Below are 576,716 nucleotides of genomic sequence, written 5' to 3' on the forward strand. Positions count from 1 at the left end.
GCAAGGATTTTGTCTGTTTGTTTGGTTCAATGGTGTATCCCAAGCACCTATAATAGGGTTTGGTAAGCAACTACAGGCTCTATGAATAATTATTGAATCAATTAAATTAAATTTCAATAAATACCTGTTGATCACCTATACTATGCTAGATACTGTGTTAGAGTTACTTATGTGCATATCTTATCTTTCTTAATTGACTGTGTGTTTCTTGAAAGCATAGAGACCATGGTTTATTCATCTCAAATGTACTTACCATAAGGCCTGCCTGGCACATGCTAAGAACTTGGTAAACATTTGTTCAATAAATGACATAATGAATGAAGACATATCTATATAGAAGACAAACCTCGCCCAATATCCTTTTATTTTGTAAAGAGTTACTTTCCTTCTGCCTCTATTCTTCAGATTCCTATGACAAGGTTCTGCATTGCACTTGAATAGAAAAACCAATAACACACATTTGTCCTGCCTTTGTTACTGTAAACATTTTCTACCAGTGCTTTACTCATACTCTGAGTATCCATTTCTTTGTTTACTATGGGGTTTAGTAAGTGTTAGTGGTGAAGGGGAGTGATCAGGGAAGAAAGAATTACATTGACTGATTAAAGAAGTCAAGAAAAAATAAAAATCCCATGTCCACCAGCTTCACAAACTTTATTTCTTCATCCCTTTGTTTGCATAATAGATATATTTCCGACTATAATTTGTGCTATTTGAATACCTTGAATATCTACTGAAAATTTGCTTTGCAGATTTCTGTTTGAAATTAACTTTCAAACAGAAGATCTTGTTGTTTGGCCAATTTTTACATTGACTGTGGCTCCAACTTTAGAGTAGATACCATAATTATAACAATTCTAATTTAACCATGTCTCAAGCAGTGGCTGGGGATATCCGTAAAGACAGAGTCTACTTTGATTCACCCGTGTGTTGCCATTAATTAGCCCAGTTTCATACACAGTGGGATCTAAATATGCACTTACTTATCACATGGTTACTTCTTTTTCAGTTGATCGGTTGAATGAATGAACATTTATTTAATGTCTTCCTATATGCCACACAGCTTGCTACATTCTGGGATAATACAAATTAAATATAACATCTTAAGTTCTTCATGTTAAAATGAATAAATAAATCCGCAATAAACTGCAAGGTATACGAAGCAATTTTATGATACAGTTACAACTACATTTTAAAATCCATAAATTACAAGGTAGTCAACACCCATGAACGTAGATGCAAAAATCCTCAAGAAACTATTAGCAAATGAAATGCAACAACCTACAAAAAGAATTATACATCATGACCAAGTGGGATTTATTTTAGGGATGGAAGGCTATTTCAGCATTCGCTAAATTAATTAATTTAATCCACCACATCAACAGGCTAAAAGTCTCGGCAACATAGGAAGACCCTGTCTCTACAAAAAAAGTTTTTAAAAAATAGCTGGATATTATGGCATGTCCCTGTAGTCCCAGCTATTTGTGGGGCTGAGATGGGAGGGTTTCTTAAGCCCAGGAGTTCGAGTCCACAGTGAAATGTAATCACACCATTGGACTCCAGCCTAGGTGACAGAATGAGACTGTGTATAAAAAAAAAAAAAAAAAATTCAGAACACAGGCATAGCCAAAGAGTTTATGACTAAAACACCAAAAGCAATGACAACAAAAGCCAAAATGACAAATGGAATCGAATTAAACTAAAGAGCTTCTGCACAGCAAAAGAAACTATCATCGGAGCGAACAGGCAATCTACAGAATGGGAGAAAATTTTTGCAATCTATCCATCTGACAAAGGGCTAATATCCAGAATCTATAAGGAACTTAAACAAATTTACAAGAAAAAAAAAACAACCCCATCAAAAAGTGGGTGAAGGATATGAACAGACGTTTCTCAAAAGAAGACATTTATACGGCCAACAAACATATGAAAAAAAGCTCATTATCACTGGTCATTAGAGAAATGCAAGTCAAAACCACAGTGAGATACCATCTCACACCAGTTAGAATGGCCATCATTAAAAAGTCAGGAAACAGCAGATGCTAGAGAGGATGTGGAGAAATAGGAATGCTTTTACACTGTTGGTGGGATTGTAAATTAGTTCAACCATTGTGGAACACAGTGTGGCAATTCCTCAAGGATCTAGAACCAGAGATACAATTTGACCCAGTGATCCCATTACTGGGTATATACCCAAAGGATTATAAATCATTCTACTATAAGGACAGATGCATACATATGTTTATTGCAGCACTATTCACAATAGCAAAGACTTGGAACCAACCCAAATGCCCATCAATGATAGACTGGATAAAGAAAGTGTGGCACATATACACCATGGAATACTATGCAGTCATAAAAAAGGGTGAGTTCATGTCCTTTACAAGGACATGGATGAAGCTGGAAACTATCATTCTCAGCAAACTAACAGAGGAACAGAAAATCAAACACTGCATGTTCTCACTCATTAGTGGGAGTTGAACAATGAGAACACATGGACACAGGGAGGGGAACATCACACACTGGGATCTGTTGGGGAGTGGGGGGTCAGGGGAAGGATAGCATTAGGAGAAATGCCTAATGTAGCTGACGGGTTGAGGGGTGAAACAAACCACCATGGCACGTGTATACCTATGTAACAAACCTGCATATTCTGCACATGTATCCCAGAACTTAAAGTATAATAAAAAAAATACTAAAGAAGGGAAAGGTCATATTGTCCTATCAATAAGTGCAGAAAAAGCCTTTGATATAATCAAATACCCATTCATGATAAAAAAAAATCTTTCAACAAATTCAACACAATATTGAAAGAGAAGAACAAAGTTGAAGGACGGACACTACCTAACTATAAGACTTAATATAATGTTAACAGTATTCAAGACAGTATAGTATTGGAAAAAAAAGAAAAAAGAAAAATAAGTAAGTCAATTTAACACAATAAAGAGCCCAGAAATAAATATTCACAAATGCAGCCAACTCACAAAAGAGCAAAGGCAATAGGATATGTAAAAATAGTCTTTTCAATAAGTGACACTGAAACAACTGGACACCCACATACAAAACAAAATGAATCTAGACACAAACCTTATACGTTTCACAAAAATGAGCTCAGAATGGGTCATAAAGCCAAATGGAAAATGTAAAACTGGGAAACTCCTGGAAAACAACGTAGAAAATTTAGTTTACATTGGGTTTGGTGATAACTTTTTATATACGGCACCAGAAACACAATCTATAAAAGAAAAAATTGATAAGTTGGACTTCATGAAAATTTAAAGCTGCTCTGGGAAAGATATATCCAGAGAATGAAACTACAATCCACAGACTTAGAGAAAATATTTGCATAAGATATATCTCCAAAGGACTGATATACAGCATATAGAAAGATATCTTCAAACTCAGCAATAAGAGAACAACCCAAATAAAAAGTGGTCAAAATATATGAACAGTCATCTCACCAAGGAAGATATTTAAGTGGCATGTAATAATATGAAAAGATGCTAAATATCACATGCCATTAGAAAATTAAAATGAGATACCACTACACACCTGTTAAAATGGTTTAAATCCCATACACTAACAACATCCACTACTGGTAAGAATGTGGAGCAACAAGAACTCTCATTCATTATTTATGGGGATGTCAATGGTACAGCCACTCTGGTTGATAGTTTGGTAGTTTCTTGCACAACTAAATATAGTCAGCCCTCAATGTCCAAGGGTTTTGCTTCAGCATATTCAAACAAATGCAGACTGGAAATATTTGAAAAAATAAAACCACTACAATAAAAATAACAATACAACAATAAAAAATAATACAAATAAAAACATTACAGTATAACAACTACTTACATAGCATGTACACTATAATAGGTATTATAAGTAAGATGATTTAAAGTACACAGGAAGATGTGCATAGGTTATATGCAAATACTGTGCCATTTTATATAAGGAACTTGAGCATCCATGGATTTTGGTTTCTGCAGGGGATACTGAAACCAATACTCTATGACACTGAGGGATGACTCTTACCATATGATCCAGCAATCATGCTGGTTAGCATTTATCCAAATAAATTGAAAACTCATGTCCACATAAAAACCTGCCCATGAATGTTGATAGCAGCTTTATTCATAACTGCCAAAACTTGAAGCAACCAAGATGCCTTTCAATAGGTGAGTGGATAAATAAACTGTGCTGCTTCTATAAAATGAAATACTATTCAGCACTGAAAACGAAGGAGCCATCAAGCCATGAAAAGACATGGAAATGCCTTAAATGCATTTTGCCAAGTGATAGAAGCCAGTCTGAAAGGCTACAACCCGTATGGTTATAGCTTTACAACTTTCTGGAAAAGGCAAAACTATGGAGACAGTAAATAGATCAGTGGTTGCCAGGGAAGTATGTCTGAGAAATATCATGAAAGAAACATTGTCAGCATTTGGCAGTCACTCAATTAAAGATGCATTTATAGCCTGAAAAGTTGTAGGAGCAGTAACAAGAACGCGCAGTGGAAAATTTAGGTAGGAGAAGTTTTGGGCTTAGGTATCAAAGGGGTTATTTTATAATATTATTTATTATTATTATCAGTGCTGGTGGGAATTCTAGCAGACGTCTGGCGGGGAGTTGAAATTGTGGGACTAGAAGTGAAGAGAACTTTAAACACCAAAGTTATAAATTCAGAAGTCATCTGCATAAAGCACAAGAGCTGGCTGATATTACACTCTTAATAAACGCATGTTAGTCAAAACTATAAAACTGTATGAGCGTCTTTAATAAACATTCTCAAAGGAGAAGTAAAGGGGGTCAAAGACAAGAAGTTTGTGCTAAAAATTATCTTAGCAAGAGAAAAGATTTGTCGTCAGAGAAGACAAGATTAATAAGGAAGATGGACGATGGGGAGTGGGTTTTGGAAACAGGGGAGGAACTACAAACCCAGACCTTGATTCAGTAAAAGATGTGTGTATATGCATGGATCTATGTAGAGGTGGGTTTGGAATGACTCAAAGGCTATTGATTTTGACCCTAAACCACCCCATAGCTGGATCCTAAAACTTCAACATTACAGTAATCTCACATAGCTAGATAGATGAAATTATTATACCAGAGACTTGACTGAGGATTGTTAACCAGCATCATAATGTTTAATTACCCTTCATCATAATCTGATAATTTTATATATTTTTTAATGATTTATGAGCACTGTCACAAACATTAAAGGTAAATCCTAAAATAATCTTTGAGATAGATCTAATTCTGTTTTTCACAGGTGAGAAAAGTGAAATTCATGGAACTTACATTGCTAATAACAGTGATGAGAATAAACCACAGATTTTCTGACATTATCCAATGCACTTGCTACTGCATCACACTAACATCACCTTGCACAAAAGGGGGCCATAGAGTTCCTAACACAGCAGACATTCTGTTGCAGATCCTGAAACACTGGGACATCTTCATAAGACAGAATGACAGGATAATATTTCAAATGAAGCGGAAAGTGTCTTGGGCATCCTGGGTTTCTGAAGAATGAGAATATCATCTAATTTGTAACAGTTTCCTAGTTTAGAAAGTGCCTTCTTAATTTTAACATGACATTACGAAGTCCCAACACCTTATTAAATCAGAATTACTAGCTCCATTTTACAGATGAGGGAAATGAGATTCAGAAACAACATGTTAACGACTCACACTCATACAGCTGGATCAAAGCCACATGTAAATACAGTCTCTTTACATCACCAGTACGGAAATAAACTTTAAGAGGTTATGGAAATGCGAGCTGTCATCTTGTAACGTTGCAGCTAGAATTAATGGTGGTGGTGGTAGCGTGGGGTTAGAGACTTTGTAAACTGACATATATTCTGCCAGAATAGTTAGGGGTGTGAATTGGTGAGACCGATACTCTGGTGCAGGTAAATATGAAGGGGCTTGGAGCAATGTTGCAAGTCTGAATACTTTTGCAGCTATCAGAAGGCCAAGGTGGACAAATAAAGTCTCCTACCGTGTTGTTTTGGTGCAACAGCCTCTCTCCGTCACGTGGTGCTGCTTCTTAATTTCAAAATAAGATTGGGGATTAGGTGGTGATCTGTATCAGAAACCTGAAATGAATCTTATATGAGGTAAAGGACCTTATCTAGACTGGTGCCTGAATAATTTAATGATTTTTTCTGAACTAATGGTACCCAGAGGCATGTATGTTGAATACATAATGTGAGATCAGCTATCCTTATCCCCACGTTGGTAACAAATCTCTTCTCTCTACCATCTTGCATTGCTGTCATCATTCTGGAGAAGTGACTCAGTCTCACCTGAAGGGAAATGGAACTAAATGGTTGGGATGGCTGATGACATGTGGCTTATGACTAAGAATTCCCAGAAATGAAGGGCTGATCTTTTCCCCTGCAGCAAGGTACAGTATGGCAGCTTTTCCTGAGACTCGATTTAGTTGCCAATTTCCTTAATCCAAGGCCAGCGAGTACCTAGAGGAAGCGATGTTGAAGGACAGAAAGAAAATGGCCTGTTTGGCAGCTCTGCTCATGCCCAACATAAAACACTGCTGATTTATGGTGAGAGTGGAGCTGATCCTAAAGAATCCAATGACTCAGTTCTACAGCAAGAGTTTATCAGTGCTTATTCATTTTTAAGAGATTAAATAATTCGCTAAGGCAAAAATGTAAGGATTGGTCTAATATACTGGTTCCTAAACTTGGTTGTACACTGAAATCTCTCGGAAAGTTTCAAAATATAGATACTAATGCCTGGGCATCAGAATTTTTGAAAGCTCCCCAAGATCTAATATAAAAAACAGTTTGAGAACAATTAATCTGAGAAATATTCTTTTATTTTGAAATTTGGTTTTTGAAGCTTTCTCATTTCTCATTTCATTTCCATAATCACTGTGTGCACTGGTCTAGGCAGAGGTTGTTCTCTACGTTAGATTGGAGATACTAAGGTGAAACAAGCTATCAAACGTCCTGACTCTACTTTGACACTTTCTTTCATTTAACAGCCAGTGTCATCTTTGGGGTGAATGAAGGACAAGAGACAGAAGTGCTCATGCTTAAAAGGACATTATTATATGGCAGATAATCTTTGTGAAGGGATATTTGGATTCCGAAGCCTTTTCACTGTTTGCCAAACGTCCCACATGAAAAAACAAGTCTGCAGGGCTATACAGAAATGTTCCTAATAAGTGCCTGCATTAAAATTACGTGGATATCTTGTTAAAATGCAGATTCTAACTCCAAACCCCCGAAATGTGTTATGCTCAATCAGAAATAGATCTTTGGAGTCTGCATTTTAAAAGTCTCCGAAGCGATTCTTATGCCTGCTGAAAGCTCTAGGACCGTTACACCATGAAGCCCTCACACAGTGATGCCTATTGTCCCAGCGTTGACCTGGATTCCGGTGACTCTTTGCACTGAAATTTAGAATTAAGATTCAGCCATCTGTTAAGCTCTATCAATTCTGTCGCAAAATGAGAATCTAGAACACTCCTCAAAATCTGGTTGCGGAGGCAATAGAAATATTTCTCCTAGAATGTCAATATACCTGAGGTTCAGCTAAATAAACCTGGTAAAAACAAACAAACAAACAAACAGAACTACAGTGAAACAAAAATAAGTTTTTATATTGGTACATGGGTACTGGTTATGTATAGTCAAGAAATGCCATGTGCTTCTTATGCAAAATCATGATTGATGTTTCTATTTATTACAGAAAAACATCCCAGGAGACCAAAGATGTAGTGGAAGGACACTGATAGAATTTAGTGTCAGAAAATTAAGCCATGATTTCACTGCTAATTATTCAGGTGACTTTGGGTAATTCACTTAACTTCTCTGATTTCAGTATTTTCATTGCTAAATGAGATTAATGCCTTCTTATGCCAATGTAATAGAGCTATTTTAAGTTGCAAATGGTATATTCAGTATGAAAGGGCATACTTATAAACTAATTAATTTTATACAAGTATAATTATTTCATGGTAGTTACAATGGGATCTTCTTTAATAGCCTTAGATAATTAGAGAATTGCTTCCATGTGGGGTCATATTTTTGGTGGTAGGGGAGGGTAAAGATAGATGTACAAATCTTAAGAGAAAATTACTCTAACAAATATTTATCAATATGGTACAATGAAGTAACCCTGGAATAAAACTATCTATATTTTATCCTGGGGCCAGTGTGATATGTAGTATCATAGTTATTCTTAATTTGTTTACTAACACATAATAAAATATTGTGTGGTGTGTAAAATGCATTTTCAAATGCATATAGACATGGTGATACTGACAAATGGGAAAAAAATTTAACTTGTATATGTTATTATGCCAACATTGTAAAACACATAAAAATAAACTAATTCAAAAAATGATGAGCACCTATTGTATAAAATGTGAAATGTTCTCATGCTCTTTGCTCAAAAACATAACGGTTGGATGAAAAATGCTCCATTATATATTAATAACAATTTTTTGACCCATCTCTTCCAAATGGCTATTTTGATGGTTGACATTGTTGTTGCTGCTATTGTAGTATGAGGTCTCAGCAAAAAAACCTCACTGATCAGAGAATCCTCTTTCGGTCCTTTGAGCCTATAATCTCACATAAAGCAATGCTGTAAAAATTGTGTGTGTGTGAAAAAAATTACGTGTACATATACAGATTACTTATTGGCATATAGCTGTGTATATATATACACATATGTGTGTGTGTATAGCTCTGGATTATAAAATTATAGTTTTGTTTTTAATTAAAGGGCCATACATCTCTGTAAACAACCTAAGGTGATGGGAAGAAACATTTAAAAAGATAAGTCACCGAATAGAGATAACTTCCTAGAACCTCAGGAAGATGGGTGGAATGATCCCAAAAGCATATGGATAAAAAAGCATCCTAATTTTAACAGAGAAAGTGCAACTGCTAGAACCTAGAGCACAGCTTCTGGTTAGCACTTGTCAGATCAATGCTCTACTGAATTGAATAGATAAAAACTTTGGCCAAACTTTTCCAAGACCGGGCAGTTTCACAGGATGTCATCTGCCTTCAAACACTTTGAAGAACATAGCATTTTTTTTTTTTCCTGTTCATCACCTATTAGCTGAGAGTCTCCTTTGATTAGTCCTGTCATCAACAGAGTTATCCTTTCTTTGCTGGCTTAAGGAGAGGTAACAGGATAGTTGTGTGCCTTTCCTTTCTCTTTGTGGGAGGAGGAGGAGGGAACAATTTAGTTCCTAAATAATTTTGAAGGCAAATTGTGTTCTCTAAAATGAAAGTTAAGTAATCTTATCGGAGTTTTAAAGTTCAAGTTCAATACATGGTTCTACAAATAAAAACAAATCATCCAATGAACTTTCTTATATATAAATATTTACCTATATCTTTGATAAGATCCTCTAGTAGATTCTAAAAGGTAAAAACTCTAGGTCAAAGGATATGATCGTTTTAAAGTTCCTTGAACATGTTGCCCAGCTTATTTCCTGAAAGATTATACCAATTTACATTCCCATGAAAATGAATAAAATGCTTATTTGACTTTGCCTGCAATAGAGATTAATTGTCAATTAATAGGCAGGAATCAAAGAAATAGTTTCCTTGTTTTCTTCAAACCTTATCATCAGGACAATTTTGTCAGATTTTCTTTTACTATTATGTATAACCTTAGCTTCTGCTTTCACTGGGTGCCCTTCATCAGCTAAAAAAAAATTACCTCCTATTCCTAATTTGATGAGAGGTTTTTTTTAAAATCATGAATGAATTTAATTTTGTCAAATGCTATCTCTCCATCCATTTAAATGATAATTTCACATTTATTGTTTTTATTATAAATTCCATTGATTGAATATCTAATGTTCACCTAATCTTGCATTCATGAGATTAAACTCTATATGATATGGTGTATTATCATTTTGTATATTGCTAGGTTCAAGTTGCTAATATATTAACAAGAAAATATATTCCTGAAAAAAAAATAGTCTTTCAGAGTCATTTCTTCTAATTTTTTAGTCTGGATTTTATAACGATGTGATGTTGTCTTCACAAAATGACTTGGCAAGTCTCTCCTATTTTATGTAAAAGTTTATGTAGAATTGGCTTTATATTTTTAAACTTATATTTGATGGAATTCACTCATGTAACCATCTGGGACTAGAGTTTTAGGTGGATGAAGGTTGTAAATTACAAGTTCATTTTTCCTAATAGAAGTAGAACTATTCTAGTTTTCTATTTCTTTTGTGTACATTTTGATCATAGTGTCATTCAAGAATTTTGTCCATGTCATCAGCTAACCAAACCGAGGAAAGATACTAATTGGTGCATATACACATTTATAAATATTTTAATTGTAATAATCTATATCTATAATTTAAGCAAACAAGAGTTCATACTGATGTCTCCAAATGTAATCCATTACCATGTGAATACTGGTGGCATACTTTTTTGCTTATCTATTAACTCCCACTCCTAAACCGAGAAACTGTGTCCACCATCCACCATCCATTTACTTAATTGTTCAATTTCAGTATACAGTATAGCACCATTAGTATTGGCACCTGCTAGAAACAGCTTTACTAACTAGAGTATAGCACTTGTACATAGTTTATTTTACTTTTCGTTTTACACACTCAAGTAATTTCCAAAGTTTGTTTAGCCAGTATCTTTTCCCTCCAAACCTTTTATTAAGTTTTTCATGTATCTGTAATACAGTAAGATTCTCTTGCCACAGTCCACACTTCTTCCTAAAATCCTCCAACTTCAGAGATGATTTTTAAAAATTAGCATGCGTTAAGGTTCACACTGTGTATTGTGAAGTTCAATGGATTTCGATAAATGAATAATGTCATTATAGTATATACCATTATAGTATCATACAGGATAGTTTCAATACCCTAAAATTCACGGGAATTTTACCTATTTAACCATCTCCCTCTCTCACTGAGCCCTGGATGTCACTTACTTTTTAACTTTATCTATAGTTTTGCCTTTTCCAGAATGTCCTCATAATGAAAATCACAGGGTTTGTAGTCTTTTCAGATTGGCTTCATTCACATAGTAATCAATACTTAAGGCTCTTCTATGTATTTTTATGACTCGTTATCTTACTTTTATCATTGAATAATGTTCCATTGCATGAATGTAACACAATTTGTGTATCTCTTCACCTATTGAAGAATTTGGTTCTTTCTAGGATTGGCAAATGTACATAAAGCTGTTCTAAACACCTGTGTGTAGATTTTTGTTTCATTATAACTCTTCAAATCAATTAGGTATGTACCTAAAAGTGTGACTGCTAGATCATAAGACTAAGTTCAGCTTTGTAAGAACCTCACATACCATCTTCAAAAGTGGTCATATCATTTTTCATTACCACCAGCAGCAAATAAAAATTCTTGTTCCTCTGCATTTGCACTAGCAATTGGTATTGTTAGTGATTTTTTTCTTACTTGTTTTGTTTTGTTTTACCCATTCTAATAGATGTGTAGTAGTACCTCCATATTGTTTTGATTTTAACTTCCTAATGGTAAATGTTATTGGGCATTTTATATGTTTATTTACCATCAGTGTATCTTTTTCGATGAGATGTCTATTCAGATCTTCTACCCATTTTTAGTGGGTTGTTTTCTTATTGTGGATTTTTAAGAGATCACTCTACATTTTGGATGCAGGCCTTCTATCAGATATACGTCTTGCAAATATTTTATCCAAGTCTATGGCTTATATTTTTATTTTCTTAGTATTGTTTTCAGTAGAGAAGTTTGTAATTTTAATAGAGTTCAATTAATTTTTTTTTTATTTCACAGGTTGTGCGTTTTATGTTATATCTAAAAATCCATCACATAAATTTTCTCCTATTTTATTTCAGAAGTTTTGTAGTTTAGCAATTCATATTTTAAACTAAGGTGCATTTTGATTTAATTTTTGTGAATGGTATAGGGTCTGTCTAGTTTACCCTTTTTTTGCATGTGAGTATTCAGCACAATTTGTTGAAAATCCATGCTTTCACTATTGAATTGACTTTGCACCTTTCTCAGTTGATTGTATTTGCATGGGCTTATCTATGGCCTCTCTAATCTGTTCCATTGTTCTTATCCCTCCAGCTCTGTTCTTGAGTATTGTGTTAACTATTCTAGGTCTTTAGCCTTTAAATACAAACTTGAGAAGCAGTTTGCTAAAGAGCTTACTGAGATTTGATTGCAATTGCATTGAATCTATAGATCAAGTAGAAAAGAATTGACATCTTAATAATATAGGGTCTTCCAATCCATGAACATGGAACACCTCCATTTATTTAGGCATTTGATTTATTTCATCACAGCTTTGTTGTTTTCCACAATTAGACTGTACACATATTTTGTTAGATTTATACATGTATATTTTGTTTTTTTAGTATTACTGCAAATGGTATTGTTTTTATAATTTTAAATTCCAATTGTTCATTGCTAGTATACAGAAAAGCAATGGGCTTTTGTATAGTAACTTGTAGCCTGTCACCTTTCTATACTTGCTTCTTAGTTCCAGGAGGGACTTTCTACATAGACAATCACATTTTCTGCAAAAACAGCGTTCCTTCTTCCTCATCTATATATATTTTATTTTATTTTCTTGTCTTATCACACTAGATAGAACCTACAGTACCAGGCTGAATAGAAATGGTAAGAGAGGGCATCTTTACCTTGTTTCTGATCTTAGGGGAAAGTGTCCAGTTTCTTACCATTAAACGTGAGTATAGATTTTTGTCAAGTTGAAGATATTCCTGCTATACCTAGTTTGCTGAGTTTTTGTTTGGTTGGCTTTTGCTCGTTTTTAATCATGAAAGGGTGTTAGATTTTATCAAATACTTCATGCATTTAGTCATATGATTTTTCTTTCTTTAGCTTTTTGATGCGGTGGATTATGTTGATTTTTAAATGCTGTACCAGACTTGCATATCTGAAATGAATTTCACTTGGTCATAGTATATATAATGCTTTTTATACATTGTTAGATTTAATTTGTTAATAATTTGTTGAGATTGTTGCATCTATAGTCATGTGAAGCGTTGACCTACAGTTGTTTCTTTTTTCCTTGTAATATATTTATCTAGCTTTGTTACTAGAGTCGCCTTGTCCTCACAGAATGAGTTGAGGTGTTTGTTTTGCTTCTATTTTCTAGAAAGATTGTGGAGAATGAGTACAATTCATTCTTCAGCGTTTGGTAGAATCCATCATGAAACCATTTGGGCCTATTATTTCTTTTATTGTAGGTTATCAATTATTAATTCAACCTCTTTGATAGATGTAGGCCTATTCAGATTATCTGTTTCTCTTTATATGAGTTTTAGTAGATTCTGTCTTCATGGAATTGGTCAATTTTCTCTAAGTTATCAAATTTGTAGGCAAATAGTTGTCATAGTATTCCATGATTATCCTTTTAATTTTCGTAAAAAGAAATATAATAACCTCTTTTTCATTTCTGATCTTGGCAATTTAAATCTTCTCTTTTTCTTACTTTCTTACATATTAATTTTATTGATCTTTCCAAAGAAATAGATTTTAGTTTACATTTTTCTATTTTATTTTTGTTTTTAATTTCATCAATTTCTGCTCCATTTTTTTATGTTTTTTTTTTCTTCTGCTTGCTTTAGGCTTACATTACTCTCTTTTTCTTGAGTTTCCTAAAGTAGAAGATTAAGTCATTGATTTAAGATATTTCTTTTTTTCTAACATATGCATGTAATTGTAAATTTTCCTCTAATCATTGCTTTTGTTACAGCTCACAAATATTGATGTTTAATTTTCATTAGTTAAAACATGTTTAAATTTATCTTGAGGCTTATTTATTGATCATGTGTTATTTAGATGCATACTATTTAATTCCAGATACTTTGATATTTTTCACCCAACTTTATATTACTGATTTCTTGTTTATTTTGTGCATCGAGAGCATACTTTGTATAACTTCTATTCCTTTAAATTTGTTAAGGTGTGTTTTGTGGTTTAAAATGTGGTCCTCATTGGTGAATATTCCATGGGGGCTTGAGAAGAAAGTATATTTCATCATATTAAATAGAGTGTTCTGCCAATGTCAATTACATCACTGTGATTGATGGTGTTTTTAAGGTCATCTGTATCCTTGCCAGATTTCTACCTGTTGGATCTATCAATTATTAAACAAGTGGTGTTGAAGTCTCCCACTGCAATGGTGGACTTGTCAAATTTTCTTTGCGGTTCTATCAGATTTGCTTTACATATTTTTATGCTGTGTTGTTAGGTACATGCACATTAAGGATTGGTTTCTCCTTTTAGAAAGTTAACCCTTTTATCATTATGTATTACTCCTCTTTATCTTTCAAAACTGTCCTTGTTCTGAAGTATGCTTTGTTTGAAATTAGCATAACTACTCTAACTTTCTCATGGTTAGAGTTAGCATGGTATATCTTTACATTTAACCTATCTGAGACTTTACATTTTAAAATGGGTTCTTGGTAGACAACATATAGTTGCATCTTACTTGTTTTATTCACTCTGATATTGTCTTATTTAGTGTATTTAGAGCATTCACATTTACAGTGATTGTTTATATAGTTGGATTCAAATTTAACATGTTTTAAACTGCTTTCTATTTGTTGCATTTGCTGTTTTTTCTCTTCTTGTAAAAAATTCTTCTCTTGTTAATTATTCATTTTGCATAACTGCATTTATCTCCACTCTTAGCACATGTATTATACGTATATTAAAGTTTTAAATTTCATTTATTATTACTTATTATAAATTATTTAGTGATTACTGTAGTATTTGCATTATTCAATTCAAATTAATCAAAGCCCATTTTCGAATAATACTGTGCCATTTCACATGTAGTACAGATATCTTGTAATAGAGAATTTCCAATTCCTCCATCCCGTTTCTTTTCTTTTTTTTTTTTTTTTTGAGATGGAGTCTCCCTCTGTTGCCCAGACTGGAGTGCAGTGGCGCGATCTTGGCTCACTGCAAGCTCCGCCTCCCGGGTTCACGCCATTCTCCTGCCTCAGCCTCCCGAGTAGCTGGGACTACAGGCGCCCACCACCACGCCTGGCTATTTTTTTTGTATTTTTAGTAGAGACGGGGTTTCACTGTGTTAGCCAGGATGGTCTCGATGTCCTGACCTTGTGATCCACCCGCCTCGGCCTCCCAAAGTCCATCTCATTTCTTATGACAAAGTAGTCATCTCTTTAACTTATCTATATGCTATAATTATCCAAAACATTGTAACTATTAATAATTTAAAGTTACGTTTTGGATTAAGAATAAGAAAAACAAAATACTTTATTTTACCTTTATTTATTATTTGGTGATGTTCTTTCTTTTATAAGTGATTGGAAAGATTTTCTGTAAAGCCATCTGTGCTGGGAAACTTATTTGTAAAATGTTTTAAAATTACAAATTCATTTTTTAAAATCATATGTTGGATTACTTAGATGTTTTTCTTTTTCCTCGGGTTTGTTTTGGTCAATTCTGTTTCACAATGACTTTGTTCATTTGCTTTGATTTACAAATATATTGATCAAAAATTATTCTCAGTATTCTCTTATCTTTCATATGTATACGAATGATAATATATCTGGAAGATACAGTATTTTAAATAATAAATTTTGTAATTTAAAAAAATATTCTGGAATTTATATTTTGTAATATACATAATGCCCACTTTTACTTCCTAATATGGTAATTTGTACTTTTTTCTTTTCTTGATCAATCTTTTTAAAAAGGCTTATCCACTTCACTAATTATTTTTCAGAAACCAGTTCTTGCCTTTTTAATATTCTCTGTTGTACTTTTGGTTTTAATTCATTCATTTCTAGTCTAATTTTTTTTTCTTCTGAGTTCTTTGTGTTTACTTTGATGTTATTTTTCTAATGTTTTAAGATAAAACATTAAATCATGAAATACAGCCTTTCTTTTCTGGTAGATGATTGCAAATCAGTGGTTTTTTTTAAATTTTTTTATTTTATTTTATTTTTTTGTTAAATTCGGCTGTATACGTAAAGCTTTAATATGCCTGTGTGTGTGTGTGTGTGTGTGTGTGTGTGTGTGTGTGTGTGTGTGTGTGAGACAGGGTCTTGCTCTGCCGCCCAGGCAGGAGTGCAGTGGCACAATCACAGCCTTGAACTCCTGGGCTCAAGTGGTCCTCCTGCCTCAGCCCTTGTGTAGCTGGGAATGCAGCTGCATACCACCATGTCTGGCTTATTTCTTAAATTTTTTTTGGAGAGACATGGACTCTTTATGTTGCCCAGACTGGTCTCAAACTCCTGGGCTCAAGTGACCCTCCTACCTGTACCTCTCAAAGTGCTGGGATTACAGGAATGAGACTGACCTCCATGTTTTTCTTTAGAAGTCATTCAAAATATTTTGCAATTTACACTGCAATTTATTCATTGGTTCATCAAGTATTTTAGGAGTTTATTGGTTAACATCCAAACATTCAAATTTTATTTTGTTTTATTTATATATTTATTTATATTTTTTTGAGACAGAGTCTTGTTCTTTTGCCTAGGCTGGAGTGCCGTGGCATGATCTCGGCTCAAGCAATCTCCCAGGTTCAAGCCATTCTCGTGCCTCAGTCTCCCAAGTAGCTGGGACTACAGGCACCCACCACCATGTCTGGCTAATTTTTGTATTTTTAGTGGAGATGGGGTTTTGCTATGTTGACCAGGCTGGTCTCAAACTCCTGACCTCAAGTGATCCCCCCGCCTCGACCTCCCAAAGTTCTGAGATTAGAGGCGTGAGCCACCATGCCCGGCCATTATTTTTATAAAAGTACTGTGTAGTATATTTTTCCATTGAACACACTCTGTATTTTTTTAGACTTTGAATTATTAAGATCAAATTTATTAATTATGTAGTTCAAGCCTACTGTATTTATGCTGATTTTTGTCTGCTTGTCCTATGAGTTATCGAAAGTGTAAATCTCTCATTATGACGGCAGTTGTGCCACATTATACATGTTTATATATTGAGACTATGTTATTAGGTGAAGACAGATTTGTAATTGTTATAATTTTTATTTCTTATTATTTATAATAATGCTTTTCACTTTAAAGCCTGCTTTGATTTGTTAGTTTCCTAAGTGAATTTTGGTTAATATTTGTATAGTATATTCTTTTTCCCATTCTTTTATTTTTAACTTCTCTACATATTTGTTTAAGGTATGACTCATAAATTGAATGTGCATTTTTATTTTTATCAAATCTGAAACTTGTAGTCTGTTTACAGGCAATTTATCACTGATTTTTTAAAATTGAAATCTACTGCATTGCTATTTTTTTATCCCATCTGTTCTTTTTTCTCTTTTGTTTCCTTCTTTTTAATTAGTTATTTTTTTCAGCTATCATTCCATTTTGCCATCTATTAGCTTATTAGCTAGAAATTATTTTTCTCTTATTTTAGTGTTTATGCTAAGAATTACAGCATAAACTCTTAAATTATTAGCGTGTACTCTTAATTAATATTTTGTTGATTTCTTAGGAAATGTGAGCACTTGAGGACTCTTACATTTCATTTACCCCACTCAGGCTTTTTTGTATTATTGTCAAGTATTTTAATTATGCCTGCATTTTAAACCCCATGTTGTATTACCATTGTCATTTTATACGATCAGTATTCGTTTCTATTTCCATATATGTTTGTTCTGTCCAGTGACTTTATTTCTACTTAAATTTTTGCCTGGATTGATTTTCTTCTTGCATTTCTGTCTAGGATCACTTTCTTTCTGCCCCAAGGATATTCTTTAGCATATCTTTTAGTTCATATCAATTGCCACTAAATTTTCTCATTATTTTTCTGAAAATTCTTTCATGTTCATTTAAAAAATGTCTTTAGTTGCCATATGTGTTTTGTTTGTGAATTTTATTTTTCAGTAGTTTAACATTAGCATTTTGTTATATTCTGTATTTCATCATTTCCTTTGAAGACACACAGAGCTTTTTAAGTCTGTGAATTAATTTCTTTAGTCAGTTCTGAAAAATTCTTTTTTTTTTTCTGTATACTTTTCACTTGTTGGGTGATTTCTAGTGTTTTTTTCCCCCTTTTGGTCATTTTGTCTTATTCGAAAATAACTAATCATTTGGGATTGAATGCTTGACTTTGTGTATAAAAGATTGTAGCATCTACGTATTTTTTTTAAGCTCAAAGTTAGAATACGAGTATAACATCTCAATTCTATAAGGAATTGTGCTAAAGTGAGGCTAAATTTCAATCCTAGTAACAACTGTTCTATTTTCAGTTTACCATTACTCCTCATTAAGTCATGAGAAATATGTAATCCATTAGTTATATATTTTTTTCATTGGTTCCTGGAAGTTTCATGTTAAGTTTAACATTTAAGTGCAACAATTATATTGACCTTGAGCTTGTTTCTTAGTTTTATAACAAACTTTTTAAAATTTTAGTTAATTGTCTTACTGTGCCTGTATCTATTATTATAAAGATTCTCTAGTACTTTATAAAGCTCATTCACTCATTATTTATTATCACTTGCCTACATTATTGGGGACATCAAATTAGTCTCTAAGTGGGCCTATAAGGATGAATTCCAAATTCCTGACTTAACAGGTCTTGCAATCAATAGCTAGAATAGGAGAGAGGAAGAAAACTGTGTAACAGGTGCATAAACCACATGCTGTAGGGATGCAGACAAAGGAATAATACAGTTTTCCTAGAATGATGAGGGAGAACGTGGTGGGCTAGTGTTGGAGCACACACTTTGCCAGGAGAAGGAGGTTACTTTAGGTTAAGAACACAACATGAACAAAGGTACAAGAATAGAAAAATAAGGTAGTTTGAGAGAAGAGCCTGATAAAGGAAAGGATGAATAATTGGAGGATATTGTTGTGGGGCTGAACCAGGGCTGGGTAAAGCTTATTTAAAAACTAGTTTCTGAGATTCTTAAGTCGGTGATTCTGTTGCTAGAAATATGATCAAGTATTATTCTTTGGTGATTTTAAAATACGTGCCGGTTCTTTACCTCCCAAGAGATGTATTTACTAACTAAAAATCAAGAAACAATTGCTGCCTCCAGGGCTAAGAGTATCTAAGGAAAGAGAAACACACCTGCTTTTTTGGTCACCAATACTAATATTTTACTTTCTTGCATCTTGAATGGTAAGCTGAAGCCGGGAGTTGGAAGGGAATACAGGACGCTCTAGGGTGATGATTCAGGATGACTATTAGACTTGCAAAACTGAATGTGGGTGGTTTTGTTGTGTAATCTTTTGCCTTAATCTTTCTGCCTTTAATGAAGTGCTTTGACTGTCTCTTTTTGTGTGTGCCTGTTAGAAGTAGGACATGCAAAGAGTTTCTCAATGGAACCTCATCAAATGTAAAGTCATGATTGAAAAATTGTTTGCCTTAGGTTAAAAAAGTCCCCTTTAGTTACAGAAAAAAAGGAAAATAAAGGAAAATAAATATTAATAATTAAAGCCAGAGTTAGCTGTTGGTATTACTTTATCTTGAGATAAAAAGTCCAGAGAATTAAATAATTTGGTCAGATTTCCCTCCCAATTTAAGTGAATTTCAGATCTGAGATTTAATCTGTACAAAGTTAGTGTACACATGCAATGTTGAAGAGAAAATTTGGCTACAAACAGCAAAAAAAAGTATCTAGTAAACAGTAAATCACCAACTGAAGATTTTATCATTAAAAAAGAAAACTAAACATTTTTCTAAGTAGCATGCTATTACATCAACTTTCTCAATATTTCAGTCAACGTTTCTTCAGCAAACATTTATTGATTGTCTACTATATGCCAGATTCTCTGCTAGCCTTCAGAGACAGTGATAAGCAAAATACAGATACCACTTTTAATATTTTGAAGATTAGAGTCTAGTGAGATTCATCATTTATCAGATAATCATACTTATGAAAGAATAATTCCAAATTTAAAAAAAAAATGCTCGAAAGAAAGAAGCACAATTCTATGAGTGCCAATAATGAAGGGATTGTAAATAAACACCTTCCTTCTTTTTTGACCTCAGAAGTGGGTCACATACAGAAACTTGCTACCACGAGCTGCTTGGTGCTGTGGAGACAACAGAAGCCTTAGAATCAGACTCTTGTTGTCAAGATGATTAGAGCTTTTCCATGATGCCCTTCAAGGTCAGAGATTGCTAAGAGGTTCCTGAAGTTAGGTTTGTCCTATTCCTACCTGGACTAGCACCTTTACTAGTTTTGCTTTCCTCCAACCCACCTCTACGGTGCTGCCGGATAGACAGTTTTAATACTCAGCAAGTAGAGTACCTCCGACCTTCCCAACACCATCTGAAATTTCTTCTTTACACAGTTGCATTTCTCTCCTTCATATTCACTTAAAACCAAGTTCTAAATCAAGGCAAACAAGTTCCCATAATCTTACCAGACTCTAGCCAGTCTTACCAGATTTGCTTTTGTATCCCTCTTCTCCACACTCCTGTACCCCAAGTTACAGACTCAGTTAATATTTTCTAGCAGAATTATTTACTTCCCTGAAACAGGCACGTGCTATTTCCTTTCACTGGGAAGCGTTCCCTTTCTTCTTTGCCTAGGAAGTCCCAATCCTGACTTCCTCACTGAGGCTCTCTCTTAATCCCTAAGATAGAGTTAGTTACTTCCTTCTTGGTATTTCCTCAGCACTTTGCACCGGCAGCAGTTATAGCTCTCATCACTTTGTACTGTAACCATTTGCTTTTGTGTCATTTCATAAGTTAGAATGTCAACTTTCGGAAGATGAGGACTAGGTCTGATATACTTCTGTAATCTTATTTTGGTTCTTCCCAGGAGGATACCTAATACCATGCTTTGCATATATTAATATATGATTGTTTAAGGAAAGAAGAGGCCTACAGGTCCTTGGTGTCATGCCTTTTTTCATTTCTAACTAAATAATGAGGCTTAGTGCCTAGTGTGGTGGCACACACCTGTAATCTCAGCTACTCAGTAGACGGAGGCAGGAGGATTGCCTGAGCTTAAGAGTTTGAGGTTCTAGTAAGCCATGGTCATGCCATTGCATTCTACCCTGGGCCACAGAGAACAAGGCCCTGTCAAAAATGAAAATTTTAAAACATGAAATAAATAAACAATGACCTTTGGTCTATTTTTAAAGAATGTATGAATGAAATAAAGAGCTCAGGTGGTTCTTAAAACTAAAACTTTGAGGACCAAATTAGAGGGCTCTTTGCTACTCAGGGGAAAGAATAGTTCCTAGCTCATACGGTAGCTCTGTGTTAATTATAAAATGCTGTCCTTTTCTTAAGACCTTTCCTTCAGTTGTCCTAAATATGCAAGGCTATGATAGCTACAGCAAAAGTTACAACTTTGGAATGTTGTGCCTGTTTGCACTTCTCAACCTGAATGACTATAGGTGTCTTTCAGAAAGATAATATGCTCCCTGTTATTAAAAAACACCGTATTTCTGCCTTAAAAGGAAAAATAAACTTACAAGTGGAGCTGCAAATGGAAACCATTGTCATTATCATGCTGAACAACAAATGACTAACGAATACCTAGAACATGTAGGCAGTCAGGTGAAACTCAAGGAAGACAAGACGAAATAAATTATTTCTTTTCAACTGAACTTTGAGCGCATATTCTTTCTTTTCCCTGATGGTTTATCCCTACCTACTTTGAAGTTTGAATTATTCTTTTCTCAAGCAGTATTGTTTAGGCATTAATGTTACCATTAAACCTAATTTTACACCAAAGGATTCTCTTTGGTGTTGGTTTATGCACAACGAGACCAATGGAGATGGGCAAGAGAAAGAAGTCTAAGTTCACTGCCAAGTGAATGGATTAGGTAGATGAGAAGTATACATTTACACCAATTACTAAAATAAATGTTGCTGGGTAACATTTAAACCCATAATCATTTTTTCCCAGTAATTTATCTATATGCTCCCATACCTGCTTAATCAAAGCAGTGGTTGATCAGGGATTATTGCTTTAAAAAAGAGAAATTTTCAAAGTACAATTAGAAAATTATTTGCTAGTGTTTTTCTGGAGTTTGGTTATAAACACTTAAGGTTAACTTAAATAATTTAGACAGAAAAAATATATTTGAAAGTTGAGAGTTGGCTTCTTCCAGACCATAAAAGCTTTCCTCACTTGGAAAGACAGAGTTATGATGCAGAGATGAGAAGATAGGTATTGGTAGATACTGGAGAGAAGAGTCTTCCTTCAAGAGCAGAGCCTTGAGAAGCAGCAAGACTTTAATATGCCCATATTGCACATGAGTCTAGGCAGGAAGAGCCCAAAACTGCATCAGAGAGACTCCCATACTTCTAAGCCTGAGATAAAGCTGCAGGCCTTGGATGGCCACGGCGATGAGAGAAAGAAGCCTTTCAGGAATGATGCTAGTGGATTAATGACTAAGGAGCTGATAGGACTATGGAATCCTTAGTGTATGTCTGAGTGGACAGATGGCTGAGTGGACAGTTGGCTGAGTGGATCTGAGGCGCCCTACCAGAACTTAAAAAGGGAAGAAAGCCTGAACTGACCTAGAATTTTTTTATTTTTTACCACATTGATGCAAAAAACCATGAAATAGAAATTAAGTCAATATTTAATAAAAATAAAGAAAAGTATATTTCTTGCACATTTAAGTTTGTGGACTGAGGTTCATATACGTTACAAAAGGAAAAAAAGGAGTAGGTGTCCTAGGGGTGGAAAGCAGTGTAAACTCAGCATGGATGAACCATGATGACTTTGAATTATCTATGGGAAAGTCAAGTGCTACATGCAGTGTTTCTACAATACAAAGATTTGTGAGACATAATCACTATCTTTCAGAAGTTTACAGATAGCCTATAAGGATGTATTCTTTAAAAGATCAGTAATAATCCCAGGGATGATGTGCTAGCTCTAACAACTGCAGAAGTAGTTCAGATGACAGAATGATCATTGAGGTTTTCGTAGTGAGGAAAAGCCCCACATAGAGATGAGACTTGAACTTGGCCTCGAGAGAAATATAACACTTCAGCAAATAAAATAAATCAGCAGTGGTGTGGTAACAAAATTATGCCTGGTATGTTTGAGGGACAGTGAAGCCTGGTTATGTCAGGGCAGGTGGTTCTCTTATGCTAGGACATAGGCAAGGCACATTGGAGCGCTCTACCTGGTTCAGGGAAAAGGAAGTATGGAATGCTCAGCTAGGGAGTTGAGCTTTAATCTGAAATCAAAAGGTAGCCATCAGAGGTGTGTAAATGGAAGGACTTTCTGTGAAACAGGATATTTCAAAAAAATTAATTCCCAAGAGTATGCAATTTTGCTTCTAGCAAATCAGGCACAGTTATATAAGATCATCCTAAACAGTTATTCCAATGAGAGAGACTATTCCACTAAAAGGCAGAAAAATTAAAGTTACAGACTAAAGGTAAAGAATGCCTGGATGGTGCATTTGTAACTTTATCTTTATATTAGAGATAGCTTATGTGGACTTGATTTGCAAAGGTTAGAGACAATTACCCTTTTTCTCTGAAAGACAATACTGACACGTGAATGAACCAGTAACCTATGTTTACTATTAGTTTAGTTTGCTCACTGAGTTTGAGGATTGTGTGAACTCCAGGTCTGTTTCTCCAAACTGGTTTGCACAGATGCTCCCGTGCTCTGTGGCAGCATATAGTCAAAAGTGTACTCTTTTACAAACACAACCAGATTTACTCCTCTCCACTCAAAATCCTCCAATCATTTTTATAAGTCAGGTTAAATGAAATTTCCACTGCTTACCTTGGGTTACTTGACTCTATGTGATCTAGTCTGTTCTCTGCCACTGTCGCTGATTTTGTTTCCTAATACTCTTGGCCTGCCTCGCAAAACTGCAGTCATACTGGACTTCTTCCTATTTCTTTAACATTACAAGTATATTCCCTCCCAGAGTCTTTGCTTTCACTGTTATCTTTTCCTGGAACTCTATTCCTAAGATAGCTTATCCTTTCCACTTATTCAAGTGTCTGCTCGATTGTTTTTCTCAGAGAGGAATTCCTGGACTTCATATCTAATCATAGATATGCTGAATTTCGTATCTAATCATAGCTTCCATCTTTCATTCTACCACTCATTTCTGTGTTTTGTTTTTTGCCTTGCTTCAGTTTTCCTTATTGTGCTAATCAGTAACTGACATTGCATTAAATACTTATTTGTGTGCTTATTATTTATCTCCCTTACTAGAACGTAACCTCTGCAAGGTCAGGGTCTTTACCTAACCTCTCTGTAATTCCTGGCCTAGAAGAGGCTCTGACACATAGAAGGTGCTTGATAAATATTTGTTGTATAAATGAATAATTAAAGACCATTATTATTATTATCATTGTTAATAACCAGTATTTATTGAGACTTTATCATGTGCCATGACTGGGTTATTAAAGGTGGTACTTGCTTACTTCATTCCTTTCTCACGGGCACTTACCCACCTGCTAAGTCATAGACAGGTGAAGCAACTTGAGCAAAGTCACTCATCTGAAATACGGATGAGTCAAAATTTAAACCAGGAACTGTTGAACTTCAATGATCTTGTGATATCAAGATTATGCCTGCTATGTCTGTAAATTAGTAAATCAAGGTAACTCTCTTATAGATCCCGTTGTTAATATTAATTTTAAAAAATGGTAAATGTAGCTGAAAAGACACTATTGGATTAAGGTCAGGATATTCTAAGAACATGTTTTTCCGGATAATTTTTTTTTTCTTAAATATGTTCCTTGGACTTTGGTATGTTTCATTTCCAATAGTCAGCCGTTGTGTTGGTTCTTTTTGGGTGACTGCCCCTGGGATTTTTGGAACACACAGAAAACTGAGAGTTCCTAGGAGTTTATACGCCCCTGGAGAGCCCTCTACCAATGATTGGTAGGTACAGGATTATGAAATCTCAAGTTTCCCAGCCTCAGGTTGGGACTATTTTGGGAAACTTGACATTTCATAGTTCAGTGTCAAGTTCAGGCTGAAGCTATTGTCTCCTATCTTGCTGGACGCTGTATTCTTGCTTGTGTGGCTTCTTCTTCTCTCCTGTTCTGTTTCTGCCACTTTCTTACATTTTTTTCTTGGCTAATTGTTAATAAATAATTTGTACATTGTGAATTTTTGTTCTGGGTCTGATGGTAGGCAATCTAACCTTAATTAGTAAATCAGCCAGTTCATGTTATTGCCAGTGATAATGCTATGGCCACACCTTAATTTCCTCTTCATGGGCATCCATGCCCTTCTCTCCATTCATGGTCTTTCCAGACTTGCAAATGTGAGATTCATACTCACTGGAGCCAAGTGTTAGGGGAGACTTACTGTAAAGAAACAGCATTTGTAGGAAAATCACCTTGGGTGTGTATAGATCCCGGTTCTTTGCATTATGAAGCTCAAGCATAGATTTGCCCTAACTCACTTCCTCCCCACATTCCTGGCTGATAGACAAAGGCAGGGAAGAAGGAGGAGCTGAGTCACCGAAGCTTAATTCACTTTTCTGTTTCTTAGCCCCTAGAGCTTGGTTTAATTGAAGGTGGTTTCAGTAGGATTAACTTTGCTCCAAAAAGCATGCTTTTGGCTATATTGGAGCAGCATGACTACTTAACGTCTTTGAAGAACGTAGGTGTTTTCTAACAGTGATGGGACTACCTCTCCAATTGGGCCCACAGAAGTCATCTTCCCCTGTATTTTCTCTGTCTCTGTGTTGAAAATCTAGAAACAGCAGTGTATGGGTGCAGTGGCACAAGCTAACAGCATCAGATGACCAAGGTAGATACTCTTTCTAGAGACCCCAGTGGAATTCCCAAACACTAAGAAGTGTAGAGAAAAAGCAGACTTGTCTCTGTATTTTATAGGACCTGAACAGTGAAGGCAGGTTGCACTCTTCACCTCCTATTCTAGGGAACAAATTTCACTCTCGCGATCCTCCTGGTGTGCTCTCACTTGACTGAAGCTAAACTGGAGCATGCTTTGTGCAAGAACATTAAAGAAACACATAGGAGTGTTATTACCATGGCATGCCACGAAGAGTATTGCACAGGGTGTGAAGAAGAGACATGAGAAGTCGCTGGAGGTCAGTCACTGACTTTGTGACCTTAGGAAAATAACTCAGATTATGTGAGTAACAGTATCCCCATCTGTAGAGAAAAGTAGTCCCTCTGAGTTCACTGTGGTCAGCATTCTGCAACTTCATTCCTTTCTCGTAGTATCCTGTGTTTCTGTGGACAATGAACGGTTCCTGTATCAGCTAGCCACAACACAGAAAACTAGGAAACTCACACTGTGGTGTTCACCCCAAGTCACTGGAGCCTTCCTGCTTCTCCCACATGCCTTTGTGTAAAACCTGCAAGTTACTCCAGGGCAATTGTCTAAATATTATGAGGGGTGGCTAGCCCCACTAGTGAGTTTCAGATGTTTAGCTGAGTTGTAGAAGACCAAGAAAACAGAGTTTTTCTTGAATTTTCTAAAATTTCTAAATTTCTTGAATTTTCTAAAATTCTGTAAACCTTTCTGAGGCAAAAGTCCCCAAAGTAGGTACAGTGGCCTGTCTTTCCCGACTTTTGGTTATATGTAAAGCTGCGAGTCCCCATTCACGTTCCTAGCTTCATGAAGCGGTCTGTTGACTTACCCGCTACATTGCCATGTCGTTATGGCTTTGCCTGTGATATTCATTCTGCAAGACAGTCCAAATGCTGCTTCTCCTCTGACATTTCTCCAGGTTTCTCTAATCAAAAACATCTTTTCTTCCCCTGGGATTCTCCCAAGTAGTTCTTACTGCAGTCTCACTCGGAAAGACTTTATACATGTTTGTTTATGCACCCCTACCTTCTCCCAAACTCTGAACTGTGCTCACCTGAAGGGCAAGGGCTAAGTCTTACATCTGTCTTACTCCGAAGAATAATTCATGGAGACTGGTACCACTAAAAATGATGGACTTCCAAGCTCAGTAATATTGGCACATGTTTTATTCAATCATTATAGAAGATCCAGCATGATGCAAAGGGGACAGCAAAGCCTTTGGAGTTAAAAAAAAAAAAAAAAAAAAATCATTTCAATCCTGCTTCTTCTGTTTAATCTCTGCGTGGCCTTAGGTAATTTGTTTCAAATATTTGAATTTCTGCTTTTTCATTTGTGTGACAGTAAATTTTAGATGTCGACTTGATGGGCCCAGATCGCTAGAAAAACATTTCTGATTGTGTCTGTGAGGATGTTTCTGGAAGAGATTAGCATTTGAATCAGTAGACTGAGTAAAAAAGATCACCTTGACCAATGTCGGTGGCATCCCTTGAGGGCCTGAGTAGATCCAAAAGGTGGAGGAGGGACAAATTTGCCCTCTGTTTGAGCGGAAACCTGCATCTTCTTGTGCTTTCAGACATCGAGATTCCTAGTTCTCTACAAGGATGCACACAATCCACCAACGCCCTCCTCCTCTGGCCTTGTTCTTGAGTCTTTGGACTCAGACTGAATTATACTGCCTTCTTTCAAGGTCTTCCAGCCTGTAAACAGCAGATCATGTGATTCCTCATCCTCGATCATCACACCAGCCGATTCTCATTATATATATCCTATTGGTTCTGTTACTTTGGAGAAGTCTGACTAATACAATCTATAACATGGCAATTCCACCACTTAGCTTGACTGTATGGAGGCAGAGAAATTGGATGGAAAAAAAAAAAAAAGAAAACTTAATGCGGCAACTGTTATGATTGTGTTTAAGAATATTATTCCTGCCGGGCGCGGTGGCTCATGCCTGCAATCCCGCACTTTGGGAGGCCAAGGTGGGCAGATCATGAGGTCAGGAGATCGAGACCATCCTGGCTAACATGGTGAAATCCCGTCTCTACTAAAAATACAAAAAAATTAGCCTGGCGTGGTGGCGAGCACCTGTAATTCCAGCTATTTGGGAGGCTGAGTCAGGAGAATGGCGTGAACCCAGGAGGCGGAGCTTGCTGTGAGCCGAGAGGGCGCCACTGCACTCCGGCCTGGGCGACAGAGCGAGACTCTGTCTCAAAAAAAAAAAAAAAAAAAAAAAAAAAAAAAATATATATATATATATATATATATATGTAATTCCATTACTATGAAATTTACTTATCTGTACTATAGAAAGTAAAATGATAATAGATTGAGGAAATACTCTAAACTTATGGTGCAGATTAATTCTGGCCCTAGGTAATGCAGGGACATAACAGAGAAAGATGTGTATACCTATAGATGGGCGATAAAGGGGATATTTACTTTGTTAAGTTTGACTTATATGAGAAACACAGAGATACATAGATTTGTGGTAAATATGAAAAAATGTTAATCATAATTTATGGGCAGTAGGTATACGGACATGTATCAATTATTTTTTAAACTTTTCTATATTTTTAAAAGTATAAATTCTATGTATACTAGAAAATTTCCATATCACATCATAGAGCTTAATATATGGTTTGTTGACCATGAAATCCTCTTTCTTCAATAGAAAGTATGCCACTAGTAAATCAAGGGACAATCAAGGAGAAGCTAGAGTAGGTTTTCATAGAGCTTTAGACTCCCAAATGAAAATAGTAAAACCTGTTGAGATCTCTAATATCCCAAGGGGTTATTTCCTAGCTAAGAATTAGGAGCTACCCTATCTGCAAAGCTCTGTCCCTTCTAGACAGTAGCTGAAACCATGGCTGATGTCAGATCTAGTGTGACTGAAAGAAAACCTTCAAAGAAAAAAAATACATGTATGTGAAAATAAATTTTGAATACACCTATCTAGTATCTTTTAACCTTTCTACTTCCTTCCACTGACAGCTATTCAGAAAAAGCAAAACATACTACCTGTTTTTCCTGTTTGCAAAGTATTTATTAGCATTTAAAATAATAATCCATCAAACCTTCATTAAACACTCATTATGTCTTAGACACTTTGTTTAGGGGTTGGACTAGAAACATTTTGAATGGACACTGTGAGGGATCAACTTTCAAGAGATATATGACCACAAAACAGAAAACACAAAGCAGGTTGTGGTGACATCCATAGAGGCAGGGGTTATATTCAAACTACTTAACAACCCACAGAGAATGGGCGCAGACCATTCGGAATGTACGCATTTACCGATTAGAACAGGCAGCTTGCCTTAAAAGATATATTTTTAGGGGGTTTGAAGAAAGAATGAGCTTTCTTGTACCAGGGAGAACCCGGGATTTTCAAAAGGCATTTTTCAAAGACAGGTGGTTTAATTGGCTGAGGGTTTTATATATGTATATATTATATTGTGTGTGTGTGTGTGTGTGTGTGTAAAATTAAAATGCTTTTCAACGTTCAGAAATAGAAAAAAGAAAAATAAAAGATGATCAAACTGAGAAGTCAAGTTTGTTCATATCTATCATGAAAACAGAAATACATCTAAGTCCTGCAAAGTCTTTCCAGTGGTAGATAATCAAGGAAGCTTTGTTGTGGAAGTAATATTTGAGGTAATTTTTGAAAGACAGAAAGAGGTAGATTGAGATGGGTGAGAGTAGGGTCGAAGCATTCTGTTGAAGAGAACAGCATAGAAAATGCACAGATACCTGAAAATTCAAGAATTGATTTGTTGAATTCTACAGTTATTGAGTGAAGGCTACAGTAGGCTTCATCAATTAACAAGGCAAGGAAACCTGCCTTGTGAAGATTATATTCTAGCTGGGAATGTTGAGTAAACAGAATTGGTTGGAGCATCAGATAATATTAGATGTAAAGGGCAAATCAGTGACAAAGTTAGATAGGCTTTATCCTGCTGACAATGGCCAGTCATGGAAGGGTTATGTTTTCAACAAGGGGCTTGAGGGGCCTAGGTTAGTTGGATGTAATCTAGGGCTGACAGATTTTGGAACACATACTCTGTGTCCACCCAGGGAAAGTCCACAGGCTTCTTTTCTTTGAGATGTGTGTGTGCAGCCTAAGAGAGTGACCTACTGAGAACTCATTTTCTGATTGGAGACAACAGTACCATGGCAGAAAAAGAGCCAAACTAGAATAGAAAGACTTGCTGATTCTACCACTAACTAGAATAACTTTGTGAACTTAGACATGCCTGTAACTTCTCAGAGGCTCAGCTTCCTCCACCCTTTGTACTGATAATGTTTGCTCTGTCTATTCCGCAGTGTTGAAGAAATAAATAAGATAATTTATATGAAATGTTTTAGGAAACAGTGAATCAGTATATATTAAGAATATAAAGATTTTGTATTTATTTATACAATTCATCTAGCTCATCAGACCTACACATATTCTTTAGCTATGCTTTACTTGGTTGTATTTTTTAAATATATAAACTAGAAAATTGCCACTTCTTTTCCACTACGTTGATGTCATCTCTTCTGTTTCCTGAGAGATTAGAAGAGGGTGTCCCAGCTGAAAGTCATGCTATGAAGGAATATTGTCATGGAAAATACCTATAGCTGTTGCACAAGTCTTTGCTTTTATCCCAGCAATTCCTATTAGCACCTTTGACAGCTTTTACCTAAATGTTATTAATTCTTAAGGCCTCTTAATTTTAGCTAAGTAATGTCAGTATGTAACCAAAATCCCATTTTCTTCCTTAAATGGTGGCCTACCTCATGGTGAAATATACATGTCTAGAACACTGAAGCTAGCAGAGGAGTTTGAGATCTTTTACTCCAGCCTCTTTCCTCTTAGAGATGGGAAAACTAAACTAAGACCCATTGTGTGAATTCCAGAGTTCTTTAGGCCAGGGGTGTTTGTGGTAAAAACCAGCAGCATGGGGATGAAAAACAGTAAACCAAACAGAGAGAAGGAATCATTCGTAAGCAGCACTCAAAAGTATTCATTGACAAGTTCCATTGAGCAATAGAGAGCAACAGCAATACAAGGGCATCACTGTGGTATGGAAGAGAGAATTCTTTTAAGTAGGGGTTGGGTTGTGTTGTACTACAAATGAGAAAGGGAAGTCTGAGTCACCTGGTTCTTCTTTGCCTTGGTGAGAGAATCTGGATAGTTCCTTTTCCTGCCTGGCCTCAGTTTTCCAATCCAGAAAATGAAGAGTCTAAACTAGATAGCTCTTAAGTTCCTTCTAGGTCTATACTTGTGTGATTCATAGAGCTGTTTATTTTTCAACTTTGAATTTCCCAGTGCTTTGCACATCTGAGAGTCTGACAAAGGCAGCTGAGTAACCCCTGGGACAGGAAGCACAAGGACAACCCTCACCAAAGCCCATGTGCTTCCTCCAATGCAGACCTTTGCTGAGGTCCACCTGCTCAATCAGATTCTCTCATTTTCTCAATGTTCACTACCTCTAGTTTCCTCACTGAATGCACCCAACCCATTCAACATGAGGAGGAAAGACTGGTATTACACAAGAACACAAGAATATCATGGAAATAATTGGAATGGAGTTCACTAAAAAAATAAAATAAAAAAAAAATAGTCTTTCAGCCAAAAGACAGGGAAGCGCTTTTCCTCAGGGAAGGAAAGAACTCATTACAATCATGGGAGAGAGGCAGACACTCACCGCTCCTGATGCTCTACCAAGGGAGGTCAAAGTGTTATAGAGGCTGTGATGATGAGCAAAGACTGTGCTATTGTACCCCAGGACAAGAAATAATGAGGCTTAGGAGATGAAAGATGGACAAGAGAGCCAGCCAAACTATGTTCTTATGAATAGGATATTATACCAGGGAAGAAGAAGGGCTGTATCTGAGAAGACAGAACTCTATTGATTGCCAAATGCTAATTGAACACTGGCCAGCCACAGGACAGTATTACACCTTCTGCTGAACCTTTGGTAAGACTAGGCTTAGCCATGGTTTCCTGCCTTACATGTGACTCTTGAAAGAATCATGGGTCTTGAAGTGGGGATTGGTAAGAATGAGGTGGCAGGTAACCACCTCCAAGGCATGGTTAGAAACTCCTGGCAAAATGCACATAACTGTAGTGTCTCATGCACTATCAAGGAAATTACCATCCAGCTAGGAACATCAGGTTTGAGTAGAGAAGGCAGAAAAAATGTGAATGTCTGCAGCAGAAAGGACAAAGACAGACAGGCATAGAAATGGAATATTCCAAAGACAACTTTCATATCATTTTGCTGAGTTTGTGCTGCTTATAAGCGAATTACTTAGGGTGACAACAGGACTCTGAGAAAGCAAAAGACAAGGAAAAGGGATATTGAGATGTCCCTATCACCAAGTAGTAAAAACAAAAATTATATATATGCGCGCGCGCACACACACACACACACACACACATATATATGTGTGTATATATATACATACTTCTCAGTGTCCTGAAAGCCATTTTGAACACCAGGTGGTGTTAGGCGAATATTTCCTAGGGCTTCTTCTGAGTGAGTGAGGTTCACAAAAGTGTTCTGTTTCCTAGAATATTATTTCATGACTGCCATTGGATATTTACGGATGTCAGCATTTGTTCTGAGATACCAAATGTGCTGGTACCTGGATGCCACTGTAATTCCAGAATTCTTTAGAACAAACTTTCTAAACATTTCCAAAATGCATTTGGCAAGAGGCCCCATGAAATGACACAGCAGAATTTTCTCTATTCATTTCACAGTCCAGAATCTGACAATGGGTTGGTCTTTTTGTTCTCTCTCCTTTCATTCTCTTTTAAAATTCCACCATTTCTGTACTTTAGGGATTGTGAGTGCTTTCAAGTGCTTTCTCTAACATTTAATCATTAGTGAGACAAAATCGTATTAGGAAGGTATTGATAAGTTGGAGAAATATTGAAGACTGCTGATGCAAGCTTAGCTAAAATACAGAAGAGCGGGCTGGATGCAGTGGCTCATACATGTAATCCCAGCATTTTGGGAGGCAGAGGCAAGAGGATTGCTTGAGACCAGGAGTTCCAGACTAGCCTAGGCCACATAGCGAGACCCCATCTCTACGAAAACTAAAATAAATTGGCTGTTGTGGTGGCATCCACCTGTAGTCCCAGCTACTGAAGAGGCTGAGGCAGGAGGATTGCTTGAGCCCAGGCGTTTGAGGTTGCAGTGAGCTATGATGGTGCCACTGCACTACAGCCTGGGTGACAGAGTGAGACCCCATCTCAAAAAAAAAAAAAAAAAAAAAAAAAAAAAGTAGGAGAGCAGAGCAACTTATAGAAGGTAGTACCTAGAATTTAGGAATATTGAACCATATTCAAAGTCACCATAATATCTTTCACAGAAAAATAATAGCATTTCCAATGACAGAGCAAATGTCAGAGAAGTTAAAGCACTCATGGGATTTGTACTTTCTGCCTGGTGTTTCTGATGCCAAGCTCTCTCTGCAAAAAATTTTTGTCCCTTGTCCTGTGTGAGACTTTTACTTGAATTGCAAAAGGTTGGTTCTCCAGCGTGCTAGGCCTTGAATTCTAATCAGAATCACAAAGGGAAGCTCACCTGCCAGTACTTGCCACCCACCTGGCACATAGACAGAGTCAGGATTAGTATGAGGAGTTACAAATCTCATACATTTCAAAGACACACCCAACATGACTCTAAAACCACCAAGTTAAATTAGTGAACTACTTTTATCTGAGAAAAATATATATGGTTAGTACTCTATGAAAAACCTTTCTAAAGAAGAAACAAGATTCCCGTCACTTTTAGGTCTGCATTTAACGAAGATTACAGCTTTGAGATTGCTGAATTTTTTCTCAAAACTCTAAACCCATTTCTGTATTGGAAGAGTTTTTTCATGCCATCCTTCAGCTGTCTTCCAAAAGATATTACTGAAACACTGACAAGTTAGGGGTTCAGACCTCTCATCTCGCAGATTTGAAACTGAAATGCAGAAGATTAAGCACCTGGTCCAAGTCACCAGAATCCTCTCAGTCAAGTGTTCTTTTCACTCTGCCTCTTCATCTTTCCATGAAATCTACACATCTACCTAACTTTTTTTGGAATGAGTCTGAAGCACCAGGGGAAAAGGCATAGTGTAAATCAAATTTGGAAGAATGATAATGGACACCAAAGTTTTTATGGGTACAAAGAGGAAGCTAGGAAATCCATATTCGAGGCTGATAGTGTCCTATGTTCCAGTTTACCTAGTAAGAGAATTGTAATCTCTGAAAGAGAAAGAATGGTAAAACGGATAACAACCACTCCCTTCTGCCAGTCTGTGGATGCCCTGACTCAAGATTAAGGGTATCTTTCCTGGATCTAGGAAGGTTCCAATGTCTACCCACCTATGTGCAGACCTTTATTCCATACTTTTATTTTGTTACTAGGAATACAAAATAGTGTACCAAGGAAAGTCCTTGGGCTACCTTCTTAGATAATTTAGAAACTGCACCCAAAAGCAGAAATATGTTCTTGGAATCTCAGAGATTCTATGCAAATTTTAGTTAATTCAAGAGTATTTAATGAACATTGTTTTTGGCATTCTATAACGATATTAGATAAGCTATTCTAATAAATCTCAGTCATCATTATCCATATCTTCTGGGTCTCATTAATGCTTTATATTTTTACTTTAGTAATTTTATAAAATACAGAATATACATTGAAGAATAATTTTATAAGAAATTTTAATATAAACAGTATATCTAAAATTTTGTTATTTTAATGATTTCAGTGGCACATGTACATAAAATAGAAAATATCTTCTGAATGCAATTAACTACTCATGAACTATCATGCAATTTGGGACATAGCTACCTTATATAGATTTCAAATATGCCTCTGATAAGTTCTAACATCATTACTTCTGATTGTTTATCTTGTATTTACACCATCAAAATAAAATACTTGAACAATTTTTTTGAATCCTTGATGGCTCATGCCTTTGTTGAAGAGAGGATGACTATGTTCTTCACTCCAAAATGGCAAAATAGTTTTTAAACATCAATTAGAATGATTAATCCAGTGAGTTAAGTTTCTACATCATCTGTTTCCTTCCGATTACCTTTGATACACAGCAGCCTTTATTTGTCCACTTGTGAAGCATACTGGTAAATTTTGGTGCACAAGAATCATTAGAACTAAAATACTACTATCACATGTCCTTTTAGAAAACTGGATGGTCAGATTATTGTTGTGTAACCTTAAATGGTAACATTCTTCCTATTGAAGAACTATCTAGATTAAACATATACCCTTTTTATCTTTAAGACTGTATTCCTTGACCACTGAACCTTGTGCTTGAGAAAATTCATCTAGCATATCATTACATGAAAACTCAGTTTAAAATTTAATTTACACAAGCCATTTCATCATCATCAGAGTCTAGAGTGCCATTGTGTTTTGTATTCATATTCTGATGTAACAATTTTGAAATGTTTTTCTCTATCAGTTCTAGTATCTTTACCATTATGGGGAGAAAATGAAAAATCCTAACTACAAAGATATTTTCTCCTGTTCTACAGTTTATTGAAAAAGGATGCAATACTAATGAGCAACCCAGTTAAAAACAAAAACAAAAAAACTGGATAATTACACAATAGTAAATAGTAAATTCATTTCATCATCCTTATAGGCTTCTTATTACATCATGTTTCTAGCCAATTCCCAATAGAACTACAATGAAAGCCATTTACATAATTTTAAATTTTGTAGTAAGCACATAAATGGGTAAAATTAATTTCAGTATATTTAACCCAAAATATTTAATTTTCAACATATAATGTAAACAATTATCAATGAGTTATTTATATTTTTATTTTGATTCTAAGTCCCCGAAGTCTAATGTGTATTTTGCATATACAGAACATCTCAGTATTGACTAGCTCCATCCATGTGCTCAATAATTACACGTAGCCAGTGACTACCATATTGGACAGCACAGTTTTGGGCAATCCCACCATTCTTCTTGGTTTTTATTCTTTTCTTACTCATTAGAATTGATTGATAAAAATAAAGCCATTTCTAGAATGGCTAAAATAAAGTCTCAAGACACACACACACAAAAAAATCAGCAAGTTTCCACAGTGCATTTTGGATTTGTAAGAGCGTTTAACAGACCCAATAATTCTAAGAAAATGCATTTTTTTGAAGTAGGTTTTTCTTTTACTCCAGAAGACCTCTAAGAGTAAATAAAAGTCATGAACTACCAAGCCATACACATAGAACTACTGAAAAAATAAAAATAAAAATTTAGTCAAAAGAGCCAAAATGATAGATCTATGATTAATCATTTTTATAGCTCTTTTAAATTCCTCATACTGGATCATTGAATCAACTGTTTCATTTCTGGCACTCTATCACCTAGATTGCAAGGACTAAGAATTGAATTTTTTGGTAGTTTTAAGCTGCACCTGCTCGCCTATATGAACATATCTTTACAATGTGATTATATCTATAAATAGAAAAACAAATTGATATCTTTACTATATATTTTTGTTATTCTGGAAAGTTTTTTTTTATAAGTCTAAGGCATTATATTGTATTTATGCCATTCAATGTTATCCCATAAAGTAATATACATTCTTATTTAATAAAAATAATTCATCCATTTTGATAGAGATAGTATGGGCTGAATCAATGTACATAACTGAAGGGTGATATTTAGCAATGAGTTTAAAAGGGAACATGGCCCAGTCAGGACCCACCATCTGCAGCATGCTCCCACATACCACAAGCTTATCTGCTTTCCACTCCCACAGTACTGATGAGGTTACTGCTGAGTATCATTGGAAAGTCACTAAGTTAGACATTAGGAATATTTGAAGTCTAGTCCCTGTTCTAAAGCAAACTCTTTCTGACCTCAATCAAATAAAGTATTAAAACTTTGAATGTCTCATTCACCAAATGAAAATGCCATTCTGGTCTTTCCTATTTTGTAGGTTGGCTAAAATGAGAAAAGAATGATTATTTGTTCTCAGATGAGAAACATCAACATTTGAACCTCTGCAATGTTTCTCTCGGTATCTCTTCTTCCTCGATAATATAAGTAAGGCCAAAGGATGGAAGAATGGACAGATAGGCAAACAGACACAGATAGACACACACACAGTTTCTTAATGAGTTTTTATTTATTTTCTGATTTTATTGCATGTCCTGGCAAAACAAAAAGAGACTGTAGACTGGCTTCTGGCTCCCCAAAAGCTCATAACAGAAAATACCAAAAGACAAGCAACTGAAGCTTAAAAAATGTATCACGTGTATAATACCTCTCGAAAACATTAATAAAGCATATAAAACTTTTAACATTTGCTTCATTTTGTACAATTATAAAAATAATAGAAAAAATATCCCTTTAACATTCAATATCCCACATACTGTATTTTAGGGAAATACCAAGAAAAAAAAGGTAAAAGGATTTAATGAAAACTCAGCTTTCTATTTTTGTTTATAAACATCTCCAAACAAAAAAACTTTTCAATTCTTCAGCTAACTGCATTGAGCTGAGGCCACGAGAACTCCATTAAGCCCACTTCTAGTGGTTTCTGTGCTTAATATTCTTTTACCCCTTTCCCTGGCTACTCATACACTCAAGGAGAGTAGGTTGCCATGAGGAGGTAAGCCAGTAAGGATGCCTAGCTTTGGCTAGTGCCAAATCCAAGAGACATAGTACAGGAATTTGCAAGCCCCTAGTGTCACCTGAATAGTACTGAAATAGCTCGGAAGTCCTAGGTTTATTCAAACCGTCAGTAAAGTAAGGAAGCAGTTTGTCCTTCTAGGACCAAGGAACAGCTTTCATTCTTCCCCTTAATGGGTTTGCAAAGCTGCCTGCTCGTTCCAGAAGTTAACAGTGCTTATTACCATTTAAGTACAACAAAACTTTGAAATCAAGGACTCAATCTCTTTAACATACAAAATTTTTAAAAAAATAAAAAAAACAAAACAGAACTTTCCCTTCCCTCCCCTCTTAAAATTGTAGCATTATTTCTTATTTGATGTGGTATTCTTACTAAATGGTATTTTCATGAAAATACAAAAACAATAAAAAAAGGTTTCAAGTGTGGTTCTGGAAATCCCACTATCCCAAGAAGAAAAAAAAATATAATCAAAATACAAAGTATGCAATTTCACACAAAATATATATACACTTTTCAGAGGCAGCCCATACATTACATTTTAGAGCCATATTAGCCCTTTTGCACTTTAAAATTAAAATGGAAGCCTATGTGCAATGACAGCCCTTGACCAGAATGCATGGGAAGATTTCAGAGCTCATTTGCATGCATGCAAAAAATGTCTTATCTTTCTGAAAGATCTATGAGGAATATTGTCATTTACACGTTTTCCCAAAGTTTCAAGCCAACTCTTTGTTTAAGTGGTTTAAGCAACAGTAGCCATGAAAGACTTATCCCTTGCTCTGTGGGGACCTTTTTATGTCTATGGGTAGCCCCTAAGGGAGATGGACGGGAAACTGGGTTCTCACAGTTACTTTCCAACAAACTGAAACTCTTACTGGTTAAAAAAGGAATAATACAGTGATGCAATTTATGCCACAGGAAAACCAATCTCATAATTTTATATTTTTCAAATCACCATTCCTATTGTAAACCTTAAAGATAGAAAGGTGAACAAGCCTCTACATGCAGAGTTTTATGGAATAGGAGGGTCTTTAAAAGAAACACTTACCAAGCAGTATTATCTATGCTTCAAAAGATTTTTACAAAGTTGAATTTACGGTTCATTGAGATATCTTATTGTTTAGTACAGACTCAACATTTCTGAATGATTCCTATTTACCCTGAATATTAATAGACAGTAAAACTTCACTGTTAGAACTAGTTAGATGGCACTTGTCCCAATCAAATCAATCTGAATTCTTACAAGAGTAGCAAACGTGTATTTGAGTTAGTCAATCTAGTAGTGAAATTTAGTTTTAATACCTCTGTAATGGCAGCAAATGTTTTCCCAATCAATATTGTAAGATAAGGTATCTGGTATTAAATTTAAGGGGGTTACTGATACGCTCAAATACATGACATCAGGTGTTTTTGAACTGGCTGCCATGGGCCTTTTAAGAATTTTCCTCATTCCCAACCAAAAACTAAAGAGGATGTTTGAACATAAACTTTTACTTATAACTGGATTAAATCACCCCAACGTGAACCATCATCACTAGAGGAAATGTCAGTAATATAAAATATACCAACACTGAGAAAAGAATACATATCTACAGTCTTACCTACATAATAAGCCATGGAAATGGATTTACTCAAAGGTTTGATGTGGCATGTATTTAGGATCCAAAGAACTGAAAGGATCTGTACATCATTGTCACTCACATGTAGCATTAAGCTCCAGATACCTATCGCCATACATCATACCCCTTAAGAGAAGGGGTATAGACAAACCGTCCAAAACAAGTAAATTAAAAAATGGTCAATAAGTGCATCTCAATTTTCTTTCATTTAAATTACATTTTAAACAACACTCAATGCCCCCCACCCAGAAATCTATACTGTATATTTATATATTTATATATATAGTCTTAGACTATAAGGCTGAACATGCTTTATAAAAGTCAATGAGAAATCTCTGCAGTTTAAGGAGACAACCAACTCTTTTTTGCTCACTTCTACCTAGCCATGGCAGCTACAGTTCTGCAAGCTATAGTTTTGAAGGCTTAAAGCCAGAATCAGAATTAGATGCCAGGTCAGATGTTAGGTAAGAGGTAGCCTCTTACTTCTCCTTCCCCTAAGAAATCAGACAGAAGAGGAAGGGGAGGAGCTAAGGAGAAGGCTTTGGAGATTAAGCAGGAGTGCCTCGTAGGGGGCGGGCAGTTAGGAGAGCGTTAGGAAGAGCTCACGTGGTGAGGCTCACTCCCCCTCCTCTTTGATGCGCTGTTGCTTATTGCGGCGAGCATCCATGTCAAAGTTGAAGTCATTCCACTCATCTCGGGGTGGGAAGGAGATGGTCTGGCGGAGGGTGAATCGCACGGCGTCAATAACGCGTTCACCCCGGGTCTCACTGGAGCCAACACTGACTGTAGAGGCACTGCTTGGGGTCCGCAGGAGATGAGAAGGTGAGGAGAATTCGTGGAGCTGCCGGTGGTCCAGGATGCCCTTCCAGATTGCGTGTCGAAATTGCTCAGGGATTTTTAGACTTGCCAAATCCTGTGCAATAGGGGAAGGTGTCATGGAGAATGAAAACGAGAAAAACTGACGTTTAGTCCATAACATGCTGTCATTCCCTGATGCTCTGGTTTAATTGATCTGAATCTATTGATCCACAAATTAGAAAATAAAATTAGTTCTCTGAGTCTTCAACTCTATGTAACTAAGCACAAAGGCACAGCCATTGAGGTGCCATTCCTGCCTGTGTATAACACTTCACTTAGTCTCTACTGGTCTCAGTTTCTTCATTGGTAAAATTGGGATAATAGCTAGATAAGAGGGCAAAAATCCCAAATAGAAACGTGAGGTACCTACTGATGCTTGAATTTACCTGGCTAGTCACTAGAAGAAAGGTATTAAAGGAATGTCACCACCACTTGGTTGAGGAGATAAGAAGAAAAGATTGAGTACTTTCTATGTGCCACGCACTGAATTATTTTATATTCATGATATCATTTAATCCTCAGATTAGTAGTAAACATTATTAGACCTGTTTTATAGATAGAATAACTGAAGGCCAGAGAGGTTGACAAGTTTAAAGTCACATAACTAAGTGAAAAAATTAGGGACTTAGGGCATCCTCAGAACCTGAAACGGCCCTTTTATCTAAAAGGTCTTTTGGTGTTTGAATAAAGCAAGGTCTCAAAATGCAGAGCCATTGTGTCTATGTTCTGTGAATGGGTGCAGAAGTCATTACAAATAGGGTCAACCTTAACTAACTGTGGTGATTTCACTTACATTTATCTGCATTAGCTCTTTTTTAGATTGTTTCAGTGATAGCTCATATTTTCACGGGGCAGAATGGTAGGTAAATAGCACATTGTGCTTGGAGTGAGAAAACCATGGCAGAGGTTTTGATTGTCACTGACTGGCTATAGAACTTTAGCAAGTCACTTATTCTCTAGCAGCCTCAGTTTCTTCATTGGTAAAATGAGATACAATTGTTTTATAGGGCAAAAGATGCTATAGACTCATAGGTAAATACAGTTATGAAAATATTTTAAAAAATACAACATACTCTACTATATAAATACTAGCCATTTGTGTTATTATTATGTTGTATTGGTACCTCATTTTTGCTTGTTATGGGGACACTAATGAAATTCCCCAAATTTAGGTCACATTCCTTTTCCAGGAAGTGATGATGCCCAATAACTTAGACTGGCTCTAAGAGAAAAGCTGAGAAAAGGGTGTCTCTTTCTAGAAATATGCAGGAAGAAGCTGAGGTGAGGAGGAGAAAATTGCACAGCTTCCCAACATTTCTCAATTTGGAAATTTGTAGTTTGGTGTCATATTTTCCTATGGTGTGAATGTTCAGGCCATTAGAGGTATTCCTAATCTCTTACTGTAGCAGAAGAATACCTTATAAAGAAGGTCAATCACAAATAAATAAGCATAGTATTTTTTTATTTTTTATTTTTAAGATGGAGTCTCGCACTTTCACACAGGCTGGAGTGTAGTGGTGCGATCTCGGCTCACTGCAAGCTCCACCTCCCAGGTTCACGTCATTTTCCTGCCTCAGCCTCCTGAGTAGCTGGGACTACAGACATGCACTACCACACCCAGCTAATTTTTTTGTATTTTTAGTAGAGACAGGATTTCACCGTGTTAGCCAGGATGGTCTTGATCTCCTGACCTCGTGATCTGCCTGCCTCGGCCTCCCAAAGTGCTGGGATTACAGGTGTGAGCCGCCACGCCTGGCCTAAACAAGCATAGCTTTTTATGTTTCTTGGATTGTTCCTACTTTTGAGGCTCTCAGTAAATGCAAAGCTCTTTGTAAATTAGACTCTGTTAATTTTCATGATGCCCTGGATAGATTTTAACTAATGACTGACAGGTGAGAAAGCTGTGGCCCACAGACTGACATAGGACTTAGTCGACATCAGCAGAAATGAACTTATAGAGGGCATCTGCAGATCCTAATGATCAAGGGAGCATCCTGACATATTCCCCAGTGGAAATAAGTGAGCAAGAGGAAAGTACAACTTTAAAAATATAGGGAAGAGGAAGATTCCCTGTTCCAAAGTGTACGAATCTACTACAGGAGGCTCTCTCAAATACAGGGCAACTCTGTTCTCTTCAGTGGATGGAAGTAGTTGTAAAGTTCTCAGAATCATATTGGAACCTACTCTTCAAGCTTTCCCTGCAGTTTTCACTTATAACTGATTCTATCAGGGAGCAGCAACCAGGAGTGATTTATGGGGTGAAGAGGGGGGGCATAGGGGCAGTACACTATGTACATGTCACCTCATGGTGGGGGGCATTCTCACGCTGCAGGGGCATCTCTAGCATCGGTGCTCAAGGAGGGGGAAAAAAGAGGCCCCAACATAAAAGTAGCAGCAGAGGCAGAGACTGTCTTCTTCCACCAGTCCAAAGTACCCTCTGGAAGCTAGAAGAGAGGCTAGTGAACCCCAAAGAGAGCAACATGAAGAGCGCGGCCTAAGAGACAAATCAGATTGCCATAAACCAGAGCAACGCTAGCTCCCGTGTGAGCAGTAGTTCGAAAAGTGGAGCAGGAAGCAAGAAAAAGTCCCTCTCGCCCAGCTTGTTTCAAAGACAAATCAAAGGATATCAAAGCCAGAAAGGAGTAATTTGAATCCAATATTTTATTAACTGAGGCCCAGAGAAGCAAAGTGATAACCCCAAGTTCTCATTGCTACTAAAAAGGGTGATTGGGATTTGACCCCATGGCCATTGATCATGCCCAATGATTAGAAATGGCTGGGCACTATTATAAAATTGAAAATTAGTAAAGGAACATATAGTTTTAATTGAGAGGAACAGCTGAATCTCCCTTAAGGTACTAATTTAAAGAAAGGCAGAAAAGGCCAGTTAATAAAGTTAAAGACTGTAAGTTACACCTTTGTGTTCTACTCCTAGTTTTGTCTTACATAGTCATGGCAAATGACTATTGTGTCATCTCTCCATGTTTTTAAGAGAATAGCACCACCGGTGTCCTGCTGTCCTTTCTGGGAACTTATACAAATTAATGAGAACACTCGAGAATTTTTGTTAATTCTTTAGAAATTATAATTTTTTTGATTGTGGGAATAGCTCCTCTTTCCCATCTTGCTAATAGTATCGGTGCAATAGACAATTGTTGACTGATCAGACAAGCTAAAGAAGATTGATTGCTAAGTTTCTAATATGTACAGGTTGAGGCCTGGGAATCTTTCTAACATAGTTATGGGTTCCATCAAAATGGATAATTGGGGGCATGACAAAAACAAATTTTTAAACTATCAGGGATTGAACTACGAGGCAGTTGTCATCAGAGGAAAGAAATGAAGAAATAAAATTTGAGAAAAGTCTAACAGTTACTTACATCCATGGAGTAATGCTCAATCTGATAGATGGTGGTCAGCCCCTGGGTCGTGAAATAGTCCAGACATGATGAACAGCCCAACCTCGCTAAGAAACTGCAGAGGGAGGAGGGAAGAGGAAGGAGGAAACAGAAAAAGAAAGTTCACCCCAACTGCATTGGCGAGATAAGGGAAAACCCAACATTTTGCCCTTGGATGCCCTACATAAGAGATTAGGAGTGGATAATATATATGTGGGCCTTAAGTCTGAGGTTTGGAGATTATTGATGACATGAAGTTTAGGTCTATAGAAATTAAAATCGACTATAAGGATTCCTGCAGATCAGTGATTATCATATGGTGATCTGTGGAATTCTAGGGTTCCGTGTAAGTGTCCTAGAAACCATTGCAAAGGGTGAAAGGGAAGTCCAGTGTTCAGGTTCCTAACTTTCTTGCTGCTTGGCTCTTCACTTCAAAAATAACATCTCTACTTTATTTGTTTTGTATCTGGGCTTTGTGAGAATGGTTCATGTGGTTAAGAAAAAAATTGTAGGCCTCTACTCCAGGATCATGCCTTTTGATTTATTTCCTCCTCAGGATACAGATCCCCTTACTTTTGGTGCTGGTCTTAGACTGATGATGATGCCACCATCATCATGGAACAGACCCTGGGTGGAATAGGCCATGCACTTTGCCATCCCTGTGATTGACATGCAGGAAAATCAACACAAATTGTTCCAGTAGCCAAATGAAACAATCATTCTGCACATGAAGCAGAAGAAGAACATACGCACTGGGCAAGAAATCTGGGAACCTACTCTTGCCTCTGTGGGAATCAAATCTTTCAGACTTCATGCATTTCTTTATTTTACCTATCTGAACTCCCCCTTTGCTGGAGTGTGCCCATTTCTCATAGGCAAAGTAGTAAAGGCCATCAGTTTTTGAAAGTCCCTGTCATTTTGGATAGCATTAAAACTTTTTATGGACATCCAACTCCAAAATAATGGTCCCATGGTGGCTGAGAGCTATGAGGATTAGAGAGAGGAAAAGGAGCAAGATAGCAAGTTTATTGCCCTTTTGGAAACCCAGCCCTGAGCACCAACTTGAGGGCCGCAACTGATAATGTAAAAATGTGAGAGAGGAGGAAGGGAGTAAGTGAAGGCGAGGGAAACAGACATGAAAACAGTATGCCTATAAACACACATTTTCTCTTGTTTCCATGCTGATTATAGTTTTCCTTGATAAAACATTGCTGACCACTTCACAGATCAGAGATAATAGTGACTGAACTCCAACCATAGGACTGCTGTCTTTCCTTCCAACGGTTTAATGGACTATAACAGTATCCGCCCTCCACCATCCCGGGATGCTTAGGACAGGCCCCCAGGGGCACATGCTGTGGACTCACCTGACAATGCTGCAATCTGTGGGATATGGAGGTGGGGGAGTGCAGTGGGAGGTGGATGGCATGGAGAGTGGGGGAGGGAGTGCCTGGGTGGGGCTGAGTCCGTTCATGTCTCCAGCCATTGGCATGTGGGTGCCCATCATGGGAACTGAACAGAAGCAGGAGGAACAGAAAGGGTTACTGCCATCATCATGCACCAGCATCCCCGTGGTCCATCTTGTCTGGTTAAATTTTATCAAGGGCCTAAACTACCAGCCTTCCTTTTTAATCTTCTCTCTCACTACACCCCTTCAAGCAGCCTACATCTAGTCAAACAGAACGGTCAGACTCCAAACTAATTAGGCACCTCTTGACTTTTGTACCTTGTCCTAGAACAATCTCTTTCCTCCCCTTTCTCTACTTCTAATTCTGTAGTTGCTAATTGCTCTTAATGTTTACATATTCTTCCTTGTGTTTGCCTTCAAGGGTTATACTTCTGTCTCCCTCACTAACCTGTGCAAGCAGAGAGATTAGATCTTACAGGCAGTCCCTAGCACAGTGCCTGGCACAGAGTAGGTGCTCAGTAAATTTAGGTTAAACGGATAAATGCACAAATCTGTGAATGAAAGAGTGACCCTTGGAATATTTATTTGGGAATAGGAAGACTGACTTCAATATTTAGAAGGACTCATGTGCCTAATAAATGAGGATACAATTAAATATTCTATTACTTATGGTCCATTTTCAGGGTTGTATACAGGAACACCACCAATACTTGCTGATATTTTACTAAACCATGAAGTGTAAACATTCACTGATAGAGAAAAAAAGCTTAATATCAATATTTATGAAATGAATTTTGCCTTCATGTCAAAAAGAACAAAATAATTTACTAAAAGATTAATGCAATTTGTTTCTACTTTAGTGAGTAGCAGTATGCCTAGAAAAGGTCTTTGCCACTAACTAAAGAGCATACTCGATCACATCTCAGTCTGTTTCCCTTCCGGAATAATTGTGAAGTACAAATAAGAAACAAGTAGGCAAACTGTAAGTTATACAAATGTGAACCATCATCACTATTATCACAATTTTGTCATCCCAAGAAGGAACTTGAGGACTCTAAGATGTCACAAGAAGTAAAATAAAGTTGAAAATAAGTGGTTTCTATTCTTTTTATGTCAAAGTAGACCTGTCATGGGGTCAGGTTTTAAGCCTTATGATGCATTTGTCATTAGTGAGTGATCTCACTCTAAAGTCTATGTTTGCCATAACAGGCAACCATTCCAAACACACACACCTCTATCTCATTAAAATATGAATGTGTGGCCAGGTGCAGTGGCTCACGCCTGTAATCCCAGCACTTTGGGAGGCGGAGGTGGGTGGATCACCTGAGGTCAGGAGTTCACCATCAGCCTGGCCAACATAGTGAAACCCCGTCTCTACTAAAAATACAAAAAATTAACCAGGCGTGGTGGTGCATGCCTGTAATCCCAGCGACTCGGGAGGCTGAGGCAGGAGAATGGCTTGAACCTGGGAGGCAGAGATTACAGTGAGCCAAGATCGCACCATTGCACTCCAGCCTGGGCAACAAGAGCGAAACTCTGTCTGAAACAAAAATAAAAAATCAAAACAATGACTGTGTGCCACTAGACCACAGAAAGTCATAATCCTAGCCTCCCCTGATTTCTTTAGAAGAGACAACACTGAAATGCATGTTTAGAGGTTTGATCAAAATAATTAGGATTTCAAAAGACAAGCTTGAGGGTACTGTTTTTTAGGTAGTAGGGACTATATGATAGCCATGCAATGTTCAGTCTTCAGTATCCCCAAGGGTGTTATACAATCTTTTGCATTTTTAACACCACTTTTTTTCCCTTCAAGTTTGTGTATCCACTTTGCTAGATTTAGTCCTAGTGGAGAAGATAACTCTATTTATAGTAAAGCTACATGCCAGTCAGCATCCACTTGGAGGCCCAATTCTTACAGTGTCTTTTTCATTTGTACTTAGCTGATATGAGGAATGTGTGTGAGAAGAAATAAAAGGCAGGCTGCTTTGTAGGTCAATTCCTTACTGACTGTGTCTGGGATAGAATAGGTGAGTTTAAAAGGCCAGGATTATAGAGAAACAGACATAAAATGTTAAGTATATAAAGTGATAATTTTATGGATAGAAAATGAAGTATTAGAGAAGTAACTTCTTTGTAATTAGAGGTGTTTTTTTCATAGAGTCCAGACTATAATCTACTTTTCTAGATTTCTTCTTATTATTTTTTTGAGATCAAGTCTCACTCTGTCACCCAGGCTGGAGTGCAGCAGTGTGATCTCAGCTCACTGCAACCTCTGCCTTCTGGGTTCAAGTGATTTTCGTGCCTCAGCCTCCTGAGTCGCTGGGATTACAGGCATGCACCACTAGGCTCAGCTAATTTTTGTATTTTTAAGAGAGACAGGGTTTCACCATGTTGGCCAGGCTGGTCTCGAACTCCTGACCTCAAGTGATCCACCCGCCTTGGCCTCCCAAAGTGCTGGGATTACAGGCGTGAGACACTGCACTCGGCCTATTTCTCTAGATTTTAAGTTCACTGAAACATGCTACTTTATGCATGTTGCATCCATTTTCTTTTGACTATTTCAAAGGCTGCAGGCGGTGAGTCTCCATCCAGGATAGCAAGAAGTAGACTGTTCTTTTCACAGAAATCCTTATCCCTACTGAAGAAACATCCTTCTCTATCTCTACCAGTAGTATATTTTGCAATGAACGACAAACCTAAAAAGTGAAAGGTTCACAGTCAGAAACCCAAGCCACTCCACTTTGATTTGATCTGTCCCACGGTGCCTCTCATTGAGCTTAAGAACATGCTTTTCCCCATCCCAGAGACTTGTCCTATGCTAGCCTGTTCATCCTTCAGCCACGGCTAAAAGGAGATGCTCTTACTGTTGGCCCCCATGCCATCAGGAATGGTTGTAGGGGTGAGGGCGTTGCGCTGCTGAGGGTTGATAAGCTGGCTCACAGACGGCAGCTTGTTCATGCTGTTCATTTTGTTCAGAGGTGGGGAGCTGTTACCATATGAAGACTGGGACTGTATTGAGGTCCTAGGAAGACAAACGTGGAAATGACGGTGAGCACGGGACACTGAAGAGTGGGGACTGTTGATTTTCAACAGGTCTCTGTTTAAAACATGGCTTGCAATCAAACGTTTGAAAACATTCCTCTAGGATTAATGGTAAGAAGTTAATTTTGTTTCCATCTGACAATGTTTCCTGAATAGGGAGAAACTGATTGCGAGGCTATCATCAAATCATATTTTTCGTGAATGTGCAGAGCGCGAGGTTTAGTATTTCCTTTGAGAGAGAGAAAATTATTGCCTCCTTTTTTCCCTTCAATTGTTTTCTCCATTCCCTTCTCCTCTTTTCCCCTTCAACTCAAATAAGTTTGAAAAGCAGTTAGGGAAAAGAATTGAGCAAAGACTTAAAGGCTGACGAAAAACATGGATATCCCACCCTCAAACTGCAGCTAAGGCATTCCATTGGTAGCTTTCTGCATATTCTATTTGGGATAAGCAGAAAAAAATGACTACGAAGCCAATCAAACTGGGCATTTGGCAGCTCATCCTGCTGTCGTGCAGAGGCCCCTACTTGGAAACATGAATTTTCAACAGAGATGTTCATGATGTATGAGAGAACCTACTGGAATGCCAAAAGCATTTCTACACAGGAGAACGCTGAAGCCCAAATAACTATTCTATTGACTTTCCATAAGTCTCCTGGAAGAAATGAAAACAAACAAACAAACAAACAAAAAAAAACAAAGCAAGATAAAAACCCAATAGTTTTCCATTCAGCGTGACCTTGAATTTGGAAAGTTACTAGAACTGGTTTGTCACATTATATCTTACAGATAATATTCTCAACTCAACTGTCATTCCTGATGTTTTATCTTAATATAAAAACTAGTGATGTGTACTACAATGAGAGTCACAAAGTCAGAGCTGAAGCCTTCCTCCATCATATATTAGGATACTTTAGATGCCCATGTGAGCACCTTAACATCCTGGCTTTTGTTTTCTCACAAGAAAACTATACCAACCACATACATTTACACTTGCTGCAGGAGTCGGATGTTTGAGTTAATAGAACTTAAGACACAGTCCCCATCTTTGAGACACTCATAGAGTAGTGGAGGCAATGGATGTAATAATCCATCCTACCTTATACGGCTATGATGAGAACTGAAAAAGAGAAGATGAGGAAGAAATGTACAGACTATGCAGCCTCTACATTGAATTATTGTGACCACAGAATGAAGACTGGACTTTAAGCAAGTTTCTAGTCTGTTATGGGAAAACTCCCCTTTAAAAATTCTCAAACAAAATGAGTTATGTTGTTCCTGTTTACCTTTTCCCTGTCACAGCCTTATTTACATTAGAGGGGAGATAAATTTTTTCTTTGAGTTTTAGCTACAAATGTATGTATAATTCAAATTTTAGAGGTTCTGTAAATGGATCCAGGTTTCAAGCACATATGGCATATTTGAAAACATCATTTTAAAAATGGCCCTCGAAGCTGGCTTTCGAAGCTGCCACTCTGCATTCTCCATAATTACATGAAATAAGGAAGGCTCCATTCCATGCCAATGAAGAGCCACAGCTAGATGAATGCAAACAACATGCTCTATTTTAATGTGTATAAGTTATCATGTCAATTAATGTACAATCAACAATTCAGGTGTATTTTACAATCACTGCCTTTAAGGTAGGAGGGTATTGACTTTTCTCTTTAGCCCTTATCAAATACTCACAATTATAGATCCACATTGTGTATATATGCTGGTGCTGATACAATAAATCCTCCCAACTATAAAACAGTTTCTGAGTGATTGTCACACCATCCTTGTGGAGCAGGTGATGGTATAGCAGGGCAGAGATGGACAGAAATTACTATTCCAAATATACATATGGGTAAATATAAGGTTCTAAGAAAAAACATACGCCCAAGGTCACATGTTGCTAAATGGATGCATTGAGGACAGAACCAGGTCTCCTGGCACCTATTGTTTTTTCTAGGTTATAGGGACAAGAAATAGATGAAGTAGTAAGAGAAATGTAGGAGACCAAGATGGAACAGGGGCAAAGGAGGTAACTCCAGCTACTACCAAGCACTTCTGAATCCACTCTGTCCCTGTGGGGGAGCATTTCCAAAGAGTCAGCACACATGGCTATACTTAGGATCATCCATTAGTCCACATCAGAGTATAGCAAAGCATGGGGCAAGGCGGTAAGGAGACTCTCTGCCAGCTGATGTTTCTTCAATTCTCTTTGCTCACTGAAAAGTACCTAAGATTCCAGGCAGCCCATATTCCTGATGCAGTTGGTCCTCTGTAACCTAAGGAGATCTCTCTATCTGTCCCTCCTCAAACCAGTCAAATGTACAGCAAGAGTTAATAGCAGGGCTTGAATCATTAATATCCGCAATTGGAAAAATAAAAATACATTTAAAAGTTTTGCATTTTTTTCTGGACACTCAGAGTAAATTCCTTCTTACAATTCCTGTTATATAACCTCCTGCTTTCTTTAGCTTGTGGTTACTATTTTTGACTATCTTATCAGTTCATTTACCATTTTTCATCATAAGCCACTAATTTGAGGAGGGTAGGTCAGAAACCACAGATGAAGAAAGAAGGAACATAGATTTTAAGTCAATCAAAACATCTGGGTCGCCTTCTGGATCTAACACAAACTAAGTGATGCAGGATGTTGTATAAGTCTCTTGAGTCCCATTTTCTTAACCTGTAGCCCAGACATTATACCTACTCTAGAAGATTTCTATTAAGACTGAGATCACGTAACAGCCCTGGACAGGGTCCAATGATTTGTAGGCGCTCAGGAAACATCAGCATCTTTGACTGTTTCCCTCCAGCCCCGAATATTTCACACTCTGATGTGTGGCCCATGGGATAGAAGTTAACGATGTAAGAATTAATAGGAGGAAGTGGCCAGAGGTAAGTTGGATTCTTAATTGAACATATCCAGAAATGAGGGTGAACAGTTGAATGGGGTTAACAGTCAGGAAAGGTCAGAAATTCGGAATGCCTTCCCTTTAATGTAAAAGTGAGTTTTAAAGCCACAAGGAAGGGGAGCAAGGTACTCTGTCTATTATTAATTTTACAATGACTGAACTAAAAGAAGCATTCTGATAACTTCTACATACTGTGAAAAAGGAAGCACGGCTGAATAAACTCACAGCCAATTTGAAAGCCTGGAAGAACAACCTTTTTTTTTTTTTTTTTTTTTTTTTAAATACAAATTTAATATAACAGTTCTTAGGTGAAATATTCCAAAAATTTCTGGAGAAACTAAAGAGAAGGAAAATGTGTTCAAAATAACAACAGGACCTGTACCATTCTGGTTTTATTGCCTACACTCTCCTCCCCTATTCAAAACCCAAAAAACCCAAAAGAGTAAGAATCCAGCTTTCTGCAGAAAAAAATCATAAGGTGTACACCTCAGGTTGTTTTCTCTACAGCCTCACTAGATTTTTCTAAGAATTCGGTGTAACAGAGATGTAGAAAATAATATTTCACGTATTTCTAGTTTCGAAGAAAAATCCCATTGAAGCCAAGTCCCAGTTCTTAACTTTAACAATATAAGCTTCTGTACAGTTTCTGAAGGATAAAATTCAAAATTGAAAAGCGAGAAGTGGTTTTAGGACATACAGGACTTAAAGTCAGGTTTTCTGGTTCCAACCCTTGCGACTATCTATGTGGTAGAATAAAAAAATTCCTGCAAAGACACAAGTTACATTATCTACCACCGAGATGCCTAGAATTCCACTAGATTCCTTCTTTTGGCCAAAATCTTCCATCGCTAATTAAAAAGCAACATTCTAGTAGGATTTAGTGATAGCTTAGGCTAAATCATTTCAACAAACCATTTCTGGAGTAAAGAATTTGGGAGCGGAAAGGGATACTGAAGGCAGAGCAGAGCATCCTTGTTATGAGAAAGATCAGAAAAGAAAAAAAAAAAAAAGCATTGGGGGCAACATGGACTATCATCAGAAAAAGAATCGTATCTTCTCTCAATTTTAGCCAGTAATGCCTGCCTGTGACTTTTCTCTCTAGCTGAGTTATCTCGCTTCTAAAGACAGTGCAGCATTTATTCTCTAGAAGGGAAAACTGTAATTTTCTAATATTTTCCATCATTTCAAATATGTGCATTTATATACAAGTCATTATAAACACATCAAAAACTTACTTAAAAATAGGCCAAAAGAAAAGAAAAACCCTTCTGAAAGAAAAAGCAAATATCAAAAAACGAAATGTACTCACCAATCCTTTAAGGGCTTTGTGAATCAAAGTTATTAGACCAATTGAAAAACACTTTGCAAATATAACAGGAGCATCTGGTTTTACTAATGTACTTTTATTAGTACATTAGTACTAATGTACAAATATAAAGGTATTTTTTTCTGAAATATTTATCTAAAATACTAGTTTTTTTTTTTTTTTTTTGGTTAGAACTTCTTATGAAGCTTTTAAAAGCAATTATTCAAGGCTCAAAACAAATTGTAACTAAAAAAAAATTAAATAAAAAACACTGGACATAGGTTCCACTGTTGGTTTCTGGCCAAATATTTGCTAATGTCTATGTCACAGAAACCATGTTATTTAAAACATTTGGATTTGATTGTAATTCATTTTAGAAAATTTAGCAAATTAACATACAACTGGAAGTTTGTCAGGAGTGTCAATAAATGATTCTATGGTGCCTGGCTTCCTATGACAAACTTTAAAACTCATAGGGCTAAAGTATTTTTGCAGTTAGTTTAGGCATTTTAGTTCATTGTTACGATTGGTGACCTTGATACAGAGTATCTTAAATAAAAACACCGAATACTGACAGAAGAAACGCACACAGGAACAAAGTAACGATTCTATTATTATTATTCTTCCTTAGACCTACACGTGCTACTTCAAGCACTTACATGAGAATATTCTAGTATTTAACAGGAAAAAAGTGAGAGAGACAGAAACAAAAAAACTGCAAGATAAACCAAGATGCAAAAGTTTATTGAAAATTAAAATCACACATCCACAAAAGCAACAGCCTCAATAACAAGAAATCATTGTCTTGGTGACAGAAAATACAGAGCTGGTGACTGGGTGTGGGAAGTTGGAGGGGAGGAAAAATTTTAAAGTCTTTATGCTACTATCTTAAAATATGTTTTTAAAATGGAAAGAAACAGAGATTCTCTAAACGCTGAATAAAAACAAAAAAGTGGTCTACCCTTTCAATCTTTAATTTCCAGTCCAGGAGTACTGATTTTAACACACGTCTGCTTGGATCTCATTTACTCAAAACATAAGTCTCCTGGCTAAATGCATTGAACAGTATCAGTGATATGGCTGGCTTTATGGTAGATAGGCTTGAGGGACAGAAGCTCTAATTAAGCAAATTAATCACAGATTTTGTGAGAGGACTTTAAAATCTATTTTAAGCTTTGAATAATGGTAAACAACTACGTAAGGGCCATATTACTGGGGTGGATTTGTCTTTCTATTAAAAGCACAAAATGAGTTCACCTGCTATGGGGGCCAAACAACAGTTTTGGTAGTAGGTCTTCCAGGGTTTCATGTACGAGAAAAACTTTGGCGTATCAGATGCCAACATACAGTGGCAGAGGCAGGTACACAGCATTAAGAAATGTTCTACCTACACAGGAGGGGAGGATACAAATAATGAAAGTTCTCACAAAGAAGAACTCTCCACCCACAAAGTTGATTACTTTTGGTAAAGCACACCTCACTGCCCAGCAGTGCACCTGACACCTTCGTTTCTTACTACTTGCAAAATTATTACATGACCAGCATTAAAAGGGTCTGACTGAGTCTCTCAGTCACCTGCAACTTACTTATGCACAGACGGTAACAACTTTTTCTCCTTTTCTTAAAAAGACATCTTAAGTTTGAGACCTGCTCAAAAGCTTCCCTATGAATTTTAGAAAAACAACAGAAGAAAGCAGAAAAGGGTTCCAATAAACTTGTTAATGCCCCTTTCCCCACTCCACCCCTGCCTCCCAGGAAACAACAGAACGCTCACAGACAAACACAGTGCTTCCTCGCCCACCAGCGGCAGGTCTAAGGATACGAAACCTGCAGAAAACATCCTTTCTTGTGAAGTTTTGAGTCCCTTCCAAAGATTCTCTCACTAGTGGCTTTGTGCCTTTGAGCAGTTGGGTCTCTGAGCCAAAGTGTCTTCAAGTCGTGTTTATGAGGGCTAGATACACACACACACACACACACACACACGCACACACACACGCGCTCACATATACACATGGAAATACAACACACACACTTAAAATATAGAGATAGGGCTCTATGGGTACACTGATCGGTTTGGGGGGTTGGAATGTCTAAAGAAGACGTCGGATTGTTTTGGAGTTTCTCTCCGGGGTTCCACAAGCTCATTCCTGAAGCAGGCTGAAAGGAGACTGCAGAGAGGAACCAGAGAAAAGAAAACAATGAAGGCTTAGGATTTCATCTATTCAAATCAATTGAATACAGAAACGCACTCCTTATACCTTCATGATCATAGTATAGACAGAATAGAGTGCCTGAAAAACTATTTTTGTTCTTCCAATTTATCTTCTTTTAAAATTACTGAGACTTCTCAAGATTTTTATGAGGAAGAAATGGGATAAGGCTGTAGTAACAGAAATGAACATCAGAATCACTTGTGAAACTTATAAAAATGCATTTTCCTGGCTCCCTTCCAACACAAGCTGGCATCCAGGAAAACATATTTTTAACAAGTTACACAAGGCGATTCAGTCGAGGACCACTGAGATAAGGTAGATCAAGGTATTTAACACAGTGCTTAGCATATGATTTACCAGACTCAATTAGTTAAAAAAAGGAACGTAAAAGAAGAATAAAGTTTAATCTTTTGTAAAATGTCATCTGGTCAATTATTATCCCTCATTACAGTTCTTGTCTAGCCTAAGTGTGAGGTATGGAGAAATATGATATTATCAGAATGGGGCCTGTGTCATCATGCATTTACAAAGAACTGTTTAATGAGTATTTTGGATATTCCCAGATTGAGACAGATAAATACCTTAATCCTTTGAGTAACAAACTCGGCCTATAAATGTATATATCAAGCCCAAGAAAGCAATTTTTTGCATAATTAAGAAATTATTTATGCCACAAGGATGCCAGAAATAAACCCTTTTATTTTGCTAAAAGTTGGGCAAACTCATGAACTGTTTGGAAATTGTTTCCCAGATTGGCTTTTTGAATCACATTTGGCTATACCTTTCAAAAGAACAAAGCCATTTTTATCTGCTTAATGCTAGGATTCAGTAAACCATGTCACCAGCAAGAATTCATATCATCTTAACAGAATATGCCCTGATAAAAATGGATAGGGAAGCAATGTACAGCCAACTAAAGACCTGTAAGACCTGGGACTGAGCCTGATTCCGCAATGAGGTGAGAGAAGTTACAAAAGTAATGTAATCCATCTGAGTTTAATTAATCATTGAGTTTTTTTCTTCATTACCAATTCAGAGATAATAAATCTCTGCCCTGAAAACTTCATAACTATGAAATTCAAAAGTAAACTGTAGGCTGAGCGCGGTGGCTCACACCTGTAATCCCAGCACTGTAGGAGGCCAAGGCGGGTGGATCACAAGGTCAGGAGTTTGAGACCAGCCTGGCCAACATGGTGAAACCCATCTCTACTAAAAAAAAAAAAAAAAATACAAAAATTAGTCAGGCATGGTGGCAGGTGCCTGTAATCCCAGCTAAGCAGGAGACTGAGGCAGGAGAATTGCTCAAACACAGGAGGCAGAGGTTGCAGTGAGCTTAGATCACGTCACTGCACTCCAGCCTGGTTGACAGAGCAAGACTTTGTCTCAAAAAAAAAAAAAAAAAAAAAAAAAAAGTAAACTGTAAAAGCTTGTGTAGTTCCATAACAACGATAAGGGTGAATCATATGAAATTATCAATATTCATCTGTTTTTAACCTATAAAGCTGGTAATTCCAAACAGATATTCTGGAAACGTGGAGGATTTCTCTGTCAAACCTAGAAATATGGTGTTGATATTTTCTGTCTGCTTGGAGATTTGTGTACCTTTCTCTCTTCTACGTTAATAATCCTGAAAATATTGCCTGCTTCTCTCTCGAATACATGAGTCTGAGACAAAATATCAAAATTCTTGATAACCATTGCCAAACAAGTTTAAAGATACAGGACTTTAAACTGAATCTACAAGAATAAATCCCAAGTAACTGAAAACAGAGTCAGAAAACCATGCCAGGCACAGTGGAGTGTGCCTGTGGTCCGCAGCTATTTGGGAGGCTGAGGCAGGGGATCGCTTGAGCCCAGGAGTTCAAGCCCAGCTTGGGAAAAATAGCTAGACTCCATGTCTACAACAATCATACAAAAAAGAGACAGAAAAATGGAAATAGATGTTTAAATTTTATAATTAACTACTTACTTAACTGCCAATGAAGCACAACACAACATTACAAACAGCTCTGTGTTCTAATCTGATTCTAGTCTGAGCTTTATTATAAACTGGCTATAAAATCACAGAGCCTCAGTTCCTCTGGCTGTGGTGTGAGGGGCTGGAACCATGGATTTAAGATCTTGCTTTGTTCTAATAATCTCTGACTTGTGTTACTAATGAGCTGCAATTATCAAGTGATCATGAAAGAGAAGGAAACACTAAGGGCTCATCAGGATGTCACAGATCTGTTTTATCATTTAAATAAAATTCATCCTGTAGAAGCTCAAAAATAAATTTCCAGAGGAAAGTAAGAGCTAACCTAAGCCAAATTGTAACAAAGTGATGTCGGCCTCATTTTTATGTTGGAAGCCAAGAATAAGGGAAAACTATTGAAAGATGAAAAAGAAATAGTACTGATCTGAAGTACAGAAGTCAAAACATTGCTAAACAGGTCTCACGAGGCTTCTGCAAATCTGTCTTAACCGTTAATGCCCCTTGATAATATGAAGGCAAGAAGTCTAAACACAGGTCTGATTCGTCTCTCTATTAGATTCTGGCATCTAGAAACATAACTCTCTATATTTATTCCAATATATGCAAATTAACTAAAATCACATTTCTTCGTAGTGTAAAGCCTACTTGTATCTGTAACAATTTGATTCACAGCAACTCCGCAAAGTCTATCTTCCATAAAACCTATGATCATGAAGGTAATTGTGAAGAAATTTTTTAAAAAAGAAAAACCATGCACAAATGAAAAGCAAGCAGAAGAAAACACATAGTGGGAAGCTAATAGAAGTAATTAAAGTAAAAATATTGTAGTGCTACCTTACAGAAAGTACGTTCTCTTCCCACTAATTTTCCCTCTACTATAAAGAAAAATACAAAATTGATTCCTTACCAGCATAAAATTGGTACTACATTTTTGGAAAGAAAATCACAGGCTATTATAGGTATTTTCCAAGCTGATTTATTCTTTTCAAATGATTGTCAGGAAATTAGATTTTCATTTTTCTTTGTTTAGTCATTCATGCTCTTTCTTGGAGATTTGCATGAAAATAAGAGCTAAAAAAACTCAGCTGAAGAATACAACTGAAAGATTTATATAGATGCATATCAATCACTGGAGACCCATGTATATGTAATGTTACAATGACATAATTAGACCAAATGTCTATATTTTGCAGATTTAATTTTGCAGTCTGTTAATTTTCATGCACAAGTTATCGCAACTGTGAGATATCAACTCAAAAACATGCATGTAACACATTTAAATGAACACACAGGGAACTACGAAGCTATAGTTCCTTATCTATCTGTAGTCTCACATGCAAAAAAGTGTAAATATGTCCCTAAAATCTTGTGTGCTTTTAAAAATAACACAATATTAACATGTGTTTTCTGCTCTGGTGACACAGATTATTTTATGAAATATGAATTAAAAATTCCCTTTAGAGCAATGTGAGCTAGTCAAACAATAAGCAAGGGGTACTCATGGTATAAAAAAAGAGGGTTGTGTATTTTTGTGTATGTCATAAAAACAAATACATTTAGCATATGTCCCTGAACTGAATGATGTCAATCCTCCTGGCTTGTCAAGTCTCTAAAACGATGACATGAAACTATTCTTTTTCTCATATGATCCACAGAAACTGTTTAAAATTGTCCTATTAACTTGCATAATGCTGAGAATAAATTTCCAGAGCTTTCTTCAAACTCAGAATGTTAAGGTTAGAAATTCACCATTAGATTGTAGACCATGGGAAGGCAGGAGCTACATCTTTCTCTCTTCTATCCTTAATGCTTTCACATAGCAGATCTTCAATAAGAACGTGTGACGTGAATCAAGTCAACTATTCCAGCCTCATCTGACAATGAGGTTGTCATTAACTGCATTTTATTTCTGGATAGGCATGCCTCACTTTCTCAGACAAAAAAGATATCTATTCAGGGCTGGTATTGTTTTTATTAGATACTGAAATGCCACCTGAAAAACCACTTTAGGATTTCCTAAAATCTTTTAATACCTTTCTAGTTTGGAATATACATATTAACTTCCAAGTACACCTATCAAACCAAATTGGAGACTCAAGAAGCAATGAAAGGAGAACCATCTCATTTATCTGTAAGACAGACTATCAAACTACAGCAAGCTAAGAATAGTTTATATATATATATATGTATTTTTTTTTCTTTTTCTTTTGGAGATGGAGTCTCTCTCTGTTGCCCAGGCTGGAGTGCAGTGGCACAATCTTGGCTCACTGCAACCTCCGCCTCCCAGGTTCAAGCAATTCTTCTGCCTCAGCCTCCCAAATAGCTGGGACTACAGGCACGCACCACCATGCCCGGCTAATCTTTGTATTTTTAGTAGAGATGGGGTTTCACCATATTGGCTAGGCTTGTCTCAAACTCCTGACCTCATGATCCATCCCCCTCGGCCTACCAAAGTGCTGGGATTACAGGTATGAGCCACCGCACCCGGCCTACAATTTTTAGTAGGGGGAGGGACAATCAAAAGGAGAATAATATTTCATGGCATGCGAAAATTACATGAAATTCAAATTTTAGGGTCCATAAAGCAAATTCCATTTATGGAACAGCCATTCTCTTTCCTTTATGCATTATCTTCGGCTGTCTTTGTGCTACAACCACAGAGCTGAGTAGTTGGCAAAAGACAATATAGACCAGAAAATCTAAATATTTACTACCAGGACTTTACAAAAAGCAGCTTGCCAATTCCTCTGCTACATATGAGACCTTTCCCTATTAAGTGAAAAAAAAAAAAAAAAAAAGAAAGCCTACTGAACAGTCACTAGTTCAGCATGATACATTACTTAGTGATTCTTTGGGGGTCATTTTGGTATAGTCAAACTTCCAGAGTGAACAGGAGGAAATTTGGGGGTGTTTCTTAATACCATGACACACTTCTCTTGGGAAAGGTAGATATTCCTCCTGGATCTATAAATGATGTTACAGGCCTCTGTTTCTTTGATCTTGGTTGTATGATTTTATAAGAACTAAGTCATTTTTCACTTAAATATGTTAGTATATATTTCCATCTGACATCCCAAAACATCCATCTGATTCGCAATGGAAATTGTGCCTGCAACCGTAATTCGCCTTCAGAATACTCTGTGTGATTAAACTTTCTGCTCGGGCTTACAAACAAAGCCATACCATTAAAATTTGCAAAACTTCTATGCTAAAAGTACATGGTGAGATCCCTTCTGGCCAAAAAGGATCTTGGATGCTCAAATAGCGTAAAGTCCTCTGAACAGAGAGTGTGCTTCTTTTCTCCCTGCCGTCCACTCCACCCTGTAGACAACAGGTGCTCAGAAAATGTTTCTTCACCATCAGAGATACATTCATATTGATTAAAGAAAAATAATAAGGCCAGGCACGGTGGCCCATGCCTGTAATCCCAGCACTCTGGGAAGCCGAGGTGGGTGGATCACCTGAGGGCAGGAATTCACGACCAGCCTGGCTAACATGGTGAAACCCCATCTCTACCAAAAAATACAAAAAATTCGCTGGGCATGGTGGTGGGCGCCTCTAATCCCAGCTACTTGGGAGGTTGAGGCAGGAGAATCGCTTGAACCTGCTAGGCAGAGGTTGCAGTGAGCCAAGATCGTGCCACTGCACTCCAACCTGGGTGACAGAGTGAGACTTAATAATAATAATAATAATAATAATAAGCCCTCTTTATTACGTTTTCTATAGCTAACTCCCTACAACAGCTAATAACATAGAAAATAACCATTTTTATTGTTCATTTGTATTTCTATTGTAAAACATAATCTTCACCTCTGGAAGATAGTTTTTGCCTTCTTTTTTGCCTAAAGTACGAAGTTGAAAGTCTACATTACTCAAGTGGGCTCATAATGTATATGTTTTATACTTATCTACAGTCCTGACAATACTTCCAGGGCATATATAATATTTAATTAAACCAGTGATTATTTTTAACCACAGAAAGGTAAATATAAACAGGGTCCTGATTGGTCAACCTCTCATCCTTTCATAAGAACTATTCTAGTCAGTCATAAAATAACATCATGAAAGATCCAAGATTCAAGGCAAAGCTCAACATATAAATAGGTTATATGTACATGGTAATATACTTGAAAAATCTGGCTTGATTTATATAAAAATTTGTACTGCTGGAAGACAATCTAGAGCAGAGATGCTAAAATATGGCAACATGATGCTACTTTATCCTTCTGCACCCAGATATTTCCCCAATTATCATGCACTAGGTTTCAGAATTCTTCTCACTACAGCATTCAAACAAGCCACTTTATGTTATAGTCAAGCCTATTTGCTATCCCTGGTCTACAATGTTATTCCCAAGAGTGGACAGTGTGCATCCCAGGAGATTTACAAGACAATCCACTGGGATGAGAAATGATTTCATGTTTTCAAATATACACATTACTACCAACTAGAGTGTGTACTTACTGTTAGTGTGTATGGATCAGGCATATAGAGAAGAAAACTAACTGTTAGTGTGAGTTTCTCTGTAATTCACCAGAAATGGTTTGTATTTAATTTCAGAACATAAGCGGAATTCCCAAAGGAAGGTTATAAGACACATAAAAAGGTTGCAACTGAAAGAGGGTTGCCACACCAGGTCATCTGAATCTATGACAATCTGCTATCTCCCATTATGTTCCACATTGCCCATCAATCACACTATTGCTGATCTACATAAAGTCACCTTCACTCATGCCTCCTAAAATGACACGTTGATACACTCACTGTTTCTGAAGTAAGTGCTGGTGCTGCTGCTGTTGCTGTTGCCTGTACGTTTCGATTGTGTGCTGAGGAAGGTACTGCATAAGTTCCAGGGACTCTTTAATCTTCAACAGCATTTCATAAGTCTCACGGCCCCTAACCTGTGGAAGTGAGCAGAAGAAGGAAACATGAAAAGCTGTAGAACTGTTAGAAGTGTGGTCAATCCTCATTATTCGAGGATTCTGTAATTGCAATTTGTTTATTTGCTAACGTTTATTTGTAACATGAAAATCAATACTCTGGACCCTTTTGAGGTCATTCAGACCTGTGCAGTGATGAAAAATTTGAATCACCTGTGCGTGTTCCCAGCTGAGTTCGAACAAGGAGATGCTCTGTCGTCTTGTAGCTCTTATGCCGTAAACCCACATTCTTTACATGATCTATTTAGCACTACATTTTTACATTTTTGTGCTTTTCATTGGTGATTTTGTTATTTAAAAAGACCCTCAAGGGCAGTGCGGAAGTGCTATCTAGTGTCCCTAAGTGGGAGAAGGTTGTTCCATGCCTTATGGAGAAAATATGTGTGTTAGAGAAACTTCATTCAGGCAAGAGTTATAAGGCTAATTGGCCACGAGTCTGATGTTAATGAGTCAACAGTATATATTAAATAAAATGTCTCTTAACAGAAACACACAACAAATGAAGTTATATAGTTATCTGTTGATGAAATGTATGTGACCAGAGGTGCACAAAAACCTAATCCTGTATTTATCTTATGAGCGATGAGATGATTCATATTCATCAATACCATTTTTGCAACACCTTCATAAAACTAAACTACTACAAAAAATAAGAATAGATTGTACCTATGTCTGATAGAATAAAAGTTTTCATGTGCGATAAAATACGTTTCTTTAAGAGAGTACCTTAAAATCTTTTTTAAAAAAGGTCTTAAAAGCTTTTACAGTTATGACCAGGGTCAAGCATGGTGGCTCACACCTATAATCCCGGCTATTTGGGAGGGGACAGGTTGCTTGAGCTCTGTAGTTCAAGACGACCCTGGGAAAAAACTTTTTCTCTACAAAATGTGCAAAAATTAGCTGGCGTGGTGGCCTGCACCTGCAGTCCCAGCTACCCGGGGAGGTGAGGTGGGAGGATTGCTTGAGCCTGGGAGTCTGAGGCTGCAGTGAACCATGATCCTGCCACACACTCCAACCTGGGCAACAAAGTGAGATCCTGTTTCCAAAAAAACAACAGCAAACAAAGCAACGGATGAGCAGGGCCAGGACTAGAGTGAGGCAAGAGAGGCACTTAGCACAGGTGTGTTGCCCTGGGAGTGAGGGACTATTTAAATTTTGCACCCTAGGCACTTTACCTGCCTCACCCCAGTTGCTGCACCCAGTAGGAAAGGCAGAATTAGTCAGAATTCAGAAACGAAAGATGTTCTCCACCTTTGGTTGAATTAACTCTTACTCATCCCCACTGTGGGGCCCCTTCTCTGAGAGGCTTTTCTTGATCTTACTCTTATAGTTTGCATCTTTGAAACTTCTTGTGTACTCACACAGCACTAGGCCTTGATCTAGGAAATGTTTATTTTATTACATTATAACTGTTTGTGCCCTCAATAGAAGGCAAGGTAGTTGAAAGTAAGAATTGTGTCCTACTGAACTCTAAATGCTCAAGGTCTAGCACATTTGCCACTCACCAAACACCAACAAAATACATATTAAATTAATGGAGTTTTTCCTCACCCATAAGTTATTTAGGCTAAGCCTTCTCTCAACTTGAGACGTATCACTAAGAAGGGTACCTCCTTCTTAGTACAAGGTAAAATTTTAAAATAACTTTTCAAGCAGTTCCTGTTTTATCAGCTGAAAACATATTAAGACTTTTGGAATATTTAGTGTATCAGGGTACTGTTTTACTTTAATGTCACAAGTCAGTTTCCATTTATAGCTTGAGAAACAAGACACTGAGAATCTCAGCTAACTCACCATCTGATTGGTCTACTGGGAATTTATTCCCCTGAGAGTCAGGACCCAAAGAAGATGAGGAAGAAGGTACAGCACACCTAAACCTGTTGAGTTTTGTTAGTTCAATCCCAGGGTAGTAGTTCGTCGTTAAATCTCCTGGCCCTGCTTGGCTGTGTCTCATGTCACTTTAGATGGCATCAAGGGCTATACCAGCCACCAAAACGTCATTGCCACCCTACATGGCAAAGACCTAATGCAATAAGAATTCAACTAACTACCACCATAATCTAAAGTGATCTCATTAATGATCTCAAGAGAAGTAATGTCCCTTGTAGGAATTAATGAGGTTCTTACATAATAACTGGGCTAAGACTTCTGGCCATTCACATATACAGTTGTCTTTTGGTATCAGCAGAGCACTGATTCCAGGACTACCCACCCCACCTGGCCTCCATGGATACTAAAATCCTAGGTTGCTCAAGTCCCTTGTATAAAATGGTGTAGTATTTGCATGTAACCTATGCACATCCTCTGTATACTTTAAATTACCTCTAGATTACTTATAATATCTGATATAATGTAAATGCTATGCAGTTAGTTGTTATACTATATTATTATATTTATATTATTTTGATTGGTGTATTATTATTTTTTATTGTTCTTTTTCCAACTATTTTTGATCTGTGATTGGTTGAATCTGTAGATATGGAATACACAGATAGGGAGGGCCAACTGTAACCCAGGGTTCTGTCTTGCTTGACTTTCTTTATAGTGCCGCCTAAAAGACATCAAAGTCAGGGCTATAATTGCTGCATTATCAATTTTGTGAACTTTTTCTGACAAAATTTTAGGCCTAAATTTCTATGGCCATGCTGCCTGGGATAATCTTATCATTCTGAAATAATGAAGGGCAAATTAACTTCAAATATTTGGGTAAGAAAAATCCTATTAGGAGTTTAGTTTTAGTTGGGTGGGTAGGTAAGTAGAGAATCTCATGCTAGTAACACAGTCCAAAACTGTGGAGAGAAAGAAGAATATTCTAATTAAAAAAAATAAATATTTTCTCTCCTGCATATCACCAGCTCTCAACCCCCCTCCCCCATCCCAGTTATGGACTGAAAGTTTGTGTCCTTCCAAAGTTCATAGATGGAAATTTTAACTCCATTTTGATGACATTAGAAGGTGAGTCCTTTGGGAAGTAATTTAGGTCATGAGAGTGGGGCCTTCATTAATGGGATTTGTGCCCTTATGAAAAAAAAAACCACCCTAGAGAGTTCTCTAGCCCTCTCCACTGTATGAGAATACAAGGAGAAAATGGCAGTTTGCAAGTCAGAAGAGAACTCTCACCAGAACCCGACCAGAGGGGCACCTTGATCTCAGACTTCCAGACTGTAGAAAATAAACTTCTGTTGTTTATAAGCCCTCTAGTCTAGGGTAGTTTGTTGTACAGCTTCAACTGACTGAGACACCTCCTTTCCCATTGTCACAGATAATGAGATGATGATCGTACTGTAAAAGCTTATTCAAAGAAAGTTAAAATGAAGCAACCATGAACACCCAAGGGAGACCTACCGGTAAGTATAACAGTTCATCATCTGGGGATCTTCGTTTCTTGATGGATGTCATCTGGATACCATGTGTGTTCTGACGAAACGCTGGTGGAGGAAAAATACAAGTTTCATCCTGGGAACATTTCTAAAGCAATAATGCATATTAAATATACTTAATAATTACATATTAATATTAATCAGATTTAATAATACATATTAAACAGACAGTAGTACCAGCAACACGTGTAAGATTAGAGGCTCTATTCCTAAGCATCCATTTAAGTGGGTACAATTGTTTTTACATTGATTGTGATCCTAGCAATAAGGAGGTGGAAGGATGGTGGGGAAAAATGAAAGAAATTCAGTATGCTGGGAAATACCCTCTGGCTTAAGTAACGTTGCAGGAAACCCCGTATCTTGCCAGTGTGTGTCTGTGAATAGATGATGTTTATGCTACTGGTGTGGAAGTCATATTTTGAGAATCTCTGGACTAAGACATTGTCACAATGACTACCTGCTTGTGTAAAGCTATAGGACATGCCTGGAGTCCACTTCAATGCTATTCCTATTCTCACTGGCTCTGAGGGCTGATGTCCCACTTGCTGCTGAAGGTCACAGGTCTTATCATGCAGCTTCTCCAATATCACCCCATTCTCCAACATCTGGAGTAGACTCAACCCTACCCCATTTGGCCACTACATCTACTTACGGCGCTTCGTACCATCACCGTTCTTTGTACTGTCCGAAACTTGCTGCTTTCTGATGCTATCTTCATCCGCCTTCCTGTCTCTTCCTGGGCAAGCACAGATCCGGGCCTCAAAGCAGCGTCGGCCCAGGACTTGCCCACTAGGAATTAGAATAAAGGGGAAGAAAGAGTTAAATTCAAAGCATTTGGAAAGTCCCCTGGAGATCTCCCACTTCCATTTCCCATATGGGCCATCGCTAATGTACTACCAGCTTAGCCATGGCAGCTTTGAGAATGGACCCAAAAGTACTTGGCAGAACACAAAAGTGCTAACATGCCACAAGTAATATTAGTAAATAACATTCCATTTGTTCTCCAAAGAGCCTCCAAGCTATTAGCTGAACAGCTGTATTTAGCTACATATTTTGAAGGAAACTTGAGTTAAGCCAGTGGATGTCTCAGGATAAAATCCCCTAAGGCCGCGCAGACTTAAAAAAAACGGTCAAATGCCTTGAGGACCACTGTCTAATCAGAACAATTCCAGCCAAATGTCAAGAATTCAGGTATGAAGTGACTGCACACCTTTCTAGCTCTTTTTTTCCCTCTAACTTTACTCATTTTCCTTTGTCTCCACTTTCTTAGATCTTTTATGTAACTGTTTATAGCAAGGATTTAAAGCACAAAGGACAAGCTCTCTGCTTTACATGCAAAATTAATGATAAAGCAGCCACAATTTCACTTTGCCCTCTGCTCATGATTTTTTGTGTAGAATGACAATTTTTACATATGCCACTTACTCTCTGGTTTCCAGAGTAACAATGATTAAAATTGGACGGCGGTTCATCCCTCCAACACAACTGCTGTTACACATGAAATTGTACAAGACTGTGGTGAATTCAGTGCCAACCTGAAAACAAGGGGAAAATAATCTGTGTTAACAATGGTTTAAACTGACGTTGTTCCCTCTCAGTTCTTCCCTCTATTTAAGGAATTCCAATTCTGATGAAGTGATATGCTTCCTCCTAAAAGGGCAAACTCTGAACCCTGTTGTAGATTTTTCTTCATCTTGCCTCCAGGGAAGCTTAAAGCTAATGTTTGCAACACTGAACACTACATTAGGTGAGACAGGCTTTAACAGATTTTGTGATCTTTGATCCTGTTCATTTGTAAGCTGATCCACATCATGTAATTCAAATAGGCTATACCACCTTCAGGAATATCACTGAAAAGGGAAAATGGGGAATAATTGCCAAAAACAGTAGCAATGCTCCAAGAATATTTCCCCTATGTGGATAAAATGGTACAATATAGATCTGAATATACACTTGCATTAATAACATCTTAAGAGCTCAAAATGTTCTCAGAATTAAAAATAATCCAGTCCAAAGTACATAGTTATGGGTAAGGCAACTGAGGTCTAGAGAGAGAGAGTTGCCGAACGTCCACACAGCAAGCCAGCAAACCAAAGAACCTGGGTTCTGTTATACCAGTGTATATTCAACCACACTACTCTGCTTCACCAACAGATTTACAAATCTATCATCTGTTCATTCAAACTTTAGCTAAGAGGTCCCTCTTGGGCTTTCCCACTTACGGTAACACTTGCATCCACTACTGTTGCACATCCACTACCCGTCCAATTGCCAGTTGGATAAAACAATCCCATGTATACACCCAATTGCCAGTTCAATTGTTATCTGCCCTTAAGATGGGAAAATGGGCACAGAGCCGTGTTACCAAGTTAATCCAGTGTATATTTAGATATTCTGAAGGGAAAGCATGTGGAGAACAGGTAGAAAAAAATGCAAAAATATTACATATTTGATGACAAGAACTACGACAGTGATAGATGCTAGAAACATCCCTGTTGCTGAAAGAGATGTTCTCTCAAGTCTGCTCAGTCCATAGAGTGTTGTGTTTTGGTTTGGTTTGCTTTTTACCTGGGGTGGCTCATAAGGTACCAGCACACTCTGTCTTCCTGTGATGGGGTCTTCTACATACTGGGCATGGCTGTTCCCCTCTACTCGAATCAAATGACTAGGAGGAGCAATCTGTCCTGAAGAGCAGAAAATGATAAAAGAGTTAGTTCTTTACCTTAAAAATAAAGAAAATGACATGGAATTGCATGAACAAGATGTTGGTGGCAAAATAAATAGTCCGTAGAATAAAGAAAATGTGCATCCTTGAAGAAAGGAACAGATTCTGTAGCCAGATATCAAATACATGAAGGTGTCTTAACCTTTATAGCCACAGAAAGGACTAGAATGTACATCTATATTTAAGGGAACAGTCCTATAATTTGGAGTTTAAGATTAATGATACAAGCTTTATGGAACTCTATAACTACATCTCTGACCTCACCCACGGAGGAAATTTTGCCAGCCTCCTGGAAAATGAAAGGGAAAGATGCAAATTAATTTTTAAAAAATCAGTTTAACTGAGAAAATGCTGCCCAAAAGTCTGACCAGCAAATACACGGAGAAGCAGAAGATAGCAAGGATATGACTTCCACTTTTTCTTCTTTCCTCCTCCTCAACTTTTGAACATTGTGTTGATTATAAAGATAAGAAAAGTTCTGGCATTTGTGTGCTGAAGGAGTCCCAAGTTGGGTATAAGAAAAGGGATGCAATTTTAAAAAAAGAGACTGAGTAAAGTTTCATAAAATTGTGATACTTAGCAGAGCTCTAGAAGAAAGAAGATGCTCCAAGAATTAGGACCTGTAAAGCTGTTTCTAACAGCTGTTAGTCCCATAGTCCCAGTCTACAAAAGCCATTCAATAAAAGTAAAAAGCTAAGTCTATCAGAATGTTCTCTGCTGCATCATCTAGTGTGGTTAAAACTAAAAACCATTATTATGTTTAAAAAATGAGAAAACACTTAAAAATCGTGTGCTATCTTGGTGAAATACCAAGTTAGGTAGGCTGATAATGAAGTCTATCTATATTGCAATATTCTTTATGGCAGATTGCTAAGTGAAAAGCAAGACACAAAGGTACGGATAATGTGGCCATGTGGGCAAGGACTTGAAATTAATGTGTAAAAAATAGTTGTTTAAAGAGTATTTTGACTTTATTTTCTTCTTTTAAATTCTGATCCATTATCTTTCTTCTTCCATTAATTTTCTCTAACATATTCTCTATATTTATCAATCCTTACATTTTAATATTTTTTCTATAAAGTATCCTAACCCCCAACACCTTTGGCACCCTCAGTACTCTCTGAGGATTGCTTATGCTTTATCCTGTTCTTACTTTCCACTTTTCAGCACTCTCTATTCAGTCTCCCTTCATGGAACCATAATATCAGATCTAAGGGAACTCTTGGAAATACCGACCTTTTCTGCTAAATTGTTGTAGGATCTGAGATGCAGAATATGAGGCATGACTTATTCATGCCTAGAGCCTAAAAGTGGCCTTCAAGATACCTCATCCATCGACTCCCAGTCCTTTATTTGACTGCCCACAGTATGCTCCAGGCCTTCTATTTATTCCCCTTACCCATTACTTGCCTTCTCATCTTCTTTCCCCCTTTTCTTCTTCTGATTTTTTTCATTATTTCTTTCGTTTGGTGCTCCTTTCTCTTACCCTTCCAGCTCTCAACTGGTCTAGACTTGAGAATCTTCCTGGGAAAACACTAAATCTGAAGATATGGTAGCCTGGGCCAAGTAGAACAGCTACCACGTAGTCTCCTTGCACTCTCTTATTTATTTATTTTTTTGAGACGGAGTCTCGCTCTGTCACCCAGGCTGGAGTGCAGTGGCGCAATTTTGGCTCACTGCAAGATCTGCCTCCCAGGTTCACACCACTCTCCTGCCTCAGCCTCCCAAGTAGCTGGGACTACAGGCGCCGCCACCATGCCCAGCTAATTTTTTGTATTTTTAGTAGACACAGGGTTTCACTGTGTTAGCCAGGATGGTCTCGATCTCCTGACCTCATGATCTGCCCGCCTCGGCCTCCCAAAGCGCTAGGATTACAGGCGTGAGCCACCACACCCGGCCTCTTCTTCTTATTTTTTTAAAGGCAAGAAAAATAAAAAGAAGGAAGCAGTAAGGAGTAAAGATAACCAGTAGCTCAGATCATCTAGTAATTACTAATGTTAAATAGTTCAACCACTATGAAAGCCAAGGATTTATTTATCATTATTGTTAGATACTCTGTCAGCCATTAAAAAAAAAAAAAAAAAGGCAGACTGACTGCCATCAGAGTGCAGAAGTCTGAGCCAGGTAGGTAGGTCTCAAACAGAAACACTCACAGAATGTTGACCTTCAAGGAGGTTGGACAGTTAGAGCTTCACATTCTGCTTACCCTCATTGAATTCGCGGCTCAGCTCATGGTTGGGACACCGCTTCACCACCTCAGTGACGTGCTCAGCTTTTTTGTAGACAGGCATGGCGCGGATAACAGCTCCTTGAGGAGGCGGGGTCATCACCTTGATCTGGATGGGGCATGTCTTTGCAATTTGGCAGTACAGTTTCTTCAGTTCAGTGGAATACTGCTTAGAGTTGGGGCCAGTGGAGAAAGGAAGGAGATAACCAACAGGAGATATTGTTACATTCCAAATCAAAACAATGAAAATCTGTCCACTTTTTATAGCTGCATGCTGCATGTTTGCTACTGGCCACCATAGATGTGACATATGTCAATGTTATTAGATTTTTTTTTGCTATCATAAATAAAACCCTATGTTTACAAAAGGTTTTATGTTTATCAAAACATATTTGTGCCATTATTTCCTGTTATTTTCCTTTAGGATGAAGAAGCTGAGGCTCAGAGGGGTTTAAATGAGCAATACCATGAGTAGCTTCATAGATGACCAGAAACTAAGTGAAAGAAGAGTATTGGCATGTACTGAGTGATATTAAACAACAACCATAAAGACAAATTTCTGCCTAGATTATAATCAATCCAGTCTTTAATGTACTTTAGAGAGACTCATAGGAATTACGGTTCATGGGATTTTTTTTTAAGATGGAATATCTGTTAGAGTGAAGAGATTTCGCCTGAGGTCAGATCGCTTGAAACTGTAAAACAAGAACTCCTCCGAATGCCTGCACTTTTCGTCTAATGTCATAGGTAGGGGAATGCAAGAGCTGAAAGGGGCCACTCTGCCATAAACTCCTGAAAACACCTGGCCTGATATAGCACAGCTAATCATGGCACAGAAAGGATCTGGATGTAGATCTTCTCCCTCACAAGTGAGTGAAAGTTTTTCTTCTTCAGGGAGAGGAAGTTCAGTAGTGGCTAGTTGGTTGTAGAGTTGGCAAAATGGAGTGGAGAAAGCCTGAGACCTAGAACCAGATAGAAATCCTATCCTGTGTTGCTTCCTCTTCCCACTTCTGAAGCAGAAGAGAACCTTCGTTCTAATCCTTACAACTATAGTAAACCTTATCACCCCTGTGCTCTGGGTCAAAGCCCTATCCCTACATTCCTACCCACTCAGGCACTTTGCTCAGGCAAACCACCCAGGCACTGGAATTGCTGGCCAAGAGTGGGGCACCTAGTAACATGTATCCAAACAAAGGATAAACACACACACAGGTTGCAATCATAAGTGGGCCCTAACATCCTCCCAGAGGAAAGACAGGGGGGCCAGAGCCATAGTGGCAGTTGGATTCGTTACTGATATGTCCCACCCTAACTCTCACTAATGGCAAGTATATTACCAAAAATCGCATATTTAAAATGCTGCTTTATTTCTTCATTTTAAAATATGGTATTGTTTAAATGACCTTTCCTTTTCTTCCAAGTATTCCAGCATACGAAATTTTTCGTTAAAAGTTTCCCAATGCTAGAAAAGTATTGCAAAATCAGTCCTCCATGCCTGCAGGCCATGGATTAGACACAGCAAAAGGGTTTTATATAGCTTGAAGAAATAGGACACATGCCAAAATTCAACCACAAAAATAAAATTCTACTTGGGAAACACTGAATGAAATCTAGATGGGTATTTTTGCTCTTGTACTTTTAACTAATGACTTACACAGAAATTGTTTTATGACATATTAAGAACTTACTTTTATTGAGAACTTAAAGAAAATAAGCATATCCATTCGTGTTTTCGTTAGGAGGTATATAATGCATAATCTAACCATGAATTTCATAAGATGACCCTTAGGAGAGATGACTGAAAAATAAGTCTGTCAACTAATACCTAAAGGCAAATAAGGTATCCTTCCAAGTATGTAAAAGTTGCAGAAATGAAGGTTAAGTGTTCAGAGTAGAACAGCTTCTTAAGAGACACATTCCATTTTAATAACTAATATACTATAAATCAAGCTTGACAAAAAAAAGTATAAAAGCATTAAGAATAAGATTAAGGATCATTAAGTGTTAACTCTTGTTCATTCTCAGGGATGGGGTGGGAATCCAATTTTTAAGCTTAATTAATGATAAATAATAACAGCTTCATCATTTACTGAGTTCTGTTTTAAGAAACTTTATCCTGTTACAACCCTAAGAGGAAGGTATTACAAGCATACCGTCTCTTATCTGAAACCCCTTGGGCCAGAATTTTCAGAAGCCAGAATTGTTTAGATTTTAGAAAAAAAGTAGTTTGTATAACATATAAATGTATCCAGCAGCATTTAGGGTAGCACCAAAAGATCAAACATTATTTCTGCAGAATTCATAAATATTCACACTAACTGATTGAGTACAAAGCCTGGGTTTCACCATCAAATGAATGTGCCACAAACCTAAGAAATCAAAATAAAACTGAACCATCTTCTGATTTTCAGAGCTCTTGGACTTCAGAATTGCAGATAACAGATAATTGACTTGAATTATTATCCTTATTTTATAAATAAGAAAATAAATGTACAGAAAGGACTTGCCCAAGAACTTGCTTAGTAACTGGTGCATAAGTCTATCTGAGTCCTGTAATAACAGTTTCGTATCTGTCTGTTCTCTTAACTCAGCCATGCAAATGTTTACCTTTTTCTAGTTTCCAACATTGTGGTTCTTTTGTGAATTAATTACCATGTTTATACTCTTCTCCAAGAATTAAAATGGAGCTCAAAAGTAGTCTATTTAACATAGTTTTATTAATTTCTCAGTACATTGTTTACTCATTTAATTGTAGGGAGACGCAACAAGTGATAGAGTTGAAAAAACTTTGGGCTAGGGCAAAGACAACCTGGACGCTTATACCAGCTGGCTCTGGGAATTCAGGGATAAAGTCTTGCTCTTTATCACGGTTTACTGAGGACTTTATGAGGCCCTCTGTATTGTGACCTTATCTATCTCTAACTCCCCCTACCCCTCCATCCCCACTCACACACATTTCTCACCCCATGTTCTACCCATACAAACTTTTTAATGCTTCAAACACACCATATGATCATCACCCAAAATTCAAAATGCTATTCCCTGAAATCATGTCCTTTGCAGCAACATGGATTGAGCTGAAGGCCATTATCCTAAGTGAAACAACTCAGAAAAAGAAAATCAAGTATCATGTGTCCTCACTTATATGTGGGTGATAAGTAGTGAATATACATGTGTTCGGGCACAGTGGCTCATGCCTGTAATCTCAGCACTTTGGGAGGCCAAGGCAGGCAGATCACTTGAGGTCAGGAGCTGAAGACATGCCTGGCCAACATGAAGAAATCCAGTCTCTACTAAAAACACGAAAAACAAAACAAAACCCGAAAAGGATACACATGGACATAAAGATGGAAATAATGGACACTGAGGACTCCAAAAATTGAGGAAGATAGGAGGGGATGAGGGTTACAAAATACCTATTGGGTACAATGTTCACTATTTGGGTGACAGGTAATCTAGAAGCACAAACCTCACCATTATACAATATATTCATGTAACAATATTGAACATGTACCCACTGGATCTGAAACCTAAAAGAATTAAAAGCAATAAGCAAGCAACAACAACAACAACAACAAAAGTGATATTCCCAGTGTGGTACACTTCTCTTTTTCTGCTGTTCTCCACATCATGCCAGGACAATTTAGATATCACTATTCAGCTAGTACTGTATCTGGTACTGCAAACCATATTTTCCAATTTTAGTGGTGAGGGTTCCATATTTGACTAAATCAAAATATCTGACCACAGCCAAGATGCATTATGTTTATTGCTTTTGGTTCAACTACCAGTCCTGCAATTCAGCAACTAGAGGCGCTGAGGTGGTCTGGCACAATCGCTTTTTTTCTTTTTACAAAGCCAAATTTCTGCTACTCTATTTACTTCATTGTTTGCAAATCTGTTCCATGATGACCTTTATTTTTTTACCCAGTACTAAGTTCAGTCTCAGTGGTCTATGTGTATTAACAATTCCATAGACTTGCCCACTTCCCTATCCCTTACAGAATAGCACTATCATCTCCAATTTTCCAGGCTTCTGCAAGATTGGAACATGAGAATCTGATTTACATGAAGATTTTAAAATACCTTGATGATTCAACTCAGCAGAAATTGTAAATTTGAACACACATAGTTTATTTTACTATCTTTCTTTCTCTGTGGAATTTTAAAAATTCACCTCTAAATTGCTCCTCAACATTGACTTGAGATTCCTTTAATTCTAAAGCCTAATTTATTCTTTCTTTGTATGGGAGTTTTGTTTTATGTGGTATACTTTTCCATAAAGCATACTAATTTTTAAGTGCAAAAGCGGATGGCTTGACAAATGTACACCATTGTGTAACTACTACTACAATCAAGATATAGAATATTTCCATCCCTGTTCCAATTATCTTTTGCTTCTTTGCAGTTAATCCCCTCCCCAGCTCCTGGCCTCAACAACCATGTACCTGTTTCTTCCACTAGTTTTACCTTTCCAGAATTTTATGTAAATGGAAAAATATAGTATATAATCTTATGTGATATTGCTTTTGAGATTTATCTGTGGTTTTTGCATGTATCAGCATTCCACTGCATTTTTGAATAGACTTCATTATTTATCGATTCATCAATTATTTCCATTTTTTTCTATTGTGTATAAAACTACTACGAACATTCATGTACAAATTTTTGTGAGGATGTACATTTCCATTTTTCTTGAATACCTAGGAATATGATTGCTGGGTAAGTGTATGCTTACTAACAAACTACCAAATAGTTTTACAAAGAGCTGTGCCATATTACATTGCCACTTGCAATATATGAGGACTTCATATCCTTGTCAGCATTTGGTATTGTCAGCTGTTATTTTAATTGATTTCATTCTGGTATGTAAGCAGTAGATCTCATTGTGGTTTAAATTAACATTTCTCTGATGATTAATAATGTTTAACATATTTTCATGTACTTATTTCATTCATATTTATATATAATAAAAATAAAAACAAACTTATATAATTCTATACAACTATTTGATATTTTTTGAAGTATCTGTTCATATATTTTGTACCTTTAAGTTAAAATAATTGTAATACAGACTGTTTTCCCCCTGTTGTAATACAGAAATTTCACTTTTTAGGTTTATTTTATGATTGATACATAATAATTGTACATATTTATAGGTAAAATGTGATGTTTTGATACATGTCTATATTGTATAATGATCAAATTAGGATGTGTAGTATATTCATCAACTTAAATATTTATCATTTCTTTGTAGTAAGAACATTCAAAATCCTCTCTTCTAGCTATTTTGAAATATACAATACATTACTGTTAACTATAGTCACCCTACTGTGCGATAGAACAGAACTTATTCTTCTGTCTAACTGTAATATTGTACCCATTGACCCATCTTTTCCCCTCACCCCACCTCCCCTTCTCAGCCTCTAGTAACCCCTATTCTACTCTCAGCTTCTATGAGATCAACATTTTTAGATTCCATTTGAGTGAGATCATGTGGTTACATCTTTCTGTGCCTGGCTTATTTCACTTAACATAATGTCCTCAAATTTATCCATGTTGTTGCAAATGACAGGATCAGGATTTCTTTTTTTTATTTTTTTGAGACAGGTTCTTGCTCTGTCACTCAGGCTGGAGTACAGTGGTGCCATCATGGCTCACTGCAACCTCGACCTCCCAGACTCAAGCAATTCTCTCATTTCAGCCTCCTGAGTAGCTAGGGCTACAGGTGTGCACTACCATGCCAAGCTAATTTTGGTGTATGTTTTTTGTAGAGATAGGGTCTCACTATGTTGCCCAAGCTGGTCTCAAACTCTTGGGCTTAAGTGATCCTCTTGCCTCAGCCTCACAAAGTACTGGGATTACAGGCATGAACCACTATGCCCAGCCTCAGAATTTCATTATGTTTTTCTGACTGAATAGTATTCTACTGTGCATATACACAACATTTTCTTATTCATTTATCCTTTGATGGACACTTAAGTTGACCGTATATCTTGACTATTGCAAATAGTACTGCAATAAACACAGGAGTGAAGATATCCCTTTGACACACTGATTTTATTCCCTTTGGATATATGCCTAGTAGTTAGATTGCTGGATCATATGGTAGTTATATTTTTAATTTTTCAAGGAACTTCTATACTATTTTCCATGATGGTTGTACTAATTTACATTCCCACTGAAAGTATGCAAAGGTTCTCTTCTCTCCACATCCTCACTAACAGTTATCTTGTTGTTAATAGCCATTCTAACTGAAGTAGTATTTCATTGCAGTTTGATTTGCATTTCCCTGATTAGTGATATTGGGCATTTTTCATTTGCTTATCCTATTTTGAGAAATATCCATTCAGGTCTTTTGCCCATTTTTTAATTGGGTAATTTTGGCGATTTGGGGTAATTTGTTAATTGGGTTGCTTTTGTTCTTAATTTCAGTTTTAGGAGTCCCCTATGTATTCTGGCTACAAGTCTTTTATCAGATATACATTTAAAAATACATTTTCTCCCAGACTATAGCTTGACTTTGTTTCCTGCTTTTCCAAAATACTTAATTATCGATATTTTCCCTTTAAAGCTCTTGCTTTTTATATCCTAGGAAATCTTGGCCTAATCCAACATTAGGAGGATTTTTTATATTTTCTTCAAGTAGATTTATTGTCTTAGCTCTTCCATTTAGAACTATATTTTCAGTCAATTGTTGTATATGCTGTGAGTTAAGGGTTTATAATTCTCCTTTTTAACAGATACTCAATTGTTCTAACACCATTTGTTGAAAAGATTACCTGCATATTTTCCCTTGTTGAGCTGCCTTGGACTCTTTATTGAAAATCAATTTGTCATATGTGTTCATGTCTGTATCTGAATACTTCCTTCTTTCCTGTTGATCTATTTGTCTACCCATATATCAATTTCAGATTGTCTGGGTTAATCTACTTTATAGTAAGTCTTGAAATCAGGTAGTCTGATTCTTGCAATTTTGTTCTTTTTAAAAATTGTTCTGGCTATTTTAGATTGATTTTTCCATACAAAATTTACATGCAGTTTACAATTTCCATAAAAATACCTGGTAAGATTTTGCATGAGATTGTGTTAAATATGTAAAGTCCTTTAGGAGAGAACTGATACCTTAGCAATGTGGTGTCTTGTAAACCATGAATATATGATATCTCTCCATTTAAACACAGTATCTTTAATTTTACTCGAAATGTTTTATAGTTTTCAGTGTATAAGTACTGCACATATTTTGTTAGATTTAATTAAGTGGTACTTTTAAAAATGAAAATTTCTTTTTGTTCCTAATGTGTTTTATGTCATGTTTTATGCATAATTAATTCATATATAATGACCATGTATCCTGTGATGTTGCTAAACTTACTAGTTCTTGTACCTTTTTTAGATGCCTTCCTTACGATCTTCTACATAGATGATCATGTCAACTATAAACAGTCTTTTAATTTTTACTTTTATGTGACTGCAAGAATTAAACCACGGTTGAGTTTGCTACTTTTTTTTAACTAGAATCATACATCATTCATTCATGTTTTTTTCTAATATAAGCATTTAAGTCCACCAGGTTTCTTCTAAGTATTTCTTAGCTACATCCACAAAGTTTTGATATATCTAATTCTTAATCATGAGTAATATGTGAAGCATTTCTTTTAAATCTTTTATCAGTCCTCATAACTAATATATCAAATGACAACACTAACTCACATTCCTAAGAAAATTAATTCTCTAGGTCTTCAGCTTGTTTCACCGGTTCCATTTCTAGCTCAAACTTATTTTCTCCTTTACACATTTCTTTACCATTCTAAACAGATTTTTAAATTGCTGTTCCCAGGGTTACCTTATATCTCTACATAGGTTTCTCCTATTTATAGGCATTAAGAACTCAGTTGATTTTATACCTGAAAAAATATCTTCCATAGCTAAGAACATTTTCTGATTATACCAGCCCATTGTATTAAATTTCCAGCAGCTCCTTGGGTGGATAGCAAACATTTCAAACCTTCTATGTGAAGGTATAAAGTATCTTGCCCTGTAGTGTTGTCACTATGAGAAGCAATTACAGAAAATTTAAAACCTTTATCAACGTCTTCTCAACTTCTCTTTTTCTACAATCTGCCTTTTATTAATATTTCATCATTGTCAAACATGTGCACACAGAATTCAGGAAAAAAATTCGTTGCTTACTCAAGAGATACATACCATTATCAACATTGTAGACTGTTTTCTGTGCATACACACACACACATACATACACACACAAACACACACACAAACACACATACACCCTTATACAAACTAGGGGCATATTATGCAAAGAACGGTATTCTTTTTATAATTTAACATATCATGAGCATGTTCTAATTTAAAAACACGATTTTAAGTGGTTACTGTTAGAGTGTTAAAGAGGGATATACCATTATTTAATCATACCTTTTTAGTATAATTGTATAATTTAGTATAACTGTAGTATAAAGTTTACTCTAGTTAAAAATAACACCATATAGCACAGTTTAGTAAACAAACTGGTTTTAGATAGATCCTTTAAAATAGAGTAATTGACTCAATGTACGTTTTAGTGTTGTAGAAAGTCCAAGGCCAATCTGAATTTTATTTCTTTAAATTAAGTAAGCTGCTTATTTCTCCCTAGTTTCTTATAGAATTTTATTAAAAAAAAAATAAATAAAGTGGCAATGCCTCTAAATGTGATTTTTAAAACTGAAGTTACTTGGAAATTGGGGGGCCCTTTTCACTTTCATGCTTGAACTCAATACATTTTGTTCTTCAATTGTATTTTTGTTTCTTCTGCTCATATCAGTTTCCAGAAACATGTCAGTCTTACTTTAGGATCTTCACTTTCTATCCACCATACATTTGATGCAGTTTTTCCTGTTGTTTGCATTTTGGGAAAGCTTGTTAAATTTGTCTTCAGTGTGTGTATGGTTTTCTACAGTTAATTCTGCTCTGTTCTACTACAAATAATACTTTCACTTCTGCTGCTGCATTTCAAATATTCTTATTTCATCATCCTTTTTTACTAGTCCTCCTTACATCTCAGCCTGCAATTCCAGGTTTGTCATGTTTTCCCAGCTTTATAGTGTTACTGTCTTATTAATTTGCACTAAAGTATCTTCTAAATATTTCTTCCACTTCCTAAGATGATTTTCTTGAGTATTTAAAGTGATGTTCCCATATAGATAGGATTTTGTTTTTAATATAAGCCCTTTCTTGCTTTTTTACTTTTCTATGAATGTAGCAAGATAGAGTCATAGCCAGTGTTTGCAGCTTTCATTTCACTTTGCCATTTTTCAGTTCGATTCTATCAGGCTTTTAAGATATAAAGGTATTATAAAATTCTGCCAATGGCTTGAGTGTCCAATTTAATTTTTTCTGGAATTTATAATATGAATATTTTAATACAAACTTAGGAGAGGCCAGGCACAGTGGCTCACATCTGTGATCCCAGCACTTTGGGAGGCCGAGATGGGTGGACCACCCGAGGTCAGGAGTTCGAGACCAGCCTGACCAACATGAAGAAACCCCGTCTCTGCTAAAAATACAAAACAATTATCTGGGCGTGGTGGCACATGCCTGTAATCCCAGCCACTTGGGAGGGTGAAGCAGGAGAATTGGTTGAACCGGGGAGGTGGGGGTTGCGATGAGCTGAGATCGCACCATTGCATTCCAGCCTGGGCAACAAGGGCAAAACTCCATCTCAAAATAAATAAATAAATAAAAATTAAAAATAAAAAAAAGAAAAAAAAAACTTAGGAGAGACTACACTAAAAACTGCTAGTCAGTTGCTGTCATAAACCACAAATGAGAGCTAGCTCTTCTCCTCAGTTGTACAATATTCAATACTTATCTAGCAAACTCTTACTGAGCACATATTGCACAATATTAGTTCCTTATTCTGTACTGGGAACAGATAAAAGTAAGATTTTAAAGCTCTGGGATGCAGAATTTTATGTATCCATACTGCCTAGGATGGCACTTGAAATATAAAATAAAGTGAAAGAAAAAAAATCAATCTTTATCCTCAAGTTGCTCACAGTCTAGAGGCAGAGTGCAGCACAAACCACCAAAATACACTGGTTTAAGGAACCATATGAACGTGTTATGGGATTACAGAGATAGAACAATTAACTACCAGGTAATAAATTTGATTTTTATTGAGCATATACCATTACCAAGGCTCTGTTTTAGGTTTGGAAATTCAGCATTAAACAAAAACAAAGTCTACGCCCTAAAAATGCTAAAATTCTAGAATAAACAAATAACTACTGTGTCAGATAGTGATAAATGCTATAAGAAAAAGTAAATCAGGGTAAATTTAAAGGGGATAGAGTATAAAAAGCCAACAGTCAGGGGAGTGAATGTGAAGAGGATATTATTTTTTTCCCAAGATTGTTAGGAAACAATTCTTTAATAAGATGACATTAAAGAAAAAAATCTGGAGGAAGTAATGAGCTGGGCCATATATATACCTGGGGAGATAGTGTTCCAAGTTCTAGAGACAGCAGGTGCTAAGGTCCTGGCTGAGTATGCTTGCCATGGAGGCCAGTGCACCTGCAGAAAAGTAAGCAAAGCCTACAGTGGTAGGAGTTAAGATCCGAGATCAGAGATAATAGGGAGCCCAGATCACGCAAACCCTCGTAGAGCAGGATGGGTCTTGAGCTTTTCTTGTGTGAGATAGGAAGTCGCTAGAGAGGCCTGAGCAGCTGATGTGGTCTGCTTTCCATTTCTATAAGACAACTGTAGCTGTTATGTGAAGGACAGACTTTGTGGAACAAAGACAGAAGCAGGAAGACCACTCAGGAGGCTCCTGCCAATAATCCAAGTGAAAGTGAGAGTGGCTTAGACCAGTGGTAGTGGTGACGAGAAGTCACCAGATTAGCTGATGGACTGACTGGGGATAAGAAAGAGAAAAGTAAAACAGAAAAGACCATTTTCATAGGGGTAGTGATATTTAAACTAAGCCTTAAAAAAGAAGTTATGATTCACCAATTGGATTGTGCACCCAAGAAAGAAAGGAAGAAAAAGCCAGGAGACAACAGTAGGCTTTCCATGAAGACACAGTATCATCAGTAAAAGCAAGGGGATGTAATATAGATGGGATGGGGGAAGGAGGAGGAGTAGCTGAGCAGAAGTCAATGAGGCTGAGCTAGAAAGGCATTTACCAGATTCTGAGGAGCCTTGGATGTCACAAGGTATCATTAACTACTATGAGCAGGAAAAGAGGTGTCACTGAGGATTATAAGGTAGGGGAAAAGCCTAATCAGTTCTTTGTATTCAGAAATACAAAGGTAGTGGGAGCAAGCAAAGTAAAAACTGGGGGTGGGAGGGTGGGGTGGGAGGAACCCGTCAGAGCTATTCAGACAAGAAATGAGGAGGGCCCAACCTAGGGCAGTAGAAATGAATGAAAAGGGAAAAAGATGGGGGAAACTCTTTGGATTTACTAAATTCAGCCTTCTTGGTTTTAACATGAAATATATACATGGAAGTACCAAAACAAACCAATAAATATTATGCTTTAGAACAAAAGATGCTTGCAAAAATAATATCAGTTATTTGCTTATCCGTTTTCTAAAATCAAAGTAGGATGAATGAGTTAATTTTAACACATGGCTCCTGATATTCATCAGACAACTGAAACCTGGCCTAGCCAATGGAATCATCAACAACAGAGAAAGGATAGTTTTAGTTCTGGACAAATTAAAAAAAATACATGAAGTAATAGTGGAATTAATAGGCCAATTTCGTTGTGAAGGAGGAAAGGGCTCAGTTCTCAGATTTAAGAGCAACACCAACAACTGTGGGCATCATTTATTTATTGGACTAGGAGTAAAAAAATCCTATTTAAATTCTGCCTCCTCTTTTTATTCCCTCCCTCTGCTTTCATGTAGTTGTAACTGAGTACTCCCATTTTTTTCTAAGAAAAAGGGAATGAGTTACTATTATTTTTATTATTTTTTCTTCTCCTGTCCCCTTTCCCTCCCTTCCCTGTTTCCTTAGCCCTTCAGAAATACAAATATAACCCTTCACCTCCCCCTTACCAGATACCCCAGCCGAGTAAGTTCTAACTGTGTGCTCCAAGACAGATCTCTCCTGGGGAGTTGACAGTTCATTTGCAGACCAGAGCACACCTGCCATGTGTGTAAACTTTCACCTTCAGGGGATGGCCTTGGGACTTTCATCCATCAGGAGGGCAAATCTTAAGTATGCCTGCTTGGCCATTTTCACAACTTATTTCTGTCAACTATTGGGTAGACAAGGCACCAAGCAAGCAGGGGGACCCCCTTCCCTTGTTCACTTCCTTCCTCACCTTATAAAATTGTCCACTTCTTTCTGCTCCAAAGGGGAACTAACACATTTTATTTTAATTAATTAATTAATTAATTAGAAACAAATTCTCGCTCTGTCGCCCAGGCTGGAGTGCAGTGGCACGATCTTGGCTCACCGCAACCTCTGCCTCCCAGGTTCAAGCGATTCTCCTGCCTCAGCCTCCAGAGTAGCTGGGATTACAGGTGCCCATCACCACGCCTGGTTAATTTTTTTTTCTATTTTTCTATTTTGTTTTTCAGTAGAGATGGGGTTTCCCCATGTTGCCCAGGCTGCTCTCTCACTCTTTGGGCTCAAGCGATCCACCTGCCTCAGCCTCCCAAAGTGCTGGGATTACAAGCGTGAGCCACCGTGCCCAGCTGGAAATAATACATTTAAAGGCAGAACGCTTTGCGCCCCTTCCCAACCTAGCTTTGGAATACAATAAATTCTCTTGCTTTGTTATCAGACCTCACTGTTGTTAATTGAGCTCTGTAGGTGGCAAGCATCTCACCCACATTTTGGCCACTTCGCTATTACAAATATAAAATGGAAAAAATTATAGTCACATCTCTTAACGTGAAAGAAAAAATAGATACAAAAATCCTTACTCAACTGCAAAGATCAAAACAAAAGTCACATATAGTGATTATTACTGAAACGTCATATTTCTAAGATTCTCCACATAAAGTGTTTAATGTAGCTTAAGTAATTTTGAGACAGCACTGTGAAAACAATCTCAACCTGGTGAGCAAGTGGTTGCTGACATAATAAAAGTCTGCTAAAGTTTGAATGTTAACCATTTATAATACATCACACAGTTCATATTTATCTACTAAGAATCAAGTTCTCAACCATTTCAAATTACTAGATTCATTTATTAAAAACATGAATTTTGTTTATCTATCCCATACATTTTTCATACACATCCATATGTCCATAAATATATGTAACATAATTTTGCATGTCCTTAAAATTTAACTAATTTACATCATCCTACATTTAGCCTTAGTAATCTATTTTCAATTCCCATGCTTCTCAGATTTATCCATGTTCTTATATACAGGTATATTTTATTCATTTTAATGGCGGAAAGAAGGGAAATGAGATAAATGGAGGAGTGCTTTTTGCTATATATTTTATTTAAGCAAAAGATTTGAAACAATATGGAAAAATGTTAACATTTTGTCTTATACTCAGATGTCTTAATTTACTTACTTTTTTTTATGTTAGAAATAATTCTTTTTTGGCGGCGGGTGGGGGAAGGGGTATGGGGGGATGGAGTCTCGCTCTGTCTCCCAGGCTGGAGGGCAGTGGTGTGATCTCGGCTCCCTGCAACACCCACCTCCTGGGTTCAAGCAATTCACATGCCTCAGCCTCCCGAACAGCTGGGACCACAGGCGAGTGCCAACACTCCTGGCTAATTTTTGTATTTTTGGTAGAGACAGCGTTTCGCCATGTTGGTCAGGCTGGTCTCAAACTGCTGACCTCAATTGTGATCCGCCTACCTCAGCCTGCCAAAGTACTGGGATTATAGGCATAAGCCACCACGCCTGACCTTGAAATATTTCTTACTTAAAATGTTTAATACATTAATTATTATGAGTAGCACCAACCTGTAAACTTGTTGCAGACCTATGATTTTAGAAGACAGAGAATACAGAAGATGTTAGAACTCAGAAGGAACATTATAGCATCTCTTGTCCAAACCTTCTTCTCCTAATTTTCTGATATAAAACTGAGACTTAAAGAGGTGAAGCTTATTAATTCAGCAAATATTTATTGATCACCCGCTTCATGCCAGTCCTTGTCCTGACTATTAGGGAACCAATGGTAAACCTCACTCTAAGGGAGTTGATCTAAACGAAGTACCGACCTTAAAAAAATAATTTCTAAAATTGTGACACATGTCCTGAAAAAAAGCAAAAGGAGAGAAGGTAAAACATGGGGGTCTATTTAGTTTGGAGGACGTTTTGAGAAAATGCTGAAACTGTTTTTTCCTCTCCTCTCACATTACCACAGCAACAATCAGCAACACACAAGATGACTTCTGTGACCAAATGTGTGGGAGTTTTTCACCACTCACCAAGCAAGAGACACCAAGCCGGTGTCCTCCAGTTCAACTCTGACAGTCTATCTGGAGATCCTGTCATGTCTCACAGGTTGAGGACTCAGTTCCCAAGACTACACACAACCTACACACAACCTCTAACCACAGCCAGGAGGAAATCCAGGCCTCTGGAACTTCTGACCAACCAGCTTCAAATCGGGGTTCCCATGACCCCAATTTGGGTTTGACTAACTTGCTGGAGCAGCTTACAGAATTCAAGGAAACACTTACATGGACTGTTTTATTATAAAGGATGTTGCAGAGGATAAAGATGAAGAGATTTCTAGGGAGTGGTATTGGGGGAGGGGTGCAGAGTTTCCATGCCCTCCCTGGGCTTCGACCTCTAAAAATCTCCACATGTTTTACTATCTTGAAGCTTGCTGAAACCTGTCCTCTTGGGTTTTTATGAAGGCTTCATTATCTAGGCATGATTGATTAAACCATTGGCAACTGGTGATCAACTTATCCTTCAGCCTCTCTCTCCTTCCTGGAGGCTGGGGGGTGGGGCTGACTCTCTAACTGTGCCCTTGCCTTTCCAGTGACCAGACCCCCATCCTGAACCCATGAGCCAGCATTTGCATACAAAAAAAAAGGCAGCACTTTAGAAATTCCAAGGATTTTAGGAGTTATATGCCAAGAAACTTAGACTAAGTCCAAATACATATTTTATGATATCACATATGGTCAGGAGTGCATCCCTGTAAAATGATTTCTAAAGGTTGCACAACTAAATTGGGCAATGAAGGAGTGAACTCAGATTTCCTTAGTTCTATGAAGATAATGCTTTTACTACAATATTATATTCTAATTACAGAATTTCTGTAGAAATCCAACTTGACATTTTAAAGCAAGGGCTTGGTTCTATGTTTCTATTACTGAGTCATCCCATTTCAAGGCATTTTTAGTTTAACATACCTTCGCTAAGATTTTCTTAGAATGTTAGATCAGGGGCCATGTTCAGTGACTCAGACCTGTCATCCCAGCATTTTGGGAGGTCTAGGCAGGAATATTGCTTGAACCCAAGAATTTGAGACCAGGCTGGGCAATACAAGAAGACTCTGCCTGTATAAAAAAAAGAAAAAGCCAGGTGTGGTGGCACCTGTAGTCCCAGCTACTTGGGAGGCTGAGGTGCAAAGGATCACTTGAGTGCAGGAGGTTGAGGCTACATCCTCAGACCAGTGTACTCAAGCTTAGGTGACCGAGAGAGAAAGAGAGAGAGAGAGAGAAAGGAGGAGGAGGGAGGAAAAGGAAAAGTTAGCTCAGGAAAATTCAACCTTAAAGATCATTTGGTTCAGCCACTTTGTTTGCAGATGAGGAATCTAAGTCCCAGAAAGGAGAAGAGATTTGCTCAAAAATTCTCAGTAACTGGGACCATCCTGACATACAGACCAATGTTCTTCCTCATGTCCCAGTTTTAACAGTTTTAACAGTTATACTATGAGGCCAAAGTGGAACTGGTGTGTTTGTGCCTGAGTGAATTTGAGTGAAAAACACATGATTAGAAAATATATGATTAGACAATCAAGTATAAAGATCAAGGCCATATTATTAATAAAAACAAAAACATAATCACTAAATTCTTACAGGAGTATATATACTTATTTTTAGTTAAGTAAAGAAGTTTGTGTAAGAGTTGAGATTTTCTTCTCTAAAGCAAAACCATATTCTCACAATGGGAGCTTGAACATAAAAACAACACAAAATGCCCACTAATTGCTTTAAGAATCAACTCTACTTCATCAGGTCCTGGGCTCAATAAGTCAGCAGTGGGTTGTACTAACCTTGTTGCATATTTAGAAAGGAACCCCAGTGCAACTGTGTCTCTTAGCATTATGCAAATGTAAGTGAAATCAGAAATAAAATACTGTGATTGGCGGGGGAAAGAAAGCACATTTGAAAGAATTTTCAAAAATGACTGGCCTCTCCAAAGAAGGCATAAATATCTGACACTCACTGAGAAATATCTGGCAACTTACGTGATCCCCCTAAATCTTGAACTGATCATTCATAGAGGGGAAAATAGATAATATATAGTGTTACTTCCATTTGATTATTATTATTATTATTGTTATTTTGAGACCAAGTTTCACTCTGTCAAACAGGCTGGAGTGCAATGGTGCAATCTCAGCTCACTGCAACCTCCACCTCCCGGGTTCTAGCGACTCTCCTGCCTCAGCCTCCTGAGTAGCTGGGATTACAGGTGCCCGCCACCACATCTAGCTAATTTTTGTATTTTTGGTAGAGACAGGATTTCACCATGTTGACCAGGCTGGTCTCAAACTCCTGACCTCAGGTGATCCACCTGCCTCAATCTTCCAAAGTGCTGGGATTATAGGCATGAGACACCATGCTCGGCCCCACTTGATTATTTTATAATTTGGTGCAAATCTCTTAGAGAACCCAGTTACCAGATTTCCACTGGCAAAGCGACTCTTTAATAAAGAATGTCGAAGGCCAAGCGAGGTGGCTCACACCTGTAATCCCAGCACTTTGGGAGGCTGAGGTGGGAGGATCACAAGGTCAGCAGTTCACGACCAGCCTGGATAACACAGTGAAATTCCATCTCTACTAAAAATCAAAAAATTAGGTGTGGTGGTGCGCACCTGTAATCTCTGCTACTCAGGAGTCTGAGGCAGGAGAACTGCTTGAACACGGGAAGCAGAGGTTGCAGTGAGCCAAGATCACGCCATTACACTCCAGCCTGGGCAATAGAGTGAGACTGTCTTAAAAAAAAAAAAAAAGAAAGAAAGGAAAAAAAAAAAGAATGTGGAAAACAAAGTGTTGGTAACCTTTCTGATACACATACACACACACACAGCCTACTGGCTATTTCTGATCATATATGTATATACATAAAAAATAGAACTCCATATTTGTTCTTCTGTATACATACTCTGTATATATTCAATAGTTTGTTCATTCCCAGGAAGCACCAGCCCATGGGTGAGAATGACGAGCCTAATTTTGTATTCATCTTCAACCAAATTTCCTTGTATACTGACATGACAGTTTTGGCCATCTATATGAACTAAATATTTCAACAACGACATGGAAAAGAAGTTCCTGAAAACTAACAAATGAACTAAACTCCTTCTTTTTATATAATATCCTGGTCAAAATGGATAAGTAAGCTTTGCCTAAATTTTGTTTTGCTTTGTGAGAGAGGGGAGGAAGTTTGGAATATTGAGGAGTGAGCTATTTAAAGCCAAATATCATGTTCAAATAAAACAACTCCAGGGGATTTTGGAAAACAAGTAAATTCAGCTCCTTTACTAATAATATGTTGCAAAGAGAAGGGGAAAAAAAAGAATTCCAGTGACTAGGACCCTACCTTTACCACCTGCCTCAGTAGACATACTGTATTACACGCTTTTGGCTGGCAGACTGGTAATTCAGTATCACAATGTGTAGAGGTGCCAGGTAATACCAGCACACACCTGCATAATTTTTCAACACCTCCCTTTCTTAAAGGTAGGAACCCTTCTGCCTACTACACCAAAACCAAAAAAGAAGAACTTTAGTTCTTTCAGTCTCTCCCAGAAGAAATGCCATACTATATGCAAATCTCAAATCACATGGCTATCTTGAGCCCTAAATGTTAGAGAATATGGATGAAATAAACTCTCATGAAACAAAAAAATTCATTAATTCTATAACCTACCTCTCTTCTCAATTCCTCTTCAAGGAAGGCAACTAGAGAGAGTGGCATCAAAGCCCTCCTGATTCTGCAATTCCAGATCAATTCACATCTGGCATGCTCTTATACTGAGGCTGGCTGGCTCTTTAAAAAAACTGTAAGAAAGGCTTACATACACCAACGAACCTATTAGTCTCACTTTATGCCTGGCTTTCTGAATGAATTTGAATTTAGTTTCTTAAAAAAAGGGAGAAAAATAATGAGATTTACAAATACAGTGAGTCCTCATTTAACATTTTGGACAGATTTTTGGAAACTGTAACTTTAAGCGAAACACATATAACAAAACAATTTGTTTTTCTCATCACCTTTATAAGAAAGTAACATTGTATGAAACAATTACTGGAAGATCTCCTGTACATTATTTTGTTTAAGGTCGCAGTTTCCAAGAACCTATCAATGACACTGAGGACTTAGCTGTTATCTAAAAGATAGCGACTAGTCCCAAACAGGAAATGCCAGGTGCACTTCGAATTTATGGCTTCTAGTTCAAAAACCTTAAGGGGTAAAATGTTGTCTGTACTATCTCAAATAACCCAAAAGACCTGACAAGAAGAAAAAAGGTCAACCTCTAAAGCTCTCAGAAAAATTCAATTAATGTATGTTTAACCATTATCAAGTACAAAGTCTGCCTTAGCACTATCCTAGAACATTCAGTGACTTATTTTTTTTTCTTTTTATAAGCTATATTCCTTGGGACAACCAAATTAAAGATGTACTTTTATAAGGGTAAGAGGGTGATGGAATCAATAATCAGAACTGGTAGGAATGAAAAATCATACAAAACAGATGGCATGTTGCCAGCGAAGCAGATAGAGTTCTGGCCGCTAATTTGATGGGAGACAAGATTTAGGGAAGAGAAATGAGATACACGAAAATAAAAATTTGGGGGTTCAACAATGTTTGATAAGGAGGCTTTGAAAAATTAATTCTAAAGATCCATTCAGTAAAATATAAAAAGACCCTTAGAGTTAGACACAGCTTCAGTTTGATCTGCTTCAAATACACTGATTAACTATTACATCAAGTTATACGGGCTAATTATAAACTATATTTTGGATTTGCCCTCTACAAAAAAACTCACTTGAAAAACACTATACATTTCACATCTAGAAAGACATTATTTTTTTAAAATTTAATTTTTAAAAAGTGTTGCCTGGGCACAGTGGCTCACCCCTGTAATCCCTGCATTTCAGGAGGCCGAGGCAGATCACTTGAGGTCAGGAGTTTGAGATCAGCCTGGACAACATGGTGAAACCCCATCTCTACTAAAAATACAAAAATTAGCAGAGTGTAGTGGCACGTGTCTGTAATCCCACCTACTTGGGAGGCTGAGAAAGGAGAATCGCTTGAACCCAGGAGGTGGAGGTTGCAGTGAGCTGAGATCATGCCATTACACTCCAGCCTGGGAGACAAAGAGAGATTGTCTCAAAAAAAAAAAAAAAAAAAAAAAAAAGAAAAGAAAAAAGGAAAAAGGAAAACTGTTCATTTCAATGGCTTTAAATATATACATCCTAACAAACAAACAACAGGTCAATGTGCTCTGACAGTCAGTGTCCCAAACCACCAAAACTAAAAGGGTGGGGTAAATGAGTACAGGTGGTTTGGGGTTGGGGTGGGGGGCTTCTTGAGAAGCCAGCTTTTAAGTGGTTAGGTTGAAAACACTAATATCTTTCAAGAGGCAATCGATCATCCTTCCTTTGACTAGGACCCCAGTTTTGTCATTCTATTTCTAAACTACACACGTATAAGGGGGCAGCAAATATTGCCCAGTGAATCATGGAAACAAAGCCAAGAGGCTTTGAGTCTGCCTTCTTGTCCCCTACCTGCCCGCTGACTTACTGCCTCATCTTGGGCAAATCATTTCTCCTGATTTGGGCCCCAGATTTTTTGATTCACAAATGAGGCATTCCATTTTAAGACTGTATCTACATCAAAGGAAGGGGAATTCTGCAAAGTGAGCTTGCAAACAAGTCCAAGGCCACCATATCCTTTTGGATCTATCATAATGATCAGGCAGAAGCAGATCCCAAAATTGGCCCCACAGTCGTCTGGCAAGGTATTTACTTCTCCCTGCCTCCCTTCCTGCCACAGCCGTCTAGCTGCCAGACATGTACGAATTGTGCTCTTGATCGTTTTTTTTTTAAAAATCCTTCCTCCAAGCACTTTTCCTGATGGCCCCAGCCAAAGGGCCGCCTGTTGCCACCTGTCAGTTGCGGGGATTAATTACCTGAGCCAAGGAGGCTGGGAGCAGCACATTCTTCCCGGGCCGCGCCCACAAATGTTGACATCAAGCAGGTGGGCTGTCTGCTACTCACTTACCGTGAGGACCAGCCAGGAGCCCACTGATCCTGGCAGGTGGTGGGAGTGGGACGACACTTGGACTGTGCCACAAAGCAGCAAAACCTCTGCAGGGAATAATGTGTCCTGGGTCTTCTTGGGGAGGCCATAGCCAGCTTTGTGGCTAGCCCTGGGCACTGGCCCCAGAGGCAGCTGTGTCCTCCCTGCTGAAGGGCAGCATGTTGGCACCTACCTTGGGAAGGGGTGGGGGTGGAGCCGGCCAGCCGTGTTCTAGTTGCCTGAGGGTATGGATTTGGAAACCCAGTCTAAAAAGATTTGACGGACTTGATCGGTAATTTTGCAACTTTATCTCCCCAGGAGGGTAAAATGACCTTTCATTTAGTGTCTCCTGCCAGGGCCACCTCTGTCAACCCCACCTGACCAGTCATATCATTCACAGTTACCTTCACAGAGCAGACACTGCGAGGCGTTTGTCAGAGTGACTGTTATACAGCAGGTACTCAGGTAAGGTTGGCTTACTTTTACATGTTTCCTAAAGATGACACTGATTATGTTAGAGGTATAGAAACAGGAGCACAAAAGTTGAAAGCAACCCTCCAGTAAATGGTGGAACTGGGAACTGAACTGCAACTAGCTTTTCCTCTTCTCAGTGCTGATTAAAGGCCTGCAAACAACTTTCCTGACTACTGGACATCTATGTGTTCCCCTGCCCCTCCATAAAACCAAACTGGACATTCCTCAGCGATACAGGAAGACACAATTATCTGTACAGTCAAAATTCTTCTAGTAGAAACCCTGGTGGGCAGAGAACGCTTACCCCTCACCCCCACTGGACATACCTAGTTTATCTCCCCAATCAATGAGAGACCCAAGATCACACCAGAAGTTAGCAATGAGACATGAGAACTTGCGGCTTCTAATTTCCAGCCCTGTAATCTTTTCACTGTAAAACATTCCTATACCTCTTCTCTTTAAGATGTTATCGGTGGGGGGCAGGGTTGGCGGGCAGATCGGAGAGCTTTATGGACACAGACATGACAGACACGTGCATGCTCTCGCTCTCGCTCGTGCTCTCTCTCTTGCTCTCTCTCTCTCCAGACAGAAGACAATACATTGCAACCATCCAGCTCCCCTTCCACTGCAGTAGCAGCACGTCTGTCTCAGTGTACTGCTCAGAAAGTCAGCTATCATTTTCCCTTCAGGTAGAGAAAACATTATCCTGCCCCTCAGGGTAGCTTGCTACTCCCAACCGCCTGCAAAACCCCGGGCTACTCCACCTATCATTTCTTTCCCTTCACTGGATGTCCCTGCTCCTTCCTCAGCTCTTACCTTGTTGTATCAAGAAGTCAGTCTTCTACAAAAACAGTAGCCCTACCTAGAGCTCAGCATCCTGCCTGAGATTTGTTTTATCCCCCGGTCCAAGACAAAGCCTCACGCGGTGGCACCCAAAGTAGTAGGAGTCCTTCCCTGGTAGCTGACCGCCTTCAACACCTGGCCACTAGAGGTGAAAGTTGTCGTCTATGCTTCCACACATACTCTTTCATTCTCTTTTAAAATGACTCACGTTATAGAATTCTTAAATCTCTGGTCTCTACTGAAGGTCTCATCATTCCTAACAGAAACACGTTCAGAAACCATTCATTCTGGGAGGCACTCACAGCTCAATTCCTCTGACATGACTCAGGCATCCTTGGCGACATAATGCCACACATATTGGTTCTCTTTCCTTGTAGATTAGTGGCTTGGTTTGGAGTTTCATTTGTACATCTGCTCTAAAAGTGAGTTCTCCAAAAAAAAAAAAAAAAGTGAGTTCTCTGTTCCAGTAATGGTAATGTGTTTGTATCTGTGGGATATTCTTTCACCAGGAGACTAGGTAGGCCAGTCTGATAAGAAGAAATGGGAGACTATGTATCGACAGTATGGAGAGTAATGGCATCTACTGATTTCCATAAATGACACCATCACTCACCCATCTGCATAGTCCTTAACAGTTTACAGAGCATTTTCATATACCCTATTAATTTAATCCTCAGCTAACTCTATAAGAAAATCACCTGTATTCCCTTTCTGTCAAGGAAGAATCAGAATCAGAGATTTAAGTAGGTAAACTACTTTGCTCACAATAACACAAGATTAGAATTCTCCAATCTAGGTTTTACCTTTAAATTCAGAGCCCTTACTGTACATATAGGCATATGCTATATGTTCATTGTAGGATGTCTCCCTGTGCATTTATGGTGTCCTTGCCATGTTCAAATCATTATACTGCATGTTAGGATGGGAAAAGATGGGGACAAAGTATCTACCCTCTATTTACAGAAGATTTATATATACATATATATAAATTTATATATATAAATATTGCTGACATACAACAGTATATAGCATTAAGATACACATATAATGAAGCATGAATTCCAAAGTGCTCTCTAGCTTCAAAGCCCAAGAAGGTTATTGGGAAACCTTAAACAGTTATTATTATTATTATTTTTGAGATGGAGTCTTGCTCTGCTTGCTCTGTCACCCAGGCTGGAGTGCAGCAGTGCAATCTCAGCTCACTGCAACCTCTGCCTCCCAGGTTCAAGCAATTCTCTGCCTCAGGCTCCCAAGTAGCTAGGATTACAGGTGCCTGCCACTACACCCGGCTAACTTTTGTATTTTTAGTAGAGATGGGTTTCACCATCTTAGCCAGGCTGGTCTTGAGCTTCTGACCTTGTGATCCACCCACCTCGGCCTCCCAAAATGCTGGAATTATAGGCGTGAGCCACCGCACCCAGCCACCGTGAACAATTTTTTAACATTTCACACAAAGAATACGTGCTAAGCGCTTACTGTGTATTCTCACCCTCTCCCATCTCTCTCTCTCTGTCTTTCTCATAAACACACACACACGTACACAGTTAATCTATTTTTAAAACAAAGTGTTTAATATCTTTTGCCTGAATTTGGAGAAGAAAAGAATAAAAGAAGTTTTAAAAAAAGAAGAAAAGTAAAAAAGAATACTCAATTCCTAAAACAATTGTACATCCTCCAGTTGGAGCAATAGACTGAATTATGGTAGACATCTACATTTTTGAGGATTACTGCATGAAAAAAAAAAAAAGTTAGGATCTGAACTTTCAATGAAAAACAACATTTACCACCCGTACATATATACTCAAATACTCTGAATACTGGGGAAAGGGTAATAAGACGGATGTAAAAAGTAAGACTTATGCTTGATGTAAAAGATACCAAAAGCTAACACTTGCTGTGATCTACATAGCACTTTGCTAAGTTCTTTATGTCTCATGTGATCATCACAGTAAGCTGTGAAGTAGACATTGTTACTCCATTTGCCAGGTAAGCACATTGAAACTCCAAAACGTGAAATAAGTTGCCCAGTCTTTCACAGTTACTAAGCAGTGCAGCCAGATTCAACTCCAGATCCCCCTCACTGGGGCACCCTTGCTCCTCCCCTGTATGGGGCTGAAAAAGAGGACAGTCCTCTCCGCTGCAAAACCTGGTGTGACTCATCTCCAAGACAGAGATAATACTACCGCCCACTGCAAGCTTCTCCTGAGCGTGGAGAAAAAGCCACATGACATACAGAGTACAGTGCTTGGTCCAGGGTAAATGCCTGATGAACAGCAGCTATCGTGATTGCATCACACGATTTAGCTGAGCTCTTGTTTCCACTAGGCAGTTTAATCGCTAAGACAAGTAACACAAGGAATTTTCTCAACAAACTTCTAGAGATCAATCTTTGATTAAGGTACCAGCTAATATTACCGTATAAGAAGATAAGTTTTGAGGGTGAATCAGAAAACAAAGAAAATAAAGGGGAGGCAGATGGAAATAAAAATAGAAGGCCTGTTCCAATACTGGGACTTAAATCACTATAAATGGATGCTCCATTCTATGTCCGAAGTTCCTATGATATTTTACAGGAGCCACACTTCATTATTTTTCTTCCAAGGTCGGAGAAGTCCAGGTTCCACTTGGTGCTTCTAACTGCAATATTTAAACCGTAATCCCTCTGTACTGTCCTTCCGGCAGGAATTAAGTCAGGTAAGCAAAGAGCTTTAAATCTCTTCATGAAAGAGTACCAACAATAATTGCTGAAAATCACTGTTACTCTGACATTTTAGATCCTTCATTCTTTTCTCTTCAGAGAAATGGATGCCCAGGTGTAAATATAATAGGATTTAAAAATGAGGAAAATGAATAGCAAATGGATTTCAGAACATAAACAGAGTCCATGCTCATTGGTATCCTTAAATCTACTTTTTCTTTTTTCTTTTTCTTTTTTTTTTTAGCTTAGGATACCAGTTGCTTTTTAGTGCACTTTAAAAGTGAACTCGCAAATGCTGAGAGGTTGAAGGACTCTAAGGTCCCTTCAACTACAGCTGCCCCCAAGGTTTCAAGTGAACAATAATGAGATAATTTCTTTCAAGGCCCTACTACCCTATAGGCAAATTGCTGAGTTTCTTTATGCTGGATAAGTACAGGAAACCAATATGCTGAGATACTGAGATCCTAGGGGTAGTAAGACACTGCCAAAAAGGAAGAGCGTAACTTAATAAATTAGATCCGATTTGCTTTTTAATACCTTTAAACCAAGTTTTAAACTTTTGCTCTCCTCTGCTTTTTAAGGGAATCCCTAAGAACTAAAAGAATTTTGAGACATCCATTTCCACGGTTGATAATTAGGTACTGTGTGGGCCACTAATATATAAGCATCTGTGTTAGCTGGGGCTAGGTGTAGGGGGTGCTTGGCGTGAGATTTAAACAAACCCTTTCCTCTACTTGCAACACCTCTTAAAAGCTTGTCATCATGTTACTTCCTATTTCTTTAGAGTTCATTTGTTTAAGACGGAAACGTGCTTCATCTTGTTCGCTTTTTCTGCATTCTTTGTAAACTTAATATTCTAATTAGCCCCAACACGGAAAAGAATGTAACCTAACTGTCTTAGTTGTGCCGCAGAGTTAGAATCTATCTATTAACGTGTTTTAGTAATAACAAGAAAAATAATAAAAACAAACCGATTATGAGAAGCTGTCCAAGCCAATAAATTTGAAACATTACTAGGAATATAAAGGAAGGCAGGAAGCAGGTTAAGACACTCACAACAACAACAAAAAAGTAGGAAGAATAAATAGGAAAGAGGAAGGGAGGTAGGGTGGAAGAAAGAAAAAAGGAGAGAGTGGGGCTCAGGAGACTGTGGAAAACAAGTGTCATAGCTTAGCTCATATTTAATCTTGCCACCTCACTAATCCTGACCTCACTACGGCAAGAGAGATGAAAAATTTACTTCTGCTTAGAGAGTTGGTGATTGAGCTGGGAATGGGGTTACCAGATAACATCCAGCAAACCTAGCTAAAATTTAATTGTAAAAGCAATGAAGTTTTTCAGCATAAGTAACGAGTATTAGTCAGGCACAATGGCTCATGCATGTAGTCCCAGCACTTTGGGAGGCCAAGACGGGAGGATTGCTTGAGCCTAGGAGTTCGAGACCAGCCTGGGCAACATGGCAAAACCCCTATCCCTAAAGAAAAAAAACAAAAAACAAAAAAAAAACAACAAAAACATAAATTAGCCATCAGGAAGCTGAGGTGGGAGGACTGATTGAGCCTGAGAGGTAGTGGCCGCAGTGAGCTGTGATTGTACCACTGCACTTCAGCCTGGGTGACAGAAGGAGACCCTGTCTCAAGAAAACAAAACAAAATACAACAAAAGTAATAACTATTGCATGGGATTCCCTTATGCTAAACATTTTTATGGTTTATTTGAAATTCATATTTAACTGACATCCTTGGTTTTTATTTGCTAAATCTGTCAATCTAGCTAGAAAGGATAAATAGAAATTTCTTAAAATTTTTATTATTGGAAATTTCAAATTTAATTCCAAATGCTCATGATCTATATTCAATAGTTATTAACATTTTGCCAATCTTCAAGGTAGATTGGCAGGATGATACCAACTCTTAAGTTTCTGGTAGATAGATTGAGAATTATTAACCAAATTACATTAAATAACCAAATTATATGACATAATTTTGGTAGGCAGGAATGACAGGAAAGAGAGAGAGAAAAGTTTTGAACAGAGGAAATAGCAGGAGACAGGGCATGCAGAAGGGAAAATAAGACAAAAATCATCTTTTGTTGACTGCGAACCACCACCTCGGGCTGTTGGGAAGAGTATACATTTGGAAGCATCCTGCACCGTGAACACGGCACTCACAGAGGCAGAAGGCTCATTCCCCTACTTTCCAAACCGAGGTATAATCTCAAGAAAGGTTACATAACTTTGCATCTGAGAAGTGAGAATAATACCTGCCAATGTGACAGGTTTGTTATGAGGATTAAATGTGATAATACATACATGTGTGTGTTTTGAAAAATATAAGACATTTTCCAAACAGAAAGGGATTATTGTTAGCCATGGGGAATTGGGCCAAATACAAACCCTTTGATCAGAGTGTGACACGCTTAGAGGTCATCATGCAGTCACCAACAATGGACCATCAGCGATCCATGAACTGAGGTGAGTGTTAGAAAGATCCTTCTGCCTGACACTGAAGAGGAAGAGTTGGAAAAGAAAATGTCTAGGAGCACTGATAGGGCTCATCACACCAGTTGAACAACAGGTAGGTATATGGATGGGTTTGCCAAGGAACAGGGATATTAAAATTAGGGAAGAGAGACATTACCAAAACCAAATCAGCAGGATGATACCAATTCTTAAGTTTCTGTTAGATGGATGAGAATTATTAACCAAATTATATTAAATAACCAAATAATACAACATAATCATTTCTACAGGTTACAAATCAAAAATGCTTTGCTTTGCCCAATCCTATAAGGGTTATACTTTCCAATGCTGGCAAACACAGAAATACTGCCTACTAGTCCCCATGCTAGAAGGCAGCATTCCATTTTCTTAGGAGAAAATGGTCATTAACAAGTGCTGATCATGTTTGTAAACCTCCAACACTCTGGGTATATTCAGTTTCATGTTGTTTGCCAATTGAAATAAGAAAATTTCCTCTTAAAACAGGGATTCTTTGATTTTAAGTTGCACATGTACATTTGATTAATTTCCTTAGAAGAACCAAGTAAAAACAATCCCTTCTTCCAAAATTAACAGTTTCCTGAATGTGGAATATGGATAAAACCCAAAGTGAAATCTCTTGAAAACAGCAAATACTCATGGAAATAAACCACTACCCATGTGATCAAAGGAATAGGCACTCTGAGTACTTGCTTCAAAGATAGACCCACTGATAGGAACATTTGACTAGTGAGCCAAATCTTGCCTTCCCCACTTTATTATTATTATTATTATTATTATTATTGTTTCGAGATGGAGTCTCGCACTGTGGCCCAGGCTGGAGTGCAGTGGTGCAATCTTGGCTCTCTGCAACCTCCTCCTCCTGACTTCAAGTGATTCTCCTGCCTCAGCCTCCCAAGTAGCTGGGATTACAGACACCTGCCACAATGCCCAGTTAATTTTTTGTATTTTTAGTAGAGATGGGGTTTCACTATGTTGGCCAGGCTGTTCTTGAACTCCTGACCACCCACCTCGGCCTCCCAGAGTGCTGGGATTACAGGCGTGAGCCACTGTGCCTAACTGCCTTCCCCACTTTTATGGAACATTTGAAAATGCTTTAAACCCAGACTTGCTTTAGTTGTAGGCAAACAGTTGCTGACAGGACAGGAACTGAGCATGCGGTAAGAATGTATTGCAATGCTTTCATTTTGTTAATTATATCTGAGATACCAGGAGGCTGGTATATACACACCATGGTAAATATTCCTACTCATTTGATTTTACTGGGCACCAGATTCATTTACAATTAGGACACAGGTCAAAAGTAAAAATGATAAAGTTATTCTCAGTCAGAGAACTAAAGGGAGGAAGCTGGCAGACATCTTTTGTTTTACATGCTTTCATAACCTATAATTTATTATCTCCCCATTTAGCCTTTTATCATTAGGAGTCTAATTTTTATAAAGTATAACTATTCATCTATGTCCTTTTAGACAGTATAAAGTACCCTCCATCTAGTTTAATAAACTATACAGAATCTGAGAATATAAAGTTAAAAAGATTTTAATCCTCAAACCCTTATAGCCTTATAATATGTGTGGGATCTCAAACTAGGAGATTTGACTCCCTCCACCAAGATCAAAGTGAATTAGAGACTGCATGAAAAACCCAGCATTTTTGTCTCTCAGGACTCGTTCCGTAAGATCAGGCCACTCTTCCCTGTCTCAGTGAAGATTTAAATGTTTAGAGACATATGACGCAGTTCTCAGTCTTCAAGATTAAAAAAAAAAAATGTACCATTTGACATTTAGCAAAGACAAGAAAAAAAAAAAAGAAAGAAAATGAAGAAAATCATATGAAATCAACAACTATTATGTTTCAGCAAAATATCAAATCATATATAATTGCTTTTTTCAAAAATCTGACGCATCCTAAGCCAAGATTTAGGTGCGGAGATTTAAGAATTGTGCTTCCTATGAAAAAAGGGTGTGCTTGCTCTGTCTAGAGCACCAAACTGTCTCATCACACCACTTGGTTTATGGTCTTAATCACCAGACAGATGAAAGCAACCTACAAGGTTGGGAACCCACAGCCCAAGCGCTACGAAGAATCTGTTCTGTGTGAACAGCCACAGTGCAACTGTGGAGATACATGGCACAACAAGTACACAAAATAAACAGTAACGTATTTTCTTTTCTTTTTGGTAGAAATTCCTAATGGAAAATTCCTGATACAGACTTCATTAGGAGGAAAGGCGAGTCCATAGCTGTAAATGGGGCAAAGTCCGTTTTTTCCACCTTACTAGCAAGTGCATAAGCGTAAGAATCTACGTTTTCAAAAAATCATATCAATAATTTCCCCCGTCTCTCCTCCCAAAACTTAAAAAAGACTGTCAGACTATCAAAGTGCTGTCAGTGCCAGTAAGACACATCATTAAGGTGAGTAATTTTCCTGTTTACTTCAAACACTTTTTTTCCCAAACTCCAACCTGGGCAGGTCTGATCAGGTTAGGCTTTGGAACGAGTAAAAGCATCCCCAATTTCTACATAAGCGCTGCAGGCCATGGGGCAAAGACAAGTCTCAACTAGGCACTCCACGGTAGTCAAGCTTCCCGGCGCCTCTGGTCTTGTCTCCCTCATACCTAACAAGTATCGTCATGTCTCTCAACCTTCAAAATCGGTTTTATCTGCAACACAAATGCACATATGCTCACATACATCCCACTTGTTTTACTTACAATTCATATCTACATACATTCTCAACACATTTGCTTTATAACAATTCTTTCCTCTGCACTTTTCAAAAGGAAATATTTTCCATTCTGAATTCAGGCATTCTTCATGTAAAGACAAATGGCAGAATGCAAAATAATAATCATTTTTAATTGTAAAATGCTGCTCTAATTTTTAAATTCAGTGGAGTAGAGATCTGGCTTTTCTATTTTTTTGTGGAAATAGATACCATTGTCTTAATTAAATGTTTTCAAGATCTACCTTTATGCAAATATATCTACTATGTAATTTGTGTTTTCTTTAAAAAAAAAAAAAAGAGAGAGAAAATTGCTACCCTTGACATAAGATTACTCTTTCAGTGTGGTCTACTTCTAAGAAGACAGGAAGCTGGAATTAAGAGTTTAGTATTAGATCTATTTTGTCAACGTGGACAGATTGGTAGGTCTCAAGTTCACTTCTCAATCTATAAAAAATAATGCATGAAAATACATATAAGTCCCCAGGTCACAGGGGAATTGTGAGCTCTACTGTTTGCAAAGCGTTTTGCATTCTTTGGGTAAGAGGTGTTGGGCTTGTTATGAAGACACTGCACTTACATAATTCTAAACATGCTCATAAATTGGAAAGGCAGTTTTCAAGCCAAAGGCATAATGTTCTTTTATACTACAAATGAACTTGTTTATATACTGGTCTGAGGTACTTATTTGCTCCTACTCATTCACCCTCTTTTCCTTTTGAGGCCGTCACTGTCATCACTGTTTCTTCCCCTAACTATGCTGAATTTGTCACAGGTAGAAGAGGGAAATGGAAGGAAAATTAAACAATGAGTGACAAAAGGCTTAAACTAAATGGAAACTCAATTTTCAACCTCAGGGTAGTGGAGGCAAAGTGAAGAAACAAAAAAGGAGAGAGGAGGCCTTAGCAAATTGGATTATATTTACTGTCTATCAATAAGGGAAGATCCCAGTCTCACCTTTGCCTCTGCTCTATCTCATTAAACATGCTTAAATCTGGACAGGCGAAAATGAGAGCTGTCAAATAGTAACAGACACATAGTAGCAAAAGTCAGAATACTAGTAGGAAGTGCTCTTCATTCAAGGATCACTCATCCCCAGACTACAGCATAGCTCTCTATTCATTTGGTAGGTGACAGGTGTTGTCAGGTCGAGAAAGACACATAACTCTGCATCTGTGAAATGAGAATATTAACCATCCATCCTGGAGAATTGTTACACGAACCAGTCACCACAATGTAAAGTGCCTTATGGAGTTTTTGACCTGGTACTCAACATATATTACCTACCAATTTTATCTCTATCATCTAAATTTTGGAGCTGGCCATCAGCAGCCAACTTCTGACAGCATAATAATACACACAGGATAATAAGCATAACTGACTATGTGGCCAGAGGTTAAAATTTATGTCAAACATTATGCTTCATTAAAAAATGAAGGAAGAAGCCAAGAGCCTTTAATTTTACCCTTGCTTGCTGTGTCACTGTTGTAACTTTTAGTTTTAGCTGGTGAGCCGTCCCCTGCTGCAGCTATTGTACTTGAGTTGTACTACAGCTAATGTAAACAGCTAATGGAATGAATGATATATTCTAAGGAAAGTTGGCCCTGAGTGACCTCCTTGGATTCAGGACTTTGTCTCTAACATCTGTCCATCCGTCAGTCCCTGGGGTTGACTGTAAGAAGAACAGTATTCCCCATCAAGCCCTATGCAGAGAAGTCTCGGGTAACTTTCCAGTTCTCCATTTGCCAGTCATTTAGAAAAACCCCGAGAGGAGAAAAAATTAGGATGCTGGCATCATCTGAAGATTCATTTCCCTCTATTAAGAGCATAATAGTGCCAGGCGTGGTGGCTCACGCCCGTAATCCCAGCACTTTGGGAGGCCAAGGCAGGTGGATCACGAGGTCAGGAGTTCAAGACCAGCCTGACCAACATGGTGAAACTCCGTCTCTACTAAAAATACAAAAATTAAGCAGGCTTGGTGGTGCATGCCTGTAATCCCAGCTACTCAGGAGGTTGGGGCAAGAGAATCACTTGTAGCCGGGAGGCAGAGGTTGCAGTGAGCCGAGATACCACACCACCGCACTCCAGCCTGGGTGACAGAGCGAGACACTCCGTCTAAAAAAAAAAAAAAAGAAAGAAAGAAAACCAAAAAAAAAACAACAACAACAAAAAGCATAATAGCTCTCACGGCACATCAAGTTCTGGGACAAAAATTACAATGCCAGCCCTATGTGTTATAAATCAAAACCTACTACTTCTCAGTCAAATACCACTTTAATTACAGGGCTCCCATATTAGAGAAACAAGATTAGGAAGGGTAGGAGCTCAAACAGTGCAGAATGGGAACAGCTTCACACTGCAATCATCAAATGAGCACCTGGCCAGAAAATCAGAGTCTGAACTCCACCATCTATAGCCTAAAGACTCAGGTTTGTCACTTTACCCGTGAGCTCCCGTGTCCTCACCCTCAACATGAAGATGAAAATAACGACACTGAACTTGGAGAGTGGTTGGGAAGCTCGAATGATATCATGGAAGTGAAAATGACCTGTACATATAAATGTATAAATAAAATCAGTATATAAAAAGGAAATTAAGAAATACTCTCAAAGCAAATTAGAAAACCGTCTACCTATTTAATCTGCCCTCTGTAATAGATTTATAAAGTCAATCGATTAGATGGAAAATAAATAATAAGGGTCAATAACCAACTCAAGCAGAAATATTTAAGAAAGAATGCAGGACCCAAGGAACCTCAAACAGCGGATTTAAATTATCATCCCCCACATCAAAATTTTAAGTGCTTTTGCTGTTGTCACAGACAGTGCAAGCCTGTTCTCACCTAATGAGACTCTGAACCCCTTATGGGTTTTCATTGGAGGGGAGGTCGAGCATTGGCACTGGGAAAAGAAGCCACACTGACAACAGAAATACAGGCTGCCTTTGCAGTGAGTACTTCTGGCCCATCTCATCCAGCAAAAGCTGGTACAGGAACTTTGGTGTTTTTCCACTTCCCTAGTATTGTAGTGAGATAATTTTACACGTTTTCAAACCTTAAATAATCCCACGTAATTGCTTTGTGTTTAAATTGCCCCAGATCTTATAGGTGAGGTTTATTCTCCCTTTACATATTCATTCCCTTCTTCAAACAATATTTACTAAATGTCTATATGCTCCCTTCCTCCTTCAAAGTCCCAAAGAAATTCATTAGTATCTTTAGTTTTTCTTGTGCCACATATTAAATTTTCTAGTATTATAATTATAGGCCTTTATTTGTCTTCCCTGCCAGGAGACTATAAATTTCTAAATGGAGACCTTCCTTATCCATCTTTTACTCAAGTGACAGGCATAATGAAACAGCAGCAGCAGCAACAAAATTGCATGTTATGTAAAGAGAAATGATACTTGTGTAAAACAAGTAAACGAATATATTTGAGATAAGCATACCGTTGTGGTTTGTGATGAAAACTCACTATTAGAAGGAAAAATGATGACTTTCAGCTCCTGTTAGTAAACTGGAGGATTTTGCAGTGTAATAAAATTAATGCTGATATCCAATTTCCAATGGTTTCAGAATATACAATTTTTTTCAAATTTTATAGAATGGATTTTGTCTCTATCCCTTGCCATGAACATCAGAGTTTCAGTAAGTCAAACTGAAGAGCAGATGTTTTTTGTTTGGTTTGGTTTTCAAACCCACAAATTATCAATCTTTTATATCAGGAACTGTGGCAGACTGTTACAAGGGTAGCTTCTGACTACGATTTGTAAAGGTCTAGCTTTTTTCACTAGCCAGATTCTCCTAGTCAGATCTCACATCTGAACTCCAGATATACTTGAACTGTTTTTCTATAACCAACAGTTCAATACTCTGTCACCAAAGCCCCATTCCCCATCCTATTCCAATCCTAGTAAATGACCGTTGACCTTTCTTTCCAGAGTTCAAGAAAATGAAGGTTTACAGTGCAGCTAATACTTAACCCCAGACACATCTCATCTGATATACAATAATTTCTCTTTTTACAATTTAAGAAAATATTGTATATCAGATGAGATGTGTCTGGAACATAAATACAAATTTACTGCAGAAAAATTGTTTATCTTGGTTGAAAAAAATAAGGTTACATTGGTTTGGTAATTAAATAATTAAAAGGGCTAATATTTGAAAAAAAAACTGTCAGCAGTATAGAAATCTTTCACACTGGATTTATTACGTTGGTGAAAAAGTAACGGCAAAAACTGCAATTACTTTTGCACCAACCAAATAGTTAGAAGTGAAGTAAATTTTTATTTTTCTTTAAGAGCTCCAAACTTTCCAGAGTCTTTTTGTCTTCTAAGCCCTCACCAGACTCTGGGCTTTTAGTAGCCTGCTCCTCCAAATCTAGTCTCTGCTCATTTCCTAGTTCCAAAGCTGTTTCCACATTTTCAGTGAAATAAACATTAATAGAAGCCGCTCCAAATGCTTCCATTTATAACTCTAAAATAACACGTGCTGTTCTCCTGGTCTTCCACTCCCTCCCCTGGGATCTGAGACAAGTAATTCAGTAGAGGTACAGGGAAAGTGGATTTTCTAAGAATTGATAGTTGGATTCTAACTTGTTTACATGGGTCTAGTTTTCAGAATAAATGCTTAAAACTCATATTTAGTGTCAATTAGAGCAATCTCTGTAGTATATTTCTCAGAAACAGTATGTTCAAGGCATGAAAGCAGGAAGAAACATGTAAGTTATTTCCTTAGTCCTCTTTTAAGAGGATTGGGTCTTGGGTCTGTAGATAGGTGATTTACAGAGTCTCCTCTCTTGGTCCAGCTCCTATAGTTAGATTTGGTAATATGGTATCTGTCAAGATTTTTGAATCCTTCTTTGGGTATCAGTAAAAATAAAAGTACTTTATTATCAGTAAATATCATCTGTAATAAATTTATGGTCTTTAGTACTCAGCAAAAAAGAACAAAGAGATTTTATAATTCTATCTACTGAACATTCAGTGAGGGCTAACCATGAGTCAAAGGCCAAATACATTTTCCTTGCTTCTGATTTTGTAAAATGGCATTGCTATTTATAATAATAGCATACATTTCTTTTCATTATGCTCAAAAAACTGAAGTGGAAGATGCTTCCATTTTCTTTAAGCTACTGTTAGATTATTTTCACTCAGTAAAAGGACGAAAGTGTAATTTCCATATCATGTTAAGAAATAGGAAAAAGATATCAAGATTTAGCTCAATATGTTTCCATTACAGATAAGAAAACTGAAGCTCAAAGCAGCAAAATGGCCTAGCCAAAGCCATCAAGCCAATCATTGGCTATTTGGGCAAATTTCTCCCTTCTTAAACCAATAAATTTTTTACCCAAACATTTCTAGTGCAAGGCATAGACATAGAGAGTATTAAATGTTCTTTTGTCCGACCAATTACAGGTATGTGGTTCTTCTATCATTCAAAGCAGTAGGATAAATAGCCAAGACTAATCCTAACTAAAAGTAAAGCATGGCACCAAAAAGACCCCAAACACTTGAAGAATATATCATTCAACTTGTTTCTTGGTACAGTCCCCATAAGAAGTACCTCTAAAACAAATGTCTAGAAAATGCTACAATGATAAGGGTCAAAATAACCCCAATTATGGAAAGTAGGTTTCTATCTCTAAAATGTATACTGCAAAACCACCCCAAACTCCACACTCACCTCCATTCCCCTTTGCCTGCCCATCTCTCTCTTTTTTTTTTTTTTTTGTCTTGTTTTGAGATGGAGTCTTGCTCTGTTGCCCAGGCTGAAGTGCAGCGGCACGATCTCAGTTCACTGCAACCTCCGCTTCCTGGGATTAAGCAATTATCCAGCCTCCGCTTCCTGAGTAGCTGGGACTACAGGTGCCCACAACCTAGCCCAGCTAATTTTTATATTTTTAGTAGAGAAAGGGTTTCATCATGTCAGCCAGGCTAGTCTTGAACACCAGACCTCAGGTGATCTGCTGGCCTCGGCCTCCCAAAGTGCTGGGATTACAGGCATGAGCCACCTCACCTGGCCCCCATATCTCTTATCGAAAACATTGCAACACCTTTCCAATTAGCCTTCCTGCTTTTCATCTCCCTACCTCCAAACTGCTACCAGTTAGCTTCCTCCAACAGAACATGATGTCATCTCCCAATGTATAGCCCTTCCATGTTTTCTTAACACTTGCAGGTCTAGAGCCAAACTCCTGAAGGTGGTATTCACAGCCCACCTCAATCTGGCTCTGTGGACTTCTCTCTAACCTCATTTCCTGCTACTCTTGTTCCTGTAAACATTCTATGGTCCAGGTAAACCAAACTGTTCCCCACTCCTAGACTTACATAACACAATCATGTCTCCATGTCTTTACTCTCCCCGGTCCCTCCACCTGTAATGTCTATTCTTAGTTTTTCCCAAGACTCTGCTTGTCCTTGAAGACCCAACTTTAAATGCTATGTTTTCTGGGAAACTAGGAAAGTCAGTTTCCTGTACTACACTCCACTTTGTTTAGGCAATAAGTATTACCTAACAAATATTTGTTAAGACCCATTATATGTGCCAGCACTAAGACCCAGAGATGAAAGACAAAGCTACTGCCTCTGAACTCCTGAGTATGTGTCTGCAAGGAGGTGCTAGTGGGGACTGGGTATCGCAAGGCAAGTGTTCACCTACAATTAATGCTTCCAATGAGTTTTAAAGAATGAGTAGGAGTCTGCCTGGCAGACAGAGGTGGTGGTGGCTAGGGGAACATTCCAGACAGATTATAGCACCTGTCACACTAAATTACAACTAGGTTTATCAGTTTGCCCTTCTTGACTGTGAGCTGTTTGAAAAAGGGCTGATTTATCTATTAATACAATTACTCAATAGTGTCTAGCCCTAATCATAACTAGCACAGTTTATCAAGGGTCTGCTCAGTGGCAGGCACTATACTATGGGCCTCATATATTGAACTTTCAAAAGTCTTCAGTGGAGATTATTTTTACCTCGCAGAAGAGAAAATTGAGTCTCAGAAGCATCAGGTCACTTGTCTAGTCAACCCAGCTAGTCAACTGTGGAGTTATATCTGTTTTTCTCCAAAGTGTACCTTCTAGTGCATAGAAAATGCATTTTGAAACTAAAGGTGCTGTTCAGTGAACTCTAACATTTGAGACCTCATAATATGGGGCCTTCAACTAAGCCTCCACAAACACATCTTGGGACATGTGTGCACAAGCATATGATACAAAATATACAAGGCACCAGCTGGACAGATCCTGTGAGAGCCATGATATGCGTCCTCTTCGTTATACCAGTTTGGGTGGTTAGTAATTCTGAAGCTTACGAGGAGATAAAATTGAAAATATTTCAAGCCAAGATTATTAATACTGAATTTTCATGTTGTAGAGCTCCACAAATATCCTGAAACTTACTGATAAAGAATCCTTTCAGTTTTTTAATTGGGGTATTTCACTGAACTCCTGACTTTGGAATATTTCTTTCATATTCTATTTTACTAATATTCTATTTTACTAATATGTCCCTCAAATAAAAATTCTATGTGTCTTGGAATGCCAGAAAGTTCAAAATGAAATAAAAAAATATATATACAGTATCTCTTTCCACAGAGATTCATTGTTTACATTACAGTGTCCATAAAATCATTTTTAAAGTAGTATAAGCAAAAGGGAAATTAAATTTCTGGATGTGGACTAATGCCTTTTCCAAGAAGCTCATCAAATATGATCAACCTACCTTCATTTAAGAGACAAAATGCTTCTGAACTTTCCAGGTCAGAGGATAACATCCGTCCTTGCTGCAGTCAATACTTAGAGTGGGCTCAGTCGGTATGTAAAGACTTGGTTTTATGAATTAGAAAACTTTAATTACACTAATTTCCCCTGTGGAAGCGCAAAAGATTCATTTGGCTAAAAAGAACCATAAAACTTTAAGTTTTAAGTGTTCTTAATATTTTTCTCACCATTCTCTATTTTTTTTTCTTCCCTTTTCTGCCCTGTCCTCCATGTAGCTCATATCCTTTTTCAGAGAAAGAAAGAAAGAGCAAGAAGCAGGTGGGGGTGAGAGAGAAGGAGGGGGAAGAGTGGAGAGGTCGCAGGGAGAGCAATCTTTCTTGTAAACTCTGAACACTGGGTACAAATTACAGCTCATACCCCTAACTTTCTTTCCAAATGATGTATTGAGAAGTACCTGACTACCATAAAATATCATTTTCTTTAAAGCACATGAATTTAAGAAGGTGCATAAACACTACATAAGCAATGCCTATTAAAAGCAAAAGAGAAGACTTCCATTACCTTTCCCAAAAGGTATTTCCTATTTTGTGTAAATATATGATAAAGGGAAAGAATAGAGACAATTAAAAATCATGTTGTTTAGTAGATACTGATATTATTTAAGCTTATTCTTTCTTATTGATTTCCATCCCCAATTCTGTTATTTTATTTTTAACCAAGTTTTGAGCAATACCTCTGAGTATTTTGAAGCAAATATCCATGTACTTCCCTTTTATTCTTTGCATAAATTCACTATCAGGAACATTTAAAAACTCAGAAAGCATATTTTTGCCTGCTGCTGGATTAATCGGTAGACTCATGAACGACTGCAGATATTCCTAATATTTTTATATCTACTTCATATTGATAACCATTTTTATATCACTTAGCTCAATATTGGCACTGCTCAATCTCCAAGTGTATATAGTTTAACCATCACGCTGTCAATGTATATGCCTATTATATGAGGAAATAACATTTTAAGGTGATTCCTGCAAAACTTTATAAATCATTCTTAAAATTAGACATGTTTGAACAGGCACTAACACACAAACAGGTCTTGGCTGTATCTCATGCAGAATATGGGTTTGTTACAGATGTTCTCCTGCAAGCTACATCTTGCCTATTACAAGAACATTCATCTCCCAAACACACCATTTCACCTTTTCTGCCAGAAGCAAAACAAAACACACGCACAAATCAGAGAGCTTTTATTACTATTATTTTTAATTCTTAAATTCTTCCACTTATTCTACATCCTTACAGAGAAGAGGAAGCAAACATCTGATTTCTCAAATGCTTCTGTCTGATGATAGCTCAGTTTGCTTTCCCCCTGAACAAGCTAATGATATTAGGGGAGCCTAACCCATGTCTTTTTTTTAAAACCTACAAAACCGATGCCTGGGCCAGCACTGACTCATAAAACTGGAGACATTAGCTCATGGCAATGATTCAGTCGTGAGAATTCTGACAAGGGCCTCTCCCTCCCTGGTGCTTTAAGAGGAAAATCAGCCCTGAGTAAGTATGGCTTGTGATCTAGGCACAGAGGTTACTGTGACTGTGATCAAGTACTATAAGGAAAGGGGCAGTGCTGTCTGTGTGACAACAGCCATCCTAAGGAGAAAATCACTGTCTTCATAGGAAAACAGTTTCACAGCAGCCCTGGCACAGCCTAATTAGAAAAGTCCAGGCTAGGCACTGTGGCTCACTCCTGTAATCCCAGCACTTTGGGAGGCTGAGGCAGGTGGATCACCTGAGGTCAGGAGTTCAAGACCAGCCTGGCCAACATGATGAAACCCCATCTCTACTAAAAATACAGAAATTAGCCAGGCATGGCGGCAGGCACCTGTAGTCCTAGCTACTGGAGAGGCTGAGGCAGGAGAATGACTCAAACCCGGGAGGCGGAGGTTGCAGTGAGCTGAGATTGCACCACTGCACCAGCCACTTCAATCAGCCCGGGAGAAAAATATGAATTTCATTCACTAGACTACTTTGGTCTCTCCTCAAGGAGAGAGGAAAGGCAGAAGGATCACGGTTTGGGGAGCTATTAGGCTTTTGGCATTTATTACTAGGTGTGAGAGAGAGCATGAAAGGAAGTCTTGAGATTAGGCTGGATAAGAATTATCTCACTGAACCAGTATCTTCATCTTGGACCCCAGGTGAGAGGATATAAATATTCATTTTGCAAGACAGAAAGCTGAAAGGTACATCTGCTGCCTCTATCCAAAGTCTATCATGTGGTTTGCAAGACAGACTTCCTAGTTTCCAAATCACTTCCACCCCGTCATCTCCTTTACTCCTCACAATAACCCTTCAGGAGAGGTAGCATCATCCTCATTCTGAAGACAAGAAAACTGAGGCACCAGGGAGGAGGCGATTCGTCAAGGTCCCAGCTAGAGAATGGCAGCCAAGACTATAGGACAGACGTGCTCTAGTAAAATAGCTAATCATTTTGGCTCCTTTTCTGGCTCTCCATTCCTCCTCCCTACCTTTCTATCTAGCCCTTTGAAGTAGTGACTTCAGCAACTGTCTCCTGCCCTGTCTCACCTGTGTCCTTCTCCTGTTGAGTGAGCCACGTCGCCGAGTAAGTGCCCAGCCCCACGGTGTGTGTCTGCAATGCTGTGGCATTCTCCAAACTGCTCTCCTTTACTGCAGACCCTCCCACCAACCCCCGTCTGCTGTCAGGTTAATCTACTTTACATACTGATCTGAAGAGGTGCTCAAAAGTATGCAATGTCAGCACACTGCCCATGCGATAGCGTTGAGACGCCTTACCCTACATAGGCTGGCCTATCCTACCTTTCAGCTTCACCCTATGCAGTTTCCTACACAGAAACACAGCTTCGGAGAGAAAAGAGGAGACACTGTCCTGGGAGAGCACAGAAGGCTTGCTGTGTGTTTTGATGCAGGCTGAGTTCACTACCTGTCTGGAGGGTCTACTCTCTTCAGTTAACCAATGGTCTGGCATAGAAAAGGTCAATTGCAGTCATTCTGTTTCTTTCCGGTCACAAAATACTTCTCTTCTGGATGCACAGAATTTGAATTCATGGGGAACTTCAGAGGTCGCTTGATTGTTTCTCTCATCGAAAACTTGAGTCAAGGGTCTCTCCCTCTCTAGAGGTGGAGATCTCACCACCACTGGAGGCGGTGCAGGCCACGCCTCGAGAACCCTGACCATTCGCCTTCTTCTGCAATCTGCCTTCCTGTGGCTTCCCTTCTTATGTGGTTATTGTGCCTTTGGGGACATCCAAAGAAGTCTAAAGTATCTCTAGGAAAGCTGGCCACAAAGAAGGGGCTCTATACAACTGATGATGAGTGTTATCATTTTGTAGCATGAGTCCCAGTCATTTTGGGCTAAGGCTACAAAAATAAACAATGCTCTTTCCCAGGGCACTTGAACTTACCTCAAAATTGTGCTTCTGAAACAATTATTGAAGGCACTTGTACATCGGAAGTGTGCCTGGTAGTGCGCCTGGGTATAGTAACTCAATGTTACAAGATAAATACTACTCATCCTCCTGGAACAACAATTTTAAAGATTTTTTTAATGAGGGGAAGAAATATTTATATTTAAATGCAAAGTTGAAATAAGTTATTCAAAAAGAAAATGATATGTCTTCTATGGGCCATTTCAGATGAAACCCTCAGGATGCCTAATGTAGCCATTCATTTTCCTCTGTTCTTAATTGGGGTAAAAGTTTTAAAGTACTATCCTAATAAATCACCTCTACTAGGCACCAGAGGCTAGAGCTACTTTATGGAGATTTCCTGCTATGATTCTGCACAAATCTATGAATAAGGCAGGTTTAGTGTAAATTCTAATCCTAAATCTATGATGCATCCTAATAGAAATTACCATTTACAGGCATTGTTTTAGGTACTTCATATTTATTATATCAAATCCTGCCGATAACACTGTTACCTAAAAGAGTATTATCCCCATTTGAAAGGTGAGGAAGCCACTCTAGAGACAGTGTTTAACCCAACGCCATACAGCTAGAGAGAAGTGAAATTCAACCCCAGGTCTATCTGACCACAAAGCTGAATTCTTTCCCCTACACTATCCTGTTTCCTCGGGCACTTTTGTTTGTCCTTTAGTAAAAGAGCCATAGTCCCTGCTTTCAAGGAGAGTCAGGATGTGCTAAATATCATATTTGTAATCTTCATCTTGTAAAACCACCAAAAAAGATATACTGTAAGTAACATATGCTTTATAGGATATCTCATAATTAGCAGTTAAGGGAACATTTTCATTTTAAATCAGGAACTTATGGAAAGAAGATAATTCAAAGTATTGCATTTTTTTGTTTCTGAAGTCTAAATTCCAATGTCAAATTAAGAAAGCAATAAATTAGGAGATAATCTATGCCCTACAACCACATGCCCAAATAACAACTTAAAAACAAAATTTCATAGCCATTAAAAACAGAAAATCTGTTAGCTGGGAATGATTTAAGCAAGGCATAGGAAGACATGACCTCCCTTACTGTTCATATAGCAGTGTGGGCAGTACCCAGGCGAAACATGTTCACTCTAATTCTTTCCCTTGTTGTTCTGAAGCATCCCTCCATGTGGTAAGCACACTTGACCCTCTATTTAGACCAGTGACAAAAGATGACAAAGTAGCTGTGGCCATTTCTTTCTCTCTGGCTCTGGAGGAGGTAGAGATTACTGCAGTCGCCAGAACCCTCAAAGGCAAACAGTATGAATGCAGGAATGAAATCTAAGCACCGTGAAGTGAGGCTGTATTCTGAGTTAGTGTAAGGGAAACATATATTCAAAAGTAACTATAATAAAATACTACTTCTAGCAAGTAGAAAAATCATATAACTAAAAAATGCTTCTATATGAAAATACTGCTTCAATCACATTATGGTACTACCAAAATAAAACCACTGCTACTACACATGAATCAAAGGTCTTAATTTGTTATTGCTTCTTTTGTTCTTTTCACTAAAATTCAAATAGATATTTCATGGGACCTTCTTTCCTGGAAATTTCAAAGCATTTTAGAAAAGTACATACAATTATGTATTATTCATTCATTAAGACCACCTAAAGTGTTGGGTATATTTTGAAGAAAATACACTGTTCTCAAAAAGCAGCAAGGCTTACTAGGCCAAGGAAAGTAAGACATCTTCTTTTCTGAAATAGTTCAGTCAACTCTCCTAAAAAGAAAACTGAAAGAAATAATAGGTATGTCCTTATATTTGGAAGCAAAAGTACCTATGAGATTACAGAATGCAATAATCAAGGACGTGAAGATTGTAGATAGATTGAATTTTAACATGCTATTTGAATTGGTTCTTCCTCATATTAGAAGTTTATATCCATAAAAACATACCATCAGAGCTACAAATGCATCTTAGAAAACATCTAACAAATGTAAAACGTGTGCATTGTACTTTTGTAAAAGGCTCCGCTCACTAGTATCCAATAAACCATTTCACTTCCCCTTTCTCCTTTTGTTCCTTCTGATGATGCTCTCCCTATCTCCACCCCTAAACTCGAAGTGTCTAAGATGACAATTACACTTAGGTTGGGGGAGAGGTGTGAGAAGAGTCTATAAAAATTTAAAAGATTGTTCCCAGAACCATTCTTATACCTACTAACACCTAAGTCTACCACGCTTGTGCAAAGAGAAACATTATAACTGAAATCCATGCTGTGCTAGGTAAGAAATCAGTTCTGAAATATGAATGCATTGTAGAAACTTATACAAATGGTCATATATTTAATTGCTTTTTGAAGAGAAAAACAGACTGCAAGAAGTCTTCAGTTCCTTGTGGTTCTGATGCTGAGTGAGTCCTTTTCTTTTCCCCATCTACATCGCTTGCTCTATAGCTTTTACAGCAAAAGGTACACAGATGAGCTAATGTTTGCTAAATTATGTGATAATTCTCTGAAAGTATAAATAACTACACAATATGCCTTTGTTACATCTACATACAAAAGTATTCAATGTAGTCATTGATGATAGATAAAAGTAAAATAGAGCTGGGTGTGGTGGCTCACGCCTGCAATCCCAGCACTTTGGGAGGCCGAGGCAGGTGGATCACAAGGTCAGGAGTTCAAGACCAGCCTGGCCAAGATGGTGAAACCCCATCTCTCTCTTTTGTAAAAATACAAAAATTAGCCAGGCGTGGTGGCACGCGCCTGTAATCCCAGCTGCTCAGGAGGCTGAAGCAGAGTTGCTTGAACCCGGGAGCAGGAGTTTGCAGTGAGCTGAGATTGCACCACTGTACTCTAGCCTGGGTGACAGAGCAAGACTCTGTCTCCAAAAAAAAAAAAAAAAAAAAAAAAAAGGCAAAATATAATGCGTTACCAATGAGTACTGTGAAAGAACAATAAAAATCTAAAGAATGAAATATCTTTTGGTAACTCTTGGATGTTGAAAATTCTACTTGTAAAAGACTGATTTAAGCAATATCAAAAATAATTATTTGCCAAGTATCTAAACTTAAAGGTAACAAAATTAGACTGAAGCATTTTTAAAAGCAGTGTACGTTTACTTATACTTGTATAACTTCAACACAGCCTGGTTGGGAGAATAAGCAAAGGAGAAAGAGGTTACTTTCTTACGTGTCTTAGTTCAAAAAGAGATTTTTAATCATCACAATAAGGATCCATTTTCTAGGCATCCATTCTAACTATGGGAATATAGAAAAAGTTATTCCAAATTCCTATTATGAAAACACTTTCTATTTTTACCTGTTGGTCAGTCTGCTTTATCTACCAACTATCCACCATTTTCCAAATGCTTTATTCACTAAACCCATGGTTTTGTATGGAAAGGTTATAAGAAAGGTGATAAACTTGAATTGTGTTTAAAGACAAACTCTGGGTCTAACACACAAATCATGTCCTCAAATTCCTTTTCTAACGTCAAGGCAAAGGTCTAGGAGTCTCCCCATTAGCAACTCAAACTCTTCTCATATCTAGCTGTCTTTGGGGGGCTTTTATTTCCTCAAGACTGCTCTGTTTTGGGGAGGGGCATCGGGCAGGAAGAGTAAATACACTCCAAAACTACATTTTCAAATTCAATCAGATACAGTTTTTTTTTCTTACAAGCAAAATTCTTAAGTAATATTAAAAATGGATTCAACTGCTTAAAATGAAGACTGACCTAAACTACAGAATTTTTTTGAGCATCATTCCTAGTAATAGGAATATATTATACAAGTATCCATTCTAATTTTCCTATGAAAATTTTGAGAAACACAGGCTTCTCAAATTATTCCCCATGAAATGGATCAAAATTATGGCATGTCAAAACGTTAAAGTATTTGTTATAATAAGCAGTCAGTTCTAGATAAGTTTATAAAAATAACATTTTATAAGTAAACAATACATACATGTCAAGGCATACAAAATATTTAAGCAAACTTTATATGACAATGAGAATCATTTTGCTGTTTCAAATAATTACAGTGGCTTATGGTGGTAATAGCTTTGCTTTTATGACATAGAGTTAAATATATCTATGACTTACTTGATGATAATACCTTGGTCAGAAATGTTATCCATAATTATGACATTGTTCTTATGGGAAAATGTGATTTGTTTTTCAAGAATACAAAGTAGGAATAAAAGAATTTTTGAGGCAATTTGTATTAACTCCAGGGCTCTATATACATTTTTATATTTTATAAATATGAAAATCTCAAATGAACACACAGTAGAAAGAAAAAGTAAGGCAGAAAGATAGAAGGAAGGAATATCTTTGTAGCCCAAATTATCAAATTCTAATTATTGTAAATTAATTCCATTGTTATTCAACTGGAGTAATATATTTGTAAGTATCTAAATGTTCATATTTATTTACATTTAAATATGTATTTACATTTTTTAAACAGAATGAATTTTTCTTCTCATGACCCAGTAAAGAAGATAGCATTTTAAAACCTTTTACTGGTTCTGCAAAAATGTTACCAACAAAACACGGAAATGCTTTAAAAAAAAAATAAAGCTGGTTAACAGAAATGAGATTCAATTAAACATTTTTTAAGAAGAAACTCTTTTACATCAGAAAAAAATTATGCATAATTTTTCATCCCATATTAATGTCTAGGGACTTACATATTTGTGTTGTTTTATTTCATGTCTTTGTAGAAATAAAAAACCTCAGAAAACTGCTTGAATTGTAAGCATCATCATGATACAGATTCAAGCAGGTAAATCTAAAAACAAAAATCCAGGTTGAGATAATAACATATTATGTTTTTAGAGCTGCTTCTCTCAGGCTCCCAAAGCACTTTATAAACTTTAATTAAGCCTCACAGCAATCTTGCCAAGTAAAAATTATAACACTCATTTAACATAAGGACAGAGACAAAAGACCTGCCCCAGTTCATACAGCTTGTTAGTACCCCAACGTTGTCCTTCTGAGTCCCGTATTCTACTTAATGAGTCACACTCCTCGGGAGCCTGTCAGATGTCTTCTCAAATTCAAATGAGAACCCTTAAGTAATCATTAGTCTTCTTATTTAATACAACTTGGAAACCACTCAAAGGAAAAGTCTTTAGAAATAGCCTCCTCAACTTATTCATTATCGTTTTTATAAGATTCCATGCAGATGATACTGGCTGAAGAGCACACGAAACAAAACAAAAATACAAACTTAGGCATTCACCCAAGAAGGAACTCCTATTTAATCAATGAACTTGAAAGTCTGGCACTAACACAATTAGAAATTAAGGTCCCCGCTCTGTTTCTAGTCCTTTCTGATACAATAACAAGGTGGCAAGTTGTAGTTTTTGTTTTGTTTTTTTCCCACATGAATCTTCATTATTAAATTCAGACTAAAATGAGAAGTCTCATTCTATCTGTAAAGTGAGAATCCCTCCCTAATCTACCTCACAATAAATTAGATCTAGGGTCTCTGACTACTATCAAATTTTCTTTTAAATTTCATGTGGGGGGCCTGATGATAGGGTCATGATCATTACTAAAAACCACAGGAGAGAAATCCACTAAGATCATTACCTTTAGGCCTCTGTGAGCCTCATTACAGGATCCATCGTTCTAAAAACCATTCCATAGCTACAAAATGTCTGCAGGGCTTCAAAGAACTGAAGAATTGTCTTTCTATTCTACCATAAACTCTTCTCTAATTTTGAAGAATTGGAAGTTGTTGGAAAGCTACATTATCTCAAGTCTCGTTTCAGTCACAGTGACCTGACTAGACATACCAACTGCTGAAATGTAAAACCAGGGGGTTTTATTTTATATACAGTTATATGCTTTTATTCATGATATGACAGCTGAAACTGCCAAATACTTTTCATGAGAAGCATACTTCGGCCCTTTACCAAAGCGGGTAGGAACCATTGCATAGATGTGGTGACATTATGGAAGTAGCTTATTTGGGGCATGCGAACAGGAGAAAGTGCAAAGCTCATGTATGGAAATGTACCAAGAGCATCAATCCCACAATAAATGGTACACATAACTGAGGGCTGATTTTAAGTTTACATTCATTTTAAGGGATCTCTGTTGAGCTTAGTGATATAGTTTTCTAGAGTCATTAAAAGTTCTTATGACTTTATTTTCTCTTTGTACTTCAATTATCAGGTGATTTTTGTTCTGGCACACTATGTGCTAATTAAAAATAAGCTATCTGTTAGTAAGCTGAGAAAATTGATAAGCAGCCCTCTAAATCTCAGAGCTCTTTTCTGAGTATGACTTTGGCCAATTTTAAGGAGTTAAGTTACAGAATTCCATAATTCTCTAATGAAAAGCCTAGGAACAAACAATAAAGTTTTCTAAATTCCAAGTATCCAATACTGCATATCATTAGATTTTTAAAATATAAAATGATATAAAAATGAGAAGCAGAAAGGTCATTTGCTGTAAGAAAACAAGTTGAGAAAAATATGTTCTGATAATGTATTGCTTAGTTAAATGCAGCAAGAGATTAATCTATATGACTTCGTAAAGAAATAAAGAATTATTATTTCTGAATAAAATATACCTGCTAGTAACCTTTCTCTTAGATGTTGATTCCAGTTATGTTAGTTATTTTAATAACTAACTTCCAGTTAATTTATTTAAACATTCAGTAATCTCCCCTTGTTACCATTAACACATTACACAGGATGGCATGAAGCCTGAGTACTGTTTTGTTTCGCCTGTAGTGTTTTACAAGTATTTTTTGAATTAGTCTCATCATTTTAAGATATGAAGTTATTACATGCAAACCCAGGTTCCCAGTTGCTCTTTTAAAAAATTAATATTTAATAGTTTAATATTGTGATAATTTAATATTTTATATAATTTAATCCTAGGCCTACTTTCCTCTGTGACAACAGTCTGGGATTGGAAAGCAGATGTCCTTGTAGATACAGCATATAAGCTCATTTTGCCACAGTCTCCGTACTTATCATTTGGCTCATTTATGCTACCTCCCTGACCCCAATGACATTTGAGTTTGCTACCTCTAAAGCAGCCCATTATTATTCGCCAAAGTGATTTGTTATATGAAAAGGGTCTGATAATTTAATATTGATAAAAATTTCCATGCTGATTGATTTATATCATGTTCTCCATATTAATTTATGGAGAAGAGTGAAGCTACGGTTAAAAAAAAATACCATGTAGCTGATGATACCTACAAAACCAAATTAACTAATAATAATAACATAAATGAAGAAAAAAGAGAAAGAGGGAGTAGAAGGAAGGGGGAAAAGAAATGGGGAGCCCGGGCACGGTAGCTCAAGCCTGTAATCCCAGCACTTTGGGAGGCCGAGATGGGTGGATCACGAGGTCAGGAGATCAAGACCATCCTGGCTAACATGGTGAAACCCCGTCTCTACTAAAAAATACAAAAAACTAGCCAGGCGAGGTGGCGGGCGCCTGTAGTCCCAGCTACTCAGGAGGCTGAGGCAGGAGAATGGCGTAAACCCGGGAGGCGGAGCTTGCAGTGAGCTGAGATCTGGCCACTGCGCTCCAGCCTGGGCGACAGAGCGAGACTCTGTCTCAAAAAAAAAAAAAAAAAAAAAAAAAAAAAAAAGAAATGGGGGAAGAGGAGAAGAATAGGGAGAAAGAAGAAAATGGAAAAGCAAAGGATTTTCCTGTTACTCTTTTAGTAGGAAAAGAAATATAAGCTTTAAATTATTCATTTTTAAAATCAAGTTTTTATAATGTTCATATGCAAGATCAGTTTAATTTTAAATAGACACTCCATGTGCAGTGAACAGATCACTCAAAATAGTATGGGAGGCTGAAAAGCATTAAACTGGCTCATCACGAATACGCTAACCTAGAGTCAATCTAAACAAACTCAGGCAAGAATATGGATTCAGTTATTCTGCTCTGGACCAGGGAACAACTCTTCGGAAGCATCCTTACAATGAACATTCATTTTAAATCCAAAACCTAGAGGTAAGTTACTTGAACCATCACCAAGAATCTCTAAGCACTTTATTTAGCACATTCTTCCTCAATACGCTGTGAACTAAGAAATAGCTTAGATAACAGATTAATATGCTCAATGTTACTATTTTCTTCATCATGGAAGAGGCACAAAAATGCACCGGATACGTATCTTACATGATTTATGAAACAGCTATGGCAAGAAGTGAAAATTATCTTGTTATGATAAACACGAACCCATGTATTAGTGGCACGAGCTACTGACTTCTGCCCCTCACCAGTAAAATCTAACAGCCACTCAACTGTAAGATTAGATCAAGCCCCAGATGACACTCAGACTTTAGTGGGGGAAGTGCTTCCATTGTGAAAGAAAACTGATAAATCTTATTTACCATCGAAGAGTTTGTCTGTACATCTTGTCCTTTGATGGGCTATTCTTAAGAGTCTCTAAACTCCAGAGGGCCATGCAATTGGCTGGGTTGCATTAGATTTCTACAGAGCTGGCAGCCTTTTTCTAAAAGTCTTACATTACAGGTAACCTGATGACAGGGAGGGTGGGCCGCAGGCCGCACCTCAGCCTGCCTGCGGAGCCAAAGGGAGTGAGCTTGTGAGCCCAAGACCCACAGGCTGGGATCCGTGGAACTCTCCCAGGAACTGGCTGTTCCCCTTTCAAACGCCACCTCCCTAATCTCTCCCCTTGCTCAAGTCAAATTCTCCAGAGCTCTGAACATGACACGAAGCTGGCACGGTTAAGAAAGGCAAAGGAAGAACGCTCTCTATAAATCACGGGTGAAGGCTAAAGGGAACAAATTTATGGGCAGTTAACAGAGTCAGAATTGAGGGTTCCTGCTGGGAATGACAATTGTTTCCTTTAATTATGAGAAAAAAAGTTTCTTCCCATTTATTAAAGGTTTACCGTATGCCGGACATTGTGCTGGGCACTAGATCAGGCTGTCTGCCATACAAGACCTTGAGGTCAATGACAGGAGAAAGATACAACAGCAAAAAGTGATCCTATGTCCCAAGGGTAGGATCCTTCCTTCGGTCTGAGCACAATTTAAAAAACAACAAAACAAAAAAACCACCTGAGGATTTTCATGGCGTGAGAACACAGAGAGGACTCTTGTATCATGAGCTGTGAAAAATAGCTCTGAAACTGGCAAAGGTGTGTGAGGCCAAGAATTGAGACAGACTGACCTATATTCACCAAGAAGCCTCATCACTAGAGTGAAGCACAAAGAAACACTGCCACTGCAAGCGGGGTTCCTTACGGGAACTCTCAATTCTCAAGCAGGTGCCACAGAAAGCTCTCTTTTTCCCTCACCAGCAACTCCCACAGCCTTCCTTATCAGTACAGAGAATTCTTTCTAATGGCCATCTGGTTATTTCTTATACCACAATTTATTAACGCCACCAGTTTTTCACTGGTGACTGATTAGCTTACTTCCAGCTGTTTGTACAGTAATATGCTGACTCTGCAATAAGCAAGGCCCACTGTTATTCTTTAACACCAGGAATACAAAATGGCATTCCCATAATGAAGCCTCAGATTAAAAATGAGGAACGAATGTCAAAAATCAACAGGTTCTTAAATCTGGAAATGGCGTTTCCTTGCACTGGCAAGGACAACCTACATCTGGCTTGGGCAGGCTTCAGAACGCGGCAGAGCCAGCTTGCAGAAGTCTGCATTCAGGAGAGGCTGTTATCACCCTTTACCATCTAGTCATATATTTGGATAGTGGATAGTATCACAGTCCCTCTATAAAGTGTGCATGTTAATAACCCGAAAGCATTAAGAAAAAAACAGTTGAAATTTTATTTTTCATTCTCTCAAATGGTTAGCTTTAGTACAACCAAAGGTACTAAAGTTTTGTCGAAGCCTCAACAAAACTACAATAAACTCACGAACCGAAGAAATTCAATTCTCAATAAACACTTGGGACCATATGAGTAGCTAAGTGCTAATAGGTATGTTTACATGAAGAAATCTTCATGATAAGAAAAGTATTAATGTTCCCATTTGTAGGTGAGAAAAGTAAGGTTTAGAGAGACTGAATTTTTGGTGAAAATCCCATATACTGTTAGTAAGTTTCAGAGTTGAAATCTGAATTTAAGTTTCTTGCCATCTCCACATTACCATGCTTTCAACTGTTCTATGATTAACGATTCCCAGCTACAATGCTAGACCAGCACTACATTATATAAAATGGTAGGCCTCTGTAACTAGTATCAATTAAATTGTGGAAATAAGAAAATGTGAAACTAAAGTAAATGTTGGTTTGTGGCGTATGTATGTGTGTGCAAAACAGAGAAGATGAAAAATGTTGTCTTATTTTACCTCATTTCATTGAAAGAAGTTTAAAATAAATATCATATTTTTGTAGAACTGGAAACACAATCACATTTGTTATTTAAAACACAGAAAAGCAAAGGAAAAATGCACATACACTTTAAATATATTAGCTATATTTTGACAGTAATCCTGAGGGTAAAACCAGAAAAGTTAAAAAAGAAAACTTGACATGAAAGGATTGCAAGTGATAAAATGGTACTAAAAATATTTTTATTAAAGAATTACCAGAAGACTATGCGATAAACATGACCTCCCTCTAATGACAGTTGCTTCTGTTTCTTCCAGTTTGTGGGCAGTTCTAAAATGCAGCATTTTATTTTGAAAAATTGCTTTAAAAAGGACAAATGCCTAAGAAATAGGTGTTGTATAATAAGGCACAAAAAATTTCTCTACCAGTTGGACTCTGTGACGTGAGAGGCAAGCTCCAAACTACACAGGCACTGCCTGCTCCTGTATGCCCCTCCCTGCTCTCAATCCAGAGGAGAGAGAGGCTAACTAGGATGGTGGAGAGACTTGAACTGGGGTGAGAAAGGCCTGGATTCTTCCCCATCCTTGGCTGGTGATTAGCCATGTGACCTTTATGTCTCCGAGTTTCCTCATCTATAAAACTGGGGATTACAAACTTGGTTATGAGGCTCAACTGAGACAAATATATGAAAAAATCCTTTTTAAAATGGGAAGTCTGTTTATAAACATGAGGATAGGCTGGGTGTGGTGGCTCACGCCTGTAATTCCAACACTTTGGGAGGCCGAGGCGGGCGGATCACGAGGACAGGAGATGGAGACAATCCTGGCTAATACGGTGAAACCCTGTCTCTACTAAAAATACAAAAAACTAGCTGGGCGTGGTGACGGGCGCCTGTAGTTCCAGCTACTCGGGAGGCTGAGGCAGGAGAATGGCGTGAACCCAGGAGGCGGAGCTTGCAGTGAGCCCAGATCGCGCCACTGCACTCCAGCCTGGGCGACAGAGCAAGACTCTGTCTCAAAAAATAAATAAATAAATTAAACTAAACTAAATTAAATTAAATTAAATTAACATGAGGATATATAATCTGGCTCAAAGAATTAGAAGTTAAGATGCAGGTATCCATGACGAAAAACTTACATCATTTTTGGTGATCTCAGTAGCTGCTCAGATAAGGGTTCAAGTACCCTAATTTAGAAGAAATGCAACTGGGCCTGAAATAAGCCTGGTTGTGAACAAGAAAGAAATTTAATAAAAATATAATTACCATGTGATAAATGAGTAGAAACCTTATTGTAAAATGTATAGGTAGAATGCAGCAAATTGAACAAAAATCCAAGAGACGCAAAATCACTTAACCAAGGACACTCATGAATGGCAGATGATATATCAGTAAGAACCAAAGTCCTTCTAAAAACTTTCTATGTTAATTATTAATACTATCATCTCACCTTAAGAAAACAGAGTAGGTTTCACCATCCTCATCCTCTTTCTCATCTGAGGCACAGACTGAATTTTCGAAAGATAAAGTGACTTGGCTAAGTGTGCATCAATGATCAAGACCGTAACACAGGTTTTCTGTCTCCCAGTCAGTGTTCTTTGCTCATCACCACAGTGCAGCCCTTTTTTCAGGCCACTGATATTACTGCTGTCACATGTAAGGAAATTTTACCAGCGTACTCCTCCAGAATATTTTCTTTTCTTTTAAACCTACCATTTTGGTAGAGATCTCCAACCTTTTTGAGTGAGATAATTGACTTCTCTGAAAGAGGGGCTTTGATTGATGGTTTAGGATTGTGCTAAACTGGAAAATAACTTCAGTTTTTTTTTTTTTTTTTAAATTTTTGGAGGGAGGAGACAGACTCTTGCTCTGTTGCCCAGGCTGGAGTGCAGTGGCGCGATATCAGCTCGCCACAACCTCTGCCTTCTGGGTTCAAGCGATTCTCCTTTCTCAGTCCCCCCAGTAGCTGAGATTACAGGCACCCGCCACCACGTCTGGCTAATTTTTGTATTTTTAGTAGAGACAGGGTTTCACTATGTTGGCCAGGCTGGTCTTCAACTCCTGACCTCATGACCCACCCGCCTCAGCCTCCCAAAGTGCTGGGATTATAGGTGTGAGCCACCATGCCCAGCTGACTTTAAGATTTCTATATGAGAAAGTAGTGAGGAAGGGACAGGGAAGGATAACTAATTTGATGTCTTACTTACACCAAGCTTCATCTCCATGGTTTTCTAACAATTTTACAGGGAAAAAAAGCGATTATTCATTTAGCAGCTCTAAGATGCCCATCTCGTCAGACATGCCCACTCCTAATACAGTGGAGCCCTGGCGGAGTAAACTAAACTAGTAACTGTTAGCTTTGAAGACTGGTGATTGTAAATGTCCAGTTGGTGACCTAAGAGATATCAGTGCTCCATTTATAAAATGGTTATTCTTGTGGCTCTTTAGCAAGATCCTGCTTAGATCAATCAACCAACTATTTGAAGCTTATAAACTCTAAGTTTACTCACCTGCAGTATCCATCGCCTCCAGAATTATAAATGTAAAGGAAACTAAGGATTATGACACAATTTATGAGTAACAAGTGGAGGAGAGATCAAATTTTAAGCTGATACTTTTGCTCTACAGTTGAAATATGAGCCACAGGAGACTTACTTCTCAAACCACAAGAGGAAAGAACTAAAACAACATTAATTTTTAGACAATTTGGGGAGATCCTGACATAAAATGGTTGAAAGAAAGGATACAATTCAGTGAGAGGGAAGAAGAAATGGAAAACAAGCCCAGCTACGCACAAGGTTCTGGAACTTTAGGCATGCCTCTCAACTTAACCTCCAACTTCTTCAGCTTTCCTCACTAGTACAGTGGGACTTATAAAACTTGTCCTGTGTACTTCACAAAGAAAGGAGGTGAAAAGGAGGAAATGGATGTAAAATGATGGTAGAGTGTAATAGGTTTTATGCATGCGGATCATTTTATAAAATACACAACTAAAGACTGGAATGAACTAGGTACTATATATAAGATAAACATAGAAATGTTTCTAAAGAAACCCATTTGTCAAAGAGGGAAAAAGCTGTCAAAAACAATTCTAAAGCTACTTTTTATTAAGATGATGATATTTGGAAGCATTTCTACAAACTATATAAACATTAAGTTGTTTGACAAACATACCACTTTGGTCTTGAACATTCTTTGATCAACCAGTTAAAACCAACTTTGTAGGTGTCCTCTTTTATACTTGAACTTTATTCGTGTTATAATACATTTCAAAATGCACTTCGAAATAAAATATTCTTGTATCAAATTTATGAAAAAGAAAATTCCATGCTTCCTTAGAAAAGCTATATACAGAAAGATTTTTTAAAACAATTTATTTGGACTAATTCTTGCATCTTCCTAATTTATGAAAAGAAAATTCCATGCTTTCTTAGAAAAGTTATATGCAGAAAGATTTTTTTAAACAATTTCTTTGGACTAATTCAGGGCCCTGATGTGTATATTTAAGGGCTTCCTTTTCGAAAAGAATATTTCTAAATTAAATATATACATATCAATAAATTATAATTCACTGATAAATTATTATAATAAATAGTAATTTATTATAAGAAATTATACAATTTACTGATAAATTATAATTTATTGATACCTACATGTATAAATATATTCATCCTTCCTTCATAAATAGGATTTTATTTTCTGAATTTTTATAACACTATATTTATTATTTTATTCAGTTTTTAAAATCACACCTTAATGTGACACTTACTTCTTTTACAATAATGAGACTGGTAAACACTTTTCTGGAGACTGTAAACACATATCCCATGATTACCATACTTCTTGGCACAGTGCTCTTTACTTTGCCATCAACTTTGGCATACAACAGTGTGAAGCAGGCAGGAGCACACTGACTGAAGCTGCCAGGAGCTGGCTAGAATGCAGACGTTTGGTTCCTAAATTGGGACTTTTCCCACTAACTGGCACCTTCTCTCTCTCTGGTTCAGTATTAAATATTCGAAGACAAGTTTTCCATCATTGAACGTGGAATCGCTAAACTGGGAAGGGAGAGAAATCCCTGGGATGTGGTGAAGCCCGTCCTTGGACTGGGGTCAGGCATGTGCGTGCCCGCTGCTCTTACCGTCCAGGTGGCCGACTTGGCGGTGCTTGACTGCTGGAAGGACACGTCGAAACTGTGCGGGCCTGGGTAGTCGGTGTTAGAGGGGATGGCGGGTGATGGCGAGAGGGCATCGAAGGTGGAGCTGGGCTGCGCGTAGGGCGAGGGCGCCGTGACGCTGTTCTGCGCGTGGTCTGTGTTATAGGGACTGGTGGACGAGGAGCCGTTCTGAATCTGCTGGTCCATGCTGTTCAAGAGCCCCAGGTTCGTGTACTGTGGCTGCAAGGACACCCAGAAACCCCAATATTAGCCGTGGAAGCCACAGATCATTGCTCCAAAAAAAGCCATCCATGAGTGAATGCATTCTACAGAGATGGACTTCAGGTCGGAAACACTTCACATTCAAAGTAAAACCGTTGATTTTTGACAAACAGAGAAAACAAGAGAAGTCTGAGCATGTGTATGTGTGTGTAATGGCTTTTCCAGATCACTCAGCTCTCTGTGCCGCCTCTGGAGACTGACTTCCTAAAGAGCATTTGAAAGTAGAGGATATGCTTATTCACAAGCTAGGCAAAACGTTCCCAGTGCTCAGTAGCTGCTTAGGAAGTCTTCAAATGAACACTGCCTGTTATTCCATTTTGAGGTTGTTGGGGGGTGGTGGGGGGCATGTTACACAAAATGAGAAAGAGCACTTGGTAGGTATGTTCCAGAGGGGATTCAAGTGTTAAACTGTTGCATAGGGGGCAAAATCAAATGACCTTCGAATTTTTCTCTTAGTCTTACAATTCTACATTCTGTCCCAGAGTACCAATAGTGTATCACCCAGCCCCCTAAGGACTGGTTCCACAAAGCCTGGAGGATCATACGTAGCAGGGTTAGGGAGACCCAACTATGTATTTTAAAAAGTAACATGCTAGTAAATCATCCAAACTGGTCTAATTTTTTTTTTATTTGTTCTTTTATTTTCTTAATAGAAATTTATTCTTTTCTAGAGTAGAACATTTGTAAGAGAAATACCAACTAGTTATGAAGAAAATTCTATGCTCAATGTAATTAAAAAATACATTAGCTCACATATTTCCTTCTGCCAGATGTTTTTATGTCTTCTATGTGAATGGGCCCAAGCACAGAGTGAAAGTACTCAAGAACATATTTATGAAAGAATAAATTAATTTTGCCTCAGTTTACTGTATAGAAAACTTTACTGTATTACTATCAGAGAGGTAAAGCATTTGCCCTAGCATCCGCTAACACAATGACTGGGGCGTTCGGAGCTCAATCTTCTGGTTCAGAGTTCAGGGCTCTGCCCGTGCCATCAAAACTGTCAGCCTGAGTAGGCAAATCAGCCTATCGTCATTTCTAAACCTGAGCCAAAATGAACAGAAGGGGCAACCAGCTTATGGTACAGTTGTTTTCCCTTTGTAAAACCTTCCAACACATAGAGATCTTGTTTCATCAATCTAATGAACGAGAAAAAAAAAAACCAAAAGATTAAGGGAGTCCTATTCATACATATTTTTTTTTAAAGGAAATAGGCCTAGCTCTTCAATTGAAATGTAACTGAGAGTCCTAGATTAAGTAAAACTATAGAGAAGAACAAACTTACAAAGAAATAGGAGCTAGGCTTATCTTTTTAAAAATTTCAAACTTTTAATTATTTTATTAATTATTATTATTATTATTTTCACAGGGGGAAGAGAAGTGGGCTCTGCCATTCCATTCAGTCCGGGGAGCATTTGTCTAAATGTTACTAGTCGCATGCCCATTCCATTACATTCATGCATTCGCATTCCACTGCCAAATGCCATGTCCCCATTTGCTCTTCAAATAACTATTAATCTCTTTACACTTATCCCCATGCTGACAAGAGCAGCTGTTTGTCTCGCCTTGTCTCCGCTCTGACTTCTATAGCTGCTATCCACTGCTTATCCACCATCTTCGGCTTTCTCTCCTGGTGAGTGTGGCCAAACTGCAGGTAAGACAACTAGGGGACAAAAAAATAAAACCTGATCCCATATAAATGGTCCCCACCCTGGCTGAACTACAGTTCTTAGGTATCCAAGCCTGAGGCAACAGCCTGGGAAGGGGATTGAGAAGATACTCTTTGTGTTGAAGTTAAGGGTCAGTATACAAAGCACTCCTGAACGTCCTGTAGGAATCAGATAATGCTTCCAAAGGCACGTGCCTCCCTACAGCAGTACAATTAGGGAGGCAGCCGTCCCTGACAAAAAGGACAAAGAAACTCACAGCACTTTCTCGCAGGCAGTAAAATGCCTGTTGGGCCACCCCCTTCCCTCCTGCTTCTAACTGCACAGAAGGAACCCCAGCTAATTGTGGGCTTGGATGAGAACAAAGACGCATGGGCCCCTTGATTTTTTTTTAACCCAATACAAATGAAGAAAAAAGTTTCGGGACTACACTTTAAAAGCCAGTGAGCAAACACTCTTCAATTCAACAAGGACTTAAAAAAAGGGAAAATTCCATGTAAGGGGGGGAAAAAAAAAAATCTGCTTGCTTCTATTGTTTATTGAGTGGGTTCTGAACAGCAGGAGATCCATGTCCAGGGTGGTTTGGTGAAGGCCCGTATCCCCAAGGGGGTAGCAGGAAAATGTCCTTGACTTGGTGAACTTGGTCTGCCTCTGAGCCACCTGAGGAACCTGTGTTTTGAGCCAGGGTTTTTGGCCTTAAGGCAACATTTCCTCAGTCTCCCTTTGCAGTTCAAAGTATATGGTGACTCTGCTGCAATACATTTCTTTCTTCAAATCCTGCCATTGTTTTGTTGACCAACAATTAATGGGACCTCAAAATAAGCCATGCTACTTTGCATACTAACTGGCCTTCCTTCCTATTTCTCCTTGTGGGTGGGCCTGGACAAGGCTGGATCAGGCCAAAGGCCTCCCAGGCTGTTCTTCCACTGTCCTGAAACAGTGTTTGGTGCCATATAATGCCAAGGGTAAATAAGTCTGATTTAGGCGCTGCTTTATCCCAGGGCTTCACTAGTGAAATTAATAAAACTTACCTGGGCAACTTGAAAGTTGGTTCCCAGAAAATATATTTCTGGTTTATAAATCTCCTGTTATGCTCATATAACACATTAATAATTATCTGTCTTTGATGATGTGTTTAAACTGAACAGCAGAAAATAAAAAGGTCATACTTTCTGGGAAATTTTAAAGGAAGAAATCATTTTTAATGAGATGAAAATGTTTTAATGAATAAAAAAAGCTAATTACAATTTTGAAAAAGGGTTTAGGGTTTAGGCTGTATATTGCTCTATGATTTCTTAAGTAAACTGATTTTATGGATATTAAGAAAAAGAAAGGGAAAATTCCATTTACTGAGGAGTCATGAAAGAGTCCTTTGCAATGAAAGTAAGACTGAAAAATTGAGAACCAACAAAAGCAGAAACTATATTTCAAAAGTCATTAATAGCACTGTGGGTACTGATGGGTCTACTTGCTCTGTCGCCCAGGCTGGAGTGCAGTGGCATGATCTCGGCTCACTGCAACCTCCACCTCCCGGGTTCACGCCATTCTCCTGCCTCAGCCTCCCGAGTAGCTGGGACTACAGGCGCCTGCCACCATGCCCGGCTAATTTTTTGTATTTTTAGTAGAGATGGGGTTTCACCATGTTAGCCAGGATGGTCTTGATCTCCTGACCTCGTGATCTGCCCACCTCGGCCTCCCAAAGTGTTGGGATTACAGGCGTGAGCCACCGCGCCCAGCCTATCCTCATGTTTAGGCCTGATGGGTCTACTTTTAAGTGTCATAGTTTTAAATTACATACAGTTCCAGGTGAGATTTTATACATAAGAACAAGATCTGTTACCAATGCTAAATCCTCAAATAATATAACATAAAAGTATATTTCTTAGGATTGATGAGAAACAGCCTACTACACAAAATAAAAGTGGGAAAACACATTTCAATTGAAACTCTTCTCAAGTAATACTTTACAGAAATATAAGCCAAGTAGTATACTCCATTGTCTTTTCCTGGAAAGCATAAAACCAACACTACTATCTTTGAATGCCAGCTTAAAATAAACAGACACAACAACAAACCCACCGAAGTCAGAACTGAGTGATTAGAAATCCATTTACATACTTTTCTTAGTTTATTAAAAATCAATAAATCATGAGCCTGCCATTCGTTCTTTGGAAGTTAATTTTAAAAATATCTAAAGAAAATATTCTTATTTACTTATTCCTTTGATTTAAAGAAAGATCACCTGTGTTAACAAGGTACAATTGGAGGCCAAGGGTGGGCCATCATAGTCAAGAAGAACAAGTGTTACCCAGACGGGTCCAGCAAAACAATTTGTAGTGCTCAGTGCAAGATGAAAATGCAGAACCTCTTGTTCATAGGTTAAGAATTTCAAAATGATGATAGCAAAGCATTAAACAAAGAATGGTGCTTTTCTAAGATAGGGCTCTGTGTGACCAATTGCAGTTTTTGTGCCCATGAAGCTGTCCCAGGTCAAGTGAATAATATCTATCCCTTATTTTCTATCACAGCAAATCTGGTGGGGTAAAGGGAGCAGTACTTGTTGCCTTATTTACTGCCAAAAATCTATAACAGAGGAGAGAAATGTGTATTATACTGGGATGTTAATGAAATGCTTATTGACCATGACAAGTCAAAGAGTCAGTCTCAGAGATTAGAACATGACACTTTCAAATCAGCCATAAAAACGGCCCTTGAAGTCCATAGAGCCCCCATGTCCCATATGCATGTGTTTCTTAGGAAACAAAAGTTATTGGCATATTTGAAGTGAAATAGGAAGTAGGTTCTCCCCTTCTAAACACAAGGTATCTTGATTTTGGAATAACTTTAACATACTCTGCAGACAGTCAAATAATGAGTGAATGGAAAACGTTAAAGGCAAAAATGAACACAACTTCTGTGATATCTACTGTGAACCTTCTAAAGTAAAATAAACCATTTCCTGTGATTCCAAACAGATGCTTCATTTCCTATAAAATAACTTTGAAATAGAAGACTCACCGCTTGGACCCTGGAAAATTTATTTGTAGTTATGATATATTCAGGTTCCTCACAAACTAGCTGATCTGACCACAGAAAGGAGGAAGTACACCTTGGTCACAGGGACTTGACATATTCCATGCAATCACAGAACACCCTGAGGGCATTCTGAAACATACAGCTTGCATGTAGGTATAAAGATACCCAGGAGCTGAATCTCAAACTGTTTTCACCGTGAAGAAACAAAACTGTGTCAACATATATTGCTATAGCTCGATAATAAATAATTGGATTTATATTTACTTAAAGTTGATGATGTAATTATTTTCATATAAAAGTATTTAACATCAAAAAGGGATTCCAATGAAGCCATTTGACCAGTGCAATAGAAATAGAGATTTTCCTGTAACTTGTGTTTTTGAAAATCTCTCTCCACCAATTTATCTATCAAATATGTATATTATTTTCTTTGAGATGGAGTTTCACTCTTGTTGCCCAGGCTGGAGTGCCTTGGCTCACCGCAACCTCTGCCTCCCAGGTTCAAGAGATTCTCCTCCCTCAGCCTCCGAGAGTAGCTGGGATTACAGGCAGGTGCCACCACAACTGGGTAATTTTGTATTTTTAGTAGAGATGTGATTTCTCCATGTTGGTCAGGCTGGTCTCGAACTCCCGACCTCAGGTGATCCACCTGCCTCGGCCTCCCAAGGTGTTGGGATTACAGGTGTGAGCCACTGCACCTGGCCAAGAGAATTTTTAAAAACGTTCTCTTTTTCAGATATTACTATGTATAATAGTAAATTTATGACACTATAGCAACAATAGCCAACAATATATAGTAAGAGATTATTAAAAAATGGGATAGGGACCAAATCAGAGATAGAAGAGATTACTGTTGGGATATATAATCATAATTTATCTCGATTCAACCAGACGTTTGTTACAAGATACAATAGCATTCCCAAATTTCACTTGGAAGAAACTGTATTTATAATCCATGAGTGACTGTTAGATGAGGCTAGGGGATTGAACATGCTTCAGTACTCCTTACACTCCTGTATGGATCTTAGTAATGCAAAAGAACTCTGAACTTAGACTTGTTTACAGGGAGTCTAAGTCCCAACACTGCCACGAGTGTGCTGTGCACCCCTGGGCAAGGTAGCTGAACAACTTGTGGACCTTAGTTTACCATAATCCAAAGTCTATGTAAAATTGAGGAGACTGAATTTGAGGATTCAGTGAGAGGGAACTCCAGTTCTAACATTCTGTGACTTATGGCCATCCTCATCTGTGAAGCTATGTTAAAACAATGCTATGAGACCGCTTTTGAAACAGTTTTCTGAGGTAACTGTTCTCTCTCTATACAGATGTCCCTGGCCAAACTTAGAAATCTGAAACATTTTAGGCAGCACATGCAGTTTCCTCGGCTGATAACCACTTTTCACCTGAGGCTTCACGGAGGTGCTTTTATGAACATTCTACAGCCCCTCATGGGTAAAGAAAACAGCTTTACTTCATGACCCTGGCTTTAAAAGCATTCATTCAATTATACTTCAGCAGAGAGTACTGCATTTCCATCCCCAAATATCAGCAGGATAGTGACTTTTCAACAAGCACTGCCTAAGGGAGACATACTTGTCATTTTTTCGTCTTCTACCACCTGCCCCACCTCAGAGAATGATGGTTTCTTTTATGCTAGAATTAAACACAATTGACTTACAGTGTTCTACTCCAGGTTAAGAAAAGGTATTGGTATAAAAATGTCAAGTTAAAACAGCATCTTTCCAACTGAAGAATTTATTTAGCATCACGTTTTTCTCAAAACAAGATTTTATTAAGTAAAAACATATTTCACTCATTTTGTTTTCTGAAATTATTCTAAAAAGTGAATACTTAATATATACTCACATTACAAAGAACAAAATATAAGAATAAAGTATTTAAGCACACCCAAAACTATCAAGACTGTAAGCAGAGAGTTCACTAGATGTCCTGTGTTCTGACACAGTGTCAAGATTCCTTTGAGCGCCAAGATTCCATGATGTAGGATAAAGAGCTCTAGAAGCCCCAACAGCAGGTGAGGCAAATAAATACAAAGTTGGCTGATCAGGTGGACAATAATGTCAACAAACATTAGATACAGCATTTGAAAAGACAGGAAGTGTGAAAGGTATTAAAGTTAAAACTTGATCCAAATGCAGCTAAATTAACATGTGTAGAACTCAGTTAAGAAAAATAAACTTTTCAATTCTATTATTTTAGTACATACTCCTATAATAATCATGACAAATCAACAAAATGAAAATCAGAAGGCATCTCAATCCTGAAAAAAAGTAGTATCATTTTATGTCAAAGAAGTATTAAACTAAGCAGAAAGCAGGATAGAATTTTAATATTTAATATTTTTAAATTCTGGTATTAGGGGAATATTCAGAATTTCAGTTTATTCAAAGTGAATCAAAATAGGTTTGAAGAGATTTTCAATCTATAGCAATCAATATGTTTTAATAACTCTATATAGCAGATGTGGTAATATTAAAAGAAGAAAGTACATAGTAATAAAATTCTTCAATGAATGTTAACCCATCTTTATGTTAAGCATTCCATATTGCCTTTAGAAGCTCAGCAGTAATGCATACTTGGTTTTGAAAGTGAGCTTAAAAATATTTTAAAAATAACGTTGGTAGTATATTTGTCTAGTTCTTATCCTAAATTGTGACTTAAAACAATGGGGTGATTAAATGTGATTAACATTTCATCACAGAAAATAAGCTTTAGTTACCATGACATGACACTGAAGACATATCAATTTCAGTAAAGTAATGGTGACTATCAGGAGTAAAAAAATGAAATAAAAATAAATTTTAAAACTCTGAAATCTACTTATCATCCATCTTCCATCCCCTCTATAAAAGAATAGGAGTTATTACTTCTACTCTTATTAATTCTCTTACTGAGTTCTAATTATGTGTCTCAGAGTGTTCAATTGCTTTGCAGGGTTTTACTTATTTCTCATGAGATACATGGCATTAATATCTATGTTTTATACACGTTTTATAGATGAGGAAACTGAAGTTCCACAAGATTAAGTAACTTGCCCAAGGTAGTGAGAAGAACCTGGATGTAAAACCAGTAAATCTGGCTCCAGAACCCGCTTTCCTAAGTAGCTTTCATTCTGATTGCAGGTAAATAGGAATCACTCACATTTCTGCCTGGAATTTTTATCTAAAAGTTACAATCAAGAAAAGCACACCTCTTTTATTTGCTTTTTTTTTTTTCCCCCACTCATTAAAGACAGGATATAAAAAGTTTCCCCCTTCTTAGTCAGAATGGGTATAATTGCAAAGGGTCAGAGACCCAACTCCTTGTAGCTACCACTTGAAAGGCATTGCAAATCTGATCTTGTCACTCTGAAGCTTAAATTCCTTGAGCAGCTCCCTATTCTCCTAGAATAAAGGCCTCAGGTCTTTAACGTGGCCTGTGAGGCACTATTTGAAACTCTGCTTTGGCCAAATAGAACTTTCTTCATTTTTTTAAAGGCTTACTCCTTCAGTCCTCAAGTCTTTTGCACATGCCAGCTGTTTTCCAATTCATTGTTCAACCTTTAGCTCAAATGTCATCTCCCAGAAGTCTTCTTTGACTGTTCAGATTATTCTCTTGTTCCACGTTTTCCTAGCACTTTCCCTTTGTATCATATAATCATAATACAAATTAACTATATGTATAAACTTTTAAAAAATGTTGGTCTTCTCTGCTAGGCAATAAGTTAATGAGAGAATATATGTGGCTTATTTAGTACTGAACCCCCAATACCTGGGATAATGCTGAAACATAATAGATGCTCAGGAAATAGTTCTCGAAAGAATAAATGCAAACCACTTCAAAATAAAAATGACTTGCAGAAAGTATCTCTTTTATTCTAATACAACTAAGCATTTATTTTTTCCTGAAGTAAGTCTGTGTCCAAATTTGATTCATTTCTTTATATGCTACCGTCAGACAAATGTTATAGTGCATCACTAAATAATCTCTATGAGCTTTACTTTTTGTTTAGCTTTGTCTTGGTAGGTGGGAATTGTGCTTTTAGCTTCAGCTTTTATGGGAACTAGTAGCAGAACAGCCAGTCCTGTCACTCACAATGCAATGAGTAATACTTGGTAGCTCACACCTAGCTGGGAAGTTTATTAATGAGCTTCTACTTCCTTAAAACAAACACATACACACTTTTGTGCCAAGGCAGTGTTTTCTAACCTGATGTTCTAGGTTTTGTTTCTAATGCATCTAGGTCAGCAATAAGAAGCCATATCTTTGTGGTCATACAATTATTCACTTCTTACTGATGGTACACATGGCCAAATGCAGGTTGCTTTTGAAAAGAAACCACCCCAAAACATGCTTAGAGAAAGACATTTAGTTTCTGGTAGATAGGCCACAAAATTGGTCCCTCCCTGCCTAATTTCCATGATTTTATGCCCAGTTAGCCAGAATTCAGTTTAGAAAAAAGCCATAATTAATAGTTTACAAATGTATGTTTAAGGAACTGAGATTATAGTTTATCAGACTTATAAATCCTTTCTTGCAAATGATATAAATTTATGCTCCAATATAACAAACACTCAAAGGTTGAAACACTAGTTTTTATTTGCGACTGGAAAACTGAAGCTTGAAACAAGGAGTGTACTACTCAGTCTTGTTAGTCTATAGGTATTCAAGTGGGGAACACTGTTTCATGAGTTCTAATTTGCTTTTGTTTGTCAAATTCTGTGCTGATTGCTGCTTTTTAAATTATATTTGAGATAATTAAAGTTTTTAGTGATTACTTTGCAATTAGATACGGTGACTTATATAACATTGGAGTGTTCCTCTCAGCTGTCACTTCAACTGCAAAATAAAACTGAAGTTTTGAGCTATGCAGAAGACATGCCTTACTTTTGAAAAGACACTCATCTTATTCATTTTATTCTATTTATCCTATTATAAAAGATATGAGCATAAACAAAAAAGTTGGAATACCACGTTTAAGAGAAAAATTGCTTTGAGATTTCTCAGACATCCTTTAGTGATAACACTATAGAGAATTAAAAGGAGAGAGCGTTTGCAAATCATCAAGCTTATTCACCCAGATCAAACTACCTCCATCTCTGGTGAGGACAGAGAGACCTGCAGGGGATAAGCTGAATCAAGGGAACAGTGCAGATGCAAGGAAACACTTTTAAAGAGGGCCTGCAAAGCAAGATAAAAATCTAATCTTTTTTTTTTTTAAATCAAACACATTCTCTGTCCTTATGAGTAATCAATTATATGAAAGCAGCACATACTTTACAGTAATTACTTGATACTGTACAAGTCATCTGCCCTGTCTTTTAAAAACTTGTTATTTAAAAGATAATGGAAATAGTATTGGGCTTATTAAAACAAACAAACAAACAACAACACGACTTGCAAGATGTAAAGGAAAACGATACAATTTGGTGACCTGCAGAACATATAGATAGAAGAGGCTTGTATAATATGTGGGCTCGCTTTATTTATTTGTGTGCAAAAGTCAATTACAAACAGCCTTTTAAGTATATACAATACACCATGTATTCCTAGCTGAAGCCATCTCTTCAAGCGACAACAACAGATGCACGTTCTCATCACATTCAGGGAGCGTTACTGAGTGGCCCTGTAGGGGATACAGAGATAAGCATAACACATCCTCTACCCTCCCAGAGTCTTCAGTCAAAGGATAGGGAGGAAGGATCTGGTGCACACAGAGAGCAATGAGGAAGAAACAGAGTCAAAGAGTTCAGAGGATGGACGTGTTATCCTGAATGGGGGAATCTGAGAACTTTTTCAGGGTGAAGTTTCTCCCCAGCCCGGCTTCATGACTGGAAAGGATTTGACCTGGAGATAAATATTTGGGGGTGAGGTACTGGAGCGAAGAACGAAGGCAGAAAAGCCCTCTTCTCTGAAATCGCACCATTCTGATTTTTAGCCTTTCAAGCATTTGGGGATTGTCTGTTGAAATAATTTCCCAGGCCTAAGGCTTATGAAGAGCTTTCTGCCTCATCCAGTATTACTGTTTCTCTTCATGTGTGTCTTGTGGAGTCCTCAACCTCAGTCTGTGGCGGAGTCTCACACGGTCTATTTAAAAGTAATCATGCCATTCCCCAAACATCTGATGTTGCCCTTTGAGAGGGTAATGGTTTTCCTTTTCATTCTGATTCCATCAATAGAGTGACACTAATCCAGACTGATTTGAGTAAACAGGGCATATTCCCCATTGTCTCTGTGATCTGAGAAAGAATAAACTTGAGAAAGATCACTGGCTGGATTGGAAAAGGCCCCTTTGGGTGTTTTGCGCAAGCTTAAAAGGAAAAAGAAAATGCCTGTACAGAGTTCTTTCCAAGGCAAGCTCACTTCGGGGGTGGTAATTCTCATAGGGGTATTATACTAAACTGCACCTATTAGTGGCTTTAGCACCAATAAGAAAGTAGAACTATTTCTTTTGTAGTGTTTCCAGCATAGCTGACAAGAGTGTTTCATAAATTTCCGCCTCTGGCAACACACCACAGCTTGACTCAAAATTCCCTCTTTCAGCTTGTATAAGGAAATCTTTTTGCCATTTAAGAAATACAGACAAGATGCAATTCAGATTACAAGTTTTGCATGAAATATCAATTTATGTTACACACACATTCACTAACATTCCAAAAATGTTTTATTCTTGCCAGTTATTCCCTCACCTAGAACCAACATGTGCTCTATCTTAACCCCAGTTACTGAATTTTAAATTGACAGGTGAACATTATCTGGTGAAGCCATCTCAGCTCGAATCCATACAATCATCCATTTGTACTTTGTCTTTGAAAAAGAAACGGGAACAATTTAAAAATCAGAATATATAAAGTTAGTCCATATCAAACATGAAATCAATCAACTTAGAAATAAGAAATTTATATATATATATATTTTTTGCAGAAAATGGAAAAGAATAGTTTTTGAATAGTATAGGTGCTATATTCTCAGACCAACTAAGGACATCAACTGTGGGGAAGTATAAAGTAAGACTTTTGAAAAGATTTTACAGACACTTCATAGAACTACTCATTTCTTTTAAGGAGGTTGTATTTAGTGGAACCTCACTGTTTCCCCTAATGTCTGTAGGACAATCATATGCTAACATTCAATGCTTTCAAATTCTGCTTTATGGAAGTGGAGGATTAGGTTGCTTAAAAAAGAGAAAGAAATGAGTACAAGCTTAGATGTCTCCTCATTTACCTTGAAGCCCAGTTCTCCTCTTATCCACTCCCTTTGGCTTTAAATCAAGTCACTGATTCACCCCTTCCTCTCGCCATGGCTTACCCTCACCTGCCCTATTATTATCTCTTCAATTGCCCACATGGTCTTCTTGGGTGAGATGAAAGTGATGAAGGAGGCTGTGGAAAGGGAGAATATTGATGTGTGGAAAAGACGTGTCTTCTCCCAATATTTATCTTCATATATTACATCTTACGTATATATCCTTGTCCCAAAATCAAATTAAAAAATTTTATGGCAAAGATAGTATCTTAAATTTTTGTTGTTTTTTACTTGGTGCAGTTGGTTTTTAAATGGGATATTCACATTTCCTTCTGCTCTGTTATTTACTTCCCAGCTGGGATTCTCATTTTGAATAAATGTCTTATATTCAGCTTCAGGATTACTATTTGCATTTAGAGCAGTGACCAGAGAAAAGACTTCTGGTCCTATTTCTAAGACGACTATTTAATAAGTAAAATCAACTCATAATAAACAGAGAGTCAGTGTGAATTTTGTTCCTAGCTTTGATTAGTTTTAAAATGTCATTACTAAGTCCCTATAAATGATAAGACACCATATCTGTCTCTGTAGAAGTCTAAGGAATGGGAAAAGGTAATTCTCAACTTTTCAGCCCAAGGAATCATTCAGGCTAATTTTTTTTCCCTTCCTGCAAGATGTCACTCACCATCCCTAGAGTATGTCAAGTTTTGAATCTTGAATTCTGAACAACAGTCACACTTTTAAAACACACATAGGTTTCCGCTTTTAGTGAGATCAATATTCCAATTAACTTTTGTTGCTATTTCGACAAAAGCGTTCCATTTTGACATAAATAGTAAATACATATCAGTGTTTAAACCAACACATTTTCTTTTTAAATCAATATACTATGTTCCTTCATCTTGTCTGGCACAGTCCTCCCTTGTATTTTTATTCATTTTATCCCCTCTAAATAGAATGTCTTTGCTCCCCTCATTCCTCATCTGAATTTCAGTTCTCAAACCATATAAAATATTACCTTTATCATAAACAGTTTAAACTCTATTTCACTCTTTTAAAACTTGAGATATCTTGGTTATACTGGAGTCATTTATGAACCCCTCATATACTCCCTCAGATTATGAATTCACTGAGGTTAGAAGCTGTGAATTACTAATTTCTTCTTTCTTCACAGTGCATATCACAGTGACTATTATTAGTTTTCAGTAACTGTTGGATTGGAAGGAAGTGCTTCCTTTAGTGGGGGAAATAATCAAAATGGTTTGTGGTTGGTACTTCAAAATCATTGTGTCTGGCTTACAGCCAAGTTTACACTATTTCATTTTGGGGTGGAGTGTTAGGGTGTGGAAGAGAATGAAATAAGGAATGGGGTCTTTACAGCGTGATTATATAATTTATCTTCCAAATGGGACAGTTTGGAAAGTGAAAAGGTGTGCTATTAGTAATTATGCTAGAATAGCAGGCATAAATAAAGACCAACCAAGACCAATATTTCCCAATTTGTCTATGGCAGGGACCATAGTTATTAAAAAGAGCACTGGGCAGAAAATACACAGGTTGTATGAGACTTTAGAAACAATCCATTTGTATCCTTCCAAAGGTTCCAGAGAAGTGATAGATATTTCTGCAAAACAGGCAGCCAATGTGCAATGCAGAGAAATGCATTTTCATACTTCTAGGCAATCTCAAGCAAAGCCATTTATTCTCCCTGTGCTCTCTAGTAGAGCTCTAATTACACAATGACACCATTCCTCTGTTCAAAATCCTTCCATGGCTTGTCAATGTCACTATAATAAATGTACTCTCCTCTCAGTGTTATGGTCATCTCTGAGCCACTCTATCTTGCATTTCCAACTTTATTTCCTGATTGTCTCATAATTTCAGTTGCATTTGAACTATTTGATGCTTCTGAGTGTATCAGCATTCACTCCTCACCCCCCTTCCCTTTGCTGATGCTTATTTCTTCACCTAAAATCCTCCTTCCTTCTTATATTTCTAGAACTTGGAAATTTCGATCTATCCTTCCAAGTGCAGCTTCATCTTACATATGCATGTAGACTTTCTTGACCCTCCTACATCATAGGCTCTCTTTCCCTTTGATGCTTTATATTATCTTGCTCACACACTTAAAAATCTCTCCTGTATTATAATTGCATTCATATTTGACTCATTCCCCCAGTGAACTATAATCTTCTTAGTGTAGGAATTGTTTAATGATTTTTTAGATCCTGTGTACCATTTTACATATAACTGATGCTCAGTAAACATTTTTTTAAGAGTCAGTCAGTTCTCCTTCTAACCTGTTTCTCTTTCTCAATACTACTTTTCATGAATATTGACAATGTAGCACTTAATCAAAAAGTATAAGTAAAAATTATAAAATGTTTAGAGAGGTGGCCCATTAATAAGCCACCTTTCACTATTTTCTTGGGCCCACAAATTGCATCCTTAAGATTAGGAATAAGATTTAAAACTTAACTTTTGAATCAAATGTTTCACTTTGACACTTGAATCCATTCTCTTCCAGACCCAAAATGTAGTACTCTATTGGATACCATTCATAGGTTCCACTAAATTGGTACTGGACAATAATGCTATATTAGTCATCTGATGTTTTCCTCAACATACATCTAAAGAAAATTGAGTGCCCACTTGGGTTTAACAAGTTTTTATCTTCAAAATAGTAAAACTTACAAATTGTGGAAATCATCAAGTTGTTTTCCACAGAAGTATTTTTTTGTTACCTGTATTCATTCTATTTGTTGATATAAAACAATTAGAAATTTAAAAATATTCAACAGGAGAAAAAAGTACTAGGAAGGAAGGATTTTTACCTGTGCCCCTCTGTTCTACCAGCTCAGATTCCACCCAAAGCAATCATATGCACATCAAAGAAAACCAGGGTGTATTTGTGGTAACGTATTTCTCAACTGTTTGATCCAAATCCCTTTTTAAAATCTCATGACATTAGATATATACTCCCTTTCTAGGCAGAATGCAGAATCTAAATTCTGTACATAGTCATTGAGGAATGTTTTAGCAACTCCGCATTCAGAAAATGTATGTGTAATGAAAAAGAAACCAATTTTTTGATTGCTCTAGAAAATCTAGACATCCATTGATGCTTTCTGTTGTACCTGTGACATCCTGTTGAGAATCACTGCTCTTCTAAAAAGCAAACCAAACCAAACATGGTTTTCCTTATCGAGGTAAAGGATAAGTGATTTATTATCTCAAAATCATTTTTTCCCCCGTAGTAGTGAAGGAAGGATGATGTGCGATCTGTGATCTAAGATGTCTTTCTCCTAGTTCCCTCTGGGCTCGAGGACAACCAACTGTAAAACAAGTAGTGCAATTTATGGCCACAGCATGGAGTAAGGAATACGACGTGGCAGACATGAATTAAACCTGCAGCTTCTGCTTCTCACCCACTGTGCTTTTTCCTATGACAATAAATAGCTCAGAAGCACAACATGGGGCAGCTTAATACATTTATTAACTATCAACAGAAAACTCACACCCATATTTTTTAAACGGTTAAGTCAGTAGAAATAGTACTAGGGGCCGGGCGTGGTGGCTCACACCTGTAATCCCAGCACTTTGGGAGGCCGAGACGGGCGGATCACGAGGTCAGGAGATCGAGACCATCCTGGCTAACACGGTGAAACCCCGTCTCTACTAAAAAAAAATACAAAAAACTAGCCGGGCAAGGTGGCGGGCGCCTGTAGTCCCAGCTACTCGGGAGGCTGAGGCAGGAGAATGGCGGGAACCCGGGAGGCGGAGCTTGCAGTGAGCCGAGATTGCGCCACTGCACTCCAGCCTGGGAGACAGAGCGAGACTCCGTCTCAAAAAAAAAAAAAAAATAGTACTAGGACAGGAAAGATGTTTTTTCCTAGACCAAGCAGACACAGAAATCAATTAAGTGAGAATGACCTGGGCTACAGGGAGTTTACCCTGCTGCCTCCACACTTTTTTTCTTGCATTCCACTGGCTTTGTACAACAGTTCTTCATGGAAACTTTTTTGGAGTGCCTACTATGAATCATCCCATCACTCCTGGGTATTAAAAAGAAAGTGGCTGAGTAAAGGGAACACAATCATATACATACAGCTCTCTCAACTACAGAAAGAAAAATCATTAACCCTGATTTGTAAAATGAGGTGTTTCCATATATGAACCTTGATTTCCCATTTAGTTCTAAAATACTGTAACCCATTTGCCAAAGTGTCTTTCCTTCATCATGTAACACCCCGGATGAGGAATTTTAGTAAATATCTCTTTCTAAGAAGGAGTTTCAGATCCTCCCACTCACACATACACATACACACTTACACACACAGCCCTGTTTTGTTTCGTTTTTCCAGAAAGTTGAAGTTAAAACTTGGTCTGTGAAGAAGTTCCTTTCTTTTGGCCCTCTCTCTCTAAGTCTGAGACCGTTCCCAGAGGCTCTGTCTTTCCTAGCCTAGCACTGGGGAGTGGAGCTTGCTTGTGGCCTCTCCACTGTACCCAAGGGTAGTGCCTTCAGCCTTGCCTGTTATATCCTGCTCATGTTCTCCTCCCTTCTGGAACCTTTCCTATTAATTAGCAGCTCCCCCAAATCCAGATCTGCTAGGGGTTGGGGAAGAATTCAAAAGTTATGGAAGAAGCAGTAGAGAAGGAGCAGTGTTCTTATATCGTTTTTGAGTTACCAATTCAAAGAAATTGCTAGCAAATTACTATACATTTATTTGAAGTCAAAGAATGGGTTACAGTTTTTAAATAATTTTCACTCTTACAGAAAGTTTTATACCTTTTTCATTTTTAATCTACCCAGTGTTTAACAATTCTTGTGTGATAACCGTAGATTGCTTTTTCTGTATTGACAGTTACTAATACACATAAATCCCCACACATTATAACTTTTACATTAAATGTATGGTTCTCAGAGCCATGTGGTCCCAGGCATTTCATATACTCAGATGTAGCACTGAATTTTTACAGAGGACTAGATATGAAAGCATAATCCTGAATAGAAAGAGAGCTGTTTGTACGTAATAGAATGGAAGTCAAGCCATGAAATTATGACCTAATACATGCACTGGTGGAAGGATATGAAAGTCATGCAGGCAATATGCAAAAAGACATAGAAAGGTAGGGAAGTGCGGCCATGTTTTTTCACAGATATTTTTTGTCGACCTTAGCGGCATTCCAATAGAAAACAGACAAGTGATGCCTTTTGTGGCTCTTGATTACATATTTATCTGAAGTTTTGAAAAACTAAAACCTGTGTATAAAACTACTTTCTTTCATAAGCATGCCATATTCTCACAAACAACATGACTCTTTTGCCTCCATAAAAGGAAATAATTTCTACAAATATCCTCTAATCACAACATGAATGCAATTGCTTTCTTTCACAACATTATATTTAACTTAAAAAATAATCATTTCTTGCCACTTTACATCAACCTTGTGCTTCACTTAGAGATATCAATGAACAGACTTTTGCTTCTCCCATTTGATTTACAAGATCCTAGGTGGCTTATAAATACTGTATGTGAAATAGTTCATGAATAAAGACAGACAAACTCAGGTATGACATGATGGACGGATCATTTTCTGAATGATTAAAACTGGACAAAATTGGATCCAATAGAATCAAGAAGATCTTAAAAGCTACTTCTATTTAAAAACAAATTGGCAACATTTTAAGCTAACTTTCAATATTACAGCAAAACAAGAAACTCAAGTTTTTCTACCGAGGACAAGCAAGCCTGCTTGAATGTTTTAAAGAAAAATAGGCACTTCCTTTTCCTTCTTTAGATAACTCGATATTTCCCCTGTCGTATTTACACAGTTCAGGAGTCTAGACAATAGTGTGGTCAATACCATAGCACAGGCCTGCTTAGCAGCCCTCTGCTCCACTCTTCCTCTTGCGGTCTGCACCGGAATACTATGCATTTTGTTTTGATTTTTAAGGAGCTCAATTTGAGTACTCTAGTCCACTTTTCCAAGCACTCACCTGCAAGCATTTTTATCTGAAACACCGAACTCTCTCTCCACAACACCCCCCACCCAATCTGATTAGTGTCAACACAGCTGCCCATTCTGAGGAATGTAAACTAATATTGTTGTTAGACCTCCCTCAACCTTAGGAAACTTCCTCAAAGCCTTACAGTCTCTTCAGGATTCTTTTTTTATCCCTTTGCACAGGTTTAAATACCTAAGACAAACTTGCTAACAGATCAGAAATGCAAATTATCAATTCCTTCAATAAAATCCTGTATGCTGTAATACACATTTACATACATGCATGTATAAATATTTAACAACGCATCCCTCCAAAATAACTTTATTTGTCATCACACGTGAAAGTACAAGTCACCCTCCAGACGACAGAAATGTTATTACAGTCCCTTCTGGATTTAGGTGGGTCTCTGGATTGACAGACTTAAAAATGAAGATGGCTTTAAAAAATCTCACCTGATTATTTTGAAAAAAGCTTCATTTGCTTTTAGGATGAAGTCTGGAAATAGACCTATGCTAAGAAGTTAAGACACAGTCAACTAATTTTTCTTACTGGTACGTGAATACCCATGATAGGATTCACTGCAATGTATCCAGCAGAGTGTGATCTGCTGAGTCTGTTTTTATAAAAAGTGACTTTATAAAATCCTGAACATTATTTTTTCAAATACATAATGTCATCCAGATTTTTTTTTCTTTTTCATCTTCTCCTACTGCTCCATCTCCTACTTAATAATAATAATAATAAAAATCTTACAGCCACCACAGAAAACATTAACCAAGAAAAGGAGATTCCTACATACAATTTGCAAAACATTACTTTGGGTGACCGAGAACCACAAATATGTAAGTCTTTTAAAAAATAATAAAAATTAAAAAGCATCTCTAAATGGAGTGCTAAAATCTAAAATCCTTACCTCACTAAATTGAGTCTGGGCATTGTTTTCCAGGTACAACATGTTAGCTGTAAGATTGATCAATGCTGCTGTCCTCTCTTCTGGCTCCAGGATTTTGCCAACCCCCCCACCCCCTCTGAGACCCTTACGATATGAATCTACTAAGAAGATAACAGAACTCAAGTCCCTCTCTCTCTTTCTCTCTCTGTACATAATTTAAGGTTTCCTAATATATACCCAACTATAGGCATGAGGAGGCGGGACTCTTCTCTTTACCTGTCCAATCCATCAACTTCCACCTGGACTCCTCCACTCCAATGGAGTGAGGCCTCTCCCATCTCATTAAGTAGTTAGAATTCCTTATCACCAATCTTTAAAAGAAAAAGAAAGAAAGAAAAAAAAAAAAACCCAGGAGACAGACAGGTAAAACTTTCCCTGTCTCTTTCATAAGAAAGTGCACTCTCTTTTAAAAACAAAACAAATCTCCCCAAACAAACCGCACCACCACACCACGATTTACAGAAGGCATTTCAGAAAGTTATTTTACTCTTTGCAACTGAAAAGTAAACTTCAGGAAAACTTTTAGGAGGCTTCTTTTTTTAAATCTAGATTTGAGGTTTCAAGAATGAATACACCAAGTTAGAAATTAGGAGAGAGAACTCAAATCCACTGTTACATTTAATCAATGTAAAAAAATCAAAACCCACTGCCTGGTAGCTAAAGAGTATTTAACTTATTTTCCCCAGAAAAATGCCAGTGGTTTCATATCAAGCAATGACAAAATAAGCTATCTGATTTTTTTGAGCATGTTTCAATAACAATTTAAACTACCAGTCCCCGTTAACTTATAAAAACAAGCAAACATCCATATTATGTACAGGAATTAGGAATCCTGATAAATATGTCCTTTTTTTTTTCTTTTCTTTTTCTTTTTTTTTTTTTTTTTTACAAAACCCTTATATATTTGAATATTTCTTTTCTCTATTTTATTGTACCCAGTTTCTACTAATATCTTTGCTTGTGAATAGGTAATAAAAATGATTACTGTACATGATTTATCTATGTAAATGATGAGTAGAATAAGTATTAAAGCATAAGATAGCAATTCTCTTTTGTCTTAAAAATACATTTACCTAAATACATGCCAACATTCATGCAGAATCTGGCCTTGGTTCGAAGATGTGGTGGAGATGAGATGCACCCTGATGGTTATCATGTGATTCATTAAAATACTCTCTTTACTGCTGAATATTTGTAATTCAGTTAGACTGATTTCTCCACATCATCCTACAGCCCCCACTCAGGAACCCAGTTTCCTCTATTTTGCTTGAAAAGTTGTAAGTGGCAAAGACAACTATAAGTGAATATTGCGATTTCTTATAAAATTTAGAAGACACAAAATTTAGAAGAGAATTGGAAGCCAGAAGAGATTAGAACATACATTTCAGAAACAAAGTTTGCAAATACGTTCACGACTTCCGATTTGCCTCCCCTTTACTTCTACTTTTGCATCCATAACATTTATGCACTTGAAGGATGATATGGCCATTGGCTGATATATAAGACCCATAGGTTTCTGGTAATAGTGCATCCTTCTTTTATAAACAGAAACCAAAAAACTCCCATAATATAATTTGATCTTGAGTATGCAAGAATATGACAGTACTCTGTAACACTACAAATTTATATCAGACAAAACATTCATTTCTTCACACACACATTGGGAAGAATGATCTCTCTTTCTACCTATAATTAACCAAATGAGCACTGCCTATGAGGCAAAAAAAAAAAAAAACAAAAAAAAACAACAAAAAAACCTGCTTACAAAATACAGTATAATTATTTGTACAATGTATTTAAATTTTACACCTACTGACAGCTTAAGAGTCAATAGTAGAAAGCAGATGGTTGCTCCCTTAAAGGTGTGCATGATTCCTGTGGCCCAAAAACTTGGATGATCCTGAAAATCATCCAGGGTGCTTTTTAAAAACAGATTTCTGGACATGGCCCCAGATCTCCTGAATCAGGCTCTGCAGGGCTACAGCCCCAACAACTGGATTTTATACAGCTTGCTAGGCGGTTCTGTATGAGTCATGCTTGGGAATCAATGATCTAGAGGAAATGCTGTTAGCACAACTGCCTACAAAAGTCATTACTGAATTGTTTTTTACACTAATGGGATCACGTAGCCATTTGAATACCCAAATCTAAGGCTCAAGGTCTCAAGTATTGATATCCACTAAAAATGTAAACAACTTCATCTTTCACGAAGTCAAAAGATTCCCAGCAAGATCTGATGGATGGAAAAGTCAGATTCTTTCCACGTGCCACCTCAGCTATCAGCATGAATTCAGATACGGTCTCTAACATATTTACAAAGATTCTGGACAAAATCTAAGACAATATGTCCACTGTGGCTACTTGAGAGCTTTGAGTATTTTGGAAGAAAAGAACACTGGACTGGGAGTTAGGCGATAGGAGCTCTGTGCCCTTGGGGCAAGTTACTTAACCACTCTGGATTCAGATTCCTCATTTGTGAAATGAGGGGCAGAGCTAAATGATTTCTAAAGACCATTACAAAGATAAGAGCCTGTTTTTGTCCAGAATCAGGGAAGTGATTTAGAGGATATTCATCTTATTTTACTTGGATATTTATTTGTCCCTCAATTTGCTCATCTCCATATTGTACAAATGAAGTAGTCAAGTTGCACAGCTACTTAAGATACTTAAATGACATAAAGAAAAAGGAACAATATATTGGTGGAAAGTCGTATTTTTTGCTTCAAGGTATCCTCACAATGAAAAATTAGCTAATGGTTCATGTAGATTTGAACTCAGCACAAACATTTCCATAAAAGAGCTAATAAAAGTATATCTGATGTTTGATTTCAGAATTAGTGTGAAGAGCTGATGTAAATATCATGCATTGATTTAAGCAGGTTACAGAGAAGTAACAATTCTCTGCACTCCATAAACAAAAATGCTTATACGTGGATCTCAAAGGTTTAGTAACATGCATTAATTTTCCTAACCACCTAGTGGTGTAAGCTAGTATTATTATCTACGTTTTTCAGATAAATAAACAAATTCAAGGGTTTTAAGTGAATGCCCCAAGTCCTCAGTAGTTAGAACAACTCTAGTTAGAGCTCTTGCCTTTTCTCAGGCATTTCCTCAGACTTCTTAAAGCTCCACGGTCTCAGAATTAGGGGTCAGCACCGCCCCCTGGGTAAAAATGCCAGTGCTGTGAACCCACAGCTTTGGGAACAGAAGTCCAAGATGTCACATCGAAGCATATGCTTTCCAGAAGTAACAAAATGCTAACATTTTGATGAATATCCTTTTCTAACATCCAACTTTTTATTATAAGTGCTATATTTTCCTGTGTTTGTGTGTGTATTTGTGCATGCGTGTATGTGTCTGTGTGTGTGTGTTTAGGTATGTCTGGTCTTTCAAACTTGCATACAGGATTACAGTTTGCTTTTTGGTGTAGGAAAATTCTAATTTTTCCATAGTCAACTTTACCATTTTTTCTTTGATGACTTACTGTGTTTCAGACATAGTTTGAAAGGCCCTTCCAAGCCCAATGTAAAATTTTGCAACCATATTACAGTATTATGAGTTTTGAATGTTTTCACATGCAAATCTTTTAACTTTCCAGAATATATGTCTGTATGAAAAACAAAGGAAAATCTACTCTCGCCCATTGAAAACTGATCTTTATTATCTATTGAATATTTTTTCTCAGATTTGAAATGCCATTTTCATAAAATACCAATGTCAATGACTCCATTTGACATCTCTATGTGAAAAAGTTAAATAGTTATACTGTATATTTTTGGTTTGTGTGTTGTATTTTTATTTTTTTCCTGATTTACAATCCATGGTTGTTTGATTCCATGAATACAGAACTAGCAGGTACAGGGGCTGATAATCCTTCTACATTTTAATAAGATATCCACCTGAATGCGGCCGGGCGCGTTGGCTCACATCTGTAATCCCAGCACTTTGGGAGGCCGAGGCAGGCGGATGACAAAGTCAGGAGATTGAGACCATCCTGGCTAACACGGTGAGATCCTGTCTTTACTAAAAAAAATAGAAAAAATTAGCCAGGCATGGTGGTGGGCGCCTGTAGTCCCAGCTACTTGGGAGGCAGAGGCAGGAGAATGGCGTGAACTCAGGAGGCGGAGGTTGCAATGAACTGAGATCGCACCACTGCACTCCAGCCTGGGCAACAGGGCGAGACTCCATCTCAAAAAATATATATATATATACACACACACACACACATATATGTATATATACACACATATGTATCTATGTATATATGTATATATACACATGTGTGTATACATATACATAGATACATATGCATATACATATATACACACACATATATACATATATGCATATACATATATACATATACACATATGCTTATACATATATACATATACCTATACATACATATAGGTATATGTATGTTACCTATAGGTATACATATAGGTATATGTATATATGTGTGTGTATATGTGTATATGTGTGTGTGTGTGTGTATATATATAACTGAATGTTGAATGAGGGCAAAAAAGGAATACACAGCAATGTCTCCACTTTCTCTCCTCCCTGCTGGAACTCCCTCACTATCAGTTCACCTCTCCTAAAGGGCAACTCTGATCATGTCCCTCCTCAGGGTGTCCCAGTGCCAACAGGACCAAACAAATTATTTACAATGGCATTCAAGGCCTTTTAAAATCTGGCCCCAAACTACCGTTTCAGCTTCACTTTCCTTACAATCCACTCTGCTTAGCAAATGTGGACCCCAGCTGCCTATTTTTGTCCTGTTCAATCCGGTCCCTGAGTTTGGAATGCCTTCATTTGCTTTCCTGATATATTCAAATACTTTTAGATTCTTTAAACAATTTCTCTAAATTTCTCTAAATCCCTAAAGTTAAATCTTCTCTTATTTTAGATGAATATAAATAAAAGCAGTAATAAAATTCTACCTTTTAATGCAAAAAGTTGTATACTTAACTGTCTCCTCAACAAGATTTTGAAGTTTTTGAAGTCAGAATACATTTATGTTCATCATGTCACATTTAGTACTCCAAAAGCTCGGTGAGTATTAGCTCAATTAAACAGTTCTATAATTCTGTAAGAGATAACTAGAAAGCAGAAGAGTATTTACCCAAAGCATTTATTATGAGACAGACACACAGAGATGCCTTTTTAACAGAGAGATGCCTTTTCATCTTGTAAAAATCAAAGCATAGCATCTAATTAAAATAGAAGAGAGAAAAAATATTGCTTTCAATTCAAGCTCAGTATCTCAAGCTCTCAACAATTACTTGTGAAAAGGGAAAGTTGTCAGCATGAAAAACCTGTAATAGTCAAGAAACGTTGGGGTTTTTAGAGCATGTGTGAAAGCTAAGAAATGGTGGGGCTTTCCAGGCAGCTGCAAAACAAAACCAGTGAGATCTTTTTGATATCAGCTACCATTACTGTGAAGGATGATCTACAAAACACACTGAATAACTTTTAAAGTTCTAATACTGTGTGAATTAAGTGTTCACCTTCCTCTCCTGCCTCAGATAGGTGATAAGAATTAGCATTTGAGGAAGCTACTAAAGGCCACTAAATTAGTTCAACACATCAATTTTTAGTCTGAGGCTAAGTTCCAAAACAAGATCTCATCCATTTGAGGATGACCAGCTAAGTTCTGAAAAATGGGTAAGTCTTATAGGCATAGAAGGGGAGATGAGTTCTGTCTTAAATCTTACAGTGTATTCTAGATTTAATTTTTTATTTGTATACATGTTCAAGTAAATGATAAAATGGTAGACAGAATTTAGATTCTCTGCACTTTTTATGGTTAAGGTACTCAAAGCACTTTACATATAACAAACTCATTTAATTCTCATAAAATTATTCCTTAGATACTATGTTCATTGCTATTTTACAGATGAAGACACTGAAGTGCAGAGAGAGATTAAATGATGGAATTGAGATCCGAATCTGTGTATTTTGAGACTGGAAAACACTATGCTTCATGGTTAAATTACATCTTCATGTTTACTTTTCCCTCTTACTCCTGTATTTATCCTTCTTCAATGTCATCTATGTCCTACAGTTCATTTGCCATATAGCCAATGCTATGATTATAATAACAACAGTATTTTACCACTTACCTGGATTTAGATAGTGCCTTACTTACAGTTCAAGTAAATAGATGTACAAATGTACAGAGATAAGATAATCTCTCCTCATATTGTTTCGCATTATGGATTTAAAATTTTTAGATTACAAAAATAGTGTGAAATTTAGAAGAAAAAAGTAAAATACAAATAAAAAATGAAAGTCAACTGTAAGTGCAACTCTCAGAATTACATTAAAAGTTTCTATGGTCTTCCTCCTATGTTTATGTATGTAAACAAGATTGAGATCATATGCAATATAATTTTTTTAGTTATCATAATATTTTGAGTATTTTCCCCTGTTAAGTATTCCTACAACTAAAAGTACTGGGTCAAATGTTATGGACTTAAGTCACTTCATGGGTATAGTATCAAGTTATTTTCCAAAAAGACTGCAACAGATTACATTTGAGTGAGGCTATCACAGCACTGAGAGGATTATCTTTTCCAACTTTATACATAAAAAAATATTTTATTTTCATATTAATTCCCTTTATTGCTAGTGATATTTCATGTGTTTCAATATGTTCATTAGCCCTCTGCATTTCTCCTTTAAATGGCCTGTTAATATATTTTGCCTTACTGCCAATCCCTGCTCCATTGAAGGAGTAGTATCTTCTTTATTAATAAAGGTTTAACCCTTTAATAGATTCATCAAATATTTCCAAATTGCTTTTCTTTTTAGTATTATATACACTAAAATAAAAACTATTTTATTATATAAAACTGACTTCTTTAGGATTTTAAAAAATACATGTGTTTGTTTAGATTACAAATATGCTGTTGAAAATACAGAAAATACACACTGTATGGAATAAATTGCAGTCATTTATCCTAGAAACTACAGGTAGACGCCATTAGCATTTTGGTTTATTCTCTTCCAGAGATACATATTACACAGAAGTATGTGTTTTACCAGCTGTACACATACTCAATACTAAAGATATATTTTGTTAAGTATGTATATATGTATCTGTGTACACAGATGCATATACCTACTTTTTGAAATTAATCTGCTAAAATGAGTACATTCTCAGGTCATTAAATGCATTATATTAAATTAAATTAAATTTTAAAATTAAAAAATTAAACTGCTACATATTTATTGAATTAATTTAGCTATTTCCAACTAATTGGGAATTCAATTTGCTTCAATTTTTCTTCACCACTATAATCATAAAGCAAAAATTATTACACTATTTATTAAAGTACACTACCATAAGCAAATTATTCAATTAAAAGACAAAAATATTTTAAAGCCTGATAGATACATTAATTTCCAAACAGGATACCAGTTTATGTTTAGGCCAACAATGCATTACAGAGCTCACCTCACTACAACACTAGTACCAGCACTAGCAGCTACTATTATTTAAAATATTTAAAAAAAATAGAGTAAAAACTCATCAACAAAATTAAGTTCCTCCTATTGCTATTATACGTTATTCATTAAAATAAACATACTCACCTGTACTCCCACTGACTGGTCTACTTTGGAAAGAGAAGGTCTTAAATCAAACTACACTGTGTTTGAATAGTGATGTGTTGAGTTTCTTTGAACCTTCATCTCTAAAAGCAAAATATCACCTCACATTATAACATTTAACTTCCCTAATCAGCCCTATGGCACTATTTAGTTTATGATAGATTCCAAATAAATGTCAGTATCTTTTATTGTTGTATTTATCAATAGGTGTATTTCTGAAGATGGCTACTAAATATCTCCTATAAATTCTTATTTTTTAAAGCACTGGATTGTCTTATGTTTGAATAGACTGATTAAAATTTATATTTCAGTCCCTGGCCCTCCTACTTACTGCCACATCCTCCGTACAGCTGCCACCATGGCAAATGGTCATAGACGCAGTCAATTGCCGGCAAGGAACAGTGGAAAGAACTTTGGAATCAACATCAGGAAACCTGGGCTTTGGGTTTCACCTATTTGATTTTGAGTTTGTCTCTTTTCTGAATGGATAATGAATAAGTATTCACTCAAGTTCATTGCATAACACATCACTTTTCCTTCTGATTCCACACTGGGATATATTATAACACAAGCCCAGATTTCCATAATTCATTCTACCTTGAAACCATAAAAACGAAACCCCTCTTGCATTCAGGGTCATGCATGAAAGGGCACTGTTCTTTTTTTTTTTTTTTTTTTTCCAATTTATTTATTTATTTTTTTTGAGACGGAGTCTCGCTCTGTCACCCAGGCTGGAGTGCCGTGGCCGGATCTCAGCTCTCTGCAAGCTCCGCCTCCCGGGTTCCCGCCATTCTCCTGCCTCAGCCTCCCGAGTAGCTGGGACTACAGGCGCCCACCACCACGCCCGGCTAGTTTTTTGTATTTTTTAGTAGAGACGGGGTTTCACCGGGTTAGCAAGGATGGTCTCGATCTCCTGACCTCGTGATCCGCCCGTCTCGGCCTCCCAAAGTGCTGGGATTACAGGTTTGAGCCACCGCGCCCGGCCAAAAGGGCACTGTTCTAAGAGTCATGAATTTTGGGTTAAGTTCTGCATCTGCCAGTAAATTCATTACATTACTTGAAGCAAGACACTTCCCCTGCCCATGCTTCAGGTTTTCAAGCTGTTAATTGGATTTAGTGTTATTAGATATTCGGCATCCTATATAATTGTGATCCTACTCTCCTTGGAGATGGCATTTGTCTATTCAACCTAGATTTGATTTACTACTGACGAAGACAAGACAACTTCCCTCTCAACTTTACATCAGACGTCTGTTCCTCGTGGTATTTCCGCCCTAAAGGGCCAGTGAGGCAGCTAATTTTATAGACCAGTTGATTTCTATCCAGATTTCAGCCCTGGCAATTTTAGGCTTCACTTTTAGCTCCTCAATTTCTCTCTCCTCAGCAGGAATAATAGGCTGGGCAGGAGATGCCTCATTCTTTCTGGAGGCTGTATTTTGAGGCAACTCAGCTTTCTTACGTAAATCTTCTCCACCCTTTCCAGGAAAAAAAGAAAAATCCCTAGGCAAAATAGAAAGGAGGTGTATTTACTGTGGAATCCTAGATGAACTCCAAGTGGGGCGGGGACTGTATTTTGCTCTTAGAGCGTTCTAGCGTCCGTATCTGGTTTTAACTGCTGCCGGTCTGCACCTTTAGTTACAGCATATGTGTCCGCTAGTAGCCACAGTTGTTTTAGAAAATAGGAGAAGTCACAGGTTTGTGACATCAGGAACCCGTGGATAATCCCGCCTGTGAATCTCCCATCCAGTATGCACACCACCTTTGCATCATAAACCACGAGGGTGGATAAGCCACTCCGAGAACCCTGTTTTCACTAATCCTCTCTGCTACACTGTTCAGGATTACATTACCCTTAAATCCTAAGTATACAGAAATGGTGTATGTAAATGTGGTATCTGTAGCTATCTATATTTTTTAAAGGTCCACTTGTTTCATGCTGTGACTTGCTATCAGGCCTTGACATAGCTATCTAGTCTGTCTGTTTCTCAGCCCCTTGCAAGTACGACAAAGACTTGGCCAAATCCTGTGGGATTTCTAAAGTTCTTTCTGGGCCTGACAGTCTCAGATTTTCTCTACATTTCTGAAGGACGCCAGTCCTTCACTATGCAACTGCTTTGATAATGTCTGTTTGGCAGAAAATAGCCCTTAACATAAACACAAAACAAGAAAAATTGCATTTTAAGAAGAAGAAGAGAGTCAACATGATCAGGAAAACAGAAAGACTGAAACCTTAACTGGATCCAGGATAACTGACATCACTGCCACCGCCAGCAGAGAGGTGGAAGTAATTTAGGTATGACAAACCATAGTGTTTCTTAACACTGGGGAAGCAGCATGGACTGGCAGCTCTCCCAGGCACAAATGTCACCAGGCTGGTGTCATCTTCCTTCTGTGACAGCAGGCCATGGGAGAAAAAGCACCTGTCTCTGGCAACAATTTCCACTCACTCTAAGTGTGGGGTGTAGAAGATCTTAGTCCAAAACAATAATAAAGACATAAAAATAAGTGCCTTCCTTGTATCATTTTTGTCCCAGTGACCCTGAGTACAGAAGAGAGTTAAGTGTACATAGAATTAGGAAATAGGGGCCTATAAGTAAGGTATGGAGGAAATTGTTTTCCAAAATGAAAAACCAAATCCAACTTCAAGAGTGCAAGAAAATATTTTGATAAGAAGGTAATGATCAGTTCTAGCTTTAAAGTATTCTATATTTCTGTCTAGGATGATCTAACTTGAGTACTTCTTTTGAAAAAGTCTTGTTAGTGGGCAAAGAAGGGTGCAGTGATTTGGGGCTGGGTAATAAGAGCTTAAGGATATGTATCCCGCATTGCAGCTTACAAAGCATACATCTCTTATATTTCACAGTTTGGCAGCTCTGTAGACCCTAGTTCCTCTATTATCTCCAACTGGCAAACTCAAACACATTCTTTAACACCCACATAACTGCTACTTCCATTTTACTCCACACTGGTTGAGTGTCTTCTATGTACTTAGCTTGTGCTTGCTAGGATCTGTCTTCTTGCCTTTTTTGTAATTTCTTGTCTTTTCTAGGCAGTCAGTTGCTCTCTCCATTGACATTTTACTAATTCTTGGGATACCTATATTATTGTTGATCTGATCTTATTGCCTTTTAGTTATGTTTTCATGAATCCCACACTGAAATAGAAGCTTGAGAGCAAGGGCAATGCCCAATTTAGTTCTATATTTCCTGCAGCTTGGAAAGTAGGCAGAGTAAGCACTCACATTCTGCTTGGGAGATGTTTGTTCTGGTTTGATCCATATAATAAGTTTGTGAAGTTGGCAGAGTCTTACTGTCCTCCATTTTCAGATAAGGAAATGAGGCTCTAGAGGGGTTAAATGTCATACTCAAGTTCATACGCTAAACTATACTTAAGGCTGGAGCTTGGAACTCAGGTTTGCTGGCTCCAAATTTCATGCTTCCCTGTGCTACACAGGTTACTCTGTCACAGAAGAGATTACTGTCTTGCACACATGCTTGAACATTGTGCAGGAATTCTGTATCAGAGCAAATCACCTTTTTTATTTGCATGCTCTGCAAGGGAAATTGAGAGGTCCTGTGGACACAAATGGCTCCCGTGGATTTTCTTTGCAGCTTTTTCCCCTACATGTTGGTATTCTGAGCTTCCTACTGTTACAGACACAATGAACTGACTTAACTCCACTTTCCCAAGCCTGATTCACAAGTCGATTAAAAAGTGGTGCAACCAAGTAGGTGTGACTTTGTGACCCGAGTGGTTAAGCCAGATCTTCTGGCCTATGGAGGTTGCTGGTTTGATTTTGTAAGAAAACATTATCTGCATTGATCATGAACTAGACAATTTTGTAATAATGTCACAAAGAGATTAAAAAAGACTCAAGAGGAGTGATGCATTTTAAAAATATAGGTAATTTCCAGCAAAGATTGCAATTTACTTTAGGGTTAATATATATGTTGCTTAAAAGTAAAGGGAAACTAAAGACTATAGCCTTGTAATAATGATGAAATCATTTCGTCAAATGGAACTCAGTATGAATGTTGCATTTAAATCACAAAAAGAAATGCATAGCAAAGTCAGACTTCATTATAAGTAACATAAAGACACATCCACACATCCACACACACACAAGCTATGGAAAAGCTGGCTTCAGCAAAATAAAAAAATAAAGCTAAGGAATTATTTGTAACTCAGTTGCTAAGTGAATGAAATGGTAATATTACACCCATCTCATTTACTTATATTCTCTACTTTAAGTATTTCTTCGATTTATGAGGTTTTGTGATGCAGATAGTTTCTCTATGGGGTAAGGGATTTAAGCTACAAAGTTAAAGGGCCGAGTTGATAACAATGTAAGTGGTGTGACCAGATCTATAAGATTATGGACAAAAAAGGGAACTGATGTTTCAGTCTAAGCATCTCTTTAACACATATATTCAGCTTCTTTTATCCTAACTCGTTCCTCAAAATATCCACATTCTTACAATTCCTATTTAGCAACAATAATAAGTTCTTGGTCATGATCATTAACTAGAAGACTACTTGAGCAAACTAAAACCCATGTACAATCCTCACCCATCAGACAAGTTCTACTTTCAATTCCATTATGACTCTAGAATGGAAAAAATAAAAAATGTTTACTGGTTCATGTAATAGAAAAGATTGTCAAATTTGAGTTTTGCATCCTCTTACAGGCAATCTGGACAAAAAAAGTGAAGGCGAAAGTAAATAATAACTGATTAAAAATTAGTTGATTTTATTTTATTGATACATCAAACCATAGATCCATTCAGTGTATGTTAATACTAGAAGGGGTGTTAGAGGCCATCAGTTAGAGACCATTTTATTTCTCCCACATACACATGTAGACAAGCACATTTCCTTTCAAACATTAACTGAATATTTTATTGTACATTATCCTGCAATAAGACCTAAAGAAGAATAAGACTCGGCCGGGCACAGCGGCTCATGCCTGTAATCCCAGCACTTTGGGAGGCCAAGGCAGGTGGATCACTTGAGGCCAGGAGTTCAAGACCAGTCATGGCCAACATGGTGAAACCCCACTTCTACTGGAAATATGGAAATTAGACAGATGTAATGACGCATGCCTGTAATCCCAGCTACTCAGGTGGCTGAGGCACCAGAATCACTTGAACCCGGAAGGCAGAGGTTGCCGTGAGCTGAGATTCAGGCACTGTACTCCAGCCTGGGTGACAGAGTAAGACTCTGACTCAAAGGAAAAAAAAAAAAAAAAAAGACGACAACGACGACGACTCAGCATCTGTCCAAAGACTTCCTCATCTAGTATAGGAGACATATACTTAAAAAAAAAAAACAAACAAAAAGAAACCTAATATGTTTACAAAGTCGGGTGAAGTGCATGTGAAATAGTAACTAAAATGAATGCTAAGTAAGTTAAACTTACAGACATAGTTCTATGGGAACAGAGAGAAAGGAGTGATTAATTCTTCATGAAGAGATAAGGAGTTGAATCTATAAGGTAAAAAGGAAATAGAACAGGAAGAGGAAATAGACATTTAGGAATCTAATTAAGAAACAGCATAGGACAAAAGACAGAGACATGAAATTATGCATTCAGAATAACGGTGAGGCCAGGCATGGTGGCTCACACCTGTAATCCCAGCATTTTGGGAGACAGAGGCGGGTGAATCACCTGAGATCAGGAGTTTGAGACCAGCCTGACCAATATGGTGAAACTCCATCTCCACTAAAAATACAAAAATTAGCTGAGCATGATGGCAGGTGCCTATAATCCCAGCTACTCAGGAGGCTGAGGCAGGAAAATCGCTTGAATCCAGGAGGCAGAGATTGAAGTGAGCCGAGATCCTACCATTGCCCTGCAATCTAGGTGACAGAGCAAGACTCTGTCTCAAAATAAAATAAAATAAAAATAAAAAAATAACAGGGTGAGTTGGATGAGCCTGGAACGACAGGAGATGGAAGACAGAGTAGGAAAGACATGTTGGAATAAGACTGTGGTGGATTTGAATTATCCGTATCCTTCTCATACTTGAAGTAAACATGAGAAATATACTTCAGCTTTAAGCTTCCAGAAAAGTTTATGACTTATCTTCCCTGAAGATAAAGTTATGGGCTAGATCACCTCTTATTTCCTATGACTTGATATTTCAATTCCTTGGATTACAAATGGAAGCCTTTCATGTGAATTGAAAGGATATTTAAAAGACCCTAGAATTTGGGGAACTGTCTTCTGCTATTGCTATCACCAAAGATCAACATCAACCTCTCTTCTCGCTCTTATCCTGTGTAGAGAAGTGTGCCAAGTCCACCCAACTGTCACAACAGCATTTACCCTCTGACCCTCAGTAAACAATTGCACAGGATGCCTTTTTAAATTGCTGGATGCTACACTCTCATTTCTTTCAAGACTGACCTGCAGGGCTAATTAGAGAGTTCAACTCTCTGCCCATCTGAGACTAACATTTACATCTAGGTCTGTAAGGCAAAACCAGTGCTCCTAACAGATCCCTAGCTTTGGAGGACTCTAACCTAGCAGGGGCTGGCTTTTGTTTTCAGGATAAATTTAGGAATTCAAACATAAAGATCCATTTCTTCATTGCTACTCTTCTATAGGATTGTGAGCCTTTAATAGAAAGCAATCAGTTAAGCATCCACTCCTAAATCCTTTCTTCATTATTTCCTAAGACTCTACATGTATTCACCCATAACAGTAGTGCCCCTTTCTCTTCTTAGGCCCCAGCAAGACAAGAAGAGAAAGGAGGAAGGGCTCTGTCTCTGTCTCTGGAGTGAAACATGGTGTTTCAAATGTCAGGCTTATTGTAATAATATGGGCAGTAATTGTAAGCAATGATAAAAATAAAACTAAAGAATATTACATCAAGAGACTTTAGAAATCATATAACCACACATTTTCATTTAGAGAAAGACAACATGAAATCCAAAGACTGAAAATAAGTGTCCCAATGCTTTGCAACTATTTTTTATATTTTGTTAAATACAGGGTCTTGCTATGTTGCCCAAGCTAGTCTGAAACTCCTGGGCTAAGCAGCCCTTCTGCCTCAGACTCCCAAATTTGCAACTATTTTGTAAATGTCAAGTGGCTCTCCTTCTCTCCTCATTCTTAGGATTGCATCCCATATTTGAAATAATTACATTACTCATTACATTTAACCATGAGAACTACATATATTTTTGTTTATGGCCCAAGGCTTATATTTCAAGTGTACCAAAACTTTGTCTCAGTCATCCCATTGGGCTGCCTCAATTTCTGCTTTAAATTCGGTTAAGTGTTGGTGACTATTACAGGTTTCCAATAAACATACTAAGGTAGTAGTAAAAGGTAACCTCTCTTTCTCTCTGTGAAAAGTTTTCACTTCTATATTTGGGGCTTAAAGAAGATATTTTAAAATGTGTGAATTAAAGAGAGATAGAAGGTTAGATATCACTAAAAAGAAATGAGGACAAGATGCTTATGATATTCAGAGAAGTATAATAGCTGCTCAAGTATATTGGAAGGTACTTTACAAAACTTGATCCAAAGAGTACCCCAATCAAATAGAAAGACAAAACTAAGTCAAAACAAGGAGAGAGAGAACATGACATGTTACGATCTAGGAAGTTGTGTGGAAGGTGGTTTTCATCTTATACTGAAAGGGTAGAACCTAGAACCCAGCAAGAAGGCAGAATCCTCTGGGTTTGGGGTGAGGAAAAGAAAGTAAGACTGACTTGAGGGAGAATGAGTTTGAAGTTGTAAAAAACTTAACACAGTGGACTCAATAACACTCAATAACAGCAAATGACTTTTTTCTACGACTTTTTTCAATTTCTTTTTTTTTTTTTTTTTGAGACAGAGTTTCACTCTTGTTGCCCAGGCTGGAGTGCAGTGGCACGATATCGGTTCACCACAACCTCTGCCTCCTAGGTTCAAGCGATTCTCCTGCCTCCGCCTCCCAAGTAGCTGGGACTACAGGCACCTGCCTGCCACCATGCCTGGCTAAATTGTTGTAGTTTTAGTAGAGACGAGGTTTCACTATGTTGGCCAGGCTGCTGGTCTTGAACTCCTGACCTTGTGATCTACCCTCCTCGGCCTCCGAAAGTGCTGGGATTACAGGTGTGAGTCACTGCGACTGGCTGTCAATTTCCTTTCTATAGGAAAAGATTTGTACCTCAATGGCCGACTGCGGACCTAAGTCTTGAGAATATATTCGATAACAGTTCTAACATTTTGTATAGCACTTCATAGTAACAGATGATTTGCTGTATCTGATGCCCTATTTGAAAGCACTTCCCATACTTGGCTGCAGTCAAAAGGTCTGGGTTCTGATAGTTTCTAGGTTGGCAGCCTTGGGGAAAATTGGAAACTGCTTTTACAGTTATTGAATAGGGATAACAACACCTACATCATCTCACAGGTAACTGTAAGGGTTGTCAAATGAGATGAAATGTTTATAAAGTGGAAAAAACATGAGATTATAATCAATACTATATGGAGATTACCAAAACAGCGATGCATATATCTTTATGTTCTACTTACTGCAAGGCTCCCTTCAAACACAGATGCACATACAATTCCTGTCACATTTTATCTTTAATTATCTCAACTTGAGACTTGTCGGCTCACAAAAGTATTTGATCACAAGGAAAGATGGTTGCAAAGGTGCTACACATAGTTCTTTTAAAATCTTCTTCCAAGTATAAAATTTGTGTCCTAAAGGAAATGCAGTTTGTTGGAAGAAAGCAATTTTTTTCTTTAGACAAACTATAAATATGAAGCCAAGAACTTGGTGTGTTTTTTTTCATATTCAGCGATATTTTCTGATCTTCAAAGGACAGAATACATGGATATGTGTTTTCTTACTTCTTAAGGGAATTATAAGCCAGTCCTTTGCATATTATGATAGAGTTAAAGCCCAGACAGAATGGGTGGTTAGATCTGATGACCTTTGTGATCTCAAAGTTTTCTATGATTTAACAAATACTCTCACATGACATAAATTAGAAAAAAAAGAGCCATTGATGGAGAGGATGATTAAACAATATTTGTAAGGTCACTGGGTATTTATATTTGGTGATTTAATGACTAGAAAATTATTCTAGTCTCTGTTAAAGAGCAAAGTTACCTAAAAAAAATGTGGCAGCCAGTATTGTTCTTTAACTCTCCTAGGAATCAGCTTCTGAATTTTGAGTCATGGTCTGCTAAAAGGAAACAATTTTGGCTTGGCAACTTACTCTCTTTGTGTGAATTAACAAGATGTGTACAAAATTAATGAAGGCATACTCAGAGAGATCTCTAACAGGGTCCATCAACCTTATTAAACAGAACTTCACTTCACAATGGTTTCTTGGAGCCATAATGGCCTGAAGCTGTCTGAAAGATTTACTGTCTAAGGACTTTGACCTAAAATAAGATTTACAAGGGAAATTTTTGAGGAGTAAAATAAATGCAAGAATGAGAATTACTCAGAGGGAATGAGTCTGACACAATCAGAAGGGATTAAAAAGACAGTAAATGCCTTACTTGGTACAGTAGAAGTTTCTTTTTTCAGATCCAAACATTGCAGGAGAAAGTGCATACAAAACATTGCATCAAGATCAAGATAACTTTTAGAGCGATTGCTTCATATCCTGGTGCCTTAGCTTCACAGAGAAAGGGCAAAACCAAATCTTTAGCGCTGATCTTTCTTTGGAAACATTTTCACTGATTTATTGATTATGGAGGACCACAGAATAAAAGGAAAGACCCCGTTTTCTCCTTACACCAAGGGGCCTTGATGTTTAAGTATACAGCTGCCTTCAGATGCTCAGATAAAAGACACTAAGTGGAAAGTAGTATATTATCTACTTATTACCCCACTTATCTGCTTATTTCTTCCTTGAAGTCTGTCTGCAATATCAATCACTTCTCTGGCAGCTTGCCTCACTACAAAGGGAGGATTTGATCCCCTGCTTAGTCCTCTAGAAGCAGCAGACTCGTGCAAGACTAATTCGTTACACCACCAACGCTGTTAGACAAGATTATCAAGGGGTTGGGGTTGGCATGCTCTTACAGCACATTTCTTGAAAATGAGACAGAAATTAAGTCTACTTTTCCATTAAACATGATGCAGTCTAGGCACTAAACAGCAATGAGTAACCACGAAACGCATCACAGGAAAAGCCTTGGTACTTTCTCCTAGTAGATATGAGCTGCTGTTAGGCAAAATGACAGTGTGAGAGCAACTATGGAACATACCAAAAAAGTTTGCTAGTCTCAAGTTGGTGTGTACTGATTGGTGAAATATAGAGCTAGTTTCAAGAGATTTTATACAGGCATCTAGCCTGTATTTTAAAGGAAGCATCATAGTATAGCGGAAACAATTAGGAGACCTGGATTCTAGACTGGCTCCTTCACCAATTAGCAATGTGATCTAAGGCTTATCACTTCACTTCTAGGAGCGTCAGTTTCCTTATTGGTAAAAGCATTAGCTAGCTAGTAGCTAATCTCTAAAGCCAGTTTGAGCAGTGACATTCTAAGTGAGTGAATAGAGCATTAAGTTATGAAGGAAAACAAACTAGCTCTCCATTAAATGTAAAATAGTTGTTATGCTTGGGAAGACATACATAAAACTTTGGGCCTGGGACAAGAAGCAAATTAGCAGAATGTCTATATGAACTCCTAGATTCCTCATAATGGTTTGTTTATTTAACTGTCTTCATTAGCTGCTCTTAGTACATCAAAGGAGTGTTTCCAAACCCTTACAATTAGTCATGTAAACAAAAGCACAATTTATCACTCTGCCATGCTCAGCAGTTTCCGATATGCTATCAAATCCTATTGAGAATGATATCTACACTAAAGTCATTAGATTATCATACAAATATTAAACAGGGTCGTGTGCGTAGGAAATTTTCAACATATTTTAAGAATAAATGAATCAATCAACGAATTTGCTGAATGTTGATGTGAACTGACCTACTGATTAGCAGACACTGCCCAGACATTTATTGCTTTAGCCAAATGACAGCCAAGATCTCACTCTCAGATAACCAGGCAATCAACCAAACAAACCTTTATTCAAACACGAGTTGTATGTATACTGTCACGTGTGCCCAAATATTCAACTCAGGAGGGCTAAAAAAGAGTCTGTGACATTAACAGGAAGGCAATCATGAAAATTAAAGAAAGTGAGGGTATCTTCAAGGCCAATCAGCTGATCAGTGCTTTCATCCTCCATATATATATGTGTGTATATATATGTATATATATAAATACATACATAAATATGTATATATAAATACATACATAAATATGTATATATTTGTATAAATATATACACACATATATTTGTATTATACATATACATATACATATAATGTATAATACAAATATATGTATATATATTTGTATAAATGTATATACATATATATTTGTATAATACATATATTTGTATAAATATATATACATTTATAAATGTGTATATATGTGTGTATATATATGTCTCAGCTTTATCATAAATGTCACCTGTAGGTAGAATAACATGAAACAATAATAAAACATATCTTTGAGATCCCATGCAACTTGGAGCTCCCAAACAATAGCCACACTTGTACTTGTTTAATGTTAGTATAAAATATTATGGGCACCTTTTAATTAGTCATACATACTAACCTGTTCACTAATGAAGTTAAGTGGCTTTTCATAACATTTAATTAAGCCAAAAATCCAACGAGATAATGCACTTAGAATGGTGGTAGATATACATTGCCTGTTGTTGTGAGGAGCAATGGTAATAAAAGATGTGAAATAACTTTTTAAACTCTAGAGCATTACTCAAACATATTTATTTGTTTGTTTTTGATGAATAGGTATCATTCTTCAAATCTTTACTGCAGTTAGCTTTAGTTCATCCAAACAAAAAACCTCTGATATATTACATGATTTATACAGCGGAAGTGACTGAAAAATTTCCAGAGAAAATTTGCAGTATCAAACATTACGTCTTACCTAACAATATGTAGAGATGCCTTGGATTAGCCTCCTCAAATTTGCATAAACTCAGAGAAAAATGTTCTTCAAAATGAAAAAGAAGGGACAGCCTTCTAGGCATAATACTATTGAATAATTCCCCAAAGGCGTAAACTGTTGTTGCTTAACTTTGCTGCAAATTTCTTAATAGATGCCAAAATAATTTTTTTTTTTGAGACAGAGTCTTGCTCTGTTGGCCAGGCTAGAATGCAGTGGCACGATCTTGACTTACTGCAACCTCTGTCTCCTGGGCTCCAGCAATTCTCCTGCCTCAGCCCCTCTGAGTAGATGGGATTACAGGCATGTGCCAACATGCCCAGCTAATTTCTGTATTTTTGGTAGAGACGGGGTTTCACCATGTTGGCCAGACTGGTCTCAAACTCCTGACCTCAGGTAATCTGCCAACCTTGGCCTCCCAAAGTGCTGGGATTACAGGCATGAGCCACCACGCCAGGCCCAAAATAATTTTAATATTTACACATTCAAAATAAATAGAAAACAACAGATAACATAGGAATGATAAAGAATTCTAACAAGGATGGTGTCCCAATGATAAGGATTGTGTCTGGTTTTCAAAACTTACATCAAGGCAATATGCAGCATTTAGAAGATTCAGATTGTACCATTTTTCTAAAGGTGCTAACAAGTTAGTTCAAGAGATTAAGCTACTACTCCCTCAAACCATTCAACAAACATTTGCTAAAAAATGAACAGGGGCCAGGCTTTGTAATATGTTTAACACACACACAAAAAAGATATAATTTCTGATTTCATGAAGTTGTAACCCTGGTAAACAATCTGTTGTAAGTTATGAACTAGTCTGTGATTTATTATTGGACTATAATCATCGGTAACAAATTTTAATCTTTTTAAAAAATGTATTCAGCCAAATTTAGAGTGTAACATGAGTGATCAAATTGGATAAGATAATTTTAATTCAGAAAACGAATTAGCATTAAAATAGGGACAGTTTTAACCTCTGAAGAATCTTTCATTGAAGGTCAGTGACAAGGAGGAAGTCCAGCAACATAATTGCCTAAAATCGCTACTTGGAAACATTTTTAAATGTCTAAATGGGTACAATCATTGAAAAAGTTTTATTTCTTTTGATACCTCCTATATGGTACATGAACCATTTATTGGGTATATTTATTATCATATTTTTACTCATAGACCATATTGACTTTATTAATTGGATGAATTCTAATTGATTATTATTTTGAAAGGAAAACCAAAGAAGTGGAAGAATACTAAGAAAAGATCAAACATAGTTCTTACATCCACTGGACACACAATTTCTAATCCAAACTCATGGTAGACCTGACTTGTCAGAATGAAATCACCACAAACGTATACACATAAATAGGAACATCTATAATAGTGTTTTACTGTCCAATATTCTCAAAGGAACTGACTAGAAATAACATTTAATGAAATAAAATTGTACTTCCATTTTTACCCAGAATGAAGTTCTACTCTATTATTCAACTTGGACCTTACATGGAATCAAGGTATTGGAAGATGATAGAATTTATAGTGCCTTTAATGCAATAGTAAACATTGAAAAAATATATATATGCATAAACAGAGTCAGAGAATGACAACAGTGACCATTTGTTAAACACTTTTTAAGTCAAGACATGATTCTGAACACTTTATATACATGGTTTGTTTTCTCACATTAGCCTATGAGGAAGGTACTACTATAATCCACAATTTACAAATGAGGGAATGAAACAGGGAGATGAAATAACTTGTCTGATGTTACACAAATAGTTAGTTTTAGATGTGAGCTTCAAAGAGTTCTTCTGCAGCCAGATTCATTTGCTTTTGTTCTGACCTTAGATTGAATCTTCTCTGGCCATCTCTGTGAACATACCTATACTTCTTGTAAATGTCATTTACTAGGAAGTTATAACTCTGTGCTTTTTTGCTGTTGTTCAGCTCCATGCCGTATCTATTACATTCATTTAATCTGTACATGAAGTCTCACTATGGCACCCATCTGCCATTGTCAAATAAGTTTTCAGTACATTCTCTTATAACAACCCAATATTAAGTCAACTATAAAATGGCAAGTCAATCCTTACTGCACAGTGGGTCATATTGCATCATAGGCCATTGCAGGGCATAAGTTTTGGAATTTTTGGTCAAAAGTGTTTATAATAAGGAAAAAAAGCAATTGTTTAATAATAGTGTATTGACTTTAAAATAATTTTTTACTATTTGTCTTTAGGATTTTAGAGCAGTTTGACTAACGATTAGAGGTTGCAAAAATAGTTTTAAAAAGTAACATGCAACTACCTACGTTTGTGATTCAAGATATTTTAAAAGAATTACATAATTATGAGAATAACACTGCTACCAAAATAAGAGGAACTGGATGTTGATGCTGGTAAAACATTGTAACGTGTACACAAAATCACCCCTTAAATTGTGTTTATTTAAAACAGCCCCTTGTGTTCAATTAGTGACCTAAAAAAAGTAAATATTAAAGAAAAGCCCACATTTATTGAACCAATGCTATTGTGATAAGCTCTTTATATTTACTATCTCACTTAGTTTTCACAATAATTAATCCTGTTTTGCAAAACAACAGCAATAACAACAACAAAGCCCCTAAAACCTAGAGATGGTTAGTTATCCATACAAGCAGCGTGTTTGAACACACAGCCCGAAGTACTTAGTTCTTAAAATACATCTCTAATAATAAAATATGACTTAATTTGTTTTATGTGCTGTGCTGGCATACTGTATGTGATTTCACATATATATTATCATTCTAAAAAACTGCATTAAGCATCAATTATTTAGCTTATTGTAAGTGACGAAACTGACACTAGAGAGGGTTAGTGACATGTGTCAGGTCACATAACTGAATGGTATAGAATTCATGACCACAGTCTAGGGTCCAAAACTTCTAAGGTAGCTCCTTTGTCTCTGTACAAACAGTCTATTTATTGAGATATTTGAGTCTGAACATTCTTTCCTCCTGTAATTAAGCCATAAGATGATGACTTATTTCCTTTGCCTATCAGACAATTTAGTATCCTAGCCACTATATGGTAAAAGTTGAGACTCCCAGTTTTCCAACCATGAGCTCCTGTTTAGCTGAACTTCCTGATGAGTATGACTGTTTCATCATATTGTTCCAGAGGAGTTAGAAATGAAAATCAAACTTCAAATTGATTCAAATTCTGGGGATGTCTTCAAATATAAAACTAGCAAAGAAAATGACTATTCCATTCTTGGCCATTCAGATTTTAACCAGAGAAAGCAAGAAATTAAATTTTTATAACACTTTGAAAAGCATCCTGATTCCACTGCACAAACTGAGAGATTGGCACAATGCTTACTGTTTTCTTTCCCTTCACTGAATTCAAATCACAAACTATCCCTATATATTTAATAGTAACTATACACAACCCGAAGAAGAAAATGTTATGTAAGTCATTACTGTTCACGTTTTTTCTTTTTTCCTGTAGAACTAACTGGATGAGAAACTGGTTCAAATAAAATAAAAAAGGAAAAGATTCCATTGACATCTGTTATTGCCTAAGATGCTATTGAATAATAAAGATAAATTTTGAAGTATATACTCTACTACTATTACATTTTTCACCATAGACTAAGAACTTTTTGTTTCTACGAAAGCAAGATTTGTTAGGGGCAAAGATTTGTTATACGGCAAGATTTGTGGAAATATGTGATTTTTATACTTTGTTCCACATTTTATAACTTGTTTAAAATGCCAGCAAAGAAAATATATACTTAACATTGTCCTAAAATCACTCCCGGGCTGCAGGGTGAGGGATAGAAGGAGATGTGCAATAAGGAGGAAAGATTTCATCGAGAGAGTTTAATCCCCGTCACCTCAAAGAACAATTGCAACCAAGAAAGGTATTTTCTTTAAAAGGAGAAAAGCAACTGCTGTCCTAATTGTTTCTGTTTTCGTTCTTGTTGCTGTTTCAAAGTGGTAGGTAGGTTTGTGCATGTTTTGAAACCAGAGAAAAGATTTTCTGTGCAATATTTACCACTGTATTTTTTTAGACATGATTTATGTTTTTAGCGAGGGTAATTTTCAGAAGAAATCTGAATGAGGAGACAGTCTGGAGAAAGACATTCCAATGAACTGGTTAGGCAGGTAGTTGTTTGGAAAGAACGCTGCCTGCAGGGCGTGCGAGGAAGCCGAGGCAGCATATTAGAGGAGGGAACAGGAGAGTAACAGAGTTAGGAACTTCTCCTTTCCCCAACTCCACACAGTATTCACATTTATGACTGTCTTTATTAGTGTAATATCTGACCACCCACCCCCACCTCCACAAGAAAAAACAACTGATTAGGAAGTATTTATTTTCCCGGATATATAAATGTAGCTTTTGTGTTTGGGTTTTTGCAATACTCACCCCCGATCCAAAACCAGAAAGAAAGGAGACACCGTCAAACTCTTTAGATTCCACGCTACAGCCATTATTTAGAAGAAAGGTTGTTTTACAATATTTCATACAGATTACATTTGTTTATATATGCTTTCACTAATTCTTATTTTTTTAGATGAGGTCTTGCTATGTTGACCGGGCTAGAGTACAGTGGCTCCATACACACTGCAGTCTCAAATTCCTGGATTCAAGTGATCCCCCCCACTCAGCCTCACAAGTAGCTGGGACTACAGGCATTCACCATGGCACCTGTCCACCAATGTTTCTTAAAAACCTGTTGAGATGTGCTGGGTGCCCACCATAGCCACATTGGAGACACAAGAGGAATTCTAGCAAGATGGAATTCAGAAGCAAGGGCATGGAGATTTATCCATTATGGAGTATAAGAAAACTAAGTATTCACCTAGTCCAACTCCATGCTTTTACCCATAAGGAAACTAAGCCCAGAGGGGGAGTTATTTGTTCATGAACGGGAAACAATTAGTGGCAGCAGTTTGAAGAACAGGAGCCAAGGCCCCTGGCTCCTAGGCCAATGCTTCTTCACCAAACTGCTGCTCCTTTAAAAATGCAGAGGACAGGATATTTACAAAGCCCCACATTGAAAACCCCAATTTTCCTTTTTATGTCAAAAGACTTCCAAAGAACTTAATGTTACACGAGGAGATTAATTCTTGAATCTCAGGGGAAAAAATAATCAATATACTGGGATACATTTGTTTCTCGTATCCATTAGTCACAAAACTGATTTTTTTTTCTGCTCTGTATTCCCCTTAGTTTTCTATCAAACCATAAAATCTCATCAAGCAGCTGAATTGTCTCTTTTCCTAAACTGGCTTATTGCTAAAAAATGAATCAAATATCTTGGTTAAATGGGAAACTGGCTGCATCTATTTAATTCAATAGCAAAGATGTTTTCTGCTGATTCCTTTCATCTAAGGCAGCCAACATCACTAAATCCATAATGCTCCAATAAAGCTTTGATTACAGAAAAGTCATCTGATACCCCACCCAGACATCTAAAAGAGAGTTCTTTTTTAAAAGCCACATTTTATAAGGCCATCTAGTTCTAATTTTAAGAAAAGCAGGTAGTAACATTTACTGGAACAAAGTGCACTCAATTCCAGGACAAAGCACAGGTTTTATTTCTAGTTTATTTTCTGATTCATTACGCTGTGCCACAGAGGTACAAAAATGAGATTTTAAAATACCTGGACTCTTTCTACCTCTTCAAGAGGGTGTGGTGAGAAATGACTTGAATAATATCCATTAAGAGCTCCCAGCTTCTTGGGAGGATGATAAGTAAACACAATGAAGTTAGAACTATTTTTTTTAAATCTAAAAGTGAATTGTATGTCTTTCCTAAACACAATGAATAACTTTAGTAGACAAAAGAGACTAGAATTAAGCTCACATCACTGCAGACAATACACTCCTGATGAGCACCCCAGTCAGCCGACCTATGTCCACAAAGTAGAGAGCCAAGGGAACATCTTCAAAATAGCTCCCAGTAAACGGCTTATACTGCACATACTAAGAGTGTGACATATGTGTGTGTGTGTGGGTGTTTAAATTTTTACCTTTTACCTGATGAAGACTCCTATAATCTTCCCAGTCAGAAATAAGCCATCCAGCTACTGGTTTTATCAGCCCTATTTTCTGTTTGTATTCTGGCATTTTATCAACATGGTTCTTGTTTCCCAGGTAGTGGGATATGAACCTGCATTCCTCCTTAGACTGAAAACTAAAGAGACTCCTATTTTCCTCTATTCTTACTCCAAGAAATAGCATTTAGTCTATTCTAAATGGATATTGGGAAAGAAAAAGTAGACAATTCATAGGGCCTTATCTGCAAAGAACACTGTGCCGGAGGGACTTAGTCATAATCCCAAGACACCCACCTCTTTTGACAATGAGCATACAAGGGTGCAGAGTTTGAGGTCATATGCATGCACAGGGACCTTCACACTTCCAGCCACCCATCCTCTAGTTACCACAGTCAACTCAGCAAGAGCACTAGGTTAGAGAGTATTCCTATTTCCCTTTAATTGACCCTCAACTGTTTGTTTATTCCCATATAATTTATCTTGCTGTAGGGTTCACATCAAACCAAGCTGACCCTCCTCCCATTGCACATTCTGTCAAAGTCATGTTTACACTTAAGTAAGGGTTATCAAACTGACAGCCATATATATGTTCTGCATGTCTAGTAAACTTTTAAAAATTAATTTAAATGCTTTCGATGAGTCAAGTATTTTTTAGCTGTAAGCATCACCATTTCATGTTCGACTGAGTATCTCACACATTTAAGCTGGCAGCCTATTTCCTAACTACCTTAGACATAGCTCCTCTCCCTAGTATAACCTCTCCCCACCTCTCTCAAGTGACCAGGCTATTTCCTGAGCTTTCAAATAGAAATGATTATCAGAATTTCTGCTCTTTACAGCTTTACTTTCCTCTGGCACTTAGCAATTTCTACCTTGACATGAGTTGTTTGTATTGTCTCTTGTCCGTAACAAATTAAGAAATCCTTAGGGGCAGAATTTGCTTTTTGTTTATTAATTCATTCTCCATATTGCCTCAAGTTTAGCAAGCATCAAATGTAACTGAATGTAGGACCACTGAGCTGCCTGATGCCAAAAGGTATTATTCATATGGAGTATGATATAAATACTGTCTCTAAAGTTATATAGCCTAGCAGTACCCTCCTTTTTTATTATTATTATTCTTTTTTTTAAGAGACAGAATCTTGCTCTGTCTTTCATGCTAGAGTGCAGTGGCACAATCACGGATTGCTGCAGCCTTGACCTCCCAGGCTCAAGCAACACTCCCATCTCAGCCTCCTTAGTAGTTGGGAATACAGGCATGCACCACCATGCCTGGATACTTTTTAAATTTTGTTTATAGAGACACGGGTCTCACTATGTTACCCTGGCTGATCTTGAACTCCCAAGCTCAAGCAATCCTCCTGCCTCGGCCTCCCAAAATGCTGGGATTACGGGAATGAGCCACCACACCTGGCAAGCAGTCCTTGTTAATAACAGAACTCTGGTCTGTGGCTTAATGATGGATACCCATTTATTGTCTTTTCTATCGATCCCTCAATATGTAAGCAGCAAATATTTTCCCAGATACAATGATTTAGATCATTGATAATCTAGTTTATTGACTTCATATCTGTGCCCTCATCAACTCTAAGTTGTAGGTGGTGATAGACTCTGCTCTTTTAAATTTTGCACTCCTAGCAGAGTAGCTTGAACTTAGCAGACACTCAGTAAGTGCTTCTTGAACTAATAAGCACACAAGCTTGACATTTTAGTTCTTTTGCCAAGGAAGAGATTTTCATGAGAATTCATTCAACATCTTACTTATAAAGACACATGTAGCCAACCACTGAATAACTATATTTAATTACTATTTTAAAGTATTACATTTACCTTTTAACTTTTTAAATGATAAAACCCAGCAGACCCTTCCACATGTTTTAAAATGAGTCAGAGTCAGAAATAACTATCTTAGAGATGGGTCTAGAAATTTCTTCTCTGTCATTACAGCTGCATACCTTTGGACCTGAGGACTAAACTCTGACCTTTTTTCTCTCTGGTCCCAAAAGCTATCTAAGGGACCTAGGGAGTCATGCCCTACAAACTATAAAATCCCATCAGACAGGATTCACTGAACCTTATACACCATGACTTATTTTCCATCCTGACTCTGACATATGAAATAACAGATGGAGAAGTCAACAAAATATTTTACCCCAAAATATGTTTCTTTGCCATATTTTGAAATGGCCCCAACAGGCAGTCTTTGTGTGGGAAAATTTGCATCTGTAAAAAATCTCTATTAACATTAACTAGATCTTTCCTTTTCCAGGCCCTCCCAAACTGAAGAAATTAGCTGAGAGTGTAGTGTATTTTAAAGTTCTGAATAGGAAACATTTGCCATCTGCTATGGTTTGGCTCTGTGTCCCCACCCAAATCTCATCTTGTAGCTTTCATATTCCCACCTGTTGTGGGAGACACCCTGTGGAAGATAATTAAATCACAGGAGCAGGTCTTTCCCACGCTGTTCTTGTGACAGTGAATGAGTCTCAGGAGATCTGATGGTTTTAAAAATGGGAGTTTCCCTGCACAAGCTCTCTGCTGCCATCCACATAAGATGTGACTTGCTCCTCCTTGCCTTCATCCGTGATTGTGAGGCCTCCCCAGCCATGTGGAACTGGAAGTTCAATAAACCTCTTTCTTTTTTAAATTTCCCAGTCTCGGGTATGTCTTTATCAGTACTGTAAAAATGGACTAATACAGTGAATTAGTACCAGAAGTATGGTATTGCTGAAAAGATACCCAAAAATGTGGAAGCAACTTTGGAACTAGGTAACAGGCAGAGGTTGGAGCAGTTTGGAGGGCTCAGAAGAAGACAAGATAATGTAAGGAAGTTTGGAACTTCCTAGAGACTTGAATGGCTTTGACAAAAATGCTGATAGTGATATGAACAATAAGGTCCAGTCTGAGGTAGTCACAGGTGGAGATGAGGAACTTGTTGGGAATTAGAGCAAAGATGACTCTTGTTATGGTTTAGCAAAGATACTTGTGGCATTTTGCCCCTGCCCTATGGATTTGCAGAACTTTGAACCTGAGTGAGATAATTTAGGGTATCTGGTGGAAGAAATTTCTAACCAGCAAAGCATTTAAGAAGTGACTTGGGTGCTGTTAAATGCATTCAGTTTCAAAAAGGAAACAACACAAAAGTATGGAAAATTTGCAGCCTGACAATGCAACAGAAAACAAAATCCAATTTTCTGAGGAGAAATTTAAGTTGGCTGCAGAAATTTGCATAAGTAACAAGGAGCCTAATGTTAATCACCAAGACAATGGGGAAAATGTTTCCAGGGCATGTCAGAGACCTATGCCGCAAACTCTCCCATCACAGGCCTGGAGGTTTAGGAGGAAAAAGTGCTTTCATAGGCAAACCCAGGGTGTCTGTGCTGTGTGCAGCCTAGGGACTTGGTACCCTGCATCCCAGCCATTCTAGCTATGGCTGAAAGGGGAAACGTAGAGCTTGTACCATGGCCTCAGAGGGTGCAAGCCTCAAGCTTTGGCAGCTTCTACATGGTGTTGAGCCTGTGTGTGCACAGAAGTCAAGAACTGAGGTTTGAAAACCTCCACCTAGATTTCACAACATGTATCAAAATGCCTGGATGCCTGGGCAGAAGTTTACTGTCAAGGCAGGGTCCTCATGGAGAACCTCTACTAGGGCAGTGCAGAAGGGATATGTGGAGTGGGAGCTCCCACACAGAGTCCCTACTGGGGCACTGCCTAGTGGAGTTGTAAGAAGAGGGCCAGTGTTCTCCAGACCCGAGAGTGATAGATCCACTGACTGCTTGCACTGTGTGCCTGGAAAAACTACACTTAACACCAGCCCATGAAGGCAGCTGGGATGGAGGCTGTACCCTGCAAAACCACGGGGGCAGAGCTCCTCAAGGCCATGGGAGCCCATCTTTTGCAACAGCATGATCTGGATGTGAGAGATGCAGTCAAAGGAGACCATTTTGGAGCTTTAAGATTTGACTGCCCCACTGGATTTTGGACTTACCTGGGGCCATTAGCCCCTTTGTTTTGGCCAATTTTTCCCATTTGGAATGGCTACATTTACCCAATACTTATACCACCATTGTATCTAGGAAGTAACTAATTTGCTTTTGATTTTACAGGCTCATAGGCAGAAGGGACTTGACCTTGGCTCAGAAGAGACTTTAGACTGCGGACTTCTGAGTTAATGCAGAAATGAGTTGAGACTTTGGGGGACTGTTAGGAAGGCATGACTGGTTTTCAAATGTGAAGATAATGAGATTTAAGAGTGGCCGGGGTGGAATGAAATGGTTTGGTTCTGGGTCCCCACCCAAATCTCATTTCGTAACTCCCAAAATTCCCTTGTGTTTTGGGAGGGACCCAGTGCTAGATGATTGAATCATAGGGGTGGGTCTTTCCCGTGCTGTTTTTGTGATAGTGAATGGGTCTCATAAGATCTGATGGTTTTTAAAACGGGAGTTTCTCTGCACAAGCTCTCTCTTTGCCTGCTGACCTCCACGTAAGTTGTGACTTGCTCTTCCTTGCCTCTACCATGACTGTGAGGCCTCTCGGGCCATGTGGAACTGTAAGTCCAATAAACCTCTTTCTTTTGTAAATTGCCCAGTTTTGGGTATGTCTTTATCAGCAGCATGACAATAGAGTAATACAACATCTATTGTCTCTAAGGGTGGTCACCTATGAGACTTCATCTACATAATAAGAACTGTGGCCTCCACAACTCCTTATCTCAATTCAGACACTCCTTTCTATTGATTCCATGTTTTAAAATAAACAGTTGCCAATTAGAAAATCTTGGAGTCCACCTATGACCTGTGTGCCCTTAGCTTCAATTTGTCCAATTTTTCTGGATCATACTAACGTATACCTCATTTGTATTGATTGATATCTTATGTCTCCCTAAAATGTATAAAACCAAGCCGAAAACCAACAACCTTGGGCACATGTTCTCCAAACCTCTTGAAATATGAAGGCCATGGTCACTCATATTTGGCTCACAATAAACCTCTTCAAATATTTTACAGAATTGTCCTCTTCCTTGACAGGTTAGTCACTTCCCAAAACCTGAGTTCTGTCCTCTCTCATAAAAATATATACTAAATCATTTGTACCACTGGTTCTCAAACATCTGAATCACCTGGAGGGCTCATAGAAAGATCACCGTTCTCACTTTCCCTCCAGTTTCTGATTCAGTAGATCTGGAGTGATATCAAATAATTTGTATTTCTTAACAAGTTCTTAGATGATGCTGATGCTGCTGGCCCTGAGAACACACGGTGAGAAACCACAGAATTAAACTATATAGGAGATCATTCAGCTCTGCCTTCATTATCATGCTAAGATTTAAACTCAAGTATATTGGTGTGCTCAACTCCAAAGCCCATGCTCTTAATCTGTCAAAGGGAATATTTCGTTATGTTATCATTACTGAATGACACCTGAATAACTTAAATAAAATTAGCAAGTAAAATAAAAGTTTTCCTGTGAGTTCTCTGAGACCTGAACAGACAAAAGATTATTGGCTTTCATATGAAAAGTTGTTTTCTACGAAACTGGTTCCTGGTGCCAAAAAGATTGAGAACCACTGCTTGAAGTGTTACTAGTCTGAATGTTCCTAGAAGGTTATATACTAGTTAAACTCTGCCATTTTGCTCCTTAGTACACATGCTGAGCCCGTTCCCCCAACTCCTGAGGTCTTCTTGGGAAGCTGCTGATCACCAGTTTCAGGTTTTTTCCTATCTATTGGAAGACTGCTTTTCCCTGGTGCTGGCTGCCACCATAACCAATTATTAATATTATTTTAGAGAAACAGTGTAACAACTGCCTGACCATCACCTTATGGTCATCTGAAATTGCTGTTGAGGGTTGGGGGTGGGGGGTGGAGCCCTCTCCTGCCCTGCTCATGTCTGACTAGCTACCTACAGTAACACTAGTATATCTTCAAATAATACCTTAGTTTTTGGAAAAATAAAAATGCAAATCTATGTAGATTTCTTTATTGTCCTGCATCAGTAATTGCTCTATTTAGGATTAATAATTCACTGTTTACAAATTTAACACATTCTAAAGAGTAACAGCAACAACCATTTCCACTGAGTACTGGCCACATGCAATGTGTTATGCTAACATGCCTTATCTCAGTTATCAGAACAGCTCTTCCACAGGAAGTCACCAATATCAATCCTTATCCTCATTTTGCAGATGAAAAAACTGAGGCTTAGAGACATACTGTAATTCACCTAAGGTTACCCAAATACCGAATAACTGAGCTACATTCAAACACAGGTAGCCATCCATCTCTAGAGCCTGACCTCTTTACACCACCTCTGATAATAGATGGAAAAACGGGTCTAGAAATCCAAAAAGTTGGGTGTAGCCCTGGTTTCTTGAAAACTCTTATCAGAAATTTTGGAGAAGTCATCACTAATGAACTTGGATCTTAATAGTTTTCTCATCTACTAAAGGTTGGACTAGAATTAGCATGTCTAAAGTTCCTAAATATAACATTGTAGAATTTTTCGTGTTTTGCAGATTGAAACTTTATCTATGTATATGTTGCCAAAGAAAAGGGACAGGTGACTAATAGCATGAATATTACTTCAAACAAATCAGATTCTTTTTAAGCCAGCATGATAGGATTTCCACCTGATCAGTTTTTAAGAGGATGCAAGGTCAGAATCAGCTCCTGTGTTTCTGGCTGAAATCCCCTTCTGTTTATCTGCCCTCTTCAACTTTGTCATTCTGAATGCATACAGACCGAGCGCAGTGTCTTAAGTGACATTGCTGAGGTTACACCAAAGACAGGTGTTAAGGGAACTATTTCCCTGGGGCTATCATTTCCAACTCTCCCTCCTTAAAAAGAGAGGGAGGAGACAGAAGGAAAAGGGTTTCTTTTCAGATTAAACACAGCAACTGCAAACACCTTCCCCTAGGCAATAAATTCTCTGCCAGTGCATGCTGCAGTTTACCCAAACACCAAAGCAAAAGGCAAACAGCCCCTTTTGTAAGGGAAGAACTGTCACCTGTCAAGTGATATTTGTGAATTTCTAGAGAATAGAAGAAAGAAAACTCTGTCCCTTATTTTATTAAGAAGGCTGTTTGTTCAAGGTTTGAAATGCATACTTGTGTTTAAGGTAAAGTCCCCGACTTGGCACTCTTGAACAAAGTGGTGCCTTCCCATTGGCTATACTGTACAAAGAACAGAACAGAAAAACAGTCTGCTCTTATGGGGACACCTGAATTCAGTCTAAATGGAGTGAATATTGAGCTACCCTATAAGCCACATAGGTAGCTACAAATCCACTTTCCAAAAATTAGAGCATTTTTGCTATGTGAAATATATTTTCTTATTTAATATTTATAGATTCATACTCAAAGCCTATTTGACACAAATTATGCTTAAATGATTATTTTAATAGTATAAGCCAAAGGGATAACAGCATTTGGTATACTAAAAGCAAGAGCTAAGAAGGAAAAGGGGAAAATGTTATGTCCATTCCCTTGTTCAACACTAACCTTAGGTGAAAGTCTTGAAATAGACTTTGTCGGCCGGGCGCGGTGGCTCAAGCCTGTAATCCCAGCACTTTGGGAGGCCGAGACGGGCGGATCATGAGGTCAGGAGATCGAGACCATCCTGGCTAACACAATGAAACCCCGTCTCCACTAAAAATACAAAAAAATTAGCCGGGCGTGGTGGCGGCGCCTGTAGTCCCAGCTACTCGGGAGGCTGAGGCAGGAGAATGGCGGGAACCCGGGAGGCGGAGCTTGCAGTGAGCCGAGATCGCGCCACTGCACTCCAGCCTGGGCGACAGAGCGAGACTCCGCCTCAAAAAAAAAAAAAAAAAAAAAAAAAGAAATAGACTTTGTCTATCCCTCTTTTACCACCTCTTCCCTCATATTATTTCCATCCCAGCTAGGTCTGCTCACCCCACTCCTGGATACTCCATTCTTCAAGATGTCTTACTCACCTCCAGCCAAAACTACTATACCTTCCATAGACCACAATCAAAGGTGTATCTAGAGACACTATTGCAACTTGATGGCAAACAACTAGACAGGCCTTCAGTCACCTAAAAGTACTTGCACGTTTCAAAGAGGAGACTGTATCATCAAATTGATCTCGAGCCTATAATCAAACTGATTTCCAACCACACTTTTGCACAGTTGGTGGGAATGTAAACTGATAACAAACATTAAAAAAAACAGAATTCATGAAAAGAAGTTTGGTTAGACTAACGTTTATACAATTTTACCCAATAATTACACTTCTAAGCATGTAGCCCAAGAAAATAATCTATATTTAAATTTTTTTCTTAAAAACATGAGAATAGCTAAATAAACCATGGTATATGTACACAATAAAATATAATAAATAATGAGGCAATTTAAGTTTTGAAGATTAGCAAATAAAAGTTTGCTATAGCATGCAAAAAAAGTATATTACAACATTTAGTATGACATGATCACAAATGTTTTATTAAATCTTTTCTAGAAAAAAATTAAAAACCCCCAAAATGTCCAGTCATTATCACCGGTTTGGGATTTATATCCTTTTGATACTTCTAAACTTATTTTAATTATATTGCTTTCATAATGTGAGAAATGTATAAATTGATATTTTATTATAAAAATAAATACATATTTACCTTCCTCACAGAGTTTTGAGGAAAAATGGTACAGACAGACAACCGGTAAGAATAAAGATAATTTATATTTGGCTGTATATTTATGAACCAATAACTCTGAATAAAACTAACCAATAAAAGGTATCATCACAATTCTCTGAGATCAATGAGAAATACTATGTTTATCTATACAAACGAGGAAGAAGCAGCTCATAAAGATTGTAAAGGTCACACCTAAATTAGTGCAAACAGAATTTCAACTCTAGTGTGTCTGAGTAAAAATCCCATGCTATAATTCCAGAGTAAATAGTAAATCATAAGGCCCTAAAAAAAAAAAAAAAAAAAAAGCAGCAGCCTTTAATCAAATCTGCCCACACTGAATTTTAGTGGTTTTCTGGGTAACCAAGAAAGTGGATACTCAACATGGGGGAAAAGTAGGGAACTTGAAAAGGAATAAGAGAATGTATAGGAAGAACACAATGAGGATGATAATGGCGGTGTAAGAGTGGCTCTAGGAGCCTGACAGAGACAAATACAGGAAGAGAAGAGAAGGAAAATAGAGATGCTTTCTTTGTAGTGAGCTCGATATTGGTGTCAGACTTAAAGTTAAGTGACATTGTGAATCCCAGAAGTCTAAGAGACCAAAACACATAGAAAATGATTGCTGTTTATATGACATATCAGAAATCAGATCCTTTCGACCTTCTTGATCCAGGAGAAGGCACACAGCAAGGAAGATTTAGAGTGTTTAAGTGACTCACCTGATAATATTGTTAACCAGCTCCTTGCAGGCTGACTGGAGTTTGGTCAACGTATTTTTCAATAGGCCACTGAAATGTTCATACAATATGTGTTTAATATATATTTAAATATTAAATTTTATCAAATGAAGATTTTAAATAATTGGCGTATCAGAAAGTTTTATAATCCCATTCTATACAGAAAATATAATTGGTTCAAATTGAGTTATATATGGGTGATTGTGTATGTGTACCTGCACATGCATGCAGATGCAAGGATGGAGGAAAGAAGGAAGAGAGGTATTAAGGAAATATTTATAAAACTTTGATCAATTCAAAATTTAGCAAACTAGAGTTCTGACCTGGTTTACGGCCCCAGTTATAAAAAACTCATCTGATGAACAAAAATAGAGGTGCATGCAGTTCTCTATTCTTCCTGCTAATGTCCAGGCAGAATGTTAGCTTTGGCATAAAGTGCAACAGCAATAATAAATATTATATTCAATAAAATAGACTATTATTCTCTTGAGTTCTTTACTTTGTCAAAAGTAAAAATTATAAGCATCTGATGATATTTTCAATGTACAGAAATAAAATATATATGACTATCACATAAAGGTGTGATGGTTATAAAGCCAATATTATGGTAATGTTTCTACCTTCCATTTGAATTCATAAAAGAGTGGTTCTCAGCAGATTATGAAAAATAATGAATATTGAGATTTCTAGAGCCATCACTAAAAACATGATACAGCCAAAACTAAAATAGATAAATTAAAATTGAATACTAAAAATAGGTTAAATAATTTGAAAAGAAGTCAGTATAAAAAGAAAGGGAGGAACACAGGAGGGAAGCAATAGAAAACTAACAAATGGTAGTCCTAAAATTGCCATATTGATAATTACATCATATGTAAATGATGTAAATGCACCAATTAAAAGACAAGAGCTATCATAATGCATAAGAATGATCCAACCCTATATTGTCTAGAAGAAACTCATTTCAAACCTAATAATAAAAGTAGGTTAAAAGTAAAAGGATGGAGAAAAAATTTACCATGCAAACATAAATCAAAAGAAAGCTAGATTTGCTATATTAATATTAATACAGACTAAAGTAGACTTTGGAATAAAGCAATTATCAGATATCAGAAATAAAGAGAAATATTACATATTAATAGAAGGGTCAATTCATTAACAGAATATAACCATCTTAAATATGACACACCCAACAACAGAGCTTCAGTATACATGTAGTAAAACCTGACACATTTGACAGGAGAAAAAGACACATTCGTAATTACAGTTGAAAAATTCAAACCTCTTTTCTCAGTAATTAATAGAACTATTAGACAGAAAATCAGAATGGACGTAAAAGAACTGCACAATACCACAAGTCAACTATAGCTAATTGACATTTATAGAACATTCCACCCAACAGAAGCTCATTAAACGGTCTTTTCAAGTGCCATAAAACAGTCATCAAGATAAACAATATCATGACTCTAGAAACCTTAATAAATTAAAAATTTTTGAAATAATACAAAGTATGTTTTCTGACGATAATGAAATTAAACTAAGTTAGTACAGAAAGATAACAGAAAATGTCCAACTTAGCAATTAAACAAAATGCTTTGAAATACTTATGGGTCAAACAGGAAGCCTCAAGAAAAACTAGACAATATTTTGAACTGAACAAAATAAAAAATAAATATATCAAAATGTATCGTATGCAGCTAAAGCAGTGTCTAATAGAAAACTTATAGCAATGGATGCTAACATTAGAAGTCTCAACTCAATAATATAAACTTCTAATTTAAGAAACTCAGAAAAGAAGAAAAAACATAAACCCAAAGAAAAAGAAAGAAAATAAGGCTGGAAATAATCAAGTTGAAAATAGAAAGAGAGAAAAACAGTGAAAGCAATAAGCTGACCAAGTTCTTTGAATGATAAATAAAATTGATAAATCTCTGGTAAGACTGATAGAAAACAGAGAAAACGCAAGTTACCAATATGATAAATGAAAGTGGAAGATATCATTACAGATTCCTCTGACATTAAAAAGGATAGTAGCTGGCACAGTGGCTCACACTTGTAATCCTAGAAATTTGGGAGGCTGAGGTGGGAGGATTGCTTGAGCCCAGAAGTTCAAGACCAGTCTGAACGGTGAACATGGTGAAACTCTATCTCTATAAAAAACCACAAAAAGTCAGCTGAGTATGGTGGCACATGCCTGTAATCCCAGCTACTTGGGAGGCTGAGATGGGAGGATCAGGTGAGCCTAGGAGGTTGAGGCTGCAGTGAGCCGAGATCATGCCACTGCACTCCAGCCTGGGTGTAGAGGGACACACTGTCTCAAAAAATAAATAAAATAAAACATATTCCCAATAATTTGATGTAACTCAACAATTTTGATGAAATTAACCAAATCCTCAAAAACCACAATTTACCAAACTCACCCAAGACAAAATAGATAATCTCAAGATTCCTATAACTATTAGAGAATCAAATTCACAATTAGAGTGTCCCAGAAAAAAAATCTCAGGCCCAAATTGTTTCATTGTTGAATTATATCAAATATATGATAAGATACATCAATTCTGCACAATTTTCCCCAGAATATAAAAGGCAGGACATAGGCATGGGAAAGACTTCATGACTAAAACACCAAAAGCAATGGCAACAAAAGTCAAAATTGACAAATGGGATCTAATTAAACTAAAGAGCTTCTGCACAGCAAAAGAAACCATCATCAGAGTGAACAGGCAACCTACAGAATGGGAGAAAATTTTTGCAATCTACCCATCTGGCAAAGGGCTAATATCCAAAATCCACAAAGAACTTAAATTTACAAGAGAAAAACAAACAACCCCATCAAAAAGTGGGCAAAGGATGTGAACAGACGCTTCTCAAAAGAAGACATTTATGCAGCCAACAGACACATGAAAAAATGCTCATCATCACTGGTCATCAGAGAAATGCAAATCAAAACCAAAATGACATACAATCTCACGCCAGTTAGAATGGCGATCATTAAAAAGTCAGGAAACAACAGATGCTGGAGAGGATGTGGAGAAATAGGAACGCTTTCACACTGTTGGTGGGAGTGTAAATTAGTTCAACCATTGTGGAAGACAGTGTGGCGATTCCTCAAGGATCTAGAACTAGAAATACCATTTGACTCAGCGATCCCATTACTGGGTATATACCCAAAGGATTATAAATCATGCTACTATAAAGACACATGCACACATATGTTTATTGCGGCACTATTCACAATTGCAAAGACTTGGAACCAACCCAAATGCCCATCAGTGATGGACTGAACTAAGAAAATGTGGCACATATACACTGTGGAATACTATGCAGCCATAAAAAAGGATGAATTCATGTCCTTTGCAGGGACATGGATGAAGTTGGAAATGATCATCCTCAGCGAACTATCACAAGGACAGAAAACCAAACACTGCATGTTCGCACTCATAGGTGGGAATTGAACAATCAGAACACTCAGACACGGGGCAGGCAACATCACACACCAGGGTCTGTCAGCAGGTGGGAGCCTAGGGTAGGGATAACATTAGGAGAAATACTTAATATAAATGACAAGTTGATGGGTGCAGCAAACCAACATGGCACATGTATACCTATGTAACAAACCTGCGCGTGGTGCACATGTACCCTAGAACTGAAAGTATAATAAAAAAATAAAAATAATAAAAATAAAAGGCACTTTATACCAAACAAATACAGAAGTTCCACCAAGGATCATAAACAATATGATCAAGATAAAAACGACTACACATCATAACTACTACTATCGTCTCTCAACGGTGGGGTTAACTATTATTTGCTTTATAGTTTCCTTCCTATCAGAGTCCAAAGTTTTATTACCTTTTGGGATCCTCAATATTTTTTAATTGATACATAATATTTTACATGTTTATGGGATACATATGCTATTTTGTTACACGCATAGAATGTGTAGTGATCAATTTAGTATTTCTGGAGTATTCAATACCTTGAGTATTTATCATTTTTGTGTGTTGAGAACATTTCAAGTCCTCTCCTTTATCTACTTTGAAATATATAATATATTGTTGGTAATCATAGCCACCCTATTCTGCTTTTCTATAATGTATGTTTGTACACATTGACCAATCTCTTTTCATCACCCCTTTCCAACAACACATTCTACCCAGCCTCTGCTATTTACCATTCTACTCTCTACTTCCATGAGATAAATTTTTAAGCTCCTACTTATGAGTGAGAACTTACAATATTTGTCTGTCTGTGCCTTATTTCACTTAGCATAATGACTCCCAGTTCCATCCATGTAGCTGCAAATGAAAATATTTCATTCCTTTTTTTTTTTTCCTGAGACAGAGTCTCGTTCTGTCGCCCAGGCTGGAGTGCAGTGGTGGGATCTCGGCTCACTGCAAGCTCTGTCTCCCAGGTTCAAGTGATTCTCCTGCCTCAGTCTCCCAAGTAGCTGGGACTATAGGCGCCCGCCGCCACGCCTGGCTAATTTTTTTGTATTTTTAGTAGGGACCGGGTTTCACCTTGTTAGCCAGGATGGTCTCGATCTCCTGACCTCGTGATCCACCTGCCGTGGGCTCCCAAAGTGCTGGGATTCCAGGCGTGAGCCACTGCCTGGCTGGCCTTCATTCCTTTTTTATAGCTGAATAGTATTCCATTGTGTATATATACACCAAATTGTGTTTATTAATTGATGGACACATAGGTGAATAATATTGCAATAAACATGTAAGTGCATGTATCCTTCTTGATATACTGATTTCTTTTCCTTTGGATAAATATTTAGTAGTGAGATTTCTGGATTTTATGATAGTTTTTAAATTTTTGAGAAATCTCCATACTATTTTCTGTAGTGGTTATATTAATTGACATTCCTATCAATAGTGAGTAAGAGTTCCCTTTTCTCTGCATCCTCAATAACATCTGTTATTTTTTGTCATTTGAAAAATAAGCTAACTGGGATAAGATGATATCCCATTTTGATTTTGATTTGCATTTACCTGATGATTAGTGATGCTGACGATTTCATATAGTTATTGGCCATTTTTACATTTTTAAAAAAAATGTCTTTTCATATCTTTTGATATCAGTAATCTCATTTTTACAGGATTATTTTTACTGTTGACTTGAGTTCCTCATATATTCTGGATATTAGTCCCAAGGCGGATGGATAATTTCAAATATTTTCTTCCATTCAGCAGGTGTTTCTTCATTCTGTTAATTGCTTTCTTTGCTGTGCAGAAGCTTTTTAGTTTAATAGCCTCATTTTTAGTTTAAATAGTCCCATTTGTCTATTTTTTTTTTGTCTTTTCTTTTGAGGGCTTATCCATAAAAATCTCCACCTAGACCAACATTCTGAAGTGTTCTGTGTCTTCTTCTAGTGGTTTATAGCTTTTAGATCTTACATGTAAGTCTTATCTGTGCTGATTTTTGTATGTGATGAGAGTTGGGATCCAGTTTCATTCTTCTGCATATGAATATCCAGTTTTCCCAGTACCACTTATTGAAGAGTGTGTCCTTTTCCCAATGTATGTTATTTGTGCGCTTGTTGAAAATCAGCCGGAAATATTGAATTTATTTTTGGATTTCCTATTATGTCCCATTGGTCTATATCTGTTTTTATACCAGTGTCATGCTCTGTTGGTTACTTTAGGCTTGTAATATATTTTAAAGCCAGTTAATGTGATGCCTCCAGTTTTGTTCTTTTTGCTCTAGAATGCTTTGGATATTTGAGCTCTTTTTTGTTCCGTATGATTTCTAGGATTTTTCTTTTCTGTGAAAAATAATATTGGCATTTCGATAGGAACTGCTTTGAATCTATAGATTGCTTTGGGCAGCATGGTCATTTTAACCATTTTCATTCTTCCCATCCATGAGCATGGAATGTTGTTGCATTTCTTCCTCCTCCTCCTCCTCCCTCTTTGTTCCTCCTCTTCCTTCTCCTCCTCCTCTTCCTCTTCCTCTTCTTCTTCTTTTGTAGTTTTCTTTGTAGAGATATTTTGCCTTCTTGGTTAAATTTACTCCTAGGTATTTTACTTTTGTTGTTATTGTAAATGAAATTGCCTTCTTTATTGCTTTCTCAGCTAGTTTGTTATCGATGTATAGAAATGCTACCGATTTTTGTATTTTGATTTTGTATCCTGCAACTATATTGAATTCATTTATCAAATCTAAGAGGTTTTAGGATGAGTGTAGGTTTTCTCAGATATATCATCAGCAAAGACAAACAATTTGACTTCCTCTTTTCCAGTCTGCATGCCTTTTATTTCCTTCTCTTGCTTTACTTCTCTGACTAGGACTTTCAGTGCGATGTTAAATAGGAGTGCTAGAAGTGGCCTTTTCTTGTTCCAGTTCTTAGAGGAAAGGCTTTTAGCATCTCCCCATTCAGTGTGATGTTAGCTGTGGATTAAATATAGCCATCATTATGTAGAGGCATGTTTCGCCTATGCCTAGTTTATTGAGAGTTTTCTTTACCATAAAGAGATGTTAAATTTTATCAAATGCTTTTTTTTATCTATAGGGATCATCATATGGTTTTCATCTTTCATCCTATTGATGTATTACATTTATAGATTTGCATATGTTGAATCATCCTTACATTTCTGGGATACATCCTACTTGATCCTGATGTATCACTTTTTCAATGTGCTATTGGTTCAGTTTGCTAGTATTTTGCTGAACATTTTTGCATCTATGTTCATCAGGAATATGGTTTATAGTTGTTTTTTTTTTTCTTCTTTTTATGTCCTTGTCTGGTCTCAGTATCAGGTTAATGCTAGCCTCATAGAATGTGTTAAAGACAATGCCCACCTCTTCAATTCTTTGAAATAGTTTGAGAATAATTGGTGCTAGTTCTTTGAAAGTTTGGTAGAATTTGGTAGTGAAGCCATCTAGTACTGGACTTTTTACATGTGGGTTACTGATTCAATCTCATGACTTGTTATTGGTCTGTTCAGGTCTTCTATTTATTCCTTATTCAACCTTAGTAGGTTGCAATGTGTCCAGGAACTTGTCAATTTCTCATTGGTTTTCCAGTTTCTTAGTATATAGTTGTTCATTATAATCTCTGATGATCTTTTGCCTGTCTGTGATATATTTTTCATTTCTGATTTTGCTTAAGTCTTCTCTATTTTTATCTGGGTTAGTCTAGCAAGTGGTTTATCAATTTTGTTTATCTTTTCAAAAAGCCAACTTTTGGTTTTATTTGTCCTTTGCAATTTTTTTTAGTCTGTATTTTGTTTAGTTTTGCTCTGATCTTTACTATTTCTTTCTTTCTACTAATCTTCTATCTGGTTTGTACTTGCCTTTCCATTTCCTTAAGGTACATTGTGGGATTACTTATGTGAAATCTTTTTACCTTATTGATCACAGGCATTTATTACTATAAACTTCCCTGTTAGCACTGCTTTGGTTGTATCTCATAGGTTTTTTATACGTTGTGTTTCAATTTTCATTTGTTTCAGGAAATTTTTTAATTTCCTCTTTCTTGACCCAATGATTAGAAACATGTTATTTAATTTGCCCGTATCTGTACAATTTACAAAGTTCCTCTTGCTATTGTTTTTCTAGTTTTATTCCATTGTTGTCTATGAAGAAACTTGATGTAATTTCAATTTTTAAAAAATTTTTGAGACCTATTTTGTGTCCTAATATATGATCTATCTTTGAGAATGTTCCTTGTGCTGATAAGAATGTAAACTCCATAGCTGTTGGAAAACATGTTCCGTAAATGTCCATTAGGGCAATTTGGTCCACTGTGCAGTTTAAATCCCATATTTGTTTGTTAACTTTCTAGATGATTTGTCTAATGCTGAGAGTGTAGTGTTGAAGTTTCCAACTATTATTGTACTGAAGTCTTTCTCTGCCTTTAGATCTAATAATATATGCTTTATATTTATGGGTGCTCCGGTGTTGAGTACATAAATATTTAGAATTGTTATATCCCCTTGCTAAATTGATTACTTTATTATTACATAATGACCTTTGTTTCTTTTTTTTTCCTTACAATCTGTTTTATCTGACAGAAGCGTAGCTAGTCCTGCTAGTGTTTGGTTTCTATATGCGTGAAATGCCTTTTTTCATTCCTTTTCTTCCATTTCTTCTTCCATCTTTCAATCTATGTATGTCTTTCCAGGTGAGATGAGTTTGTTTTGCGTGTGTATGTGTGTATATATATTATATTAATATATTATATTTATATAATATATAATACATACTATATTTGGGTCTTTTAAAAAATCTATTCAGTCTGTATCTTTTGAGTGGAAAGTATATTCCATTTAGATTGAAGGTTGTTATTAATATATGAGGACTTATACCTGCCATTAATTACTGCTTTTGTGTAGTCTTTGTTCCCTTCCTTCTCTAACAGTTGGTCACTTTATGTTATATGTTACATATGCTTTGATTATCCTTTTTTATTTTTTTCATAATTGTGATTTGGTTGTTTTCTGTAATGTTAACATTTGAGACTTTTCCTTGTTTTTGTGTTTGTTGTATCAGTGTTATTTATATTTTTATGTGTTTTCTTGATGGTAAATATCCTTCCCTTGTTTCCAGGGAATAGAATTCTCTTAAGCATTTCTTGTAGGCCAGTCTAGTAGCAATAAATTCTCTCATCTTTGGCTTATAGGGAAAGAGTATATCTTCTTCATTAATGAAGGATAACTTTGTTGAGTATATCCTTGGCAAACATTTTTTTCTTTCAGCACTTAGAATATATCATTCTCTTTGCTCCTGGCCTGTGGGTTTCTGCTGAGCAACCCACCCTTTGTCTGATGGGAGTCTCTTTATAAGTGACTAAAGTTTTATTTACTCTTTTTTTTTTTTTTTTGCTGCTTTTAGAATTCTCTCTTTGCCTTTTGAAAGTTTGACTATAATGTGCTGTAGAGAAAACCTTTCTGAACTGTGTCTATTTAGAGAGCTCTGAACCTTATATGTGGATATATTAATATCTTGCTAGACTTGGGAAGTTTTTATGAATTATTTTGTTAAATAGGTTTTCTAATCCTTTCATTTGATTCAGAAACACCAAAAATTCTAATGTTTTATCCCTTTGTGGTATCTTATATGTTATGTTTGCTTTGATCTTTATTTTCTTTTATTCTTCTGTTTTCATTTTTATCTAACTGGGTTATTTTTTAAAAACCTGTATTCAATTTCTGAGATCCTTTCTTCTGGTTGATCTAGTCTATTGCTGAAGTTTTCAAATGTATTTTGTGTTTCACTTAGTAAATTCTTCAGTTTCTGAATGTCTCTTTTTTTTTTTTTTTTTGAGACAGAGTTTCGCTTTTGTCACCCAGGCTGGAGTGCAATGGTGCGATCCTGGCTCACTGCAACCTCTGCCTCCCAGGTTGAAGTAATTCTCCTATCTCAGCCTCCCAAGTAGTTGGGATTACAGGCATATGCCACCACACCCAGCTAATTTTTGTGTTTTTAGGAGAGACAGGGTTTCACCATGTTGACCAGGATGGTCTCAATCTCTTGACCTCGTGATCTGTCCGCCTCGGCCTCCTGAGGTGCTGGGATTATAGGCATGAGCCACTGCGCTCAGCCTGTTTGGTTCTATTAATGATATCTATCTCTTTGGTAAATGTCTCATTTATATCCTGAATTATCTTTCTGACTTCTATTGCTTTTTGGTATTCTCCTACGTCTCACTGTATTTCTTAGTATCAATATTTTGAATTTATTTTATGACTTTAATAATTTTTTAAATGAGTTTTAAAATTTTTAAAACTGGGATTTATTGCTAGAGAATTATTGTGTTCCTTTGATGGTGTCATATTTTCCTGCTTTTTCATGCTTCCTGTGTCTTTATATTGGTATATGCACATCTGGTAGAATAATCATTTCTTATAAGTTTTTTGAATTTGCTTTCATAGAGGAGGACATTTTCCTAAAAATGTTATCTATGAAATTAGATGAGTAGGAAATTTTGGCTTCTATTCTCAGTATGTACTGTCCTGTAGCCTCTGTATAATATCTTCAGTTGTAAACAGCATCAGCAGTGTCTATTATTTTCTTCATGGCTTAGGGTGTGGTTGTTAGTGGAGGCTGTAGTAAACTTTTGCTGGGGTTTGGACACCAGGTAGGCCAGCCTTTGGACACCTGCAGTAGCAGTAGCGGGCTGAGTGTGCCTGTCCTTGGACCCTAGGGCAGTGTACACTGGTACCATTGCTAGTGAATCCAGGCAAGCCAATTTTGGGGCCCCCAGGTGGCTTGCTCAGGCGGTTCAAACGGCAGTGGTAAGTAGATGGGTAGGCACGTTCTTGAGCCCCTGGGGGGCTGGCATGTCATGGGTAATCTCATTTGCAGTGGCGAGGCAACCCTCTGGGACCCAAATCTTCCACACTGGTATTGACAGTGGCTGTGCCAGCCTGAGTGGGCCAGCCCCCAGGCCTGCAGGTGATGTGTGTAAGTTGGTGGCAGTTATGGTGGTAGCAGCAGTGTTTGGGTGGGCATGACCAGAAGGAATGCTCAGGTGCCAATGGTGGTATACTGAAGTGAGCAATCTTCAGGCCCCTGGATGGTGTTCCTGGGGACTGAGGGGTAGGGCCGAGCTGGGCGAACCTGTCCTTAGGCCCCCTGGTGGTGTGTGCGGGCACTGGTTGTGGTAAGCAGAAGCAGGGTGATCCCCTGGAAGGCCAGTACAACGTTAAGGTAAGGGCCACAGCAGCTACACCATGGCCCTCCTACTGGGAAGGAAAGAGCTGCTTTGAGAGTGTGTACTTTGCTTGCATCTCAGCCCCACCACAGTGGCAGCAGCTGTGGGCAGTGAAATTTATCCTGAGGTACATGAAAATGTGTGGCTGCTACTCTGTTGTGGGATAAAGGGGTCACTGCCTGTGGCTCTTGCCTCAGTCTTGGTGGCAGCCAATCCAGCCAGGGGATGTCAATGGTGCTTCAAGGATGTGGAGATGCATGGGCTGTTGGGCATCAGGGTAGGATGCAGTCTGGTGAGGGCTGGGTCTTTGAAATGGTGTCATGCTGCAGCTGCTGAGGACTCAGAGGTTTGTGGGATTCAGCATGAGCTCTCTCTCTCTCACAAGCAATACTGTTGAGTGGTCTTCAGCTCCTTATATTAGTCTCAGGGTCCATGATGGTCAAAGGGTTCTTCTTTGGCTAGCACTATAGGAGCCTGTGGTGGGAATGTGGACTGTGAGGGGTCTCCCACTTACCCTTGCCCAACATTAGGGAGCCTCTCCAGGCTCCCAGCGAGCCCTCACTTCCCTTTCCTTTCTTTTTTTGGTGCTTCCTGTGACTTTTCAGTGAATTCCAGTTTTCTCCCTTAGATGATCTATTCAAAATGTGACCATCTACTTGCCATTTTAGCTCCTCTCCATGGAGCAGATGCATATGATGAATCCAGTCAACCACTTCGAAGACTCCTTTCTAAAACTTTAAAGGCTATACAATTTTACCTGGACTTCCCATTTTAGTTATTTTAAACAATGCTGCAATGAAGCCTTCGTTTCTCTCTCTCTCTCTCTCTCTCTCTCTCTCTGTGTGTGTGTGTGTGTGTGTGTGTGTGTGTAGGTCCTTATTTACATTTGAATAGTTTTGTGGAATAAATACCTAAAACTGGAACTTACAGGCCAAAGGGAAAGTGTCTTTAAAATTAAATAAATTAGAGTGGACAAATTGCCTTCCAATATATGATTTCAATTTATACTCTCATAAGAAATGAAAAGGTTGCCTGTTTCTCAGCAATCTCACCAGCATTGGTTATTATCATTAAAATTTTTGCTGATCAGAAAGATATAATAATTAACCTCATTATTTCAATTCCCCAATTTTTTATTAGTGGAGAGTTTGAACACTTCGAATCTGTTAAACATTTGTACATTAATCATTTGTGAATTGCCTATATCTTTTTCCAATTGGGGAAATTTATCTCTCTTATTAAATTTTGAATACTTAGTTTATTGGGTTTATTAAGCTTTTGTCATGAATTACAATTTTTAAAGTTTATGTCTTTTTAATATGAACTTTAGCCAAGTTTTTAGTCTTATCTTTTAATACTTATGAGCTTCACATTATGTTTTTATAGTCAATTATTTTTATACCCAAACCTGATTATTTTTCCTTTCCCTGTTTTGATCAATTTGATTCATATTTTCAGGCCTAAATAGAAAATTGCTTTCTCTGCAATGTGTTGCCAATTTCAGGCACACTAAATCATTCCTTTTTCTATGCCTTATAAAAGCACATAAACACATATATCTAACTACTTTTCATAGATAATTTTATACACATTTGCCTTTTCTGCTGTGTTATCATCTTCTCAAGGATAGAGATCATGATCTGTGTCACAAAGATCATAGGTGTAAAATTATTATGACTAGACCTACTGTATGTGCTTGATATATCTATGAATCTTGGATTATGTAAGATGTAGGGCATTATGCTAAGAGCTGTTGCCTAAGCCTTTCCAGACACAAATAGGCTACATAGATATTGGTCTTTTGATACTTAGAGCTGAAGCCTCCTCACATATATCTGGGATGATTCAACAAGTATTTATAAAAAGGAATAGTTTTAAATAATTACCACCAACTCCCTAGGGAAAAATCTGATACAGGTTAAAAGGGTTTCCTTCAAAGTTTACAAAGAATAAAAAAAAATTGCAAAAGTAAGAGTTATGTAGTTAGCATCAATCATTCTGGGAGAACTTTTAAGTGTTAATATTATTATCTACCTCGTGAAGACATGACAGGCATGCTTACACAGTCTATGAATAATACAAACATGGGATATAAAGTAACATATTCTTTTTCTTTTTCTTTTTTTGAGATGGAATTTTGCTCTTGTTGCCCAGGCTGGAGTACAATGGCACAATTTTGGCTCACTGCAAACTCTACCTCCCAGGCTCAAGTGATTCTCCTGCCTCAGCCTCCTGAGTGTCTGGGACTACAGGCACCCACCAACACGTTCGGCTAATTTTTGTATTTTTAGTAGAGATGGGGTTTCACCATGTTGGCCAGGCTGGTCTCGAACTCCTGACCTCAGGTGATCCACCTGCCTTGGCCTCCCAAAGTGCTGAGATTACAGGCTTGAGCCTATGCACCTGGCCTAAACTAACATACTGGATAACAGAATCTAGAACCTGGAAGTTCCTTGACAACAGACTGAAATGTCAAATTGTTTGGAGAGACTCCGCTCACCTTTATTTACTAACCCAATGGAGTTCATTTTTCAGTGATATTAAAATAATTCGAATTAAAAAGGCACACATTCTCTGCCATTCAAATATCCTTTGCTAACAATCAGAACAAAACATGGTGACTCCATTTCATGACTAGTTATCAATGTTTAGGTTGTATCAAAAAATCAGTAAAAGTGGGTTAAATTTCTCAATTTCAAGATTTCTGTCTCTAAGAATCTGACATATTTTTTCATGTCCATAAGTTCCTATTTCTTGTATAGTAAGAGAATGCTTGGCTAAGATCCTCACTTAATGAATATTGTATTTAAGAGGAAAGTAGTTTATTTGCAGACTTTAGGAATTATTTAGCTATTAACCTATACATGGAAAAGAGTAAAGAAAATACGCTACCAAGTAACAGGAACAAAAGAGCCTCACACCAGTTGTTGTAGCAGTTCAGAAAGACTAAAAATCTAAAAGGATCCTACTCCTTACTTTCTAAACCAGAACACTAGCCATTAACATCCTGGGTAAGTTTACCATTTTTCCATTCTTGTTATCCAACTCCATTTTTGTGGCCTTGACACATGGACATATATGAGAATATAAAAATGTTGGAATAGTCATAGGGTTTTTTTTTTTTTTTTTTTTTTTTTTGCACTGACAGAGCAGCCACAGAGAGGCAAGTTTACTCCGTTAAATTCTTTCTCACTCTACCTTTACATTCCTTTCAATACAGATGCCTCCAAGTGCCCTATTTCGTTTACCTCACTGGCAAAACCTCATTTGTTTTCATTTTGTCTTTTGGCTCTTTCTGAATCTCCTTCTATGGGGACCCATTATGTACATTCAAGCACTGGGCATGACAAGCACAGCCCTGTCCTCCTTTAGGACAAATAAACAACTACAACACTGTGTAAGAAGTAATTATTAGGCATTACGGGGCAAAGAAGAATTATCCAGAGAGGAGAAAAAATGTGAATGGTATCTTCCAGGAGAACATTTCCAAGAATACAAGGAAGTAAGAAACAACATGGCACATTAAGAAGCTACATGCTAGAAATGGGTGTAGTGGCTCACACCTGTAATCCCAGCACTTTAGGAGGCCGAGTTGGGTGGATCACCTGAGGTCAGAAGTTCGAGACCAGCCTGGCCAACATGGTGAAACCCCGTCTCTACTAAAAATACAAAAATTAGCGGGGTGTGGTGGCACATACCTGTAACCCCAGCTACTTGGGAGGCTGAGGCAGGAGAATCGCTTGAAGCCAGGAGGCGGAGGTTGCAGTGAGCCTAGATTATACCACTGCAATCCAGCCTGGGAGACAGAGGGAGACTCTGCTCATAAAAAAAACAAAATTCAAAACACAAGCAAAAAACTACATGCTTCAGTGTGTAAGAGAAAATTCTTCATTTTTTAACTTCTTTAACTTTTTGCCAACTTTTATGAGTCCAAGACTCAGAACAGAAAATCCCTGGAGAGAATAACAGGTTTTCCTAAGCGGATCCTATCCATCAACTTAAGAGATGATATTTTATGAGAATTGGGAATGTCCTAATTTTTAACTGTCAAATCAGAGTTTACACATATTTATGTTGAATTATGACATATTCCAAGGCCTTGAATGACCTGCCCCTTGGAATTATTTGATAGTTTCATTTCACTGGCTCAAGGATTGAGAACTATATCTGTATTGGAATGAAAGGGGCCAATGAAAAAATGTATTTTTCCCTAATCAAATTAGTGACAAAGCATCTATGTATTTGCCGAGTTATAACTTTCATTTTTTGTTTCCTCTTGCCTTTCTCCACTTGACTTCCTCCCAATATTAAGCAGTATATTCTATATCCAAATGTACACAGCAAAAATTCCAAGAAAACATATCAAACAAGGTAAGCCATTTTAAAATAATTCCCCTTAATCTTGTCAACAGATACTCTATGATATCCCACTGTCTAACTTACCCCCACTATTTTTCTAGAAATTTTTGGTAGAAAAGATAGCAGGACTTGTGCAGTAAATAAGTGATTAAAAAAAAAAGAAAGAAAATCTACCAACATTATGAAAATGCACAAACACAGGAAATCTAAACATCTCAGAAAGGTGTATTAATACGATTAACCCATTAAACTCCTTAGCTTACCTGGGAAGTATGTAACATCTATGATCTCACCACTTTATAAATGAGTAACTGGGGCCTGAGATCATGAGTGACTCAGTGGTATAGCCAAGAAAAGCCTGTTTCATGTATTAGTTTTTTCTTCCCTCTTATTCTATCACCGGGTACTTAAACCTGCATATGCACATAGAATTCATGTGCATAAATTCCTCCTGCATTAAAGAAGGATAGAGAAGCGGCTTGTTATGGTAGGAAGTGCTCTGGATAGGATTCAGATCTAAAATCTGATTCTTTGCCAGCCACAGTAGCTCATGCCTGTAATCCCAGGACTTTGGGAGGCTGAGGTGGGCAGATCACAGGAAGACAGGAGTTCAAGAACAGCTTGACCAATATGGCAAAACCCTGTCTCTACTAAAAATACAAAAATTAGCCAGGTGTGGTGTTGCATGTCTGTAATCCCAGCTACTTGGGAGACTGAGGCAGGAAAATCACTTGAATCAGGGAAGCAGAGGTTCCAATGAGCCGAGATCATGCCACTGCACTCCGCACTCCAGCCTGGGTGACAGAGTGAGACTCTGTCAAATATATATATATATATATATATATATATATATGAATCAGAAATTTATTTATATATATATATATTATTTTGCTGTCCCTACCAGCTAGAAAGCCTTGAGCTGGTACCATCTTTTCTAAATTGGGGTTGACATGGGGAATGATCAAGATAAAAGATGTAAATAATCTCCCTCCCCATACGAATGGAAACACATATATTATAGATATTTGAGGCAGACCCAGAATCCATAATCCACACCAAATCTTCTCTCAGCTAACAATGTTGACTCTCTTCCCAAAGGCTTTGGTCATTCAGAGCCACTAGCCTTTTTACACACTATTGAAAAGATAGGTTTAACAGAGCTATAAATAGCATAGGCCCAAAGACTGAAGAGAAAGCCCATGCCACTCACCCACATGGGGTCACTGAGGTCCGAGTCCTGCATGCGGATACAGTCCATGCTAATCTCAATCTTATTTGTCGCACCATCTTCTGATGGTTCATCCACAAAGTTCAAGTCAATGGGCTGAACTGAACATATAGGCCTAACACATAGGAAAGAAAAAAAGTGAGTTAGGCATGGAAAGGGACTAAAACATACTCATGCTGTTGTTAACAACAAGTACTTTCTAATTCAAAGTCAGCAAGGCTCATTGGTTTCTTGAAGTTAGAAGCCCTAGGTTTGAGTCCTGGCTCGATCACTTATGAAATGTGTAATTTCAAGCAGTTCAAATCCAACCCTCATTTGTTAAATGGGGATCATGACCTCTGCCCTCCTCAGATAATTACTGGGTATGATGCAGGAAATAATGGCTGCATCTGTGATAGAGTATTTTATACTCTATTCCTAAGGGTCTCCAGTGTGCTGAAATTCTCTTTTTACCTTTTCTTAATTTATTCACTTATACAAACCTGCTTTGAATAAAGAAATAATAATACTTTTCACAGCAAGGTATAAACAACACAATTTAGTATTTTATCTTCTCAGTGAATACCTGCATTATAAAAGTAGATAAGTCTTCAAGCCAAAGGAATGGATTCTGAGTATCAGAGAAACATTGGGGAAGTGAATTTGGTGCAGAAGGGCTTAGGCCCTCCAAAATTACATCACCTTGGATTAGTAAGGATCTTTTGGAGTTAGAAATGGAAAAAAATCACCACTGAATTTTGAACAAAGCGATGGCATTGGAGTCATTAACTTTTCCTAAATAACTTCTACTGATTCTAGAAAAAACATACCCTACTAAGCAATATTTTGACCACCCACATACCTATTTAGTTCAAGCATAACATTTCTTGCTTGTTTTATACTTACTGTTCTAGAAAATCCCAGATATGCTGGAAAACCTCTGGACTGAGGAATTCATTTGTCTGTGTGCTCTGGGACATGGTGGATCGGTAATAACTTTCTTTCCAAGAGAAATGAGCTGGGGTTTCTACGAAACTTAAAAGGACAAAAATGAAACTAGTATTATACTTTCTGTATTTATGACACTGAATATTTAAATTAAAGCATACTCTATCATGAAAACATCAAGTGAATCTATAAAATCATGCAGGTATATATGTAGCACATGTTACAAGTTACACAATTGGCATTTCTTCAGGCAGTGTAATGAATCCAATTTTGCCAGAAAATCAGGCAGACCTCCAATGCTAGACAATCTCATCTTCTATCAAAGCTCTCCTTTCCTAACTAATAGTATTATTATGCTCTATACCTCCACTATCCAACATCTGTGTTCTGTAGATTCTGAAAAGAGAATAAACATTTCCTCATTACATCTGACAGCAAGTCTGACCTATCATTAAACCCATTTTGTAAGAGTGTCAAATGATTATCTGCCCATTCTGCCACCAGCAGGTAAGAAACAGAACCCGGAAACAGAAATGAGCTCAGAAAATTTAAATTTTTTCCTCAGTTTAATCGTCTCTCCCATAACCACAATCTTAGAATCACACTCAGGGACAATAAACTCAAACCTGCGGACCTAATATTTTTTAATTTTTTATCGCCAGTTACTTACCTTGATGTGTGGGTGGTTCTTAATTAAAGTGTAGAATTGTATGTTAGACTTAATAATAAGCAAATATCTGAACACTTTGCAAATGAATCCTATTTTTGTTTGCTTCATTTTGCTGCTGAGCCCTGAAGTTTGCTGTACTTATTTTTTTAAACATTTATTCCTATATATTTGGAGGAAAACATCAGCTTTCTCAGATGATGCATTCTCCAAATCTAAATATCATGTGGGCAGATCATCTTAATATGTGATTTGTGATAATCAGTAGACTAATTTTATCCCAGGATAAAATTGGTTAAGTTCTTAATTGTTACTGTTCCTGTTATAAAGAATTTTAAAAAATACTGTATTAGGATAGTCAATCACCTTCAAATTTCAAATGTGTGTTCTGGTCTAGTAATACAGTAGAAGTTAATAGTATTAGATTTATTAATGCTGATTTCTAAGCTATCTGCGATAGCACATTCATTTGCTCAAGTTAAACATGCATAGAGGATTTATTTGCCAGGAAGCATAATGGAAACTGGAAATAAAAGGTGTATAATAGTGTCTCATCTTCTAGGAATTGATGGTATAGAAGGAAAGACAGGAAAACAAACCTACAGTTAATGTGTTAGCAGTGTAGACAGCACTACAAAAACATAAAGATGAACAATGTGAAGGAAAGAGTCTTAACTGATAAAAATTAGGCAGGTCAGGTAAGAGCTAATGGTACAGAGTGGGCACTCTGTGACAACAGCATAAACAAAATACTATAATGGAAAATAGCTTGATATGTGTGAGAAAATCACAAGCAACTCTGTTAATATGGTGAAAAATTTTGGGCAGAGAATGCTGGGAGATTAAGCCAGAGAGATAAGAAGAAACTTACATACTATGTTTTTAAAAAGGCTATGTCAGTACTTGTGGTGAGTGTGTGTGTGTATTTACATATTTCAAAACATATTAAATGATCTATATTTATATATTTAAATGATATATATATCATTAAAAATATATATAAATGATATGTACATTTTAAATATCTCAAAATATTTTAAATAAATTTTAAATTGAAGAAATTGTAGATTTACATGCAATTGTAATGAATAATACAGAGAGATCACATGTACACTTTACTCAGTTCCCTCAATAGCAACATCTTGTAAAACTACCATATAATATAAAAACTGCGATAGTGACATTGATAAAATCCAGTGATCTTACTCATAAATCTTCAGTTCTACTTATACTTATTTGAATGTGAGTATATATATGTGTGTGTGTGTGCGCATGTATTTCATTTAATACAATTTTATCACATGTGTGGAGTAGAGTATCTATCACCACAGTCAGTATTAAAGGATTTGATTCATGAGACAGACACAGTCAGACTATGTTTTGCATTGGTAAATCTGGAAGTTGTGTGATGGAAGAATTTACAGCATGTCAGTTTATGGGTAAAGTGACTATTTAGAATGTTCCTGCATCAGTTCAAGTAAGACTACGAAAGGGCAAAATCAATGGGAATGGAGAAGATAGGGACAAAGTCAGTTATTAGTAAAAAGGCTAAATCATATATTGGTTGTGTTACTAGTGAAGGAGAATGAAGAGTCAAAGATGACTTTACGTTTCCAGCTTGATTGAACCGTGTGGTTGATGATTCTACTAACTACATCGGTAAGTATAGTTGAAAGATCTGGCTTAAAGAAAGGGAGATGATAAATTGCATTTTAGCATGTTGAGTTCTAAGTACCTAGAACTCAAACCTAGTTTTATCCACGCATGTGATAAAATTGTATTAAATGAAATACACACACACATATATATATACTCACATTCTAATAAGTACAAGTAGAACTGAGGATTTATGAGTCACATCACTGGATTTTATCAATGTCACTATGGCAGTTTTTATATTATATGGTAGTTTTACAAGATGTTGCTATTGAGGGAACTGGGTAAAGGGTACATGGGATCTCTCTGTATTATTCATTACAACTGCATGTAAATCTACAATTTCCTCAATGTAAAAAGTGAAACCAACTTAAATAAGCCTTACACTCTAGGAAGAAAAACAGACCACAAGTTTAGAAACAGAAATCTTCCTCATAGGGTAAAAATGAATCTGAGTGTGGATACAATGACCTATGCAGAATAGGTACAATGAGAAAAGGTATGCGGGGCTCCACTTAGAAAACCTGAGAACAGACAGACCCTGAGAAATTTATGGTATTTTAGAAGCCAAAGTAAAAACAAAATTAAAAATAATCAACATTACTCAATGGCAATGGGATCTAGGAAGATAAGACCTGAAAAATACCTACTAGATTTGACATAAGGAGGTCGTTGCCAACCTTGACATTAGAACCTTCCGTAGATTAATGATACCCTCAAAATATTTTAGTGTTTTGAGGAGTAAATGGAGGTGTGTGTAAAAAGAAATGTTTTTTGGATACAATTGGATTAGAAGAACCTAAATTATGACTAAAGAGGGAGGACCTAGTGTGGAAAGAGAAAATTTCAAGATACTGGAAAGAAAGGGAATGGCATGGTAAGAAACCCTGCAATAGGCAGGTAGGAAAAGGTCAAGGCATAGGTAGAGAGGATAGTCTTGAACTAAAACCCCTTAACCCCTCACTCTAGGATGAAGTAGATGGCAAAATTAAGCACAGATATAAATATTTTCATAGAAGATAAACAGAAGTCAAGGTTGATGACTTCAATTTTCTTGATGAAGCAGGAGGAAGACAAGGCCATCTGCTGAATATTGAGGGGGTCAGACATTAAGTGACTATTTGGGGAAAAAAGGTGAGAGTTTAGAAATGTGAATCAGGTTAGAAAATATGAATTTGTCATATCCCAGTCTACACAGTTATGTGATTCTCTTCAGCTTATACCACTGGGGAAAGGAACAAAAAATTGATAAAAACAATACTACTGTTGTTTCACTGAACAGGTTACATCAGAGAATTAAGGGAATTGTGAAGACTAGCTTTGGATTCAGATTGGAGAGGGCAGGAAGAGGGTCTAGGGCAAGGAAACCCTGTCTATTCCAAAAATACAAAACTTAGCTGGGCGTTGTGGCAGGTGCCTGTAACCCCAGCTACTCTGGAGGCTGAGGCAGGAGAATCACCTGAACCCAGGAGGCAGAGGTTGCAGTGAGCCGAGATCATGCCACTGCATGCCAGCCTGGGCGACAAGAGTGAAACTCTGTCTCGAAAAAAAAAAAAAGGAAGGAAGGAGAGAAAGAGAAAGAGAAGGAGAAAGAGATAGAAAGAGGAAGAGAGAAAGAGAGAGAGAGAGAACGAGAAAGAGAGAGAATGAGAGAGAACGAGAGAGAGAGACAGAGGGAGAAAGAGAGAAAAAGAGAGAAAGAAAAAGAAAGAAAGAAAGAAAACTATGTTTCTATGAGGTCAAAACAGTTATATAGGGCAGGAATTAACAAAGTTAAATTGGTAGAAATGGAAGAGTGGGATATCAGAATTGATGAGGTCCCTATAATTAGAAGACCATCTGATAATCCAATATCTTTAAATTAAAAGGTTACATTAATTTTCTTCACTTTTCTTTTGAGATTGTGGCCTACTTGGTTTATTTACTGCCAAATAGCGAGTAGAGAAGAAGTAAAAGTTAATGGCTTTAACACTGAAGTGAAATTTATAAATACTCTCATGATGACACTTTTGAATATGCTTGATTCACATTAAAATTTGTCTTCAGATAGAACTGAAGTACAAGAAAATAGGAAAAATAAAAGTAAATGCAATTCATAATGTGAAAAATAGTGAACAAAGGCATGAAAAGTGAACAAAGGCATGAATTATTCAAAAACCAAAATGCAGATAAATTCCCATATGAGTGGCCATATACATGGACCCATAAGGACATCTCCAACATCCTAAGATCTAAACAGGATGCCTGATAGCTTGAAAGCCAGGTGAGCACTAGAAGGTAAACATTACCAAACAAAGTAGGCTCTCAACAATAATGATATTAGTGTGTGAGATTTGAAAAAGTAAGAGTTTTTAAGTTGGCAGAAGTGTAGATTTAGTTTCTAAAGAGACTGATAGATAATGTGACCAACATCTTCAATAATAAAGACCAAGGCAGATTCTAAAAAGAGTGTTATATAGAAGAAAGACATTATCTCTAAAGCAGAACAGAGAAAAACAGCATTGGTTCCATACTCATCATCTATTATTTCCCTTATTTCCACATAGTAAGTTCTGGTTCCTGTCTGTACTTATTTTGTTATTTTTTTTGTTTCGCTTTTATTCCTAGGTTCTGACTCCTAAAAGTCATTTCCCTGTATTTCTAATGTCACCATAATCAGCTGTGAAAACCTGGACAGGCCTCCAGATTCCTCAAACTTCAGCTTCCTTGCACATGACAGCATGGAGACGAGGATCTCCACCCCACTGCCTTTCCCATGCCTACCCAACCCTCAATGTACTCTTCCTTACATAGTACTTCCTAGGTCCTAATTTAAGTATAGTTTTTCTCCTTTGAACTTTGTTCTTTTATTTCATCTCATCAATGCTACTCTGTCATACTTTGCTTGTTCAACAATTAATCTACTGCAGAGGATTTTAGGTAATTTGTGGGTGAAACATATCTCTCTCAACTCTGTATTTCTTGTGGTTTTATAGCTCCTTGAGGATCGAGTGGAAGAATTACAAGTTTTGGAATGGGGCTGACCTAGGTTCAATCTCAGTTCTACTAATGACATGCTTTGAGGCCATGGCCAAGTTACTCAGTGTCTTTGAACCTTAGTTTCTTCAACTATGCTTCCCTCAGAGGGTGGCTGAGAGGTTTTCTTTAAATGTGCTACGTAATTTTTATACAGAGCCTGGTAGTCAATGCATTGGTTCTATCACAAAAAGTGCTACATCATTTGCATCCAGGACATACTTGCTGAATTAAACTTATTAGATAGTGTGTTTGAATGGTCTGTTCAAGTTTTTAAAGTGTCACATAAAAATAAAATAATTATATGAAACTTATCCCTCCCTTCCATCTGTGACCTTGGGTCAAAAAAATACCCTCATTACTACTCATTTTCTTCTAGATCACTTTTGTCTTAGACTGGCTACATTAAATGAGGCAACTTTACCCCTCTCGGGGCTTCAAGGGGCTTTATTACAAAAGTCAGGTGTGGGGAGTTGGAATTACAAAAGACAAGAGAGGGGAGTTGGAATATCCTAACCAATTTCTTTCTTAAAGGTAATGATTTACCTGAATATAATCCCCTTCACTCATGCTCTCCATCCCACTAAACCTTTTTGCCTTTTTCGTTAGTCAGCATTTTCTCCTAACTTAAAGGACTATGTAATGATCAGCCTTTTCAAGCAGAATTTTCATTAGGTTACTCCTTTTGTGACAGAGAATTTACAATCATTAACCCTGCATCCTTGACAAAATCCAATCACCTTTGTCGCCCATTCTTTGGAGCAAACCCTCCTTACAAATTGTTTAGCCAGCTGATAAGGTTTGGCTCTGTGTCCCCACCCAAATCTCACCTTGAATTGTAATAATCCCCATGTGTCAAGGGCAGGACCAGGTGGAAGTAATTGGATCATGGGGGTGGTTCCGCACCACCCACTCTGTGCTGTTCTCCTGATAATGTGTGAGTCTCATGAGACCTGATGGTTTTATAAGTATCTGGCATTTCCCTGCTTCCACTCATCACTCTTCTGCCACCCTGTGAAAGAGGTGCCTTCTGCCATTTTATAAGTTTCCTGAGACCTCCCCCAGCCATGTGTAACTGTGAGTGCATTAAATCTCTTTTCTTTATAAATTACCCAGTCTCAGGTATCTCTTCATAGCAGCATGAAAGCAAACTAATACACCAGCTGTATCCTACAGGTTGTTTTCATACTTGAGCCCTTACAAATTGACCTTTTACATAATCCACCATCTTCCCCCAAGTCATATTCTTTACATTTGCCAACAGTGAGCTCACCTAGAAAGGATACAATATTTGTATATCTTGTTTAGGTTCACAGTCTCAATTTGGCATGCTTTAAGTATTCTTGTCCTTAGTTCATTCTATCATAATTTACCCACAAATTTACCCACATTGAAACGGCGTTTCCATTTTGTGTAGGTAGGTCTGTTGCCCCAACTAATAAGACACTGGCACTCAAAAATATTATTTTCCTTATTTTTTTTTTGACAGATCTGTAGAAGGGAAAAACTAGAAAGGGCTTTATTTCTCATAATCTCTACTCCTTTCTTTTTATAAATGAAACTCATAGGGATTTGACTCATATCCCACAGGAAGTCCACAAGTATCTAGTTCTGGAGCCTAGCCATCCTGGGTCGTTGTGCAAAGCTCTTCAGATATAAAGTGTACAGTTAGCACTTTTGCAAACTGTACTGTCTAACTCCACAAACATAAAACATGTTATCAAACTTCACTGTACTAAATTCCTCAGTTAATATTGTGACCCATTTCAGTCTAGAATCTGGCATTTGGTAGAAGACAAAGATAAGGAATACTTGAGTATCTTGTTTAAAATGCCATTTTAACATTATAGCATGCAAACATAGTAACCTGCATGCTTACAAATAGGGTATTTATTGACAAACTGCCCCCAAATTAGAACTTAGGAGACATTTGAATAAGTGTAATCACCATGACATCAAGTTTGGAATACATTAGGATTTTACACAACTGTGAAAATTTGATGGAAAATGCATGTAACATCCACGACTGAGATACATGAAAATGGAGCTCAGGAAGGGCTATGGGGAAATTGAAACCTGTAGAGGAGGTTTCTTAGGATTAAACAATGTGACAAATTGAATTTAGACAAAAAAGAAAAGAAAATATGTAAAAAGAAAAAGTAGACCTTCTTGGAAAAAATTATAAGGTCTAATGGTTAGAAGTCATCTAGTCCAAACTCTTAACTTACTAACAGTGACTTTGCAACTTCAGCCAAGATAGATATCTGTACCACATAAGGCTGCCCACTCTTTGTGAGACAGCTCAGAATGCTGAGTGAGAGATTTAAAAATTGAGGAAAGGTTTACTGCCCTAAAACCTTCAGACACTAGTCCGATGCATGCAGAAAATAATCCAATTGCAGTTGCCTTCAACATTTTCTCAATTATAGACTCTATTATGGGAATCTGATGATAGTTCTGAACAATCTTATATAATAAACAAAAAAAGTAAAAATGAAATATACATACTGACATACATATAAGTGATTGGGTTTGATTTTCAAAGATTTTATAGACCTTAATCCACATTCCTAATCCAAGTCTCATCGCTGAAAGCTTAGTTAAGAATCTGCACTGTAATCTTTCATCTGGATTAGGTGTTAGCAAACTACTCCTCACAGGCAAAATACATCCCACCTGTTTTTGTAGGTGAAGTCTTTTAAGGACACTGTCATATTTATTTAGGTATTGCTATATGGCTGCTTTTGAACTATAACAGCAGAGTTGAGGAGTTGCAATAGCAACCATGTGACCCACAAAGTCAAAAATATGTTCTGGCCCTGTGTAGAAAAAGTTTTCCAACACCTGATGTATATAAAAGACCTTTAAAGATTTTAAAATAAATTGCAGTTTGAGTTAACACTTGTGAAGTTGTAGAAACTTTCTCTTGGACCATTATATGTGGAGTACAAAACAGAAGCGGGAGATCATTGGGTTAATATTTGTTAACCCAGGGAATTACGAGCAATCAGATATGGACCTGGAAATAAGAAGTGACCCTGGACCAATGAGGCAGGATCCTTGGTTCACACTTGATTTTTTTCTATTGTAACTGTTCATGTATTTTTCTTATCATCCACATCAATATTTTAGTACTTTAAATATGGGCTGGTGACCCAATTCAGAAAGCATGATATATCACACAGATATTATTCAATAGCCTGTTGCTACAAAATGATTCACACCCGTAATACTTCAGTACAAAACCACTTTCACATATACTCCACTTGATAGTCATATTATGAATTATGTATTACACTGAACTTTAGGAACTTACTGTTTTGTAGGTTAATGGTGGAATGCTACCAAGTTTATATGGTTCGAAGTCATAGAATGAATATTCTCAACATGTTACAGCTGAATAACATTAAAATACTTGTCAAGATCACATATTCCATCAATAGGTGGCAGACCAAGGTCTTGAGCCTCATTCTTTGGACTACTGCTACTCAGTGATAAGATGACTGGCCCACCCAGAGAGTAAGACTGAGTGACGTTTATATGGAGGAACAAGATACATGTTTATGGATTTTTCTTAAATATAAATTTGCCTAATCTGTACGTGTTTCATTCTAAAGATTCACTAACAATGATGACAAAATACCCCCTCCCTTCAACCCGAGATGAACTCTCACTCTGTCATACAGGCTGGAGTGCAAGGGCATGATCTCGGCTCACTGCAACCTCCAGCACCTGGGTTCAAGCAATTCTCCTGCCCCAGCCTCCCAAGTAGCTGGGATTACAGGTGCACGCCACCACACCTGGTTAATTTTTGTATTTTTACAAAATTTAACGGGGTTTCACCATGTTGGTCAGGCTGATCTCAAATTCCTGACCTCATGACCTCATGATCTGCCCACCTTGGCCTCCCAAAGTGCTGGGATTAGAGGTGTGAGCCACCACACCCAGCCGGCAAAATAATTTTACATTTGTATTGGCTATATATGTGTTGTGCTGAAGAATCAGCAGTAACAAAGAACCATGGCAGACAGCTGAGAACTCACACATTCACTTTCCAAAGCAGGATGTCCTCCCCCACCATCTGCCCCCATATTGCTAAATTCCCTCATGTGGTTCCCTTCAAAGTGAGGGAAATATATATGTTCACCTGTCCTGACTTTATTTCTTCCAACTCTTGGTACTAAAATAGCTTAAATCAGAGTCTTTAAAATGTACTTTACTTTATCACAACGGGATACGTATTATTAAGTTTTGGTGGCATAAAAAGAGAAGTTTTAAACTTTAAAATTAGTCACCTTGCCATTCAGGAACAATTTCCTTTTATTAATTTTTACATATTTATATTCCTAGTCCCCATAAGTCCTACGTTTTATTTTTTATATTTTCTGTTCACTATGCTTTAACCCTATTTCAAAGTGGACTTTACAGGGTCTGTCTTGTTTATACACTTCATATTACCATGTTTACCTAATTCCTTAACATTCAATGTAATAATTATTAACATTATCTCTGTTTTAATTATTTGTCCTGGTAAATTTCATTTTTAGTAAATTAAATATACAAAATTGACTAAAGACAGGAAATATGGTTTATATAATACAAATCACAACCTTTAGACTTTTTTCAGAATGAGGTAACATCTTGAAAAAGTAGTATCTAGTACTAAAGTCTGATACAAATCGTAAGGATTTATTTATTAAGCAACACATTTGTGCAAATTATGGTGAGAAGTAGGGGAGAAAAAGAAATCCGTCCCTGGTTTATCCTTACCCCATATGTTTTTGTATCAATTATCTGAGACTGTGTCATATATTTACATGCTGATTGTCAGTCTCTCCTGCACCCCGGTCCACCCCACTGCCTGAAGAATGTAAGCTTCACATGACCTGATTGCCCTGCTCACGGATGCATCGCCAGGGCCTGGAACAGTGCTTAGCACGAAGGTGTTCCATAACCATAAGCTTGTGAATACAGAATGTGAATAGAGGAGATGGAGTGGATTTGAATTCCAGGTGTATTTAATTGTATTTATCTTCTACTCTTGCAAAATGTCTCCATTAGTTACTGCCCCAGCTCCACTGTAGAGATGCAAAGAAATTATCAGAGAATATTATTCTAAGTGAAGTAACCCAGGAATGGAAAAACAAATATTGTATGTTCTCACTCATAAATGGGAGCTAAGCTATGAGGATACAAAGGCATAAGAATGACACAATGGACTTTGGGGACCCAGGGAAATGGTGGAAAGAGGGTGAGGGATAAAAGACTACAAATTGGGTTCAGTGTATACTGCTTGGGAGATGGGTGCACCAGAATCTCACAAATCACCTCTAAACACCTTACTTATGTAACCAAATACTACCTGTTCCCCAATAACCTATGAAAATAAATCATTATTAAGAATTAAATATAATATAAATTACATACCATAAAAAAGCAATGAACAATTAGGGAAATTCTGACACTGTAGAATCTTGAAGATATATTTATATCTCACATGCCTACACATAACAGAATTCCTGATATAATAACTGGGCATTCATAAACATTTGTTGAATAGATGAATGGCTTAATTCACACAGCCTGAAAGGGTTAGTATAAAAATAGAGGTTGGATAACTCCTAAGTCTTTATTCTTTCTGGTATATTGCAATGACCTCTGTGAGGAGTGAAGTGGATATTTGCAACAATGAGACCAAAAAAAAAAAAAAAGAAAAAAAATCTGAAAGCCAGGCACAAGAACAAAAAAGTACTTGCAAAAACCCCTGAGGACTTTGGTGTGATAACACAACCCGATAAATAAGGTTCCCAATGGTAATCCTGAGGGTGCACACTATTTTTGGCTTAAAAAGTATGTATTATATTCAGAAATACCTACCTTCCAATACAAAAAGAAACATAAAATGCTATCTAATAAGTGTATGTTCAACTATTACAGAAAACTCACCCACCCAGAATAATGTATTTCTTAAAGACACCTGGTAGATAAATTTTGTTTTACTAAATCATTAGGGCACATTTTGTTCCTCTCTGATCAGGATTACATTTTGTCTATGGTACAGATTTTTATTTACAGTTTCTACCTGGCTGGTTGGTTCATGGAGAGAATAACCACATTGTAGTTTCTGGCCTTTGTGGGTTCACACATTAGCACAGGATATGGCACAGAGCAGGTGTTTAACAAACGTTTGTTGAATGAAGTATTTGAAAAGGACAAGTAACAATGCTAACATCAATAACAGAATCAGCAGCTATCATTTGATTGTTTCCGTGAGCAAGGTATCTGCAATATGCCTGACAGACATTGTTTAATTTTCACAACATCCCTTGAATTAGATACCAATATGATCCCATTTAAAAGATAAGAAAAATGCTCAAACTCACATGGTAACCGGGAGAATGGTAACTCTGGGTTTTTAAGGATACGGCTTCAGAGTCCCTAGTCTGCCATTTACAAGATTAATAACTTTCGGCGAGCTATGCCACTTCTCTAACCTTCAATTTCCATATCTGTAGCGGTGAGAAGGAGAATACAGTACCTATATCACCGAAGGAGAAAAAGGTCTCGACTCTCCCTTAGAAGGTTACTCCACTTCCCCAGTAAGGAGCCGTAGGTGTTACACTTCACAGTTCAACAGAAATACTTGGGAGTACATTTGGAAAATGCCAGTTCCCTGTCCCTACCTCCAAGAGATTGTTTCAAATGATCTGGACTGAGGCTTACAAATCTGCACTTTAAACAAACTGTACTTGAAAACACATGGCTTTAGTATTCACCTAAATTCTAATCTGTTTAGAGTTTTTATTAAAGACAGAGCACCTTAATAAGTCTGCATTTTCTCTAAATATCTTTCCTCAAATAGACATCAGTCTTATTCACTATGATGTGACTTTAATACTTGAACAAAATAGTGTGATGTAATAATTATAACACATACTGCATGCTAGGCATTGTTCCAAATGCCTTATGAATATTTAATCCTCCCAACAAAACATGATAAAGTTGGTGCTTTATACACACCCACATTTACTAGGTGTATAACTTTGGGGAAGGTACATGAGCTTTCTGTGCTTCGAGTAGTTCTTAACTATCACACTGTGTGGACTTTCCTAGGAGTGAACAGAGTTCAGAGCCCTGCCTTACAGGCCCAATGCGTTCACTGGCTGGGATCTTGGGCAAGTCCCTGCCCCTGTTTGGGATTCCAGTTCCTCCTCTGTGAAGTGATGGGGTTGATTCCCATGAGCTCTAAGGCCCTCTGGTCCAAAGATACTATCGTGCATTTTACAGGAGACTTTTGACCTTGTTATCTGATGAACTACAGCCCAAGGATTGCTGACACTAAAGACGCACTCATCCTTCTAAGGCTGCTCCCTTATTATTTTTTCTTACCTGCCGATTCCAAACACTTCCTGCTGAGTTATTTGTCCTCTGTCATTCCTTTTTGCTGAGGAACCAAATGTACTTCAGTCTAGAGAGGGTAGAACAGCGTCTTCACAGAATTCTTCCCAAGCCCTGCTGTCTTTGTTTAATCTGGCTCCCAGAGTGCTTCCACCTGAGCCTGTTTGAACCTCATTACTCTCCCAGGGAGGCTCACCAGTTTCTTGTCTCTCCTTTCCTACTCTCCTCTTGAGCAATGACACTCTTCTGACCTAAGTCATCCTCAGCAACATCTCTCCAATCCATCCTTCCTCCTTTCCTACTTTCTTGCTGTTGTTTAATTCCAGGCTTAAACCTTCAGGTTTCCTTTAGCCCTGTATTTCTCAAAGCTGGCTACACATTAGAACACCTGGGATGCTTAAAATACAGATGCCCGGGCCCTACCCCAGTCCAATTAAATCAGAACTTCCCAGACTTAAATCTGAGCTGGAATATTACTTAAAAGTCTAGAAATTCCACAAGACATTGTAATGCTTGTTGAGGTTCAGGACCATTGCTGTCTAGACTTAAGGAGTCTCAAGTGGAGAGGATAAGCAAATCAAAATCACCTGGGCAGCTGGATCCTCCTCACGCCCAGGGAGGTGAGTCTGGGCATGTGAAACAAGCAAGAGCCTCCCAGGTGGTTTGAAGAGGTCCCTTTATGAAACAAAGTTCTAGCTGAACCTCCAAAGCAAGATGGATCATTACACCTTCCTGCCACCCACCTTAGCAGAGCAACCCAAGGCTTCTTGTTGTGTCTTGCCACCCAGTTAATATTTCCAATCACAACTGGCAATGCAGGAAAAAAAAAAAAAAAAGCACTTGATAGAAAGATCCATATATTTTTCACTGTCTGCTCTAACTAGCCAGGTAACTACGGGGGAATCCCTTTTTCTCTCTAGTTTTCATTTTCCCCATGTGGAATAGAAGGTTATTGTATTGCTAGAAAACACTAGAAAATCACTAAGCATCCTTCCTACTTTATTATTCTATTATTTTAAGGCCCACAACCTATTGTTCCTCTGTTACACAAGTAGCCCTAGTTCTTTCAACATTCAGCTGACGACAGGCAATTCGTCTGAGAAAATCTATTTACGACTCCTGGTAAAGATGGTCCACTGTAAACCAATAACTACTGCTACAAAGACTTCTTCAAACTTCCTACTGCACCAAAAACTCTCTGACCAAATTGCAGATCAGGTCTCTAAATCTCTGCAAAGATCTTCCCCGTCAGTGTCCTCTCATAGCCGCTTCATCGGAAGGCAATCACCTCCTACAGGCAAATGCCTTTATGGACATGGTTGGGAGAGACTTGTTTACGAACAGGCCCTGTGGCCTCATGCCTCCAGCTGTCCAGTGATGCACAGAAGGTAATTCCAGTGTGATTGCAGTGTGGCTGCTGGGAGCCTTCTCTTTGTTTGCTTTCTCTTAGTGTGAGATGGCTGAGTCTGTTAGGAGATGCTGGATAATGAATATGTAGCAGAGTCTCTCCCTATCTCCCTATCTGCTCCCTGCTAGCCTCCCGTCTTTTTTTTTTTTTTTTGAGACGGAGTTTCACTCTTGTTGCCCAGGCTAGAGTGCAATGGCATAGTCTTGGCTCACTGCAACCTTCACCTCCTGGGTTCAAGTGATTATCCTGCCTCAGCCTTCTGAGTGGCTGGGATTACAGGCATGTGCCATCACACCGGCTAATTTTGTATTTTTAGTAGAGACGAGATTGCTCCATGTTCGTCAGGCTGGTCTCAAACTCCTGACCTCAGGTGATCTGCCCACCTCAACCTCCCAAAGTGCTGGGATTCAGTCTTCTTTAATGTAAGAGATGCATTATCTAAAGGTATTGGAGACAGGATGACCTCTAAGGCCATGTCTAATGAGAGCATTCTATGTACAATGTATAAGAAATTTTTTCACAAGTAAATGAAATATACTTAAGCCAATAATGATAATAAAAATAATATTTAACAAGATAAATATGTAAAATCAGGAGTATTCACAAGCTTGGTCTTCCCTTCAATGATTCTTCTTCCTCGGCCTGGTTCTTTGACTTTTGTATCTGAGAATGATGGAGGGAGAAGAGAGATGAACAAATTTAGCAATGATATTTTAGTCTATCTACAAAACAAAGAGCTCTGAGATAGAGGTGGCGTGGAAAAAATGAAAACCTTGTGGGCTGAGCTTGCTGGGGGCAAGAATTTGAGACAGGGTTTGGCAGAGGAAAAATGAATAGATTGTAACTTGTGAAGGCAGGAGAGAAAACAATGGAAAGTGCTACTGAAGATTATGAACTGGATCTTCTTTAATATCCTTTTAGAAACAGAATAAATGAGATTAAATGAATAAGAATCCTTTTAAGTTTTATGTGATTGTTCAGTGCTTCTCAAATGCAGTACTGCTTAGAGGACAAACCCAAGCTTCATCTACGTTTCAAGAAAGAAATTTGTTTTTTAAAGTTCATGGAGAAAAAGAGGAGCATAATTCCAAAGAAAAGGGCTCATGAAGAAAATCTGGCTCAAGAAAGACTCTCTGAAACAAGGATCTACAGACTGCTACACACAAAATTACTCTCATCTGTTTTTGCAGCGTTTGTAAGCCACGCTCATTTGTTTAGGTATAGTCTATGACTGCTTTCAACCTGCGACGGCAGAGTTGAGTAACTGTGACAGAGACCGCATGGCCTGCAAAGTTGAAAACATTCAATCTGATTTTTTTACAGAAAAACTTTGCTGGTATAGAGTCAAAGATAACATTTTATGGCACAATCATGCCATAAAATGGAGGGACTAGATGTGTTGATTGGTCAGGTAGAACAAAAGAAATCTGGAGGAATAAACAGATCTCTGGTAAATCGGATGCGAAAAGAGTACGTATGAAAGAGTGAATATGGGCACATAATCAAGGGAGAACCAGCTGGCATCATGGACTCTGCAAGCACAGATTAGGAAGCTTATAACTGAGGACAAGTTTGAGTGTTTTCAAAAAAGGCTGTAGATTCGTTTGAAAATAAATGATCTATGAGTACGTGCAAAAGAAAGTTGTGATTGCTAGGAGCTGCCTGACTTCCCAAAGAACAAGTTCTCTCACTTCCACCAAACCAACTGAGAACAGCGTTTTTCTGTGGGCGGGTTTTTCCTTCATGCATCTATGACTTTTGTCCTTGTCTGCATCTATGAGTTTTGTTCTTGCTGCTATTTTCCTCTTACCCTACACTTCAATTATGGCAACTGAGAAATCTGTGCTTTTTCATTCAGTTATGTCTGAGAGATGTCGGAGCTCCTCACATAGAGCTAGAGACATTCATATTCTGAAATATTCTTTATATTCTTCTTATATTCTTTATATTCTTATTTCTGTTAAATATACCCCTCTCCAAAAGTATCTGCTACCTTTTTTTTGCTTGTTTGTTTGTTTGTTTTAGATAAATGATTCAAAGTAAACCTCAAAAGTGATTTCCATCTTTTTCCACCTTCCCCTAAAATGACAATCCCATCTTACAGGTATAGGTTCTCTGCCCCCAGGGAAAACTGAATCACTTATGTTAGTTTGCTAACTTAACAATATTATATGTTTACATGTTTCTTTAACACTATGACTATCTTCTTTAGTAAACATTGAATTTTTAAGTGATGTGATAAAGGTCTTTACACTTAGCCTGCTAAATGTTATTTATGCAGTATTCTTAGGTGATATGGTTTGGCTCTCTGCCCCCACCCAAATCTCATCCCCACATGTCAGGGGAGGGACCTGGTGGGAGGCGATTGGATCACCGTGATGGTTTCCCCCATGCCATTCTCATGATAATGAGTGACTTCTCACAAGATCTGATGGTTTAAAAGTGTTTGGTAGTTCCCCTCTCTTGCCACCATGCAAAACACGCCTTGCTTCCCCTTTGCCTTCTGTCATGATTGTAAGTTTCCTGAGGCCTTCCCAGTCATGTGAAACTCTGAGTCAATTAAACCTCTTTTGTTTATAAATTACCCAGTCTCAGGTAGTCCTTTATAGCATTGTGAAAACAAACTAATACGTCAGGTTAATTTTTCCCTTTAAATAATTCATTCCAAAATAAACACAAGATCACTCCTATCCCAGGAACATGTGTCCCCTTATTCAATCATGGGTTTCTGGTCACTGCAAAGTTGTCCCTAGGAGTTTTCTCCAGACACTTGGTAATCAAAATCCATCCCTTGTAGATGCTTGTAATATATCCTTGTAGTTTACCCTCTTTAAAGATTGGCATTAGTTTCTGTTTTTCCAATATAGAATTTTCTCCATCAGCGCATTCTCTTATGTTGTTACCTTTCTTGAATAATTTTCCATTTTAGATTCTTGGAGTCTGACAGAAATAGTAGATTATATAGCAAGCTTTCTCATTTTTCCACATTAACACATTATTTAATTCTATCCCTTGCGTTTAATATATTCCCTGTTACTACTAACTCTGTGTCTTCCCTATCTAAGCTCAGGGTAAAGACTGACTTTTGGAGGCTGGGTCCAATTTCAAGCTAAAAGAAAAAAAAGAACATAAAGAAAACTGTTTTAAAGGAAAGGGCTTATGCAGTGCAGAAAAGATATCCTCAAGCCTAACACCCAGATTTTACAGAAGCATTAAGCAGCTTAGGGACTGAACAAGCATGATTACTTTTGGTTAATGAGACCAACTTCATTTAATCAGGATGTCTACTATCCTAATTTCAGATTTTATCTGTGACCTACAGACTCCTGAGGTCATATTTTTAGTGTATTGAGTTTAAAGAAATTCAAATTCAGTATAACTATATGAAAACAGTATAGCTGTTCTCACTTCTCATTCCATTCAGATGCTTCTGAAAGCAGTCAGCTTCCCACATCTTAGCTATTAAGCAAACTTTATTATTCAAAGTTATTGTGTTTGTCAAAAGTTATATGACACACTCTCTCAATTGATCAGTGTGAAAGATCAAGTGTGAAATATAATTTCACACTTGATCAGTGTGAAAGATTATATTTAGTACATTATTTATTATGAAATTATCTGTGATTGATCCAGATGAAGTATGTGTTTGCATGTTGGAAAGGTTATTAAATAGTGGTAATAACTTTAATTTCAGAGATGTTGAAACATGGGAATAGCCTTAGGACAGCAAACACTCTGTGTGAGTGTGTGTGTGTGTACATATTTGTTTAGTTTGTACACGTGTATGTTGATGTTTCAGTTGTTGCAATTGATAGTGTGAATTAGATCTAAAGATACTAAGAGGCTGGGTGCAGTGACTCACTCCTGTAATCCCAGCACTGTGGGAGGCCAAGGATCACCTGAGGTTAGGAGTTCTAGACCAGCCTGGTCAACATGGTGAAACCCCATCTCTACCGAAAATACAAAATTAGCTGGGTGTGGTGGCACTCGCCTGTAGTCCCAGGTACTTGGGAGGCTAAGACAGGAGAATCTCTTGAACCCAGGAGGTGGAGGCTGCAATGAGCTGAGATTGCACCACTGCACTCCAGCCTGGGTGAGACAGAGCAAGACTCCGTCTAAAAAAAAAAAAAAAAACAAAAAAAAAGATACTAAGAGATTCTGATAGCTCTTCTGCAGAGAAGAAAAGTGCTTATCATGAAGTAGACGAACTGAAAAAAATTCAGATAAGATAGACTAGTGCCAAAGGGGAAAAAGAATGCAATTGAGAGAACTGTTAGTTTATTTTGGTTCCTTTAAAAATGTTGGGCTGTAAAATTCAGACTATCACAAAATTTTGCAGTCCTTTCAGAGTAAGAACTATGGATTTCTTGCATCTCCAGTGTTTTTACTGATGTGAAAACTGAAAAGTTCCTTTTCTAAGAGTGAGAAAGAAGATTGGCAAATTCTCTCTCTTTAAAAGGGAAGGGATCATGGAAGTGGCATTTCCAGGGTTTTCAAAAAATGAAATTAAACACACAAATTATGACATTCTTTCCACAATGTACCCAAAGTCCAGTGACTAAGAATCTAAACCAATTTTATGATGTAAAATCATTAAAATAAAATGGCCCTGAAGAAATATGCCATTCCCTGGGGTTTGATCTCACTCAAGAAAGAGTAAATAAAATATATTTTATAAAATTGGGCATTATATTTAAAAGGGAGGTATCTAATACAATTATAGATAAAGAATACAAAGGTCAGTAACAGATGCATTAAGCACTGATTAGGAACATGAATTTTGGAAATGTGGTTTTGCTACATTACAGATGTTTGACTTGAAACAAGTTGCTTAAACTTTCTAAGCCTCAGTTTCCTCATATGGGGAACAGGAATAAAAATATTTAATGTGTCATATCACTGTATGCGTAAATGAGATGTATATAAAGTTTTTAGTACAGTGCGTAGTGAGTACTGAATAAATGGTAGGTAATGGTTATCACTATTCTAAGCTAAAGTGGTTGAAAGTGAAATCCACATTCCTCTGAGAATAATGAGCCAAGGGATGTACACAGAGGAGCATGGTTCAGTTCCTGAAGCCTCAGTGCTCACGTAGACTTAGAATTATTTCTCAAACAATTTCATGGTCTCTTGATTTTCTAACAAAAGAAAAACAAACAAAGCAAATCAGGGCACAGAAATTTATACAGTGATAAATCTTTACTATTCCACAATAAGATTCATTGTGGTTTATGTACAGTATCCAAATTCTTCACATGACTAGCTGCTCCAATTTTTAGCATCAGATTTACATACCATGGTGGCTATACCCCAAACCACCCCAGAGACGGTTTCAGACTCACAACCCGTGACCTTATTAAGGGTATAAAGTAATTCACCATCAATGTCAGTTTGTAATTACAACCATCTTTTGCTGAAATGTATATACCTAATAGGTTTTAATGTTTATCAAGGAATATTCCCTAGAATAGCAAAGGTAGCACATTCTTAGAGAGATCAAATCTGGACGTTATACTTTATCTTCTCCTGAGTGATCAGAACATACCCTCAATGCTTCTTATTTTAGATTAGAAGATAACCACAGGAAAAAACAAATGCCATAATTTCAAAACAAATGCTATAATCAGACTTCTCACACAAAATCTTACACGGACATTTCCCTTCCGGCAGCTCTCTTGTGTGGCTTTCCTACTTGGGGTGACTAAGAGGTCTAGCATCCTTCCATCTAGTGGCTTAGCTGTCCTGTAGGGCCTCAAAGACTTCCTCTGGGTCCCCTCTACTCAGCCTATGACAAAGAGAGGAGAGGAGAAGGGAGGGGAAAGGGAAGAAACGAGGGCGAGTGAAAGGTCATATGGTAATTTTAGGGCCACATCTGGAAGCAGCATGAAGCTCCCCTGCCTGTATTGCACTAGTTAGGACCAAGTCACATGCCCATGCCTAACTTTAAGGGAGGCTGGAAAAATACAGCTAACTACGTCCAAGAAGAAAGTAAAATAGTTTGCTGAACGTGCAGCACTGTTTCTCTCTCAGTGCTTCTCTGGTTGGGTAGGAGAATTGTTGAGTTTTTGGATTTTTGTTCTATTTTGGCTTTTAGACAACTTTAAAAAAAGAGATGCCTTTTATATGAATATGTACATGTATGTCTGTATGTGTGTATGTACAATGACTAACTCTGAGAAGCAAGCTGAATTAACTCTTTGTCATTTATGTATGCCCTTCTTCAGTACTCCCTCCCAAGAAACCAGGCCTCTCATATTTGAGAGAATTTTAAAAAGATGTAAGGATAATCTCCGCCCAAGGAAAACCTATCAGAAACTGTGGTATATATCATTGAGAGATACAATCTTGAAAAGGAGACCTCTAAGTCACAACCAAGTCACTCAAACATTACCAGGATGGACAGAAAAGAAACTTCTCAAAATTTCCACATAATTGGTGTACAAACATACACTTTAACAAACCTCTGTCAAAACAGGATTTTTATTCTGTACTTATCCTTTGATATTGATATTTTTGCATTATTCTCTGTTATATTCTATTCTTAGACAATGAGCCTACACTATGTGATGGGATCATTTCTGGAATGATTGCTAAAACCTAATCTCTTTGTATATGTCTCTGTAAGCTTTCAGGACAAGTAGAGCTCCAGGAACACTGGGAACATGACCACTTTCCCAAATGTCATGTCAGAGAATAATAGAACTTGAAGGTAGAACACTTAGAAGTTTAATAGTACCTTTCCCAAAGTCCACCTTATGAGGGTCCTGTGATGCTTTTCTTCACACACACATTTCCACTTACGTGGTGTCTTTAATTCATCTACAGATAATCATATGGCACGGAGTATCTGTGAATACCACATACAAAATGGAGAGTTGGAAACCCAACTTTGTTTAGGTTTCAGATGTATTAAGGATAAACGGAAACTATTAAAAACATACTTTGGAGAGAATGAGGACCAGGTTCTAATCACTCTTTCCATACTGGACAAACAAATTTTTCACTTGATCATATATTTTCTAATTAGTGATTTGCAAAGCCTCTCAGACTTAGAAATGGATTTGCTACTCATTTTATTATATTCGTAAGGATTTATTTATTGAAATAATATTCAATTATAAAAGTTATAAAAGCATCAATTATAATTATGAAAAGGAGTATAAAGTTATTCACAAAATATACACCTAATATAAGAAGTTTAACAATTGGATTAGACTTGCACTTGTAATTTAATTGAACTGTGGTACATATAATACTTTCTTGGATACTTTTGTTATTTTATGCAGGCTTCAGTCTCTAATCTTTTCAAAATTCAAAAATCAAATAAATTTGGGAGATGTGAAGCTTGACTTTTTGAAGTCAAAACTGTATCAGTTCATTGGAGATGAGGTACATTTGAGATTACTCCCTAAATGTCTGGAATAAGATGAACTCATTTCAAATGAAAAGAACTCAGCTCAGGAAAATGAACTATTTATCCAAAAACTCAAGGACCACAGGATGGTATCAAAGGCTAGTTTTCTGTCAGCTCAAAACCGGATTCTCATGTGTAGATTGTTTACTCAAGCTCTGATAATTGGGCTCTTCCCCATTGTTGAGACAAGTTAGTAGTTTGTTCATTCATTCAATAAACATTTACTGAGTACAGTTACTTGCCACGCAGTGTGTTAAGTGTCAGAAATACACAGAATAAATAGAGTGCTATAAAAGCCCAAAGGCACGGGTACAAATGGAGATGAAGCGGCCATAAAGCCTATTTTGAGGTTTTTGCATCTCAATCTATCCGACTATAAGCCAAATAATCAGGAATTCCAATCTTGACCTCTCTCTCTACGCTAGGGTAGTCTGGGAGAATTCCCAGGCAAACCTAGCTCTTTCTTAGAGGTTTAAAATATGGCAATAGTGGAATTTCCCAGCACCCCTGAGTCTAAAAACAGATGTCCCCATGTCACTTCACAGCTCAGATATTTTCCATGGCTGCCTATCAAGATTGAAGCCCAAACTCAATGGCATGGTTTTGAAGATGCCTAATTATCTGACCTTAAACTCATCTCATAATAAGACATAATTCATATCCCTATCTTCATTTCTGAAATAGACCTCACATTTTATAACCTTTCTCTTTGCTTACTTTCAATCTGAAACACCTTTCCATATTTGTCTTCTTTTTTTTTTTTTTTTTTTTTTTTGAGACGGAGTCTCACGCTGTTGCCCAGGCTGGAGTGCAGTGGCGCGATCTCGGCTCACTGCAAGCTCCGCCTCCCGGGTTCATGCCATTCTCCTGCCTCAGCCTCCCGAGTAGCTGGGACTACAGGCGCCCACAACCGCGCCCGGCTAATTTTTTGTATTTTTAGTAGAGACGGGGTTTCACCGTGGTCTCGATCTCCTGACCTTGTGATCCGCCCGCCTCGGCCTCCCAAAGTGCTGGGATTACAGGCGTGAGCCACCGCGCCCGGCCCATATTTGTCTTCTTATTGCTGTGATCTGAATAATTGCCTCACCCCACCAAATCTATATGTTGAAACCTAACCCCCAAGGTAATGCTAGTAACAGGTGGGGTTTTGAGGAGGTGGTTAAATCATTACTGCCTCTCCTCATGAATGGGATTAGTGCTCTTGTAAAAGAGGCCCCAAGGAGCTGCTGTGTGCCCCTTCCACCATGGGAGGACAAAACAAGAAAGTGCCACCTATGAAGAACCTGGTGCTCATCAGACATGGAATCCGCTGGTGCCTTGATCTAAGACTTTCCAGCCTCCAGGACCATGAGAATTTCTGTGGTTTATAAGTTACCCAGTTTACGGTATTTTGTTACAGCAGTCCTAGCGGACTAAGACTTATTAATAACCTAGCTGGTCTTCACTTCTTACCTCAGAATATTTCAGAAAAGTTTCTTATTCCTCTCCAATAAAAATGTCTTCTTCCATACTTCTGTGACAAACTGACCTCTGTGACTGAATTCTACCTTGTGCAGTAGTTAGTTGTTTACCTGTCTGTTTCCCATCCTGGTAACTGAGGACAGGGAAATGCATTATTGTATCTCAGTGTCTACCATGGTGCCCATTGCAGTGTTTGTGCAAGGTATGTGCTCAATAAATGCACATCAATTTTAATCATTCTGTGTTTTCCTTCTCCAGACTCAGTAATGAAACTTTCCAGAAGAAAGTTGACTCAAGTCCTGCCTATGATTTAGCTACTACTTTTCTTGAAGTGGCCTCCACACTTCTTCCACTTTTCTCCTTCATACTTTTGCTCTTCCTTTGTCCATCCACCAAACCAACCTAACAACTTCCTATCATGGAAGTTCCATCCATCTACCTATCTCTTCCTCATATTCTCAAGCCCATACAAGGCACATACATCAATATAAGGATCCAGCTGGTATAAGATCATAAAAAGTGGATGGGCCCTAGATCCTTGAGGAATCGCCATACCGTTTTCCATAATGGTTGAACTAGTTTACAATCCCACCAACAGTGTAAAAGTGTTCCTATTTCTCCACATCCTCTCCAGCACCTGTTGTTTCCTGACTTTTTAATGATTGCCATTCTAACTGGTGTGAGATGGTATCTCATTGTGGTTTTGATTTGCATTTCTCTGATGGCCAGTGATGATGAGCATTTTTTCATGTGTCTGTTGGCTGTATGAATGTCTTCTTTTGAGAAATGTCTGTTCATATCCTTTGCCCACTTTTTGATGGGGTTGTTTGTTTTGTTCTTGTAAATTTGTTTGAGTTCTTTGTATTCCTCAAGGATCTAGAACTAGATGTACCATATGACCCAGCCATCCCATTACTGGGGATATACCCAAAGGATTATAAATCATGCTGCTATAAAGACACATGCACACGTATGTTCATTGCGGCACTATTCACAATAGCAAAGACTTGGAATCAACCCAAATGTCCATCAGTGACAGACTGGATTAAGAAAATGTGGCACATATACACCATGGAATACTATGCAGCCATAAAAAAGGATGAGTTTGTGTCCTTTGCAGGGACATGGATGCAGCTGGAAACCATCATTCTTAGCAAACTATCACAAGAACAGAAAACCAAACACCGCATGTTCTCACTCATAGGTGGGAACTGAACAATGAGATCACTTGGACTCGGGAAGGGGGACATCACACACCGGGGCCTATCATGGGGAGGGGGGAGGGGGGAGGGATTGCATTGGGAGTTATACCTGATGTAAATGACAAGTTGTTGGGTGCTGACGAGTTGATGGGTGCAGCACAGCAACATGGCACAAGTATACATATGTAACAAACCTGCACGTTATGCACATGTACCCTAGAACTTAAAGTATAATAATAAAAAAATAAAAAATAAAATAAAGTTGAGTTAATAAAGCATTAACCCACTAAAAAAAAAAAAAAAAAAAAAAAAGTGGATGGGCCCAACTGGAGACATTATACACACATGAAAGAAAACAGGTTATATATTTTTTAAATTGTCAGAGTGCTGTAGGCTGCCAGTTATTATGGTACCACTACAACACAAGACAAGACACTATTCTGACAATTCACTGAATTTCTCCATTCTCTACCCATTTGTTTGCATTTTTCCCTCTATCTGGAGTACTTCCAGATTTATCTATTAAATCCCTCTCTTCTTTAAAGCCTGGAGCCAATGTTACTTCCTCCTTGAAATGTCTCCAATCCTCCAGGTAAAATTTATATTTTTTCCCCAAGTTCCTGTGGCACTTTTTAACAACTCTGGTGAACCACTCATCAGCACTTACCTCACATGGGTACTATGAATGTATTATCAGCCTTGTCTTACTAACATTGTCATTGTCTACCTTGCCCAGCACAGGACCTTGCACACATAAACCCTCAATATTAATTGTTGAATTAAATAAACACCTCTTCTATGCCTACTCTGAGCAGTAGCAACCAGGTTCTTGGCCTAAATTCCACAAGGCTGGTTTCTGAAAAGCAAATTGTAGATGGGAAAATCTATGCTGTAAATAATTAAGTAATGGTTCCTGGCTCCACTGGAAGAACAGTGGCAACATCAAGGTCAGAAGTCTTATCATTGACAACAGATGACCCCTACCATGTTGCCTTAGACATGGACGCTATAACCCATGTGTCTATATACTATTCCGAACTCTCCAAGAGAACAGAGAGGCATTATAATTGATGAAAACACTCTTGATATTGAACTTATTTATAGTTTTTGGAGAAGAGAGAGGCAGTTTGATGAGTGTGCTGTTAAAACTCTAGGAACTTGGCAGCAGTCGGTGTACAGGAATTCCCCCTGCTCTGCATTTTTTAACACTGCTGTGATTTGTAGACATCACTGTTTAATGAAGCACACAGCTGTGTAAGAAGAGCAGGAGGTGGAGTTTGGCAATGAAGGGCCAGCAGGAAATCTGGCAACCCATGTCATCTGGAATTTCCCTGACTCTGTTGAGTCACCCCTCCTTCCATCACCCTCCTCTAGCTCAACCTTCAGGCACTCTCCGAGATGACCATTTTGATCACATAAATAACCATGTAGAGAAATTGCAGTATAAGTCATGCACCTTAACGCATCTTTAGCAAGTATATTTTTGTGAAATAGAGTTGGACAAACCAGCAAGATAAAATAAGAAATGATCCAAAACTTCAACTAAAGCGGTAATGGAAACATTGAGGGAAGCTAAAAAAAACCTATTTGGTTAACATTATAAATTAAGTATTTTAATTCAATTATCCCTGTCCTTTTCTATTTTAATTGCTAACATGTTTCCAAAGCAGGCATCTGAAAGCTGAGAAACTGAGTGGTGTCCTGTAAAGCAGAGTTGTGTGGCTGAGTTCAAATCCTAGCTCAGTCATATACAGATTATAAGATTCAGGCAAGTTATTTTGCCTCTTTCAGCTATATTTTCCTCCTCTACAACAGGGAGACAATAATATCTATCCCCTAGGCCTGTTAGGAGGGTTACCTGACAAACTATACTTACAAGGGACACAGTGAAGGTATGTTCTCTCTTTTCCTTTTCTCTCCCCATGCCTTCCCCTAACACATACACAGACTTCTATGATTTAATAGTATAGTCTAAGTCTAGTGAAACATGGACCATTTTTGAAAACATAACAAACTCAAATAAGTACTTGACATCTGGAGTGTCACACAACACCCTGGTTTTGCTATTATTAAGTAAATGATACGGTTACAGTGTCTTGAAATAACTGAAAGCATTTATTGATAAATATGTTTATTCATTTATAAAATATTCCTATAAAGTATCAGCGTGGCAATGCATGTCCATCTTATGGATGGAGAAAAAGTGAACAGAGGTTAAGTTGTATAACCCATTTTCAAAGGAGAACTACAATCCTGAGTTATATCATCCCTCACTGTAGCTTATCCATATTGCATTGTCTCCCATGTATGCCTCCTAAAGTGTCCTCTTAGGAATTATAAATCAGAGAACAGGACTAATGATCTGCAGAAACACTTATTAAGGACAGCATAAATGTAAAAAGCAACTGTAATTCTTTTTTTTGTTTTTTATTTTTTGAAACCGAGTCTTGCTCTGTTGCCCAGACTGGAGTGCAGTGGCACAACTGTAATTCTTTAAAAAAGCAAATAAAGAAAGTTCTCTTCACTATATTTTCCATTAAGAATAAATAACATAAAGCTGTCTTAAATAAAGACAAATGTAAAATTAAAATGAAGACAAATTAAAGTTGTAATAGTATACTTCGTTTTCAGATTTTGGGCTCCATAGTGGAAAAATAAAAGAAAAAAACCATAAATAGGACAACAGAATAATGAAGGGATTAGGCAGAAAAATGACCTTGATGTTTGTTAAAGTTCTGTGAAGGAAAGCTCTAACAAATTTATTAATTCAACTCTTATGGGAAAAAAAAGGCTATTTAGATTCAGAATAGAAAACCATCATAATAATTTGTTCTAAAAGCAAATTTAAAATCATACCAAAAGGGGAAAGTAGTAATTTATTTCATATTGTATCTTCCTTGTTCTCAAAAAAGCTGAGCAATAATTACATACAAAAGTTCATATTTCAGCTGAGGCGCACGTTTAAATGATGTAAAAGAAAAAAATATACCATAAGATAATGTATTAAAAGTGAGATGATGAAATAAAACAGCAAACAAGGATGAATCTACATAACTATATGGGGATAATACTGAGACATACCATAGTGAAATACGTTCCAGGTATATAAGAGGATTGCTTTTGGTGGAGACTGTGAAAAAACAAACGGACACTCTAAAATTTCTCGAACACAATGTAAAGGTTCTTTAGTGTTCTAGCAGTGTCTCTGAGCAGTGAAGCAATGCATGGGGATAAAGAAGTCTAAGAGGCGTAATCCTATTTTAAGTATTATAAAAAATGAAATTTTTCCTTCCTTTGCATATTATTATTTTTTTAGCAGTTTAGGCGATGTTCATTATAGATTTTAGTAGAATGGTGGATAATGACAGAATGACTGAATGAAATCTGTGTCTCTGAGTTCCAGGTGGGTTTAGGGGTCCAAGACCCTGCCCAGTCTACTCTTAAAAGCACCCATGCGTGTGCTTCCCTATATAACCTGTTCATTCGTGGTCAGCAAACATGCTTTACAGATCTATTTTTGGCAGGTACCACCAGCCACTTTGGCATGCCATCTCTCAGTAAGGACATGTCATTCGAGGCTTTCCTCAGAAATTAGATGCATCCATTCCAGAGAAGAAATTAATCCACCAAATTAAATACTGCTGTATGCCAATCATACAGTTCGGGTTTTGGCACAACCTGTATACATGACTGAACCAAAAATCAGGCTGTAGCTAACAAACAAACGAGAAAACAGAAAGATAGATTGTGGTTTCTTTTAAACTGTTGTTCACAAAACAACAGGTTGATTTCCTTAAGTCCATATATGTCTCATGACTACTACTACTGGCAGAGACATGGTTTGCTGAAACTGGTTCCCAGTTTGAAGTTAAAAGATTGTACAAATTGAATTCAATGTTAGTAAACGATTTTTAAGCTCTAGATATTGTCAAGACTCCTTTAAAAGGTGATTTTTCACTCTGCCGATTGAGATCATGACACCAATTTAGTGGGCCACAGTCAGCTTAAGAAAATAAAGACGAACGAAAAAAACATAGATGACCCTGAAATGGAATTAAATGCAATGGAACACCATGGAATGTATCAGATTTCACTGCATGTAATACGAACAAGTAGCGTTTCATGAAATTTTACGATTCACCTTATAGATACAGATACTTGCATTTCTTTGTGTATGTATGTACACAAGGCACAATGCCACATAAACAGTACTTTTATTATAGCCAGTAGTCAAAAATACTGGAGAGCCACTCTAAAAAATAATTAAGGTCTATTTTAAATGAACAAGGAGTATACATAAGTAACTTTTTTAAGTTCTGAATTTAGGCAATTCATTTGCCTTACTGATGTTTATTGTATTTGTGGTTATAATAGTTATGATGTTAGTATTAATATTTAGAATAATATTTTTTTAAAGTAATCATTTTCTAGGATAATAATCTACTTTTTAAATTGGCAGCATTCTGCTTAGGAAGGTTTTACTATGAATATGTAAAAAAGAAAAATTTGATTATGCTATAGACATAAATCTATCCTTATCCTCTGACACAGCAAACATGTCCGGGAATATCTCCAAAAGAAAATTTGTAAAACAACAAAAAATGTACAAATGTATATAGAAGATGACTATAGATTTTTTAATAATAGCAAAGAGTATATAATTCACCTAAAATTCAACAGAAAATTTGGGTTTATGATATTCTGGCAAATCTACATAGTACAATATTATATACAGTAATTAAAATGATTGTGGCAAATTCAGCAAAATGAATATACAATCCATTTAAGTAATATAATTTTATCAGCGCTGTGATTACAGATATGCAAATATTATGCAAGCATGTAGCAAGATTTTGGAAAGGAACAGAAAAATAGAAATGTTTAATTTGCTGAAGTGATAAAACGGTAGAGGTTTTTTTAAAAATTCCTTTTTTAGATAGTATTATCATAAAACTGTACTATTAAAAATGATCATATCTTAGTATGGTTCTAAGATGCAACCCGTGTTGACAACAATTAGCAAAGCTAAAATGCTTCATCTGTATATATACCTCTAAAATCTTACGAAAGTTGGCCGGGCGCGGTGGCTCAAGCCTGTAATCCCAGCACTTTGGGAGGCCGAGGCGGGCGGATCACAAGGTCAGGAGATCGAGACCACAGTGAAACCCCGTCTCTACTAAAAATACAAAAAATGAGCCGGGCACGGTGGCGGGCGCCTGTAGTCCCAGGTACTCAGGAGGCTGAGGCAGGAGAATGGCGGGAACCCGGGAGGGGGAGCTTGCAGTGAGCCGAGATCGCGCCACTGCACTCCAGCCTGGGCAACAGCGTGAGACTCCTTCTCAAAAAAAAAAAAAAAAAAAAATTAAAAAAATAAAAAATAAAATCTTATGAAAGTAAACTAGCAAAAGAACACTTTTTTTTTTTTTTTTTTTTTTTTTGAGACGGAGTCTCGCTCTGTCGCCCAGGCTGGAGTGCAGTGGCCGGATCTCAGCTCACTGCAAGCTCCGCCTCCCGGGTTCACGCCATTCTCCTGCCTCAGCCTCCCGAGTAGCTGGGACTACAGGCGCCCGCCACCTCGCCCGGCTAGTTTTTTGTATTTTTTAGTAGAGAAGGGGTTTCACCGTGTTAGCCAGGATGGTCTCGATCTCCTGACCTCGTGATCCGCCCGTCTCGGCCTCCCAAAGTGCTGGGATTACAGGCTTGAGCCACCGCGCCCGGCCCAAAAGAACACTTTTAAGGAACCATAACAAAATAAAGCAAGACCTGTTACACAGTTTGGGGGTCTTTCAGCATGTAGGAGAAATTACATAAAATACTGAAGATTGTTTCTCTTGGATTTGGATTGCCTATTTGGATTCTCCATTGAAGTGTTAGAAATCTAGAGTCAGAACTACTCTTGCCCTAGGCGATGTTACAAGTCCTCTCTGTGGTCCTCCCTTATCTATCAAACAAAGCTGGTGATAACCTGTGTCCCTTGGTCTTAGAGTTTTAAATTTGCCTGGTTGATACATAGGATATAGCAAATTCTGAGTCTGATTTATATAAAAAAAAAAAGAAGTAAGTTCACAACACAATGGCAAGCTGATTTCTGTTTTTTTCTAAAATAATGTTTACCATAATTGTTATACTGTGTAACAACTGTTTGTATTTGTGGGGGAGGGTGGGCTAGTGGGGCTGAAATCAGGGGGCAATTATAAATTAATACAGTGTGATATAGAGATTTTCTCCATATTTAAAATGCACAATTCAAAGCAGAGTGGGAGAATTCTAAACTTTTTTAGACACAGTATCTGCATGGACACTACAGAATTAATAAATTTTTTCTTAATTTGTAAATCAGGTCAACATTAGCCTTCTTTATGGATATCCCAGTCCCTGAAGTGTCACAGTTACTGTTGAAGGGCTGCTGGCACTGTGAATTCACAGTAGACTGATACTTTCTCCCTCATAGAATAAGCAATTGAAAGTGGCAAATGATCTCCTTTCAGGTCTAAACCAGTGTTCCTTTCTACCTTTGGACATACAAAAAATCTCAAATGCACCTGGAGAATTCAGTGTACACCTTGAGAATATTTTTCTTTATCAAGGTTCTTAAAAACAACAGATTCCTTTTAAATTTTCTAAATATAAATGTACATCTTACAATAACTAAGTTCTTTGAAACTCCATATACTCTCTCATTGACTGGAGGTTCTGATCTGGGATGGGAGGTGTGCACTGTCTAGATGAGACGGCTGCTTTGCACTCAGGAGCAACTTCAGGCATCATAAGGATGTGTTTTAGGTATTACCAACCATAAGCTAAATAATCATGAATAAAAGGAATTGAATAAGAATGAATAGAAAAAGAAAAGAAAGAAATGAATAAGAATGAAAAGAATAGAATAAGAATTAAAAGCATTGAAATTAAGAAAAAAACTCAGTTACTTATTACTTACTATATGCTAAATACTGGGCATTATCTCATTTAGACCTTATACTAATCCTATAGGGTAGATCCTATTACTATCCCCATTTTACATATGAGGAGACTGAGGCTCAGAATGGTTAGGCAATTTGCCTGTAAGATACATCCAGTAAGGGGAGCTGAGGCCATACTCATTCTGATACAAAGTCTAAGCTCTTGAGTCTACACTATACAGCTTCTCAGATAGCTTGAGCACTGAAAAACTTGGGTTGTTAGTTGCTAAATTAGGTTTTTAATGATGACATGTTATTTATAAAAATATTGTATATATGTAAAAAATATTGAGGAAAATCATACACCTGGGTAAAGGTACATTTAAAAATCATAGCACTTTACAAATATTTGGAAGCCTAGGTTTTTGTGATTTTAATGTTTCTCAAGGAGAAAGGAAGGGATAAACCACCTGTAGGAATTTTTCTAGCTGGCTAGCCAGATTTACAGGTATTTACAAAATTTTCATAGATGAGAGATTTTAGCCTATTTTATTCATTTTATTCCTTCAAATCTTTTTAAAAGCATTTTCTAGTGGCCAACACTCTTTGCCAAGCTCTAAGGAAACAAAATTCAGTGAGAGTATGCGAATTGTGAAAAATTATATACAATTTAAAAGAATGGAGGTAACCTATTCTGTTGAGGAATATTTATTGAGAGACTATTCGGTGCTGAGCACAGTGCTAGGCCCTGAGGAAATAAAGTTCTGAATAAAAGAACCTTGTTCTTCCTTAAATTTAGAGCCTAGTCACGAGACATACATTAACTAAGCACAGCAATTGCTCTCATAGAACTTTGACAATTGCATGAAGGAAAAAACAGAGGGTACAATGAAAGCAGGTATTAAGGGAATCTAAGCCTGATACGAAGGTATGTTTCCCTGAGATCCTGACATTTACAGTGAGATCTGAACAATAGGTAGATATTATTTAAGTGGTGGGCTGTCTAGAAAGCTGGAGAAACTACTAAGTAAGCTATGGGTGGCTTCACAAGGGAAGTAATGAAAACTGAGACTTGAAAATTTAATTCAGTATTACCATGCAGAGAACCAGAAAAAAACATTCTGGGAAGAAAAATAGCATAAACCAACATCACCTTACTACTCAACCTTTTAGGTTGGAGCAGGACAGCCACACACATATACACACTCTATTGCATACAGGAAATTGTACTTTTCTCCCACCATTGTAGCTTTTATCATCTAGCCTATTGCACAGGGCTAGCCTCAAGTGTAGGTAATATCTGGTTAGTAAGTGGAAACAGGATATGTATGGCTTAGTTGTCCAAATGTGATGTGAACCCAAAGAAATGTTATCTGGCACAGGGAACAACAAAGTGTCCTTAATTCACACTAAAGTGTAAGTGATTACTATAGAGTCCCTTCTAGTAAGTGAATTTTTATTAGAGAACTTGAAGCTATCTCACTGACTGTACACTCTCCATCAGAGGCCAGGTTGAGGTTGTGTAGAGTGTGGCGGTCTGGTGTGGTAGAGACTTGTGTTTTGGCCTCAGTTTTCTCAACAATTCCCTGTATAACTCTGAATAAGTCATGATCACTTTGTTAGTTTCCAAAAAAGATACAAATGAAAGTGCTCTAAATTCTCCTATAGAATATTGACAATGCCGTGACCAAAATATAGGGTGTTAGTGTACTTTCTGACTGTTCTCTGTCTTAGTATGTAAGGATCTGAATTAAGAAAACTGCTTTTATTTAAAGTTCTAATGACTCTGCCCTCTACTTTTTCTTTCAATCTCATCTTCTGCAAACCCTACTCAAACTGGCCGCCACCTGCCTTTCCTTTTCTTTTTCAGTAGGAAGACCTATGGATTGGGTCCCTAGAAAACAGCAGAGAGGTTTCTTTCTTTCCTTCTTTCTTTCTTTCTTTCTTTCTTTCTTTCTTTCTTTCTTTCTTTCTTTCTTTCTTTCTTTCTTTCTTTTTTCTTTCTTTTCTTTCTTTCTCTCTCTTTCTTTTCTTTCTCTCTTTCTCTCCCTTTCTCTCTCTCTCTCTCTATATATGTATATATGTATATACACATACACACACACACATATTTCACATGCGTTCTTACTCTGTCACCCAGGCTGGAGTGCAGTGGCACGATCTTGGCTCACTACAATCTCCACCTCCCAGTCTCCTCCTGCCTCAGCCTCCTGAGTAGCTGGGACTACAGGCACATGCCACCAAGACCAGCTAATTTTTCTATTTTTAATAGAGATGGGGTTTCAGTATTTTGCTCAGGCTGGTCCCAAACCCCTGAGCTCAAGAAATCTGCTGGCCTTGACCTCCCAAAGTGCTGGGATTACAGGCGTGAGACACCGTGCCCGGCCTGAGAGAAGTTTGTGAACATGGAGTGGCCTTTGTAGTTAGCCCTGATCCTAGTTCTGATTGCACCACTCATCAGCTGGCTGGGAGCAAGTTCCTTAACCTAGCCTAGTTTTTCTGATCTGCAAAATGGAAGTGACAATGGCACCTACCTTGCAGATTCAAGAGGATTAAATGTGATCATACATATGAGGTACACTGCACAATGCCTGGCACACATTGCCTGAGTCAGTGCCTAAAACCTGTTGTTCATGATGTGATTTATCAGTTTCTTGCTATTCTTTATACATATATTATTTCCAATCATATCAATGGTGCTTTAAGATAAAATTTATTTCAGCCACTTTACAGAAGCAGAAAAGGAGCATGAAAGAGATTTATGTTTCCCAAGATCACATTTCATATGACAGAGGTAGGACTCAAATTCATGTCTGTACTTTTTGCTCTGCTCAATCCTGAATAATTACCTTTCTAAAAACAGTGTAGCATCCACGGTAACCTTCTGTGCGGCTCAGCCTCAACTTTCCCCTCTGGCTCTTTCCTGTGACATGTGCCCTGCTCATTACACCCTTGGCAGGGCCCAGGCTGGTTTCCTTGGGACCCAGGCAGGAGAGGAAACATTTAGAATGCACCACAGGCAGAGTCCTATTTATCTTCTGAATGAGTAAAGAATTTCAGGCTGTAGGGAAGAGGTGATTTACCAATCAAACCTCCTCTTCTACAAGTCAAGAAACAATGGTGAGATAATCTATGACAGCAAGGAAAAAGCTTCCTAATACCCTAAATCCCAGAGAAGTCCCTGGAGGGTTTCAAATTTGAATCATTTTGGCTTAGAAGGAAGTTAGTTTCAAATGAACCTGTGGAAAGTTGAGATTCATTGTCAATAAATCTTCCCTGCAGTTTCTGTCTGATGTTTCACATTCAGTTAAAACCTTTAATTCCCTCAGGGAAGCTATGAAAACAACAAGCGTCCCACTAGAAGCTTAGGAATTAACCCACCAAAGCAGCTCCAGAACCAGAAAACCCCCAAGGGCCAATTCAGTAGGACCCAGACTCTGGTACAGGCCTCCAGGGCTAGTGTTAAGAATCATCTGGCCAACTCAGTAATACTAGGGATGTCTCAGGTTCCCTAAGATAATGCATTTGCCCTCAGGAATTTCAAACTTGCAGAAAAGGTACACATTTAATTAATTCATTAAGGTATATTGTGTATGTGGTGTTCATCTACATGGAAAAAGAAGAAAAAGAAAGAAAAGATTAGAAACAAAGAGAGGTCCTACAGATATGAAGAACACACTCAACTAATTGTACTTAACGTGCCCATGGGCCAGGTATTATCACCTCTGCTTCAAAAAATAGGAAAGTATAGAGACAATGAGGAATCCATCCCAGGTCACTTATCTAGTAAATGATAGAAAAGGAATGGAGCGCCATATCAGAAAATTTAACTCTAGGTCTCTTTGCACTGGACCATGTGAAGTTTTGAACTTTTCCCCCCATTTTCTGTTGGAGTAAATATGATCCAAATAGTTATTCTTTTGTATTCCTCTCACATTTCCTGCTGAACTTAAAAATTACATATATATATATATATATCTCCTCACATTACTGCAAATCAGTTCTCATACACCCTTATCTCCAGCTTCCTGAAATGTGGCTTCCGATATTCAGTTGGACTTTGCCTTGATTTGTTGTTCATGTTTGGATGCCTCACTTAAATTACTACTGTAATCCCTTCTCTGGAAGACTCACTCCTTCATTTATTGTGATACTTAGAAATATGCAGAAATGAATTTTCATAGCCTTCACATCTTCACAGAAACAGACTAATTCTTAATTCCCTTTCATTAGAGATAACTCTTGAGGATCAAGTACTGGAGTTGTATTAGTCCATTCTCAGGCTGCTATTACAGACATATCTGAGACTGAGTAATTTATAAAGAAAAAAGTGTTTAATGGACTCACAGTTCCATGTGGCTGGGGAGGCCTCACAACCATGATGGAAGGTGAAGTAGGCACAATCTTCAGTTTCAAAGCCTATCTCTCATTTTAGAAAATTTGAAAACTAATATTAAATGATCCTTTCTAAAATCACATATCACAGATTTTCTGGTTTGGATGGGCCTTGGTAGCACTTTTAACCAGGATTCATTAACATTGCTTTTGTGATATATTTACTTTAAAAGAGATTTGGGTGATATTAATATGATCCATACCTTTTTATGCTCCTAGCATGGTATGTTGTGATTATTACCATCCCATCCCAAACATATTCCTAAAATATTCCTTGAATATTCAGAGGATGTAAAAGAACTCATTATCTTAACTTCAGAAGTGGGGAAGTCGGTGCTACTAGACACTCCTGTTTCCAGTTCTCTGTGTACTAACTGTTCATTACAGCACATCGGTATTAAGATCAAAATGGAAAGTTTACCCTAAAATGGAAAGTTTACCCTAAAATGGAAAGTTTACCCTGCTCACATCAAGGGACACAAAGACATGTTATTGTGTTATAACTACCCAGCAGTCATTCCCATTAATCTCTGATCCTGAATGGTGATGCCACATTCCAGCCATGATACGCATCTACCTACCTACCTCATGTTAGAGTTCCAGCATTTGCAACTAGGAAATTACCATGTACTTTATTTCCCTTCTTCATGTGGGGCTTCCATTTCTTATGTAATTTTGGGATATTAATAAGTACTTGAGCAGTAGTGCAGTAGTGAGAAACAAATGAGATGGAGTACACAGAAGCACCAAATACTGGGCCAGATCTAGGGTAAGGTATTCAGTAGGTGTTTGTTGAAACGGAATCTATGAACAATGGCACCATTTTTTTCATAATGCTTCTATTACTTAAGATTGAGCTGCACCAGAAAACCATCCTGCTGGCTTTTCCTCTCCTCACAGTGCTGCCCTACAGCTGCTGTTTAACAACCTCAACTGGAAAAATCAAAAGGATCATCTTTAGGAGCCTCTGGGAAGGCATTTAACCTCAAGTTATTGCACAACCTGTTGATCCACCTTTTATCAAAGCTCACTCCAGACACTTCAAATGTCCAAGCAGATTAAGCAACTAAGACTTCTTAAAGGCACAAGGGGATTTATCCACTCAGCACTGCAGTCAGACAAGTGTTCCCCAGTCACCAAACAGCATCAGCACACATAACTCTTTTGTTTCTAAAACAAGATACCGCCAAAGCTGAGATAAATTAAAATACATTTCTTCAGCAGTTAAAATCCATGTTGGTAAATATTTGTGTGAGGAATCATAACTCAAGCTTCATTAACTATTTAATGTTGAAATTTAAAATACGAAGAATAGTTTCTTTTCCTTTTTTTCTTTGAGAACAAGCAAAAAATTTAAATTCTCTGTAATAACAGAAGTGACGTTAATCAAATCAGTGATGGTATCCATAAAGCTATGCCAAGATATCTAGATTTATAGTTTCATAAACGCTAGGATTTGTTTAAAATAAATATGTTTGTGCCATTTTTACCAGATATTAACTTATGCTAATGAAGGGCAGGCAGATCCTACTTTCCTAGTCTTTAGTCAGTCTGAATTTCTTATATCATTGTTGTGGATAAAACGATAGACAACTGGATGATGGACAGATGGTATTTGCATTCAGGCTCAATGTTTTAGAATCCTTTGAATGCAGTCTCTAAGTTCCTCTCCAAGACAAAATAGTAAAAATACGTCCAAACTTTTAATTTCTTATTGTTCCAATTTGACGTGTGACAAGTTAATAAACTATTTTCTGGACACCACGCTAGCTTGTAGAATGTGGAGACTTGCACATGAAGAGCAATAACTTTTCAGTCAGGAGAAATCAGTGAATTTAAGTCACGTTAGTCTTGGGACCTGAGGCAAACCTCAACTTCTCTCTGTTTTAGTTTCTCCATGAGTAAAATAAGGGTATTAAGAGCAACTTCAGAGGGTTACTGTGAGTGTTAAAATGAGGCAGTGAGCATGGAACACTTTGGACAGAGGAAATGCTCACTGTATTGTATGAAGGAAATAATTTACAGAAAGATTGATCTTTCTTTCCTACTTGATTGTCAGCTTTGTGAAAGGAGGAGCCACGTTGGCCATTTCATCACTATGTGCCTGGGAGCTAACCATGGTCAGCACTTGGTAGGCATTCAATACTAGTTTAACTCAATATACTTGCATTAATGTCTGTTATTCTGTTTTATAGCGATAGAATTTCTGTGAGATAAGTATAATAGATACTATTCTTCCTATCATACACTGTCATTTCCACAATATTATAGCTCTGTATTCAAAAAGTAATGCCAATATTTAAAATATTGTGTAAAATATTATATTGACCCGTAACTTAAATATTATGTAGTTGAAATATGATCAATAGGCTCTTATTTACAATGTGAAAAGCAATGTGCTAAATAATACGAGTGCTAGGATGTAATAAATGATTTATGTAATGTACTACATGCAAATACTCTTCTAAGAACATTACGTGTTTCAGCATATTTAATCCTCACAAGACAGATCCTACTATTAGCCTATTTACAGATAGGCAATGTAAAGGAGTAATCTATCTATCATCTCATGGCTAATGAAAAGGTAAAGCTTGACAGTTAACACAGGCACTCTGGCTTTACAAAGGTATCATTACACTCTCCATTCCCCCTTTGAGAAATAACACATAGCTTGCCTTAAATAAAGGAATGATTGCCACCTCTAATTGAGGTGGAAGAAACTGAGAAAAATAAGGGAATGGAAGGAGTAAATAAGTAATTTTTGAATTTCTAGAGACATTTCAATGTGAACTTTTAAAAATTATTCACTTGGCTGGGCGCGGTGGCTCAAGCCTGTAATCCCAGCACTTTGGGAGGCCGAGATGGGCGGATCACGAGGTCAGGAGATCGAGACCATCCTGGCTAACACAGTGAAACCCCGTCTCTACTAAAAATACAAAAACTTAGCCAGGCGAGGTGGCGGGCGCCTGTAGTCCCAGCTACTCGGGAGGCTGAGGCAGGAGAATGGCGTAAACCCGGGAGGCGGAGCTTGCAGTGAGCTGAGATCCGGCCACTGCACTCCAGCCTGGGTGACAGAGCGAGACTCTGTCTCAAAAAATAAAAAATAAAAAAATAAAAAAAATAAAAATTATTCACTCACATAAACAGACTAAAGGATATAAATAGGATCCTATTAATTGATGGAGAAAAAAAATCATTTGACAACATCCGATATCCATTTATGACCAAAAAGTCTCAGGAAACTGGGAGTATAGGAGAAATTCCTCAACATGATATAGAACATCTACAAAAAACCTAAACCTGATGTGTAACGGTGAGAAACTGGATGTTTCTTAAAATGCTAAGAATGAGAAAAAACCAAGGATGTCTTTTATCACCAGTCCTATTCAACATTGTCCTGGAAGCCCTAAATAGTGAAGTTAAATAATAAAATCATATTAAAATATATGAATTGAGAAGAAATATATAAAACTGGTTTTATTCACAGATGACATGATTGTCTATAAAGAAAATCCATGAGTCTTCAAGTACCTCCTGAAACTAATAAGCAACTATAACAAAGTCACAAAATACAAGGTTAATATACAGAAGTTGCTTTCCTATGTGTCAGCAACAAATAATTAAAAATGAAAATTTATAGAAATTTATAGCAGAACTGAAAAAAGAGAAATATTTAGCTATGAATCCAACAAAACAAATACAAGATCTATATGCAGAAAACTATAAAACTGACAAAAAAAATCAAGCAACACCTAAATAAATAGAGATATGTTTTGCATTGATGGGAGAGGAGACTCAATATTGTCTAGATGTTAGTTCCTCCCAACTTGATGTATACATTCAACACATTCCAAATTAAAATCCTGGAAGGTTATTTATTTATTTATTTTTGATATATTGGCAAACTGACTCTAAAGTTTAGGTGGAGAGAAAAATGATCTAGAATATCCAACACAATACTGAAAAAGAAAAAAATTGGAGGATTCATTCCACCTGGTTTCAAGTGATACTGTAAAGTTGCAGTAATCAAGACATTTGATATTGATGAAAGAATATACTTATAGATCAGTGAAACAGAATAGAAGGTTCAGATATATATACAGACCCATACAATAACAACAACTGATCTTGAACAAAGAAGAAAAAGCAATTCAATGGAGAAATAATAGACTTCTCCCCCCCCCCAAAAAATGGTGCTGAAACAATCAAGTGTCCATATGCAAAAAAAAAAAAAGAACCTAGACATATACTTTACATCTTTCACAAAAATTAACTTAAAATGGATCACAGAACTCAATGTAAAAATTAAAAGTATAAAGAATGTCTGGAAGAAAATATGAGAAAAATCTGGACCACTGAGTTTGATAATAAATTTTTAGATGAAATGTACAATCTCAGAAATAAAATAATTGGTAACTTAGACTTTACTAAAATTAAAACCTTTTGCTTTATGAAGGAAACTGTTAAGAAGGAAACTGTTAAGAGACTAAAAAAACAAGTTTCAGGCTGGGGAAAAGTATTTGCAAAACACATATCTGATGAAGGGCTTATATCCAAAATATACAATGAACTCTTAAAATTCAATAATTAGAAAATGTTTTAAAATGGGCAAAAGATTGTAACAGACACCTCAACAAAGTACATATCAAGAAGGTGAACAGGCATATGAAGACATTTTCAACATAATTTGTCATAGGAAAATAAAAGTTAAAACAATGAGCTATCACTATATACTTATTATAATGGCTAAAATATAAAAGACTGCCAAGCAATTGCTGGTGAAGATGTGGGGCAAGAAGGACTCTCATTCATTGCTGGTGGGAATGCAAAATAGTATGTGTGTGCACTTTGGAAAGCAGTTTGACAGTTTCTTACAGAGCCAAAAATGTCCTTACTATAAAAGATTAATCACTAATGTTTCTGGTTACCCAACTGATTTAAAACTTGTATCTACACAAAAACATGCATTGAAATGTTTACAGCAGTTTTATTCATAATTACCAAGAATTGGAAGCAAGCAAGATGCCTTTCAGTTGGTGAATAAATACATCGTGGTATAACCATACCATGGAATATTTTCAGCAATAATAGTAAATGAGCTATCAAGCCATGAAAAGATGCAGGTTAATCTTACATGCATACTGCTAAGTGAAAAAGCCAGTCTGAAAAGGCTACATACCATATGATTCCAATTATATGACATTCTGGAAAAGGCAAAAATTATAAATGAGATAAAGTGATTAGTGGTTGTCTGGAACTTGGAGTTGGTGGCAGGGAAAGGATGAACAGATGAAGTACAGGGACTTAGGGCAGTGAAACTGTTCTGTATGGTATATTAATGGTGGATACATGCCATTATGGGTTTATCAAGACCCACGGACCTTTATAGCACAGGTAATGAACCTTAATGTGTACAAATTAAAAACAAAATAAAATACCAAGGAGGTCGGGAAATCTTGGAATGGAATATAGAATGTGATAAAATATTCTCACTATATTACAACTATATGAAACAACTTCACTAAAGAAGTGGAAGGGAAGAGACACCAACTTAAGTAACTTTGAAATGAGTGAATCTATGAAATTTAAGGTAAAATGAACCGAATGAACTGCACATGAGCACGGTACTTTACTCGATAAAATTATTTTCTACAGGCTACATTTTAACAATTCTGAAACCACTATACATGTACACTGTGATAAAACAATTCAGTAAATGAATGATGCATGTATGAGAGCGAGGTTTTTCACTTTAGTCTGGGAGGATACAGATAAACAAGGCAAAAAGGCTAGAATGATCCATGTGGTTGAATAAAAGTTGGAGAAACCAGTATAGGTACAGCTAGTTCCATACACAAATATTTATAGATAGGTGCATATACATGGGTCAGTATATACCCATATATTTCCTTGCTCTGTCAGCTAAGACAGCCCAGAAGCAGCAACACCCCAGCAGCAATGAGAAAACCTAATGCCCAGTTCTTGTTTTCTAAAACTATTCTCCAATAAAAGAAACCAGAGATCCTTGGATAAGTGGCTGCTTCTATGACTGAAGCAGGACATATATAAGATGAGCCTGAAACATCTTGTACCACCACAAATTAAAGAAAAGCAAAAAAAAAAAAAAAAAAAATTAAAACCGTGCTCAAAATAATATGAGTATGTCAAAGGAACAGCACAGGAACTAACAGAAAGAGCTTTCAATGACCAAACCTGGAGCAACAGAGCAAGGAAATAAAGTAGTATTTAATTATATTCCAAAGTATAACATAACTATCCATGAGTTTATAATGATATAAATATTCAGATACATAAACAAAAGTGAGAAAAAGATGTCTTCCATGCAGAAAAATTCCAAATAATTTATGTAGATATTCTACCCTCAAGAAGATAGAAAAGAACTCTCCACTCTTAAAGAATAGGCTGTCAAGGTGGGCAGATCACCTGAGGAGTTCAAGACCAGCCTGGTCCAACATGATGAAACCCCATCTCTACTAAAAATACAAAAATTAGACGGGTGTGGCGGTGGGTGCGTGTAATCCCAGCTACTCAGGAGGCTGAGGCAGGAGAATCACTTGAATGCAGGAACTGGAGGTTGCAGTGAGCCAAGATTGCGCCACTGCACTCCAGCCTGGGAGACAGAGAGAGACTCTGTCTCAAAAAAACAAACGAACAAACAAACAGACAAAAGGCTGTAAATAGTGGCCTCCTTTCAAAGAATATGGCATGGAAAAAGAGGAAAAAAGAGTTAACTTCAAAGTGAAAAAACATTACAAACAAGACTCAGCCAGGTGATCAGTATTAGCATCAACCGTGAAAATTGATGTTGATAGTATGTACTTTTAATGTAATGTGTTGAAAATGGCACTTTACCTGCATGGTCTTCCTCCTCAAAGAACAGAACCCCAGGTTTATCATTAAAAAATGCAAATTCTAATTGAGGGGCATTCTATTAAATTTCTGAACAGCATACCTTAAGACAGTTGAGGTTACCAAAAGCAAGAAAAGTATGAGAAAATATCACAGCCAAGGGGAAACTAAGGCAACACGATGGCTAAATATGGTGTGGTATTCTGAATAAGGTCTTGGAACAGTAGAAGACATTTAGGTGGAAGAAAGAAAATTTGGATAAAGCATGGACTTTAGTTAAAAAACAATATATCACTATTAGTTCATTCATTGCGGCAAATATACCATAGTAATATATGATGTTAGTGACAGGAAAAACTGGGTGTGGGTTATGTGGAAACTCCTTTGACTATCTTTCCAATTTTTCTGCAAATTTTATACTGTTCTAAGATTAAAAGCATATTTAAAATGAGAAAACTATATTCAAAGGAAGTGAAGGATATACTATTGGGTTGATCTTAGTCAAATTTCTGTTCCGCTCTTTAATATTCTGGAAGAAATAACACCAACATACTTTATGATGGTCCCTGGCACTCTGAGTTACACCTTTCTTAAACCTCAGACAGTCTAGATCATTTCATGTACAGCTTTTGAATGCATACAACAATATGGCCGCATAATAAAAGATAACACTAAAATGGTGTTGTTGAGGTGTCAGAAACTGTTTTAAATCATCTTCATCTCTTCACTCACTGAAACTCCACAACAACCCTGTGAGGTAGGTATGTATTCTCTTTACTATCACCACCTACATTTTATAAATGAGACCACCAGGCACTGCCAGTTAATCGGTCCCAACTGTACATCTAATGATCAGAGAGCTATCATTTACCCTAAGTCCAGATTGTTTTATTTACCTTATTTACCTCTACCTCTACTGCTTTCCATTTTACTATTCAAATAGGCAAAACATAAGGCCTAATTTCTACCCTAATTTTCTTACCCTTTAGAGTAGTACAAATTCAGAATAATCGTCCCCATCCAAATTCCATTCAATAACTCCTTTTTTTAGTATACAAAGCACTGTATGATTTGTAGAATAATTTGTTGGTTACTAGTGCGAAACCCTATTTGGATTTAGCTATTATCATTCCACAAATAAAGATTCAGGCTTCAGGTATTTTACCCAGCTTAATTCACACAGAAAAGCTGTCACACCTTGTTCTCTTCTCCCCTGGTTTTAATTAATGTGTATTTGGGGGTAAACATTTTGTTGGGTGTCTGTTCCTCAATCTGAAATCATTCTGCAGAATACGAATGTAGGGAAGAATACCTAACCTTTAATGGATTAGTGCAAGTAATTGGAAGAATTAGTTTGAATTCTAAAATGTATATACTTTATAAATCACTTTGTTATCATTAATCACCTTTCCTTAAATGTAATAAGATATGAAATTCTGGAGTCAGAAGAACAGTCATCCTATCTATTTCCATTACTTTATCGATGAAGCCACATAATGAGTAGATGCTTGAGATAAGATATAAGCCAAAGGTTGTAGGTAACAAGCACCTGTAACATAGTTTTTCTCCTGAAAACACTGATTTTTAACCAAATTTTCTTTTTCTCTTGTTTCCTGCTTTATCCTTGCTAATTCCTAGGATTAAAACAAATGTATTTACTTAAATATATGTTTACACTGACAAAACTGAAAGGAATTTAGTTTTTATTTTTCTATTATTACATTTACTACTTATTTTACCAAAACTTCTTAGAAAACATTTTAAATACTTTTATATTAATAAAAACAAAATATTAGTATGCTACATATTAATGTCTATAAATTCATATTGTTAAATGTCTCAGTTTCTTTCATATATCTGGAATTTTGCTAAAGAGATGAGCAAACGGTTATATATGAAAGGTAAAACCTACAAATGTAACAGTGTTGAATATTTTTCACATGGAAAGCGGGGTTTCAGTGAAGTTTCCCAAATATTTTACAGACTGTTTTTTCATGTTTTGAAAATAGCATTTTAGTTACTGGTTTCAATAGGAATGTCTTCATTCAGGCCTTTCACTGGTCATAGAGACAATAATAAGTAGAATACACAAAGCACTGTAACTGAAATGTGGACAAAGTACCATGGGAACAAAGAGATGATGAATTATTTCCAAGAGGAGTCATTAGATGACATTACACTTTCCTGGCTTTCCAGGACAAGGAAGAAAAGAAAAAGGAAAAGAAAAAGTAGAAGAAGAAAAAAGACGTGCCCAAGAGGCATCATTTGAGTCAGGCTTACAAACACGGATGGGGTTGCATAAATACTCTAATGTAGTTAAAGTGTAGGGTGGGAAGGCAGGGGTGCAAAGGGAATATATTAAGAAGGGTTGGGGTCCAGATGAAAGGCATAAAGCTGGAGAAGTAGGGTTTAGGGTCAAATTGTGAAAAAAATTCAAATGTGGGGGTGCTGGCAGGAAAGGTTCAGATATGCCTTTTTCTAAAGATTTTCATAATACTCGTCCACATACAGGACATGACTCTCTTGTACGGGTGTTGAGACCATATTAAACAGATTCGAATACACTTGCTACTGGCTGGCTCCACGATGATTTAATCCGTGCTAGACCTGCCGGAAGGAGATAGAAAAGACAAGTTTTGAGTGGGAGTTCAGTAAACAGATTGGCCACTTGTAGCTATGAGCAGCTTCCGGCAGGTAATTGTTTGCAACATCTCAGTATCTTCACTTTTCACAGCTCTGGATTGTTTCTAGATCAATGATTCTGTGATGGTTATCCTGTTTCCCCTATTGCTCAATCGTTCAGAGTCTTTTTTTCTCTCCCCAGTCCAAAAATAAAATGCATTTATGTATAAATTTTATACTTACGTTATTAAATAATGTAGAATTTATTTTCATTTGTGGAATGAGGAAAGGCTATATTTTGTTCACTGTGATTACTGCCTATTTTTAGCCTATTAATTGTAAGTTATGCCACATTACTTTTGGAATGAGGTGTAACACATAGTAAATAAAAGTGGGGAGGGAGGAAGGGGAAGGATGAAAAGGGGAAGAGAGGAAAAGAAAAAAGGAAAGAAGACGAGATGGAAATAAAAAGACAGGTAAAGGAAATAAGGGTTGAAAAGAAGAAAGAAACGTAGAACAGAGGGAAAGAGGAGAAAATAAGAAAAGAAAAAAGAAGGAAAACAAGAGGCATATATTCTCACACAAAATCTAAAGCTGTTTCAAAAGTATTTTGTATTTGTTTAAGTGAATGTCAAGTTCATATGGAAATAACTTTTAAAAAGAGAATACTGGTATGTAGAGATAAACTCAAGTAAGTTTGTTACGTATTCAGTCCTGTCAGTGTTACCTCACAGTTGCTGTTTATCAAGGAAATAATGGAGAGTGTTAGAAATAATGTTATTAAGGTAAGATTATAGGTGCTTCCAAAAATGACAACCCATAGCAATAATATAAAAACATTGAATTGTGTCAGAAAGAAATGATGAAGAAATCTGTATTGCAATCCTGACATTAACAAGCTTGATCTTGAAACACACACTTGCTTAAACATAATTGACGCGGGCAAGATGATCTATTTGAATGGTTCTAGGTATGACATTCTATGTTTCTATTAGTCACTTAATTTTTTTTAATTGGCCTATTTCTATAGTAGATAACAATGGAAACCACAACAGAAACAGAAAACAGAAGAGCAAAAGAGAATGGTCTTTAGAAGGAAACATCTAGTGCTATATATACCAGAGGACTGTAATATAGACTCTTACACAGCTAGAGTGAGAAGTATGCTTTCCTTTTACAGATAGGAACCCCAAAGCTTAAACAGGAAAACTGATTATTTAAAGCAGTGTTTCTTAACCAGAGGCACTTTTGGCCCCCAAGAAACATTTGGAAATATCTTGAGACATATGTGGTTGACACAGCTTGGGGAGCAGAAGTGTCATACTGGCTTCTAATGGAAAGAGGCCAGAGATGCTCCTAAACACCTTAAAAATGCATATGACAGCTTCCAACAACAAAATATTGTTCAGTTCAAAATGCCAATTGCCCAGGTTGAGAAATCCTGAGTTGCCACACACAATCAGTTACCTTCTCCTTCCTTTCCCTTCCCTTCACTTCCCTTCCCTTTCCTCTCCTTCTTTTTTTGTTCCCCCCTCAATGGAGTCTCATTCTGTCGCTCAGGCTGGAGTACAGTGGTGTAATCTCAGCTCACTGCCATCTTCACCTCCCAGGTTGAAGAGATTCTCCTGCCTCAGCCTCCCGAGTAGCTGGGATTACAGGCGTGCACCACCATGCCCGGCTAATTTTTGTATTTTTAATAGAGACGGGGTTTCACCACGTTGGCCAGGATGGTCTCGAACTCCTGATCTCAGGTGATCCACCCACCTTGGTCTCGCAAAGTGCTGGGATTACAGGCATGAGCTACCGCACCGAGCCACAATCAGTTACCTTTCTAAATCTCTGGCAGTAATGAAGTTTGTATTGTTAAATACACCGCAAATAATTTAAATCACTCTATATCGTGCTTGTTCTGGTGGAGCAGTTCCTGAGAGTGACAACTCCGGTTTTCTATTACGCAACACACTGGGTTCAAGAGTTCAGTCAGACAAGCATCTCAGGACAAACTCCAAACATGTGGACATATGTTCCCACTCTACTTGAAAAGGCAAAGGTCACGAAGAATGTAATGTGCCTCTAAAATAATCCAGTAACGATCAGAAATTGCATGAATAGAAGGATTCTATAAAAATGAGTGATACCCACATTGAATTAGGAACAAAACAGCTAAGCACGTAAATAACAGGCCCAAATCATCATTCCTCATTTCCCCTTATTCTACCGGGGTTTGGGTTTTCCTTCTTGAGGCGCTCAGTTCTTGAGCAGCCTTGTGTCACCTAGGACCAATTTAAATACATATGTCTATAGCAAGTTCTTCAGAATGTAGCTGTGGGGCAATCACAGAATGACAATGATTTCAGCAGATCCACGTAAGACCTCATTGACAACTGGAGAGACCACAGAATTTTAGAGCTAGAAAGAAAGTAGGAATTACTTGTTTTAGCCACCTCAAGTCTCAGACAAAGAAATCGATGTCCTGAGTTGGGAGGAGTAGGAGAATGTCTGGCTGAGTGCCAAACACCAAGTTACTAGCAGGGCCAAGATCCTGGTCTCCTAAAGAGCCTGGACCTCATCAGCCTGAGAAGAGATGGAGACATGCAGATTAAATAAGTCCATGTTCTACCTCCCCTCTAAATTGTGTGTTGGGTTCTTCATATCTAGATGATTGTTCCCACCTAGTAGAAAGCATGATAGTACATTCAACTGAAAAGGTTTACCAGGAGATCGGAAGTCTGAAAAGAAAAAGCAATTTTCCCAAGGCCACAAAACTAGCAAGTAGCTGAGTATGAGTTTAAACCCATGTCATCTTATTCAAAGTCCAAAAATTTAATTGTCTGGGACGTTCAGTGTGGCAGGAGGAGGGGTGAGGTAGAGTGAAGGAGGCAAAAATATCCATTACCTTGGAGGTTAAAACCCCAAGGACTTTCCCCGTTAAGACGCAATATATAAAAGTTCAGAAATCTGCCTCATTGTTCCCAATATTCACCCTCCTCTCTTGCCATTACCTATCCTATAAAGTGACTAATGATATTTCAAGTAGACCATTCAGTATAAACACTACTTTAGCAAAGAGATGAACTGCTGGAGTTTCCCAACAATTCAAGACAGAAACTCCTCTTATGTATGGCCTTAAGACATTTAAAAATGTATATCATCAACTGCCACAATGAGCAATAGACCAGACCAACGTTAACTATCCTTTTTTTGAGTCATGATCCTTCTGAATATTTAATACAATTTCTATACTCAGAAAAATGAACATATTTGCACACAGTTTTGGCACACTCCCAATACACATGATTCATGAAAACCCCAGTAGCTCATCAATGGACCCCAAATTCTTTAGGTGAGGAATTTTTGTTGTAGAACAAATTCTGCAACAAAGTATGTGTATTGCCTTATACTTGTTAAATGAACCTCAGGGTCTCAGTTTTTCCACCTATAAGAAGGTAGATTTGGGCTGGGTGTGGTGGCTCACATCTGTATTCCTAACACTTTGGGAAGCTGAGGCAGGCAGATCACCGGAGGTCAGGAGTTTGAGACCAGTCTCACCAAAATGGTGAAACCCCATCTCTACTTAAAAATACAAAAATTAGCTAGGCAGTATGGCACATACCTGTATGCCCAGCTACTTCAGAGGCTGAGGCAGGAGAATCACTTGAACCTGGGAAATGGAGGTTGCAGTGAGCCGGATCATGCTACTGCACTCCAGCCTGGGCAACAGAGTGAGACTCCGTCTCAAAAAAAAAAAAAAAAAAGGTAGATTTGAATGCTGGCCACTCTGTCATTCTATGTTGCTGATGAAATTAGAAGAGTATAGTGGAAGATATTCCAGGAGTCCCAAAATCCCATCCGTCATTGCTTTGTGTTGTGAATCAAGGAGTTTACTTCCCCTCTCTGGGACTTAGTCTCTGCCATTGTAAAGTGAGGAACGAATACAAGATAACCTGTAAATCATCTTTTGGGTCTAGTGTTTTGACATTCTTAATTCAGGAAAGAATAAGGTGGTACAGGAAACAGCTTTAACTCTCTAATAAGCATGTAGAGATAGATTCACCTGCTATAAACAAAAATCCTGCCAGGACCTCTCCAGTGACCACTTACATAAACAATAACATACTTGCTCTTGGCTAGGTCCTACAGTGTGACTGGTGAAGCAGGATACTGTAACAGTGGATATCAGGTTTTTTATCAGCTCCCTTACCAATCTTTGTGGCCATAAACCCCTGCAGCATTGACCCCTATCAGTAGCCACATCTTTACTAGCAAAAGGGTACAGCGATAAGAACTCAAGTGGATTTTGAGAGAGGATAGGTCAGGAAGTAGCCTCAGAGCCAGAGGAGGTGAAACAGCTGTTTCTAGCACACAGAGGTATTGTAGTGAATAAGCTCAGTGTCAGAAGTGTGTGTGAACTGCATCCTCTTAAGCAACCAACTGTCTGTTTATAATCAAGGAGCTTTCCCCAGGCACTAAAGAAGGGAATAAATCTTTCTTATCTTAGGAAGGATTATATCCTGTACTCACATTCACTCCTAACATTTCTGAATTTGTAAGACCTATAAATGTGGAGACTTTGGTTAAATTTTATTTCACTTGGACATCTCAAGTTACTCATTTCTAAAATGGAGGAAGACAACATTATCTCTAAAGCATTTTATAATTTGAAGATTTTAATTTTCATGCATTTTCCTCAAAACCAATTTCTTTAAACTCAATCCCCCAACCCCAAAATCCTTTGAAGGAGACAAGTATTGAAGCTTATTTCTGGACTTTTTAATATAAGCATTGCTTCACTTCTCCTCTAACAGAATTACCAAGCTTTAATAGATGAGGCAAGTTGCTAGTTGTTTTTTTTTTTTTCTTTCAGATCACATTACTTTGAGAGCTTCTTTGAAATGAAAGGGAAATAAAGAGCCATAACATAGTCTAGTCTTGACAGATGTCCTTCCAAAGGATCTCCAATTGTTTGCTTCACAGTTTTTATGTTCATTCAGTTATTTAACAGGTATTATCGGACACCTGCTACATTTCAGAGAACTGTAAATAAGACATTATTTCTTCTCTCAAGATGTTTATGTTAGAGGAGAAGACAGTGAGGGTAACAATACAATACCCACGGTTCCTCTACCATCGTATATTAGAAGTCATTTTAAAGGGCACGTTGTCCAATCACCCATTTGAAGCTTGGTATTTCCCTCTAGTGGCCCTACTCCATGGTTGTCTTGCTATTCTTTAAGTAACCTAGATAACTGGGAGTCTCACTGTTTTCTGTAGCAGCCCACTTCATTTTCATTTGCAATTCTATATTCCCTTGAAATTACACAAGGAGACTACAAACTAGGTTCCCCTTTTACTCAGGAAGTAAGACTTCAACTGAGGCAGGGCTGTAAAGGTATCAAGCTCAGGTAACAGCCGAGCATCAAAGATAAAATAATGCTGATTTCTGACACAACTGTGGGATCATTCAAACTAGGCAAGTGCTTTTCCATTTCTTGTCTTGGTTTTCCCATCTCTAAAATGATGGTATTGAATTGTATTAAAGGAAAACTTTGCATTTATGTGAACACTCGCCTAGAAAATAGCAAAACTATGTACTGTTTGATCATAACTGAGTCAAATCAAGTGGAGCTGATTTGACCATGGACTTGAATGATCTGGGTGCTCCAGACTCTATTGAACCTAACTGAAGACAATGGAGCTTATTTTGCCCAATTGTGTACAGATCTGTAGGCCCCTTCTCCCTTATCTAGAGCGTGAATTTTCAATCCTTCATTCACCCAACCACCAAGGACCTCCTCTTCCTAGCGTTAAAAACCCTGACCCTCGGCCAGGTGTGGTGGCTCACACCTGTAATCCCAGCACTTTGGGAGGCTGAGGCGGGTGGATCATGAGGTCAGGAGTTCAAGACCTGCCTGACCAATATGGAGAAACCCCGTCTCTACTAAAAATACAAAAATTAGCCGGGCAGGGTGGCAGGTGCCTGCAATCCCAGCTACTCGGGAGGCTGAGGCAGGAGAATCTCTTGAACTTGGAAGGCGGAGGTTGCAATGACCCGAGATTGTGCCACTGCACTCCAGCCTGGGTGACAGAGTGAGACTCTGTCTCAAAAAAAACCAAAAACAAAACAAAACAAAAAAACAAACAAAAAAAAACCCTGCCCCTGCCCCCCACCCCTTGAGTAAAGTTCTCAGTGAATTCTTTGACTGGTGGTATGTTCCCTTACCTGGCAAGTTTGTAAACTTTGCTATTGTTTTTTAAGCTCTTGGGCATTATTTATTTATTATTTATTCTTTTTCCACTGGGTAGACTCTAAGTTCCTGTCTAGCTCCAGTAGTTCATGAAATTATGTTTCTAAAAACGCCTCAGTCAACAGCCACCTATCAGTCACTGTTTGAAAGCCAAGATGTGAGGGTCCACGGTCCCCAAAAACTGGAGACATCCTGTGGTGCCACATCTTAGTTTCTTTGAATGGCATTACCACTCTGCCTATGAGAGAGCTCTATGTCCAGCCATTCTTGTTTATGACACTTCTTACTCACTCACTGTCTTCTATTGCTAGCTTCAGCATCAAGGAGGAGAAACTGCAAAGACTGAATCTAAAATATAAGTCTAAAAAGAAAAACAGGTAAAAGTTCAAGGGACAAACTCAAAAATTAGTGCTCAGGATGGAGGCCTAAACCTGGACACCAAGAGTACACATTCCTCTGTGCTTTCTTTTCCCTCCTGAAATGACGAGTCACAGCTCTGCACCTTCTCTACTTTACTTCCTGCCACACAATCAAACAGAACTTTGAGCCAAACTCCTCATTTTACAAGAGAAGAAACTGTGACTCAGAAATATGAAGGGGAATATTCAAGACAGCAGAGCTGCTTAGTGCAAAGTCAAGACAGGAATGCAGGGTTTCTGATTCCCAAAGCAAAGCAGTACTCTTCTCACCATTCTATCCCCCTTCTCTTTGTTCATTTGTTTCTCAGATAGTTCCCTTCTTTTAAAAAACTCATATTGTCCCGGGGTGGTTGTTGTTTTAAGAAGGAGAAATATATGACCTCTGATTCACATCCTACAGGTCTTGGGTAAGATGACTGGAAAGATACAAATGCATTATTGCTACCAAATAATGCTTTCAAATTTAATATCAATGTTGTTATCAAATTTCTAATTCTATAGAAAAATCAGCTGTGAGAGAAAAAGCTTTCTTTTCTTTTTCTTATTCTTCCTCCTTTCTTCCATTGAACGCATATATATCAAAGACTTGCTATACAAACCAGTGTGGGAAATATACAGTTAAACCTTTTATGCCTTTATGGAGTTCACAGGAAACCGTATGTTATGAGAGAGTTTAAAGTAAGTGCTCCAGAGGTTGGCTGAAGAAGCCTTCATCTTGACTGGGCCTTAGAGAACAAAAGAAGCTGGGGTGAAAAGAATAAAGGCAGGAGAAGTGAAAGAAAAGTAACACTGAGGATGAAAAAAGGAAAATACTGGATGTATCCAAAACTAAGTGAGGCAGAGGAAGAAGCAACCTGCGATTCAGGGCAAAAGGAGAAAGATCAACCTAAGAAGAAATGAAAATCTCTCCAGTTCCTTTGACTCTGTCTTTATCAATTCTAACCCAACCAAGCCCCTTAGCATCCTCCCCGTGCCATCCCCTGCCACCACCTTGCCATCTCCTCCCCTTTTTGAAGTACCTTTTGTATTACGGTAATCTACTCACTGATTTCTATCTTTGGTCACATTTAGAACAATCTCATATACGTTTAGAAAAAGTCATAATTTCCATCACATTCTGTTTGTCTATTCTCATGTATGGTTTGTCTAGGGTCTGCCATACTTTATAGTCTTCCTTTTGCTCTTTCAATTTTTTCTAAACTATTCTACTCTATATGTATTTGTTTGATTATATCTATTACACAAGTAATATATAAGTATATCCTTGGCCTGGCGTGGTAGTTCACACCTATAATTCCAACACTTTGGGAGGCTGAGGCGGGTGGATCACCTGAGGTCAGGAGTTCAAGACCCACCTGACCCCTTGACATCAATAATAGGCATCATATTTCTCTTCTGCTCTAATCTACTCTCACTTCCTGCCCTTACCTTCAGGTACACTAAACAACTCACAATTCTCAGAAGACAGTCTTATTCATACTTGACGCATATTTGCATGCGATTCTCCTGTTCTGAAATTCCCTCTATTATCCTTTTTGACTTTGTAAAGTGGAGTTGATCACTTTTTGAATTCTTTAACCCTCAAAACTCTCTGTTCAGATTTCCACCATCACATTTATAATGTGTATGATGATTAACTATCACTCTTCCCTACAGCATGATAAGTTTTAAAGACCTAGGTTTTGAAGAATGTATCTTATTCAGCTTTATATTTCCGGCACCTAGAAAAGTGTTTTACATACCATAGGTACCATATAAATGTTGAATTACTGAATTAAAGAATAAAGATTGAAAGGAAAGTATTTCTTTTGAGTAATCTCTGTAATCCTAAGGTGTAGCTATAATTGTACATAAAGTCCACATCATGCTATGGGTTTTCTTTTACCCACTCACACCTTGTATTACAGTCATAATGATATTTTACCAACTGCTTTCCTGCAGTTGCTGAAGCTGCAGATGTCTAGGATGTAATCAAACCTTGTTAGTTTTGAACTTTGAATGTAAAACCTTACTGAATCTATTTTTCATCGTAGGTGACATGTCTGAATGCTGCAAATTTCCTTCTGGTGAGAACACTGGGCACTTTAACACTTTGAGAGCAGGTGCTGAGTTGTTGTTATTCCAGGTCATGCAAGACAGAGATTCTATAAATTCTGAAGTAGTGAGGAGAGGGTAGGATTGGCAGGCTACTGCAATGACTTCATGTTCAAGTATAAAGAGGAGACCGAGTTTCCGACAAAAGAGCAGAGGATGAAATCATCTTGGCTGTGTTTGGGAACTGAAATTGTCCAACTATATGGTGGGACATTCAATATGCTAAATATGATAGGGGATGGAACTGATTCACTGGCTGTTGAGGAAGAAATATAGCTCTTCATGCTTTAGAAATGGCATTTTTCCTGTTTCCTGTGTCTGCTGCTCCAGCATCTTGTATTTTAGCAACTTAGTTGTCAAAGAAAGATTGTTTCTAAAAGAAAGTGAATGAATTAAGCATACGTTTTAAATTATTATCAAAACATCATGTAGATGGTACGAGCTTCACAAGGCAGCAAAGTGTAATGCATGTGGCTTTATTTTAGCTCTGCCACATACTGACATAAGCCTTGGGCAACCTATCTTTTGCGTTGTGCATATTTTCTCCTCTGTACAATGGAGATAATAATGATACTTATCTCAGAGTTGTTGTGAAGCTTAAATGAACAGATGCATATAAAGTGCTTAATACAGTACATTGCACATAGTTATCTAACATATGTTAGATATTATTAATCCTTTAGGTAATGTCTTTATAATTATTAAGAGTTTGAGCCACAGAATAAGGTGAACCCGGGCTTATATCTCAACTTTGCCACTTAATAGGTGCATGAAACTGACAGGCTAATTATCTGCTAATCCTGAGTTTCCTCATCTGTATAATGGAAATAATAAAAGCATCTAAAGCATAAGGTTTTGTAATCATTAAATTAAATAGCATGTTAAGTGAAGTCCCTATCATGATTTTTGATGGATGTAAGTGCTTATTAGTATCAATTATAAACCATTCTCTGTATAGTTCAGAAATGAAGACTTCAGAGATCCAACGATTCACTCTCCCCAAGAGTTCTAGTCTAGAAGTAAATTTTAGGAAGTAAAATTACAGTTTGGGGCCAATGAAGTAAAAGGAACCCTGGCACTATACAGAAAAGGCCATTAGGTCACAGAGGCAGGAGTGATACTTGTATTACCTTTGAGTAGAAATGTTCAGTGCAGACTAATGGTGAAAGACCTTCTAGGTGAAATAGACTAGCTAAAAGTCATTTCCTTGGATTTTTTTGCTATTATAAATAATACTTCAATAAACAACCTTGTGAATAGTATATACATGATTTTTTTTCCTTAGGACCAAGTCCCAGAAGTGAAACTGCTGGGTTCAAATGATCAGCATTCTTGAGACTTTTGCAAAGTATCATCCTATTTTTCTCCAGGATAATGTAACACTTTTAAGGTAGCAGTGTAAGAAAGGTTCCCCCTCCTAGAAACTTCTCAACACTAACTAGTAATTTTTAAAAAGAAAATAAAGGTGCTGATTTATTCAACAGAAAATGGAAGTTTATTATTAATTTTCATCTCTTTGATTTATGGCAAAGTTGAGAATTTTTCATATATGCATTGGTCATTTGTGGTCTTTCTTTGGGAAATTATTAATGCTCTTCATTAATTTTCATTTGAGGTCTTCTGTGTTGCATTGATACAGGAATGTAGATATTAAGAATATCATCATTCCACCATATATTAGAATACTTTTCCAAGTTTGCTTTTTAAATTTATATATAGTGGTATTATTTCAATATACAAGCAATTAAACTTTTACTTAGTGAAATCAATTGGTATTTTTCAATGGCTTCTATCTTTGCTTTTTCATTTAGCAAGGGCCTCAAATTAGGGTAAACACCCACTTAAAGGGACTAGTTTTTGTTTAGTTTGTTTTTGGTACTTAGCTGTTAGACCTTTTTATTTTCTCACAGGCATGGTCACTACTAATTTCCCCTTAGCACTCTCATGTGTAACAGCAAATAGCAGAATCTACTCGTTGGATTTCCATTCTGTTTGATCGATTTGCTTGTCTATTCTTGTACTTGTATTACTATACAGTTTTATTATCATGATACTGTAATATGTTTCAATATCTAGTAATGGAAAAATCTGACTTTTTAACATTTTTTTTCAGCCTTTTATTTCTCTAAGATGTCTTGTCAAATTCTAACAGCAAAATGAATCATTAGCATTGTCATTGGAATTTCATTGCATTTGTACCTTTTATGAGAAAGAACTAATATCTTTACATTGTCAAATATTTCCATCCAGAAATTGCTTTTTCTCCATTTATTCAAGTGTTCACTTACATTTCTCAGTGAAGTTCTGAGGTTTTCCTCATATATATCTGGCACTTTTCTTGTTAACTTATCTTTGAGTATTTTATGTTCTTGCTATTGTTTTAAATAATATATATTTTCCCATTAAAACCTTATGTGGTTTGTTAATATAAGGGAAAGCTGTCAATTTTTAAATACTTAAGTATTATTTTTAACCTACCTAATTACAAATTTTAAAATTTATGCTAATGGAAGTGACTTCAGCAAAATAGTGAAATTGGAGGTTCCAGCTCTTGTTCGGTTACAATTTGGGTGACTAGTCACATATGAAAATATATTAACAGGAGCTGAGAAATCCAGGTGAAAGATTATAGGAGCACAGAAGTAAGAAAAGATACATTTAGCAGAACTGGAAGGACATTTTTACAATGACCCATGTCACCCCTTCCTCACACCTAAGCAGTGCTGCATGGAAAGAGATACTAGCTGTGTGATGGGATAAAAGTGAAGGAAGCACCTGACTTTACTGTGGACCCAAACACCAGGCCTTCACCAGTGTACCCTTACACCAGGCCAGCCAGCCCTTGCAGACCAAGACTCCAGGCCCATCTCTGTTGTTACTGGCTCCAAACTTGCCTCAACATCAGGCTAGCTAACATAAACTCCGGCTCAAGAACCACCCCAGCTTTAGGATGGACCCCTTGGACCTAGGCTTCAGTTAGCTCCCATAGACACAGGCTCCAGGTCCATGTCAGCATACCCAGTCACCAAACTCACTCCAGTGGACACTGACTCCATGCCAGCCATCATAGAACCAGGATACAGGCCTGTCCTTGTGGACCTACACTCCAGGTCTGTCCTGTTAATCCAAATACTAGGCAGGCCCTTGTGGATCTGGAAACCAGGACCCACCTACCTACTGACAAAGGCACTGGGTTAGCCTCCCTGGAAACTCCAGCAATAAGCCTAATCAGTTAGCTCACTCAGAGACTCAGGGTGGGCTGACTGGTGAAGGATTTTCCCTACTGAAGACAGTCTGTAAGAATCAGAAAAGGTAACTGCTTTGTCAAATGCACAGATATCAAGGTCACAAGCTTACAAATAATCAGAGAATCTTGACATCAACAAAGAAACAAAATAAAGTACCAGTTACTTGCTCCCCCAAAATAGAGATTTATAATTCCCCTGACAAAGAATTCAAAATGTCATCTTAAGGAAACTTAATGAACTACAAGAGAAAGCAGACAACTAAATTGTCAAGCAACTAATACATGAACAAAATAAAAAATTGAATAAATAGGTTTAAATAAATAAGAAACAACCAAATAGAAATTCTGGAACTAAAGAACACAATAACTGAACTAAAAAATTCCAGAGTGTCGAAAGTATACATGATCAAGCAGAGGAAAGAATTAGTGATCTTGAAGACAGTTTATTTGAAATTGCCCAGTTGGAGAAAAAAATCAAGAAAAAGAAAAACAGTGCAGAAACATGAGATTTATGGAACACAATCAAGTAAACCAATATTAGCTAGACTAAGGAAGAAAGAGATCAGTCAAAAAACATAAATGAAAGAAAAGACATTACAACTGATACCACAGAATTAAAAAGGATCATAAAAGCCCAGTATGAATAATTATATGGATAATTTTTGGATAGCCTAGAACAAATAGATAAATTCCTGGAAACATACAATTAGCTAACATTGAATTATAAAAATATAGAAAATCCGAATAGGGCAGGATTGAGAAAAGAGATTGAATTGATAATCAAAAAACCTTTCAACAAAGAAAATCCCAGGACCTGAAGACTTCAATGTTTAATTCTATCAAACATTTAAAAAATAATTAATACCAATCCTTTTCAAACTCTTCAAAAAAATTGAAAAGGAGAGACCACCACCAAATTCATTTTAGGAGACCAGCATTCCACTGATACTAAATCTGCCTAAATAAAGAAATAAATAACAGATCAATATCCCTGGTGAACACAGACATAAAAATTCTCAACAAAATACAAGCAAACCAAATTCAACAACACATTAAAAGCATCATACACCACGATCAAATGGGACTTATCACAGGAATTACAAGGATTGTTCAACACATGCCAATCAATATATGTGACATATCACATTTACAGAATGAAAGCTAAAATCTTATATGATCTCCATAGATGCAGAGAAGCATTTGACAATATATAACATCCTTTTATGATAAAAACTCTCAACAAATTACAAATAAAAGGGATGTACCTCAACATAATATAGGCCATATGTAACATGTCCACAGATAACATCATACTCAATGGTGAAAAACTGCAAACATTTTCTTAAAAATCAGAAACAAGACAAGGATGTCCACTCTCAGCAATTCTATCCAATATAGTACCGGAAGCCCTAGCCACAGTAATTAGCCAAGAAAAAGACATTGGCATGAAAATCAGAAAAGAAGAGGTAAAACTACATCTGTTTGCAGATAACATTATCTATATACAGAAAACACTAAAGACTATCAAAAATGTGGTAGAACTCAAATTATATAAAGTTGCAGGATATAAAATAAACATATAAAATCAGTAGCATATCTCTAGTGATTTCCATGCTACCAAGAAAATATATAAAAGAGAAATCAAGAAAACTGTTTTATTTATACTTAGGAACATATTTGACCAAGGAGACTGAAGATCTGTACACTGAAAACTACAAAATATTGATGAAAGAAATTGAAGAAGACACATATAAATGAAAATATATCCCATGTTCATGAATTGGAATAATTAATATTTAAATATTCAAACACCCAAAAGATATCTGTAGATTTAATTCAATCCCTACCAGAATTCCAATGGCATTTTTCAGTGACATAGAGAAAAAAACAACACTAAAATTAATATGAAACCATGAAAGAGCCCAAATAGCCAAAGTGATTTTCAGGAAGAAAAACAAAGCTGGAGACATCACATTATCTGGTTTCAAAATATGCTGCAAAGGTATACTAATAAAGACAGTATGGTACTGTCATAAAAACTAACATGTATACCAAATGGAACAGAATAGAAAGCTTAGAAATAAATCTATGCATTTATAGTTAATTTTTTTTCCACAAAGTGCCAAGAACACACAATAGGAAACAGATAGCCTCTTCAATAAATGTTGAAAAAAATTGAATATCCACATCAAGAAGCATTAATACTGGATACTTATTTTATGCCAAATATAAATATCAATTAAATACTTTACATAAAACCTGGAGCTGTAAAACTGCTGAAAGAAAACATAAGAGAAAGTCTTCTTTATATTAGTCTGGGCAATGATTTTTTAAATATGACACCAAAAGCACAGGCAACAAAAGCCAGAGTAGACAAATGAAGTTGTATCAAATGAAAAACTTTTGCACAGTAAAAAAAAAACAGTCAACAGAATGAAGAGGTCACCTAGGAAATGGGTGAAAATATTTGCAAGTGAGACATCTGACAGACAGTTAATATTCTAAATATAAAAGGAGTTCAAACAACTCAATTGCAAGAAAACAAATAATCTAACTTAAAAATGGGCAAAGAACCTGAAAAGACATTTCTCAAAAACAGTCTTACAAACGATGACTAGGTATATGAAAAAAAATGGTAAACATTACTAATCATCAAGGAAATGCAAAACAAAACCATTGTAAGATATCACCTCACATCTGACAGAATAGCTATTATCAAAAATACAAAAAATAGCAAATGCTTGTGAGGATGTGGAGAAAAGCAAACCTATTGTTGGTGGGAATGTAAATTGGTACAACCATTATGAAAACCAGTATAAAAGTTTCTCAGAAAATTAAAAATAAAACTACCTCATGATTCAGTAATCCCACTTCATAATATATACACAAAATAAATGAAATCAGTAACTTGAAGAGATATCTGCACCCCCATGTTCACTGAAGCATAATCACAATAGCTCAGATATGGAATCAACCTGTGTTGATCAAAGCATGAATGAATTAAGGAAAGACTCCTAGATTTGATAAGTAACTTCAGTAAATTTGGGCTCTTTGCTCATTTTAAAATCAGGGTACAAAACCAACTTACAATAATCAGTAGCATTTATATACATCAATAACAACCAAATTAAGAAACAAATCAAGAAGTCAACCTCATTTACAATAGCTAAAAAGATAATATTGAGGAATACATTTAACCAAGGAAGTGAAAAGGCTCTGTGAGGAAAACTATAAAACACTGATAAATGAAATGTGTTTAATGAAATGTTTGTGTTTTGGATGACACAAACACATGGAAAGACATCACATGCTAATGTATCAGAAGAATCAATATCATTGATATGACCATACTGCCCAAAGCAATCTACAGATTCAGTGCAATTCCTATCAAAATACCAATGTCATTTTTCACGGAATTAGAAAAAACAATCCCCAAACCTATATGAAACCAAAAAAGAGCCTTTATAGCCAAAGCAATCCTTAGCAAAAAGAACAAAGCTGGAGCTTTCATGTTATCTTAATTTAAATTATACTAGAAGGTTTTTAGTAAACAAAACAGCATGGTACTGGTATAAAAATAGATGCATAGATCAATGTAACAGAATAGAGAACCCAGGAATAAAGCCACGTATCCACAATCAAGTTATCTTCAACAAAGTCAACAAAAACACATACTGGGGCAAGGACACCCTATTCAATAAATGGTGCTGAGAAAATTGTATATATGCAGAGGAATGAAACTGCTTCTTCATCTTTTACTATACACAAAAATTAACTCAAAATGGATTAAATACCTAAATGTAAAATCTTAAACTGTAGAAATGCTAGAAGAAAATCTAGAAAAAACACTGTGGATAGTGGCCTTGACAAATAATTTACGACTAAGGCCTTAAAAGCAAATACAAAAAGAAAAAAAAATCCAAAATAGACAAATGGGACTCAATTAAAATAAAAAGCTTCTGCACAGCAAAAGAAATGGAGAGTAAACAGACAATCTGCAGAACAGGTGAAAATATTTGCAAACAATGCATCCTACAAAGGAATAATATCCAAAATCTACAAGTAACTCCAACATCATAACAACAATAACAACAACAAATAATCACAATTGAGAAAACGGGCAAAGTACATGAACAGACACGTTTCAAAAGAAGATATACAGATGTCCAAAACATATATGAAAAAATACTCTACATCACTAATCATCAGAGAAATGCAAATTAAAACCACAATGAGATACCATCTTACACCAGTCAGAATGACTATTTTTAAAAAGTCGAAAAAAAAAAAAACAGATGTTGATGAGGCTGGGAAGAAAAAGAAATGCTTATACACTGTTGGTGGGAATATAAATTAGTACAACTTTTATGGCAAACAATATGGATATTTCTCAAAGAAGAAAATATAGAACTACCATTAAATCCTGTAACCCCACTACTGGATACTGACCCAAAGGAAAAGAAATCATTATACCAAAAAGATGCCTGCATTTGTACATTGACTGTGGCACTATTCACAATAGCAGAGATAGGAATCAACCTAAGTGTGCATCAACTGATGATTAGATAAAGAAAATACTTTATATATATACACACACACATACATATTTATATATGTGTGTATATATACACACACACATATATACACACACATACATATTGCATGTATATATATACACACATATTTATATATTTTTATATGTGTGTATATATAATATATATAAAACATTTATATAGTAGTATTCCACAGTGTGTGTGTATATATATACACACATTATATGTACATATATATACACACACATTATATGTACATATATATATACACATGCAATATGTATACACACACACATACACACACACGCGCACACAAACACACCGTGGAATACTACTCAACTATAAAAAGAATAAAATTATGTTTTTTCCAGTAACATGGATGAACCTGGAGGCCATTATCTTAAGTAAAATAACTCAGAAACAGAAAGCCAAATACCACATGTTCTCACTTATAAATGGGAGCTAAATACCCTGTACGTGGACATAGAGAGCAGAATAATAGACACTGGAGATTTGGGAGAGTGGGAGGAGAGTGAGGGATGAAAAACTGCTTAATGTGTACAATGTATACCAGGAGCCCACAACCTTTTGGCACCAGGGACCGGTTTTGTGGAAGACAATTTTTCCATTGATGTTGGGGGATGGGGGGGTTTCAGGATGAAACTGTTCCACTTCAGATCATCAGGCATTAGTTAGATTCTCATGAAGAGTGTAAAAACTAGATCTCTCTGCTGTGCGGTCTGGTTCCTAACAGGCCACATATGGGTACCAGTCTGTGTTCAGGGGGCTGCGGATTTCTGATGTACACTATTCGGGTGGTGGCTAGACTAAAAGCCTGGACATCACCACTATGCAATGTAACTATGTAACAAAACTGTACCACGTGTACTCCCTAAGTCTATTTTTTTAAAGAAACATATGGGATACACACACACAGACATATATGATATATTGTATATAATACAATACATATTGAAATATTATTCAGCCATAAAGAGGAAGATCCTGTTATTTGCGACATGATATAACTGACGGACATAAAGCTAAGTGAAGTAAACCAGGCATAGATAGACAAATACTGTATGATCCCACTTACATATGGAATCTTAAAAAAAGTCAAATCACAGAAACAGAGAGTAGCTTGGTATTGCCAAGAGTTTGGGAGTACAAAAAATGTGGAGATATAGGTGAAAGGGTACAATGTTTCAGTTATGCAGGATGAATAAATTCCAGAGATTTAATGTACAGTATAGTGAGTAGAGTTAAAACTTTTATATTGTGTACTTGAAACTTGCTGAGAGAGTAGATCTTAAGTGTCCTCATCACACACACAAAAACGGTAAGTATATGAGGAGATAGACATCTTAATTAGCTTGCTTTTGGTACTCAGTTAACAATATATGCATATATCAAAACATTATGTTATACAACATAAATCTATATAATTTTTATATTTCAATTATACCACAATAAATAAAGCTGAACAAAATAAAAATCTTTACTAATGGCTTTTCAAAGGGTTCACAGTCCTTTTTAATGAATGTGTTAATGGCAGCAAAGGGTTTCTGGTTCTACTAGAAAAAAATGGATTTGTGGGAGCACACGCTTATTCTGTTCCTCAGAAGAACTAACAAACCAGAAGAACATTTTCCGTAAGAATTAAGCCTCTGTCCTTAACCTTTTAAATGCGATAACATTTAGGAGAACAGCAGACACACATGACACCATATTTCTAGGCTGTAGCTGGTTTCATTTTATTTGATGCAGTCCACCCAGCGGTGGTGGGTGAGGGGGAGCCGGAGACATAACCGTACCACAGTACTCTTTCCTATCAATCCATTTATGAGTCAAGATTGATTCAGGCATCAAAGCAGGTGATGTGGATAAAGACTGAGTAGACTAGTGAAAAAAATCTATGGGTTGGGAATATGGGGAATATTTATGACCTCTAAATTTATATGTGACTTATATATGTTTAATATGTGACCTGTTACAAATAGCACTGCCAATCTAGACTTTATCAAATTATGATGTTTAGGTTATATTCTAAAGGCAATCTAAATTTTTGACCTTATACTTTTATAATCTTTTAAAAATGACCTATAGACAGTCATTTTTTCTATTTTGTATGATGATTAAATATTAAAATTCAATAATTGTCTTTTGATGAAAGTCTTCTTGCTATGGTCTTAATGTTTGTATATCCTCAAATTCCATGTTGAAATCCTAACTCCTAAGGTAATGGAGGAGGTGATTGAGTCATGAAGACAGAGCTCTCATGACTGGGACTTGTGCCCTCATTAAAAGACTCCAGAGAGCCAGTTAGTCGCTTACATCATGTGAAGGAACAGTACGAAGGTACCGTCTATGAACAAGGAAATGATTCCCCACTGGACACCAAATCTGCTAGTGCCTTGGACTTCCCCTTCTCCAGAACTATGAGAGAGAAATTCCTGTTGTCTGTAAGCTAACTAGTTGATGGTATTTCTTATAACAGCCTGAAAAGATTAAGACACTTGACAAAACAGATGATTCACTTCTCAGCACTAGTAGAATGAACAAAACCTAACCTATTTTTAGACTTGATGTCCTACGTAGGGTCTTCTACTTAATGTCCTTGTCACCTTAGCTCATTTCTGACTCAGCCTTAGCTACAAAGGGCAGTTCTGTGCCAGTTCAGATATGCCACACATTGATAGAGTCCCATCTAAAGCTCATTTTGTATGATCTGTACTCTGCTTCAGTGCCTTCTCTGACACTTTGGGAATCTACTTAGCCTGGTACACATGCAGCCTAGATAGGCAGAGTGTTAGGGGAGTTAATGCCTTCATGTAATTTTCAATTCATGGAGCTTGTGGACAAATATTCTAGATTTCTCTTTGGTTAAGGGAAAATTTTGGGAAGCTTTCTGTATGTTTCTCAGGTTTTGGAAAAAATCCCTCATTGCCCACAGTGTAACCTCAATAAATCATTCTATATTGACACTTCTATGTCCCTGACTTACTTTATCTGCTCCCCTTTCTTGCTTCCTGGATCATCGCTTGAATAAATTACCAGAACCAAAGTTCCCGTCTGGGTCTCTGCTTTTGAGGGAACCAGAACTAAGACATTTGAGAATATCATCCCAAACAAGAATGACCACTGCGGTTTTGGAGATATACAGACTTAGGTGGAATGGTTCAGGATTGAATAGATCCCAGTCAGAAGTCCTGGAACAATGCTATCTCATTTTGTTTGAAAAAGAATTTCTCATACTAACGTACTTTTGAGCTATTGCCACTTCTGCAGAAAGCTGAAATTATGTACACGGGTGTATCTACTATGCATACATTGTTTTATGACTTGTCTTCAGAATTTATTAGTAAATAAAAGGCTAAAGAAACCTGGCTTTTTCACCATTATGAAAATTACTCTTCACTTATGCTATCAATCATATGTTATTTTCTTTATTCAAAGTCTTGCCTAGGGTTTCTTTATTGCTAAAGTAATAAATATATGTATCTCAGTTTATAACTCATTATTCATAATAACAGTAATAAAATTATTTCAATTTGCTGTACTTCTATTAGGTTCAGGCTTTATGCCAATTACTTTACATGTTTCCAATTCTATTAATGACTTATCTAGAAAGTGAATTTTATGAATGACAGCGATTTAGAATGAGTTTAAGCTAAGTAAAATGCAGAAGTGAAACAGCTGCAAATAATTGAATTGAGTTGTGATTCCCACTCCTCCACCCAAGGTATAACAGACATTAAAATATGTGCTTAAATTTCTCTTATCAATGTTTCAATATAAATGTTCTGCCTATCTTTGTGTTAAATTTCTTCCTGTTTTGTGGTGTTATTTTCATGCTATGGTAAAGAATATTGTTTTTCAATTGTTAACGACATATATACAAAAATAAAATTCATTTGTTTGTATTTATATTATGTGACTTTGCTAAATTATTATATCTGATAGGTTTATTTTTGTAATTTTAAAAGATTTTTTTGCTTACTATATATATTTCCAATCTTTATGTTCTACATTGCATGTTTATTTATTTAGGTTTATTGTCCTAACTGGAGCCTCTAGAATAATATTGAAAATAATCGCCAAGAATAAATTTTCCCTTTTCTCTATTCTTAAGAAAGATTTCTTTGATCATTAAGTAGAATGTTAGCTGGAGGTTTTTTACAGATACCTTTCATCAGACTGAGGAAGATTCCCTTCTAAATACCCTGTAGTAGAATTACTGGATCATATGATAGTCTTGTTTTTAATCTTTTGAGAAACCTCCATACTCTTTTCCACAATGGCTGTACTAATTTATGTTCCAAACAAGAGTGTGTAAGAGTTCCCTTTCCTTCACATCCTCACCAGCATTTGTGATTTTTTTTGCTTTTTGATAATAACCATTCTAACTGAAGTGAGATGATATCTCATTGTGGTTTTGATTTGCATTTCCCTGATGATTAGTGATGTCGAACACTTTTTCATATTTTTTGTAAGTTTGTACGTCTTCTTTTGAGAAATGTTTATTCAAATCCCTTGCGCATTATTAAAATCATATTTTGGGGGTTCGTTTTGCTTTTGCTTGAATTTTTCGCATATTCTGGATATTAATCCCTTAACGGATGTATACTTTCCAAACATTTTCTATCTTTCTACAGGTTGTCTCTTCACTCTGCTGATCATTTCCTTTGCTGTGCACAAGCTTTTTAGTTTGAGATATTCTCATTTGTCTACTTTTTGCTTTTGTTGCCTGTGCTTTTGAAGTCTTACCCATGAAATCGTTGCCTAGACCAACGACCTAAAGCATTTATCATGTTTTCTTCTGGTAGATTTATCATTTTGTATCTTATATTTAAGTTTTTATTCATTTTAGTTGATTTTCATATATGACCAGGGAAAGGGTTCTAGTTTGATGACTTTCTCAGTAGTATTTATTGAAGAGGGTGTTATTCTCCCAATGTATGTCCTGGCACCTTTTGTCAAAAATCAATTGGCTGCAAACACATAGATTTATTTCCGGGTTCTCTGTTCTGTTCCACTGGTCTATTTGTCTGTTTTATACCAACACCAGGCTCCTTTGGTTACTAATGCTTTGTAGAATATTTTGAAGTTGGGTAATACATGCATCCTACAATTTTTTATGTGTTCTGTTTTTATTTCTGTTCAATAAATTTTCTTTTATGACTACTTTTCACTCATGAGTCATTTAGAAGATTGTTATTTGATTTCCAGATATTTTATGAATTTTAAAATCTTAATTTTGATTGATTTATAATTTATAACAATAGACTCCAAGAACACAATTTGCATGATTTCCATGTTTTGAAATGTATTGAGAGATTTTATGGCTCAACATGTGGTCTATCTTGGTAGGTAAAAAGAATGTACATTCTGCAGTTGTCATGTATTGTGCGCTACAAATATCGATTGGTTCAAGTTGGTTGGTAATGTTGTTCAGATCTTCTGCACCTGTTCTGAACTCAACTTTTCTATCAGTTACTGTGAAAGGATGAAAATAACCAACTATATCTGTTTATGAGTCCATTTCTTCTTTGGATGTGTCAGTCTTTGATTCTTCTTTACAAAAATCTGTTATTAAGTACATACACATTCAGGCTTGTTATTTCTTCTTGTCTCTTTACAATTATAAAATATCTATTTTCATTTCTAATAATATTCTTCTTATTGGTTTATACTTTGTTCATTTCAGCTTCTTATTAATATAGTTTATATGGTATATTTGTCCCCTTTTTGTTAATTCAATAGGACAAACTCTACTTTTTAACAGGAATGTTTAACATTTAATGCAAACATTGATATAGCTGTGTTTAAACCTACCATTATGCTCTTTGTTTTCCACTAGTCCCTTCTGTTTTTGTTGCTCTCTTATTCCTTTCTTGCCACTTTTGGGTGAGTCATATAGTTTTGTTTTATTTTATTTCTCTATTGGCTTGCTTTACTATATATCGTTTTATTATTTTATGATAATAGCTCTAGGACTAATATTCTGTATCTCTAACTTATTAATGTCTACTTAGAGCCAATATATTATCACTTTAGATTTAAGCCTCAGAGCCCGTATTTCCAACTTCCCACTTCACTGTTCAGAAATGTAATAAGCTTATGGGGTATACTTCTAGTTCCCTTGTCTTTCCTTTCACTATTGTCACAGTTTTTACCTATAGATTTTATAAGCCCACTTTACAGTGTTATTATTTTTGCTTCATACAAACAGTTGTTTCTAGAGGAAAATTAGAGAAACAAAAAATATTTTCCATTTGCCCAATTATTTATCATTTCTTACATCCTCTATTATTTCTTATAGGTTTGATTATTTATTTTATTTGAATTAATTTTATTTGGATTAATTTCCTTTTAGCTTGAAGAAAATTCCTTAAAATTTTTCTGTTTTTGATAGTACACACCTGGTAACAACAAATTATCCTCAATTTGCTTTATCAAATATGTCTTCATTCTGCTATTGTTTCTAAAAAATATTTTTACTAGATATAGAATCACAGTTTTATAGGTTTTTTTGGTTATTAGTATTGTTTTTTCTTTTGCTATGTATTAGCACCACACTAATCAACTGAGCTAAACAGCCACCACATTCCTTTGCTATTTAAAAGATGCTACTCCATTAACTTTTGTTGTCCATTTTTCTGATGAGAAGTCAGTCATGATTTGTATCATTTATTCCTTGAATAATTGTTTTTTATGCTTTCTTTGGTGGTTTTTAAGTTTTTTTTTTTTTTGCTTCTTTTTTTGTTTCTTTAATCTTTAGCTTTAAAGAAATGAATTTACAATACGTCTAGGTGTGACTTTCTTTGTATTTTTCTGTTTGCTTTTTTCTGAGTTCCTTAAGGATCTGTAAATCAATGTTTTTCATGAAATGTGGGGGAAATCTCGGCTATTATTTACTTACTTATTTTTATTTTTAGAGAAAAGATCTCCTTGTGTTGCCTGGGGTGGTCTTGAACTCTTAGCCTCTAGCAATTCTCCCACCTTGACCTCCCAAAGTTCTGGGATTACAGACGTGAGCCACCATGTCCGGCCAGCTACTACTTCCTCAAATACTTTTTTCACCCATTCTCACTTGTCTTTCTAGGATATTAAACATTTGCTAAGATCCTTTGATATTGAGTTGCTTGAGTTGCTATTATATTTTCTTCTATCTTTTTATTTCTTAACATTGGATAACTTCTATTTATTTGGTTAAAATCCATTGACATTTTCTTTTTCTACCTTCAGTCATCTGTAAAGCTCATATGAAATTTTAAGATTTTAGTTATTCCATTTTTGTTGTAGATTTTCTATTTCATTTGCTTTTATACTTTTCACGTCTCTATTTAGATACCTCATCTATATAACGTTAAAAGCATATTTTCATTTTATTCCTTGAAAGGAACAATAGTTCCCTTTAAATTTTTATTTGATAAATTAAACATCAGGATGACCTTAAAATATGTTTTTATTTATTTCATTTTTTCAATTTTATACTTGACATCTTGGATGATATAATTTAGATAAACTGGATTTTGGATTTTTTGTTTTTTTCTTTCAGAAAATTGCTGATTTTTGTTCAAATAAGTAGCTCTATCACAGCCTATTTACCTCAAACTTGTATTAGCTTAGTTTTATGCTTTGTTGAACATATCTGTGTAATGTCTAAATTTTTTTCTCAAGCCCCTGTAACTTGGTACGGCTTAATTTCTAAACTCTGTCTTCCTGTGGATATTGTCAAAGTTGAGTTTCATGCTTTAATAAGTGAGTGTTGTACAGGCCTTACTCTAGGGTGGGGTCAGCAAACTGTATGGTCTGTGGGTCAAATCTGCATCGATACTGAGTAATTTCATGATTAAAGCTTTAGTGGAACACGGTCACACCTATTTATGTACGTATTTTCTAGAGATGCTTTCACATCTCAAAAGCAAGGTTGAGAAGTTGGAACAGACTACAGGGACCAGGGTCAGAAAACATTTGCTGCCTCTTGCTGTAGAACATGGTCTATACTTAAGGATTGACCTTTTTGATGTCTTAGTTGAATACTCAGGATATTAACAAGATTTTTTCACTCTAGCTGAGTTGGGGCATTGAGTTCTTCCGTAACCTTGCAAGCTTCAGCTTCTGTTCTACTCTCAAGTCTTTAATGTTTATTTGCTTTGCAGCCTCCCATAGCTTCTTCCTGAGCTTATAAAGATTATCCCATAGCCAGACACCCTACAAGAGCTCCCACACAAACTCTGAGGTTCCCACTCAGATTAGCTCCCTGCTCTCTGGTGCCCTAGTCCACAGATTCCATCTCCTTCAGGAACTCTGAAATCTGCTTTCTCATGCCTCTAATCCCAGCACTTTGGGAGGCAGAGGCAGGTAGATCAAGAGGTCAGGAATTTGAGACCAGCCTGGCCAAGATGGTAAAACCCTGTCTCTACTAAAAATATAAAAATTAGCCAGGCATAGTGGTAGGCGCCTGTAATCCCAGCTACTCGGGAGGCTGAGGTAGGAGAATCTCTCGAATCCAGGAGGTGGAGGTCGCAGTGAGTGGAGATTGCACCACTGTACTAGCCTGGGTGACACAGCCAGATTCCAACTCAAAAAAAAGAAAAAACAAATCTAACTTCTGCCTTAACTTCAGTGGGACTGGTGTGCTATACTTGTGTGTCAGCTCCTTCTTTCACAGTTTAGGAAATTGTTCTCAGGCAAAGAGTAGGTTCAATCATGAGATTGAACCTATGACGTTATTTCTTCTATGTAATGAGTAAATACTAATTAATGAAATAGACTTATAGTTCAAAATAGACTATAGTTCAAAATAGACTATAGTTCAATGAAATAGACTATAGTTCAAAACCCCTGAGATTGATTACACAAAAGTTACATCAACCAGTTACTCATAAAGTAACTGGTTGCTCATAAAGTAACATCAGTAACAGTTACTCATAAAGTAACATCAACCAGTAACAGTTACTCATAATAACAAACAGTTATTATGAGTAACAGTTACTCATAAAGTAACATCAACCAGTTACTCATAAAAAAACTCATAAAGTGAGTTTTTTTTTTTTTCAAAAATTGTAAGCTTGTGCTGTCTTTTGTTCAAGGCCTGAAAAGTTTTATATATTTTGTCCAATACTGGCATGTTTATATATGGTCACAAGTATAAGTTTCTCTACTGTCATTTAAAAATGTCTAATCCATTTTATTTTGTAAATGCATGTAAACCCATTTACATACACACACACAATTTACCTTTTAATAGATATTAAGCCAATGATAGTATTATACTCATTTCATATTACTTGAGAACTACCCATATACACTAAGCTTGAATTTAGGAGAATGAATAACTCACTTCTAAGAAACTGCCAAAAGTTTCTTCAGCTACCTTTCAGATTCTTGACACCTCACAAGGTAAATCAACCGCCATATTAACCAATGTTTTATTATTTATTACTATTTTACTGTTTACCTATTCTAAATCATCTCTTATTATTCATCTGTCTCTTCTCTATTTCATTCTCTTTCTCTCCTTTTGGTAGAATAATATTGGATTTCAGACTATAGGTTTAATTTAAAACCTCCCAATTTCATTCTTTTTGCTAGAATACAAAAAGTCATAATTACAATATAAGTCTATTTCATTAATTAGTATTTACTCATTACATAGAAGAAATAACGTCATATAATCATTCTTTTTGTACTGGTTGATGTAACTTTTGTGTAATCAATCTCAGGGGTTTTGAACTATAGTAGAATGTCAAATATGTCTTGTTAAACCTAAGGGAAGATTCTCTGTTAAAGGGTCACGTTTTTAAAAGCATAAAATCAGAATACTTTGTGCTCTTTCTATAACTACTAGAGTTTTCAACGAATTGTAAGAACAATGTTTAATAAGATGCTACTCATTCGTTTATAATTGGAAATGTGCTTATTTATTACATGTTTGATAAGTATCTTATGGCTATAAACAACCCCCCCACATAAGAAAGGCCTAGTACATGTTTGAATAACTGGGTTCTGATGTCTTCTCCTTTGCTAAGGAAAACTATATTTATTTTCAGTTAGATATTGGATATCCATCATAGTCATTAGCACTCATTATTATACAAATATATATCTGCAGTGCTTACACTTTTTTAAAGTTTCTGGTTGCATTTCACATTGACCCAGGTTCAAATAACACTTTTGTATATTAGAATCTATAATTAAGTCAAAGTTATACTTAAAAATAAAAATAAAAAAGACAAGCCTTTAAAATAGAAGTGCTAATAAGACCTTACATGAACTTCCCTAAATGTTGTGGCTGTAGGAATTAGCTGACTTTTATCTATAAAAAGGGTAATTGCTGTATTAGTAATACACACCACAATTAAAAGTGGCTTTAAAAGAATATATTTTCCACATGACAAGATGCCTGAAGTGTGACTCCAGAATTAATTACTGTTGTGATTCAATATCATCATCAAGGATTCATTCTTCTCTTCCTGCTCAGCCATTCTCTGCATGTTAGGTTTTGCCTTCACACATATCCCCTCATAGTTGCAAATATCAATAACTTCAAATATTACATTCACTTCATCCTCAAACTACATAGACTCTAATCGATTTGGGAATTTTACTCAGAACATATCAAAGTAGGACCTGATCCTGAAAAAAAGCAGTTTATCAGGTTTGAATACACGGTTATAATGTTGAAGTAAGGTTGAATTTGTGAATAGCAGAAGCTGATCGATATTTGTGATATTCCTCTATTCTCAGTGGCATGCTGACACATGTTTAACAACTGGATATCTGAGATAAAAATCCCTGAATCGTAGCATACGTCAATTTCTACAGCATAAATACTCCCACCATGGCTAATTTTAAGCTACAAAAATTACGTCGTTGAACATAGAGTGAAGAAAACCACGGGTACCCTCTCATAAGGAGTCGTTTTACCATGCAAAGGCAGTAAGTGTAAAATAACAAGAACACAGGTAATAGTAAGATGTAGTAAAAGAATTAAGAAGTGATGAGTTTGGTTATTTATGCTTTCATTCTAATATTATTTACTTAGTTATAAGTCTATACAGCTTATTTTTTAATAATGGTTGTATTTCACAATTGGTTTGCAAAATTCCTGAATATTTAATAACCAGATGGGATGAGCAGGTTCACGCTAGGTCCAATACAGTGCTGTCTCCCCACCAGCTAGATCTCTTCTGCTTTTAGTGAAATTATCGCTTTCTACCATGTACACACATAAAAGGCTATGGATTTTCTTAAACATTACAAAAAAACAAATATTACTATTTCCTTCACTATGAAAGTAGATGGAACTTTATTATGTTTAATATCCAAGCACACAATTAAGCAATAGTCAGAGAACACCAAAATATTTTATAAACTAAAGGAGAAATAAGAGGCACATACAATGAAGTCTTACTGTCACATTTTACTGAAATTTGATCTGGAGGAAAAAAAATACAAACTGAAAAAATGGCATCTTGAATCAACTAAGGCCAGAAGTCTTGAATTCTGAGTCACTGTTTTTTTTTTTAACTCGGGCTCTGGTTCCCGTTGGATTCAGATGTCTATGTAATGTGGCATGTTGCAAGGCATGTTGCATCACAGAGCATCATTTTCCTCAGTTAGGAAATAGGATGGCAGTACCAAATACTGAACATCTCTAGCTTTAAAGTTGGTCATTTTGAATGTTTTTGAAAAAATATTTCTATGTAATTTTCAGCATAGTACTGCCCTTCATATTTCAAATTTACAAAAGATTTTAGTAACGAGATAGGCATGCAATAAATTATGTCAGATTTCTGTTAAATTACTTTGCTGCATATTGTGATATTCTTGATGCTGTTTACATGTCTAATAATGTTCCATGTGTCTATTTTTACCAAAAAGCTCTTAGTCTCTGGGTGGGATAGGAAAGATGAAGAAATGCAGTTTACGGGCAAGTCAGACCTAAGTTTTAAGTTCAAATCTGCAGCTTACTCTCTATATAGGTTTGGATAAGTAATGTACTCTTTCCCAGTCTCCATGTTTTTAGAAATTTAAAATGCTTTGGAAGTCAATTGAGCTAAAGGACTTAGCAGATACTCAAGAAATAATAGATATATATTTGTTTCTGTGTCCAAGGCACCTAACACTGAGCTTGACATATATTAAAACATTATTATTTGCTAAATGCGTAAATGAATTAAAGAATAAGAATGAAAGAATGAAATGGCCGGGTGCGGTGCTCAGGTCTGGCACGGTGGCTCATGCCTGCAAACCCAGCACTTTGGGAGGCTGAGGTGGGAGGATCACTTGAGGTCAGGAGTTCAAGACCTGCCTGGCCAAGATGGTGAAATCCTGTCTCTAATAAAAATATAAAAATTAGCTGAAAATAGTGGCATGTGTCTGTAATTCCAGTTACTTGGGAGGCTGAGGCAGGAAGATCTCTTTAATCTAAGAGGTGGAGGTTGCAGTAAGCTGAGATTGTACTACTGAACTCCAGCCTGGGTGACAGAGTGAGACACTTCTCAAAAATAAATAATAAATAAATAAATAAATAAATAAAATAAGCCTCTTAAACTGTGAATTCCATGTTTTAGTTCATCTTGCCTGAAATTGTACTGAAATTGTAGGAGCTCATCTTTGTGGACAGCAAAGGATAGCATAATCATTTTAAATGATTCTATAAGATGCTTTAAGATTATGTTTCTATAATCTTTTCCTTTGGGTCTTAACTTCTTTCATTGACGAAAAAGAACTTAAATGGTAAGGACTCCATGGTTCTTGATGACTCTGAAGTCCTTCCAGAACCTATCTTATATTTTTAACTATAATCACTATTGTACAGAACTCAATGTTGTAAAAGTATTTTGATACTTACTGATACTTGTCAACAGTAGTCAGAGCGCCATCTTCCAGGTCTCCACAGAATTAATACCCCAGCTACAAATATCAGTAAGGCCAGAGGATCTTAACCACTTTGTGGGTAACTGATAATTTTAAGAATATGATCAAAGCTCTAAACCTTCACTCCAGAGAAATGTTTATTTTGCAATAGTTAAATTTGCAAAAAATATTCAGAGCACTTATGAAAGCCACATAATAGGTTAAAATCACTTAATCTATTCAGACCACATCATATACATAGAAACAAAAATAAGTCCCAGAAAGGCTGTCTTAATCTTATGTAAATAATTAGTGATCAAATTAGGATTCCAACAGTTTCCTTATCTTTGGTATTCTTCATAAACTGTATCATATATCCATAAATGTTTAATAAACTAAAATAGAGGAAAGAACATGTTCTCTTCATTCCCATAAAAGACAAATTGAAAGTAGAGATGTAAAGTCATATATTTATTTAAATTTTTTTTCTTTCAATGACTAAGATAATTAGCTTACTTAAGGAATTGAAATACTGTACTATATATTTTAAACACAGAGCTAACCTAATAATTTGTTTTATAAATAAATTCTACATGTTATGAAGAACATAAACACTAGATGTCTAAAGATCTTCCACTCAAGTGTAGAAAGAAGCCTATTTGTTTAAAAATAAACTGCTATTCTGTGTGCAGATTAATGTACACATACTTAACCATACAGCAAGTCTCAATAAATTTAAAAAAATCTGAAATAATACTAATGATACTCTCAGACCACAGTGGAATAAAAGTAGAAATCAATACCAAGAAGATCTCTCAAAACTAGACAATTTACATGGAAATTAAACAACTTGCTACTGAATTACTTCTGGGTAAACAAATAAATTAAGGCAGAAGTTGAAAGTTTTTTTGAAATAAATCAAAACAGAAACATAGCATACCAAAATCGTTGGGATGCAGCAAAAGCAGGATTAAGGAATGTTTATAGTGCAAACACTTACCTCAAAAAGTTAGAAAGACCTCAAACTAATGATCTAACATCACACCGAAAGGAACTATAAAAACAAAAACAAACTAAACCCAAAATTAGTACAAGAAAAGAAATGACTAAAATCAGAGCAGAGCTTAGGAAACTTGAGACCCCCAAATTCACCCACAGAAGCAACAAAACCAAAAATTGTTTTTTGAAAGGATAAACGATATTGATAGACTCTAACTAGATTAACAAAGAAAAAAGAGAGATCAAAATAAGCACAATCAAAAATACAATGGTGGCATTACAACCAATCCAAAGACATATAAAATATTCTCAAAGACATTATAAACATATCTATTCACACAAACTAGAAAATCTAGAGGAAATGGGTAAATTTCTAGAAACACAACCTCTCAGGAATGAAGCAGAAAGAAATTGGAACCCTGAAGTGGCCAATATGGAGTTCTGAAATTGAATTGGCATTAAAAATCCTACCAACCAAAAAAGCCTCAGACTACATCAATTCACAGCCAAATTCTACCAGACATACAAAGAGGGCAAGGTACCAATTCTATCTAAACTATTTTAAAAAATCAAGTATGAGGGACTCGTCCCTAACTAATTCTATGAAGCCAGCATCACCCTGATACCAAAAGCTTGCAAAGGCAAGATGAAAAAAGAAAACTAAAGGCTAATATTTCTGATGAACATAGACACAAAAATTCTAAACGAAATACTAACAAACTAAATCCAGCAGCGCATCAAAAAGTGAATTCGCCATGATCGAGTAGGCTTCATTTCTGGGATGCATGCTGGGTTCAACATATACAAATCAACTAAATGTGATTTAACACATAAACAGAATTAAAAACAAAAACCCCATGATCATCTCAATAGATGTAGAAAAAGATTTAGATAAAATCCAACACCCCTTCATGATAAAATCCCTCAAGAAATGAGGCATCAAAGGAATATACCTCAAAATAATAAGAGTGATCTATGACAAACCTACAGCCTACATCATATTGAATGGGCAAAAACTGGAAGCATTTTCCTGGCGAACTAGAAGAAGACAAGGATGCTTACTCTCACTACTTCTATTTAACATAATACTGGCAGTCCCAGCAAGAGCAATTAGGCAAGAGAAAGAAATAAAAGGTGCCCAAATAGAAAAGGAAGAAGTCAAAGTCTCTCTTTGCTGATGCGATTTTACACCTAGAAAACCCTAATGACTCCACCAAAAGGCTTTGAGAACTGATAAATGATGTCAGTAAAGTTTCAGGATACAAAATAAATGTATAGTTATACTGACAGAAATGCTATCAGTAGCATTTCTATACACCAATAATGTTGAAGCTGAGACCCAAATCAAGAATGCAATCCCATTTACAATAGGAACAACACAAAAATGCCTAGGACTACATCTAACATCGAAGGTGAAAGATCTCTAAAAGAACTACAAAACAGTTAAAGGAAATCATAGATGACACAAACAAATGAAAAAAACATTCCATGCTCATGGATTGGAAGACTAAATATTGGTATAATAGCTATAATGCCCAGAGCAATCTACAGATTCAACATTATCCCTATCAAACTACCAAAGTCATTTTTCACAGAACTAGAAAAAAAATTACAAAATTCACATGGACCAAAAAAAAGAGCCTGAACGTTCAAAGTAATCCTAAGCAAAAGAACAAAGCTGGAGGCATCACATTACCCAACTTTAAACTATAGGCTAGAGTGACCAAAACAGCATGCTACAGTAACAAAAACACCATGGTACTGGTACAAAAACAGACACATACACTCACGGAACAGAATAGAGAACCCAGACATCTAACTATACATCTATAGCCATATGATCTTTGACAAAGTCAACAAAAATAAGCATGCAGAAAGGACTCCATATTCAATCAATGGTGCTGGGACAGCTGGCTAACCAATACACTGAAGAATGAAACTGGACCCCCTACCTTTCATCATAAACAAATATTAAGACAGATTAAAGATTTAAATTTAAGATTGCGAACTATAAGAATCCTAGAAGAAAACTTAGAAACATCTTTCTGGACATCAGCCTTAGGAAAGTATTTCTGACTAAGTCCTCAAAAGCAATTGCAACAAAAACAAAAATTGACAAGTGGGACCTAATTACACTAAAGAGATTCTGTGAAGCAAAAGGAATTAGCAACAGAGTAATCAGACAACCTACACAATGGGAGAAAATATTCACAGACTATGTATATGACAAAGGTCTAATATCTAGAATCTAAAGGAACTTAAACAATTGGAAAAGCCAAAACCAACAAATCCATTAAAAATAGTCAAAAGATGTAAACAGAAACTTCTCAAAAGAAGACATACAAGTGGCCAACAAACATATGAAACAAAAAATGCTTACCTTCACTAACCATCAGGAAAATGCAAGTCAAAACCACAATGAGATACCATCTCATACAATTTAAAATTGCTATTACCAAAAAGCCAAAAAGTAACAAATGCTACCTACTAAAAGGAATGCTTATACACTGTTGGTGGGAATGTAAATTCGTTCAGCCACTGTGCAAAGCAATTTGGAGATTCCTCAAAGAACTTAAAACAAAACTACCATTTGACCCAGCAATTCCATTACTGAGTACATACACAAAAGAAAAACAATATTTTATTAAAAAGACACATGCACTCATATGTCCATCTAAGCACTCTTCACAGTAGCAAAGGCACAGAATCAATCAAGGTGCCCATCTGAGGTGCCCATTTATGGTGGATTAAAGAAAATATGGTACATATACAACATGGAATACTACCTAGCCATAAAAGAGAATGAAATCGTCTTCTTTGCAGCAACATAAATGCAGCTGGAGGCCATTATCCTAAGTGAATTATGCAGGACAGAAAACAAAATACTGCATACTGTCATGTGTAAGTGGGAGCTAATCATTGGGTATACAGGGATATAAAGATGGCAACAGTAGACACTGTTGACTACTAGAGTGGGGAAGGAGAGATGGGGCAAGGGTTGAAAAATGAACTATCGGGTACTATGCTCACTACCTGGGTGACGGAATCAATCATAACCCAGACATCAGCATCATGCAATATATTCATACAACACAACCACACATGTACTCCATGAATCTAAAATAGAAGTTGAAATAATTAAAAATAAATGAATAAATAAGTTAATAAACATTTATTTTAGAATAGCATTATATTACAGAACAATTGAAAGATAGGACAGTTTCCCTTTACCCTGACCCCAGTTTCCCTATTATTAACATCATATATTAGTATGCACATTTGACACAGTTAATGAACCAATACCGATACATTATTATCAAAGTCCGTAACTGAAGAGTCTCATTCTCTGCCAACTGAGTTAGATGGGCTAAAGTCCCATAATTTATTCAAATTTCCTTAGTTGTGCTTATCTCCTTTTTCTTCTACAAAGCTTTTACCTATGGGGACACAATTTAACAATATTGCAACAACAAATGTATACTGGAATTGAACAATTAAACAGGATACCACATTACGTTTATTCATCACGCCTCATTTGGCTCTTCGTTACAACAGTTTTTCAAATTTTCTGTTTTGATGACATTTAAAAATCTGAGGAGCACTAGTCATATATTTTGTAGAATGCCCCTTAACTGAAAGTTGTCTAATGTCGTCTCATGATTAGACTTAGGGCTATAGATTTTTAAAAGAAAAACCGGGGATGGGGGGAAAGCATTTTTATTACATCTTGTTAAGGCTACACACTATCTATTTGAATTGTCACTGCTGATACTTTTCTTGATCACCTGTCTGAGGAGTGTTTGCAAAGTTTCTCACTTTTAAGTTCTTTTTTCCCCTTTGCATGCTGTACTTTTTGGTTGGAAGTCACTTCGTGCAGCCTGTACTTAAGGAGTGAGTGCTTCACCTCCTTGAGGGCAGAATATCTACAAAAATTATTTGAAATCCCTTTGTGCAAGTGTTTCTATTCTCCTGTATTAATTTACTTACTCAATAATTTATTCACATTAGTGTGGAATCATGACTATTCATTTAATATTTTGTATTACAACCCAATACTACTTTATTAATTTTGTTACTGAAATCGTTCCCTTTTTGTGCTTCAGGAGCTCTTCAGCTGGTGCCTTTGTACCATCAACGTATCCCCATTATTATGTTCTGTGGATTGTTTCTGTTGTTAGAAAAGCTTTACTTTTTAAAAACACAAGATGCATCAGTTTTATCTTGTATATGTCTTACCCTAGTTTGAGAATTGCCACTTTTCCAAGAAGCTCCCATAGTAGGAACAGATACAAGAGGCTGGTATTAGAAATCAAATTCTAGATGAAAGTGTGCTTGTAACTACTTGGGTGTCCTTGCTTCTATACCAGTCCTAGAATCAAGGAATATGCCCTTTGCTCCTGGGACGTCACTCCTCCGAGGCCACCAGTTGGTTGAGCAAGGAATTATGAAAGTATACTAATCCTTGAACATACACATATTGATATTTCTATATATAACCATCCATATCTAATATAAGGTAAATATATATAAATTCACATTAACATCTCTAACTCTAATCCATTACCACATGAATCACTCTCATTTTCTCTCATTGCTTATCTGTTGTAACTTCCTACTCCAATATTGAGAAATATGGTTCTTACCCTGTACCATCCATTTGTTTAATTGTTCAATTCCAGTATACATTTGTTGTTGCAATATTGTTAAATTGTATCTCCATAGGTAAAAGCTTCATCAGTGAGAGTACGATTTTTATGTCTAGTTCTTTTGTCTTCATTTTATAGTCTCTATTTCTAAAGTTACTTAGCTCAGCACCTTTCTTATCTCCTTCAGTGAGGTTGTTTCACTAATGTGTAATATAGTAAAATTGTTTTACTACATTCTGCCTTCCACTGGAGAATCCTTGATCTCCAAATTTTCACAAAATTTATATACATTGAGGTTCATTTTTTATTCCATAATGGTCTCTTGGTTTTGACAAATTCATAATATCACGTATGCATCACTGCAGTATCATACAGAATAGTTTCATTGCCCAAAAAATAAATCTCCTATGTACCTTCTATTAAATATTTTTCCCCTAACACCAAACCCCTAGTAACATGTAATCTTTTTCTTCTCTCTATAGTTTTACCTTTTACAGCATGTCGTAAAATCACAATCATACAGTATGAAGACTTCTCAGATTGGCTTCTTCCCCTTAGCAATATGCATTTGAGATTCTTGTCTTTTTTTGCATGCTTCATAATATTTTTTCTTTTTTTTTCTTTTTGCTGAGTAATATTCCATCGTATGAATGGAATGCATTGCAGTTTATTTATTCACTCACTTGTTGAAGAACATCTTGGTTGCTTCCAATTTTTGGTGTTAAAATTTCAAACCCTAATAATAAAGTTGTCTATTTTCCCTTTCAGTTCTTTCCATTTTGGAGACATACATTTTGGTGATATGTTGTTAGGTGCATACACATTTAGTACTGCTATGTATTCTTGGAGAATTAACCTTGTTGTTACTACGTGCACCTCAGACTTTGGAAATCTGTTTTCTGTCCCTTATGAATATAGCTATTCTATATTGTTTTTAAAATTAGTGTTAACATGGCATATATATTCTATCTCTTTACCTTTAAAATATCTGTGTCCTTATATTTAAAGTGGGTTTTTTACAGACAACTTACATTTGAGCTTTTCTTTTTACTATTCTATCGTGACAATCTCTGTCTTTTAATTGGTATGTTTAAACCATTCACATTTAATGTGATGATTGATTGAGGTAGATTAGTACTTACCATGTTTGAAACTCTTTTTATTCATTTCATATGTTCTTTGTTCCCAACCTCCTATACATATCCTTATGCCTTCTTTGGTTTTAACTAAGCATATTATATAAGACCATTTTGTCTCCTCTATTTATGTAAAAATTACAATTAAACATTCTTTTAGTGATTGCCCTAGAGTTGAAATACGCACTTTTAACTAATCTAAGTGTGTCTCCAAATAACACTACACTATCTTATGTGTAGTACACGTTGTCTTATAATAGAGAACTCCTAATTCTTCTCTCATCCCATGAGATATTGATGTAATTCATTTCACTCTGCTATATGCTTTAATCATCTAATACATTTTTACTTACTATTGTTTTAAACAGTTTTCTTTCAGGCCAATTAAGAATAAAAAAGTAAATATTTTATTTTATGTTTGTTTATTCTTCAATTATTATACAATCTTGATTATGTTATTTTTCTTTCTTACTCAGGCATTAAACCTGGATAAGTCAGAGTTGGGAAGAATTTCCTTCTCCCAAAATCAATGAGTCCCTGTCAATGTCTTTTCTTATGGAGAATAGGTCACTTATGGGGTTATGAAAAAATTCTGTGTATATTTCACAGAAGTTCCACTTCCTCTTCCCTTGTACTGAGATCCCTACAGTGAGAACCTGATAAGTTAATGACAGAAAAGCCCAACAATGTATTGTTTTTTTCCTAAGACTGAAGCACCAAGGGGTTTCTCTTAAGATAGATAGTCTACACAGCCTCAAACAATTTATCAAATTTACCAGTTAAGTGTTCTTACCACTTTATGGCTTCTGTTCTAGCTAAGCAGTTTCTCTGTGTGCATCTGTCTCTCCAGATTTATTTTCTTTTTTCTTTTTTTTTTTTGAGACAGAGTTTCACTCTGTCGCCCAGACTGGAGTCCAGTGACATGATCTCGGCTCACTGCAACCTCCGCCTCCTGGGTTCAAGCAATTCTCTTTCCTCACCTCCCAAGTAGCCAGGACTACAGGCATGTGCCACCATGTCCAGCTAATTTTTGTATTTTTAGTAGAGATGGGGTTTTGCCATGTTGGCCAGGCTGGCCTCGAACTCCTGACCTCAGGTGATTTACCCACCTCGGCCTCCCAAAGTGCTGGGATTACTGACGTAAGCCACCATGCCCGCTCTCCAGATATGTTTGTGGTCATTTGTCCTACAATCTCTGTTTTCTGGTGGGTTCAAAATAAGTTGTTGATTTGTGCAGCTTTTTGTTGTTGTAAGAGGAGTGACAACCTCCAAGATCCTTGCATTTTAGGGCTAAACGAGAAGTCTCCCTAAATAATTTTTAAAAACTTTTATTGAAGCAGATATCTCACTTTTCATTTACATTGTGTTCCAATAGACTAAAAATAGCTAAAAATTATCTCTAGTCTTCCTTTTATTCTCCCAAATTCTGTGAGTCCATAAAGAGATTAACTATGGCATTTCTTTCTAGCTGATGATCAATACTTAACAGCACTGCAGTAGTCACTGCAGAGTCCTATATAGTTCAAGAACTGTTCCATGATATTTCCATCCAGGTGTTCTCAGTGGAATGCAAAACCTAAAATTTGGCTTCTCTCCTCTAACCCAATTAAAATGCCTTCCAGCTCAACACGTTGAACAAGACATTACATTGAGGGCATGTTACAATGGAAAATAAAATGACATGGCAAAATAGTTGAGCCAGGCGATTTTATGCTGAAATCTGAGTGAAACTCAGCACACACAAAAATTTCTACATAACTGGATCATTCATACATATATAAAAGGACGTTGTAATTAATTGGTTTTTTTCAGCCTGCATATTCCATTGATCATTTTTTAGGGTTTTAAAATATATTTTTATAAAAAGCCATTATAACATTAGCATATCTGAAAACCCCAGGCTATCCTAAGGTAAACGTTGGTAATATATCTCTCCCACAAATATTCCATTAAAAAGTACTTCTTAAAATTAATTTATGCAATAATAAAAGTATAACGTCAAAAAATTGTTTATTTTTTACTCTTTAGTAAAATTCCTAAATAGTAACATGAGATTCTTTAGTTGTAATATCAAAGCCAGCAAGCAAAATAATTAGTTAATCTAAAACCAAACCGGTTTTCTTGTCCTATAGCATGTGGAGGAAAATGGATTTTTTCACATACATTTCAGTTTAATAATCTATATATGTTTTCATTCTGCCACAATTCCTGCCATTTTGATTATTTGTAATGATTGCAATTTTTCTTTTTTTAACAAAAGGCTTGGTATTAAGATTCTTTTACTCAAATGTTTATTTCACATGTTTAGTGAGATACTTCAACTGGTTTTGTCGGCAAATGAGATACATGTTTTCTCAGCTTTAGCTAATAAGTACAAAGTTGTCTCACAAATAAATGGGAGACTAGGTATACAGTATTTACTGTAAATAACATAAATGCATGAAGAGAGAGGTTCTAGTCATTATTTGAATCTTTAAATCTCTTCAGCCATAGTGAAGATGAATTGAAATTCAACTATTTCTCCCCTAAGTACTTAGGACCCCATGAAAGACTTAAGATGCTTCTCTCTAACACTGTTTTGGTGCTAAAATAACAAACAGTAAGAACTCTGTTTAGATTTAATCCCTTAAAAATATAAAGATTATGGAAAACTAGACAAGCACCTTTATTATAAGTTAAACATGGTTTGTGACAAAAGCTTTAAGAAAATTAAATACTCAATGAATCTTTGGTTAACAATTGCAGTTTATGAAAGATTGAGTGCCATATATTCACAAAGGTTTAGTTTTAGGTTGACTCAACTGACACATTAGGAAGATTAGTCTGAGTACAGTGATTTAAAAAAAAAAACAAAAAACAAAGCCAGGTACTAAAATTTGAAAAGAAACTGCACTTGTTTTGGTACAACCAGCTGAATTTAGCAGATAAGTCTACTTAGTAGAAATCTAGGAAAATTATATAACATAGTTTATAATAGTGACATATAAGGGTTACAACATAGAAACTCAGAAATAAGATCAACTGTCCTCATGAGTGAAAAATATACATACACTGGATCTGATTGACAAAGTCATCAAACAGACAGACTAATTTCAGGTTAAAAATAGAGTGAAACCTATCAAATATATTAACATATCTAAAGTAGAAATGTGCGAGTCAGACTGTTGGAGGATGTTTTGGTCTTCGGTCAGGGTGGAGAAGCCACAAGAGAGAAAGAGGTATCTTGACTCTAGGTTCTCCCACTCTGTCCTGGCATATGTATGTTCTGGACCAAGAATGTGAGTAACTATATGGTCCTTTTAATAGGTATATCTTTATGGCATTAGCCATAGGTAGATGGATGAATTATGCTATTAAATTTTCCATTTATTTTCTATTTTCTACTATGCCATATTTGTCTGGCAACATTCTGGACCTAATTTGCTGTCCTCTATGTCTATAGAAAAAGAACATGCTGATTATATTAGTCCATTATCACACTGCTAATAAAGACATGCCTGAAACTGAATAATTTATAAAGGAAAGAGGTTTAATTGACTCACATTTCCACATGGCTCAGAGGCCTCAGGAAACTTACAGTCATGGCAGTAGGAGAAGCAAACATATCCTTCTTCACATAGTGACAGGAAGAAGAATGAGTGCCCAGCAAAGTGGCAAATCCCTCATAAAACCATCAGATCTCATGAAAACGAACTCAATATCATGAGAACAGGATGGGGGAAACTGCCCCCATGATTCAATTATCTCCACCTGATCCCTCCCATGACACATGGTGATTATGGGAACTAAAATTCAAGATGACATTTCAGTAGGGACACAGCCAAACCATATCATTCTGCACTGTGTCCCTCCAAAATCTCATGTCCTTATAATTCAAAACACAATCATGACTTTTCAACAGTCCCCCAAAGTCTTAACTCATTCTAGCATTAACCCAAAAGTCCAAGCCCAAAGTCTCATCTGAGACAAAGCAAGTCCCTTCTGTCTATGAGCCTGTACAATTAAAAGAAAGCTAGTTACTTCCTAGATACAATAAGGGTACAGGCATTGGATATATACACCCATTTCAAATGGTAGAAATTGGTCAAAACATTGGCACTATAGGCCCCATGCAAGTTTAAAATCCAATAGGCCGGTCCTTAAATCTGAAAGTTCCAAAATGAGCTCCTTGACTTTATATCTCACATCCAGGGCGTGCTAATACAAGAAGTGGGTTGCCATGGATTTGGGCAGCTCCACCCTGTGGCTTTGCAGGGTACAGCCCCCCTCCTGGCTGCCTTTGTGGCTGGGGTTGAGTGTCTGTGGTTTTTCCAGGTGAGCTATGCAAGCTGTAGGTAGATCTACCATTGTGGTCCTCTTCTCACAGCTCCACCAGGCAGTGGCCCAGTGAAGATGTTGTGTGGGGGTTCCAACCCCACATTTCCCTTCCACACTGCCAGAGGTTCTCCATGAGGCTCTACCTCTGCAGCAAACTTCTGCTTGGACATCCAGGCATTTCCATACATCCTCTTAAATCTAGATGGAGGTTCCCAAACCCTAATTCTCATCTTCTGTGCACCAACGGGACCAACACCATATGGAAGGTGCCAAAGTTTGGGGCTTGCACCCTCTGAAGCAATAGCCTTAGCTGTACCTTTTCCCCTTTTAGCCACGGCTAGAGCTGAAGCGTCTGGGACCTGGGACGCAGAGCACTATGTCCTGAGGCTGCACAGAGCAGGGAAGTCCTGGGCCCAGCCCAGGAAACCATTTTCCTCTTCTAGGCCTCCCAGCCCATGATGCAAGGGGCTGCTCTGAAGGTCTCTGCATGCCCTGGAGACATTTTCTCCATTGTTTCAGTGATTAACATTTGGCTCCTCATTACTTGTACAAATTTCCGCAGCCAGCTTGGGCTTGAATTTCTCGCCCCAAAATGGGTTTTTCTTTTCTTCACTTTTTTTTTTTTTTTTTTGGAGATGGAATCTCACTCTGTTGCCCAGGCTGAAATGCAGTGGCATGATCTCAGCTCACTGCAACCTCTGCCTCCTGGGTTCAAGCGATTCTCCTGCTTCAGCCTCCTAAGTAGCTGAGATTACAAGCTTCTGCCACCATGCCCAGCTAAATTTTGTATTTTTAGAAGAGATTTGATTTCACCATGTTGGCCAGGCTTGTCTTGAACTCCTGACCTCAAGCAATCCGCCTGCCTTGGCCTCCCAAAGTGCTGGGATTACAGGTGTGAGCCACTGCACCTGGCTTTGCCGCATTTTTCTTTTCTATTACATCATTAGGCTGCAACTTTTCCAAACTTTTATGTTCTGCTTTCTCTTGGACACTTTGCCAGTTAGAAATTTCTTCTGCCTGATACCCTAAATCATCTCTCTCAAATTCAATGTTACACAGATCTCTAGGGCAGGGCAAAATGCTGCCAGTCTCTTTGCTGAAGCAAAGCAAGAGTCACCTTTATTACAGTTCCTAACAAGTTCCTCATCTCCATCTAAGAGCACCTCAGCCTGGACTTCACTGTCCATATCACTATCAGCATTTTGGTCAAAGCCATTCAACAAGTCTCCAGAAAGTTCCAAACTTTCCCACATTTTCCTGTCTTCTGAGGCCTCCAAGTCTCTAGGAAGTTCCAAACTTTCCCCCATTTTCCTGTCTTCTTCTGAGTTCTCCAAACTGTTCCAACCTCTGCCTGTTACCCAGTTCCAAAGTTGCTTCCACATTTTTGGCTATCCTAATAGCAGCATGCCACTCCTGGTTTCAATTTAATGTATTTGTCTATTCACACATTGCTAATAAAGACACACCTGAGATTTGGTAATTTATAAAGGAAATAGTTTTAATCGACTCACAGTTCAGCATGGCTGGTGAGGCCTTTGGATACTTACAATCATGGCAGAATGGGAAGCAAACACATCCTTCTTCACATGGTGACAGGAAGGAGAATGAGTGTCCAGTGAAGTGGGATGCCCCTTATAAAACCATCAGATCTCATGAGAACTAACTCACTATGATGAGAACAAGATGCGAGAAACTGCCTCCACGATTCAATTTTCTCCACCCGGTTCATCTCACAACACATGGGGATTATGGGAACTACAACTCAAGATGAGATTTGGATGGTGACACAGTCAAACCATATCACTCATCCATCAACAGAAGCTTATTCAAGATAAATTACATTTCTCATTGTAAGAGGTAATGCATTGATTGGTTTTCTCCTTCTCACATATCAATCTTTGAGTGTTTTGTTAAACAAGAAATTGATCTTTTGCTGACATATCAGGCTTCTAAGTTCTCTAGGCTGAGAACCAGCTTTGGATTGACATGTATTCACTCGAGTAAGGTAATGCCAAGCTGTGAAAACCAGATACCCTCCTATGGATGACACCCAAGAATTAAGTAAGGTCAATCTCTATAAACATCAACTATTCCATTGGTCGACTTTTGAAATGGGTCCTTGATACTACCATGCTTCCCCACCTTAGTACATAGCACCATAAATTCTTATATGGAACAATAGCCCCTAAACTTGGTCTATACATCTATTTCCCACACAGCATAGAGTCAAAGTCATTCTTTAAAATATGAGACAATAAAACCCTTTGGAAAAAAATTAGTCATGACTTTTCCCTATACTTCACATCCCTGTTCCTCACCAGTTGCTCTCTTCTCCTATTTCCCTGTTCTTGTTCACGCTGTTCCAGTCACTCTGATCTTACACTCCTTGTCTGGAATGCTCTTTCTCTACCAAATTCCATCCTCATTCCCCTCAGATCTAAGCCACTCAGATCTCTAAAATGCAGCTGAATTCGTGGCGTCTCTTAATCTGACAGGTCTTATTAGATACCATCCCAGTTAATATAGCACTGTTTTCCTTTCTTTTTAACTTTTATTTTAAGTTTGGGGGTGCCTGTGCAGTTTGGTTGTATAGGCACACTCATGTCACAGGGCTCTGCTGTACATATTATTTCATCATCCAGGTAATAAGCCTACTACCCATTAATTACTATTTTTTTGATCCTCTCCTTCCTCCCACCCTCTATCCTTCAATAGGTTCCAGTGTCTGTGTTTCCCTCTCTGTGTCCCTGTGTTCTCATCATTTAGTTTCCACTTACGAGTAGAACATAATGCCATTTGATTTTCTATTCCTGCATCAATTTGCTAAGAATAATAGCCTCCAGTTCCATCCATGTTCCTGCAAACAACATGATCTCATGATCTTTTTTACCCTGCATAGTGTTCCATGGTTTATAGGTACTGCATTGTTTTTTATTCAGTCTACCATTGATAAGCATTTATGTTGATTCCATTTCTTTGCTATTGTGAATAGCATTGTTTTCAACCCTGTCATTTTCTCTGTATATATCTGTTATTTTGCCTCATTTTTATGCAGACATACCACCACCCAATATATCCTGTGTTCTTTTATGGACTGTAGATACACTTCCATAATAGCATGAATAACTTTTTGCTAACTAGTGCCTGGTATAGGGCTTAGCACATAGATAGTGCTTAGTACATTTTTAAAATCAACAATAACAAGAGAGAACTATGTAATAACAACAACACTATTGAACACTATTTGATTAGATTCCAGGAATTTAATCCTGCCATTGCCATTAATTAGGCATCTATGTGATCTTCAGCAAGTCATTAGCACTCTAATCTTCAGTTTCTTTATCTATAAAATGAAATTAATAATAGTTCTATGGCTCAAATACTATATGTGAAAGGGCTTTACATGATAAGTCCTGAACACCTATGAGAGATTTGAGCAAACAAGGTATCTAGATGTATAAACAGGATAATGGTAAGATTTAGGAAGAACACTGAATTCTGAGTGTGACATTCTGGCTATTAAGTCTTGGTTCTCCCACTAACCAGCTTTGCGATTTGGTTAGTTAATTACTCAATCCTGTTAAGTTTCATTTATCCTAATGAGAGAGAAAACTTTCTTTTTTTCAATAAGCTTGTTTTTTACTCATTTAAAAGACATTGTATCCTAGTGGTCAGTAAAAGCAATATAAGTAAACATGACTAAGAATTATTTATTAATTATTTCTCCATAATTAATTCAGTCAGTAGTTATTGACTGAGGACCTCTGTGTGTCAGGCTCTGGCCCAGGTGCTTGGGATGCATTGGGGCACCAAGTAGACAATTGTCTGCCCTCTATGGAGCTTACTTTCCAGAGTGAAGAGACAGATAAGAAACAATAAGCATAATTTTAAAAAAGTAAACTAAATTGTATTTTCAAAGGTGATGTGTGTTACATGGACAAAATAACATAAATAAGAAACTAGGAATTGAGAACGTGTGAAGGGAAGGGGGTCAGGTTGCAATAAATATGGGGCCATGGTATTGGAGCACACACTGCCATTTAAAGACTTTCCTCCTCTTCCATTACTTCTCATTAGTTTTGGTTTCTTTATAAATATGCTTTCTTAAAATTACAGAGCCTACATACTTCTACTGGAGTAACCAGTTATAATAACGTATCTTTTAAAAATATTACTGTAAAATCTTTTAAAATTAGTTTATTTAATCTTTCTGTGTGAAATCTTTAACCTTAGTTATGAAGGAAATACAGCCTATATTGTAGGCTCTCTTAAAAGCAATTGCTTTCAAAAGAAGCAACATTTTCATTGCAAGTGAAATAAAAAGCATTGTCTTTAAAATGTATGCATACTTTTTAGTCCACTTGTTTTGAATCTCATGATTTTCATTACTAAATTTTCTATTCATGGAAACTTCTATAGCAATGGATGGGAGAAAGAGGGTAGAGGCTTGTTTTACATTTCTTTTCTTTAAGACAATGTTCTTTGGTAATCTGGCTTTGGTCTTCCTGTAAGGGTTGCATACACAATGATCAGGCAGCTTGTGTGTCTTAGAGCATGACATAACTACAAAAGAGATATCAGGCTTCCTGAGAGATACCACCCCAGCTCCCTAAAAACAATCCATGTAGAGCTTGTGATGGCTTTCCAGATAAATATAATCAACAGATCCTCTGTCAACCTTCTGGATCATTGTGTGTGACTAAAGAAGGCATCAGAGAAGGACCTGTTGAGCTGGACCATCTTAGAGGTAGGTTGCTGAAATATGAGTCATATTTAGTGACTTTGGTTAACTGCTCATCACGAAACTTAGATATTATTAATCAATCATTGCCTTAACACAGATATTGATAACTTTTAGACATTTTAGCGCATCAGGGAAGACCTACTGTTTTCGGGTATGACTAATTAAGAAAAGTCTAGAATGACACAATAGTCATTGTTAGCCTAAGATCTTGAACTGAAGGATCTCATCAGTATTTGTGTTGCTATCTACTTACAGCACCCCTCCTTACTGGGTATTAAAAACTAACCACCTGTGAGCTAGCAAAGAACACTGATGCCTATCTGTTAAGGCTGTTGGAGTTCTTGGAAGTGACAAAGTGCTAAACAAATGCTATTATTTATAGTCTGTCCCTGTTCAATGAAAAGGATCCACAAAACACTGCTGCCAAGAGTCACCATTAGTTATCCAGCCTGACAATTTCATTTCACTGGTTGAAACTAAGCAGCATGCTTTGAGCAATGAAAATCGTGGCATTCTCTTATGACTGGAAAAGCCTATTTCACCCCAAGCTGCCTTTGGTTTCCAACAGTGTTTGCACTCCACATGTCCTCACATGATTCAACATTGCAACCAAAGGCATTTTATAAAAGAATAAATTATGGGTGTGGCCACCAACTACATGTAGTCTCAAACCAGATTTATTTGTTTTTGTCACTTTTATTTTCAACTTTGTTTTTACGATTTATTTTTGTTATTATGAGAAGATAAATTCCAATAGGTCCGATTCCCACCTGCCTTATATCTTATATTAGGTCCTTCACTTGGTCTGAAACAATGTGTCATGAAAGGGAAAGGTGTGTGTTGGTTGGGGGTGGAACCAAAAGTAGAAAAATGTATAACAGAATTATTTCAAGTTAAACATTTATTGAATATCTGTAATATACATGACTCAATGTTAGCTATAATGTATATTCAGAAATAATTAAAAGTTTGGTCATTTAAGTAAATTTAAATACCATATGTGAAGTATAAATAAAGTTGTATCAGAGTTGAAAAAAATACACATTATCTGTGAGATAAGCAAGAGCGTCCTTCACTCATTCATTCATCCATTTGCTAAGTCACTTCCTATGGATTTGTAAAATGCATACCCTATACCTACAGAGAATACCAAAATTAACAAGACAGCCCCTTCCCTTGTCAGTTGTATAGTCAGGTTCTCAAACTTACATGTGCATCAGAGTCTCCTGATAACTGTGTTAAAATACAGATTGTTGAACTATAACTTCAGGTTTTTCAATTCAATAGTACACATGTGAACCTGAGGATCTGCATTTCTAATACTATTCCCAGGTGCTACAGTTGTACTCTTGGGATCACATCTTGGGAACCAATGGATTAGATCCATACTTCTCAAGTTGAATGTGTTCACAAATCACTTTGAGTTCTTGTTAAAATACAGATCCTCACCCAAAGGAAAAGAAGTCATTATATGAAAAAGACACTTGTATACATATGTTTATAGTAACACAATTCACGAATGCAAAAATATGGAATCCGCTTAAGAGCCCAGCAACCAACAAGTGGATAATGTGGTATATATTCCATGGAATACTATGCAGCCATAAAAAAGGATGAGTTCATGTCCTTTGTAGGGACATGGATGAAGCTGTAAACCATCAATCTGAGCAAACTATCTCAAGGACAGAAAACCAAACACTGCATGTTCTCACTCATAGGAATTGAACAGTGAGAACACCTGGACACAGGACGGGGAACATCACACACTGGGGCCTGTCATGGGGTGGGGGGAGGAGAGAGGGATAGCATTAAGAGAAATACCTAATGTAAATGACGAGTTAATGGGTGCAGCACACCAACATGGCACATGTATACTTATATAACAAACCCTCATGTTGTGCACATATACCCTAGAACTTAAAGTATAATAAGATAAATAAATAAAATAAATAATAAATAAAAAATACATAATAAAAAATAAAAAATTTAAAAATAAGATCATACAATCCTAGAAATAGACTGGCTGGAAGACCATGGAGTAGCAGAAGTCATTCCGACAATGACAGACCAAACTGCAGCTGGAATACCCAGTACAGTTCTGCTTACTAGACTTCAAGAAAGATCTGAAAGTGGAAACAGAACCAAAGAAGGGCAGTTCAAGTGGCCGAAGGGTGTGTGGAAGGTGCTGCAGTATGAATACTGTACGAATATTTTGACTCTGGTCTGAAAAGATAAAAGAATGTTATTGAAAACTACATGGAATAATTGAAGTCCCTTCAAGTTTGAAAGTAAGCATTTTAGGATAAATAAAAGGAAATTCAACTTTATACTTGTGGAAACTAATTCCTAAATATGAAAAGGTTTATACTGATTCATGGGTAACATGTCCATAATAAATTATTGGAAACTGGGATGTCTGAATATTAAGGAAGACAGCCATAGTCTCTTACAGTGCCTCTGTTGGTCTGTCTCAAACTGAATTGGGTGGGAAAAGGTATGGTCCAATATAAAAGTTCCATTTCACCATAAAAAAAAAAAAAGAAAATGTGGTGTATATACACCATGGGATACTACTCAGCCAAAAAGGAAAGAAATAATGGCATTTGCAGCAACTTGGGTGGAATTGGAGACCATTATTTTAAGAGAAATAACTCAGGAATGGAAAATCAAATATCGTATATTCTTACCTGTAAGAGGGAGCTAAGCTATGTAGGCTCAAAGGCATAAGAATGATATATGGTCTTTGGGGACTCAAGGGGAAGAGCGGGTGGGAAGTGAGAGATAAAAGACTACTCACTTTTGGGTACAGTGTGCACTGCTTAGGTGATGGGTACACCAAAATCCCAGAAATCAGCATTAAAACACTCATCCATGTAACCAAAACCCACATGTTCCCCCAAAACTATTGAAATAATAAAAAAATAAATAAAATGCAGATTCTCATTTAGCAGGACTGATGTGGGCACCAAATTTTGTATTATTCTATGCATTTCCCTTTAAGTAGTGAGGGTCTGGTAGGTGAACAGAAACTTGTAAGTGAATATGCACAAAATACATTATGAAATAAATAGAAATTAAGAAAAACTTTGAAGAAAGGAATGAATTTTTATAGGAAAGATTGTGAGGATGTGCAGAGGGAGCAGGTTTGGTGCAAGCTTGGGGTATGAGAGAGGGGAAGGGACTTGGTGCAAGCTAGGGGTATGAGAGAGGAGATTGTGGCCAGAAAGGAGCAAAATCACACATTAAGACTGTATGATTTGGGCCTGATAATTTCACGTAATGAGGAACAACCCGGGGCATTTGTGTGGATTGGTACCTGAAGTGGAAATGGGAGCTTCTTAAGCTGAAAAGGCAGAGGGACTGTAAGACAACATCGTGGGAAGGCAATCAAAAGGGAAATAGAGTTCCCAAAGAAATGGCAGATGCTACAGTGAAAAGGAAAAGGAGCCATGTAACAGAGGAGAGTTTTCTGAAGGTCAGTATATTGTCATAAAGGTCAGTAAATTACTCCGATGGTTGGGATTTCAGAAAACATGAGATTATTGAGTAACCCTGGGTCAACCATGATCCAGAAACAGCAGTGTTGTCTAAAAATATGTCAGTTTCTTCTCTCGTCCACCTGAATGAAAAGGAGTTTGTGCAGAAGGCATTGCTTCTGCTAAAGAACCTGGGCAATGTAGATGCTTTCAGAGAAAGAAAAGCCTTCAGTTAAGACAAGCTAGCAAAAGCAGAGAAGAAAGGAGGACGGAAATGGAAAGACATGATGATGAGTCAAAGCACCACGTTAGGGGGAAAACAGTCACATAGGTAGAGTGGAAATGAATTAATCGGATTGTGTCGAGAGTTCAAGGAGGAGGGCTTGATTCACATCACCAAATTTCAGTAACAGAAATTGGTAACTGAGAGATTTCTGAGTTATCAACAGAAATGGGGGAGCAAAAGCATTGAGGCTTTTTTGTTGGTTTGTTTGTTTTTTAATCAATTAAAGGATAGCTTTTGAAGTAAGTGACCCCAAGTTTCCAAACTGGGCAACTCTAAGTTTTCAAAGTTAAGCCCCTGCCTGTAAGGGTTCTGATGGAAACATTTATTTCCAGAGGTAGAATACACTGTCCTCAAATTTGACTGTCTGGGGCCAGGTGCAGTGGCTCATGCCTGTAGTCTCAGCACTTTGGGAGGCTGAGGTGGGCAGATCACCTGGGGTCAGGAGTTCGAGACAAGCCTGGCCAACATGGCAAAACCATCTCTACTAAAAATACAAAATTAGCTGGGCATAGTGGCACGCACCTGTAATCCCAGCTACTTGGGAGTCTGAGGCAGGAGCATCGCCTGAACCTGGGAGGCAGAAGTTGCAGTGAGCCAAGATTGCACCATTGCACTCCACCCTGGGCAACAAGAACAAAACTCGATCTAAAATAAATAAATATGTAAATAAATAAATAAATAAATAAGGCTGTCTTGGATTAAGTTACAGGTGTGAGTGATACTTGGAAATATATTTCCTCTTTAGACTCAGACCATTTTTCCACAATGTTAAATTATTAGTTTTTGCAGTTTTCTGTCATAAGTTTCATTTATGCTTTAAAATCATTTCTATATAGAATTTACTGAGAGTTAAGGCACTTACTATTAAAGAAAATGTGATAGAAATCAGAATCCTACTCATAATCACCAACTATTTTACCCTGAACAGGTTACACAGCCTCTCTCTGCCTCAATTTCTTCCTACAAAATATCAATAATAAGACCTAACATCCTATAGTACTTACTGTATGCCAGACTCTGTCTTAAGTCATTTGTACAATTAACTCATTTAATTCTTAAAGCAATCCAATCAGGTAGGTACTACTATTATTATGCTCCTTTATACATGAAAAAACAAAAACAAAAACAGAAACAAAATAGACATATAGATTAAGTTAGGAGGTATAACATTTGCCAGGGTGAGATTTTTGAGTCTCACTCTGGGGCGCATTGGCCCCAGAATCCAGTCTCTTAAACATTATACTACTGTCTCTTGGTCAGAAATAAACAATAGTCGTAACTACTTTTTAAGATAGCTTGAGAGTTAAATGTGTAAAGTGCTTGGAAAAGTTCCTGACGCATAGTTAAAATTCAATAAATACTCGATATTTTGCTGTTCATATCTGTTTTCATTTTCTAAAAATACAAAGTCAAACGTTGAGGTCTTTTAAAATTAGTAATTGTGGTTTCTGTAGTTGTCCTAGTTAATTAAAAAAAGTGCTAATCAAACCATATATCATCTTACCTCTATTAATGAAATTTAAAAATTATACTATTCAAAGCTGCAACTCTTTGGCAAAATACATTGGCATACTGTTTAAATAGTAAAGTTTTCCAGAAACTTGAAAAAGTGTACCCTCATTTACTACCCAACCCTCTTGCTTTTTAGGTGGCAGGACGTTGTGGGGGATGCAGTAAAATCTTTGGGTCAGATAGCCCTGACTCAGATGAGAATGATAGTACAAACAGGTTTTTCCATTTATTAGTTAGGTCACCCTTGGTTAAGTTAGTTATCTCTGAGCATCATTTTTCTCATCTGCAATTGGGAATATTAAGAATTGTGTTATATGAGACAATTTAGGTAAGTTACATACCTTGTTTAGATTGAACATGTATAAGTTTGCTTTCCTTAAATATTTGGACCATTGAACTATCCCAAGGAAATAATTCAAAAGAAAGGTGGTTGTATAACATTCTTAATCAATAATAAAAATTATAACCAAACCAAATGTTCAAAAATAAGTGAAATAATAAACATAGTAGATTACACAGATAGGATGAGATACTGATATAGTCACTTACATTATAACTGGAAAGTGCTCATTAGATTATTTATTAATGAAAAACACATTGAAACTATTTATGATTATAACTTGTTTTTAAAAAAGTTACAAACCTAGAAGACGGTATGGAAAACAAATGTTTTACTAAAGTTTTCTTAGTTGGCATCATGATTATTAGAAACACATCACTTGTGTAATAAATACTTATTGAGATATAAGTAGTAGCAAGTCACAATTACTTTTATCTGAATATGTTTTATCTGAGAATACCTAAAATGCTCTGACATTTATATTTCTACCTGAGCTTCAAAGATCTTCCTTTACCTCACACTTATTTAAGATTATTTCAGAACCAAATTTGCTACAGTAAAAACAAATACATAAAAATTTTGAAGTTGTAAATTTCTCATCATATATCCAGTATCGAGTATTTAATAAATACATGCAGAACATTATTAAATAGTTTTACAGCTTTCAAACTACAAACTCAACTACTAAGTTTACAATGAAAGTGAACTATTTCCCTTCTCCTATTGTTCCTTGTCCCCCCAGCCAAACGGAATTTCTGAATTTATTTAAAGATTAGCTATTTACAAATCTTGTTAAATGTACTTAATTCAGAGAGGCTAGGTATTAAAAACAAATATCATACAAAATCCAAGAGGCATGTTTTGCCAGTTTTATTTATGTGTTTATATTTTTGATATGTTGCTGTTTCAATGTCTTAGTTCAGTTTACACAACAGCCCAATTTTACTTTTGCAAAGCAAAGCTTGGACTGTTTTTAAAAAGTGTTCTATAATATTTTTAGTTTTTTCAGGTATATTCTTTACTAACAAGCAGCAAAGAAAGAAGAGTTTCTATGAAAGAAAGAAAGAGCAAAAGAAAAGAAGGGAGGTCAAAAACTGAAGGGAAAAATAAGATTTCCACTTCACTCCTTTAAAGGATTGAAGATATAGAAGTAAAATTGTATATACATTTTATATAGGAACACAAGCTGGCACCTTGCACACCATACAGGAAGTTCAGTAGTGCATTCATAGAGCATCACTGAAGCCTTTTGTTCAGCAAGAAAAAAATGATTGAACCTCTGACTGCATAAAGCGTGTCAGTGTGACAGCAACATTTACAACGGACCACATTTGCAGCAGTACTAACTTGAAGATAAATCATGCATTAATATTTCACATTTTGTTGCAGAATTCTCAATTACAGCCACATCAGCCTCTATAGGATACTAAAAAAAGAGCTTATGCAGGTACAAAGATTTATCATATTCGATAGTATCAATTAAGATGCTGAAAGAAAACCCATCAATTTTACTTTTGATTGCTCATCATTTAGTTTGGAAAATTCTGTCAAGTATAAAGTATCATTTATTGCCTGAGATAACAAAAGTGTTAAAAGGAAAATAATAAAATAGAAAAATACATCTTATTAAGACTTTTTATATAGAGGCAGTTGCAGTGTCATGGAAAAGTTGGAAGAAAGTATATTTCTTCATTGAAAGCTTTAATGAATAATATATTCATTGTTTATGTAGTTAAGAAGTAAATGACACTATTAAATTCAAGTGCAAAAACAGAAGTTTCTTTGAGTCAGAAAATAAAGAAGAAAGAAAAGCTAAGGATGAATTTCAAAAAAAATATTTAAAGTTTGATGTTTTAAAAATTGAACACATTGATAAAATGTCAGCATTTGTTGGTTAAGTTAAATGCAGTCAACAGTCTTAAGGCATGACATACTTGACTTTAAAAGAAAGTTCATATAGTTCACTATTATATATTTGTATATGTTCCATTATTTATTCCCATGATAAATCAACATCTGTTTAAAAAGATTAAACATCTAGCTAGTCAAATGACTGACTAAATAATCACTCTAGGTTCAATTTTGTATTTCTTGACTCAAAATGCTTTCTCAGTCTTAACATTATTAAGATACTGGTTTTGCCCTCAATTATGAGAAACCTCCCTGAGCTAATGGAATTTGAGAATGAGTGTTTGCTGTTCAATTTAACAGATTAGGTTCACCCATTTGTAACAAAAGAAAAAAGAACTGGAAATTTGAAAGTGGCAAGAGATTTTGAACCCTGAAATTTATTCTTCTAAGCTTAATGATTTCATTCTGAACTTCAAATAATCTAATTTATCATAAGAGAGTCAGATAAAGTAGAGAATGGAAGGCAAACAATAAAAATAAGAATAAGGATGGAGTGAGAATTAATTCCCACAATCTAAGTGATCCCCCAAATATTATGGTTTATGGTAAAACACACATGTTAATAACTGTCATTTCCAAAACCTTGACTAACCAATAAGTACACATCACCTATGTCCATTTCTCATTCTATTTTAAATGGAACAAAGTGGCTTCCAGAGGTTGGGAAGTGTGTAATTACATAGATGGAGTCTGTGCACTTTGATCGTAATTACAGTGTTTTATCCATCCATCACTTGTTGCTTGAGGATTTTTTCCTTGGTGAATTATTTAAAGAGATAGAAACCCTGTCAGGACAAATTTGAGCTTCAAAATAGCTAATCAGAAACTTGGCTCTCTTGTCCTGAAACAGAGGTTGAAAATTGTCACTTTAATCTTACAATCTATTTGGCTTTGAAATAAAGTGAGAACGTGAAGTCTTTCTTTGGGAGCATGTGTCTCTGTTTTTCAGTATCTCTGGTTACCTTTTTATGAGCGTGTATTGGGGCATTGGGTCTAAGTTTGCCTCATTGTAGGTAGTGGTTTTCAAAATTGGGTGTGCAAACAAATGAATCATCTGAAATGTCTGATAAAAATGCTGACCTTGCATTCATTCCTTTGGCTCCTGATTTCTCAGAGAGAGGCATCGATGTAATCTCAAACCCCAAATTAACTGAGAACCTTACAACACCAAAAAGTGTAGAATTATTTCTCCACGTGTGGTCTGATAACCACCTGAATCAAAATTGTTTGTTTATAGTTTATAGTGCGTTTCCAAGGCTCCACCCAAGCCCTCTCAATACCTGACATCAGAAGTGAGTACGTGCATGCCTATGTTTCCTGGATCTAAATTTCGCCTTCAAAATTTTAGAGCTGCCATCTAAGAGTCAGATATATCTCCGTGTAAAAGAGCTTGAGGAACTTTAACAGAAACTAGTAATAAAAATCACTGTTTCAATTTACTGCCTCAAGAGCAGACGCTTGCATCTGCAGTCCCCAGGCTAGCTTGTCCAGTGTTTTTCAACCCCACCTTGTACCTTGCATTATTTCTATACAGTTACTTTTACCTTGGATTCCCTGAGGTCTAGGATTGTATTTCACTCATATATTCTACCTTCTCCACTTTGCACCATAAAAACATAATAAATTCATGGAACAGTTTAGTTAAACGCATCAAAACAAAACTCAGTTTTCTAGTGTCCATATCTACAATTTGGGGATAACAATTCCTACCTTGGTGGATTAGTTCCCTATTGCTGCCGTGACAAGTTACCACAAATTTACTGGCTTAAACTAGCACAAATTTAGTATCTTACAGTTCTGTAGATCAAGAGCCTGATGTGGGTCTCCCAGAGCTGAGAGCAAGGTGTTGGCAGGACTTCGTTGCTTTTGGAGACTGTAGGAGAAATTCAGTTTCCTTGCCCTTTCCAACTTCCTTGGCTCCTGACCCACTTCCACCTTCAAAACCAGCAATAGCCTGTCAAGTCTTTTTTTTAACAACACATCACTTTGACTCTTCTACCTTCTGCTTTCTTGTGATTACGTGGTGCCCACAGGGATAATCTGAGTTATTCCACCTGTTTTGAAGTCAGTTGATTAGCAGCCTTAATTCCATCTACAACCTTAATTCTGCTTTGCCGTGTAACAACATATTCACAGGTTCTGAGGATTAGGATGTGGCTATCTTTAGAGACTATTATTCTGCCTGTCTCCCAGGTAGGTCAGATGTGCAATGTATTGGGAAACATTTTGTCAACTACAAAATTTTATACAAATCTAATATAATGCTATGTTTTGTGTTAAAGAGAGCTTTGAACTGGTAGTCAAGAGACTTGAATTATCATCCCGGTTCTGTTACTGTTTTTGCTGTGTGATCTTGGACAATTCACTGAACCACTCTGGGATTCAGATTCCTTAATTCTAAAGTATAAGAACTGAGGGGGACAAGCCAAGATAATGTCAAGACCCCAAATTATCTTTCTTCTGAAAGTTGATATAAAGTGGAACTCGAGGTATGCTTACATGAAAACACAATTGTTGGAAGGCAGCTCCAGTTTACTGGCACACTGTACACATAATATGATAGTAGAACTGAACAATACAGCAGGTCATGGAAAATGTTTTGTTTAACATCTTTTCCATATAACGCTGATGAGAAAAAAAGAAATCAGCTCCCAACTGGGGTCACTGTCTATGTGGAGTTTTTGTGTTCTCTTCATGTCTACACGGATTTTCCAGGTACTCCTGTTTTCTCCCACATTTCAAAGATACACACATTAGGTTCGTTGGTGTGTCTAAATTGCCCCATTGTGAGTGAGTGTGTGTGTGTGTGTGTGTGTGTCCTGCAATGCAATAGCATCCAGTCTAGGGTTGGTTTCTACCTTCCACCCTGAGCTACTGAGATAGGCTCTGGCACTGAGATCCTGAACTGGAATAAGCAGGTTGGAAAATAATTAAATGAATGAATATACATCATCGTAAAATAAAAATTCACAAAGTATATGATAATCATAAAATACATGATGATAAATGATGCAGTCGAAAAGTGCTCAGCAAGCCTACTATATTTTTATTTGCTTTGGAATTGTGTGGTGGTAGGGGGTGCTCCTTACAATTTTTGCTTTGTGAAGATTTATTCCTTGATTTAACATACTACCACTATGACCATCACTCATTGATTCACCAAAAATTGGGTAAATAATTATCTTAGTTCTTTATATTAATCTTTCTTAAATATATGTGTAGCTCACATTTATCTTAATGTTTAATATTAGAAATCTTGGGGGTCTATATTTAGAAGATTGGTGACGGTTTTGTGACCCGAAATATGCCATAGAAACTTAACTGTTGTTTGTATCAATTAGCCTACGGTAAAATTGGTTTCATTAATTACACACTGTTTTGCTTAAAATCACAATCTCCAAGAACCTATCAATAACGTTAGGTGAGAACTTACCATACACTAAGGGGGTGTATTTCAGAGTTGAGTTGAGTTTATTTCTCAAAGTTCTAGTAGTGAACAGTAAATGAGAGGTTTTCATCCCTACTTAACTCATGAGGAACGTTGATTTAGATAGCTTAAGTGATTCCATGAAGGTCACATAATCATTTAGTGGTGGAGTTTACTTACTACAATTCAGATCTCTTGCAAATCCTATGTGCACTCTGCTAATGCGACTCTCTGCTATTTAAATGCACTCACCGCTTAGATGCAGCACACGGAAAACTAGCAGCATTATGCTTTTAGCTAACCACAGTTGGCCATAAATATATTTTGAAGCTTATCCATTAGATACTGAAGAATTTTTTCTTGATTACAACTGATAGATATGTTAGATCCTGAAGATAAACTGTAACTTAATATTTCTTTATAAGTGTGTATAAACAACTGTGTATAAACAACATATGCAGACTGTAGCGTGCTGGCTCATTCCTTTCAGTCAGAGAAACTTGGTGATTACGGAGATGGCTAAAAGCCAGTGTGCTCATTAAAATGGATGGATACATCATTTACCTTATATCAAAAATTGTTATATTATTAATTGCTATATCAATTATTTTGGAAATCTTCATGTGTACATAAACAACATCACGGCATACTTTTTTAATGAGTGTAGTTGTCACGATCCTGGCAGGAAAAAAAGCATGATACTGGCAAGAAAAAAGGAAATTGAAGAAAGTTTAATGAAGAGTAAGGAATATGATGTGGCTCCCTAGAATTAGCAATGGCTGGAAATGGTTACCCCTCCCAAGCTTGAAGAAAAGGAAAGGGAGGGAATAAACTACTCAAAGTCAGGGGACTTGGACCTGCAGCAAGGGCCTCTGAGAGGATCTGCAACCTTTAGCCAAAAACCAAGAGGGAGTCAGCCAGGGAAGCTAATATTCCAACTTCACTCTCCTGCAGGAGATTGCCACTCGTTGAATTCAACAGGAAACCGGAGAAGAAAAGACCTGTTAATGCAATTATCAGGAAGCAGCTTCTTGAGGAAAAGAACAAGAAAGAAAAAGAACAGATGTGGAGGAGCAAGTGAAGGACTCCCAACACAGAACTGCATCTGCCTTTAGGTGATTTTATCTTACAAATGAAAGGATCTTCCACTATAAGTTCATTGTCATCACTCTTCCTTTTGGGATATATTTAGAAAGTACAGCTAATAAAGTTGACCTTTAAGCCAGTAAAGAGTACAATTCACAACAAATATGTAATTCACACAAAAAACACTTCTTATTATCCACAGAGTATTTTAATAGTTTGATGCCTCTTTGGAATGACTAAGAAAAAATAATACAAAATATTTTACTGGTGGTTCAAATTGAAATGATGTTTACTTTTCTCTAATTTTTAGCCCTCAGTTATCACATAATTTCAAAATTTAATTTCGATTCATGTTTACCATTTTAACTGGTTTATTTTTTGTAAAAATACTTTGAAAATTTAATCTATTAAAATTACTTTGTTAAAAAATAAATTGTACAAAGTATATGGAAATTCTAGAAATTAAAGAATGGAAAATTGCCCAAGTTTTAGCCCAAACAACACGTTAACAAGGATGTATCTTCTGAAGTGCTAAATTTTAGATTCATTTTCAATATTCACCTAATAAAAATAAACAACAAACAATTTATTTTGTACAAGTTTCTATTCATAAATTAAAGGTAACTAACCCATTGACTTATTTATTGAACTTTTATAATTTTATCTATACATCAATATTTTAAAAATTAAGTTAGTAATCAAATGGTAATGTGATTTTATCCAACTTTTTTTCCTCTTGGTATTGTTAATATTATCAGAAGGGGAACTTAATCAGCTCTAAGGTGTTAACTGCCTTTTTGGTTTTCAGAAAAGTTTCTGCAAAGACTAAAGTAAATTAGCATTGTCATCAAGGCACAACTAAATGTTCAACACGCTAATATGTTTAAGTGGAAAGGAAAAAAACAGAGGACGAAGTCCCAATTTTAACTGAGAGAATGATGACCATCGTCCTCTGAAACATGCATTTAAACACTTTTTTTGGAATGGCATTAACATTTCGTAATAAAAGATAACATCTGCCATTTTTTTCTATTCTGTAAGGGAATTCATAAATTAAGGTAGCTTGGAGTTAAAAATATCAAGATACCCTGTTCTTTCTTTAAAAAATTATCTTTCATGACTTTTGCTAAACACAAGGTCAGTAAAGACAAATTTAACTATGTAGATGACTATGATTATGGAATGATTAAATTTGGTCTTTCTTAAAATAGCTTTTGTAAACTGAGAACTACAACGGTTGTCTGCTTAGAAAAATCAGGTCAAACCCATTCACTCATGAGGTATCAAAGAAAATATTGTTTGATCCTTGTTTCGACAATATACACTATCATACTAATTCCTTTAGTGATATTTCACTTACTCATTTATTCACTAAGTAGTAAAAGTTGGAAAATAGTAATAATTCAGTCCTTAAAATATATGACAAACAGTTAAAATATTTGAGGAAAATATATTTCAGATTAAATATATAAGTACTGTAACGTTAAATAAATGAATGTAACAGTCAAATCTAATTCATTTTTGTATTTGCAATGCCTTCCACAGAGCAGATGCTTAGTAAGAGCTACGTTTCACCACCTTAATGTTTTTGCTGGTTAAGCTTGCATTACAAATGAGAAGTACATATTCTTGCCTAAAATTACTAGGCAAATAATTGCTCCCTGGCCATCCTGAACCATAGTCTCACAGCTTTTCAACATGACCCCCTCCCTTCCCCAAAAGTATCAAGCACCATGATCAAAGCCCAGGGCATTCTAGGAAAAATTAAAACTACTTAAAAATACTATGCAGCCATAAAAAAGAATGAGATCATGTCCTCTGCAGGAATTTAGATGGAGCTGGAGGCCATTATCCTCAGCAAACTAACACAGGAGGAGAAAACCAAATACCGTATGTTCTCACGTGTAAGTGGGAGCTAAATGATGAGAACACATGGACACATAGAGGGGAACAACATGCACTGGGGCCTTTCAGAGGTTGGAAGGTGGGAGGAGGGAGAGGATCAGGAAAAATAACTAATGGGTACTAGGCTTAGTACCTGAGTGATAAAATAATCTGTACAACGAACCCCTATGACACAAGTTTACCTGTGTAACAAACTTGCTCTTGTACCCTTGAACTTAAAATAAAGGTTAAAAAAAAAAAACAAAAATACTATGATTGCTTAGAATGTTACAGTATGTCAAAAACTGAGATGACATTTGCTCCATGAACTAAGAGATCATCAAGGTAATATAAAAAGTATTTTCTCTATTTCTTTATATTTATAGGCCTCTCTTATTAATCATTAGAAATGCTTCCAGAGATGTATGCAGGATTGAAGTGTGGGTTATTAGTCAATAGAAGGAAGTTTCTTCTAAAGCTTCCCTGGATCCAAGCACCTACTTTAGGAGAGATGCCCTAAAGAGCAGCATTACACAATTACTGTTTCATCACAATTACGTTCTTAGAACTATTATTTCCAATGATGTGTAATGGAATAGATAATTTTGCGATTAGAAACAATTTTGAGAACCAGGAAAACCTTTGGTGTTTTTCTTTTTAATCAACCCAATCCCCAACTCCAGCTAAATCTAATTTTCACGTAATACAAGAACATAAATTCTAGAGCCATTCATTTTTTGCTAATATCGTTGTTCGCGGCAAACAGCAAGACACAAATCAAGCCACCACCACCATTTTCCATTGAAGCCTTGGAGACCCCAAGCTTGCTTCCCCTCTCTCTTTTTGCACCCTTTTCTTTTTCTCTCCTCTATTTCATTTACTTCTCTGCCTTGCTCTTTCTCTTCTGCCTTCTCACACAACCCATCACAAACCTCACAGGAAGAGAAACAGTCTACATATCCCACATTAGTGTTCTACATGGCGGCAAATCATGTTAATGAAAGAAGATCATACATCTTTCATACGCTGCTAGTCTACAGTAAGTGAGTCCTGCCCAGAGAGAACAGAATCTGCTTCTTGTATCCAGCTCCAACAGACACAGGTGGTAAATGACCAGTTAACCCTTTGTAACCCCATCATTTTCAACACGCAAAGGACCTATCTCATTTGTCTTATAAAATAAAGTACGAAATCTCATGCTGTACAAACTAGCAACATCACATTGCTACATATGACTTGAATATCTCCCATAACTTTATGACTGGAAAAACACTGTTCAGATTTCATTTACCAGTTTAAAAATAGCAAAGTCTAATTTGAAGCACATACACACACAATTGTGCACCCTCACTAATATTCTCTCTTGGTACTAGGCAAATGTTTCTAAATAAAATTTACTACAATCACAGGCTTTAAAAGTCAGATTTGTTAAAAGATATTCGTTATCAAACATATAAAAAAAATATTCCTTAGAAAACACCATGACAAGCCACAATCTTTTTGGTACAACAATGGCTAGTTATCCATTTCTTAATGTATAAATCAAAATTATTTGGTGTTTATTTTGACTTGAAGATTATCCATATATTTTTATATCCCTGCCCAGTGAAATTCTTATTGAGTGAGTAGGTGCTGAACAAGGCAAATAATATATTTTAAACATTCTTAAATGGTGTGATAATTTTTTAAAATGGGAAGATTAGCTTCAAATTTTTTCACTTTGTACATCCAGATATCAACCAAAAAAGACATTTAGAAAATATGCCCACAGACCACTTTAAGTCCACAGAAAGTCCAAAATAATATCACTGTGCTCACTAAACAAGGAGGAATTGTTCTTTGTACACAGCTGAAACATTCATAATACACAAGGCACTTCAATTAAGTTTTGAGAGAAGTTATGTCACATTTAAACTCACCGCTGGATGTAAGGGTCAGGGCAGTACTGTAGGGTGGCACACCGTGAAGTTTCAAAATTCATTTCCTTCAACTGTCTTTGATGTCAACAAATGGAGACCAATTACATAAAATATACACATACACCTGTGTATATATAGATATAAAGCCGGGAGGCTAAAAGCAATAGGGTCAAATGCTATCAGACATAGAAGTTTAGGCACTTCTCCCCTTCACACATATTTGCAAAGAGGCGGAGCGTTTCTTGAGTTTAGCCAATGAGATCCATCAAGTGACTAAAACTTCATAAAGGCTCGATTCTTACCAGCTGGGCATCCTCTCTAATGTTGTTCTTCCCCCTCTCTCACGGCTTCAGAGTCCTTGACGTATAGTAGCCACACTTGTTGTTGGCAGTTTGGAGCTGGAGGCATCTCTGAACTTCTGATCTCTGTCGTGATTGGATGCTGGCATGAATGGCATCAGAGTTTAATTTCAGCAGCCTGGACTTTTGTAACCGAACTGAGCCGATGAGTGTCCACCCTGCTCCAGCTACATAACACTTCCCTGTATCTGGATACTGATTTGATTTGAGGATTTCTGTGACTATTTCTGGGGCTAAAATGTTTTGTAGAGCTGCTTAGGGAAGTTTTGTTTTGTTTTGTTTTTTTCATCTATTTCCCTCCCTCCCCGCCCTTCAGTTTCCCTTTCAGCCAACCGCCTGTTGTGGTCACAATCTCAAATAGCAAAGACAGGGAAATTCCTTGATTATATTTAACTTAGAACTCACTCTTCCTCTCAGCTAAGAGAAAGAGATAGCCCTTTCACATCCCCTTAGAAGTTTTGCCTGGCCCGAATAAAAGAAAATAACCTTTATTGAGTTAAATATCCTACCTCAAACACATGCACATATACTTACATATACTATAGTAATTTTCTTAAAGATATGAAAATGGGAAATAATATATTATTGTGGAATATTTTGAAATGCACAAATTATTTCAAACTGCCTGTTAATAAAAATATTCTAGTTTATTTTAATCTCTATCAGTCGGCTCCACTCTCTTCTTTATGTCTTACAATTTTTGCTGTTTTTGGTTTTGCTTTGACTTGTCCTACTTAGAAAGGAAATCATAAGATTGTTCATATATTCCCAAATCAGTATAATACCAGGAAAGTCTACATACAAAATAGTTTATTTCCTTTCTGAATATGGGCTGTAAACTTATCCTGGTTTTGTGGATTTGGAAATTGAATGAAATATGATTCAGAAGTTAAATTAGGATAGACTCCAACAGGAGAAAAAAAAAAACACTCTGTGTATCTAATGGTCACTAACATGGCAAATTCATATCTTCCATTCACTGCCTAATCACAGGACACACCTGTAAACAGGTGACATCAGTAAATGTCAAAGTTGTGAGACAATCTAAAGCCGTTTCAGAGAAATTTGACATTTCCCTGTAAGTAAATCTGACTCAAAATGTGTTTCATAAAAATATTTTATTTGTTGCTTCAGCCAGGATGGAAGGGAGAAGCTATTTAAAACTTGACATTCTCTTCCTTTACTTAGCCCGAGAGCAGCTAACATCTGTGAATTGTGAAATTCACAAACAGGCCAGCCTCAACCCCAGCCAAATCAAACAGCTTGCTCCACAAAATGTAAAACTAAAAGGGAAGATTATTTAACTAATTAATTATAGATTTGTTAATTGGAGTTAAAGAGTTTGGCTTTCTTCTCTGCTATTAGCAAATACAGATGACCTAAATATAAGGTTCTGAAATTAAAAATAATCAGTTTCCTGTGACCACAGCCAAGTGATTCCATTTATAATGAAAGGTGGACTGATGATTTCTAGTGCAGAACTTCTCAAGTTTTAATGTGCCTGTGAGGCACCTAGAAATCTGGTTAATGCAGATTCTGGTTCAGTAGGTCTGGGGTGAGACCTGAGACTCTGCATTTCTAACACGTTCCCAGGTTACTTGATGCTGCTGGTCCTTGGACCATACTTTGGAGTGTCGAGCCCTAGTGTTCGTTCCAGGTCTGATATTTACAATTTGACATCCCTAGGAAATGAGGAAGAACTCTTCTAAATATATATATATATTTTGAGACGGAGTCTCACTCTGTCGCCCAGGCTGGAGTGCAGTGGTGCGATCTCCTCTCACTGCAAGCTCCGCCGCCTCCCGGGTTGATGCCATTCTCCTGCCTCAGCCTCCCGAGAAGGTGAGACTACAGGCGCCGGCCACCACGCCCGGCTAATTTTTTTGTATTTTTAGTAGAGACGGGGTTTCACCATATATTCTAAATATTTTACATTAACTTCCAGGGATACAGACTCCCAAATAATCAATCTGCAAACATCTCTAGTGTGTTGTGTTTTTTAAATTTAATTAATTTTTGCTTTTTAAAAGTTATTATTTATTTATTTATTTATTATTTTTGAGACGGCTTCTCGCACTGTCATCCAGACTGAGTGCAGTGGCATGATCACAGATCACTGCAGCCTCAACCTCACAGGCTCAAGTGATCCTTCTGCCTCAGCTTCCTGTATAACTTGGACTACAGGTGAGCACAACCATACCCAGGTAATTTTGTTTTGTTTTGTTTTGTTAGATATGGGGTCTTGCTATGTTGCCCTGGCTGATCTCAAACTCCTGGACTCAAGCTATCCTCCCGACTTGGCTTCCCAAAGTGTTGGGATTACAGGCATGAGCCACTGCACTCATCTATTTCTTTTTAATTTAAAAGGATTCTAGCCTAACTTATTTAAATAATATCATTTAAACGTATGTCATGATTTCAATAGTTGTTATTTAAAAATCCTAAATTTGCTAAGCTAAGAGGGACAGAAATTAAATGGCAACAAATTTTAAATAAATGATTATGAAACAGATTGGCTCCTATTGCATTATGGAAACAAATGGAGAGAGTTGACCAAGAAAAAAGAGGCAAACTCTCTAGAATTCAACAGAACATCAATAGCACACAACCATACATGATCAAGTGAAAAATGAGTGGCAATTTTATTATAATTACCATAATTGCCTCTTATATTTATATTTTATCTTTCTTCTCTTAGGGGACTAAGGTTACTATGCAAATGCATAAATTATATCTTTGGTGTGGAAGGTGGAAGCTTTCCCAAGACTTTGAGTCTTTCAGGCAGAGATTGTAACATAATAATGTACATAGAAGTCTAGGAAAAGTAATTGCCTTTCTGACCATGACCTGCCTGTTTAAATGATGTTCGTGAAGACTTTAGATTTGTATGGAGGGGAGAAGAAAGTACTTAAGGAAGGAAAGGTGTTTTGGACTTGGACCACCGAGCATAATGTAGGAGAAAGGGACACTCGTACTTCTTGACTCCTAGGACCCAAGAACATGCACTCTGCCAAACTCACGTGTCTAGATACAAATTCTTCTCACTTACATCCAGGAAAATTATTTTACAACTGCTCTCCTTCATGCACTTTCCTCTAGGTTGCATATTTTTCTGGTTGTTCTTGTGCCTTGGATCATATTTTGCCCTCCACCAGGAATGTTTTAAAACCCCATCTGCACATATTCACATCTTGCTCATCCTTCAAAGACCAAAAATTCTCCCTTTTTTTTCCATATAAAAGAAACCTTCCCCACTTCTACTGTCCTAAATAATTATATCTGCACTTTTTTGTGTAAGGTCACCTATAACTTTCTTCCTGGATTCTAGCTATTTTTGAATAGACTCATCTCCTGTACTGGATTGTGAACAGCTTGAGGGCAGGCTTGCTATTCTAATTCACCTCTGTGTTGTCAGGGACTAGCAAAAATATTGCACAGTAGATGAATAACATGTTTATATATTTGCAAAAATCATCTCATAATAAGTATTGCAACTGATTAAAAATAATTTCCATAAAACACTTGACCTCTTAGAGTTACTTTATTGACATATAATTTACATACAATGAAATTTGTCAATTCCAAGTGTTCAGTTTGAGGAGGTGATATATTAGACACCACGTAGCCTCCATCGCAATCAAGATTCCAACATCTCTATTACCCAAAACTTTCCTTATACCACGTTGCAGTCAATACCACTTTGCAATCAGGCTCCCCTCACCACTGGCCTTAGGCAATCACTGACTTGCCTTTTGTTGTTGTAGATTATACGTATATTTTCTAGAGCATTGTTTTCCAATAGAACTTTCTGTTTTAAAGGAAATAATCTATATTTGCACCATCTGATGTGGTAGCCACTAGCTACATGTGGCTAACGTTACTGAAGAGCTAAATTTTTATTCTCACTTAATTTTAATCAACTTAAATTTGAATAGCCATGTGAGGCTACTGGCTACTATGTTGGACAATACAATGCTAGAATATCACATAAATGCAGGGATATGGTGTGTATTCTTCTGTGTCTGGATTTTCTGTTTTTTTTTTTTTTTTTTTTTTTTTTTTTTTTTGCTCATTGATGCTGTTGTTTCTGAGCTACATTCATATTGTCAACTGTATCAGTAATTCATTCTTATTATAGCTGCTGAACCTGTGGATCGCTCTTGTTTGTTTGTTTGTTTGTTTAGCTATTAAGAATGAAATCTGGTCTTAGATACACAATTATGGCCAGAAGTCCAACAAACTTTTTAAGAGCTCAATCATCACATATCCCAGAACTTGTTCTTGGTTCTCCTGAGGTCTTTGGCAAAATAGTAGTTTCTTTCTTCCATGACTGCTATAACTCTGATGGAGAGAGCAAATATTGTGTAAAGAAGTTGGCTAACCTGGTTAGTATGAGCTCTGGTACTAACTTACTCCCAGGCCTTAGGCAGGTAGCCTACTCCCTTTGAGACTTAGATGCTTTATTTTTAAAGGGGAAGGATGTATCAATTAGGATTCCTTGGGTATAAACAATAGAAACTGATTCTGCTTACGTAAAGCCAAAAAACACACAAACAAACAAAACATGAAAATGTATGAAAAGAAATATGAAAATTCACAAATAATAGGAGACAGTTGAAAAAAAAAAAACAAAAGCAGATCTCGGAAAAGGCTGGAACAAGGATAAACTCAGGGGCTTAAGAAATAGGAATGAATAGTCACTTCACAACGCCACTGTAGGCATAAGTCAGATTCAACAGCTTTTTTTGAACTTGAGCTATTCAGCTTAAGATTCAACTTCCCAAAAGAAAGATGCCATGTTTGGCCAGGAGAGGCCTGATCGTCTCGATTGATAGCCCTACCATGACTTAGCAGAGAGTTTTCAGAAGAAAATAAAGGTTCTGTTAACCCAGGAAAGAGCAATAGGTATAGGGCAGTGGAAAACAACAGATGCCACCGCAAGAGGCTTAAAGCAGATGATCTTGCATGTTCCGTAGAGCTCTGGCAGCCTGTGACTATGAGATCAGAGAAACTGAATTCCTTTGTGTCAGGGTAACTGAACCTCAGGTCCTAGACTTTCCAGGTCATCCTGCACTTATAGTGTGGAGAGCAGGAAAGAACCTTCCAGGATAGGAGGTGGTGGAGCAAGTTCGCCATCATCATTCAAATTGAAGAGACTGAGTTTGGTGATTTTTGATTGTATGACCCTTTTCTGTACACAGCTGCAGCCCAACCACACAATCTCTATTTTAGTAGAGTGGAAACCAAAGTTCTGTCATGGGGAGGAGTCTGCTAACCTTTCCAACTTTGGACCCAATATTTGCTACAGTCTGACATCGATTAGGAGAGAAGCTCGACCTAGAACTTAAGTAACCTGAATGGTATTCAAATGACTTTAATTCAAAGAAAAAGCAAGAGAATTGCAACCTTAGCCATGTGCTTCTTCTGATTTAACCTCCATCTCTCTTCAGGTCACTGAAATTCGTCAAATAAACATTTATAGTTAAGTTAATGTCAAGAAGATGCCTTAAGGGAGTGTCCCAAGGAAAGGGGCACTCTTCTGTTCAGAAGGCATGCAAGGGAACAGAGGCCAATTGGGGCAGGAAGAGGTTGGCAGTTTCTTTAACAGACAAACCTGATACCCTCCAAGTCACACCCAGTGTCCAGAAGCAATGTGGGTGGGCTTCTTTTCCAGACATCCCTGAACAGCTGTGTGGGGGCCGCTCCTCACTCCCACCCCTCCTTTGCTCAAAGCTCACGTGAGTGAGAGATAAAGAAAGAAACACAGGAAGTCCTTATTTGGCATTCCCCAGATTTGTTTTTCCCTGAACCATTTGTCAGTTGCAGATATGACGCACCTTTATTCTAAATGTTTCAGCGTGTATTTCCTAAAATGAGGAAATACCTGACATGATCTCAGTTCAATTATTGAAATTAAAAAATTATATCCATAAAATATCTATTCTACACTGCTTATTCATATTTGACAATTGTCTTAATAATTCCTTTATAGCAAGGAAAAATCTTGGATCATATGTTGCATTCAGTTGTCCTTTTTTTTTTTTTTTTTTTTTTAGTATCTTTTAATTAGGAACAGTTTCCCAGTCTTCTTTGTGTTTCATGACACAGGTATTTTTGTAAACTACAAGGCAGTGGTTTGTAGATAATACGTTAGTTTAGGTTTGAAAGCACTTTTGGCAGAAATACCATAAAAGTGATGCTGTGTCCGTCTCAGCGCATCATATCAGGAATTGCTCTCCTTTCAGAGCCTACCAACGGGTTTTCCCCAGGCCTTCTTTCAGATTTACTGTGATTCTAAACATTCAAATGTCAAGATTTGCAGAGTTCCTTCCGAGGTCCAGGGAAGTAGCTTAGCAATATGTTTACATTGTCATAAATTGTAACATAGACAAATGTGAACTATTGTATCTGCAATATTTTAATACTATTATCCATTTCTACTCCAATGCTCCTTTCATTACCTTTTACCTCAAAAGAGCTATCATCGAGTGGCTGTGGGATGTTTAGGGTCCAGCTAAGAGCAAGTTCAACAGGGAATACTTTTAGTTTGGGTTTGAGAAGATACATTTATGTGTTTTTCAGTTACATTCACAAATAGCTAAATTATTGCAACTCATCCTGGTACAGAATGGCTTCCAAGAACATGCCTCCTGCCCATGTGTGTTGGTTCAACTATGGCTGGAGACTACATCACAATATGAATATGTCCTACAGTAATTGGCATGGGAAGTACGTGAATGCTTTTCTCTTTTTACCAACCATGAAAAATGTGAGTGGAGAAATTAATATCATCAATATTTAATCAAAACCCCCTGTCTATTACTCAGCATATGCAATTATAAATACACCACATAGTATATGCTTATTTATGATGAGAATGCATGAAACAGAATTTATCACTATTCTTATGTTTGTAGGAAAATAAACATGGTAGTGCTGCAAAGAGCAAGTATGTCTATCAAGCCTTAGATTGGGGCTGCAGGAGGGAAGGCTGTTATATGTCATATTAAAGATTCTGTTCAACCCTATGAGTCTGTGATTTTATGAGTATAAACTTCTTAAAGGCTATATTGACATATGATTCATCTATTATTCTATCTATATAAAATCACTTTGTTTTAAAATGATTTGAGTTAGCTTATGAAATATTTATAACATCAAAAACCCACAGATATGTAAAGTTATGGGGGCGGGGGTGACGGGGTAATGAGGAGTGGTAGCATAATGAGTGTAGAGTTTCAGGTTTGCAAGGTGAAAAATTTACTGTGATCTGCTGCAAAAGAATGTAGATATATTTACTGCTATGAAACTGTACACTTAAAAACAGTTAATATGGTACATGGCATTAATATATGCTTTTTACCATACCTATGGATTTCTAAATAATTTCAAAAACATATGTAGGTAAATGAGGAAATGAATACTCAGCATAATCAACAATGGTAAGAAAAATAAGACAAAAATCAAGGATAGTATTTATTCGCAAACGGTATAATGTGAAGGTCTATACTTGTGCTAAAGCGCCATGCATTTATCTGTGAACTTCTAAACAGCCAGTGTCAGAGGATTTATATTTATTTGTTTTTTATCCACAATAATAGCTTTGACTCCTGTTATACATAGCACATTCCAGGTTTTGAAAGAATAAAAGGGAAAGATAATACATACTGAGTCTTCCAAATAAATTGGCCTTTAGTGTGTCTGGTCTCTGATTATAATGCATTTGTTGGACTGCTTATTGCAAATACATTACAATGCATGATGTTGTGATGAGACCTAAATTTCTAGTGGAGTTTCAGTATGATTCTCTCACAAGACTACATAGCACTCATTGATTTGACAGTTGATCAATGGATTCAACGTGAATATTCTTTTAGGGCCTCCTCTGTGTTCCCATCAGTGTGCTAGAGGCCATTCGTAGCGGGCTGATCAACAAAATCCAATTCCTGTGCTCAAATAGATCCCAGTAGAATCAAGAATGATTTTCTTTTCCTTTTATCACCTTTAACTTCATAGACAAAAGGATAATTACGGCATGGCTGTGACCCTAAGTTACAAATGATCAGTTTGCCTGCTGGGCTTTTGGGTTGAAATATCTGGTACCTGACGAATACTGATGCAGTAAGAATATGTTTATAGTATTCATGAAGCGTGTGTGTAGGTGGGAGATAATAAAATGAAGCATTCTTATTTACCTTCCCTTGGTTAGTGTGAACCCATCAGACAGCTGTTGCTGAACCTCTCTTTCAGACATAAATTCACAAATTTGTGCCTTGCTGATTTGGGACTGATCATCAGGAAGTCATAAAAGCCCCAGTTTCTGGAAGGCAAGGAGAAGAAATTGAGACAAGAAAACAAAAGCCTACTGTGTTTATTTCAAAGGCTATGCAAAGTGATTTCTTTTGGGGGTGTAGCTTCTCCAAATACAGTGTTTACCTATGGAACACAGCTCACAAAAGAGGGGCTGGAGACGCTGATCAATTTCCCTTTTTGAAAATTAGCCATACTGAAAGTTAAAAAGAAATGTAGAGGCCGGGCGCGGTGGCTCAAGCCTGTAATCCCAGCACTTTGGGAGGCCGAGACGGGCGGATCACGAGGTCAGGAGATCGAGACCATCCTGGCTAACCCGGTGAAACCCCGTCTCTACTAAAAAATACAAAAAAATAGCTGGGCGAGGTGGCCGCGCCTGTAGTCCCAGCTACTCGGGAGGCTAAGGCAGGAGAATGGCGGGAACCCGGGAGGCGGAGCTTGCAGTGAGCCGAGATCGCGCCACTGCACTCCAGCCTGGGTGACAGAGCGAGACTCTGGTCTCAAAAAAAAAAAAAAAAAAAAAAAAAAAAGAAATGTAGAAATCTAGAGATCATTTACTTAGAAAAAAAATCTCAGAAATCAGAATGACTTAAAAATAACAAGACTTTGTATCTTGATTTATTTTACGGAACACTTTCACAGACATTATCTCATTGTAACATCTCAACTGTCCTGTGAAGTAGATGGCTAGAACACGTGGTGTTGTTACCTCCATTTTATGCCTGAGGAAGCTAAGACTCAGACGGCTTAAGAAACAAACTTACGATCACACGATGCAATAACCATCAGACACCGTGGCCTGTAATGGACCCAGCTCTAACTCCCAAACCTGAATCCATCCACTCAATTAAATAACATTAATTAAATGCCTGTGGTATGACTGGTGTTGAGACGGGATTTAGGAAAATAAAGGTAAATAAAACAAAGATCTCTCCTCTTTATATTGCATCTTCAAAACCAGAATTTTTATATAGCTTGCCACTTACTAAATATTTTATGTCCATTACCTATTTAGATAACTACTGAAAACCCTAGGAAATAGACAAGTTAGGTCAACTGCATTTCACACAGGAAGAGATAGTTGGAGACTCTGCATTAATCATTCAGTCAGATAGTGGTAGAGCCAGGATCTGATCTCAAATTAACTCATTTCCCTGACATTTATGACCACACTTTTGCTTTTGACTCTCAAAAAGAGTCATAATACATTTGTGCACATTCAAAAATGTCAGAGTCCTACCTATGCATGGTTTCCAGCACATGTCCCTCAGTTTCTCTTTCCTGGTCCAGTTAGCATGATAACATAAGCCCTGCAAATGCCAGCCACAAAGGCAGGCATGAGCTCATGGCGAGCATCCACATTTGGGCCAGGAGTCAAGAATGTTAATTCTGCTTATTTTGAAATCTGGGTCGTGCGCACAGTTTAAGCACGTGGGGGTGGGCGCACTGGTAAAATGCTTCTGTGGGATGGACATGGTTCTCAGGGCATCTTTACGGGGGAATCCCCATGGGGTGACCCCTGAGTGGGTCTTGTTTACAGCAACATCTCTGTGTCAAGTTTCTAGGAGGTAAATTTAAAGTGCTACCCTGGAGGAATAACCTCAGTCGGAAAACACAACTAGCCTTCACTGTCTTTGGTTAGTTAGTACACTATTCTGTTGCTCTGCCACTGATCCATCTGAATTCCTCTTCGGTTATCTCTTATATTATACTTCTGGATAGAATAAACAATTTTCCCCATGGAACTGAATTACCATTAGTATTATTACAATAATTACAAAAAAAATTTCCAAAGTAAAAAAAAAAATCCTTCTTTTCCAGATCGAGACCCTGAATATACATAAATAGAGAGGGAAATGTGAGAAGAGAGAGAATAAATAGATATACAGTGATAATATTTATATAGACATGTATGTATATATGCACATCTATGTGTATATATATGTGTATATGTATATATTGCACATAATGTACATATTTACTTATACTCATATGTGTATATTTCTCTCTCTATATAAAATATACTATAGTGTAATATGTATCATAAATATGCATATAAGTATGCATGTATGTATGTGTGTGTGTATATATGTATGCATATACAGAGAATATTTATTGGCCAAGTTTATTCTCTAATTTTCTTACTAAATTCTTCTACATAATCAAAGTAAAAATTATTTTTAAAACCAAAAATAAATCATCTAATAGAAGAAGCAAAGCAATCTACACAGTGTATTTTCATGGTATGGAAAAATGTAGATTTTCCATATCACAAAGGCAAAGGAAAAGAAAGAAAATTCATAAGCTTTTAATTGTAATTATTTCTGAGTTATGGAGTGAAAATAATATTTTCTTCTTTATACTTTTCTGTAGTTTTCAAATTTTGCACAGTGAATGGGCATAATTTTTGTATTAACCCACAAGAAATAACCATTACAAATACTTTCCTGGAGAAGTTTTAGTCATGGAATAAATGTACATGAAAAAAAGTGTCTTAGATGGCTCTACCCTATAAAAACTATACAGGTGAAAGCCATTGTCTTTCAAAGGTGTGCATAATAGATGAGTGAAAAATATTATACCAAGATGAATGAAAGCTAAGAGGATGTGTCTCAATTTCCTGATGAACTGTCTTGTGGACAACCTCTGGTTCAAGAGAAAAAATGACCGTCATGAAAGATTTGTGGTGCGGAGCATGGGAACCATGGAAATGTAAAGTTTAACTCTCATAACGTGGAATGCACAGTTGATGGCAGCCTCATGTCTGCTCCTTGGATTCACTCTGCTGTCACGTTTATTGAGGCCACACTTCTGGGCTGCTTCCAACCAAGGACTGAACCTGGTAGGGCTACAAACAAGGCCCATTCTGGCAGCACATGGTACATCTTTGATGCATGATTTTGACTCAAGAATGCCTCATTAGCCTGGGCAAACCTTCCTTGAAATGGCTTTCAATCTGAAACTATTTCTATTGTATTCTCTTCTTTTCTCCTCTACCTCATGGCTGTCAGAGAGAGGATTGTTTTGCTTTGTTTTTAGAAGGAGTTTCGCTCTGTCGCCAGGCTGGAGTGCAGTGGTGCAATGTCACCTCACTGCAACCTCCGCCTCCTGGGTTCAAGCGATTCTCCTGCCTCAGCTTCCCAAGGAGCTGGGACTACAGGCACACACCACCATGCCCAGCTAATTTTTGTATTTTTAGTAGAGACAGGGTTTCACCATGTTGATCATGTTGGTCTCGATCTCTCGACCTTGAGATCCACCGGCCTTGGCCTGCCGAAGTGCTGGGATTACAGGTGTGAGCCACCACGCCTGGCCAAGAGTTTTTATTACACTCTGAAGCATCCCCCTTCTTCCACTCTTTTTTTCTTTTTCCTCCACCGGCATTCTCGCTAGTATATCTTTTGTACATCTAATCCCTTCTTTAGCTCTGCTTCTTTGAGTACACAAAGTAACACAAGTGGCCCTGAGAGAGGTTCAAGAATGGAGAAACGGGGGTTTTGGGACTGGCTCTCTCCATTATTAAGCAAACAGGATGGCTTCCTGAAGTATGTGGACTATGGACAGTTTGGGGCCGAAGGTGAAGGCATAATTGCTATACATTTTACTGAGGTTGATCTGGAAAAACATCCATTGGAGGGACAGATGCTTATAGGTCCTCAGATTCAGGCTTTTGGCAGATACAGTGGGAACAGTGCCTACAGATATGGTAGCAACAGTGCCTACAAGGATAGCAGCGCTTTATAGTTACTGCTAAGTTGTACTGCTACCTTGAAGAGGGATATTAAAAAACTTAGGGCTCTTAGCAAGCAGTTAAAGGCTAAGTGTGAGAGCCAGTTGACATCTTTGGTGTCTTACACAAAGACAAGGCCCTCTTTGCAAAAACAAAGCTAAGCAGCCCACTTAAAACCTGGTCGTTAGAGTCACCGAGCTCTAGAGACATTTGACTGTTTAGCTAAGGCTGGTTGGAAACACCTGAGACCTGGAAATATAGATAGCAGCATGAAGTGGATACCCCTGATGAGTTGGTTTTGCAGACTCTCCTAAATCCTCAGAGATTATAGAGATAGACCATCCTTTCCTAGTAAGAGCTAGTGCTTCCCTCACACTGACAGATGTCACAGACGCATTACTTCATAAAGCAACAGATATCCCCCCTCTCAAATGCTTTACTTCCTTTTTTTACTGCCAGGTCCCAGATAGTGCTAATTTCCAGCAGAGCTCAGCTGAAGATGTACTGGTCATGACAAAGTAAAGCATGAATAATATACCAAAGAGTTGCCAGAATTAGCTAGCATGTATCAGCAGAAGCCATGGACATCCCTAATTGATTTTTGCAGGTACTTGATTGAGGGGACTAAAAAATAAGTCCACATAGGAAATAGTTTATTGACTTGGGGGCATTTTCTTATCACATGGGCTTTAACACCCTGTTAAGAACCACTGTGCATAGGGCAAGCTCACAGCTAGGGTGACTTGAAAAAGTCTGGAAAAAGTGATGATCAATGCTAAATGAAGAGAAATTTCGCAGGTTTCCCTACAAGATGGTAGACAAGAAATAAAGAGTCTGAGGGAAAAAGGACATGGCTAGAATGGATATATAATATGAAGTAAGAAAATTCACCAGAAGACTATGTTAGATGAGGGAGCCAAGTGGACACGGGAAGGTCATCAGGATTCACTAAGGCCATCAGGAATTTGCTAGTTGGAAGGGTAGCAGGATCACTAAGAAGTTCAATCCTGGCTCTCCTCTGTATCTCAGGGCTGGGGGTAGGAGAGGTGGTCCTAGACCTCGGACTGTTAATATCCATGTAAATGATGCCCTTCTACCCTCAAGAACAGAGGCCAAGGGTTGCACTTACCTACCACATGCTAGGAAGCCATATTTACCATTATGACCAGCAAGGTCAGAGGCACAGCCAGGAGACTTGACCTGCAGGGAGTTATGAAAATGATTGATAGAATATGGCATCCCTAGAGGAAGAATAAAGTGACAGCCAATGACGGTGCTGCTTAACAGCTAAGAAAAGGAAAGAATGGGTCAGTAGGAGGCTGAGGATGTTCACCCCAATACAAAGAAAGAGTTTCTCATTAGATTCTTTGACCTGAGCCCACTTTGAGATATAGAATTTGTTGACTGAAGAGGTAGCTGGGTTTCTCAGTGAAAGAAACCTGTAAGTATATACTGTCACAATTCTGTTAGGCTTCTCTAAAGAGACCTATAGCCGGGCACTTCAGAAACATATACTGAACTCTGCTCTTAGAAGGGCCCCTCGCTTGGTTTAGTGTTTTGCCATTACCATCTTGAAATTCTTTAAACAAAGGATCCCACGTTTTTATTTGTACTGGATGCCGCACATTGTGCAGCCTACTGCTGTTGACTTGAGTAACTGCATATTGGGTATAGACAGTTTGAGTTAACATTGCTATCCAGAGACCTTAAGAGTAATCATGGACCTGTGGAAGCTCTCATGGTTAAATCATAAATAAATTTATTATTACAATCCAACTCATAGTAAGTTTACTGTGTTTGAAGACCCACTTAGTTGTCACTTTTTCAGTCCACAAGAGTTTTGTTGGAAATGATATACTTGGCAGCCAGAGTGATGCCCACATTGTGTCCTGGCCTTTGGAGTAAGAACTATCAGAGTCAGAAAGGCCAAGTGGAAGCCTCTGTATCTGCCCTCTACTCACTATGCCATGGGAGTAAATAAAGGGTAATGTTACATTCTAGGAAGACGGTCGATGTTAATGCCACCATTAAACAGCCAAAGAATGTTGAACAGGGATAAGTAGAGTATCCTTATATCTCTCTTTGTTGACTCAATGTGGTCCCTAAAAAACTCAGAAAAATTCTGGAGCATAGACTTTTGCAACCTCAATAATGTAATAGCCTGATTGTAACTATTATGGGAGGGTGATATCTTTGCTAGAGCAGATTAAAAAGATCTCAGGTACAGGATAGGTAGCCATAGATTTGGATGAATATATTTTTGTTTATTCTTATGATAAAAGAGGATCAGAAACAGTTCACATTCATGTGGGATATACAACGATGCCCATTTATAGTTTTTCCTCAGGGCTGTGTTAACTGTTCTACTCTTTGTCATGTTGTAGACTGAAGATACCTAGGCTGTTTGGTCAAACCACAGAACATTGCACTGTATGCGTTACATCAATAAGATCATGCTGATCAGGCAGGGCAAACAACAGATGGCTAGTATACATACAGGAGGCCTTGAAAAGACATTTAATACATGCATTCCAGAGGGTGGGGGATAATTCCGATGAAGATTTAGACTCCTGACATTTCAGTGAAGTCTTTACAGGTCCAATGGTCAGGAGTTTGCCAGAATATATATTTTGCAATCCCCTGCCACAAAGAAGGAAGCAGAAAGCCTGATAGTTATTTTTGTGTTCTGGAGGCAACATATTCTATGCCTAATGCTCTGGTCCGTAATCTGAGTAACAGGAAAGATTTCAGGTGTCTGATGGAAAAAGATGTAGCATGAAACTTATGCTAAGCCCCAGTGGAGACTCACAATGCAAGCTCTGATATTCAGGAGTAGGACAATGCCATCTATAGCAGAGAAAATAATACATTTTTTTGATTAAACAGCTCATGAAAGCAATGAAAACTTGACCATGAGACTCTACATGACCATATGTCTGGAGCTACACATCATGAGCTGGATTATTTCAGTTCTTCTAAGTCATAAAATCAGTCTCGCATAAGTCAACCAAAAGATGAAAATGATGTGCCCAGATTGAGCCCAAGCAGGACCAGAGCTTAGCTGCATGAGCAGTAACCCAAACATCCCTATTACCCACTGCAGTTATATGAGCAGTGTTTCCCTACTTTGCTTGTAAGACTAGATGAAGGAGGTAAAAAGGTCTGAAAGTGCCCTCCAGCCAAAGACAACTGGCTCTATCTGTTGCATTCATTATTTGTTGTAGCAAGGAAGAATATACACCATGAGGATCCATGGAACATCTCAATAAGAGGGTGTTAGAAAGAACTTAATATAGGATTTAGGTTTGTCTGAGCTTATTTTGGAGAGAATTCAAGGACTTAGGGCTTTGCTGTCTACTCCATGCTGTCAGAAAGTGGGATAATTCCATGACTGGATATCATAATAAATCTTATAAGGCAGGATGCAGGAAGTGAAGCTAGTTATAAGTAGGTGAAGGAGCAGCAGTAATCCACATTAGCTGGGATGAGAGGATGTTTGGATATTTTTGTGGTTTAAACAATGTTCTCTTTTTTTGTACTGTGTTTATAACTGATTACAGAATGCTCTTCATTTTGTCTTGATCCATGACACTCATGAAGAGAGCTTGTCTGATGCTGATTTCATTAAGTAGTTTTATGTTCAGTAAGAACACACCAAAATCTAACTGTGAGTTCTAGGCCAGCTTCAGCAATGCCAGGCTCAGCTAATAGTGCCAGATCAGGTCTTAACAGTCAGGGCCTGCTTTTCTCCTTCCCAAGGCCAGGCTTACTTTACAAATGGGTTAACTTGGTAAGTGGTTGAAGGCCAAAAATGACAGTGAAAGCCTTCAAGAACATCTGAGGATGGCACTGGAAGTCAACAGAGAAGAAATCTTCCTGAAGTGTGGAGTTGTGACTTAGGAGATTGGGCATCTACTTCATGAGGAAGAAGAAATGGCCTGAGGTAACAACATAAATTAAGAGATGCTTGAGTCATGACCAATGGCCTGCCTATCTTGTCAAGGGCCTAGAATAAAAGGAATGGGGAGATTGGAGACAAAGAGGTCTGGAGCAAATATATGGATATATGGGAGTGGAAACTGAGCATGAACATTTTGTATCACACATTAACTTTCATTAGAACTCAGGAAAAAAGACCAAACACATGAAATTATGTTAATGGTGATGTGTGCCATTAAAGAAACCTGAAAAGAAGCTGCAATTATAAATAATGAGAGGGAGAGGCAATAGTGATAAACCTACGTGACACTAAATGGTTGAGAAAGACCTTTCTGAAGAGGTGATCTGAAGGCTGATGTGAAAGATGAGGGAGGAACATGCCAGGTGGATGGAGCAGCACATTTCTGAAGTCAGGTAGGGGAAGGCCAGGAATATTTAAGAGACTGAAGAAGACAGTGCACATGGGCTAAAGTGAGTGACAGGGAGATGGCACAAAAGTCTTACATATTCAGAAGCCAGGTTATACCAGGCCAGAAAGGAAGTTTAGGTTTTATTCTAAGAGTAATGGAAAACTTTTGAAATTACCCAGGGATGTGGTATGACCCAATTCATGTTTTAAAAATATTACTCTGGCCTGACTGTGGGACAAGAGTGGAACACGGAGATTTGTTAGGAAGCTACTACAATCATTCTGTGGATTAATAACAGTCCAAATTGAGCCAGGACCTCACCCTACTTTGTGAATGCATTCCATTGTCTATCCTTCAGTGGGAAGTAGCTGTGTAGGTGGATGGCACAGCCTTTCTTTTATAGCTGACTTTCCAGTGTCCTGTTCGGTTCCCAAAATACATGTGGTATGATATACATATAGTTCAGCAGGATAAGTACTAGGTTAATATTCAAAGATTACCCCCATGCCACATCTTCTCAAATATCTGCCCCCACACCTTATATTTTGAAAGTAAATTTGTACAGTCAACTTCAGATTAAATGTACTCCACATGAGGCTCTGTCCCGAATCCAATATTGAAGTAAAGCAAGAGATACAAAGTAATGAAGGAAATTAAATATGTGTGTACACACATTACTGTATACATAGGATGTCTTACAAGGGAATGAATGCCAGAAGAAAAGAAAGAAAGAAGTTCCCACTTAGTCCTAGGAAGCCAGCAAAGTTGCCTGGGGTGCTGTCAATACAGCACAGCTATATTAGTCCATTTTCATGCTGCTGATACCCAAGACTAGGCAATTTACAAAAGAAGGAGGTTTAATTGGACTTAGAATTCCATATGATTGACGGGGTCTCAGAATCATGGCAGGAGGCAAAAAGCACTTCTTACATGGCAGCGGCAAGAGAAAAATGAGGAAGACGCAAAAGCAGAAACCCTTGATAAATCCATCAGATCTCGTGAGACTTATGCACTATCAAGAGAAAAGCACAGAAAAGACTAGTTCCCATGATTCGGTAACCTCCCCCTAGGTCCCTCCCACAACATGTGGGAATTCTGGGAGATAAATTCAAGTTGAGATTTGAATGGAGACATAGCCAAACCATATCATTCTGCCCCAGACCCTCCAAATCTCATGTCCTCACATTTTAAAGCCAATCATACCTTCCCAAGAGTCCTACAAAGTCTTAACTCATTTCAGCACTAAGCAAAAAGTCCACAGTCCAAAGTCTCATTTGAGACAAGGCAAGCCCCTTCTGCCTATGAGGCCTGTAGAATCAGAAACAAGCTAGTTACTTCCTAGATGCAATGAGAGTAAGGTATTGAGAAAATACAGCTGTTCCAAATAGGAGACAATTTGCCAAAACAAAAGGGTTACAGAGCCCATGCAAGTCCAAAATCCAGCAGGGCAGTCAAATTTTAAAGCTCCAAAATGATCTCCTTTGACTCCAGGTCTTACATCCAGGTCATGCTGATGCAAGAGATGGGTTCCCATGGTCTTGGGCAGCTCTGCCCCTGTAGTTTTGCAGGGTACAGCCTCCCTCCCAGCTGCTGTCATCAGTGTCTGCCATTTTTCCAGGCGCACGGTGCAAGCTGTCAGTAGATCTAACATTCTGGTGTCTGTAGGATTGTGGCCCTCTTCTAACAGCTCCACTAGGCAGTACCCTAGTAGGGATTCTGTGTGGGGGCTCTGACCCCAAATTTCCCTTCTGCACTGCCCTAGCCAAGGTTCTCCATGAGGGCCCTGCTCCTGCAGCAAACTTCTTCCTGGTCATCCAGGCATTTTCATATATCTTCTGAACTCTAGGTGGAGGTTCCCAAACCTCAGTTCTTGACTTCTGTGCACCTACAGGCTCAACACCACATGGAAGCTGCCTAGACTTGGGGCTTCCATCCTCTGAAGCCACAGCCGCAGGTGTGTGTTGGCCCCTTTCAGCCATGGCTGAAGTAGCTGGGACAGAAGGCACCAAGTCCTTAGGCTGCACACAGCACGGGGACCCTGGGCCCAGGCCAGGAAACCACTTTTTCCTCCTGGGCCTCTGGGCCTGTGATAGGGGGAGCTGCCATAAAGGTCTCTGACATGGCCTGGAGACATTACCCCCTTGCTCTTGGGGATTAACATTAGGTTCCTTGCTAATTAAGCAAATTTCAGCAGCTGGCTTGAAATTCTCCCCAGAAAATGAGTTTATTTTCCATCACATAGTCAGGAAGCAAATTTTCCAAAGTTGTGTGCTCCATTTGCCTTATAAAACGGAGTGTCTTTAACAGAACCCAAGTCACCTCTTGAATGTTTGCTGCTTAGAAATTTCTTCTGCCAAATACCCTAAATTGTCTTTCTCAAGTTCAAAGTTCCACAAATGTCTACGTCCGGGCAAAATGCCATCAGTCTCTTTGCTAAAATTCTTTTGCTAAAGAGTCACCTTTACTCCAGTTCCCAACAAGTTCCTCATTTCCATCTGCAACCACCTCAGTGTGGACCTTGTGTCTATATTGCTATCAGGATTTTGGGCAAAACCATTCAAGAAGTCTCTAGGAAGTTCCAAACTTTCCCACATTTTCCTGTCTTCTTCTGAGCCCTCCAAACTGTTCCAACCTCTGCCTGTTACCCAGTTCTAAAGTCACTTCCACATTTTTGAAGATGTTTTCAATAGTGGCCCACTCTATGGTACCAATTTACTGTATTGGTCCATTTTCATGCCGCTGATAAAGACATACTCAAGACTGGGCAATTTACAAATAAAGGAGGTTTAATTGAACTTACAGTTCCACATGGTTGGGAAGGCCTCTGAATCTTGGCGGGAGGTGAAAGGCACTTCTTACTTGGCAGCGGCAAGAAAAAAATGAGAAAGAAGCAAAAATGGAAACCTTTGATAAAGCCATCAGATTTTATGAAACTTATTCACTGTCATGAGAATAGCACAGGAAAGACCAGTCTCCATGATTCAATAACCTCCCTCTAGGTCCTTCCCACAACATGTGGGAATTCTGAGAGATACAACTCAAGTTGAGATTTGAATGGTGACACAGTCAAACTGTATCAGTAGCACTTCCCAAAGGAACACAGTCCTCAAGAGAATTTCTGAACCCTGGATGCAATCCATTAGGCAAGAAAAAGAAATAAAGCACATCCATATAGGAAGAGAAGAAGGCAAATGATCTTTGATTGCAGATGACATGATTCTATATCTAGAAAATCCTATATTCTCACTCCAAAAGCTCCTGCAGCTGATAAACAACTTCAGCAAAGTCTCAGGATACAAAATCAATGTACAAAAATCACTAGTATTCCTATACACCACCAATAACCAAACCAAGAGCCAAATCAGAAAGGCAATCCCATTCACAATTGCCACAAAAAAGTACAAAATACATAGGAATACAGCTAACCAGGGATGTGAAAGATTTCTACAATGAGGATTACAAAACACTGCTCAAAGAAATCAGAGATGACAGAAACAAACGGAAAACCATCCCATGATCATATATAGGAAGAATCAATATCACTAAAATAGCTATACTGCCTAAAACAACTTAAATATACAATGCTATTCCTATCAAACTACCAATGACATTCTTCATCAAAGTGGAAAAAACTATTTTAAAATTCAAACAAGAGCCCAAATAGCTAAGTCAACTCTAAGAAAAAGAACAAAGCTGGAGGCATCACATTACCTGACTTCAAACTATACTACAAGGTGATAGTAACCAAAACATCATGGTACAAAACTAGACATATAGACCAATGGAACAAAATAGAGGGATCAGCAATAAGGCCTCACATCTATGACCATCTGATCTTTCATAAAACTAACAAAAACAAGCAATGGGGAAAAGACGACCTACTTAAAAAAATGGTGCTGGGATAACTGGCTAGCCATATGCAGAAGATTGCAGCTGAACTCCTTCCTTACACCATATACAAAAAGCAACTCAAGATGGATTAAGGTCTGCAATGTAAAACTCAAAACTATAAAAACCCTGGAAGGCAACCAAGGTAATACCATCCTGGACATAGGAACAAGCAAAGGTTTCATGACAAAGACACCAAAAGCAATTCCAACAAAAGCAAAAATTGACAAATGAGATCTAATTAAACTATCAACAGAATAGAAAAGAAACTATCAACAGAGATGATATGGCTTGGCTGTGTCCCCATCCAAATTTCATCTTATATTCCCACATGTTATGGGAGGGATTGGGTTGGAGGTAAGTGAATCATGGGGGCAGGTCTTTCCCATGCTGTTCTTGTGACAGCAAATAAGTCTCAGGAGATCTGACAGTGCTATAAGGGGGATTTTCCCTGCACAAGTGCTCTCTTTTGCCTGCTGCCATCCACGTAAGATGTTACTTGCTCCTCCTTGCCTTCTGCCATGATGGTGAGGCCTCCCCAGCCATGTGGAACAGTAAGTCCATTAAACATCTTTTTTTTCACAGCCTAGGGTATGTCTTTATCGGCAGCATTAAAATGGATTAATACAGTTAGTTGATACCAGTAGAGTGGGGAACTGCTGAAAAGATTTCTGAAAATGTGGAAGTAACTTTGGAACTGGGCAACAGGCAGAAGTTGGAACAGTTTGGAGGGCTCTGAAGAAGACAGAAAAATGTGGGAAAGTTTGGAACTTCCTGGAGACTTGATGAATGACTTTGCACAAAATGCTGATAATGACATGGACAATAAGGTCCACGTTGAGGTGGTCTCAGATGGAAATAAGGAACTTGTTTTGAACTGAAGCAAAGGTGACCCTTGTTACATTTTAGTAAGGAGACTGGCAGCATTTTGCCCATGCCCTAGAGATCTATGGAGCTTTGAACTTGAGAGAGATGATTTAGGGTATCTGGCAGAAGAAATTTCTAAGCAGCAAAGCATTCAAGAGGTGGCTTGGGTTCTGTTAAAGACATTCAGTTTTATAAGGAAAGCAGAGAAAATTTTTGCAAACTATGCATCTGACAAAGGTCTAATATCCAACATCTATAAGAAACTTAAAAAAATTTACAAAAGAAAAACAAACAACCCCATTAAAAAATGGGCAAATTACATCAACAGACACTTCTCAAAAGTAGACATACATGCAGTTAACAAGCATATGAAAAAAAGCTCAATATCACTGATCATTAGAGAAATGCAAATCAAATTCGCAATTAGATACCATCTCACACCAGTCAGAATGGCTATTACTAAAAAGTCAGAAAATAACAAATGCTAGTGAGGTTGTGGAGAAAAGGGAACACATACACTGTTTGAGGGAGTGTAAATTAGTTCAACTTTCATGGAAAGCAGTATAGTGATTCCTCAAAGAGCTAAAAGCAGAACTACCATTCTACCCAGGAATCTCATTATTGGGTATATACTCAGAGGAATATAAATCATTCTACTATAAAGACACATATGCAAACATTCATTGCAGCACTATTCATAATAGCAAAGACATGGAATCAACCTAAATGCCCATCGATAAGAGATTGGATAAAGAAAATGTGGTACATATACACCATGGAATACTACACAGCCATAAAGAAGAACATGATCAAGTCTTTTGCAGGAACATGAATGGTGGTGGAGATATTATCGTTAGTAAACTAATGCAGGAACAGAAAACCAAATACTGCATGTTCTCACTTATAAGGGAAGCTAAATGATAAGAACTTATATACACAAAGAAGGAAACAACAGACACTGGGGTCTACTTCAGGAGGTAGGGTCAGAGGAGGGAGAGGATAAGAAAAGATAACTATTGGCTACTGGGCTTATGAAATAATATGTACAACAACCCCCCATGACATGTGTTTACCTATGTAGCAAACCTTCACATGTACCCTCAAACCAAAAAATAAAAGTAAAAAACAGTCAATGGGTGATGGTAACATACCCACTTCATTGATAGCATCATGGTTTGATTCTTATTTATGCACTATTAATTGTGTCAACACATTGAATATTACTGTTTTTCAGGAGAAAAGGGAGAAGCATTCATACAGATAAACTTGGCTGACAATTTGCCTATGTTACATGAAACTCATCCATCACCCATACATGGAAAGATGTCTAAAAGGAGATTTAAAGAGATAACAAAAAATTATACTCAAATGATTTCTCATTTATGGTGTGTATTTTTCATTAGAAACTTGCCCACAGTGGTTATGAATTCAGATAATATAAGAACACAATGGTACAATCAGCTTGGAGATATCTCAATTAGATAGCAAGAGAAGGTCAAGAAAAAAATTCATCGTATGAAACTACAGTGTTTTTCTCCTGAATCCTAAGATTGAAATTACTTGTACCCCTACATTAAACTTGTGCCTGATGCTCCAAATCTTGGAAGAAATACTATTACATATTACTGAGAGGCAGGGGATTTGTGAAGCTTTTAAAATCTACTCTTGATTTTAATATTGAATTGTTGTTAATGTGGTTTTCTTTGGAAATATATTAAAATATTATTAATTGTAATCCTGACAAAATAATGGGGGTTTAGTGTTAGGCTAACAAATTATGATATTGGTGATTAGAGCTCTAGCTACAAGTTGAAAATGAAACCTAGGGTAAAATAACTTCAGAAACAATTTATGTAAATAGCTGACAATATATTTAAGTCATATTCCGCCTTAAATTTGTTTGGAAATGCGATACAAAGTATAAAGCCAAGTTCACAAAACAGCCAAAGAAAATAAAACCCATACAAATTTTTGCATCACCTGTCCTCTGAAATTTTGATCTGTCATTGTCTAATGCCCTTGCCATTGCCTTATCTCTCCGTGTTTATGACTGTGAGAGATATCGTGGCCTCAGAAATCCCAGTTTATCATGTGTCCAAGAATTCTGGTGCATGAGCTGAAGAATTAATCACAAGGAACTCAATTCTAGAACTCTGATGACAGATGAGCTAGGAGGATGGGAGTTAATGAACTGAAGTTTTTACACAGACATTATCCAATGCTCTAATTCTTTACAAAAGTCCTCTTTACTCAGTCTGATGTTATACTAAATAGATGCCTCTCCCCAAGATTTCCAAGTAGTTTTCAAGAGTGCTCACACCATCTACCCCTAACACATGCAGGCACACACAGTACACACAACTTTTTCTTATCTGTTTTAATTATGAACTGAAATTTGATCACCTCCATAAATTACTTTATTTTTTAAAGCCAGGTTATTATAGTTAATGAACTTATAACCTAACAATTTGTTGTCATCAGAGATCTTTATATCTTAAACAAGTTAAGAACCCTTTTCTCTGTTTGTAAGGGCTGAACCTCTCAAGTCCACTACACTTTCTTTGAGTTAGATATACTGTTATGTTTGCCTTTCATTAACTTTACTAATGAATATTAGAATATTAGAGTCATGAGTTTTGAAAGACTGTATGTGATATTCAAATATTTTATGCTCATCTTAGAAACTATATAAATATATTAAGGTGATAAACATTATAATCCTATAATAGCTATCCACTGTTCTATGTTTTGGCATTTCCTTCTGGATTTGGCTTAAAAGTATACATTTTTATATGTATGATGATTTTAAATATATATGTAATATTCATAATGACATATACTATTATTATATATTCAAATTTTTCATTTAATCTTATAAAAAAATTTATATACTCACTACATCATAATTACCATTTTAAACTGTTTCATTTTTATTGACAAAATGCTTCATTTTACTTAGCCATTTTACTCTAATAAAAATTCTTTTTTAAAAAATTTCACAATTGGGAAAAAATATTATTTGTAATAATAAATAACTGCAATCAATACCTTCTTACAAATAACCTTTTTCTATTAAGTTTTTAAAATAAACTTTTTATTTTGAAATTAATATTGATTTACAGAAAAGTTGCAAAGATAGCACAAAAGTTCCTGCATTTTCTTCATTCAGCTTCTATGATACATTTGTCAATATTTTAAAAATTAATTAGCTAAACTATAGACTTTAAACAGATGCATCAGTTTTCCTACTAATGTTCTTTTTCCTGCTCTAGGATCTAATGGAGGACATCACATTGCATTAAGTCTTCACGCCTTCTCAGTTGGCTCTGATCTGTCAATTCCCCAATGACAGAGCCTCAGACTTACCTTACATTTCATGATATTAAAATTTTGAAGAACTCTTCTCAGGCATTTTGCGGAAATACCATTTCTCACTGGCAACTGGTTCTAGGTCACGTCATTTCCTAGCCACATGGGCCTCTCCAACATAACAGCTCATTTCGTCAAAGCAAACAAGTCAAGGAAGCGTGAAAGAGAAAGTACTGATGTGACAGAAGTCACAGTCATAATCATAGTGGTGACATTCTATCACATTTATATGGGTGCTATTTATTAGAGTGAGTCACCACACCCAGCCCTCCCAATCAAGGAAATATAATTACACAAGTACATGGAATATTAAGAGATCATTGGAGGGTTGGCCTGTCGCGGTAATCCTGTCGCGGTTGTCCTGCACAACTGTAATCCTAGCACTTTGGGAGGCCAAGTCGGGCAGATCACTTGAGGCCAGGAGTAGGAGTTGGAGACCAGCCTGGGCAACATGACAAAGCCCTATGCCTACTCATTGTGTACTAAAATTACAAAAATTAGCCAGCTGTGGTGGTGCAAGGGAGGTTGAGGCACAATAATTGCTTGAACCTGGGAGGCAGAGGTTGCAGTGAATCGAGATTGCACTACTGCCCTCCGGCCTAGGTGACACAGCAAGACTCTGTCTCAAAAAAACAAATTTGGCCATCTTAGAAGGCTGTCTATCAATTACATAGCTATTTTATGGACCATGCATTGTAATTCCAATATTTGAAATTTATGCAGGCCTACCTCTGCTCTGGTGTTTTTATTGCTTCACACTCGTGGTACCTTGTTTCCTTGTGTGTTTTGTTATTTCTGGTCATGAACTGTTGACTTTAATGTTGTATTTGTGGATTTTTTTTCTTCCTGAGGCCTGGAATGAAAGTGAATTTCTCTTGGGAGGGTTTTGTTTCCTTCTGCCAGGTGCCTATGAAAATTATCAATTAGTATGCAATTAAATTTTCATCTTGAGGTGTTTGGATCAATAAAGTAGTGTGAATTTAGAGCAACAACTTGCATCAGAGTTAGCTTGAGATTGTAAATTATGAATAGCAATGTTTCTTTCCTCTCCTATGTGTTTAGGTTTGTGATATTTAATTTCCTTTAATGTCTCTTGGATGAGAGGGAACAAGTTTATTTTTGTTTTAAATTTTATGTTGTACATGGTCTTTGGTACCACAGTGTTATGGCAGGAAGATATACTGGTAGTTGTCTTACATTGGATAGGTATTTTGTCTCCTATTCTTTCCGCCCTTTGAAACTATGAACACTAAAGCTCAAATTTACCCAAGTAAATAAACACACTCAGTGTAAAATTTGCCTTTGATATTCCATCATACCTCTTAGTTCTTATCTTCACTTACTGCTTTGTCTAAAAGACATATTTTTTTTTAGCTCATTAGTGGATCTAAACTAAAAAATGTTTAAAACACATTATTTTACTAAGAATTTCGCTGTTTGCAATAAGATTTGATCTAGTTTCCTGGCCCATCATATTACCAGAAATAGAAACATCAAGGGTCTCTAATGGTTCATTTTATTTAACAGATATTTAGTGATCACATAGCAGGTACCAGAATCTATATTGGAACTTAGCCGGGCGCAGTGGCTCATGCCTGTAATCCCAGCACTTTGGGAGGCTGAGGCGGGCGGATCACAAGGTCAGGAGATCAAGACCATCCTGGCTAACTTGGTGAAATCCTGTCTCTAATAAAAATACAAAAAATTAGCCGGGCATGGTGGCGGGCGCCTGTAGTCCCCAGCTACTCGGGAGGCTGAGGCAGGAGAATGGCGTAAACCCGGGAGGCAGAGCTTGCAGTGAGCTGAGATCACGCCACTACACTCCAGCCTGGGCAACAGAGCGAGACTCCATCTCAAAAAAAAAAAAAAAAAAAAAAAAGGAAATTCAAATACTCTTGTATCATCAAGGAGTTCACCTTTTAACAATTCTGCAAATTGTAATATAATGCAATGTAAATTCCACAGTTAAGCAAACATATGACTCTGGAGGCACAGAGAAAGGCACAAAGAAATCGGCCAAAAGACACCATGGTGTATACCTGACTTTCACATTTTGGGGAATAACTGAGATATTCTTGCCTCTTCACCAAATAGCAATGACTTATACAGAGATCCTTGACAAAAGCATACCTCTGATAAAATTTTTACTAATAATGTGAAACTTCTTGTTAAAGATGAATAAAACAGTCTATTGAGTCGGAATAATCAGTAGCCTGAAATTACGAGCTTGAGTTTCCTTCTTGACTTTAATATTTTCAGTAGATAAGGCAGGCATTTTGGTTTTTATTTTATTTGTAGGAAATTATGCCCCAAGAAGGTCACAGGCCTTTTTCATTCTCCTCTGTTTGTGGTCTCAGCGAGAAGAGATACCGCTAGAAGAGAACCAAGCCACCACAGAGCTCTGAGATCCTCAGTGGGAGTCACTGGGGAAAGAACACAACACCAGAACCTTGTCATTTGCACAATTCAGGAGAAAGGGAAATAGGATATTGAGATGTCACTTTGGGGAAAGCCTTGCCACTTCTTTCCTGGGTGGCTTAGGAAAATTCTCTTTGGTCCTTAGGTAAATAAACCATGTAAAGTGAACATCAATCTGTTTATTTCCCAAGATTTTTAAAGAATCAGATAATCAATATGAAAGTTTTACAAACAGCTTTACAGACTGTGAATGTGGTTTTCCTTGTTAATGTTTTTGCCTAAGAATTAATAAAATAAGATATAGTTGCATTAAATGGCTCATTTTCTAAACTCAATCTCAACTTCTTTCCCCTCTCCCAGCAACCTAAACCTTGCAAACTCATGGTTAAAATTTAAATATCTGGTTGTCTAGGGGTTGGGTTCCACAATACTTTGAACCAAGACCTTGTTTGTATCTTCCTAGAGATTATCTCCAGGAAAATATCCAAGAAAGAAAATCTACAGAGGCCTAGATTTATCCTTTACTCATCTGAATTTGTGAGGAAAATTTCCAGGCCTCACAGCAATCTCTAATTTTTACCGAGAAGTGTCTGAATTTAGCTAGATGGGTAGAGATTTGGGTGGGAGATGGTGGTGAAGAAGAGTAAGGTCATATTTTACAAATCTACCCATTTAATGAATGAGAGCTAAACAGTAGGTAGAATTTAATGAGTAACTCTCTGCCAGACATATTACATTTATTTGTTCTAATTCTTCCACATACCCTGCAATCTAGGTTTAATTTTTTATTTCACTGATGAGGAAGTTAAAACTAAGAGAAGCGAAACAATTTCTTAACGGTTTAGAGGTGGGAGTATGGAATAGACACACAAGGAGGTACACACAAGGAGGTAGCAGATCTAAGATTCAGGCTCAGAATTGTCTGACTCCAATTATCATGTTCTTTGCACACTATTTCTCTGACAGTAAAATAATTTCGTCTTTTCTACTAATTATTTTTCTGTGAAAAAAAGTGTTCTTTTTCAAGTGTTGTTTTTCAAGTGTTCTATTTACCCATTTATTCATTAGCAGATTGTTTCATTAAAGTTATCAATAGAAACTTGGCTGGAGTGTTAACTTTTGGGGGCTAATCTTAGGAAAAGAAAATTGTTTTGATTTACCTTTTCTTTTCTGTTTGCTTGTTTTGTTTCTCTAATGGAAGAATGAAAAGGCAAACATCTTATTTTCCAGTGAGGGCTAAAACTTTGTGACTTGATGGATGTATATACTTTTCTCACAGTAAAGTAGTTTAATACTGAAAGGTAAAATTATATAGGTGAAATGCTGAAATAAGTCAGAGGGTAGGAAAAAAAAAATCTGCAACTCCAGGATTGTGCTTCTTTTTTTTTTTTTTTTTTTTTTTAAATGAAGGCAAAAACCACTGAGGTCGAATAAAACTCCAAAAAGTGACTCCTTGATGTTTACATGGGGTGTCCAGTAGTTCCTGGCAAGGGAAAAGGAGAACTTAGTTTGAGCTACTTATCTCTCAACTCCTGTGATAAACAAAACAGAATACACCCTCAAAGGAAGAAGTCTTTCTGCTTCCCATGCTCTTAATAAACTAAGTAGAATTAGTAATAGTATAACTACTATGAAGTAAATAGGTCTTATAATAAACTTAGAAGGAGAAGGAGAAGAAAACAGAACCCAAAAAACCACAGGAATTAAGTAGTCCAATTTCTTCACCATATAGATGAGAAGAGAGAAGCCCAGAAAGTGGCAGGGACTGGCCTAGGCACACATAAGGAGTTGGGACTAGAACACAGCCATCCACTTTGAGCCCATTGCTGGTTCTACTGCTGCATTACTATTTACATAGAGGGTAAGATAAATGGACATGCAGCATTTTGAGAATCAGAACGTTTGCCTGTCCCACAATATAACTGGTTTTCAACCTTCTTATAATCCTAATAACTGAGTCCTGGGTAAAAGAGACTCCATTCTTTTGCATTAGATGTTCTCTCATTCAGAACTTATATAGTAGTGCAGCTGAAAAGTTTATAAATGAATTCTTAACCTGGGAAGTTATCTACTACAGAACACTAGCTCTATGCCATTAAAGCAATGCCAATGCCTCTATTTTAAAATAGAGTGTTCATTATTACACAGCAGACTCTACGAACTATATAATTTATTACAGCACAATCCAGAATTTGTGAACGGAACTTCTGGTACAAAAAGAGTGTATGAAATCAGTGTCATGATGCAACAACCATTCCCTGCAGCCCAAAAAAGAGGCTTTAGAGTGCAAAGAGAATGAATATTTGCTGGCTCGGATGCATGACTGGCTGCACAAGGTGATTTTACTGTGCATTATACTTTAATTATAACTGCACTGCAGCCATCTGCTCTACTTCATTCCCTAATTATAGATGTAAAACACATTTCACAAATCCCACCTGTAAAAAAGATCTAAGGGATTTCATAGCAGGCTTGCTCCTCCCTCCTTCCTCCTTTCTTAGCCTCTGCACTCTTCCTTCAACACATATGAGAAGACCAAGATAATGTTTGTGATGCACTGATCACTCCAGAAAGTCTGGGCTTTCTGACATTGTTCCATCCATTAATATCTCTCTTCTACATATTATTATACACATTGTGGCCAGCCTTTCTAAGCCATGGTCACACATGACTTTCTGTTCACGTATAATTTTCTACATGCTCTCCCTCCTACTATTTTTGAATTAGTCTTTTATTTTATTTCCAGCACTATCACTTCAAGTATCTCCTAGCTTTTTCTGCGAAGCCTGTGAGAAAGCTGTTATTGTCCTCATTTTTCAGTGGAGAAGAAAGGAGGGATGTAGAGAGTTTAAAGGTATTATTTAAGGCCACACAGTTGATCAGTGGCAGAAGTAGGTTAGAAGCCACACACACCTAGAGATATTTATTCCCATTCTTTCACACTCACTACTATCAGGTATCACTTGAGAGTGTTGTTTCAATTTCCATCGAGATAGCAGAAGTGTGTTGGAGCCAGCTCACACTGCCTCAGAAGAGCATAACATGGGCAACTCTTTCCAATCCCATTTTCAGTGACTTCTTATCGGGAACTGGAAGTTGACTATGTTGATAGTGTGAAATGGACACATACCATAAGAGCTCACATTTCTTCCCCAGGAGAGAGCTGTTAATAATTTACTAGGATGCTACCGAATATGGGAAATGGATCTACATGCTCTCAGAAAAGTCACATATTTAGAGCATAACACCCTCTTCACCTCTGAAGTTGAATAATGTGAAAATCAGTACTACTCATGAATGAGGAAAAGCTAAGCAGTTCAACCAGACAAATATTACTTTCAATATTCTAAGGATAAAACAGTAATCCAGGAAAATGAGAATTATTTCTCCAAATGGTAAGTTCAGAATTTTCCAATGAACCCTTTGGCTGTAAAAGTCTCTCTGGTTTCCAAAGCAATCTGCAAGTTAGAAATTTAGGTGTCCAGGGAGGTTCAGGATGACGTACAGTAGTCCCAAAGCAGGAGGCTCCAAAACAACACCTGGTCTTCGGCATCCAAGTTTACCTCAACCAGACACTGGCATATGAGGAAATGCCTTTCTGAGCGCTAGATTCGGACATTTCTGAAGGAGAGTAAATGAGCACATGTGGTCATTTTTTCATGGGTGTTAAAAGGGAAACAATTTAGAAACTTTGAAATTCCCTCTCCCCACGAAATTCTCAGACTTTCCAAAAACATAAATTCTAGCTATGCACAAGATTGCAGCTCAGGCCCAAGAACAAAGTCATACAAAAGAACACATCTAACCTGAACTGAAGAAGGCTTTAAAACATCAACTATGGGATTAAAAATCAGCAATGACTTTCTAGGCAGAAAATGAAGTGTAAACTTTTTACCAAACATGTTGCGCAAATATCAAATCACAAGGTAATAGGAGCACAACACTAAAATTCAGTACATGTTGTACTGATTAGAGATTCAATTAGTTTCTCTATATAGCAAAGACAGCTGTATCAGATGGTATGTATGCTCTTTAATGGACATCTGAATTTATATATGTGCTGATCTCAGAAAATTTATTTGTGGTGACCTCCAAAGTATGTAGTCAAGGCTAATAGGAAAATTAAATATAAATATACAATCACCAGGTTCTTTAGATGCCTTTTTGCAACTCTTATTGAATGTACTTTTGTAAAATCCCTAAAAGTTTATCCAAGTAATAGAGTACTGACCTGGTAGTAAGGAGTTTTAGTAGTCCTAGATCGAACATTAATTAGAATAAGGAATTCAGGGAGCATCTGAAGTGGGAGAAACAGTATAAAGAGGCAGTAGGGTGTAATAACGAAGAGAATGGATCTGGAAGCTTGTCTACCTGATATGACTTTCACCTCTGACACTTACTAGTTGTCACACCTTTGAGAAATTACCTTAGTGCTTTGGTTTTTCTATCTGTAACATAGGTACAAAACAATACTGCACTTCTCTTAAGGCCATTGTAATAATTAAAGAATTATACATGTAAAGCACTTAGAATTGTTTCTGACATATAGCATTGTGTACAATTCATGTTAACCTATAATACAATCAATATCCTCATTTTATAAGATAAAAAAACCCTAAAGCCGAGAGAGGTTAAATACATTATACAAATTCACATGGCAAACCAGAGACAGAATTAGGATTAGAATCCACGATCCATTTCTATTGATCACCCTTTCCCAACAGTGATGAGTAGGTTATTTGTATTTATTACATTCAACAAGTTTTGTCAAACTCTTCTGAGGGTTGATGATGCTGAAAAGGACTTGTCTAATACAAAAGTAAATTACTGGTTTAATTCTCAGACAAGATCTTTGACTCTCAAAAAAACAAGTGTTTTTACCTCTTCAACATATTATTTCTCACTTACGTGATTCTGAAATGGTATAGTATCCATTTTTGAAATACAAAAATTTATTCTTGTAACACAAAAATTTATTCTTGTAACAGCAACAATAATAACTGAAAAGATCCCACAGAGTGTATGCATACAAATGATATAAAAGTGTTTGACTCATTGGGGAAAATAAATATAGTACATTTAAAACATAAAGTTGAGGAAAGATCAAATGAAGTATAAAGCTTGGTGAACAAACAATTTTCAAATCCAGGGTTTTATGCAAGCAATGTCAAAGCAAGTTGTCAAAGAAAGTGATATGAGTGTTTTCTCTGTATCCCTAGAGATAGGAAACTCTCTTGAAAAAAATACGGGTTACTAATACAGAATCTATTAATGATTTTTCTTGGGTAAACTCCCTAATCTTCAAATGTGAAAACTGCTTGCAGAAGAAGCTGATAGACCTCACGAATCATGACTGCCATGATCGCTGTCCCTGCTACTGTCCTGTTGCTGATTGGGCTTCCTGTCACTATTCACTTTGGGTATGCTTCCACTCCTGTAAGAAAGAATATTATTAATTTATTATTTTATTGAAGCACTCCAGCTTCAAAATGAGGATGGTGGTTGGCAAGAACAGAAAGAGTCTGAGAAATCGGGCTGTGGTTACAAGTCCAAAGCCATGATACATGATGGGAATTGATGGGTTCACAAATTTCAAAGAAAGCTGAAACCCAAGACTATTGATGACCTTTCCAGGCCCAGTTGAATACAAGGATGAGGTTGAGGAAGTGAAGTGGCTGGTTGTAGCAAGAAATTGGCCACAAGTTAAAGAAATTTGCAGGCAGATTCTAAGAACAAAGAGTAGGAAAACAGAAACAGAACAATGAGGTAATTATAAACGTAAAGTTTGAAGTAAAGGTGGATGAAGGGAGACTGATATCTGAGGAGGTAAATATAATGTTGAAGCAAGTTACAAACTTTAAGAGTGAAAACATGAAGAAAGGTCTGAGAGGAGGAAGGACTCTGAAGTGAGCTTGGACATTATCCAAACCTGCTTCATCCTTCAGCCTCTGCTTTGCTGTGGGCAAGGTTATGGTACCCTGCAAAAAGCCTTCGCAGTTATGCCTCCATCCTTGGGAAATGCCTCTAAGATATGCCTTCAACTTGCTATTCTCCAAAGGCTGACTGTCTGGGGCCTTTGGATTCCGCCCATAGATCCAAGAAACTCTGTGATTCTGACTTCCGTCTCTACACAGACTATTCAGATGAATGCCTTACCTGTGACTGTGGTCATTCAGATTTCCTTTGACCTCGTATATCCTGGACTGCAGACCAGGCTGCACCAACACTCTGCTGGCTCCGGAATTCTAGTTTAGTCCCAGCCCTCTGATTCTCACTGGACTGTATTCAGCTGGAGATAGTGGTTTACTTCTGTTTTCAGGCTGATATCCTGATGTCAAAGATGCTATGTATGGTTTCATAGTGTTGAAATAAGCTTATATGTATATTTGTTGTGCCTTTTTTGGTGATTAAATATTTTTCTTTGATTAAATATTTTTCTTTGATTTTAGCCTGCTTGAAGTTCAGGGAGCTTATTGAATCTGTGATTTCATGTTTATTACCTGCTTTCAAAAATGGCCAGAATTTCTTTCTATATCGCTTTATCTTTCACTCTCTTTCTCTCCCCTACTTCTTCTCTTGACTCCCCTTTCCTTCCCTATTTTCCTCTACCCTTCCATTCTCTCCTCTCCCCTTATATTCCCTCCCCTCTCCTGCTATCCCCTTTTCCTCCCCTCCTCTCCTCTCCTTTCCTTCTCAACTCCACTTATATGCATGCTAGATTTGTTTTATTTATTGTGTTTTGTATGTTTCTTAAAATATTTTCTTATTTTTCATCCTTTTTCTTTTTACTGATTCAGTTTAAATATTTTATGCTGACCCATCATTCAGTTCACTAGTCTTTTATTTTGCTTCCTGTCAACAAACAGTATATTGAATTTATAAGTTCATTTCAGTATTTTACAGTTCTATAACTTCCATCTGACTTTTTGTAAATTTTAAGTCTCTGGTAAAATTATTTATATCTCCTTCTATTTTTCAAAATATTAATTCTAACTTTTTTTTTTTTTTAAGGCAGGGTCTCACTCTATTGTCTAAGCTGAAGTGTAGTGGTACAATCACGGCTCACTGCAGCCTTGACCTCCCAGGTTTAGGTGATCCTCCTACCTCAGCCTGCAGAGTTGCTGGGACTATAAGTGTGAGCCACCACACCCAGCTAACTTCTTGTTTCTCTTTAGTATAGGTGGGGATTCACCATGTTGCCTAGGCTGGTCTGAACTCCTGAACTCAAGCAATTCACACAGCTTGGCCTCGCAAAGTGCTGGGATTACAGGCATGAGCCACCGCACCTGGTCAATTCTAGCTATTTTTAAGTTTCTGATAACTACATTATCTAAACCACCTATGAATCTGTTTCATTTATCTACCTATTTCTCTAAGGTTTTGATCACTTGATTCTATTTTTACCATATTTTGTCATTTTAAATTTGATTTTAGCAGTTTTGGACAAAACATCTTTGAGATTCTAAATAATATTATCTTCCTCCTAAAAGGATTACAATTTCCTCTGGTAGAGAAAGTTTGAGCATATCTCTTTAGTCTTGTCAGGTACTGGTTTTGGACTTCGTTAAGTCATATTTATTTCAGCTTTGCCCATACTTCGGAGGCATAGTCCTTACTCTTAATGCATGGTCCTTTAGATTTTTATCCTCTTGGGTCTCAGCTGAAAACTCTGAGTATTTACCAAGGTTTCCCCGCCTTTGTGAAGCTTCAACTCCAATCTCTCTCTGTTTCTAGCACTTCATAGTTTTTAAAATCTCTAACAGTGTTTCCAGTTTCCAATCTACTGTTTTCTTAAGGATTTCTAGTCCTGGATATGCCCAAATTGGCACTGGACAGGGACTCTAAGAAATATTTACAAAGATGTTGGAGTTTATTTGTGAAGTTTTGACTTCTCTGGGATCTTGTACCTTGTGTTCTAGCCACTTGGGCAACCACAACCTCCAACCTCTGTCTTCTCTATTTAGTAATATGCTTTTTACTTGGTTACTTTACTTTCCACTTTCAGATACTGTACTATGAAAACTGGAAAATTCTTCCAGGTAAAATGCCAGGGTAGATTTGGAGCTTGGTATTTGTACTTTTATTATTCCCAAGTTCATAGTTCTCAAATCAGGTCTACATTATTTGCTCTTATAGGCCTTTAAATACTTGCTTTATATACAAACTTTTAGTAGTTATAATTGTCTTCAACAGGAAGGTTACTACAATAAAAACTATTCTGTCATGACTGAAATTCAAAGTTTATTTGATAAATTTAAATATGTAAATAAATGTTGATTTAATAATCTACATATAATTTATTTATAATCTATATATGACTTAATATATTTTTCATTTTAATAGATTGAGGCAGCTAATAAAAAGTGCTGTTTGTGAGATTTGTTTACTAAAAAGAAATTAAACATTCAATACTAAGTAAAAGAGAACTAAGTAAACCATACAAACCATATGGTTCTGTGACTGAATTTCAATTTAAATCTAAGTTTCTAGGTAGCCTAGGCAGAATAGGAAATATGATCCAATAGATATATTTTGTTATCAAAAATGAAAGAGTATATGCTAGTTACACAGAAAGATACTTTTTCATACAAAGAGATTTTAAATACAAATATTTTATGTGAGACTTTCTCTAGAGGTTTTATCTAAAATGCTGAAGCAATTTCCTGTATATTAAAAGTTAGAGTGATATCATTACATAATAGCAGTAATATATACATAATATTAGTTTGCATTAACATCAGCTGACAATGGCCATTTAGTGAAACATAAAGTATAATATCAGCTTCTGCTTTTTCTCTTTTTCTCTCTTTATTAAGGTGTAACTGGAAAATAAAAGTTGTGTGTATTTAAGGCATACAACATGATGTTTTAATATCCACATATACTGTGAAATGATTACCACAATCAAGCTAATTAATATATCCATCAACTCACATCAAACAACACAATCTTTGTATATGTTTGTGTGTTGAGAACATTTAAGATCTACTCTTTTAGCACACTTCAAGTATTATTGTTGTTAACTATAGTCACCATGCTATATAGATCTCCAGGATTTATTCATCCTGCATAACTGAAATTTTGTACCCTTTGAGTCACATCTCTCATTCTCCAACCCAGCTCCCCACCACCAGACCCTGGCAGTCACCATTCTACTCTCTGCTTTTATGAATTCAACTTTTTAAAATTCCACATTTAAGTGAGATTGTGCAGTATTTGTCTTTCTGTGCCTGGCTTATTTCACTCAGCATAATTTCCTCTAGGTTCATCCATGTTGCCACAAATGATAGCATTTTTTTTTTCTTTTTAAGGGGTAATAGTCCATTGTGTATATCTACTACATAATCTTTATCCATTCGTTTGTTGATGGACAGTTTATATCTTGGCTATTGTGAATAATGCTACAATGAACATAGGAATGCAAATACCTCTTCAAGTTACTAATGTTTTTTGGACATATATCCAGTAGTGGAATTGCTGGACATACAGTAGTTATATTCTTTATTTTTGTACGAACCTTCATACTGTTTCCCATAATGGCTATTCAAATGGACATTTCCACCAACAGTGTACAAGGGTTACCTTTTCTTGACATCCTCACTGACACTTGTTATCTATTGTATTTTTGATGATAACTATTTTATCAGCTGTGAGATAATATCTTATTGTGGTTTCGCTTTGCATTTCCCTGATGATTAGTGATTTGAGTATTTTTTCTTATAACTACTGATCATTTGTATGTCTTCTTTTCTATTCAGGTCCTTTGCCCATTTTTAAATCAGGTTATTTGTTTTGTTGCTATTGTTTCAGTTCTTTATATATTTTGTATGAAACTCCTTATCAGATATATGGTTTGAAAGTATTTCCTCCTATTATGTAGATTATCTTTTCACTGTGTTGATTGTTTCCTTTACTGTGCAATAGCTTTTTAGTATGATGCAACCCCACTTGTCTATTTTGCTTTTGTTGGCTGAACTTTTGGAGTTACATCCAAAACATCATTTCCCACACCAGTGTCAAGAAGCTTTTTCTCTGTGTTTTCTTCTAGTAGTTTTGCAGCTTCAGGCCTTATGTTTAAGTTTCTAATTCATTTTGAGCTGATTTTTGTGTATTGTGGTAGATAAGGGTCCAATTTTATTCTTCTGCATGTGGATATTTTTCCTTGTCGGATTTATTAAAAGGATTATCTGTTACTCATTGTATGTTCTTAGTACCTTTATGGAAGGCCAATCAACCATATACTGTCAGTGTTTATGCCAATACCATGCTGTTTTTATTACAGTAGCTTTCTGCTATATTTTGAAATTACGTTTTATGACACCTCCAGCTTTGTTTATTCTCCTCAAATTTGCTGGTTATTTGGTGTTTTGTGGTTCCATATAATTTTAAAGATTCTTTTTTCTTATTTCTGTAAAAGATGGCCTTGAAATTTTGATAGAGATTGCGCTGACTCTGTGTGTTGCTTTGAGTAGTGTGGGCATTTTAACAATATTAGTTCTTTGAATCCATGCATACAGGAAGTCTTTTCATGTATATGCGTCTTCTTTCATTTTAAAATCAATTTTTTTGTTTTCAGTTTACAGGTCTTCTACCATATTGACTAAATTCATTCTTCAGTTTTTTTTTAGGCTAAGTAGAATTTTCTTAATTTGATTTTTGGATAGTTCATTGTTAGTATATAGAAACTCAGCTAATTAATGTAGATGGATTTTGTATCTTACAACTTTGCTGAATTTATTAATTCTAACAGGGTTTTTTTTGGTAGTGTCTTTAGTGTTTATATATATATATATATATATACACACATAATGTTATCTGCAAACAGACACCATTGTATCTCTTCCTTTCTGATTCGGATGCCAATTTATTTTTCTTGGTTAATTGCTGTGGCTAGGAGTTCCAGAATTATATTAAATATAAATGGTGACAGTCAGCATTCTTCTTTCCTAATCTGAGAATAAAAGTTTTCAGCTTTTCACCATTGAGTATGATGTTAGCTATGGCTTGTTGTATATAGCCTTCATTGTGTGAGCTACATTCTTTCTATATCTGATTTGTTGAAATTTTTACCATTAGATGATGTTATATATTGTCAAATGCTTTTTCTGGATCTATGGAGATGATCATGTAATTTTATCCTTCATTCTGTTAATGTGATATATCACGTTTATTGATTTGCGTGTTTGAGCCATCCTTGCATTCCTGGAAAAAAATCTTTCTTGATTGTGCTGTATGGACTTTTTAATGTTCTGTTGAATTTTGTCTGCTAGTAGTTTGTTAAGGATTTTTGTATATATGTAAATTAGGAATGTTGACTAATTATTTTCCTTTCTTTTATTATCCTTGTCTGACTTTGCTATCAAGGTAATGCTGGCCTCATAAAGTACCTTTGGAAGTGTTCCCTCCTCTTTAATTTTTTTGAATGATTTTGACAAGAAATGGTGCTAATTCTTTATAAATGTTTGTTAGAATTCACCATTGAAGTCAACAGGTCATAGGATTTTCTTTGCTAGGAGGTTTTAGTTTACTGATTAAATCTCTTTACTCATTGTTGGCCTATTCAGATTTCCTATTTCTTCATAATTTAGTATTGGTAAATTGTGTATTTTTAGAAATTTATCCATTCCTTGACAGGAAGGAATTACAATTGTCATTTGGTTAATCATTTTCTATATAATCAGGAGTTCTCTTTTTCCTTTCTGTCTTTTTTTGGTGTGAGTTGATGACTTTTTTTTTTTTTTTTTTGATGGAGTCTCGCTCGGTTGCCTAGGCTGGAGTGCAGTGGTGCAATCTTGGCTCACTGCAAGCTCCACCTCCCAGTTTCGCGTTGTTCTCCTGCCTCAGCTTCCCGAGTAGCTGGGACTACAGTTGACCGCCACCGCGTCCAGCTAATTTTTTGTATTTTTAGTAGAGACAGGGGTTTCACTGTGGTATTGATTTCCTGACCTTGTGATCTGCCCACCTCAGCCTCCCAAAGTGCTGGGATTATAGGTGTGAGCCACCATGCCTGGTCTTTCTTTCTTTTTTTTTTTTTTTTGTAGTGGTTTGCTTTGATTCCTCTCCCTAGATTTTTTGGATACCTTTCATTGGTGTCTGTGTATTTTAAGAAGTAAGCACTTCTTCTAAAGTTTACAGACTGATTTTGGTAAGGAAAGCCCTTTACAAGTCAGCTGGCTTAATTTTGTGTGAGCAGCTCGTTGGGTCTGTGGGTAGGTATGCTGTTTCAGTCCTCAGGTGGGCTGACCTGAATCCTGGGTCAGTTGGCAGGCAAACCTGGTTTCTGGGTTCACAAGGGCTTGGCTGGTGCTTTGTTCCTGTGAGGACGTCCTGGCACTAGGGCGGGCCTGGAGCCTCGGTTTGCAGGAGCCAGTCTGGCACTAATGTTAATGGAGTATGTCCATGGCAAAACCAAATGTTCACTTTACTCTCCTTCCTCTACCTTGAAGGTATCTCTCTCTACACTGCACTCCAAGAGCTTGCAGGAGGGCTGACATGGGTAGTGTGAAACTGTCCTTTATAATATCTTCAATGTATCTTTTATCATTTCTGTGCTCCACCCAGGCACCGCAATCTCTCATCTGGATTCCTTTATCTGTTGTGAAGTTATTTTTATGCCTGGATGATTTTTCAAATGCATTTTTTTCTGTGAAAGGATATATGCTGGAGACTCTTATACCTACCACCATATTGCTGATGTTACTTTCCTCTCTGCTATGTTTTTCTTGAGTCATATTTTCATTCTTATAGCTTTACAAAATCAATAAAATATAAATAATTATTTGAAATGCATATTTACTTCATTATGCCTTTAATTTTAACAACAATATATGAAGTCATTTAGGCATCATGGAATTGTGTTTTAGATACATATATGTGTATGCATATATATATATGCATACACACAAATATATATAAAAACACTAATCTGATAAATCTAGAAACACGTTTGTTGATAGACTGGCCTCAATATTGCTGATAAAAAGATCATACATAAGCAGTCTGGTCAAACTTATTGCATGTTGTTGTAAGACTGTACTATGTGTTAGTGGATGCAATGGCTTGCTAACACAGGTATCCTTGTGTTTGTTGAATGAAAATGAATGTATGAATAAATAAAAATGTGAATGGATTTTGGATGCAGACTTTATGATAGTGTTCACCTCCAGACAGAGTTCAATGAGCCCACCTGTGGGATGTGGAGGGCTAGGTGGGTGACGAACCAGACATCTCAGTACTTTACTTTCTAATTTTATCAACGTATTATATAAGCCATCTGTAACATTACAGTGATACCTCAATTAAGAAAACCTTTGGAACAAAGTTCCCTTATAATCAAGTTGGCAGCATTGACAATAACTCATAAACATGCAAAGCATGCTACCATCTGTCACTCAGCTCTGTGTCAGTGTTCCAGTGAAGCTGCATGTGTACACTTGGCAGATACCATTGTGCATAGTTGCCACTAGCACATGCAATCAATAGAACTGATACTATATTCCTGTTCAACTTGTTCTCTCCTCTTGGCTTTCTTTTTTCTGATCTCTTTTCGACATTAGTGGCTATATCTCCTTCCACTCAAGTATCTGATGTCCTTCTGTTCTTTAGCTTCTAATCCCCACCCTATCAAAATAAAAAGAGGTCTTGTAGATAGCTCTGCATAATTGTGACTTGCCTGATTGATTTCAGCTAATTCTGAGGTAACACATATTTATATACTAGGCAGTGCACATTATAAAACCACATCACCCGATAGTTCTGGGAGGGGATAACATGTGGTTTAGAAAGATCACTGAAAAAGAGCGTTGCATGCTCTATGTCACTGAAGGCTGCATTGCTGAATCAACACATGCTGTTGAACAGCCAGTCTTTTTTGTTGACCCTGTATCTACATTTACAAAATGAGAGGATCGTTGATCTCTAAGGATCTTTCCAGATCTAGCTTTCTTGGATTCAGAATGCATAACTGAAAACCTATGGAGAGAATGAACTGTTTCTCTCTCAATTCCAAGAGTTGGGAGAATTGAAAATGTATAGTGCCAGCTGATGTCGTTTCATTGTGCCGAGTCACAAAAGAAATTGTTTTGAAAATATTTCTCTTGAAATATGAAATAAATTATCTCTAAGGTGCTTAGTAATAATCCCTTAGGGAAAAAGGCAGAGAATTACAAAACCAAGTGGCATGACACCAATACTATCTTCCCAGAATCTGGAGAGAGGTTTCGAGAGTCAGGACATGATTCACAGTGTTCTTTTTTCTTCTGCAATCATGGAATCATGTATCAAAATGCGGCCTTCATCACGCTTTTTTCTTGAGTTTCTATAAGAATAGCTCTCTTGTTAACTCTGGACACATACTGAGTGTGAAAAAAAAAATTAGTAGCTTCAAACTGCTAAAAATCCAACCAACCAACCTAACATATCTTAAGTTGTAAAACCCAGCTTCCTCCCACTTAGTTTCTACTGCCTTTTTACCGGCCCTAGGCATTTGGAAAGTGGAAGGGGAATTCAATGCACATAATTTCCTATTAGTGGATTCACCTGGCTGGTAAGGCAAAGCTGGGCATTTTGACCGTAACTCTTCAGAGGGAATTTATCAGGCACAGACTCTGAGCTTAGAATTTTGCTACCACGAACATAAGAAACTTAAAAAGGTAGAAAGGCACATTTTCCCTGATGCTAAAATATTTAAAGGTATTCTCTCTTATCCTCTCCAGTTATTCTGTCTTTATAGAGTACTGAAATCTTAGACTGATAAGGATCTTATAGGAAATGTTATCAAATGTTCTCTCTGATGCAGTCTTCCACCCTTAAAGTAATATCTAACTTTTGCCTGAATATTTTCTTTGATAGGGAACTCATTTCCTCACAAGATGGTCAGTTCTATTTCCAAGTGGCATTGATTCTAATAGAGTTCTTCTCTCTACATTAAAGTAAAATGTGACTCACTACATTTTCTACCCAATAAAAGGTTTAATTCTACTTCTTGGGGCCTTGTGTTAATTCCTCTTACCCTTGATATTCCTTAAAATATTTAAAGACAGCTAGCACAGTCTCTGAAAAGAAGTTCCTTGAATTCTCCCAGAGAAGAAAGTTGAATCACAAAATTGGTTAGAGAGAGGATGGCAATTGTATGGATGTACAATGATTTCCAGATGGTCACAACACAAGTATTATTATTAGCGCAGATGAAGTGAAAATTAGGTAGCAGGAAAGAAGTGAAAGCTTCAATTCCTCATATCTTAAATAAGTTACTGAATCAGTTGATTCATCAAAGCAGCAAGAACAAAAAAGCAGTTGGTGGGAGCTCTATTTTGGCAGGAGGAAAGCTCAATTTCACATCCACTATTTTATGCCTATCTCCTCTCCCTATGTTGCTAATTATCTAAAATGAAAATTTTGCTGCTTACTAATGACCAGAAAGAGAAGAGAGAGACAAATATGTAAAGTTACTAAAAATAATCTCAGAGATACACAGAGGTTGACATAGAAGATGACACATCCAGGGTGCAAAGGATCATTTTTGAGATCGGAAAGCGAACCACATCAAATATTGCACAACTGGAAAGGGTAAACTCAACTGCTCTGCATTAGGACCATACATAGACGTGAAAAAGCACAAAGCAAGGGTGATGTGATTAGCCGAGGCACAAGTTAAAGACATAGGACTTTTGTTGTTGTTGTTGTTGTTGTCCAGAGTAGTGTGGCTATTTGAAATTAATAGTACAAATGTCAGCTATGTTCATGAGAGGGTGTTTCCAAACAGAGGAGTATCGCGTTCCAAACCAAGAAACCATACCAAGGGATACAGTTCTAACTGCCATGGCTTTCGAGAAAAGCAAACATCCTGGAACATTTTTGGAGTAATTTGACTAGGTTGGAGAAGTAATAAAACTACACCTTTACAAGGAGGAATGAAAGCTTTTGTAAATATTCATCTTGGATCAGAAAGAGCTCATGGAGAAACTTGAATGATTCTTCTGGAAAGGAGGAATTAGAGCTAATAAAGGGGTAGAAAGTTTCAGGAAGGCAAAAATAAGGTTCAATATAAGGAAGTGCTTTCTCAACAGTGAGAACGATCTGAAAATAGGTTAGCTCAAATAGCAGAGAAATTAAGCCTGGGTCCATTGCTACGGATCCTCCTTTAGGGGCAATTTAGACATCTGATTAACATTCCAGCTCAATAGATTCTTAAAATATAAAACTTTACTTCAGAACAAGATAATACCTTGAGATTTGGATTTGCTGTAGTCTTAAGACAAGTCTCATCTAACTAGGAGAATGACCCTAGTCTAGAGGTACAAGAGGTGAGGCCTTCCCTCACCTATGGGAACTTTTAGTTTGTGCTCTATGCTAAACAGTTCTGTAACTTTAAGCAATTTTTTCCTCCCTGGGCTTGGTTTTTCTTCTACAAAAAGCAGAGATGTGTACTTAGATCATTGATTTTCAAACTTAAAATATTACCCAGAAGCATAAATAATTAAATTAATTAAGGAATACATTGTTGGTGAGAATGTAAATTAGTACAGCCACTATGGAAGGCAGTATGGAGGTTCCTCAAAAACATTAAAAATAAAACTACCATATGATCCCAAATTGGCCCTCACTTTCCACTCCCTGGCAATATCTTGGAACATTGCATTATAAAAGCTTGCCTTGTCATCTCAAAGGAACTCTAAATTGCTTGTGACAGCATATTGAAACATGCTTGGGGTTGGTGAGGAATCATAACTTCTCCACTTGCTAACTGTGTGATCCTAAGAAAGTGACTTACCTTCTTTGAGCCTCAGGTTTCTCATTTGTAAAATAATAATGGCTATGTATACCAATTCAAAGGCGTTTGAGGGAAGATCAAATGAGATAATGTATGCTAAAAGGATGGTACAGAGGGCGTTTAGTGAGTTATTGATTATATCTGTTCTTTCCTTTGCCCCAAAGGAAAGACAATTCAAACACTTCTTGGGGGAAGCTCTTGCTTTTTGTGACTTGGTTGTCACTACTGCCTTTCTTCCCTTGTCCCAGTCCTCATTCAGTATTTAGAAACACTAACATAGGAAAAAAGATTGGCTAAGAAGGAAAAAGTAATTTTTTTTTTCATTAGGAACACTTTAAAGAGTGTGTGTTTACATATCTGATCTAACTTGATCCTCACAACAACATCTTGTGGAAGTTATTACTGTCTCTTACAGCTGAGAAAACAGAGACTAAGGATTCAATGACTTGCCCAAAGTCACTTCACTAGCTGGAGAGAAACTAAGATTCAAAATTGCTCTTTCTTTATTTTGAAACTCAAGATTTTTGTATTCTATGTTGTTGTTTAAGTGGATCCTTCTTGGTTTCTGCCCTTGGGAAAGTCTTAATGCTTCCTTTTAGTGTGAGTCTGGGGAAGAGGAGGTGAGATTTCACTCTAGATCAGAGAGGGCAAAGAGCAGCTAAGTCTGCCTTGTCCTTACAGGAACAGTTTCACCCGGCCTTCCCTCACCTGTGGGAACTCTTCCTTCTAGAGCTGCTCTGGAACACTAAGATTTATAGCCTTATCCCACAGAAATAACCATCTTCCTTGCTCACTCTTGAAGCCTGTGTCTGGGGTGTTAAATTCTCTTGCAAGGGAGTTTTAACATTTTTTTCAACTTTGCCCTTGCTTGTCTTTAGAATGATCCACAGCTCATTGTCCGCCCCCTTATTTTTGGATTTTGCAACCACCCTAAGGCCTTTTGAGGAAGAGTCATGCTTCCTCGTGGGGTTGTCCCTGAAGTTCATTAAAGCCTGTTTCTCCTGGCACTGCAGTGCTGATGTCCCCTATGCTTTTGGCTGAGACCCACAGATCCAGCCTGATCATTGAAATAAGCTGAAGCAATTCAGCAATCCCAAATATGGGAAGTCTGAGTATAGGAAAACCCATAAAACTTCTGATGCAATGGTTGCTGACAGATTTCACCTACCTTCCTTCTCTACACACCCAGCCATCCACAACTCACCCTAACATGCAGTTCAGAGTCACACACGTGCTTCTGAAGGGAGAATTTGGCACGGGCTCCCCATTCTCTAGGGCTTGGCTGGGGATTATGTACAACAGATAACTCACCACTAAGGGTGCATTGTATGAAGACAACCATTTCAGGTAGGGCTGGTTTCTTCACTCAGACTGAATTCATAACATAAGAACAGACAGCTGGCTTCTTTTTTAAAATTTTTTATTATTTTTTTTATTATACTTTAAGTTCTAGGGCACATGTGCACAACGTGCAGGTTTGTTACATATGTATACTTGTGCCACGTTGGTGTGCTGCACCCATTAACTCGTCATTTACATTAGGTATTTCTCCTAATGTTATCCCTCCCCCCTTGCCCCACCCCATGACAGTCCCTGGTGTGTGATGTTCCCCATCCTGTGTCCATGTGTTCTCATTGTTCAATTCCCACCTATGAGTGAGAACATGCAGTGTTTGGTTTTCTGTCCTTGTGCTAGTTTGCTCAGATGATGGTTTCCAGCTTCATCCATGTCCCTACAAAGGACATGAATGAGCCCAGGTAGCTCAGTCAGTAAAGGTATTAGGCTTTTAGCATGAGGATCCAGGGTTCAAGACTGCTGGCTTCATGCTGGCCTTACCAGGAGCTCACTGACCTTCCTTCCTCTGCATGATAGATAGAAATATCTTTCTATCATGGAGCTTTAGACATCTGGTCACCATTAGCTTTTTCCTTGTTTTCGTTTTATTAAAAAATAAATAAAGAAAGAAATAAAAATGCCCTTCTAAATTAGTATTGAGACAAATGCCTGATTTTGCCAGAGTCACCGCCTCCTAGAAAAGCTCTGATAACTGCACAGTAATAAGAAAAATCAGGCAAAGAGCATGGCAGAACAAGCATCAAGCATGATTTTTTTCTGCCTGTCCAATACTCTCAGCTAAGTTGCAAAAACTACAAGATCATCAGGAGTGCTGGGGCCATTGCCTTCTAACAAAAGGGGGGTCATGAAGTACTTTTACCTCTACACTTCAGACAATATGGAAATGAGGATTTATTTCTTGGATTTCTACTATTTGTCAGGCCTTATGCAAGTGGTTTACACATTTGCTTTATTTCATTGTTATGATAGCATAGTGAAGTAGGTACTATAATGACAATTTTCAGATGACGGAATTCAGCCTCAGAATACCCAAAAGTGGGTAAGTGAGAGTTGGGTTTCAAAACTTGTGCCCTCTGACCACAGAGCTTCTTCATCTATTCCATGTAGAACAAGCAGCCATTGCATTCTAGATTGCTAGTCCTTGCTAATCTGTTGCATTCCAGGTCCTTTGAAAGCCCTTGTAGTGAGTTTATACTGTGCATGTATTTAGTACCATTCACATATCCAGTACTTCATAGGGTATAATAAAGTTAAAAGGCAGCTGAGATCCTATCCTTGGAAAATTTCAAAACTAACTGCAGAGAAGTACATGTAGCAAATTCATAAGGAGGTTTGGAATTGTACAGCGAGAGAACAGACTGGACCAGGGGGACACTCCGTGACGGAGGGATGATTATTGCTCCCACAAAGTCTTCACTGAAAAACTGGTTTCTCAAAGAGTACAGCCTGTGCAGGGCAGAGATATGGGCCTGAAGAAGATTAAGGGTCAGCCTTATGCATCATTCAACTGTCTTTTCTCCACAGCAAAGAGAGATTTCTTTCCAAAGTCTTTATTTTAGAACACGTGAAATCACAGAAATGGTGTGCGGGACACAGCCTAACTTCTCAACACAACAGACTCATCTACTCTCTAATACTTTAGAGACTAAGGTAGGCAGATTATAGAATGCAAGCGGGATCTTTCATTCTGGCCCAGCTGTATAACCCTGGTAAGTTTTTTGTCTTCGCTGGTCTTCAGTTTCCCCAACAACTAAGGCGAGGGAGGTTTCAAAGGATAATCTGTGAGGTTACTTCTGATGCTGGCATGCTATATGTCCTCTCTCAGAAAACCCATGTTTCTAGGTATAGTGGAATGAGCACTAAAATGAGAGTCAGGAGCCAGTGATCCTAGGACTGACCCAACGCTAGCTGTGTGATGTTGGATAATGGTTTTTCACTCTCTGAGTTTCAGTTTTCCCATCTATAAAATGAACAATCTGGAAGATTTATCTAATGTTCCTTTCTACTGTGACATTTAATGAATTTAAATATTCTGTCTAAATTATTCCTAATAGAATTATTCCTTTAGATAAGAAAATAAAAGAAACAAAATAGACCTCCTGAAGGCACCAAATTGGGTATTTGATGTTATTCAATTAAGTTGGTTTTGACTGGAATTTAGCATCTTTTACACAAACAATGAGTCAGAAAATTAGCCTCTGCTTTAATTAAATAATAATTCTGTTTAACGCCAATTAAAATACCACATCTGAGTCAATTTGCTGCAGCAAGGTGTAGTTAACGCAGGAAACATGCTCCTTTGCCTTGTGGAGCTGGGTTGATGACTGAGATGTTGGCTTTACTGATTTCCAGATAGGCACTCAGGGCTCGGAATACAGGACGAAAATTCCCAGAGGCCATGGGTGCAACCCTCTCTGATGAAATCGTGCATACCTTAGCTTTCTTCATCAGATTAATTTGCAGGTTTTACTATTTACATTAAAAACACTGAGAAAAATCTAATAACAGTATTGAGTTTTCCAGGCCCATTTTCAGAAGCCAAGCCACATCTGCTTAGTGCAGCATTCCTCCAGAAAACTCGAGTTATGACTGACGAGGCTATTTGACTTCTCTGAACTTAGCATGATATCACCCATTAGATTCCCACAGAGTTGAGATAGTGGAGTCATTAAATTATAATAATAAAGATTGCCCCGCTGTTGCGACCAGATTCAATCTTCCCTTTGAAATCATATGGCTTTGGTTTATGTTAGTTTAAGGCAGCCACTATATCCCATGTTAAATTTTATTTTTATGTCTAATTGTGTTATATACCTTTTTTATTGTGTCTTAGATCTTGATTTAATAGTTATACAGTCACGTGTCATATAATGGCATTTTGGTGGACAATAGACCACATATGCAATGGTGGTTCCATAAGATTATAATACCACATTTTTACTGTACCATTTCTGTTTAGATACACAATGCTTGTCACTGCGTTTCAGTTACCTACATTTTTCAGTATGTTAACACATTGCATAGGTTTGTAACCTAGGAGCAATAGACTACACCATATAGCCTAGGTGTGTGGTGTAGCAGGATATAGTGTCTAGGTATGTGTAAGTATACTCTATGAAGTTCACATAATGGCAAAATCACCTGAAAACACATTTTTCAGAACAAATCCTTGTTAAAAGATGCATGACTGTATTCATAAAGGCTTCTTTTTAAAAAAATGAAATGTATAGCCTTCCGAGGCTGCTATGGTCTGGGTGTTCGTGTCTCTCGAAAATGTATATGTTGACATTCTAATTCCCAACATGATGGTATTAGGAGATGGGGTCTTTGTGGAAGTCATTAGGTCATAAAGATAGAGCTCTCAGGAATGAAATTAGTCCCTTTAGAAAATAGGCCCCAAATAGGCTTGTTCACCCCTTCCCACCGTGTGAAGACACCGCAAATGGGTGCCATCTGTGAAGAGCAAACATGTCCTCACAAGGCACCAAATATGCCAATGCTTAAACCTTGGACTTCTCAGACTCCAGAACTGTGAGAAACAAATATATTGTTTATAAGCCTCCCATTAAGTGGTATTTTGTTGTGGCAGCGTGAACAGACAAAGACAAGCCTTATGAGAACTTTTGAACTTTGGAAAGGTATTGTGGTCCTTTATTTACAGATAAGAAACCTGAAGCTCAAGGAGTTCAAGTGGATTGCCTAACACCACAGATCTAGTTCTTCCTCTAGCTAGTTGCCTCTAGACACTGTTGTGGAGTTAGTAGCAACTTGGTAACTATTGAAAGGAAAAAATGGAAAATCGTGTTCTTCCTTCCTGAGGGAAGTCCCCCAAAGAGCATGGAATTTTAAGGCTATATAGAGAAGCTTTTTGGTTTTTTGTCTCTCCACATAAGCAGTCAATGGTTGTCTGATAGTGAGATCTGAAACAGCCAATAGAAAGTCAAATATGGCCAACTAATAATAACCACAAAACATTTGCTACTTCTCCCTTGATAGATGGTGACTAATTGTTTCCGCCTTGAGCCTGGACTGGCCTTCGTGATTTGTCTGGCCAACAGAATGTGCCAGAGTGATAGCCTGGGGCTTGCAAGGTTAGAACATAAGAAGCTTTGCAAGTGGGGCTCCTGGAACATGATTCTCTGGAAATCTTCAGTTACCATGTAGGATCAACTACCTGAGATTTCCATGCCTGTAAGGCCACACAGATAAGTACCCTTGTCAGACTCAACTAATTCCATTTTTCCAGTCATCATTGTCAAAGCAAAAGGCATGTGAATGAAACTGTCTAAGATACTCTAGACCGGCTATCACCAGTTAAATACTATTGAGTAACTTCAGTCAATGCCATGTAGAGCAGAAATATTGCTCAGCTGAGCCCATCCAGAAGTCCTGACCCACAAAATCAGGAAATATAATAAAATCGTTTTTGTTTTAAGTCACCTGGCTTTGGGGTAATTTGTTATTCAGTAAGAGATTAGTGGAACACCAAAGAAACAGGAAAGGGAGTAACTACAGTATTTTGTAATAGGCTATTTTTTCTTCAGTGAAATTACAACCTGAAATTTACAAGTCATGGCATCTTATCTAGTCCCTATTCTTAAGAAGGCCACAAGTCAACTGCCATTGCCCAAGTCCGTGACTGTTTGTTTTCTGTCTTTATAAGTTCAATAAACCTTCTGGGAGTACCATGTGCCACACGTTGCACTAGGCAGTGCCAGTGAGCTTACAGCCTCCTATGGAAGAAAAGTGAAAAAAAATAGGTAAGTATAATAGAGACAGTTGCCACAGTGGTTAACTACATGGGCTCTAAGTCAAACTACCAGGACTGAAATGACCACTGCAGCATTCATTAGCTGATGAAAATTGTTTTTAGCTTCTTATAGCTTCAATTTCTGCAGCTCTGAAATAGAGATACAGTAAGAAATTATGTGAGAGATTTCTTTAGAGAATTAAATGGGATAAGATTTGGAACAACTATTAATTATAAATGATTATTTGTGTAAATGATCATAACATACACTATATGTAATTGGGGCATACAAAAGGAGCAGTGGGAACATCAAGGAGGGATACGCTTAAGGCACGAAATTTTACAAGGGATTCAGGAACAGTGGAGCTAGCTGAGGTTCTGAATGTGCAGGAAAATAAACCCATGCTTTAAATAAGTATCTTGCTTTGTATGGCAAACTGCTGGCCCTTCCACAGTGTGGAAGGGGTCTGAAGTAGTCAACTTGCCACAGATGGCCATTTGGTTTCCAGGAGAAATGATGCCATATCAAGGGATCAGTGCTGGTCCCTTTTGCTGACACTGGATATTCAGAGGCAGCAATAGCTAAGCCAGTCCCAGTAACTCATAATCCATGCTGTTGAGCCTGGGCATAGAGTTTATCTCTGCCACTGTGGCCACTCCGTTCGTATTCTGTTTGTGCCACCTCTGGAGTGGTTGATGACAAAGGCTGCCTAACTTCAACTAGTCAACTTTGTGCACTTAGTTGTTCAGTGCTTTTTTATTGGTGGATGATTTCTGGTGAGTGTTAATTTGTGATATAAAAATGTTTACACATTGTGCCCATCTCTATATATCCATCTAAATGCCATTATCCCATATCTTTTTTCCCCAGTTTTATTGACCAGACATATAGACCATTGGCCACTTCCCAGAAATGTGTGTGTGTGTGTGTGTGTGTGTGTATGATATGTATTCTCCTTCAATCACATCTCCTTCCACATATAAGTTATAACCAGATTTGTTGCTCAATTCCATGCATTGGAAAATTTTTCTTCCCAACTCTCTTTCTGGGATATCATTAGGCAGCACACTCTATTTTTGGTTTGCACTCAAAAATCAAGCTGATCAATTGTAATCCAAGCTTGAGTTTTTTCCTCCTCTTTCAAGATCCCACATATGGTCATAGGTGCAAGCCAGGGAAAGGTCACTGGTACAACTACGGTGGTGACATAGAGATTTGGATTATATATTCCTTCAGTTTATTATGCCCTCTGGTCCTTCTCAGGCTCAATCCAAGATATATTATTTCCAACTTAAAATTAACTAGTGCTCAGCATACCTGCCTTTATTATTTGATTGGTATCTCAGAATCCAGTTCATAACTGATAGCTCCAGACTAATAATTATCTGATATTCTATGGTCAAACATCTTTCTCTACCAGGGACAGTATGCCAATAGCGGTTTTTCAAAAGGTAAATAATGCTCTACTGCTGAAGGCATAGACAGTCTTGCTCCAGGATCACATGGGCTTGTGCTATAATTATCTACCTGAAGCTTTCCATAAGCCCCATACTGTAGCTTTTCCTACCAGTGACACCTGCAACATCATAAAGCCTACCAGATTATTTGGCCCAAGTGACAAAACATACTGTTCTGTGCACTGGATCTGCTGCAAAACCCTTTCCTGCTTCAGCCCACACTCAAGGCTGAAAGCCATTCACATCACTCAGGATACAGGACAGAGTAGTATTCCTATATAGTATACCTAATTGTATAATGTTTTGTCTCTAGGACCCAAAGAAGCTCACCAAGTGCTATGCTTACTTCTTTGTGGGGTGTAAGATGTAAACAATTTTATTTTTTACTTTGGAGGGAATATTGTGCATAATTTTAACCAATATGAAATGAAGAAGATAGGGACAGCTGACGGGAAAGTAGGAGGAAGGAAGGAAAAGACAAAAGGAAGGACGGAAGGAAGGAAGGAAAGAAGGAAGGAAGGAAGGAAGGAAGGAAGGAAGGAAGGAAGGAAGGAAGGAAGGAAGGAAGGTGGGAGGCTAGCAAAAGATAACTTTTGCTAAACGTTATCAAATCTAGATAGTACGACACAAAGAAGGCATTAAGTAAATGTTTGTTGATTCATTTATCAAGACCCAAAGGAAGGAAGGAAGGAAGGTGGGTGGAAGGGAGGGAGGGAGGGAGGGAAGGAAGGAAGGAGGGAAGGAACGAAGAAGGAAAGGAAGGAAAATTGAAATTGTGAACTTTAAGGAAAGTTCAACAAGGGTGTCAGAAATCCTTGGACAAAAGTCACTCCTCAAGGAGCCCTCTCTGTCTGGAAATGGGCTTGCCTTAATGTCCCTGCAATGCTCAGTCATTGGCTAGGAGCAGTTGTGGGAAGTATAGCCTTAGTGCAAATGCTGGAATGAGTATCACACACAGCTAAAGCCCAGGTAAACTATGCTTACTACAGTCAGAAATTAGAAATAAAAAGTGCCTGTTATTGTTATGTTGGCTCAAATTGAGTTTAGAAATGGACACCAAGTCACATTAGCACCCTATGACTGCAAGTACCCACTCAGGCAGGAATTATTCCTATGTTAGTGGAGGAATCTGCCACATCCCCTAGACTTGTTTCAACCAATCTCTACATCTTACTCAATTCTATTAGCTGTTGCATCACTGGTAGACAAGTAAAGGAAATGCTTTATGGAAATTTCGATCTAAAAAGGCAGGGTGGTATTTTTCACTACTTTCACATATGTTACCTGAAAATCGTTTCTAGAAACATTCCATGAATGGTCTGGGCTACAGAATAGGATTCAGAATACTTTTTCTATAAAGAGTCAGATAGTAAATAATTTCAGCTTTACAGGCCATATGGTCTCTGTTGCAAATACTCAACTCTCCCAGTATAGAATGAAAGCAGCTCTAGACAATATATAAGTAAACAGACAAGAGTGTGTTCCAAAAAAATAGGAGACTGACCATATTTAGTCCAAGGGGCCATAGTTTGTCTGTTCTTGTTATAGTGGAAAGGAACCAAGAATTGAGGCTCATGATTCCTTTTTTTAACTCTTCTAATTAGCCTAATGCCACTCTGGTAATGTTATTTTTCCTATGCTGTCCTCAGTTTTCCCACAAGTAGAATATGCTTGTGTTCACAGCACCTAGCACAGTGTCTGATGCATGGTAAACTATAAGGTTTGCTGAGTCAGCAAATGCATAACTACACGATAGCTTTTGGTTTAATAGTTGCCAGTTTTCTTCCAAATCAAATATTCTCTGAAAATGACAGCTAATCCAGGGAGTGAAATTTATCTCTCGACCTCTACAAATCATAAATTTTGCATATTCCCACGCTGATGAGATTAAATAAAAATGTAAAGCGTTTTAGTTATCTAAATCAAGCATGTATGGCCCACATTCAAGGGCATTGTTGAAGGGTTTGAGATGTCTCTCTAACCTTGTCAATCATTCTGACTCAAAGGAATCTCAAAAGAGAAAACAGAAAGTCCAGTTTGGAAATCAGCAAGATCGTATTCATGTATTCTTTGACTTTACACACATGTTCTTGTTTGGTGATACAGACTTTATCATGTTTGCCATGAGCTACTAAGCAAATTCACCTCTCTTTCTCTCTTATGTAACAAGAAAGCTCTAACACCAGTCTTTTACGTTTGTGACAAGAAAGGAATAAGCCAAACATCAGATGAATTTTAAGAATTCTGCCATAAGTGTAAGAAAACAAAATTATGAAATGTGAGAATGGTAGGTACGATTTATAGATATAAGTCTTCTAATCCTCATTTTACATTGGGCAAATTAAAACTCAGAGTGACCTAAAAAATTATACGTCAGATCCAGTCCTGTCTCTCTTTAAAATCTTTCAGCGGTTTCCTAGTCCTTCATTCAGTCAACAGATGCTTATCTAGCATTTGAGTTGTAGAACTACCATGTGGGGTATATACTGAAGATTTAGTGCTGAATAAAGCATGCTTTTCTTTTTCTTGTGGAGCTTTCATTCTGACATGAATAAAAGTATTTAACAAATAATTTTAAAATAGTTGTAAACTTTGAAAAATGCAACCAAAAAAAAAAAAAAAAAAGAACAGAAGGGTTGTATAAAAGGGTGGGTCATGATTCAGACTGGCAGGTAGGGAGCACCTTTCATTTTAAGTTACAGTCTAAATGATCAATAGAGGTGTCCTAGACAAAGGATAGAAGTAAGAGTACCTGAGGAAGAAGGTATAATAGCATATGGGAAAGTTGTGAGACAAAAAAAGAATGAATTACTTTCTAGTAACCAAGTACAGTGTGCCAGGGTGAGGAGAAAAGTAGCATAAAATGGTTTAGTGAGTTAGACTGGGAACAGATCATGCAAGACCTGAAGATCATATTAAGGACTGGAATGTATGAGAGTACTCTGATTTTCACTAAATATGATCTCCTACTTTGGCTAATTTGTGGAGTCTATTAGAAACAGGCAAAATACAAAGTGAGAACTTAGGTTAGACTAGCGTCATGGCAGAGGAGATGGACAGTCATGGAAATATTTGAGACATTTTTGCATCATCAGAGCTTGATGAATCATTGGAAAATATAACTTTTGCTAAATGTTATCAGATCTAGATAGGATGACACAAAGAAGGCATTAAGTAAATATTTGTTGATTCAATTATCAAGACCCAAAAAGGTGAAGTAAGATCGCATGGTCAAGAAAGCCAGAGCTCAACCCAGAACTTAGGTTTCCTGACTCTCATCCATGGACTGTTTCCTGCTTACTCTTATACCTCCAGGCCTTACCAACAGTAGAATTTTGGAATGTTAGTTCTCCTGTGCAAATGAAAATTTATACACGTTGATGTCAATGAGACCTGAGTTTAATTCCGTCATTTTTGGCTTGTTACTCGGGAACTTCTTTAATCTTTCAGTAAATTAATTTCCTCATATACAAATGGTGATATTTAGTACTGACTGAGTGAGTGCTAATGGCTAGACTCAGTTTTCGTGCTAAGAACCCAACAGTGAACAAAACTATCAAAATCACTTCATTTGTAGAATTTATTTTTTTGTCAAGGAAGTCATAAATGTGCTATTTATTGTCACTGCTCCATCCCTCTCCCTCATCTCATTAATGTAGGGGACTAGAAGCCTACATTTCTCTAACTCACTGGTCAGCTGGCATCTCTGTAAGTTCTACAAAAGAAGGGCATTTGTGGAAGATTGAAAAGCAGAAGACAGGAAAAAGTTTTTTGGTCTGTTTTTGGACGTGCCTCAGACAGTGACAATGGTAATGGCAACAAGCATTTTCAGATTCACGCCCGGGCAGCAGTCTCTAACGTACCATATCAACAAAGATCCACTTAGGAAAATAGGAGTCACTTAGACATTTCCAACAGAGAATATTTATTGTAAGGATTCAATTATTTAAAATGTTGAAATAGCTGAAAGGTGAAAAGAGAAACAAGAAATTATCGAGAAGCAGGAACTGCCATCCCAAGAACTAGAAGGGCAAAAGAGGAAACTTTTGTCACCAGAATAAAGGTACCATCCATCTTAGCCATGTCCGTGAGACTGCAGCAGCACATGCTGCTGCTTCTGCTCCTATTGCAATTTTTGCCACTGCTGCTTTATAGGAAACTAGAAGCCTCTACTCCTACTGGCACTGTAGGTGCCCCAGAGTCCAAAGTCTATTACCACTGTTGCCCCAAGCTAATTTCCAAGAGTGCTATGCCATCAAGACTTCAGGAGTCCCTGCTGCTCCTTCTGTTGGAATCTCACAGACTAGGCTGGTACCCTGGAGCCCCCAGTGACTGCCAAAGCTATTGGTGTGATCCAAGATAGGGATAGAAACAAACTAAAATGACTTCTCTTTTTCCTCCTGTCTTTCAGTCTCTTCACAGATCCTCTCAACGACACAATCGATCCAGAAGATAAGTAGTAAAGATGTCTGGGAAATGTGGCGTACAAGCTTCTAGCCTTCTGTCATTTAGAGGAACATGGGAGGCAGAGAAGGAGCAGCAAGCCAATAGACAAATAACTATTCCAGTACACAAAATGTATAAGTAAATTTTATGCTGACCAGGTGCCGTGACTCACGCCTGTATTCCCAGCACTTTGGGAGGCTGAGGCGGGCAGATCACAAAGTCAGGAGATCAAGACCAGCCTGGTCAATGTGGTGAAACCCCGTCTCTACTAAAAATACAAAAATTAGCTGGGCCTGGTGGTGGGTGCCTGTAGTCCCAGCTACTCAGGAGGCTGAGGCAGGAGAATCATTTGAACCCGAAAAGCGGAGATTGCAGTAAACTGAGATCTCACCATTGCACTCCAGCCTGGGTGACAGAGTGAGACTCCATTTCAAAAAAAATATATATATATATATTATGTTAGAGGGTAGCAAGCAAGTACTATGGAAAATAAAGTAGGGGAGGAAGATGGAAATTGCTGTGATATGGAAGAAGGAACATTTTTAAATAAAATGATCCCTATGGGTGTCAGTGAAAACATGACATTTGAGTCAAGAGTGAAGCAGGTGATGGAAGAAGCCATGTGGATATCCTGGGAAAGAGTGCTCCAGGCAAAGAGAAGAGTAAAGGTAAGGGCCTTGCGGCTGAAGTTGGCCTGGAGCGTTGACAGAACAGCAAGAATGCCAGTGTGACCAGAGCCCAGTGAAGCAAAAGAATGTGCAGAAAGTCCAGAAGTCCAAAACAACAGGAAAGCAAAGAGGAAATGGGACTGCATCAGGGCTTAGAAGCCACTGTAAAGATTTATTCTTTCACTCTGAGTTAGAATGGAAGCTATATGTCAGTTTTTAAGCAGAAGAATAATAAGAACTGACTACTAGAATAATAATGTTCATCTCACAGAGTTACTATAAAAAGTATAGTGTTTAGAACATTGTAGGGAAGATAGTATAAAAGTTATTGTTAATCCACTTCTTATGAATACTAGACACTGTAAGTATACCTTCTGATGGAATTTGCTCTTGTCTGATCCCTTCAATACTCTTAATTATATAAATATCTCCTCCTTCTTCCAATTAAGGTTTGGTCATATTGCTGAATAATTCGACTGTGGAAGAGTTATGATACAGCAGTGAGAACTCCAATCCATCAGATAACTAGTAATCTTGTTCAGAAACTTATTAACTTATTCCCTCATCAGAAGCTTAGTAAACTGTCCTCAAATGTCCCTGTACCCTTTAACAGGCAGGCCCCAACCAGCTTGCTCACCCTTCATTGTAACCTCTCATTTATCCCAACAGCTATTTACATTAGTGTGTGCCTAGGCGTCTTTTTAGGCTCTGATCACATGCTAGAGGAATCAGATAATGCATTGTCATGATTCACAGGGACAAGTAGAAAATAATTCCAGACAGTCAACTTATCCAAGTAACCAAAGGTGTAAACACTAGGTCTTTTAAACCAGCTTCAACATAAAACAAGAATCAAAAGAGTGATGAATCATTAGGTCTTTAGACTAGAGTCTAGACCCTTTATCACCTCAGCCTACAACTATGACCAGTCCTTACTAGTCAGGTACTTTATAAATCATACAGATTTCTAAACTCTGCATTGCTTATTAACTTTGTCATTTTCTATGGGAAACAGGAATTGAGAAAGACGAAGGGAGAGAATGACAAATATCCTAAGAGTGAGTTCTGTAAGACTTTAAAAATATTTCTCAAAATTTAGCATGCTCCAGAATCATTTTTCAGGCTTGCTAAAATGCAGGATGCTAGGTCCCATCTCCAGGGTTTCAGATTCAGAATCTGGGACAGGAATCCAAAATTTGTATTTCAAACACATTTCAGGTTGATGTTGCTATTCTGGGGACCAAACTTTTGAAAACCACAGCTCTAAAGCACTGACCTTCAAAGAATTTGTTAGCATGTCTCAATATAATTTTGAAAATGTATGTACCTTTATTTACATTTTTAAGTTGATATTTTAAATTTTTCAACATAAGTTGAAATAGCTGCAAAGTTAACAATTTTCAAAGTATTATAAATGTTGACATTTTAAATAAAGACTATTAGTTTTTAAATAAAACTTTTAAATGATTCTAATAGAATATAAATACCACAATGATTTAATCCGTAATCTCATCTTTCAAAAAATACATGAGTAAACTCGTTCTTAATACCATTTGGAAATATATCATTCTATTTTCTCCTTTCAATCATACATTCACCCCATTGCCCTTGTATTATTTTATTCTCTTGTAGTATACTTTTATCTATAAAAATTTTAATATGATTACTTATTTCTACTTGTCTGTAATAAAGCACACATACAAATTTAAGCTTATTTTTAATGACCTGTGACCATAAGACACAAGTGCTAAAATGTTACTTCGGGATTAGGCTACTATAATGATTATTATTAAAAATAATTAAAGCAACGGATTAAAGTAAACTTTCTGATATCAATATATATATATTTTTGTATATTTAGTAGAGATGGGTTTTCACCGTGTTAGCCAGGATGGTCTCAATCTCCTGACCTCGTGATCCGCCCGCCTCAGCCTCCCAAAGTGCTGGGATTAGAGGTGTGAGCCACTGCACCTAGCCACTGATATCAATATTTTTAATGATTACTCCATTGGGATCCCTGAGAAATTTTATACCTTAGGTCCTGAGACCAAGGAAGATAAGAGACAGATTCCCCTCAGTTGTTAGTGAGAGTGCTGTCACAGTGAAAGAGATTGTAAGAACTGTGTGAGGTCCTCAAATCCTGGATTTTTCTTACAGAAAAAGAAGATATGTATATATTGAAAACCTAGAAATTATTTTCTTAAAATTTTGTATCATTCCTTTGTGTCCCTTATGCTGCTTTGTGTACCTCTAGGGATGATCAAGACTCCAGTTTGAAGATTACTTAGAGACTAAGGCGTTTGTTGGTTTCCGCTTTCTACATCTCACTGACATGGGATTCTACACGATTTTGAAATAAACACCTACTTCTTCTTCTTTATTCATAACAATAGTCACAACTAACATTTATATATCATTTTTCAATTTATGTCACCTTACTATACATTACCTCATTTTATCCTTACAAAAACCTATAGAAAGGTAGGCAAAGAAAACATTATTGTCCTTATTTCAAAGTGGGGAATTATTTTCCAAGAATATATTGCCTAGTGCCACACAGGTAGCAATAAAGCCTAGTTTCAAATTCCCCTCACTCTAGTTCCAGTTTTCCACTGAATTATACCAGACCTGGGGCTCACTTAGGAAATGACCAGATTGAATAACACAGGCTCACCTTCCTACTCAGGAATAGGAGCTGTTTGGATTTTCAAGGTGAGGGCCTTGAATGTTAGCTAATGAAGAACAACAGTTAAGCTGGAGACAGAACTGGTGAAATAAACAAAGGCTAGAAAGTAACTACCAGAAACAGAGAAGAGTCCAGAACCTTGCTGTTTCCTCATTATCCTTTGGGGAAGAGCTTTTCACCCCATCCTTTGGGAGATGATCCCAAAAGATTGACTTTGTAAACATTCCTCCCATTCCTGAAAGCAGTAATGTGAAAAGGGATGAGAGACACGTTAAGCACAGTTTGCAAGAACTGATGATGGCAAAGCTGTCTCACCCACAGTTAGTTTTGACGCTATAAAGCTTCAAAGTAATAGCCCTGTTCCCCCAAAACCAAACATCTTAACTTAAATATTGAGTATGAAGTGGGAGCATTGCATTAACATAATCTGTCACATGTGAAATTACTTTAGAATGTTTTCTTAGATCTTCTGCAAAAATATTTATTTCTGGGTCAACTTATGGTATTTCTGAAATATTTATTTGCTGTTTTTATTATATTCTATCATCAACTTCTCCAGCACAGGTCACTCAAGCAAACCTTTGGTGAGCATCTATTCTGGCCACAGGAAGGCTGATCTAACAAAAATGTGCGGATTGACATGGATGCCATGTGGGACCTCCTTTGATGCAAAGTCAAGGAGAGGGTTGATAAGGGCCTAGACAGTGGGTGATGCTTCAGTAGAAAGAAGAAGCTGACTGTAGCTGGCACTGTGTGATTAGAATATACAGGCATTTGTGGAAAAGATGTGGGAGAGCCCCATGTGAAGGGTATATACAGATCAGATGAATGAACTGAATGAAAGTGTGAATTACATTTAAAGTCACCATCTTGCCATGAGGAGCTTTACTTGCTATGGAATTGAGGAGTGATTCTCACACCATTTCAGGTGACTGTCTTTATTTCTGACTTCTGTCTCACCCAGGCAGCTTTGTGTGCTCCTCCTGTTCTGCGATGCTAGGAAAAGCAGTAAAAGCCTGTACTGTGTGCATGTGACACTCCTCGGAGGACAGAAACATTTCCACAGCATAGTGGAATACAGCCGTGGTTTTGTCTTGGGAAATTTGACTTTGTGTGTTGGTGCCACTATTTACCAAATGCCACCACAGCCAAAGTTCACAAGATAATAGTGAGGACAAAATAGATGCCAGAGAGTAAACAGTGAGGACAAAATAGATGCCAGAAAGAGTATTATTTGCATAGTACGCAACAGTCCAAATAATACTAATATTTTAACCCTTATGGTTTAATTTTTTATTTAGAAAGCAATACAAATACTTTGATAGAAAAGGAAAACTGAGCAATATAACACTAGGTTTGACTGAAATGAAAGTGTTTTTTTCATGTGGAATGAGTCTTGACAGGTCACCCCGTCAGCTCAATAGATTCTGTATAGCCAGAAACAGTAAACTACAAGTTTTCTAATTTAGGTCTCTTCAAAGGAGATTTACTTAGGAATTGTAACGTGACAAAATAGCAGCTCTGCTTTAGAGGACGCCAACAACATCACTGCTGGCTCCAAATAAATGGCTGCCATGGACAAGCACTCCCTGTCATTTCCTTTACTCAGCGTGCTTTTCTTTGCCTCCCCAGAGTCAAAACAATGGTAACTGAGAAGCTGGCATCAATGTGATTGACAGTAATTATTCCAAGATAGCTAGTTGATTGATTGATGGACGATGATGAATGTTGTCTAAAAGAACAGAAAGCCGTTTCGTTTTTGAAACCATTCAAATTTGGACAACATAGGCCAAGAATCACACATTTCTAAATTTAACGAGCATGCCATTTTCAAATAAGCAAACAATGATCAAAATCCCCACCCACCAGGAATCACATACATTGATAAGTGTCAAAATAATTCAAACATCAGAAAGCTTCTTTTTCACCTGCCCAGATTCCACAAGTCCCAGTTGACGGAATGACAGTACAGAGAATACATGAATGCAGATTCTGCTAATGATAATCATAGCCAAACCGCATGCCTGTGCAGTAATTTTTCTTACTTTATCTTATTGCAAACCCTTTAGTTGGTGGCTAAGGAAGGTAATCTTCAAGATCACACAACCTAAAAGCTTCATTCTATAGTAAGTGGAGAAGATCAAAGCCTTACTAGGGAATGTCCCATGGCAAATTATTGGTGGAAACATGATGACCTTTGCCCTCATCCTTAACATTCAGTGTTTTTTTGATCTATGCCACTAAATCAGTAACAATCCCAACAGGACACAGATGTCCCACTCAGAATAGGTGGGTTTATTTTCAAAAAGAATAAACATAAGTGTGTAAGTGAACTGTAGGGGAAGAAAAAGAGATAGTATTTAAACTGGGTCTGACAGTGACAGTGCCCCACCGCAAGGTCCAGTGAAGCAAGAAATGAAAGAAAGAAATCTACAAAAAGAGACACCCACAGAAAGCGCTGCTGAAAAACAGCAGGTTGCCCTCTGTGAAGGGGCACAGCCAGCCTGAAATTTCACAGGAGTTGGGGACCAGAGAGATCAAGAGCCTCACCTCTGTTTCCTCCCAACGTCTGACCTCTCACTGGGGCTGACCACTAACTGAACCCAACTGGAAAGTAGAAGGCATGTTGACACAGTCCATGGAGTTATGCTCCTGGGGCAAAGAGCCAGTGGTATGTGAGTATGGAAGAGGAAATAGATGATATCTGGCACAAAGGCACACATTATGATTTCTCAATATATATTTTAATACATAAAAGCAAGAAAAAGACACAGGAAAAGATAGCGAAAAAGAAAGTGAGAGAACAGAATTTAACTCTAAGTCAAGCATTAAAATGCTATATGGAGGAACTTACGGGAATTTCCCATTGACCATCTGCTCTTGAATATGTGTGGGGGAATTCTAAGGGGCTTTAGGATGTAGGCGCTAGAGTCAAAAACATTTAAAGTTGCAGCTGCAGTTTATTTTTATTTGGGCAACTTGTTACCCATATTTCAACCACTGGGAAAGCTTGCTGGCTGCACTGTCAGGGCTACAGAAGACCTTCTAAAACATAGTGTATTCATCATCTCCCAACAGTCCTGTAAGGTAACTGAACCAGGTATTTTTGCTTCCATTTTACAAACAAGGAAATAGGCCCAGACCAAAGAAATGGCAACTTAACGTTATCTCATTTGCACAGGTAGTGAGTGGCCCCAAAGCAGACTGATTTCAGGTTGAGGATCCTTTGCACTCTACCTCACACCTCCTCACGTATACATAGTCATAGCTTCAAGAAGTATGATATCACTCTGATACAGTCAGCTGTCATACATAGGCAACTCTCTGTACCCTTACAGTCTTTCACATGATTCTGTCAGGGCACTTGGGAGTTTGAGCTAGTGTTTTGTAGCTTGCAGGCACCATTTAGAAATCTAACAGAGAGCATTTTGGTTGTCACAATGCCCAGGACATGCTGTAGAATTTAGTAGTTGGAGGCAGGGATTCTAAACATTTTCCAAAGTGTGGGTCAATATTGTACAATGAAATTGTCTTGCCCAAATATTTACCAAAATGCCTCTCATGAAGAAACACTTCAATTTAGATTGTTCCTCTAACAGTTAGCCAGGACGCTATCTAAATAAGACCTTATTATACTTTAGTATATAGAATGTTCTCCTGAAGCATGTATAGAAAATGCAGATGACTTGGTCTCCTCTCTGAAAATGCTGATTCAGTATCTGAAGGTGTGGCCCAGAATCTACATTTTAAAATGTGTATTTCTTTACAGTAATTATACAGATAAGCTGTGGGAAACACTGGCCCAAGCTTATCAAGAGAGAGCACAACCCAAAGTTACTTACAAAATTAAAAATCTTCATTTCAAAGTTCTCTAACCTCTTCTTATTCATCTGTTCACTTACCAGTCTGCCTGTTGGCCCATCATTGGTCCATCCAATCTACATGCCCATTGAGTTCTGACACTGAGAACACATTTCTTGGTAACAGCTTTTCCTGGTCACGTCTCCTATCTTCTGTCCTTTGATTTTTAGACATGAATATCTGCAAAAATGTAGCAGGGATCAGAGATCGCTGTTTCCTAAAACTCCCCAGTTAATTTCAATATACATCCTAATTGGAGAAATAGCAGTTTAAATCTTTGCTCCTCAAAGCCTGGTCTGCAGACCAGTATTACATAAATCATTTGGGGATCTTGTTACAATGCAGATTTGGATTCATTAGGCACAGGGTGGGGCAGAGAGCCTGCATTTCTAACAAGCTTCTAGGTGATGCCAGGTGAGTGAGGCTCCTCTCCCGGTTTCTACCCCTGGACTCTGTACACGGGCTTTGATCCTCATTAACTTTGACTGCACCAAGCCTCCAAATCTCAGGGTCAAGAATATTGGCTACAGAAAGCCTCCCACCTAGCCCAGACCTGCAGGGGATTTGTTAAGGGACTGTGTGAGACTCCATAGGCTAAGAAGTTTATGATTAATTTTATAGCAATGGAAAATTGTAGGAAGTCGCTACAGATTATCAAGCAGCCACATCTCTGATACGACAAAATGACAAGCTACCACCCCTGTTAACTGCCCCGCCCACTCTCTGAATATGTGTTATGTTTTTCTACCAGTATCAATATGATGATTGTCAAACATCTGGCTGCTGAAAGAATGGTCATGAAGGAAGAAAACTTTTGTCACTATCTCTCTGTTTTGTTTTCAGCACCCCAGCCAACCCCAAAAAACAACACTCAGCATCTTCGCTTCTTGGGAAGTTCTTGTGAGCTCTATCCTTAAACAGGATGAGGAGCTGTTCCTCTCTAAAACCATCTTTGCCTGGAAGAATTAATTATTCCCTGGAATCTAAGATCTGACTATAGTCACCATACTACCTATTATTTTATGTTCAACAGGGTATCTATAAATTCTGGGGACATGAATGATATTACATTATCAGTTTTATATATTGGGGATGTTCTTGACATGCATATATTATTAGGTATATATGCTTATGTTTCCAAACTTTATGGATGCACCATATTTTTTCATGCAAAGTCTCTTGTGGACTCTATATCACTAAAGTTCAGGGCTTTGTCTGACTTATTTTTCTAGTCTCAGCATCTAGCACAGCTCTCGGCACATTTTTGAAGTCCAGTATATGTTGTTAACTTTTTAAAAAATTACATAATTATAAATTTAGAATAGGAAACTTTATGTTTTTATAAAAAGGTTCCTTCAAAGTGGTCATCCTGCAGGCTGAGAAGCACAGGCCCTTCAAACGAGATTGGGTAAGAGCTTTATGCTGAGTGTATTGGCTAAACATACATATTCAACAGGTTACAAGAGGAGGTGAATATTCATGAAGGTGGTCCAGATGCATGTGTATTGAACAAACATGCATGTTACATATGACCCATGTTCATATATAGAACAAAGAAAGAAAAAGATGGAAGGAAGGAAGGGGGGGGAGAGAGAGAGAGAGAGAGAGAGAGAAAGGAAAGAAGGAAGGAAGGAAGGAAGGAAGGAAGGAAGGAAGGAAGGAAGGAAGGAAGGAAGGAAGGAAGGAAGGAAGGAGGGAAGGAAGGAAGGGAGGGAAAGAAGGAAAGAAAAGAAACGAAGGAAGGAAGGAAAAGAAAGGAAAGAAAAGAAAGAAAAGGAAAGGATGGAAAGGAAAGGAAGGAAAGGAAGAGAAAGAAAAAGTTCACCTTGGAGTAGAGACAATATTTAAATGTATTATAATTAGTCCCTATCCATCGAAAGGTCTTTTGAGGACACAAAGGCATTCCAGTCAGTGCACAGCCTCTGTAAACCAACCAGAGCCAGTCCATGGTCAGTGGTCTTCTTATCAGAAGGAAGTTACTGAAATCAGTCACTTGTCAAATCAAAGCTATAGTTACAGCAGGAAAAACAGTGAGGTCAGCGAGTGTATGGTGGTGAGCTGTAAATTGTCTTAATATTGCTTTTTCAAGACCAGTGCTTGTTCAGATGCTAAAGAAAAACCTTTTGGCATGGTTAGAACATAGTTTATTCTTTAGTGCAGGGGTGTGACTTAACTCTTGCCTGGCATGGCCTTAGGTTCTGTTTATAACTTGATATTCTATTGTCATAAAGAGTCTGTTCTGTCAGTCTTATGATTTGTATTTTAACATTAATGCTGGTCAGTTATGCCTAAACTACAAAAAGGAAGGGGTATAACAGGCTATGTTTGACCTCCCGTCCCATCATGGGTCATGGTTGGAAACTCAATTTTTAGGTTTTTCTGGAATCCCTTGGCCAAGAGGGGGCCTGCTCAGATGGTGGGGGCTTAGGATTTTATTTTTTATTTACAAGGTCATCAAAATGAAATGTAAGTTGATTGCTTTTAATGATGCCTTTGTCAATAGATTCAACTGAAGAAATGATGGGGATACAGAACACAGATCCTATCAAGTGTCACTTCACATTTAGGTGCAGAAGAAGCCTTCCCATCGTCTTGGGCAGCAGCCTCCAGGCTCTTATCTCCAGAAGTAACTTCGGTGTTAGGTTGTTTTGTGGCAGATGGATAGAGGCCTCTTCAGGATAGTTGTAAAGGGTAGTAGGCTACAGAGATGCTTGAAATATGATACATTGCCCGGTAGTCAAAATTCCAACTTTGAAGTTAGAAGCCTAAGGCCTTTTACCCACAGATGCCAAAAAAGGATATAATCCCAGAAGGTCAGGCTGTCCCAATCCTTGTAAATGGATATACGTGAGAGGGTGTGGTCTCCCTCGCTGTCATTCATAACCTTTCACTTGGACAGGAAAAGCCTCTGTGAACATGTTAAAATAAAACTTCCCCCAGGCTAACCAATTGCAGGAGAAATGCCTGTGGGTAACCAAACCCAGAGTCACATCACTAGTAAAATGATTCAGTAAAATGAGTCAGTCTCTCGTTCCATTTCCACACCAAGGCAGAAGAGAACAGCCACCTGTGGGCTGTTAAGTCAGCACAGCGTCTGTGTAGCCAGAAAAAAATGCAAACACAAGGAATTCGCCTCCTTCCAGGAGTGCCCTTGTAGGTTGCACTTATCCTGCTGAGCTACGTCCAGTTGCATCTCTAGGCAGGACAGCTGCAATTCCCAAGAATCTGAGTACTAACAAGTCCTTGAATCACCTGATTATGAAACTCATAAAGTGCTGAGATAGCACAGGGATGGGTTTTTTAATTCTATTGTACGAGTAATGTATGCTCAATGTAGAACAATTAAATACAAATAAGAAAAGAATCAAAGAAGAAAATAAAACCACCTGAAAGAAAAGCTCAAGTAACAATTTTAATGAACATTTTGGTGTATATCCTTTAAGATCTTATGCGTTATGTATGTATGTACGTATGTAACATATATACACAAAACTGTATATATAAAATCATATTTATATCAAATGTGAGATAATGTTATACATAGTTTTAAATCTGCCATTTTCATTCCACAATTATATATCATTAAAGTTATCTATGACAGTTAATAATATTTCATTAAATAATCGTTATGGTTGCTTAGGACTCTGTATCTATGTAAATAACTGATTCATTCTTATTAGACGTATAAGTTATTTTTTTAAATGTATTATAAACAAAGTTGTGGTAAATAATTTTCTTAGCTACATCTTTCCACATGTATTTCAATATTACCTTAAAATGAATTATTAAAGTAGAATTGTGAGGTCAAGAGACAAGAAGGGTCCTGCCAAAAAGCCCTCCAGAAACTGTGTGCCCATTTACTCCTATCAAATTATTTGAAAGTCCCTTTATTTCCCCACAATACGTTCTCCCAGACAACCATTTAAAAATCTTTAAATTTAAAAGGGAATATATCTTATTTGAATTTTCATTGTTTGATTACTGGTGAGGTTATTATTGTATTTTTTTTTGCCATTTGAATTTTCTTGTGAAATTTCTGTTCATGACTTTGGCCTGTTTATTCTTCATGGTATTATCATTTTCTCATAGATGTGTAAAAAATATACTTTAAAGCCAACAATCCTGTGAAATAGTTATTGAATATGTTTTCCTATTAATCTCTAGTTTTTAAACATTGTTAATAATTTTTTTTTTTACTATAGAAGCACTGCTTTTTAATGTGGCAAATTCATCAATTTTATTCACATAGTTTCTGCCTTTGGTATTTTAACTTACGTAACAGAGTTCCTGCTGAAACTGAAAAACTAAAGCTAGAAAAACTACCATTTTAAAAGGTAGGTATTGCCTTATTTTGAAGAGATTCCCCCAGATACTGACTAGCTATGAAAATGCGAATAAAATATTCTTCTTCATTATTTACAGTTCACGGCCAAGTAAGTCCTATTACAGGGAAGTAAACTGGTAAGTGCAACCAAGTGACAGGAAGTTGCCAAGTGACAGGAAGTTGCCAAGACAAAGATGCTCAAGAAGAAAATCTCTGCATAGCATCTGGGCTTATAAACTGTGAAAGCAGCCTAATAATGTACTTCTGAATGTTTAGCTGCTGGCTCTTTTGTGAAAAAAGGTGCATATTTTTATGTACATAGCTTATTATAAATTTTAATGATATAATATTTACATAGCACAAAATCATAGATAATAATAGAATGTACAATAGAATTCCATTATGAGTTTTTGTTAAACTCTTGTATAGCCAACCCATGGTTGCAATTGATGGGTGAATATAACTCCAGTATGAATATTGATCAGTATTGTTTAGTGAGTAAGACAAAAGTGAAACAACAAAAATATTCCTCAGAACTCTGGTTTGTCAATGACCCAAGCCGCTTAGGCATTGAATCAAATAATAGTTTTCAAATACCAAAATAATATTTTCTCAGTTTTTAGTGCTATTCACAATACAACGAACAAAGACACAATGCAGTTTTAATCTGCATTATAAACACTTTCTCCATCACTTCCTTGTCAACAAAACAATAAATTAAGCCTTTATTTGTACTATTTGCTCATTTTTGTGTTGTAAATATTCCCACCATGGCTGATTTCAAGATGCTAACCTGCTGTCATGGAATGTGAGTTTGTAAGAGATGCAAACCTCAAGAGCACAGATCATAGTGGATGTAAGATGTGATGAGTTTAGAGTATCCATTGTCTCTACTTTTAATATCATTTAGCTCTAAATATATGTACTTTAATTTTTAATAATAGCTATGCTTGACCACTAGCTTGAAAGATTGCTGAATATCTAATTATGGGCTTTTATAGGGCATAGAAGTCAGTGGCAGCATCCGACATATGGAAACTGCATGTTCAATTTCAAGATTTTTGTTTCACAATTAATGTAAAACAATTTTTTTCTGCAACTTTTTTAGTCCTGAAGCTTTCAGAAAAGTTATATTGTTACTGAAGAGAACTGAGGGAAGATTCTGTGGTCGAGCTTGGAGTTCAGCAATAGAGTGTCTGCAATAATTCCCTAAAGTTGCTAATTTACAGACATCAAGAGGTGATCTGCTGAAAAAGAGAGTAGGACTGTGGAGCAAGATCCCATGAGGAAGGGAGCTCAGATTGCTGGATCGCATCATCATTCCCAGGAAATACCCACCATAGCCTGTAATGAGCTTGCTTTCCCTGCTATCCAACAGCAAATAAAGCTTAGGACCCATGCCCGAGAATTTGACTTTAAAAGGGAAGTACATACTTCCATGAACAGAAATTTATAACTTTAAATAACTTTATTGAGGTATCATTTATATACAATAAACTGCACATGTTTAAAGTGTACAATTTATTGAGTTTTGAGATATGTGTACATCCATTAACTATCACCACAGTCAACGTAATGACCATTTCCATCAATCCCCAAAGTTTCTTCAACCTTTGGAATTCCACCCTCCAGTCCCTTCCATGTTTGCCAGCCCCCATCCTTAGACAAACGCTGATCAATTTTCTGACAAGATAGATGAGTTTGCATTTTCTAGAATTTTGTATAAATAAGATTACACATTATGTACTCTTTTGTGTCTGTATTTTACTCAGCGTAATTATTTTGAAATTCATTTATTTTGCCAGATACATATATCAATAGCTTTATTTTTTGGAAGAGTATTTCAAATAGTATAGACATAACACAATTATTGTTTACCCATTTACCTATTGATGAACACTTGGGGTGATTCCAACTTTCATATTACAAATAAAGGTGAGATGAAGTTTGATGACAAATGCTTAATGAAGGTACACTTACACTTTGCTTAGGTAAATAAATATCTACCAGTGGAATGTCCGAGTTAGGCTATAGGTCCACATTTAAATATTTAAATTTTAAGAAACTGAAAACTATTTTCCAAAAAAGTTTGACCATTTTACACTCCCATCAAAAATGTATGAAAGTTTCAGTTGTTCCACATCCCTGTCAACATTAGCATGGTCAATCACTTTAATTTTAGCTGTTGTGATAGGTATGTAGTAGTGCTGGATTTTCATCTGGATCTACATTTTTCTTATGTCTAACAAGGGTAAGTTTCCTTTTCTGTGCTTATTTGCCATTCATACAACTCTGAGTTATATGTTCAAGTATTTCCCCCATTTTTGTCTTTGTTTATATAGTTTTTACTTTTAGGAATACAGTAGTCCCCTTTCCATGGTTTCAGTTACCTGCAGTCAATTGTGGTCTGAAATATTAAGTGGAAAATTCCAGAAATAAACAATTTATAGGTTTTCAATTATGCACCATTCTGAGCAGCATGTTCTGCTCTGTCCCACATAGAATGTGAATCATCCCTTTCTCCAGCATATTCACTGTGTAAAATACACACACTTAGTCATTTAGTAGCAGTCTGGGTTATCAGATAAAAAAAAAAACCATAGTATATATTGGGTTGGGTACTATCCCCTATTTTAGGCTTCCACTGGGGGTCCTGAAATATATCGCTCATGGAAAATGGAAACTACTGTACATATTCTAGATACAAGTTTGGTATCAGATATGCAATTTGAAACTATCTTCTCACAGTCTGATTCCTGTTTTCCCACTTCCTTACCTGTGTCTTTCAGAGAGTAGAAGTTCTTAAGTCTAATTTATTTTTGTTGTTATTGTTTTATGGATTGTACTTTTGGTGTGATAACTAAGAAATCTTTGCCTTGCCCAAGATAATAAAGATTTCCTCTTGTGCTTTCTTCTAGCTTTATAGGTTTAAATTTTACCTAAAGAGATTTCAATGTTTGTGTTTGTTAGTATATAGAATATATAATGATTGATACAGTTGTTTAGGTTTTATGGTTAGGTCTCTGATCCATTTTGAGTTAATTTTTATATATGGTGTGAGGTATGGCTCTACATTCATTTTTGCATATGGATATCCAGTTCTTCCAACACCTTTTCTTGAAAAGACTATTCTTTTGCAACTATATTACTTCTGCACCTTTGTCAAAAATCAGTTGCCTGTATACATATGGGCCTATTACTGGAATCTGTTCTATTCTGTTGATTTATGAGGAGTTCAGCTCCAGGCCAAAATTCTGTGTGTGAGCCCTTAGGCCCAATCATAGGCAATTCAAGGCTTTGACTGGCAGGCCTTATGATGAGCGAACTTGTCCTCCCCTCACCAGACTTAGTGCACAAGCACTTTATTCCAGTCTGAATGGAATTTTAGTCAAAGACAGGCCCTTCTAGTCCTGTCATGTTCATGTGCCTATCGACATTATTCCTGGCACTTCCATTTAGAGGCTTCTTTATTAGGGCAAAGCTGAAGCACTTCCTACTCTACCTCATGAAAACCTACTTTATATGGGTGCCTGAGCTGAGGGACTACTTCTTACTCTGCTCATTACCTTCCCACTCCAATCTCTCCTCATCATCCAATCTTAGTAGTCCAGGTTCACAAAAAGACAGGACTCTTCAGCAGTGAGAAAATTTCTCTCATTTGTGTTGTACATCCTCTCACTCTTGTCAATACCATTCTGTGAGGAAAAATAAAACACCAGGACTCAGCACTTGTCTCTTTTACTTTGTGCTGGAAAGTGAATAAAAGTTTAATACTTTGCTAGTTTAAGTTTGGCTCATTGTTCTTTTTTTTTTCAAAGATGGAGTCTCTGTCACCCAGGCTGGAGTGCAATCTTGGCTCACTGTAACCTCTGCCTCTCAAGCTCCAGCGATTCTCATACCTCAGCCTTCTGAGTAACTGGGATTACAGGAGTGTGCCACCACACCTGGCTAATTTTTGTATTTTTAGTAGAGACAGTGTTTAGCCATGTTGTCCAGGCCAGTCTTAAACTCCTGGCTTCATGTGGTCCGCCCACATCAGCCTCCTAAAGTGCTTGGATTACAGGCATGAGCCACCACGCCTGGCCTAAGTTTGGCTCATTGTTCTAATTGACCAGCTTGGCAACTGGAAGTTTCACCATTGAGTTACCTATTTTCTGCCATTGCCACATGCTTTTAATTGCAATAGCATTATAATAACTCTTGATATGAATTAGTGTTAGTCTTCCAACTTTGTTCTTTTACAAAGTAATTTTGCATATTCTAAGTCCTATAGACTTGTATATACATTTTAGAATGTATTTTTCAATTTGTACAAAAATTCCTGTTAGGCTTGTGATTGGAATCCATAGATCAATCTGAGCAGAATTGTCCAAATATATATTAACAATATTAAGTATTTTACAATTTTTATGCTATAATTTTCTTATTTTCAGTGTATTTGTCTACTAGTATATAGGTATATATATGTATATACAGATTTCTCTATAATTACGTATCCTGCAATATGGTTAAATATATTAATTCTAGTAGCTTTTGGTAGATTTCATAGAATTTTCTCAATAAAGATAGTTTTACTTCTTTTTTCCCATCTGGATGATTTTATCTGATTGACTGATTGATTCATTGATTGATTGCCTGAATGCACTGACCAGAACTTTCAGTGCAATGTTGAATAGAAGTGATGGCAATGGCAAGCAGTCTGGTGTGGCAACTGCCATAATGCTGGCAGCTGCAAGCAGGGCACTGGGAGGAGGTGGACAGTTCCCCTGCCAACTTCCATAGTCTGCAACCCTTGAGGCTCCCCTGATGCGGCCCAGCCAGTCCCATGGAGCTCTGGTCTGCCCCTGAGGGTGGGGGCCATAGGAGAAGCTCAGGGGAATGTCACCCCTGCCCCAGATGCTGACCCAGGCCTAGGGAGGACCTGGAGTGCCCCAGGCTGCAAGGGGGCATGGCAGGGTACCATGTTCCATGGGGCCACCAGAAACCAAGGGAAAAGCAGGAGCCCTTTCCCTTCCATGTTGTCAGGGTGGGAACTCCCCAGGTGCAATTTCAGATGTCCCAGGTACAAACTGCAGCTGCCGAAGCTGCGTCTGCAACCCGGGCACCCCTCTGCTCTTGGGAGCTGGGAGTAGACAGGAGCCCTGCCCTCCTATATGGGGCTGCAGCCAGTGGTATCCTGGCAAACAGGTAGGAGGTCCCCCATCCCCCACAGATGCAGCCACCCAAACCAGGGCTGCACACCCAGGCATTCCTGCACTCTTTGGGGGCCTGGGAATGGCCCCCCTGCCCTTGCAGGTTCAGAGGTGCCTGGTCCCACTGCCTGGCCTCTCCCTGCTGCTGGTTCCCTCTTTGATCTCTGACTGGGGTTGGGGCAGGGCTCTAGCATTGTCACAGCCCAGGCCATGTATGCAAGCTCAGGGTAGTGCTGACATGCCAGCCCTCTGATGCCTTGGCCTCCTCTGGACTTTGGGCACCAAGGAGTGCCAGAGGAGAAGCTGAATGGGGACTGAGGGCAGCTGGGCACTGGCCTGCAGGTGCCCCTTGGTGCCAGAAGCCTTCTGCCATGGATGGTTGTGGGAGACAGACAGGCTACTGGACAGAAGGGAGCAGGTCCCTAGGGAAGCCCAACCTTCAGGCCAGGCAGCCATGAAGGCTGACAGCTGGGATCCAGACCCATAGACCAGAATAGGGACTTATGGTGCCTTTTCCGGGCTGCCCATGGGCCAATCAGCAGGCACTTCCTCCCCTCTGAGGTCTGCAAAAGCCCCATGCTCAGCCAGAATAGGGCAGAGGATGGAGAGAGGATGGCCAGCTGTAGAGAGGAGCTACCCTCTCTGCTGAGAGCAGGAGACAACCAGAGAACCAGCTGCAGAGAGGAGCTACCCTCTCTGCTGATAGCGGGTGACAACCGGAGAACCAGCTGCAGAGAGGAGCTACCCTCTCTGCTGATAGCGGGTGACAACCGGAGAACCAGCTGCAGAGAGAAGCTACCCTCTCCAGGGCCTCTTCTCTGCTGAGACCTGCCGAGACAACAAGAGGATGGGAGGACATGTTGAGCATTGAAGATCCACACACTCCAGGGCCTCCTCTCTGCTGAGAGCTGAACACTTGAGGGGACAACCTGCCTGCAAAGAAGAGTTACCCACTGTGGGTCTCCTCTGAGCTATTCTAACACTAAATGAAGCTTCTCTTTATCTTGTTCACTTGTCTGCCTACCGCATTCTTCCTGGATGCAGGACAAGAGCTCCGACAAAGGTGTCGGAAGCCACAGATGTTTCTGACCAGAAAAATGACACCCCAAATGACAGTTACTTCCTGTAACAGAAGTGGTCAAGCAGAGATCCTTGCCTTCTTCTTAATATTATACGGAAACCACTCAGTTCTTCATTATTAAATGTCATATTAGCTACAAGTTTTTCATAGCTGTCCTAAAATGCTGAGTAGTTTTAATCAGTAATCAGTGTTGGCTTGTTTTCTCTGCATCTATTAAGATGATCATTTAGCTTTTCTCTTTTAGTGTGTTAATATGATGAATTATGTTAGCTGGTATGTGAATAATAAACAGAACTTTTCTTTCTGCAATGTAAATCCCACTTGGTGAATTTTCCTTCTGTAGTGTTGTGTATGACTAGAAAAATACTGCTTACAATTTTTTATTAGAAATTCTATTTCACATGTATATTTAGATTATGTATTTCTTCTTGAGTGAGCTTTAGAAGTTTGTGTTTTTCAAGAAATGTGTTCATTCCATCTAAATAGTTGAATTTATTGGCATAAGTTGCTCATAACATTGTATTATTGTCCTTTTAATATTTATTTGCCAAATGTGTAGTGTTATCACTCTCATTTCTGATACTGGAAATATGTGTTTGTTCTTTCTTTGGTTGGGTTTTTTGTCAGTCTAGCTAGAGATTTATCAATTTCACTGATCTTCTCTAAGAACCAACTTTTAGTTTTATTAATTTCTCCTTTGTTTTTCTGATTTTTGTTTCATTGCTTTCTGCTCTGATCTTTATTAACTCCTTTATTCTTCCTTTCAATTTAATTTATTCTTCTCTTTAAAGTTCCTTAAAGTTATGGCTGAAGTCATTAATTTGATACCTTCCTTTGTTCATAGGCATTTATGCTATAAATCTACCATGACCACCAGCACCCTAAGATACATTTAGTGGCATCCTACATATTTTGATATGTTGTAATTCCATTTTATTCAGTCAAAATAACTTGTAATTTTCCTTTTGATTTCTTCTTTAAACCATGAGTTATTTAGAAGTGTGTTACTTAGTTTTCATATATTTTGGTGTTTTCCAGAGTTCCTTCTGTTATTGATTTATAATTGATTTCCATATGATCAAAGAGAACACTTTATGTGACTTGAATTATTTAAATTTATTGATCTTTATTTTATAGCTCAGAATATGTTTGATAGCTATTGCTTGAATGTGTCCCCTCCAAAATTTAGGTGTTTAAACTCAAAGGCCAATTTGATGGCATTAAGATGTGGGGCCTTTAAGAAGAGATTAGGTCTAAGGGATTCCACCTGGTGAATGGAATTAGGTGCCCTCATAAAGGGGTTTGAAAGAGTTGATCCCCTCTTGTCTTCCCATTTTCTACACTATGAAGATACAGTGTTTCTCCTTTTTTGGAGGATGCAACTCCTACTAGACACCAAATGCCCGCATCTTGATCTTAGATTTTCAGTCTCAAGAACTGTGAGAAACAAACATCTAGTGTTTATAAATACCCAGTTTCAGGTATTATCTTAGCATAGCAACAAAGTACTATAACATTTATCTTGGTAAATGCTGCACAAATGCTTGGAAAGAATGTGTTCTGTTTTTGTGGAGTGTTCTAGAAAGGTAATTTAAATCAAGTTGGTTGATAGTGTTATTGTTCAAAGATTCTGTATCTCTATTAATTATACATCACCTTGTATTAATTATTGAGAGAAGGATATTGAAATATTTTACTTTAGTTGTTAATTTGTCTAGTCTCTTTGTAGTACAATTGGGTTTTGCTTCATCTTTTCTGAAGGTTTGATATTAGGTGCATAAACATTTAGGACTGTAACATCCTGTTGATTTACTTTTATCATTATGAATGGCTTTCTTTGTCCTAGGTAATATTCGCTAGTCAGAAATGTACTTAGTCTGATACTAAAATAGTGATACTGGTTGTCTTTGAATACCGTTAGTATTGTATATCTTTTCCTACATTTATGCCTTAATTAGTGTCTTAAATTCAGTTTGAGTAGGCAGCATATAGTTGTATCTTTCTTAATATTCAATATTATAATCACTGCTTTAAAATCAGAGTGTTTAATTAAATTAATGTACTTATTGAGACAGTTAGGCTTAAATCTACTAAAATTACTTGTTTTTTCCACAGCAGTTCTTTGTTCTTTTTTCTGTCCTTTTTTGGATTGTGTGTTTTTTCTCTCATTTTTTTTTCTTTTGCTTACCAGCTGCAATTATGTGCTGTGTTCTGTTAATGGCTCCTTTAACTTATTATTTTTTTACCTTCAAGTGATATTATACTACTTGACTTATAAAACCTCACAAAAGTGTTCTATCTGTGCCATTGTGAAAATCCCTCTTCTATGCTATTGTTTTCATGCAATTTATTAATATTTCTATATATTGTCAGCTTCACAATACATTTTTAAATTAATTTTGCCTCAAATAGTTTATCTTTTAAAGATATTAAAATAAGATATAATAATTTTTGTTTACCTACTTGGTTATCATTGCTGATACTCTTCATTTATTTTTGTAAATATAGGTTTCATGTGTTACATTGTTTTCCTTCAATGTTTCTTGTAGTTTAGGTATCTGGTGATGAATGTTCTCAGATTTTACAAATATGAAATCATGTTTGTTTTCCATTTTTTCGAAAAAATATTTTCTGTGGATAACAATTATGAGATAGCAGGGGATTTCCCTCTTTTTATTACTTTAGAGGCATTTCTCCACTGTTTTCAACTTGCATTATTTCTAATAAGAAATCTGTTGCTATCCATAATTTTTTTTCCTACTCCATAATATGTCTTTTTCCTCTGCTGTTCTATTTAAAATTTTTTCTATTAATCACTAGTTTTAAATAATTTGATTATGATGTTCTTTGGTCTATTTCTTTTCGGGTTGATTGAACTTCTTGGGATTGTGGGGATCTATTTTTTCATTTTAGTCTTTTCTTTACCCTGTATTTCCTCTTTAATAATTTTTATTTCAATTTCTTCAAGTTCCCTAATTTTTTTCCTGAAATGTATAATCTACTCTTCATCCTATCTAGTGTAGTTTTCATTTTAGCTTTTAAAACATATTGAATGGAGTGATAATTATTTTAAAATTTTTGCATGATAATTCTATCATCTGTGCCATTTCTTGGTCAGTTTTGATTGACTGATTTTTCTCCTTATGGTAGGCTGTATTTTCTTGCATCTTTAATTTTCTAGTAATTTTTAACTGTAGATTTTACCTTGTGGGTACTGGATAGTTTTGAATACCTTGGCTTTGTTCTGATACATAGTAGTTAGGCTACTAGAATGCAATTTCATCCCCTTGGGTTTTACTATTAAGCTTTGTTAGGTGGGACCAACACAGCAGTTAGTCTAAGGTTAATTATTTTCCACTAAAGAGACAAGACTATTCTCAGTTGTCTGATATCCCTCTGAATTATGAGGATTTCCTTTCTGTCTGCTGAGGACAGATACTAAGAGTCTGTATAAGCAATAATTACTTTTCTCTCAAATACTTTTAGGCCCCTCATCCCCACTTCAACAAGTTTCTTTATATGTATGGACTAGTCAGTGCTCTGATGAATGCTTGAGGGGAACCACTTGAACATATCCATGGTTCTCTCCATGTAGCCCTCTTTCTCTCTGGTATTCTGCCCTGTGAACTTGAGCTTCATTGGCTTCCCAGATTACCAGTTTCATCTGCTCAACTCAGGGAGACCTCTGAGCTCTGACTGGATTCACCTTTCCTGCAATCCAGTCTTGAAATTCTTTCAAGGAAGTAAGCTAGGGTAATTATATGGCTCCCTCTTCTATTTCCTGTCTCTCAGGAATCATTGTCTTTCATTTGCCTATGTTCAGTGTCTTCAGTACCACTGTTTCTATGTATTTTGACTGTTTTTGTTGTTATTTCAGGTGTGACAGGAATTCCAAACCTCGTCATTCCACTTTCACCAGAAGCAAAAACCCAGAAATAATTTTAGTGTCATAAAATATATCAATATATTACTTTATATTTTTTGTGTTATTTCATGTTTCTTCCTTATTGTTTTCTACATATTTTAAAGTGCTGTCATTAAAATTTAAGTTATTAATTGACCTAGGAAATATTTTATATATAATATAAAGTAGGAACTCAAAATCAGTTCTTAACATTTTCTCTCACAGTAAACTTAGTAACCTCTATTGAATGGAGACTAATTTCCTCACTGATATGCAAAGACATTTTTGTCACATACCAAGTTCTGATATATAAATATCTGGTTTTAGAATTCCTAGGTTGTTTCATTGCTTTCTTTTTCTATTATTGATATTATTTGGTATGCATTAAATATTTAAGTTTAGAATCATGTCTTAGTCTGTTGAGGCTGCAAAATATCATACACTGGGTTGCTTATAAAAAAACACAAATTTATTTCTCACATTTCTGGAAGCTGTGAAGTCCAAGGTTAAGGTACTGGCAGATTCAGTGTCTAGCAAGGGCCTATTCTTCATAGATGGCACCTTCTTGTTTCATCCTCATATGGTTGAAGGGGCAAACAAGCTGTCTCAGGCCTCTTTTATAAAGGAATTAATCCCACTCATGAGGGTTCCATCTCTATGACATAATCACCTTCTGAAGGTCTCACTTCTAAATACCATATTGGGGATTAGGTTTCAATGTATGAATTATAAAGGACAAAAACATTTAGACCATAGCAAATCTTAAGAGTAAAGTATTTAGTGTGAATTATAAAAGAAACAAACATTTAGACCATAGCACATCTTAGAGTAGGGTAATGTATTTAGTGTGTTTAGTGTATCACGCCTGAAATAACAACAACAAAAACAGTCAAAATATATAGAAACAGTAGCACTGAAGACACTGGACATATGGAAATGAAAGATAATGATCCCTGAGACACAGGGAGGAGGAGCCCTCTAATTACCCTAGCTACTTCCTTGAGAGAATTTCAAGGATGGATTGCAGTAGTGAAATACATAGGTAATGTATTCATTTTCTGTTCATTTGCATAGGCTTTATATTGCAAAAACTTTCTTGAATTACTTATACCATACTTGCCAATGGTCTTCATCTCTTTGTGAATTTGTTTCTGAACATCTTGAGTTTACTTCCCCTCATAGTAAATTTCTTAAAGGAAAGAATAGAGAAATTTTTTTGTTGATCTCTTTTTTTTTTTTTTTTTGAGATGGAGTCTTGCTCTGTCACCCAGGCTGGAGTGCAATGGCTGGATCTCAGCTCACTGCAAGCTCCGCCTCCTGGGTTCACGCCATTCTCCTGCCTCAGCCTCCCGAGTGGCTGGGACTACAGGCGCCCGCCATCTCACCTGGCTAGTTTTTTGTATTTTTTAGTAGAGACGGGGTTTCACTGTGTTCACCAGGATGGTCTTGATCTCCTGACCTTGTGATCCGCCCGTCTCGGCCTCCCAAAGTGCTGGGATTACAGGCTTGAGCCACCGCACCAGGCCGTTGATCTCTCGCTTAGTTAATGTTATCTAACTTTTTCTATCACGTAGGGTTCAGATCACTCTCAATGAAGTTCAAGAAGCCAAGCTGACCTCATTTGGTAATATTTCAATTATTACCTTCTTCCATACATCTCTAAGTTCTGGTGTGCTTGATCATGTTCTACTTGAAAGATCAATTTCCCCATAGAACTGATGTTTACAGTTGTTTAGATAAGCATAAAGATTGACCCACCTGGTCATAAACCTTGAAACTCACGCTTGACATTTGTCTTATCTGAGTACCTTTCTCAGAAAACTGACCAACAGGCATCCCAGATGTCAAGAAACTGAAACTTACCAGATCCCCGCATTTAGACAGTGAGATGCCAGACCCTTCATCAGTCATGATTGCCTAACAAACCAACCACTTCCTGTTGACCAATGCCTTTTTCTTTCCCCTCCCTAATTCCTATTTTCCCCACATGTAGCTACAGTGTTTCCCCTCTACATAAATCTCAATTGTAATCAGTTGGGGAGACTGATTTGAGACTTATCTCCTGTCATTTGGCTGACATCACCTGAATATATATAGCCTTTCTCCCTAGCAATACTCATTGTCTCTGATTGACTTTCTATGTGGTGAACCATGAAACCTACACTGAACCCCTGGTATTTTGGTAACAAATGTGTTGCTTGTGGCTCAGCTGCCACGGAATAAGATTTTTGGAAGTCCTCCTAGTAGCTACCTGATCATTTTCAGCTGAAGGTAGGTTTTGGTTTATTTCTCTCTTTGGCCCAGATACTGCCAGCCCCAACCAGATTCCTAATTGCCTAGGAAAAAAGGCCTTTGAAATTTGGCACCTGTTTCAGGACAGGTGACTGTCCTTTGTGGGTCCAGAAAGCAGGAACTTTTCCTCTCAATTTGGGAAATTCCAAAAGAATTTCTGTTTGCAGGTTGAAAAGGCACCATCTACTGAGAGAGAATGCACCCTGGCTTTTTCAGTTTGGACACTCTTGGGGCTTGGCTTGTGGGTTGCTGCTTCATTTGGATTTTGTTTTGTTGATTGTTTGTGTATGCGTTGATGGGAGGTCAGGATTCAATCACAGGATGCAGCCCACTGAGATAAATTTTTCAAAGTTGGTCTGATTGTAGTTATGGGCCGATGGAGTGGGGGAAAGTCTGTTATATTACTCTGAATGTGCCTGATCTTGTCTGATCTCAGAAAGTCTTTGAATTACAGTGGTAACTTAATATTGGATTTATTTTCCCCTCAAACAGGAAATTAGGATGGAGTTCCTTGTATCTAGGCTTCTGTGCTGCTGTTCTAAGCAGGGTAGGGCCTGCTTAGTATGTGATATTCTTCTGTGGTGCTATTTGGTCCCAGTGTTCTTTAGAGTCTGGGGAGATTTGGCCTTTAAATTCAAATTCTCATGGAAATTTCTTTACCCAGAATTTGGGTTCACTGCCTTCACTGGATTAGTTATCAGAGCAAACAAAGTTTAACCATGTGACCATATTTCTAAACTGGCGAATTTGTGTTGCTATTTCATGGCTTTGTATTGCTAACTCATGGAGTTCTAAGGTAAAAGCTATTAGATCTTTGCCTATATGTGTGTATACAAGTTTAGATTTGTTTTTGTATATGTACATTTATTATGTTTTATGTTGTGTTTCCTGAATTGGCTTATAAATAAAAACAGCACTCATAAAATAAGTAAACAAGTCCAAATATTTTTCAAGTTCACATGATTTCATTAAATCTTTAATAAATAAGTTTTAAAAATATTGGTAAAATAAAAGGAATTTACTAGGGATGTCTTTGCAATTGTCAGGATATATTTTTCTGGTTTTTATATTTGTCTGTGTTAGATATTTTAGGGTCTCAAGGTTTGACATAGGTTATAAAACTATAAACCCAGCCAAAACAAAATAATCTTTATGTAAATTTTTTGACAATTGTGACTAATTTAATGTTGTTGGTTTAACAAAAACAGCTGAATCTTCTGAATTTTTGGCAAAATGCCCATGTATTTAACTTTAAGTTTCTTACTTAAGTTAACCCCTGATATTCACAGGCTATAAAATGGTGGTTACCAAGGAAATAACCTGAAATTATAAGTAGCTCTGTTAAATATCTCAGTTTTCAGAAGGAACGTAGATAAACTGTTAAAAATGAAAAAACTGAGTAAAGGTAAATGGGATAAATGCTTGTTGGTGAACTTTTTGTGTAATTTAAAATCTTTAAATTATTTCTAATGCTCATTGAGTGCCTGGATCATTTCTAATTAAGAAATAGTTATAATACGGAAAAGCATGTTTTTAAAAATTGTAGAATGTTCTCAGGTATAAAATACTAATATTTGATACATAGTTCTGGATTTTTTGCTTCCTGGTTTTCACCAAAATTTAAGATTAATATGAATAATAATTTTAGTTAATATGTAATTCTATACATAAAATTTGCCAAAGAAGATGTTTTCTTATTGAGAAATGAAATAATATTATCTAATTCAAAAGTTATTTAATGTTTAATTCAAATTACAGACTTGAAAGATTACTTATGAAACAAGGTAGAAAGAAACAAGTAGGTGGGGGGAGAGATGTGGAAAATGTTATGGCTATGAAGATATGTTTTTGGTAAGTAAGGTTATAAAGAAAAGATAATAATTTTATATAAAAAAGGATCTTGTATGGTAAATTGTTGTTCTAAATTAAAGTGACTGGTTATTTTAAAAAGAGAAAATTTGGGGCAAAACAGAAAGTCCAAGCATGTTGTAGATAATTGGTGTAAGTCATGATTTCTTTTTCTGTTTCTCTATATGTCTATCTTTATGCAAGTACAGAGAAAATAGTTGAAAGGGTTTGGATAATAAAATAATACTTAAAACTTAATCAAAAGTTGGAGAAATCTAGCTAATTAACATTGCTCATATTTGAAGCTCTTAGTTTGATTAAGGTAAAATAAGAAATATTGTAAAGAAGTATTAAGTTGCTGCAAAAGTAATTGTGATTTTTGCCATTATACATTGGAAGTTTGACAATTCTTTTTTTAATATAGCTAGGCATGAAGGCAGTTTTAGGATAGGGCCAAATTTCACATAAATGCTTACATTGCTTTGTTTCACACTATATTTGCTATTCTGCATAGACAGTACTAGCATTAAAGTATTTACTCATCATGTGCCTCAGTAACTTTATTAAATCTATAGTGGTCTTGGTAGACTTAAAGCCATTAATTTGTATGCCAGGAACAAAATATCCATCATGTGCTTTTTTAGGCTCTTGGTAACACTATGTCCTCTACAGTAAGAGAAAAATTTGAGGTTGATTTCCTGTTTATTTGTTTTTGCTTTTAATTTTCATTTATTTGTTGTTTTAAATAAAACCACTGATTTTTTAAATTTCCTAATGGAAGACTTTTATTTGGTTCTATGAATACTAATTTTGTTTCCTATGCATTTTCAACAATTCATTATTTGCTCTATTTTTCTAAAATTCCTAAGCTACATTTGCCAAGCCTCTAAAAAGATGATAGAGTACACTGGCCATTTAAAATTTGATTGGTTTTGCTTACTTTTGATGATATGGAAAGCTATAAGAGCTTAAGTTCCTGGCTAAAAATAAAAGACTTATTTTTACAAGTTCTGACCAGAGATACTCTATGGTTTTATTATTTGGGAAAGTAGGTAAGAATAGAAATGTATAAATGATTTATATTTATATAAATAAAATAGATAATAGATAATTCAATTGAATCAATATTTAATAGATAATTCAATTGAATCAATAATTTAAGTTGGTTTAAGTGCTTTTTTCTTTAGGTAATGAGGAAATAATGTGATATGGGTACAAAGTTTTAATGTTCAAAAATAATTGGGCTTGTCTTTGAAAAAATTATGACAGTGATTTCTCTCAAACTACTTCATGTTTATCATTATTGAAATTAAGTGATATTTCCTTGAACTAAGCAAAAAAAATTTTAAAAAGTGATAACTTTCTACTGATTTCTGATCCCAAACCTTTTTTTTTTTTTTTTTTTTTTGAGATGGAGTCTCACTCTGTCACCCAGGCTGGAGTGCAGTGGCCAGATCTCAGCTCACTGCAAGCTCTGCCTCCCAGGTTCACGCCATTCTCCTGCCTCAGCCTCCCGAGTAGCTGGGATTACAGGCGCCCGCCACCTCGCCCGGCTAATTTTTTTTTGTATTTTTAGTAGAGACGGGAGTTCACCGTGTTAGCCAGGGTGGTCTCAATCTCCTGACCTCGTGATCTGCCCGTCTCTGCCTCCCAAAGTGCTGGGATTACAGGCTTGAGCCACCGTGCCTGGTCGATCCCAAATCTTTTATTACTCTTGGGTTTTCTTGTGTATGCTTGAAAACAAAATATGTGCAAGTATTGCGCTGATTTGAAAATTCTAGTGGTGAAAGCTACCTAAGCATTTGTCAGCACTATATCTAAAAGTCACTCTTGTAAATGAGTGATGTCAATCTTTAAAAATAACTAAAAAGAAATTATTGGTTGCTTATTGTTTCTTTGGTTTTGTTTTCTTGTATAATAGTTAAGCGAAAGAGATTATTTATGCTAATACTGAATTTCCACAACTGATATTTGCATTTACCATTGTTTAAATTTGAGAGAAAAGTTAATTGTCTTACTTTAATAAGGTTGGCATAGGAACTATCATATATTTTATACATTTTGTCATAATTTTGTCTGTAGGATGCTAGCAACTAGGCATATATGAGGAGTAACCTAACCACTTTAATACAATGGCTTGAAGTGCTGCAGACAGTAACTCTTAGACACCAAATCACAATATTTTCATTTGTGACATGTTAGAGAGAATAATAGGACTTTCTGCAGTGTTAATAAACTGAATCACTGATTTCTAAATGTTCTTTCTTATGCTTCTAAACATTTCATTAAACATTGGCTTCTGTTCTTAGCATAAATACATATACTATACTTTATCATTTATATTATAGATAAAAACTTATGTTACAGGAAAGTAGTCTATCTGCATATCACAGATGGAATGCTCCTTTAATATAATTTTATTTTTGTATTGCTTTTAAAGTCTTTTGATTATCACTTTGGTTAAACGAATAACTATTATAATAACTTGTAGTTTTGTTTTGATCAACTAATTTGACCTTTTAACATCCTCGATAAACATGCTATTAACTAATCTTTGTGCTGTTAAGTTACACGGCTTTGACTCCCGGGTCTGGAAAAGGCACCAACTCCTACTAAATCTTGAGCATTGATGCCAGTGAAAGCTTCATTTTTAGGTCCAAGAGAAGGTGAAAATCAAAATGAACTGTTTTTGTGAGGCACATGGCCTGAAATTAAAACTATTCAATCCCTCTAAGTCCATGGACCATCACAGAAGAGGTGGGAGCATGAGTTGTAAGGGCCAATTTTGAGGAATAAAATTACTTCAGACCCTCCAGATCAAGGATGGGCACACAGATACCTAAATATCTGACAAATCGAGGATTTTTATCTCTCTAAATTTCTTAACTCAAATAGGTTTAGCAAAATGCTTATGTTTTGTATGGCTAATTGCTACAAGTTAGTGTCTAAGACCAGAATTAAATTATGTAACCTCACTTTTTGGCCTTTGGTTTTTTGGCTTTTATGTTGCTTAAAAGATTTTAAGGGTTAATGAGTGCCTTCTCACCTCAGTCAGTACCTGGATAAATGTTTTAAGAATGGCTATAAGTTTTTTTGACTGTAAGTCCCTTGGCCATAGAGATCTCACTGAGGAACAGGATGGACCTGGGGCAGGTAGCCACATCAACCCAGCAATGATATGGGACAAAATAAAATTTTGTAATTAATACTGTTTCTGGCAAATCTTGGCCAAGAAGCAGGAATGTAAACTAAAATATAATCATAAGCCTATGACATGGTTGGCTTTGTGTTCCCACCGAAATCTTACCTTGAATTGTAATCCGCAGGTGTTAAGGGAGAGACCTGGTGGGAGGTGACTGGATCATGGGTGCTATTTCCCCCATGCTGTTCTCATGATAGTGAGTTCTCACAAGGTCTGATAGTTTTACAAGGCACTTTTTCCTGCTCTTGCTGCTCTTGTTCACTCTCTTAGTTGCCCCCATGTAAGACGTGCCTGCTTCCTCCTCCACCATGATTGTAAGTTTCCTGAGGCCTCCCCAGCCATGCAGAACTGTGAGTCAAATAAACCTCTTCTTTACAAATTACCCTGTCTCAGGTATGTCTTTACAGCAGTGTCAAAATAGACTAATACAGCCTCTCTCCTAACTGACCAGATCCCTTTTGTGGCAAAAGGGACCTCAGAAAAAAACCTGAAAACTGAGTTCCCAGCCATGATCTGATGGGGGATCAGACGCCTTTTTATATCCCTTTTCTTTTGAGGTCTAGACACAACAACTGACCACAACTGTACAGTCTATGTTGAGGCCTATCCCAGTAGGAGTGAGAAAGCTACTGAAGTAAAGGCTCTAATGAAGGAAATAGTTCCTTGATACGAACTTCCACCACAGTCATTTTAGTGTTCTTTTATGTATTTAAATTTTATATAAATGTTATCCTATTATATGATTTTTGCTGTTCCATGTCACAGCAAGGTGCTCAGGACATAATAAGCAATCATGTTAAATATTGTGAACAAAACAATTTATTTCATTTTTCTTTATCTCTCTCCTTTCTTTTCTTTCTCTTTACCTCCCTTTCTTTTTTACTTTCTCTTTCATTCTGTTTCCCTCTCCTCCCATTATTTCATTTGTTCATTGATGATATCCAATTCCTGTTCTCAGTTTAAATTTTCAGACTTGTTTTCTCCTAATTCCTTGCATGTATACTATATTAAAAATTCTTGGATTAGTCTCACGTTTCCCCAAATATGTTATGAATTTGTATATCTTGGCTTTAGCTCATGCTCTTCCCTTAACTTAGAATTATGTTTTTCCATGTCTGCTTGTCCATGTCTCCCTTTCTCAAGAGCCAGTTTAGATGTCATCTTCTGTATCATATCATGTTGGATTATCTCAGCCATAAAAATCCTCCTCCATATTTCATGCCATTCCATGTCATGCACTGTAAATGGCACATTTCTGGAGTTGAAGCTCAGATCTTCCTCTATGTATGCTATTTCAATGAATCTGACAATTTTGAGCCTCTAATATTTTACCTATTAATGAGGAAAATAATTCCTATATCAAAATTTGGTGATGTTGAATCAAATTAACTAATATAGGGATGGAGAGGTTGAGATAGGTAGGAGATGCAATAGAGTTCCATAACAGACTGATTTAATTTGAGAAGATACACAGAGTAAGACAGTTCATGTGATGAACATGCAGTGGGAATACTGCATCCCTACCATTCTTTGGTCAGCCTCAGCTCCTGAATTCCCTTGGTTCCATGATCATCTCACTGGGCTGTATATGAAGCTCATGTTTTAAAGTTTGTAGATATTTAGTGCCTAAATGCAAATTAATTACTTCATCTGCTATCCAATTGATGAAACAGCAATCTAGTCAAGCCCTGGATGAAAAATTGAATGCATTGAATCTACTGAAAGACAGAAAGCTCATCTTATAGGATACGTTTTGACTGTAGATGATTTCAGAGTTTAGAATATAATCCTTGCCTGAGATGCCCTATCTCTATCCCAAGTAACTAACTTTATGTGGAGAGAAAGATCAGTCTTGGAATTTCTGGTTTCTGGCTTGAATAGTTAGGTAAATAATGGTACAGTGATTAAAGATAAGGAATACATGAAGAGAAGAATGTTTTAATGGTGTATGAATATGTAACAAACATTCTGGCAGAAACTGGGATACCTCTGGAGACTCAGCTGGCAACAGGAGTTTGGGGAGATTTTTTTTCTTAGAATTGCCATCAAAATGACTGCCTTCTAACTACTTATATTTTCCAGTTTCTCCATCCAGTTTCTAATTTCTGGTAAATAGAATAGGATCAGCCCAACCTGAGTCTATCAATTTTGTCCACTTAGGCCAAAGGAAATATTACAGGCTAGGCTGTTACCCCAATGTACATCTACTTCTGGAGAGAGAATAAATCAGTTTTCAGACATGTCAAGTTTGAGGTCCCTAAAGGAGAAATTTTCAGGGATCATTTGGTTATATGGGTATGGAGTTAAGAAAAACTTGATTCCCCAAAATAGAGACATGAGTGTCAAGAACACAAGGAAATTTCAGAGAAGAATGAAGGTGTGTGTAGACTGAGAAAAGGGCTACATGCCAAATCTTTGAGAAGATTTTAAAAAGCAAGTGGAGGGAAAGTAGAAGACACCCAGGGAGACTGAGAACAGTATGAGAGCTACAGAACAAAGGACATGTGAGGGCTGGAGTGCTTATAGACATACAACAGTGACCCAGAATTTCTCCATTCCAGAGATATAGTATTCCTTTGAAGGCTTACAACAGAAACAAATTTCAATTGAACAAATCATCATCTATTTTGCAAGAAACTTGTATCTAGAGAGAAACCTTAGAAGTATCGTTTTTAGGATCACAGAATAAATGATGATGGAAAATTCGTATTTTAGTTTCTTTTGCCCCCTCAAACTTTAATCAGTCATGATAACTCTCATATCATCTCTTACAGATTTGCTCTTTTGACAACATCAAAAATTGAAAAGAAGAACAAATAAAGAGGCACTAACAGGAGAGCATAGAGCAGAAATGTTTCATCCAAAGCATTGATGAGCTTTTCTAAGCAGAAGTATGAATTTAGAATAGCATGAAACTCTCTAGCAAAAACTAGAATTCATATAGATATAGAAGAAAATGTCTTGTAAATTAAAAATACCACAGGTTTATTTTTCTGTGTGGTCCTAGAATATAAGAGTAATGTGTGTTAGGCTTTGAGATTCTTCTGATTTTTGCAAATAAGGGAGAGGACAGTATCAGTAGTGACATAAAGCATTTTTTTAATGAAAGTGATAGGCCTATAACATAATCTTGATTTTTGTCAAAAATCTGAAGAGTGAGAAGTTAAATTTTAAAGTTCAACCAATACATCAGTTTTCATAATAAGTAACTAACTAGTTGTTTGATTTAATTTAAGCACTTTCATGCATTCTTCATATAGGCTTATATGTGTCAACACAGTTACGTCAGTAGAAGAAAATTTGACAGGAACAAAATATTGAAATGGATTAAAAAGCAAACTACAAAAGATCAACCAATTCAAAATCTCAAAACACAGCATTTATAGTAGAAAAAAGGAATAAATTAATATTCACTCTTAAATTCTAGGTGAATGTGGGATGTGTGAAAAATCTGACTACAACTACAAAGTACTCAGATAAACAGCAATTCTTTGAAAAACATTTTTTTTTCTCAGTTAGGGTAACTTTTTTCTTCTTTTTAACAGTTAAACGTACTTTGAGACTTATTTCTTATGTTATTGAATATGGAAAGATCCTTTACTGTAGGTTAAATTTTGCCTCAGAATCTAAGACAGGAGGTTATAATATTTTAGAAACTGTATTTTAACCTGTAACATACAAACAAAATAATACCAAATAATTTCATAATGGAACATCACCATATTACTTCTGATATATGCTAAAATAAAGAGTTACTGATTTTTTTTAGGATCAAAAGAACCTTTGAAAACAATAGAAAGCAAGGGGTTATGAAAATCTACTGCTAAATTATGGCTAAAATTTTATGTATTAGTTCATTCTTGCATTGCTATGAAGAAATATCTGGGACTGGATAGTTTATAAAGGAGAAGTTAATTGGATCATGGCTCTTCAGAATGTACAGGAAGCATAGTGGCATCTGTTTCTGGGGAGGTCTCAGGATGCTTCCAATCATGTCATGGCGGAAGGCAAAGGGGGAGTCAGGCATCTCACATGGCAGGTGCAGGAGCAAGGTGACGTGGGAAGGTGCTGCGCACTTTTAAACAACCAGATCTCATGAGAACTCACTACCGTGAGGACAGTACCAAGTGGGATGGTGCCAAACCAGGAGAAATCATCACTATGATCCAATCACCTCCCACCTTGCTCCACCTTCAACATTAGAGATTACAATTTGACGGGAGATTTGAGCACAGACACAGATCCAAACCACGTCATTTTCTATGTATTTTTGATGATTAGGAATTGTATCCTCTGTCAGTTTTGATTTTGGAGGCTTAATTCCCAAATATGTTGTTTAGCTTGTCTTTGTTCTTTGCTACAGACAAATAAAAACATTAACCCTTTTCTATTGTTTTGAAACTACTTGGCGCTGGAGGCAGAGCTGAAAAGCCCTGGAGATTGTGGGAAGCTCTCCGGAAATCCATACCATCCTTAGGAAATTAGAAGTTGATAGTATAATATAGTTTATAATATAATTGGTGCTATATAACACATTCTTCGCATAAGATAAAATTGTATAGATGAAGAAAGATAACCAAAAAAGGGTTTTGGCTTGTTCAGTGTCACATAATCATGTAAGGGAGGGAACTGAGACTTAACTTCCTGATCAAATGTTGAGTTTCCTATTGCTTTTCTCAGGAATTGTCATTTGATATTGGCTTACTTACTGCCTAGCATAATATAATGGGGAACAGCAAAGCAGCATAGATTTCAAAGTAGGAAAAACTTGGATTTGAAGTCTGACTTTGTCATTTAGCTGTTTGGCTTATGCACATTATTTATATTCTCTGTGTCTCAGCTTCTGAGCTATAAATTCCTTAATTATAAATAACAATATTTTATCTCCTGGTGCTCTAAGGATTAAGTGAGACAATGCATATAGTGCTTTGAACAAAGATCAACCCATAGTGGGCTTTCAACAAATGCTATTTCTCTCTCTCAATAAAAGGAAAAAAAATGTTGTTAATCAGTCAAGAAACTTGGTTGTAGTGACAGAAACCTAACACAAACCAAACAGAATAAAAAGAAGCCTGAAATTCTCAAACAATCAAGCTGTGGGAGGGGCAGGCAGCCTCACAGAATATTAGAACCAAGGAACACAGCTAGCTCTCTCCCCATCTCTCCTCTCTGCTTCTTTTTGATAGCTTCCCTATTTACTCCGGTCACATCTCCTTTCTACCCTGTTAGAAATGTGGCTTCTGCCAAATCGGAGACTCACACTTCCCTGCTTTACTACTAGAGAGGGACTGAGAGTATTTTTCTGGTCTCATATTGAAACACTTGATCCTTATTTGTCACACCAATTACGGACTAATGGCCTAAGGAAGAAAAGGAGAATTCCATTATTGCCTCGGCTTCAGTGTTGAGAAAGGAATGTGGTGTATTATTGAAGTGTTCACTATAAAAACACAACTAATTATAATGTTGGGTGAAATAATACATTGAAAAAGGAAACAGAAAATAGACATCAACTGTTAAACTTTAAATACATGAAATAATACTTTTCTCATTTTATTATTTATCTCATTTACTACAGATATATGTAGTAAAAATAGAAAAATATATATATAAATGAGGCATGCAAATTCAGACAATGATTTCCTTGGGGAAGAGAGATAAAGAAGGAATGTAAGCATACTGCACAGGCAAAAGTTAGAAGTATGCCCCCTGAAAGCTGGAACAAGACAAGGATGTCCATTCTCAGCACCTCTATTCAACATTGTACTGACGGTGCTACCCAGAATAATCAGACAAGAGAAAGAAATACAAGGCATCCAAATAGGTGAAGAAGAAATCAAACTCTCTCTCTTCTATGATGATATTACTCTATACCTAGGAAACTTTAAAGACTCTGCTAGAAGGCTCCTGGAACTGATAAATGACTTTAATAGTTTCAGGATACAAAACCAATGCACAAAAATCAGTAGCATTTCTACACACAAATAACGTTCAAGCTGAGAGCCCTATCAAAAACACAATCCCATTTACAATAGCCATGAAAATAGTAAGATACCTGGGAATACATTTAACCAAGGAGATAAAACATCACTACAAGAAAAACTACAGAACACTGCTGAAATAAATCACAGATGACACAAACAGAAAAATATTCCATGCTTATGGATCAGAAGAAACAATATTGCTAAAATGGCAATACTGCCCAAAGTGATTTACAGATTCAACACTATTCTTATCAAACTATTGATGTCATTTTTCACAGAACTAGAAAAACATATTCTTAAATTCATATGGAACTCAAAAAGAGCCTGAATAACCAAAGCAATCCTAAGCAAAAAGAACAAGACCAGATATATCACATTACACAACTTCAAGCTATACTAAAGGGCTACAGTAATCAAAACAGTATGGCACTGGTGTAAAAACAGACATATAGAACAATGGAATAAAACAGATAACCCAGAGATAAAGCCATATACCTATAGCCATGTGATCTTTGACAAAGTCAACAGAAAGAAGCTTGGGGAAAGGACCTCCTTTTCAATCAATGGTGCTGGGATAGCTGGCTAGAAATAAGCAGAAGAATGAAACTAGACTCCTACCTATCACCATATACAAAAATTAACTCAAACTTGAGTGAAAATTTGAATGTAAGACCTCAAACTATAAGAACCCTAGAAGAAAACCTAGGAAACACCATTCTGGACCTCGGCCTTGGCAAATAATTTATGGCTAACTCCTCAAATGCAATTACAACAAAAACAAATATTGATAAGTGGGACCTAATTAAACTAAAAAGCTTCTGCACAGCTAAAGAAACTGTCAAGACTGGGCACGGTGGCTCATACCTGTAATCCCAGAACTTTGGGAGGCCAAGGCAGGAGGATTGCTTGAGCTTAGGAGTTTGAGACCACCCTGGGTAACATGTCAAAATTCTGTCTCCAGAAAATATACAAAAATTAGCCAGGCGTGGTGGCACGTGACTGTAATCCCAACTACTTGTGAGGCTGAGGCATAAGAATCACTTGAATCCATGGGGCAGAGGTTGCAGTGAGCCAAGATCATGCCACTGCACTCCAGCCTGGGCAACAGAGTGAGACTCTCAATTAAGAAAAAAAAAAAAAAAAGAAAGAAAGCAAACAAAGAAACTGTCAACAGAATAAAGAGACAACCTACACAATGGGAGAAAATATTTGCACACTAACCATCTGACAAATGTCTAATATCCAGAATCTATAAGGAACTGAAACGATTGAACAAGCAAAAGCAAATAAAGACATTAAAAATAAGCAAAAGACACGAACAGATACTTCTCCAAAGAAGATACACAAGCAGCCAACCAACATGAAAAAATGTTCAACATCACTTATCAGAGAAATGCAAATCAAAACCACAGTGAGATACTATCTCACACCAGTGAGAATGGTTATTATTAAAAAGTCAAAAAACATGCCGGTGAGGCAGTGGAGAAGGGCAAATACTTATACTATTGGTGGGAATGTAAATTCGTTCAGCAACTGTAGGAGATTTCAGAAAGAACTTAAAAACAGACTACCGCTTGACCCACTAATCTCATTACTGGGTATATAGCCAAAGGAAAATAAATCATTCTACCAAAAAGACACTTGCACTTATACATTCATCACAGCACTCTTCACAACATCAAAGACATGGAATCAACCTAGGAGCCCATCGACAGTGGGTTGCATAACGATAATGTGGTATATATATACAATGAAATTCTACACAGCCATACAAATAATAAAATCATTTCTTTTGTAGCAAAATGGATGTCACTGGAGGCCATTATTCTAAGCAAATTAATGCAGGAACAGAAAACAAAATACTGTAAGTGGGAACTAAACATTGGGTATTCATGGACATAAAGTTGGCAACAATAGAAATAGGGATCTATTACAGGGGTGAGGGAGGGATGGGGGCCAGGGTTGAAAAACTAACTATTGGGTACTGTACTCACTACCCAGGTGATGGGATCAATTATACCACAAACCTCAGCATCACATGATATACTCATGTAACAAACCTCCACATGTATCCCAAGAATCTAAAATAAAAATTGAAATCATATTTAAAAAAAAGAAAAAGGATGTAGAAAAAGTTTTTAAAGAGAAATCTTTAAAGTTTTAGTTAGAAAAAGAAAGAAGGAAGGAAAATGGAGGAAAAAAGTGAAGGAAGAGTGAGGAAGAAGAGAAAGAAAGAAGAGGGTGGGGAGACAGATCTGAAGAAATTATAACACTTTTTAATTACTTCAAAGTTTTATACGAAGGAGAAAAATAAAATATAATTGTATCTTACAAGAAACCACACACATAGGCATTTTTAGAAGTGGTGGGGAGGTGTTGGTTAGACAAACACAAGACATTCACTATATTTCAGTTCTCTTTTATTTTCTACGAGCTGCTGTGATTTAACACAGCAAAGACCTGGAACAAGATAACCTTGCCTTACCTGGATTTAAGGTATTACAAACACTCATTGATACAGTTGTGTATTTTATTCAGCAAAGAAGTTTTCCCTTTTTAAAATTCTATTATGAAAAGTACCACGCTGGGAAATGAAATGAAGGCTGACTGGTTGATATTAAAATAATCAGTACTCTTTTGTGACAACAAAAAATGAGATGCTTGGCCATCAATTCCTATAGAATATAGAGAAATTCTGTGAAAAGATCAGGATCCAGGTAAATAAAGAAAAGATACCGACCTCAGATTAAATTTAAAAATAAAAATTATAGTTGTCAATGGAGAGAGAAAGCAAACAAGACACTTGCTTTGTCGTGAAAGAAAACAAAGGAAAGCAGGAAGGAGTCTTTCACATGAACAATATTTCTACATCTTTTACGTGGTTTAACAAAATGTAGAGGCAGGCTAAGTGGATCGTAAGTTTTGTGCTTACAATTTTCATGAAGGAATTGGTGCTCTTCCTTTTAAGCATATATGACATAAAATTAAATGTTTAATCGAAGAGATATTTGTATTTTATTTGTTTTGTAGAAAGACCTAAAGTAAGATTACTTTTTAAAAAGTCTTCCTTAATGCATTGAACATTACTCAAGAAACAACTTTTGGTTATTTTCTATCCAGATCCATGGATACATATATACTTTATGTCCTCACTTTTAATTGAAGAGACAAAATTAAAATATGTGAAACATCAGATCCAAGAGAGAGTGAAAAACTGTTAGAGCTTCCTCTGTAAGGACTCTGTAACTGGGACAAGTAGAAAAGGAGTGACTGCAGGCTAGGGATTCAGCTGGAACAAAGGCATCAAGGTGGAACGGCCATGGCGGTTGGTTAAAAGCCTGTTCAAATATGACTACATTTACAAGAAGTTTGTATACATACATTGTGCTAAATATAGTAATTTTGTCTAATGTATCTTTAAACACAGTGGAAGAATTTTTTTAAAATGTATAAAACGAGCCAGTGGTTCCCTTCTATGTTGTTTCCTCCATATATTTTATTTTTGATTTTTGCATATGCATGTGTGTTGGAGTAGGGGTCACATTCCTGTAGAAAAGAACATCCTTTTACCTGTCTCATGGAAATAATTGCTGGTCTACAGTTCCACCTTTGGAATTATTTTCTCCTGAGATTCATGACAGACCTTGCCCTGCATTGTGTGTTGTAAGCCTGGGTAAAGCCTTATGAGTTTCCCTGTGATGGTCAGGGATGAAGAGATTGTCAGCTTCTCAGAGCTGAGTTCAAATAAGTCTTGGATTTTGCTTTCTCTTCGGAACCCAGCACAGCGTCTGGCTCACGGTAAGTGCTAACTCAAGTTTGGTAAATTAACTAACTAATTGATTAATATACATAGCCAAAAGAAACAAGACTAATTTTTCAAATCTCCCATTGAAAGAAATCTTCTCTTGGCATCTATCATGCACCAGTTCAAGAAGGATTTCATTAATGGACATTACCACATGGCAAGGCATTCTGTAATGTGATAAGGGGATTTTTGCCTCTAAGACACCTGTTTGAATCCATCCCAAGTAGATAGGGGATGGAAGTTACTGCTGCCAATATGAAGGGATCTAGTAATGGATTAGGGTTTAGATCCCAAGGAACAGGTGCCCTTGTCATAAAATCAGCCATAACTATGAACCAGAGAAGTTACAGTCTGAAAGAGCCACTAAACATAAGCTAATCTGGGCAAGCCCTGTGAAGGGAGTTTTTGATCCCAATGTAGTGACTGCATATGGTGCATGGAAGATGCTCAAAGAACTGGAGTTAGTGGAACTCCATTAGAACAAAATTCTAGCCCTGATTCTGGGATGATATGGCTTTTTTATTATGAAAAATTGTTCCAGGCTCATCTTGTACATTTCTTGCAGCAGTTCTGGAATTACTCATTTCTCAAAAAATCTGTGGTCTTTTCATGGGAGATGCTATTTCAGCATCACAATCTGGGCACTACCCATGTTCAATGCTACTTTACTGGGCATTGTTTCTAGGCCTTTTGAATGGAAAGAACTAAGAAACATACATGTATTTAAAGTGAATTATCTCATAAGATTTTACTGAAGCTTCTAATTCAATTTCAGACTACAGAGACTTTTTCTTATCCTCTTCTGCGTTATGTTTGTTTGTATTTCCTTTCTTTGAAAAAGAGAATCTCAGGTCTCAATGACATAGGAGCTAATGCAAATAACATATCCCACAATTATTTATTTTCTTTATCCCTTAATACACATGCAACAGTCTCAGAATAACAATACTAAAACTGCCACAACCAATATAATTTCTGAAGACAGGTAAATAGGTTTTTCTTAAGTTCTTGCCGTTTCTTTCCATTTTTAATGGTTATGCTATATCTAATGCTTAAACCCATTATTTACTAGGGTTTTCCTTTTAACTCTCATTTAGTCTCACTTTTTCTAGTAACTGTTTCGTAGCTAGACCTTGTGATAGTACCCCTTAAATCATTTTGACTTTCTGAAGCTTGTTCTCTAACAATTCTTTAGAATGAGCTCATGGGAAAAATACTCCCTGAGTTCTTACGTATTGATTACTTTGTGTTTGCCTTTTATACAAGAAAGTCAGTCTTTCTGAACACAAAACCCGTGGCTTACATTCCTTGAGTATCATAAATATGATACCGAATTTTCTTTTGGCATTAAGCATTGATGTCAAAAGTTTGATGTTGGTCACATTTTCCATTGCTTTCTCATAGTGCCCTGAAAATATGATTGGCTTGCTTACTGAGACTTTCCAGTTCTGATTCCCTCTTTACAAGTATTTGACGCTTCTCTTTTCTTTGTGTATATTGTGCTGACCTTGTTCAATTTTGGTTGCCATTTCTCCTCTGTGGAAGGGCCCTGGAAAGGAATCCTGGCTAGTTGATTTCATGAATTTATAGTGTCTTTATAGCCCCTTCTGGCCTTTCTTACCACGGGCTTCATGCACTCACTTGAGAGTGGCAAATCCTCCTAGTTGCAGTGCTATTCTAAAATTGAACTTCTTTGATTTACAGTTAATACCCATTATCTATTTTAAGTTTTTTTATCTTTTCATGTCTGTCAAATAGATTCCCTCTGTGTTCAATCACTCAGACGTTGATATCATGCTGACCAATGATGTATTTTGGCTTTAGTGGTTTTTTGTTACCTAATTTAATTGTATATGTTGCTCATGGGTTTTCCTGTCTTGACTGTGTATTTTGCTCTTGCTCTCTAGTTGCTCAGTTTCTATGTGGGGGATTCATGAGATTAAAAAACTATGCTATCATCACTATTTTCCCACTATAAGACATTAATTTTAAGTGGCTTAAGAGAGCTAAGAAATTCTGAAGAAGTATTCCTACCCTTCCTTCAAATTATATTGTAGAAGTCAGCTGTCCTGAGCTGGAATGAAGATAGAACTTAAAAATGCCTGGTCACTGAATCACTAAACTGAGCCGAATTTACTAAGTAAGATTTGCACGATAACAGACAAGCATCATATCACTCATTCCTTCACAGGCAACGTGGCGGATGGATAAGTATGTTAAGGGATATCATGTGGAATCAGACAAACACATCCAGAATAAGGAACATTCCATAGGAAATTCAACCAGGATTTAAGCCAAATAAATGGGGTAGAAATCAAAAGGTGAGAAGGAGAAACTACACGAGATTGAAAGAGTCATAATAACCAAATGCACTGTCACATTGTCATAAAGTAGATTTTTACCTCAAAATACTGTGTCAATGTACATTTTAATGTCCTATTTTTCTATTGTGGATGAGGGGAGCCCAAGAGAATAAAACGGGAAAGTTCCCAGTCCAAGATTGTTATCTCAGGAAGGGACGTGTTGATTCTCCAACTGCTACTGATGGAACGTGGAAGCAGGGGAATACCCAAAGTCTGGGATATGGTGGGTAACCCCAATGCATCTTTGATCACATCTTTAATGTTCAAAGAGATGTATCCGAGCAGCTTATCTTTTAAAAAAGTATTTCTTTTTGCTGTTTCATAAAAATAATTTCAAACTTAAAAGTTGTAAAACTGGTGCAAGGAATTTTTTTTATAAAGTATTACAGAGGATGTTGCTCACACAAGGCCACACTTAGGCCCTGAGAACTTTAGCGTGCAATTCTGACAAAGACAGTCTCTTATGTAACGATGGTACAGTTACCAAAATCAGAAAATGAATGTCGATCCATTACTACAATCTAATCCTCAGACCCCATTTACCTTTCATTTAATCATTCCAATAATATTTTTTGTTTCAAAAAATCTGATATAACATGTTGCCTTTAGTTGCCATTTTTCTTTTATGTTTTTCAATCTGTAACAGTTCTTCAGTCTTTGACTCTCCTAACCTTGACACTTCTGAAAATTGAGTGCAGCTCCATCTATGACTTTTGATTGTGTCATTGAATAGCTGTGTTGTCTTAATTTCTTCATTTGCATGCCATTTTCAATGTTTGTAAAGGGGTTGGACATCATGACCTCCGCAGCCCTTTCCAGTTTTAAAATTTCTAGAATTTGCTATAAGCTTACTCTATTCCATTAGGCCTATTTCCTGCCTAAATACAGTCCTTTATTTTGCAAAATAAAAACTTGTACATGGTTAAGTGTGCATCTATTCACAGTCCCAGAATGTACCATCAATGGTAGGACAGGAGCCTCCTGTTTAAAAATAGTATGCACATATCTTTGACCATTTTTTTTATTAAAAGAAGACAGTGTCAAAGACAGTAAGACACAGAAATTTGTGTTCTATAATGAGACTGAGTCAACAAGTTTAAGCCCAAGAGATTAAAAACTTTATTGATAAATCAGTACCTATTGACTGTAGCTGAATTCCAGAAAAACCTTTTATGTGGCCACCACACTCTTTCCACCAAAGTGGCTTCTAACAAGAAATCTTCACATCCTAAAGAGCAAACATGAAATCTAAGAAAGAAAAAAAAAATGCTGGCTCCCCACCCCTTCTCATCATTGATTACTTCTGGGACTTTTCAGACTATATTCAACCTGAGTGGCAGGGAGGAAGTTGCCTCCTGTTCAAGTAGACTGCCTCCATGGCCCCCTGCGTTGCTTGGGCACCAGTTTTATATCATTGGTAGAAATCAAACAAAACCAATTCTCAAAGCTGCTGGCTTTATTTCACCAACGTGAACCCGAGGAATGCTATCCTGTTACAGCACTTAAAAAAAAAAAGTCAAATCAATCTCCAACCCACACACACTCCCTCAAACCAAAACACAGAGTTAGCACAATCCCAAGGTGGTCGAGTGGTTTAACCACAAATATCCTGGAGGCCTTGTGATGTGACTCTTAGTTTACAAATATGAAATAGGATGGCTGGGGTTCCCAGTTAGCACAGGGAAGGAAGGAAACTCTAATGGATGGGTGCCCATTGTGGTTAAATGTGGTCAAATCTGCCTTTGGACAGATACAATGGGAGTTCCATGCCTGCACAAAAAGGAAAAGCCAAAGAAAAGAGGAAAAATTATTTATTCTGCAAAATATGTAGCACACCTTAGAAATTCCCAGGTTGAGCAGGATTAATAAATAGAAGGGAAATAAAATATAAACAAGATATGAATAGTATTCTCTAGGCTAGGCATGACACAAAGTAGAAACTGCTAAGTGCAGGAAAAATAGAGGAAATTATATAGAAAAAAGGTTAAGAAAGGAAGGGAAGAAAAGGAAGGAAGGAGAAAAGAAAGAAGAAGGAAACATGAAGGAAGGGAAGGAGAAAAGAAGGAAGAATAGGAGGGCAAATAAAGGTACTTAGTTCTTTCTTTAGAAAGGGAAATGTCAGGGAATTTATACTGAGAGATTTAAAATAATTATGTATTAGAAATACCAAACTAATGAAAAGAAAACTGAGCTTGGGTGCAGTTCTTAAAATAAATGTGTATGCAGCCACTTGGTTTGAAATGCATTGTCTTGGCTCTGTGTCCCACTAGGTAAAATGACTTATCCTCCCACAAGAGGAAGACAGACTCACAGACACGAATGTTTTCATCATTCAGAAACCAAGAGGCACATGATTTGTTTCAAGAAGCAGACATTCTTACCCCAAAGGTGAGGTTGACTCCTATCCACCTGATAATCCATCTCCAAGGTGTTAATATGTACATTACTGTCACCAGACTGGGCATTCACATTCACCCTTCTGCATTATGCACTATATTTTCTTGGTCCGGGATTGTTCACCCAGCACCATATTTTGGGGACTCCATCACAACCATCTCTGCACAACCAAATCTTACTCATCCTTAAGACTTGTTCTATGGTCACATCCTCTTAGAAGCTTCTATGACATTCCAACAGGAAGTAACCATTACCTGTTCAAAATTTCTTAGCATCGTTTCCCTCCCTGCCTTAGGGCCCTTAATTGCTACTGCCTTGTTTCATAGCTTTTATTATGTTCTACCTTCTCTATAAGCCCCACAGGGCAAAGGATCTGTTTTGAGTTCAGTAAGTTTGGTAACAAGTGAACAGCTCTACTGATAGCATAACGTGACTAACTCTAGTGATTCCAATACCAGGATAAGTTAGATTGTGCTGCTGTACAAATGAATTCAATTTCAGTGACTTAAACAGAAGAGGATTATTTCCCACTCATAATGTAAGTCTACTGAGGACTGACAAGAGGTTCTTTTCTACATTATTCTGACTAGGGTATGTAAGCTGACGAACCTTCAACCCCTGGAGTATTAGCAATTACTATGGCAAGCAGAAAGGAAAATGATGACTCAGGTGCCAGTTTCTAAAGGCTCTTGCCTGGAAATGGCGTATTATGCCTCAGTAGGATCACATTATATTGGCCAAAGTTAGTCACTAAGATACGTCTTATTTCAAGAGGACAAGAAAATGCAATTATGCTATATGCCTAGAATATTCAGTGAACAGCTCTAATGATTACTAATAAGATCATATTAAATTAACTTTCAATCTTCAAGTATGAGCTTCTTTCACTCACTAAATAGGAAATGATGGTAGTTGCCTACAGCCTTGGAAAAAAGTCAGAAATCAAATGATTCCATCCAACCAATTGGTGGTTGGACAGATATATAAATATTATAGATATATAGTTAAAAATATTTTTCAATAAGATAGAGATATATAAATAGTTGTAAATATTTTCTAATAAGATAGATCTAAGAATTCACTAGTTTACTGTGTATAAGGAAGTATGCTATCATTAAAAATAGATATATTGTTCTGAAGGAGCGAAATTCAGGAAACCACAATAAAGTACTGCATTCAATTTAAAAATGTTAATTAGTTAAATGTTATTTAATGAATTTTGTGTGCTTCTGCTTCTGTTAACAGCATAGGCCTCAAAGAAGGCAGAAATGGATGAAAAGAGTGTAAATGCGGTGTTTGTAAGACTGGGTGATTTCACTTTTGGCAAAGAGGTCTGTGAAAAGAAAGGGACGTGATACAAAATGTCATTTTGCTATCGACTTTAAAGTTAAGTTGTTGAATTACTCCCAATACAGATAGTCACCAAAATAGAGACTGGTGAGATTTTGCAGGTCCGATCACTTTTTTCTCAAATAAAAATACACATAGAAAAACATGTCTTTCTCCATTCAATGATAGGAACACAAAAAGTGGAGGGTGTGTAGAGAGGAGAAAGGAGGAATGGGCAGAGATAGTAATAAGGAACTAGACCGGCAAAGGCAGTTAGTTCAGGATCTAAGTCATAGCTCAGCCACTGTCACCAGGCACACCAGACCACTCTTGAAGCAGAGGACAGTGCTTACTATGCAGAATTTGGGAAACAGGTAGATCCTTAAAAGAGTTACAAAGGCGCTTTGGGAGGCCGAGGTGGGCAGATCACCTGATGTCAGGAGTTTGAGACCAGCCTGGCCAACATGGAAAAACTACTAAAAATACAAAAATTAGCCAGGTGTGGTGGTGGGCACCTGTAATCCCAGATACTCGGCAGACTGAGGCAGAATAATTGCTTGAACTCAGGAAGTGGAGGTTGCAGTGAGCCGAGATTGCGCCATTGCACTCCAGTCTGGGAGACAGAGCAAGAGTCCGTCTCGGAAAAAAAGAAAAAGAAAAAAAAAAAAAGGAGTTACAAAGGACCAGAAAGTCACTTTTTAAAAAGGGACTGGGGGAAGAAATACAGGCTTGGTCATCAAAATGCTTTGTAACATATTGATTTACTAAGTCTTGTGAAAACTCTCAGGTCAAGATGCATACATGGTTTCACAAAAACTTCTCTATGTCCCTGTAACAAAATTACTATTTTCTCCATCCATGAATTCAGTTAATTCAAGAAGGGATTGAGATACAACATCTTCAGAAGTTCCCGGAGTCATTTTATTTGCTTACAATATCTTCAGCTATGCCCAGTAAACCAGCCTCTTCATATGGGTGCTTGCCCAGACTCAGAGGCTGGAATAGATCTACTCTGAAGAACTGAGCCCCCCACTTTAAAACACATCACCTCCATTTCTAACTTTTGATATGCAGTAATTTTTCTGAAGATTTATTTTGTATAAAGGATTCTACAGCTTTAAAAAAAATCAGTACTGCTATTCTAAAACGTTACTTAAGGCAAATCAATTTCTTTACTCAAGAATCATAAGGCAGATACCTAAGGCAGATGCATAATGAGGTGGACTGAAGAGTTTAGGCCAGCGAGTTCCACTTTCTTTTCTTCTGTTAGGCTGAGTTTCAATTTACAGGCCTTCTGAGACCAATGATAGCACTAATATGGGAGTCTAGGCATTCTGAATGGACCGAGTGTGGCAGTACTTTAATGCAACAATTCTAAGACTTTGTGATTTCAAGAACCACAGCAAAGAATAATAATAAGTTAGGAAGTTGGTGCACAGCTGTCCTTATTTTTTGTAGGGGACAGTTATGACTAGGGATACTCCTAACCTGTGCAGGGCTTTAGTCAAATAATATTATGGGTCACTGTCTATACAAACAACTTGATTTTTTAAAACGTATTACAAGTCTCAAGCCCCTGTGAGGCATAGTGACTTATTGATGAATATTAGAATACTGGGTAGAGAAAGGTTACTTAATGTATTTGTCTACTGTTCAATCAGTGCGTTTGAAGATTCTTACACTAATGCCTGACTCCCCTCAGAAAAGCTTTAGACACCAAAGTGGAAGATTTGACAGTTTTGAACACTAAGGTCATAGGTAAATACTTGGCCTTTCCTTTCTTGTTACCCAAACCTTGCTGAGGAAAAAAACAAAAAATCTACATGACCACTATCGTCTTAACAGAAAGCAGTTTTTCTTTTGCTACAGCTTTGTTTTTACCAGCTAGGCACTTCAGTTTTTCTCCAGGTGATGAAGTCATTGGTTTCTGTACCGTATCTCACTGGTCTGAATAAGAAGAACCTCCCAATCCTAAATGGAATTGTCAATTACACATATTCTAAGTCCCATCACAGAAGATGCTCTATGAATTATAATGTTAGTTCTGTAAGCCACTGGTCCCCAACCTTTTTGTCACCACAGACCCGTTTGATGGGAGACAATTTGTCCACAGATGGGAGTGGGCGGGGGGGAATGGTTTTCGGATGAAACTGTTCCACCTCAGATCATCAGGCATTAGATTCTCATAAGGAGAATGCAACCTAGATCTCTCCTGTGTGCAGTTCACAGTAGGGTTTGTGTTTTTATGAGAATCTAATGCCACCAATAACCTGACAGGAGGGGGAGCTCAAGTGGTAATTCTCACTCATCTGCCACTCACCACCTGCTGTGCCCCCAGGTTCCTAATAGGCCATGGACTGGTACGGGACTGTGGCCCAGAGACTGGGGACTCCTGCTGTAAGCCTTTAATCCTGAATTATAGAAAACAGACAAAAAGGTCTGAATATGAGTAACTCAGGCCTGTGTTACAGGAAGAGGCAACATCTCTCTGAATGAACCTATTAGGTCTATTTCACCCCTCAGCGGGACTTTCTTTTCTTTCTTTATTTCCTTAGATAAGAATTCCACAAATATTTCTATGGCTGAAAACTACTTTTGAACTACAAGTATGCATACATACATATACACACACACAAACATAAACATATATATGTACACCCACACATAAACACACACAATATAAATGCACATTGAAGTTCAGTTCATTTCTCAGTTTCAATCACCTTTATTAGTAGTTTAAGCATGTGGTCAAAAAATATTCAAATATAAAAGTATAAAGTTTACTTTCTAAAATGCAAATTAGTTAAAAATGGAGAATATTGATAAGAAAAAGACTTTAGGCCAGGTGCGGTGGCTCAAGCCTGTAATCCCAGCACTTTGGGAGGCTGAGACGGGCAGATCACGAGGTCAGGAGATCAAGACCATCCTGGCTAACACGGTGAAACCCCGTCTCTACTAAAAAATACAAAAACAAAAACTAGCCGGGTGAGGTGGTGGGCGCCTGTAGTCCCAGCTACTTGGGAGGCTGAGGCAGGAGAATGGCATAAACCCGGGAGGCGGAGCTTGCAGTGAGCTGAGATCCAGCCACTGCACTCCAGCCTGGGCGACAGAGCGAGACTGTCTCAAAAAAAAAAAAAAAAAAAGAAAAGAAAAAGAAAAAGACTTTAATATTTTAGTATTTTACAAAGAGCTTTCATTTTTATTATTACATTTGAATCTTATAATAGGCTTAACGGTAGGCAGGAGAAATGTTATTAATCTATTTTATAGATGAGTAAACTGAAGCTCAGATTTATGTTCAATATTACATACAAGGTAACAGAGCCAGATTGAAATCTAGACCATCACAACATATATCCAGTATACTTTTTATAACTTCTTTCTGTTTTTTGTTTTGTTTTGATTTTCTTTTTCTTTTTGTCTTTGTTTTGTTTTGAGACAGAGTCTTGCTCTGTTGCCAAGGCTAGAGTGCAATGGCACAAAATTGGCTCACTGTGACCTCCACGCCCCGGGTTCTAGCAATTCTTCTGCCTCAGCCTCCTGAGTAGCTAGGATTACAGGTACTTGCCACCATGCTGGCCTAATTTTTGTATTTTTAATAGAGACGGGATGTCATCATGTTGGCCAGGCTGGTCTTGAACTCTTGACCTCAGGTGATCACTGCCTTGGCCTCCCAAAGTGCTAGGATTACAGGCCTGAGCCACCATGCCTGGCCTGTTTTAATTTTTTATATTTATGGTGTACAAGTGCAGATTTCTTATATGTACATATCGTGTAGTGGTGAAGTCTGGGCTTTTAGTGTACCCATAATCCCAATAATAAACATTGTACCCAATAGGTAATTTTTCAACCCTCACATCCCTCTCCTTTCCCACATTTTATAGTCTCCAATGTCTATTTTTCCACTCTGTATGTCCATGTGTGCTCATTGCTTAGCTCCTACTTACAAGTGAGAATATATGACACTTGACTTTCTGTTTCTGAGTTATTTCACTTGGGATAATGACCTGTAGTTCCATCTATGTTGCTACAATAGACATAATTTCATTCTTTTCTATGGCTGAATAGTACTCATTCTTTTTTATGGCTGAGTGTATATACACACACACACACACACAAACGTATGTGTCCTCCGTTCATGGACATTTAGGTGGATTCCATATCTTTGCTATTGTGAATAGTGTGATAAACATATGAGTGCAGGGTTTTTTTTTTATACAGTAATTTAATTCCCTTTGGAGATATACCCAGTAATAGCATTGCTGGAGCAAATGATAATTACATTTTTCTATTTGGGCAAAATCTCCATACTGTTTTCCACGAAGGTTGTACTAATTTACATTCCCTCAACAGAATAAATTGTTCCCTTTTCCCTGCATCCTCACCATCTATTGGGTTTAGACTTTAATAATAGACGATCAGAATGGTGTAAGATGGTATCCAGTTGTAGTTTTAATTTGCATTTTACTGATGATTACTGATGTTGAGTATTTTGTCATATGTCTGTTGGTCACTTGTATGTCTTCTTTTGAAAAGTGTCTGTTCATGTTCTTTGCCCATTTTTTTCCTTTTCAACTTTTATTTTAGAATCAGGGGGTGCAGGTTTGTTACCAAGGTATATTGCATGATACTAAGATTTGGGGCATGATTGAACTCACCACCCAGGTAGTGAGCATAGTATCCAGTAGGTAGTTTTTCAGCCCTTTCCCTCATCCCTTTCTCCTCCAACCCAGTAGTCCCCAGTGTCTATTTTTCCATATTTATGTCCATGTGTACCCAATGTTTAGCTCCCACTACAAATAAGAACATGCAGTATTCGATTTTTTGTTTCTGCATTAGTTTGCTTAGGATAATGGCCTCTAGCTACATCCATGTTGTTGCAAAGATATGATTTCATTCTTTTTTATGGCTGCATAGTATACCATGGTGTATGTGTACTCCATTTTATTTTATTTTATTTCCTTTTGAGTCAGGGTCTCACTCTGTCTCCCAGGCTAGAGTGCAGTGGTATGGTCACAGCTCATTGCAGCCTTGACCTCCTGGCTCAGGCAATCCATCCACCTCAGTCTCTGGAGTATCTAGGACTACAGGCTTGCTCCAAAAGGCCACACTAATTTAAAAATTTTTTGTAGACACAGACAAGCCTGTTGCCCAGGTTTGTCACAAACTCAAACTCCTGTACTCAAACAATCCTACTGCCTTGGCCTCCAAAAGTGCTGGGATTACAGGCATGAACTACCAGGCACAGGTCCATATATATATGTGTGTGTGTGTGTGTGTGTGTGTGTGTGTGTGTGTGTGTGTGTGTGTGTGTATTATATATATAAAATCTTCTCTACTGTTGATGGGCATCTAGGTTGATTCCATGTTTTTCTTACTGTGAATAGTGATGCAAAGAATATACAGGTGCATATGTCCTTTTGGTAGACTGACTTACTTTTTTGGGGGCATATTCCCAGTAATGGAATTCCTGGTTGAAATGGTGATTCAATACATAGTTCTTTGAGAAATCTCCAACTGCTTTCCGCAATGGTTGGACTAATGTACCTTCCCACCAACATTGTATAAGTGTTCCCTTTTCTCCACAGTCTCATCAACATCTGTTATTTTTTGATATTTTAATAACCATTCTGACTGTTTTGAGATGGTAGCTCATTGTGGTTTTGATTTGCATTTCTCTGATGATTGGTGATGATGAGCATTTTTTTCATATGCTTTTTGGCCTTGTGTGTCTTGTTGGAATTGTTTGTTTATGACATTTGCCCACTTTTTAATGGGTTTATTTGTTTTTTGCTTGTTGAATTATTTAAGTTCCTTATAGATTCTGGATATTGGACCTTTGTCAGACTGGACCTTTGTCAGACACATAGTTTGTGAATATTTTCTCCCATTCTGCATATTGTCTGTTTATATCTTTCATAATTTATCTTACTGTGCAGAATCCCTTTGGTTTATTATGTCCCACTTATCAATATGTGATTTTGTTGCAATTGCTTTTAAGGACTTAGCCATAAATTCTTTGCCAAAATTGATATCAAGAAGGGTGTTTTCTAGATTTTCTTCCAGGATTTTTTATAGGTTGACATCTTACATTTAAGTCTTTAATCTTATATTGAGTTATATTTTTATATAGTGATAGGTAGGGGTCCAGTTTCCTTCTTCTGCATATTGCTAGCTATTTCACACCATTGATTAAGTAGGGAGTGCTTTCCCCATTGCTATTTTTTGTCAATTTTGTCAAAGATCTGATGGCTGTAGGTGTGTAGCTTTATTTTTGGGTTCTCTATTTTATTCCATTGGTCTATGTGTTGTTTTTGTACTGGTCCCATGCTGTTTTAGTTACTGTAGCCTTGTAGTATAGTTTGAAGTCAGGTAGTATGATGCTTTCAGCTTTGTTCTTTTTGCTTAGGGTTGTTTTGGTTATTCAGACTCTTTTTAGTTCCATAGAAATTTTAGAATAGTTTTTTCTAATTCTGTGAAAAATTACATTGGTAGTTTAATAGGAATAGTGTTGAATCTGTAAATTGCCTTGTTTGCCCATTTTTTTTTTTTTTTTTTTTTGAGACAGAGTCTCACTCTGTCGCCCAGGCTGGAGTGCAGTGGCCGGATCTCAGCTCACTGCAAGCTCCGCCTCCCGGGTTCACGCCATTCTCCTGCCTCAGCCTCCCGAGTAGGTGGGACTACAGGCGCCCGCCACCTCGCCCGGCTAGTTTTTTGTACTTTTTAGTAGAGACGGGGTTTCACCGTGTTAGCCAGGATGTTTGCCCATTTTTTAAATGGTAATTGTTTTTCTCTGGTTGAGTTATTTGAGTTCCTTGCAGATTCTGGATATTAGCCTTTTGTCAGTGCATAGTTTGCAAATATTTTTTCCCATCATGCAAGTTGTCTGTTTACTCTGTCAATTGTTTCTTTTGCTGTGTAGAAGGCTTTTAATTAAATCTCATTTTTCTATTTTTGCTTTTGTTGAGTTTGCTGCGTTTAAGTTCTTAGTCGTGAAATCTTTGCCTAGACCAATATCCAGAGGAGTTTCTCCTAGCTTTTCGTTCAGAACTTTTATAGTTTTGAGTCTTACATTTATTAATCCATCTTAATTTTTGTATATAATGAGAGGTCCAAGTTCATTATTCTGCATATAGCTATCCAATTTTCCTAGCATCATTTATTGAATGGAGTGTAATTTCTTGAGTGTATATTTTTGTTGACTTTGACAAAGATCAGTTGGTTGTAGGTGTGTGTCTTTACTTCTGGGTTCTCTCTTCGTTTCCATTGATCTTCTTGTCTGTTTTTATAGCAGTAGCATGCTGTTTTGGTTGTTTTAGCCTTGTAGATTAATTTGAAGTCAGGTAATGTGATGCCTCCAGTTTTGTTCTTTTTGCTTAAGATTTGTTTCCTATGAACTTTAGGTTTATTCTTCCTAGTTCTGTGAGAAAATGACGTTGCTAATTTGATAAGCATTGCACTGAATCTGTGGACTGCTTTGGGAAGCATGGTCATTTTAACAACATTGATTCCTCTAATTAATGAGTATGGGATATTTTTTCATTTGTTTGGGTCATCTACAATTTCTTTCATCAGTGTTTTGTAGTTCTTAGAGAGGTTTTTTTTTTTTTTTTTTTTACCTCTTTGGTTAAACATATGCCTAGGCATTTTAATTTTTTTAGCTGTTATAAATGAAATTGCCTGCTTGATTTGTCTCTCAGCTTGAACATTATTAGCGTATAGGAATGCTACTATCTGTATATAAATTTTGTATCCTGAAACTTTACTAAATCCATTTATCAAATCTAAGAGATTTTTGGTGGAGTATTTAGAGTTTTCTAGATATAAGATCATATCATTAGCAAATAGGGATAATTTGATTTATTTTTTGATGCAGATGCTTTTTATTTTTTCTCTTCCCTGATTGCTCTGAAGAGGACCTTCAGAACTATGTTGAATGAGAATGGTGAAAAGTAGGCATTCTTGTCTTGTTCTAGTTCTTAGAGGGAACGCCTTTAACTTTTCCCCTGTAAGAATGTTGTTGTTTGTATATTTTTCATATATAGCCTTTATTTGAGATATGCTCCTTCTATGCCTCATTTGTTGCAAACTTTTATCATAAAGGGCTGCTGAATTTTATCAATTTTTAAAATGTGTTTATTGAGATGATTATATGGTTTTTGTCCTTAATAATTATGTTTATTGACTTGTGTATGTTGAATCATCCTTACATCCCTGGGATAAATCCCAACTGATCATGGTATACTTTCATTTTGATGTGCTGTAGGATTGTATTTGTTAATATTTTCATAAGGATTTTTACATCTATGATCATCAGGAGTTTTTATCTGCAGTTTTGTTTTTTGGTGTTGTTGTGTCCTTGTCTAGTTTTGGTGTCAGAGTTATACTGGCCTCAGAGAATGAGTTAGAAAGACTCCCTTCCTCCTTGATTGTCTGGAATAGTTTTAGGAGGATTGGTATTAGTTATTGTTTGTATGGGTAGTAGAACTTGGTTGTTCAACCATCTAGCCCTGGGCTTTGTGGTGGTGTGATTGTTGGGAGAGTTTTTTTTTTTTTTTTTAATTATTACTGATTCAATCTTGCTACATTATAGTTCAGGAATTCTATTTCTTCCTGGTTCAATCTCAGGAGGTTGTATATTATCGGGAATTTATCTATTTTCTCTACATTTTCTGGTTTGTGAGCATAGAGTTGTTTATAATAGTCTCCGATGATATTTTGAATTTCTGTGGTGTCAGTTATAATGTCTCCTTTTTCATTTCTGATTGTGTTTATTTGAATTTTCTCTATTCTTCATTAATCTAACTAGTGGTTTATCAATTTTGTTTATGTTTTTGAAGAACAAACTTTTCACTTTGATGATCCTTTGTAATTTTTTTCTCTTTATTTTATTTAGTTCTACTCTGATTTTTTATTTCTTTTCTTCTGCTAACTTTTGGTTTGTTCTTGTTTTTGTAATTCCTTGAGGTGCAACATAAAGTTGTTAATTTGTGATCTTTCTACTTATTTGACAGAGGCATTAACACTATGAACTTCCCTCTTAGCACTGCTTTTGCTGTATCCCACAGATTTTGGTATGTTGTGTTTTCATTTTTATCCAGTTCAAAAAAATTTTAAATTTTTATCACTAGAATGGATACATTAAGTAATGAATGTAGAAATTAATTCTTCCTTGACCCAGTGATTATTCAGGAGCCTTCTGTTTAATTCCCATGTATTTGTATAGTTTCTAATGCTCCTCTTTGTATTGATTTCTAGCTTCATCCCACTGTGGACTGAGAAGATACTTGATATGATTTTGATTACTTTTAAAAATGTGTTAAGACTTGTTTGGTTGCCTAACATGGTTTATATTGGGGAATATTCCATGTTCTGATAAAAAGAATGATAAAAAGATAGGTAGAATTTTCCATAAACATCTTTTAAGTCCATTTGTTCTAAAGTTCAGTCTTCATTGTTAATTTTCCTTCTCAATGACCTATCTAGTGCTGTGAGTCTGCTGTTAATGTCCTCCCACTATTACTGTATTGCTGTCTGTCTTCATTTAGATCTGGTAATATTTGTTTTGTAATTTGAGTTCTTCTATATGGGTACATATATATTTAGGATTGTTATATCCTCTCACTGAATCGATCTTTTTATGATTATATAATGATCTTCTTTGTCTTTTATGATTATATATATTATATATGTCATTTATTATTGTATAATGGCCTTCTTTGTCTTTTTAAAACTATTTTGATTTGATGCATTTAAAAATTTTTTTAATTAAAAAATAACTGTTTTTGATTTCATGGAAGTATTCCTACCTGCTCTTGGTTTTTGTTCCTATGGAATATTTTTTTCCATTCCTTTACTTTCTGTGTACATGTGTCTTTACAAGCAAGGTGAGTTTGTTATAGGCACCATATTGTTGGATGGTGTTTTTCAGTCCATTCTGCCAATGTGTATATTTTAAGTGGAGTATTTAATAAATTTATATTTAAGGTTAATGTTGATATGCAAGACTTTTTTTTCCTGCCATAATGTTAATTCTTCTCAAGTTGTTTCATAAATTTTTTGTTGCTTTCTTTTTCTGTGTCTTTTTGTCTTTGTGGTTTGATGAAATTCTGTCATGTTGCCACTTGATTCTTTTTTCTTCCTCCTTTGTGTGGACATTCTATGAGAATTGTGAGGTTTATTGATATGGTTAGACTTTGTGTCCCCACTCAAATCTCATCTTGAATTGTAATCCCCATGTGTCTAGGGAGAGACCTGGTGGGAGGTGATTGGATCACAGGGATGGTTTCCCCCATGCTCTTCTTGTGATAGTTCTTGCAAGATCTGTCGGTTTCATAAGTGGCTTTTCTCCTTTTGCTCACTCTTCTCTGTCCTGCCACCTTGTGAAGAAGAAGGTGACTGCTTCCCCTTTCATTATGATTGTAAGTTTCCTGAGGCCTCCGTGGTCATGCAAAACTGTGAGTCAATCAAAACTCTTTCCTTATAAATTACCCAGACTTAAGCATTTCTTTACAGTAGTGTGAAAATGAACTAACACATTTATATTTCCATGTGTTTTTGTTATGTTGAATATCAACCTTGCATTTCCATGTGTAAGACCCCTTTGAGAATTTCCTATAGCTCCAGTCTGTTGACAGATTCTCTCAGCATTTTCCTATTTGGGGAATACTTTATTTCCCCTTCATTTATGAAGCTTATTCTGGCAGGATAAAAATTCTAGACTGACAATTTTGTTTTCCTTCACTTTGAAAATGCCATTCCATTTTTTTCTGGCCTGTAAAATTTCTACTGAAAAGTCCACCATTAATCCAAGGGGATTTCCTTTATAGGGAACTAGATGCTTTTCTCCTGCTAATTTTAACACTCTTTCTTTTATTTTACTTTAGATATTCTGAATATACTATACTGTAGTGAAGTCTTTTTGCAATGTGTTTGCCTAGGGATCAATAGGCCTCCTGTATATGAATGTCTAACTCTCTTGGTAGTCTTGGGAAGTTTTCATCAATTATTACCTTAAATAGGTTTTCTAAACTTTTCCTCTCTCTTCCTCCTTGTGAATACTGGTAATTCATAAGTTCAATCACTTTATATAGTTTCAGACATCTCAAATACTTTATTCATTCTTTACTATTATTTTTTCCTTATTTTTGTCTGACTGGTTGATTTCAAAAGCAGTGTCTCCAAGGTTTGAGATTCTTCTGCTCATTCTAGTCTTTTATTGAAGCTTTCGTATGTATTTTGTATTTCCTTCTACAAATTTTTCACTTCCAGAATTTCTGCTCCTTTTTTTAAAGATCTCTCTCCTTGGATAATTTTTTATTCATATACTGAGTTGATTTTATTATTTCTTTGTATTTGTTTTCATATTTCGTTGAATCTCATTAAGCTTCTTTAAAATCAATATTTTGAATTCTTTATCTGGCATTTTTAGAAATTCTTTTTGATTGGGACCTGTTGGTGAACAAATTGTTGTGGTCCTTTGGTGGTGTCATATTTCCCCATTTTTTAATATTTTCTGTGCCCTTCCATTGATATCCGTTTATCTGGGTAGCAGTCACTTGCTCCAACTTTTTGAAATTGCAAAAGATATAGGTATGTGGTTAAGATATTTTAGCTTTTATTTTGGGTGCCCTTGTTAGCGTGATATTTGTATTACTTCTTCATCATTATACAGGGCAAGTGGTATCTGATTTTCTTGGTGACTTAGGGTCCGGTTATAAACTGATGTTGTAATGAAGTTTAGTTGGGGACTTCAATTCCAACCCAGCCAGTCTTTGGGCTCCAGAGGTAGCAGTGGGGAGATGTGCCCATTTTTAAGTCCCATAGCAGCTCACTCTGGTTCCAACGTTAATGGGTCCTAAGGGCTGATTCTTGGGCCTCCAAGTGACTTGCTCAGAAGCTAGTAGTGGAATCCATGGGCCAGGTATTTTAATAGGTTCTCAAGTTCCTGGGCAACTGTTGTGGTATGAGTGATAGCAGTAGCGTTGGAGCAACCCACTAAAACCCAGGTAGCCTGTGTTGGTGTTGTTAGAAGCTGTGACGGGTTGGGCAGGCTAGTGCCCAATCCCACAGCTACTTGTAGCGGGGTAATGGGTATTGTCCTAAGTGTGCTTTGGAGAACTTGGTTTCCCCTTTTCCTCCTCTGGCTGGGTGACAGCTGCAGCCATGTTGCCTCAAACTCGGCTCAAGTGTGGGGCACAGCCCAGTGTTAATCTCTCAAAATTGCGCTAGCTGTGGGCTTGTGACTAGAGAGGGTGGGGCCTTTCTCAGGCAAGCACCGTGGGCAAGAGATTGGGGGAGTGTGATCTGCTCGCATCTCAGTCTCACAGCAGCCTGTTGTAAGGCAGTGAGTATTGTCCTAGCTGTACATAGAATAGCCTGCTTTCCTTGTTCCTCCATGGCTGGTGACTGCAGCCATATCCACTTGAATTCAGCCTGAGGGTGGGGCACAGCTCAGCATTAAATTCCCAAAAGGGTGTCTTAGACCTGAGACCAGCAGGGAGTGGCACCACCCATGCAAGCAGCATAGGCAAGAAGCTCTGGAGAGGATAGTGGATAGTCTGCTTGTGTCTCAGTTTCACAGCGGCCTGTTACAGGACAGTGGATATTGTCCAAATGTGCAAAGGATAGCCTTGTTTCCCTGTTCCTCATTGGCTAGGTGGTAGCTGCAGCTGTGTCAGCCCAAACTCAGTGTGATGGTGGGGCACAGCCCAGTGTTAAATTCTCAAAATGGCATAGTGACCCTGGGACCAGAGAGGGTAGGGTCCCTCCCAGGAAAGCAGCATGGGCAAGAAGTTATGGGGAGTGAAGTGTGCTCATGTCTCTGTCTCAAAAACATTTGACAACAGGGTGGTAGAGCCCTCCCAGGGGTGCATGCGAGCTCCTGGTCTTCCTTCTCCCTCCATGGAGCAGCACAATGACAGCAGCCATTTTCATGGATACCCTATATCTAGACTTTCAAGGTGGTGCCTAGCTGAGGCTTTTCTATGCCTGGATGCCTGTGGGATTCCATGTGGGCTCCTCTTCTGGAAGCAACGTTTCGTGCAATCTTTCAGCAGCTCTGTATCTAAGTCCTGAGGCCCTAGTGGGTCAAGGTTTTCTCCCATATCCAAGCTCATAAAAGCCCATTTCAGAGACCTGGGGCTTTCACTCTGACTGTTGTTTTCTATTCCGACTCTCAGTCAGTCCCTGGCTAGTCATGCTGCCTCAATCTCTACTTACTTTTGGTCTTCCTGTCTGTTCTGTGGTGAATCCTAGTGTTCTCTCCTAGACAATCTGTTCAAAATGTATCTACTCCCTATTCTGGTTACACTCCATGGAGAAGACACATGCCACCTGCATCTAGTCAGCCACCTTGCTCCCTCTCCTTGTAATTTCTTTCAAAAAATACTGTGCTCTTGATAATCTGTATATTCATATGTATATCTCTATACCGTTATCTGTTTTTCTATCCCTATCTATCTAATCATCCATCTATCTATCCATCCATTATCTAACTAGCTAGCTTTATATTTTACTGTGTCTGAGAATTTTTTTCCAGGGTTTGAGATTTTTTTTAACCAGGGATGCATCTGTTTATTCATTTTGGAAAAGTAATGGCTTAAAATTTTGCTGGATTCATAGTCCTCTGACCAACAGAGTTCTACTCATGCCTCTCAGGACTAGAAAACTCTCTACTTTCCTCAGTCACTGTGATGCATTCAGCCCACAAGTGTTATGCAGAAAATTTAAATACAAGTCTTTAATTTAGCAGATCCACCCACAAGGTTCCAGAAGCTTAAGTCAGCATGAGTCTTTGAGAAAATATCACCCTGGAAAAAATAGTACATGTGAGAAAAATACTGTGAATTTAGAAGCATTTGTTTTACAAACTACAGATGCAGAGTGAAAGAAAATGACATCTCACTTTGATATTAAGCATTCCCCCATAACACATCCATCTGCAACATGTTTTACAGTCACTTACCCGCTAAACCTCACCGCACACAGATTTGCACATGAGGCACAATACAGCTGACCCCGTTTTACAGATGGAAAGAATAAAAACACAGAGACATTAAATGAATTTCTCAAAGTTTCCAATCAGTTTTCAGACATCTGTCATTGGGAAGGAGTGAATTAAGTAAGTCACACAAGTTATTTTATTAAAGTTGAAAAATAAAATTATATTGGCTCCAATTTCTTCTCTTTAGAAGGGTATTTTTGTTTGAGACTTGGTTAAAAGAGCAGTCAGGAGATTTGTCTTAAAGCCATTTTTGTGTAGCAAAACTACAGTCTTTAATTAGATTGTGTTTATTTGGGGTGGGTTGGCAGGAAAGGCAGTGTTTGCTCAGTGATCTCATCTTTACACTAAAGGGGATGGACAAGATCAGTAGTTCTCAAAGTATGGTTTTCAGACCAGCAGCATCAGCATCACCTGGAAACTTGTTAGAAATGCAAATTCCCATGCCCCACCATTTACTTACTGAATCAGAAACGCTGGGGATGGGCCATGAAATCGGCTCTTCACACCCTTCAGGTGATTCTGATGCATGCTAAAATTTGAGGACTAAAGTTGGACTAAAAGTTCTCTAAAGGCCTTCCAGCTCTACAATTCTGAATTCGTCCTGTTATTAAGATGATAAACTGCATCTTTTCAGGCTGGGCCCTGTGGCTCACGCCTGTAATCCCAGCACTTTGGGAGGCCAAGGTGAACAGATCATTTGAGGTCATGAGTTCAAGACCACCTTGGCCAACATGGTGAAACCCTGTCTCTACTAAAAATACAAAAATTAGCCAGATGTGGTGGTGCATGCCTGTAGTCCCAGCTACTCAGGAGTCTGAAGAAGGAGAATCTCTTGAGTCCAGGAGGCAGAGGTTACAGTGAGCCGAGATCGTGCCATTGCACTCCTGCTTGGGCAACAAAGCAAGACTCCTTCTCAAAAAAATAAAAGATAAATTACATCTTTTCAGATAATTTAAAAGATATTTTAGGCTCTTCAAAACACATATTAGTTCATCTGCATGCTTTGTGAAGAAGGTCTGTATTAGCATTCTCTATTTTAGTGGCAGAAGAGTTGAGGTACAGGCTACAAAACTATAGGAATCAATATGTGAGACTGTGTAGTGTAATCTCTCTCTTGCCCAAAATAGAAGGCACTTATATTTTCATTTTGCAGCTCACATTTTGAAAACACAGTCAACAAAAGCGAAGAATCAGCAGACATGGAACTCAGGGCTGTTCTTCCATTTAGTTAATGATCCTGGCAAGAGTACCTATTTGTCCTTGCAGCCTTCAGGTAAAGTGTAAGCATAATACTAGCTACTGGTTTCCACGTCAGTAGCTGGTACACACCTTTTGAGTGACTTCACTCATCACAGGACATTTGCATTATTGGCTCACAGCTGACTACCATAAAAGATGGTGCACTCCTTGAGGACAGGAATTGAGTTTTACCAATTATAAATCACCAGTGTTTAGCACTTATCACATCTATGTATCATCAGAACATAGATCCTGGCTTGGTCAGTGGGGGTGGGATGAAAGACTATTGAATAAATACATGGATGCTTGGTGCAGTTTGGATGTGTGTGCCTGCCCAAATCTCATATTGAAATGTAATCCCCCATGATGGAAGTAGGGCATAGTGGGAAGTGACTGGATCATGGAGGTGGATTTCTCATGAATGGTTTAGCACCATCCCCCTTAGTACTGTCTTTGTGATAGCGATTGAGTTCTCATAAGATCTAGTAACTTAGAAGTGTGTAGTACCTCCCCCCCTTGCTCTCTCTTGCTCCTGCTCTGGCCACGTGACATGCCTATTCTACTCTCCCTTCCCCGTCCACCATCATGGGAAGCTTCCCAAGTCTTCCCCCAGAAGTAGATGCCGCTATGCTTCCTGTTCCGCCTGCAGAACCTTCAGCCAATTAAACACCCACCTCCACTTTTTAAAAAATAAATTACCCAGTCTCAGGTATTTCTTTGGAGCAATGAGAGAATGGCCTAATACAATATTGTTCTTCTTTATCTTTGCTATTGTGTCAACATGAAATAATAATAAATGTTTATTTTGCCCTCAGATGCTGATCTTAAATAAATTTGCCAAAGCAGAGGGACTTTAAATGAGTTGCATGGCCTCATAGTTCTTTCCCATCTCTAAACGTCTTGGTTCAACAAATAATTGAATGGAATCAATCTCCTTTTGACTGACAGTTTTGACAGCTGCTGTTCTCAAAATGTCAATGTATAATCTGTTATTCTACTTACCAAAATTTAAAACTGAACAGAGACATATGTACTGTCAGTCTTATTCCTATGATCCCCAGTTCCTCCCTTCTGCCCTGTTTTATCCCTTTCCTCCCTCATGTCAGTGAAGTGCCTCTAAATTCTGAGCAATTCCAAAGCTCCTGCGCCCCAAGCTAGAAGCAGGATTAGAGCTCATCTTCCCTGAGTATTATTACAGTGCTTTCACAGTGAAGTCTCCAGCTTTGCAAACTAATGGAGCATCATAAATGTAAAGCTGTTCAAATAATAAACGAACCTTCTCTTTATGCTTAGCCAAGGGAAGGGAATATTAAAGTGAATAAGAGTAATAATAAAAAGCAAGTTAGCAGCATGGGTATAATTAAACTGAATAGCTCACACACACAAAATAAAGCTCTGAACATTGACTTCCTCTGGGACACACCCCAGTACACCCAGACCTCGCCTCAGAAAGGTATGCACAGCTTGTCATCCTAATGTAAAACAAACACCTACACTCACCCTGTCATCTACAATAGAAAGACAAATTTGGCTCTTGGGTGAAAAACTCTTCCAGCCCTTGGGAGCAAAAAAACACCGATTTTTTTTTTATCCTCACTATTCAGGATACCAAAAACGAAATTCCTCGAATTGATAGGACCGCTGGCTCTGATGAAAGGGACCTGATGCAAGAGTAGGCTATTTGCATTCAGTGTTATAAGTGCACTTTTTATCTGTGCCAGAAAGTATAACCAGCAGCATCGTAGGAACATTTTGACCCTAAAAGCTACTTTGCAGATCACCTGGGGCCTTTTCCTTCCAGAGCATTCATTAGAATGTAAGCTCTGAGACAGCTAAGTCACCACAGGTGAGGTTGCTATCATCTGCACTTTCTCTCCTGAGCCATTTTAAACCCCATGAAGAATCAGTCACTTAGACTAGGTTACACCCACCTTACTTTCTCAAGAGCTCTGGGCCTAAATCACCCTGGGTTGAAGATTAGGAAGTATTTCCTCATTGCTCTTGATAAATTGAGCTTGTGAGAGCATGGTCTCCAGATTATCTGTAATTTGGAGGCTTGGTGCTTTTATTTACCCCCTTTCCTCTAAAGAGACCATTCACAAAGAGGCCTCTTCTAAGATGCCCTTACTTTTTAGGAAAACAAAATATTCACCAAAAAAGAATTATGTGTATGAAGTGTAAGATGCTTTAACCTCAAGAGCTTCTCTTGTTCTTTTTTTCCCCTTCTTGTACTTTTTTTTGAGACAGTTTCACTCTTGTCTCCCAGGCTGGAGTGCAGTGGTGTGATCAGGGCTCACTGCAACCTCCGCTTTCTAGGTTCAAGCAACTCTCCTGCCTCAGCCTCCCAAAGTGCTGGGATTACAGGCATAAGCCACTGTGCCCAGCTTCCCCTTTTTGTACTTTTGAGACTCACATATCCTCTATCTAGAGAACCAAAAGGGAAAGCCTGCACACTTCCATGGACATTAGTAATTACATCAGTGCTCCAATTGCATTGCTCCATAGCCCTTCTTAACCTGGAAAAAACACTTCTGCAGTGGAGCATGGCTTAATATAGAGTTTTCTCTCCCATCATTCAGTAATCATAGTCAACTGACTGGTTCTCAAAGCTGCCAGTTTCATTGAAAAGAAAGGTTTTCAGAAAAAAGCAGAACTGTAAAGGTCTTCTACTCTATTGCCCCATTTGACAGTTGGTGGAGTTGACAAGCCGAGAGATGTTTGTCTGAGATCACTAAGAGGACTCAAGTCACACTTCTGGACTTTTGTTAGAAGCTTTCTCTTTTTCTCTTGTGACATACTTGGTAGTCGCAATTTTCATACTATTTATCATGGAATTCTGAAAATATTAAGCCTAAGATAAAACAAGATTAATTGCTCATATTCTAGAAGCTTCCTTAACATCTGAGTGATTTTGAGAATTTGCATGCCTTCTTTAGGTCTCTGTTTCCCGGCTAATAGGTGTGTTGGAGTAGTGATACCAAGTGTGCCTTCAAGCTCCAGTGATCTTTGGTGTTCTACTCAACAACTGATGCCTATCAAAAGGAGTGTTGCTTCTATGAGTATGGATAACCAAGAGTTAAACAAGTGAATTATGTACACGGGATTAATGTACATGTATTATACACATAAAACAATCCTGAAGAGCACATTGGAGCTATTACATTAACATTTAGCTAATTTTTTATTATAATAATTTCATTTTATAAAGCAGAGAAATAGAACTCCTGAGAATATTTGAGCCCTAGGTTTTCACCCAGCTTGAGTATGGGCAAGTCACTTAACTTCCCTGAGCCTCAGACATTTCATCTGTGAAATGAGAACAGATGGTAGGGTAGGGAAGGGTAGGCAAAATACATAGATTTTTTTTTTTTTTTTTTTTTTTTGAGACAGAGTTTCACTCTTATTGCCCAGGCTGGAATGCAATGGTATGGTCTCAGCCAACTGCAACCTCCGCCTCCTGGGTTCAGGTGATTCTTCTGCCTCAGCCTCAGGCATCCGCCACCATGCCCAGCTAATTTTTATATTTTTAGTAGAGACAGGGTTTCACTGTGTTGGTCAGGCTGATCTTGAACTCCTGACCTCAGGTGATCTGCCCTCCTCAGCCTCCCCAAATGCTGGGATTACAGGCGTGAGCCACTGCACCCGGCCCAGAGATCTTACATTATATTTTCTCTAAGAGACCTTCTAGCTTTTCCATTCAGTGAGAGAAATCTGGTATAACTAAATCTCTAAATGTTTGTATCTTTGTATGTGGAAATATGCGGGTCATTTGGACATAGAAGGCAAAAGATTGGGGCAAAGAGACTTGGGGGCACTGGCTAGAAGAGTAGAAGTTCTAGGGAGTTCCCTCCTTTTTTGGTGAAGTTGTCTGTTTGTTGAGGGGAGGGAAACAGTATTGATGGAGGCAATAAGAAGCCAAGTGTTAATGTAAATTCTCTCTTTTTGAAACTTCTGCTTCTGAATCTGTTTCCCTTTAGAAGCAAAGTCGCTGGGCAGCTATAAGTAGCATTCTTCATATGAACACAATTATAGTTCCAGAAAGCTACATTCTTATTCACGTGTGTGAGTGTGTGTAGGTTTATAAAATCAATCTTATACATTCTTAATTTAAACCAAATTTACCTAAATTAAATGTATTCATATTACATTAACAGTAATTTTAGCTAAATGATTAATTTTTGTAGTAAAAGAAAAAATCAAAGGTAAACAAATAAGAACATACATTTAGACATTGTGTTATGGTTTTGAAATAAGCCTTGTAATAGAAAATTACATTTATGTAATATACATAATATGTAAAAATATGTTAAAAGTTACGAAAAAATCATTACTGAAAATGATTTTATTTCTTAGCAAATATCACACAGAAGCAACAACAGAAAATAAAATGTGTACTTATTTTTGGACTTCAACCACAAACACACTGATAAGCTGAGAGCTCCTGGCACAAGACTGGCGTAATCATGAACTAGTTGGCTTACAACGCTGCCAAAGTCTCACACTCTGTGACACACTTAGACCTACCTGAACAATACAGAAGTGAGGTCAGGAGTATACAGAGCCCACTAGAGCATCTTCATCACCAAGCCATACTGAGAACAATTTCATTAAATACCCAGGAGCTCTGTTTACCAGTGAAATAAGTCAGCTTTCCAATACAGAAGACATGTTGTCAGGAAATGCAGTGTGGTCTGCTACCTTGGCACCATTTTTTCTCCTCTCCTAGCCATAGTCACACTCCTAACGGCAACTGGCAGATTCTGGTGGGTACAACATGCAATGGAAGTCAACACCTTGTATTTTGGGACTCAACTACCACGGACTACCTGATTTACAATGTAAATAGCATGAACGTTATGTAGATAATAACAGAGAACAACTAACTACGCATAGGCATTTTAATCAACCACAAGTCAACGTGTGTGGTCAAAAATAAACCTATTTGCTTAATGACCTTAAGTAAGTTACTTCCCTTCTGAGGACCTCAAAGGAAATGAACCAGATCAATGGTGCTTAACACCGGCTGCACATTAAAATATCCTGGGGACCTTTGAAAACTATTGATATCCCAAACCCTGCCCCATGCCACCACTAAATTAGAATCTCTAATGGTAGGGTCTGGGCATTGGTATTTACTGGAAGCTCCCTGGGTAATTCACCCAAGGCTGAGAAACACAGGTTCGTTTTGAAAACAAGCAGGGAAGAGCATCAGTGAGAGTCAAAAATTGACCTTAAGGTTAAACTTTGAAGTTGAGACTATAAAGGGGAAGACTGTTTAGAAGGGAACATGCATATGTTGGAACCACTCATTAAGGTCATGTCCCACAATCTTGCTACTGTGCAGACAGTACCTGAAAAACCCCAAATTAAATAAAGTCTCACGGAATCAATTAACTTGTTTGAGAGAAACTGAGATTGCTGCTTTCTGTGGCAATATTCAGACTGTAAAGTTTTTTCAGTCTTCCATGAGTGGAGCTGCTTAAGAATTAATACACCACCCAGCAAAATAGCACCCCAAAAGTGCTATTGCCTCATTCTGGCAATGAAAGCTGTGTTTTCCCTGAGGCCTTGCTTCGTAGGCTGGAGTTGCCATGGGAAGCAAAGCTTTATTGGGATGCCAGAACAAACAGACTCTGAAACCATCCCAACATAACTTACAGAGCTGAGCTGCCTATAAATCAAAGAGAATCCTGAGGTCAAAACCACTTAGACACACACAGACACACACACGTACAGACACACACACACACACACTCTCACACATATGCATACTCCCTGAGAAATACTACAAAAGGGGAGATGCATCAGGGAAATCCAACTAAAATTACTGCATGTAACTAGTAACAGAAATGTATGTGCCCCTTTCATCCACGGTTCTCAAAGGACAGAATGTGCTAAGATTACTTGTCTTTTGAAACCTTTCCAGTGTTCTGAGGGATTAAAAAGGAGTAATTTTGCATATGAAATGTGGCAAGTGGAAGTGGCTGTAAGGGGTCATCTACTCCATTCTTTCAAGCATAGTTACGATGAAATGAAGTCATTTCTCTCCTTCTCCTTGGCAAAGTCAATTCTGCACCATTCCATTCCAAGGTGTCATCTTCCAACCAGCCCACTCTGTTTTTCTCTAGAACACTGCTTTTTCTTTCTTTCTTTTTTTTTTTTTTTTTTTTTTTTTGCTATCCCCCAAATTCACAACTTGTAAATGATATGAAGACCATGGACAGCCAGGGAAGAAAGAAGGTGGAAGCAAATGGGTGGGAAACAAGCTTGGAATAATTCCTGGGTCAAAATAAAGATTCTTGTATATGATTTTATTTTGTTCTCATTAGGCCTGGCTTTTTATTGGATATTAGTCAACCTGGAGCTTAACTAGAATGTAAATGCTTAGCACTAGTGTACTTTTAAAACATCTCCTCACTTTCTTCTTAGGTCTTCCATGTCTAGACTTGTACCTCATTTCCTTACTTGTTCTAATTCAACTTCTCTAACTCAACAATACAGTGAATGTGCAAGGCAGCTACGGTGTAGTGAAAGGAACCTTGCTCTAGTTCACTTAATTGAATTCCAGTTTTTCTATTCATTGGCAGGGTGACCTTGGGTGAGTTATTTTACCTATTTGATCTTCAGATCATATAAGGTTTTTATGTGGATCAAATGAGTTATGAAAACTGTATCGTGCTGTAAATATGTAGGCTGTTTTCTCGTCTCTTCCTAATGTTAAGAGAATAGACTGATAACATATTCAAAATCTTCTTAAGTACTTCCTCAAAAAACTTTTAGAGTAACTCGGGGAGTCCTTTGTGGTCAAGTACTGGTCAGGTTTGTTTTGCTCACAGTCACTAAACCATAGTTTTACAATTATTCATATAGTGCAAAGGTTTTTACCAGCATCTTTTTCTCTAAAGTATATTTTTCCCAGGTTTTTACTGGGGCACTTTAGTTAAAACAAGGCTTCAAAGAAAAAGTCCTAAGCTAGTGGGAGAGCTTCAAAGGTTTCTTGCAGGGTCAATTAGCACCTATAAAATTTATCTCTGTTGTTACTAAATGGCTATTAAACTAAAGTGAAGGCTAATGATGACTGATCACCACCACTTCCTCGAATTGTTGTTATTTAAGTGGAAAATAGCTCTTAACTCTCGGCACTTAATATTCAATGTGTGACAAGTTTAAGATTCAGCAACTATTGTAGATTTGAGGTTATTTTTAAAACTTTTTACTGTTTATGAAAGTAACCCATGTCACTGTGATAAGAAACCTGCCATTGATTTTTTTAAAAATTTTATGGGTACATATTACATGTACGTATTTATTGGGTATATGTGATAGTTTGATACACACATGCAATGTATAATTATTACATCAGGGTAACTGAGGTATCCATTACCTCAAGCATTTATAATTTCTGTGTTGAGAACATTTCAATTCTACTCTTTTAGCTATTGTAAAATACACAATAAATTATTGTTGACCATAGTCACCCCATTGTGCTATCAAACACTGAATCTTAGTCATTCTATCTAGCCATATTTTTGCACCCATTCACAATCCCCACTTTCCCCTCCCTGCCCACTAACCTTCCCAGTCTCTGGTAACCATCATTCTGCCCTTTATCTTTATGAGTTCAATTGTTTTAAATTTAGCTCCCACATGAGTGGGGACATGCTACATTTATCTTTCTGTGCCTGGCTTATTCCACTTAACATAATGCCCTCCATTTCCATCTGTGTTGTTGCAAATATCTGGATTTTATATTTTACGGTTGGATAATATCCCATTGTCTGTATGTACTACATTTTCTTTATTCATTCATCTGTTGATGGACACTTGATTCCAAATCTTGGCTATTGTGAAAAGTGCTGCAATAAACATGGGAGTGTATCTCTTCATTGACTGATTTTCTTTCTTTGGGGTAAATACCTAGCAGTGGAATTGCTGGATCGTGCAGGAGTTTAATTTTCAGTTTTTTGAGGAGCCTCCATACCGTTCTCCACAGTGGCTGTTGAATTTCTTTTATTATTCATTCTTTCAGGTGGAAGTTTTGCTGTGTAGCTGGCACCAACTACAGCTTAGGTGTCTGCCTTAACACTAAGTGGGCAAGATTTCCAGATGAAATGAGTACTGACCTCCACGTGTTTTCTGAAGGGTTCCTAAATCAAGTAGGCACATTAATATCAGAGAGTACAGAATATTGCCTATGCTATAGTGCAAGACTGAATAGAATCTCACCTTTGCCATTTCACAGCCTCTTGATCCTGGGCAATTAAGTCCCCTATACTTTTATTTCCTCACTTATAAGAGGGAGTTGATGAAAGCACCTGCCTACAGGCATTGTAGTGAGTGAAAAAATAAATAAAAATTGTGCAGTGGTCACTAGCATTTGGTGACCACGTGAATGCATTTTTTATTTGATAAGGTGAGTGATATTTAAAGTCAATAATTAATTTTAAAAGTCTGAACAGTTACTATGTTTAAATGATCTTTTCTTATATGAACAACTCTCAAATTATGTAATTATAGGTATATATTTCTATATTATATATATAATGGTTCAATATGCGGATTTTGCTTTGTGTCTTATTTGTATAGTCTGATTATAGAATTAGCACAAAGTCTGTTTTTGAAAGAAACAAAACATATGAAGGAATAGAAAAAAACACTTCACCTGTATACAGTTACCCAAAAGCATCTGCTGTTTTTATACATTCTCTTTTAAGCAAATTTTAACATCAGGAATACTACTAACATAGAAATTAAAAAATGAGTATTTCTGGTTTACATAGGTATATTTGCTATATATAAAATTTCCTACAAAGATAAGAAAATTACTGGTTATTTTGCTCATTAATACTTGACTCTTTCATGATCATTTCCACTTTCCTTTGATTATTAATCCCTTTAGAGCAGGATTCTTGATTCTGACTGCACATTAGAATCACCTGGGACCTTTAGCAAACTACTGAAGCTACCACTACTGAAGTTTCACCTCAAGTCTATCACAAGAAAATTTGAGGTAGGGCTGGGCATTTGTGTTTTTAAATTTCCCCAAGTGATTCTAATTTACAGACAAAGCTGGGACCACTGCCTCAGAGGGGCTTAACTCTTCCTGTGGCTCACAAAAAAAGACCCCACCTTTCCTATCTTAAAGCATTGTGATAAATCATTCCTCACAGCCACCGTCCTGCCAAACCAAAAATCTCTTTGGCATCAAATCTCCTGGAAAAGCCACCAGAACTATGTGTCTCAGGTGTTTGGCTGGACTCCTGTATTACCCTTCCTTCTTTATTACTGTTTTTTGGAATGTCACATATTATCACCTATCCGTATTCAATAACTTAAACAAAACCAAATCTTTAGATTCCTTTCTTCATCACAGCATTTTTCTGTTAAATTCTCCATCCCCAAACTCTTATTCCTCATTTAGCTCCTTCAACACTAACCTCTTTTGATTCACTAGGCAGATTGCTGTCATGCCAAAAAGAAAAAAAAAAAAAAAAAAAAGCTTCTGGAATAAGATAGTGGTGGGCTAGGGTCTCAGTCCTACCACCTTCCAGATGGGAGGATTCAATGAGAGTAACAAAATGTAAGTCCGTGAGTCACTGCCTAACACATCTTACAAGAAACTTTTGTGGTGTACTTCACAACAACCATAGCTAAGGTGCCTGCTTTGCCATTAAAATAAGTTGGTGAACAGGTAACCTACAGAATGGGAGAAAATTTTTGCAATCTACTCATCTGACAAAGGGCTAATATCCAGAACCTACAAAGAACTCAAACAAATTTACAAGAAAAAAACAAACAACCCCATCAAAAAGTGGGCAAAGGATATGAACAGACATTTCTCAAAAGAAGACATTCATACAGCCAACAGACACATGAAAAAATGCTCATCATCACTGGCCATCAGAGAAATGCAAATCAAAACCACAATGAGATACCATCTCACACCAGTTAGAATGGTGATCATTAAAAAGTCAGGAAACAACAGGTGCTGGAGAGGATGTGGAGAAATAGGAACACTTTTACACTGTTGGTAGGATTGTAAACTAATTCAACCATTATGGAAAACAGTACAGCGATTCCTCAAGGATCTAGAACTAGATGTACCATATGACCCAGCCATCCCATTACTGGGTATATACCCAAAGGATTATAAATCATGCTGCTATAAAGACACATGCACACGTATGTTTATTGTGGCACTATTCACAATAGCAAAGACTTGGAATCAACCCAAATGTCCATCAGTGACAGACTGGATTAAGAAAATGTGGCACATATACACCATGGAATACTATGCAGCCATCAAAAAGGATGAGTTTGTGTCCTTTGTAGGGACATGGATGCAGCTGGAAACCATCATTCTCAGCAAACTATCACAAGAACAGAAAACCAAACACTGCATGTTCTCACTCATAGGTGAGAACTGAACAATGAGATCACTTGGACTCGGGAAGGGGAACATCATACACCGGGGCCTGTCATGGGGTGGGGGGAGGAGGGAGGGATTGCATTTGGAGTTATACCTGATGTAAATGACGAGTTGATGGGTGCTGACGAGTTGATGGGTGCAGCACAGCAACATGGCACAAGTATACATATGTAACAAACCTGCACGTTATCCACATGTACCCTAGAACTTAAAGTATAATTAAAAAAAAAAAAAAAAGATTTCCTAATGAAATAAATACAGACCTCCGGGTATGCCCTGAAGGGTTCCCAAAATCAGGTAGGCACATTAGTATCAGGTAGTATAGAATATTGCCTATGCCATAGAGCATGGCTGAATAAAATCTTACCTCTGTCATTTCACAGCTTCTTGATCTTGGGTAAGGTCTCCATTTCCCTTTTCTACCTCTCCTTCTGCTTCTTTCCTATAGAAGACAAATAATTTTACATACCAAAGTGTCCTGGGAATATTTCCTGGAGAGAAATCCCCACTCCAAAGGGGAAAGTCAACTGCATTCCATACTCACTCTTATGGAAAGGATGAGCCACATCACAGGAAGAAGGGGAAGGTGAAGGAAAAAGATGAAGAGTAAGAAAGTTTCTGAGAAGTTTAGTGTAGGATGCACATATTTAGTGTATGATAGATAACCATCTATGACCCCTTCAACATAACTTACTCTAAAAACACATTATGTTCAAGATTTCTTGAGTTGGAATTTTTGTTTGGTTAGTCAGTTTGGAGTTTTGGGAAATGTGTGTTTGGGCAGAAGCAGTCCTCAGGGTAGCCAGGCTATATTCATTCCTCTTCTTCCCCAAATCGATTTACTCCAAGTGTGATATCATGAGTTACCTTTTACTGAGGCCTTCCTATTTGCTGTTCTAGGTGAACAAACTTCAAAATAGCATGTCAGTGGGGATATATGCTCTAGGAAAAGAATACTACTTGTGTTTTCATGTCTATGCCATCATTTGCCACTCTGAAGTTCCTGCTTATGCTCCCTTTGGAAGGATCTCCTATTCATCATCTCCTCAACACTTCCAAACAAACTTCTAGTTTCATTGGAAATACACATTCCTCTTCTGAATGCTCATCATTACTGACCTTTTACATCTCTTCTGGTCTACTCTCTTTTTTAACTTTGAGTTCTGATGTCTATGTCTAATAATGTTTCATGAGCTCCATTAAACTATGAACTTCATGATGTGCTTACACAGTGATGCTCAGCACAGCGCCTCACACAGAATATGCACTCAGTAAATATTTTTGGAATTAATTAATGCACTTATTCACAATAAACTACAGTTATTTTTCTCTTGTTCCCTTTTTCTCTCTCCCTTTGGTGAGGAATATAAGTGCATAGATGAGGTGTACCTAGAGACATTAGCATTTATCCTGATAAAAACATTTATTGTCATTCTAATTCTTATCATTTAATGTTTAACAAGTTTTTGCATAGTATTTCTTGCAAGTCATAAAAGCAAAACAATTCTCTTAACTTTGACTAAGCCATGTTGAAAGAAAAGAGGATAGATTAGGGGATAATAAGAGGAAAGTTCTTGATAATTCCTAAAATAGTTGCCTGTCACTGTTGCATAAATGAAGAATAAATATGCAAAAACACAGCAACGTGGGATTTCTTCAGTGAAAAATAAAGTTCCAACTTCCTCTCTTGTGGTATTTAATATTGCTGAGACATATGACACAAAACAAACTTCATAGCTGGTAATCATATTTAATAATGGTTCATAATATTATCAGAGTTCTTTACACTTATAGTTCACTTCACACTCATGAATTAATAGCCCAGATGAGAATAAAGGACATGAGGAAATCGAGAAGTTGGTTTATCCAGAAGTTGAGCACTAATATTGAAATAAGAAAGTGGCATTGGTATGCTTGATGGAACACTCATGGATAATGAAGTTCAAAAAATTAAGTAGTTAGATGTTCAACAAGAAAGACAAGGAAGAAGAAAAAGTCACCATTAAACTATTACTCAGTGATAATTATCTTTACAATGTTGGTATATTATTTTCCATTTCTGATATTTGTATTTTCTACAAATATAATCTCTAGCCACATTTGTTTAAAACATAAGGATTTTAATACATATACAGTTTTATATTATGCTCTTGTACTTTCATACCAAGTATATTTTTTTTTGTATAACCACATATCATTTGAAAACATGACTTTTAATGCCTCCATAGTATCAGAATATTTGGATATATTATAAAATTATTTATTCATTTTTTTATCTGTTAATCATTTAAGTTCTCAGTTTTTTATTTTCAAAAATTCTGTCATAAATGATATTTCAATAAATATCTACATATCCATATGGCTGTGCACATCTCTGCCTACCCTCTTAATTTATAATTCTAAATACAAAATTACTCTTTTTTTTTTTTTGCAGCTTGGTAAACCTACAAAACTAAACGAATGATAATGTTCCAAGTAACCTTTAGACTATAGTTCTTTATAAGCTCTGAGGTTGAGAGCATATGCATTGGAAAGAGCCATGGCCTGGAATTGAAGAGAACTGATTCTAATCCTAGGTCCACCTCCAGCTCACTGCAGGCAACAGGAATTACTGCTCTACCTCACAGGTAAATTGTGGGGATTCTCTCAGTTATTCATTTTAAGACCAATTTGATCAGAGATTTTTAAACTTTAGCATGCATCTGAATCATCTGGAGGGGCCTGTTAAACAGAAGTTGCTCAGACTTATCCCAAGTATGCCACATTTAAGTCTGTCTGGGTGCTAAGAATTTGCCTTTCTAGCAATTTCAAGAGGTTGCTGATGCCTCTGGCCTGATGACCACATTTTGAAAACAGCTCAACCCAAGCATCTGTTTAGAGGAGGGATCAAGGTGGTGATGATGCAAGGAAAATGTCTTCTTTTATTTAAAACAAAACGTAAGGGGTGTAAGAATCAAAGCAGAATGTTTAACTGGAAAAAAAAAAAAAGGCGAAAGGATCACTAAATTCTCTCTGCTTGAGTCCAACCATGCCCTTTAAGAATTTGGCTGATTCCTCCCCCATAATGCCACAACACAGAGATGAGATGCTTTCCCTTTGATGTTCTAGGTCAAATGTGGTTCTGTACACCATATCTTGGTTTCCTTGAAAACAACAGATATAAGATAGAATTGTTCAAAATTACTTTACGAACATAAATGTGAACTGAAGAGAACAAACGATAATAACCAGAAAAGTGCCTGGCTTACATAGTATGAATATGGGAATAATTCCATTCTAATATTCTATAATAATTATTATTCTATAATAATTCTAACACTCTATTAGTTAATTATCTCCAAAATTGTAGGTCTGAGCCATCGTACACCTGGTCTCCCAAGCGGTCTTAATTTCAGCTGTATGGCCCCAGGACAACTTTATATACCTCTTGCCTGGCTCCCTTGCTTTCCAGAGCTCAGTCAGCCCCTTAAGGTCAGAACTATGCCTTCTTTCCACCTGACACAAACTGTCTTCTGATCACTGTGACTAAAGTTGTTTAAGGCCAACCCACTTGGTTTCACTTAAGGAACGTACTTCTTCCTCAAGAGACCAGCAGGACTTGAAAATTGATAAAACGTTGAACCTCCCTAAGTCCCCCAACACCTGACCTCTTTTCACTATGTATATATAGTCAAAAAAGAAGAATGTTTTCATCATAGCACAATTCTAGCATGTGTCTAATAAGAATTGTGGGCGTATGGGAAAGAAAGAAATAATGGTGTTGATCTGTCACTGAATATAAAGCTGTCCACAATTAGACAAATAAATGGAAATCAGAATGTTCAGCCTCTGCTTACTGAGTGGATTTTAATTAAATGGTTAAAATCATTTTGTGTGATCACAAGGGATGAATCTAGGACTGATGTGTGAACACTACAGGGCAAGAATGGGAAAAATAACACTTATTGAGCACATACTGTATACTGTGATAAATTGTGGCATGTACTTTCTGAGAGATGACCGAGAGATGAAGTTGTTTAAAAATAGATTCATCTGCCTTAAAAGATAATGGGTTGCCTGGTACTGGAGGCATTCAAATTCAATTTTAGTTCATTTTCTACTTTTTCCAATAATCCTTCTGGTTACTCCAGTTTTCTGGATCCTGGTACACTTTTTATTTTGCTAATGTGTTTTTCTGCTTCTATTCTTACCTCCTAAAATCACTGCAGCTAAAGTAATAATTTAAAAATGTGAAATGCATCATAACTATACTGAAAACACTTTAGTGACTTTTAAATACAAATCAGAGCTCTTAACACGCAGTGCATGGCCTGGCTGGCGCTACCTTTCTAATACCATTTCTTCCACTCTCCTCCATGTACCCCAGGCTCCAGACACGGAGCCTTCTTTCTGTTGTGTGGACAGGCCATGCTCAAACCTTCCTCAGCCCATTTGCACTTCCTGGGTCTTCTGTCTGTGATAGTCTCCCCTAAGAACAACACTGGCCCCAGTTCAGCATTGGTATCTCAGCAAAACGTTTCCCCTTCAGAGAAACCTATCTTAACAGCCCTTTATGAAATATAAAACCCCTACTTGCATTCAATCACTTTAAAACCTGTTTTTTCATTGTATTCTTTTCATGTCCTCTACTTATACCACCAGAATGTGTGTTCCAAGAAAAGAGAGGCCTTGTCTATTTATTCAGAACTGCATTTCTAGCACTTAAAGTAGTGTCTGGATGGGAAAAGAAGGAAGGAAGGAAGGAAGGAAGGAAGGAAGGAAGGAAGGAAGGAAGGAAGGAAGGAAGGAAGGAAGGAAGGAAGGAAGGAAGGAAGGAAGGAGGGAAGGAAGGAAGCAAGGAAGGGTTAAAAGGTTCTAAACTACCTATTTTAAGCAGTTTGTTAGCCAATACATGTTTACCAAGTATCGCACAATTTCATTTTCAAGCTTTGAATGAATTTTAAATAAACTGACACATAACCCAGTCCATATCCTTTTTCCTACAAACAAATTGTCTTATTTAATCACTCTGTTTTAGAGATGGAGAAATTGAAGGCCTATGCAGTTGACTTGCGCAAGGTCATGTGGCAAAGCTGAGACTTGTTTTTTCCACTGCATCACCCTGGAATTTCTTAAACTCTCCAACCAGACTTACACCTTTCCTCTAAAGAAAGCAAGAGAGAGTTCAGAGTCCTTATTTTTAAACCTGCATTAAATGGAAACCTTTGGAAGAGCAGGTGGTGGTAATGCTATGAATCTGGCTCACCAAGGGAACACTGAGGTCATGATATTTTTCACATTTAGTAACTTCAAAAATATAGAGATGATGTAAACTTCCTAAGACTCGTTGCCAGCCTAGCGATACTGGTAACTCAGGGCAGGAGGGCACGTCATTGGTCATGACAGGCACATGCAAGGCCAATGAGCTCTCTCTAGTCAAAAGAGATGCTCTGGTAATGTTTTCAGATAGCTGTCTTGGATTCACATCCTGCTTACAGTAACACTAGCAAGGCTGCTTAAATTTCCTGTTAGATACATGACAAAAATATCCTATGATGTGAAGAAGTTGCTAAGACCAAATAGTACCTACTTCATAGAGTTGAAAGATTTAATGAGCGAAAACATTTAATCTGCTTTGCACAATCTCTGGTACTCAGTAGTGCTCATTAAATGTCACTTTTTAAAATAAAATACTAGTTTAGATGAAAGTGCATTTTAATGTTTGATATTTCTGAGTTAAATTGGGCTCCTCATCTCTCAGCCTGCTCCAATCTCTGCTTACAGTAACACACTGACAATGGAAGAATCATGCAATCATAGGTCAGACTCTAAAGGAACATTCAGAGTGGTCACCTGCTTACACATTAGGTGACGAAAACAGAGAAAAATGACAACAGACTGAGAGCCTTAACCCAGGGCAGTGATAGAACTGGAATTTGAACTCAGATCTCTTTTACCCCAGTTCGTCGCTTTCTTCCTTTACCCAGACAGCAATGTTACCGCACTTTGCATTTGGCCCATTTGAAAATTTAAAAATGCTTTTTTTAACATCATAAAATATTTAATTGGAATATAAAGGTTAAATATATTCAAGGTTTACAACATAATTTCCTATATCTATATATTATACAATAATTACTATAATCAATTTAACATATTCATTACCTGTACATGAGATGCCCAGATGTCGTTCATTTGATAACTGAAAGTTTGTACCATCTGACCAACATCCCTCCTCCATTTTCTCCATCCCCCAGCCTCTGGCAACCACAGTTCTACTCTCTGCTTCTACAAGTTGGCCCATTTGTAAAACTTCTTTCTACATTAAATATTCTTTGCCCCAAGGATAAGATAAATAACTCCACCTTTAGACTCGAGGCCCCAGTAGGTTTGCATTCATTCTTCCCATCCTACTGGAAGTTCTCATGACCTCACTATATGTATTTCATCACATTGGGAACCACAAATAGTATATCATATTTAGGAACATGTCCAGGTCTAATATCTATGATTTTATATTCATAATAATGATTTCAATCAAGAGATTCTAAAATAGTTTCTAAATACGCTTTAAAGATTTTAGCAAAATGTGAACAATAAGTAACATCCAGACTATTTTTAAGTGGCCTTTAGAAAGATAGGTACCAATAATTTAGAATTATGTTCTGTATAATATTTGGTTCCCAAGCAAAAAGAATAAGTGCTGAGTCATTGTAAAGGGTAGAGGATTTTAATCTTAAAGTGTTTTAGTAATATTTGTGTTGCTACTTACACCTTAAATTTTGGGGAATTAACATTTTCTATTCATGTAGAATCATTCCTGGGCTAATTCTAATTTATACTCTGTAGCTCATCATTTTTTGAACAAGTCCCTATGAATTTATATTCAAAATTAAGAAAACAAAATCATTTTGCCTGACTTTACTCCAGCAATGTGCTTCTGTAGGTCTGTGTATGTAGACTTTCATGAATCAACTAATATTTTTACTACTGATTTGCATATGAATTTTAGGATATTTTAGCTCTATTTGACCTTCAACTGGCATTTAATCATTAAATGGGAAATTAAATAGTGTATTTATCTCTGCGTTGATGAAGACAGACAAAATTAATACTCATTCCGTAGCTGTTAGTGATGTCTGCTTACATTCCAAAGGAAGGCATTATATCAAGGAGAGTAACACTAGAGTGAAATGGGCTGAGAGTGTAAAAAGCTGAGTTTGAGTCCTGGATCTAGTGCTTTGCACACTCTGATTGCTAGACAGATCACTTGCCTATTTCTGGATTCAGTTTCTTGATCTGTAAAATCAGTAAAGAATCTACTAGGTGATTCCAACTTCTCCCCAAGAAGTTAAAGATCTCTCAATAAACACCGAAAGATTTAGAAAATAGCACAATTAAATTCCCTCTCCACTGCTGTATACCTATAAATGACTTAGCTGCAGAAAAATGGTCAGGTTTCTCTCGATGTGGACTTAGCTTCTTCCAACTGCAAGCAGCTGGACAAAGAGGCAGATGCATCTGTGCTACTGTAGAAGAAAATACAAGTTGTATGTACTTCAGGCAGCAGTGTTCCACCATGGGGAGATAATTTAGGATTTTCCAGTGGCACATTCTAGTAGTCCCCAGACCCTGCCAACTTGCTCAATGCGTGTGTACTATATTTCTTGTGGATCCATTCTCTCTTTCTAGCTCAAAACCAACGCAGAGTTCAAATCTTCAAACTCTTTGAACTGGGTCACTACAATAGCCTTCCCATCCATGCTTAGTTTCACTCTTCTGCTATCTACTCTCCTCCTAGCTTCAGGTTGATCTCTCTAGAACCTAAATCTAATCATGTCCCAGACCTGCTTAAAGAGTCAAGAGCTCCTGATTACTTTCAGAATATATTCTTAATGATATAACTTTGCTTTCGCATCATTTGGTACTATCCTGTCTGACCTCAGCTCCCTCCACACTCCCATTCACACACCCCATACTCTACTTCAAGGAAACATGTTTCTGTAGAATAATGTTAGACTATATTGATTGAGCCTTCTCAATGTGCCAAATGCTTTTACATTCATTATCTTATTTAGTCAAAAAAAAATAGCACATCAAGATAGACATGATCTCAGCTTTCAAGAGAAGTTGAGTAAGTAACTTGTCTACAAGAGAGTCGCCTGTAAGAGGGCTGAGCAGGGCACAGATATGTGTGTATGTCCCCAAGCTCTTTCTACTTGACTATGCTGCCTTTCCAGAGACACTTCACACTTTCACTTCTTTACACATGTTGTTTCTTCATTCTGGAATGTTCTTTCATTTCTACTTGTTTGAATCCCAGCACTCATTCTTTAAGTCTGTCTAAAATGTCATATCATTGGATTTATTTTTTGTATTCTTCTAACGAAATTAATATTTTCTCTTTTGTGCTCCAGTATTTTGCTTATAGACATCCATAACATTATGAATTGTAGTAGAGATGTTTGTGTATGTGTCTCAGACTCCTGTAAGAATGTAAGTTCCAGAAGGGCAAAGACTATGCCAACCCTAAATCTGTTATTTACTACAGTGCCTGGAATAAAGTAGATAATCATTGATTGTTGGAATAAACAAATGCATAAATAAAACATTTCTAGTTTATCTTTATTAACCTCATTTTAAAATGTGGTTATCACAGATATATAGACAATTCAATCACAAACTACTACACAGTACTAGGGTTGGCACAAAAAGAAAACTCACAAAAGAGCATTGCTCAAACGTCAAAAATAACTAATTTGTACTCAGAAATGTTATCCTAGTCGTGATAAAGCTGATTACTCCTAAAATAAACTGCAACAATTTTCCTGTAAGTGACTCAAAAAATTTCAAATGATACCAAAGTTAAAAATAACCATTTTGTCTAAATTGCTCAAATATTCGTTTGCTTCCAATTTTGGAGCAACATAAACTTCCAATCTTTCTGTGTGGATAGGTGGTGATGTTTTCCTGCATGAGTTCACAGCTAAGCAGAGGGTTGAGCATGTTCCAGAATGAATGCCACATTTTTAGTTTAGAACAGCAAGGATGGCTATTACAGAGATACAAGTGCATGGCACAAGTTAAGGCTTTTGTGGAAAGCATCATTGCAGTCATGCTACAGAACTTTCCAGATTTACTCGGACATGCCGATGTACCCATTGGAGGAAGAAAGTGTCTCTGCTATCTAACGTGCCAAGAAGGTACCATTTGTACAGAACCTGCCAGCTATTTTAGAGAGATAGATAAAGACAAATTAATGCCCATAAACTGCGCTTCGCATCTTTAAAATGACATGAATGAAAGGAAAGCTTCCTTTTGGTAGTGATTGTTAAACACACAGAGACTCTCACTTCCCCTCCACAACGTCACTCCTCTCTCAGCCCTTTCTACTTCTGCTTCGTGGAGACAGAAGTGCTTCCATAATGTCTCTGCCTCTTATCTCTCACTTGGGAGCCAAAATAATATTCCTGCAACACAGGCTGTATGTTGTTGTAAGTTTTGACATGAATGTAAAACACTCCATCCCCTAGGATAGTAGAACAAGGCTGACAAGGTCTGCTTCACCACAAACCGGGGTGTCCTTCGCCATCCCATAAAACTCCCACAATCCCACATTCTTCAGGGTACAGTTGAGTTGTCACTTTTCTAAAGAAGCATCCCAGGCCCGATTCAGATACATCCTATCTCTGAATAGCTCTATCTCTTTTTGTTGTTGTTGTTTTATATTAAGTTCCTTGCTTATAAAATTGTTAAAACCCGAAGGGCAGAAACTATGTCCTTTTCGTTTTTGTATCCTGCAAAGCATCTAATGGACTGCCTGATCAAGCAAGTGGTTACGTTTATTGAATAAATAAATGAATGAGTGAATGAATAACAAATTACCTTTTTTTTTTTTGCAACTAAATATAAGAAAGGCTTGGACATAAATGCTTTTCCTCAGAGAAAACTTTCTGTTCTTAAATAATAATCTCAGTAAGGAAGATTGAAGTTAGGTTATGGAGAAATATAATGAAGCTTCAATCATTAAGAGGTAAGAAATGATATCACACTTGTGGGTGACCTTCATATCTTCAAATGTGCACTATATTCTGCCAGTTTTTGGTGTCCTACCCAGAGCTAGTCTTATAAATTCAGCTGGCTAGGCTTTCAAAGAACTGAAAAACAGAATTTGAAGTCAGATAAACTTCTTGATAGTGAAATCATAAAAAAATGGTTGTTGTTCCTCAAAATGGTAATTTCTTTTCTCATCTCTCAGAGTGTTTTGGAAGCACAGCATCCTCAGGGTTACAGCAGAAAATCCAAGGTACAGAGATGAACACACTTAATCTATGGAGTGAGTGAGTGACTCGTGGAGAAGCAATATGAAAGCAGGGATTTGGCATTAAATTTACATTATGATGTCTCAACTAAACCAGTCTTTCAGCTGCCTCCTCTGTAGAGCAAGAATATTCATCTATTTTCTTTAAACTTTGTAAGAACAATCTAAGAAGGAGGCTTTAGACCTCTCCCCAGATTCAAAATCTATACAAGAGCTTATGACTTTGAAACCTGTCCTTGGGATTTTGAGATATATCTCTCATATATGTGAAATCTGACTTATCCAAGAAGTATTTTAATCTAGGCTAAAATATTTTGAGTCAAAATAATAACCTCCCAATTTTGCCAAGGCTCCTTATACTTCTTTAAACTCCATTAAGTGAACTGCATATTTATGGATTCTTTTAAAAAAAAAAAGTCGCTGACTTGGAGCGAAAAAAGTGAGGCCAAGAATTAGGCCCGACTGGTATGTTCTCTCAGGACAGTTGTTAGTGGAGCTGGAAGAAGAATCCACATAGTCCAAGGCTGAAGATCAAAATGTACTGCAGTTTCAAATAACAGTGTTATCAACTCTATTTATTCATCAAATACATTTATTTATCATTTTTCCATTTCTCAATTCATTGTTATTTGGTTTTATCTTTATCGAATCCTTCTTACTACTCTTCTCAAGTTCATTTTATTGGTGTCTTTCTAACTCATTTCCAGACTTAGTTACTTTCTTTCTTGATTTGTAATGAAAGCATTAAGAAATAAGCTGTCTTTGAGTGTAGTCTTGGCTTTGAAGCATGAATAAATAATTATAGTCAGGCATGAATAAATGATGACATATCTATATGATGTAATATTATGCAACACTAAATATACTTTTAAATGATTTTTATCACAAGCAAAAAAAAACACACACACAAAAACATTTCCCAATTAGTTGTTAAGCAAAAACACAAAGGTTTTAAACCATGTTATACCATGTTATTCTAATTTCTAAATGTATTTTTGTGTCTAAAATATGCTTGAAGGATACTCATCAGTGTTTATCTCTAAATTATGGCCTTATAGCCTAATTTTGTTTTCTTCCTTGTGCCTTTAAATTTTCAATTTTAGAAAACATAATTTACTGTTATAAGTAAGAAAAAATAATTTTTTTTTTTAATTTTAAGAAAAAATAGGGCCGGGCACGGTGGCTCACGCCTGTAATCCCAGCACTTTGGGAGGCTGAGGTGGGTGGATCACGAGGTCAGGAGATTGAGACCATCCTGGCTAACACGGTGAAACCCCGTCTCTACTAAAACATACAAAAAATTAGCCCGGCGTGGTGGTGAGTGTCTGTAATCCCAGCTACTCGGGGGGCTGAGGCAGGAGAATGGCGTGAACCTGGAAGGCGGAGCTTGCAGTGAACCGAGATCATGCCACTGCACTCCAGCCTGGGCAGCAGAGTGAGACTCCCTCTCAAAAAAAAGAAAAAGAAAAAAATAAATAAAAGTTTATATTCAATTTTCTATCATTTTTCAAAAAGATTAAAGTGATTTATTAGCATGCATGGAAAATGTATGTGATATGACATTGTTTAAAACCCACTACTGGCCGGGCGTGGTGGCTCACGCCTGTAATTCCAGCACTTTGGGAGGCCGAGGCGGGCAGATCACGAGGTCAAGAGATCGAGACCATCCTGGCTAACATGGTGAAACCCTGTCTCTACTCACAATACAAAACATTAGCCGGGCACCTGTTGTCCCAGCTACTCGGGAGGCTGAGGCAGGAGAATGGCGTGAACCCGGGAGGCGGAGCTTGCAGTGAGTCGAGACAGTGCCACTGCACTCCAGCCTGGATGACAGAGCAAGACTCCATCTCATTTAAAAAAAAAAAAAATAGCAAACCCACTACTAAATGTGCATTATGATCTTAACTCCTCAAAAATATGAATTCACACACAAAATTATACAGAAAAAAGCAAGAATGTAAATAGAAAAAAATATAAGCCACTGTGTTCCTAAATAAAACATTGTGGATTAATTCTATTTTCTTCAATATTTTTCCAACTTTCTGCAATAAGATACAAGGAATTTTATAAGAAGTAAACAAGAAATAGATATTACTAATTATAAAGACGTAGGCCCCAAGGACTGTACATGTCCACCTCGCCTCTAGGCTAGTCAAAGAGAATTCCAGCTGCCTTCCTTGCCTCTTTTCTTGCCTGTCTCCAATTCAAATCTTTATATTGCCGATAGGTTCTTAAGTCACTTTCTAATCACAGGGTTCCCCTAATCAGAACTCTTCAAAAATTTTTCACTGCCTATGAAATATAGTTTGAAATTTTTGACATGAGCAACCAGGCTCACTATTTGTATCCCCTGAATGTGTGCCTATGTTTGACATTCAGGTCAAACAACGTCAAATTCAACTTGCCACTTGCAAAGACATGAGTCCTACCATTTTTCCTTTTGTAACAAAACCATTCTCTACTTGTCATATATCAAAATGTAATCAAAATTTCCCAGATCGCTTCCTTATTGCCTCAACTGGAATAACCACTTGCCCATATATTTTAATGGCCCTTATATCATGCTGCCTTCAATTATAATTATTCACATTATTGTTACATATTAAGTATCAAAATGAATTATTTTTAGGAGAATTCTATACATATGTTTCATATTTTCCCACTAGTTCTCTTCGAAGTCCTGGGTCTTATCCAGCTCTGTGGACTCACTATCACATCCGTGGCGAGAGCTTGTATAGCATAGGTGTCTAGCAAGATAGGATTGAAAGGAATTATTCAATAAGCCTTTTCTTTTTTAAGTCATGATGCTATGATATCCCAGAAATCTAACTGTTCATTTTGTTTTTTGATTGTTTTTTATTTGTTTTTATTTTTTAACTTAATTCTTTTTAAAATTTCCATAGGTTTTTTGGGGAACAGTTGGTGTTTGGTTAATGAGTAAGTTCTTTAGTGGTGATTTGTGAGATTTTAGTGCACCCGTCACCCAAGCAGTATACACTGTACCCAATTTGTATTCTTTTATCCCTCATCCTCCTTGCACTCCCCCTCCCCAAAGTCTATTGTATCATTCTTATGCCTTTGCATCCTCATAGCTTAGCTCCCATTTATGAGTGAGAATATACGATGTTTGGTTTTTCATTCTTGAGTTAATTCCCTAGAATGATGGTCTCCAATTCAATCCAGGTTGCTGTGAATGCCATTATGTCTTTCATGCTTGTGGCTGAATATTATTCCATATATGCTTGTTTTTAGATGGGCATACAGTTAGAAACTTGGATATTCAGATACCAGAAGTGTATAACATTATTTTCTCTGTTTGAGAACTGAGGGGCTAATTCTATTCCATGAACCCAAACCTGATGGAAAGGTCTCTGATTCGGAAGTATGTGTGACAACAGAGGTGAGAGTTGGCTGTGTGTGTTTGGGATATAGGGATATCTACCCAGTAAGGCAACCTGAACAAGTTGGCATTATGAGGACAGAAGACAAAGCCAGGTGATTAAAGAGCAGAGAGAAATGAGCAGCAGGAGAATCTGGTAAGTCAGAAGTCCAATTCTCAGCAAACATCCAAGTCTATTGCCCAGGGCTTCCTTTTAGGTATTCCCATGGTGTAGTGTGTAGGAAAGCTGGCAGCACTTGTAGACCATGCCAACGTGGTCCCTTCACATATATTTTCCTCTTTATTGCATACTAATACTGAGGGATGTGTTAGCTCTGTGTAAAAGATTAATGAAACAATTTTTAATGCTTCAAAGACTCCATGGTTGAATTAAAGCTGATCTGTTCTTGGGATTCAAGAACATCCTAGAAAATCTTAGAAATTTGGGGGTAGGCACAAGAAATAAATTACAAGGGCATTTGATACAGGATGTCACACACCAAAATGGAAGGGGATGGCTGAATAGCACACTGGTTAGTCATGGTCATCTTGACCAGTCCTGCAGGCAGCATCTGGTTCTGCAAGCAGCAAATGAAGGAACACATTTCTCTAAAATGCTCAACGATATCATGGCACTTTCCTTGGCATCCATGTTAAAGAAATAGTAAGAAATGGACTTCTCCCTATCTCTGCATTGAAGCCAGCACAAATTCAGTACAAGAAGACTCCAGATTCTGAGACTCCTTGGATCCCTGGAGGCCTGAGGTATAGCCCAATAGGTCTCCAGAGACTGCTGAAAGGAATATTTTAGCAGCTTCACATGTAGTAACACCCCAAAACCCACTGGAGCAGAAAAGCAAAGCAGTGATAGGCGTGATGTGATGAAGGCAAGCCAAGTTCATGAACACGAATGAGAGATATCCCTTGGAGTTTTCTTAAAATAATGGGGGAGAAATTTTAAAAAGTTGAAGTTCTGTATGTTAGGGTATAGCAAGAGTGAAGGATGAGAGGTGGTGTTATTAGACAACTGTTAAGAGTTTTTTTTGAAGCCTGAGAGCTTGCCTTTGAAGACCAGTTTCTAGCCTTGTGACAGGGGGAAAAATATTTAACCTCATTAGGCTTTTATTATCTCCCCTGTAAAATAGAAAAGACAATGCTTGTGTGCCTCTGTATTCACTAATTTTCTTTGACCATAGGGAGCAACAACTTCACTTCCTTCCTTATGCCATACTCCACCGTCCATCCTACCTCACTGGATCCTTCCTAGGTAGGAGGAATGTTAATCTACAAGCCAGAAACTGAGTCCACTGGGCCTAGTGGCAATATCTTCAAGTCACATTTCAAGACCCTTTCCCCCATTCTTGGTTCCCCTTTAGGAAGCAGACACCGTCGTGATTTGTTCCAGCCTCTAGCCAAGCTGAAGGCTGGGGCGGTAGCACCAGGTCTGCTTCTCCTACAATGACTTCACTCTCCTAAACTTCGGCATTCTTCTCCAATCCTCTTTCATAAGAGACATTAATAACATCAGCACTTACCCATATGGCTGCTGATTCTTTGGTGAATATGCTCTTTGGCTGGGAACTCTGGAGAAGAGGAAGAATAAATGGTAGGATTTGGGCGCCAAGCCAGCCACACCCTAAACCACACCCTGAATGCATCATTGTGCCTTTCCATAAAATTTTCTGAGGATTAAAGAAGAGAATGCATGTAAAGTGCTAAGCACCATCCCTGGCATATAGTACTCACTCAATAAGTATTCATTATTAGTAGTAATACACACGGATGACAAATATTTGCCATTGGCTATCTGTACTTAGTCACATCGTCCCCAAGTTTTGAAAAAACTGCTCTACGGCTGAACATTTCAATATTTGGTTTACTGAAACTGGAACAAAATGGGTATGTTCTAAGCTTATTGTGATTTTTTTTTTTTTTTTTTTTTTTTGCCCTGTACTTAAGTAAGGAAGTGAGAATTTTTCTTTGAGGCATACCACTCTCGCTTCTGGGCGAGTTCACTCTTTGGAATGTTCCGGTTATGCACATGTAAGCACCTACTCTTTGACCTTTGGGAAGCTAATACTGGTGAAGAAATGTCAATGCAAAGTCCCCAGACCTGCCTTGACAGATTTTGCTTAATGAGTCATGGAAGTGGGGAGTGAAATCTACCTTCCTAAGACTTTTCCCTTTCTATATTAAAAGTTTCTTTTAACTAAAGAGCTTCTGCACAGCAAAAGAAACTACCATCAGAGTGAACAGGCAACCTACAGAATGGGAGAAAATTTTTGCAATCTACTCATCTGACAAAGGGCTAATATCCAGAACCTACAAAGAACTCAAACAAATTTACAAGAAAAAAACAAACAACCCCATCAAAAAGTGGGCAAAGGATATGAACAGACATTTCTCAAAAGAAGACATTCATACAGCCAACAGACACATGAAAAAATGCTCATCATCACTGGCCATCAGAGAAATGCAAATCAAAACCACAATGAGATACCATCTCACACCAGTTAGAATGGCGATCATTAAAAAGTCAGGAAACAACAGGTGCTGGAGAGGATGTGGAGAAATAGGAACACTTTTACACTGTTGGTGGGACTGTAAACTAGTTCAACCATTATGGAAAACAGTATGGCGATTCCTCAAGGATCTAGAACTAGATGTACCATATGACCCAGCCATCCCATTACTGGGTATATACCCAAAGGATTATAAATCATGCTGCTATAAAGACACATGCACACGTATGTTTATTGCGGCACTATTCACAATAGCAAAGACTTGGAATCAACCCAAATGTCCATCAGTGACAGACTGGATTAAGAAAATGTGGCACATATACACCATGGAATACTATGCAGCCATAAAAAAGGATGAGTTTGTGTCCTTTGTAGGGACATGGATGCAGCTGGAAACCATCATTCTTAGCAAACTATCACAAGAACAGAAAACCAAACACCGCATGTTCTCACTCATAGGTGGGAACTGAACAATGAGATCACTTGGACTCAGGAAGGGGAACATCACACACCGGGGCCTATCATGGGGAGGGGGGAGGGGGGAGGAATTGCATTGGGAGTTATACCTGATGTAAATGACGAGTTGATGGGTGCAGCACACCAACATGGCACAAGTATACATATGTAACAAACCTGCACGTTATGCACATGTACCCTACAACTTAAAGTATAATAATAATAAATAAATTTAAAAAAAAAAAAGTTTCTTTAGGTCTCCGCTTGCAGTACTGAAGATCAGAGTTGGGGCCACGGGGCTAAACCTCAGGGAAAAGATCTGATAGGTGTGGTTCTGAAGAGCAGTAACCACCAGTGTGGGAAAGCAGGAGCTGCAGAGAGACACAGACAGCCCTAACCCTCTCCTGATGTGATTTGCAGGTGGGCTCCAGGAAGCATTATTGTTTAATATTCAATATTCAATTTTCCCATTCTGGCTTTCTAATTTTCTTTTGCTATCTTCATGTATTTGGTAAATGTTTTTGAACCTTGTGTTCAACGTTTGGGGAATGGCAGAAGGGCCGTGTCCTTAATTAGAGGAATCACTAAGGGGAGAGAACAAGTAGCTGATCAAAGTGGCCATGGAACCACAGAAGGTGGATCAAAAAGCAGATTTTACTCATAGCCTGGATAACTAGAACCTGCAAACATTTCCAAGAAATCCTCGGAAGTGCTTCTGGAGGAGTAGATCTCCTGCAGCAATGTAGTTTGGGGCATGCTTTATTATGTTTACATGTTACGGAACAGGATGATTTGGAAGGATGAAGAACTCGAGTAATCCTGCTCCTGTGACTTATTTTTTCTGACCTTAAATATGTCCTCTTCACTCTGTAAGATCAGAGTCATCCTCAGTAAAATGAGAATCAAATTGCATTGCCTTTAGATACCACTTTACTCTCAATACTGTTGACTACATTGCTTATTCAATCAACCATTCAATCAAACATTTGTGTTTACCATGGTCAGGTACCAGAATATACAAGAATGAGTAAGACATGGTCCTTGAACTCAAGGGACTTACATCTAAGGGAAAAAGACAAATGCATAAATAGATTATTTACATACAGTGTAAGTGTATGCAGAGGATGCTATGGAAACAAAAAGCAGAGAGGGAATTTTGGGTTGAGGATACTAGATGTAGCTTCCCAGAGATGACATTGAAACTGATTCTCAAAGCTATGTCAGATTGTTCATTTGACTTGTGTACTCCCTCTCTTCAATTTCACAGAATATAGTAAGTACAGAAAAGAGTTCTTTTTGCTAATTAGAGATTGCTAAGCAGTAGTAGCCATAGAAGTCACCTGTGGAGTAGGGAACCAGCATAGTGAAGGGCAACATGCTCATTTTCAGTAAGCTTGAGTTATTTTGACAGCCACTTACTTTGTCATGTAGCCTTGGACAATGCAGGCAACTGTGAACGTCATTTTCCTCATCAGTGAAAAGAAAATAATATCATTTCTTGCCTCCCCCAGAGGGTTGTCATGAGGAACAAATTAAGTGCTGAATATGGATGTGCTTTATAAGATATAAAGAGCTTTCTCATTAGTGGGGAATAGATTCTGAAGCATCTAGCCCTCCTTTAAAGTACAGGAAAATGGCTGGTGCAGGGAAGGACCCTTGCAGAGAAGCAGGCAGTGCTTCCCTGATTGAGCAATTCCTATCAATCTCCTGAACAAGTGGGAGATTGCAGTCCTGAGACAAGGATCCTCTAGGAGAAGATTTTCCCCCAAGCAGTTCCATAGACTTCTGTGCCACGAGTGTGTATGTGGAAAACAGGATCAGCAGTGGGCGAAAGACAAGAAGGAAGGACAGTGTCAGCAAAGGTCTGAGTGTCACGCATCAGTCACAATGACAGCTGCCAGGGCTCAGAGAGCTGTAGAGCATAAGGACGACCGCTGGATTGAATTCGGACACATTCCTGAGGCTTTGCATCACATACCCAGGATGGTGGTCCTTGCTCATCTAAGCTCATTGCCCTACTCAGCCTCCCTGAATGTGTGCTTTCCAGGCTGCTGTATCTGCTTTCCTCCCAGAAAGGATTACTCATCTGTGCTCTCACAGCCATGCCATCAACACCAGGGAGAGCTTCTGGGACCCTGCTGGGCCAGAGGAGCTCCAGACCCACAGGTTATGAAACACAGAAACTCCACAGGCAGATTCCCTGGAAAGCGGACAGGGCTTGTGCGGCATGTCCCTCACACCCCCAGTGTACCTAACACTTTACATCATGTTTGTACATAGAGAATCAGAAAGGCATGCGCAAGAGGGTGTAGGACCTTGAGTCATTCACCCTGAATCACCCGAAGGGAAGGGATATTAATTAATATGATAACTACTAGTTGTTGGATGGAGTGCTAAGGTATGCTCCCAGACTCTTAAAATTTACCATTTGTGCCATGCTTTGAGTTAGATATTTTAACATTATATTTCAGATGATGGAACAGAGGCACAGAGAGGCTAGGTAACTTGTCTAGAGTCACTCACTGATCAAGTGTTTAAACTAGAAATCCAGCCTGAATCTGTCACTACAAAGCCCAAGCTCTTGGCCTCACCCTCATCTAGAAAATGATAGTGGTGGTCACGTCTGAGATCCCTTCTGTCTCCAAAGTGCTACCATCCTTTTAGCTATGTGCTCAAGGAGTAAATTATTTCATTTTTTGAAGTGTAAGGACAATTTACATATTATTACCTGATGTGCTCTTTTCTTGGTATATATTAGGTGTCTTAAAAAAACTATTAGTTAGATTGAATTGAACTGAATTTTCAAAGCTTCATATTTTTAGTCTCTAAAAGGATGATAATGTCCCCTGCATCACCAGCTTCAAAAATTGTTATGAGGCTCAAATGAAATCCAGTGTTTGGAAGCATGTTTTTGATATTTATTATTGTAGTATAATACGCATGCATACTGATAGATATAGGACATAACTATACTCAATGATTATAAGGAAATGAACATCCAGTATCCAAATCAAGAAACAGAGTATTACCAGAATTGCCAGAGTATTGCCAGATTCAGTTTCCTGAAGCCTCTTTGGGCCCCCTCCAGTCACTAGGCCCATAACCCAAGGATAACAAGTATCCTGACATCCAACAGCATAGGTCAATATTGCCTGTTGTTGTTCATAATTGAGTTGAATAATACATATGCCCTTTTGTGTACTTCTTCTGCTCCACAGTTTGTTTGTGAGATTCATCTACATTTTTAAGTGTAATTTTAGAATATTTTTTCTCATCGATGCATCATATTTCACTGTGGGACTATACCACAATTTATTTATACAGTCTACTGATGATAGAATTTTTAGTTTTTAAGTTTTTTACTATTACCAGTAGTCCAGCTATAAACATTCTATGGATGCATTTTACTTGAATATATTCCTAAAAGTATACATGTTTGACTTTTACAAAGTAGTTGTATCAATTTAGACTCTGTGAAAATTAAGAACATTTCTTCACCAAAAGCTACCACCAGGAGAATGAGGTGGCAACTTACAAGTGAGATAAAATATTACAATTAAATACTTTGACAAAGGACTTGTGTCCAAGATATGTAAAGAACTCTTGCAGCTAAATAAGAAAAAGACAGAACATCCTATAGAAAAATGGGCAAAATATTAGAATAGAAACTTCAAGAAGATAATATCTACAAGTCTAATAAACATGTGAATAGAAAGTTAATGGAATTAGTCATTAATTAGGTCCCACTTGTCAACTTTTGCTTTTGGTGGTGATTGCTTTTGGTGTCTTGTGAACACAAAGAAGGAAACAATAGACATTGACGTCTACTTGAAGGTGGAGGGTGGGAGGAGGTCGAAGATCAGGACAGATAACTGTTGGGTACTTGGCTTAATACCTGGGTGATGACATAATATGTATAACAACCCCGTGACACATGTTTACCTATATTTATCAAACCTGCACATGTACACCCAAACCTAAAATAAAAGTTAAAAAGAAAGAATTAATTGCTGCATGTAAGAGAACTGTAAACATATGTGAGGCTTCAGTTGTGATGGGGCAGAGTGGAGGAAAATACACAGACTTCGAGCATACTAGTTTCCTACGACAGATCAACTGAGCAGGAGTAGTGTAAATAAGCAAGTTTGAGCCACTTTCAAAATTCAAGTTTCTAACAAAATAGTCTGACATAGAACTTTTTTAGGTGGAGAATTTTTTTTTTCAGTGAGATGAAGATTTATAAAAGAAAGTCAACTGGGAAGTTTTCCTGGGAACAGCCCCTGTGGGGGAGCAAAGAAAACCTGATTGCGCAGAAGAGGGGTGAAATGCAATGTAGCCATAACAAAGCCTTCAGTCAGTCTTACAGAAGGCTTCGAACTTGTTGATACTTCAGAGGTGTCCTAAATTAGTGTGAGGGGGCTAAACATTTACACCTCCACTTTGAAGTCATTTGATGAGGTCTCTTTCTTTTTTGTTGTTGTTCATTTGTTTGTTTTTGTTTTTTTTAAGGGTTTACATCTTTACATTCACTTTTTTTTAATACTTTAAGTTCTGGGCTACATATGCAGAACGTGCAGGTTTGTTACATAGGTATACGCATGCCATGGTGGCTTGCTGCACCCATCAGCTCATCATCTACATTAGGTATTTCTCCTAATGCTATCTCTCCCCTAATTTCCCACTCCCTGACAGGCCCAGGTATGTGATTTTCCCCTCCCTGTGTCCATGTGTTCTCATTGTTCATCTCCCACTTATGAGTGAGAACATGTGGTGTTTGGTTTTCTGTTGTGATAGTTTGCGGAAAATGATGGTTTCCAGCTTCATCCATGTCCCTGCAAAGCACATGAACTCATCTTTTTTCATGGTTTCATAGTATTCCATGGTGTATATGTGCCATATTTTCTTTATCAAGTCTGTCATTGATGGGCATATGGGTTGGTTCCAAGTCTTTGCTACTGTGAACAGTGCCAAAATAAACATACATGTGCATGTGTCTTTATTCTAAGAAGGAGGAGGGAGGGTGGCAAGGCTGCTCTCTTTAGCACCCAGGCAGTCCTAGGATAGGAACTGAGCTGATAGCAGTTAGCTGACAACACTCTTAACACCCAGGGGAATGAGTGTTCACTTTATAAGATACAACCACAGTGTTCTCTAAAAGTGGCTGTACCATTGTGCATTCTCACCAGCAAAACATATAAAGCAATTCCACTTATTCCAAATCCTCACCAACACTTTGTATTGTCAGTCTTTTTAACTGGAATTTTTGCATTTCATCTAACTTGTTACATTTATTGACCTAAAGTTTTTCATTATTTTCTCCTCTTATACTTGTATCATCCTCAGTATTGTACTCTATTTTATCTTGATATTTATAATCTGTGACTTTTCCTTCTATTGACCAGTAGTGCTACAGGGTGATCCATTTTATTAATTCTTTTGAAGAGCTCATGTTTTCATTGGCATTTTCCTATTGTTTGTTTTCTATGTCAGTATTTGCAAATTTTTATCATTTTCTTCCAACTACTTAATTCTGGTTTTATCATTATATTTCCAATTTCTTGTGCAAATTTAGACATTGTCTTTAGAGTTTGCTTCCTTTATAACTTAAGTGCTTTTATCTGGAAATTTTCCTGTAAATGCCATTTTAGTTAAATCTCACACATACTATTATTCTGTGTTTTCATTTTCATGCAGTTTAAAATATTTTCTAAAATTCCATTGATTTCCTTTTGATAAATGATTTATTTATAGATGTTATTTAATTTCCAAACATTCATAGATAGTCAAGATACCTTTTTTGATTATTGATTTCTCATTTAGTTCTATTGTAGTCAGAAAAAAATGCTTCATATAGTTGTTTGTTTTTTAGATGAAGTCTTGCTCTGTTGCCAGGCTGGAGTGCAGTGGTACAATCTCGGCTCACTGCAACCTCCACCTCCTGGGTTCAAGCGATTCTTCTGCCTCAGCCTCCTGAGTAGCTGGGACTACAGGCGCATGCCACCATGCTCAGCTAATTTTTGTATTTTTAGTAGAGATGGGGTTTCACCATGTTGACCAGGATGATCTTGATCTCTTGACCTCAGGATCTGCCTGCCTTGGCCTCCCAAAGTGCTAGACTTACAGGTGTGAGCCACCACACCTGGCTGGCCTATATAGTTTTAATCCTTTTATACTTATTGAGATTTAGTTTATGGTCCAACATAACATGATGAGTGTTCCATGTGAGGTAGGGAGAAAATTTATTATATTGTTGGGAAAAGTGTTTAATGATACAAATTAGGTCAAGTAGATTTACAGTATTGTCATTCAATATGATATGCTCATGTATTTACGATTAGTCATTGATATAGGAAGTTGAAATCACCTGATGTCATTGTGGACATGAACTTTATACTAACTATTAGTAGTACTTTCTTTTTGTATTAGTTTTATTCATTTTTGCTCCTTATGTTGAAGCTCTGTTACTCTGTTATTGGGTGACTATACATTTAGATTTTTATCTCTTTGATGCATTGTATTTTCATCACTTTATCTCAGTGAACATATTCTTAACTTGAATATATTGAATATTAATATAGTCACATCAAATTTTTTATGACCTGTTTGTCCTGTACCTTGTTTTCATCCTTTTACTTTTGTAAATAATTTTTCGACATTATAAAAGTAGTTAAAAATGTTGCTACACACCTTCACCTACTTCCCCCTAACATTCACATCTTACATAACTATGTCGCATTTGTCAAAATTTAAAAACCGTCATTGTTACATTACTATTAACTAAACTCCAGATTTTATTCAGATTTTACCAATTTTTTTCAGAATTCAACCCAGGACATTAACTCACTTTTATTGATCATGTCCCTTTTGTCCCTTCTGGTAACTGAAAATATCTCACACTACTTTGTTTTTCATGATCTTGACAGTTATAAAATAATATTGGTGAAATATTTTTCAGAATGTCTATCAATAGGGGTTTGTCTTTTTAAAAAGTGGTTATACATTTTAAAAGTTTTGGGAAGAATACCACAGAGGTGATGTATGCTTTTGATTATACTGTATCAGAGCTAAATAATAATAATAACATAACTTATTATTGATGATGTTGATTTTAATCACTTAAGTTAGTGTCTGTTAGGTGTGAAATACATAAAGTTACCATTTTTTTGATATACTTCATTATTTGAAAGCAAATTCCTAAGCCCAGCTCACACTCAAGAAGAGGGGAAATTAAGCCTAAGAGCTGCTCACCAGCAGCTCCCAGGTGCAACCTGTGGTATGTAAATTTTCAACAGAGAGATACTAAAGGAAAAAAGAAAGGGAAAAAAAGGGAGAGGAGTTATCTGTAGTAGTGTGAGTGCTTTAGTAGGACCTATTTTCATAGCTCCTTTGACCAACCTTGGAAAGCAGCATTCATCAAAATTAAAATCAAATTGTTTTGATTACCAAACAATATGCTCAACTCCTTACTTTACTCCAGCCGAGGTATTTATCCTTGCCACAGACTTCAGTCTTATCCCACCTCTGATACATGCCCTCAGTGTAATAATCATAAAGGGGATAAAGCTGAAATATTGATGGGAGGAAAGGAACAGTTAGTTGTATAGGTAACAAACAAATTAAATACCTTTAATAAGCACCAAAGCAAAATAAACACAAAGAAATCAATCAAAGGAAACATCAAAATTAAATTACTAAAAACCTAGCATAAAAAGAAAAATTTTAAAGAAGCCAGAAGACAAGAGACTTTACATACAAAGCAACAAAGATAAGAATTATCACAGATTGATCTTCAGAAATAATGGAAACTAGAGAACAAAGAAATGCTATCTAAGTGCTGAGTGAGAGAAGGAAAGAAAAAAGGTCAATTTAGAATTCTGTATCCACTGAAAATATATTTTTAACTTTCTTATTATTAGAATCTCTGTATCATTGGGACCAATAATGTGTGCTCAGCCAAAAGACTGAATTCTTCAATTTCCATAACAGCTAGCATGAAAATGTGAATAGGGTTTAGCCAATGAGATATAAGTAAAGTTGTGGACAGGGAGTTCATGAAAGTTTCTGTAAAGGAAGCAGGAGAGACAGCTGGGAAATCTATACAGCCCTCTTTTTTTTTTTTTTTTTTTTTTTTTTCCTGTTATTTTTTTCAACCTGCAGTGTGAATAGAAGGTAGGAATGGCAGTGACTAGCTTGGCTCATGAGATGACCTCAGGGTTTTGTTTGTTTGTTTGTTTGTTTGTTTGTTTTAATTATTCCCTAAATTCTACAGTAAAATGACCTTAAGTTTAGAAGTAAGATGATAGAGTCTGAATTCCCATGATGGTGAGTATTACCAGCTTTGATTTCAATTCCAAGTTTCATTCTAAATTTCTTTTTACATGAAAGAAACAGAATGAAATACATTTCTATCTTGGTTAAGCCAATGTTATTTGTGGCTCATGTTATTTGTGGTTAAATTTGATTCTAACTGATTCAAGATAAGACTCAGAGATGGATTGTATATCATGTATAGGCTAAGGGTATCTATTTTAATATATACGTGCACATTTTTAAAACAGTGAATATTTTTAAGATTTTTAAGCCAGTCAAGTATGTATACATCAAAGTAGGTCAATCAAAGTGTCTAGGGCAAATACAGGTGTTTGAAACATCCTTTCTTTTTTCTGCTAGACACATGACTCGACCATGTTGTTCAGCCTCCCTTGAGGTTGGTTTGGCTGTGTGATTTCGTTCTACCCAATGGAAAATGGGCAAAAGTATTTGTACCACTTTCAGAATACCTCATAAACTTCCAACAGATAATCCTATGCTCCCTTTTCCCCCTTTCTAACCAAAAGGAGCGGATTATGAGGACATAGAGCCTAGTAGAGACACAAGATAAAAAGAACCTAGGTTCCTGGATGATGACATAAAAGCTCACGTCCTTGAATTTTATATAATGGAGAAATAAACTTTTATTCTGTTAATCCATTGAAATGTAAGGTTGTTATTAGAGTAGTTAGCCTACCATGACTAATTCAGCTGAATTCAAACCGTAGTGTTTAAAAAGTCGAAATACCATATAACCATCAAGTGCTGTACTGGAAAGTCTGAGCCCTGAAACCAATTATCTATATAACCTAGGGGAAATAACTGGATCTCTTATATCTTTACTTTCACCATTGGCAAAATGGTGAGAGTTATTGAAAACATCCTCTTTTCAGGTTGAATGATTTGTTTTGTTAGCTGGAAGCAACTACATTAGCTACTAACAGTGTAAGAGAAAATGATGGCCTGAGCAAAGGGCAGCAGCCAACAGGACAGAAAAGAGGTGGTGTACAGAAAAGCCACTGCAAAGGCAGGTTGGCTTATTTAACCTTCTCTGAGGTGACCTGTTCATGGATTCATTCTCTTTACATTCGTATTGAAAACAAAAGTCTTCTGGCAGACAGCTTTCATTTCTCTGGCCGTCTCTTAAAGAAATGCAGGCTATAATGAAAAATGACCATTTATAATGGGGCTATTCCTCTTAAGTGCTGCAGGTTGCAAATGTCAAGGCATCTTTTGGCATATGCATATTCAGGTATAGTACAATGCAACCTGAAATGAATGTGCATAGACACTGATTTCCTGGTAACTATGGCAAGTCAATTTTGTTTGTTAAATATTGGTAATAGCCAGGAAAATAAAAGAATAGCCACCAAACCCAGAGACTATCTCTTGTTTTTTATTATATTGAGCTGCAAATAATGTATCATTGCCCTCCGAATGTGAATATTGGCTAAGAGAGACATTTTATGTAAGGTTTTGCTTGGAACAAAAGTTCCTGAGTAAAAAAAGCAGACAGAAGAGTGCTTACTTTCTAAGTTTCTAAAATAACAAAAGGGAGGCTCTTGACTTCAGAGGATGAAGACTGTTAGCACTAGTTTAACACGGGGTCAGGGCTAACAAGCCCCAGGTCACTATGGCTCTGAACCCTTTCTTGATATCCTGTTCTGAATTTACATCTTCTGGTTGTGTTCTATCATAACACAAACTCAATATAATTATCTCGAAGTGAACTCCCTGTGTTTCTGTATTAGTCAGGTTGCACACAACAAAAGAAACTCAACCCAGACTACTGTAAGACAAAAATGGGCAATAATAGTCTTACAACTGAAAAGTTTAACTAAGACATTAGGGGCAGCTTGGCTTAGGGGAAAATATAATTAAACCTTCCTTTTTTTAAGTTCTATGTTGGCTTCATTTTAGGCAGACTGTATCTTTGTGGAAACAATAATAGGTAAAAGCTCCAGGCCTACATACTATTTCTCTTCTCAGTAATGTCAACTACAAAGAAACACTTTTAAATACTCATATAATATTATACACAATGCAATAAATTTTAAAATAAATATCAGAAACATCAGACCCCCTCCCCAATATGAACAAACTAAAAAACACATTTCAAGTTAAGTTATGGATCAAATAGTAATTTTATAAGTGTTAAAAGTGAACGATGGGCTTCTACTTTTGGTTAGAATATTGAAACTCAAAACTCTTGAACAGATAGAAGAAGCCAAAAACTACAAAATCATAGTTTTTATGATCTACCGGGAACAAAAGAAACTAAACTAAAATTCTTACTAGGACAAAAGAGAATCATTCCTATTTCCATGCCTCATAGAGAGGCAGAAAGTGAAGGATCCTGTCACAGATAAAGGTAAGGATCCTTTGTAGTTTTCAATTTATTTCTATATGTGCTGCAAAACTCAGAGTACATTATTATTATTATTATTATTATTGCCTTAAATGGTCAATAGTGATCTGAACAAATATAGATATAAATGATTACATAATTTAAAAATGCGGATCTTTCATTTTTTAAGAGATACATATCTTTCTGATGCATTTCGTTTCTTCCTGGACTTCCTGAAGGTGTGGGCTTCCATCTGGTATAGTTTCCCTTTCCCTGAAAGAATTTACTTTTATCATTTTTATAGGGCCAAAAGAGTAATAATGGTGTATTATAGGCTTATTTGCATATACTTGATTCACTCAAAAGAGGGCGTGACATTTCACATCCACTAGGAGAGCTAAAATATAAAAGACAAAAATAGTGTGGGTGAGGATGTGGAGAAATTAGAATCCTTACACGCTGCTGGTGGGAATATAAAATGACACAACAATCGAGTAAATCAATCTGGCAGTTCCTCAAAAGGTCAAATATAGAGTTACCCTATGACCCAGGAATTCCACTTTTACATATATACTCAAGAGAAATAAAAATATATGTCTACATAAAATGTGTACCTGAATGTTCATAGTAGCATTATTCATAATAGCCAAAAAGTAGAAACAACTCAAATGTCCATCAGCTAATGAATTAATAGTATATTATATAGCTATATGATGAAATATTATTCACCTATAAAAAAAAGTACAAATATATGCTAAAACATAGATGCGCTTTGAAATCATTATGCTAAGTTAAATAACCCAGTCACAAAAGACCACATATTTTACAATTCCTTCTTTTTTTTTTTTTTTTTTTTTTTTTGAGATGGAGTTTCACTCTTGTTGCCCAGACTGGAGTGCAATGGCGCCATCTCGGCTCACTGCAACCTCCGCCTGCTGGGTTCAAGCAATTCTCCTGCCTCAGCTTCCCGAGTAGCTGGGATTAGAGGCATGCACCACCATGTCCAGCTAATTTTGTATTTTTAGTAGAGATAGCGTTTCTCCATGTTGGTCAGGCTGGTCTTGAACTCCCAACCTCAGGTTATCCGCCCACCTCGACCTCCCAAAGTGCTGGGATTACAGGTGTGAGCCTCCGTGCCCAGCATTACAATTCCATTTATATAAAATGTTGAGATTAGGCAAATCTATAGAGGCTGAATACAGTTTAATGTTTGCCTAGGGCTAAGAGAGAGGGGTAAGTGGAAACCAGGGAGTGACTGCTAATGAATTTCTTTTTGAGGTAATACAAATATTTTTAAATTGATTGTGGTAATAGTTGTACAATTCTGTGATTATATTAAAAACCATTGCACTATTCACTTTAGGTGGGTAAATTGTATGTAATATGAATTGTATCTCAGTGATACTGTTTTAGCTGGGCATGGTGGCATATGCCTACAGTCCCAACTATTCAGGGTCTGAGGTGAGAGGATCACTCGAGCCTGGGAAGCAGAGGTTGCAGTGAGCCAAGATTGCACCACTGCACTCTGGTCTGGGCTACAGAGTGAGACCCTGTTTCAGAAAAAAAAGGAAAGAAAGAAAGAAAAAAAAAATCTATATTGAAAAACAAACAAAACACCAAAAAAAAAGCATGAAAAAATTAAGATAGAATTAAGAGGACCAAGATAGTAGATTTAAAACACAGCTCTATCAACAGTTACATTAAATATAAAGGATTAAATGCTTCAATTAAAAAGCAAAGACTGAAGATTGTCAGGATGATTTTTAAAAGTAACATCCAATTGTTTGCTGTTTACAAGGTTGTAAAGCTATACATTTATCCCAGATGTTTAAAAAATGCAACCCTAATAAAAGAATCCAAATGAATTTTGAAAATAAAATGTGACAAGTTGATACAAGTCACATTAAAGAATTAAGATTCTTGAAAAGCTAAGTTTGATATAAAAATAAATATGAGGGCCATACCCTCTTTTATGTCGTTTATTTTAAAATACAAGAACAGTGTGTCAATATTGGCTAATTAGCACATTTCCGGGAAAAACTTTATTTGAAAAAGTCTTCTGGGGTAGAGATTAGGGACTTTTTCTTTGCTAAATTTGATAAAAGGGAACAAATTTAGAAGGAGAATGTAAGAACCATCTTCCTTCCTTTTTTTTTCATTGAACATTTAAGTAATGTAGTGGCAATCATTTTGCAACCATAAGACGATAAGCTAGAGGAAGAAAAGATAATATACTTAAGATAATTCAGCAGAAAGATAGCTGAGCCTAATTTTCTTGATTACATTAATGATCTGCAAAACCAATGCTAGCACCTATCTAACTCCACACTTACGTGAGAAAACGAAATCTGAATTATGTAATCACTGTTATCAAGTGTTCTTTTGATTGCCATCACAACTATTTTTAACTATTCTAATTTCTAGAGAGACAAATTCAAATTAAACAACAGTAACTTTCAATTCTCCTGCCATCTTATTGACAAAATTATAACCCAAAAAGGAGAAACAGAGGGCAAAGGGATTCTCATGCTGTGTATGAGGGTTTGCAAATTGGCACAACTGCTTTGGAGAACAAGTTAATAACATTTAATAACACTTACAGTCATGTATATCTTACACCACAGAACGTAACTTTTAATTATCTAAAGAAACAGTCTCATTTTATACAAGGACATATGCAAATTAATGTTTATTGCAGCATTGCTCTCATGAGTGAATAACTGAAAACCTTCTGTATCCGCCAATTAAATAAATGTTTGAATAAATTGTTGTATTACCCTACAGTATGATAGTATTCAACAGTTAAAATGAACAAACTAAATCAATGTGTGCTGACATGTATATATCTTGAAGATATAATTTTGAGCAAAAAGTGAAATATAGAAGGATGTACTGAGAAAGATGCTATTCATGTAAATTTTTAAAGCACACAAATATCATATATTGTTTATGGACACACACATCGCATGGAACTGCTAGTTGTTTCCCTAAATTCATTCTACCTTTTTCAGAGTAAAAAGAGTTTTAGCTAGACATGGCCACCAAGTAGACAATATATTTTCCTGTCTTGACTGTTTAGGACCTCAAAGACCTTTTATTAATGTCGGAATGTCTATTGATATTTACCATATTCAAAATTACAATAGTGATATTAAAATATGTGTTTATTTAATTTTTAAAACCATAATAAACTTTCATAGTAGCATATCATTCTATTTAAAATAACTAAAAATTTATTGAATAGCAACATTGTTTATATTTTTACAAATTTTTAATGTCTTACTTTAAGACAAGTGAAGTCTAATATTTGTTTCTGCATTCAATATATAGCAATGCTATTTTTGTTGAAGGATATGAAGAAAATTTGGCCTCACACAGGTATATAGTTGGAAAAAGGAAGGGGATGAAGACAGAACCCCTAGAAGCTCTCGCATTGTATTCACAAAACCACCGTCTTAGGAGACTGTAAATTAACAGAATCTCATGAGTCAAAGTTGATTACCTATCCTGGACCTTCTACCTCCTTATGAACTGCTATTTGAGAAAGAAACAAACTTAAATTTACTTTGAGCCATTGTGTTTTGTTAATGTTAATGTATATGTTAGAGAAGTTTAGTTAATACCCTATGTTATATGCAGATATATAAGCAAAGTGTAAAATATGATCTGAAATTGTACACACCCACTACAAAGTGTAATTGAGAAAGGCACTACAATGTAATGAATGTTTGTGTCTCCCCAAAATTCCTGTGTGGAAACCCTAATCGCAGTGTGATGGTAGTAAGGGGAGGGGGCTTTCAGAGGTAATTAGCTCATCAGTATGAAGCTTTCGTGAATGAGGTTGGTGTCTTTTACGAAGAGGCTGGGGAGTTAACTAGCATTCTTTCTGCTATGTGAAGATACATGGGAAGTTTGCAGCCTGCAACTTCAAAGAGAGCCTTCACCAGAACTCGACCATGCTGGCACCCTATTCTCAGATCCACAGCCTCCAGAAACGTGAGAAATAAATTTCTATTTTTTTAAGTTACCCATGTTAAGCTACTTTACTATAGCAGACCAAACTAAGATAGGTACAAAGGGACTTTGAATGTATCTGTAATATTTTATTTGTTCTAAAAAGATATTTGAAGGAAATATGTTAATCAACCTTTGTTAAATATGTATAGTGGGTATTGTGATTATTATGTTATTTTTATATGTTTGAAATTGTTTTATAACAAAATAAATGTACTGTTAAGGCGTCTGAATCTGTACTTACTGCATTTGTCATTATGCTCTCAGAGCAGAGAGGAACATCTCAAGGTTTTTTACAAACATTACTTCATTGAACGTTATTAAATATGTAATTTCAAAGTTCTATATGGATTTTAAAGAAAATTAATTAAGGAAAGGAAAATGAAATATGTATGCATAAATAAATGCATAGGAAGTCTTTTATATACAATTATGTTTAAGTTTTATTAGAGAAGAAGCATATTTTGCTAGGGTTGTCAGATTAACATGTTGTTATGGCATTACTAGTTTAATTTTATATCACTTTTTAATTTAAATATTTCAAAGTAATTAAAACTAATAGTAACAATTTACATATTATATGCATTGAAATTGGAAATTGCTTTAACAGCCATTACTTTCCATAATACCAACAATAACCCTGCTAATTAGGGAAGACAAGAATTATTAATATAATATGACTGAGAAGCTGAGACCTAGAGAAGTTAAGCAATACACACAAGGCCACATAGCAAGTTATTTTCTTCTTTTAGAACTCACATCTTAATGCTCAAGCTCCTTCATTTGAGATTTCCTAATACATTTCTCCTTATTTCCTATTGGGCAGAGCAGGGTTGTGTGCCACTTCACACCAATCAGTGGTGGAAAGGAAAGGCATGGCATAACCCTAAGTCTTAAAGTAATCAAGGTCTACCCCCTGAGATTGTTGAAGGTTGAGCAACCACCTTTCCTGAGCACACTGCTATCTCAAACCAAGACCAAACCAAATTACGGTAACAGAAAGGAAATGGAAATGGTTACTGAGTGGGCAACCTAACAGTCTCTTCAGCAGCAGCCGTAATACGCTTCTATTTCATTTAAACCCTTCCTTTCTACTAGATGGTGAAGGCAGAAAATAAGGAGTCTATGATACAGATGCTGCCCTCTAAACACATTATTGAGGAGAGAACACTCACAGTTCACTCAACTCCTTGAATGTCATTCAACTTTCTTTAGCTCCTTTGAACATCCAGCTTATATGTATATTTGTATATAATACAAATTTGTATTTTACATATATGTGTGTGTGTATATACACACATATGTATATATATAATATATACATATTATATGTGTGTGTGTGTATATATATGTATGTGTATATATGTGTGTGTGTATATATACACACACATATATATATACACACACACATATATACACATACATATATATACACACACACATATATATACTTGTACAGCTAGGATTTTGCATAAAAATGTGCAACACTGGCCGGGCGCTGTGGCTCACACCTGTAATCCCAGTACTTCTGGAGGCCGAGGCGGGCGGATCACGAGGTCAGGAGTTCGAGACCAGCCTGACCAATATGGTGAAACCCTGTTTCTACTAAAACTACAAAAATTAGCTGGGCACAGTGGTGCATGCCTGTAGTCTGAGCTACTCCAGAGGCTGAGGCAGAAGAATCGCTCGAACCCAGGAGGCAGAGGTTGCAGTGAGCCGAGACCATGCCATGCACTCCAGCCTGGGTGACAGAGTGACACCCCGCCTCAAAAAAAAAAAAAAAAAAGAAAGAAAGAAAAAAGGAAAAAAAGAAGAAAAAAAAAGAAAAAAAGGTGCAACATTACACTTATTTAACTCAGGTAAATTTTATCTTCCTGTTTGTAAATTATTTGAGGGCAGATGTAGTCTATTTTCTTCATCATATTTTTCCTGAAGTCTAAACCAGTGCTGCATGTAATACGTATTCAACATGCCTTCTAAACGGTTAAATCTTAATTCATACCATTTCTTATCATATATTAGATCTCCCTCTTGTCTCCACTGAAACTCCCCCATCTAGAGTGGAAGTTTGTTGTTTCATAGAGTGTTAGAGCCAGTACATTAGTTATCTAGGAGTTATTTTGTGCCAGGCACCCCTCTAGGTGTTTTATTTATATTCTATGTGTATTTTGCCTAGTAGTAACTAATCAGAATAATCGTCCATAAAAGCAGGAGCAATGCCCAATCTGGAAGTCATTAAATCAGTATATTCATTGTTTCCTCAAACTTGGAGCCAACAATCAATGAGAGAGGAGAAACAAAACAAAACACCTTACCAAAAAATCCTGCGTATTTGTGACTGTCATGGTGACCAGATAGCACAGAAGAGATAGAAGTATTATTGAACATCAATCTATAAACTCTGGAACCCAATCCTTAACCTAGCGATTTGTGTCCAGAGAATTCCCTGGGCCAGGCAGAGTTACCTCACACTGGACATGACACCCATGGCTGTGGAAAGTCCCCTGAAGTCACTGGAACATACACAGGAGCGTGTGTCCATGGATATAAATATAAAATGCTTCACTCACCTCAGCCCCCAAATCGGACCTTATTTGTCAGTGTTACCTTGGCTAGGTCTGGAGGGGAAGGAAAGAACATTTTGACCAGCTGATGCTGTGACAGATGCTGGAGAGGCACGTGTGCTCAGATGTAGAGGTAACTGGCATGCTGTGAATGCATCTTTAGCCTTGCTGCCCTCAGAATCCCACTGACAGATGAAACATACTGTCTCCTATGTCCTTTCTCCAGGAAGTTCAACGCTTCCTATTATTTGTTTGTTTTTCTCTAGCATAATTGCTCCTCGTGATAATAACATGATCTCAATATTTTAAATGAAAACTAGTGGACAAAAATCATGTTCTCTACCACCTGGTATAACCATTTTGGAACTTCCAGAAAATTCCCTTGTGGTATTTTCCCTATGCTTTAAAAAAATCTGTTTTATCTCTAGCCTTTTTTCTGGATACAAAGCAACAATACTGACAAGTGCCTATGCTATATCTAGGGTGATCACGTAGTGTTTGCAGCAATACAGGACAATTTTATCAGTAAAAGGGGAGCTAAAAATAATTATAAAGTTTCTCAAATGTTTATATAATTACTATAAATTGGCTATATTGTATTGATGTGCCTAAAAATAGAGCTATTCAATGATTAGTGATGTTCAGAATTTTTTCACATACCTGTTGCTCATTTGTATGTCTTCTTTGGAGCAATGTCTATTCAGGTTGTTTGTCCGTTTTTCAATTGCTTTCTTTTTGCTATTTCGAAGAACATATATGTTGTGGAATGACTAAATCTTGCACATAGTTATTTTGTGGTGAGAAAACTTGACATCTATTCTTCTCGGCATTTTATGAGAATACAATATCTCGCTAGTCACCATGTTGTAAAATAGTTCTCTTGAACTTATTTCTTCTGTCTAAATGAAGTTTTGCATCTTTTAACCAACATCTCCCTAACCATCTCAGCTCCTGGTAACCAACATGCTACTTTCTACTTCTATAAAATTTTCTTATTGTGGTTTTAATTTGTATCCCCATTACTGATGCTAGTAATTTTTTTCATATACCTGTTGCCCATTAGTATATCTTCCTTTAAGAAATGTCTATTCTCTTTGCCAATTTGTAACTGAGTTATTTTCTTGCTGTTGAATTTTTTACGTATTTTGGATGTAAATTTCTTAACAACTGCACAGTTTGCAAATATTTTCCCCCATTCTATAGGCTGTCTCTTCACTCTATTGATTGTTTCTTTTCTCCAGGTACTCCTTAATTTGATGTTATCCCATTTGTCTATTTTTCGCTTTTGTTGCCTGTGATTTTGGGAGCATATCCAAAAAGTCTTTGCTGAGACCTATGTCAAGGAGTTTTTTTTCATATTTCTAGTAGTCTCATAATTTTGAGTCTATATTTAAGACTGCAATCTATTTTGAGTTGATTTTTGAATATGGTAAGAGATATGGGTCTAATTTAACTCTTTTACATATGGATATCCAGTTTTCCTAGCACTACTTATTGAAGAGACTGTACTTTCCCCATTGTTTGTTCTTGGACCCTTTAACAACAATCACCTGGCTGCATTTCTTTCTGGACTTTCTATTCTTTTCCATTGCTCTATGTGTTCATTTTTATGCCAATACCATTTTGTTTTGGCTACTATAGTTTTGCTGTATATTTTTAAGTCAGATAGTGTAATGACTTGACCTTTGTTCTTTTTGCTCAAGAATGCCTTTACTATTTAGGCCCTTTTGTGGTTTTGTATATATTTTAGGATTTTTTTAAATTTCTGTGAAGACCATCATTGATATTTTAATATTGATTGCATTGGATCTGTAGATCACTTTGGGTATTAAGAGCATTTTAATAATATTAATTCTTCTGATCCATAAGTATGGGCTATCTTTCCATTTTTTCTGTGTGTCTTCAATTTCTTTCATCAGTAGCTTAGTTTTTAGTTTAGAGATTGCTTACTACTTTGCGTAAATGTATCCCCAGGTATTTTTGTGGCTATTAATATGGTATCACTTTCTTTATACACGTTTTGAATTTTTGATGTGAATTTAAATCATATTGTGGGTTTTAAACAAATTATTTTAGCTACTATTTTAATATTTTTGTCTTTTAATCTTTATATTGAAGATATAAGTTATTTACTCAACACTATTCAAGTATTAGAGCATTCTGCTTTTGCCTGTGTACTTAATTTTTCCAGGTAGTTTTATACTTTCAGATGTTTCCATTTTACTCAGTAGTGTCTTTTTATTATTATTATTATTCTGAAGAACTCTCTTTAGCATTTCTTATATAAGGGGTCTGGTGGTTACGAATTATCTTGGCTTTTAATTGGTAACATCTCTATCTTTTCTTTATTTCTAAAAGACACCTTTGCTGTCTTTTTGTTTGTCAGTGTTCTTGGCTGTCAGTTTTCTTCCTTCAGCACTTTGAATATGTCATCCCATGCTCTCCTGGTCTATAAGGTTTATGCTGAGAAGTCTGCTACTAGCTGTAGTGGAATTCTCCTACATGTTATTTGCTTCTTTTCTCTTGTTGCTTCCAGGATCCTGTCTTTGTCTTTGTTCTTTGACTCTTTAATTATAATATGCCTTGGGGTAGTTTTCTTCACATTGAATCTGATTGGAGACATTAGACCTTCCTATATCTGGATATTTACATATTTTTTTCAGGTTTGGTAAGTTTGCTGTTACAGTTTCTTTAAAGAAGCTTTATACCCCTTTATCTTCTCTTCTCCTTAACTACTACGATTAAAAAATTTCTTTTTTGATAATGTTTCAGAAATTGCATAAGCTTTCTTCATTTCTTTTTATTCTTTTTTCTCCTCTGATTATATATTTTCAAATAACTTGACTTCAAGCTCACAGATTCTTTCTTCTGCTCAGTCAGTTCTACTATTGATGCAGTTTTAATTTTGTTTATTGTAGTTTTTAGCTGTAGGATTTCCTCTTACTATTACTATAATTATTATTTTGATATTTTTATTAAATTCTAATTCTGGTTACGTATAGTTTTTCTTGTTTCATTGAGTTGTTTCTCTATATTTTCCTGAAGTGAGCTGAGTTTCTTAAAATGTTTATTTTGAATTCTTTGTCAGGCATTTCATATATCTTTATTTCCTTAGGATTAGTTACTGGCACCTTATTTTGTCCATTTAGTGATATTATGTTTTTCTAATTATTCTCGAACCTTGTGGTTGTGTATCAGTGTTTGCACATTTGAATAAATAGGTAATTATTACCGTCTTCACAGACTGGCTTTGCCTGGGAAAACCCTGTGATTGGCGTGGTGCTGGGATGCACCAGAAACACAGGGCAATTGTGGCTGGTGCAGTGCTGTCAGATCCTGGAGCCTGCTATGGCAGGTGAGGCACTGGAGCAGGATAGAAGCTGGGACAGATGTGCAGCCTGTGTGGCCCTGGGCATACAAGAAATTTGGGGCAGCTGCAGCTAGTGTGGCACTGCTAGTAGCCCGGGGTCCACTATGATAGGCATAGTGCTGGGACAGACTAGAAGCCTAGGTCCACTGATATTGGCCAGGTGGTAGTGTGGGCCAAATATTGAGTTCACCAAGCAAGCCTTCAGCATGGGGCTATGTGGTCCCACCTAGCACTGGGACAGGCCTAAAGGCCCAGTCTATAGGTACCAGACTGGAATAAGACCATGAAGATCTGCCTAGTGTGGGATGGACCCAGTTTTTGGGTCCAGTGCAAAATTCTCTGCTCACTTTCTTCTCTTTCCTTCAAATTGACAGTATCTCTCTCCATGTCGTACTGCCTGGGTTTGGAGGTAACGCAGGTGATGTAAAATTGTTTTGCCTACCATCTTCAATGAGTCTTTTCTAATTATTGTGATACAAGCACATCCTGTAAACTCTTACTTGGTTTCCTCAGCTCTTACACAGGTATTTCCGTGTGTGAATTATTGTTCAAATTGATGTTACTACAAGAGGACAACGGCTGGAGAGTCTTCTTCTGTCATTTTGCTCTGTGTCTCTCTAAAATTTTCAGTGCTGAAGTTTTCTTCACTTTGTTCCCTGAATACTTAGATGAAAAATTTCAACTGATTTTGAATTAAATACAAGCAAAATGTATAGGACTCATTTATGAAAGTTTATTGCCACTGTAGGACACTTAGGTTTACTTAAAGAATAGTCTCAAAATTTAAAATATTTTAAAAACCAATGAGTGACAAGCAGAGCAAAGATAAAAAGCTCACATTTCCATGCTACTATATTTTTTATACTCAATGTCTACATCTTCACAAAATTTTCTATGAAAAAAAGGTACCTCTGTTTAAACATCGTTAGTCAAGTAAGCTATGTATGCCTTTTTTGCATTGTAAGCAAGAGTATAATAAACACATTTGTCTCACCTCTGACACATCTATCTTCATGGGCCATCTGATCTCATTGTTTGTGCACAGTCTTGGAGACAGCACCGGGTTAAAGGCTGGAGTCTTCAGTGCTTTGTGTTCCAGCATGCCAAGAATATGAGTGCAGGCCACCATGCTAATTGTCTTTGATGCTTAGCTGAATATCTCCAAAGCAATCTTTACATCTCTTTGCAAGCAACAATATAGTTTGTCACCAATATGGAGAAGACAAGCCTGGTATCTGATCTTGGTTTCTCTTCTTCCTCTCATAATCACTGGGACTGGCAGAAATGGGCTTTCTCCTCTTTTTCTTTCTATATGATCGTTATTTTCCTTAAACAAAATGTGATGACCAAGTCATTCAGGCCTTCAAGTTACAGGAGGAGATTAGGGATTTTAGAAAACATTTCTCTCTCTTAATGAGCCTTGCTTTAAATTTAATTATCTTCCTGTGCACATAAAATTCCCATTTTGTTTGCCAAAAACTCAGTACTATCTTTTTCACTCTGCCTTCATGTTATTGCAATTCTATTTTCCCTCTGAACTTCCCCACCCTGCATCCTCAGAAAGAGTAGATGGATGCTTCAGGCTGACTTGGATGAAAATCAGATATATGGAAATGCAAAAGAGACAAGCATATTTATCTATTTCCAAAATTATTACCCCACCTTACATTACTAAAGAAATAATTAGTGGTTCAGAAGTGTGCATGTACAAACACTGTCATCTGATAATATTGACAAATTAAATTACAAAAGAATTTTTCTATTGCTACAAATTATACATGAGAGCTCCGGCTTCACTGAATCCTTGTAATGGTTATCATTTTGAAAATTTTTACTAACTTAACAATCAAAAGATAATCAAGGAATAACATTTAGATTTTCTTCATTTTATTTTTTGTCCTAAGCTCTCTAATTCTGCAAGAAAGTCAGCTTGTACTCATAAGAAATACAATATAATAATTTGATGTCAGGATGTAATATCACAAGGTATTGAGCACAGTCAGAACTGTGAAGTTATTGTTATTGAGATCAACAGTTTTCCAATTTCATTTTATTTCAAAGCAGGATTTGGTTGTTTGGACTACTACCCTAGTTACTGAGTAATGCAATTATTTTTGAGATTGGTTTAGCTTTTTCAGATTTCCAAAATAGTTGCTGTTTTACATACATGATTTTAATTTTCCATGAATGCTATGAAATGTTATTAATTCCATTTGACAGCGAAAGTGAGACCCAGAAATGTTAAGTGATTTGCTTGAAGTGTTTGGAGAGTACAGAGCAGTGTAGTAGAAGGTCAGTCTGCATTGGAATTCTGAGTCTACTACTGACTGGTTCTGTGATTTCGGTGAATTTCTTAACCTCCTCAAGCTGCTTCCTTATCTGCCTATCAAAATTTGCAAAGTTCACTTCAGGGTTGTAATAGGAAACAAAAATAAGGAAATTTTCATTCAGACCTAAAAGGTAACAGAAGTAAATGAATGATTATTCTCATTGAATAACAGTGCTGTGTTCTTTCTCTTATATTCCACTGCTTACTTTTCTTTTGACTATATCTTTTTAAATATAGAACAATCACTTACTATTTTACATATTATTGTGTCAAGGATGAGCAGAGATAAAGAGAAATTGAACCAAAGGGATTTTACATTTGAATTTACCTTACCAAATGAAAGAGTCATAAAATGCAAGAACTGCATTAACAGTACATATTAACGACCTACAGAAAAACAGGTGTGCAAGAGAAAAGGAATGGCACAGAGCTTCACAGAGAGTAAACTACACATCTGTATTTCTCTTAGAGTCCTGGACTCTGCAGTCAGATCCAGGATTTTTAACAAAACGTGCATTGTATCCTTCTCAAATTGGGCAAGAAGAACCATAGATTTTACCAATGAGAAATGAGGAACACTGCCAACATCCCAGTCGACCCTGCACACTTACTGGGAACCTACTGAGTGCCAGGGTTTGTGCCAAGTGCTCTGGGGGATAGAGTTGAGTCAGTCATGGTCATTGCTCATTCATTTAGTGGAAAAAGCAGGCACACACACAAGTAACTTGATTCCAAGGCAGACCGCGATAAGTGTTATCTTAGATCACTGGAGGAGACAGGTCACACGACTGGAATAGCATGAAGTCAGGCCTGAGGCTGAGGGCATGCTGTTATTTAGGAACCCTATCAGGTTCATCTCACAGCTTGGCAGTGGTCCAGAAACCCTGTAGCTTCTTGTCCTGGGTGTGCTGGGTCATAGGATGCTTCCATCCACCTATCCTCGAATCTACTGTGAAGGCCGCTGGAGTCCGAGAATGTATAAAGACAGATGAGACAGAGAGATTTGTTTCCCTTCTTAACATACATTATACACTTTTAAAATACATTAACCTTGAATGACTAAGTACTATAGAAAAATGGCCTGCCAAAGATTATCTGTTTTCTTTCCTTGCACGTCATGGGATGTGCCAAATATCAAAGTCCACAGTTTTTTATCCATTCAGGAAATGAACAAAACCAAAAATGCTACATTTGTTTATTTTTCCAGGATAATTCTTATCAAATTCAGCTTTGCCCAAGCTGTTTGCTTGTCTGAACACAAGCAAGAACTGTGAGGTGCTAGAGAACACAGCCCTTCTGATCCACCTCTATCTCAGAAACTTTATGAAATTAAATACTCAATCCATTTCAGTTGTATTATTTTTGACCTTCTGCTATTTTTAAGCTGTCTCCCATTTTCCAACTTGCTGGCAACTTTCCCAAAATGCCCTCAAACTTAGACCTGAAAGTAAAACTGAAGAAATGAGACATATCTGACTAATATTACATCATGTTAAATTGATTGCAAAAAAGTAGGGTGAAGTGAGGAATTCACTTAAATGAAAAAGGAAAGAAGGCTTGACTGGAAGCCCAGTAGTCTGGGCTTTGCTCCGGGCTCTGTATACCATCTGGACAAGCTGTTTCCCTCTGAGTCCCAGGGTCCCCAACCATCAGGCAGGAGGGTTGAATAGATTTATTGTCAAGACTTCGTTTTTGGTGACCTGTCATCTTTGTTATGGTTATTCTTTATACTATCTACAACAATAATAATAATGGTATAATAATTTATAACTTACAGAGCATCAATAGTTGCATTACTCTCTAGTAAATACATATGAAACTATGCTTTCAGCATTACAATTCTATAATTAGAACCTGACTACATTTAAGAGAGGGCAAAGCGAAATTGAGGGGGCCCCCACTCCAGGCCCTCTCTGCGGTGGAGTTGACCTCTGGGACTTATTATGGCCTAGATCAGATTCCTGTGGTCACACTCAGATCCAAACCAACTGTTGGAGCTTTGTAACGGACTACTCACTAGTGCTAATGAATCCAAGAAACCCACAAATTTGTGCTTCTACATTTGCAGGCCAGGTCTACCAACCAGAGACTAAGGAAAGCTTTAGGCAAAAGAGCTCTCCCTCTTTACTCACTCTTCACTACCTACCTACGTAACGGCTTCAGTAAACACCTAACAGTGATGATCACCAACTCAGGAATTTGTAACCAGAACTGGGATTTCCGTTTATAACTTCCTTTTCTAACCAGCTAATCAACATCCCCACTGTGTTCTGGAAGATTAGTGTGACCCACACCAAGGAAATCACTTTCCGTCATAAAGTATTTCCTCCATTCCTTCCTGGCTTTCCCAATTCTGCCAACATTTGCCTTGTTAACATTGGCTCAAAAATTCCAGTTCATCTCTGATTTCTTTTCTTGGACTCCTCTTGTTAATCAATGGCCAACTCCAGCAGCATTTTTGCTCACAATACCCACCCCTATAATGCTTAGACCTCGTCATCACTAACTTGGACAAATACCATAATTTTTTAAAGTATGCTCCCTGGTCTATTTTGCCAAGGACATGTTCCTTTCTAATCATGCCACGCCTCTAATCAGAAACATCTAAAGGATCTCTATTATTTATCATGTAGTCCATTTTTTAAACGCTGGTGTTCAAGGCTTTCTATAATCAGCCATTTAAACTGAATGTCCTGCCATTAAGTGAAACTGCACATTATTATCCAAAAATGATCCCCACCCATGCAGATACCTTTGTAACACTACTACCTTGAGTAGTGTGCCCTGCCCTATTTCTCCACACATTTCTTATTAAAATATGATTCCATCCTTCAAGGTGCAACTTAAATGACCTCTCTTTTATTACACATCTCTTAGGCCAGAAGTGTCTTCTGAACCCTGTAACCCTTTTGCCTTTTTCCTTCTAAGGAAGGGCACTGATCATATCCTATCTCAACATTTGGTCAGTTGCATACTTATTTGTTACTGCTCCTCTGCTAGGCTCTCAGTAAAAATAATGCAAGGTCTGTACTTTGCCCATCAGCATGCTCCATGGTGATGAGACAGCACTGAGCAGGATGAGCAGCAGAACTCCAAGGGTGGTTTTCAGTCAAGCTGAAAGAAACTGGACAGAAGATCAGCAGCCAAATAGCTTTGCCAAGCCAGCTTCTGAGGCTCTCGTGTACTCGTGGAAGCACAGTTCCAGTGTTGTGTTTGCTTTTCCAGGCTGCAAGTCATTGCACATCACCGAGGAACCAAGACAGCAAATAGCTCATTAGAGTTTAGATTCAGTGGAGGTGCAGTGGGGGATTGAAAAGAAAACGAGCAAGAAAGAGAAGAAATAAACTAAGAGTTTAGTTGTCTTTTATCTATGATTTATCCTATGAATTCAGCTGGGAGGATGATAGTTATAACATAGCTATCCTTCACTGACTTTCATAGAATGACTGTTTTTATGAAAATCAGAAAATTCCAGAACTGGGTGGAGATTTAAGAAAAATACAATTCAGAGCAAGGAACTAGCTTATTCCAAGCCATACATTTCAGTCAGCCACTGAACCCAAATTGAGACTATTTATCCTGATATCTAGTGTATCTACTATTATTCTTCTAGCCATCTTTTGACTGACTTAACTGCTCAAGAATTCAGAATGTCAATGTGTCTACATTTAAGTATTATTAATTTTGGTGCAATGGGTGACAGACTGGATCTCCAAAGCCCACTCTAGGGCCTCCCTTTACCAGCCTGTTTGTATGACCGTCACCCAGGCAGGAACTCTAAGACCCTGAAGAAATCAGCCCCATCTGACTCACCTGTTTTTCTCATAGCACCTTAAAGGGTTTTACCTTATTAAATACTCAATCCGTGAACTGAATTGACAAAAACCTCTACTGTCCCACAACTCTTCCCTATGTTCTAGCTCTTATTATAGTCACAAAAGTGTTTCTCAATTGACCTTGCCAGATAAAATTCCTCTTGCAAAAGAATTAATTTGCCCTATGTACACCCAGCAGTCATTTAACCCCATAGCACAATAATCTGGCTCCTCAACCCCCAAACCCAGGCTTTTGGACACAAAGTGAGTACACTGTGCATAGCCAGCCCTCAGCACCGGGACAATGTGTGCCCTGGGCCAGACCTGGCCCTCCACCCCAGCAGCTGCACCCTGAGCAGGAGGACCAGGGGCATGGCCACCTGGTGCTTATCCTCTCGTTCCACCTGACAGGAAGATGGTTTAAGCTTTCTCTTGCACAATGCACTGGAGGCGGAGGAGAGAGAGAGACAAAAAGAACTGGTCAGGTTGATTTCATCAGCCTTAGCAGCAGCTCCTCAATGTTTCTTTGAGAAAAAAATGTTTGGCAACTTAAGCACAGCATGCTCAGGCAGATTCCATTTAACAGGACATCTGAGCGGTCTGGGTCTGCAGTCTCCTCCTTCCCTCCCTTCACCTCTCCTCTTTCTCGTGCCCCTAGGAAAGATTTTCTTTAATCAAATGTTAACAGAAAAGGCTTATGGATTTAATTTCAATAAACATGTACTTTCCTTTAATACTGAGTTCTCAACAGTAGATCTTCAGAAATAAGTATGCAAAGTATCATTACCCATTAAAAAAAAGTTTGTGGTCTCTTTTTTTCCCTAGACAAAAAAAAAAATGCTTATTTTAGGGATTTTGGAAGTTTTATTATATATGTATATATATTATACATACATAAACATACCGATGTTTAATGGATCATTTGATATAAGCAATTTATAATTTTTAAAATATATATGGAAACTTTTTTCATATTAGTAAACATAACATAATTATTTGGTCACATAATACTGCATTATATTGCTATAACAAAATTTATTCAGTTCTATGCTTTTGGACATTTTGGGTTTATTTCTAGGTTACTATATACAACATGGTATATAGATCTTGTAAAAAAATCTTCTCTTGCACGTGTTCAAAGAGAAGAAAATGAGTATTTAACAGAAGAAAATTATCTTTCCATTTCATGAGATATGACACTGAATTTGAATTCTCGAACTTAGTCAATAGATCAAAGATTGAACTATTGGATGTTTAAGCAGCTTATGAAGAGTGAGAGAGAAAAAGCAAAGAACTGAAACTACAATTGCCAATTCTTCCTGCTTATTACAGCCCACAGTTTACTGTTGCCAAAATTCCTGCTTATTAAACAATCTGCCCTCAGACTCTCTCAGACTTTAATTGAGCCATAGTTTATTTAATTTACTCATCATCTCTTTAATTATAACTCTAAAGTGCTCAGAAACCCATGTGGATCAGGACATAAGCCGTGTCAAGTTCAACAGCATAGTTCAACAGGCAGAAGTAGTGAAATAAATGTGATTGTTTACTATTATTTGATTCTTTACTATTATCCACATATAGACTTTGAAAAAGGTCCAAACAATCAATCCATAACAATTACAAAACGTTAGCTACTTTCCTTAATTTTGTAACAACTCTAATACCATTGTCTTAGGCTCTTTATTATGTAAATAAAGTTGTCTCCTTCTCAGCGCAAAAGGATCTTTCCTCATTACAAGAGAATAAAACGGGACAGAGAGCAGAGGATTCTGTTTGGTGAACTAAGGTGAGGAACTTAATGTTAGTAATTTTTGTCCTGTCACACTGAGGAATATTTGAGGAACAGTTACTCAAATATAGGCAAAGAGGAGAACACTAAGTATTCAATAACAATAGCTATTCCTCAAATATTTACTGAAACTGGACAAGCCAGTAACTGTACTTCTTCCCATAAGGAATCTAAGTCAAAGATGAAAATCTCTAGTATTGAGGTTACAGGCTAGTTGCAGAGGTAAGTAAATGGTGAACTATTTGGCAAGAGCATTGGTTTTCCATTACAAGAAGACAAATATTGTTGGTTACTGGTCCGTTGTCTCTCTTAGTTCCTTAGTTGCGGGTACAGTATCAGATCTTTAATGTTATTCATCAATGTATTTAGCAAATATGGACAAGAAAAGCCCTGAGGGGGATGCAGACATTTTTGACAACTAAGCCTAACCTCCGGGAATTTACAGTTTAGTTAGACAAATGATAGACTCATATAAGAAATGGTGATTAAGCAGGTATTAAATGAATTATATAAGCAACAAGTATCAACATATTTTAAAATACAAACAGAGCACTTCTTGTAGGGTTGGTCAGAAAGTGTTTCAAGAAGAAAAATAGGAGGAGACTGGACTTCGAAGGATTTTGTTTCTTGTAGTCCAAGTAGAATTGCTAGGAGATATAGAATAGGCATTGCAAGGTTAATGATCTTGAGCTAATTCTACTTAATAAAATGGACTTGGGCCGGATGCGGTGGCTCACACCTGTAATCCCAGCACTTTTGTAGGGTGAAGCTGATAGATCACGAGGTCAGGAGTTTGAGACCAGCCTGACCAACACGGTGAAGCCCCACCTCTACTAAAAAATAAAAAACTTAGCTGGGTGTGGTTGTGCGTGCCTGTAATCCCAGCTACTCAGGAGGCTGAGGAAGGAGAATCACTTAAATCTGGGAGGCGGAGGTTGCAGTGAGCTGAGATCATGCCACTGCACTCTAGCCTGGGTGACAGAGCAAATCTCTATCTCATAAATAAATAAATAAATAAAATGGACTTGGACTGCACTTGATCTTACTTCACAAATGTTTGATGAGTATCACTGTGAGCCAGCTAACATGTAAAATTCTGGGGATAGAAAATTGCGTATGACATGGAACTCTTCTTAGTTACTGTGAGGGGTAGACAATCATACTCATATTCTGCTTTACAGTTCACAAACCTTTTTCACACTTGTTATTTCAAACTCATGATATTATTATTTCTATCTCACCCATAAGAACAAAACAAACCAAACCAAACAAAAGCAAACAAACAGTGACAAACCCCAAGTTTTAGGATTTGTTACTTGCCCTAGATTATACTGGACTCCAAATAATTTTATTTACCCTGTAATAGAGTTACTGCCCCTGCATGTTTCATACCAATGAAGTAAACTTCAGGTCTCTGAGTTATTCAGTTTAGTGATTGCGCTGATCATTCTCATAGATTATTTCTTAGATATGTCTTTTTTTTGTTTTAGAAATTCAATATTCCAACAATTATATAATATAGATCCCAGCATCTGGGAATAAATTGTCTGCTTTCTATGACATTTACTAAGAGCAAAGGAGCCAATTTAGCTCATTAGTCAGCTATGTATTGTTTCCTATGTAGTTTCATTAAATTGTTTATAAAAACATTTATTTTAATTTTTTCCAACATTTTATAACTTTATATATATTTTAATCTCCTACATCCTATGAGTTGTCATAATGTGCAATATGAGTCATTTTCTTTTAGTAATACATTTCATTAATGTTTGATAGAAATTAAATGACTATAAACAGATATTTCATATTTATATTAAAAAGTGAACAAGATCTGTGAGGGCCAATGATCTGATCATTGCTACAAAATATAAGGACAGGCAACTCTACAAGTTTTTAGGAAACATTTTTGGAGAAATCCCTGTATACCACTCACTGTGCTGGGCACTTTTACATATTCGCTGCATCTAATTCTCAAAACAAGCCTCTAGGTTTGAAGAACTAGTTCCTATATCACACATGACGAAATGCTCTCAGAAACATGTAAAGATCACTCAAGACTACATATCTGGCAAGTGGGAGAACCCAGACCTGTCCAAATGAATGACTTTTGCCCCAGGTTTAGGAGGTGGGAAACGGGCATACATGACATTATTTCCCTGTTTTGTTGAAGTTGGTAGCTGTGACTAACCTGCATTTAGAATAAAATGTTAGCAAATCCCATTTGTTCTCTGCCTTGCCTATCTGCCTGACAGAGCTGGGCTTTGGAACTATTTTATGGAACAGTAAGTCCTTTGCTACTGTCACAAACTTCATTTTTCTTTCTTACGGGTTTGCTTTAACTTCACAGCTAATTTCAGCTGTTCTTATGCAAATGTGCAGTCTCATCATCTGGGCCATCCTCCTGTCCCCAATATCCACCCACACGATGTACTTATTTTTAATAAAAACAATCGTCCTAACAAGATACTGGAGAGAATCTCATCTCAAATAATATTGCCACTTGATAACATGATACCTTTCTTCTGGAGAATGAAAAAGGTTCTTACAAACATTATTATTAATGTTTGCATTATTATTACTAATAATCTTTCACAAGACTTAGGGCATAAGCAAGACAACATGATATCTATGATATTTTGGCAATTCCCAACACAAAACAGTCAATTATCTTGTAATCTTCACTGTTGAGTACCACTGTTACAGACAAAGAGAGGAAACTGAGTCTGAATTAAGAATTTGCTCACCCAAAGTCACAAAACTAGTTAGATGCAGATAAAATATCTGATTCTAAAGTTAGTGAAAGTTATCTAGTTAGATCTAAAGTTATTTAGATCTTATTTATAAGATTTAAGGAAAGGCTGCTGCCTCATCTTTCCCAATATTAAGTTTATCACCTTTAGTTGGTAACATCTGTCCTTCCTACCCCACATTTAATAAAAGGAAGTAAGACTACTTTGCACAAAATATAAAGCATATAAGTTTGGGTGCAGTGGCTTATAATCCCAGCACTGCTGAGGTCAAGGGGAGAGGACCTCTTAAGCCCAGTAGTTTGAGACCAGCCTGGACAACAAAGCAAGATCTCTTCTCTTAAATAAATTAATTAAAAATTAGCTGGCTGTGGTGGTGCTCACCCATAGTCCCAGCTACCCTGGAGACTGAGGCAAGAGGATCCCATAGCCCCAGAAGTTCAAGGTTACATTGAGCTATGATTGTGCCACTGCACTCCAGCCTGGGCAACAGAATGAGACCCTGTCTCTAAAATAAATATTAAATGAACAAAATTAAATTAAAATATATAAAGCATAAAATCTTTATATAAAGAATAAGGTATATGAGGTTTTGCCAGTATATCTAATATATACCCTTTACAATGTGGCTCCTGTTGAGTATGGCTTTTTAATTCTTGTATTTTGTTTTATTTCATCTTATTTTATTTTATTTTGATACAGTCACCTACCTTTCAAAGCAGCATTGAAACTACAATTTAGTTTCAAGCTCAGTGTCAGGGTAAACAGTAACGTACAATCTGTTTTTGGTGTGCCTTGCAAACCTGTTTCATCCCACTCACAGTAACTAATGGTGGATGAGATGGATATTATTCCAGACCAGGGGCATCGTTTCCCCACACTTTAACTATGTACAGTTAACTTCACCCTCAGATGAGAGAGTATTTTGAAGAAACAGTTCTTGGATAATTTTAAAATGGTAAGATAGCCTGGACTCTTAGAAAGTACACTGTAGGAGTCAAAACTTAGATTCTATATATGGCTTTGATGCTAAGTAGCTGTAAGAATTTAGGCCTGTTATCTTCCCAGCCTTCATTTTTCTCATGTATGAAATGAGAAGGTTGGACTAGATAATTGATGTGTTTTGTTATTTAGCAACCATTATTTAGAACCTACCATATGCCTTCATATTTTGAGAGTAGATATTATAGAGACAGATGAGACTATGATCCCTACTTCAAGGATTACAACATCTGGTGGGGGAGACAGACATAAACCAATAACAATAATTCAACATGAGGATCTCTAATGACTTTCCAGTTATGAATCAAAATGAATTTTTTCCTTTTCCTTATTAATACATGTGTAACACACACACACACACACACACACACCCTTTCGCACATGAGCCAATTGATGGCAGAGAAGTTCAAGCAGAGACAGATACCAAAAGGTTAACTGTCAATTAAAGAAGTGATTTTTTTTTTCACAAGAAGAATGATGATATTTCCTCACTGGATTTTATTTACAGCTACTTTGTCCATACGGAGAGAAGCTAACTGCGAGAGGTTTATAACAGCCTTGCTAATATTGAGTAAATGGCCATGAAAAAAACTGTTTCCACTTAGTTTCATAATGACTGGGCCATTTCTGAAGCCAATTGGCTTCTCGTGTAGAGCTCTGCTCTTTAACATCTCTGACTGTCATGGTAACCAGGAATGACTGCCCTGGATGATTGTTTTAATGACGTATAGGAAGGGAATTAGAGAACAAGAGCATAGGAGAATACCAAGTCCCAGGATTCAGACTCAAAAGCTCTAAGTCAAGTTCTGCCTCTGCTAATTACCTATTCAATATATTTCTGATCTAAAAAAATGTCACTAGGCAATTCACTTCATCTTTCTGTGCAGGGTTTTTTTTTTTTTCTTTCTTTAAAAAATAATGACTTTTGTCTACCTCATGGGAAGGTGGGAAAACTTAAAGTTCTTCTTGTCTTTAAAGAACTCCACAGGGGCCAGGTGCAGTGGCTCATGCCTGTAATCCCAGCACTTTGGGAGGCTGAGGCGGGTGGATCACGAGGGCAGGAGTACAAGAACAGCCTGGCCAAGATGGTGAAACCCCATCTCTACTAAAAATACAAAAATTAGTCAGGCGTGGTGGTGGGCGCCTGTAATCCCAGCTACTTGGGAGTCTGAGGCAGAGAATTGCTTGAACACAGGAAGTGGAGGTTGCAGTGAGCCAAGATCACGCCACTGCACCCCAGCCTTGGTGACAGAATGAGACTCCATCTCAAAAAAAAAAAAAAGAACTACACACATATTTGATGGAGGTATATATTTTGGGGAGTAAAATGAGAAAGAGTAGTCAATGTTGGGAATGGGAAGTTTCAATATATAACATAGTCATATCAGCTCAGAGCTACAGGGGCCTTGGAAAAAACCCGGCCCCATCTTCTCACTTCACAGATGAAGAAATCAAGGTTTACTAGAGAAAATACTAAGTAAGTGTTATGCTATATTATATATGCACATATTCCAGTCACATACTAAGCAACAAAAATAAAAATTAGTCATACAGACATTTTATAAATTCAGGCATGTTTAAGACAGTGACTACTTTAATGATTTTTCTTTTGTTTTGTGTTTTGATATTTCAATATTGAATACTTACATATTTTACTAATTCACTGGACAATTTCTTTCCAGATTTAATTTTCTGCTCTAAAAAAATATTGTCTCAGGACAAACCATCTCTCAACATATGAGTCATAATGTTGAAGAAAATTAACAACTGTAAGTCGATAAATCTATATTTGAAGAATACCCAGGTTTCTGAATTCTAGTGACAATAGATTGCCTCTAAACTTGCCTCTAAACCAATTGGCAATTTCCAACTTTCCTCATTCACTCTATTTATTTATAGACAATTTCAAGAGTGGCAGTAATTGTTGGGAGACAATTATCCACGGGTTTCTCCCACATATCTGAACTTCCTCTGAGCAAAGGCACTCCCATCTGACCCAGAATATAATTTCAAAAAAATTGATGTGGTTAATAGCTTTGGTAGACAATGATAGTGTCTCTCTTTCAGCAATTGGTGGGAAAGCTTACAAGCTATTATAAAATATTAAGATTCCCTAAGCCCAGGATTCCTCTCCTGTAATGAACCCACTGTGTGTGCAGATGCTTGCTACTTGGCCCTGTTTTTGCTGCCCCATCAGAATTGGGTCTCAGGAGATTATGAAAATGCTGATCCCCTGGAAGCTTCTCTGGTTTTAAGAAACTAATCATCTCCGACCCAATAATCTTGTGTCTTCCACCAGCATGCATAACACTGTGGCCGTTTAATTTGTTAGCTTACAAGTAAAACCTCAGAAGCCAGTCCTTGACAGTAGTTATGTGTGTTGTTCACTAACAACCCTTCCATTATAGAAAATTAATATAATCCCATTCCCATTCCTGTTTGAGAAATATTGGCTTACAGATATGCATGTTATGCTAAACTGGCCAAAGCAATGTGAGAGAAATTGTGGGAGAAGTCCATTCTAGAGCTTCATAAATCAAAGATAAAGAGAAAGCCTGTTTTTCTTCTGGGTCGAGTGCTGTCATGATATCTCAATGTGATACTTGGAAACATTTCAGCCATCTTGCTACAACCCTGGAATGACAAAAATTACATCTAGAGAAATAAGAGAACTTCAGAGAACAGCCCTGACTTCAGGACTTTCAGCCACTCAACTGCCACTATTATGTTGGAGAATATATTTCCTGATTTATGCTTTGGGCTGTTCTGTTTGTTTGTCTGTTTTTACCCTTATGCACGCTGCTGATATAGTCGTCTACAAGCAATGTTTCTACTCACTCACCATACATTCCCTCTTTGACTCACTACAATGAGACTTCTCCCATCACTACACTGACTAGATTAACAATTACTTATTAAATTTTAATTTTTGTTTTGATGTACAAATGGGAAAAAGCCTAAAACTTATAAGTACAATTTAAAATTTAACAATAAAGCAATACCCAAATCACTAACCATTTTACGTAATGAAATTTTGGCAGCATCGTTGAAGGCGTCCTGTGTTCCCATCATGGACCCAATTTCTCAAAAAAACCAAACTCCATCTCAAAAAAACCAAACCAAACCAAACCAAACAACAACAACAAAATTCTATTACTCCATCTGCCAGAAGTGTTTGGGTCATGTAGTGTCATAAGACCATTGGTCATATGCTCATTACTACACCTCATTTGTCAAAGATGGATTCTTGGCCTGATGCTATGTGGCTCAGCATACTGATGTGCCCTCAGTTAGTAATGTTGGCAAGGTTTCTACAGGCAGGAAAGAAAAACATGTGCCTGGAATATGTGCCAATTCCAGTCTATACAAATTTCTGCCTTTTCCAAGATAAGAAGGGTACAATAGAATTAATTTCCAACAAGTGATGACTTGGTCTCGAATTACAAACAAGTGATGTCTTAGTCTACTTGAGGCATGAAGTTATATTTGGTGTTCAACTTTGGTCTCTTTTTCTGGAGGGAGATTAGACAGTGCTGGCATTAGACAGTTGTAGCAGTTAGATCAGTCTTGGTAGGTGAGAGCCCATGCTATTTGGTCCACTCATTGCCTCTAAGCATACATCCACAGCTTTTCCCTCCCATAAACCCAATGTGACACTAGACAGCACTGAGAAGGGTCAGCAAATGATGCTGGCTGACACCAACCAGCCAGGTGATTTGATCCACTTGGTTGTTTACTGACTCTGCTGCTCTGGTAGGTGTTCTCTGGTAAGCATAACATGCAATACAAAGATGTTTATACTTCTTACTTGTTCCCTTATGCCCTTCCACAAGCTTTTGCCCCAGACTTCCTTGTCTTGGTCTCACAATCTTTCTCCTAGGCTCTAACAAAGCAAACAAACCATTTGCCACAGACCATGGCATGAAGATTACACACACACACACACACACACACACACACACACACAGTTTAGGAACTGCAGCATGTAAGAGTGTCCTCGCCGTCATTGCCAGTGACACACTTGGAGAATTTGTGCTTCGTCTCTGCAACGTTAGTCTTCTGTATGTCTAAAGATCCTATTTATACTGTGACAAGGTGCTTTATGAGAGACATGTAAACAAAGAAGATATCATCTCCCAGAGTTTACAGTTATTGAGTGATTGAGAGAGATAATAAATTAAAAAATAATAATAGTACAAAGTATTTTGTGTTTTTTAAGTTTAATTTTTACAAATTTAACTAGCCTTTGGGGTTACAAGTGGTTTGGGGTTGCATAGATGAATTATATAGTGATGAAGTCTGAAATTTTAGTGCACCCATCATCATAGTAGTATACATCGTATCCAATATATAGGTTTTTTTACCCTTCATCCATTCCCACTCTCCACCATTCTGAGTCTCCAATGTCCATTATACCACTCTGTATGCCTTTGTGTACCCATAGCTTAGCTTCCATTTATAAGTGAGAACATGCAGCATATAGTTTTTCATCCCTGAGTTACTTCACTTAGAATAATGACCTCCAGTTCTATCCAAGTGCCTGCAAAGCATATTATTTCATTTTTTATCCACTCATCAATTGATGGAAGTTACCTTGGGTCCATATCTTTAGAACTGTGAATTTTGCTGTGATAAACATACATGTGCAGGTGTCTTTTTGATATAATGACTTCTTTTCCCTTGGGTAGATACCCAGTAATGGTATTGCTGGATCGAATGGTAGACCTACTTTTAGTTATCTGAGAAATCTCCATACAGTTTTCCATAGAGGTTACACCACTTTACATTCCCATCAGCAGTGTATAAGCATTCCCTTTTCACCACAGCCATGCCAACATCTGTTGTTTCTCAGACTTTTTAATAACGGCCATTATACCTGGGGTAAGGTAGACCTCATTGTGGTTTTAATTTGTAGTTCTCTGATGATTAGTAATGGGGACCAATTTTTTCACATACTTGTTGGCCATCTGTGTATCTTCTTTTGAGAAATGTGTATGCATGTATCTTGCCTACTTTTTAATTAGATTATTTGATTTTTTCTTGCTGATTTGTTTGAGTTCCTTGTAGATTCTGGATGTTAATTCTTTGTTGGATGCATAGTTTGCAAATATTTTCTCCCACTTTGTGAGTTGTCAGTTTCCTCTGATGATTATTTATTTTCCTCTGCAGAAGGTTTTTTAGTTTAATTAGCTTTTTACTTTAATTTAGTTTAATTATTTTTTGTTTTGTTGCATTTGCTTTTGAGGTCTTAGTTATAAATTATTTGCCTAGACCAATGTCCAGATGAGATTTTCCTAACTTTTTTCCCAGAATTGTTATGGTTCCAGGCCTTAGATTTAAGCCTTTAATTCATCTTGAGTTGATTTTTGTGTATTGTGAGAGAAAGGGATCCAGTTTCACTCTTCTACTTGTGGCTATCCAATTTTCCCAGCACCATTTATTGAAGAGGGTGTCTTTTTCCCAATTTAAGTTTTTGTATACTTCGTCAAAAATCAACTGGTTGTAAGTATTTGGCTTTCTTTTTGGGTTCCATAGTCTATTCCATTGGTCTATGTGTCTACTTTTATACAAGTACCATGCTGTTTTTGTTACTGTAGTTTTCTAGTATAATTTGAAGTCAGGTAATGTGATGCCTCCAGATTTGCTCTTTTTGCTTAGGATTGGTTTGGCTAATCAGATGCATTTTTGCTTCCATATGAATTTTAGGATTGTTATTTTCTAATATTTTGAAAAATGATGTTGGCATTTTGATAGAAATTGCACTGAATCTGTAGATTGCTTTGGGCAATATAGTAATTTTCACAATATTGATTCTGCTAATCCATGAGAATGGGATGTATTTCGAATTGTGTCACCTATGATTTTTGTCAGCAGTGTTTTGTAGTTCTTATAGAAAGATCTTTTACTTCCTTCGTTAAGTATATTCCTAGGTATTTTATTTCTTTTGCAGCTATTGTAAAAGAGATTGAGTTCTTGATTTCTCAGCTTGCTTGTTGGTATACAGCAGTGCTACTGATTTGTGTGCACTGATTTTGTAACCTGAGACTTTATTGAATTCATTTATCAAATCTAGGAGTCTTTTGGAAGACTCTTTAGAGTTTTCTAGGTATAAAATCATATCATTGGCAAACAGAGATAGTTATACTTCCTCTTTTCAGATTCGGATGTTTTTTCTGTGTCTATTGAGATGATCATATAGTTTTTGTTTTTAATTCTGCAGTCACACTTACTGACTTGCATATGTTAAACCACTCTTCCCTTACTGGTATGAAATCCATTTTGTGTTGAGTTCTCTTTTTGATGTACTATTGGATTCCATTTGCTGGTATTTTGTTGAGGCATTTTGCATCTATTTTCATCAGGGATATTGGTCTACCATTTTCTTTTTTTGTTATGTCCTTTCTTGTCTTTGGTATCTGGGTGATACTGGCTACATAGAATGAGTTAGGGAGGATTCCTTCTTTCTTAATCTTTTGGAATAGTTTTGGTGGACTACTATTGTCTTACCAATTCTTGTCAGGTAGAATTCAGCTGTGAATCTATCTAACCCTTGGCTTCTTTGTTGTTGGTAATTTTTTGTATTACTGATTCAACCTTACTGCTTGTTATTGATTTCTATTTCTTCCTGATTAAAGCTAGGAGAGTTGTACATTTCCAGGAATTTATCAATTGGATCTAAGTGTTCTTGTTTGTGTATAGAAGTGTTCATGGTAGTCTCAAATAATCTTCGGTATATCTGTAGTGTCGGTTGTAACATCTTCATTTTCATTTCTAACTGAGCTTATTTAAATCTTTTATTTTCTTGGTTAATCTAGCTAATGGTCTCATGATTTTGTTTACGTTTTCAAAGAACCAACTTTTTATTTCATTGATCTTTTGTATTTTTTCATTTCAATTTCATTAAATTCTATTCTGATCTTTGTTACTTCTTTTCTTCTGCTAGCTATGGGTTTGTTGTGTTCTTGTTTTTCTAGTTCCTTGATGCATGATGTTAAGTGGTCAATTTGTGATCTTTCAGACTTTTAATGTAGGTACTTACTATTATAAACTTTGTCTTAGTGCTGCTTTTGCTGTATCCCAGAGGTTTTGATAACTTTTGTCACTGTTATTATTCATTTCAAAGAATTTTTAAATTTCCATCTTGATTTTATTGTTTACTCAAAAATCATTCAGGAGCAGTGTTTAATTTCCATGTATTTGTATAGTATTGAGGGTCCCTTTTGGAATTGATTTCTCATTTCTGTGTTCTGAAAAGATACTTGATATAATTTCAGTTTTTTGACGGTTGTTGAGACTTGTTTTGTGGCCTATCATATGGTCTATCTTTGATTATATTTCATGTACTGAGGAGAAGAATGCATATTTCACAGTCCTTGAGTAGAATGTTCTGTAAGTATCTGTTAGGTCCATTTGTTCTAGAGTGCAGTTTAAGTCCAGTGTTTCTTTCTTGACTTTCTGTTTCAATGATATCTCTAGTGCTGTCAGTGGAAGGCTGAAGTCCCCCACTATTATTGTGTTGCTGTCTATCTCTCTTCTTAGGTTTATTTGTAATTGTTTCATGAGTCTAGGAGCTCCAGATTTAGGTACATATATACTTAGGATTGTTATATCTACTTACTGGATTCATCTTTGTATTATTAAATAATGACCTTTGTCTTTTTTATTGTTGTTGCTTTCAAGTCTGTTTTATTTTATATAATTGTAAATACTCCTGCTGGATTTTGGCTTTCATTTGTATGGAATATCTTTTTCCACCACTTTACCTTGAGTCTATACGGATCTTTAACGTGTTAGGTGAGTCTCTTAAAGAGAGCAGATATTTTGTTTGTGATTTTTTAATTCATCTGAAAATCTGTATGTTTTAAGTGGAGCATTTAGACCATTTATATTCAGCATTAATATTGAGACATGAGGTACTGTTCCAGTCACTGTGTTGATTGTTACTTAGTTACTTTGTTTTCTCCATTTTGTTATTTTTTATAGGCCCTGTGAATTTAATGCTTTCAAGAGTTTCTATTCTGGTATATATCAACCTCTTGTTTCAAGATTTAGAAAATCTTTCAGCATATTTTTAGGACTGGTCTGTTAGTGACAAACTCCCTCAACATTTGACTGAAAACAAAACTTTATTTCTCCTTCATTTATAAAACTTAGTCTGGCTAGATACAAAGTTCTTGGCTGAGAGTTGTGCTATTTAAGGAAGCTAAAGATAGGACCCCAACCTTTACTGGATTGTGAGGTTTCTGCTGAGAAGTCTGCTGTAAGTCTGACAGGTTTTGATTTGTAGGTTACCTGATGGCTTTCGTCTCACTGCTTTTAGAATTATTTCCTTCACATTGACTTTAGATAGCCTGATGACTATATGTTTTGATGATGTCCTTTTTTTCAGTGAATCTCCCAGGAGTTATTTGAGCTTCTTGTATTTGGATGTCTAAATCTCTAGCAAAGCCAGGAAACTTTTCCTCAATCATTCCTTAAAATAAGTTTTCCAAGCTTTTTTTGCTTTTGCTTCTCCCTCAGGAATTCCAGTGATTCCTAGGTTTGTCCATTTTCCATAATCTCATATTTCTTTGAGACTTTGTTGATTTTTTAAAAAATTATTTTTTCTTTATTTTTACCTGATTGAATTAATTCAAAAGGCTTGTCTTCAACTTCTGAAATTCTTTTTTCTACTTGGCCTAGTCTATTGTTAAAACTTCCCACTTCACTTTGTAATTCTCTAAATGTGACTTTCCTTTCCAGAATTCTGATTTTTTTTTCTTTAAAACAAGTATTTCTTTAGAAAAATTTGTATTCATATTCTCACTTGCCTTTGTAAATTTATTTATGTTGGTTTTCACCTTTTTCTTGTATCTTCTTGAGTAATTTAATAATCAATGTTTTGAATTACTTATCTGGTATTTCAAAGATTTTGTCTTGGTTTGGATCCATTGCTGGAGAGCTAGTATGATGTTACAGGGGTGTTACATAACCCTGTCTTTTCATATTGCTGGAATATTTTTTTCTGATTTCTTCTTATTTGCATAGACTATTTCTTCTAATTATGTTTGATTTTATTTTTTTATTCAATTTTTTTATGCCTCCCCCAGCCCCTGAGGATGTAACTTTAATGTTTACAGTTTATTGTAACCTAATTTAGCTCTGGGTGCTTTCAGTGGTGAAGATTCCATATGGGTTCCTTTTTCACAGAGAGCGTGTGATGGTTTTCTGAGATGCTGGTTGTAGTAGCAACGTGCTTCATGTGTGAGCAGGCTCAGTCTCCTGTGGGGTTAGAATTGCAGAGCTGCACGAAGCTTATTTCATTCCCCAGTGGTGTGCACATTTATTTATTTATTTTCCCCAATATTTTATCAACTGAGTTAAACAGCTCAGGCTTAGGCCAGTAGTAGGTTTCCACGGGTAAAAACCGGTTGTGGCCAAAGCAGGTAGGTAAGTACAATAGTCAACGGCAGGCAGAGGTCCCACTGGGAGAGGTCTACTGGGAGAGCGCTCAGTGAAATGCTTTGAGGTATGTTCAGGGATAAGGGAGGAAGCCACCTCAGCTCCCCTACCAGGCCATGAGAGAGATATTCCTCCCAGTCACACTCCTGATCCAGTGTTTCATATCGGAAAGGCATCTCTTTTCATCTGCAGGAATGCTAATGTTCCATGTATAGAGGCGTTGTGACTGTACCGCTTATGCAAGCCTGGACTTGGAAGGCACTCCTCCTATGGGGATGCAGCCACCCTAAAGTGTTCCAGAAAGGCTGTAGACAGGGGCACCATGCTGAGCTCCCACGGGAGAAGGCCCAACTCTGTCTTCAGTGGTAAATGTGGGGAAGAAAAAGTCTCCTTCTCCAAGGCCCTTCACGAGCTCCAAAGTTGTCTGACTGAGGAGGTAGAGCTGCAGACTTTCCCCACTGAGCCCAGCACTGCAGCTGTGCCTCTGCTGAAAACAACTTCCCACAACAGCGAGTTCTGGGACTCGAGGCCACCATCTGAATTCTTTTGTCCCATGGAGTGCTCTTGTGATGTACTGCACTCCCTCTTCCCCTAGGAGTAGGAGTCCCTCAGGGACAGACTAATGTGAATCCTGCTGTTCCTCTAGGTCTAGCTACCCAGTAGAGCAGCCACACTCCAGGCTGGTGCTGGGGAATGCCAGTAAGGAATCCAGTGATGTGGCCTGTCCTCAAGTCTCCCAGCAGCAGGTACCAACAACAGCTCTGACGGCGATGTCAGGGAAAAGACATGGACTCTGTGAGATTTCCTTAGTTAGAAATAACCTTAGTGTGTTGGTTTTCTCAAATGCCAGTTGTAGTAGTAATAAACTGGTCATGTGGACATACTCAAGGCCTTCTGGTTAGCCAGGGTGATGTAGACAATGGTGATGACTGATGTCATACAAAACTTTTCTCCTTCCTGGGCACTGTGTTATTCTGTCTGCAGTTGCTATAATGAACTGTGTCAGTTGGTCTCCGTCCGGGAGGTGATGCTTGTAAAGGAGCACCAGCTTTGATGGTAGCAGTGGGATTTGTGCTTGCCTTATGCTACCCAGGGGAGGGGCTCTGGTGCCTCATGCAATGCATGGGGCCATGGGGCTCCCAAAAGTTTCTGTCCTTTGAGTTAAGCTACCAGGGAGGGTGGTTGGGCAAAGCCAGGTGTGGACTGGGTCAGGCAACTCTGCACTCTTTCTCCTCATATGCAGGAGCAAGCAGCAGCTCCAGTGGCCATCAGAGGACAGCTATCTGACCACTGGTAACATTCCAGGTAAGAGCACAGCTACCTTTGTAGCACAGAAAAATATACACTGGGAATGGGGAATGGCAGGCAGCAATAAGCTCCACTCAGCTCCCAAACACTTGGCAAGGCAGGTCTCAAATCCCCAGTGTTCCACTAGCAAGAGCTAGCTTGATTCAGGCAATCTGCACTCAGAACTCAAAACTGCCCCAGGCAATGAGCCTTCCCACCAAGACAGAAACTATTGCTTTTGGGCCACACCCTTTCCAGTCTGCCTGTGAAACAGGGGTGTCCAGCTTTTGTGTCCATGGCTATTACACTCTTCCCCCTTGCCCTTTGGTTCTGGCCAAGGGGGTTCATTCTAACTCAACAGTGGATTGCAAATCTCATGTGGGAGCTTCTCTCAACCTGTGACCAATACTTGAGTTATCCTGCAGACTTCTGATAGATACCCTATGAAGGAGGATCAGGAATGACTTCCCCCTACCACTGCCGGAGTCTAAGAGGGCACACAAAGCATGTTCCAATGCCTCTCCTTCTCATAGACACCCCGTTGCTCACTAAATCCACTCCAATGCTGGGTAGAGTTAAAGCCATCCCCCATGGCCTGGATCGCCAGGTTCACCAACAGGAGAGTGTCTCCTGGAGGCAATCTCTCTCCACTCACACTCTGGGAGCTCACAGTTTTCCAGCTGGTTCACGCTGTAGGTCGTAGTCCACCACTTCTTTCAAAGGGTCTGTGGTTTCTTTCAGTTATCCTGTTAAGATCCTGTGCTGCCTCTTAGAAAAAAGTTCACAGCTTGAGTCTCTACACACTATTTTGTCTTTCCAAGTGGGAGAGACATGCTAATAATGCCTTCAATCTGCCATCTTGGAAACAAAAACAAAAACAGTATAAGATATTTCGAAAGCACGGAGAAGTGGCTCCTGAAACAAATAGATGTGTTTTGTTTGTTTGTTTGTTTTGGTTGGCAGGAATGAAAGGAGGAAATGCATTAGAAAGGGCTTGTAAGACATCCAAGGAGAGATGACTGGATGTTGTAGAAAAGAAAGAAGTTAACTATGTAGATGTGGAGATGAAAGTCATTCAGGCAAAACGCAGAGAAACTTCTGTAAAGACAAGGAGATGTACAGATTTCATTTAAGTGGCGTGGAGTTTGAGAGGGAAAGGAACATGTCAGAAAGTTAGGCTTCAGAGGTTTACAGAAGACAAAGCAGAAGCTTTTCATGCCAAAGATGCCTGGGGGCAATAGGAAGTCATCACAGGTTTTAATCAGGAGAATGAGGTGATTCCATGAGCACTAAGCAAACTGAACTGAAATGCCCATTCTTGCATGTCTTGTCCTCCCCAGTTCAGAAAAAAAAAAATCTTTTTGGCAACAAACCCATTTCTTCAAAAGATTTACAGGCTTCTGGAAAAAATCCAGTATAATACATAAAGTTCAGAACTAACTGTTCTTATGAGGAAGATTTAAACACACACACGCGCACACACACACACACACACACACACACTTCATTTTTGAGAGTATGTATTTTCCCCTTTTTTTGGGAGGGTGTGAAGATAACTTTAGATTTATGGAAAATCAGGCTGCTTACAGAGGCACAGGACATAATTACTTCAAGAATAAGTTGTCTTAAAAACCAGAATTTTCATTAGGAAAAGAGGACAAGAGGAACTACAAGAAAATACTCTTGAGCTGGAATACTGAAATTCAGTTCTGCAAAGAACTGCAAATTAGTTAAAGCAAGAGTAATTCCTTGCTAAGAGCATCCTCTCAGGAAATAAATGAATACATAGAATCATGAATATGCACTTGCTCTTAGTTTAAAGGGACTTTACTTTGGGGGCCCATAAAAGAAGATGAGCCCATGAACATCACTTTCTCATTGTCTTTGGGAAATTAGATTTTAAGCCCAGGATGCATTAGAGACCTTGTTTCATTGAAATTATATAGTTTCCTCTATATACTCCAGCTTCCCTTTAAACATTTTATGAGTATCATTAATTAATCCTTTTTCTATGCTCAGTTATCACTTTTTCACAACTGATTATTGTATCTATCTTAACTCACAGGACTGTGACTTCCCTAGTTGGTGAGACTTTCTGTAGACTGCAAGAAACATGATATTGTATTTCTGTGATAATTAGTGATATTGCACATTTTTTCATATATTCATTGGTCATTTGTATGTCTTCTTTTGAGAAGTGTCTGTTCATGTCCTTTGCCCACTTTTTAATAAGGTTATTGCTTTTTGCTTGTTGATATGTTTAAGTTCCTTGTACTTCTGGATATTAGGTCTTTGTCGGATGCATAGTTTGTGAATATGTTCTCCCATTCTATAGGTTTGTTTACTCTGTTGATAAGTTTCTTCTGCTGTACAGAAGCTTTTTAGTTTAATTAGGTCTCACTTGTCAATTTTCATTTTTATTGCAATTGCTTTTGGGGACTTAGCCAAAAATTATTTGCCAAGGTCGATGTCCAGGAGGGTTCTCCCTGGGTTTTCTTCTAGGGTTTTTATAGTTTGTGGTCTTACATTTAAATTTTTTATCCATCTTGAGGTAATTGTTGTATATGCTAATGAAACTTTATTTCTGGATTCTCCATTCTGTTCCATTGGTCTATACATCTGTTTTTGAACTTGTACTATGCTGTTTTGGTTATTGTAGCATTATAGCATAGTCTCAAGTCAGGTAATGTGATGCCTTTGGCTTTGTTCTTTTTGCTTAGGATTGATTTGACTTTTGGGGCTCTTTTTTGGTTCAAAACGAAATTTTAGAAATAGAATTAGTTTTTTCTAATTCTGTGGAAAATTATAGTGGTAATTTGATAGGAGTACCCTTGAATCTGTAAATTGATTTGGGCCAGGTAGTCATTTTAGTGATACTGATCTTTCCAATCCATAAGCATGGAATGTTTTTCCTTTTATTTGTGTTGTCTCTGATTTCTTTCAGCAGCGTCTTGTAATTCTCCATACAGAGATCTTTCACCTCCTTGGTTAGCTGTATTCCCAGATATTTCTCTTTTTTGTGGCTATTATAAATGGGATTGTATTCATAAAATGACTCTTAGCTTGAATGCCATTGGTGCATAGAAATGCTACCGATTTTTGTACATTGACTTTGAATCCTAAAACCTTACTAAAGTAATTTATCAGTGCTAGCAGTCTTTTGACAGAGGCTTTAGGGTTTTCTATGTACACAAATTAGGAAAACTAGAGGAAATGGGTAAATTCCTGAAAACCTAAAAACTCCCAAGATTGAACCAGGAACAAAGTGAAAACTTGAACAGACCAATGACAAGTTCTGAAATTGAATTAGTAATAAACATCGTACCAAACAAGGAAAGCACTGGACCAGATGGATTCACAGCCAGATTACACCAGATACCCAGTGAAGAATTGGTACCAATCCTATTGAAACTATTCCTAAAAATTGAGAGGGAGGGGCTCCTCACTAACTCATTCTATAAAGCTAGCACAAGCCTGGTACCAAAATCTTGCAGAGAAATCATGGAAAAAGAAAACTTCAGGCCAATATCCCTGATGAACATAGATGCAAAAATCCTCAAGAAAATAGTCGTTAACAGACTGGGTGCAGTGGCTCATGCCTGTAATCCCAGCACTTTGGGAGGTCAAGATGGGAGGATCACCTGAGGTCAAGAGTTTGAGACCAGCCTGGCCCACATGGTGAAACCCATCTCTACTAAAAAAAAAAAAAATCTATAGATAGATAGATAGATAGATAGATAATGCTGGGCACGTTGGCACAGGCCTGTAATCCCAGCTACTTGGGAGGCTGAGGCAGGAGAATTGCTTGAACCCGGGAGATGGAGGTTTCAGTGAGTCAAGATCACGCCACTGTACCCTAGTCTGGGTGACAGAGCAAGTCACCATCAAAAAAAAAAAAAAAAAAGAAAGAAAGAAAAAAGAAGAGAAAAGAAAAGAAAAAATAGTAGTAAACCGAGTCTAGCAGCACATCAAAAAGTTAACACACCATGATCAAGTAAGCTTTATTCCTAAGATGCAAGTCTCATTCAGTATACACAAACCAATAAATATAATTTATCACATAAACAGAATTAAAGGAAAAAAACATAAGATCATCTCAATAGATGCAGAAATAAATTTTAATAACATCCAACATCCCTTCATTAATAAAAGCCCTCTCAACAGACTAAGCATTGAAGGAACACACCTCAAAATAATAAAAGCCATCTATGACAAACCCACAGTCCATATCATACCGAAAGGGCAAAAGCTAGAACCATTTCCCTTGGTAACTGGAACAAGATTAGGATGTCCACTCTTACCACTCCTATTCTGCATAGTACTGGAAGCCCTAGCCAGAGAAATCAACAGGCAAAAGAAGTAAATAAAAGGCATTTGAATAGCAAAATGAGTTAAACTATCTCTCTCTACTATAGAAGCTTTAAAAAAAAAAAAAAGAAGAAGAAAAGAAAAGAAAAGAAAGGACCTTTACCAAGGTGTCATCCTCAGAGACTCTGATTTAATGGACCAAGACATTAGTATTTTTTAAAAGCTCCTAAATTGATTCTCATGTACAGCCGTAGTAGACAACCACTGCCTTAAACCAAATTATCCCAGCCCAGACCACAGAACAAGCATAGAATAAAACGGACATCGGGTCATACTGCTTTACTCTCCACACTGACCTGGTTAACAGACCACAGAGGAAGGTTAGACGTATCTCAGCAGAAAGAACAGGTTCTTCCTCATCTTTACTGGTGTCATTGAAGTGACCCAGCTACAGGGGGAAGAAGGGAACCCCCGCTGCAGACTAGCAACACTTTATTAACCTGAGAAGGAAAAGAATACATTACTGAACAGGGTAAGAAAGGAACTTGACCCCTGTAACTCCATATGTAGGGGCGGCATCCTGTAAAAAGCGTATAGAAACCCAGAACTCCTAGCTTTAAAACCTCATCTACTTCCTCTGCAAACAATGGCCCCTAGCAGGAGGCTTCCTCTCGTCTAGAGGCCTGGAAAAGTATCTCCTATTAAGAATGTGAACTGACATTTTGTGAGTGTTTGCTAGGAGTTGAGAACTCTGCTAAGCATATGCATGGATAGCATCCAGCCCTCTAGTCCCAAGGAGGAGTCTGCCAGCTTTCAAGGGGATTGAAGGTTAGTGAAGGTAAAGCAAGACCTCTCCAAAGGACTATAGAACAGACTTATTTCTGCCTGCCACACACTTGAGATCTCTCAGCTACTAAACACTCCAGGCCAAGTGGTTTTCAACCTTTAGCATTCATCAAAAATGGCTGTGAGGCTTTCAATTGACCATTTACGATGTATTGAGCCACAAAGATGAGCTCAATACATTTAAGAAAGCATAAATCATATAGATCATATGAAACAAATATAAAATATAAGGACATAAAAATGTAAAAATGCTCACCTAATTAAATATAGCCTTCTGGTCTTACCCCAGAATTTCTGATTCAGTAGGTCTGTGGAGGGGCTCTATAGTTTGAGCTACTGATGAGCTCTCAAGTGATGCTGATATTGCTGGACCAGGGACCAAACCTCTGATACCCTTCTTTCAAGGGCACTTGCACAATGGAGCTCTCTTCAGTGGGTTATCAAGAATCATATATGTTTGCTTCCCAAATTTGTTATGATGTTCCTCTTCTATATGTACATTAATTAAATATTATGTAACCAACAAATTACAAATATAAACAAGAAGGCTTGCTTTGGAGTTCTCTGAAAGTTAAGTAGAATATTTGGAAAGTTTCCCATAAGAAGTGTTGCTTTTAAAGAAAATGCTCTCAGATGAGTTTACTGTCAGGTGAGAGGAGTGGGAGACTAGGAGACGGGCAGTGGGAAAGAGAACAATAAAACTCTTTAACTTCTGCACTCACGATACTTCAGGGGTGTTTTCTATTTGTTTTTTCCTTTTGCTCTTTAAATATACTGAACCTGGAGAAGGCCTTGGCACTACATCAAAGTAGTTTCAATTCATTGTATATGTACATGCTTTAAATTTTTAAAAATGTTTTCAAAAACCCTTCTGAAAAGGTGTGTATCATTTCTTATTCTCTTTAATTTACATATTTTCTTCATTCTTTATTTATATTTATATTTAATTCATAAATCAACTAATTATGAATATATGTAAATACTGAACTTAGAACTAATCATTTGCTTACATAGGAACAATGAAAATTTTTTACTTTAAGTACTAGCAAATAAAATTAATGTGGGTGGTATGAAAGTATTCTGAAGCAAAAGAGAAAATGAAGCCTTGTCCTGAGAACTTAGAAGAAAAAACTTTCATATATGCACATGTGCACGCACACATGCACACACACACACAGATATAGTGTATCTATATCTCTGGATACATCACAAATATTTTTATTCAGGTTTTTTTTTTTTTTTTTTTTGTAAATTGCTTCTGCCTCCTTTACCCAATATTTAATTAGGTGAGAGTTTAAAAAATTTCTAGATGCTATAACTTTGTATTTGTTTAATATAATAGATTCTCTTAAAAGTATTACTATTATTATTATTATTATTATTATAAATTATCCTTGAAGACTTCAGAAAACATTTTCTTTCTTGCATTCAAAGTCAGAGGTATGCCTGATAGTCAATTATTTGGTGCCTAATTGATTAAATAGTGTGATTAACTTTGACATATTTCCCTATTTAGACTTAGACTGTTGTGTTACAGTCTTCCATTGCCATTGTTTCCTCTACTACTTAAAAAACTCCTGTTAATTCTTAAAGCATCAATATAAACATTTCTTCTTCTTTACAAAAATCACAAGCATTCCTATACAACAATAATAAACAAACAGAGAGCCAAATCATACGTGAACTCTCATTCACAATTTCTACAAAGAGAATGAGAATACAACTTACAAGGGATGTGAAGGACCTCTTCAATGAGAACTGCAAACCGCTGCTCAAGGGAATAAGAGAGGACACAAACAAATGGAAAAACATTCCATCCCCAGGGATAGGAAGTATCAATATCATTAAAATGGCCATACTGCCCCAAGTAATTTATAGATTCAATGCTATCCCCATCAAGCTACCATTGACTTTCTTCACAGAATTAGAAAAAAATACTTTAAATATCATATGGAACCAAAAAAGAGCCCATATAGCCAAGACAGTCCTAAGCAAAAAGAACAAAGCTGGGTGCATCATGCATGCTACCTGACTTCAAACTATATTACAAGGCTACCATAACCAAAACAGCATGGTACTGGTACCAAAACAGATATATAGACCAATGGAACAGAACAGAGGCCTCAGGAATAATGCCACACATCTACAACCATCTGATCTTTGACAAACCTGACAAAAACAAACAATGGGGAAATGATTCCCTATTTAATAAATTATGTTGGGAAAACTGGCTAGCCACATGCAGAAAACTGAAACTGGACCCCTTCTTTACACCTTACACAAAAATTAACTCAAGATGGATTAAAGACTTAAACATAAGACCTAAAACCATAAAAACCCTAGAAGAAAACCTAGGCAATATCATTCAGGACATAGGCGTGGGCAAAGACTTCATGACTAAAATGTCAAAAGCAATGGCAACATAAGCCAAAATTGACAAATGGGATTTAATTAAACTAAAGAGCTTCTGCACAGCAAAAGAAACTATCATCAGAGTGAGCAGGCAACCTACAGAATGGGAGAAAATTTTTGCAATCTATCCATGTGACAAAGGGCTAATATCCAGAATCTACAAAGAACTTAAACAAATTTACAAGAAAAAAAAAGCAAACAACCCCATTAAAAAGTGGGTGAAGAATATGAACAGACACTTCTCAAAAGAAGACATTTATGCGGCTAACAAACATGAATAAAAGCTCATACTGGTCATTAGAGAAATGCAAATCAAAACCACAATGAGATAACATCTCACTCCAGTTAAAATGGTGATCATTAAAAAGTAAGGAAACAATAGATGCTGGAGAGGATATGGAGAAATAGGAACACTTTTACACTTTTACACTTTTGGTGGGAGTGTAAATTAGTTCAACCATCGTTGAAGATAATGTGTCGCTTCCTCAAGGATCTAGAACCAGAAATACCATTTGACCCAGCAATTCCATTACTGGGTATATATATCCAAAGGTTTATAAATCACTCTACTATAAAGATACATACACGCATATGTTTATTGCAGCACTATTCACAATAGCAAAGACTGGAACCAACCCAAATGCCCATCAGTGATAGACTCCATACACAAGTATGGAATGTTTTCATTAATGCATAAAGTAGTAAATAATATTTGTCAGTTGGATAAATATAAGTTAGATTTGCATTTAATACTATACATTCTTTATTTATAAACTTAAATCATTAAAAATGTATAATCATGTCAAGATGTAATCATGGAGCATATTTCAAACTTACTCTAAGTACAAAGGCCTGTGGCTAGAAATTGAAATAGGAAAACAGCTAAGACAGAATCTTAAATGAACATTTCTGTTGTCCTGGTGTATATTTGCCTTGAAGTAATCAATATATTTTTTAAATTATTTGTTTAACCACCACTCATATAGAACTTACTATGTGAAAGTTATTGTTCTAAGAATTCTGCAAACATTAACTCACTTAATCTTCATAACAAAACAATGAGAGATATTCTAGTATCCACATTTTAGTGGTGAGCTTAGGTAGCTTGCTCAAGATCACACAAGTAGTACATGATAAAACCAGAATTCAAATCCAGACAATATGACTCCCTGGTCTGTTCTCCAAGCTGCTAGGCTTTGCTGCCTCTCTCACCAAACCAAGGGAGAGAGGCCCATTAGTGTTATTTTTAATCCTCTCTCATATTAGTATAGCACAATTTTAATTTTACATACTGCAGTCACAGTGATTAAAAATAGATTCTCCCCATAGTCACAGGAGGCAAATAAGAGGGTATTTACTCTCATTTTATATACGAAATTGAGACTCAAGAGAATCCAAGTAACATTCACATAGCTGAAATTCCGGCTCTGGTTGTTTGACTACTGATTCACTATTTTTCTCCTTCACTCTACACTAGCTTTCTCAATTCTCTATTTTCCTTTAAGGAGAATTTGAAATAAGAATTTTTTTTCTTCATCCTCACCAACATTGGCGGCATGATTAAATCAAAGAGATGACCTTTTTTTTTTTTTTTCCTTAAACCAGAATGTTACGCAATTCTCAAAATTACTAGGAATGTTTGATTTCAATCTTTCAAGTAACCTATTTACTCATTAAGAGTCATGAGGGCTTTTGAAGCTTGACACAATTGTACAGGATGACTGGGTAGAACATGGCAGTCCCTTTTCCCCCTTCATCTTCAGCCAGGACGGTGGATTGCTCCTTTGCCAGCTAGTGAGGCAGGCATGTTGCAACACTGAATAGGCAGGAATAAAAAAATCTGGTAGAGGAAACCCTGGGGCTGCAATAAGGGGACCTGGGTTCAAGTCCCATATGAACTCACAACTTACTGGGGGAGCTTCAACAAATCACCCCAGCAGAACCCACCTCGGTGTTTTCATTTTTCTGAGTATACATATTTGACTAGGTGATTGCTGAAATCTGTCCCAACTTCTCTTCTCTTTTAGTGGTCTGAGCTCTTCCACCGTATGTGCATGTGACTTTTCACAAGTTGCACCTGAGTTTACTTATCAGTAAACTAGGACTAATAATATTTGTTATTATTAGTTATCATCCAATGCAGATTATCTCTCTGGATTGATGAATGCATCAAAGATGATACTAAATATCAATGTTTTCAAATATAAAATACACTTTATGATTTGCAAATACTTGCTACCATTAACTAATTAGAAAAATTAGTAATTAAGATTTCAGCAAATGAAAAAATTGCTACTGATCTTCATAAAGCTCTCAATGGGTTAACTGCTTGGACATCTGGTGAAATACTAGCCTCAGCTGTTTGAGTGACATCTTCTTGGGTCAAATTTCTCTCCTCACTTCAGTCCATCTGCTCACAGCCTATCATAATAAACACTTCTAAGTTAGAGAGCAAAGAGTACACAGCAACGAGAGAGGGACAGCATCTTGGATCTTGACTAGACAATAATATCAGAGCAAAAACAACAGCCAGCTATCTACTCTTCTTTCCTCCAGTTCCATTCCACACTGCCTATTCACCCCTGCCCTGACCCTTCCCTGCCCTGTGTGTGGCAACCACATGCCAGGCAGGAGATAAGCTGAAGGTAAGAAATCAAAGCTGCCCATAAGTGACTGAAGAGATTGGCCTAAGGGTAAGAATAATGCCAGGTGGAAAATCTACGTGTCACTTGCTTTTGAATCAATGAAAGTAGAATGTGTTATGTGACTGATACTACATAGAATAGAATCTTTTTTTTTTTTAAATTATACTTCAAGTTCTAGGGTACATGTGCACAATGTGCAGGTTTGTTACATATGTATACATGTGCCATGTTGCTGTGCTACACCCATTAACTCGTCATTTACATTAGGTATATCTCCTAATGCTATCCCTCCCCCCTACCCCCTCCCCACAACAGGACCCGGTGTGTGATGTTCCCCTTCCTGTGTCCAAGTGATCTCATTGTTCAATTCCCACCTATGAGTGAGAACATGTGGTATTTGGTTTTCTGTTCTTGCGATAGTTTGCTGAGAATGATGGTTTCCAGCTGCATCCCTGTCCCTACAGGGAGGGGATGCAACTCATCCTTTTTTATGGCTGCATAGTATTCCATGGCTTCTTAATGTAGTGTCTTGGGGATCAGAGCACTTGGCCTAACTAAGAACCATATCAAGTTATTCTGAGACTTTAGTAAAAAGTCTAGATAACTGAATATTCAACCTCAGTTTTCTCATTTGTAAAATAAGGTGGTAATTGTGGTAGCAATAAACACAACACTATTGTCATTGGGCTTAAATTAAAAAAAAAAATCTGTGACAGAATTTGGCACATAGAAGGAGGTAAAATTTTTTTATTGACTTTGAATCTGGTATAATGGACAGAGATTGATACTGAGACACCCTTGGATGCTCACCTGAGGACTCTGGCCTTTCAAATCTCTGGGAGTGATCTGAAGTTTCACACCAAGAGAGTACAATCATCAGAGTTGGGATCAGTATTTCTGGCTATTTCCTCTTACAAAAAATAAAGGGCCTATATAGCCACATGTAAATTCCTTCCTTGCTCTGATGTTCTGTGAGTCCATATGTTCTACTCTCTTGAATGTCTGATTACATTTAAAATCAAAAGGCACTTCATTCTGTATACATTCTGTGTCAATATGCACATTCCCAGAAGCCACTTTTTCTTCCCTGAAGTCACGAACATAAAAATTACCTTAGTAACAAATAGATTATGGTGCATCCATATGATGCTCATAGTGGTTCTTTCTTTTCTTATCTCTTTTTCCTAAGATGGAGGCTGGCTCTGTCACCCAGGCGGGAGTGTAGTAGTACAATCTCAGCTCACTGAAACATCTGCCTCCTGAGTAGCTGGGATTATGGGGACGTGCCACCACACCCGGCTAATTTTTGTCTTCTTAGTAGAGACAGGGTTTCACTATGTTGGCCAGGCTGGTCTCAAATTCCTGACCTTGTGGTCCGCCCACCTCAGCCTCCCAAAGTGCTAGGATTACAGGCATGAGCCACCATGCCCAGTCAATAGTGGTTATTTCTTAACGATACAATTTCTGATGATAATTTTTTTAAAAATTATCCATCACTATAACTTCTTCTTATTCATCTCTCATGAACACACATTCCTTACATGATAAAAATAATAAAAGAGATAGAGCGCTGTCCGGGGCAGGAAAAAAGGAAGAAATGATGGTAGCAAGATTCAGAGCCCAAGATGGAAATTGACTCAGCACTTACCCCACTAGGTGCAAAAAAAAAAAAAAAAAAAATGTAATTTTTTTGTGATAGTGCCTTCTTTATCAATAAAGTCATCTGTCTCCTCCCATTGGTGACACATAAATAAGACGGTCTTTGCTTTCAAGGACTGAAGTAATAGAAGTTTTCACACACTTCTGGTGGGAGAATAAATTGGCAAACTTACTTTGAAAAAAGCAGTTTGATTAGTTGTTACTCTTACAGGTGTGATTGCATAGGCCAGGACACAACATTGCCATACTAGATCAAGCTCCTGCAAATATGCAAATGTTCAGTGTGTGCGACTAGCAGTAACATATAAACACGTTTAGAGTAGCACTATTTGTAACAGAAATGAATTAAACAGAAACATCCCAAACATACATATGAATGAACCACAGCTACATGGATCAATATTAATGAATTTTAAAAACATAGTGCTGAATACAAAACAAGTCACAAAAGATAACATCTATCATAGTTTCATTTATATAAGGTCAAAACAGTCAAAACTAAACAATATATTGATTAGGGACACCCATATCTGTGGTAAACTGCAAGAGAATGAATAATTAACTTTCCAGATAGTGATTAGTTTGGGAGTGAGGAAGTGAGATAATTTAAGAGATGAAGGACACTTGAAGAGCTTCAAAGGTGATGGGAATGTGATGGATATTGCAAGAATAATTATACTGTTATTCTTAAAATAATATAAAAGCAACATATATAGTATTTATATGTATAATAATATTTCAAGCAAAAGAAAATAATATGCACAAAAATGAAACAAATCCATAGCCCCCAATCCATCTTTTTTTCAAAGCCCAAATCAAATATTTTCTGCAGTGTAGTCTCCCCTTACCTCACTGATATTTTCCTTCTCTCTTTTAATTGCTTTTTCTATTTTGTTTGTTTGCTTGTTTGTTTTACTTGTCTTATGATAACCTTCCATTTCTACTTTATGTGAGTATAGTTCCAGTAAAGATTTTATTTCCTGGAGACCACACATATCTTAAGTGTAGAATCTGTAACTCATTATCTCTGCTTCACCCACAGCAGCTATCTTGGTAACCGGTTGTGATGTAGTCCATGAATACTGGGGCTTACCCTCAAGAGTTTTGAGTTCAAATGCTTATTTAAAAAAAAAAAATTTTTTTTTGAGACAGAGTCTTGCTCTGTCATCCAGGTTGGAGTGCGTGGCACGAGCTTGGCTCACTGCAACCTCCACCTCATGGGTCAAGCAATTCTCCTGCCTCAGTCTCCTGAGTAGCTGGTATTACAGGCACCTGCCACCACACCTGGCTAATTTTTATATTTTTAGTAGAGATGGGGTTTCACCTTGTTGACCAGGCTGGTCTCAAACTCCTGACCTCGTGATCCGCCTGCCTCAGCCTCCCAAACTGTTGGGATTACAGGCATGAGCCACTGCACCCGGCCTCAAATCCTTATTTTATGGGTTAAAACTCCTGAGACCTTGAAAATAAGTCTTCTATGAAATGCTAATAACGTCTAACATTTTTTCTCAGTATTTATTGACATAATGTTTTAAATTGCGTTATGAAGTATTATATAAATGTATATTTGAACCCTTGTACATAGTAGGTTCTCAAAAAATATTCATTGACTGACTTTGACACAGTCTTAGCTTGTTACATTTAAGGACCCTAATCAATACACAGGACCAAGACAATGACTCGAAAAGGGTGAAATTACTTGTTCCATGGGAAGAAGACACTGAAACACACTAGAAGGACGCATCCAGGGATATCAACTTCACTGAAAAAGGTGGGTGGGACTTTTTCAACCTTGAACCTTCAGAGCTACAAGAGTCTGTTGAGCCCTTAGCTTCCCAACCTCTTGTGAGAAAGAGCTGTGAATGGCCACCACACATTGAGGCCATGAGGCTACATAAAGTATGCTCTCAGACATAAAAGAGAATAATTAGGAAGCCAATGAATGATACATGACAGCGTTAATAGAAATTAAAGTAAATAGAACCTGCTTTTGCTTTGAAATGAAGTCATTATTTGTCAACTCTTTCCTGAAGATATATTAGTTATTTTAGACTCACTATCCTAGACGGTGTTAGAAAACCTTGGAAATTTACTTCCTTTTTTTAAAAAAAAATCTTAACAGATGTTCTAAAGGTATGTATTAATGTTTTTCTCAAAAAAATGTTTAAAGAGAATATTTGCAGCAAAATTGGGTTTATTTTGGATGTATGTACTTCAAAATGCTGACTTAATTAGTATTATCTTATTTCTAAAGTATTTTAGGAAATATTGTTTTATTTAAACATCTGTGAAGTGAGCATTATAAATCCCACTCTACACAATACAGATGAGAGGTGTAGACAGTAAGTGACAGAGCAAATGTCAACCTGAGTTTACTGACTCTAGATCCATACTATCCCACTTGCCACCCATTTACCTTCAGCATTTACCTTGGATAGATTACCTCTTCTTATTAAGACTCAGGCATTCTCTTCGAATGTGGAAACTATGCCTAGTATATAGTGGGCATACAGTACATAATTACTTAATACATGAACTCATTTTTTCACTCAACATCTTCAAGGACTTACTTGTGCTAAGTTTTAAGGAAGAATCACAGAACGCCCCTACCTTCACAGACACAGCACAATTAAATTAGCAGATGTAAACTAAAAATTACAAATGGCATTCATGTCCTTTAAAAAAATAATTCTCTGAATGCAAACTGAAATGTATTATTCATCTTTATATCCTCAAAGTATCTACCATCATATCCAACCCATAGTAGATGCTTTACAAAGATTTGCCAAAGAAGTTGGAATGTTAAATCCTGTTATAATGGCTAAGGCCAGTAAGAAAAGGAGCAGAACTGTGTGTGTGTGTGTGTGTGTGTGTGTGTGTGTGTGTGTGTGTGTGTGTGTGTGTGTTTAGCAAATTTTTTATTTTGAAGTAATTTTAGATGTTTTAAAAGTTGCAAAAATACTATAAAGAGTTCCCATGTACCTCTCACCCAATTTTCCCTAACATTAATATCTGACATATTTGTCAAAACTAAAGGGAAAAAAACATTAATCATTACTATCAACTAAATGTCAGACATTATTTGGATTTTATTAGTTTTTCCACTAATATCTTTGTTCTGTTACAGAATCCAACCCAAGGTACATTGGATTTAGGAATTTCTTGCTTGCAGAAATAATTTTAGAATGTAAGGGAGAGTTTGCATTACATTAGGTCTGTTGATCACTGAGGAATGTTTATGAACCCAAAATAGCAGTAGTACATACACACAAAAAGGAGCTTTGTGAAGATAAGGAAGGAAGACAATGAACTGGTCTCAGCTGTGTCTGGCAAAGCTTGAAAAACAAAGTCCTTGTATGGTATGTTCTGAACCACATTTGCATGCGCTATCCCAGTAAATTTACATGTAACAAAAAAAAGTAAACTATAGTTATTTAAATAACAAACAGTTCCTTTTATCAACTAATTTTTGACAAGGTCTCAAGAAAACACAATCGGGAAAGGACTGTCTCTTCAATAAATGGTGTTGAAAAAACTGAAAATCTACATGGAGAAGAACGAAAGTAGACCCTTATCTTAGACCATACACAAAAATTAACTCAAAATGGATTACAGACTTAAATAGACCTAAAAATGTAAAACTACTAGAAGAAAACATAGGGGAAAAGCGCCATGACATTGATCTTGGCAACAATATTTTGAATATGACTCAAAAGAGATAAGAACAGACATTTTTCAAAAGAAGGCATACAAGTGGTCAAAGGGTACATGGAAAATGAGAAAATGCTCAACATCGCTAACCATCAGGGCAATGCAAATTAAAACCACCATGAAATGTCACTTAACACCTGTTAAAATGGCTTTTATCAAAAATAAAAAAGGTAACAAATGTTGTTGCTAGGAATGTAAATCAGCATAGCCATTATAGAAATTGGTATGAAGGGTCCTCAAAAAACTCAAAATAGAATTACTATATGATTTAGTAATTCCACTTCTGATTATATAGTCAAAGAAACTGAAATCAGTATATCAAGGGATATCTGTTCATTGCAGCATTATTCACAATAGCCAAAATATGAAATCAACCTAAATATCCATTAATGGATGAATGAACAGTGAAAATGTGGTGTATATGCATGATGGAATACTATTTAGCTTTAAATTAAATTCTGTCATTTGCAACAACATGGATGAATCCTGAGAATATTCTATTAAGTGAAATAAGCAAGGTACAGTAAAACAAATACCACCTAATCTCACTTACATGTGGAATCTAATAAAGTTGAACTCAGAAGTAGAGTAGGCTGGAAGGTAAGGAGGGAGAAAATGGGAGGCTATTGACCAAAGCATACAAAGCTACAGGTCGACAGGAAAAATAGGTTTTGACATCTGCTGCACAACGAGAGGTGACTATAGTCAACAATAGTGTATTGTTGATTTCAGAATAACTGAATTTCAAATGGCTCATGATAAAAAAAATGATAGGTAAGCCAGGTACTGGATATGTTAAGTAGCTTGATTAAATCATTCCACAATCTATATACATACATCAAAATATCACATTGTACCCCATAAAGGTAAGTAAGGATGATTTGTTAGTAAAAAATAATATTAACAGTAAATTTAAAAATTCCTTTTCAATAGTCAGTCTTTTTAAAAATATAAAACAATACAAAGGATATCAGTTTTTGTATACCTCCCACACTACAAATAGTACCATTACAAAGGAACTTGAAAATCTCTTATAGTTTAAGTTAGCTTTCTGTTCAACAGTAACTAGAACACAGGTATTTTTTTTCTCTTTCTCTGGAAGGAGATTCTGTTGAAATAACAGATTGGAATTTTATTTAATGACAAGCTAGTAATAACAAAAAGAATAGAGAAGTATGAGAGATTTTAACAAATTTCTATAATGTTAAATCTTATAGCTATGTGGAATGTAGCAGACAAAATCTCTGCCCATAATACTTGTGGGAGACAGTTTCCATGGAAGAAGCTAGAAGTTTCAAGGTCAGAAAATTCAAAAATTAGAACTCTCTTACTAACTACTTAGAGTCAGAATTTTAGCCAAAATTTGGGAGCAACTTTCTAAATAAAATGGATCCTTGGGATGGCTAAGATGTCCAAGATGGGTACTAGATCTCAAAGTGGGTGCTAGCAAACCCAAATTAAAATTCCTTTTTATTTTGCATTTGGAAATTCGTAGGTTAAAGGTTCATTTCTGGCCTGCCACTCAAATGTTAAGACTGGCAATTGATAAGTTTTGGTAAGTGCATTGAATGTCCCGTCAGCCTTTCATTCAGAAAGAAGTCTAGCAGGAAAAGAGCCCACATGTCACAAGGATGAAAGCAGCAGAGATCCACATCCACACAGTCAAATTGCCAGATGAATCTCTAATTTTTCTGTATGAATAGAAACACAGCAGCATGAGATAATGAAAAATACCATCAAAATAAAAGATGAGGAAAGAATAATGGATCCGGCAACACATACTTGACATAATAGGAGTAATTTTTAATTATACTGTCGGAGTGTGTTGAGAAGATATTTCACTTATGAAATTTGAAAAAAGGTAAAAATAAATCATCAATTAATGAATTCAAAAGAGATATCGGGGACTAAAAATACACTTTTAGGAATAAAATTCAAATAAAACTTTTTGAAGAAAAATTTGAAAAAAAAAATCCCAGAATGTAGAGGTAAATAAAAAGAAATAGAAAATACAAGAAAAACAAATGAAGGAGACATAACGAAATAGTCAGGAACTATGGTATCCACCAAGAAGTTTCAGAAAGAGAAAATTATGGAAAAAATTATCAAAGCAATAATAGAATCTTTTACACAGGATCTTAGCCAAAAGGCTGAGAAGAAACAATAGAATATCTTATACAGATAAAAGTGGACACCAGTCTTCATATTCAGAAGGTTCATAAGGTGTACAGAGAGCAAAAATGAACAAATTAATATATTGACTACCTATGCCTTCCTTACTTGGGAAAATGAATAAAGGGAGAATCTTAAAATCCCAAAATCGGACAGAAAGAAAGGAAATAAAAATATACCCACAGAAGAATGAGCATGAGACTGACAGCAGGCTTCTCAATATTAGCTTTGTAAGTTAGAAGGCAGTGGAAAACACCTTCAAAGTTGTGAGGAAAGATTATATATAACAGAGTTTTATATCCTGTCAAATTGTTAGACCAGTGTTGCTATAAAATAAAGTGATTTTCAGATAAGCAACAACCCCAAAATTGTGTCTCCCATATGCTTTATATGAGCAAGTCAATTGATAACATACTCCAGAAAAACAAGCAAAAAAAGGAAAATATGGAATACAGGAAAAGAAGTTCTGATTTAGGAGCACAATGAAGCTAAGGTATGATACCCTTGCAAGTAGACATAAAAGATAAGTAGTTTCAACTATCATAGGACATGGGTGAGAGGGTTTCAAGAAAGAAAAGGAAAGAGAAGAGAAGAGAAAAGAAGAGAAGAGAAAAAAGAGAGAAAAGAAAAGAGGGAGGGAGGGAGGGAGGAAAGGAGGGAGGGAGGAAGGGAGGAAGGGAAAGAAGGAAGGAAGGAAGGAAGGAAAGAAGGAAGGAAGGAAGGAAGGAAGGAAGGAAGGAAGGAAGGAAGGAAGGAAGGAAGGGAAGGAATTCCATGCAATTGACTGACCAAAAGCCTGAACAATGTCAGAATGGGGGAAGTCATGTTACATAGTTTTCAAGAATGACAAGATGTTAGATAAGATGCTAATTTTTAAAATTATTATACATAGAAAAATCATGGTATAAATGTAAAGGTAACAAGAACAGAACAAAATTTTGAACAATTGATGAAATGTAAGAAAAGTGAACGCAGGTAACACAGATTCTAGGAAAAGTATCCACCAAATAACACAAAGGAGTCATGGCATTCTATCTTTAGAAAAGGAAATTAATCTTAGAAAATGTTAGCATGCTTAGCCCTGACTGAAATGAACAAGATTTATAAAATCATAGTAATATTACATATTTTTTGGTATTCAACTTTTAAGGTCAACTTACATAAAAAGTACAAAAGGTATTTAGTTTCAGAAGATAATGCAAATGTTAACTTTAATTCATGTATAAAAGTATGGCTGACAGGAGTTGGGTGTTGGAAGGAGGAAGTGGTGTGAACATAAGGATAGGAATACAATTTTCTCATTTTACATAGTAAGGAGCTATGTCTGAAGTTGCTGAAACAAGAAATAGAGGTGTAGGAATTATATTCTTATGACCTTCAGTAGCATAACTTTTATTTAAAGTTATAAATATAATCATTGAAAGAACTAAAATAATAATAAAACTATTTAAATTTGGGGAAGAAAGGGGAAATTGTGTAATAATGCTAAATAGAAGGCCAATAGGTGTCATATAACATCTACAAATTTGAAGAAAACAGAGATATAAGTGCAGATTTAGAGTTTTAGAAATAACTAGCAGATGAACTAGATTCATAAATAGTTAAACGTCCTGGACAGTATAGAATGATAATCCAGAGAAGTGCTGATTTTCCTTGGAATCCTTTTCATATGCTACTTATCATTATATGCATGTATTTTACAATTATAAATATACATATATGTTAATTGTAGAAAATTTAATCTTTAATAGTTAAAAATAATTAAAAATATACCACAACATTTACACAAGGATTTTAGTTGCAGTATATGTCACAAAGTTTCAAATTGTATTAAAAAACATATCCGTCCATCAATCAATAAGAGAATATGGGACATTGTCATGTGAATTTTAATGCAGCCTTCAAAATAATTATATAGGAAAAGTGTGCTGACGTAAGTGGATGTCTGACAAATGTTGTTTATGGCAATGAGGAAGGGAAGCTACAGAATACATCCAATGTGATAACACACATGTAAAAAACCATACGCTTCCATTTCTATAGGTATTAATGCATACAGAACTTCAGAGAACAGGTCTGGAAATGCCAATAGCATTGATGGAAATAGTAAAGGAGAACTCAAACTGCACCGTAATTTTTTTTCTATGAGTTGCTTTTCTAAAAATATAACATATATTTTCCACTTTTTATTATGGGAAAGTAGAGACCAGTATGCTGAATCTGTATGATGAATTAATACATTCATCTCCCAGCCTCAAAAATTAATTCAAAGCCAATCTTATTTCATCTATACTCCTACCCATTTCCATCCTTTATAGATAATATTGGAGAAAATTTCAGACATCAATTTATCTGTAAATATTTTAGTATAACATAAATACCACCTTAAAAAACAATTATTTCAGATAATCAAATATCTACTCTTCAGTATTCCAATAGATTCATAAATGCATTTATTCACAATTTGTTAGTTTAAATAAATATCCAATAGGTCATGATTTTTAATGTTAATATTTATCATTAAATATCTCAAATATACAAATATAAAAAATAATTAATAGACATAGCATAAATACCACTCATTTATATAATATTGCTATATTTTATACTGACTTCAGATTTAAAAAAATAAAACTTTTTAAAATAAAAAGTGCATTCTTTTAAAAATTAAATATGATTTTAAAAACATAATACTGAGAAATAAAAGGTTAATAATACAAAATTATCATACACACCCCTGAAATTCTATTACCCTTCTCAAAGATCACATGTGCCCTAATGTTAATATGCATCTTTCCCATTATGTTATATACTTGATATTTATAATGTTTTGTACCAATTTTGACAAATTTTAAATGACATTAAACTATGCATTCCATTTTATTGTACTTTTCCATTCAACATTATGTGATCTGATATTTATCTATCTTGATACATGAAGAAAAAGTTTATTGATTTTAATTGCTTCCTAGAATTTCTCTGTGTTTATATGTTCTTTTTCCTTTGAAGGATGTTTACATTATCCCAACTTTAGTCTTATAAACTGTCATAATGATCATTCTTATAGACATTTATTCATGTAGATATGTGAGAGTTCTCCTAACGAATATTCCTGGAAAGGAAATTTCTAAATCATAAGATATGGCATTTTCAAATTTACTTGATACTGTCAAATTGTGCTCCCAAGTGACTTTTCTCATTTACCTTTCCACTAGCAGTATACGAGCCTTTGGGCTCTATCCTCAACAGCCCTTGATATTTGCCAAGTGTTAAATTTGCATATATAATGAATGTGAATGCTATGTCTTTGTGATTTGAATAAACATTTATCTGATTGCTATTGGGACTTCATATATTTTCATATATAGTCTCTCAGATTTCCCGTTCTTTGAAATTCCTGTATATAACATGTGTTTATATTTATATTAGATTATTTGCCAATTTCTCATTATTTTTAGAAGTTCATTATAAATTTTAGACATAACTTTTATTATTCATTATTAATTTGTGTAGCAAGAATCTTCTTCCTCTCTGACTTAATTTTAGATTCACAGTGTACTTTCATCAATAAGCTTTAAATGTTAATGAAGTCAAAATTTTCAATAATATTATTTTTTGGTTTACGATATTGGGAACTTGTTTATTAAATCCTTCCTAATTCCTAATTCCACTAATATATAATCCTATGTTTTTTCCTAAAATGTTGAAAGTTTTGAGTTTTGCATTTTAATTTTATAATAAAAATATATATTTATGTATTACTTTTATGATCAGCAATCAATATCATTTTAAATGGACCAAAAATATTCAGTTTTAGCCCTCAGAAAATATTTATTTATTTTTATACCTATGTCTTGTTATTATATAAGTGAGATGATAATCTACACTTTTACACACTTTTTTCATTGAATAGCACTTAATATTTTCAAAAACTCGTCATAATTCACAGAAGGAATGGATGAGGCTGGAGAATCCAGACATGTAAGGTTTGGAGAGGGAACTTTCATGAAAATTCTCTTTTACCTTATATATTTGGGATGCATGCAATCCAAACAAAGAGCACCTATTAGCTCTTTTGTTTCTACATACTCTTTATATGTTCCTCCACTGTGGAAACTTATATAGTCTTCCTAATATTTGTAATTCACATCTCTCCCTCTCCCATTAAATCATGAGCTCCTTTAAGTCAGAGATAAATCCTAGTAATCTTTCTATCACTAATTGGAAGTACCAAATAATAGGTGATCAGGAAATGTGAAATGGAAGATGGTGAAGTGGACATTTAACTAGGAGTGAGGAGACCTAAATTCTACATCAGCAAGTAGTTAGGTGTGTGTCTTTGGGCAAGTTCTCTCTCTCTTTGTCTCTCTCTCTTTCTCTCTCTCCTCCTTTTTTTTAAGAGACAGGTTTCACTCTACCACCGAGGCTGAAGTGCAGTGGCATTATCATAGTTCACTGCAGCCTTGAACTCTTGGGCTCAAGGGATCCTATAGCCTCATCCCCCTGAGTAGCTAGGACTACAGGTACATGCCATCATACCTGGCTAATTTTTTAATTTTTATTTTCTTTTCTTTTTGAGATGGAGATCTCACTATGTTGCCAAGGCTGAACTTGAACTCCTGGCCTCAAGCAGTCCTCCCTCTTCAGGCTCCCAAAGTGCCGGTATTACAGGTATGATCCACTATGCCTGGCCTAAATTTCTCTTAAGACTCAGACTTTTCATCTGCAAGCAGAGGGGATCAGACTAGATGATCTGTAAGTGTTCCACCTCCTCTAACATTCCAGACTCTGATTCTTTAAAAGATATTTAATGGAACCCATAAATCTTCTTTAAATTATTTATATTTCATGATCCTATTAAGTAGCTCAGTCTTCCAACAACCTGTGACATCTAATACTAACAGGTGTTTACTTAAATACAAATGAAACTTATGGTCCCTTAAGGCTGCCAGTTTTTCAGTAGAGATATCCCTGCAGGTTTGGATGGATGAGCTGTTTTCTGGTAAGTAGCCATCAGAATACCAGAGAGTGCACTTAATATAAGCTATCCATTGGTGCTCTGTTACTACTGCAATTTCTGGCAGGATACGAGACCATGTCATTTGCTGGCTAGTCTGTCTTTCCATCTGTCCCATGGACTACGACTTGATAAAGGGAGTTTGTGATTACATCTCTCTCTCTAATGACTAAAGCCTTCTTGTAGTGCAAAGTCTCCCATGGCACATGAGCAAGAATATTTGTTTTGAAAAATAAATTTAAAAGATAATTTATTAGACCTTTGATTATTCAAGGAACATTCTGTCACCACTGCTTTTTGGGACATGAAAAGTATATCATGTGTTCCATTTTGTGTTGAGCAAACTAAAGCTCAAAAGGCACTTTTAGTGTGTCCAAGAACCATATAGTCAGGAGCCCACCCCATTACTATAATGTACCAGACCAATCATCTGTCAAAGTCTCCTACCAACATATCATAGCATAATCTCCAGGGCACACATACCAGAAAATAATTCCTCATCTATTCATTCTAGGTATAATTGTCCACAAAACTGGTTCTGGTTGAAACGGTCATGGAATTTTTTTATGCCAAGTAAAGAAAAATATCAGTAATTCAAAGTTTCAACCCAATAATCTACATTGATAAAACAAATTAATAATAATTGTTAGCCAAGATCAACTCAACAGTAAATCCCCACTTAACATCTATGGCAGGTTGTTGTTGTTGGATATTGCAACTTTAAGTGAAGCAATGTACGGTATTTCCTTGAATAATGCCATTTTATTCAACATTGTTTTGTTATAATATTGATAAGGAAGAAAACTGGTTGTATTATATGTCCTTTTGCTTAATGTCACAGTTTTTTAGAACCTATAAATGACATTAAGTGAAGACTTAGTATACTTGGAAAGTAATATAGGCCAGAGAGAAGGCATTCACTTTTTAGGACTATGACTTCCCCTAAAAAAAATGGTAGAAACAGCACCATCCTTTTTTTTTTTTTTTTTTTTTTTTTTTGGTACTTTCACTATTCCTTTTTTGGCAATAGCCCAGTGTGTTTCAAGGGACAATATTAGGCAAACAAATAGTTATTTGTTTAGGACTTATGACAAACAAAATAAGCAGAAAATTCCACTTGCATTGGCATAGAACTTGCTCGACATTTCATAAGTAGGGAGCCAAGTGAGTGATACCATCTTCAGACTCTAGCCTCAGGATGTCTCACCTCTCACATCAAATACCCTAATCCTCTGTATGAAGTACAACTTCAGGTCAAGGTATTAGTGTGTCGTGGACTTTAAAGAAAATATTTGCAGTCACATATAGCTTCGTTTGAGCAGGTTTGTTTTCATTAAAACTTTTATACCTGAAATGGAAGCTAGTAACTAGACTTTGGAGAAGAAGAGATTTTCACCAGCTCACTGGGAAGTCCCTGTGGTTTCTAAGTTCCATTTCTCTTTCATTTCATGAAGGTATTACACAGTTGGTGCTGTCATTTCAAACCAGCAGAGTCAATTTTTTTCACCATTGACCTTGCAATTGCGGAAGTCAAGTCTGCAATTTTCATACAGTTGTACAATATTGGATTGCCCCAGATGTTATAGACTAATTTGTCAATGTTAATTTTATAGTACAGAAAATTAAGGACCAGAGTGAGTAAGAGAGCACCCAAGATCAACATAGAAAGTATAGAACTAGAAGCCAGACCTCAAAATTCCAAGGACAATGTCTTTTGCACCATGCTATACTGTGCATGTGTGGGTATATTTTAAGACCAGACCAGAGACAACACATCCAAATAAATGTAGATTCATTTTTATCCATTCAAAATAATACCCTTAGAAGTTCACAACTATTTTCATAACACTACTATTGTTTAAAACATAATTGGGGTGCTTTGGGGGCATTAACTCTAGTCTGTGGTACAATATATATACTTTATGGCACATTATTAGTGATTGCCTTTGCTGTCCAACTGTTAGCTCATTAAGGCTCAGTCTATATTTAATTTTGCCTGTATCTCCAGTACTTAGCATAACACTTGGTATAAAACACATCATTAAAAACATTTTTTGAATAAAATTAGTATAAGTTTACTACTTATGGAAGATTTAATTATTGAAGATGGTCAATATCATGAAAAAGTTTAAGCTCATAAAATCAGTGGCTGGGTTGGGTCATGTTTCATATGATTCTTAGAGTACTTGTCTCACTCCCACACACCCAGAGTAATTTGAGCTCAGAGACTGTCTTATTCACCTTAGAGTCCCATAGCACCACTCCCAATTCTTGCACAGAAATAAAACTCTCATACATATTTAATGAATGTTTGATGAATAATGGAGCAGTAGGCAGTAATTTGGATGAAGGTACAGACCACTTGTTTACAGGTTGCTGAAATAAGAATGCAATAATATTTCTTAAGTTGGCAAATTAAAATTAACATAGGCTATTGCCAAAGTTATAATCCTCCACTAGCCACTCTGAACTGTGATCTAAAATGAAAACACATTGTATGGACTGAGAGCTGATGTCCAAATAAATTTAGCTGCCAATATCCTAATTACATAGTGTTCTTAAAGAGAGAGTTTTCTATTTTGCAAAGATCTCTCCTCAGGCTCTTTTTAGGATGTGATATATATTTAATGTCACTAACCCCTCACCAGCAGGAAATTAAATGTTAATTAAGAATCATTTATGACAATAGTAAGTTTTCTGATACTTGCTGGTGCTGGTTACGCATGGTATTTAGAATTGAATATATCTGCACTTTCCTGGAATGTCAGGCTATTAACAAATGCTATCTAGGAATAGTGTACCATAGGAGATGTTCTAAAATACAAACACAAACGACACACTTAAGTCATTAAAGTCTGTTTGTATTAGTCCATTTTCATGCTGCTGAGAAAGACATGCCCAAGACTGCATAATTTATTTAAAAAAACAGAGGTTTAATTGACTCACAGTTCCACACGGCTGGGGAGGCCTCACAATCATGGTGGAAGATGAAGGAAGAGCAAAGGGATATCTTACATGTCCCTTTGTGACTGGCACAAAGGTGACTGGCAAAGAGAAACAGACCAAGAGAAAGAGGAAACTCCTTATAAAACCATTAGATTTCATGATACTTACTACCATGAGAACAGTATGGGGAAAACCACCCCCATGATTCAGTTACCTCCCACTGGGTCGCTCCTACAACACATGGGAATTATAGGAGCTACAGTGCAAGATGAGATTTGGCTGAGGACACAGCCAAACCATATCACTGTTTAATACATGTACTTGGGCAAAACCACTGAGACCTAGCTACCCAGGAGGTATCTCTTTTTAAAACATTGGTACAATAATGAGACTCAGGCTCACATTCCCATCAGATCCTGTACTCCTTTGGGAATAGGAATTAATAAACTCTATCTTTTGCCACACATTGTTCAGGGCAGAGTGGGCGGTGAGGTAGATAAACTTCAGGGCTTTGAAATCTCATGAAGCTTAATAAAAAGTATAAAAAATAACTTCAATCTTGGGGGTAACTACAAGGAATAGTCAACAGTACCTTGTAAGTTTTTTAATCTAAAATGATTTTTTTTTTCCGTGGGAAGATATGCCCTGAACATTATGTCTTATTCCTTAAGGAGAATCTCCTCTACTTGATATTCTTACTTTGTTCTACTTTAACATGCAGGACTTATTTTTTGTAAGGTGTGTTTTATTGAACTTGTGTGTGTAGAAAATTAAGAGCTGGTTGCATTCAGTCCTGCCCATATACAAACATGGATGTTCAATGGGAAAAGGTAGGAAGCTTGTTTTCCATACTGCTTCTGTCCCTCTAGTTACCCTGATGTAACTCTCCATCTAGAGGGCGTATCAATATTGTGGGATATTAAAATGAGTCCCTACACGAGGCAGGTCAGATGGGGACTGGGCAGGATAAATAACACTTCCATTGGACAGCCAGTGGGGCCACTTGCTGGCTCCTGTCTTGTTGGCTAGATGCCAACATAAGAGGTAACCAAACCCCTCACTCCAGGTTATTTGTCTTTCTCATTCCAGTGGAAACTGAGTGAGTGGCTGTGAGTCTGATATTACTCTCGTGTGACTTTTAAGCCCTTGCCAGCAAAGCCCAATTTGAGAGTGAGCACAAGTGAGACAGAGTTAGGGGAGAAGGGTCATCAGCTGCTAACGCTGCTTCTGTCTGTATCATTCAAGATCAGTTTATCTCTTCCTGGGATCTGTTGAGCTCTCCATTCATCACGTCATCACAACCTTTTTTTTCCATAATCCGAAGGATCTTTCCAAGATTTCAGAATGGAAAATAACCTCCTTTCCCCTCCCGTCCTATATGCCCTCAAATCTGTGACTTTAAGCACACGAATCCTATTTAGCCCCATGAAGTAAATAAAGGCTTTCAAAATTTAAAACCCAAAGACTGTCTCTCCCCTTCTTTTTTATTTTTGCTATGTCATTTTTTTTTTTGAGGCAACATAAAGAATGTCTGCCTGCCTAAATGGAGGAAAGTAAAATTTACATCCTTAATGCTTCAAAAATATTATCTGACAGATCCTTTACATGCAATACAGAAAGAAAAAGGGGATATGAGCTCAAGTAAGTGTATCTGTAGTTTATTTTAAGACTATAGAAATAAGTAGAGATCGCCTGGTTTAATTCTTCCGCTACAGTGAGGAAAACCAGGATCCAGAGAAAGAAAGTATGAATTTGGGGAAAAGAATGGAATTCTGAGCCCACAATAGGTGTCTTCTCAACTTGGTTTAAGGAAGAGTATAGACTTTAATGTTAATAAAATCCATATTTAAATTCCTATCTGATAATATTTTTCATTAGAATTTGAAATGTATAGATTCTGCCATTTGCTAGAATGTGTGACCACAGACAACTACTAAACATTCTAAGGGCTCTCTGTAAGTGTTTAGTATATAAGTGTAAAGTAATATTATACTTGTAGACTTGTTATAATGAAACCTTATGTGAAGTATCTAAATAGCTGGCACAAAGTAGATGCTCCATAATTCATTGCCGTGATTTATGGTATGTTGCTATATTGTAACTCTGTATCATAAATGTAATTATAGATTGTCACATGAATTTGTATGTGAAAGATACTAGTTAGATGCCGTAATAAATAAATAGTGACTTTGAGCAAATGAATCTTATTTAGCCCCATGAAGTAAAGGCTTTCCAAATTTAAAAGCTACTAGCTAGATACTAGTATATCTCTTAAGAGGCACATCTTTTAATTTCAATTATTCACTTCTTCCAAAATTTTAAGTTTCTAACACTGAAACATTTACAATTAGAATGTACTGACATTTTTAGCTAGGACAGTTCATCCAATCAGAATACTTGTCAGTTGAAAAAGGACAGAATAAGACAGATTCAATAGCCAATATACTTTTTCACACAAGAAACCTGACCTCTACAGAGGAAAATTACTTTTCCAAGGTGGCAGAATTAGTTCCTTGTAGAACTAGGCTTAGAATTCCAACATCCAGGTATCTAGACTAGGTCATGTCACTCTCTCTGCCCTATTTGTAACATAAGAGTTGGGAGACATACACATCAAACTTCAAAGTAATCCAGACTCTTTTCCTGCTTTCATACTATACCTTATAACATCCATCAGATGTATTATAAAGTACCTTACAGAACTCTTTGGACTCACTTCACACCAACAAAACATAGATTGTAAGAGACAGATCTGGTTGCCTTAAACTTTTTGTTGACAGATCTTTTTTTCCCATCAGTTACTTTCTCTTACCTCCAATGTATACTAAAATGTGCTATTTTAAAATATTATTAAGGCTATTGTTATGCTTTGTTGAATTCTAATGATTCTGCGTTCTTGACATTTGCTCATTTTTATTTGCTCAGATCATCATTTAAGATTTTTTTTAAATGGCTGCTTTACCAGAGTGTCAACTTCTTTCTAAAATAAAGGAGAAATACATTTTCTCATCACTTCCTTTAAATACTTGAAAAAATAAATAAATGCAAGCGTGATTCAGGAATAACAAAGAAATCTTACCCAAACAATTCCTATCACAAAGACAGAAAAATACTAGTTAAACATAAAGGACAATGTGAAGGATAGTGAGAACTGCCTTTAACACAGACACAACTGAAATATTTTCTCAGTCCAGTCATGTTCAACTTAACAATAGCTAATGTAAGCTGATGTTAAAGAGTATTTTTATAAAGATTTTTCTTTTATGAAACCTCACCCATTTATAATCCATGTAAACAGACTTAACGAAAAAACACAAAACTCTCAGTATCAGTATCTTTGCAAAGGCACAGTAAAACAATAAGTGAAAACAGCAATAGTGAAACTCGCAAACAGGTTCAAACACCATAAATTCAGATCAATGAGATCATAATTTCTCTCACGGAGAACTTATGAGGAAAAGGAATTTTTTTTTTTTTTTTTTTTTTTACAAACGAGAAAGAATTCATTACATGAAGCACAAATGCTTTATAACAACTGTTTTTGGTATGACACTACAAAAAATAATTTTTAGAGTAAGGAGGAATCTGTGTGGCTGATTATTTTCCTGTTTACATCTCCTAATTTTTTTAGAATACATTCCTTATCTGTGCGTATTTAATCTTAATCACTTAACCTGCTTGAGTCTCTCTAGTCTCAAAAATAAAAATGAAACAATAATATCTACTCACCTTTCATCTAATATAAATTTTTAATGAAGAGAAAATGTAATTTCTTAAAGGATAGGATGTAGAGACAAGAGAAAGAGAGGCGTTAGGAATAACTTCAAGGTATTTGGCCTGAGGGACTGAAAGGGTAGAGTTGGAAAAGCCGATGGAGGGGAAAGGTCTAAGATACATACTCTTCCAACAGACAGTTCCCCAGCTCACTGAGCACACTGAACTGTGAAAATCTAGGAATTTGAAGGAGTCAGAGCTCTATGAATCCATTTTTTAGCCAAGGCCTAGCAAACCTGAATTACCATTTACTGGACTCCATAGCAACATATTTCTATGTGTGGCTGTTCAAGATATTTCAATATCAAAAGAACCTATTTATAGTTCTTTACTTCCAAATAAGATTACCTACAGAAAGGCGGTCACAATCATCTGAATGATAGACTCAGTTTCATGTGATACTTGCACTTCCTGATTATTTTATTATTGAATGCATTTCATGTTTGAGGAGGAAAATTTTGATAGGTGTTAGAAGTCATACCAAAAATATTATTTTTTTAATGACATAGATTTTTATACATAATAGTGATAAAATTCTGGCTAGAATGCAGGATACACTGATTGAAGGGCAAACGCAGTTTCAACATGATGTTTTTCTATTAATACTTGTAAGCATGCACAACTCTTTCTCTCTGGCTGATAAATTTCTTGCCTTAGGCACAGCAGGATTGCTGAATTATTCATCTTTCCTATTGGGAAGTCAATGAATACCTGAAATGTATAAATGAAAAAAAATACGAATTGCAGTCTATTATGTAGAATTATAAAGGTATCTAGCAGGGCAATTAAAAAATTAAGATCTATAAATCTGTGAGTAGATGTTGAGAGGAAGTATAATTTTTGTAGAAGGGAATCATTAGGCATTATGTCAGTTGGAATCTGAGCAGAAAACAGATGGCACACTGTTGTTGAAGACAGTTTAATGAAAAACAATTTACAAAGCTGTGGACAATGTTTAGGTAAAACAATGAAAGATGATGAAGTACCCAGATTCTACTAAGGGGCAGAGGAAAGAGGCAATTACAGCACTTGGCATGATACATCTATGGAGAAATGCCATTCTCAGGAGTTGGGGCTAAAACAAGTTGTAGTCATAGAGGGAAGTCATTGTCCACCCATGGCCCCAAAAAAAGGCATTGAGGGGGACAAATTTTTTCCCTCTGATCTCCTGATGATGCTTCTCTTTGGCAAATCCTTTTGGAGGACAGAGAGCATAGGAGCATGGACAGTGAAATTCAGAGGTCAGCCTCCTTGGTTACAGTACAGGGTAGAGAATGATGGAGAATGGATTTGGAGAAGCACAAAGAATATCCAGCATAGATATTATCTAAAATGGCAAGTTTAAATAAAGTTGACTGAGAAAACACATAGAGGTCTACAAAGAAATAATTTTTTAAAATTTTATCTTGTGAATATACACACTAATAAAGTTTGTGGTAAAGAAATTTATAACAGTAAACCCATATCAGCAAATCCTTCAATTTCAAATACTATGTTGATATTTAATATTTATATTTTAAATATCTTAAATTTATCTTTCATTATATTCAAGTAGTACTCTATAAAAATTGTGATATTTTTCTGTCCATCTACATATATATTTTAATTATCTACCTAGTGAGATCTGAAATGACATGTAAATTATGAATAAGCAATCATTATTTCTGAGTAGTAAGGATTCTTTTTAAACTTTATTCTTTGAATTTTTCTGTATTGCTTGAGTCATATGTAACATTTTAATGAAATTATAAATGGTAAAAACTAAGAAAATATGTATTTCTATGTGGAGAGAAAATACGCCTAATAATTTGGGGGTGACTTATTGAAATGCTGTCTTTTCTATGAGGCCTTTACAGGCCATTACAGTCATAATAACTTTCCCTCTCTTCCGGTATTCCCATTATAATGTGAAATTGACAGGGTCAAAACAAGAAAACTATGATAAATGATGTCTGCTCATTTAGCATGTGTTTCAAGACAGAAAAATCAATATTGGGGGTAAAAATAAAAACCAATTACTGAGAAGAGGTCACTGGGAGATTCCATGAAATAAGGAGGTGCCAAAACACAACATGATAAACAAGTTAAAGAGCAGGCACCACAAAACAGCTAAAGTAACTGAGAAACAAGAGCGCAGGAAATAGTCACTAAGAAAATCCAACAAGTTCTGGTGGCTGGCAGTCCTATCCTCCTGGAATAATTTCTATGGGCTCCTAGCCATGCTTCCGGGTCTTTCCCTGCACTGCCGTAAAGTTGCTGTGTTTTTCCTAGTGCACACTGAACCTTTAGAGCATTTGATTTGGACTTTCGTTAGGTGCCTTAGCATATTTTGCTTTGTTTTAAAATCTACACTTTATGTGACTCATTAAATTTTCCAGTTAATCATTTATATCTGTATGTATTCATGGATTTTTACATTATTCTATGACAATAAAATCCAGTCTTCTCATTATTTATGCAAATGCTTAAATTGCCACAGATTTGGCCAGTGGGGGACTCCTCCAAGCTGGCCTCTCTGTCCCTTTGACATGTCCCTGTCTTTCTTTGAGCACCCCCTTACTTTCCGACATTACAGAATGTTCCAGGATCATATTGTGCTTTCCCTGCCCAAGTCCTGGAGGTAGACATTTCTTCAAGGATCCCTGATTCCTGTTAGTGAAATTAATATTTAACAATATATTCTTAATTTTTTCCTGGTGCAAGTAGAAACATTATTTTTTTCCTTTTTGCTGAATTATCTGAAAAAGTCTCACCTATTTTTTTTATTATTTAAGATAATCTTTTTATAATAACTTTTTTTCTCAAATTTCCTTATTTCAGGGCCCCATACTGATGAAATGAAAAGGAGTCTCAGAATGTCCATGTCTATCCTCTTTACTGCGTAACTGCTGAGAACAATCACTTGGGATTCAGTCTGGCCCTAGCATCTCTCAATATTATTTCCACATTTAAATTGTCATTTAATCTTCACATCAAACTATTGCCCATTCAATCACTTTCAAAGATTTGGGGATGAGATATTTTTAATCTATATTATGAAGAGCAAGGTGTTACTTTATAATGAAACATCAGCTCTTAATTGATATTGAGATATTGTTAGATATTAAATCGAAAAGGTAACAGGATATTGTTAGAGATATTGACATTAAATTGGGAAGGTAACATGAGATAGCCATATTAAATTAGAATACTATTAGAATAGATATTTAACAATATATATATTTTTTGTTTTTCCCTAGTGCAAGTAGAAAAGGGACTTATTTTTTTCTTTTTTGCTGAATGATCTAAAAAAGTCCTGCCTATCTCCACAACAAACAGTCTCTCTTCTTGCTACACTCTGGGATCTTGCTCTATGCTGCTGAAAATGAGCTAAACACAGATATGACAGGGTACTGTTAGCAGGATTTGTATACCGTACAGGATACTATTACAACACTTGTCTTCCTTCCTTCTGTGCATTTGTTCCAATTTTATATCCATATTCATTATAATAGTATTTGTTGAGTCTATAGGAATAGAAAAATATAAAAGCACAATTACAGTATTTGATAATTGTGCTTACAGTTTGATGAACAAAAAAATAAATATGCCAGTAACTGAAATTACAGTGAAATCAGAACTATGAAAAGATTGTACAAATTGCCAAAGGGTAAATGGATCGCAGAAGCCTGGGGAAGAGGTCAGCCAGAAATGGGTGAAAGGAGAAGAAAGTTATGAAGGAAAGGTGATAAATCAATAGCAGGGCAAGGAGAGAAAATGTATTCCAAATAAGGGATCACCATAAGCAGAAACATAGTGACTTAGAAGAGCATAGGGTGTTCAGGGAACAGCAGGTAATTTAGTATAGCTAAAGAAACATATGGTAGACAGACACGGAATGAGGCTCAGGAGGTAAAATGTCCAGGATTTGGAATTTTATCCTGAGGTTACAGAACCATGGAAGGTTTTATACATTGGGGTAATTTACTGGTACTGCTTCACTAATCCAGCCCATGTTAGGGTCAGGATGATAATTAAAAGGCTATTACAGCCTTTCACAGAAAAAAAAAATGATGTGGGGCAAATCGAAGAGCATAAAATTAAGATTTAAAAGACAATTTAAGGATATTGAAGAGGCAGAATCAATAGAAATTAGCAAACATTTGGATGTGCAGAGGCTGTTGAAGAAGAGTGTTGAGGCTCACTGAGAAACTTTTGGCAGAGGCAGCTTGATGAACAAAAGTCTTGCTAAAGGATAACTTTGATTTGATCATCCTTGAAGTTGCAGAATGATATACAAGGGATACCAAAGCATAAGAGAAGTAGAAGTGAAGTTTCATAATGAAAATTGTTTACACTTCCTTTGTGAATTACACTTTGACAAAATAAGAGCAACTCTGAATTTTCTAAACGTTGACTTTCCCAAATGACAGAATGACCACTGTCAACTCTGACAATCCTAGTTTGACTCAGAGCCTAATATGTCAATTTTCGTTGCCATGAAGACTCAGATATGTAATTTCTTTCTAAACATTGTGAATAATTCATTCTATCTGTCTGATGACCCAAGATTGGGTAAAAGAGAAGAAGAGGAGAATTTACCATGTAATAGATGAAGTGAGGTCAAGCAAATATGTTTAATGTGAACACCTGCTGTTCCACACATAATGAGCTATTTTAGAAGTTTCAAGTTGAATGAGCACAAAAGCCCCTGCGGAAACAGAAATATCTCCACCCAAAACGGTCTTTCTTCTTGCTATATTCTGGGACCTTGCTCTGTTGCTGAAAATGAACTAAACACAGACATGACCGTGTACTGTTGGCATTATTCACATACAGTACAGAACATTATTAAAATGTGATCTCCGCTCACTTATCTTCCTTCTTTCTCCACATTTGTTCATACCCCAACCTATCTTCTGCTTCTTCCACAATTTCAACCAAGCTCCAGAATTCAGCCGTATAGCCTTTGTTTGACTTGAAGGCACTGTTTTTCAGAAAGCTTCTTATACCTGGGCCACCCTGTACCTGTTTGACTTGAAGGCACTGTTTTTCAGAAAGCTTCTTATACCTGGGCCACCCTGTACCTGTTTGACTTGAAGGCACTGTTTTTCAGAAAGCTTCTTATACCTGGGCCACCCTGTACAGCACAGATTGCTGGCTTACTGGGAAGGCCCAGGACTGAAGATCAAGGGATCTGAACTACCATAGTTCCAACTCACCTTATCTCAAATTTTTATTTCTTAAATTAGAAACAGTCATTACTCAGCTGCTACATCATAGTAAAAACTGAACAGAATTATATTTTAAGATGTACTTTGTAAGCTTAAAATGCTATACAAATGTGAGAGATTAAAATTGTCATCTAATCTTTCTTAACCAGTTTATATACTTTGTCTTCATTATATTAAAGTTAACTTCAGTATCTTCATTTGTATTATGGGGATAAAAACATTGCATTACCAGAAGTGGTTATAAGAACAAAATGAGTGTTGCACAAGTCTTGGATGTATTAAATGTTAAATAAAAGGTGGTACTCTTGGTAGAAGTATTGGTATTATTGATATTATTCTTATTGATCCATTGCAAAGCAATTGCAGGATACAAATGCCCTGGTCGCTGAAGACTCTGCAGAACAGATTGTGCAAAGGAGATGATGCAATTGCACAATGTATGGGGAGTAATAATGTTGCTCATTTAAATAATAAGTGCAGCCCAAGTCATGGCCTTTGCTTTGTACTAGTACAGCATTACCCACTGCTAATACGCAAAGCTTTACGAGACAGCAAGGCTAATCTTTCTTAGGCTCTGAGCCTCAATGAGATGAGGGCTAAGACAGTATCCTGTGTGCATTTTAAGCCATCACTGTCAGTGAACTTGAGCTGTTACTTCTGCTCCTTCCCCTGAAGATGGAGTTGCTACAGCCAAGTAGGTATCATTGCCATTTCAGGTATGAGAAAGGCTTAGCCTGCCTTTGATTTTAGATCCTAGAACCTGAGAATTGAACAAAAGTCTAGAGGTCATTTGACTCAACCCATTAACTGTCCAGGTGATGAAAACAGGCCCAGAGGAAAAGCGACTGGCCAAAGGTTAAAGAGCTTGCTTTTATCAATTCAGAAACTAGGCAAGATTTCCTGACTCCCATCTAGGGCTTGCTTACTCCTTTATTCTTCACTAGTTTCATTGAGTCTCCGTTGGCCAAGACCACCTCATTGCTGGCTTTCTGAGGCCAAGCACCTGGGTGGTTTCTTATCTGAGTATTGGACTGCAGCCAGGCATGTGAATGGACAGGGATGGCTGACTCAGACTTTGGAACACTTTGTGCCTAAGGGGCAAGGTACAGCCTAAAAGAAGGGTGTGGGCTCTGGGCACTTCCCCATAGCTCCTAAGTGGTGTCAGCATGACTGGCTGAGTAAGGAGGAAGGAGCATGGTCTCATCCTGCAGGGTTCCAGCTAGTAGATTCTGGGACATGGAACAACTTTGATTGCTTAGCCAACTTGGGACATGTTTAGCACAAGTAAACAGAGCAGTGAACTAGCAGGGAAGTCAGTGCAGAAAAAGTGAAAAAGCTTTATTATCATTCATGCATTTATTCACTTTTGCAAGAGGTATTTATTACACAAATATTCCAGTCTACACGACCAAATAATATGACCCATATTCTCAAAAATTTTACAGTGAAACGTGAGAGATGGCAACTAGACAGCCAGGTTTTGGCCGGGCGTGGTAGCTCACGCCTGTAATCCTAGCATGTTGGAAGGCTGAGGCGAGTGGATCACCTGAGGTGAGGAGTTCGAGATCAACCTGGCCAACACGGCGAAACCCTCGTCTCTACCCAAAATACAAAAATTAGCCAGGCATGGCAGCGGTTGCCTGTAACCCCAGCTACTCAGGAGGCTGAGGCAGGAGAATCACTTAAACCCAGGAGGCAGAGGTTGCAGTGAACGGAGATTGTGCCATTGCACTCCAGCCTGGGTGACAAAGGGAGACTCTGTCTCTAAATAAATAAAGAAATAAATAAATAAGAAGCCAGATTTTATGCAGTGAGGTATGTGCTGTAACAGTGGTAAACACGAGGCACTGTAGAAATTCCAAGGAAGGCTATATTGGATGTGTTTGTATTGTGCATGTGTGTGGTGGTCAGGAAGGTTTTCCTGAAAGTCATGTCTGAGCTGAATCTGTAAAGACGCAGAGGGGTTTAATGTCAGAGGTGTGAGAAAGCATGGTTGTTCTGGAAAATGGGTAATTCAATATGGCCAGAGAATGGAATCAGAAGTAGGGATTATTACAAGATGCTTGGTATGTCACTTTCAACTCCTAAAAATGGTCCACTTCATCTTGCTACTGAGCAAACAGAAGTTTAGGGAGATTAAGCCATTCTCTCAAGAGTGCCAAAGATATCAAGCACCAAACCAGGATTAGTTCAGATCTTCATTTTTCAAATGCCTTTTATACTATAAACTCTGAAGAAAATATTTAAAGAAAATTATCTCCAGGACTTCCTCAACTTAGAGAAGAAGCAGTACTTTGGAACCGAAGTCCCATTTTCTTATGGAAACCATGGCATATATGTTGGTTCAGGATTCAGGTTTGTCCTGCACAAAGCTACTCAGTCCATGAAGTACCTATAATACTTTACAAAAATAATTAGTAACTGGCTGTCAAATATAACCAAGTTTGTATGGGAAAATGTGCTTCAATTTGGAATGCTTGAAAAGTCTCACCCTCCCAAAGTGGGAGATGGACACTTGCAGATCCTGATTGATAGGGCCCAGCAGGCCAGGCAGGATGAATGTGCATGAAGAACATGACCATGGGATCCTGAGGACCTGAAAAGTGTGGGGCCAAACATCTTTCTAGGACAAATTCCCCAGGGACACCTTGCAGCCTGCAATCTTTTGTCTTCTTATCCTTTCTTTTCTTCAGGAAACCCTTCCATGATGTCATCCAAGACGTGTGACTATGTTTTTCTCCTCTCTGATGTCCCACAGATCCTTCCTGCCTGCCTGACACAAGCACCAAAAAATTTGGAAGTTCCATTAAGTACTAGAAACTCTGAAAAGTTAAGGAATAAAAAGATATCCGGCCAGGTGCAGTGGCTCATGACTGTAATCCCAACACTCTGGGAAGCGGATCACCTGAGGTCAGGAGTTTGAGACCAGCCTGGTCAACATGGTGAACCCCATCTCTACTAAAATTACAAAAAATTAACCAGGCGTGGTGGTGGCGCCTGTGGTCCCAGTTACTCACGAGTCTGAGGCAGGAGAATTGCTTGAACCCAGGAGGCGAATAATGAAAAACAGTGTGAGGGAAAGTTGGAGTGCAGGTGCTTTTCTGTGTCTGAATCCCTGAGGCCTCCTGTAACCACACTCCTGGGTACTCAGAAGCAGAAAAGGAGATCGTGGAGAGAAAACATAATTAAAAAACACATGGCAGACCCTGCTATTACTGTCCTTTCACTAACTTTATCTTCCTGCTCTTACAATAACAACAAATACATATCTTGTGCTTTAGCATTTCCCCCCAAATGTCTAGCCACTTAAACATTTTAAGATACAGTTCATTAAATGTGAATCATGGATTACTTCAGTGTAAATACTGGAAGGAATCTCAGAGGTGATTAGTGAAACCTTTTTATTTTACTCATGAGGTAACTGAGGCACACAGAGAGACCTGAATTTTTTTGGGGTTCACAAAGGGAGCAAGAGGCACATGCAGAACCAGAACTTTTCACTTGCCTGACCCCAGACAGAGGCACTCTGCTGCTCTGCACTGCTATTGAAATTGATAGTCAACAGAGCATTTTCAAATTTATTATTCAAAAAACTCTTTGCCACAAATCAGTTTGCCACAAATCAGATGGGTTAAAGTGATTTGCCTGAAGTCACACAGTTACTGAGTCAGCTGTAAACAGATCCCACTTTTCTTAGATTCCAAATCCAATGCCCATAAGACTGTTAAGATGGCCATGTGGAGCTTCCCCCAAAAATGTTTGACCCATGGAATAAGTTGAGAACTTAAAAACAAATGATCATGGCAGACAATTTCTCTTTTGGGTAATCCCAGATAGTGAAAACAAAATCCCCCCGAAAAATCAAAGTTTTAAATAGTACTCTTCACAGAATGAATGTTAAATGAATCATCTTGTTTTCATTTTTTAAATAGGTGATAGTTTACATGGCCCATGGCGTAGCAATTCAGAACACTTTCAAATGTGCGCATTCTTTACTAACACACATGGCCTATGAGTCAAGGATGGAGAATTATTCCCTCTGTTTTATACGTGAAACTGGTTTCATAATGTTTACTTTTTCATTTACTATTAATTTGGGGTCATACCACTGAAAATTAATTAATGTGGATTTCTATGTTTTTTTAACATAGAAATGAGTTAATGTACATGAGAATAATTTTATTAATTTTTTAATTAGAAAACACTCTCATGTACATTAACTCATTTGATGTTATCATTCCTTGAAATAAATTTGCCATTTTTATTATTATGATGATGATGATCTCTTTTCACATAAGAAACTGAAGTCCAAAACCTCCAAGTTAATAAACAATAGCAGAAACCTATGTTTTCCAACTCTAAATTTAATAGGTTAAACATTGATTCTGGCACATTTCTAACTATTTTTGTTGTATCTGTTTCAATCTCAAGGATAAAAACATTTCACAACCACATTCCCACATAATACTTGTATATTTAATTACCTACTCGCTTCTAGGTAGGCAGTGGCCCTGTAGCTTTCAGGCAGTTGGATCATTGTGTGTTGTATAATGATTGGTTCTGCTATAAACACTGCCACTGAAAAGGTTGTCAAAATGTATTCAGAAAGAGTCAGCTGCCAAATACAGTAGTCGCCCCTTATGCATGGGAGATATATTTTAAGACCGCCAGTGGATGATTGAACCGTGGATAGTACCAAAGCTCACATATACTATGGACTTTTTTTTTTTTTAATCTGATAACCTAGACAACTACTAAGTGACTGATGGGCAGCTAATGTAAACAGCATGGATACACTGGACAAAGGAATGATTCATATGCTGAGCAAGATGGAGCAAGATTTTATTATGCTTTTCGGAATGGTGCACAATTAAAAACTTATGGATTTCTGGAATATTCCATTTAATGCTTTTGGACTGTGGTTAACCACTAGTAACTGAAACTATGGAAAGTGAAGCCATGGATGAGAAGTAAGTACTAGTGAACAAGTTTCCAGTTAAATATTCAAATTCAATCTGTTCCTCAGTTAAACATATGAATTATTTTTCAAATGTAAAACTTTGTATATATTCCTCTGGACAATGAAGATTAAACAGAAGAAAGATGGTAAAAAATAATTTTAAACTCATGGAGTACTTTAGTATCCATTTTTTATCTTTTTAAATAAATTTATTATTCTTTTATACTTGGTCAACATAAAGTTTTGTTAAATCTGATTTTATTCAATTAGGTCCATACTTAACCTACATTTAGTACAAAATATGATTTTTTTCCAGGTTCCAAACAAGAAGGTTTATTTTCAGTTGCCTGAGTAGATATATCTATGGCCAGTATATGTAATAGATAGAAGCTCAAAGTCAGAGAAGTTTCATTCTCCTGGGTCCATGTGATGTGTTTGATTCAACTGATTATAAAGTACCCTGAAAAAAATACCTTGTCAATGTTGTATGCTGTAGTTTATTTCAAAATAAGATACACACAAACATTGGGACTGAGAGTTAGGCTGAGTTGTTTTGTCAAGGTCAACATTTAACTCTATTCTGGAACTGTTCTCAGAATTATGAAAACCAGAATTGCACTCAGAACTCTTTTTTTTTTTTTTTTTTTGAGATGAAGTCTTGCTCTGTCCCTAGGCTGGAGCGCAGTGGCACCATCTAGGCTCCCTGCAACCTCCGCCTCCCAGGTTCAAGCAATTCTCCTGCCTCAGCCTCCCAAGTAGCTGATACAACAGGCATGTGCCATCACGCCCAGCTAATATTTGTATTGTTAGTAGAGACAGGGTTTCACCATGTTGGTCAGGCTGGTCTTGAACTCCTGACCACATGATCCGCCCGCCTTGGCCTCCCAAAGTGTTGGGATTACAGGCGTGAGCCACTGCACCTGGCCAGAACTCATTTTTAACCATTGACAAGCAGCAATTTAAAAACAAGTATGAATAAAATTTAACTTTTATATAAAACAAAATCAACTTATAAGGTTTTTACATCTTAAATTACAAAGGAAGATTGCATTTTGATCAATAACTTTTCTAAACAAATTCTTTTTTCTTTTTCGGAAGCTTTCTTTTGCAAACAGTAAGCCCATCTAAATTAATTCATATGATAAAGGGATTCCTATCTCTATAAATCCTGAGGTCAGTTAATTCTAGGAAAATATAGCTGCCTATGGGGTTAAATTCATGATAATTTCATAGCATTGACAACACCACCATTAAAGAGATAGCCAGAAAAGTAGTTAATGGAATATGCTCAAGAACATGGTTTATTATAGACAATTTAATATTCATGATAAAATGTAACTATGATAAGACATTAGCTATTTATATCTTTACTAATGTACATGCCATAAAATATTTATGAAATGCCAGTAACGCATTAGACTTCTAAAATTAAACACTGGACTTAAACAAGTTAAAAGCACATAAGTCTAATTTCAATTATTCTAATACTGATATACTTACAGTCTTTCTATTAAGTGTATCCCATATGAAGTACAACTTTAAAAAAAAAAAAAAAAACAAGAAAGTGACTATAATCTCAGCTTAAAGAGATAGAGAGTAAGAATAAATCAAAGGGTGAACTGAGGATGTATATCTACCTCCTTCTCACGTTTTACACATTTAGAAATCACTATAGGCCAGGTGTGGTGGCTCACGCCTATAATCCTAGCACTTTGAGAGAGAGAGGTGGGCAGATTGCTTGAGGTCAATAGTTCGAGACCACCCTGGCCAACATGGTGAAAACCCGTCCCTATTAAAAATACAAAAAATTAGCCAGGAGGGGTGGCGCACACCTGTAGTTCTAGCTACTCAGGAGAATCTGAGGCAGGAGAATCTCTTGAACCAGGAGGCGGAGGTTGCAGGGAGCCAAGATTGTGCCACTGCATTCCAGCCTGGGTGACACAGCGAGATTCTATCTCGAAATAAAAGAAATCACTATATATCTGTATGCATGTATGTACACATACATGTAAAATTATAAGCATATGATATATAAGGTACTTATCTTTATTATATATATAAAGTTTTAATCAATATGAATGAGTTACACTGCTGAAAAACAGGGAAACTTCCCTTCTGTTGAGAAGTTATAATAGATCACAATTGTAATATATACATATATTACAAAACAGGATTTGGTTATTGCGATCATAGCTCTATAATTATAAAAGGAAGCACAGTTGTAAAAGGAAGAAATGACTCTGTAGGTGTGTTTGCCACGTTCAAATGTAATACAGCCTTAAGCAGGGAAGTGTCCTAGGGCAACCTTTAGGGTAATTTGTAGAGAGATCTTCTCTCCACATGTCTTACTCTGTTGTCAGACAATGAACCGTCGGGTAAAATGCGCTTCTTTTCCAAGAAAAAAAGCAGTAACTGACTGCTAAGGCCTGAGACACAGGGTGGGCTTTGGGTAACTGGTTACATTTAAAAGGATAAAGAAACCCTCATATTTGCAATGCTATTAGGATAATCCGACATATATCACATTTCTTTCTCTTTTACAAATTTAAAGATACTCTGAGGAAGACAAAAATGATACTGTTCGAAAGGGTAATCATTCTTAAATACAAAGATAAAAAGACAAGCTGGATTCATCAAACACTTGAAGAAAACCAATAACATGCGAGAGAGAGAGAGAGAGAGAGAGAATCACCAACTTCAATAAACATATGAACTATCATCCTAGGAACTAGAGTTCCTAATGCAAAAAGATACTTTGAAATGTATTAGTATCTTCAGAGTAATAAGAGAGTTTAACATACTCATGGATCAATAACTCGGTTGTAAAAAATATTACCAACTAGAGATCTTGAAAACGATTGCCAAAAGTAAAATCACAATAAATGAATGGGATAGTATAATAGCTGCAGCTGAAGATGAATCTGATCAATTTTTTCAAAATGCAGGGGAAAGGTACAAAATAAAGTACATAAGAAAAATTAAAAGACAAAATGGATCCAAATTTTAATACTCATTTCAAAGGAAGAAAAATAATGTAATAGAGGCAATAACCCAACAATGATACTACTATTGCTACTACAACTAACAACATAAATACACAGAACTGACCACATCATTCTTTACATTGAAAAGTCTACCAATTATGGGCCAGGCACAGTGGCTCACACCTGTAATCTCAGCACTTTCGGAGCCCAAAGCAGGCGAATTGCTTGAGCTTAGAAATTCAATACCATCCTGGGGAACATGGTGAAACTCCCTCTCTTCAAAATAAAAAAAAAAAAATTAGCCAGGCATGGTGGCACGTATCTATAGTCCCAGGTACACAGGAAGCTGAGGTGTGAGAATCGCTTGAGCCTGGGAGGTCGAGGCTGCAGTGAGCCAGCCCTGTTTGTGCCACTGCACTGCAGCTTGGGTGACAAAGCGAGATTCTATCTCAAAAAAAAAAAAAAAGAAATGAAAAGAAAAAAAGTCAACTGATTATCAAGCAAGATGGAGAAGGTAGTCTCCAATCTAAATGCATCAAAAGCCCGAGTAAGAGAAACAATCTTAAAATCTTTCGGAGAGAAGCAACGAGCAAAGATGCAGGAACAAGGAATACTGAGCACAGACAGCAATCAATTTAGAATCTAAGTAATTATGTATTATAGAAAAGACTAATACATATTTAAAAGTAAAACCTGAGATCTTTTCAATAAGAGATGTGTTAGGAAGTTGGGGGAACAAAAAGTAGTAGGAAATTAAAGTTATTGACTAGTTCAAGGGGACAATAGAGATACTGAGTAAGTTAATTTCTTAATAGAAACAATAATATTGTTTCCATAATATTAATGGTGTTTTATTTTTATTACTCAGTAAAGTAGAATAATAATAAAATAATTACCTTAGATCCTATGACATCACATCATGATGGAAGAAAATAACTTCAGAGGGCAGGTGCGGTGGCTCTCGCCTGTAATCCCAGCTCTTTAGGAGGCCTTGGGGGGCGGATCACGAGGTCAGGAGTTGGACACCAGCCCTAGCCAACATGGTGAAACCCTGTCTCTACTAAAAAAAAAAAAAAAAAAAAAAAAAAAAAAAAAATACAAAAATTAGCCAGGCATGGTGGTGGGCGCCTGTAATCCCAGCTCCTTGGGAGGCTGAGGCAGGAGAATTGCTTGAACCTGGGAGGTGGAGGTTGCAGTGAGCCAAGATCACACCATTGCACTCCAGCCTGGGCAACAAGAGCAAGACTCTGTCTCAAAAAAAAAAAAAAAAGGAAAAGAAGAAAAAAAACTTCAGACATCATTTTACTTATATATCTTGACCAAAATAGAGAGCTAGAGGTATATAACACAGAGAAACAGAAAAGCATTTTTAAGAAAAAAAATGTAGTTTATACATCTATATCTATTGATATATATAAATTATTTTAAGTAACAAACTGTACTTTGGCAGTGTTTGGGTGAGGGAGAAAGGACAAGATGGAGGAAGGTGAACAAGACGGCACAATCCATGTTGCTTCCGGGTTCTTCCTCACCAACTTTCCCGCGCGGGAAAATGCAGCCCGCCCCGGGAAGATGCAGATCAACCGAGCATGCGCCAGGTGATGTCAATCCGAAGAGATCGAAACTCACCCGGCCACGCCTATGGAGACGCCCCTATCACACCCTTATCCCGCCCACTGCCCTCCCCCTTCCAGTACCAATGCATAAAAGTCCGCTGCCGGCAGGAGCCGGAGTGACTTCTTCGGCTCCGGCATTTGTGGGCCGGAGAACATCACCGGAGGGCTCCGGCGGGACTTCCCTGGCCCCCCACACCTGAGGACCAGAGAACCTCCCCTGAGAGTGTGTGCATATTTGCAATAAAAGACTGCCACTTTCTTACGTACTTTGGCCTCATGTTTAATTACTTAGCTCTCCTAAATTAAGTTAAATTAAAACAGGCAGCAGCAACACAAAGTAAAATAAACCCAAAGTTGCTGATATTTTTAGAAAATGTTTCTTTGGTACAAAAAATATTTTCATAAAAGTTTCCCTGGGTGTAAAAATCAGTTATGAAGAAAAGTGGTGCACTTCTGGTTTCTTGTCCAGCATGTAAGGAGCTTAGCAGTCGTTACTCCATCCCAGCAAGTAAAAAGTTAAACAAACTGAAAAATTAATAACTCTTCTTAGAGTATGAGAAAAATGAAGTCACTGAATATGTCACTGCCCCCAAAATTGGAGAGAGAGAATGGCAGAGAACCACAACTTTACCCAAACAAATCCAGGAACAGAAACTTTCATAGAAACCAGTAACACGGTAGGAAAACCTAAATTGTAATTGATGAATCACTGAAGGCTGATTATAGACGAGCCTGAGAGAGAAAATCTCCGGGGGAACTGAGCCATAGCGCGGGGCATGCAGCAGGGCACCTTTGTGAGTTTTACCACCAGAAATTCTACCGTGTTCTCACAGTGAATAATGGAGAAAATTTTTCTCATGCTCCCAGCAGGAGGAGGACAAACAGAATTATTTTGTAATACTCTAGAGCATTTTGTTCTAAGAAGGCTTGTCTTCAGGAGAAATTATTTTAGCAGAGCCTCACCTGCCAGGTTATAGCCAGGTCTAATCTACCTGGGGGAAGGGAAATAGTCAACTCCAGCTCTCTCTAGACTCACCTGGGCAAATGGAAATACGTAATTTCAGCGCCCCCCAGTCGTTCTATCCCATCTGCTGGAGGAGAAACCAAAAACAAAACAAAACAGACTTACTTGTGACGTTCACAGTCCAGGATTGCAGGCTCACCAAAAGACTGAGGCTTGATCATAGAACTAACTACAGAATGTTTCAATGTTTCTCCTCTTCCAACACCTAACCACTACATTACTAAAGGCCTACTGACCACAGTTACTTTTACCCAGTCCATCATCGGCCTTCCCCCCAAAAATTACAAGACACACCAAAACACAAAAAACACGGTTTGAAGAGACTGAACAAGCATCAGAACCAGAGTCAAATATGGCGGGAGTGTTGGAATTATCAGATAAGAAATTTAAAAATTAACTATAATTAATATGCTAACGGATTTACTGAAAAAGAAAGGAGATAATATTGTTAGAGTAGGTAGTTAGGCAGACACGAGCAGGACAGGTGAGGCCCCTCCCCAACCAGGAAGGTCAGGCAACCATTAGGTGATGGGCAGGTGGTTGTTAAACTGTCTCTCTAAAGCAGTAATTGGTTGCAGCCAGCACCAGAGAAGGGCAGTCTCCCAATAGATAGGAAACACCTGAAGCTGGGGTCAGCAACTTCCTGATAATATCTCAGGGGTTGGGCAAGTGGGCTCAAGCATGCACCCTAAGAGGCAAAATGACGAAGTTTAACTGGTATATGATCTTCCTCTCGGAACACTTGACAGGTAAGGGAAAAATGACTCAAATGAGCATGTGTGCAACTTCAGTAAATACACGGCCCCTTCCAAGTGCTGGCAGGCCACTGTGCATGCAGACAGCCCACCCCAAGGGAAGAATCAGGGGAGAAGAGATGCAAAACCCACAAGCATGCTAACAAAACCCCAAGTCAAAAGTCAAACTGTGTACTTGGATGTCTCAAGTTACCCCCTCAGCCCTCTTCTAAGTAAAGGTAAAATAACAACTTAACTTCCTTTTGTTCCTGCTCTAAAACTTTTTAATAAACTTTCACTCCTGCTCTAAAATTTGCTTCAGTCTCTGCCTCTGCCTTGTGCCCCTCAGCCGAATTCTTTTTTCTTAGGGGGCAAGTATTGAGGTTGTTGCAGACCCATTCAGATTCGCTGCTGCTAACAATATGAAATAACAGATGAACAATGTAAGCAGAAAGATGTAAATTCTCAGAAAGAATAAAAAGATGCTTAAGATAAAAAAAAATTTCTAAAACACATGAGGAATCCCATTGCTGGGCTTGTTAGTGGGATTAACATAGCTGGGGAAACAATCTCTGAGCTTGAGGATGTGACAATAGAAACATCTAAAACTGAAAAGAAGAATGAAAAACTAAAAAACAAAACCAAAACAGAACAGAATATCCAAGAACTGTGGGAAAACCACAAAAGATGTGACATATACAAACAAAAATACCAGGAGAGAAAATGGAGAAAGAAACAGAAGCAATACATATTTGCAGCAACAATGCCTGATAATTTTCATGAATTAATGTCAGACACCAAACCACAGATGCAGGAGATCAGAAAATTCCAAGCAAAATAAATGCCCAAAGAAAGCAGAACTACACCTAGGCATGTCATATTCAGATTTTAGAAAATCAGAGATAAAGAAAAAATCTTTAAAGAAGCCAGAGAAAAATCACCTTATCTATAGAGAAATGAGGACAAGAATTACATTAAACTTCTTCTCAGAAACTACGAAAACATAAAGTTGAATTAAATATTTGAACAGTTGATATATTTGAAAAACAAAAACGCCAACCAGCCAACCAGAATTCTGTCTGTTAAATTATTCTTCAAAAGTGAAGGAGACATATACATTTTAGCCAAAAATTGATGGGATTTGTTACCAGTGTATCTGCCTTGCAAGAAATGTTAAAAGACATTTTTTTAACATCAAGGAGAGGAAGAAGAAGAAAGGTTCCAAACTCAGATCTATAGAAAGAAAGGAAGAGCATTTAAGAATAACTAAGTGAAGGTAAAATTACAACTTTTATTTTTTTAATTCTTAATTGATTTAATAATAGTGTTCAAAATAATAATATCAACAATGTATTCAATTATATATACATATTTGTATATGCAGATATATATAGTATTAGTCTGTTCTCACACTGGTAATAAAGACATACCCAAGACTGGGTAATTTATAAAGGAAAGAGGTTTAATTGACTCATGGTTCAGCATAGCTGGGGAGGCCTCAGGAAATTTACAATCATGGTGGAAGGGGAAGCAAACACATCTTTCTTCACGGGACGGCAGGATGGAGAAGTGTCGAGCAATAGGGGGTTATGAAACCGTCAGATCTCGTGAGAATTCGCTCACGATCACAAGAACAGCATGGAGGTAAGTACCCCCATGATTCAATTACCTCCCACTGGATTCCTCCCATGAGGGGATTATGAGAAATACAATTCAAGGTGAGATTTGGGTTGGGACATAGCCAAACTATATCACATATGTGTATGCACATATATACATATGTATCACATAAGCATGAAATGAATGACACCAATGATATAAAGAACAGTAAGGAAGAATTAAAGACAGTTTTTTTTTTATTATAAGATTCTTGTACAACCACTTATAGTGGTATAGTGTTATTGAAAGTGTATGTGGATTACTTTTTAATGTATATTGCAAAATCCAAGGAAACCACTGAACACAGTAAAAAAAATTATAATTGATATTGTAAAAAAGAAAAATAGAATCATATAAACTGTTCAATTAAAACAATAACATGCAGACAAAGTATGTACAAAAAAGAAAAAACATAGAACAAGTGCAAGAAATAAAAACCAGTAACAAATATGGTGGATATTAATCCAACTATGTCAATAATCACCTTTAATTGTTGATCTAAGTACACAAAAGACAGATTTTGTTAGAGTGGATTATAAAACAAGATGTTGCCCACAAGAAACCCACTTTAAATTTAGAAACGTGTATAGATTAAAAGTGAAGAGATGTTTTGCTATGAACCTAAAACTGCTCTTAAAATATAGTTTATTATTTATTTTAAAAGAATGAATGGATGGAGAAAGTGTTATACATTCTAACAGTAATCTATTAAAAAGCACAAAATAAGACATTAGATCAGGAAACATCATTTGGGATAAAAAATACTGTTACATAATGATAAAAGGTTCAATACTCCAAAGGGACATATTCCTTAATGTATACACACCCAACAAGAGAACATGAAAATAAGTGAGGTGCAAATTGATTTTGTGCCTGTTGAATCTGTTCTTTCAAAATCAGTAAGGACATGGCCATACTCAACAGTATTACTGATCAACTAAATGTTATCGACAGCTATAGCCCAGTTCATCGAACACCAGCAGAATACACGTTCTTCTCAAGCTTACCTAAAACATTCATAAAGATAGACCACATTTTGGGTCACCAAAGACAGCATAATAAAATTAAAACAATACAAATTATTCAATGTCTGCTCTGACTACCATGGAATTAAACTAGAAATTAATAACAAAAAATAGCTGGAAAATTCTAAAATATTTGGGGATTAAACAGCACACTTCTAAGTAACACATGGGTGGAAAACAAAATTTAAAGAACATTTAAAAATATTTAGAATTACATAAAAATTAAAAATACTTTATCAAAATTTGTGTGATACAGTAAGAGCAGTGCTGTGGAGAAAATTTATAGCATTGAATGCATATATTACAAAGAAAGAAATTTACAAAATCAGTAATTCAAGCTTCTACACTAGGAAATTAGAAAAATAAGTGCAAGTTAAATCCAATGCAGGCAGAATAAAATGAATACTAAAAATTACTGTAGAAATCAATACAATTGCAAACAGGGAATCAATAGAGGACATCAACAAAACCGAAAGTTAGTTCTTTGAAGAGATCAGTAAGGTGAATACATTTCTAGCAAAGCCAACAAAATAATAATAAATAAAAAGAGAGAGAGAAGACACAAAATACTAATATCAGAAATGGTAGTAGGGACATCACTACAGATTCCATGGACAATGAAATGAAAATAAATACTATGAATAATTGTATGACCACAAATTTGACAGTCTAAATGAAATGGACCAAATTTCTTGAAAGACAGAATCTGCCAAAACTCACAGAAGACAAAATAGACCATCTGAACCAGTTCATATCTATTAAAGAAACTGAATCAAAAATTAATAATTTTCAATCACTGAAACTATCAGTAATAGGTGAGTTCACTGGTGAATTCTACCAAACATTTAAAGAATAAATTATATAGATTATCTACAATCTCTTTCAGAAGACAGAATCAGAGGAACACTTCCTAACTCATTCCATGAGGCCAGTATTACTCTAGAATCAAAACCGGACAAAATATACTGCAAGAAAATAAAACTACAAACCAGTATCTCTCAGGAACATAAATGCAATAACCCTCAAAAATATTAGCAAATCAAATTAGAGAATGTATAAAAAGGATTCTATACCACAACCAAGTAGGAGTTATCCCAGGTATGCATTCAAGTTTATTATTTGAAATCAATAAATGTAATCAATCTCATCAACAAGCTAAAGAAGAAAAATCACGTTATATCAATAGGTGCAGATAAATTATTTGGCAAAATCAAACACCAATTTATGATAAAAAAATTTTTTCAAGCTAGGAGTAGAGTAGAGCTTCCCCAATTTGATTTTTAAAAATCTACAAAATCCTATAGCTAACTTTGTATTTGATGGTGAGAAACTTTCTGTTAACATCAGGAATGAAGCAAGGGTGTTCTCTCACTACCTCACTACTGCTTTTCTTTCTTTCTTTTTTTTTTCTTTAAGACAGAATCTCACTTTGTCACCCAGGCTACAGTGCAGTGGTATGATCTCAGCTCACTGCAGCCTGCAACTTCCACCTCTCAGGTTCAAGTAATTCTTCTGCCTCAGCCTCCCAAGTATCTGGAATGACAGGCAGGTGCCACCATGCCGTGCTAACTTTTCTATTTTTAGTAGAGACAAAGTTTTACTATGTTGGCCAAGCTGGTCTTGAACTCCTGACCTCAAGTGATCCACCTGCTTTGGCCTCCCAAAGTGCTGGGATTACAGGCGTAATCCACCATGCCCAGCTCTTCACCACTGCTTTTCAACATCGTACTAGAAATGCATAATGCAATAAGACAGATAAAGAAATAAAGAGTATATAAACAGGAAAAGAAGAGATCAAATTTTCTTTGTTCACAGATGACATAATTAGCTATTTGGAAAATCTGAAAAAACTGACAAAAAATTGCTTGCACAAATAAGCAATTCTATCAAGGCTACAGGATACAAGGCTAGAATACAAATGTCAATCACTTTCTTATATACAAGCCATAAAATAAGTGGAATTTGAAATTAAAAACACATTACCATTTACATTAGCACTTAAAAATGAAAAATTTAGGTATAAATCTAACAAGATGTATACAATATCTATATAAGGAAAATTACAAAACTCTGATAAAAGAAATTAAAGAAGAACAAAAGAAACAAAGAAATAGTCCATGTTTATGTGTAGGAAAACTCAATATTGTCAAGACATCAGTTCTTCCCAACTTAATCTATGGATTCAACACAAACTTAACCAAAATCCTAGAAAGTTATTTTGTGGATATAAAAAGCTGATTCTAAAACTGATTCTAAAGTTTATATGGAGAGGCAGAAACTCAGAAGAGCCAACTCAGTAATAAAGGAGAAGAAGAATATAGGATAGCTGACACTACCTAACTACAAGTCTTGTTATAAAACTACAGTAATCAAGATACTATGGTATTGGTGAAAGAACAAACAAATAGATCAATGGAACAGAATACAGAGCCCAGAAATAGACCCATATAAATGTAGTCAAATGGATCTTTGGCATTCTAGCAATCTTTTCAACAAATGGGGCTGGAAAAATTGTCCATCCACATGCAAAAAAATAAAAATAAAAGAATTTATATACAGATCTTATGCCCTTCACAAAAATTAACTCAAAATGGATCAAAAAACTAAATGTAAAACACAAAAACAAAATTTATAGAACATAACATAAGGAAAAGCTTAGCTGACCTTGAGGGTGTCAATGACTTTTTGAAAACAACATCAAAAGCATGATCTGAGAATGACATAATCAATAAGATGTACTTCATTAAAATTAAAAACCTCTGCTCTGAGAAAGACAATGTCAACAGAATGAGAAGACAAGTCATGGACAGAAGAAATATTTGCAAAAGACATATCAAATAAATAACTTTTATCCAAAGCACACAAATAACTCATGGAGCTAAGCAATAAGAAAATGAAAAACCCAATTAAAAAATAAACCAAAAAAACTGAATAGACACCTTACAAAGAAGATAAGGAGATGGCAAGTAAGCAGATAAAAATGTTCAACATCATATGTCATTAGGGAATTTCAAATTAACACAATGAGATACCACTACATAGTGTTTACAACGCTCACAATCCAAAACATGGATGATACCAAAAATTTGGCAGGATGTGGAGCAACAGGAACTCATTCATTGCTGGTGGGAGTGCAAAATGGTACAGCCACTTTGGAAGACAGTGTGGCAGTTTTTTATAAAACTAAACATATTTCTATGATATGCAATCACATTCCTTGGTACTCACTAAAGGAATTGAAAACTTATGGCCACACACACACACAATTGTGCAAATGGATGTTTAAAGAAGGTTTATTCCTAATTGTCAAAACTTAGAAGCAACTAAGATGTCCTTCAGGAGGTGAGTGCCTAAATAAACAGTGGTAAATCTAAACACAAAAATAATATTCAGTTCTAGAAAGAAATGAGCGATCAAGGCAAGTAAAGAACTTAAAAATATACCACTCTGTCATACTGATGATTTAAGTTAAAGCCACTTGAAAAACAGCAGGTGCAAAAAGATCACTCTCACTTTAGTGCTTTCTTTAAAGCAGAAGATGAAATTTTTATGTGGAAGATGTCCTCCCTATACTAGGGGAAAAGAAACATTCTTATCATCACAGATGAGGAAATTGATGAGGAAGTCATAGGAATTCTGTACGAACAAGCCGTGTTAAACTAACTCTTACCTTCCTAGATACATCTCTACTCAATTAACTACCCTAGCCTAATCTCCTTTGCCTTATCATATTTCCACACTTTATTATTCTTTGTCTAGTTAAATAAATATGTATCTGACTCTAATGCTTCTTCGGGTCTTCATTTTCTTATGCCATGTAAAACCTGTGTTAAATAAATCTGTATGCTTTTCTCCCATTAATCTACTAAATCCTATTTTTTAAAATCTACAAAATCCTATAGCTAACTTTGTATTTAATGATAAGAAACCTTCTATTAACGTCAGGAATTAAGCAAGGTTGTTCTGTCTCACTACATCACTACTGCTTTTCTTTCTACTAATCTACTAATTCTCAGACACAGCCAGGACCCTAAGATGGTGAAGGTAGAATTTTGCCTCCCCTACACATGAAAAGACATAGAGGAATCTTGAATCATATTACTAAGTGGAAAAAGCTGATCTTAAAAGGCTACATACTTATGATTTCAATGCTATAACATTTTGGAAAAGGTAAAATTCTCGAGATAGTAAACATATCAGTGGTTGCCAAGAGTTAGAAGAGAGAAAGGGATGAATAGATGGAGCAAGGAGGGTTTTTAGGACAGTGAAACTGTTCTGTATAACACTGCTATAGTGAATGCATGTCATTATACATTTGTCAAAACCCAAAGATTTTACACCAAAAATGAACCCTAATGTAAACCATGGACTTTGGGTGAAAATGTGTCAATGTAGGTTCATTAACTGTAACAAATGTGCTCCTCTGGTGAGATATGTTGATAGTGGGAGATTACGTATGGAGGCAGTGGGTACATGGAAATTCAGTATTTTGTGCTTAATTTTGCTGTAAACTCAAACCTGCTCTAAAAAGTAAAGTTTATCATAAAAAACGAGGTGAAATAATTATGTTTTAACTACATTTTTTTGAACGTAGATAGAATTGTGAATCACTTGGCCAAAAAGATGAATATATGGCTACTCTAGCAATTACACATCACCCCTACTCCTAGCTTTTAGTTTTTATTCATTTTTATGTTGATTACACTTATAAAATGTACATTTTGTTCTGTTCTCGTAATTAACAAAATTGTCTAATATTTGTTCTCTTCTTAAGTGAAGTTACCAGTTATCAGCCTTCTTTTGCTATGCTTTATTTTAATATTTCTTAATTCCTGGGTTCTCTATTTTGATTCATCCTTTAATTGGTTAGATTTTCTTGACAGAAAATGCTTTGCAAAGGGTCAATGTGTGATACATTCCCCTACTTTTTCATGTGTAAGAATGTCTGCCTGATGCTGTCTTTATACGTGAATGGTATCTTGGCTTGTACGATATTCTTGAGTCACAGATTCTTTCCTTAGAAACCTAGAAAGGACACTTGTGTTAGTCCAGTCTCACATCGCTATAAAGAAATACCTGAGACTGGGTAATTTATAAAGAAAAGAGGTTTAATTCGTTCACAGTTCTGCAGGCTGTACAAGAAACATGGTAGGATGAGCTTCCAGGGAGGCCTCAGAGAACATACAACCATGCTGGAAGGCAAAGTGGGAGCAGCACTTCACATGGCTGGGGCAGGAGGAAGAGAGGGCAGCGGGAGGTGCTACACACTTTCAAATGACCAGATCTCACGGGAATTCTATAATTAGAACACCACCAAGGGGATGGTACTATACAATTACGGAAGGATTTACCCCCATGATTCAGTTACCTCCCACCAGGTCCTACCTATGACACTGGGGATTACAATAAAACATGAGATTTGGGTGGGGACACAGATCTAAGCCATATCAATACTGGTCCATTATAATTCACAATTCAATGTTACTAGAGCAACAGCTGATACTGACCCTTGTAGGTTTGCTTTCTCTACCTGGATGCTGGGATAATTTCTATATTATTTTTCTTCAGATTTTTTTTGGTCTTTATTTTTTCAGGTGATAAAACATCACAGATATGATTCAAGCTACTTATGGTTTTCTTCCAAATTCTAATCCACCCCCTTCCTCCACAGAACCTCTACATTGACTTTTTATTCATCAATTTTCTACCAGCTGCCTTACTTGCAATTCACAAATTCCACATTCTATTTTTGAGATGAGTCCATATTTATATATGCAGCTTTTGTTTATAAGTATTAACTGTATATTCTTTTGGTAGCTATTAGTTTGTTTCCAACTTTACATTGATGTGGTTTTGCAATGAACACTCCAGTGCTTGTTTCTTAGGGCACAAACACAAAAGCATCTCTTGTTGAGGAATTGATGGTTCCAGGAATTTTATGTTCAGCTTTATTAGATATATCTAAAATGGTTATATAATATTATTTTTCTATCAGCAGTGTAAAAGAATTCTCATTTTGCAACTTACTCTTAAAATAATACGTGACACACAACAAAGTGCCATACAAAATTAACTGTTATTGAAATTGAGGTAATATCTACCTCATAACATGAGTTAAGTGGTTTTCTTTAAATATACTAGTTAATATATTTATGATATATTCCTTAAAGTTTTGATAGAAATAAAAATAAAAACACCTAGATTCTATATATCCTAGAGGGTACATTGAATTATTAACTAAATTTTTATAATTGTTATTCATTTAATTCAAGGTTTTTATTAAAATTTATAATTCTTTCTGGGAAACAGTCATCTCTTTTCATTCCTAATATTTATTAATAACAGTATTACTTATTAAATATTTAATATTTATTAATATTTAGAACATTTTTTCATGCCATTTCTTTTCTTGATTAGATAGTGTGTCTTTTATACAAGTTCTTTGCATTTTTTTAAAGAGTCAGTTTTTGATTTTACTGTTTAGCGCCTTGTTTTAAATTATTATTGGTGCCTGTCTTTGTGTTTACTTCCTCCAGATTTCTTAAGTTTTATGTAATTTTTAAATAATTTCTTGAGTTGAATGTGGTTTGCTTGTTAACTCATGGCTTATCTCAAAATATATTTTTTTATTTGCAAATATATATTATTGTTGAGTGAGGGGTGTGCTTTTTCTTATGTAGATGATTTCTAAATTAATCATACTTTGGTTCACAATTTCATGTTATTCATTATTTCCAAAACTTGGAATTGACAAAAACGTGTTCTATGCGATATTCATTTTTTGAAACTTAGTTCAACTTTTTTGTGACCAATTGCCTTTTTAGTTGCAAAAGATAAACTAGTTAATTTTGTTTTCAAATCTTTTATATTTATAGCTAAATTTTGTCTGATAGATGATACATGTGTGTTAAAAATCTCCCACCGTGATTATGAATTTGTCCACTTCGCCTAGAGAATTGTTTATTTTCAGGCAATATTGTTTAGTAACTACAAGCTTATGATTGTAATCTGTCTTTGCTAGGTTATTGCACTTATCATTATAATTTTTATTATGGTATGCCTGTGTGTTTCTTAATTCCATTGAACTAAAATAATTGCTAATTGGCATTTTTATAGAGTATATATCTACAAAATTATCTAAGATATTTTAGGTTGTATATTCATCTGCATTTTACGTATTCCCAAGGGTGTTAAGAAAATGTTTTATGTTGCTCAGCAATCTCGAATCCGTGAAAATGGTTAACTGAGAAAATTAATGAGATGTTGCATTGCATTCATGGGAAAGCAACAGTGGTGTCGATGGTATGTGTGTAACCATGTGTGTGAGTGTAAATATAGGACTGTGTAAAGGGCTTGAGACTAGATAATACTTGTTAGGCTAAAAGCTTTTGAAGTATGGTGAAAATATCATGCTATAAATCATAATTTTAGAAAAACTTGATTGTGACGGTTGTGGAGGAAACCATGAAATAATTATTTTCATACTCAACAAAAATGTATTGGCACTAATAACCATGAAAGTAACACTTATTCTTGAAACATCTCTTCTTATCAAAGCTAAACCTTTCTGTTACAATCCTGCATGCTTATTAATTTACTGAAATTCTTGTTTTTATACAGCTGGGCAAACTTCAGTGCTATCTTTATTGGAATTCTCATAATTTTTCATAGTTTTTCTTTTTCTGGCATCACTATGTACAGTGACCATGTAATTAATTAATTCCATAAATATAAATATGCTGTTTATTTGGAACAAGATCCTATCTAAATCTTTCGAAAGAGAGAGACCAAGGGGCAACATTTTGTGCATTTAAGAAGCTCACATTTTTAGTGGTGAAGACCAACAAATAAAGTTGATGCAATATTGAAAATGTTATGGGAGCACAGAAGAGAATTTAGTTCACTCTGTCAACGATTTCTGGAAGAGGGCTTGGTGTGAGAATACTGTACAAATGACATATCACAAGATCCAAACTTTAAAGCATAAAACAATTTTAATAAGAGGTTTAGTAAGGGAAGCTCATTTCATCAGAATGAACTATGTGAGCAGAAGTGGGAATGCACCTTGCTTAATTGGGAAGAACGGGTAGTCCAGTGTAGCTGGAATAGGGGCAGGGCAAAAACAGTGGCTGGTGCCAATAAGTTAATTAATGAACAATAATAATTATTATTGTGATTATAATTATAGCCAACCCTTTCATGATGCTTATGATCTGCCAGGCACCATTCTGTGTGTGTGTCCTTCCTTCCTTCCTTCCTTCCTTCCTTCCTTCCTTCCTTCCTTCCTTCCTTCCTTCCTTCCTTTCTCTCTCTCTCTCTCTTTCTTTCTTTCTTCTCTTTTTCTTTCTGACAGAGTCTTGCTCTGTCACCCAGGCCAGAATGCAGTGGCACGATCTAGGCTCACTGCAACCTCTACCACCCAGGTTCAAGCAATTTTTCTGCCTTGGCCTCCCAAGTAGCTGGGATTACAGGCACATACCACCACGCCCAGCTAATTTTTTGTATTCTTAGTAGAGATGGGGTTTTGCCATGTTGGCCAGGCTGATCTCGAACTCCTGACCTCAGGTGATCCACCTGCCTCGGCCTCCCAAAGTTCTAGGATTACAATCATGAACCATCGCACCGGCCCATTCTATGTTCTTTATATATGATAACTCATTTAAGCCTCAAAACATCTTTGTAAAATAACTAGTATTATTACCTCCATATTATAGACAAAGAAACTACAGTACAGAGAAGTTAAAACTTTGCCAAAATCTCAGAAAGTAGTAGAACTGGCATTAAAATTTAGGTATTGGATTCCAGAGCCAAAGCTCTTAAAAACTTACACAATCTTTCAAGTAACTACATACAGAAGAAATTTTTACAAGATCAGTTGCTATCATGGAAAGGCATACACGTTTAATTTGTTTTTCTATTTCCTTGGCATAAATGACTCCCCCAGGAAAATAGTTATTTGTAAGTACCATCCCAACACAAAGGCAGAGGCAACACAGATGGAAACTGACAAAAGCCATGAAACTTGATGAACCTGTTGTCCTTTTTTTCTTTTTAGAATTGGTTATTGGTTTTCATTACAAGAAGCTGTAACTCACATGCTGTGAAAGTAAGACAATGTTAAACTAAGCCCTCTGTGGGGTGTTGCGGGGTGGGGAGAAACATAGTTGACAATGTCAGCTGCTCCTGTCACTGTGAAAATGCAAAATTGTGAATATTTCAGGCTTCTACACAACCATAAAGCTCTCAAGGGCAAATAGTTTTATTTAAAACTATCTAAACCACTTTAAGTTCAATTACCAATGTATTTCTGAGCTGTGGCCTGCAGCCAGTATCTTCTGGTCCTAATTTAGTCCCTAGTAGAATACAAACTTTAAATTTAATGTTCTCAGTTAAGCTAACCCCAATTTCATCTGCCTCTTTAAGGACTTAAAGAAAGTGCTTCTCTAATTTTTTTTTCTTCACAGCGAGGTGTGCTGTACTGAGACGTGCACATGTGTCTGTCCAAACAAGGATGTAGTTAACCTTGCCAACCTAAAGCCTCTTCAAAACTCTGAAATTGAGTTTAAGAGACTGTATTCACAACACTTTCATCGTTGCTTGTGTCCTTTAGCTACTTTCATAATAACTTAACTATTCCTTCTTGCCTGAGAAAGTCCAAACCTGAGGTCTAAATTTCTAGCCTTACCATGACTTTATGCACATCAGTCTAATGGAGGTTTCCCTCGAACACTGTACAATACCTTTTTATCGGGTTTCATTTATGCTGTTCTTTTTATCTGTAATATCGTTCCTCATTTCTCCCACTGCAAGTTTGACAAAATTGTAAACAAATTGCAGGGCCCAGCTCAAATAACACTCTTCTCTCAGAAGGCTCTTTCTCAACTTTATACTCAAAGCATTTTTTTTTAAAACCTGAAGAAAGCCCTCATCAAAGTCCAGTTGGAATCACATCACCTGGTACAATTAATTAGCATCGGCGCTTCTTCCCTCTCAACCGTTACCCACCCTCTGTGGTGACTCACATTGCTTGTACAGAAGCTTTCTCTGTGCTCTGTATACAGCAGATGCTTCATAATGGTATTCAGTATTGAATAACAATAATAGATATATTGAAATCTACTGCTTTATATTTGAGGCCAGAAGGAATAAGGAAAAAATAACAGAACCCTAAGTCAAAAAACACTCAAGTTCAGAGCGTGAGCTCTACCACTAATACTGTGTAATGTCAGACAAATATTATTGTCTCTGGGTCACAGGAGAATACACTAGGTAATCTATAGGACTCATCATGAATTTAGCATTTGTCATTTTAGGATTTCCCCAGCAATATCATGGGAGTACTGATTACTTCAATCCTCAGCTCCAAATCCAGCTTGAGAAAATTCCATTCTAGATGATAATCAATGAAGCCTCATATATGGGGTCAACTAGTACATCTACACAATATAGCGTGACATTTTCTGATACTCCTGGAACCACACATGCACACAAAAACTCATTCTACAAAAGAATTTGAGTGTAGATTGGGAATAAAAACTTTATTTCACTGACAAAGAAACTCATGTCCAAAGAGTTCCATTATTTTCTCGAGTCATGCAAATAGCTACTAGTAGAATCCAGGCACTAACCCAGAGTTTTTATCTCCCAGGAAGAGCTTTTCTAAATAAATTCAGAATTTAAATATTTAACTGAGTTAAAAAGCTGAGATAAAGGTAATGAAGAGGAAAAATAAAGTGAGAAAGACTGTGTTTAGAGCTTTAGCTAGGATATTTAAATGTAGTGGAAGTAATCACTGGGTTTTTTGAGAGGCATTGTAATTGTGTAAGAATTGCAGTTCAAACACACAGGTGGGAAAACATTTTAAATTTTTGTATTTGTATGTGATTCAACCTAATGTATATGTTGGAATACCATTTCAGTAAGTAGTGGAAACTTAATCTTGATCATTTTAGGGTTCTTCTCCTTTCCTAGGATTTTTTGCAAGCTCCAAAGGCTTTATTTCATGCCAAGACACCAGTAAGCATCTGAGTCTCTATTGCTATCTAATTATGCACCGAAATATCCACCACGACTTTGACTGATGACCGTAGGTTCATGCAAATCACTGCTCAGTCATCCCTTATTCTCATAGTCAGTGAGTCCTTTCTCTGTGTCTCCTTTGTTTCCTTCTGCATCTCCTGGTCCACACGGGGCCATAGGAGACTCTGAGCTAAGTCCTGATTTGCATAAACCACGCAGTTATTTCTGAACTGGGTTTTGCTTCCTGCTCAGGCTTTCCTGGAAAGCAAGGCACAGGCCTCTCGGTTCCCTAATTTTTAAACTTATATGAGGATTTGATTGTATTCCCCAAAATTTTGGTCTACAGTGGAGAAAGCATCAGAGAAACGTTTCCATTGCTCTGGGACTCAGTACTCTTCTCAACCCAGGAATTTTTTTTAAATTTTAATTATAGAAAATTTCAAACATGCACAACTATAGAGAAAGAATACTATAATAAACCCCATGTACTGATCTCCCAGCTTCAGCAATCATCTACTCAACGCTAATCTTGTTTTAATTACACTCCCACCCATTCCCTGCCAATGTACTTTTGAAACAAATCTCAGACATTATTTCTTTCAATTTGAAAGCATTAAATAATCTATAAATGATAGGGTTTAAAAAAATTACACAGTACTGTTATCAGAAAAAACAACATTAATTCCTAAATATCATCAAATGTGCTACTTAGTATGCACATATTTCATACTTCTTTGAGTGTCTAATAAATATTTTGCTTTTAAAATAATGTGTTTGCTTGAATTAGGATCCAAGTAAGAATGATTTATTGCTATTAATTGATATATCTTTTAAGTCTGTTTTCAGTAGGTAAGGTTCTTATCAATCTTTGTGCTCCACCCTAACCCCTAAGATCTTTTCTTGAAGAGACCAGGTCACTTGTCTTGTAGATTTTCAGGAAATCCTCATCTGGACTGTGGACTCTTATATAAACATACCTGTCAGATATCCTCCCAGATTTTTCAAATTCCTTTTCATTGTCATCTACGATAGTGTGTGACACAAAACCTCAACTCGGACTGTCTTAACACAATAGAAACATATTTCTTCACAGGAAAGTTTAAAACCAGTGTTACGGATCCTCTGAACAGCGACTCCCCTCCATACAATGATCCAGGGACCCAGGATTTTTACCTTTGTTGACTCCCCTGTGTCTAATATATGCCTTTTAGTGATTACCCAGCAGGTCCTCTCATTCCAGTCAGCCAGCAGGGGAAGAGAAGGATAATTCATAATTATCCCATGTGAGAGGTGTTTATTTTCTTTAATACACCAGAGCTGGATAGGGATCTGAATAGGGAGGGAGCATATCACTTCTACACATATTCCTGGGCCACACTCCACTGCAAAGGAAGCTGGAAAGTAACATTTAGCCGTGTGCCAAGTGGAAGAAGAAATGGGATTAGTGTAAAATCAGCCAGTCTCTGACCCTCTCCATGGGCTACGTTTTTGAAACTCAAAAGCCAAAAATAAAAAGTAGAAAGTTAAAAATCATCCTGCTCTATTATCTCTTTTCTTAATTAATAAATCTAGATTTACCTAATTTGTCAGGGCAACATAGTAGGTTTAAAAAAGAAAAATGTCAGTTACAATTTCAATTGTTTTTTTCTGCCATGTAATGTAGTAGTTTATTAAACAGGCCTATAGTTTAGGTGGATTGAGTTTAGATCATTAATCTACCACTATCTAGTTGTATAAACTAGGTTAATACAGTTTCTCTGAACTTTGCATCCTACATTTATATGACACTAATAATGTCTTACTCCAAAATGTTACAGTAAAGATTAAATGAAATAATATCACAATGCCTTATAAAATGCAGAGTCTCAATAAATATTAAGTAATAATATCAAGCAAATATGACTTCTCTAACTGCTAAGTCATTTGCCATTATTTTAATCCTGGTGTTACATACCAAGCCTCTACATAGAATTAGCTCATTCTCTTAATGTAGTTGTCAAAATCTATCTGCAAAGTTTTGGATACCTGTCTCCTCATCCTGAATATTGAAAAACTAATACATTCAGAAGCAGTTGAGTTAAGAAAACTAGAGAAAGATATAAAATGTGTGTCACTTAAAATAGTACAGAATACACTGTGTGTATTATTCACACTTTTAAATGGATTATTTCCTTTAAAAAAAAATTAGGTTGAAATACTTTTTATTATTGTTTTGATTCTTGTTTTCTGTTTTGTTCTGCTTTGAACTTGTCAACCTTTTGCCTTGAGCAATATGTACAGTTGATCTCCAGATGCCTGGAAATGAGAATCTGTCAAGGTAACTCTCGCCTTCGTTGCCAAGCTGAAGGATCCAGCTGGAAGTAAGAGCAGCTGCTCTTGGTGCCCTAGTTTGGGTCACTTCAAACACAGCTTTAACTTTATCCTGTTTTAAATGCAGACATTTCAAGATCCCATGGAATGGGACACGACCCATCTATTTTATATTTGGATGCCACTTTTACTGAGGATACACTGCAGGGGTGGGGGTAGGAGGAAGGGAAGGATGAGATAAGAGCCTATTGGTGCCAGGTCAATGATATCTATATTTTTAGAGTACCTTTCCACATCCAAGAATGTGTCTGTTATATCTCAGTATTCTTAGTTATAGAAGGCCCTCAAAAGTTAGGTGGCTTAAAAAAAAAAAAAAAAGTTGGATGGTGCTTCCCTTGTGTTGAAAAAAGGTGAGCCTGGTTGGGAATTGGACCCGTCCACCTTACCGAAAAAAAAACCCTTTCTTCCTAGGGTGGAAGAGAGCCATCATTTCTCTGCTCTACTTACAGCCTATTTTTACATTCAGGAAGTAGAGTTATTGCAGAATCATGAGAATTGGAGATGGAAAGAATTTACAAAGCAATTCATTCCAACTAGAGGCCACTTGAGAATTTTTAGTCTGCTCTCCAGTGGTGGTTTGGGCCACTACATTCCTCTCATTGTGTGCTGATTTCACCCAAAGCTAAAATTCTATCAATTTCATAAACAAAACCAAATAGGTATTTAACAGTCTATTCACAGTTAGATTTAAATGAATTACTTCCCATGAATTAAACTACCTTTCTGCAGTTATTTTCTTTTACAGGACAAAAACCTTTTGGTAAACAAGGTCCAAAACCACTATATATTGATAAGACTATATAAACGTTCAAAATTAAAACAAATTTGATATGAAGTGCATAATAAATAATGAGACAAATCAAAATTTCTGTCACACAGATTACTCACCCTTTAAGATAATGGGATTCATCTTATCCTTATCATTCTGAATATCTGTAAAATAACCAAATTTGAGTCACGCTGTCTGAAAGTCAGAACAAAAAATGAAATCTCAAAAAAGGTCTCATAATTTTACTAATGGTAAAATAAAGATCCAGAGAAATTAAGGGACTTGCTTAAGGACTGCCAGAAAATTATTGGTAAAAGTTTATTCCTCACTGACTCCTAAACCAAAGCTCTCTGCATTTGAGGATACTATTGTCAATGAATTGCTTAGGAACTCTACAAATATCTGATTAAAATTTCGAAGCATTATTGTTACCAAATTGCTTCAGTAGGATTTGGTGCAATATCTGGTGAATTATAAGTCTCTAAAGAACCTATGATTGAGTTGTTTGTGGTGAAATAGTTGAGATCAAGAAAATTACGTGCTTGAAAATACCATTGGCCTTACGTGAGTTACAGGGAGATAGCATCTGAAAGTAGAAACCAGCACTGTAATGTTTTAGTGCAATCCTCTGACTGAATTGTGTTGGGTGAATTACGGTCATTACTGGACTTCTCTAAGATAAAGAAATTTAATTAAATCATTTCTAAGGTCCCTTTGAGAGCTCTATTAGTTTACCCAGCATAGCTATTGTTGCTCGATAAGCACTTACTGAAGGAATTTTACACATATGTTCACTGAAAGATTTTTTCATATTAAATTTAGAGCACATCTTTCATTGGAAGAAATTAATGAGGAAATGTTAACCAGGCATATTGATTTATTTTACAAATGACTATTTTCTATATAACTTTTGTGAGGTTGTGTCCTCATGCTCTAGAATAATAAATGCACATATTTAGCTTTAAATAAGAGTTGAAGACTTGAAAAAGAATATAACAAATAAGTAAATTCTCTGCATTTGCCACAGTTCTCATGTGAAACAGAACCAAGAGGATATGTGTGCGTGCGTGTGTATGTGTGTGTGTGTGTTTGTGTGTATAAATAATAAAGAAATGTATTATAAGAAATTGGCCCACACAATTGTGGAGGCTAGCAAGTCTCAGGACCTGCAGGGTGAGTCAGCAAGCTGGAGACCAGGAGAGTCAGTGGTGTAGTTTCAATTCAAAAGTTGGCAGACTCAAACCCAGGAAGAGCCAATGTTTCCGTTTTAGTCTGAAGACAGAAAAAAAGCCAAAAGCCAATATCCTAGTTCAAGGACCCCCAGGCAGAAAGAATTCTGTTTTACTTGGGAGGTGGGGGCGGGGGGCGGTCAGCCTTTATGTTCTATGCAGGTCTTCAATTGATTGGATGAGGCCCACCCACATTAGAGAAAGCAGTTTGCTTTATTCACTCTACCGATTTAAATGTTAAACTCATCCAAAAACGTCCTCACAGAAACATCCACAGTAATGTTTGACTAAATATCTGGGCTCCCTGTGACCGAGGCTTCTGACTCCCCAAAAATGTAAGTAATAATGAAAGCTTATTGACAACACAGACAATTAACACATATTTTGTCTATTACGTGTATTATTTACTGTATTCTTAAAATAAGCTAGATAAAAGAAAATGTTCTTAAGAAAATAGATCTACTATTCATTAAGTGGAAGTGAATTATCATAAAGTTTGTCATGTAGAGTAGGCTGAGGAGGAGGAGGAAGAGAAGGGCTCCATCTTGCTGTCTTGGGGGCAGAGATAGAACAGGTAGAGGAGCTGGAAGAGGAAGCAGAAGAGGAAGGCACACTTTGTGTAAGTTTTATTGAAAAACATCCACATGTAAGTGGTCCTGTGCAGTTCAAGCTTGTGTTATTCAATGACCAACTGTAATTAGTAAAAATTAAAATCTGTGTTTTGGTGACATTACCACACAGTATCTGTGTGAGCTTAGCAAATAACTTAGCAAACTTCATATTTTCATATGAAGAATGGAAATAACAATGATTACTTGGCCACCTCATAGAGTTATTGTTTTAAACAAATGAAATGACATAAATTAGGCTTACGGTTGTGGAGTAAATAAATAAAAACAGAGTATTTTGATCGTAATGGTGGGGTGAGGGGGCAGTGGGGGGAGAGATTAGGGACAAGAAGAGAGAGAGAGGCAGACAAATGAAATAAAGGGTATGACTACGTATTATAAACTGTAATTGGCTCTAAAAAGTGAATTGTTATCTAATGCAATTTTTTATCTTTTTTTTTCTTTTTGGTAGTTACCACTTGGTAAGAGAAAATATTAGGGCTCTACAAAGAAAAAATAAATTAGGCTTACAGGAGTGCACTTCAGGCATTAAGAAGGAATTTTTCTTTAGCAAAATATGACACTAACCACTTCCTAGAAAGATTATCTAGTAATGTGAGAAATCAGTATGATTGAATTGAAAATTTCACCAAGCAGTTCATTAATTTCACACATTCTGTCATTTCCCCACTACTGTCTGCATGACTCTGCTTTTATACTGAAGGTTGATTTTGCTCAGAACATGGATATGAAGGAAAGAAGACAGCATAAGGTCTAGTTGCTCTCATTCTGTTTCACATTAATTCTTCTTTCATACTGATTCTCTTTCCCGTACCAGTTCCCAGTTGAGTGTCTTTTCCACCACTGGTGAAATTAATCCTGTTTCAGGCTGCCTCCCTCAAATCTCCTTTAGACATGTTCCTTGCTGAATACATCCTCATTGGTTGACTTATTAATGTATATTGCTTTCATTATCCTAGTTTCTGACTCAAAATCCTACACTTCCTGTTTTTACAGTTATTGCAGTGAAAACTCCCTAGAACCCAACCTGAGATCACCATGTGTATGTGAAACTACCATATGGGAATCAAACATTCAATGAAATGTTCACATATCTATAACTTAGATTCACTGAAAATAGGACATTGGGAATCATCAAGTCTACTATTTTCAACTTAAAGATAAGTGAGAAAGGAGAAAGAGAGTGAGTGAGAAGAGAGAGAGAAGGGAAAAGACAAGGAAAAATATTGAGAGAAAGGATGTTCTTCAAGGTCACTCAGCTTATTAGTGGCAAAACTGAAATTAGAACTTCAGTTTCTTGACTCCGAATTTAGAGTTCTTTCCACTGAACTGTTCTGTCTCCTTTGCTAGTGCTAACATTTTAAATACTCAGAATTGTTCAATACCTTTAAATGGCTTGGTGCAAATTCCGAGGACCATTAGGCTTCTTCATTCCTCCTGGGGTCACCCTGACACACAGCCCCAAGCCTCCCATTTTCAGACAAACCCAGGGACCAAGGAAGGTGTCTGTGTTATTGACTATGTGTCCATTGGTTACTACAAGTATCTGCAGTTTTAAGGACTCACCATGGATCGCATTTCCCTGCAAGCTGCACTGCAGTAACCCAGACACAACACTGACAGCTGTGGAGTAAATAAATAAAAACAGAGTATTTTGATCCTAATGGAGGGGTTGGGGGGGCAGTGGGGTGAGAGGTTGGGGACAAGAAGAGAGAGAGGCAGACAGAATGAAACAGCCACAGCTGTGAAAAGAACAGATGCCAGCCAGGAGAGAGGCAAAGAGTGAGAAGGGGAGGGGAGAAAAGATCAGGGTTCCACCAATGTCAGAAATGTTGAAGCTCTTGGAAAGGGATACACATACTTGGGACAGGTGGGAAGTGTTTACATTAAAACCAGAATATCAAATTCCTTCCTAAATGCTGGCCAGATCATTCAAGACCCAAGTTGACCCAAAGGAAAAAGCTGAATTCCTTGCCCAGAAAGCCCATTACAGAGAGAGCTTCCAGAATTCTTTATATTCCATTCAAATTACTGGATATCAGCTGTGTGTTGCCAGCTATCAGCTGTGTGCATCAACACATCATGTTGTATTCCAGTGGCTCTTAAAGTGCAGTCTCCTGACCAGTAGTGTCAGCATCATCAAGGAAATTTTGACAGAAATGCAAATTTTCACACCCCATTCAGATGTACTGAACCAGAAACCCTGAGGGTGGGACCTGAATTCTGTTTTAACAAACCTTTCAGGAGCCTCTGATGCATGTTTAAGATGGAGGCCCTCAGCTTTCTGTGCGTGATAGGTTAGGTTCCTCAGGATTCTCCATAAACCGGTCACCCCCAGTCCAACAGGCCTCCATTTGACTTTATACCTTGGTCTGCCAGGGTTCTGTGGTATCCATTCCCTGATATTACCAAGCATCAGTCTCCAAACAGGGGCAACAGAGGCAAGAGAGAATGTGCAGTATCTCCAATAGCTGGGGCAAAACAGCTGAGCCTACAGTAGAAAAGTCCATGAGCCCAACACATAACGCTGACCAAAGATTGACCTCATGTAAGGGTAATGGCCTCAGTCTCAAGGCCATTTAAAATAGCCTTCTGCAGTGCCTTTTATTTAAGGAATGCAAAACACTTTCCAAGCCATTAAGTTATTGAACTCGAGCACATCAGTGTCTAGAGAAGATTTGGAAAATTTGGCTTGAAGGAAATTCAGTTTAATGTGAAGAAACACTTATTCTCTCTCCCTTGACATTATTTTTAGGCATTGGTCATACAGGAGCTAGGATCCAGAGACCCAGCTTCCAATCACACCTCTTCTTCTGATCCTTGACTCCTGGATAGTTACTTTTACTGTCTCATATCTTCATAAAATGAAGCACTTGATTAGAGAGGATACTTAAGGTCCTTTTTTTTTTTCCTTAGCTCTAACAGATAATATCTTTGTAGGGGAGCTGGCTTGTTAGTAGAGCCAATTTGAGCAATGAATTGCATGAGAGTGCTAAATTCAATTCTCTGTGTGGTCTGCAGAGCTTGGTTCAGTAGTCTCCTTTTACAAATACACACGCTGGTTTCCGGAGGGCTCTGGTGGCTCACTCTGTATGACATGGCACCAACATATCAATCACCACCTTGAGGAAAAACTACTCAGTCCTTACTGCTTTGTACCCAATAGTATTATGACTCCAACTGCAAAAAAAAAGTCACAACATTATTATTAAGGAAGTTGTTTTAGAGGTCGACTAGAAAAGAGTTTCCAAGTTCAGTAAACCATCTTTTGATTTCCTGGTATTTTTCCCACTAGATTCTGCCCTTATGTTAAATATCTCAACACATCTAAATCAAGTCTTACTTTGCCAAGGGATGCAACTCTTACATTACAGAACATCATATGGGAGAAAGAGAATAACTATTTATTTAGTAATAACTCTGTGCCAGAATCTGTATTAGATGCTTTACTATGACTATCATTTTATTTCAGTTTTCTACATTGAGGAAATCTAGTCATGCTCTTCTCATTTCATCAATGGAAAACCAGAATTCTCAAGAAAGGGACCTAAGGTGACAGATCACATCCTGAGTTAGGAGCATATGTAGGACCAGACATCCAGTCTAGTGATCTTTCCAATCTGCTTTTCTCCTTTTCCTGATATATGTTTATTCTCTTAAAGCCTCATTATACTCCCTGAAACGTTTAAAGATAATGCATAAATAGGAAAACATTTGAAAGGAAAAAAGTTCTTTGGATTTTTTTTTTTCTACTGCCCACTATAAAAATAACCGCATTTTAAACCTTGGGAACAGTGAAATTCCCCAAGATAATTAAGATGGAGCTCAGAAAATTACCAAAGCAATTCCTCCACTGTAAGGAATTCCTGCTTGAACTTCCAGAGAGGCCATGCTCCTTCAGACTTTCAGAATCACAGCGGCCAGTTTGCAGATACAGAGTAATAGCATTAGTAAAATGTGTCAGTTGCTTACTGCATCTCAGCCACTGTGACATTGCTTAATTTAACCCCCAAAATAATCCACTGTGAGAAGGTAGGAACTATTATTATTGCCATTGAAGAATAAAGAAACTGAGACATAGCAAGATTACACAACACACCTGAATTCAAACAGCTTATAAGTGGAAAATGTAGCCTAATTAGAGTAAGCTTAGTTTAATTGTGGATCTTGAGTTTCTAATCCTCATTCTTTACTCCCTCTGGGAACAGAAGGTGATAATTAATACCTACACTGTCCTTCAGAGTTTGTCAATCTCAGTGCCCTCTATCTTATTTAATCCTCATAAAAATGTGAGAAGGTGTCATGGTAAGAACTGTTACACCCCATGTGAGGGATGAAAAAACTGAGGCCACGTGAGGCTAGGGAACTGGTCTGGATCTTACAGGTGGAAAGTGCAGAAACAGAACTCAGTTCTAGTACGTTGCATTTTGGGTTACAGCACAATAACAGACCGTAGCTACTAGGTCGGGCATAGAGATGTGTCATAAAGCCTCAGTCCATGTCATGGGACAGGAGGCTACGGGAGAATTTTCAGCTTGCTCTGGGAAAGATGAAAAGGGGCTGGGACAGTGCCTCAGGTCATAGCAGTAGTATAATACTCATGGGCTCTCCTCTTACCCCTAAGTCCTAGGTGGATCGGAACAAGTAGTGGGACCCCAGTCACTCTTCCAAATAAGGGAGGAGGGGAGAACAAAATACAGAAGACAGCAGTTTATCCTGGTATCTGAAATTCTTTTTTCTTCTTTGGGTCCTTTTTTTTCCTGTTTGTAAGTGGACCACGGAATCGCTAAGCACTGACCGCTGCTCATTCCACTGGCTCTGGGCAGTCAGTTTTAAAGGAGGAGTCACGGCTCTCCCCTTCACCTTTATTACAGCCTCCTCAGTGACAGGGGCCATCGCTGCCTTCCCTACTCATTCTGCACCACCAAGTGCCATACCATCCTTCTAGCTGTCTATGCTAACTGAGTTCTCATCACATTCTTCTGTCAAAGTATAACTCATGGTCTCATAAGTACACACCACTTTTTTCTCATGCTCTAATGAGTCCACATCGCTTTTTTTTTTTTCTTTTTTGGGACAGGGTCTTACTCTGTTGCCCAGGCTGGAGTGCAGTGGCACGATCACTACTCACTGTAACCTCAACTTCCCTGGGTCAGGTGATTCTTCCACCTCAACCTCCCAGGTAGCTGGGACTACAGGCACATGCCACCATGGCAGGCTAATTTTTTGTATTTTTGTGGACACAGGGTTTAGCCATGTTGCATAGGCTGATCTGGAACTCTTGGGCTCAAGTGATCCACCTGCCTCAGCCTCCCAAAATGCTAGGATTACATCCATGTCACATTTTAAAATACATTTCAAAAATACAATATAAATAACTATGTTAAATTTAACCCTTAATGGACATTGATTTTTTCTATAATGACAAAAGTCCTCTTTTTATAAGCAAATTTTACAAATGCTGGGACTTCATATTCTTAATAATAAATCAAACAAAACATTTTTAAATAGTCAAAAAGGAAAGGAAGAATTTATAGTAACACAGTTCTTGAATTATTCAAATGCTAGTTGAATTGAAAAGTTTGCATTGATTTTCAATAGAAAGCAAAATTATTTTGCAATTATTCCACTGGTGCCTTAAGATGTCAAAGATCCATTATTTTACTTTTTTTCATATGTCCATATTTATTGTCCATCAAAACTCTATATTTCATGTGTTTATACACATGCGCGTGTGCGTGCACACACACACACACACACACACATGCCCTTGGACATGCATGCTATCATAAAATGCCAAGATATAAATGCACAAGCACTACAAGATATAAATGCACAAGCACTAATCAAAAGCTAAAAATGCAGGAGCTGATTATCAACTTCTCTTTTCTATTTGTATAACCTTGGGCTTTTAACTTTTAACTCTTAACACATCTGGTCCTTGGTTTCCATGCCAATACAATGGATACAATAATCTCAACCCTGCTTCCTTTACTACATCACAGAATTTTTGAAAAGATGAAAAGGCATCATTTATATTGAATAGCTTTGAAAACTATATGGCATTTTACATCAGCGTTTTTATTACGGTTATGGTTATTTCTCTTTTTGGTATTTTCCTGTTTCATATAATGTGAATCTGCCATCGTATTAGAGATGTTGCTCTCTTTAACTGTTTTTATGACCAATAAATCTATGACTATTTAACTTCAATGAATACAAAAAATTTTGTTATTATTATTTATTTTCTCAGTTTCTTGTAATTTGTTACTTTTGTGTCATTGTTTCAACAATTAAGCATGCCAAGCAATAATCTTATTAAGAAGATTCAGTTACAATTGTCTATTAATTTATTAATGATTTAAAAAGTCCATTTTTCTTTTTATTCATTTTTCTATTATGCTGTGAATTTTTGTTTTTTATTGAAAACATTATATCCAATATTTTAATCTGTATTTTTTGTTCCAGCTATCCCATGCTGCAGCTTCCAACACCTGATAGTAAACATAACACAGATATATATATACACATATATATATGTATATATAGAGAGAGAGAGAGTAAAGGAAGCAGGAACCACTAGGGGCCATCTTAGATGTCAGCCTGACACTCATCTTAACCCACTAAATTAGCAATCAGACATATACACATACAGAGGGTGAACTAATACCCAATGCCAGAAAAAATTAAAATTGTTTACTTATACAGCGGTAGCAACTGGGGAAGTCATTTCATCTCTCTGAGCCTCAGTTTCTTCTTAAAATAAGATTCATCTTATCATTTATATATATAAAATATCATTTATCTTATTAAAATAGCTCCTTTATATGCCTTACAGGTTGCTGTGGGGAATGATGATGACAGTAACTATAAGTGCAATTGACAAACTGTAAAAATGAGAGATTTGTTTCATGAATTTGTTGGCCCTGGTGGTGTTCGCAGGTCGACCTAAGCCAGGGACTGGGGCTGGCACTCACAGTCCATGAATCATCATTCAAACCCTCAGCCATAAAGCAAAAGACAAGCCTGAGCTACTCTTTGATTTGTTGTGGTTTTGTGCTCTTTAAAGCCACACCCACCACATAAAGAAACCAACAACTTACGAGAAATTTATTTAAAATGCTTTTTCTATTGAGTATAGCAACCTTAGGTCCAACCCTTTGATGATTAGCCCAGGTTGATTTTGTTAACAGCTTGCCTTGGGTTTGCAAAATTGCCCTTACATGACCCCAGTGAGTCTTAATTCAGCCTCAAACTTTAATGAAGACAGAAACCTTACACATTAGGGCAAAGAGCCCTTGTTCTCACCACCTCCAATCAGCACAGCTTGGGCTTCCAAAGCTACACAAAAGATGTTAGTGTTTCATCAGTTTAACAACCAGGCAGAGATCTCACCCTGGATTCATTACCATAACCCAGCTTAAGAGCACAGAGACCACAAAGCTAATGCTGTGTGTGCTGCGGCAGGTACTGCAGTAATCCTCAGCTCCTGGATCACTGCAGGGCCAGGGAAATGTTAAAAAGCACAAGGCCTCGGGTAGCTCTGGGGGAACTGCTGGAATGTTGTTTATCTTCAGAGGGCAACAACTGGTCCAGTATTTCACAACAGGAAGGTCTGTCCTGGAGCTCAGACATTGAAGGCTTAGAGAAGCAAGGCCTGAAATAACCCCCTTCCCCTCTAACTTCTATCTCCCCACCCTGCTGAACCCCCTCTCCTCCCAACACTTCAGATTTAAAAAAATAGAAGGCACAGCCAGGGCTACAACCTTGAAATAGATGTAGCTTTCTGAGTAGCTTGCAGTTAACTTAGTACTCTAGCTGAGATGGGAGACTGGCTGATGCAACAGGACTTTAGGTGATAGGGAAGCCAGAAACGATGGCCTTCTTTTATTATCTTAACCCCCGGCTTCATAAAAATTACCCATTCTTATTCCTCTGTGTTTTTAGTTCCAAAATTTTCTCTCTGAGCTCTTGTATGAAAGAAGGAACTGATTATGATTTAAATTCTAAAATAAGAGGCAATGCCTAGTAGCTTTAATTTAGCTCCATGTGATTTGAGGGAGTTCATTCTACAAAGTCCTAATAAATAGCCCTATGATCTTGCACAATCAGAGTCCCCAAGACTCTGTGCAAACAGTCAGAGAAATGACAATAGCTTATATTTGGGCCCATAAAATGAGGCAGTTCTATGATCTCTGGGGATCCTCTCAATCTCCTTGGCAGAGAGCACAGAACTGGGAAAAATCTCAATAGTTGTATTCCTTAATGTGGTGGAATAAAATTGTTGTTGAGAAAGAAATATTTGTATACCAGACTATGGGGACGTTTCTGGGCTTTTGGGAGGTTATAACAGGGAAACAGGCTGGGCTCATGCCTATAATCTCAGCACTTTGGAAGGCAGACGTGGGAGGATTGCTTAAGACCAGCCTGGACATCACAGGGAGACCCCATCTCTACAAAAAATAAAAAATTAGCCAGGTGTGGTACCACGCACCTATGGTCCCAGCTACTCAGGAGGCTGAGGTGGAAGGATCACTTGAGTCCAGGAGGTTGAGGCTGCAGTGAGCTATGATTCTGCCATGGCACTCCAACGTGGGTCACAGAGTGAGACCCTGTCTCAAAAAAAAGAAATAGGTAAACATTGGTCTGTAACATTTATGATCAGTTCTCGTCATCTCAACTGCTTTTATGCAACCGGCCTCAAGCTGACTCTTTTTTCCTATAAAGAAGGGAGAAGGAAGAAAACTGGGGCCAATAAAAAATTTCTTTTTTCAGGACATGTCAGGATGAGAAAGCAGTTTACCTGAAGATAATGATTCTTCAAGAAAAATGTAACTCCTTCATTCCAGACTCTGTCTTGGAAATATTTAACCCTTAGTGAGCACTCCAGCAGGTCATAGTACACCTACTTCTGCACAAACTGACAAATGAGGTTAGCCACTTACTCAGCAAGCAACTACCATGCCCTGTATTCATAAGAGATGAACAAAACTCAGTTTGTACTCAGAAAGGCACAGAAAGAATAAATGTGTAAAAAGTCAACTCTAATATTTGGCAAAATAAACTGTGGCTACAAGTAACTGGTGATAGTGATAGAATGCAGAGGAAAAACAAACAATTCTGACTGTAGGTTTCAAGAAGAATTTCATGAAATCAACACCATTAGACCTCCACTTTAATGGACAAGTAGAATTTGATAAGGAGACTACAGATGTGAACTCATTTCAGCTAAAGTTGACGCAGCAAAAGCAGAAAAGTGTGAAAGAATTTGTGATACGTGTGGAAAACAATGAGTAATTGTTTGAGACCATACTGGATTGCTGGCAACACCCTTACCAAAGCCTCTAGAAAGACTTCTACTTTCAAACTGCCCAGCACACCTATGAAATTCCAACATTCTTTTCAGGAACAGCAGAGTGGGAAGGTTAAAAACCTTGGTCCTTGGGTCCATTTGTCTGGGTTTAAATCCTAGCTCTGCCTCTTACTGGTTGTGTTACTTTGAGCAAGTTGACTAACTTCTCTAGATCTCAGGTTTCTCTTCTATAAAATAGTGAGAATCATATTACCTGCTGTGCGGATTAAATCATAAAAGTAATATGAAATACTTGGCATGATTCCCAATACATAAGGAATCAGTATTACCGTTGTTATTACTGGCCTATTTTATTTCTCTTATTAGACAGGTGATTCCTAAAGGTCAAAGAATGATCCATTCCTATTTTACTCTCATGGCCCAGAATCTAGAAGTGCTTTTGCATAAAAGTAGAACTTATAAACACATGAATGAATGTATGGATGTATGAATGAATGAATAAGTAGAATACCAAATTTCAGATCTAAACTTTCCTAATGGTAGGGTTTGACTTTGATTCATCTCATTGAGCTGGGCATCTGCCTTAAAGCTTTTGTGTTTTATAGATTCACCCAACATTGTAATTCTGGCCATGTGAGCTCCAGTCGACATCTGGAGAATGTAAACACCAATACATAGACAGAGCATCTTGGACCCAGTGCTCTGCTATTGCTTAGTCTTTCTCTGTGAAGGACATTTGCTTGGCCTATGACTAAATTCCATCAAATATGAAACAAAAATGACTTCAATGACCACTTAATCGTCACTAATAGTGAACTCATTAGATGTCTCCAAAACCCTTGCTGAGAGGGCATTTGGCTGAAGCCCTGCTTGACAATGAGGTGTCCAGGATGCCCAAGAGAATTGCAAGAAACAATGGCATTTTAAATGAGTCATCAAGTGATTTCTTACATTCTGTTCAAGTTCAGAATTATAAATGGAAAAGAAAGGCCAAAGTTAGCAACTCTGAAATAATCAAATCATTCAGATAAATTCAAATACATATATAAATAACTAGCTTTTTTGGATAATAAACGGGGATTATTCAATTTATTATATTGAAAACATGCACTCCTTCCTAAATTTTCATACAGGACAGCTAATAAAGTTTATCACCAGAAAAGAATAAAAGATAAGGACACAGAAGATCAATCCTGTATAGAATAAATGAAACTTATAAATGAAACAGGAAAAAAATATAGATAATTATAAAAATATGTTGACGCAAATACATTTGTACCAATGGCCTTACATACTTGTTGGGATATTTCGTATGATAGATTCTAAAGGGTAGAATAAGTAAAGAGAGAATAGGCTGGGCACGGTGGCTCACACCTGTAATCCCAGCACTTTGGGAGGTCAAGGTGGGAGGATCACGAAGTCAAGAGACAAAGACCATCCTGGCCTACATGGTGAAACCTCTTCTCTACTAAAAATACAAACATTAGCCGGGCATGGTAGCATGTGCCTGTAGTCCCAGCTACTCAGGATTCAAGTCAGGAGAATCACTTGAACCCGGGAGGCAGAGGTTGTAGTGAGCTAAGATCATGCTACTGTACTCCAGCCTGGCAACAGAGTGAGACTCCATCCCCCCCCCCCCAAAAAAAAGAGAGAGAGAGAGAGAATAAACATTTTAAAGATTTAATAGGTATTGCCATATTGTCCTTCAAAAGTGCAGCAAGTTACACTTACTACTTTGTGTATAAGGGACTTGACACTCAACTCAACAGAGTCTACTAGATTTTAAAGAATTCCCTTAAAATAATAAGAAAAAAGAATAAGACACAAATTGGAAATAATCTACATTCATTAGCAGGTTATAGATCAACAAATTTCGGTATAACTGTGTGATGGACTATCACTCCTCAATATAACAGAAAAAAATGCTGATACACAAAACAATATGGGTACACCTCAAAAAAATATGCAGAACAAAAGAATCCAGAAAAAAATAATATATGCTGTATGATTCCATTCATAGGAAATTCTGGAAGAGACAAAACTATTCATGGTGACAGAAATCTTGGGCTGGAAATGAGTATAGACTGTCTACAAAGGAGTATGGGGAAATGTTTTACAGGGATAAAAATGTTCTAGATCTTGACTGGGGAGGTGGTTACATGAACAAATGTGCTTTTTTCAAAACTCCAATTGTATCTACATAAAGTCAGCTGAAGCAAAGTGGAACAAAACAAGAGAGGGGAGGACATAATCACCAGGATTCAAATATGGTTTGGATTGTAGCTGACCCTGGATTCTAGTGTTTTAGTGTTTTTTTTTTTTCTCATTGCAGCAATTTCTTCTAGATTATTTTTATTTCTGACTTTTCTAAAAGCTGAAGTCTGTATGATCACTTCCATACTTTAAGATCTTTTAATATCTCTCCCAACTTTCAGGATAGAATTCTATCTCTTGGGTTAGTACACAAGATTTCTTGTGCTCTGACTCAATCCTACCTATCTAGCCCCATCTATAACCCCTGACCCCCTAGATCCAACCAATCTTTCCCCCAGCCAGCCTAAAACACTAACTCTTCCTACTATTTCATGTTTTAGACCTTAATACATGTGTCTTTTTCTGCCAGACAGTCTTCCAGCTTTACTTCTTTGTCTAATACCTCATTGCCTCTGAAATTTGGCCTATGTCAACTCTCTGAAATCTACCATTATCAGCATATCCTATCACACATCTACTCTAGCATAACATACAACATCCTTATTGTTGGAGTCTTGGACTTTCCCTCCTACTAGGAGCTCCTTGAAAGTAGGACACTGTCCTTATTAACTTATTATCCCATAGTGACTAATATAGCACCTGATATATAGTAAAGAGTAAAAAAGCATTTGCTGCGTGAATGGGTATGAAATATTAAATTTCTGGGAAAAAAAATGACTGTGCAAATTGTAAACTCTGAGCTGCAAACTCAAAAGAAGATGATATGCAACTGAGGTAAGATCCTGTTTCTAAGACCCGTATAGACCTTCATGGCATGACTATAGTTTTTTAGTTTGTCCAAAAGTGTCTGAGGCCAACTTAAGGGCACAGAGACTGTAATTGTGCTGTGTGGATCTCAGCTGAAATCCCGATACATTTGCATGAGACAGTAATCACCGCACTGTTTTGCTGGTAAGAGAACTGATATTTTGGTCCTTCCAGACAGACTCAGCAATGTGATTAGGAGCCATTTGAAAAATGACACCCCACAGTAAAATGAAGCTTTGTGGCCTCTTCTTCAATCCCAGCTTCTGATCCTTTAAAACCTCCTTTAAGAACATTTATTTTCTTTCCTTTAGTATGTTTATAAAAAGTAAGAATAAGAACTCTCTTCTGAAACTACCCCTAGCTGCCAAATTATTCATTATTTATTTAGGCAATATTCAAGTCCCTGCATCTAGAAAAAAAAAAACAAAAATCTTTCGATCAAGTCAGCCAATGAAAGTCTATACTAAGTGATGTGGGCAGTCATTATTCTTCTTTGCCAAATGCAGAAAATGACTTCATAGTTTTGTCTTCATTTTTGGTCTTCGCCATTTCCTGCAGAGCCTTTATAAGTGGCATTTGTCTCAATCAGTGTTTTCAGTCTGCCATTTTTGCCTAATAGAATCCCAGGTTTGGACAGGAGCCTGACACTGAACCCTTTTTATATAGTTCCCTGCCAAATGGCCATGGGATTTCTGTTTCAACACTCCCTTGACAGAGAGCTCACTAACTCCGAGGGGCAGCTCATCCTATCTTTGAACCATGCTGGCTATTTCACCTTGTGAAATCATTTTTACTAGAGCTTCCATAACACTGGTCTGAATCTATCCTTTAGAACCACAGAACAGAAGTAGAACCTCTCCTCCATGCCAGGTCTTCAGTTATATACAGATGATAAAGATATGCTCCAAGATACTACCTTATAGACTATCTCTATAAGGTTGATTGAGTATGCTCCAAGATACTCCCTTACAGAAAGTGGTTTGGGCCTTGGCCCTCTGCAGATTTCTTTGATCGTCAATATCACTCAAAAGTCTGGTCCCTGGATGCAAGAGTTGCTATCCAGATGCATTCTGATGCAACAAAAAAGGGCAGGATCATTATATACCTCCACTTTCCATTGAAATGAGCTCCATATCTTTCTTTTATCTCACATTTTCCATTCTGCTTTCAAATTTATCTTTCTGTATATTCTTTCATTAAACTCATACACTCATTTTACTGTCTTTCCATTACTCATACCATTAAAAAGTATACCACATATGATATTTCCAGTACACGACACACAGATATAAAAAGAAAATTGTAATATATTTGCATATAATATTTATTTAAGCCTCATTCTGTGTGGAGGCAGAAAAATAACTTAATTTTTGCATTTCTTGGTAAACTTAGTCATTTTAAAATTTAAGTCTGCCAGTTTATGATTTCCCTTCTGTCTTCTTTGCAAGAGCACATGTAAGCTCTGAGAGACTTACGTTACATTGCAGGGAAAACATCTGGGCCCTAGCTGCATCAATACAAGCTGATATTCACCAATGTGTTTGCCTTTCTACTTACCAAAATCAATGCCCATGTGCTCCACTGCCTTCTTTCCTCTCCAGTGCCTTCAGTTATATATAAGATCCCACCTTCTCTTGAAAATAAAATAGACATCCAACTCTCAACATGTCCCAGATCAATTCCTGATATCCCATAACACCAAACCTTCACCTTTCTTAGTCTTCCAAACTTTGTAAACGGTAACTCTATTCTTCCAGTTGCTCAGGCCTAGATTGTCAAGTTATCTTTGATTTTTCTCTTTTTCGTTATAACCTACATTTATTCTCTCATAAAGTGATGTTCATTCTAGCTTCCAAAATCATCCAGAGTCCAAGCATGTATATTAACCTACACTGTAGCACACTGATCCAAGCCACCATTGTATCTCACCTGGATTACTGCAATAGCCTCTTGACTACTATCTCTGCTTCTCCCTTGACTCCTACATGCTATTTTACTCAGAGCGTTTAAAATGATCCTGCTGAAAAATAAGTCAGACTGTGTTATTCTTCTGTTCAAAATAGTTAAAGGCTTCCCATCTCATTGTAACAAGAGCCAAAGCCTGCAATGACCAGCATGTCTCTGCATGGTCTAGATGCATATGACCTGTCTGACTTCAACTGCCTCTACTCACTCCTAATTCACCACATTGCAGCTATACTAGCCTCTTTGGTTTATCCAACACTTTAAGCACACACCTGCCTCAGGGTCTTTGCACTGGTTATTCCCAGGTATTCCCATGGTTCTTTCTTTCACTCTCTTCAGTCTTTGCTCAGTGAGACCTTCCCTGATTACCATATTTAAAATTGACCACCTTCCTCCAGCAGTCTCCTCCCAATCTCTGTTTTTCCCATGCCACTTATCAGCTTCTTGAGTATTCCTTGATTGTGTATATTTTTCATTCCTCTCCCTCCACTCTCCATCAGCAAAATGCTTCATGAAGGCAGAGATTTTTCAATCTCTTTTCTTCCCATTACTGTATCTCATATGACTAGAATTGTGACTGACTAGTGTCATGTATCTGGCACATAGTCAGCACTAAATATTTTTTGTTCTTTGAAATTCCATGAGTCTTTTGTCATATGTTCCACATCACTTTCTGCCTTGACATTGCCTTTTCCTGACTGTGAGACTTTTCCTGGCTCACAAACTGCCATCTCTGAGCCTTCTGAAGAGATTCATAGACAATTTCTGGATACCTTCCATGCTACTCTGGGGCTGCAGTCACTTCTGAGACAAGTCTTTGGTCTTCTTGGCCCAGACATGATGCAGCAGCATTTGTTGTTCAGTGCTGCTCCCCTGTGGCGTGGGGTACCTTAGGACCCTACCGGAATCCACTCAAGATTCCTATGGTAGGGATGTGTAATTAGGATTGGATTTACTTCTTTCTCATTACAGTAAAACAACGCCTCCCTCTCTAGAAACTATACACTTTGACCCACAATGTCATCATTTGAAGATGTAACAATCATAACGATGATAATAATAGCCAGTAGTGTTGTGTTAACATGTTACTGGCACTACGTTAAGCACCATGCCTAGATTATATCATCGAATCCTTAATGCTATCCTTAACCGCTCACCCCATCACTCCTGTAAATCAGTCACTGAGTGGGAAGGGTCACTTTCTCAAAAGTCTTCAGCAGCTCTTCATAAGCTCATCGCCCTTGTTTCCCAACTCCACATTTTTACCTAGTCATGGTCAATATGAAAATCATTCTATGTCTATCCCTTCTATGCCAAATTCAATCTATGTCAGACAGATGCGCAGAACTATTTCTATAGTATTCATTTTATAACTTAATAAATAGAATTCTATATTATTAATCTCCTGTGCAGGTGAAATCACAGGACTCATTATTCCAGTATGACTTATTGCCTAAGATAATCATGTGTAAGTTATAAGAACTCCTCTTTGCCCGTAGGATCTCACATAGTGGCTAGTTGCCACTTGGGAAACATGAGGGAGGTCTCAGGAGCTAAGGATTCAAGATCAGAATGGGAAAGACAATATCATGTGCATATGAGAGGGTTCAATGATGCAACTAGTGACAAGGAAAATTTCCAGGGTCTGGGAGAGACAAGAGGCATCAAGGAGAAAACTTTAACCTGGGGTGTTTCTCTTATTGCATTTCCAGCACATCTCTGCGTCCCAATTCTGCCATAATCCACTGTGAGCTCAGGTAATGCAAACTCATTTTCATATCAGCAAAAGGGATTAGGAAGGTAAATCTTCAGAGGAAAAAAATTATCCATGCTGTATTTTAAAGCTGAATGCAGGATAAATGATTTTTTATCCACTCTTTTGTATTATTCATGCCTCAACTCTCTGCCATGGCCATGAATAAATAAAATTTAACATATGTTGTTTGGTCCATGGTGGCCTAGAGTCACCCTAGAAGCTGGAGGTCAGCTACAGGGTATTCCAGGGGCTTGTAAAGTATAAATATGATGACCTTGGAGATAATAATCATTTTAAAAATTCCTAAATGTTTTAAAACTCCTTTTGATAAACAAAAAATCACATGCCCACATTAAATTGCATTTGAAATTCAAAGTGAATTAAATATTGTGATAAGATGGAAAAGCAGATCAATGGAGCAAAGTGCGTCTCCAAGGTCTATAGACCTTCCTTTGAGAACCACTGTGTAGATTCGGGATTGGCAAAATAGGGCATGCCACCTATTTTTTGATGGCTCGGGAGCTAAGAATGGTTTTTATGTGTTTAAATAGTTGGAAAAAAATCCAAAGAAGACATGACATGTAAAACCTACATGAAATTTTAAATTTGTGTCCATAAATAAAGTTTCATTAAAACACAGTCATGCTTCCCCATACTGTCCAGAGCTGCTTTTGTGCTACAGCAGCAGAAAAAAGTAAGTGTGGCAACTAGCATTTTGCCGGCAAAGCCTGAAATATTTACTATTTGACTCTTTACAGGAAAAAAAAAAATCATCAATACCTGATGAAAATTAATGCCCTCTTTAAAGATGAGCAAATTAAAATCCAAGAAGTAATAGCTCAAGATCTCACAGGCAGCATGCATCAGAGACAACTCTAGAACCCAGTCATCATGATCCTATGTAGGGTCTTTTCTCATTGTTCTTCATCACTTGAGGGTCCCAGGGATTGTAGGCAGGGTGGGAGGCAGTTACTAAGCACTGGCTTTGGCTGTAAAAACCAGAGCCACTGTTCAAAGGGCTTCAGGAATATCAATAAATAATGTATTTTATTTCCTAAGGAGAGATGAGTTAAAACAAACAAACAAACAAACACTGAAACTAATTATGAAGGTGTGTGGCAAATTCATTTCATCCTAGCACACGCCCTACTGTGTGATGGGATGCTGTACCCTTCTGGTCTGAACTGAACGCTGCATACCTTTTGATCAGAGTGCTCATCTGCCATTTGTACTTCTTATTTTGCCACTGCAATTTTTGAAAGCCAACAGAAATAGGAATGTGGAACATTTTATGTGATCAAGGGCATTAGGAAAAAATAAAATAAAAAATAAAAATAAAAAAAACAGAAAAAGGGAATCTGAGGGTGGGGGAGGGAGTTTAGCTCCATTTTCTGCTAGAGGCTACATTTTTATTTTTATTTTTTTTTTCCACTGGCACGCGTCTCCTTTGTTTTGAATAATGGAGATAATTATACATTCAAGGGATCATACTCTAAACCCCCTGAACAATTAAGAAATCTTATTGCAGGCAATCATGAGAAAATGTAAGGGAGGATTATCCAGTGAGACAATGGAAATCATACTTCTTCGAGTCCCTTGCTGAGTATAGAGACCTAATCACCATTCTCCTCTCTTTCCCATGGCTTAATTGCTGATTTTCCAAGCCTCTTTCAGGGCAACGCAATGTATTCTCCTAAACCCTGATCATGTGAAGTCAGATGTTTGGATGTGTCCCTCTTGGGAAATTGCTGCTTCAGTGATTTTGACACCGACCTGTAGGTGCAGCTCTGGGTGTAGAGGCTCCCATTTACCAGCAATTAGGAGTAGAAAAAAACAAGCAAAAAAAACCCCAAACTTTTACTCTCTTAGGAGTAAACGAGTGGGAAGAGTCACTCTCTCAGAACTCTTCAGCAGCTTCTCACAAGCTTATCAAGATTCCTTCTGTAGGGAGAACGTTACTCCATGGATCATTCGCTCAATTCACCAAATATTTATTTAGCAGCTACCACACGGCAATCATTATTCCAGAACTAGAAATACAGCAGTGAACAGAATATAGGCCCTGACTTTAAAGGTGTATGTCTAGTCAAGCCAGGAGATACACAAGAAAATACGATACTCAGATTTGTGTCTTATGGGATGTGAAAAAAGTAAGTACAGATTTTCAGGAGACTGCATAGGCAGAGCTATGTGACTTAAAGAATAAGTGGAATTAACCAGAAGAAGAGGTTAGAGAAGGCATTTGTCAGGCAGAGGGAATGCATATGAAGCCTTAGAGGCGAGGAAGAACATGGGTTGTTCAGAAAACTAAGATGAGGCTAATCAAACCTTGGAGAGGGTAGCAGCTGGCAGGTAAGTCAGAAGGGAAAATGACAAAGAATGAGGCTAGAAATGTCTGTTAGCACCAATCAAGGAGCATCTTTTAAGCCATATCGTGAAGATAAGGAATGTAGTCTTAATCTGAATGCAATGCACAACCTCAAAAGGTTTTTAATCATGACAGTGTGTGATAGGATTGAATTTCTTTCTTTCTTGTTACTGTAAAACAATACCCCCCTCTCTAGAAACTGTACATTTTGACCTATGATGCTATAATTTCCAAGGTGTAATGACAATAATAGCCAGTAGTATTGTGTTAAAATGTTACTGGCACTATGTTAAGCATTATGCCTATATTATATCACTGAATCTTTAACACTACCCTATTAAGTAGGTATTAGCATCTCTGACAGATGAGGAAACTGAGGTACAGAGGTTAAGTAGCATGCCCAAGAATGTACAAGACTTACAAAGAAGAGCTAAAATTTAAATCCACTGTAGATTGAATCTGGAGGTCAAACTGAGCATGAGCTTTGTGGAAAAATCAAATTCAGCTTCCAAATCTGATTCTCAATGAATGGGTGATCATGGGCTTTCACAGGCTCCAGTTTTCCTTGTATTTAAACGATACAGATGGGCTACATAATTCCCTTTATCAAGTATAATATCGATGTATTTTATTTCTCAAAGATGTCAACAGAAATATAGTTCATTTTATTCATTTAACGCATAGTATTTGAAAGGCAAGAGATAGAGTTACATGAAATCAAGCCTTATAGAAGATGTGATCTCTTTCAGAGACCATTCCAAATGTCTCCTCTTCTCGCCTTACCATCTCAATCTTCTTTTCCAAGACTTGAGATGGAAATCCAGCAATAGAAGATGATTTCCGTAAACACGCATTGACTGTCAATGGATCGGAAAATACACTATCACTGGAACCTCTCTCCCACATATTGCTGTCATCAGGTTTTTTCTTCTTTATGGTCCATCTACAGTGACAATAATCCAGGCTCTGTTTTCTCCCCGTCAATTACACTTTAAGCCGATCAGGCTGAGACGTTTTATTAAAGAAAAACAAACAAATCTAAAAAGATAGCTGCTTAAAGCTACCAAAAGATTCAATGTGGAAAGTGGCTAAATTGCATTTGCTAGATTTCAAGTAGCCAAAAGGTATCTTTTTGTGTACTTTACACCACTATCCATAAGAAAGAATGAAAGTCATTACACAAAACAGCTAAAGAAGGATAGAGAGCCATCACATTTTACTCCCTTCAGGTTGCCAGGGGAATATCAACATTCAGGTTGGCTTTTGATACTGGAAACATAATTCAGTGGTCTCAGCTTCAGAATTTTTAGACTTCCTGGAACCACAGGTTTAAAGACTTGGCAAGCTCGAGTCGTGGCTTCAGTCTATGTCTCTTTAGAGAAAAAATATGAAGACCAAGTGATTTATGGTATGTTCTTCTCAAAAATCTCCCCAACCCCTGACCACTAAATGGACTTTGAAATATGCCCATGGGGTTTCTTTATCGAGGGACAATCTCTGAGTGCTTATTATTCACTTTACTAGTATAGCATCTCTTTAATCATTGTCTCTATATTTGCTTTCATCTAGAAACTGTCAATTTATTAGTCCATAATATGCCTAAAGCTTCTCACCATATTACTGGGAGAAAAGCTAGTATAAATTTAGAGGATGAGGCTGGAAGAGTTCAATTGGTATGGGATGGGAATATGAAGAGACAAAGAAGATAATCATAATTCAGAATTAAAGTTTATTTATAAAAATAGGCATTTCATATTTTGCTTTTAGTGTAACGTAAGACTTAATTCCAGCCCATAATAACAATTGGTGAGTGAGTAAAAGGGTTATTTATTATAAACCTGAAGTTATCTATTCCCACTTTCCTTTTAATGTGGAAATGCTGTAGGTGATTCTCAAATATTAAATTTTAAAATTAGCATTTGGGAACTATGTATCTATGTGGAATTACTAGAAATTGGGAGAAAGACAAAACCAACACACTTATTTTGAAGAGGGTCCCAATGCAATCTTCCAGCATGCTGACTTACAATAATAGGTCCTGCCTTCCCTGTCAATCAGCCATTCCTGTTTTTATTTTCTTACCAGAAATAGAATTTGGGAATTCAAAGAAACTTAGATGTAACCTATACCTACCTTCTTATGAATGAGAAAGCTGAGGTTCAAAAATGGTATCTTACAAAATCACAAAATATCAGAATTTGAAGGGGCATGAACGTTTAGTCAACTTTATTATAAATTAAGAGAAACAGAAGTACAAAAAGTACTTAACTGTTATCACACCTATTTCCCACCACTCATAACTGAAAAGCTGTTTACACTGTGTCATATTTACTTCCATACATTTTTATATAAGAAATTAAATTACGCAGATACAATTGAACTTCTTTCAATCTCTAGTCTCCCTTATCAACCCAGGGACAGTCACTATTACATATTTTCTGAATCTTTGCAGTCCATTTTGTATCATTTCATATATACATATATATATCGATGGATAATAAATGCTCTCTACTAGTTCCAGTCGTTAGGGACCCTTCAACCAACAGTATTCTGATTTTTGTGATTATATATTACTTTTCCTAGAAAGATGCAGTATAAAACCAGTGGAAGACGACACAATTGTAAACAATTTCAATATAACACACTCATTTAATAGATGGATCAGAGAAGTTAAGTGACCTCCCCGAGTGACATGGTGTCACCACCTGGTGATAACTCAGATATCTTGCCCCAAATCCATCCTCACATTACTTTTTCACTGGAAAACCTCACCTGATTATCTTGTTCCTCCTATTTTAAGTGCTGACCTGTTTAAGAACTGAGATTTTAAGTGGATGTTTTCCTACTTCATTTTTAGAAAGGCTCCTTTTTTTCCTCCCCCACACCTTCATTCAGAAAATAAACAATTCTGGGGTTGAGAAATTTCATACCAGAAACAATATACTCTTTAACTTCACACTTTGTTCTGAACAGCAGGGCCAGCCAGGCAGACACCAAGCCTCACACACCATTATGAATCTGTCAGCAATTACAATTCTAAACCCTATTCGGTTTTTACTTGCTTCAATCAACTTGTCACTGCAGTGAGGATTATCTACTTTCTCAACATAAACATCAACAGAAGTGAGTGCAATGGCTTGCGTCCTTCATGAAGGCACTGCCAGGGAGAATGTTAAATAGCACATTCTGCAGACAGGAGGGATCTGAGGCCTTAATGGGCCGTAATTAGAGGGAGCAGAGCCTAAACAACCCTTTGTGTGATACTTTAGAATTCTCGTTAGGATTGTAAAAAAATTGGGGAGATGCAAGGAGACTGCTTCTGCTTCTCTCTTCTGCATTTCTTGAGCTAGAGAGAAACAAGAAAATGTGTCTGGTGCGATGTTTCCACCCAGAATCAAAGTGTCATGGGGTATCTTGTTGCACAACCCCCACATTTTAAAGGATTAGGAAACTGAGATCCAGAGACAGAGAGGCCATGGCCAAGGTCAATGAGACAGAGCTGTGTCCTCTCAGTCCATGCTCTTCCTACACTGTCCCCTGCAGGAGGGGTGGAAAGGACTTGAGTAAGAAACCACATTTCTCTCCACGTTCTCACAGAGCTTTCCACCACACCCAATGGTGCAAAGATCAGGCAGCACACAGAATTTGAGGACAGGGAAAGCCCAGGGCTCCAGGGGCACTCGAAGGAGAGTTTCATTCCACTTCAGGTCCCTTGTAAAGATAAGAGAATGTGTAAGCACACAGGTAGAAATTAATTTAATTCCTTCTAATAAGTTATTTTTAAATAATTGACTAAGGAAGTAGTGGTAGGTGAGTGAAGACAAAGCTTGGAATCTTCTACTACTACTGACAGCTAACATTACATATGTTACTTTATGTAATCCTCATATAACTTTACAAGGTTGGCACTATTATTATCATCTTTATTTTTTGGAGGAAGGAACTGAAGCACAGGGTGTTAGGTAACTTGCTCAAGGTTCTACACATGGTAATGGCAAAACTCAGATCTGAACCTGGATGGTCTGGCTGTAGAGGCTCCACTTTTAACCACATAAGTAGGCTGACAATCATCCTGGGTCCCTGGGACTGTCCCAGTTTTCGTAATGAAAGTCTCAAATCCCAGGAAACCCTTCAGTCCTAGAAATACCAGGACAATTGATTACCCTCACATAGCCATACTGACTCTTTTATTTGCCAACAATTAAACCCAAGCCTCAAGAAGTGATCTGGCTAATGAAGTTGACGTGCCTTTTTTCATGCCTTTGGAAGACAGTAGCTGTGGGGAAGAACTTAAATATTTACAGGTGCCAAGTACTGTAACTGAGAAATTTTCACGCTTTTTACATCATTTCACATGCACCTTAGATGAGCTGTATGGACACGAAAAGGGAGGCTTGGAGAGGATCAGGTCAGTTGTCTAACGTCCCAGAGTTATCAAGTGGCAAAGCCAGGATTTAAAACTCAACAAGCAGAAAGATCTTGAGATTTCTTGATAGGGATATGGCTAAAATGAGGAAGTCTCTGAATTTGAAGATCTTATCTGTTTGGTGTGTTTGCCTCTATTATGGAAATACATATCTGGAAATGCAGGTATAACTCTTTGAGAGTGTCCACTTTCTGAGTAGAGTTTTATGCTTCCTTCTTTTCACCCAGCTATGGGATACAGCTGCTCACAACGTGGAGCCCACACTCTCAATGTCCCCCTCACCTTCAGACTATGTTCACACTGATCTCTCTGTGTAGATTATTACTGTCCTGCCCTTGTGTACATGTAAAATTCCTTCCCATTCTTTTAGACTAGTTAAAATGCTATCTCTCCTTAAAGACGTCCCTATACATCCCAGTTTAAATTAACCATTCTCTCTTCTTCCTTCCTTCTACAAGCTTATACCTTTTTAAAACAGGTATTCTAATCTGCCTTATCCTAGAGTTATAGCATGCAGAGGTGGGGAAGG

General features: G+C 37.0%; 1 protein-coding gene across 11 annotated transcripts; it reads right to left on the reverse strand.

Annotated features, from left to right (window-relative positions):
* Positions 1–36,873: 36,873 nt before the first annotated feature.
* On the reverse strand, positions 36,874–302,840 carry TP63 (tumor protein p63). 11 transcript variants are annotated; one of them, XM_015444930.3, is made up of 14 exons: positions 302,565–302,840; positions 196,103–196,231; positions 195,200–195,332; positions 124,712–124,966; positions 69,380–69,566; positions 67,017–67,132; positions 65,874–65,983; positions 65,101–65,237; positions 64,414–64,496; positions 60,893–61,029; positions 47,555–47,712; positions 44,647–44,791; positions 43,262–43,355; positions 36,874–39,936 (listed from the first exon to the last, which is right to left on the reverse strand). In XM_015444930.3, exons 1-14 carry the CDS (start codon positions 302,573–302,575, stop codon positions 39,640–39,642), a joined length of 1,992 nt encoding a protein of 663 aa, XP_015300416.1. In that variant the 5' UTR covers positions 302,576–302,840; the 3' UTR covers positions 36,874–39,639. The 11 variants fall into 11 exon arrangements, with proteins under 11 accessions (XP_015300416.1, XP_005545475.1, XP_015300415.1 ...); XM_005545418.5 differs by having other exon boundaries at positions 65,113–65,237; positions 302,263–302,674; XM_015444929.4 differs by having other exon boundaries at positions 302,263–302,674.
* Positions 302,841–576,716: the final 273,876 nt, after the last annotated feature.

Source organism: Macaca fascicularis, chromosome 2 (genome assembly GCF_037993035.2).
Source record: "Macaca fascicularis isolate 582-1 chromosome 2, T2T-MFA8v1.1".
NCBI lineage: Eukaryota > Metazoa > Chordata > Mammalia > Primates > Cercopithecidae > Macaca > Macaca fascicularis.

Bases quoted from the DNA above. Each gene is read 5' to 3' on its own strand.
- TP63 (XM_015444929.4), bottom strand. From the start codon at position 302,324: ATGAATTTTGAAACTTCACGGTGTGCCACCCTACAGTACTGCCCTGAC. The intron at 124,967-195,199 runs GTGAGTGGCATG...GTGTCCTTGCAG, and splicing joins ACCTCAGTGACCCCATGTGG to CCACAGTACACGAACCTGGG. The intron at 64,497-65,100 runs GTAAGTAGATGT...TTCCTCCACCAG, and splicing joins CGGTGATGGTACGAAGCGCC to CGTTTCGTCAGAACACACAT.